This window comes from Schistocerca gregaria, chromosome 2 (assembly GCF_023897955.1).
Source record: "Schistocerca gregaria isolate iqSchGreg1 chromosome 2, iqSchGreg1.2, whole genome shotgun sequence".
Classification (NCBI taxonomy): Eukaryota; Metazoa; Arthropoda; class Insecta; order Orthoptera; family Acrididae; genus Schistocerca; species Schistocerca gregaria.
Genome location: NC_064921.1, coordinates 756,935,450 through 757,512,165, shown reverse-complemented (window position 1 = coordinate 757,512,165; position 576,716 = coordinate 756,935,450). Strand labels below are relative to the sequence as shown.

The 576,716-nt window shown below is 40.9% G+C and overlaps 3 protein-coding genes across 24 annotated transcripts in view; 2 read left to right on the top strand and 1 right to left on the bottom strand.

The window, feature by feature from the left end:
* The window catches only part of LOC126334957 (kinesin-like protein unc-104), a 331,002-nt gene extending 265,006 nt beyond the window's left edge, over positions 1 to 65,996 (top strand). For 9 of the 18 annotated variants that reach the window (XM_049997727.1, XM_049997726.1, XM_049997721.1 and 6 more), the window contains 13 exons: positions 11,603 to 11,693; positions 12,161 to 12,285; positions 12,367 to 12,518; positions 12,650 to 12,814; positions 23,783 to 24,003; positions 31,575 to 31,755; positions 47,938 to 48,182; positions 52,383 to 52,547; positions 52,634 to 52,722; positions 53,282 to 53,552; positions 57,369 to 57,505; positions 58,235 to 58,336; positions 61,036 to 65,996. In XM_049997727.1, coding sequence (XP_049853684.1) covers positions 11,603 to 11,693; positions 12,161 to 12,285; positions 12,367 to 12,518; positions 12,650 to 12,814; positions 23,783 to 24,003; positions 31,575 to 31,755; positions 47,938 to 48,182; positions 52,383 to 52,547; positions 52,634 to 52,722; positions 53,282 to 53,552; positions 57,369 to 57,505; positions 58,235 to 58,336; positions 61,036 to 61,114 — 2,023 coding nt within the window. In that variant the 3' untranslated portion in view covers positions 61,115 to 65,996. Of the gene's footprint in view, positions 1 to 11,602; positions 11,694 to 12,160; positions 12,286 to 12,366; positions 12,519 to 12,649; positions 12,815 to 23,782; positions 24,004 to 31,574; positions 31,765 to 47,937; positions 48,183 to 52,382; positions 52,548 to 52,633; positions 52,723 to 53,281; positions 53,553 to 57,368; positions 57,506 to 58,234; positions 58,337 to 61,035 lie in introns of all 18 variants that reach the window. The other 9 variants (XM_049997724.1, XM_049997716.1, XM_049997723.1 and 6 more) reach the window with 1 other exon arrangement.
* A 142,712-nt stretch (positions 65,997 to 208,708) lies between these two features.
* Positions 208,709 to 482,087, top strand: LOC126334955 (sialin). 4 transcript variants are annotated; one of them, XM_049997703.1, is made up of 11 exons: positions 208,709 to 208,844; positions 282,057 to 282,259; positions 299,586 to 299,600; positions 398,204 to 398,437; positions 414,008 to 414,095; positions 425,401 to 425,618; positions 445,764 to 445,913; positions 445,989 to 446,121; positions 457,017 to 457,172; positions 477,246 to 477,331; positions 481,799 to 482,087. In XM_049997703.1, the coding sequence occupies exons 1-11, from the start codon at positions 208,730 to 208,732 to the stop codon at positions 481,916 to 481,918; spliced, it is 1,518 nt and encodes a 505-aa protein (XP_049853660.1). In that variant the 5' UTR covers positions 208,709 to 208,729; the 3' UTR covers positions 481,919 to 482,087. The 4 variants fall into 4 exon arrangements, with proteins under 4 accessions (XP_049853660.1, XP_049853661.1, XP_049853662.1 ...); XM_049997704.1 differs by lacking the exon at positions 299,586 to 299,600; XM_049997705.1 differs by lacking the exons at positions 208,709 to 208,844; positions 299,586 to 299,600 and adding an exon at positions 229,639 to 230,120.
* On the bottom strand, positions 481,965 to 565,480 carry LOC126334956 (5-methylcytosine rRNA methyltransferase NSUN4). Of its 2 annotated transcripts, XR_007564792.1 has the most exons (9): positions 565,247 to 565,439; positions 540,617 to 540,796; positions 511,158 to 511,656; positions 507,719 to 507,850; positions 506,294 to 506,448; positions 499,677 to 499,801; positions 499,457 to 499,594; positions 498,246 to 498,453; positions 482,170 to 482,255 (listed from the first exon to the last, which is right to left on the bottom strand). XR_007564792.1 is itself a non-coding variant. In XM_049997707.1 (8 exons), exons 1-8 carry the CDS (start codon positions 565,343 to 565,345, stop codon positions 482,111 to 482,113), a joined length of 1,473 nt encoding a protein of 490 aa, XP_049853664.1. In that variant the 5' UTR covers positions 565,346 to 565,480; the 3' UTR covers positions 481,965 to 482,110. The 2 variants fall into 2 exon arrangements, 1 of the variants encoding a protein (XP_049853664.1); XM_049997707.1 differs by lacking the exon at positions 498,246 to 498,453 and having other exon boundaries at positions 481,965 to 482,255; positions 565,247 to 565,480.
* Between the last annotated feature and the right edge of the window lie 11,236 nt (positions 565,481 to 576,716).

Here is a 576,716-nt window from a genome sequence, read left to right as displayed (position 1 = left end):
GCTACACAGAGGCTGCTAGTGTCAGCACTAGTACCTGCATTTATTCATGAACTTATGCTGCTGCTGTCATTTCTAAGCCTGTCCCTCTGCCCAGAACTTCATAAAAAGGCATGATTGCTGACATTGTGGAGCTCCGTGCTCCTGCAAAGATTTCGTCTGGTAAGCTGTCCAGTGCTGCCACAACCACAGCCACAGTTGTGGCTGCAAGCTCTACACAAGGCAAAATGTCCGCCACAGGTAGAATCGTCGCCAACCTTTCTGACACATCTGTCTTGTTTCTTCTTTAGAGGCTATGGAACTTGATGTTGGACTGGGGTGATCCCCTCGCCCCAAGATTGAGCCTCCATCTGTTGTTGGCTCCCCTCCACAGCTGAAAGTCGGGATCCAAGTGCTACACCCTTGATAGGTGGCTCCATCCTCCAATGGAATCTTAATTGGCTCAGGACACATGTGCAGGAGCTGAAGTTCCTGACACAGAATGCCCCCTGTGCATGTGTTTGCAGGAAACAAATTTTAAGGCATCTGCTGCCCCTGTCCAACAGGACTGTACACCCTATAGCAAGGATGACCTGACTAGGGAAAGTGCCAAAGGAGGGGTTGCCGTGTTTCTCAAAAATGTGAACCACTCCTCTGCTCTTCCCTTGGTTACTGACCTGCAAGCAGTTGTAGTTAAAATTCATGCTGCTTGACATTCATGCACGTGGCAGAGGATTACAGCTTCCTCTCTGTATTTACCTCTGCTGGATGCAGTAGACTCTGAGGCTCTCACAGATCTTGTGGAACAAATCCCCAGACCATTTCTCCTCCTGAGAGTCTTCAGTGCCTATCATGTCCTGTGGGGCTCAACCTCTACTTGCTCATGGAGTCGGGTTTTGGAGAGCCTCCTTACATCTCTAGAGCTGTGCATCCTAAACACTGGTACTCCCACTCATTTCTGTGCTGCTGCTTTGTCATTCTCAGCCACTGACCTATCTATCTGCTTCCAATAATAAAATACCAAAAGCCGTTATTTTGGTTTTATTTGTTAGGCAACCAGTTTCGACATTACATTATGCCATTTTCAGGCCTATACAGTAAAGGTTACAAAAGAGCAATAAATACATAGAAAAAAGCCAGAGAGTGTTATCTAAAGAAAGGACCATACTTTGCCCAATAGTTACAGGAGTATCACCTTAATGAGCTGCATAGGAAAGACCTTGTAGCAGATGGTTAACTGTTGTCTGGTGTATGTGTTAGAGATAAGACAACTCCTTAGCCGTTCTCAGTGTGGATTCCAGAGATTTTGGTCCACTTTTGACAACCTGGCCCTGCTAGAGTTGAGTACTCAGCAGTCTTTCGTATGCAACCATCACTGTATCAGTATATTCTTTGGGATCAGTAAGATGTATGACACCACTTGATGACAGTGCATTCTTGCACAACTGCATATATGGGGCTTTCGTGGCCACCTCCCCATCTTCATACGGTCATTCATGTCTCAACGGTTTTTTCAGACCCAAGTTGGTGATGCCCTGTCAGATTGTATTGAGCAAGAGAATGGTGTCCTTCAGGGCAGTGTTTTAAGTGTTCCAAGTGTTTCCTCTTTGCCATAGCCATAAACCGTATCATGTCTGTGGTGAAGAGTCCTGTACAGTGCTCCATATTTGTGGGCAATTTTGCTGTCTTCTGTTCCTCTTCCAGTGTTGCAACAGCAAGCTATCAGTTGCAACTTGCAGTGCAGAGTTTAGAGGAATGTGCTGCAAAGATAGGTTTTCAGTTTTCTGCAGATAAGTGTGTGTGTGTGTGTGTGTGTGTGTGTGTGTGTGTGTAATCGTTACTATACTTGAGAGACCTGAAGGCCAGAACCCTGAAGGCATTAAATCTCTTAAAGTGCCTTAGCAACAAGTCTTGCGGAGTGGACAGGACGGGTCTCCTCCAGTTTTATTGGGCTTTCATGCATTCGCTGCAAGACTATGGATGCACGCACGGTGTATGGATCAGTGAGGCCTTCTTACATGAAGATCAAAAATGGTTCAAATGGTTCTAAGCACTAGGGGGCTTAATATATGAGGTCATCAGTCCCCTAGACTTAGAACTACTTAAACCTAACTACCAACTAACCTAAGGACATCACTCACATCCAAGCCCGAGGCAGGATTCGAAACTGAGACCATAGCAGCAGTGCGGTCCCGGACTGAAACACTTAGAATGGCTCGGCCACAGCGGCCGGCTATGAAGATCATTGATGCTGTCCACCACAAGGGGATTTGGCTGGCCACAGGTGCTTACAGGATCAGTCCCATACCCAGCCTCCATGCTGAGGCCAAGGTAACCCCACTTACCATCCGGCGGCTGCTCTTCATGGTGCATCAGGCATGTAAGATCCTCACAGCTCTGACTTCACCAGCACAACATATTGTTTCTTGTCTGCCTTTGGAAGGCCTCTTCTCCAACCGTCCATGAGCCACAATGATGTTTGGGATCCGTGTGCAGCACATGCTGAAATCACTCAGTGTTGAGCAAGTACAACCTCAAATCCCAAGTTTTAACTGTCTGCTGCCCTTGTTCCTGCAGAGGCCCAGCGTCATTTTAGATTTAGTGCAGTACACAGTACTGGAGAGATTGCACTCCTGCTTCTGTTTTTAATTCGATATTTTCAGACATTTTATATGAGCACCACAACTACGCAGATGTCTTTACAGATAGGCCTAAGCAAGGGGATTCTGTTGGTTGCTGTGTCATTTTTCCAGATTATGTCCTCAGGGTCCAATTGCCTCAAGAATTTATTATCTCCGATGCAGAATTATATGTTATCTTGCGGGCACTGGAGCAGATGAGACTTTCATCCAGTGCCAAATTTCTTGTCTGTTCAGATTCTCTGATCGCCCTTTACTATCTCAACATTTGTACCCAGCAGATAAAGTCATCCAGAATATCCAGGATGCCCTCCTCCAACTACAATGCTTGGGAAAGGAGGTGTCTCCCTGCTGGGTACCTGGGCACATGGAAATTTCGGGGAACAAAAGGGCAGTTCGAACAGCCAAAGACGCGTGTCATGATCACCAGCTATTTCAGTGTGCCATCCTTCTGCGTGCTACCACCTCGCTCGTGAGGTACAAAGTCCTGCATGAATGGGAAGATGAGAGCCTGGAAGTGACTGACAACAAGCTCCATGTCGTAAAGCCAACAACTTAGCCATGGCATACTTCCTTCCAGCCAAGTCAATGGAACGAGGTCTTTCTTACTCGTCTTCGCATAGATCACAGGCCCATGACACATGGATTCTCACTCCAGTGAGAGGACCCTCCAATATGTGGTGCTTGTGGCTGCAGATCACTGTGTGTCACATTTTATTGGACTGCATTTTATTTGCTGACCATTGAACTACAGCAGATTTCCCATTGGCTCTGCCCTCCATTTCGAGCAGTGTTCTAAGAAATGTGGTTCAAATTTTAAAGTTTTGTGAACTGTCCAACAGTTTTAACAAGATTTTAGGCAGATGGTTTTTAATATGTCAATCAAGTTTTTTGTACGAGGTCACCCAGTCACATTTCTCTGTGGTTTTCTTTTATCTCTTCTGCATTTTAATTTAATGTATAGCTGGTTTTCCTTCTAATTGGCTTTAGCGCTTATGAGACAGAGTGACTTTGTGGTCACTTCAAGTGCATGGGGGTACAGCAGTTTTAGTTTATCTCCACATTAAGCGTAAGGGCACTGGTGACCTCACTGTTACGCACCCATAAGACACACACACACACACACACACACACACACACACACACACACACAGGTACAACTCTCACACACTGAAGTCTGGATATTTGTGTGCTTTCAGCTATGCTGCCTCTAGAAGAACACACTGACTCTTTCTACAATACTGGTTATATTATGTTAAACTTTTAACATATGATTATACCTCTTAATGAGTAGATTACTACACCATTTTAATTTTTTAAATTTGGTCAATAATTAGAGGAAATACTTAAAGTGAAATTTTTGTTGCCCGTGGAAGCCATTAGGTAGGCAACCTGCAACTGTTGTTGGGTTCTGGAATAGTTGCTTAGTAATGTAGACTGCCAGAGGGGAAAGAAATTGAGCTAGTTTGCATACGTTTCTTCTGAGTCTTATTATGTTGTCACCCATTATTTCATTAAATAACTGAAATATTATATCCCACAAGCCTTAAGGTTACTTGATTTTTGCACTAATAGTGCTGCCTCAGGATATTTTCCGCTTAGGAACATTTCTTATGCAGAATTCATAAAGTTTAATTTTAAAAACTTACTAAAGTTTTTGAATAACTATAACTGTTGGTAAGGGCCAGTAATCAATAGGAATGAAAGTGATCAAACCTGTTTTAGAGTTAAAAAAGGTAAAAAAGTATAAGCTCAAACATTTACATTGAAAAGTAAATACATTGTAACACACCCTTATCCTCCTAAATAAGTAGTCCATGTTCAGAGAGTGTATCAGCAAGATGATTTGTAGTTTCTGTCTCTTGGGTTTTGAGAACTCATCATTTGACTAACAACAAAAGCACTGTGATGAAATTACACTAGTCATTTTATTAGTATTTTTTGTCACAAAATTCCTTATAATGTTTCACTAAACAACAGTTCGAGAAATAAGCAACTTTCCTATGAAAATTTGCAAGGCATATGCTGTGGGAAATGATTCTAACATTAAACTGAAAACATGCCAGGCCAACACAACAGTTGGGAAATTTAACACAAGAGAGCTGAAATGGAAGTGACACTGGCACACAGTGTAAGTTGCCAGCTGTGTACTCCTACATTTAATTCCTGCATGTCTGATACAAATCAATATTATCTTCTATGATATATTCTACATCTACATTATATTATGCAAACCACTGTGAATTGCATGGCAGTGTGTACCAGTTATTATGGCTTCTTCCAGTTCCATTCACGTATTGAGTGTGGGAAGAGTGGTTGTTTAAATAACTCTGTCTGCACTGTAATTAAACTTATCTTGTTCTCGCAACCTCTACTTGAGCGATAAGGAGGGAGTTGTTATAGTATATTCATAGAATCATCATTTAAAACTGGTTCTCGAAACTTTGTAAGAAGGCTTTCTCAGGATAGTTTACATCTATCTTCAAAAGTCTGCCAGTTCGAGTTTCTGCATGATCCCTATGACACTGTCCGAAGGGTCAAACAAAAGTGTGATCATTCATGCTTCCCTTCTTTGTATGTGGTGAATCCATTAGTCCTATTTGGTACAGGTCCCACACACTTGGGCAGTATTCCAGAATGGGTCACATGAGTGATTTGTAAGCAATCTCCTTTGTAGACTAATTGCATTTTTCCAGTATTCTACCGATAAACCAAAGTCCACCAGCTGCTTTACCCATGACTGAGCCTATATTTTATATCCTTATAACATGTGACATCAGTTATTTGTGGGAGTTGGCCAATTCCAACTGTGTGCCATTGATATTATAGTCATAGGATACTACATTTATTTGTTAAGTGGAGTGCACAATTTTACCATATCTGAACAATTAAACAAATTGACAATTTTTGCACCACTTTAAAATCTTGTCAAGTTCTGACTGAATATTTATGCACCTTCTTTCAGACAGTACTTCACCATAGACAATAGCAAGGGTCCCAACAAATTTCCATGAGGCACACCCGAAGTTACTTTTACATATAACTATGATTTTTCATCCGAAGTAACGTTCTGTCTCTCCCCACCGAAAATCCTTTGTTTGATACCCATGTGTTCATACTTTTGACAATAAACAAAGATCTGATATGGAATCGAATGCTTTTTGCAAATCAAGAAAAATGGCATTTGCCTGACTACCTTTATCCGAAGCTTTAAGTAAGTCATGTGAGAAAAATGCGAGTTCGGCTTCACGTGATCGATCTGAGATTCTACACAAAATCAGTTTCATGTGTCATCATTCCTGTAACATCAAGCAAGCCCTACATCAGAAATACAAAGTGTTTCATAAATCTAACGAATATTTCCACAGCATTCTGTAATGCCAAAGGCCAATTTTCAGTATCATACAGTGGATCAAAATTGTAATTAGGGACCATCGTAGATTGGCAGTTCTCTTTGCATGCAAATCTTGTTTTGTAATATACTGACTAAACTGTTTGGTCATGAGAAGAGAGAGGCTAAAATATTACAAAAACTAAAATCAGTATGAAAATTTCAAAATCAAAGCTAAACAGAATGTGGTTTATACACACATTAGAAGATGTCATTTTAATCATAGCTTACAAATCTGAACACGGATTTTTCCAGGACACAGTTTTCCATAAGTTATCAATGCATTTGTATTAATTTTTCAATAAATTGATATTAATTAGAACAGTGGCATTGTAAAACATGAATTACCTGTATTGAGATATTTTGACCTTGTATATTGACTGTGACACTTTGGTGGCTCTTCAGGTCAAGCAGTACATTAATATCAGACTTTCCAGAGATAGTTCTTGGAAGCTATCATCCACAAAACTTATTATGTCACTGTGAATAAGAGGCAGTTCTGAATTCCAGTAATGTTAGTAATATTGGGGATAATTTCTAACAGAGACACTAAATACAAAAACTTGAATCCCATAAACAGTGCTGATATATACAAGTAAAAAGATTGATATGGAAACAGAGAGATTATTTCAAGCAGTTTTATAAAGTAAATGAAACACTACCTTTCACAACATGATTTGGACTCCAAGACCACTGCCTCATTCCCAACTTCATCCTAACTCACAACAACTTCTCCTTTGAATGGAACATATATAAACAAATCCACAGCCCAGCCTCATGAGAACCCACATTACACCCTCCTATACCAAACTGTTTATGGCCCATCTAAAAACGAGCTTCCTAGCCTTCTTAAAAGACAAACCCCTTTTCTGGGTCAGGTTCATTGAGAACATCTTCATGATCTGGACTCAGGGCCAAGACACCCTATCCTCATCCCTTTATTGCCTCAGTACCTTCTCTCCCATATACCGCACCTGGTCCTTGTCAACTCAGTGTACCACCTTCCTGGACATCCATCTCCTCCTCTCTGATGGCTCCATCCATATCTTTGTCCACATATAACCCACCAACCATGAACAGTACTTGCCTTTCTACAGCAGTCATTCCTTTCACACCAAAAAATCCCTCCTGTACAGCCTGGCCACCCGGGGACAGCATACCTGCAGTGACAAGAGCTCCCATGCTCATTAGCTGAGTGTCTCACAAAGACCTTCACAGGCAAGCCCTATCCCCGAGACATAGTCTCACACACTCCCAGTTATACCACCACCCCAGAATCAGCTACAAAGTAGTGCCCCCTTCATCACCCAATACCAATCCAGACTGGAAAAACTGCCACACCCTTCGTCAGAGCTTTGCTTACGTGTCATCATACCTTGAAAAGAGGGGCATCCTAGCCAAGATTCTTCGCATGCCTCCTAAAGTGGTGTTCTGTTTCCCACCCAACCTCCACAAATCCCTAGTCCATCCCTGAGCCACCACCAATCCCAAACCCTTGCTACAGGGATCATATCCCTGTGGAAGATACAGGTGCAAGACTTGCCCAATCCACCCACCTATCATTGCCTACCGTATTTACACGAATCTAAGCCGCACTCAAATCTAAGCTGCACCTGAAAAATGAGATTCGAAATAAAGGGAAAAAAAATTTCCCGACTCTAAGCCGCACCTGAAATTTGAGACTCGAAATTCAAGGTGAGAGAAAAGTTTTAGGCTGCATCTCCAAATTGAAAGTGGTGCATTGTAATATGAGACACAATTTAGGTCGAATGAATGAAGATACAGCTGCAGTAGTTTGGTTTGACCCGTAAGCTTAGCAGTTAAGCTTTACCAGGTAGCCATTGCTATGCATCAGGCGCTGCGTCCATATTTATATGTGCTTTGTCTGGTCTGATTCGATTGCTTATTTTCCTTTGATCTCCTAAGTGCCGTTTTCTTTGTTATAGGTGTTTACGTCACTCTAAGCTGAAAATGCATTACTGTGCTGTGTCATGCATTGTTTGTCGCATTCTGATAGTGTGTGTTTACGGCCTGTCGCCGCTCGTGGCATGGCTTGCTTTTGTGCGCGTTACTGCTGCTTACAATTAATAATAATAATATATATATATATATTTTTTTTTTTAAAAAAAAGAGGAATCATCTCGTTAGCAAAACTATGGCATGAGACTGCTATTTGTTGTTGCTTACACTGCTGCTTTCTTTGATAATGATCAACAAGAATCAAATAATAGACTGCATATGATAGAACATGTTCTGAATGAGAGTTAGGCGAAAATTTTTCTCCGTTTGAAAATCTTTGTGGCCGCTTCTTTAGTACATCAAATTCTGCACAGTTGCCGTGCTTCATTTCTGACTGTATCACTATTACGCATAAGAATAATATGTATATAAACATGACACAATAGGTATATTTTTCCACATTTACTGTTGTGCCACTCTAATTTTGTAGTTTATTAGGCAGACAGGATTTAAATGAGATAGCAGCAAACACGAAAGAATACATGGCAAAATGTTTATATTCGTATTATTCTTATGGTGCAGAAAATACTGCATGTGATTCACATTTCATCAGGTTCCTATTAGCAACAATCTCTTCTCACAGGCAGGAAAAAATTCAGAACGTAGAGTTGGCCACATTAGGTTGACAAACATCCCAAACAGTCTTGCCAGTCGGCTTTTCATAGTGTATTGAAATTCTGCTACATTCGAAGATGAACAATACGGAATTTGTATTTACTTCGTTGGATAATGTATGAAAATGCAGTGATTGAAACTCGTCTTCCACTTTTTTTTTTTTTTTTTTTTTTTAATTTATTTACTGACGCAGAGGTTTTGGCGCCAGTACTTATCTTTGTGCCTACAAAGCATGGGTGTGTAGCGCTACGTATATTCGACAGCAGAAGTTAGTTGTGGCGGCACCTACCAACATTTTTCAGAACTTCCGCTTGCTTTGCACTCGATTTTAAGCCGCAGGTGGTTTTTTGATTACAAAAACTTAAAAAAAGTGCGGCTTAGATTCGAGTAAATACGGTATCCCAGTCCAGTCACAGGATTATCGTACTGCATCAGAAGCCTGGCCACGTGTGTGAAAGCAGCCATGTCATATACCAGCTCTGCTGCAATTATTAAATTGCATTGTATATTTGTATGGCTACGAACCAGCTGGCCACCAGGATGAATAGCTGCCATCAGACTGTGGCCAAAACCAAAGTAGACCGCCCCATAGCACAACAAGCAGCTGAACAGAACATGTTTGTTTGTTTTGTAAATAAAAACCACCTTTTCTTTGCTGTGCTGTATTGTATTTCTCCCAGACGCATTATGCCATTTTCACTTAAAGGCATCGTCAGTGAGAGAGTTCATCCCACTGATGATGCCTTAAAGTGAAAAAGGTGAAACATGTCTAGGAAAAATAAAATATAGTGCAGCAGGAAATGTTGGTTTTTATTTACAAAACAAATATTTCTGTGCTTGCTGAGGAGGATGCCCATGCCACCAAACTCATTATAACGTGTTTGATTTCAGTGGCTGCTTCACAACCCGGGCCATCTGGATCCTCCCCTCTACCATCAGCTCTTCTGAACTGCGTAGAGAGGAGTTATCCTTATAATGCTCTCTCCACTCCTGAAATGATACCAATCTCAACCTACAGTAACCTACTGTCCCCACACACTTCACCCAACAGTTTCTGCCCCCACTGTCCTATCACATTCTTCCTATTCTCATCCCCCAACCCTCTTTGTGTGCTACTCTCTGCCAATGCACCTGCCCTTCTTCCCCTTCCCACTCCTCTCCTTCGTCCCCCGTCCCCAATCCCTACCTCACAGCCTCCCAACGCTGCACCTGTTCTTAGTCTAGTCACTGCATGCTCTGCTAGACATTGCTTTCTCTCTCCTTATTGTACCCCCATACGCTGTAGATTCCGCCCCCCCCCCCCTCCCCCTCCTCCACCCCCATGCCTCCAGATTGCTGCTCCCATTCTATATGACAGTTGTATGCCATCTATGTCTGTTTGTTTCCTTTTCTGAAGAAAGCTTGGTCAAAAGCTAATTGCGTAACGTGTCTTTTCATTGCTGCCTGTCACCACATTATCTTTACCATAGCAGCAGTCTATCAGTTCCTTATGTTATTGTAAATGAAAGTGCCTGTTCTCTTTCACCAGAACTAACTTTTATTATGCAGAAATTTAGGATGTGATGAACATGGGTCCTCCTCCTTAAATAATGGAGAGTAGTTTCAGAAATGTTGTGTTTTCTGGTGTTTATGTACTGTTAGATCAACTCATTCATTTTTCTTAAGAGTTCCATCTGAATGATGAGAAATGAAAAAGCCCACAAAGATAACAGAAAATTATGTAACATTTATATAACAGTTTTCTCTAGATAATATTAGCAGCACCTAATCAAATAATATGCAGCAGCAGCAGCATTGGATCATGGTGGTGGTGGTTGTGATTGTGTTGCTGACAGTAATGATAATAGTACTAGTAGTGAGTAAGAATCCTTTTCGGGTATATTTTTTGAGAGTCATTGGAATTGTAGAAACTCAGAACCATCCAGTACATCAACATAAGTAAATTTATTACAAACTTTAAAACTTATAAAGAAATTACTCTTCAAAATTATAACATTTAGTTATTATTGAAAAGGAAATAATACTGCTGCTTGTCATTTATTGGACTAATGATTTAGTAAAATATAAGGGTTGTTCAGGAAGTAACCTCTGTTTGGCTGTAAACAAAAAACTTGCATAAAAAAACATTACATACACCTGGAAAATGTAGATTTGTGCTCTTTTTCAACATAATCAGCATTTAAATTTAAGCATTTGTCATAGTGTTTCAATAATTTCCAAATGCCTCCTCCATAAATTGCTACCAACTGGGCGTATAGCCAATTTTTCAGGCATTTGGAAGTTCATTATTGTTGAAGCACTGTGATGTAAGCCACTTCTTCGTGAGAGCAAACATATGAAAATCACATGGCACAAATTGTGGGCTGTATGGGGGATAATAAAAAAAATCCCATTTGAATTGCTTGAGGCCCAGAAGGCCTACCATTCCTTTCTTCATAATGAATGCTTTTTCTACCACTTTTAAAAAATCAGACCAATGCTGCAGAATACCTCAATTCATAATGTTTGGACCATACACAGTACACGGTTGACAATGAATGTCTGCTGCTGAAATGTTTTACACTGAAAGAACTCCTACTACTGCTCACACTTCAAATTTTGCAGGATTTTTTATTACAGTACTCATGTTTTGGGGTGACAACAAGCAAAATCGTGAATGAATTAGGTTCACACATTCACATCTGGACGCTTATTGAATCAGAGAACATGCAAATATGACAGTTTCAGCACTCTGCGCACAAATACTAGTGCCACACGACTGTAGAACTATGGCTACTTTCTGAACTGCCCTCATATTCTTGAAGGGTATATATCTTTATTTCTAAAAAGTGCAAATTTACATTTTTACTGTTGTTTCTTTTGATGGTCATTTTGTGCCTTATTATCTAATATTCCTGAATGTTTTTCATTGTATTGTATTGTATTGTATTGAACCTTCTTTTTTTTCTTTGATTATATACAGCTTTCTGCATCGACATGATGAAGCATTTTCTACAGAGCCTGTTAAGAATGTTGGAAATGGATGGCCCATTGGATTCTTTCATGTCCAAAATGTTAGTAAAATATTTTAATTATCTTTTGAACGTTCAGTAATATTGTATTTCATTTTTTTCATAACAGGCTGAGAATTGTTCATTTATGTAGGAATATTAAATGAGAAAAAAATTTACATGTGAACTTTTTTCATTATTCTGCTTCTAATTTGGTGTTTTTTAAGTACCTCTTATTTCTCTCTGCATTTTTTGACTCTTTATATGAATACAGCCATGTTTTTTTTTTCTCTTCAGTGCTGATGTTATTGGGTTAATGTTATTATTTGACATGTGGTATTCAGATTAAGATTCTTTATAAGTCATTTGACATAAGTATCTAAAATAGAATTCATCACTACACTCAAATAATAATATTAATATTTCTTAATATGAAATTTTGCATAAATAGTTACAATGTTATACTCATATTGTTGAATGATATTATAAGTTTTATGATACTTTTTTTACATGATTACAACCTTTTTCAGATAACAGTTACAGTAACAAAATCATTTATAGAATACTTAAAGACACAGCCTATTGTATTTGAAGTTTTTGGCCACTATCAGAAGCACCCACTTCATAGAGATGCAAAGCAGGATGGTGGACAGTTGTAAGTACTTTCACTTGTCAAATGTATAATAAATTCATAATTAGTAGAATTGCTAGTACATCAATAAAATTTATTTTGCAGTGTTCGACAGCCACCAAAGCGTATGCTTCCACCATCAATACCAATTAGTCAGCCTGTACGGTCGCCAAAATTTGGAGTATTACCATCACCTTGTACTAGTCACGTACATGCCAAGTATGATGTTCTTGTTTGGTTTGAAATTTGTGAATTAGGTAAATATTGTTACTTATATATGTTCGTATGACTAAATTAGTTATAATAAATATACTTGTACTGATACAGTCCAGTTTGTGTTATACTTGTTCAGTTTCAAAATCTCTGAAATTTCTGGTTCTGGTTACAGCACCTAATGGTGAGTACGTGCCAGCAGTTGTGGATCATAGTGATGATCTCCCTTGCCGTGGTCTGTTCTTACTCCACCAAGGTATCCAGCGCCGTATTCGCATTACTATTGTACATGAGCATGCTGCTGAACTTCGATGGAAGGAAGTTAGAGAACTAGTTGTTGGTAAGTTACCCTTTAACGATAATACCTGTCCAATGTTGTGTTTGGAAGAGTATTTGGCGATTTGTACAGTCAAATCAATCACAAGGCAACATGCAGCACTTGCAACGAAAAGGCTCATTCTGAAATGTATACTGTAAACCAACTTTGCTAGATTAAAAGTTGCTTTCCCACATAACAGAAAAAGTAACTATAGAATTATTATCGAAACAGTTCTGGAATAAGACTATAGGGAACTTTTGCAACAATTTCAGTTTAAAAAGAATATATTTCTGCTCAACACTGTCACACTTCAATATCAGTATTACTGCTTGAAAGGCCTACCATTTCTAATAGTTGTCAACTGGATTACTCACATGTAGGATTAACTAACATGTTACAGTCATAATTACATACGAAATCAATCTAAGAGGGTTGAACTTTAATAGTGGCAACTATTTATTTACAGCTCATACAAAATAGATACGTGTTTCAAAGTTTTACTGACCTTGAAAATAATCACCAGCATGGTGTATAACTCGTTGCCAGTGATGTGGAACTCGTAGTATACTCTTAGCAGTGTCATTATGTTTACAGTTCAAGCTGCATGGTTATTGTTGACGAATTTGTAGCAGTTCTGAATCAAATACCATGAAGTGTTTCCTTCAGTTTATAAATCGAGTTGAACTCATGAGGGCTTAAGTCAGGGTAGTGCAGTAGGTAGTATAGCACTTAGCAGCCCCATCAGTCAAACATATCAGTAACAGCCTGCACTCTATGAGCTTGAGCATTGTCCTGGAAAATGATGGTCAGGTCCTGCAAAAAGCGTCTCTAAGCTGGTCATAGGTTGTGTTCCAAAAATGAACAGCATAGAGACCGCAGTGATGTCACTTTCTGCAGGACCTGACCATCATTTTGCAGGACAATTCTCAAGCATGTACAGTGCAAGCTGTTACTGATTTGTTTGACTGATGGGGCTGCTAAGTGCTAGGCCACCTAGTGCACTCCCCTGACTTAAGCCCTCATCAGTTCAACTCGGTTTATAAACTGAAGGAAACACTTCGCGGCATTTGCTTCAGTACTGCTACAAATTTGTCAGGCAATAGATCACGCCGCTCGAACTGTCAACACAACTGGCATTGTTGAGTATCCTATGACTTCCACATCACTGGCAACAGGTTGTACGCAATGCTAGTGACTACCTTGAAGGTCAGTAAAACTTTGAAACCCGTATCTATTTTGTATGACCTGTAAATAAATAGTTGGCACTATTAAAGTTCCAACCCTTGTATATGTAAACTTATACCTTACAAAAATGATACCAACTTACCAGTGATAGTGCAATTAAAACTTTTAATGACAAGGATGCACAACACACTTAATTTAATTGTCAACACTGGCCGCATTGCTGCATATCTAAACTACACTGTTGATTTCACTTGGATTTGCACACCTATTCCAAGAAACAAAATTGACAACAGTAATGAAACAAGACTCATTCACTCATGTCATCACAGCCTAATATCATTCACAATCACACACATATAATAAATGTGAAGGCAAATATTTAAATAATGAGCAGCAACAGTGCAATGATGCAGTTACAGTCCCCCCTAATTGACTGCTAAGTGCAAAATATCTTAACCAATTTCACAACTTTTACTATTGTATCTTGCATACTTTTCTAGGAGTTCTTAATGTCAAAATAATTCACCAGTGCAGAGGAATTATTGGTTGAAATCGGTAAATAACTCTGCTTGAATACAAGTTTTAGTTTTGTAAACTATCATAAATTATCTTTCGAAACGAGTGCCCAAATTTACAATGAAAATCTAATTACTGTCCTGCAAACAGTTCAGAGGCAGTGCATTACCAGAATTGTTAGTTTGATGAAGTTGCAATTCACACTCTCAGCCTTGCAGTTGTCAGTGTACCTCCACTCGTGTGCATATCTATCTCTGTCAGGTTGTACCTTCCCCTCAGACAAATGAGCAGTTACCTATGCTCATTGCAGGTGCAGCCCATGCCAAGTTACAGAATGGCTAACAACAACTGTGACCACAATGTCTTTTTCATCACAAGTATATCAGGCATTCCAGTGTCTTGCACCCAACTCTCCCATCTGCACACAGCACATTAACATCATATTTTTAGTGACAACACTTAACCATTAGTGCTGATTTATTTTGCCATACTGCATTTTCTCTGCCTTATTACACTTTGGAATAGTAATGTTTGTAAGGCTAGCATTTTTATCTTCTGCAGTTAACTATTTAATTATAAATTGAAATATTGTTAGTTGTAGATAAATAGGAAGAATGCAAAATATTACACAGCAGATAAGGAATGAGAATTGCATAACACTTCAATTACAAGATTAGCAAAAAATTAATTTAGCTGTTGCATTAGATACCTACAATCTGATTTCTGCAGTTTATTTATTGAAGCTTCAGTAATGTTGTTAGATATTTAATGTTTATCGTGCATGCTTGCTGAAATAGCAGATCTAATTTTTTGATGTTGCAGTGAACCCTGAAATTTGTTATCACCTCGAGAATTGTTTGAAAATTCCAACATAATTTACTTATGTTTAGAACTTCATGTTATTTGCTTGTAAGAACCATTGCCAAATGTATCATCTCCTATTTATTTTTCTTGCATTTAAAGGTTACTTCATCTTGATTCTACTTGCACAGTTCACATAAACCTTCCTTTTCATACTTTAGATATTATTGTCTATAGCTGAGTGACCATTGCCTTCTGTTTTTGCCGTTGAGATAAAACTGATATAGTGTATTCAGACCAGTGGGCTCTTATTTGGCCCTGAAGAAATGTATGTTTTCAGGGGGCCTTTGTTTGGTATGCTTTATGATTACAGAGTTGAGCAAATACAACAAGACTTCTTTAAAAAAATTACACAAAGCTCTCTCTCTCTCTCTCTCTCTCTCTCTCTCTCTCTCTCTCTCTCTCTCTCTCTCTCTCTCTCTCTCTCTCCCCCTCTCTCACCCCCCCCCCCCCCCCAAATCTTTCTTCCGACTGGTTTGATGTGGATCACCATGAATTCACCTCTTTATCTCTCTATCTCAGAGTAGCACTTGCATGTGCCATCCTCAATTATTTGTTAATTTCATCCCAATCTCTGTCTTCCCACTCATTTCTTCACCAATTCTTCAGATAACCTTCTTATTCACTGCCTTATCAGTCCAAGCTCTTTTTGTTCCAGACATTGTATGATAGTTGGGTACCAAAGAATATGGAACCTCAACACATAGCCAAACGCATGGAAGTAGCATAGATTGTTCTGCAGTTATCTCTAGCTGGACAACTTGTCCACATAGTGGTAGTAAAATATGTGTAGACATCTTCCTCTTGAACCAGTCTATTTGTGAAAACCGTATCAAAATCCCTACAGTAGTTCCTGAAATTCACATCCACATGCAGCCAGGAAAACAGGCTGGGGGTTCTTAATTAATAGTACGCACAGATTACAATAAGCTATTTGATAGGATCTTGGTGAGTAAATAGCTGCTCTCCCCTGTCCCTTGTTGGGTATGCCCTTGCACAGCAGTGACAAGATATGGACATATGCCACAGACTGGTTCTTACCCTTGACAACAAAGTACTATGATGGGAGAATAGAGAGATTGTGCAATGGTCCTAAAAGCGTTTCAATCCCAGTGGTGAATGTTTTAAGCAGTAACTCGATAACTACCATATGCAGTACCCCAGTGGATGTTTTCTTCTCTTTAACAATCTGTAGAAAATTGCTTTCTGGATAAGTCTTATATTTCAATACTGTATTTCACTATTTGTAAGTGGCCATTTCAGGTAACATTTAAAGTCAAATGATACTTGAGTGGTTTACATGATTAGAGATGATGGAAAATATTTATTTGAAGGAAACATTCAATTTTATTTCTGGAAAGAGATCCCACAGGGTATTGTTATACTGCCAGGTACACACCTTCATTTCAGATGCAGTGGAGCATACTAGACCTTACAATTTTCAAAAACTAAAAGTTATAGACAGCTCTGTACTTTGCTTCTTAACACACAGGAATAACAACTCACATGCCCATATTGAGAATGGTATTGAAGGATGTTTGTCACTGCATTTATCCCCGAAATGAACAGTAATTAGATCCACAGTCACGACATGTAAAATGAAACAATAACTATGTGTAGAGTCATGGAGGAAGTCAGAACTGAATGTATACAAGCATGATAACATTCAATGGTAAGGATTGTATCATAGACAAAGTACTGTCAGACTTGAAGCTGAATGGATACATTATTAGTTTGCTACAAATTGTGCAGAAATTTAAAAAAAATAAAGCGTTCAAGTAATCACTAAAAATTAATCATAGAATTAATCTGCATTCTGCAATGCAACTTCATTTTAATTTGATACTGTAAGCTGGTCTGAGATACAAACCAAAACTGTGCTTTTTTCTTTTGCGAACACTGGAGATTGGAAAGTAGGGCGGTAGTTTATTGGTGACTGAAAAACTAAAGTGGGCCTAGATAGCACAGCTGATGAGAGAAAAATGAGGCTCATGATTCAACTTATAGTTTAACACAGTGTCTTAATTTGTTGGGTAGTATCAATTAGGCACAGCTTTTGATAGACTTTTTAAAAAATTCTTTGCTTTATTTAACAAAATTTTAGTATCTCAAAGAAATAAGCAAGGACTGTATGTACATGGAAAAAACAATGGACATGGAAATTAATTTTTAAATTATTTCCTAAGTTGTTTAGAAGTTTGAGTCTAAACTGTAGCTGCAGCAGTGAGTATTTGGACATCTGTGTGATTTTGTGTGTGAATTTGAATGTCTGTAGTTTTAATAGAGAAAGAGCAAGAGCTTGAAAACTAAAGTAAATACTATAATCTGTTGAATGTTTCCAAGTGGCACAAATCAGTAAGTTATTGGTGAGTGGTTGCCTTTCCTTTATGTTGGGCAGAGTTCCACCCAGGAATTTCCATGAATGTTGTGTGTTGTTTGAAAGTTCATTTTTTCATAAGGGGAAGGGATGAAATTTTGGGTTTTGCATCCTGCCAGTTATACAATCATTACAGACAGAGCACAGACACAGATGGGGTATCTATGGGAAACAAAACATATAGTTTGATTTTGTAAAGAAACCATCTCAACATTTGCTGTAATCGATTCAGGTTACCCATTGGAAGCTTCAATTTGGATTGCTGGTTGTAGATTTGAATCCCCCCCACCATTTGTTAACACGAGGTCAGTGCCTTAACTATTGCACTAATGTGATGTTTTCTTGTAGTTAGTCAGTTAGTTACTTGGTCCACAGAATTTTTAAATTGTTATTTTATTGATACGATGTGGAACAAGTCACTTACAGGATTTTCAGAGTATCCCTTTTAGAAGACACAAAGTCTATTTTCTCTGTTATTTCAGAAGATATTTTCAGTTTCATTTTTGTAATGTGTAGCTGAAGTCGGCCCAAATAAATACTGCTATACACAAAAAGATAATATTCACAATGAAAACTAACAACCAAATAAATTTAATAGATGCAGTCATTAAAAAAACCTAATAAACTTCTTAGGTACAACCATTAAAAAAGAAAACAGGATAGCTTTGATTTTACTGACAGCTGTGATTTTACTGTGAACCTGCAACATTGAGACAATCATACATCAGACTTCAAATCACCCACACTGAGTGAAACATCTGATACGTGCTTAGACACTCAACATGGTACCATTTAGCACAGAAATCTAACAGAAACAGTTAGACGTCTACATACAAATAACAACAAACAATGGGTACAATAATAACATAGCCATAAAATTATGCAAAGAAAATTAAATAACAAATACAGTCAACAAACACAATGCATATATAGTTACAGACAACAACACAATAAAACACCACACAAAACAAGCACACACAATGATAGAACAACAACAGCACAAAGAAAGCACGATAACAGGACCAGGGTGGCTACTAAACAGAAAAAACTGATAAAGTTGGCAGCTCTTACAAAAATACACTCTAGACACAGAAAATGGCAGTTACCAGTCCTACATTTCGAAAGCAGAGTGGGAACAAGAAAAACTACAAGCCTTTAACCAGTTTTCCACATCAGAGAAAGCTGTTTGGTGTACTAATAATGAATTAGATGCTGATAACATCTGTCACTTCAGAAATTTCCACATTTTCTAGAGATATAAGAAGCTCCTCTATCTTGTTTTTCAGTCCCCTAATGTTCTGATGAAACAAACTAATTTTGCATTTGTGGAAACTGTTACATATATTATGGTCCTGTTGTGTCATAATTTTATTCGATACTATCTGTCTATAACCTGACTCAAACCTGAAACATGTTCCCTTCAGTCTCCAGGAATAACCTTACATGTTCTGCAGGCTTCTCAAATGATCAGTCCTTCTCTCTTCTAATCAACTGCAGGCCACAATTTTAACATTCTCACCTCTCAATTGCTACAACAGGTGTAGCACATATATGAGACTTGGTTTCAGTCAAAAGAATCCTCTCAGCTCATTGTTGACATGGCTGACAGCTATGTTAATGCAGGAATGGACATGCCTTTGCAAAATCTCCACAAATCCCACATTAGTGTCTGCTGTTGCTGCTCTATTTCTTCCATGTCACCTTTAATATTATACTATGAGTTGCTAGCCAGGCATTTTCCCACTCTTCCTACTATAATAAGTAACTGATCTTTTTCCCTAAACAATAACAACAACAATAATTATTATTATAATAATAGCAGTGTATGTCTTAGTAGTAGTGTACAAAATTTTGATTTGGTGCCACAGTTGCAACCTGCATGAGTCTTTGGTCCCTAGCTGTGGTAGTAGAATGACTCAACAACACAACTGAAAAATATAATTAGTTCATTATACTTGGAAAAAAATGGTGAGAGATGTTTCCTTTATGAGCGCAGATAAGCCATGGATTTTTCCATTGAAAACAAATCTGTCAATGTAGACCCAGTTTTATGTACTGTCTTGTGCATGGGTGTCACCAGCACTAAATGATTGGGAATGGGGGGGGGGGACAGTAGAGAGGGCATAGATCTCAAGAGGGTCTCAATGGGACGTCACTTGAAAACAAGTTGAAAAAATTAGGACCTGAAACCACTTTGTAGCATTCTGGATGCCTTAGACCACATATTTCAGCAACACTTGAAATATAAAAGTAACACATGCAGACCATTTTTAAATACTCTATTAATATGTTTATTAAAACTGGTTTAAGAAAATAAAAATAATCTGCCAATCTGTCAGCAAAAACAAATCAGTGTATTTGGTAGTTTAAAGTACAGGCCTATACTTCTCAGACATGTACAATACTGGAAATTTATTGCTGGACAAGAACATATCCAAAAATTCACATTGCATAGGTTTCTTTGCCTGAGTGATGCAGATGAAGCCATGTTGGCTAAATTGCTAGCTTATTGTAAGCCCCTAATGTAGGGAAGAATTTAGGCTATATTTAGATCAGTTAAAAAAACTGATAAATTCCTATGGACTAATATATGATGTAAATAAAATAGAAAGAAACTTCCACATGGGAAAAATATATTAAAAACAAAGATTCCAAGACTTACCAAGCGGGAAAGCGCCGGTAGATAGGCACAATAAAAAAACACACATACACACACACAAAATTTCGAGCTTTCGCAACCAGCGGTTGCTTCGTCAGGAAAGAGGGAAGGAGAGGGAAAGATGAAAGGATGTGGGTTTTAAGGAGTCATTCCATTACCCTCTCCCTTAAAACCTACATCCTTTCATCTTTCCCTCTCATTCCCTCTTTCCTGATGAAGCAACCGCCAGTTGCGAAAGCTTGAAATTTTGTGTGTGTGTTTGTGTGTTTTTTTATTTGCCTATCTACCGGCACTTTCCCACTTGGTAAGTCATGGCATCTTTGTTTTTAATGGGGAAAATATATCTAAAAACAAAGATGATGTGACTTATCAAACGAAAGCACTGGCAGGTTGATAGATACACAAGGATACACACACAATTCAAGCTTTCGCAACCTGTCCTTTTTTCCCCCTAAGGTAAGTCTTTCCGCTCCCGGGATTGGAATGACTCATTACTCTCTCCCTTAAAACCCACATCCTTTCGTCTTTCGCTCTCCTTCACTCTTTCCTGATGAAGCAAACGTTGGTTGCGAAAGCTTGAATTTTGTGTGTATCCTTGTGTTTGTTTGTGTATCTATCAACCTGCCAGCGCTTTCATTTGGTAAGTCACATCATCTTTGTTTTTATATAGACACACACACACACACACACACACACACACACACACACACACTACTGGCCATTTAATGCAGATGACAAACGGGTATTCATTGGACAAATATATTATACTAGAACTGACATGTGATTAAATTTTCACGCAATTTGGGTACATAGATCCTGAGAAATCAGTACCTTGAACAACCAACTCTGTCCATAATAACGGCCTTGATATGCCTGGGCATTTAGTCAAACAGAGCTTGGATGGCATGTACAGGTACAGCTGCCCATGCAGCTTGAACATGATACCACAGTTCATCAAGAGTAGTGACTGGCGTATTGTGACAAGCCAGTTGCTTGGTCACCATTGACCAGACGTTTTCACTTGGTGAGAGATTTGGAGAATATGCTGGCCAGGGCAGCAGTCGAACATTTTCTGTATTCAGAAAGCCCCGTACAGGACCTGCAACATGCGGTCGTGCATTATCTTGCTGAAATGTAGGAGGGTTTTGCAGGGATCAAATGAAGGGTAGAGCCACACTTCTGAAATGTAACGTCCACTGTCCAAAGTGCTGTCAATGCGAACAAGAGGAGACCGAGACATGTAACTAATGGCACCCCATACCGTCATGCCCAGTGATACGCCAGTATGGCGATGACGAATACAAGCTTCCAATGTGCATTCACCGCCATGTTGCCAAATACGGATGCAACCATCATGATGCTGTAAACAGAACCTGGATTCATCCGAAAAAATGACGTTTTGCCATTCATGCACCCAGGTTCGTCGTTGAGTACACCATCACAGGCGCTCCTGTCTGTGATGCAGCGTCAAGGGTAACCACAGCCATGGTCTCCGAGCTGATAGTCCATGCTGCTGCAAACGTCATCGAACTGTTTGTGCAGATGGTTGTTGTCTTGCAAACATCCCTATCTGTTCACTCAGGGATCAAGACGTGGCTACATGATCCGTTACAGTCATGCGGATTAAAATGTCTGTCATCTCGACTGCTAGTTATACGAGGCCGCTGGGATCCTACATGGCATTCCGTATTACCCTCCTGAACCCGATTTCATATTCTGCTAACAGTCATTGGATCTTGACCAACGCGAGCAGCAATGTTGCGATACGATAAACTGCAATCGCGATAGGCTACAATCCGACCTTTATCAAAGTCAGAAACTTGATGGTACGCACATCTCCTCCTTACACGAGGCATCACGACAACATTTCACCAGGGAATGCCGGTCAACTGCTGTTCGTGTATGAGAAATCGGTTGGAAACTTTCCTCATGTCAGCACATTGTAGGTGTCACCACAGGCGCCAACCTTGTGTAAATGCTCTGAAAAGATAATCATTTGCATATCACAGCATCTCCTTCCTGTCGGTTAAATTTCGCATCTGTAGCACATCATCTTCATGGTGTAGCAATTTTAATGGCCAGTAGTGTTTATGTATTAGTTGACTTGAACTCTCTTTATAGCAATGCCTCCTGACACATGTGCTATCTATAGCGTTATTATTATACCAACACTGGACTGTTGCATGGCATTTGATTGTTCTTGCCTCTTGGTCACCCCCCCCCCCCCCCCCCCCCCGCCCTCCCCTCCCCTTTGAACTTGCAGCAAACCAAACAGATTCATGGTTACATATGCTAGTCCTTCATCACTCATTTTAGTACCAACTCATTCATTAAAACTTGTAGTTCTGTCTTTATAGTGAATAATGTAAGTGAATTCGATTTACTGGCACATTAGTAAATCCTGCTAACCATTAATTCTTACTGTATATGAACTTTTAGTATGTGTAATTAGTTTAGCTTGGATATATTCGTTCAGTGGTGTCATTTTTTGTCAACTAAGACTCATCAAATTAAAATTGCTTTTCAAAACATATGAGGGGTGGTTTGCATCGACACCACCCCGTCCTTCCCTGTGCCCTCCTGGTGGTGATGCCCATGGTCTTGTGTGTAATAAGTGGGTTCATGAACCACATCTCCACAAATAGTGTCTTAATGTGTTCTCCATAGGAAGTGAATGGAACATGTTTATCAGTAGTTGGTAAGTACTGGAGAAGCCAGATTAATATAGCGAAGCAGATGACTGTCGTTGGGACAGCCTGACAGTTTGTGCTTTAGCACACAATAACTAGAACCTCAGCAGTTCATTTCCAGCTTCATAACTTTCTGACTGTGGGCGCAGGTATAATTGTATCGTATATTTCTTTATGTAATCCATACTACCTTCATTGATTCAGTTTATGGTTATTTGATGATGATGATGATGTCTTGCTATTATTAACTACTCCTGAAGATAGTTTGTCCTATGAACAGTGGGCATCTGATTGCTGATGTTTATTGTATCTTGCCAATGTCACTTCTTTTCAATAGGATAATTTGCAGAAATCTTTCTCAGCAGTATTTGTATGAGAAACAATATGTGTGCTGTGGATTTGAAGCGCATTTCATGGATTGTGTTGTGGAATACAGAACGTATAATGCTTACAGTTATTTGTCTCGTGTATCCAGGTGTCATGAGCTTCAGATGCCAATTTGGGTATCATGACTTAATTTTCCTGTTTCCATGCATTGTTCAGATAAATGCCAAAACTGTTCCTTCTGGCAGGTGTGTGTGTGTGTGTGTGTGTGTGTGTGTGTGTGTGTGTAATACCTGAAAATGAGAACAAATATCAGTATAAATGTGTTGATTTGATGTGAATTTTTAAAGGTGTTAAGTCCACTGTTCTGTACACAGGTCGGATAAGAAATACACCTGAACCGGAAGAGGAAGATAATGATAACTCCGTACTGTCTTTGGGCCTCTTCCCTGGAGAATATGTGGAAATTCCTGGAGATGACCGTTCCATGTTCAGGTTCGAAGCAGCATGGGACAGCTCTCTGCACAATTCTCCTCTGTTGAATAGGGTTACCTCATATGGAGAACAGATATTTATGACTATTTCTGCTTACCTTGAGGTTAGTATATAGTATTCTAAAAGGTGTTTTTTTATGTATGTATATCATCTTGTAATATATATATATATATATATATAACAGAAAGAAACTTCCACATGGGAAAAATATATTAAAAACAAAGATTCCAAGACTTACCAAGCGGGAAAGCGCCGGCAGACAGGCACATGAACAAAACACACAAACACACACACAGAATTACGAGCTTTCGCAACTGGCAGTTGCTTCGTCAGGAAAGAGGGAAGGAGAGGGAAAAATGAAAGGATGTGGGTTTTAAGGGAGAGGGTAAGGAGTCATTCCAATCCCGGGAGCGGAAAGACTTCCCTTAGGGGAAAAAAAGGACAGGTGTACACTCGCACACACACACACATATCCATCCGCACATACACAGACACAAGCAGACATATTTAAGGCCTTAAATATGTCTGCTTGTGTCTGTGTATGTGCGGATGGATATGTGTGTGTGTGTGTGTGTGTGCGAGTGTACACCTGTCCTTTTTTTTTTTTTTTTTTTTTTTTCCCCTAAGGGAAGTCTTTCCGCTCCCGGGATTGGAATGACTCCTTACCCTCTCCCTTAAAACCCACATCCTTTCATTTTTCCCTCTCCTTCCTTCCTTCCTGACGAAGCAACTGCCAGTTGCGAAAGCTCGTAATTCTGTGTGTGTGTTTGTGTGTTTTGTTCATGTGCCTGTCTGCCGGCGCTTTCCCGCTTGGTAAGTCTTGGAATCTTTGTTTTTAATATATATAATTTGGGTGGGGGGGGGGGGGGGGGGGAATTACCCACTTACTATATCCAAAAATTCATCTAATGAGTACAAGGAGTTGCCATTAAGAAATTCTTTTAATTTCCACTTAAATGCTATATGGCTATCTGTCAGACTTTTGATGCTATTAGGTAAGTGACCAAAGACTTTTGTGGCTGCATAATTTACCCCCTTTTGAGCCAAAGTTAGATTTAACGTTGAGTAGTGAATAACATCCTTTCTCCTGGTGTTGTAGCTATGTACACTGCTATTACTTTTGATTTCGTTCGGATTGTTAATAACAAATTTCATAAGGAATATATATATTGTGAGGCTACAGTGAAGATTTCTAGCTCTTTAAATAAGTGTCTGCAGGATGATCTTGGATGAGCTCCAGCAATTACTCTGACTATGCGCTTTTGTGCAATGAACACTCTTTTACTAAATGATGAGTTACCCCAGAAAATGATGCCATACGAAAGTAGAGAATAAAAATAGGCATGGTAAGCTAATTTACTCAGATGTTTATCACCAAAATTTGCAATGACCCTAATAGCATAAGTAGCTGAACTCAAACGTTTCAGCAGATCCTCAGTGTGTTTTTTCCAGTTCAACCCCTCATCAATGCATACACCTAGAAATTTTGAATATTCTACCTTAGCTACCGATTTCTGATCGAAGTCTATATTTATTAATGGGGTCATTCCATTTACTGTGTAGAACTGTATATACTGTGTTTTGTCAAAGGTTAATGAGAGCCCATTTGTAGAGAACCAGTTAATGATTTTCTGAAAAACATCGTTTACAATTTCACCAGTTAATTCTTGTCTGTCGGGTGTGATAGCTATACTTGTATCATCGCCATAAGTACCAGCTTTGCATCTTCGCGAACATAGAATGGCAGATCATTAATATATATTAAGAACAGCAGAGGACCCAAGACCGAACCTTGCGGCACCCCATTCTTGATTGTTCCCCAGTTTGAGAAATCACCAGTTTTTTGCATATTATGGTAATTTGTCATGCCCAGATAGAATGATGTACAGTAGTTGCAGCATAGCTGATATATAAGATGGCTGATTTCATATTTGGTCCTGCCTTTTAATGGGTACAAAATGACCGTAACTGGATTGCGGTAGGAGGTGGTGGGTGGATTTAAGGGGCAGGTCCTGCAACTGGGCTACCCACAAAGGAATGATCTATGGGCTGCAGGATTTGGAGTAGGATGGCACCCCATGGGTCATTCATTTGTGGTCGTCCCACGTGCAAGACCTATCTCAGCACCCACCTGCTACCACAGTCAAGTCACAGGAGTTTCCTATCCAAGTAAAGCAGGGTCATTGTGGCAGCAGCTATGTTACTGTCAGCTATGCTGCAATTACTGTGCAGCATTCTATGTGAGCATAACAAGTAACCAACTGTCTACTCACATGAATAGCCACCACAAAACTGTGGCATACAGCACACTCGGCCACCCAGTTGTTGAACATGCTAAAGGCTACAGCAGAAATTATTCCAGCAGCTACTTCCTTATGCAGGCGACTTGGATACTCTCTGCCAACACAAGTTTCTGTGAACTACACAGGTGCGTATTGTTTCTCCAGCATATCCAGCACTCTCTCAGTCCCACTGGTCTAAACCTCCTGTAGCCATTTCCCACTGTCTCAACTTGCCTTTTCCTTTCTCTCTTCCATCCACACCACTCCATCTCTGTCCAGATTGTGCACTGCCTGCTCGCACCACTCTTCTTTGTCCTCCTCATCCCTCCCCCCACCCATGCAGACATTATCTCCCCCCCCCCCTCTACATCTCTCTCTCTCTCTCTCTCTCTCTCTCTCTCTCTCTCTCTCTCTCTCTCTCTCTCCTCCCTCTGCCTCCTCTCCCTCCCTCCCTTCCTCCCTCCCTTCCTCCCTCCCTCCCTCCCTCCCTGTTTCCATTCCTCTCTCTTCTCTCTACCCTCCCTTTCTCTCTTCATCTTCACCTTCCTCTTTCCCCTCCCTCCCATTTTCCCCCTACCTTTATTCGCTCAAAATCTTCCCAAATCTCTTTTTACTCTACCATCCAAAGACCTGCCTCTTCCCCGTTACCCTATCCTTGTGTCCTTCCCTGTCCCCTCCTCACTCACATCCATCAGCTCATGCAGCAGCTTTCAGAAATCAAATACCAATATATAATCTTGTTGGAGCCACGTGAGTGTACGTTTGGTGTCTGTGTAATTGTGTGTGTGAATGTGTTTACTTCTGCTAGAAAAAGAGTTATTGGTTGAAAGCTAGTGTGAATGCTGTTTTCTGTTACATTTTTCTATTCCCCACACGTCAATCTACCAGAGGTGGGTGGTTGCCTTTCCCTTATTTTACATACTGATTCATCCAGGGCTTTCCATTAATGTGATATTATTAATTTACTAATTGAATAAAAGAGGTTTATTTTTTGCCGTGAAGCCCCTGGTGCTCTATTTCAGAACTATGTCCTTTAAGGAGTATGGTGAGTTACTTGTGAAAAAATGTATTTTTCAAGAAAAGTAGTAATACGAGGGCAATTCAATAAAAAAAATTATCTTTTTTTTTTGTGACAACATACCTTTACTCATCTTCATAATTTTGATGGTCCTTCTCAAAGTGGTCTCCCATGAATGTGATGCACTTGTCCCAGTGTTTCTGCCAGTCTTCAAATACATGCTGGAAACCATTTTTTGAGAGGTCCTTCAAAATCGCCTCCGCAGCCTTCACCACTGCTTCTGGTTATTGATAATGCCTCCTACGAAGGTGTTTCTTCATGTTAGGGAATAGAAAAAAGTCACATGGGGCCAAATCTAGACTATAGGGAGGGTGAAGAATGCACTTCACGTTGATTTTTGCAAGATATTCAACAGCAACATTGGTAATATGCGGCCGTGCATTATTGTGGTGTAGCATCCAGCCTGCTTCCCCGAAATGTGGTATTTTGCGCCTGATATGGACTTGCAATGTTTTCAGGACATCCCTGTAGTATTGTCCAGTTACTGATGTGTATGCAGGTACAACATGCTGATAAACCATTCCATGAATATCAAAGAATGAGATGACCATAACTTTCCCAGCAGAAGCAGCCACTTTTGCTTTTTTGGGTGTTGGTGATGAAGGAGATTTCCACATTGAGCTTTGCTGTTTGCTCTCAGGATCAAAATGATGTAACCAAGTTTCATCAACAGTCATTACATTTGAAAGAAACACCATATCTTCCTCTAACATCAGCTTTAACTTCACGCAGACCTGCACGCAAATGTCCTTTTGTTCTAGAATCAACAGTCTTGGAACCCATTGCGCACAAACACATTGTAACTCTACCACACTCACATCAATAATAAATATCCAAAAGTCAGATCAATATAGGGAATGAGTGGAAGTTACACTAAAATAATACATAACCTGTTGTCTTTGTTGCTGCTTTCATCTTGTCGAATTCTTCTTTTGAAATTTGCCTGAATCTGGATTTGCATGTGGGGTCAATGTAAATAAATGATTCAGGTGCATTTTCAATTTTATTGTCTTTTATTTGTTCTCCACATGACATAAACAGCATTCTAAAAGACCAAGTGTCCAAAGCACATCAAGGCAAAACACACTGAGAGATAACACTGAAACTGAGACAAAAGACTCAGCCCCTTCAGTAGTGCTGCATTCCTTTATATAGAATTTTAACAGTGAATTTCAAAATAACCTTTTATTAATTTTATACAATTTCGATGTTACAATTAAAATTTACAAAACATAAAGAAACTGATGTTACAGCCAAATAAGGTATAAAATACAATATTGAATGGCATAATTTTTGTAGTATCATCTGTAGTTTTTAATCGTCCGTCCCTGGTAGCTGAATGTCAGCGTGACGGATTGTTAATCCTCTGGACCCAGGTTCGATTCCCAGCTTCGTCGGGGAATTTTCTCCACCCAGGGACTGGGTGTTGTGCTGTACTCATCATCATCTTATCATCTCATTGACTGCAGGTCTCTGAAGTGGCGTCAAATTGAAAGACCGGCACCCGGCGGATGGTCTGCCCAATGGGGGGCCCTAGCCATACAATTAAATAAATAAATGTAGTTTTAAATATGAAAATCAATCTGAACTTTAATTACAATAATGTCTCTTGTATTATTTTAGTTATGTAATTCGTTACAATTTGGATTTGGTTACTAACATTCAGTGCCAGTACAGAACTCGTGCTTTATTCGATTACATACGTAAAATTCACAAATAAGGCCTCAAATTTTGGAAATCGGGAAGTTTTGTGATGTAAACAATTGGAGAGTTAATTAGAAATGTAATTACAAAGAATTTTAATTGCAGAGAAGGACATAAAAATAGTAACAAATGAAAATACATCACTCGGTAATAACTTTTAAGCTGTTTCTCAAGATAGTGAGGTTTCCTGTTACTAGATTTTTAGTTTACCATTTTGTTAATTAGAATCATTGATTTTTCATGCTAACATTTCTGGAGTCTCTAGTTATTTATTGCTAAATACTTATTACTTCAATTTCTTGATTTGATATTTAATATGCATATGTACATAATTTTGTTAATGACAACAATCCACTGACCATCACGAGAATTTATGTCATTACAGAATATTCTAAATGTGTTTACAAAGAATAAAAGTTTTTTTGGGAAATTGAACTGAGTGATATCTATAAAGATAGACATAAAAGGCCTTAGGAACCACTGAATCGTATGATAAACACACGGACTCATATAAAAAAATGTCGTATCAGACACTTCATAATAATCTTAAGGGAGGCTGTAGCTTTATAATGTCTCATGTAATTTTTCTGTCCCCAACATGTGGGTGGCACCCAATGAAATGTTCAGTATTTCAGAAAGTGATCTTAAGGTAATTCGTCGAACCTCTCTCACAATGACAGCAGCTGTGTTGCTGTTTCCTTCCGTGAGAGCAATAACTGGAGCACCGGGTCCACCTTCCTTTGAAATTGATTGTCTCCCCTCTTTAAACATTTTAAACCACCTTCAAGCTGTGCTTCAGGGAAGAACAGACTCTCCATAGGCCTCCTGTAGCTTTGTATCAACCTCAGCTGAAGATTTGTTGAGACAAAACCAGAATTTCAAAGCCGCATATTGTTCCTCACGTGTTACCTCCAATGGAGCAGCAGGCGATACTGAACGTGTCTGACCTTGCCTGCCTCTCACAGGTGGGAATCAGCAGTACCAACAATGAAACTACTACAACATGTATTTTGCACATTAAGCTAACAGAATATCACAAGATTAAATTTTAGCGTGAGAAACTATGACCGTGAAAACAGCCCTCATATAACTTATTTGCTGAAGAATGGTACTAATTAGCACAAAATATTACTAATACCAAAAATATACTGAGAGATTTTAGAAACTGTATGCTATAATTATATTTAACTAAATCACACATATATAATTGAGAAATATAATTTTGTATTCAATAAGTAAGTGACAATGTTAATCAGAAATATTGGTATTCTGAAACTCCCAGTACCATTTATTAATCTCATTGAACTCATATTTTCCCATAAAGAACAACAGTGTATTAAATTTAATTTTATTGTTATATTCCCCACCTACTTCTCCTCTCTGGAAATACGTTGCTCTCAACTTTTGTAACTTCAACCTTGATAAACTCATTACTGGTTTCCCAGCAATTTTTAATGTCCTTTAATAGTTTTCAGCATGACTTAAAGGGTTTTTCACCAGTAACACTTTTGTGTATATCTGTATACCTCGTTGTGCTGATCCTCACTTAAGTAGCAATATCTCATGTGAACTGAATGAGGCAACAAATAACAATTTCGTCGGCAGCACTTTTGCAATTTCTTGAGATAGATTGCAGACACACTTCAGGAAAACAAAATAGTAAATACTCAATTAAGTGCCTTTGCATTATCAAATGCAGCTGATTGTAGAATCCATTACATATGTTATGTCTGCTGGTATTGTGGGCGAATCACCTTTATGTGAGATCTCATTTTTTGCTGGCACTGTTGATACATCATGTCCTCTCAGGTTTGCTGTTACTTTTTTTCTGTTCTTCGTACAACGTTTTGACAACATAACTTCTACCACAGTAACTCTGTGTACATGATGGAGCATATGATGATGATGATGATGATAAGTTATGTTGCCAAAATATTGTGCAAGAACACATGAGAATCTGGTAGCATCTGAAAGGACATCATCCAACTCACCTTTATTTTTCTGCAACGTTATATTGTACTCGTACATTCCTTTATTTTTCAATTCATCTCCTGGCATCCTTTATTTTTCTCTGTTTACATGTTTGCATTTTCCTCCGTATGTTAGTTTCCTTGTCTATTTTACTTCATATTTAATGCCCTTTACCATCACCATCTACCCTCCTCCCCCTCCCCCTCCCTCTCCCTTATTATTTTATTCTATTTTTCCATATTTTGCATTTTCTGTTTAATAATAAAACATAAGATGTGCTTAAATATATATGTAACTCTGTTCTTTCTTTCTTTCTTTCTTTCTTTCTCTTTTTTTTTTTTTTTTTTTTTTTTTGAGCTGGTATGTTGTTACAAAATGTTCTACACCCATACCACACTTTTTCTTTAAAGTAATGCTAAACTGTGCATTCTGAGCTTTGTTTGAACAGGCTTGTCTCACCCTTTTGCTGTAACCAAAGACTAAAGATAATTACCATAGTAAGAATCCAAATGCTAATTTAAGCAATGTTTGTCTTGCATGAAACTTATTTTAATCTTTGACTCATGTACTTGTCAGACTGCAAATGGTCCTAGTATTTTTTACTGAAAAGGCTAATTTACTTAATTGCTTCATTTATAGCTGGAGAACTGTGGGCGTCCGGCAATTATCACCAAGGATTTGAGCATGATCATTTATGGACGAGATGCACGAACTGGCCCACGTTCACTGAAACATTTGTTTTCTGGGCATTATCGTAATGCTGAGGCAAACCGTCTGTCTGGTGTCTACGAGCTAGTGCTGAAAAGAGCATCAGAAGCAGGTAGTCCAGGTTTGTTCCCCTTTGTCCCAGATTAGACTGTAGGAATGCAGCCAGTACCTTGAACAGATAAATAACTCTTTAACAATTATATAACTGTGACCTCTGTAAGGTGAAGATTAAGCTGTTTGTGGGTGAACAGTTAAATGTCTTATTAATGTTTAGAAGCACAAAATGTTGGTATTCATGACTTTAGTTTGATAATTTTTTGAGAGAGTGATACCTATGAGATGCTGCCCAAAATGTAATGACATGTAATATGCAGGTAACATTATTTCCTCTATAGAAACAGTTATACATCACAGGCCATGATGTGGTGTGTAACAAAGAGGATGTATGTTGTCAGAATTATTTTCTTTCTTTGAGTCCCATTCACAAGTGCTTATGGAAATATAAATGAACATCTCTGCATGTAATTAATCTCTTTAATTTTATCAGTGTAATCTTTGTGTGTTCTGTACACACACATTGTGTCTATGCTGATTTCAGGAAGGAGAATGAGGGTCATTCCGTTTATGTACTGTTATAATAATACTTAATTAATACTTAAATAATAATAATAATTATTATTATTATAATTATAATAATAATTATTATTATTTCTTGTCTTCCAATTGGACATCACTTTGGTGACATGTATTTTCTTAACCTACCTAAGTTACCCAACTTTGGGAAAGGAACATACAGTTTAATGTAGAATCCAAATCATGGGTCATTTCAGGTGACTTTCCACATCATTGAGAGCCGACTGGTAGGTTAAAATGCAGACTAAAAGATCTGTGTTCCAACATGTAATTGATCTCATGAAGTTTTGTACTTTACAGCTATACCAGCAGCTCTGACATTACATACTTCCTCCATCAAGGGAATTGTGTACTCATTTAATGTTTAGTTCAGAGCACATAACCATAGAGCAGGAATATTTGTGAAGTCACTAAGATACATTGTCTCTAAAGCCACATGATTTTAGGAAGGTGCAGCTTTTGCCTGTGAGTGCCCTGCAAGTTTTGAGTATGATTACGTTGTTAGCACAAGCAGATCTCATTCAGAAGTATTGTGGATTTTGTACACACATTTCATAGGCACCATAACAATTTGCATTTGATATTTAGAATGAATTTGGTTTAAAGCATTGAAAAAATGAGTGCAAGGTCATTCACGTGTTTGTGACAATTGTCACAGCTTAGAGACCACTGTTCCATTTGTTATAGGAAAGGAAAGAATAGGCAAAACTGTATTTTAGGTTTTATTCTACATTTGATTTTATTTCCAATTCTCTGTTTTTATTAAAATACTCTGTGGCAGCATTGAAAAATGACTTCCTAGTGTGCCAAAGTGAACGTGTTCTAACAAACATTTAATTTGAAGCTATATGTATGCAGCAGATTAGTGATGTGTCACACTCTGAAATATTTTTAGTGGCAATAATCTTCCTTCTTATTTTCTGGTGCCATGTTTTTAACATTCATTCATCCTTAGCAAAACTAAAATCTCCATCTTATAGATACTAGGACTATAGATTCTTATTGTAATTACTTTAAAGTAAGTACAGTGGTTTGGAGGCTTATGTTCTCTGTCATGTATAAATCATACATGCAGGCAAAAATTGCTCAAATGTTTATACATTTTACAGACTGGCTGGCAGGACACTCCAACACTACAATGTAGCACTTGTACCTTACATACATGGCCATATTGTCATATAAATTAATCCTTTAAGTCTTTATTAGACTGTGCCTTGGTATTTGTAAGACGTAGAGCCCAACTTACCAGTATGATAATACTTTGATATATTCTGACTTGCATGCATAGCAGCAACATTTATTTATCAGTGCTGTTACTACTAAATAAATGTGTAAAAACAGGGCAAATAATTGTCATATTAAAGTTTTGCTCTTAGTGCAAAATGTAAACAAACAGCATATTGACGATGTATGACATTTATGATTTGATGAACACACAGAGTTAACAAATGCTAAAATGCTTCATGCAGTCAAAGCTGAAACTTTATCTGGGAGATGTAGTGAGTGTTGTCTGTGAAGGATCCAGTTGTGCGATATGTACTGTTGATCAAATGTGTTTCAGGCAGTTATATCTGAGCCTTCTTCATGTTACCCATGTAGTGTTTGAAGAAGGGAACAGTAGTAACTTTTAAGCAAAGGAATTTCACATCTTGCAATCTCAAATCTGGACAGGAAGCATGTTACTGAATGACTTGGACTTAGTCACTAATTAAACATGTGAACATTGTAGGAAAAGACAGAGTGCTACTTACGGTAAGGAAGACACATTAGGTTGCAAACAGGCACATGTAAAAGACAGTTACATAAAGTTTTTTGCCACAGTCTTCATCAGTAAAAGAGAGACAAACACTATTTGTACACGCAAGCAAGCGCACACCTCATGCGCACATGGGCCGAGATGCTAGAGTTGCTGATCATATGTGCATGAGGTGTGTGCTTGCTTGTATGTATGAATGGTTTTGTGTGTGTCTCTTTTGCTGATGTAAGCTGTTGCTGAAAGCTTTATGTAAGTGTCTTTTAATTGTGCCTGTGTGCAACGTAATGTGTCTTCTTTATGGTAAGTAGCAATCTGTCTTTTTGTACTTTGTTGGAGTGTCCATTGTTTAATTTCACATGTGATTCAGACGAGGGTTCCTGTGATGGATCAGTACATTTAGAAGAAATCTCAAGTTCATTTAAGGTTCTCAATGCCCTCACCATCTTTCTCTCAATTTAATTGGATTTCTACATGTTTGCACTCTTGTGATTTCATTTATATCTGTAGGACTGCTTTCTCTGCTTACACATCAGATCTTAAGAAAAGCCATTTCAGTACCAATAGTAAAACGTATATGCCGATAAATTGACCACACATAATCTACAGTCATACTCCAACTAAGTGCTTTTTTGCTATGCATCTGTACTGACTTTCATCTTATAAAAAATTTCTTTCAGTTCTTCTTTGTGTTGACGAGACTGGTGTGATTATGAAATGATAAAATTTCCAAATTCTGAATGCAGTTGCCCTTTGAAAATAAAAGCATGATTGCACATAAATATTCTCATTTTAACCTTACAGTTTCTGAATACCATATTCAATATGACATTTAAGTGATTCCATCATGCCTAAATAAGTTAGATTAGATTTGATGTTGTTATGGTCTCCTGTTTCTTGAACATATGAAAATAAACTAGAAAATAATCATTCTTAAAACTTGCAGAGTAGCTGAATAGTGGTTTTGACAAACCATTTTTTAAAACCCATTAGTTAGCATGGTGAATACACATAAATGTGTAGATAATGCCATTGATCGATGAGTACATGTAGTTTTGGGTAGCATCCCATAACAAACAAACAAAAATTAGAATTATAGTGGTGGGGATATGTAATTTGCCTCTATGTTTGTCTGTAGCCTGTATTCTTACTCTGTTGCTAACTTTTCTTTAGAAGGAAATGCTGAGCAAGTTCCCTCAAACCAGAAAAGCAGATCTCACACATAAGACTGTGAGTAGCATGAGGCATCCTCTTTAAACTCAAGTGTACTGGCAACACTTAAACTGGTCAAAGACTGGCTGCTTTTAGTTTAGATGTCCCATACCCGTTTTAACAGTAGTACTGGTTTGATGTAGTTATCTTTGTCTAGTGTGTAGAGCAATGTATTAATATTTAGCACTTCTATAGTTAAGTATCAACAGCTTAAATAGACGTTGATTGTATGTTGAATTTTTAAGATTTACAATATTATTATTCCTCAATCACAAATAAAAGTTCCATTACTTAATTGTCTATTTGTTATGTGGTGTTAATACACTATGTTTCATGCAAACACATATTTATTTATTTACTTATTTATTTTATTTATCCATCCGTTGACAATAAATATTATATGTATGTTGTCAAGGGTACATGTAAGCCATTTCAAAGAAATGGGACACAAACAATATATACGTAAAAAAGTACAAAACCAAATAATACAATAAGGTAATAATAATACAATGAAATTAATATAGCCTGTTTTTCATAAGGCTTTAGTTTTGTCCTCCCTAAACGGCAAGTCCTTGTATACACAACACTGCTTAAGTATATATTTACATCACACAACAGCTGTCCTTTAAATGTAATTAATGATTAGGTAATAATGGTTAGGTACAGATAGAGTATTTTCCATTTTGCCTTTATAAATATCATCAGAAAAAATTTATTGACCTACATAGTCATTTACAGAATAAAAACATTGTTCTACTAGAATTTTTTTAAATTCTGTTTTAAATTTGTTATCATCTTCCAACTGCCTGATGTTGACTGGCAGTGCGTTGCACAGTTTTGCACTGATATGGCTCACATGCCTTTGTGTATTTGTTCTTTTTGTTCGCTGAGTATGGAGTGCTGCACTATATGGGTATTATAGTTATGAAAGTTGGCATTTGTCTGGAAATCTGCAGTGTGGGTCCTGACATACAATACACATTTGTATACGTATAATGATGGTATAGTAAGTATTCTAAGCTATTTGAATATGGGTTTGCAGTGTGTCTGTGGATGACTGTGAGTTATTGTTCGGCAACAAAAAAATTTGTTTTAGGCGCCCTGTTATGGAACCCCAAAATATTATTCCGTATGTGGCAAGAGATTGAAAATAGCCGAAATATGCCATTCTGGTACCCTCTGAGGTACAAACATTTGCAATAATTCTGAGGGCAAAACAAGCTGAATTAATTTTCTGTGCAAGTTTTATTACGTGGTCGTTAAAATTTAAGTTTTCATCCGCATGAATCCCCAGAAATTTTGTGGATGTCACTCTGTCTAAGGCTTTGTCACCCCAGACCAGATCGAGATTTACATTTTGACATCTTTTCCCAAACTGCATATATTATTATTATTATTATTATTATTATTATTATTATTATTATAATATATTTTTTACATTCAATGTCAACCTGTTTGCATTGAACCAAGAGTGGGTGTAATTTAGTACTTTATCAGCAGTTGTTGGTAACAATTCCTTTGGTGCACTTATTATCACACTAGTATCATCTGCAAATATTATTGCTTTGGCTGCATCATCTGAGGTGTGAAAATCATTTATATATACAAGAAACAATATGGGGGTCTAGGATGCTGCCTTGTGGTACTCCTATTTCTAAAAAAAATTTTTTCCTCTGATACTGAATTTATTTTTTGGTTGGAGTAAGTTGATGTCAGCCCTACAACCTGTGTTTTTTAGGTATGATTCAAATCATTTTTTCCTATCCCTTGTATACCCAACACTTCCAATTTTTCTAAAAGAATGTACTGGTTCACAGTGTCTAAATTTACTCCTACTACACTATAATCTTTTTCTAGATTTTTGATTATTTGTTCAGTGTAGCACATTACTGCTGTTTTGGTATTTTTACGTGCTTGGAAGCCATGCTGATTTCTGTTTAGTAAATTATGGTCATTTAGATCTTTGTTGATTCGATGCTTCATCTGTTTTTCTAATATTTTTGAAAATGCTGGGAGGAGATATATTGGGCGATAGTTTTTTTTACCTTATACTTTTCGCTGTTTTAAAATAATGGCTTCACTTTTGAAATTTTCAGCCTTTCTGGAAAAGCTCCTTCACTGAATGATAAATTGGCTATGTGTGCAAAGGGCTTTGCAATTTGTGGTGTTGTCCTTGTTATGATTGACACAGGTACCTCATCTGTGCCAGCCGACATTTTGGGTTTCAAGCTTTGTATCACTTTCAACACTTCACCCTCATTTGTTGGCTCTACCCTCATCCTACAAGCTGTTTTTGGATATTCAGGTTTTTCTTTGTTTGTAAATTTTAAGCGTAATGAAGTTGTTGCATTTATGAAATAATTGTTAGTATAATTTGGCAAATCTTGTTTATTAATACTGACATTTTTTTAAATTTTTGAGGCTAATGTCCTGGTTTTTACAACTCTTCCCCATTTCAGTCTTCACAATGCCCCATATGGCTTTTGATTTGTTTTCAGACTGTCTTATAAAACTATCATTACTCATGAATTTTGCTTTAGCAATTACTTTTCTATATACCTCTTGTAATTCCTGACATATTCTAAGAATTGTGGGTCTGTGGATGTTTTCATTTTAGCAATTAGTCTCTTTAGAGTTCCACAGGAAGTTTTGATGCCAGCTGTGACCCAAGAACTTGGCTTTGTATTGCCATGTGACCTGATTTTTGACAGCTTTTTTGGAAAACACATTTCAAAATATCCCATGAAAATGGAAGAAAATGTGTTATATGCATCATTTGTATTTGTTAGAGATAGTGCTTCTGTCCAAGCTTCATTAGTTAGCATATATTAGCATAGTGTAGTTAGGCAGTAAATTTACATACATCAGAAACCTCTGACAGTATTTCGCACTTGTATGCACTTCACATAATATATGATGTAAACTGGACTAAAATTCTTCTGTTGAGTGGAAAATACTGGTTATGCTATCACTGGAAAATGAAAAATGAAGACCTCTAAGGATGTACTATACAAGCACCTTAGTTGCTTGATGTACTGATAGAGGGCAGTCTTATGTTATGACAGAGTAGTGAAAGGGTCATGTTGTTGTATGTTACAAATTCACATATGCATCGAAGAGGCCATTGGTGAATAATTCGAGCTGAACAGCTAGCAGGGGATGTTAGAAAAAAAATGGAGGTATGTAATTATCATATTGTTCCAGCAACATAATCTCTCTCCAATTCTGTGGCCTTATGCCACCCTAATGTGAGATCCGATATGTTTTCATTTTACCACTGTACAGGCCTGTCTGTCAGCCAAGTTCTCGCTGTGTTGACAACTTTCCCATTATGGCTGTGGTCTTAGGTTCCTCTTCACCATGATAAATCTGTTTGCATTTTTGTGGCCATGAATACACTATAATCATTTCTTTAGTTTTCCAGAAGTTTCACAATAGACTTAAGAGTTGTTTGTTCGGCCAAGAGGGAGGACGTCAAACAGAATAAACCCTTCAGAGTTCCTGAAGCCTGTAACCATGTCTTTACCAGCTGAGATTACTCTTTTGAATTATGTTTTTGAAGGAGATTTTGTGTGGTGCTACTCCATTGGTTGCCTTTTTGTTTCAGGCTGAAACTGGTGAATCCATGTTTCATTGCCTGTGACAATTTTTGACAAGAAATCATAACCATCAGCCACATAATGAACAAATAATTTGGCACAGGTGTTCTTTCTTTTTGGCATGCGAATGTGCACCACTACCTGCAGAGATGTCAAACTGAGCACTGGGTTGCTTGATTGTTGGTCATTGATTGTATCAAATAAGTGTTTCTCACCTGCATGGGGCCAGCCTGCACATGGAAGATCAGAGAAGATTTTCTTCTCCTTATTCTGCTGACAGTACACACTTCAGCCAGTGACTTACTATGCTTTGATCCACTGCGCGATATCCGTAAGCATTCTGTAAAAGCTTGTTAATATTTGTGATGGTCAGGTCTTCCACCAGTGTACCTCAGTTGCAGATGCCATTTTGAAAACTGGTTATAGTGCTGCCATCTACCAAGAATTACTGGAAATACATGAGATGATGTGGAAATGTGTAATGATGTTGCAAACAACATTACAATTGCTTTGATCCAAAATTGGTTGAGAAAGAAAGTGTGTTGTATTACTTTTTGTACCAAAATTGGCTGAGGAAAAAATGTGTTGTTTACTTATTGAATGCCTCTCATACAACATTGATGGAATCTGGATTTCAGCGACACCACAAACTAACTTCAGTTTTCATAGATATGCTGTAGTATTTGGACATCTGGCTGAAAATGACTTACACGTTTATGGTGCCCTCCATCAGTAATGCTGCAATTCAGTATGGTGTTGGCCCACCCTTAGCCTTGATGACAGCTTCCACACTCGCAGCCATACATTCAATCAGGTGCTGGAAGGTTTCTTGGGGAATGGCAATCCAGTCTTCACAGAGTGCTGCTATGAGGAGAGGTATCGATGTTGGTCGATGAAGCCTGTCACAAAGTCAGCGTTCCAAAGCATCCCAAAGGTGTTCTATAGGATTCAGGTCAGGACTCTGTGCAGGCCAGTCCATTATAATGATATTATTATCGTGTAACCACTCCGCTGCAGGCCATGCATTATGAACAGCTGCTCGATCATATTGAAATATGCAATCACCATCCCTGAATTGCTCTTAAACAGTGGGAAGCAAGAAGCTGCTTAAAACATCAATGTAGACCCATACTGTGATAGTGCCATGCAAAACAACAGGGGGTACAAGCCCCCTCCATGAAAAACATGACCACACCGTAACACCACCATCTCTGAATTTTACTGTTGACACTACATACACTAGCAGATGATGTTCACTTGACATTCACCATACCCACTCGCTGCCATTGGATCGCCACGTTGTGTACTGTGATTCGTCACTCCACACAATGTTTTCCACTGTTCAGTCATCCAGTGTTTACACTCCTTACGCCAAATGAGGTGTCCTTTGGCATTTACCAGCGTGATAAGTGGCTTTGAGTAGCTGCTCGACCATGAAATCCAAGTTTTCTCACCTCCCGCCTAACTGTCATAGTATTTACAGTGGATCCTGGATGCAGTTCAGAATTCCTGTGTGATGGTCTGGATAGATGTCTGCATATTACACATTAGGACCCTCTTCAACTGTTGGCGGTCTCTGTCAGTCAACATACGAGATCAGCCTGTACGCTTTTGTATGTGTCCCTTCACGTTTCCACTTCATTATCACCTCAGAAACAGTGAACCTAGGGATGTTTAGTAGTGTGGAAATCTCACATACAGATGTATGACACAAGTGACATCCAATCACCTGACCACATTCGATGTCGATGAGTTCCGCAGAGTGCCCCATTCTGCTCACTCATGATGCCTAATGACTACTGAGGTTGCTGATATGGAGTACCTGGCAGTAGGTGGCAGCAAAATTTCTCCAATATGAAAAACTTATATTTTTGGGGTGTCCAGATACTTTTGATCACACAGTGTATGGCTACAGTGTGACAAGACAGTGTGATTCTAAAGTTTGTTGATATAATTCTGTATCAGAAGCTATCAGTTCACTAAACAACATGTTCTCTGTTCTATGTTCTTCAGTCTTTTTGAATGAAGAAGCTAGTGATGAAGTACCCCAAACAGTTGTATGCCACAAGGATCAGTTCTGGCTTCCATTCTCTTTAATTTCAATGTACACAACATGCCAGCTACAAATTCCAACAATGCTCTGGCGTTAATATGTCAGAACAAAGACATCAAGCAATGCAGGAGTACATTTTCATGTCAGCTCACTGTATTGAATGAGTACTTTTCCAAATGGAGAATCCAGCCAAACCCAGTTTATATGGAGGTTCCACCTGCCATTAAGAGAGGCACACAATAATTTCCCATTCTGTAATTACTTTGGTGTCACCCCTGATCAGGTACTGTCATTTAAGGAGCACTCCACCAGCCTATTGAAGAAGCTTGGCCGAAGAGTGAATCTACCAACAAAAAGTAGCTGAACTACTGGGAAGCTAATGCAGATACAACACTTAATTCTGCTATTTCACTTATATATTCAGTTGCTGAATATTGTACTGTTATAAAGAAAAACAGCACACTTACAAATAAGACAGTTGTACATCTGATTGAAGCCACAACCACCATTTCTGTCATTCTCACATCAGCTCCCATTTCACCAATCAGCACAGGTATCAACAGTCCTTCCTTCTCACCCCATCCAGTAAGTCTCCCCTGACCTTGGGTTCTAACTGACTGTTCTGTAACTCTTCTCTTTTCTTACATTTCACCAGTCCTTTTCCTTCATCTCTCTTCCATTCTCTTCAACCCTACCTCCAGAAAAGCCATTGCCTGTGAAAGGTTGGACATATCTCCATCTTTTATATTTCTCCTGCCCCCATTGTATGACTACATACTTTTAAGGTTACAATTGTGCTCTTAAATATATTCATTGGCTCCCCTGACAAAAATGATTAGCAGTTGTGTCTTGTTTTGACAAAATGTGCGACAGGGTTGGATGGTGCCTGGCCCAGTCTTTCTTATCAGTATCATCTTTTGACCAGTTGTAGTAATATTTGCAAGTAGTGTGACACCTGACACGTCTCTCATATCTAGGTATGACAGCAGGATTCTATTGTAATTACATGAGGATAAACATGATTGTAAAAGGGTTACCAAATGCCATGTGAATGTATGACTGTGATTATGATTGTATACAGAATGTCCTAGGAGGAATGGTCAGTATTCAGGGACGTGACAGGAATAATCATTCAAGCCAAAAAGATCTAGTAACCATCAGCTTTAAAATGCATACCTTAAGAGCTATGAGCTTAGTGCGAAACATGTCTCTTCTATTGAGAAAGTGTTCATAGATCTTAGTGTATGCATTTTAGACCCAATGTGCAGATATCCACCAGATACTGTCTCAATGAAAGAAGAATATTTTCTTATAATGAAGGAAATTGACAGCTGTGCTGATATTGATAAGAAGTCGCTTTGTCAATATGTGATTCACCGTGTAAGGGAAAAACAAGATATTATGTGAGAGATTTGTGAAGTCATTGCCAAAAAGAAATAACAAAACTTACAACAATGAAAATTTAAGCTCCAGTAAGAAAGATGCTAAAGACGTAAATAACAGAAATACTAAAACTGCAACTTGGGATCCAAACAAAAAATGTTCCAGTTGTGGTGCCAGTGGTCATGGACCAAGTGATTGCAACCACAATCACAAGAACAAGGGAAAACGACACTTCTGTTGCAACAGGTTTAGTCCTATCTCATCTGAATGCACAAAGATTTAGTTGTTGTTGAAGGAATGCCTGGTGTATTTACTAGATATATATTTTAAAATTGTAATGGACCATGCTGCATTCCAAAAGACTATGGAGAAGAAGGATTGTCACCAAGAATAGCAAAATGGGCCTCAGTTGTGGAAGAGCATTACTGTACCATTGAACACCAATCTGATTCTAGGGTGAAACATATAGATGCCTTAAGCCATTGTATGAATGTATTGTTTGGTTTTGCAGGCAGTTTGATAGCTAGAATCAGGAGATCTCAAGAGAATTATGACGATTCAGCAGCAATTAAGAGCATTCTCAATAACCAGCCCTATGAAAACTTTTTAACAAGAAGCAGAATTCTTTTCAAGTTCTGTGACAGAAGAGATACTTTAGAGGTTCATGCAATATTCATTGTGAAATCATCTAGCTTGTACAGTTAAGCAAACTGAAGAGGAGGTAAAACAAGATTATTATATAAAAGATTTGACTGGAAAGATGAAAAGAGTTATTTCTAATTGTGTGAAATGTTTAATTGTTAATAAGAAATCAGGGAAGAAGGAAAGTTTCCTTCATCCCTTATTCAAAGAAAGTGAGCCAGTATTTGCTTATCACTTAGATCATATTGGATCACTTAAATCAACGCACAAAACATACAAGTAATTCTAAGTATTATTGATGCACTTACTAAGTTCACCTGGCTGTACGCTGTAAAGAGTACAAAATTAACAGAAGTAATTTGTAAGAAGGAATGAAAGAAAACTAATTTTGGGAATTGAGACTGATAGAGGCTCTTGCTGTACTTCACAAGAATTTTAGGAACTCTGCATTACAGCAGAAACTGAACACATTTTAATGACAGGACTACCTACAACTTATGGAAAGGTTGAGAGGATCAATTCTATTTTTGGCTAAAATAATTGCTAAGCTTAGTATTGATAGCCATAATGAACAGTATAAGATGGTAACATCAATTCAATATGCCATAAATTCAGCATACCACAGAACACCATTTGAACCTTTGATAGGAGTTGAGATGCACAAACAGACTGAACTTCACATCAGCAAAAGTATTAGAGGAAGACATTATTAATTCATTTGAAGAGAAAGCAGAAAACTGAAAGAACATACTAAGCTGAAAATTGACAAGGTGCAAGAAGAAAACTGTGCTAACTTCATCCATTGTCAGAAGAAAGCTTCCAAGTACAAAATTCATGATCTGGTGGTAATAAAACATACACAAACTGTAACACCATTAAAGATGAAGGCCAAGAATCTAGGTCCCTATTGAGTTACAAAAGTTAAAACAAATGATACCTACGATGTACGCTGAGAAGTTGATAACCACGCGAGGATCCCAGGACTACAACTAAATGTGCTGAATTCATCCAACCTTGGACAAGAGGCTGCTCATTATCCACATTGGATGATTGTCAGGATGACTGAATGTGGGATTCGGATGGGGCATTTGAGGGTTTCCCTGCCAACATGACTGGTGACTTGCTGGAGATGCTGAATATTTTTTATCTTTTTGACAGTTCAATTTTAAAGTTTGAAACCAGGAGACTAATAAATAGTTCTTCATGACAGTGTACACCATTTTTCCTACCAACCATCAGTGCCCAATATAAAGTTAGCAGGAAGAGAAACCCCTGCCATAGCTAAACGGAAGTGGCCAGTTTGCACTCTAGCTACAACTCTTCACACTACAATATCTCTAAAATAAAATCACAACACAACACATCAGAAACAATAACAATCATTTATTGTAATTAGATTCATCAAAATATACTCAGGTTTGGCTTCCAGAGGTGTGTGGCATGGTGTAAAGTTTTGCAGCTAAGCCAGCCTAACCCAGTCTATGATTACTAACTAATCTAATTGAAGTTCAGTATTAGAGAGTTCAAGTTCAGGCTGTCAGTAGGTAAACTCTTTGACTGTCACTTTTTGTCATGTTTGACACACTCTGTAATTATCTGACAACTAACATCATCAGCGCTGTAGATACCTTGTAGGCAACTGTAGAACTGAAGAACTGCTGGAACTGGGCAATAACTGCAAGATAACTGGCTGAGTGTCAGTGTGTGGTCATTTCAAATAATGCACTCAGCATAAGAATGTCAGTGCGTGAAGTACTTGGTGGATTCATCTAATAGTTCCAGGTTTCAGCTGTCTCCGTGGTGAGAGACCTAACTATTGGTGGAGGAATGACCTATTTCAGTGTCCTGTTGGAATCATAAAGTAGTTCTTGGTGTGAGTGCAACCTAGGAGACAACTGACTATACCACTTGTGTGGTGCCATATTGTTACTCTCTGGTGTGAGGTGTCCTCTGAAGATAATGCTGTGTATTGCATCTGGCAGAGACACAGCTACAACACATTTATGTGAACTTAATGTATAAGTCACTTCATTAATTATCTAAATTGAAGGTGGAGAGGGAGAAAGGAAAGAGAAGGAATTAATGATATCAGCTGCATCGGGACTTTATGTGGAATCAGCAGTGATGAGTGAAAATGTGCATCGGACCAGGTCTGAAACCCGAGATCTCAGCAGCGATGAGTGAAAATGTGCATCGGACCAGGTCTGAAACTCGAGATCTCCTCGTTACGAGGCAGTTGTGAGTTAATCAGTGCACCACCTGGACACAGTGTTTATCGCAAATGCACGGACTATCTCAACACACTCCCCCACTGACCCACATAATACCATCTATCTACATTTCCCATCCATGTTCTCCATGCTCACTAATTTTCGACTCCTGCTAGAGGTCAAACATAAATGTACATCTACACTGAAGGATGTGGATTCATTGCCCATTAAGGTGAATCAATTAAGTGCCCAAAAAGATGCCACTTTGGACTTTTAATAATGTAGGATTTTTTTATGCTCCATTATTGTGCTGGGATAAAAGATGTGGGACTTGTCTTTCTTGAATTCATTGTAAGTTTTTAAAGCATTCTAAAAATTATTATTTGGTAATCTTTAGGATTTTTAGTGTCAGCATATATGCAACCGAAAATTGTGATACGTTGTTACCCAGAAACACTTCACTTCTTTTCTACAAAAGTGTCATAAGTGTCATGAAATAACATTATGGTTATAAACATACCTTTATTGTTATTGCACATACCCAATCATATATTCATAAGATTAGTTGCTTGCATACAAGTTGTATGGCTTGTTAATTTTTTTATAGAGTTTGGGGTTGTTCTTGTGGCTTTTTTTCTGAAATTGCAACATAGGCACTACAAGTTCCATATCCATTTGTTACAATAACTACTCACATTTTGCTCATGGCAAAGCATCATTATGTGTACACTCATACCACTTTTCACTTATATAAAGTTTATATGAATTAAAATGCTGTGCCCTCAGCAAATAATTGGCAGTTCTTGTAACAGAAGAACAAGAACACTGCAAATGCAAATGTAGAAATTTCAGATAATTTGTAAGTTCTGCTCCAAACTTTCTTAAAACATTAATAGCCATACAGATTGTGTGAATGTGTGGTGCCTGTTCTTTCAGGCATGTCCAAAAGAACAGACATCACTCAGGATCTGCAGCTGTGGAACATATTATGTGAATTGAAAGGGGAGGTAATGATCAGTAGAAATTGTTAACAAATCAAGATGGTGTCTCCATGTGTTACTGGTGGAGATTTCTGTAAATATTTCAATATGTTTTTCTTTCCTGCATATTTCTGTTTTATCCCTCAGTGCTGCAATTTTATATGTTGACATAAGAATAGTGTTTTGTTAACATTGCAGATTGATGTTTGTTTTATTGAGAATGTCAAGAAGTACTGCAAAGGAAAAGTGATATTGCACACCATTAATCATTTTTTGTGCACTTCAGACACCTACAAAAATGTCTTTTCCTATGCACTTCTATGCTATTTGTTCCTGTCCATATTGAGAGGTGCCTGCTGTAGTTTATTCTTACATTATATGTATGCTCTATATGTCACAGGATGCTTTACCATTGTATGAATTTTTTTGTGTGTTTTTGTGTATTTATTTTGATTTATCCTTCTTTGTACTCCCGATAACAGCTAGCTATATAATGATGAGCCAAAACATTATGACCACCTGCTTAATAGCTTGTTTGTCCATCTTTGGAATGGAATACATGACTCTGCATATCATGGACTTGACAGTTTGTCCGTAGGTTTGTGGAGGTATGTGGCATTAGATGTCTATGCACAGGTCATGTAATTCATGTAAATAATGGGCCACTGATCTGCGTTCGCAGTAATGGTGCCCAATAGTGACCCAGATGCATTCTGTAGGATTTACATCAGGCTAATTTCATCCCAAGACATCAATGTGAGTTCACTATAATTTTCCTCAAACCACTGTAGCCTGGTTCTGGCTCTGAGACAAGGACAATTATACTGCTGAAAGATAACATCACCATTGGGGAAGACATGAATCATGAAAGGATGCAGGTGATTTGCAACTATCTGTGTGTCTTTAATTACTACTACAGGTCCCATGCAAGCACAAGTGAATATCTCCCATAGGGTAGTGCTGCTCCCAGCAGCCTGCATCCATGGTGCGCTGCACGTTTTGAGCCACCATTCACCTCAATGCAGGCGTTTGTGGAGATGACCATCAACCTAGAGTAGTTTTCAACGAACTACGGTCGAATCATGATGGTCCCGTGCCCACTACAATCACAACTGTCGAAATCATTGGGTCGCCAAGTGGACAGATAGGGATGGTGTGCTGTGGAGCTCCATGTTCAGAAACGTATGATGAATGATGTGCTCCAAAACACTTGTGTGTGCACCAGGATTGTGATTTTTTGGCAGAGATGCCACATATCACCATCTATCCTGCTCTACAGAACAGACAAGCCTCGAAAACCCCACTTTCTGTGACATCCAACTATTTGGTGTCTACTGGCAGTTTCACTGTCCCTTCTACCTGTTTCCATGGATGCTCACAACATTAGCAAGTGAACATTCGACCAGCTTTGCCGTTATCAAGATACTCATTCTCCGGCTCTGCACAATAATTATCTGCCCATTGTCAAAGTCACTTATCTCAATGTTTTTCCCCATTTGCAGCACATATCTTCGCTAGAGTGATCCCCCATCAGTAACTGTTCCACTTACATACTTTTGTTATCGCAATGCCACCAGGTGGCATACAACATCATGGTGGGCAGTGGTCATAATGTTTTAATTTAGCAATGTATATCAAAACACAAATAATGTGCATGTCACTAACATCACATATTTTGATTGATACTTTAGTATTTGTATCTTTCACCTAAGCTTTCTGGAACAGTCCAAACATTGTAAATTTTATTGATATTCTTGTGAGAGGAAAAGGAAACTTAATATTCAAAAGAGTCAGATCAGCGCAAAAGCCAAACATTATTTATTTCACAGGAGTCCAAAGGCGACAACGCCGAGTGTTGGACACGAGCTCAACATATGTGCGTGGTGAAGAGAATTTACACGGTTGGCGACCCCGTGGAGACAGTCTAATTTTTGATCATCAGTGGGAACTTGAAAAGTTGACACGGTTGGAGGAAGTGGAGAGAGTTCGGCACATGTTGCTCCTTAGAGAAAGGCTGGGGATTGACAGGAATCCATCCACAACTTGCAGTCATGACTTCACAAAGTCTGAAAAAGTAAGCCAATTAGTTTTAGCATCTCTATCCATTATCTATTCAGAACATACTTTAGTACTGGCATCTGTATGTATTATCTGTGAAGACATATTTTGTCAGAAATAGTGGTAGTGTTTGCATATGTGTTTGAGCTTAACATTAGACATGAACCAGCAATATCTGGATGCAACTGAAACTATTTTGTATATCAGATTAAACAAATTATTCTCAAAAGATAGAGAGTCATGGGAATAAAAATTGTTATTTTCACAACCAGAACAGGAGTAGACCCTACCCTTTAACTGTTTTGGTCTATGACAAGAATTTGTTTGAATAGTGTGGTTCACAGTGATTCAGTAATCATTGATGGCTTCATTTTTCCAGTAGTCATGCCCCATAAACTGTAGTGACTGTTACAGCATTATTATCTCTTTGTCCTTAAGTGTATTATGTTAAGGACTGAATATTCAGGAACAGCAAAACATGTCCAGAACACTTAGTTTTGTTATTTTAAATGCTAAAGGCTATGGGCTATAATATATCCTACATTCATTATTTTAGTCACATTTTTGTCTGTAATTGTCATCTGTCTGTATGCCATTTTTATTAACTATGAGAGGAAGGCAAATAACAAGGAAAGACACAACAGTTGACAGAAGAAAACATGAGACTATATTTCAACAGCTATAACAGAATGCTCACCTGCCTTATAGCATGAATGGCACACACTATACATTATTTGTAGTTCAGACCTTGATGAAGGAAAGGGAGCATTTCAGTGTTCACCTTTTATTTAACACTGCCCCTTTAAAAATGCAGCAGATTTTTTTACTGGAATCATTAAGTGACAGTGACTTGTTTCTGTTTTGTTGCTAAATGTCAGAATATTTATGGCATTCAGTGCAGCATTAGACAATGCCCGCAGTATATGTTGATAAAAATATTTATAGAACCACAGAATTAAGTTATGCAGATTCATAATAAAATCACTCATTTTCTTTTACTTTGTAATACGCTTGGCATTTGTTTAAATTGCCCAAGCTTAATTAGCATATTTATCATAAGTTGTATTGCGTACGGCTCACAAGTTATTTTTTTAAGTCATTTAAACATACCTTATGAAACAACACAGATTTTTGTCTTGTGTAACCAAATAAAACAACAGTATTAAATTATTTTCTTTTTTTGGCAGTGCTCATATTTGCAGCATGTTATTTACACCTGTTTACGAATACAAAATAACTGCATTCAGCCCTGTCACATTCCTGTTGATCAGTTAAAACATTTGAAATATAAAGTAAGTGTCCTCAGTTCACAAGCCATTTTCCATGCATGTGATTCTCCGTTTGCTACGATTTCATATGTCACATTCATTGAACAACTCTTTCTGCCAAATTTTGCAGTTTTTTACTTTGCATGGGGTTCAGCTGACTGATCTTTGCTTCCTAAAATCCACGTGACAGATGTGTCAGCAGACAAAGATGCATTAATGTCTTCCGCATGTTTCTGGCTTGCAAAAAAAAGAGAACATACAAGCCATATCCATGTCATTGTTCAAAAGGACAATGTTGTTGTAAGCTACACAGCTTCAGATATTGCCTTTTATTGGTATTCACCCTCTTCAAGCCTTTGTTTGTGTTGCTGAAATTGTAAATCCTTTGGTGGACAGTCTGACATTTATCATCAAAACTGAAATATAATATACATGTGTTGCAAGCTTGTTTCTCACTCGAAAGATACTTTCTTTAGAGCTTGCGACCCTTGACATGAAAATTATTTCAGTCACCCTTCCTTGTAGATATTTTGTAACTAATTCTTCCAAGGAATGGCATTATTGAAAGAATTTGTACTGTCATATCGCTTTGATATGCAGTCAAGAGACTTGTGGTTTTATTAATATTTCGTAAGGGTAATTCCCAAACTCACACTGTAGTATTTGAATAAGAATTATATATCATATTAAGATATTGCACAAAGTGAAAAAATCATAGCTAGTAATCCGGAGGAGCAGTTCTACTTGCTAACAATGTATTAGAGAAAATCACTGCGACAGTTTTATGCTTATGTTCTCCAGTTTCTTTTATACAAAGGGAATATTCTTTTACACAATACTATCTCCTTTGCATTCCATACTACTACAGAAGTAATGAGTGTTGCACCTAAGCTATTTGTAATTGTTTAAAATACCCTTCCTCAGCAGAACCACAACTTAAAGTGCTTATTGTTTAAGAATCCAAATGGATAAAGCTTTGCATGAACTAATGAAGAATACATCCCAGCTTTACACTTTTACACTTTTAGATTATACAGTTTATGACACAGTGCATTAGCTTGGGAATTGCTCACATTTATACTCTTTTATCTATCTTCTTCTTGACATTTCCCTTTGCAAACCTATGTTCTCAAGCATCATCAGCTGCAACCAGCCATTTACACTTGAAATTTCTGTTTTGTAAATTGTGATATCTGGTGTGAACAACATAGAAAGTATTCTGTATAACATTATTATTATTATTATTATTTTTTTTTTTTTTCCAAAAGTCCAACTGTCTGCGACAAATGAAATTCCCATAAAATTTATAGGGTACACAGAGAACCACCCCATCTGGAGCTAAAAGTACTTGATGTCCACAAAAGATACAAGACATAGTAACTAAAAGTTAATGTATGAATGTACATACATACAAAAATCGTATAATCCTCTGTGGTGTTCAACATGACATGTACCTTATCTTTCATTTCAACTATGACAGTGTGTTCCATGTGAACGCAACAAAATAAATGTCAGTCAAATAATTGTTAGAAATCATATTTTGCAAATCCACTTAGATGAGTTCACTTGGGAAAGCTCAGGATAATAGTTATCAGAAGATTGCAATAGTCTGTGAAAGATGAGTACTTTGCATATGCATTCATTTTGGGATTCCGTTTTGCATATGCATTCATTTTGGGATTCCGTTAAAGCCATTTGACTAATGTGTGGAGTTCTAATATTTCAACAATTTGCTTTTGGCGTAGTTATCTATTTACCTTTATGCAATCTTGGCTAAAAGGTTTTACAAAAAAATCAACATTCATTGAAAGCTCTGAAAGATTTGAATGTCAACAAGGAAGTAAAACCAATAGCATGTCCTCCTATGGACTAAAATTGTTTATATAGAAAATTGAGGATTATTGAGTCTGGTATAACATGATCAGTATTATGGGGGAGAAAGTTTGAGTAACTAAATAACAAATCTGTTGAACCATCAATTCAGCATTTTACAGTTTTGAAACAGTTGTGTATTGCAGCCTATGAACTCACCTAGAGAACTGCTCGATGGGAATTAGTTCACGTGTATGAAAGAGAAAATAATAAAGTACATCCTGTGCTTTTGTATTTAATCTTGAGAATAAGAAAGGGAAAAACCGTGATTAAAAAGTATGTCACTAGAACCCAGTGATATTTTTTAGTGCTAAATGTTATTGGATCTTGTGGAATTTTAAGGAAACTAGAGGTTAAATATAGAGTGATTGATAAGCAGTTTGTGGATCTTATGGCAATAAAATTAGAGTAATAACATCAAAATATAGAAAGGAAATCTCAAGACACTTATTAAAATAGTACTACTGAGATTGTCTTCCTACAGTCTCCTTGGCAACTTTTTCCTTATATAATGCATAGTAATCAGTCCTGGAATGGAAATAAATGAATAGTGCTATCTGGATAGAAAGATATCAACAATTTTTTTTAATGGAACAGTTGGGACACATGATATAGAATTTTATATGGGAATAAAAGAAGAAAGATGCTATAGAAAGGTGAATAACAATATTCTAAAGATATAAAATAGAAAATATGTATTACTGGAGGAAATCAGTTGTGATAGTTAGGATACAGGAACTCAGAAAACAGAAGAAAGGATTACATAAAACATTGTTTATCTACAATTCAGAAACCTGCTAATGTTGAACATTTACATTTATATCACCCATGTTTTTTCAACTTTTTAAAATTTATCTTGTGCTAGCTCTATTCACAGTGCTTATAAGTTTCTTCTGCCATTGTTATATTATCTTAAGTAGCTATTAATTGAAGTAATTCACAGTTTCTACTCCTAAAGAGAAATAGTTTTTACCTTATTTTTCTAACCAGAGCATCATTATAATGGTGTCATCAATGTAAAACAGACAATTCAGTTGTTTACTTTCTATAGTTAAACCCTATGTCTTTTTATAAAGGAAGTCTGTAACATGGTGGCAAAAGCAACAAATGAAGGTCGGGCAAGCCCTGTAATTCTCCAGCCTCCATCTAAGGATGTCTATGAACCATGGGAGATGACTGAACATGAAAGAGAACTGGCAACAAAATGTATTCGTCTCATTCAGGGCAGGATACCTACAAAGGTAAAAATTTATTTAAAGTAGATTGTGCTCAGTATCATTTCTTTCTTACATTGTTTGCATCTCTTTAATTGGAAATTGATTTGCAGGATTTACCAATGGCAAAACATGCAGAGCTTTCTCCAACTGAAGAGACTCCTGACATGTCATCGAGTGTTATATCCACCTCGTCAGCTGAGTAAGCATCCTGTTATCATGCACATTATGTAATCATTGTGAATATATATTTGTTTAACACACTTGTTCATAAAATTACTCAAAATGGAAGAAAAATATGAACACTAAAAATTTTTATGAGAGAAGTATAGCATCTGCTTACCAACCACCCGAAACAAAGGTCAGCTGGTATAGGACAACACACACAAACTTAAAACATAACTGAAGACTGGCAGAGTCCCAAATATAAAGCAAGAAAGAAGCAGGGTGCAGGTAATGAGTATAGGCTAACAGTGCACTAGGCCATTTGCTTATTGTCAATGTAAATTCCCCTTCATCCATTCCCTCTCCCTGCCTTTTCTCTCTCTCTCTGCCCATGAAAGCTAGGATAATGACATCACTTTTACTTTTAAATATGTGTATACTACACATGTCAGTACCACACATTTTGCCTCTAGAATGTAATAAAGATCAGCAATTCTATCTCATATTAGTTTACTCAATTATTTATATTTAATGCAGTTCCTCCTTCAGCATCCAGTTTTAAGTGTCAAGAAACTGCCTACCTATGACTGTTGCAGACTGTGTTCACCGGAAAAAATGAGAGCAGTGGCCCCTGAGCCATTCTGCTGTAACTCAGCATCTGGAGACACGTCTACACTTGTGCCAGACCAATCACAACAGCAGCAGACACCAGGGCAGCAGGAAAGTGCAATGTCAACAAGCTCTTCTCCTGGCCTTGTCCTGTATGTTCCAGAAATGGAAGAAATCCGTATCAGCCCAGTTGTTTCCCGGAAAGGCTACCTCAATATCTTGGAGCATAAGACTAATGGCTGGAAAAAAAGATGGGTGGTAAGTTATCCAATCATGACATGTGTAGTTATTAAGATGCTAAAAGCCAAAGCAGCAGTTAAAGTCACTAAATCGTAATTATTCACTTGTGGTTGCCTCAGCATGATGGTTTGAAATCTGACTGTAGAAGGAATGTTTGTTGCCAAAATTTGATTGTGAAAGATTGTACTGTTGATGGTCTAGAGTTTTTGATCAACATGCTGTGCAGCATTTGTAATTGTTTATTTCCACATACTTCCACAATATCTTATGGAATGTGATCACAAGATGGTGATCTGTGCATTAAAATGTTAATTTTAGCAAATCACTTATTGCTTTCAGTATGTATGGAATTACTTTAACTAAACTATTTAGTTTACTAAAAACCCTCCAGTCTATTTTTACTCTACATCTACACCTATGTGGTTACTCTGCAATTCACACTTAAGTGCCTGGCAGAGGGTTCATCTAACCACTTTCATACTACTTCTCTACCATTCCACTCTCAAATGGTGCATGGGAAAAAAGAAAACCTAAATCTTTCTGTTCGAGCTCTGATTTCTCTTATTTTATTATGATCATCATTTCTCCCTACATAGGTGGGTGTCAACAAAATATTTTCATGTTTGGAATAGAAAGTTGGTAATGGAAATTTTATAACTAGATCTCGCCGCAAAGAAAACTGCCTTTATTTCAGTGACTGTCACCCCAACTCGCGTGTCATATTAGTGACACTTTCACCCCTATTGCGCAATAACATTAAATGAGCTGCCCTTCTTTGCACTTTTTCGATGTCCTCTGTCAATTCTACCTGGTAATGATCCCACACCATGCAGCAATATTCCAGCAGAAGACAGACAAGTTTAATGTAGGCAGTCTCTTTAGTGGGCTTGTCGCATATTCTAAGTATTCTGCCAACAAAGCGCAGTCTTTCTTTTGCCTTCCCCACAGTATGTGGTCTTCCCAAATTTTTATGTGCTGTTTTAAATAGATATATTTTGTGTTTTTTTTAGTGGTTTTGGTTGATGTGGTTTTGAGCCTTGCTCTTTAGTTTATTCCTTTTATTGACCACCCAATCATCTTCAAATGCCCTAAACATAAATTTCATTAGTTATTAATATGACATTATTGTTCATTTGTACTATTTTAATTTTTATGTGTTGACTACACATTGTTTTAGTTTTTTATAATTTTTCAAACTTTCTCTATTAAATTCTTCCATTCATTGTTGGAGTTTATCTACTGCAAAACAAAGGCAGTTTGGCTGTGTTCTGTTAACGTCTGTCACAAAGCTTTTTTCCCAGTTTAAGTGTTTAAAAACTCTCAGACTCCTGGAAATAGTTTTGGTGCAATAGAATATCCTTGCCTGATTCTTATGATGTCCCAAAGAAGTATAATCAATGCTGTAGCATCCATGTGTATATTCTTCAGGAAGGATAAATAACATGTTTCTCAAGTACTGAGAAGACGTTCTCCGTCCTGATTATTTCAGATATTAATCTGGTTCCTTTGACTCCAAATTTTTGAAATTATAGCTGTCTGTTGTAGTCAGTATTTAGCAGAAGTTTTGTGTATCATTTCTGCAAAAATGTTATTGCTAATTAGTATCTTTACCTTGAGGTATAAAGACTGTATTACACATTGACTTGATTTAATGAGAACCATCCTGACATTCAGCAGAAGTGATTTAGGGGGAACTTTGTAGACATGTGGATGGCCAAAAGGCAATTTTAACCCAGCTGATAAACCAATGACTTTATCTGACAGATTTCAGGTAGAACCCAACCTTAGATTGTCTGCAAACCAGAAATACAGAGCAAGTAACAGAACATATAACTATACAAAGACTATACGAAACATAAAACTTCAAGTATCATCAAAATTAAACAGCTTAAATACACACCATGAACAACTAAGTGGTTAAATATATAAAGTCAATATGTAACAAAGCTCTCATGGCAGACTAACTGACTAGCTACAACACAATAACCAGGAAGACAATTTAAGTAATGTCTCATAGTGCCAAAACCACATACTTTTTTGTCAGAATTTTTTAATACGCCCTAGAATAGAACAAGCATTCTTTTTTAATAAGTTCTGCGGTGATTGTAAATTTCTTATACTTTCTCTGTCAATTGTGCCATATTTTTTGGAATAACTGCTAGTCAGCAACATGAAGGTGTGACAATCTCTTCCTGACATGTGGCAATCTGGAAAAACAACAAAAAATATTTCATGGAAGTTTCATTCTGTATAGGCAATCATTTACGGGGCAGCCAGATGAAAACTGCTGTTCCTACAAGGGTGAGTCTGAGACTGGGGAACAACGGTACCCTGTGCCTGCTGTGACCTCAGTGGGTGACTTGTGCTGCAGAGACATAGAGCAGTCTACTGTGGCACCCACCTATGTAACTGTTCAATGGTGAGATGCTGGGGAATCCCCTCCATTACTACAATTGTCTAACCAATTTGCTGACTTGGTCACTAGAGCCTGAGTAATCTCAGATGGGCACCTGTCCTGCTGGTGTGAACTGTCAAGTTCTGCCATCTGCCAGTTATCCAAAAACACATTTTTCACTGCAGCAACCAACTCCTCCGATTTTGCAATTAATGCTACCTCGTCTAACATTGCATCTAGATGTACTAACACTTTAGTCTGTACTGTCCTATCTGGCACCAGCCACACCATGACATCGCAAATTAGAGTTTGTGCAGGATATGCTGCATTGTTTACACTCTACATGTCATCTACATCCCAATCCCCCTGTAAGTTCGCTATCCATATTGCATATGACTGCCCGGGATGCTTATGATGTTGACTGAACTGTAAGTGGGCAGCTACCATGTGTATTAGTTGACCACTGTAATACATTAGTAATGTATCCAACTGTGCAAATTCTAGTTTTTCAGGGTCTGTAAGGAGCCACAATTTCTGTATCACCTAATACAAACTACTACTATTCGACCTCTTGACCACCAGTCACTGATCTAGTGTAAGTCCATCATCATGCCTCTGGCATCCTGGTAGATAGTGCCCATGCAGAACCCCTTGCAGATACTCCTGTTAGCCCTTGTTCCTTGGTGACTCTGGTACAGTCTGGGGCATTTTTGGCCCTGTCTGCCTCTAAACGGGGGAAGGTATTTAGTATCCCCACCATACTCATGTATGTTATACGAGAAGTTGTTCATGTCTAAGAGTCAATTTCATATGTGACTGCATCTTAAGTGATGTTAGTGGCATCGGGCACTGCACTGGGAGGTGTAGTTTTCCTGGTGCAACCAGGCAGACTCCAAAGTTAGCCACATGCCATTTCTAGCTCAGCTTCTTGTTTCTTCACTTGCATTTGCATTGTTAATTCTTCATACTGTAAAGCTCTCATAGTTCTGTGTTTGTCCCTGACCATGCATTCAGACTCTCTGCTCACTTACTACATTGATACCCGATGTTTTTCACAGGCAACATGCATTGTGGTACTCCACACTCATTCCTGAGCTTTTTTTGCAGAAGCTATCATCTCGCTACAAAACAAGCAAAATAAAGTATAGTAGAAACACAGACAAGATGACTCACACTATACATTCTATGGAATAAAAATACAAATTTATAAGTTCTGCACTCAGACGTATGGGGCTTAGTGCTACAGAGGTTTTTCTTTTCAATGGACCGTTTTTTCTCTTTGGGTTTACATCTAACAGACTCTTAGAAACATTCTATCTGAATTGTTCAGTAATGGTTCCAGTAAGTTGTGAATAATTTATGATTTATAGAGTTGTAGCACACTGTTGCGATACAATATTTCGAGACAGGTACATGATTTAATATTTAATCTTTTGTAGGCTGTACGAAGGCCATACGTGTTTATTTTCCGAGAAGAAAAGGATCCTGTAGAACGAGCACTTATTAATTTAGCTACAGCACAAGTGGAATATTCTGAAGACCAACTGGAAATGGTTAAGGTGCCAAATGCTTTCAGGTGAGCACTCTTATTTTTGGATTAATTGAGAGTTAACTTTATGTGAATGGTTCAGTGTAACATTATTATCATTAACATTGATGCAGCCCTTAACTTAATTAAACATCAATTTATGTACGTAAAAATTTAGAACAAATCCTTGCACTTATGTACTTAATGGCACCTTTCTCAAGATGAGTTTTGTTCATGAAGATGAATAAATAAGTAGTTTATGTCTGCAGTGGTAGTAGTGTGGAAGTAAGGGAAAATGTGAAGGCTCTTCTTCAGAGTGGGTTTCAGAGAACACTTGGTGTTGGTGAGTTAATGAAGGGATGAATGAATATGAGAATTTCTCTTGCTGAACTGTATGTGAGACATTAATATTAATTTTGCATGTACATATTAATTTACAATAGTTATTTATCAATTCCACATTAAAACTCTCCCTTCCTCTATTCTTTTACGATTGTCTGTGACTTTGTTGGTTATTTGTTCTATGTTCATTCTTCATGATCTTACTAAATCAAACACTGCTTGAGTAAGAACAAATATTGAAAGCAGCTGGACACTAATTAATTATTAATGTCATTTCTAAGGGCTGCTTCACTTTATCTGTGTGTACCTTGACATGCTCCACACCTCTAAAAGTTTGCCTTCATGTTGATATCAATAGAGTGCAATGACTGAATGAAATCAGCATTGGTAATTTCATACCAGTGAAAATAACACACTTTCAATCTTTTTTTTCAGTGTTGTAACGAAACACAGAGGATTTTTATTACAGACTTTGGGAGACAAAGAGGTGCATGATTGGCTGTATGCCATAAATCCTCTGTTAGCAGGTCAAATCAGGTAGGTCAAACTGATAGCAGCTTCGAGTATTGATTTGTCATTCGATATATTTTTTTATATTATCATTTTTAATATTGTTGTTTGGCATCTTGGCCATACAGCCAGCTCAGTAGTATTTTGAAAGTTCCTGTTTATGTTGTGATTTTGCTATTTAATATTTTCACTATATTGTATACACACAGCTATGCAATATTTAAAACTCGCATACAAAAATGAGACAAGACTATTATTTCCACAATCTGCATTTTACAAGATATCGGTATTACCTCAGGACTCCATGGACTGGCAGTTCCTTAATTATTTTGTATTCCATACTCATTACTCACCCCTCTTCCCTTTCATGTTGTGCCACTGAGTGAGGTACAGAAGCAGTTAAGACACTGGACTTACATTGGGGAAGAATGGAGATTAGATTTCCATCTAGCAATAAAGACTGGGATTTCTATAGTTTACTCAAATCACTTCAAGCATATGTTTTTTTTTTCTCACCATTCATTAGATTATGGCAGAGTTCCTACATTATATTCATCCAGTGAGTTAGTGTTCTGTTTCCAATAACTTCTAGTTGATGGGACATTAAATCCTAACTTTTCCTTGTTCTCATTGGTTGTAATGTCAGTGAAATAAAATTAAGTCTGGTATTCAGTCTAGTGCTGTATTTTGGTTGTGCTGGTATGCATCTTTTATGCCACTAGGATGAACCATTGTTGATCCAAAATGTGAGTTCACAAACAACTGGTGGGGACCATGTACCTTTCTCCCCACTTCCAAGGTCCAGTCAGTCGTGGCATTGAAGCTTTGTGCAAATGTCACTAGTATGTCTCTAGTATGCCTGTCGATCAAGTCACATAACATAGCTAAAACAACAGTGTCTCCTCCCAAAGTGTGAAGTACATGCTGTCATTCAATGTCTTCATGCTGAGGAGCGCACTGCAGTCAAAATTCATTGACAAGTGAGTAATGTGTACAGTGAAACTTTCATGAGTGTTTTTGAAGCAGGGCATACAGACATTTATGATACAGACCGCCAGAGAAGAAAGTGAGTTTCATTCGATGATAGTGTTCAGTGAGCAGATCAGGCTATTCAAGAAATTCATCAGCTCACAATTTTTGTGTTGAGTGATTTATTTCTTGAAATTTTAGTGTCAACTTTCTATACCATCATGAATGAGACACTTCAGTACCATGAACCCTGTGTGAAATGAGTTCTTGAGATGCTCTCTCACCAACAAAAAACACCATGAATGGACACTGACTTATCATATTTTCAGTGCTAATACGATGAAAGAGAAATTTTTTTAAACAAAATTGTCACAGGGGACAAAACATGAGTCCATTTTGAAAATAAAGAAACTAAAGAGCAATCCGAACAGTGGAAGCATATCAAAAAGTATATGAGTACTGTGTTCTGGGAACAAAAAGGAGTTTTGTTGGTGGAATTCGTGGAATGTGACATGACCATCACTGCAGCACCATACACCGTTACTCATCAGTGCCTACATAGGGCGATACAGAACAAGCAAAGAGAAATGTTGTCATCAGGAATTGTCCTTCTTACTGAGGATGCTCAGCCAAAGACTCTAGTTGCAACAAAGACTCTCCTGCAGCATTTTCGATGGGAAGTGTTTGATCACCCGCCACACAGCCTGGACTTGGCTCCCTCTGATTTTCATCTCTTTGCTCACATGAAACACTGACAAGGAGAACAGGTATGTTGGAGCAGCTACTATGTAAAGATGTAGCTGGAAGGCATAGTTAAATGTTTCAAATACACTTTTATGATTTTTCACTGTGGTTTCCATTTTGTGATCAAGTGAACCTCGAAAGAGGGGCAGGGGGAGGGGGAATTTTGCCCTCGTACACGAAAAGTCTCATTTTCAAAACTTGACACAGTGCTGAAATAGACTTGTTCAATGGTTTCTTACATAACTGTTGTCTATTTCTTTAACATCACTTGATGGTGTGAGGTGCTCTGAACTGCACTAGTAAAAAGTGGTGGAAAGTTCTGCTTGAAACAATCAGAGGAATGTTTCACACTTTCTTTGCAATATAGTACATTCATGTCTGCTAAGTTTATGTGCGCCTACAACATAAACTGCCAAAGAACTGCACAAGGAAATACCTATATCCACAGTTAACAATAAGCTTTGAGGGGTGATATTTCAAAGATGATAGCTTAAACTTGAAGTAAGTAACATGGTGCAAATGGAAACAAAATAAATGTTGAAAATGTTTGTTTATATCAGTTCAAAATGATGTGACAGATGAGAGGCAATTTCACATTGTTCATGAATGACCTCTGGTGTTGTGTTAGATTTTTAAAAGTAAGAGGTCACTTGAAAATTAAGTGCATTTGAGTTTCATACCTAATTATATAATTCTTAAAGTAAAATATAGCCAATAAAATAAACAATAAATCTGTTTTAAAACAAGTGAGTGCGTATTTCATTTCCAGTGATATTATGTTAATTTTTGTAAAACATTTTTGCTTGTTGCCTGGTCTTAAAGTCCCATCAGGTTCAGCGCATCCTTGCTAGTTTTGTGTTTCACGGTGGGGTGCAATCTTTGCATCTGAGTTTTCTGGTGATACCTTCACAGCATTCATTCACCTTCAGTATTAGCAGCTGTAGTCTTTCTTGCTGTTCATTCATATATTTAGTAATGTGCAGTAATCTTACACCACTTTATTTCTTTTGTAGGTCAAAACTGGCACGAAGACGGCCAATTGTGCCACCCGTTATTCCCACAATACAGCCAGCAGTACAGGTGACAAAATGAAGAGACTACATTGGCATTTCATGAGCTGAAAGTCAGTTATGCACACTTCCTTTTGCAAAGCAGTTGCTTGCTTTGTTCTCTGACAGTTTCCTGTCTGATGAATTCCCTAGATGAATCACTGGATACAATTCTGTTAGATTACACTACCCAGAATTTCATTAATGATATGAGTTTTTTCATGAAGATAATTATTTTATGTGAGGACATTTCTAAATCCTCTAAGTGGTTATGGACAGTATAGATCATCTTTTTTTTTACATAAACTAGCTGGTCCAGTACCAACACTGGCAAGCAAGTAAATATTATATTCTGTTTGGTCCTTATTGTTAAATTTCAGTTTGTAAAACAGGCGTAGACACACTTTTCAATATCAGAAGATGTATTTTTGCTACTATAGTGCAGTTAGTGACCATTTAATTTTCTAGCAGTTTGTGAAGTGTGGCTCTGAGGAATGACCAGGAAGTGTATTTAGATAAGCTGTCATGATTGTGAAAGAAACCCTCTTTGTTTCCTATCGCAGAGCATACAGATCCATGAATGTATCAAAAAGTAGTGTGACTGGTTGGCCAAACTGGTGTTAAGATAATCATATGTAATTATAATTTCCATAATTGGTCTCGATGTTAATAAAATAAAAATTGAACTGTTTTCTTTTGTGCCCTGTGTACAAATAGACTGCATATATTAAACATTTAAAGACTGCCAAATTCATGTACATTACATTTTCTTGCATGAAACACATTATAAAAATTATGAGTGTTGTATAGTGGTATGTAATTAAGATTATTTTTAATGGAAAAGCACGGCATTCTCTTCCTTTCCTTATAGGTCTTTTCTTGGATGATGATGAGGTTGCTATTAGTAACTATTTGTAAACTTCTGTTTCACATCCAAGAGTGACCATATGACATTTATTATACATATGTACAAATTATATAAAGAAAAAAATCATACACTCTTTATACTTCATTTTAATGCTTGTGCTTTGTATCAGATTTGTCTTGGTGAGCAAATGTACGCAGTGTTTCCATATAGACCCATAGGTGTCTTGTAAAAAACTAAAAAATATATGTTATTCATCCAACCAAATGGCTAACCTTACTTCCATTGAGCTACAGTGTTAATAAAAGCTTTATTTCCAAGTATTGTTACTTTTGGTACAGAATATTAGTTTTAGATTTTTTTTTTCAATGTGTGTGTGTGTGTGTGTGTGTGTGTGTGTGTGTGTGTGTGTGTGTGTGTGTGTGTGAGAGAGAGAGAGAGAGAGAGAGAGAGAGAGAGAGAGACCCATTTAACATTCAGAATAATTGTGAAACACAAGTGCAGTTTGGGGTTGTGAATTGACTGAAGTATTACATTGTTATTAAAATGGAACAGAATTGTAAATATGTAAAACCATTTTTTAAGTTCTTTTAATCTCTCTATATTGTTCAATGTATAATCTGTATGTGAGAAGATATGGCTGTACAAGATAGGTTAGAGACTTTTCTCCATATTATGTGATTCTTCAATATTTATGTTGTTTGAAAATAGTAACCATTATTTATTGTTAAGAGAGGCTGTTCTTAAGAGTTTTCTGGGTTCACTGTTATGGTTTGAGAAAAACAGTGAACTGCGAAGAATCACTTAAGAAATGATAGTAGTATGTTAGTGTTGTAAAATTCACAAGTGTATATGAGTCTTTGTATATAATAGTTATATAAACATACTGCTCACTTCAGTGTACATTCAGAAAAGTTGTTGCTAGTAATGAAGGAATCTTAAAACCAGAAAAAGTGAGATGAATTCATGGCACTTCTACAGAACATCTTTTTTGTGTAGGTTTGTCTTACATGTATGTGTCATCACCAATGATTGCTTCAGACTCGTATTTGAACATGAAGTTAACTCCAAGACTAGGCATTCACTTTTTCTGTGGTAGTTGAAGCTCTGTTTAACTTTTGTGTGTTGTGAAAATACAGATAAATGGAATCTCAATTTGCATAAAATGAGAAACTTGTTATTATTAAATGTGACACACAGTATTACAAAATAACTTTTCCACATCCAACATGTGCCATAGACACAGTCTTGTCACCAAATCTGGCTGAGAAAAATTTTCAGCATGTAGATGAGGGCAAAGTATTTGTTTGTTTATTTTCACAATACTGACCTGCAGAACATGCAGAGTATATCTGTTAGTGTTAAATGTTTGCTGTAAAAGTCCCACATATGCACCATTCTTATCAGCATCACAAAACTGAGACCTCATTTTAGAAACATTGCTCAGTGGAAGTAGGGTCAGTTGGTATCAACATATTTCATAAACCTACCATGACTTAGTCTTTCACATCACAACTACATTCCATAAAGGAAATGACTCTTATAATTGTACAGTGACCCCAAAAATATGCCAATACAAAATGAGAAGCAACACTCGGATTTTCAGCATGTATGTGTATAAAACTGAAAAAAGATCATCCAATCCAGTGAATAAATAAACATTGAAGAAAAATGAAGGATTTATTAACATACCTTACACATGTCTTAGATTATTGCCTTTGGCATTGTTGATCTGTAAATAAAGTATTTTACCTTAGAAGTATCCTGGACGATACTGTTATTTGAAAGGGCAGTTCATTACGTTTCATACCTTAAAGAATTAACTTTCACACCTTTTGGAAAACAGTATAATAAACATAAAAGTCTGTTTCAATTCATCAGTCATTTTCACATGTAAAATAACATTTTTATTTCTGTTGATGATTTACATCGTTAACATGTGTTAACTGTTAGATGCTTTACGCACCACAATATTTATTTCAGATGTTTTAATTGCTATATTTTTTATACTTCATAAATATTTTATAAATGATTCTCATAATCATTTAATGGAAAGTAAAGGCTGTAAATATTTGGATCAATAGATAAATATACAGAGCTGCTAATTTTTTAATGCAGTATAATATATAATGTGAAAATTCCCATAAAAGATGTGTTAATTTGGGTTCTCCATGCCACAGCAATGGTATATTTATTGAGATGTTCAGTACTGGATAGTCATTATCAGTATTATTTTTGTTCTCCAAAATAAAATAAAATTAAAAACTATTACAAAATTGATTGTCACCCTTTGTTTTTCTTCATACCCCAGTGGTATCAAGTGTTAAAATGTAACAGTATGGAAACATAAACTTGGGTTCTCTAATTAAAATTATGAATGATGCCCACATAAAGAAGAAACAGCATCCCCTGAAAACTAATAAATGTTTCTAGGTCAGTTAATAACCAGTAATTTAATTGTTATTGGTTTGACATTTCTGAGAGCTATTGGGATATTTCATTTGGTTTGAAACACCACAAAAAATATAAAATTGAACAGTTTATCCATATCTAAATAAATATATAGATCTTACTGTCCAAAAATAAATACAGCTGTTGTTTCTTAATTTCTAATGTAACTAGGCAACCTATGCTGTATAAATTTTGTTTGAGTGGTATGTTTTAGAAACAGTTTTAGAATTAGCAGATTTTGTGGGATTTGTAAAAGTGTGATATTTTTTCTGTAAAGAAATAAAGGATGATTGCTGTAGTCTCACAATTTTGTGTGGAAAAGCTCTAAAATATTATGAGAAAATACATGTGCATATTGTGATATTATCATTGTTATACCAAGAGAAAATTTTGATAAGAGCGTTGTCAGCAAGATACAATAAAATACATTTTAAGCATTTTGTGAAAATACATTAAAAACATTGCTGGTGTGGAGAAGCAACAATGGTTATACTGTGTTCTGTAATTGATTTATTATTAATAATTTCCCATGACAGTAGTCACAATCAAAATTACTGGAATATATGTTTGGACAAAAATGAAAATGTGGATCAATGTAGTCCGTGTTCCATTTTTTAACTTTGTGGTATAGTGGTAGTATCAGGATCTACTGAATGTTGAGAACTCACAGAGGAGCTGAAATTATTACAAAATGACTCAATGATCTCTACACTCACTTTAGTAATATTTGCAAAAAGTTTCGTTCGATATAATTGTGCCTTAGAATTTCCGGTCATATCAGTCTCTCTCTCCTTTTACACTCTCCTCTATCCTCAGACACTACATTGTCAGAGTTAATTTTTGTAACTTTGCTGAATTATGATGTTTTCAAAACATTCCATTTCCAATCTTTGTTAGTGCAAATTCATTATCTTACTTGTGAATTGTTAGTTTGCTTTGTTTACAGTCTCTTACTTTCTCATATAAAACAGAAAATATAAAGAACTGTTACATTTAGAGTTATGTGCCACATGTTGCACTTCATAAATGTACTGAAATATAATATGTACAATTTGTTCCAGAAAGGCCCCAGGAAAGTATACTTTTCTCATTTTCCTTAAAAATTATATCATTTGAAGACACTGTACTACTGCAATAAAAAGCAGTAACATCGTGGTATGCAATGGTAATAGCGACGCAGCTGTCGAGTGAGCTAACATGCTGTTCCTTCACTAAAGAAGATAAATGATAAACAACATATTTCTGATTATGAGTTCACTGTACCTTAGTGTAGATTTACTATGTCTACATTTGAAAGAGTGAACTCTTACAGGTCTCAGAAGACAGTTCTTTACTGACCCATGATCACGTTTTCTTGCAGTTTTGCATAATTAAATCAAATACTTACATTCAAAAGGAAGATTTTACATGAAAAGACATGCTTTCAGTTATTGTCTATAAAATCTTTCATGTGCCACCCTAATGTTTCTTATTCATCCTCTTTTTGTGTATCATGTGTAATTTATTTGTAAAATACTTTTCTATTTTTAATTTATTCTCTTGACATTAAGGCAGCTGTTGCTCTGAAAAGCAATGTATGTGGGATAAATAAAAAATGATATAAAAAGGTTATGCCTGTTTCTCTTCACCACTTATCTTTTCCTCTTTGTTTATCCATTATTTCATATTAACAGTGTAGCTGAATAAATGTGTACAGCAACTTGAGACAAACTTATCATTGATTACAGCATAGAAACTTGTTGATTCCATTTCAGTCAACAAGTTAATTTCATGTGTTATTTCACTCCCATTTTCTTATGTCTTCTCAGTCCTTTTGATCAAATTTTTATATTTTTATTGTCAAGATAACTAATAGACATTGGATTTATATCCCATGTTTCTAATCAAAGTATGTATGCTGATAATAAAACTGTATAACCATTGTGTCTGTCTGTTTGAACATGCTAATCCCCAAAACTGCTACACAAATTTTCACTGCATTTTCACTGGTGACTTGAGTGTAGCTTGGGGCAACACACGAGATTGATTTCATGAATATCAGACCACAAAAAGAAAAACATTGTAATTTAAAGTCTTATAAATATAGAAGTGCATTTGCCTGCCCATGACTAAACTGTTGAAACGATATTGATGAAATCTAGCATGATGCATAGAAGTGCACACCTGCCCACTTTCACCTGCATGCACTGCTTGGTAGCAACGCAATAGGCATGCCATGTTATTGTGTGTCGGGTTAGTTGGAGGGGTGTGCATCTATACGTCATGCTACACTTACCTTAACAGGTGAACATGTGAAAGCAACTGAGCATGGATAATAGATTACTTACTTACCATCACTCGTCATAACAAAATTACTTATATGCAAGTGTAGCTGTGAGTGATGTATAGCACAGCATAAGTTCTGTTTATCTTGAACAGTAGTTGATAGTCTTGCTGCTTGAGGCTGTTGCAATGCATTTGATTGTAGTACGGAAACAGTTTGCTTGTGGATGGATCATCTGGAAGGTTCTCAGTGCAAATTAGAGTGTGGCTTCTATACATGAATTTGTAGTTTAGCACTCAAATTTGACAAAAATAATTCTTGACAACCAGGAGATGTTACTGTAATTATCTTTGACGACAACCCAAACAACCTTTAGTTACACAATCACTGCACAATGTTTCAGAACAAAACTACCACCAGTGTCCCTTCTTGAGCATAGTGGGCTTCTAATCCACACTTATTATTCTCCACCATTTAGAGTAGCAAGACCTGTTATTATGACATTTTACAAGGAGGGATACAACAAAGACAGAAACAAAAGTTTATAGTTTGTTTATGTGCTCTGACTTATTTTATTTGAAATCCAGGTTTAGGAGGCTGTTAAGAGCAAAAGTTGATATTTAACTGAAGTACCAGTCATCAGTGGTGGGTTAAATAAAGGAATGTAGTTGTCATTACTGTACCTGTCAAGTGGTAAGCATAGCCTCCATTTGTTGATCCATTCCATAGATATAATCACAAAAACTATCATTAGTAGTAGTATAATAGCCTTTGTGTTTTAAAAACTCCACAACTGTACATATTCATTTGACAAGATCCAAAACTCTGAAAAACACTACTAATCCTGAAACTTCCTGGCAGATTAAAACTGTGTGCCGGACTGAGACTTGAACTCGGGACCTTTGCCTTTCGCGGGCAAGTGCTCTACCACCGAGCTACCCAAGCACGACTCACGCCCCGTCCTCACAGCTTTACATCTGCCAGTACCTCGTCTCCTACCTTCCAAACTTTACAGAAGTTCTCCTGCGAACCCTGCAGAACTAGTTTCATATCAGTGCACACTCTGCTGCAGAGTGAAAATCTCATTCTGGAAACATCCCACAGGCTGTGGCTAAGCCATGTCCCCGCAATATCCTTTCTTTCAGGAGAGCTAGTTCTGCAGCGTTTGCAGGAGAACTTCTGTAAAGTTTGGAAGGTAGGAGACGAGGTACCGGCAGATGCAAAGGTGTGAGCATGGGGCGTGAGTCATGCTTGGGTAGCACGGTGGTAGAGCACTTGCCCGCAAAAAGCAAAGGTCCCCGAGTTCGAGTCTCGGTCTGGCACACAGTTTTAATCTGCCAGGAAGTTTCATATCAGCACACACTCCGCTGCAGAGTGAAAATCTCATTTTGACTACTAATCCTGTTACACTGTTGAGCTGCTGGTTATCTACTATGGTTGATAAATACTTGAAAAATGAATAGTCATGGTAAAGACATTTACACTTCCAAGTAATTAAACTGATAATAACTTATGTGTTACATTAGAGTACCACAGTGAACGGAATAGTTCAGCATGTCACTGACATGTAGTCTGACCATACCCTAACCATCAGCATGACTCGAGCAAAGGACGGGCAAGACAGCAGACAGTAACGCATTTTATTGCAGCTAGATTGTAGTCCCAACACGTGGAACACTCCATATCCAATATCTTTCAGGTACAAGGCTTTTAAGTTGCCATTACATCAAGTGTATATCATTAGTGACTTGATTTTGGGAAACTAGCCACAGCAGGATTCATCTATCATGGGCAAAAATGTGTTCATGCTGACTGCAACAGTGGGGAGATGGGCCTCAGTGCTTCAGACCACTCACCAATTTAGTGTTAAACAATAGCAAATGAGCTGCCATGCCATCCAGGATTACCTCCTAGCTATGGCATACAAAAGCAAATGATCAAAATGTCAGAGACTGCCAGTGTTAGTGCTGGACACACAATGAATTTTTAAGGTAACCTTGATAGATGAGTTGCAAAAGATATTGGTACACATGAACCACATATAGTGTGCTGTTCAGGTGAATGGTGGAGGTATTCTGCTTTGGGGGAAGTAGTCCTGGACTGAAATGTGACTCCTGATATGTCTGCCATCATCTCTCAATGGTAAACAATGCAGGAATCTAAGTTTGATCACTAGCAACTGTTTGTTTGTCTATAGTTCCTTCTGGGTACCAGTCCACCCAGCAAGACAATTCACCAACCCATCATTAGTATGTTACGTCAGAATGCTTTCAAAATACAGGCATGTGGGTGCTTGTGTGATCATCTGGCCTCAGTCCTATTGCTTATGTCTGGGACACCGCTAAGTACACCTTGAACCCAGTTGCTACTAATCTTCTTGAGCTGAGGGCTGGTTGAGAAGGTATGGGTTAGTATGGTTCTCCAATGCTCTGTGATTCACAGAATCAGGGCAAAACTGAGGTGCTACTACTGGGTATGTATGCCTAATTCAAATACTTATAGGTACAGGCCAAAGTTAAAGCTCTCGGCCTTCCAATGAAAGACCATATTTTCAGGCAAATAATGCACGATTTTTCTGAATAATAAATTTTTATGCCAATTTGATTTGTGAACTGTTTCTACAGTATGTTATGTAGATTGCATTCCTGTAGTGTGATTATGGAAAGTCAGCCAAGAACATCTTTATGGGTTGTTGTTGTTGTTGTGGTCTTCAGACCTGAGACTGGTTTAATGCAGCTCTACATGCTACTCTATCCTGTGCAAGCTTCTTCATTACCCAGTACCTACTGCAGCCTACATCCTTCTGAGTCTGCTTAGTGTATTCATCTCTTTGTCTCCCTCTACAATTTTCATCCTCCACGCTGCCCTCCAATGCTAAATTTGTGATCCCCTGATGCCTCAGAACATGTCCTACCAAATGGTCCCTTCTTCTTGTCAAGTTGTGCCACAAACTCCTCTTCTCCCTAATTCTATTCAATACCTCCTCATTAGTTATGTGATCTACACATCTAATCTTCAGCATTCTTCTGTAGCACCACATTTCGAAAGCTTCTATTCTCTTCTTGCGCAAACTATTTATAGTCCATGTTTCACTTCCATACATCTCTATGGGTACTACAATCTATTCAATAGCTTTCCAACTATAAGTAATATCCTCAGACATGAGATATACAGTTCACTGTACATCAAATTTCACATACAAAGTAAGTGCTGGAAGACATAAAACCAATTTTATTTTGTGAATCGTTCAAGAATATGGTGTTCAGCAAATAATAGTAAGCAGAGGAACACATACTTCTGTCATATGTTTAATGTTTTGAATTCTTATACCAACTGAGAAAGTGAAACAAGTATTCTTTTTTTAATAGGATGATGAATTATTTAAAGGTATTTAAAAGCACCGGAAAAAATGAGGACTTCGATATAATATTTGTTAATGTTGCTGCTGAAAATGTTCACAGAACAGCTGTAAAACAAGATGGTCAAAATAGGTTGTTTTGTGGCATAAAGTGTGACTCTTGTGCTGCACTTCATCATTAAATGCAGCAAGAATATAGGCATATGCAAGGCCGATTTGAGAACATTTTTCCACCCAAGCAAAATATAATTTGGCACTTGCCTGGCCACTCCACCCTCATGCCTCTTGCCCCCCTTCTTCAGATATTAGTTATGTTTCATTGGGAATTTGGTAAAAACCTTCAAAAATAAATTTAAATCTAGTAATTGCGGAAATTTAAAAAAAAGTACATGTTGGGCCCATTACATAGACATTCATCTGTGATAAAACAAATTTATGAATCTTTTTCCAATGCTAACTATTGAAAGAAAAAAAATCATTTGCGTTTAAGGTAATTCCTCAAATCTTGAAAAGCTTCTAGTGAGAGTAGAAAGGACTGCCATAGTCCTAATGTACACTGAGGTGACAAAGGTAATGAGAAACCTCCGAATTTTGTGTCGGACCTCCTTTTGCCGGCGTAGTGCAGCAGCTCGACGTTTCATGAACACAACATTTCTTTGGAAGTCCGCTGCAGAAATATTGAGCCATGCTGCCTCTATAGCCATCTGTAATTGTGAAAATGTTGCCAGTGCAGGATTTTAGGCCAAATCTTTCACTACTACTGTCATGAATATTGTTCAAACCAGTCACGAACAACTGTGGCTATAGCCTGGTGACATGGCACATCGTTGTCCATAAAAATTCCTTTGTTTTTTGGAAATATGAACTCCACAAATGGCTGCAAATGGTTTTCAAGTAGCTGAACATAACAATTTATGTTCAATGATCAGTTCCGCTGGACCAGAGCACTCAGTCCATTTCACATAAATACAGTCAATGCTATTGCAGATCCACCACGAGTTTGCACAGTGCCTTGTTGACAACCTGGATGCATGGCTTTGTAGGGTCTGCGCCACAACTGTACATATTCATTTGACAACTGATATCAGACCCATATAACCAGGCTACAGTTTTCCAGTTGTCTACGGTCCAACAGTATGGTCACAAGCCCAAGAGAAGTGCTGCAATTGATATAGTGTCAGCAAAAGCTGCCATGTCAGTCACCTGATACCATAGGCCATTAATGACATATGTTGCCACACTGTCCTAACTGATATTCTCTTCATATGTCCCAAAGTGATTTATGTGGTTATTTCATGCAATGCTGCTTATCTGTTGCACTGACAACTCTATGCCAATGCCGCTGCTCTCAGTGGTTAAGTGTAGGCCATTGGCAACTGCATTGTCCATGGTGAGAGCTAATGCATGAAATTTGGTATTCGGGACACTCTCTTGACACTGTGGATTTCAGAGTGTTGAATTCCCCAACAATCCCCAAAAGGGAATGTCCTCTGCATCTAGCTCCGACTACTATTTCTCATTCAAAGCCTGTTAATTCCTGTTTTATGGCCATAATAATGTCGGGCATGTTTTCACTTGAATTACCTGAGTACAAATGACAGCTCTGCCCTTTTATATCTTGTGTACATGATATTACCACCATCTGTTTATGTGCATACCGCAATGCCATGACTTTTGTCACCTCAGTGTATTGTAGCTTCGATAAAAATGTGCTATCTGTTAAATGAAGTGGAAAGAATAAAAATATAAAAATTGTTATATTTTTACTTTAATAAAGAGATTTTTGAATTCACTATTTTATAAATAATTTTATTTTCCATCAGCAAAAGTGGGACAGAAATTCAAAAAATATCATCTAACTTTATATTGACATGTCATGCATTATACACTGTTTAACTGTGTGTACTTGTTGCAACAACAATAACAATAATTTTAAATATCAAAGATAATCAAACTGATCAGCATTGATATATGGAAGAAACAAAACCTCCCATTGCTAAAAGGACTGGGAAACAGACTGTATTGCAGGTTTGTGCTGAAGTATTTTTTTGATTGTGAACGGGATATGAATAAAGCAGTTGTTATGTTTCAAAAAAATGGCTCTGAGCACTATGGGACTTAACTTCTAAGGTCATGAGTCCCCTAGAACGTAGAACTACTTAAACCTAACTAACCTAAGGACATCACACACATCCATGCCCGAGACAGGATTTGAACCTCCGACCGTAGTGGTCGCGCGGTTCCAGACTGTAGCGCCTAGAACCACTTGGCCACTCTGTCCATCTGTTATGTTTCAAATGGCGCGTTTGATCATTAATAGTTCTGATCCACTAATACCAGATAACTACAGTGGTGACTCCTTTGCCCACAATAGCTAACTTACATCATCAGCAAGACATGCAGTTTTTCAGTCAGAATAACAGCTTCAACAGCAAACTGCACACGATCACTATTACATCAGCACAGGACAAAACAAATTGAGGGAAGCAGTGACTATAACTACTTGGACAATAGAGATAATGGCTGACCGTACCACAAACACAGCAACCAGCAGCAACTCTCATATAATGTGGGCACAAATATGTCCAGTGGTGCCATAGGTAATCAAACCTTCAATAAAATCTCACATTTGGGACACTTCCACAGTCAATCAGTTTTTTGGAGGACACACACACACCAGATTCTACCATGCTGAACCGTAACCCAACATTTCTGCTCACATTGCACCATACTGTGTAACCGTGGGAGCTGCGTGATGTGTACTTCGATTTTCCTACCGTGCCAGTAATAGTTGCATAGCCACACGAGACACGCACCAGGTGTACAACAGTGACACAATTGTGCTGGGAACCTTCATTGTCCTAATCTGGTAGAATGATGCACTTTTAACAAGTGATAAGTGACAAGCCACAGAGAACAGGAATTATTCCAAAACTACGAGCATTCCAGCCCAACCAACCGAGACTTCAAACAGTCAAATTAATTCTACAAAGTTATGGAATAACAAATGTTTGTAGCTGAGCTGAACAATTTAGGCCAACATTCTCCGCTTATTAGTGGTGTTATTGCCACTTCAGCTACATAAAACAAGTTTGATATGACAAAAAAAGGCTTTATTGACACATTGGGTGAAGGCAGCTGAATGACAAGCACATCAGGCTTTGTTGGAAGAAGAAATTAGAAGTAGAATGCCTTCTCAACTATGCTGGAACATGGGGCAAGTTGTAGAATCCAACACCTTGTGGAACGTATGGATACTTAAACTACCATCTTCAGTGCAGGCCACACTTATTTCGAGGGGCCAGGTATTCACAGAGGTCAAATTAGACTTGGCCGACAAAATTCATGCAACATTGCAGTTATATAACAAGCTGGATTTGAGTATCAAATATATTCCTAATGCTATGCAGTCAGCCATGTTTCTACAGAAAGGAGGGTGTAGCCCCAGTGAAATACGAGCACTTACAAACTCACCCAAGGCCATTTGTGTGAGATGCAAAGAGTCACGGGACCCACATCGATGATGTGGGACATCAGTTAACCAAGCTCCTGCGGAAGCAACTGACCCCTCCTGACTGAGAGATGCAGCCTGAAGTTGTTTGGCTCGCAAAGTGATCACAGTAACATATTGTGTACTGGTAACTCATCCCTTCAGCAATATGTTGGTATCATGAGAAGTTTGGCACAATGGCACACCAATGTGTTTCACCTTACAGTTTCAAATATCAACAGGAGCCTACTATTGGAACACTGGATGGCATAAGTTGAGATGTGAGCTGGTTGCAAGGGGAAGATTTTAACACTGTACCTCACAAGCAGCTGTAATGAAATTGCGTGCTTATGGAATATTGTCTCAATTTTGAGACTGGATTTGTCATTTCCTGTCAGCGAGGCCACAGATTGTAGTAACTGATGGAAAGTCATCGAGTAAAACTGAAGTGATTTCTGGCGTTCCCCAAGGTCATGTTATAGGCGCTCTGCTGGTCCTTATCTATATAAACAATTTAGGAGACAATTTGAACAGTCATCGTACGTTGTTTGCATATGCTGTTGTCTTTCATCATCTTGTAAAGTCCTCAGAACATTAAAACAAATTGCAAAATGTTTTAGAAAAGATATCTGTATGGTGCAAAAATTAGCAATTGACCCTAAATAGCGAAAATTGCGAGGTCATCCACACAAGTGCTAATAGGAATCTGTTTAACTTTGTTTACAAGATAAATAAATCAAATCTAAAGGCCATAAATTTGACTAAGCACCCTTACAGACAACTTAAATCGGAAGGAACACACAGAAACTGTTGTGGGGAAGGCGAACCAAAGCCTGCACTTCATTGGCAGAACACTGAAGGTGCTACAGATTTACTAAAGTGACTGCCTGCACTATGCTTGTCCATCTTTTTATTGGGAGTACTGCTGCACGGTGTGAGATCCTTACCGGATAGGATTAATGGAGTATGTAGAGGAAATTCAAAGAAGAGCTGTAGTTTTGTATTATTGAGAAATAGGCGAGAAAGTGTCACAGACTTGATACAGGATCTGGGATGGACACCATTAAAACAAAGGCATTTCTTGTTGGGATGGGATTTTTGCACGAAATTTCAATCATTAGCTTCGTCCTCAGAGGGCGAAAATATTTCCTACATAATAACGTAAGGGAAATCAGAGCACACACAGAAAGATATTGGCGTTTGTTTCTTCCCTGCACTTTTTGAGAAGGGAATAACACTTAAGCGTGATTTGCAGAATATCGATGTAGATGTAGAAGTAGAGTACCAAAACAAGATTATACACTGTCTGCCTATGGGCCCAAGATACTTGATGTGGGATCAGATGTCATGACACGAGTTCCTAGTAGACTCATGACCAGGAGTTATCACCATATGAACAATCACGTTCAGCTAGCAAATCAACTAAACCCTTTCTGCGCACTGTTAATGGCACACTTGTTCATCATTGTGAAATAAGAAAGCTTACAGTGGATTTTGGACCTCTTGGCATCAAATGTGTCAATGCCAATAGCTAGGTTGGAGTTTCCTTGCCACCACAAACTTTCACTAGACTTAACTATGGGTGTGATTAGATATACTGTTATGAGGCAATCAGTGCAGGCGTCCAAGGACTCTGACACCATACGTAATACCATCACAGTTGGAAAGTAAAGACAAAATTATGAGATTAATGAATAATATGAAACATGATATTGAAACTACTAACCACAAATTGCAGGATGTAGTATATTACAAAGTGTTATTAAATCAAGAGAATAATGAGCTATGGAATAAAATAAATCATTGTCAAGAACAATTGTACATCACACATAAATGGATAGCTGAGCAGCACCTGAACTGTAGGTGGCATCAAGTACTACATACCATATCAATAAATGTTCAGCACTCAGGTTGGTGGAGTGATGGTCAGCCATAGTAAACCTAGTCATACCATGGCCATAACCTGTTTGGAGGAGCTGTTGGAGGGACACAGCATTACATTCACACATCAAGAGGTCTCCTGATCTGCACAAAAGTGCAAAGACTTGTACGAATAGGTGCCAAACATCTAAACAAACTGTAGAGGAACTTTTGCAGGCAGCGGTAGTTTGGCCTACAGCCAGCCAATGGACTTCACTGATTCACTCTTAGTGCCTCAGAAAGACAACTTTTCTTTTTTCCTGTGTGGAGATTGTCAATCACTGAACTCTCAAATTGTACCACATATGAGTAGGTACCCTGTTCCCTACTTATAGGATTTTTCACATCTGTGGCAGATGCGCAAATATATTAGGGCAATAAGAAAAATACCAGAAACTGCAATCATCACTCCCTTTGGAACTTCTCGTGTTTTTGCACTTGTTTTATGGGCTAAAAATGTGCCCCAGATGTGGCAGTAGTAGGTAGATGGCAATGTCACCCCAATTTTTATATCAAATTGATATGCAAATTAATAAATTGATCAATTAGCCCCTCCCCCCATCCCCGACCATGCCTAACCCCACCTCCGGATGACGTCACGTGTTTTTCTCAGCCTGCACTTGGGCCCCAATCCCCTCTCCCCCTCTCCACCCATCCCTTAGACTCTCTCTCCTCAGCCACCTATGCTATTGGTGGGAATTAGAAATTTTGGCGTGAATTTCGAATTTTGGTGGCCATTCCTAATTTTCGCTGTACAAATCAATTTCTGCTCAGGGAAGTAAATATTCTAGTACCAAATCTTTATTAACTTTAGCATTTACAGTTACGTACAGAAAACACCTCTTTCTTTATTTTTGTTTGGTGTAGTTTTAATAATGTACAATTTAATTTTTAACTTAAAACTTAACTCCACATCTGAATCATCTATTTCTTTCTCCAGCTAGTAATTTGACAAATACAGAGAAGACATGTTTTCATGCTCCAGTATATATCTATTTTTTCCTGTAAACTATCTCTTTTACAGCTTTAACAATTAGTTCTGTTCCATCCAGCAGTTCTTCTAGACAGAGCATTTGGGGATTATAATTTTCCTCTTATTTCCTTCTTGGTACTGTTGTTATAACACCCCACATCCACCTGGGTGTAAGCTGCAAGTTCTTCTGCTGCACATTCTTGCAGAATTTCGGTATAGAACTTAAAGTTTATACTTTTGCAAATGAATTGCCACTAAAGGCTGTTATTCCATTGATTTTAAGCTCTGCAAATGGTTCTTCTGTTGCTAAGTGTATGACATTGAGCCCACCACATTTCGATACAGTGTGTCCATCCTTTTTAAGCAGCTCCAAGGAGGAATGGAGTTTGATAAAGAGATTTTTTGTGTGTCCTTTAACATAGTAAACATTCTCCAGTCCATCAGTTTTGGCCAGTATGCCAAGGATGGCCATTTACCACTGTTCTTTACAATAAACGCCTTTATCTTGTATTCCCCAGTCATAGCTAGATTTCTCCATGAACTGTGTTTAAATCCATATGTAAACCTGACCCGCACGTCAATAGCCTCTTCCTTTGCCATTACAAAACAGTTCTGTAATAGGTGTAAGCACTTTTACATTCTTCTCACTAAGTAGTTTACCATTTTCTGTGTAAACTATGTTGCCAATGTCAGTAGTCAGATTATCTAGGTTCTGTTGTAATAACCACAAATGGAAGCATATATCCATTGGTCTTGTCTTCCTCCCCAATAGCTAAGGGATGTTTAGCACTTTGGAGGAATCCATGTTGACACTTTCAACTACTGTGGAAGACGGATCAGTTGTGTCTGTCAAAGCTGCTTTTATACTCTAAAGATCCAAGATGATTGCACTTCTGATCACGTGATTTCCAGTCATACACTCTGCTTAACTCCTACTCCAATTGCGCTATTTTGTGTGCAAAGTGACCGATGCAGGCAGGATGACTGCCCCTCGCAATTATCACCCTGTCCCAAACCACATAATTCTGCTATCATGGTCGGGTACAGCGCTGTACCCGGACACGGTTTCTGAAGTGGTGGTACAGTGCAATAGATGTAAAAGAGGTAGCGTATAAGAAAAAAATTAGATATATACTGTAGTTCAAAAACATACCTTCTCTGTATTTTTCAAATTACCAGCTGGAGAAAGAAATAGATGATTCAGATGTGGATTTAAGTTGTAAGTTAAAAATTAAATTGGACATTTTTAAAACTACACCTAACAAAATCATGGAAAGAGTTGTTTTCTGTACATAAATGTTAATGTAAAAGTTAATAAAGATTTGTTACTAGAATATTTGCTTCTCTTATTCACTAATCTACAAAAAATCTTAAGACATTTCTGATATACCATACAAAGATCCATGGGCATGTATCTTGGTTGTGGAAAATGGGTGGTTGGATGACCTTGAAAAGTAGTTGCAACTAGGTAGTTGAAAGTACAGTGACCCCCTTTTCATACCTATATGAAAGTAGTGTTGGTCTACTTATCAAAATATGAAATTACTTTTCAGTTGGATTAATGGAGGTAAATGAATTTTTTACCTCACATTCTGTGTTTTTCTTTCTTTCTACCTAGCTCCTACTTAGATAGTATGTAGCTGCCCAGGTCCTATGTCTGTGGCTTTGTTCAAGCACAGGAGTTATATTTCAGCCATGTTTGCAATATGCTTTTGGAAGTGGACATGATTACACTCTACCTGTTCCCAAACACCTACACATGCAGCACGATAGGCAAAATCCCATGAAATCATTACATATGTTTTGTTTTCCTCCATCTTAAACATCACCTCCCTCATGCTTTAAACTAATATCTTGTGCATATTGCACAGCCTTTACATTCATTTGCAAGGGTAGGCACTTGTGAAATAACAACAAAGACGTATGGTAACAAATAACAATTTGTTACTCAGACATAAACACTCACAATAGTAATACAGCTTTACATCCACAAATCTTGTTGTTTTTACAATACACGAAGTAATACTGATTTAAATTCACAGTTCTTGTTACTGTTTGAAATTTTTTATTTACAGTTGTTGATTTTTAAAAAATAGTAGTACTGTGAAAACTTTTTCTGTACTTTACATTGCAATACTGTTTACAGCTACTGCAGAGGTATAGTTTCTCTTATACTAATACTATTACTAGTGAAATTCCCACCCAAACAGAAGACTTAAGTTATACTTTGAACTGGATGGCTCTATACATTTCCCACCTCAAGCAGCTGAAATGATTTAATAATACAAGGAAGCAGATGACCCTAAAATGTTCATTCCAAACAGCTGCACTAAAGAGAACTGGGTGGAACTCACACTTAAAACTAGTATGATTTGGATAGCTAGCGGTGGGTAAAACTACAAAACTAATCTATTTACACATGTACTCATACAGTCACACACTCACTCGAAGTTCAAAAACAAGAAATATGGTACACAATTTTTTTCCTTTCATTTACAATTTTTTAACATTTTTGATGATTTTGGTTCACACATATTTACATGGACATCTGTGCTCAAACGCACTTACAAGCACACACAAAGAGACACATAAGCACTCACACATGCAGGCATGCCATACATCACACATACAATATTTAAACTACGATAAAAGAGCTATACTATTAGGTACAAGCTCTCACTCAGCCAGTCACGCACTCACTCTCTCTCAATCACACCATCGAGAGCCGCCACCCCCTCTCGTGCATCAAGTAAATAGTGTGAGTACTGGAGGTTTTTGATCCCGTCATCACAAATGGCTCTTTTATCATCATGAGGTGACAATACAACTTTAGATTGCAGCACAGTGTACACCTCATGACCTCATGTTTGAATTCTAGTTTGCTGTACCAAATGCTCAGGTTGTGGTGAAGCACTGCAAATGCCACTGTACAGACAATGCAAGTAGTCTTCAACTGTTAGGACACAGATGCAGCACACCGAACAGCCCTAGCCTGCCCCTGGGTGGATCTATCAATTGTATGACTTGCATACATTTTGGATCTTAGACCCACAAACTCCACAATCGACAATCCTTTTGCCTCTTCTTTCATTAAGCCAGTAACCTTCATGTTCTGTGGAACAATACCATAAGGATTATTGGCTGTGTATCCTGATGTGTCAGATTCATTACCATGACCCTAATTACTTCATATGGACCACAGTTCTTCACCCACTGGATGAAGCTACCTGTGAGCATATAAAAAACTTTGGTTCTACAAAATGAGTTTTAGCAAACTCATAGTGGAAACAGTACATTTGGAGTTTGGAGATGTCCAATATACACATACCCAAATACACTCCTGGAAATTGAAATAAGAACACCGTGAATTCATTGTCCCAGGAAGGGGAAACTTTATTGACACATTCCTGGGGTCAGATACATCACATGATCACACTGACAGAACCACAGGCACATAGACACAGGCAACAGAGCATGCACAATGTCGGCACTAGTACACTGTATAACCACCTTTCGCAGCAATGCACGCTGCTATTCTCCCATGGAGACGATCGTAGAGATGCTGGATGTAGTCCTGTGGAACGGCTTGCCATGCCATTTCCACCTGGCGCCTCAGTTGGACCAGCGTTCGTGCTGGACGTGCAGACCCCGTGAGACGACGCTTCATCCAGTCCCAAACATGCTCAATGGGGGACAGATCCGGAGATCTTGCTGGCCAGGGTAGTTGACTTACACCTTCTAGAGCACGTTGGGTGGCACGGGATACATGCGGACGTGCATTGTCCTGTTGGAACAGCAAGTTCCCTTGCCAGTCTAGGAATGGTAGAACGATGGGTTCGATGACGGTTTGGATGTACCGTGCACTATTCAGTGTCCCCTCGACGATCACCACAGGTGTACGGCCAGTGTAGGAGATTGCTCCCCACACCATGATGCCGGGTGTTGGCCCTATGTGCCTCGGTCGTATGCAGTCCTGATTGTGGCGCTCACCTGCACGGCACCAAACACGCATACGACCATCATTGGCACCAAGGCAGAAGTGACTCTCATCGCTGAAGACGACACGTCTCCATTCGTCCCTCCATTCACGCCTGTCGCGACACCACTGGAGGCGGGCTGCACGATGTTGGGGCGTGAGCGGAAGACGGCCTAACGGTGTGCGGGACCGTAGCCCAGCTTCATGGAGACGGTTGCGAATGGTCCTCGCCGATACCCCAGGAGCAACAGTGTCCCTAATTTGCTGGGAAGTGGCGGTGCGGTCCCCTACGGTACTGCGTAGGATCCTACGGTCTTGGCGTGCATCCGTGCGTCGCTGCGGTCCGGTCCCAGGTCGACGGGCATGTGCACCTTCCGCCAACCACTGGCGACAACATTGCTGTACTGTGGAGACCTCACACCCCACGTGTTGAGCAATTCGGCGGTACGTCCACCCGGCCTCCCGCATGCCCACTATATACCCTCGCTCAAAGTCCATCAACTGCACATACAGTTCATGTCCACGCTGTTGTGGCATGCTACCAGTGTTAAAGACTGCGATGGAGCTCTGTATGCCACGGCAAACTGGCTTACACTGACGGCGGCGGTGCACAAATGCTGCGCAGCTAGCGCCATTCAATGGCCAACACCGCGGTTCCTGGTGTGTCCGCTGTGCCGTGCGTGTGATCATTGCTTGTACAGCCCTCTCGCAGTGTCCGGAGCAAGTATGGTGGGTCTGACACACCGGTGTCAATGTGTTCTGTTTTCAATTTTCAGGAGTGTAGATTGGTTTCATAAAAAACTCTACTGAAACCTTTGACATCTCCACAGAAACAAAGTTCTCCATTGAAAATTGTGACCCGCTTAAAATTTGGTCTGGCAATGCACTTTCTTACATCCCACGGCCCATCCCATTCAGCCCTAATCAAAATATTGTGCTCATTTCTTACATTCTGCATGGTTTTACCGAAAATGGAATTATTCATCAATTTGTAAAAATCTTTTTCGAAATCACTAGTTGCAGCTGCCCTCTTTTGGTACTTAATTCAACATACTCCTCCAACCATGGGGACTGATTGAAGGAGATAGTTTGGGCAATTCTACCTAGCCCCGTCCTTAAGCTGAGACACTGCTGGAGACTATGATAATAAATTACATACCTCTTCTTGTGTCCAACAGTGGTCATCAGTTTAGGGACAGTGCTTCCTCATGGAACTTGTTGCTCTGAACATAACAGCAAGTCACTTGTCATTTCATGAAAACTGCTAGGATATATGAGGTCGTCCTCCACCACATACCCTACATCAGAATCAGCCATCAGTCCCAATATTTTTCCACCTAAGCCCTCTAATTCGGTTTTGGGCTCCCATTGAAACCCACCAACTGGCAGTGGTCGAAGATCATTGCTCTGACTGAACCACCCACGGACACCAGAGGGTATGTGGTGGCTTGAGGGCTGGCATTACAGCAGCCGTGGCAACCTCTCACACGGCAACAAGCCGTGCTTCGCACAACAGTGCACACCGCTCGGGTGTGTGTTTTGTTTGACACCCTCCCCCACAAACACCGCTCTAGATGCACGTGCCACAGCAAGCTCTTGTCACAGTGGCGTTGGTGCCACCTCTGTAACATATAAATATAGGGAAATAATTAAGCACAATGTATGCTGTAAACAAACATGTACAATTAAGAGCATCAGCATTCCTGAACAATAATTATATGCTTTAATGATGATGGTCACATTATAATCATCTTTTACATTCTGGTTCCCAGGATTGAGCAGTTCAGTTGATCTTTCTGCTAGTTCTCCCAACCAGTCAAATATCTCCATCTCTTGTTCCAGAATGGAGAGATCGCACTGCCTTTCAGCGGCCATCATCTCACACTCCCACTCAAGAATTTCACCCTCATCAGAATTGTTGTTGTTGTGGAACCATCAATCCATCTCATGGAAGTCGTCTACAGCAAGATACTGATTAGTAGAAACAACAACAAAAACCTTGTACTGAATTTGACTTCAGCGAGATATTGATTATATGTAACTACGAAAAAATTGATTAAATAAGTAAAAAGTTCATACCAGATAGAAGTGATGACTCCTGGTCATCATTCTCGATGCATACTTCTATCAGAACCTCATTTTCCTCTTGAGTAGCAGCAACATCTACAACAATGAATAATATATACCTCACACAACTGTATATGATAAAAAAAAGTCTAGCGGCACTATATTACAACTGTACTTACTTTCTTGCAGCATTTCAGACTTCGGAAGCAGCTCAGTGTCCATCAGCTGTGACTCTAATGCTGCAGCAGTGAGATCAAAAGTTTCATAAATGCTTGTTATGATCTGAATACATCAAGAGCTGTTTTATGAACATGTAAACTCCCACACAGAATTTGGAGATGTACTTACGTGATGGTAGCACAAGCTCTTCCACTTGACAGAGACTTTCAGCTGCTGCTAGTCTAATGCTAGAACAACAGTAGAAATGTTACAAGAACTTGCTACAATTGGAACACTTTAAGAGTTGCTTCCTGAACATATAACTTTCACACACAGAATTTTGAATTGTACTTACATGATGAGCCAATGTCCTTGCCACAGTGGTAACACCTGTTCCTGTTAGATCACTGAATTTAAGTGTTGTCAGGCTGGGCTAGTACTTGGATGGGCGACCATCCGGTCTGCTGAGCACTGTTGGCAAGCAGGGTGCACTCATCCCTTGTGCGGCAAACTGAGGAGCTACTTGATTGAGATGTAGTGGCTATGGTCTCTGAAACTGACATACGGCTGGGAGAGATGCATGCCCCTCCATATCCACATTCGGTGATGCCTGTGGGCTGAGGATGACATGGTGGTCCGCCAGGGCCTGTGGACAGAGTTTATGGACATACGTTTACATACTTACATGATGGTAGCACATCATCTTCTGCTTGCAGGAGACTTTCAGCTTGCAGCTGGCGTTCTAGTTCCATCAACATTTCGGGAATGAATGGTGTAATAGTAAGAAAAAAGAACTTTTATAACCATTTGTTACGAAAATGTATCACAATCTCAAAAATTTTGAATACTTTGCTATGAAATTTTATAACTGTCGCTATTTGAACTCACAATTTTTTTTAATAAACACTTCCATGGCAATTGACCCAAGTTTGGCCATTTCCCACTACCACTACCACTGGCATCATTGCTGGCTGACCGTTTCATGTTGCAGGAATCACATTGACACAACTATGCACTGTCAAAGACTGGTGATTGTGGTGGGGGTTGGACTTTATATAGCTTCAGACTCCACCCTCTATTTAGTAGAGAATGAATAGGAACTCAGAGTGCCATTCCAGCACGTTGTAACTTGCCTTCTTTTTTCTTCAAACAGGCTTGGTGCAGCTGTTTGAGGGAAATATCACATCTGTGTGGCAGGGGGGGGGGGGGGGGATGAAAAAAACATCTGAGACAAGCATCCTTTGTTTGCTGGCAAGTGGCTGGAATATTGGACACAGTTGCTAGCTTTATAAAAACACTCTTTGTTCATTCTGAAGGAAAAGGTAGCTTGATATTTCTGATATCAGCTGCACCGTTTGAAATACATGTTGTTGTTAGTCAGGGTAAGGCTGTGGTGTGAGGACGCTACCCGCATTTTCTTTTTTTCTTTTTCTTCAAGCAGGCTTAGGGCAGCTGTTTGAGAAAAATATCATATCTGTGGGGGAAGGAAAAACAGATCTGAGATAAACATTCTTTGTTTGCTGGCAAGTGGTTGGAATATTGGACACAGCTGCTAGCTTCAGAAAAACACTATTTGTTCACTCTGAAGGAAATAGATGGCTTGATATTTCTAACATCAGCTGCACCCTTCAAAATACAGTTTGTTGTTAGTCAGGATATAGCTGTGGTGTGAAGATGCTAATTTCACTTTCTTTTTCTTCTGGGTGCAGGCAGTTACTGTGGGAAACAAAAAATTCTGTGAAACAAATAGAGGATCCTTTCTGAAAACATCCTTTGTTTGCTGGCAAAGAGGTGGAAAATTGCACACATCTGCTATCTTTAGAAAAACACCTTTTGTTTAGTCTGAGATAGACGGATAGTCTGACATGCCTGATGCCAGCTGCATCCTTCGAAATATCTGTTGCTGTTTTCCTTAGGACAGAGCTGTGGGGGAAGACGCTAACCTTTGAAAACAACTGTATTGTTCTTGGTAAGGACCAACAAAGCACACCTTGAGAGCAGCATTGTACTGCAATGCACTAAATGCCAATTTCCAGCTTCTGGCTGCTGCCCCCCTGTTGCGTAGAAGTCGAGGGCTGGGGATAGACATGTGGTCATCATTAGATGCCGGACACATGGCCAAGTGGCACATGTGATGCAGTTGTGTCTTTAGGCCATCTGAGAGTTAAGAGCTCACATGCTGTTGCGCCTTTCATGACAAATGACCCGCAGCTGGCCAGGGGGCATGGGGTAGGAGTGTCCTGCAGTATCCCTCGAGGCAGCTGTTGTGAAGGCAGCCGGGCTGGCAAGCTGCTACCTGATGCTGGGCGGAGGGGTGGGGAGGCTAGATGTGCAGAAGCTACAATGGCCCAGTCCCTACACAAGGCAAAGGTGGTAATGCTGAGCCCAGCAGCACAATGCAGAACATTTTAATGACTTTGTGGTCGAACTATGCAAAGCAATGAAGCTATTGGAAGTTAAACAAGAGTATCCGTGTCCTACAAAAAGCAAATTATTTCCTTCTCAGAGCATAATCCTCTGATTTATCATCCTCTGAAATGTTTTTTTCTGATTGCTACTGTCTATTCCCATTTTATAAACAATTTCAATCAACAGTTTCAGTTAAAATTATGTCCTCTGAGCTGACAATTGATTTGTACAGCGAAAATTTGGAATGGCCACCAAAATTTGAAAATCACGCCAAAATTCAAAATTCCCATCAATAGTGTAGGCGACTGAGGAGGGAAAGTGGGAGGGGAAGGGTGGGGAGAGGAAGAGAGGATTGTGGTCCACACGCAGGCTGAGAAAAACACGACATAACCCGGGTGTGGGGTTGGGCATGGGCGGGGGTGGGAGTGGGCATCGTCGGGGTAGAGCGGATTAATTAATCAATTTAATTAATTTTCATACCAATTAGACATAAAAATTGGGGTAATGCTGCCATCTCCATACTACTTGTGGCAACTTTCTATCAATCAATATTCAGAAGACTTTTGTGTTGTTTTGCTATCTGGACAATATAATGGTCTTCTCAAAAATTACTGAACAGCGCAAAAGACATTTAAGAATAATTTTGGACACCCTCTGAAAACATTACATCATCGCTAGTGAAGAGAAGTGCCAACTTTGGAAAAAGTGAGGTAATCTTCTTGTGTTCTTGGGTCATTCCATAAAGTCCAGAATTAAACCCACAGTGGAATTGGTTGAGTTAATACGTTCCATGCCGAGACCTACAATCAGGGCTGTATTTAGGCATGTGCAACATGTGTGACTGCACAGGGGGCCCAGATTTTGGGGGCAGCAAATTGTTGTGATGGAAAAATTATTTTTTATGTATATTTTAATGTGTATAGCACCAGCATTCAACAATTTATTGGCAAAGTGTTGATGAATTCATATTTTATTCTTGGTTCACCTATATAATGTATTCCATGAGTGAATTAATCTCATAGGATATGTTACGAGATAGATCTCTACTTGATCATCTAGCCTACAACATTTTGCTTGTGGAATGTTGTTCCACTTTTTCATCTATTCAGTGTTATGTTGGCATCATACACAACACAATACTATTCCATGTGGTTCTCTACTTAAAATTAAGATATGTAATTTGAATACTAACTGGTCATAGTGAAACAGATTCTGTAGCATTTGATATAATCAAAGTATGTTCACTTTCCAATTCTTGACATCACTATGGTGGTACTATTGGATGATGTAGGACAAGTGGCTCTGCATATTGAAATAAAACTGAAGAAAAAAGACAGAGGGACAGTAAACTTAAATACCACAAATGAACTCATAGTTTAAAGGTAAAAGCAAAAGTGAACTCTGTTGTTCTGAACATTCGGGTGAAGTTATTGATCAAAACAGCAGCAATGAACAGTGTAGCTCTAGAAGTGGAAGCAAAATTCAAGCTCTAAATGGTAATCGTAATGCAGATGTCCTAACTAACTTCAGGAGTTCCAGAAGGATGTCAAGAATCTACATGCTCTAAGCCAGACAATTTTCCTGTTCCCAGTAATGATCTATATCATCGGGAATATGCTGACAGGGTAATGCATTATTTGGTAAAAATGGTATCAATCAAAACACAAATGTCGATTTTTCTATGTCCTCATAGTGATATGCTGACAGATACCAGTGATTTTGCTGCAAAAAGCTCCTACAGAGGGGACTACCACTAAATGCCAATGGCATCAAAAGACATACCAGAAATGGCGATCATCACTCACTTTGGAAATGAGGAAATTGTCAACTGTGAAATCTTGTATATTTTCCTACCCAAGGTTCATTGTTCTGTGCATGTTGTAAAGTATTTGGTGGGGCATCTGTCTGCAACATTTGGTTTCACTGATTGGAGCTAAGCTGGAATATGAAAATCTGGATATGAAAATTCTACCTCCCATAGAAACCGCTTATCAAAAATGAAAAACAGAGGAAACAAGATGATTAGAACTGAAAAAGGTTGCTTATCCAACATGAACATGGAATTACATATTGAAGAAATGTACTAAAAAGTTATTTCTATAGTTAAGAAGCTATCTTCTAGGGCTCTACCATTTCGTGGAGACTGAGAGGTGTTCAGTTCTGTAAAAAATGGAAATTTCATGATGTGTCTGGAATTAATTGGAGTATTATTCTTTTTTTGGCCGACTGTATAGCAAGGTTTAGTAACCCAAGAAAAGGATCTACTTGATACTTGTCACCAGCAATTTATGAAGATTTAATCATCTTAGTAGGGGGGGGGGATGACCATCAGTGGCCCACAAAATAAGTAATGAAGTTATTTATTCTAATTATTTTTCAATCATTGTAGATCATACATCAGATATATACCATAATGAACAGTTAAGTAATATCATCAGACAGGTAATGTAAGATGGCCTCTCAATAGAGAGATTCCTGTGTTTTATAAAAAACTACATGGACTAAAACTTGACAGCTGCAGAGATCAGTTATATGCAATGGTGAGGAGGTGAGGCAACTAGTAAGGGTATGAATGCAGATTGGAAAGCAGTGTTTTCTGCATTAAGGAGAATTTCAGAAAATGAGAATGGAAGTGCTAGATTTGAAGCCGAAGAGCTTATAATATGAAGTAGTATAGAGATAGTGTTCATTACATCTGTGTGGTGCTGTTTCCTGCAACAGTTTGGCAAAGCATTGGGAAAAACTTCAATCTGAGGATGCAGATATTTCTACTTCTGTAGTAATGTATGACTCTATTGCAATGTTCTTAGCTGGGCTTCCGATATCTTTTTCAATTCACAAGAGTCCAGCTTGAAAGAAACTTTTGGAGATGAGGAATTCAGAATCAGTTCCATCTTTTTCAGCTGCTGCGAATCAAGAAAGAAAATGTTAAATTAGAGGTAATGGATTCTTTAATGAATTCTTTGATGAATCATCCAACTCTGAAGAAGAATGCAAATGACCTGAAGAAGAAGCAGGATTAGGTTGTGTTGAGATCAGGAGAAGAATGAAAGCATCAGTTTCTAAGAATTTACAAACTCTTCAGGTGAGTTAGAGAAGATAATTATTGCCATAGAGAATACAACTTAAGATTTTCATTTCACTCAAATATCACAGAACTAGAAGCTGTTCAAATTTGTGAGACTGCAGAGAAACTTAGAGCCATCTATAATACTGTAATACAGAAGAACACAGCCTATATATTTTAAAAGCTACCTGTTGTCTATTAAGAAAGTATGTGGTGTCAAGTTGTCCTCCCTTCCATTTCTCTGTAGAATGTTGGTTTAAAAAAAATTGGTGATGTCTGTCCAAATGTGTATTCTAACAAAAGAATGTCCTGCTGAAAGGTCATTTTATGTTTCAAAATGGATTAAGAACTACCCAAGGCCAGAAGAGAATCAAGAACGAATGCACCATCTTGGAGTACTAAGCATATAATCAGGAATGGCTGTCAATCTGGATATTGAGGAAGTGATTAATGAATTCGCTAATGTGAAAGTGGAAAGGAAGCCATTTGTCTAAGTTTGCTAAATTTTGCAAAAGACCAATTAAATGGTATTGTATCATGTATTTGGAGCTGACTAAGTTTTACATTTAAGTGAATTAATTTTGGTATAGGGTATTAATTAGATTGTAGTGATGTTATTTGTATTTTTACTATACTGTGCACCCAAGTTTTATGTTTCTATGGCAGTTTTTCAGTACAAGTGGCTGTTGCGCAGTAGTAGTTATTTCATTATTTTTGAGTATTTATCTTGCACGGGTGCTTTTTTATATGTTACTTAAATACTTTAATAAAGTTTAAAATTGAAGTTATTGACAAAACAGTTTTATTGTTGCTAGTAAGTAATGAATACCAGTGCTGAAGTTTAGGAACAAGGGCGTATAACAGATTACTGCATAGGGGCTTCACACACCCTAAATACGACAACCTTCAGGGAACTACACTTATTCCTAGACACAATTAACTTTTACAGGAGACATTTGCCACTAGCAGCGCAATTATAGTCACGTTTGATGGCTGCATGGGTGGGAAAGAATAATCATGGGCGGGAAACATGTCCTTACATGGATAGACGACATACAAAAAGCATTTGAGAAGATCAAACTCAACTTAGAACAGGCGGTTACACTACCACACTTGTTAAAAGGTGCCCTTTATCTATGACAGCTGATGCAAATGATGTGGCAAACAGCACAATATTGCACCAGATAACTGACACAAAACAATAGTCAGTGAGATTCTTTTCAGAGGAATTAACTCCGGCTCAGTACAAGTGGTCTGCATTTGGCCGCAAATTGCTAGCGTTTTATGAAGCCGTTCGATATTTTAAGGTAGACATTGGAGAGCGAAAATTTACAATATTTACGGGTCACCACACCCTGGTGGACGTGGTCAGGGTTCACAGTAAACATTGTTCACATCAGTGTTTTGGGCACTTGGATTTGATCAGCCTTTTCTCCACCGATATAGTTCACATTAAAAGGGCGGATAGTATAGTTGCCGACTACCTCTCCAGAACCAAAAAAAGAAAAAAGAAAAAAGAAGAAGTGAGTCTAAAATTAGAACGTCAGCAAATGAGTGGCGTAGTAAATGTCATATGGTATGACTTATCACAATTCATACACAAAATATATAGAAAAATCGTCTTCAAGAACTAACATGGATTGATTCATTCAGGAATACACCCGTCTAGTGACGAATATTAAAAAGGAATGGAAACTTGAGGCACAGGCATGAGTGGAATGTTGAAGGAGCAAAATAGGAAGACACCTAAGCCCAACTTTAGGCACATTCAGCATCCCATCTGGCCACTTGCAGCATGTACAATTGGATTTGGCTGGCCCCCTTTCCAGGTTGGGGAGATCTTATCAGCTATTAACAGAGCATCATAATGGTGGAAGCTATTCCGTTATCTGATATCACAGCAACAAAAGCATTTATAGAGATGTGGATTGCCCAGTTTTGATGCCCAGCCCCTGTCACAACACAATTTGAGTAGGCCCTGTTCTCGAACCTTTGTAGAACGTACAGAGTGAAATGCTTTAGAACCACTACCTACCACCCCCAAAGCGCCTGATCAGTAGAGAGGTAGCAACATACATTGAAAGCTGTGTTAATGTCTAACAAGCGGGGAGGGGGGGGGGGAGGTGGAGTAGCACGAATCACTCCCCTGAGTGTCATTAGGCATTTGATCTGCCTTAAATAAGGACTTACAAGCATCCTTGGTATAAATTCTGTATGGAAAAGCACTAAACCTACCAGCAGAATTTGTCAAATTGGTGACCGGAATAAGTACAACATATGAAACTGCCTATTGGCACTATTCACACTCCTGGACAGCCTCAAGGTTCTCAATGAGTGTTTGTACATAAAGAGATGAAACACTGATGATACGGTGAGGCCATCGCTCCAACAGCCATATTCGAGTTCACACAGAGTTCTATGCCAAGGGGATAGCACATGCAAAATCATTGGATGTGGAAGATCCTCAACAGTTTCAGTACATAGGCTGAAAATGACGTGGATAATGCAAGATGGAGACACAGCACAAGATTCATCGACTGTATCCACCTTTTATTTGTTTATTTATTTATTTATTTATTTATGTCCTGAATCTTTGAGGTGCATTTACTATACCCTAGATGTTTGACAAAATGGCATTACATTAATATAATGTTACATTAATTGTATACATTACATTTACAAATTGTTCATTTGTTATATTGATATATTGTTACATTACATTTTTATATTGTTACAAGATACTGTGTTACTGAGTAAAAACTGTTTTCCAAGAGATACGAAGTTACAGATTTTTTAAAGCTATGGATTTTGTTTATGGCCTTTAATTTACTTGGCAGCTTATTAAACAAATGTGAATCTGAGTGATATACACGTTTCTTGCACAGTGTGGTATAACAATGATGTATGTGTATGTCACTATTTGCCCTTGTATGGTGTTCATGTACAGATTTATTTTGAATAAATACATTTCCATTTTTAGCATGCTTTTTTTTAGGTACATGACAACTTCTAACATATAGATACATGGTAGGGGTAGAATCTCCAGTTCTTTAAAGAATGGTTTGCATGATTTTCAGCTGTTAGCATTTTTCATTATCCTCACAAATTTTTTTTTTCGGAATGTTGTTATGCTATGAGGAGAATTTCCGTAGAATATGATGCCATATCTCAATAGGGAGTGTATGCAAGGGTAATACACCGCTCTAACTAATTCAGGACTTGCGTTGTTCCATTACTCCTCATAAACCACTCTGTGACATTCTCATTTGTGACTTTAGCATTTAAACTTAGAGCCATTTCGTTTTCACCTTCAATTAATATGCTCGTGTCATCTGCAAATAGCACTGGTTCAGAGTGTTGAACGTGTAGGGAGAAGTCGTTTATGAAAATTAAGAAGAGAAAGGGACCTAAAATTGAGCCTTGTGGTAGACTGTGGGTTAATGTGGACGGTTTCGATTGATAAGCTTGATGTTCGTTTTTTCCCATGTGTTTTACCTCTATTATCTGAGAACTATTTTCTAGTTAGGATTTCAGTCACTCGTGTGGCAGGCCTCTTATACCATATCATTCCAACTTTCTTAGGAGAAAAATCCAGGGAAATCCCCGAAACATTTTTCTCATTATCCACTGAATTTAAAATAAGATTTATGAGGCTAAAAGTGGCTGTTTCAGTACTGCACTGAGGCCTGAAGCCATGCTGACATCCTGAGATCATATTTTTTTGTTAAAGAAATCAGTTAATTGTGAAGAACTAGTTTTCCAATGATTTTTGAAAAACCTGAGAGGATTGATACACGACTATAGTTGACCATTTGCTGCCGATCGCCCTTTTTGTATAGGGGTAAAACTTTTGCAGTTTTTAACTGTTGTGGAAAAATACCAATTGATAGTGAAGAATTGCATATATCTAGCAGTGGTGCGAGTATCTGTTCAGCTGATACTTTTATAATATAGTCTGGCACATCGTCAACTCCGGCTGAATGTTTATTTTTTAATGGCTTTATGGTGTTTAGCAGTTCTTCCCTACTTATTGGTCGAAGGAACATGGATGTATTTGTTACACTATTTCCAGAAATTTCCTTCAATATTTCGTTTGATGTTTTTCCCATTTGTTCCTTCACTAGCTCACCAGCAATATTGGTGTAGTAAGTATTGAAGTGGTTAGCAATTAATTTTGGATCAGTGATCTTGTTGCCGGCCTGTGACAATACAATATTTTTGTGTGTTTCTACCTTTCCAGTAAGTCTCTGTACCGTGTTCCACATTGTCTTAGCTTTGTTTGATGATTCCATAATAAGTTTGTCATTTTCCCTTAATTTTGCTTCCCTTATTACACGACTCAGTTAACTTGTATTTTTTGGAGTAGTGAGCAAATTCAGGGCTGCTATCTCTTTTTGATAGTACTAAAAGTTCTCTTTTTCTTCTACATGATACTTTGATTTCTGATGTAATCCAAGTTTTGGGTTTTCTGGGGCCTTTACAAATTATTTTCTGTTTTGCAAATGCGATTTCAAAACAATGCCTGTAAATTTCCATGAAATTATCCAGCTTTTCATCTGTGTTGTAACTGTTGTAGATTTTATTCCACGAGTGGGTACTTAGCATATGTTTGAAGTGCTGAATATTTTGCATGTTGAATTTTCTCTTGTAGATAACACTTCCATTCCTAGACATATCAATACTTCCGCGTACGGCAAGTAGCTGTGCATTGTGATCACTGTAGCCAATATTAAAGTTTTCTGAGAATGAGTTAGTGGATTCATGCCATGCACTGCAGCAGCTGACTTAACCTTCCCAGACCGCAGCCATAGCGCTACAACAGCTGATGCGACACACACTATGGACGCTGGCGCGGATCATCGGCCCACTTAGAGGACTATTTCTTCTAATAGGTCGAATAATTGTTATTCTCAGTGAAGTGCTATGCCATACCAATCAAAAGTGAGTATTTTGTCAAATATTTTTTCTCTTCTCTTTAAATTAACCATTGTCAAAATGCCCAAGATGTAGTTACCTTATACTTTTGTATAACTTCATATTAATTCAACATGCCATATTATTCAGGTAGAGGTTACAGAAGCTTAAGGGAATAATCAGCTAGATGGTGTCACTTGCCTTGTCGCAGCTGATGGATTGATTCTTTTGCCAGTTCTATCAAACTTTGCGTTGTCAGTGATGTTTATCTTGTATGCGTAACAGTTATATAATATACAGTGTTTATGTGCATCTACATCTACGTGTGTACTCTGCATATCACACTCAAGTGCCTGGCAGAGGCTTTATCGAACCACCTTCACAATAATTCTCTATTATTCTGTTCTCGAACAGCGCAGGGAAGAAACGAACAACTATATCTTTCCATGCGAGCACTGATTCCACATATTTTATCATGACCATCGTTTCTCCATGTTTAGGTCAGCGCAATAAAATATTTTTGCATTCAGAGGATAAAGTTGGTGACTGAGATTTCCCGCCCCAACGAGAGACGACTTTGTTTTAATGATGTCCACTCCCAAATCTTGTATCGTTTCAGTGACACTCTCTCCCGGATTTCGCGATAATACAAAACGTGCTCCCCTTCTTTGAATTGTTTTGATGTACTCCATCATTCCTATCTGGTAAGCCAAGACTCGAGTTATGCACTTCTGCAGGCGTCGGACGGTCCACCCTCATCCGGAACTTTACCTCGACGGCCACCTACTTGAAGTGGTGGACACTAGCCGCTTCTTAGGACTCGTCTTTGATGCCCGCCTCACATGGGTACCTCATATTACTCAGTTGAAGCAGAAGTGCTGGCGGCACCTCAACTCCCTCCGCTGCCTGAGCCACGCGTCTTGGGGTGCAGATAGCTGCACGCTGTTGCGATTGTACAGAGCAGTTGTGCAGTCCAGGCTTGATTATGGGAGCCTGGCCTATGGGTCTGCATCGCCCTCAGTGTTGACGTTGTTGGACCCCATACACCACTGTGGGGTTCGGCTTACAACTGGTGCTCTCCGTACGAGCCCCGTGGATAGTCTGCTGGTGGAGGCCGGGGTTCCCCCGCTGCGGATTCGCCGCCACCGACTGCTCGCCGACTATGCTGTCCACGTGCTTTGCTCACCGGGCCATCCCAATCATCGCCTGCTTTTCCCTGCCAGGGTTCTCCCTCTGCCCGACCGGCGACCTAGGTCTGGGCTTTCCATTGCTGTCCGCGTCCAGTCCCTGCTGTCGGAACTGGGGTCGTTCCCTCTTCTGCCGCCCTTCCGGGTCCGTGCACCCACACCTCCCTGGTGTATGGATGGTTGACTCTTTCCCTTTTTTTGTTCCCATGGTCAGTCAACCAGTCTCCAGCCCTCTTCTTTTCTTCCGTTTCTTTCTGTCCGGTGTTCGTCTGTACTCTTCTTGTCGCTAGTGTTCGCTGCCACATTGGTGTTCTTTCAGTGACTGGGGGGACGGGCGTCTCCTCCCTCCTTAGGGGTTTTACCTGCTCCGTAAATTTTCGTCTCGCCTGTTTTTGGAATGGGGGACTGATGACCTTAGCTGTTTAGTCCCCCTTAAACATCCCAACAACCACCACCAAGGATCCCACAGTATTCTAAAAGAGAATGAATTAACGTAGTGTTGGCAGTCTCCTTATTAGATCTGTTACATTTTCTAAGTGTTCTGCCAATAAAACCCAGTCTTTGGTTAGTCTTCCCCACAGCATTTTCTGTGTGTTCCTTCCAGTTTAAGTTGTTCGTAATTGTAATTCCCAGATATTTAGTTGAATTTACGGCCTTTAGATGTGACTGTTTTATCGTGTAACCGAAATTTAACGGACTGCTTTTAGCACTCGTGTGGATGACCTCACACTTTTCACTATTTAGGGACAACTGCTAATTTTCGCACCATACAGATATCTTTTCTAAATTATTTTGTGATTTGTTTTGATCGTCTGATGACTTTACTAGATGATAAACGACAGACCATCTGCAAACAACATAAGACGTCTGCTGAAATTGTCTCCTAAATCGTTTTATAGATAAGGAAGAGCGGAGGGCCTATAGCACTATCTTGGGTAATGCCAGAAATCACTTTAGTTTTACTAGATGAGTTTCCGTCAGTTACTACCAACTGTGACCTCTCTGACAGGAAATCACGAATTCAGTCACATAACTGAGACGATATTCCATAAGCACGCAATTTCACTACAAGCCGCTTGGGTGGAACAGTATCAAAAGCTTTCTGGAAATCTAGAAACACAGAATCAATTTGAAATCCCTTTCCGGTTTTCCGGTAGCACCCAACACTTCGTGTGAGTAAAGAGCTAGTTGTGTTTCCCAAGAACGATGTCTCTAAATCTGTTTGTCAATTGACCATTCTCTTTGAAGTAATTCAAAATGTCTGAACACAATGTTGTTGATGATGTTGTTGTTGTTGTGGTGGTGGTCTTCAGTCCAGAGACTGGTTCGATATATGTTCCAAAATCCTGCTGCAAATCAGCGTTAATGAAATGGGCCTGTAATTTTAGTGTATTACTCTTACTACCTTGCTTGAATATTGATATGACCTGTGCAACTTTCCAGTCTTTGCGTACTGACCTTTCATCGAGCAAGTGCTTGTATATGATTGTTAAGTATGGAGTTATTGCAGCAGCATACCCTGAAAGGAACCTGATTGCTTTACAGTCTGGAACACAAGACTTGGTTTTATTAAGTGATTTAAGTTGCTTCAGTACTGCGAGGATACCTACTTCTAAGTTACTCATGTTGGCAGCTGTTCTTGACTCGAATTCTGGAGTGTTTACTTCCTCTTCTGTGGTGGAGGAATTTCGGAAAGCTGTATTTAGTAACTCTGGTTTGGCAGCACTGTCGTCAATAGCATTTTCATTGCTATCGCAGGGCGAAGGCATTTGATTGCATCTTGCAATCAGGTTTCAAGATAAAATTTCGCCGTGGAAACTATTATAAGCATCTCGCATTGAAGTGCGTGCTAAATTTCGAGCTTCAGTATAAGATCGCTAGTCTTAGAGATTTTGCTTTCGTTTAAACTTGACATACTTTTTTCGTTGTTTCTGCAACGGTGTTCTGACCCGTTTTGTGTACCATGGGGGATCAGCTCCACTGTTTGTTACTTTCTCTCTTATCTTTGGACACAAAATTGTTGAATTGGTCGACATCGAAGACATTTACGACTTAGCACAACCCTGAATGACGTCAAGAATGGGAAAGGAAATCAGCCATGCTCTTTCAAAGGAACCATCCCGGCATATGAATGGAACAATTAAGAGAAATCACTAAAAACTTAAATTTGAATGGGCGGGCGTGGGTTGAAGTGGTGTGTGTGTGTGTGTGTGTGTGTGTGTGTGTGTGTGTGTGTGTGTGTGTGAGATGCATTTCAAGTTTTACTGCCCACTCACATCTCTTACAGCGTATACGGAAATGCTACATGTACATTCCCCATTCCCTTAGTGCTCCACACTGCGACGGGGGCCGGGGGGGGGGGGGGGGGGCGCTATCTAGTAACAACAATAGCAATGACATTAGATATCAAAGTTACTCAAACTGATCAGCATCGATATATGAAGGAAACAAAACTTTCCCACGCAAAAGGGATTGGAAAGTGGGTGGTGTTGGAGGCTTGCATGGAGATCCGCAGCATTAACATGCGAACGTGTTGAAGTATTTTCATGCTTGGGAACAGGATATGAATAAACTAGTTATTGTCTTTCAAATAGCGTGTTCTATCGTCAGTTCCAATCCACTAATGCCATATAACTACATAAGAGCTACACGTGAAGAACTTCATCAATAGGTAGCTAAATTTTAGCAAAATTCACCAACAAGTAGTTAAATTTTAGGAAATTTAAAGCGGCTGAAAGCGAAAGAAGGCGGTGCCTTCCAGGCACGCCACTGCCGTGGTAATACCAGTTAGGCACCTCCCCTTTCATTTTTGTTTCGGTGATTATCATACAGTTTCATTCGCCTTTGGCGTATCTAAATTTTCCTGATTAACATTAATGTGATGGGCTATTAGGGTTAGGATAAACCACTGATTGATCTCACAGTACTTGCATGACTTCAGTAGCAGTAGTAGAATTAAATTCGGCAATAGCGACAGATTTTTGGACACTGGAGGTGACCATTGCATTTGAGGACCTTTAGAACTTTCCTCGAGCAGCAAGCGAGTTCGTGGAACCTTCTCATTGCTGGTCTCCCTTTGCAGTCACCGAAACTGACCGTTGGTCCCGCAGGGTTGTGGTTTATTCTGGTGGGCGGACTTGTTCCGCTGGCCGCCGAAGCAAGGGGGTGGGAACGCCGTGGCTGATTGCGAAATGACACTTATTTAGAAACTGGAGGACGTGGCGTGAGAGTCTGGTCTCTTTATACTGTGTGAGAGTCGAGGTAAAGCAGCGTCGGGCTGGCGCCCGGCTAATATGTTTATTACAACAGCGTACCTTGTGATATGGGATGAGGAATATTTCCAGTGTCGCGTTTCTTAGATGCCGCCGAGCCCCGCCAAAACGGCGCCCACTAAATCGTTTTATGGACGGGACAGAAGTTGCTTTCACTAGGAAGCTTCCCTCATCTTGTGAAATGTGCAGGTCGGGCCAGATGGACACATAACTATCGAAAGTTTATTTCCCTCCTTGCATGTTGAACTGTCTTTTTCGTGTTGCCCCTTTGTTTTGTTACTGTGGACCCTTGTGCTTGTCGTTAAAATGTTCACAGATCGCCCAGATGCCGCCTCCACGCCGGAAGACTACGTTTTTAGACTTACTATTGCATGTTGGGCTTAATCATTTAGCTTTGCTTATTAGATTTGGTTTTCGTTTGTGTTTACCACTGTGAATGTTTGAATGTTCAGGATATAAAAATTGTTGGAGGGTAATTTTCAAGTACAATTAGAGTCTAAGGCATGCAAAGTTAGATATTAGAGCATTTTTGTGATTTTTCATCTCTATTGCTAAGTGCCACATTTTCGTATTTTGTTTTATCTGTATATACTGTAGTAATCTGTGAAAACATATTTTAATCTTTTTTAAGTTTTTAACTTCATCAACATTGTAAATATTTAAGTTTTTTGTGAATTGGAATATTACTTTAGCATACATATCTGCTTGCTTGCCCTGCACAGGCACAATTATGTACAATAATAAATTACTGTAATAAAAAAACGTACCGAACACACTGACGATGCCAATTGCATGGAAAACATGCTGAAAGGCAAATAAAGATTCTATTCTATTTTATTCTATTCAGTATACAATGTTGTATACATTTGCGTGTATGTGTGTGGTATTTCTTCACATGATGCTGGTAGTCCCTGTTTTGCATGTATATATTGTATACAGAAAAAAAGATCAGAAGAATAGTATTGAAACGTAAATCTGTATGTGGAAAGAATGATTGAAATATAAATATTGCATATAAAATGTAATAAGGAGATGTGGTTCTGCCTTGAGCAAATACAGTTTTTCCTGTTTTACTACCCATACATGTTTCGAAGAAATTTCTCCATCTTCAGTGTGTGTTATGTTTAATGTGTTGAACAATATACTAAGAATTTATGCTTTATGATATTATCAGTTGTAAGACTATAATATTTACATTACTATAATTATTGGTAGAAATATTAATACAATGCCAGAAAAAATAGTAGCCATTTAGATCTCTCCAGTTCACTCAACATTTAAAGATGCAACAGTGCATATGGAGTAAATGAAATGGTTACATTTACAGATCAATAGTACAAGTGGTTCTGAGACACCAGGTATCGACCGTTGCTGCTACACGCAAATTAGTACATGGTGTAGCCTCCATGGGTGGCAATGCAGTCGCTGTCTCTGGCATCAAGTACAGACGGCGAAAACTGTTCTGGAATACATTATTTCATGCCTGAAGAACCTGTTCACGTAGTTCTATAAGAGTTGTTGGTTGACAAGTTCACAAGTCACTTCTCGTCCCATCATATTCCACACTCGACTGGAGACAAATCTGGACATGGTGCTGGCCAGAGCACTTGAGTTTCACTGGCTGTGTATGGGCAATCACAATCCTGTTGGAGCAATACATCACTTTTGTGTGGGAACAACGGCAAAAGAATGGATCTAACGGTATTCTGCTTTTACCAAACACTGGTTAGCATCCTCTACAGAAACGCCAAAGGTGAACGAGAGTTGTAGCTTACCACACCCTGACCATAATGCCTAGTGTGGGTTCAGTGTGTGTTGGACGAATGCACTCCACTAGACAGCGCTTACCAGGTCTACGTCATATGCACAAACGACCATCACTCGTGTGCAGGCAGAATCTGCTTTCACTACTGAAGACCACGGCGCGCCATTCCATCTCCCAGGTGCTACTCTGATGCTGTGCTCACTGATGGTGTGACGTGAATGGAAGTGTGTGCGCCAATAATCCCACTGCTAATAACCAGTTCACAACAGTTCGTGTTGACGCCTGGGCTCACAAGCCTTCTTATCTGTGCTGTGGTAGCTGTACGATCTGCCATTGGTACCCTTGCAAGACAACGATAATTGCTGGCGTTTGTGCTGCGTGGACATTCAGATCGTTGTCCGCAGAAGTGAGGATGTTCACGTGACCACTGATACCAGCATGCTACAACTGATGTAGCACGTTCAGCATCTGGGGCAATTCTCTGAAAGGACCATCCCGTCACTTGGAAGGCCACAATTTGCCCCTTTTCAAACTCGCTCACCTGCCTGTAGGAAGTACGAGTGTGTCTTCGTGGCATGGTTGCCTGCTTGCTCCACACGTTTGCACGACGCTGAGGCTTCTGGCTATGAGTGTCCCCTATTAAAGGGTAGATACATATGGCGCTGTTGTAGCTACGCCACTACGCAATCTGTTGGCAGGACGTTGAAACCATTGTCGGGACATCCACTATCTTCTAGGTGGCATATTTCATCATCGGATCAAAATTGTTTCTTTTTGTGGCAGTACTATATTACTACATATTGGTGTTCAGAATCCTGTTTGGTACTTGCAACATACAATCTTCATAAAAAAATTACTTATGTAAATGATTGTACAGAAAAAAACCACCTTACGTCACAGAAACAAATAGACTTGCAAATATAAAGATTGTTAATAAACAACAACAAATGACCCTTCTCCCCCTCTCCTCCCCTCCCTCCCTTCTTCCCTCCTCCCCTCTCCTCCCCTCCTTCCCTTCTTCCCTCCTCCCCCGTCTGTATGCCTCTGGCAGATCCTCTCTGTTCGCTCATCGTCATCACTGTACTACGCCAGTGTTGTGTTTGGTGCTGTTCTCCTGTGCGTCAAGCGCTGTGGTTTTAATTGTGTACTGGACTTGTACATAGTGTTATTTTCAGTGATTATTATGTGCTACACAGTCCGTCGATACTTTTCTGATCCAGCGTGTGGTTTTGTTTTTTGTGCACTAACTTTTTACGGTTTTTATCTCCATTTTACAGTCGCCCCTCTTTTTGGCTGTTCTCTTTCATGGTGTTCCCAGCTTTTTGATATCGATGTACGCCATATTCTCTCCTTTATGTTATTTTAAATGTCTTTTATTGTATGATAAATGTCTTTCGGCTGAAGAGTAGCGCATATGCTACTGCCAGACCGCCCCAGAGTGGTCATTGAAACACAATAAATGAAAAAAAGAACAACAAAAGATTGTAAATCAGTAACACAATGTGCGTATAACAAATAGCCTAGTATTTAAAAGGAAAAAAGTGTTAATAAACAAGAATAAATGACTGTAAATAATATATTGGATAAAAACAAAATTGTCCATAATAAACTATTAATTAATTTGTTATGTAACTGTTATTTTTCAAACCATATAACTATAGAATTATTGTTTATAACAAACCTTAACTGTCCCCTCATGTGGCACAGACTTCAAATGAAGATGCCTACATACATGAGCTAGTTATAAATAATGATAACGGAGAGGAGAGGTTCGAAACATATTGGTCAGTGGGATTTCCCATCATTTTAATGTGCTTCCCACCAGTTTTATATTTTGTGATCAAAATCGAATTTTGTCATTACTACGAACATAATTTGTCCACTTGCCTAAGGTGTATGGGGATTCCTCTGGTAGAACTTGATCTGCCAGCGATTCCCTTGGAGGGGGGGGGGGGGGGGGGGGGAAGGCCTTGATTATAAGTCGTCACTGACAGTGGAGGTCCTTACCAGTGACATTGAGAAAAGATCGTTCAGAAAAGACCTCGCTAATCTATTGCCACTTCAGATCACATCTTTTTAAATCACACCCCTTTAAACTGCATCCCTTTAAACCCTGTTTTCTTGAGATACATGTCCCTTTAAATCTGTAACCTATCATGTTAATCTACTCCGATATCTTTTCAAATTTGCCATGTGTAGTTTTCAACATATTTTTAAATCCATTAAGTTTTGTTGTAAAGTAGCCAGTACAGTAAACTCGGGCTTCAAATAATTCAAATGATGCGTCCTTGGGAGGAAAAACTGCTGCAAAATGTGTAGAAGTGGACTGAAACTGACAGCATGCATCGTGATTTCAAATCCACGAGCAGAAGTATGGGCATCTGCATCCCATTTCTCGTCTGGATCCACCGTCTTCTTGAAAAGCGAAATCGTTTTACTGCAATATTCATGAATGGTTTTAACCAAACAAGACACCGAACTCCACCGTTTCTTTCCATTTTGATCCAGAGTCCTGATTCTTTTGGTTAACTTGGAGAAAAAGTAGCAAGGTATTTATAAGTGCCTCCTTTGATCTTTGACGCAGCTTGCAATAGCGCCAAATTCCATGAGGGAAACAGTGAAGGAACATTGCAGTAGGAAATGTGTTTTTCATTCTAGACTGCAATCAATTCAAATTACCAGCCAAAATTTCAGCGCTATCTTTACCCTGAGCAATTAATTTTTCATTGCCCCTATACGTATGTATCAGTTGTACCACAAATGACATAGTACCTTTGTTGTCCTGAGATCAGAGTTGTTCATCAATTTTAAAAATCTCTCATGGACTTGACTAACAGCTGTGTAGTAACGAAATGCTGAAGTGATTACTCGTGTACCGGCCGCTGTGACCGAGCGGTTCTAGGCGCTTCAGTCCGGAACCACGCTGCTGCTACGGTAACAAGTCCGAATCTTGCCTCGGGCAGGGATGTGTGTGATGTACTTAGATTAGTTAGGTTTAAGTAGTTCTAAGTCTAGGGGACTGATGACCCCAGATGTTAAGTCCTATAGTACTTAGAGCCATTTAAACCATTTCTTTTATTACTCGTCTCATTTTCTTCATCCAGAATAACTGAAATAAAATTCGATTCACCTTTATCCATTTTTACTTTACTCATGAAACCGTTTGATATAGAAATACAGAAGCAGTTAAGTCGCACTCTGTTAAATTCGGCGCTTCTGCAAACACAGAGGAACATTCTAACTAATGTTTCAGCTTTATCTAAAACTCCCTGAGGAGATATACGAGTTCGTCATAGTTGTCTTTATTCTGGGAACAGTGTGATTCACGATATCCTTTGTAGGCCATCTCTGGCGTTGAAAAAATACAAACCATATCAGTTAAACGTTTAATTATGCCCCTGTCCTTTCGTACGAGTTTATCATGTTGTAGAGTGCGAACTGTCTTCCACTCAGCCAACATGCAATCAATTGTTCTTATGCACATTTTTAGGAATGGCATCGCTAAAAGTGTGCATCTGTTATAATGAGAAAGAAGTTTGAAATAACACCTAAAAATACTAAAAAATCTAGACATCTGGTTCTCGCAGATATTCGGCAAAATTATGGCCCGATGTAGTAATCATTCTCGTATAGTGGCTATGATGGGTTCAATTCTCGAGAAATAAGGACCCTGCTGTGTATTGAAATTTTATCCTTTTATTTTCTTCTTTCCCTCCTAGTATGTGTTTGTTACACATATTGCAAAAGGCATGGCATGAATCATGGCTCTACTTTTTCTAGTTTCTGAGAAAAATTTACCTGAATAGTGTAAATGGTAATTCTGAGAAAATGCCCTTTAAAATTGAAGTTACTTTTTGCTTGCCACTCCCTGTTCCAGAACGCTCCAGGAGTATAATTAATGTCCTCCATTTCTTCAAGACTTCGCTTCTGTCTTCTCCTTCTCTATCTTGTGCAATCTTCAATGGATTTCTCAGTTGCAGTTGCACAATGCCTGTTAATCCTGTTTAAGATGCATCGAGTGAGTGCTCCAGTCTAGAAGCCCATTCCCTGCAAGACCTTTATCCTCTCTGTTTTGCCACCATTGAATACAATAACTGCATCATAAACTGCAATTTTAACTACTGCGTTCGGCCAAAATGTTGTTTTGGGGCAATGTTTCCTTATACTGGCGTTCATAGACTCAGTAGAGTTCTGCGTTCCGTCATGAACACACTTCTTGAGAAGGTCGGTGTTGGACAGAAACCTTTTTATTGCGTTCAGAATCGATTCAAGAAGGCTCTCCTTGTGAGCGTAAGGAAAGCTACACCATTCGGCCAGCACATACCGATACATGTTCAAAACATGTAGTCTCTTCAGGCGTAACCTCGTTTCCATTACTGGCATTATAAACGTGCCTACAATTTACTACAGCATCCACACTCTTCTTCTGCACCGTTCTAAACAGCTTTGGTTGTCATGGAATGATTAAAAAACAGAGCAAAATATAACGACAAAGTTATTCTAATATGAAAGCAAATGCAAGTAATCACACTTTGTAAACAACGATTACGACTGCCTATTATTTCCAAGGAGAACAGATAACTTACAAAAGTTTGCTTGAACGAACTACTCAGAAACTCTGATGATATAACTAATACAAAGAGCCCGACGTAGTGTGTCGTCCCTTCAACAATGGAAAAACAGTGAAGCTGTTTTCCGACAGAATACAACGAGTAGTGCGACGGCACTGTAGCTTATGCGTGACAGGCCAACTGGTCCAGAACGGTAATTTGTGGTGACGTCTTATGGGACCAAACTGCTGAGGTCATCGGTCCCTAAACCTACACACTGGACAACACACACGCACACACACACACACACACACACACGCGCGCGCGCGCGCGCCCGCGCGCACGCGCGCGCGCCAGAGGGAGGATACGAACCTCCGTCGGGGAAAGCCGCACGAACCGTGACAAGGCGCCCAAGACCGCGCGGCTACCACACGCGGCTGTCCTGAACAAGTCTAATGCATTGTACGCTGCGTTCTAATGAAGCAGTTACTACAATTCGGCCAAAGTTCGTGTGAAAAATGGCTGGACATTGTGGTGAAAAGCTACAAGCGCGTTTCAGTGCCAAGATAAACTATTAATTGGTTCAAAAGTGTCTGTACACTATGGGACTTAACTTCTGAGGTCATCAGTCCCCTAGAACTCAGAACTACTTAAACCTAACTAACCTACGGACATCACACACATCCATGCCCGAGGCAGGATTCGAACCTGCGACCGTAGCCGTCGCGCGGTTCCAGACTGTAGCGCCTAGAACCGCTCGGCCACTCCGACCGGCTAAACAATTAATTGACGCAATATCAAAAACATATTGCTGACTGTTTCTCTGCACTTCGCGTAAATCTGAAGCAAGTAATCGTCTTCTCTTCTTCATAGCCTTAGGCCTTGAATCTCGTTGACTGGGGCAGAACTGGCTCCAGTGATGAGTCCCGTTTTAAACTGACAAGTAGAGGCCTCCAATTGTGAAATTCAGATTCGATTCATACTGCGCATAATAAAAGCTCATGGCCAGAGGTGTAATGTGGCAAAGCACCAAGATGCACTTCTCAGCCGTTGTCGAGAAAATCGACAGTTAAAAGTAACAGTTGCTGTGAAATACTCTCTGCGATTAACAATTTTCTACAGCGTCCTGGCGCAGCGGTAAGCTCTCGGGTTCGTAATCCGAAGGTCGCCGGATCGAATCTCGCACCTTGAAATTTTTTTTATTACCATTTTTTTGTAATTCAAACATTAATGAATTGCTTATGCATCTTGGTGAAGTCGGATCGCTCTCCAATTGTACTGCCTCCATTTTTCCGTTTGTTTAACAGAGTGTACCAAAGCTCTCACGTCCGCACTGATTTTCGACGATGTTATAAGTTGGGCTAGGGACCGCATCTACCTTCTTTCGAAGTTAGCAGGCAACTACGCTGTTATGCGGCGGCTCGTTTAGGCCCATTCATCATGTGTCCTTCAAGTGTAGCGAGCGGGTAACGGAGTTTATATTGCACACCTGCCACAGAAAAATTTGTGTTCGTGGGGCCTCTATTCTAATTCGAACGTTTGACTTACGCTATACGTATTCGTTTCGGAATATCGTTTCTACGTCTTCCGTTAACTATACGTGGTTAACATTATGAAGACATAATAACATTTGTAAAATACAACTTTGTTTGCGGAAAACATAATGATGTTCGAAGTCGCCAGTTTTTCCACGACAAACAACATATATCAGTACAGACGTGAGAGCTTTGGTACACCCTGTTAAACAAACTGAAAAATGGAAGCGGTACAATTGGAGAGCGATCCGCCTTCACCAAGATGCATAAGCAATTCATTAATAGTTATGAATTACAAAAAACTAATAATAAAAAAAAATTGCATGGCGCGAGATTCGATCCGGCGACCTTCGGATTACGAACCCGAGCGCTTACCGCGGCGCCACGACGCTGTAGAACATTATTAAACGTAGACAGTATTTAACCGCAACGGTTACTTTTAACCGTCGATTTTCTCGACAACGGCTAAGAAGTGCATCTTGGTGCTTTGCCACATTACACCTCTGGCCATGAGCTTTTATTATGCGCAGTATGAATCGAATCTGAATTTCACAATTGGAGGCCTCTCCTTGCGAGCCCCGATCATAAGGGAAGACGCGTCAGGAGACGCCCTGGATTACGGTGGGCTACCAACGTGACTCTCGCTCTCCGTACGATCCGACAACCAGGAGTGGTGCCATTTAATTTCATAGCAGGACCTCTTCGGTTGCAGCCGCGACACAGCGATACTTCGACGATTTTGTACGCCCCGTTTTGTTGCCCTGCATGCCAAGCCACCTGGGCTTACACTTTTGTAAGACAATGCCCTGACACACACAGTGAGCGTTTCTGTTGCTTGTCTTCGTGCTCATTAACACATTCCTTGGCCAGGAAGGTGCGCGGATATCTCCCCATTGAGAACGTTTGGAGCATTACGGGCCCACGAGCCATCTCGGGATTTTGACGATCTAAAGCGCCAATTGGACAGAATTTGACACGATATCCCTCAGGGGCCGTCCAACAACCCTATCAATAAATGATGCTTGCATAAGAGCCAGAGATGGACCAAAGCGTTATTGACTTGCTCAGTTTGTGAAGCACTTATACTCATTTGTTTGTCTGTGCATGTAGGTCACTTACACCGATTTCCGTCCCATTCAGATAATTTCTTCGTGGTGGGTCTTTTTTTTATTATAGTGTATTTCAAATCTTTTGACGTCTACAGTATGTTGTCTAGTAGAGCTGACATCTCTAAATTCCCTAATTTCATCTCATAGGTGCACTACGGAGCCATAGAAACAGATGTTACGCCGGCTACTTATATATCTATGAATTGTACTTCGAACTTGATTTTGTTCGTTATTTTCTAAGTGTGTTTCCTGCAGTGCTGTAGTGTCTATATAATTATCCATAGCTAATCTGTAAGCCTTTCACATTTTTCTCTACTTGAGTCTTCTACGTGTAGTTGCAGAACGCGAACTTGATGTCCGATATCTGTCTGGATCTCCTCCGGAGCGCTGATGTTGGGTTTCTGCTGCTGCCTCTGTAATTTTTGACCGTGAAAGAAGCAATACCTAGAGCCTTGTATTAACTTTTAGCCGTTCTGCTAGTGCACAATGTTTACCGTGGTGTACCATCTTGGAGACTGTCTACAATCCACACCCCTCCGTTGATAGCAGAAAACCGGCTTCCACTCACAGCATCGAGTAATCCTCGTCCAAAGGAACAGGAACGCATATATTAAGTCAGCCCAAACATTTCTGACATTTTCGTTAACGCATCTGCTTTCGGCTACAATCCAACAAATGTGGCACCTACATTCTAAAAGATACTTTCTCATTATTCACTACTCATGCAAAATGTGCCTTTTGATATGCTAATGACGCCTGTTATTTCATAGTCTTGAACCGCTGTTCATGGAATGATTTGTTGCCAAATTAGTACTTCATTTGCATCTGTAATTTGTAATATTTCGCCACCAGGCTCTGAGGACTAAGCCAGCAACAGGTAAGTGACAATTTTCCAAAAGCCAGCCAGGGACGGCTTAACTGAAGTGTTTCGATCGCTCGGAAAGCGTCGCTGCATTTGAATTCTTCCGGACACCAAGAGAGACGCCACCGACTCGCAAGCACCTCGGGACGTTTGAGCGGAGTACAGGCACTCCCGCTACAAACAAGTGGGTTTGCTGTTGGGTGGCCAGTTTCTTGTCAGCTCACGAGTGCAGACAATCCCTTGAAGCAATATGCTGGCGAGCCATAGCCCACGGTGTACAGTACCACAATGAGGAACGGTGTGGGAACGAGCAAGGAGTTCCCGGTTTACACGCCAGCCACCACACGATCTGAAGTGTTCATCCTGGAGGAAGACTGTGGGAGTTGTTTACCCAGCATCGATCTTCCCTGGGTGAGGCTGTAAACTGAGCCCATCAGTGAGAAACTCAATACAAAGAAAAAAATCATCGCCATGAACAACGGAGTGAGGAAGACGAATATTAAATAATCTGGAGAGCCAGAGGAACGTGATCAGTCAAGAGACAGTCAGCCGTCAGTCGAGGAGGAGATGGTCGATAATCAGGGAGAGGAGAGAGCAGTAATGCAGTGAGGTAGGAATTGGAGACGACAGAAACAGTGAGTTTGCCTACTGGATGCAAAGCAACCTATTGCCGACTCTGTTTTCGAACTGAGTCAGATTCCTGCAATCATCTCGATGTCTATCGTCATTTTGTGACATACTTATGTCCCTCTCGACGACGATCGGATATCCCTTCCAATTTGGTGCTAGAAGCTTTAAACACCGAAATGCACTTCCTCAGCTCCCAATGCTGCCTCTGCGAGACAGGCACAACAGACGATAGTCATCGAGCGTGTAAGCACAATAATACCACGTTAGCCACCGGAAGCACTGAAGCTGAGAGATTAAGCCAGCCAGCACGGAGGAAGGAATGAGTTAAGCCGCAGAGCTACTGGCTGTCAACACGCAGCCACACAAACAAGGAGGGGTGCTCGACAAATCGCGTCGACCTCGCATCTGCCACCCATACTGTCACTCTGTCGAGTGGTGAGATGAGGTAGTCCCCCCCCCCCCCCCACCGCCCCATCCCACTTCTGCCTTCCCCCCTCCCCCCCCATAGCTTCCCCAATTACTGAGTCACGCATCTGCCCAATCAAATCAGTCCTGAGATTTATATTTGTATTGTTGATGTAATAAACTCTAAGACAAAAAAGACGCACCGCTAAGCAATTATCCGAATGGGACGGAAGTCGGTAGATGTGATGTACATGTACGGACAAACAAATAATTGTTCAATTTCAGAAAAATTGGATGATCTATTGAGTAAATCAATAAAGCGTTGGTCCACCTCTGGCCTTATGCAAGCAGTTATTCGGTTTGGCATTTATTGACAGAGTTTTTGGATGTTCTTCCAATTCATCTGTGGCATGAATCAGCAAATCAGTGTTTAATATTATTGATTGAAAACTGTCTTGGTTGAAATTTTAGTTTTTTGTTTATCAACTACGAGTTTCACCTTATTTAAGCATCTTCAGGCTGATCTACATAGAAAACAGAGAACAAATACATCTATTCAAGGATCGCGATCGTTTTGTGCAGATTTGGTTAACCTAAAAGCATGTATAAACAGATCAAATACTGAAAGAGCAAATACCTTAATTTAGTATTCCTTAAGAAGATCCTTCAGACAGTGTAGCTAAAGGGCATCGTCGAGTATATCAGGCCAACTTCGCCTTCGTTAACCTCAGTAAATACTAGAAATATAAACTAGAAATATAAAATAGTAAAAACGGATAAGAGAATTGACCAATGATCATACACTCAGAAATGCAATCATATTGCCGAAGCCTTATGATAAGGCCTTACCTCTCTAGATGGACATGAGTGACTCCAAGACTTACATAACGCGTACTCGTTCACAGGAGCAAATATTCGAATAAGATGGAGCTTAAAGTAGTTAGCATAATGCACCACAGCGTCGTGTGCTAGTACTAACGCCTAATACAGAATCACCTCATTAGATAGCGCTGCCATGCAGCTGCTGGCAAGAATGAGAGATCGTAAATCGGATATACATTGCCACTAAAACCTTATAAATATAATGCACATAAAACATTAATTAGGTAGAATTACTAGAGACAACACCTGTGCATGAATATATCCAAAAATTATAACGGAGTAAAAATACAAAAAAAAAAAAACGGTAAATTTAAAATATAATACCAGGGTGTATAATACAACACACAGATGCGGTGCATAAACAGGTATTACGTATCATATATCACTAGAACGAGAACGTTACTAACACAGGACCATAATTTGGGATGAAGAGGCCCATCTATAACACACAATATTGTGTCATACGGAGCAAGAACTTCTAACTAACAAGAAAATTCTTTTTATAGAATACCAAAGTAAAATAATTACGCTCGAAAGATATACACCAGCGTGGGAGGAAGACGTAATGAGGGTGTTTTCATTTCCATTTTATGCTTACATTAAATTGTGTAAGATACGTCGACATTTGAAGCAACAAACTCGCATTATCATTGTCTAGTCAAAAAACTCTACGGGTTTGGCTAACAAGAAGACATAAGGCCATAAAGGAAAAGGGCTCATATTTAGGCAGAAATGCGAGAGCCCCAGGATTACATTAATAAGATCGATTTCATAACTTCTAAAAACGCCTTCTATAAAGGCTCAGTTCGAAGCGGGGCTCATCACTCGTCTGTGAGATTCCAGGCCGATCACGTGTCTGGAGACGCCCGGTCCGAGCTGCGATGTCAACCTGATTGTCGCCCGCCATACGGCCCAACAACCAGGAGTCATGGTCTCGGGTGCCGTTTCATTTCATAGCTGCATCCCTTTGATTCCCGTAGGCGGCATCCTTGCAGCACAGAGGTTCGTCAATAATACTCTACGCCCAGTTTTGTGCACTTCATGGCTTACATTTCAGCATGATAATGCCGGCCCGTACACGGCGAGAACTTCTACTGTCTGTCTTTTCGCTTGCCATACCCTACCTCGGTTAGCACGGTAGCCTGACCGGATCTTTCTCCAGTTGAGAGTGTTTGGAGCATTATGGGCAGGGATTTTGGCGATCTAACGCACCAATTGGATAGAATTTGGCACGATATCCCTCTGGAGGACATCGTACAACTCTGTCACTCAGCGCCAAGCCGAATAACTGCGCTCATAAGGGCGAGAGGTGGACCAACGCGTTTTTGATTTGCTTTATTTGTGAATCTCGTTCTCTTGAATAAATCAATACTTTTTTTTTGAAGTTGTGACCATTTGTTGGTCTCAAAAATGGCTCTGAGAACTATGAGACTTAACATCTGAGGTCATCAGTCCCCTAGAACTTAGAACTACTTAAACCTAACTAACCTAAGGACATCACACACATCCATGCCCGAGGCAGGATTCGAACCTGCGACCGTGGCGGTCATGCGGTTCCAGATTGTTGCGCCGAGAACCGCACAGCCACACCGACCGGCTTTGTTGGTCTGTACACGTACATCACTTCTACCATTTCTACGAATTTTTAGTATATTGCAGCCCTGTCAGCAACTGTGATAGACTAATATATTGAAACATCCGCCTTAGTTGCGAGAATTTTCTGGTCTTTACCCAGGTATCGTCTAGAATAATCTAGCCTTCTTCAGAAGGTTTCTTAGGTCTACCGATTTCTGTCCCACTCGGATAATTTCTTCTTGGAGCGTCGGTTTTTTTTCTTTAGAGTGTAATAAACGCAAATATTTGCATATATTAAGCCTTTGATACATTTGTTTTCACTGTGACCTTATTTCCATATTAACTTCCTTGTATTATTTTTAGTTTATTACATTTTGGTGCGTAGTGTGCAGCGATTCGCGTATGAACTTTCATGAATTCGTTTGATTTAGTACATTTTTTGGCTCCCAATGGGAACTTCTATCTGATAACATCCTGCGTTTATTGCTAGTGCATAGACTTTGAAACTCCTAGACACGACATGGGAAAAATTAACCTCCATTAGCCATATAGAAAATGCTAACCTTTTTGTGTGCGATGTTAGGAGCACGAATGGTGTGTTCGTGTATGTTACGTGTGTTGTGAATGAACAGTATGCAGTAGATGTGGCTGGTGTTAGAGGATGTTGTGCCTCTTGGCGTAGCATCCCCTGCATCTCGTGATGCACTTTTGGAATATCTATTTTGTTGAGCGAATTTTCTTTGTTGTGTTTCCACTGATCTGTCTGCTGCTATCAGCACTGACTTCAGAGTTGTTTTGTTTGTGACACTTCGGTCTGTAGAGCAATTTTGGTTTGCGGTAACAGTTTCCATGCATCGGAGATCTGGAAAGTTAATAGACATGGAGCTGACAGGTCAACCAATGAAAGCTCGAGAACAAGTGAAGAAGCACAAGGCACTTTAGTGGAAGCTGTACAAAGCCAGAGTCCAGGGGCAGGGGACCGCACTCTGGCATAATCTGTACCATTGAATTTTCGATGTGTTGATTCGACATCAGTACTGTATTTTAAAGAGGTGTTGATTTACAGCTTCTAACTATTTTTAGTAACCATGATTTGCACAATAGCGGCATATTACTTTATTAAAAGCAACCTGTTTCGGTCAAAAAACAGATCGTCCCCAAGTATGAAACGACATCAGTTACAGGAAATATGTCAACTCATGAAAATTTGTTTCGAGATCAACGCTAAAGACCAACTCCTTCAAAACAATAAAAAGCATCCAACTCACACGTAAGATAACAAATCAGTCGGTTGTGGATGGGGTTTTGAGTAACAAATTGAGGATGGGAACCCATGTCCATAAATGCCATAAAACGACTCTACAGAGAGCTGAAGTTTTAGATGCGAACAGCAGGGTGGCCATGTGGAGCAGCTCCTGCATAACACACAGGTCAGAGCTCAGTGTCTCCGCTGTGTGCGGACCGTGAAGCGGGACACTTGATAGTGATCGGATCTTCAAACTTTACATCGTAAAGGTACATTTTCGCAGTTGGGTTGTCAGAAATTTACCTACAGAGGTAGCATAAAAATGTAGAAACACTAAAAACGCAACACATTACCATACGTAAGATGGTGTAGGAAGCCCGCAGCCATCAAAACAGTTTCCAGCTGTTCGGAACGCATAAATACAGTTACTGTATGGTTTTCAAATGAATGTTATACCATGTTTCTTGCAAAATATTGGCAAGTTCGGGCAAAGATTGTGGAGGTGGACAGCAATCACACAGCCTTCTGTCCAAAGTAGGCCACAAAGGCTCAATAATATTGATATCCGGTGACTGTGACGACCGGGCAAGGTGCGACAGTTTATCCTCGTGGTCACAAAACCAGTCCTGGACTAGGTTTGTGAACAGTGGTCCTTTCGTAATGGAACATAGTATCACAATTGGGGAACAAACATTACACAATGCGATGCACCTAGTTAGCCAAAATGGCCGAGCGGTTTGAGGTGCCATGTCTGCGCGGCCCCTCCCGCCGGAGGTTCGAGTCCTCCCTCGGACATGAGTGTATGTGTTGTTCTTAGCATAAGTTAGTTTAAGCTCGTTTAGGTAGCCTCTTGATATAGCTTATAAATTACGGAGATATCGGAATAAAATGCGCGGTTTTTTTCTTTTTCTTCAAATAGAATTCTGCTCCTAGTGTCGTAGTTCCAAAAGAGATAAGTACAACGACGTTTCGCTCTCAAATATACGATTAGTGGTATCGGATAAGTTACAAGATTTAGAACTTGGTATTTATCTGTTGTGAACATAAAACCTAGTACTGTCTTAATCAAATCAGCAGTTACGGACCGATGACCTCCCTGTATGGTCCCCTACCCCAAATCAATGACCACCAAGAATTACGTCACGTCGGACAGGGAGAGAACAGAGTGTGATACCAGTATAAAAGGGACGCGGAGAAAATGTGCCTTTCATTCAGTCCGTGTCGTTCACGTGTGTCGAAGGTTGATTAGTTTGAAAAAATAAATGTGTTTCGCAAAGCCAGAGGAACTAGATGTGCTACTTCTTTACAGATAATGCAGGAACAATGCGAAGAGACCAGTTGAGTTGTACACACAGAGGTATTCCGACAGACGGTGCCCAATGAGAATGAAAATTTAGCGAATTTACAGAGAATTATTACAGGAACGCCACTGGAATACTACGTCGCACTCCGGCTGGCTTCTATCCTTCATTCGATCCCTGCGAAACCCTACATTTCAGCAGGATAATGCGCGACTGCATGTTGCAGGTCCTGTATGGACCTTTCTGGATACAGAAAATGTTCGACTGCTGCCCTGCCCAGCATATTCTCCAGATCTCGCACCAATTGAAAGCGTCTGGCCAATGGTGGCCGGGCAACTGGCTCGTCACAATACGCCAGTCACTACTCTTGATGAACTGTGGTATCGTGTTGAAGCTGCATGGGCAGGTGTACCTGTACACGCCATCCAAGCTCTGTTTGACTCAATGCCCAGGCGTATCAAGGCAGTTATTACGGCCAGAGGTGGTTATTCTGGTTGCTGATTTCTCAGCATCTATGCACCCAAATTGCGTGAAAATGTAATCACATGTCAGTTCTAGTATAATATATTTGTCCAATGAATACCCGTTTATCATCTGCATTTCTTCTTGGTGTAGCAATTTTAATGGCCAGTAGTATACTTATCTGCTCGGATCACGTTCAAATTTCGTCGGGTGGTTCTGAACGATCCGTAGTTGTTACACCCTGTGTGACACAGCAAAAATTGCTGTCACGCTACACTCCAAAGGGGTGAGATGACGGTCAGTGGCGCTGCAGCCCAGCCATGTCCTTAGAGTAGGACTGAAACGCTCAGGAGTGGCCAAATTAGTCCTGTTGCTCACCGCACTGCAAAGTGTCCTCTTCCACCCCGGAATGTGTGGCAATCAACGCCCCAAGGGAAGGGGTGATTTCATTTTCGACCTTTATGCCATCTCCTGAGAACTTTTGTTGTCGATTATGAGCATCGATGTGTCTGAAATATTTTCCTCGGCCAGACGTACGAAAACCGCGTGGTTTCAGCCATGAGTGACGAAATTATGACCTTCTTCGCAGACGCGTCAAAAGAAGGGATGAAATGAGGGTGAGAGGGCGTGTGATGACTTTCCCATCGTGTGACACGTCCACGGTGGCGTTAGGCAAAATTGTGATGAAATCCGGGGGTAATATAACATCATTAACTCACCTTACAGTTCACACGAACTTCTGAGCTGTGGGCTTTTTTTTTCGCACATGCCGACACCTTACTGTCTGAAGCGTCTCGACTCTGAGGGTGACGCCGCAGGGAACCACTCTTTTTCACAATTACAGAGGAAGGTTGTAGGCACCTATGAGCGAAATTCCAAACTTATGCTTAGCAGTGGAGATAACGATGGGGTTTCAAAAAAGAAATCCTTTGATTTTGTTGCTCAATGTAGATGCTCTGGCTGCTGTTGCTCATAACACACAAGTTGGCTCCAGAGAAACTGTGAGTGCCTCTGGCTTAAGTTAATCCTGCGCTGTTATTATTTTGACCCAAACAGCTTCCATCCCTATCATGTGTAGCTGCACCAGTAAGTTAACCAGAGGGATTGCAGAAGACGCGTGGAATTCTGTCGCTCGCTTCTGATGCAATATCAGGACAACAGGTTCTTCTTTCAAAGAATTCCCTTTATCGTCGAAGCTACCTTCACAAATTGTGGAAAACTTGATGTAATACATCCACTATTGGACCGCATAGAGTCCGCACTGGCTGACACAGGTTGAACATCGGAGACAGCGGTTTGTGAAACTTTGGCGTGGGATTACTGGAGGCTACTTGACTGGTCCTTCCCTCACAGGAGAAACGATAGTGGATAAAAGATACGCAAAATTTCTTAGAGCTGTGCCGTGTGCTCTCCTACATCCATACTCTGCAAACCACAGTGAGGTGCATAGCAGGTGCACTGTACCAGTTATTAGGGTTTCTTACTGTTCCATTCACGTATGGAGCTCGAGAAGAGCGATTGTTTGATTGCCTCTGTGGGTACAGTACTTATTCTAATCTTATCCTCACAATCCCTGTGTGAGCGATACGTAGGGGGTTGTAGTATATTCCTAGAGTAATCATTTAAAGCCGGCTCTTTAAACTTTGTTAATAGACTTCCTCGGGATAGTTCAAGTCTGTCTTCAAGAGTCTGCCAGTGCAGTTCCTTCAGTATCTCTGTGACACTCCCCACGAAGTAAACAAACCTGTGACCATTCGTGCTGCCCTTCTATGTATACGTTCAACATCCCCTGTTAGCCCTATCTGCTACGAGTCCCACACACTTGAACAATATTTTAGAAACGGCCGCACTAGTTATTTGTAAGCAATCTCTTTTGTACACTGACTACACTTCCCCAGTATTCTACCAATAAACCGGGGTCTGCCACCTGCTTTAAACCACGACTGAACCTGTGCGATTATTCCATTTCATATCCCTACAAAGTGTTACACCCAGGTATTTGTATGAGTTGATAGATTCCAACAGTGACTCATTGATATTATAGTCATAGGATACTACCTTTTTTTCGTTTTGTGAAGTGCAAAATTTTGCATTTCTGAATATTTAGAGCAAAACATGTTCAAATGTGTGTAAAATCTTATGGGACTTAGCTGCTAAGGTCATCAGTCCCTAAGCTTACAGACTACTTAACCTAAATTATCCTAAGGACAAACACACACACCCATGCCCGAGGGAGGACTCGAAACTCCGCCGGGACCAGCCGCACAGTCCATGACTGCAGCGCCTGAGATCGCTCGGCTAATCCCGCGCGGCATTTAGAGTAAGTTGCCAATCTCTGCACCACGCTGAAATCTTATCAAGATCTGACTGAATATTTACGCAACTTCTTTCAGAGAGTACTTCGCTATAGATAACTGCATCATGTGCAAAAAGCCTGATTTTACTGTTAATATTGTCTGCAAGGTTATTAATAAAGAATATGAACAGTAAGGGCCCCAATACACAACCCTGGCACACGATCGATGTTACTTCTACATCTGAAGATGACTCTCCATCCAAGATAACGTGCTGTGTCCTCTCTACCAAAAAGTCCTCAATCCAGTCACAAATTTCACTTGATACCCCATATGATCGTACTTTTGACAATAAGTGTAGGTGCGGTAACGAGTCAAATGCTTTTCGGAAATCAAGGAACACTGCATCTACCAGATGCCTTAATCCAAAGCTTTCAGTATGTCATGTGAGAGAAGTGCGAGTAGCCTTTCACATGATCGATGTTTTCGAAATCCGTGCTGGTTGCCATCGAGGAGGTCATTCTATTCAAGATACCTCATTATGTTTGAGCTTAGAATATATTCTAAGATTCTGCAACAAATCTATGTCAAGGATATTGGACCGCAGTTCTGTGAATCACTTCTACTACCATTCTTGTAGACGGGTGTGACCTGTGTCTTTTTCCAAGAGCTGGGCTCAGTTTTTTGTTCGAGCGATCCACGATAGACTATGGTTAGAAGAGGGATAACTCAGCCACAAATTCAATATACAACCTGACAGGGATTCCATCAGGGCCTGAAGCTTTGTTAACTTTTAACGATTTCAGCTGTTTCTCAACACCATTAAATTGGGGCAATTCTCCTGGGTTTTCCTTCGTAAAGGAACATTTGGAAACGGAGTTAAGTATTTCAGCTTTTGCTTTGCTATTCTCAGTTTCAGTTTCTGTCTCATTCGCTAGGGACTGGACACTAACTTTGGTGCCAGTTGCTAAAGGAAATATTACTCGAAATTCGTACATCTACGGTAGGTGCCCGGCGCACTGCTCACTTGTGGCTAGGAATGGGCTCTCCCAGCACTTTCCTGGTCGCTGGATAGGACCTGAAAGCATTGTCAGTTGTACTGCACTTTCACCTGATTTAACGCTAATGGATGCGGTGAACTCGAAGTCCATGCAGAAGTTCCGACTATCTAATACGAAGTTTAAAACCATTGCATTGTTGCAGCCTGTGCAGAGATATCGAAACGTTCTTCACTCTGTCATTACACCAGCGACTGCATACGTGCATTGCAGTAGAGTGGCCATTTTCAACACTTAAGTGGCATTTTAAGGGAATTTTTATGAGCACATTCTTTTGTGATTTCCTGTTTGCTAGTGTTGCTGATGTAATTTTGCAACGTTGGTATGTGTCTTGAAACTAAACCCCTGAAGCGAAGTTATTATCTAACAACCTCTACGCCTCAGTTTCACGTTTTACAAATCCATTCAAATTTTGATATGTACTGTTCTTCCAAATCTCTAGAAGAGACAACAGCACAACTCTTACCGTAGTTAACTGGTGTGTCATCCTTAGATGGTGAGTCCTTTGCTTTCCAGCTGGTGTGTCGGTCCAGCCAGATGTAGCCAAGTGTGAATAACATCCATTTTAGATTTTAAACTTTTCTCCACTATTCCGTTTTTGTGAGTAGGCTCTTAGCTGCAGACTCTTAGTTACGTTACTAGCAGCAGACATTATTATTATTTCAGTTGAGAAAGTGAAGTTGATACTAATACCTTTGTAATTTATGTAGATATGAAAACAGACTATACTTCATTTAGTGACAACTTTTTCACGATTCATTTCGGTGAAAAGAGAACTGAAATATCTTAAATAGTTCAGGAAATGACTGACGTGAACAGTTTAGCGTGAAGAAATGGCAACCAAGTTTCGATACTCGATCGATAGTAACACTTACTGGCCTCTTCTTTCGGTTTAGAGTTTGAAGCACGGCTAGAGAATAGGACCATAACTAGCACAGCACTGTTGTGTTCAAACTAATTTTCGGATTCACGGCCGCTCTACCATGTACACACGGGACGTAACAACTTCATACCACCAACTTCAACAGATTGTAGATGGCGACTTGAGGGGCTAAGGATAGGAACCTATGTATAAAAACGGCATCAAACGACCTAATGCTGCGGTTCTATTGCCACCGACATCGGGGAATTCCGCCAGCGACCGGTATCGGGCGAAGACGGTCGATCGTTTCAAAGCAGTACACCAGTCCGTGCCTCCGTCTCGGTGCAAGCGATATATCGCCCGAACGTACAGACGTTCGGTCGTCAGATCGCTTGCACCGATACCGCGGATGACTGCGGATGACGGTCGCTGGAAACCAGATCAGTTTATTTTCTTCGGTCGAATCACACGACGTTCCCACGCGCAGATCATGGACTGTGAGAAATTTTTAAGTTTAGTAGAAGAAAGAATGAGTTTATAGCATTCTGAAGATCAGAAAGATAATAACAGGCTCATGTTATTGGTGAAATCGCTACTTCATTGGAAACCAGAAGTTTTTAACAATTTAAAATTTTAATAATAATTCATTGAACGTTACTTTGTATCACATTATGCTTGTCATGTGGCTGTTAGCCATTTCAGCCTCATGTATATACTTAATGCAACATATGATTTGCAACACCGGCAAAATCTGTATCGGAAATTATAGGCCTAGGTTATAAACTCAAAAGGTTTTCTGTTCATGTGAGAAAGGTGTCGTATGTCCATTTTGATGCTTACAGTTTTTGTCGTGGATTTTTTGGGCTCTGGTAGGTGGACATTACATGTATACAAATTATTATTAGTGCTTACAGGCGTTTTTACCCCAGTGGGTTGGTGATTTTGTTACACGAGGTGATTTGCAAACGTGTTGTACGCATTTACACTTTTCTGTGCTTTAGGTTTTCAAATATCTTCTTCCAAAATTTTTGTTTGTCTTTCACACGTGTGCTGGGCAACTGTTAATGACGGTGTGACACATATCTGTTTTGCTGAATTTATTTGAAGTAGTGCACGGTCTTTGTAATGTTACTTTTCAGTGTCACCACATGTTAAGCCTATCTTCGTTATGTTATAGAACGTTTCACTCTTCATCTCATATATTTCTAAAACTTGTATGGTTTTTTCAGTAACTGAGGAAAGAGTGTACAGTACTCGCCATATTCTTTTCGAGACAGATATAGGATGGAATAGATTCCGACCTTCTCGACTCGCCAAAAACTAACGAAGACGCACTGTGATCCAGCTGTCAGCCGATGTTATCAGGCGACCTCTGGCGTCGGAGTCTGGCGATCATTGCCGATGCCACTGTGAACACAGAGTAACAGCGTCGAAGATCCAGGGGTCAACGCCTGCAGGTAGGCCACCACTCTGACAGAAACGTCAGTTCGTATGCTGACTTAGGGTTGCGGTAGGCGCAGATGCGTTCGACTCAGTCTTGCGTCCTAAACGTTGCCTGAACCCCTGAGACAAGTTCTGCTCACGTTACATCAGCGTACGAACTCATATTTCCTGGCGAAATGGTATAGCAGCTGCCGTTGGTTCCTATTAATTGGACGATCTCTAGTGTCGTTGGAAGACTTTTCCGGACGAGGACACCTACCCACAATTAATTCCTCAAGATGCCGTTTACAGGCAGTTGCCTGAACCCCTGAGACAAGTTCTGCTCACGTTACATCAGCGTACGGACTCATATTTCCTGGCGAAATGGTATAGCAGCTGCCGTTGGCTCCTATTAATTGGACGGTCTCTAGTGTCGGTGGAAGACTTTTCCGGACGAGGACACCTACCCACAATTAATTCCTCAAGATGCCGTCTACAGGCCCTTGAAGTCTGTCAGTATGTATGTGAAACAGCACTGATATGTGAAGTTACCTCTTCGGTGATAACACAGAGCATAAAATCTGTTGTTTTACACCACCGACTTTCTTGTCTAAATTGGTTATTAGTGGTGCATACGCACCACATATTTAGTCGGTGGCGTGAATGGTCAACTGACCGTGCCGACCGTAGCGTTCTAAAATCTTGAGTAGGTTGAGGACCACACGTGATCAAAGACAGGGGACGTAGGCGATATCTACTGACAATAGAACGTAACCTATTTTCGCTGCACTGACACAATTTGTAGTATATTTGGGAATTTTGTGTCTTCGTTACCTTTATTTTATTGTTTCACAGAAAATCCAAGGAGATTTTGATCTTATGTTAATGAGTAAAGGGATCGAAGACATCTGTCCAGACACTCTTTGACCATAATGGGATTGAAACACAGAATGACACAGAGGAGGATTACACTGCACCTCCTCGTTTAAATCGTTGCATGAACGACAAAGTAAGAGATGTTGAAATAAATGATCAAGGGACAGCAATCAACTGAAAAGGCTCAACAGAGGAAACGCCATTGGACCTGACGGAGCGGCAGTTCGATTCTATACAGAATGTACGAAATAATTTGCCCCTCATCTAACCGTCGTGTAGAGGAACGAAGAGTTTCTAAAGATCTGAAGGAGCACAGATCATTCCCGTTTTCAAGGAGCGTCGCGGAACAGATACACAAAACTATCGGGTTAAAATTCAAGTGGCTCTAAGCACTATGGGACTATGGGACATCCGAAGTCATCAGTCACCTAGACTTAGAACTACTTAAACCTAACTAACCTAAGACATCACACACACACACACACACACACACACACACACACGCGCGCGCGCCCAAGGCAGTGTGTAAACCTGCCACAGTACCAGCAGCACGGTTCCGGACCGAAGCGCCTAGAATCGCTCGGCCACAGCGGCCGGCACTAACGGGTTATATCTCTGACGTCGATCAGTTGTCAAAAGTTGGAGCATGCTTTATGCTCGCTTATTATGACACTCCCGGAGACTGAAAATCTCCTCTATAGAAATCAACATGGGTCCCAAAAACAAAGATCGTGTGAATCCCAGCTCACTCTGTTCGCCCACAAGACCCAGAAAGGAGCAGAAACATGCGCCCAGGTAGGTACCGCGTTCCTTGACGTCCAGAAGGCAAAGTTCCGCACTGTCGCCTACGGAACAAAATACGGGCATAGAGAATATCAGAGCAACTGTGAGATTGGACTGAAGAGTTTCTAGCAAACAGAAAGAAGACTTCACGCATAAAAGAGTCCATAGCTCGTGATCTAGTGGCTAGAGTTGTTGCCTCTGGATCACGGGGCCCAGAGTTCGATTCCCGGCCGGGTCGGGGATTTTCTTCGTCCGGGGACTGGATGTTTGTGTTGTACTCATCATCTCATGATCATTCGGGACGTGCCGAGACTGAAAATGGAAATATCTGGAACTTGTAAGGGCGCTGATGACCACGATGTTGAGGGCCCCAGAAACCAACATCATCATCACACACAAAAGAAAGGACGGGCATGTCTCTTGGGAGTGTTATAGGACCATTACTTTTCACAATAGACAGGATGGTCAGAAACAGTCTGAAATCTTGCACGAGTGTTTGAGGGTAGTTTGTGCTGACAAATAATTGTTAAGAAAACAATTCTATACGTTGCACCGTTTCCGTGTTAATTATCACTGAATATAGCCAATCATGCCGTTGTGCGAGCAAATTCAAGCGGCCCACCAGAACAATTACTGTCAATTATTCTCATATCGTAAATGATAGCGTACGAGTCTGCTCAGCCATTGACTCGTGTTCGATCCTTACTACAGTCCCAGGTCAAATTTGTGTATTGCGCTCTTGTTTGGTTTTAGGAAACCAAAGACGCTTGGCGCCACCATCTCTGGCGGACCACTTTAATTAGAGCGCGCAAAGGCCTGATTGGCTAACTTCAATGCTAACTGAATAGGAAACGGCGCAACATGTCGAATTTTTTCGTAATAATTATTTCTCAGCACGACCTACCCTGGAACGCCCCCACAAGCTTTTCAGACTGTTTCTGGTCACCCTTTACAAGGAACGATCAAGTAATTTTTGTTACAGGGGGTTTCTGCAGCGCATATGCAACGCAGTGCGTCTCCGATGCGGTTAAATAATCATGTAGGCAGAGGGTTAGTGTGGCCTTCGAACGGAAATATTTTGATCGCCCCTTACTTGTAAATGAATTAGTATACAACGTCGGAGGTTCGATGTGGATTTTCGCAGGTGAGGCTGTTGTACGCAAAGAAGTAGCAACGGCCGGCCTTTGTGGCCGAGCGGTTCTAGGCGCTTCAGTCCGGAACCGCGCTGCTGATACGGTCGCCGGTTCGAATCCTGTTTCGGGCATGGATGTGTGTGATGTCCTTAGGTTAGTTAGGTTTAAGTAGTTCTAAGTCTAGGGGACTGATGACCTCAGATGTTAAGTCCCATTTGAAACATTTGAAGTCGCAAAGCTAGAAAATTGTAGCGAAATGCAGGAAGACCTGCAGACGATCGATACTTGTTGCAGGGAGTGGCAATTGACTCTCATACACAAACGTAACGAATTGTAAGTATGTAGACAGAAAAACCTTTTGTTGTATGATTACACGATTCCAGAACAGTCACTGAAAGCAGTTATTTCCATGAAATATCTAGGATTATGCATACGGAGCGATTAGAAGTGCAATGACCACATAAAATTAATCGCGCGTGAGACAGTCGCCAGACTCAGATTCACTGGAAGAATTCTCAGGAAATGTAGTCCAGTAACAAATGAAGTAGCTTACAAAACACTCGTTCGACCAATAGCTGAATATTACTCGTCAGTGTAGGACCCGCACCAGATAGGATTGACAGTGGAAATAGAGAAGACCCAAAGGAGAGCAGCACGTTTCGTGACAGGTTCATTTAGTAAGCACGAAAGCATCATGGAGATGCTCAATCAACTAAGGTGGCGGACGCCGCAAGAGTAGCATTCTGTATCACGGTATGGTCTCGTGTTAAAGTTCCTAGAGTGCACGTTGCTAGAAGAGACAACGAATATATTGCTTTCTCCTACATATACCTCGCGAAACGATCACGAAGATAAAGCTACGCAGCTCAATCTCAACCAGATTCCGAACAAACATTACACGAGGAACTGCAGACAACGGACATTGTGTCGGTTACCTTGTTAATGGCCTTTCCTAACAGAGGCATATGACGCTGCGCAAACAAGTCAAGAAACCGGAGAGTGGCAAGCTGGAGGCGTGTAGCTCCCACCGACGAGTCGCCATTTCGATTCTTTTCAAGTGATGCAAGACGTCAACCCAATGAGACGTTTGACCCGCAATGTGTGAAGGGTGGAGTTGAACCCAGAGGTGGTCCTGTCATGTTTCTGGTTTGATTTTTGCAGCATGACTTGGGCCAAATCATTTAGGTTGTCGTGAATATGAACCAGGTTGTCTATTTCAACATTTACGAAGAGCAAATATAGCCCTTCCTTCTACAACTACACACTAACGTCTTAGAAGATGACAGCAACTGTGTTCACAGGGTTCACCAAGCACACTTAGGTACTTTATCGCACATGTTTATGACAAAGTCATAACAGGTTTCGGCCATACAATGACCATCTTCAGATGCTAAAGGCGGCACACACTGAACACAGGTTCATGCGTTGTCAACGCATGGACCTGTGTTCAGTGTATGCCGCTGTGTCATAAACAAGTGATTGTGTCTATAAATAAACAAAGAAATTTTACAAGAAAATCAATCACGCACTTCATAGAAAAAATGTCGTTTCTACCAAAAACTTTATCGCACCTCTGATGGGTAATTAAATCATCCTATATAACATAAAATTTCTGGTAGTGTTTGAAACAACAAATGGAATATAGCAATCAACACTCCCGAAATTTGGTATCTCTGCGAGATCTAATCACGAATGAGTAGCTTTAGCTGGATATGACATATACAAAGAAAATTGTTGGCTCTCTTCCTCACTAAATGAAGGTCATTTATCAGCGGCAGAGGCGGTGTTACATGGTGCTTTCCACTGTCTGTGACTAAGTATTTGTCTTGACCTGCCTATATGTATTTTCCCGAACATATAAATGTTGATATTTTGAAATATTTGTATGACATTTGAAGAGAAAATCCGACCTGAATTCTGCATCTACTAGTAATAAACTGTATTGTATTGCTAGTTTCTTAATTCTGTTGCTACAGTCAGACCTTTTGCTAAAGGGTGGTCCCTCATAACCTCACTTTCGCCGCTCAGGCACCAACCTGTACAGCAGACAGCACTCACAACACGCGAAATTTCGGCGTCGACGTGTAGAAACAAGAGACAAGTCGTCACAAGCGAATCTCGGTACAGGAGTAATACTCCGGGAACAATGCAGTACACCCACTTTGCACCAGGAGCTTCCGGTGATACGACCTTAATTCGCTGCCAGGCCACTTGTAGCGCTATAGGTTTTCCAATTTTTCCTCATCTCGTATTCTTATTGAGTCCTTTCAAGTCTTCCATACTTGCTTTCGTTTCGTAGTTAACACAAGCTGATTTCGTCCCATAGTGCTCTGTGACTCACGTAAATTGTTCCTGCTTACAAAACTTGGAGTGAACAGCTCTATTTAAACGCGAAGAAAGTATAGTGTTTGTATTCTACTGTATTTTTCCATACTTTCTCGTATTTAATGGAGAATTCCATGTTAATATGTTGACTGAACTGATTCTCAACTTAATTACAACTTTTCACGGAATGAATATATACTTTTACTTCTTGCTACTGAGTATGCTCTATAATCATAATCAATACGGTATACTTCCTTGCAAAAGCTAAAATGCAACAGTGGCTATACAAATGTGTTCACACTTTATTATCAGGTACTACAAACAATACACTTCAACAGAAATCGATGTACTACAATCATCCTCCCACTCCAATCAAAATTAAGGAGTTGTTCATTAAATGTGAGAAAGTATGAAAAACGGATGCAAAAAGAATAAAGTAGAATACGAGCAATATACTTACAATACATTTAAATCAAACACTTCGAACACGGATTCGTAAGCAGGGACGAATACAGGTGAGTTCACAGAACACCATGTAATGAAATCAGACTCTGTTTTACACGAAACAAAAAACGTATATGGAATCATTTAGTTCGCTAGTAATGTGGATACAAGCAAAAAGTCAAGCAGAATATGAGCAACATACTTACAAAACAATTCAAAGAGTGCAAGAAGTCATAATCAGGAACACAGTCGATGAAACCAGTTTCTTCATCATATCATGTCAGATGATTTTTAAGTTCTGACATGTACTATAGCGTAATTATTTCCACCTGATAACGCCCAGACGGTCGAAATAGTAATATTCGGTCTTACAAATAAATAATTTTACAGTCAGTAGGCAACCACAATATCACCTACAAAATTTTACAAGACTATGAACCTCAGCTACGAGAAGTGAATCTTAGTATTTAATTGAGGTTTCTCGAACATATTGCTTTGAAAGGTCACAAAAACGTGCCTACGAACTCATTTCACCAGTGGACTACAGGACCCAGCCATAAAGTAATAATGAAAAATGTTATCACTTATTACTAATATTTGGCGAAGCAAGAATAAGGATCTTCGCGCCATATATTCTCGTATTCTAAGTTCACTGCAAGGCGACTAGGAGCGCAACCGTTCTTCTCTGCTTCCGAATCGTAAAGGCTCATTAGATGACGCCTCAGCTGCTTGTTTCTGCACATGCGCAGTCTGCTGCTTACTCCAGACTTGTACTACACAATCGCCGCAGTGAACTGAAGAGTGGAAATCTAAATGCCAAATCTGACATTTATCAGAAGAATGAAAAACGAACCTATCTCTGTTTGTACACATCTGTTTTGTACCCAGGAAATAAGAATGTATTCTGATACCACAGAATTACGTTGCTCACCGTGTCATCTAAAAAAAAAGAGATAAATTAGAGCCGGCCGTTGTGGCCGAGCGGTTCTAGGCGCTTCAGTTTTGAACCGCGCGACCGCTACGGTCGCAGGTTCGAATCCTGCCTCGGGCATGGATATATGTGATGTCTTTAGGTTAGTTAGGTAAGTAGTTCTAAGTTCTAGGGGACTGATGACCTCAGATGTTAAGTCCCATAGTGCTCAGAGCCATTTAAACCATTTGATAAATTAGATAATAAATAGGTTTGTTTACAAATAAATAAATCTTCTGCTACCAGTCACGATTTTTTCTTTATTTTACTATTTGCACGACGCGTTTCGAGAAATAATTCCCATTTTCAAGTGCGTTTTTATGGTGTGTATTAAGCCATTTCTTTTGATGTTGTCAGTGTGTGTGAGTCTGCTTCATTTTGTTGACTTTTACTTAAATACATAAGAAACACGCGATTTTTAGTTGGGTATCAACCCAACCCGATTTTTAGTTGGGTATCAACCCAACTAAAAATCGCGTGTTTCTTATGTATTACAGTAAAAGTCAACAAAATGAAGCAGACTCACACACACTGACAACGTCAAAAGAAATGGCTTAATACACATCAAAAAAACGCACTTGAAAATGGGAATTATTTCTCGAAACGCGTCGTGCGAATAGTAAAATAAAGAAAAAATCGTGACTGGTAGGAGAAGATTTATTTATTTATAAACAAACCTATTGTATCTGCAGTCGCAGGCCTTCAAAAACTATTTACAATGGATCAAATCAGATAGATAATAAATACTTTATTAAGAACATCTTAAGTGGCATACCCCGAAATTCACTGGTTCTTAGTGGCAATAAGAAAGTTTTTACAAGCTGCTTCTTGCAAAGAAGGAAAGGGAAAGCACACACTTTTATTATGCTATTTATTTATACAAATAGTGCCGTTACCGGTACGAACCGACAGGTTCAGACGGCTGTTCACGTTTGTATTACATTTGTTGCTGGCAGTTTTTTGTTAACAAATAATGAAACCAAATCAGAATGGAATGTAAATACGAGCAGCTGTCTGCCGAGGAACCTGTCAGTTCAATACCGATAATAACGGTATTTGTGTAAATAAATACGTAGCATTATTAACAGTGGCTGATTTCTGTTTTCTTCTCTGCAAGAATCAGCCTGTATTTTGTACGTACCCACGGTCTCAAAAACGACAGTTTTCGTAAAAATAGCACGAAGAAAGTTTCTATTCCAAGCACAATTAATACTGAGACACTATGTTTTAGTTGTGACAGAACAGGTACAGAAATATAGAACTAAGTTTTTAACTAGTAGAAGTTTAGTAGTACACCACGTTTCAAATCTTTTAAATTTTGGAGCTCCAGAGGAAAGTAGCGCTTGGCACAAAGACCATGAGCCTCCTACTAACGCATATTCGAACGACTTTCCCCGTGTTTTGGTACCTGGATCAAGTCTATGGAAATGCAACAGAGTACTGAGACACAACAGCACCGAAAACGTGGAAAAATAACATCTACAACTTTTTTTCCATTTACACTCTTCAATTGGTCATTGACGCCACTGACCCACTCGCGACGTGGTTGGCGGCTGATTCACTCTCAAGCATGTGACTTGCACCTAACGAGTGGTCGCTTATGGCCATAAAGTTGCTCGTGCAGAACGGACTGAAAATAGAATCCTGAGAAGTGATCGTGCCAGAACGGGCGGCGGCCTGCTCTCGCGGTATCGCGTCCGTCGATTGACACCGCTGGGCGTAGCAGTCCTGGTGGACGTGACTGGAGCGGGTGCACGCAGCTGGCAGAAACCGGTCGGTCGGCGGCGCGCCTGAGTTCCGCTGCTGCGGGTGTGTCGCCGCGTAGACCAGACCCCCCGTTACGTCAGACGAGGTGTCTGCCCGAGCCGCGGCGTACGTGCCGCGCGGCGCGCAGGCGCACTCGCTTGTGCCCGGCATACAACTGCACCGCTGGGTGCAGCGTCAGCCTCGGTGCTCGACCGAACGTGCGATCGTTCGCCGGAAACCTGGCCGTAGCGCTATCGACACTTGACGCCTCTTACGCTCCAACAGTGCCAGACACATTCTAGTCTCACAAGGGAACCGCGCCTACACCTTATCACCGATCTGGTCCAAACTTAAAGCCGGGCAGGAAGAGACATAAGCCATATATGCTAGGATAGTTTCAGGCAGCCCTTAGCGAAGATGAAACAGTACAGAACGGCAGTTCGAGGGTCGTGGGGTCGACTCCCTACATGCGGACTTTCTTTTCAATTTTTAAGCTACTTACACTGCGTATAAACCGAAGTATGAACAAAGTAACCGACTAGTATATAGCACAGTGTCCTGTAACTCTTTCTGGAACATTGTTGTCAATAGTCTATGTACACCTGCAGGAGAGTACTGGCTCTTTTGCTTCAATGATTCAAAAAAGGGTGGCCGAGGACACGGCAAAATATAGGAGTGTCGTCATTACTTCGTCAAAATCTGTGAAACCTGCAAAGCTTTATGAAAAACTTTAAAAAGTTGACCTATGTGATAAAGCCTTACGTGAAGCAGAACAAATGTCTTCTGTTAACTGTCTCGTGGGGAGGACAAACAACTCTACAAATATACGACGAGTTTTTTCAAGGTGAAGGATTGCCATCGTCCAGAATTAAAGTGATCACCCTCAAATGCATCCGCTAGTCCAACCCTACGACGTATATTTTTATCGTCAGGTAAAAACTGTTCTTATCTCATAGAGAAGGAATAGGAAATCACACTTCGAGAAATGTGCTTCGAAATACATTCCACTATATATCGCTAGTTACCCTCGCCAATATTTGGCGAAATGATAAGTTACTCGTCTTTTGCAGCTGAACTGTAAGACGTGAGAGAACCTTTTGTGAATGTAAGCGAAGGCTGTTTTTCTACAAAAACTTTAAAACAATCATGTTATTCTAAAAATGCTGCGTTTATAACGTGTGCTGTTTTTACGCTGAATTTCACCCTAGTGCGTGTAAATCATCAACTTTAATGCAACAAAAGTATCTAATTTTTTATACAAAGTTCTCGAAACTTATTTCCAATCCCAAATTTTACTTGCATTTTATTTTCAAGCCTATTATGAAAATATTAATAATCTTAAATATATTGATCGCTATTTCGATTTATTTTTAGTGTAACTACGTAAACATTAAAAGCAAAAAAGTTTTCGCATAGGGACCCCACTCGAATACCCTAGAATGACCGTTCTGCACTCTTTCCGCTGCGCCAAAGCTGCGTGGAGCGTATTCTAACATGGATGCTGTTGCCTCGCCCGACCAGTGCCAAAAATGCTATTTCTGGCCATCTGGGACACTCACTCCATTTCTGGTCGAGCCCTGTATATACTATAAATTCGTACGATATTGGAGATGACGAGTAGGCGCGGTCCACTTATCAGTCGATTACGAAAGGTAAGAGAGTCTACTGCAGCGCCCCTGGCGTATTATTCCTGTACTACAGCTACACTTCTGCTTTGCAAACAGCTGTGAATTGCACGGCAAAAGGCATTTCCCCTTATACCACTTATCAGGGCTTCTTCCCATGCCATTCATGTACGTTGCGCGGGATAAAAGACCGCTTAAACGCCCCTGTGCGATTTATAATTAGTATGATCTTGTCTTTCCGGTCCCTACGGGGCCGGAGCGAACTCGATTCCACAATTAAAGCTGGTTGTTCTGGGATGATACGTTTTTCACGGGATACTTTGCGTCTATCGTCTGTGGTCTGAGAGGTCTCCTTTTCCAGCGTCCCCATGACGCCATTCCTTCGGTCGAACAAACCTGTGAGCATTCTTGGTGCCTTCTTTGTATACATTCAGCATGCACTGTTACTTTTATTTGGCGCGGTCGCACATCATTGAGCAGTATTCTACCATGGCTCGTACGATTGTTTTGTAAGCAATCTCAGGCACCATTAAAGCACCGCGATATGTTGACGCTATTCTACATTTCGGCAAGCCATCTTGGTCTTACATTTCAGCAAGATAATGCCCGTCCGTACACGTCTAGAGCTTATACTACATCTACATCTACATTTATACTGCGCAAGCCACCCAACGGCGTGTGGCGGAGGGCACTTTACGTGCCACTGTCATTACCTCCCTTTTCTGTTCCAGTCGCGTATGGTTCGCGGGAAGAACGACTGTCTGAAAGCCTCCGTGCGCGCTCGAATCTCTCTAATTTTACATTCGTGATCTCCTCGGGAGGTATAAGTATGGGGAAGCAATATATTCGATACCTCATCCAGAAACGGACTCTCTCGAAACCTGGCGAGGAAGCTACACCGCGATGCAGAGCGCCTCTCTTGCAGAGTGTGCCACTTGAGTTTGCTAAACATCTCCGTAACGCTATCACGGTTACCAAATAACCCTGTGACGAAACGCGCCGCTCTTCTTTGGATCTTCTCTATCTCCTCCGTCAACCCGATGTGGTACGGTTCCCACACTGATGAGCAATACTCAAGTATAGGTCGAACGAGTGTTTTGTAAGCCACCTCCTTTGTTGATGGACTACATTTTCTAAGGACTTTGCCAATGAATCTCAACCTGGTACCCGCCTTACCAACAATTATTTTATATGATCATTCCACTTCAAATCGTTCCGCACGCATACTCCCAGATATTTTACAGAAGTAACTGCTACCAGTGTTTGTTCCGCTCTCATATAATCATACAATAAAGGATCCTTCTTTCTGTGTATTCGCAATACATTACATTTGTCTATTTTAAGAGTCAGTTGTCACTCCCTGCACCAAGTGCCTATTCGCTGCATATCTTCCTGCATTTCGCTACAATTTTCTAATGCTGCAACTTCTCTGTATGCTACAGCATCATCCGCGAAAAGCCGCATGGAGCATCCGACACTATCTACTAGGTCATTTATATATATTGTGAAAAGCAATGGTCCCATAAAACTCCCCTGTGGCACGCCAGAGGTTATTTTAACGTCTGTAGACGTCCCTCCATTGAGAACAACATGCTGTGTTCTGTTTGCTAAAAACTCTTCAATCCAGCCACACAGCTGGTCTGATATTCCGTAGGCTCTTACTTTGTTTGTCAGGCGACAGTGCGGGACTGTATCGAACGCCCTTCCGGAAGTCAAGAGGCTTCTACCTGGGAGCCTGTATCTAATATTTTCTGGGTCTCATGAACAAATAAAGCGAGTTGGGTCTCACACGACCGCTGTATCCGGAACCATGTTGATTCCTAGAGAGTAGATTCTGGGTTTCCAAAAACAACATGATACTCAAGCAAAAATCATGTTCTAAAATTCTACAACAGATCGACGTCAGAGATATAGGTCTATAGTTTTGCGCATCTGCTCTACGACCCTTCTTGAAGACTGGAACTACCTGTGCTCTTTTCCAATCATTTGGAACCTTCCGTTCCTCTAGAGACTTGCGGTACACGGCTGTTACAAGGGGGGCAAGTTCTTTGTGCTTGCCAAACCCTACCTTGGCCGGCAAGGTCGCCGGATCTCTCCCCAACTGAGAACGTTTGGAGCATTATGGTCAGGGTCCTCCAATCAGCTCAGGATTTTGATATCTAACGCGCTAACTCGATATATCCCTCAGGAGGACATCCAACAATTGTACCAACCAATGCCAGACCGAATAACTTCTTGCATAAAGGCCAGAGATGGATCAACGCGCTATTGACTTCCTCAGTTTGTGTAGCTCTTTCTCTTAAATTACTCATCCACTTTTTATGAAGCTGTAATCATTTGTTTGTCTGTACATGTACACCATAGCTAACGACTTCTGTCCTAATCCTGATCGGATAATTCCTTCGTGGTGAGTGGTTTTTCTTTTTTCTTTTTTTGTCTTATAGTTTTATATTATCACGTAGCATTGATTACAAAAACATCTTCTTTTTCTTGTTGCAAACTGGTTTGTTTTCGAAATGATTCAGCATTGCTTGACAAAGGCCGTCACCATAGTCGCTAGGGATGTTCCTCTTCTGCTCGGCGTCCTTCTGATTTTCTTCTTTCTTGGTGATGGTTCTTTACAACTTCACATATAAGAGTTAAGTTGGACATGGGCAGTAATAGATTTTTTCCCGTATGGGCTAACTAAATAAAATTAAAATTTAGTTCGCCAATGTCTAGCGTGTGAGAAAATAAAAAAAAAAAAATGGTTCAAATGGCTCCGAGCACTATGGGACTTAACTTCTGAGGTCATCAGCCCCCTAGAACTTAGAACTACTTAAACCTAACTGACCTACGGACATCACAAACATCCATGCCCGAGGTAGGATACGAACCTACGACCGTAGTAGTCGCGCGGTTCCAGACTGTAGCGCCTAGAATCGCTCGGCGAGAGAAAATAATTTCATGTTTCTTCCAACTCCCACACTCGTCCATACTATCGTTACACACTTGTCTACTGCTCACACTAATTGACCATATTGCAACACACATTTCGGTTTCAGTTTTAGATTACTTTGGTGGTCTGCTTTTCGTAATGATGCAATTTCAGCTGTATGACACATGAACAAGACGAAGACGTAAATGACATTAGCGTGCCCCTCGAGGTAATAAGGAATTCTCTGCCCCTTGCGTTCGGGGTTTTTTTATCTTTTTTTTTTTTTATTCGCTCGGGCTGTAGATACTGAAGTACTTTCCAAGTCATGCGAACAGTAGAACATATCTGGACTTTTGTACCAGTTGCCGACAAATAGTGCGTGTCCCCTTCCGAAATAAAGTTCCAGAACTGCTGTTACTATATTGCCAGATCTTCTACACAGATAAACGAACATGCACTAATTACTGTATCAGTAGTTGTACAAATGCAAACTAATTAAGTCGGTGTCGCCTCCCTAGAAGCAGACGAAACAGTGGTGTTTTTACGTTACGCAGAGCATGTAAACGAGTCTTTTGTGCTTTACATTTTTCTACAGTCAATTCTACAGAGAAACATGCACGTATCCTCTGATCAATCAGAAAATTATGACCACTGCCCAAAGCGAGATTGAGTGCAGTCTGGAGGTGTTATGGGCAAGGCAAGGCATTGATGGGTGGGTCTCCAAATTCGCCTTTTCTGAGCACGACCGAACAGCTCTGTGACGCTACTGGGCGCCATCTCAGGGCCCACAAACCCCCGGCCCGTAATTTATAGGCGTGATCTATTTCCCGTCTCTTTTTTCCCTACTCTGAGATTGTGGCCTGTCACTGACGGCCTGGCACAGAGCGGGCAAGGCTACTATCTCCAAGATCTGTGACGAGGCATGGACGTCCAACAACTTGTCGCCTACATGTGATTTCACCGTCCTTCAACCACTTTCCATAGATGCCCACGACAGTAGCAGGCGAACAGCCATTCGGCTACGCCCCTTCCGAGGTGCACGTTCCCAGGCACGTGGTCGCGACCACCTAACCTTTGGCCAATTCACTAATGCCATTATACACTCCTGGAAATTGAAATAAGAACACCGTGAATTCATTGTCCCAGGAAGGGGAAACTTTATTGACACATTCCTGGGCTCAGATACATCACATGATCACACTGACAGAACCACAGGCACATAGACACAGGCAACAGAGCATGCACAATGTCGGCACTAGTACAGTGTATATCCACCTTTCGCAGCAATGCAGGCTGCTATTCTCCCATGGAGACGATCGTAGAGATGCCGGATGTAGTCCTGTGGAACGGCTTGCCATGCCATTTCCACCTGGCGCCTCAGTTGGACCAGCGTTCGTGCTGGACGTGCAGACCGCGTGAGACGACGCTTCATCCAGTCCCAAACATGCTCAATGGGGGACAGATCCGGAGATCTTGCTGGCCAGGGTAGTTGACTTACACCTTCTAGAGCACGTTGGGTGGCACGGGATACATGCGGACGTGTATTGTCCTGTTGGAACAGCAAGTTCCCTTGCCGGTCTAGGAATGGTAGAACGATGGGTTCGATGACGGTTTGGATGTACCGTGCACTATTCAGTGTCCCCTCGACGATCACCAGAGGTGTACGGCCAGTGTAGGAGATCGCTCCCACACCATGATGCCGGGTGTTGGCCCTGTGTGCCTCGGTCGTATGCAGTCCTGATTGTGGCGCTCACCTGCACGGCGCCAAACACGCATACGACCATCATTGGCACCAAGGCAGAAGCGACTCTCATCGCTGAAGACGACACGTCTCCATTCGTCCCTCCATTCACGCCTGTCGCGACACCACTGGAGGCGGGCTGCACGATGTTGGGGCGTGAGCGGAAGACGGCCTAACGGTGTGCGGGACCGTAGCCGAGCTTCATGGAGACGGTTGCGAATGGTCCTCGCCGATATCCCAGGAGCAACAGTGTCCCTAATTTGCTGGGAAGTGGCGGAGCAGTCCCCTACGGCACTGCGTAGGATGCTACGGTCTTGGCGTGCATCCGTGCGTCGCTGCGGTCCGGTCCCAGGTCGACGGGCACGTGCACCTTCCTCCGACCACTGGCGACAACATCCATGTAGTGTGGAGACCTCACGCCCCACGTGTTGAACAGTTCGGCGGTACGTCCACCCGGCCTCCCGCATGCCCACTATACGCCCTCGCTCAAAGTCCGTCAACTGCACATACGGTTCACGTCCACCCTGTCGCGGCATGCTACCAGCGTTAAAGACTGCGATGGAGCTCCGTATGCCACGGCAAACTGGCTGACACTGACGGCGGCGGTGCACAAATGCAGCGCAGCTAGCGCCATTCGACGGCCAACACGGCGGTTCCTGGTGTGCCCGCTGTGCCGTGCGTGTGACCATTGCTTGTACAGCCCTCTCGCAGTGTCCGGAGCAAGTATGGTGGGTCTAACACACCGGTGTCAATGTGCTCTTTTTTCCATTTCCAGGAGTGTATTTTCCTAGTTACGGCCCGTATCGCCGCTAGAATATATCTTCATTCGCGTCTGTTCCAATTATTTTTTGGCTCTTTTTTGGTATCGTTCACAGCGGTACCACATCAAAGCCGGCAACGTGCATCAATACCACTGATATTACCGATGTCTGTCTACAATCCACAACGACGAATGGGGGCCGCTCACGGAGTGGGCGCGTTGTTAGAGGCGCCATGCCACGGACAGCGCCGCTCCTCCCGTCGGAGGTTCGAGTCTTCCTTCGGGCATGGCTGTGTGTGTTGCTCTTAGCATAAGTTAGTTCGCGTAGTGTGTAGGTCTAGGGACCGATGGCCTCAGCAGTTTGGTCCCTTAGGAATTCACACGCATTTGAACATTTGAGTCGCTCCTGAAGGCACACGCTCTCTCTCAGCACCGCAGTACTATCGCCCAGAGGTCGATATAGAGCCGAGCATGGAGTCGCTCCATCCGGTTCTTGACCTGCCATGAAGCAGTCATCACCGCCATAATTAGCGCGCCAGTACTATTCAGAAGGAGCTGTACCTTTTTAAATGTTGAACTCGCGGTTCAAGAGAAGAGTTTGTAACTTTTCGCATCAAGTGATGCTTTACTGTTGAAAGACAGTTGTAAATATTCGACAGATACCTGTGGAAATGGATTGTTTGAAGTTAAGTAAATCTTTTTCTCATTCTTGTAGTAAAGTTAACTAATGTTTCGTGCGTTGCAGTTATGATTATCCATCTCCCAGACCAATCTAAGAACCCACAGTTGCGTCTGGACGATTGTAGATTCGTTAGTTCATAACATCAGTAGTGTATTAGTGGTGTTAGTTTAAGGACATCTTGTAGAAGCCTGTTCAGGGAACGTGGTATACTAATTACTGCTTCTCAGAAAGTTTTGCCTCAATGTTTTGCCTCTTTCTTTCAAACTAATAGCTCATTTCAGTACCATGATCAGCAAAGGTCTTTAAAAAAATTAAAGTCTTGGGCGTTGTTTCAGGAAGGTGTCCATTATTCAGGAATAGATACTTTCAATAACATGCCAGCAACCATTAAAAGTTTTAGTTACAAAGAGATTACTTACTAAGGGCGTCAAAAAGGTTTTATTGATAGTCAAATTTTTTCTAAATCATTGATGAGTTTCTTAGCAAAATCAATTGATGTACTTACCATTAATAAGAATGCATATCACATGACATAAATACTACGCAACATCTGACTTTGACATAGCTTCAGGGCAGTAATACTATCTGCGTGAATCAGCCTCGTAAACTATTTTTGCATTGACAATGCTTGGCTATAGAGTTCAAAAATGGTTCAAATGGCTCTGAGCACTATGGGACTCAACTGCTGTGGTCATCAGTCCCCTAGAACTTAGAACTACTTAAACCTAACTAACCTACAGACATCACACACATCCATGCCCGAGGCAGGATTCGAACCTGCGACCGTAGCAGTCGCACGGTTCCGGACTGCGCGCCTAGAACCGCGATACCACCGCGGCCGGCTATAGAGTTCAGGAATTATCTTATGCTGCTTCCGTTTAAATATGTTTATGCCAATTTAAGTTAAATGTCCATAAATCCGTAAGTGTACGAGGGGGTGGAGATCACTTCTGAACAGCACGTAGCAAGGCACCCCGGATATGCTCAATAATGTTCATGTCTGGGGAATATGGTGTGTAGTGGAACTTTTTAAAATCTGAAAAGTGTTCCTGGAGCCACTCTCTAGCAATTCTGGACGTTCGGGGTGTCACATTGTACTTCTGAAATTGCCAAAGTCTGTCGGAATGCACAACGGACATAGATGGATGTAGACGGTCAGACAGGGTGGTTACGTTTGTGTCACCTGCCAGAGTCATATCTAGACGCATCAGCAGTCCCACTTCACTCCAACTGCACACGCCTCACACCGTTACAGAGCCTCCACCAACTTGAATAGTCCCCTGCTGACATGCAGGGTCCATGGGTTCATAAGGTTGTTTCCGTACCCGTACACGAGCATTCGCTCGATGCAATTCTTCCGACCAGGCAACATGTTTCCAGCCATCAACAGTCCAATGTCGTTGTTGGCGGGCCCAGACGAGGCGTAAAGCTTTGTGTCGTGCAGTCGTCAAGGATACACGAGTGGGCCTTCGGCTCCGAAAGCCCATATCGATGATGTTTCGTTGAATGATTCGCACGCTGACACTTGTTGATAGCCCAGTATTGAAATCTGCAGCAATTTGCGGAAGGATTGCACTTCTGTCACGTTGAACGATACTCCTCAGTGGTCGTTGGTCCCGTTCTTGCAGGGTCTTTTTCTGGCCGCAGCGATGTCGGAGATTTGATGTTTTGCAGGATTCCTGATATTCGCGGTATATTTGTGAAATGGTCGTACTGGAAAATGCCCACTTCACCACTACCTGGGAGATGCTGTGTCCCATCGGTCGTGCGCCGACTATAACGCCACGTTCAAACTCACTTAAATCTTGATAACGTGCTGTTGTAGCAGCAGTAACCGATCTAACAACTGCGCCAGACACTTGTTGTCGCATATAGGCGTTGCTGATCGCAGCTCCATAACCTGCCTGCTTACGTATCTCTGTATTTGAATACTCATGCTCATACCAGTTTCTTTTGCGCTTCAAAGTATAATGTTCTTTTTCCCACGTTGTTGAGCATCATTTGACTTAGGATTTGTAGAAATAGCTTTAGCATACCATTAACTTTTTAAGTAGATTTTTTTTCCTTTCTGGCATGTTTCACACCCCCCAGGATCTCCTCATTATAGGTCTACGTAAAGTTACAGTGTATATGGTATGTCTAGTAAAGGGCACACATCTCTGTAGGATAGTGGTCGTGAAGACAAGACCGAAGAGTTGTCATAATGTTTTAATTATTACACAGCAAAAAAATTAACTTACGCAATTGTTTTATGTGTATCTGCGGATACATGTCTACAGCCATAGTACCCCTGAAACCGTTCGACATAGTGCCGTAACCCCCCCCCCCTCCGCTAGTGGAAATAAACCACACTGGCGCATCCCATCTCACTTTTATCATTTGGTACGCCATTTTTTTTGTCTCCACAAGTGATGTGTTCCGGCGCTATGGTAAATTGTATCCAATGTGCACCATACTTACATACATGTAACAGTGAACAAAAAAAAATTGCATAATTTTATTTTTCTGGTGCGATAATTAAGAAATCACGACTACCCCTCTCATATTTATTTTATCCAGAAATTAATGCGTTGTGTTATCATTTTGTGATATGTGTTACGAATGACATGGTTATGCTGAAATCTCGTATTACTTTGTGTTAGTTTCTTACGAAAACATTTATGATTTTCACTTGACTCAGACAGGTATGAGCTCTGCGTATGATCTACAGGTTACATGATACCAAACCGTCACAGATTATAATGCCTTTTCAACGGAGCATGCAAGTGAACTTCCGATATCAGATTAGGCATCTCCTTCGCGTCATCATACCACCCAAGAAGACACGTCATTTCCAGTTCCTTACAATTTCAGATTCTCTCATCGCTGGCCATGTTGCACGAGCTTCACGCAGCACGCGCCAGTTGTTCCTTGAATGCTAACCGAAGTATGGTTCCCGGAAGGCTGACGGGAGGTGTGTCGCCGTGGCGTCCGAGCTTACGCAATTCGGCTGCAGTCGGGGCAATGCCGTCTGCCTTGATGCCGCCTCCAGCGGTGCAGAGCCCATATGCAGTGCGGAAGCGCGTAACATTGCGTCATCGCATCCTTCAACATGATTTCTTGCTGAGACAACACTGCAAGTCGAGACCACCATGCGTTTTCGTCGTGCGTCGCCTCCAGATCCTTAAGCGTACACCTTTAAAACGAGTTTATACTCTGCTAAATGTCTGTGGCTTCCTATGGACTAATATATTCTTATGCAACCACCAAAACCAGCTAGAAACTGATCTACAATGCTTTTTGTCTTGTTGACGTTAAAGGCATTAGATACGGAGCACTATCTCAGCTAGGCAAAGATGAAGGGTGTACAGGATGAATCCGAAACCCACAGACGACAGAATCTGCTCAATGATATTTTTTAAATATTTTGGAATACGGGATGCGTGGCTGCAGTCGCTCCTTACAGCGTAATAATGTAATTATGATTTATTTGGTTCGTTATCGTTATCACCTGTGTTTCTGTGAAAATACCTCCACAACAGTGAAAAAGCCTGAAATCACCGAAACGTGAAACAGAAAATGCACAGTAATGCAACAACCCTCAGGGAGATGCAAAATACTGTTGTGCTGTTGCTGTCGCTGCAGTAATAGCTCAACGTAGCGTCCTTGTGTGCCGTTCTTCCATTACATTGAGTCTACGTGGATGAGCTGCAACATGTGGAAGCCGACCTCGGACAAGATCAGCTTGGATTCCGGAGGAATGTAGCAACACGCGAGGCAATACTGACCCTGCGACTTCCGTTATGAGACAGGTTAAGGAAAGACAAAGCTACGTTTATAGCGTTTGTAGACTTAGAGAAAGCTTTTGACAGTGTTGACTGAAATACTCTCTTTGAAATTATGAAGGTAGCAGGGATAAATACAGGGAGCGAAATGTTATTTACAAATTGTACAGAAACCAGATGCCAGTTATAAGAGTCAAGGGACATGAACGGGAAGCAGTGGTAGAGAGGGGAGTGAGGCAGGGTTGTAGGGTTGTAGCCCATCTCCGACGTTACTTAATCCGCACACTGAACAATCAGTAAAGGAAATCAAAAAACTTTTGGGATGGGTATCAAAGTCCAGGGAAAAGAAATAAAAACTTCGAAGTTTGTCAGTGACACTGTAATTCTCTCGGAGACAGCAAGGACTTGAAAAAGCAGTTGAACGAAATAGATAGTGTCTTGAAAGGAGAGTATAAGATAAATATCAACAAAAGCAAAACAAGGGACGAGTTCAATCAGGTGATGTTAAGGGAATTAAATTGGGAATGAGACACTTAAAGTAGTAGATGAGTTTTGCTATTTGGGCAGCAAAGTAACTGATGATGGCTGAAGTAAAGAACATATAGAATGTAGACTGGCAATGGAAAGAAAATTGTTTTTGAAGGACAGAAATTTGTTAACATCGAATGTAGATTTAAGTGTCAAGAAGTCTTTTCCGAATGGACTTGCATGGAGCATAGCGATGTATGGAAGTGATGCATACTCGATAAACAGTTTAGGCAAGAAGAGAATAGAAGATTTTGAAATGTAGTGCTACAGAGGAATACTGGAGGTTAGGTGGGTAGATCACGTAACAAATGAGGAGGTGCCGAATAGAACTGGGGAGAAAAGAAATTTGCGGCAACATGACTAGAAGAAGGGCTCGGTTGATACACACATTGTGAGACTTCAAGGGATCACTAATCTAGTACTGGAGGGAAGTTTGGGGGGTAAAGAACGTAGAGGGGGACAAAGAGATTAATACAGTAAGCAGATCCAGAAGGATGTACTCGTAGGTTGCAGCAGTTAATCAGAGATGAATAGGTTTTCACAAGATAGGATATGGTGGAGAGCTGCATCAAATCAGTCTTCGGACTAAACACCACAACAGAAACACGTAAGGAATGGCATATCGGCCCTCTGTACGTCAGTAAACCTAGTATTACTGCTGGGTATCACTAATAACTCTGTCGAAAAACTAAACCTCAGACAGAACTGAGCAACACTGAACATAAGTTAGACAGCGAAGAGGAAAGAGGGCATTACTATCGCCAACAACAAGTGCGTTGAATGAGCGTAATAAATTTGTTTCCTAGCAAGATGTACAGTGTATACCGTCGTCAACATTTGCACTATTGAGCGGGTATTTTCATTTCAATACCGATACAAAGATAAACAGTGGTAAGAAATCGTAGGAAATGTAATTGTTCTGTAACGAGTTAGCGGAGGCTGCAGCTTCCTTATACCAAAATACTCAGAAAATATCCCTGAAGAAAGTAAGAAATGTTGTCCGTAGAATTTTGGTTCATCCTATATATAAACAAGAGATATTTTCATGTCTAGTCCGTTCACCAACATCCTCACATTCTGATGATGAGTTATATCACCTCTACGAGAACTTACATAAGCTGATAAGTGACAGAAAATCCACAAGAACATAATGGGGGATCATTAAACGTAAGTAGGATACAAACTAAGTTACAATTACTCACAAGCAAACTTTTAGATATTGTAACGATACAGGAAGGGTATGCCCTGTCACTTAGCAATCTGAATAGTGGGCTCCCTATGGTTCCCAAGTTGTGCAGCGACCGTAAACCATAAAATTACCAAATAAGCAGCAACCAGTCGTAAAATCATGTTTTCTTTATGTACTTTTGCAAATAAGTAGTAACACTGTCATAAGCAGAGGTCAAACATGAAGTGATCACTTTATGTTTGACCTCTGCTTATGACAGTGTTACTACTCAGGGAACATATACGTTGAAAGCACCGATGATGGCTGCTAATCAGTTGAAATCGATTTGCAAAAGTAAATAAAGAAAACATGATTTTGCGACTGGTTGCTGCTGGTCAATCGACACTTTCTATAATGATGGATAAAGCGTTTTCTGGCTTTGAACTGTAGTGTACAAAGGCAAGTGTTACGAGCCGTGTAAGTTATGTTTCCTCACTTCCCTTCTTCCCAACACAAGATTATCGCTAAACACCAGCACTAACAGTCCCGCAATAACTCGTCTGAAGTAGTATTCTAATTAGTGATTACAGTTCTAAGACTTCAAAAATTATTCGTATGAGATAAATATATCGAGGTCTTTCTCCTGCATTAAACAGACTACCGTATTGACTGTTGTAACAGCACATGCTGTAATGATGGTTATAACTAGTTCTTCATGCAACTTATGGAATCAGCACATCCCACATAATGACATTACAAGATAACGAATTGAGAAAACATATTTATATCCCTGACTCTGAGTACAAACTGAACACTATAATCTCCGCGTTAAGGACCTTGAAAAACATACGCTTTAACATAAGCTAATATACAAAATGTTCACTAAATTTTAAAGTTTCCGATTTAGTTGCTTATTCATGTTTCCGCAAGACTAGATAGATTTACTCTGTCGTTTGTTCCTTATTTTCTCTACAACCAAGCAAAGATACATTATACATCAGAGTCAGCGATATACTATTTACGCTTCTTCTTATGTTTTATTAAAATAAATTGTTCAATAATATCTCTTCGATAATCTTTATCCGAATGGCATCTAGTACATCACGTATACTTATTTACCGTTATTGGAATTGTTCTGATATCATCCTATCGATCTTTTTTCGTTAATGTAATTACAATTATTTTTACACAAAACCAGCTACTCAACAGTAGAGTTTAAAACTTTGTCAGCAGTACTGTTTTTCCTGTTATTTCGAACCTATTCTCACTATAAAATTAATAATATTTCTTTCTTATTAGCTGCTGTTGACGCTATTACTCACATACATTTTATTGTTTTCCTTTTATCATGTCTTTGCATTTTTTGCATGGATATCATGAAATCGTTTCTTAAATATCTTACGGGAAAAATTAGGAGATCGGGGACCTGGGATTTTATTTTTTATAAATAACACGTCCTTCATATCTTAAAGCCGCAGTACAATTATTTCACGTGTAAGAGTGTCCGTGTGCCCTGGCCCTTAAAGAACTAATCAGACTTTATAAACCATCAGGCGTTGGCTGCTGATATTTATCCCGTGAACTGTTCAAGATTTCGGACACTCGCCACAGATTTTTTACTTTTAAGTAATTGTCTTAATGGTTCCTTTAATATTTCAAACAATGTAATAAAATCAGGTTAGCACTGTTTGTGGCTCGTCTTAATGGTTCCTTTACTATTTCGAACAATGTAATAATATCAGGTTAAAATATTTACACAATTCGTGCCAATTATGCTGTACTATGAACCTATAATTCGTCATCGTAAAGAATTGTGCAGGCCTTTACCATAATACGCAAATGAGTCGTCACTACGGACTCACAGCAATTTCCATACAACCAATCACCACAATCCAACCAGACACCGCTCTTCACCGTGAGTGGGTCCTGGGCCACATCATTATTCCAAAACATCGGAACACTAAATTGGACTCCACACAGATTAAAGATTTACACCAATCCAAAACCACAAAACCAACAATTAAATCGTTAACGTACTGCCAATTCACGACGAAATGCCAAATGATTCAGTTATTTATCTGTGCCCTCTAATCATCAATGAGCTGTGTAAGATCTCAACTAAGGTTGAATGACGATTTAAAATAGAAACTGCACAACGCAACATTACATACGGAACCTAAGCTAAAATTAAACTCCGCCCGAACAGGCCATGATGGCCTAACGGTACCGACGGGCCGCCGTGTCATCCTCAACCCACAGGCGCCAAGTGATGCTGATATGGAGGGGCTTGTGGCCAGCACACCGGTCTCCCGGCCGTATGGTCAGTTTACGAGTCGGGAGCCGCTACTTCTCAATCAAGTAGCTACTCAGTTTGCCTCACGAGGGCCGAGTGCACCCCGCTTGCCAACAGCGCTCGGCAGACCGGACGGTTAACCATCCAAGTGCTACCTCAGCCCGACAGCGCTTACTTCGATGATCTGACGGGAACCGGTGTTACCACTGCGCCAAGGCCGTTGGTCGAACCTAAGCTAATCTTGTATAGTTAGAACACAATGTCTCTTCCACCACGACTTTCGATGAACATTCAGGTCCCTTTCTGACTTATCACCACGCCCTTCGAGGTCAAACACGGTCTGATAATCTCTGACTAGCACTTCAAACCACAATAAACCACAAATAAAGAGGAGGACGCAACTCTCAACCGTTTTCGAGAAAATAGAGTTTGAAAATTTTAGGTTTACTAATATAATTTGCCCCCCATGAACCATGGACCTTGCCGTTGGTGGGGAGGCTTGCGTGCCTCAGCGATACAGATGGCCGTACCGTAGGTGCAACCACAACGGAGGGGTATCTGTTGAGAGGCCAGACAAACATGTGGTTCCTGAAGAGGGGCAGCAGCCTTTTCAGTAGTTGCAGGGGCAACAGTCTGGATGATTGACTGATCTGGCCTTGCAACATTAACCAAAACGGCCTAGCTGTGCTGGTACTGCGAACGGCTGAAAGCAAGGGGAAACTACAGCCGTAATTTATTCCGAGGACATGCAGCTTTACTGTATGATTAAATGATAATGACGTCCTCTTGGGTAAAATATTCCGGAGGTAAAATAGTCCCCCATTCGGATCTCCGGGCGGGGACTACTCAGGAGGACGTCGTTATCAGGAGAAAGAAAACTGGCATTCTACGGATCGGAGCGTGGAATGTCAGATCCCTTAATCGGGCAGGTAGGTTAGAAAATTTAAAAAGGGAAATGGATAGGTTAATGTTAGATATAGTGGGAATTAGTGAAGTTCGGTGGCAGGAGGAACAAGACTTTTGGTCAGGTGAATACAGGGTTATAAATACAAAATCAAATAGGGGTAATGCAGGAGTAGGTTTAATAATGAATAGGAAAATAGGAATGCGGGTAAGCTACTACAAACAGCATAGTGAACGCATTATTGTGGCCAAGATAGATACAAAGCCCATGCCTACGACAGTAGTACAAGTTTATATGCCAACTAGCTCTGCAGATGATGAAGATATTGATGAAATGTATGATGAGATAAAAGAAATTATTCAGGTAGTGAAGGGAGAATGAAAATTTAATAGTCATGGGTGACTGGAATTCGTCAGTAGGACAAGGGAGAGAAGGAAACATAGTAGGTGATTATGGATTGGGGCTAAGAAATGAAAGAGGAAGCCGTCTGGTAGAATTTTGCACAGAGCATAATTTAATCATAGCTAACACTTGGTTCAAGAATCATAAAAGAAGGTTGTATACATGGAAGAATCCTGGAGATACTAACAGGTATCAGATAGATTATATAATGGTAAGACAGAGATTTAGGAATCAGGTTTTAAATTGTAGGACATTTCCAGGGGCATATGTGGACTCTGACCACAATCTATTGGTTATGACCTGTAGGTTAAAACTGAAGAAACTGCAAAAAGGTGGGAATTTAAGGACATGGGATCTGGATAAGCTGAAAGAACCAGAGGTTGTACAGAGTTTCAAGGAGAGCATAAGGGAACAATTGACAGGAATAGGGGAAAGAAATACAGTAGAAGAAGAATGGGTAGCTCTGAGGGATGTAGTAGTGAAGGCAGCAGAGGATCAAGTAGGTAAAAAGACGAGGGCTGCTAGAAATCCTTGGGTAACAGAAGAAATACTGAATTTAATTGATGAAAGGAGAAAATATAAAAATGCAGTAAATGAAGCAGGCAAAAAGGAATACAAACATCTCAAAAATGAGATCGACAGGAAGTGCAAAATGGCTAAGCAGGGATGGCTAGAGGACAAATGTAAGGATGTAGAAGCTTATCTCACTAGGGGTAAGATAGATACTGCCTACAGGAAAATTAAAGAGACCTTTGGAGAGAAGAGAACCACGTGTATGAATATCAAGAGCTCAGATGGCAATCCAGTTCTAAGCAAAGAAGGGAAGGCAGAAAGGTGGAAGGAGTATATAGAAGGTTTATACAAGGGCGATGTACTTGAGGACAATATTATGGAAATGGAGGAGGATGTAGATGAAGACGAAATGGGAGGTAAGATACTGCGTGAAGAGTTTGACAGAGAACTGAAAGACCTGAGTCGAAACAAGGCCCCCGGAGTAGACAACATTCCATTAGAACTACTGACGGCCTTGGGAGAGCCAGTCATGACAAAACTCTACCAGCTGGTGAGCAAGATGTATGAGACAGGTGAAATACCCTCAGACTTCAAGAAGAATATAATAATTCCAATCCCAAAGAAAGCAGGTGCTGACAGATGTGAAAATTACCGAACTATCAGTTTAATAAGTCACAGCCGCAAAATACTAACGCGAACTCTTTACAGACGAATGGAATAACTGGTAGATGCGGACCTTGGGGAGGATCAGTTTGGATTCCGTCGAAATATTGGGACACGTGAGGCAATACTGACATTACGACTTATCTTAGAAGAAAGATTAAGAAAAGGCAAACCTACGTTTCTAGCATTTGTAGACTTAGAGAAAGCTTTTGACAATGTTGACTGGAATACTCTCTTTCAAATTCTGAAGGTGGCAGGGGTAAAATACAGGGAGCGAAAGGCTATTTACAATTTGTACAGAAACCAGAAGGCAGTCATAAGAGTCGAGGGGCATGAAAGGGAAGCAGTGGTTGGGAAAGGAGTGAGACAGGGTTGTAGCCTCTCCCCGATGTTATTCAATCTGTATATTGAGCAAGCAGTAAAGGAAACAAAAGAAAAATTTGGAGTAGGTATTAAAATTCATGGAGAAGAAATAAAAACTTTGAGGTTCGCCGATGACATTGTAATTCAGTCAGAGACGGCAAAGGTCTTGGAAGAGCTGTTGAACGGAATGGACAGTGTCTTGAAAGGAGGATATAAGATGAACATCAACAAAAGCAAAACGAGGATAATGGAATGTTGTCAAATTAAATCGGGTGATGCTGAGGGAATTAGATTATGAAATGAGACATTTAAAGTAGTAAAGGAGTTTTGCTATTTAGGAAGTAAAATAACTGATAATGGTCGAAGTAGAGAGGATATAAAATGTAGACTGGCAATGGCAAGGAAAGCGTTTCTGAAGAAGAGAAATTTGTTAACATCGAATATAGATTTATGTATCAGGAAGTCGTTTCTGAAAGTATTTGTTTGGAGTGTAGCCATGTATGTAAGTGAAACATGGACGATAACTAGTTTGGACAAGAAGAGAATAGAAGCTTTCGAAATGTGGTGCTACAGAAGAATGCTGAAGATTATATGGGTAGATCACGTAACTAATGAGGAGGTATTGAATAGGATTGGGGAGAAGAGAAGTTTGTGGCACAACTTGACTAGAAGAAGGGATCGGTTGGTAGGACATGTTTTGAGGCATCAAGGGATCACAAATTTAGCATTGGAGGGCAGCGTGGAGGGTAAAAATCGTAGAGGGAGACCAAGAGATGAATACACTAAGCAGATTCAGAAGGATGTAGGTTGCAGTAGGTACTGGGAGATGAAGCAGATTGCACAGGATAGAGTAGTATGGAGAGCTGCATCAAACCAGTCTCAGGACTGAAGACAACAACAACAACAACAATATAATTTGAAGGGTTGCTAGTATACAAGGAGGCCGTAGCCGAGTCAGTAAGCTCGTATTTGGAAACTTGTGGTAAGTTCGTATGGGACCAAACTGCTGAAGTCATCGGTCCCTAGGTTTACACACTACTCAATCTAATTTAATCTAACTTGCGCTAAGGATAACACACACACCCATGCCCGGGGGAGGACTCGAACCTCCGACGGAGGGAGCCATGCGAACCGTGGCAAGGCGCCCCTGAAGGGGCGGCTACCCCGCCCGAGTAAGCTCTTAGTTTCATAACTGCACGGTCTCGGGATCGAAACGCGCTGGCGGCACTACTTTTTTGTGAGCTATCTGCGCCAATATCCTGTGATATGCTTCAACATGCCTGGGACACCGCGAAACTGTGTGAAGATCGTGAAGCGTTTATGAATTTAAACAAAGTTTGTTTTGCAATAGACACACTGAAAAACCACACACGTACAAAAATTCGGCTTTCACTACATGTGTTGTATGTCACGACAATTATTGTTTAGTTTGTCAGTCAGTATCATACAGATTTTTGCAGCTCTCCACGTGTTAAACATAATAATTGCCATAAATATGGGTACATTTATATAAATAAAACGGCTTACTGATCTGACTGAAAGTTCTCATGTGTACCTTTTTTATTTCTAATCTCCTAAAGAAATAAAAAGTTCTCTCTTACTCTTTTTTCTCCAGAATATAGACCAGGAAAATAATAAATGAATGATCGAGGACCAATAAATTGCACGGTCGTAATAAATGTATAGTTAGATTTACATGGGAAAGCAAAAATAAATAAATAAATAAAATAAAAAATAAAAAAATAAAACACCGACAACGTAATTCGATCCCCAGACTTTGTGATTATGAAACTAGGCGCTCACTTGCTTGGCTGCGGATTCTTTGAGGAATAGCTGTCCTGCAAAGCATGTAAGTATGCCTACAATTTTCAAACTCGATTTTCTCCTAAACGGTTGTGAGTTGCATCCTTCCCTTTACCTACTGTATGTTGAAGTCCTAGTCGTTCCCTACACATCCTGCCAAAATGACTCAATTCGGCGGGGGAAGTTTGTACAGCCCATTGTTAGTGGCCCTCAAGTCGCCTGACCTAAAGCCTTGTGAATTTTTCCTTTGGGATTACGTTAAGGACCTTGTTTGTGCACCCCACTGCCAAGAACATTAGAATTGCTCAAAAGAACGCATCAATACCGCTCCCATGACCACTGGCAAGATGCTGCTACGTAAGATATGGAACGAACTTGACTACCGCTTGAGCGTTTTTCGTGTGTCGTGAGACCAAAGAACGTTTGTAGAGTGCAAAATGCAAACCCGGTGAGTTTACGGGTCTATTCATGTAACAATCATATTTGTACGTGTAATAGTTCGGAAAATATAGAGCCCTGAAAGCGAATGTATCATTTATAGTAGCCCTGTACAATGCTGGTGCAGGTACAAATGTTTTGGAGCATACCGTTCAGCGCACATATTTAAACATAGGGCTCCGCAGCAGACGACCTCTGCATGTTCCCACGTTGATCCAGTGACATAGTCAATTACGAATACCTGGGCTCCAGACCATCGAGATTGGACCGAGGATCAATGGAAACGTGTCGTCGGGTCGAAAGAATTACGTTTCTTGTTGTACCAGGTCGATGACCTTGTCCGGTTATGGCGTTATCCAGACAAACGGGTTTTCAAAACATGTACCGCGTCATGGAGACAGGCTGGTAAGGAAAGTGTTATACTTCGGGGGACCTCCACCTGGGCTTCCATGGGGCCTAAGGTAGTAATCGAGGACTCCGTAATAGCTGTGGACAACGTGAACATTATTGCGAACTATCTGCATCCCTTCATGTTTGATGTTTTCTTCGATGGCGAAGGCATCTTCCAACAGGAAGACTCGCAGCCCAGAATCGAGCTGCAGTGGTTTGAAGAGCATGATAGTGAACTCATGTTGATGTCATGCCCACAAAATTCACCTGATCTGAGCTCGATGGATCACTTCTGGTACACAATCGTGCATCAGCCGCCTCCCTCCCCAAATCGCCGGCTAGTGATACACGGGAACTGCGTGACCCGTGGTAGACATACTTCTGGAAGTCTTTTAAGAACGTGTCGATTCCACGTAATGTTAAATCGCTGTTGTATTGTGTTCCTGTGGTGGACCAACACGCTATTGAGAAATTGGTCGTAATGTTTTGGATTATCAGTGGTTAAAATGGTTCAAATGGCTCTAAGCACTATGAGACTTAACATCTGATGTCATCAGTCCCCTAGACTTATAACTACTTAAACCTAACTAACCTAAGGACATCACACACATCCATGCTCGAGGCAGGATTCGAACCTGCGACCGCTGCAGTCACGCGGTTCCGGACTGAAGCGCCTAGAACCGCTCGGCCACAGCGGCCGGCTGATTATCAGTGTTTTTCCCTGCTGGTAAGGAGGAATTCGATGTGCCAGTGAGAGAAAAAATGGTTAAAGGCACAAGTAACAAAGTTCGATCAGCAATGCCAACACCGCCACCATGGAATCCTTTCAGGTACTCCAATAAAAACAAGTGACTAACACGGATGACACGTAGCCACCTCCTCCATCGGTTGAATCCACCACTTCGCGGTTCTTGTTTTCGTATTGTCATCTTTTAACTAACTGTGGTTCCTATCCTGACAACAGGAAAGCCTTTGGTATAATTGGAATTTAAGGAATATACGCGGTGAGTGAAAAAAGTAGAGAGACCGACAACACTGTGAGCGAACTGGCAGCGCTGTGTTGTTCTGCTTGTGTAGACCAGTGTGTTCATCCCTTCGAGATTCGCAGTCCATGTTTCAGCTCCTTACAGCTGTTACGGGATTTTTGAGAGCGCCGTCAGTGCGGTTGTGTTTTTTTTTTTTTTTTTTTTTTTTTTTTTTTTTTTTTTTTTTTGTGTAACGAAAATGTAACAGTGGAATTTAGAGAAACGTTATGCCATTAAGTTTTGTATTAAACTTGGGGAATCCGCGAGTGTGACCTTTGAAAAGTTGGAAAAGGTCTGTGAGGGAACAGTACTTATCAAGAATTTAAGTTTTACGTTAGCACAAATCATATTTGGAAGGCCGAGGACACTTTGAAGATGAACCTCGCTCAGGGAGATATTCAACTTCAAAATGCGACGAAAACGTTGAACGTGTGCATGCTCTTGTGAGACCAGACCGACGTTTAACAATGAAGTTGGTGGGCGACCTGTTTAACACTTTCACTGTGCATCAAATTTTGATCGATGTTTTGCGCATGCAAAAGGTTTTCGCCAAAATGGTACCGAGAAACCTCACATATGAGCAGAAGGACAGTCGAAGAAACGAGTGCACTGATTTTCTTGAGAGAACTGCCAATGATCACAAACGGCTCAATAGTGTGGTCACAGGTGATTAATCCTGGATTTTTGAGTACCAGCCAGAGACAGAGGGGCAAAGTGAGGAGTGGCACACTGAGACATCTCCTGGGTCGAAAACTCGCAAGAGCAAATCAGAGATTTGCTTTTTGGACAGTAGGGGTATCGTGCATATAGATCAGGACAGACTTCAACAAAATGTATAACGAAGGTGTCCTTGAAAGGTTCAAGAACAGGGTGAATCGAGTGAGACTGGACATGGCAGACAAGTGGATGCCCTATCACGACAACGCCATGTCACACGACCACATCCATTAAAATTTGTTTTTAAATTACTGAATTTCGATGTTCTCTGACAAGTCTTCAGATACATACTTGTCTCCTGTTCAGTACTACTCTGACGCCCATAATGAAGCAGTCTTGGACTATGAAGTCAGATCGTCATCATTATCAACGAATTGAAAAAAGAGACGACAAATTACAGCAAATTACAATTTTTGCTTGTACTCTTCTTAATGTAGACTTGGTTTCCATTACATTTTCTTCTATTATTCACTTCTATGGCTGATGTATACGACACGTCCGTCCTGTACTATACACATTGGTCACGATATTTCGATCTTATTCAGAATTTCGTTGTGACAACGAAGGACTGTTTTCATTCTGAGCAACATTCTGCCAGCTTCTCGCCGTCCACACCCAAAGGCACTCAAGTGCGCGTAAAGAGCTTCCTGACACTTCTTGGCTACGCTGACGCAGACTACGTGAGTCACACGCAACGGAATCCTGCACTCAACCCAGAGGATCGCGCTACCCAACGACCTTCGATAAGAGACACGGTCGTTTGCTTTCAGAGAGCTTCTGGAATGCTGTCATCATTGGACTAGGATCGCCATTTGATAGAACACCGATATTCTTTGATTTATCACAATCCACGCTTTTTTGTTTTTGGATCCGACAAGTATTTCCTATGTGTCTGGAATTAGGAATCTGTACGGTGATAGGAGAATTTACTTTATAAATTTAAGCGAGAGATGAGAGCGTGGGTTGCGAAAAATTCATTTCTACTTAACTACGAGTAATAATTTTCTATTTTTTACTCTTTTGCGTGAAATTTCACTTTTCAATGTGGCAGATTTAAGGTTTATTTCAATTTCTCTTCACTTGACTCAACAAATATATTTCTCCCTCCTATTGATGTCTCGCGGAAAGACCGTGAAGGTAAAAATTAGAATGGGCTCTGAGCACTATGGGACTTGACATCTGAGGTAATCACTCCCCTAGAACTTAGAACTACTTAAACCTAACAAACCTGAGGACATCACACACATCCATGCCCGAGGCAGGATTCTAACCTGCGACCGTAGTAGTCGCGCGGTTCCGGACTGAAGCGCCTAGAACCTCTCGGCCACAGCGGCCGGCTCCGGACAAGGAAGGGAGTTCATATGGCACTGTCATCCAGTTCTGAGCAAAGTTTAAAATTTCAGGTCTCTAGCTCATCAGGAAATTAGTTCAAAATCAGTTGCAAAATTTCTACCAAACAGACAGACAGACAGACTAGAAAGAAATGCAATAAAAACGAAGTATGGATAGCCAAGCGCGTTGCTGCGCCGCTTCTGGGACTGGAGCAGGCAAACATGACCACGACTAAATCCACTCGGCGGTTTAATAAGGACTGCTGAGCCTTGTTAGGCGTTTTCCCACATTCTACTAGGGGAATACTGGGCTGGTACCCACATCCCACCTTAGCTACACACTACGCGAACATCTAGAAAACGTTCTCACACTTGCACACAGGATTTACTCTGAACACATACAGAAGGGATACACAGATTCCAACCTGGGGGTGAGTAAGAAATCATGACCTAAGATATTTAGCCTGTTCAAACACTTAATCAGCAGCAGCAGCTTGTGAAACATCCATATAGTCGCGTTGTTAGTAATGCACAGAACATTTTTAGGAGCTGAGCGCCATTTACTAATGAAGAATGCATCAAGTTCAGCACGACTGTACACAGAACGGTTCTTAGGTAGATGCTGTGTAACTCGTCCCACATTCGTTGATACCTCCAAAAGTCTTCACAAGACTGGAAATTCGACCCAAGACTGCTAACAAACGAAAAAACAGAAGCAGCGGTTCTTGAAGCTGATGCAACAAATCCGCTTGACAGTTCCCGTCAAAGACAAAAAAGGGTTTGTAATGTTATTCCTATTTAGGCGGGCTAAAGTATGAAGTGAGGTGAATTCGCTTATACGGCTGAACGCTAACGGGCCCAGGGCATAGGGCGCACGGCGTGCTGCCCAGCTAGTTGACTGTTTCCGGCTAGTCAGGTGCAGAGATGTGCAGCATCAATGGAAATGGGTACATCCCAAAGCTGGGGACTTGAGTGGCTGTCACTCACATGTCCTTTGTGCAAGAGACAATGCATCAAATAATGTCAGAGTGTCATACATGCTGGAAGATAACCTCCTGCAGCTCATTGAGAATCTACACTGATGAGGTACACCTGCCTAATATCGTATACGGCCCCCCGCGACCACACACACGTGACAGAACGCGACGTGGCATGGACTCGACTAACGTCTGAAATTCTGCTGGAGGGATCTGACACCATGAATCCTGCAGGGACGACTTGGAGATCTCTTCCAAACAGCACAGACAGGATGCTTACGAACGTGTCACCTGTCAGACTCATATCTAGACTCCAACTCCAACTGCACATGCCCCACGCCACTACAGAGCCTCCCACAGCTTGAACAGTCCCCTGCTGGCTTGCAGGTTCCGTGTTTTCATGAGTCTGTCTCCATACGCGTACATGTCCATCAGCTCGAACCTACGTGAAACGAGACTCGTCCGACCAGCAACATGTTTCCAGTCATCAACAGTACAATGTCGATGTTGAAGGGGCCCAGGCGAGGCGTAATGTTTTGTGTCACGCAGTCATCTAGGGTACACGAGTGTGCCTTCGGATCCGAAAGCCCATATCGATGATGTTTCGTTGAATGGTTCGCACGTGGACACTTCAATGAAACAACAAGTTTACTGTTACCAGTCATCCTTTTATTTATTTCCACGACGCGTTTCAATGGTTTAAATCTCCATCATCGGGTGGATTTATATTAGTTAGTATGACATCAGTGTGTGTGTTGTGTTACGATTTTTTGGAGAAATTTGTGGCACTGTCTAGGGTTTTAATAAGACAGTGCCACAAGTTCCTCCAAAAAATCGTAACACAACACACACACAAATGTCATACTAACTAATGTAAATCCACCCGATGATGGAGGGTTAAACGTTTGAAACGCGTCGTCGAAATAAACAAAACGGTAATTGGTAACAGTAAACTTGTTTCATTTAATGTCAATCACACTCACGGTAAAGCCTAACCTAAAATGTTGGCATTCAACGCTAACACTTGTTGATGTCCCAGCACTGAAATCTGCAGCAATTTGCGGAAGGGTTGCGCTTCTGTCACGCTGAACGATTCTCTTCAGTCGTCGTTGGTCCCGTTCCTGCTCGATTTTTTTCCGGCCGCAGTGTTGGAGATTTGATGTTTTACCGGATTCTTGATATTCATGGTACACTCGTGAAGTGGTCGTGCTGGAAAATCCCCACTCCACCGCTACCTCGGAGATGCTGTGTCCCATCGCTCGTGCGTCAACTATAACACCACGTCCAAACTCACTTAAATCTTAATAACCTGCCATTATAGCAGCAGTAACCGATCTGAGAACTGCGCCAGGCACTTAATGCCTTACCGCAGCAACGTATTCTGCCTGTTTACATATCTCTGTATTTCAATACCCATGCAAATACCAGCTTCTTTGGCACTTCAGTGTATAATAATTTAGTCAAATATTAATGAAAATCTAAATTCATTTTTGATCTGAGAAAAATGATGCGCATCCAATGACACAGCAATATTTCAATATGTTTAAGACTACAAAAGTTAGCCGGCCGGTGTGGCCGAGCGGTTCTAGCCGCTACAGTCTGGAACCGCTCGACCACTACGGTCGCAGGTTCGAATCCTGCCACGGGTATGGATGTGCGTGATGTCCTTAGGTTAGCTGGATTTTTGTGTGCGTGAACGGGCTAAGGTAACAGGGTGTAAATCGTCCGCTGAAAGTTTTGACGGAGATTACGACTCTCAAGAGACGACTACCGGAATTTTTACAATGGGATCTTGTCCACAAAGCGACAAATTCCATTGCGAGTTTTTAGATTTTATTGATAAACTTGAACAGGTGCTGATATTCAAGCCACATATATGGAACAGCAGACAGGGAAATAAAGAACAGAATGGACATTATAATAATCCACAAAACAAGTATCACTCTAATAACAATTTTCGCAGGGAAAATGGAAGTGGGAACTTTTGTGACTAAAATCAAAATCGGGAAAGAAGGTTTGAGGGGCAGTAGCCTCACGAAGTGCAACACCAGAATACGATGTCGGGAAATTAGAGATCCCCGCATCTCAGGTCCGGGGGTGGCGAAATAAAACGACTTTGAAAAGGAGACTTTATTTTAAAAATTCTGTGGGTGTCGAAACTTTGACAAAGAAGCCAAAAATGTTGTAGATAACAAATAAGAATAAATTGGGGAATAATTTTAAGCAGCGCAACCGTAAAGAGGCCGCAAGAAAGTTTGCAAACTATAAAGAGAAATTTGATAATGAGGATATGTGGCTGAAAAATTTAATTTGTGAAAGAGTAGTGAAGGATGAAATGAATGTGTGTTTGTCGAAACCCTCTGTCGTCGTAATAGAGGCTGAGGTGAATCTTAATTTGGTGGAGGTCGAACGTATGAAGAATTCTAATGATGCACTAGTGTATGCTTTTTTCATAGGCTCTAAGACACAAAAAAACTACTCACCACGAAGGAGTTGCGTAAATGGTCCATAAATTGATATTCATATAGGTATGGACGGAAAATGCAAAATTGTAAACTTTGCCGGCCGATGGAGCAATGTGTGATGTGTGATGCTGCAGCGCAGTTTATCTGCGTAGATGGCAAGTACAGTAAACAGTGGACATAAGATCTTTGTGAGTTTCATTCTGTCTACTCAGTTGAGTAGTAAATATGCCTCGCAATCAGGCTCATGGACATTACTTGACGTCAGCGTTTGAGAGAGGACGTGTAGATGTGCTTCAAGAAACTGGTTGGAGTAGTCGACGAATCGGTCGATATTTGAGCAGGAGAAATGCCACTATTCGACGATGTTGCCAGGAATGGGTGATCCATGGCCAAACAGGGCGTCAAGGAGGAAGCGGTCGACCTAGACAGACGACAGAATGTCAGGACTGAACAATCGTCAGAGAGGCCTTCAGAACCCGGCTTCATCATTACCATCGATCCGACATGGAAACTGGAGCTTCACTGACCACGAGGACCGTTAATAAGCGGCTCACAGGGCCTGAGCTAACGGCGCTCCTTACACCGACTACCATTGAGCACTGTACACCATCGAGCCCGTTTGCAGTGGCGTCCGGGACATTCGCCTGGAATCTCATTGACCGGAGTAGAATTGTCTTCAGTGTTGACACCAGCTTAGAACTGAGCCCCGATGGTCAGCGAGGACGTGTCTGGAGACGCTACGGACAGTGGTGTGATACAACTCGACTGACGGCCGGCCCGACAACCAGGAGTGGTAGTCTAAGGCACCATTCCATTTCGTAGCAGGACCCCTTTGGTTGTTGTCCGCGGCAGACTTACAGCGCAGCGGTACGTCGCCGATATTCTACGCCCCGTTTTGTTGCCGTTCACGGCCAGCCATCGTGGGCTTATATTTAAGAAAGACAATGCCCCCCGCACACGGTGAGAGTTTCTGTTACCTGTCTTTTGTGCTTGCCGAATACAAAAAATGGTTCAAATGGCTCTGAGCACTATGGGCCTTGACATCTATGGTCATCAGTCCCCTAGAACGTAGAACTACTTAAACCTAACTAACTTAAGGACAGCACACAACACCCAGTCATCACGAGGCAGAGAAAAGCCCTGACCCCATTGCCGAATACAACCTCGGCCAACAAGGTTACAGGATTTCTTGTCAACTGAGAACGTTTGGAGCATTATGGTCCAGACCCTCCAACCAGCTAGAGATTTTGACGATCCAACGAGTCGACTGGACAGAATTTGGCACGATATCCACCAGGAGGACATCCAACAACTCTACCAAGCAATGCCAAGCCGAATAACTGTTTGTATAAGGGCCAGAGTTGACCTTACACCTTATTGACTTGCTCAATTTTTAAAGCACTTTCTTTTGAACAAATCATTCATTTTTTCTGAAACTGTAAGAAATTGTTTGTCTGTAAATGTATGTCAGATCTACCGATTTCTGCCCCATTTGGGTAGTTCCTTTATGGTGCGTCGTATTTCTTTTTCTTTTACAGTGTATTTACACTGTTCCAACTCTCGTATAAAGTGATCGAGCGACTAAGGAACCTAGGGCCTAGAGCCACATAATGATTGCTCGCACTATCTTGACCAGAAATTTATATGCAAGGCAAACAATATGCACGGAAATCCGATCAGAACTTTCTTTCTTGTCCACCCTCTGCCAACTCTAGATATTCGTAATTACGAGGTGGCTCTGAAGACTTTTTGCCACATGTTCATATTTACCCTCATCACTGAGTACTTCTCCTATGACATAAGAAATATCAAAACGATTTTCAGTGCAAGTAATGTATGTAGTAGCCACTCCTACTAGCATGCAAAATCAAATACACAACTAACCAACAACCAAGCTAACTCATCAGAACTACTCTACAGGATCGTTTAAAAATGACCAATAATATTTTAAGGGCTTAAAATAATACTAATCAATCATATGAACAATTTTTCTTTTACTGTAGGAGCTTAGTCGAAACCGTGAAAAAATCAGCTATTCGCTATAAAAGTTACATATTTGCTAACCTACTTGACCAAAACATAAGAAACAGATGATTTTATTTCGCGATTTCGAAGTTGGCATCAAATAGTAAAAGTTGTTCTTATTGATTAGTACTTAAACGCTTAAGAGATTATTGGCCGATTTTTAGGTAAATAATGTGGTAGAGAACTACGAAATTCACGGCAGCAGCGGCTGTGGGAGCGCGAACGAAGCTAGTTTAAAAAGAATTAAAAACCCAACAAATCCGATGGGCTATTTCATATTACAATATTTACATGAAATATCACTTCACTCTATTCCTTGGAGATCAGGCAAGAAGGGTTGAGCGTGCAGAGTCCACTCCACAGCTGCGCGCACAATATCGATCGAAAGATCAACGAACGCGACCGAATAAAAAGTCACAAACTAGACTAATCGTGTTTATATGGATTTCATTTAAATAAGAACAAAGTAATCAGAGGGATATACCTGATGAATGAATCGACAATGATAAGTCGCTGAAATGTTTCTGGTAATATTGGTTCTCTTTCACTCGATTCGCCTTCTGTTTTCTCTCTTTTCAGTAAAAAAACAAAACAAAACAAAAACTCGTTGTTTATGTTTCGATGTCATTTTTTTCCTAAATTTGACAAAAATAAACAAAAAATGTAGCGATAACAATTAAAAACACTTGACAGCTCATTCCGTTGTGTTGGATTAAAAAAAATCGTACATCAAAGGCCTACTTGTATCATGTGTGCAGCAGTCCGGTGCGTGCACTCACAGATCGCAAACTCGTACCCCAAGTACGATGCGCAACCCCGTAGTGGGAGGGCTGGAGGCGGCGGTAGTGGGGCGTGGGTGCAGGTGCATCTAGAATTAGTGGCGTGCGTATTAAAAGCTCGCCACGTAAATAGCGTATTACAGAAATGTAAAATTTGAAAACATATTAACCCTACCTAAAATGGATTAAGTAAGGATTCATGTGAAATTGTATTGTAGGTGGTATACAACTAAGAACGTAGCATAATATCAAGTTTCAGACTTGTCACGAATGGACCCAGATGCCTGTTGGGGGCGGGAGGGCCTTGAGCCCCTTAGCCTGCCCCTCTGGAGTCGGCAACGCCTCTGAAGATGTCCGGCGCAGTTCTGGACGTAGCGTCAGGAACAGAAGAGCTTCGTGGACCACGACCTTATACCCCAAAATGTTTACCAACAGCAAAAAGTTCATTATTGACAACCGCTTTTCCTTGCTTTTAACTCGATGTATTCCCAATGGTCGCTTTGCATACCAGATGTCAGGAATTACGCAAAACAGTTTACACATTCTTCAGCTACTGATACCATTTAAAACGCACAACAAAATATTCTGTACATAGGAATGGTAAATAAGGTACTACTACTGAGCAGATGCAAGCCGACTCCATGAATCGTAAAGAATTACCTCCAATGCGACTGAAGTCACTCATCTTGCATTCCCTTCGCTGACTGCTTCGATAACTAACTGTTTTTATTTATTTTATTTTTAATAGTTCTTTTACTATACATGTCACGCAACCAATACCATATTGCGCAGCTCCGTTGTCTACAACTCTTACAGTTGAGCAGAATCTGCGGGCAGAAATCTCTTGATGAATGAGTCGTTTTCTAGAATTTGTGATGAATAAGACACCAAAAGAGAAATACCAAGCTTTAATGCAATAGAGAAAACACATTTCAAATATTTATTTTTAACAATTTGCGAATGGGGCAACTATTTTCGAAATGCGTGTTTGGAGACACGGCATTTATGGTAGTAACACCTATCATTCACTTGTTAGGATTAACGTTTACTGTCACGCTGAAGGCAGTTAGGTTGCGATATCCCAAGCAGTGTATCAAACATTGTTGTTTCAATTGGTGAGGAAACACAGAATTTAGGTGAGGAATAATTGTTGCACAGCCATGATTTGGAATAAGAGCGTCGAAGACAGCCAGTATGATTAATTTACCGAGCATAGATGTCTGCGGTGGGTGGAAAAAGGGGCCTTTGTCCCCCCATTCGACTCTGTGGTACAGACTTCTTATTCATTACAGAATTTTCCCGCATATCTAGTAACGATCGTGCTCGATTCTAGTTAATCGCATTGCTGAGCACTCTGGCAATACTGTGGCTTTAACTATCACTGCACAACTCGTATTTACTTGTCTGTCAGGATCTTTACGAGAAATTGCGCCGTTTCCTTGGAGCAGCGTCGGTTCCGGCCTTGTCTTGCAATCGCAGCATGATTGCACAGTTAGGAGTCACAATGGACAGACATGGACGCTCTCGGCGCTCTCCTAAGTCAAATTAAAACTGGTTTTGAGAAGTTTTCCACATCATCTTGTTGAATACTAGCAACGGATTACACTTGTAAGTAGGCTGTTTAGGTTTTTATGTTGGTGACGCAACGCAGCGCTCTGTATTAAAGTCGCTGACTGCGCTGTGTGCAGTCTGTGGCTGGTTGGACTCATTGTTGGATTATTCATTAGTGTAGTGTTGGGCAGTTGGATGTGAACAGCGCGTAGCGTTGCGCAGTTGGAGGTGAGCCGCCAGCAGTGGTGGATGCGGGGAGAGAAATGGCGGAGTTCTGAGATGTTAATGTGAGCGGACGATCTGGATGTGTGTACGTCAGAAAAACGAAATTTGTCAAAATAAATGTCAAGAAATTATATATATATTTTGAACACTATTAAGGTAAATACATTGTTTGTTCTCTATCAAAATCTTTCACTTGCTAACTATACGCCTATCAGTAGTTAGTGCCTTCAGTAGTTAGAATCTTATATTCAGCTGGCAGTATTGGCGCTTGCTGTATAGTTCGAGTAACGAAGATTTTTGTGAGGTAAGTGATTCATGAAGGGTACAGGTTGTTGTTAGTCAAGGCTATTCTTTTGTAGGGATTATTAAAAGTCAGACTGCATTGCGCTAAAATATTGTGTGTCAGTTTAGAAATTATCAGAATAAGTAAAGAGAAAACTGTCTGACGTAGAAGTTTACCACCACAGTCTATCTTTACATTCAAAGGGGAAGTTTCACACTTTTCGAATACATTCAAAAAATTAGCTTTCAAAGACATTTTGTTCACTTTTAATTATGCCAGGTAACATAAAAAATGTAGAAGGCATAAAAATAATCCAACAAATTCCATTAACTGAAACATATTTAAACTGCTGTAAAAAACTATTCTACATCGTACTATAATTTTATAAGTGATTTTTAAAGTTTACTTCTTGTTTCTTCACTTTGAAGACTATTAATCAACGATATTTCTTTCTTCACATAACTAATGAGGAAGTATTGAATAGGATTGGGGAGAAGAGAAGTTTGTGGCACAACTTGACCAGAAGAAGGGATTGGAGGGCAGTGTGGAGGGTAAAAATCGTAGAGGGAGACCAAGATATGAATACACTAAGCAGATTCAGAAGGATGTAGGTTGTAGTAGGTACTGGGAGATGAAGAAGCTTGCATAGGATAGGGTAGCATGAAGAGCTGCATCAAACCAGTCTCAGGACTGAAGACCACAACAACAACAACCTTTTCTTGTTTCCAGATAAATTTTTACTGTCGCTCTAACTTTTTTTCTATTTACGATTATTTATTTACAGCTTCACCCTACCATTACGTTAACGAAATGTATTTTGTGAATACTTTCTAACTTTACCTCACGCGAGGGATATGTTCCATATGCTCATATGCGGATTTAGTTCCAGGTCGTTAACTCAGAAAAGGTGACATCGATAATCATGTTAATAATATAAAGATATGTACTTTGCATATATTAATGAAATCTGTTTACCTTTAATTAGCAAAGTAATTTACCTAAAAAGTATATTGTGTAGATAACTAGCAGTCATTTAGGATCAGAAAGTATAGTTTGCTTCTAGTGAAAATGAATTATTTGGGACTGATTTGTTTTCAGATCTTCGATCTCTTATATAAAAAACAGTAATTTTACAATTTTACCCCTTCTCAGCTTAAATTTCTGAGGACGCCAGTGCTTCAACAAGTCCAGAGCGATGACGACGTACGTCTTTTTGTGGTAATATTCTATCATCGAAAACTAATAGCACGTAACAACAGTTGTCAGGGGCCGGGATCGGACTGGCCGAACTTTCAGGGCTCCTTGTTAGACAAAACGCCCAGTTAATTTGACACTTATGACATCGGAGCCTCATTACCTCCTGAAAAACCTGTTGTGGCATTCACAGTCCAATAGCTTCACAAAATCAGCACTAGTGATTCGGTAGGAATCCGCCATCCATTGGAAGGAAAGGCCTCCTCTTAACGCATCCGCAAACTGCTGCCATTGGCCTAATGTACGTCTACGCCCGTACTGTGTCTCTGAATTTGTGTACCATTATCATTTGCAGCCGCGCGGGATTAGCCGAGCGGTCTGGGGGCTACAGTCATGGACTGTGCGGCTGGTCCCGGCGGAGGTTCCAGTCCTCCCTCGGGCATGGTTTTGTGTGTTTGTCCTTAGGATAATTTAGGTTAAGTAGTGTGTAAGCTTAGGGACTGATGACCTTAGCAGTTAAGTCCCATAAGACTTCACACACATTTGAACATTTATCATATCCACCTCCGTGGTAGGCGAGAAGAAATACTCTAAGAGACCGAATTTCGCTAATTTTAGTGTCGTGATCATTTCTTTTGTTGTTGTTGTGGTCTTCAGTCCACAGACCGGTCTAAAGCAACGCTCCAGGTTAGTCTATCCTGTACAAGCCTTCCCATGTTTGGATAGTGCTGCATCCTACATCCATTAGAGAACGCATTTACTGTAGGCATCCAGTTGTGCCATCTACAGTTCCAACCCCCCACCCCCAGTTATTCCCCTCGATTACCAAACTGACAATTCCATAATGTCTGTTGTTGTTGTTGTGGTCTTCAGATAGAAAAGTGGTTTGATGCAGCTCTCCATGCTACTCTATCCTGTGCAAGCCTCATCATGTCGAAGTAACTACTGCAACCTACATCCTACTAAATCTGCTTACCTTATTCATCTCATGGTGCACGTCCACGATTTTTATCCCCCCTCCCCTCCACGCTTCCCTCCAGTACTAGATTGGTGATCCCTTAGTGCCTCAGAATGTGTCGTACCAACCTATGCCTGCTTCTAGTCAGGTTGTCCGACAAATTTCTCTTCTCCCCAATTCTAAGCAGTACCTCCCAAGGGAACAATTGACAGGAATGGGGGAAAGAAACACAGTAGAAGAAGAATGGGTAGCTCGGAGGGATGAAGTAGTGAAGGCAGCAGAGGATAAAATAGGTAAAAAGACGAGGGCTGCTAGAAATCCTTGGGTAACAGAAGAAATATTGAATTTAATTGATGAAAGGAGAAAATATAAAAATGCAGTAAATGAAGCATGCAAAAAGGAATACGAACGTCTCAAAAATGAGATCGACAGGAAGTGCAAAATGGCTAAGCAGGGATGGATAGAGGACAAATGTAAGGATGTAGAAGCTTATCTCACTAGGGGTAAGATAGATACTGCCTACAGGAAAATTAAAGAGACCTTTGGAGAGAAGAGAACCACTTGTATGAACATCAAGAGCTCAGATGGAAACCCAGTTATAAGCAAAGAAGGGAAGGCAGAAAGGTGGAAGGAGTATATAGAAGGTTTATACGAGGGCGATGTACTTGAGGACAATATTATGGAAATGGAAGAGGATGTAGATGAAGATGAAATGGGAGATACGATACTACGTGAAGAGTTTGACAGAGCACTGAAAGACCTGAGTCGAAACAAGGCCCCCGGAGTAGACAACATTCCATTGGAACTACTGACGGCCTTGGGAGAGCTAGTCATGACAAAACTCTACCAGCTGGTGAGCAAGATGTATGAGACAGGCGAAATACCCTCAGACTTCAAGAAGAATATAATAATTCCAATCCCAAAGAAAGCAGGTGCTGACAGATGTGAAAATTACCGAACTATCAGTTTAATAAGTCACAGCTGCAAAATACTAACGCGAATTCTTTAAAGACGAATGGAAAAACTGGTAGATGCGGACCTCGGGGAGGATGGGTTTGGATTCCGTAGAAATGTTGGAACACGTGAGGCAATACTGACCTTACGACTTATCTTAGAAGAAAGATTAAGAAAAGGCAAACCTACGTTTCTAGCATTTGTAGACTTAGAGAAAGCTTTTGACAATGTTGACTGGAATACTCTCTTTCAAATTCTAAAGGTGGCAGGGGTAAAATATAGGGAGCGAAAGGCTATTTACAATTTGTACAGAAACCAGATGGCTGTTATAAGAGTCGAGGGACATGAAAGTGAAGCAGTGGTTGGGAAGGGAGTGAGACAGGGTTGTAGCCTCTCCCCGATGTTATTCAATCTGTATATTGAGCAAGCAGTGAAGAAAACAAAAGAAAAATTTGGAGTAGGTTTTAATATTCATGGAGAAGAAGTAAAAACTTTGAGGTTCGCCGATGACATTGTAATTCTTTCAGAGACGGCAAAGGACTTGGAAGAGCAGTTGAACGGAATGGACAGTGTCTTGAAAGGAGGATATAAGATGAACATCAACAAAAGCAAAACGAGGATAATGGAATGTAGTCAAGTTAAATCGGGCGATGCTGTGGGAATTAGATTAGGAAATGAGACACTTAAAGTAGTAAAGGAGTTTTGCTATTTAGGAAGCAAAATAAGTGATGATGGTCGAAGTAGAGAGGATACAAAAGTAGACTGGCAATTGGAAGGAAAGCGTTTCTGAAGAAGAGAAATTTGTTAACATCGAATATAGATTTATGTATCAGGAAGTCGTTTCTGAAAGTATTTGTTTGGAGTGTAGCCATGTGTGGAAGTAAAACATAGACGATAACTAGTTTGGACAAGAAGAGAATAGAAGCTTTCGAAAAGTGGTGCTGCAGAAGAATGCTGAAGATAAGGTGGATAGATCACGTAACTAATGAGGAGGTATTGAATAGGATTGGGGAGAAGAGAAGTTTGTTGCACATCTTGACTAGAAGAAGGGATCGGTTGGTAGGACATGTTTTGAGGCATCAAGGGATCACCAATTTAGCATTGGAGGGCAGCGTGGAGGGTAAAAATCGTAGAGTGAGACCAAGAGATGAATACACTAAGCAGATTCAGAAGGATGTAGGTTGCAGTAGGTACTGGCAGATGAAGAAGCTTGCACAGGATAGAGTAGCATGGAGAGCTGCATCAAACCAGTCTCAGGACTGAAGACAACAATAACAACAACACCTCCTCATTAGTTAAGTGATCTACCCATCTTTTCTTCAACATTCTACTGTAGAACCATATTTCAAAAGCTTATTTTTTCTTCGTTTCTGAACTGTTTATCGTCCATGTCTCACTGCCATATATATGGCTACATTCCATATAAATATTTTCAGAAAAACTTCCTAACAATTAAATTTATAGCTGATGTTAACAAATTTCTTTTTTCAGAAACCCTTTCTTGCCATTGCCAGCCTACATTTATATCCTCTCTACTTCAACCATCATTAGTTACTTTGCTGCCCAAATAGTAAAACTCATCTACCGCTTTAAGTTTATAGTTTTCTAATCTAATTCCCTCAACATCTCCTGATTTAACTCGACTAAATTCCATTATCCTCGCTTTGCTTTTGTTGAGGTTCATCTAGTATCCTCCTTTCAAGACACTGTCCTTTCCGTTCAACTCCTCTTCCAAGGCATTTGCTGTCTGTAACAGAATTACAGTGTCAACGATAAATGTCGAAGTTTTTATTTCTTGCCCCTGAACTTTATTTAATACCTACATCAAATTGTTCTTTAGTTTCCTTTATTGCTTGTTCAATGTACGTACTGAATAACATCGGTGATATGCTACAACCCTGTCTCACTCGCTTCTCAACCACTTCTTCCCTTTCATGTCCCTCGACCATTACACTGAAGATCCAAAAAAAGCTGGTACACCTGCCTAATATCGTGTAGGGCCCCCGTGAGCACGCAGAAGTGCCTCAGCACGACGTGGCATGGACTCGACTAATGTTTGAAGCAGTGCTGGAGGGAACTGACACCGTGAATCCTGCAGGGCTACCCATAAATCCGTAAGAGTACGAGGTGGTGGAAATCTCTTGTGAACAGACATCCCAGACATGCTCAGTAATGTTCATGTGCCGGGAGTTTGGTGGCCAGTGGAAGTTTTTAAACTCAGAAGAGTTTTCCTGGGGCCACTCTGCAGCAATTTGGACGTGTGGGATGTCGCATTGTCCTGCTGGAATCGGCCAAGTCCGTCAGAATACACAATGGATATGAATGGATGCAGGTGATCAGACAGGATGCTTACGTACATGTCAACTGTCAGGGTCGTATCTAGACGTATCAGGCGTCCCACATCAGTCCAACTGCACGTTCCCCACACCATTACAGAACCTCCACCAGCTTGACCAGTCCTCTGTTGACCTGCAGGGTCCATAGATTCATAAGGTTATCTACGCATCCGTATACGTCCATCCGTTCGACACATTTTGAAACGAGACTCATCCGATCAGGCATCATATTTCCAGTCATCAACAGTCCAATGTCGGTGTTGTCGGGCCCAGGCAAGGCGTAAAGTTTTGTGTCATGCTCTTATCAAGGGTAAACGAGTGGGCTTTCACTTCCGAAAGCCTATATCGGAGATGTTTCGCTGAATAGCTGCTGGTAAACCTTTCGGATGTAAAGTCGTCGTACAAGATACTCTTCTGATGCTGAAGTTTTGTCCAGGACTGCGATGGACATAGAAGTGCTCCTCCGCTGAGTCTTGCCGAAAGCAAGTCGTCTTTGGTCCAGTTCTTACACGATCTTTTTTGGGTCACAGCGACGTCGGAGATTTAATGTTTTACCGAATTCCATATATTCACGGTGCACTCGTGAAGTGGTCGTACGGGAAAATCCCCACTTAATTACTACGTCGGAGATGATGTGTCCCATCGCTTGTGCGCTGACTGTAACACCATGTTCAAATTCACTTAAATCTAGATAACCTGCCATTGTAGCAGCAGCAAGCGATCTAACAACTGCGACAGGCACTTGTCTAATATAGGCATTGCCGACTTCAACGCGGGATTCTGACTGTTTACATACCTCTGTATCTGAATACTCATGCCTTACCAGTTTTTTTTGTTTTGTTTTTTTTGTCCTTCAGTGTATAAATGCTCTCTCTTTCCTGTACAGAATTTGTTTCTGTTTAGAATTTGAAAGAGAGTATTAGACGCGCGGGGTAGCCGAGCGGTCTATGGCGCCTTGTCACGGTCCGTGCGGCTCCCCCCGTCGGAGGTTCGTATGTTGTCCCTAACGTAAGTTAGATTAAGTAGTGTGTAAGCTTAGGGGTCGATGACCTTAGCAGCTTGGTCCATAAGACCTTAGCAGAAATTTCCAAATTTCCAGAGTATTCCAGTCTACAAATGCTATAAACTTAGGTTTGCCTTTCCTTAACGTATTGCCTCGCGTGTTCCTACGTTTCTCCGAAATTCAAACTGCTCTTTTCCAATATCGGCTTCTACCGGTGTTTCCATACTCCTGTAAAGAATTCGTGTTAGTATGTTACTACCATGATTTATTCAATTGATAGTTCCGTAATTTTCACACCTGTCAGCTTTCTTTGAGTTGTATTATATTCTTCTTGAAGTCAGAGAGTATTCCACCTGAGCCGGCTGGTGTGGCCGAGCGGTTCTAGGGGCTTCGGCCTGGAACCGCGCGACCGCTGCAGTCGCAGGTTCGAATACTGTCTCGGACATGGATGTGTGTGATGTCCTTAGGTTAGTTAGGTTTAAGTAGTTCTAAGTTCTAGGGGACTGATGACCTCAAATGTTAAGTCCCATAGTGCTCAAGGCTGTTTGAACCTTTTTTTTATTTTTTATTCCACCTGTCTCATACATCTTGCTCACCAGATGGAATAATTCTGTCATTTCTGGCTCTCCCAAGGGTATCAGTAGCTCTAACGGAATGTTGTCTACTCCCAAGGCCTTGTCTCGACTTAGGTCTGTCACTGCTCTTCACGCATTACCATATGTACAATCTCTTCCTCATCTACGTCCTCTTGTATTTCGATAATATTGCCCTCAAGTACATCCCCCTTGCATAGATCTTCTACACACTCGTTCCACCTTTCTGCTTTCCCTTTTTCTGCTTAGGGCTGGTTTTCCATCTGAGCTCTTGATATTCATAGAGGTGGTTCTCTTTTCACCAAAGGTCTCTTTAATTTTCCTGCAGACGGCATCTATCTTACCCCTAATGATACATGCTTCTACATCCTTACATTTGTCCTCTAGCCATTCCTGTTCAGCCATTTTGGATTTCCTGTCGGTCTCATTTTTTAGATGTTTGTACTCCATTTAGTGCATCTTTATATTTTCTCCTTTTGTCAACTACATTCAATATCTCTTGTGTTACCCAAGGACTTATATTAGCCCTCGTCTGTTTACCTACTTGATCCCCTGCTGCCTTCACTATTTCATCTCTAGAACCTACCCATTCTCCTTTCATATTCCTTTCCCCTCTTCTCAACAATTGTTCACTGATGCTCCCTCTGAAATTTTGTTTATCCAGAACCCATCTTCTTAAATTCATACCTTTTTGAAGGTTCTTCAGGTTTAATCTACAGTTCATAACCAATAAAGAGTGGTCAGAAACCACATATGCTCCTGAAAATGTCTTACAAACCTGGTTCCGAAATCCCTGTTTTGCAATTATATAACCAATCTGAAATCTTCCGATGTCTCCAGGTCTCTTCTAAGTATAACATCTTCTTTTATGTGTCCTAAACCAAGTGTTAGCTATGATTAAGCTAATCTCTGTGCAAAATTCTACCAGGCGGCATTCTCTTTCATTCCTTTCCCCAAGTCCACATTCACCTACTATTTTTCCACCTCTTCCTTTTCTTAATATCGAATTCCAGTCCACCATGACTTTTCGTCTCCCTCCACTATCTGAATAATTTCTTTTATCTCATCATACATTTCTCCAATCTCTTCCTCATGTGCGGAGCTAGTTGGCATATAAACTTGTATTACTGTGATCAGTGTGGGCTTCGTGTTTATCTTTGCTACAATAATGCATCCAGTATGCTGTTCGTAGTAGCTTAACTATTTTTTATTTTTTATTCATTATTAAATCTACTCCTGCGTTACCCTTATTTGACTTTGTATTTATAACCCTGTATTCATCTGATCAGAGCCGGCCGCAGTGGCCGTGCGGTTCTAGGCGCTGCAGTCTGGAGCCGAGCGACCACTACGGTCGCAGGTTCGAAGCCTGCCTTGTGCATGGATGTGTGTGATGTCCTTAGGTTAGTTAGGTTTAATTAGTTCTAAGTTCTAGGCGACTGATGACCTAGCTGTTAAGTCGCATAGTGCTCTGAGCCATTTGATCTGATCAGAAGTCCTGCTCCACCTGCCATCGAACTTCACTAACTCCCACTGTATCTACCTTTAACCTATCCATTTCCATTTTAAAATTTTCTAACATACTACCGGATTAAGGGATCTGATACTCCACGTTCCGATCCTTAGAACACCAGTTATGTTTCTCCTGATAACGACATCCTCCTGAGTAGTCCCCACCCGGAGATCCGAATGGGGGACTATTTTACCCCCTGAATACTTTATTCAAGGGGATGCCATCATGTTTTAACCATCCAGTTGAGATGCATGTCCTCGGGGAAAATTATGGCTATAGTTTCTCCTTGCCTTCATTCTTGAGCAGTAGCAGTACAGCAAGGCCGATTTGGTTGTCGTTACAAGGCCAGATCAGTCAATCATCCAGACTGTTGCCCCTGTAACTACTGAAAGGGCTGCCGCCTCTCTTCAGGAACAACACGTTTGTCTGGCCTTTCAACAGACACCCCTCCGTTATGGTTGCTATCTGTATAGCTGAGGCACGCAAGTCTCCCCACCAACAGCAAGGCCTTTGGTTCATGGGGCGCTGGGGGGAGGGGGGGAGGGGGGGGGAGGGGGGGGGGAGGGGGGAGCGGGGAGGGGGGGGGGGGAGGGCGGCTATCAGCCTGTCCCTAAGTTTAGTCAAGCGCCACAAATTTCTCACCTGCTCGACTCCGCTTATCATTAGTATTCGTACCTGGCCATGTAATCAGCATTCTTCCGTAGCGTCACTTTTCAAAAGCTTGCGTTCTCCTCTCGTACTTGCTGTTTATCTAGCGGCCACCGCGCGAGACATACTGCAGACATCTATTAGTGTTCAAGTCTGGATGTAGCTTCCTCAAATTACACACGTCGCCACGGAATAGTTAGCCTTATATAGAGTCAGACCTTCCACAGTCGAACATCTTTGCTTAGCATCCAGCGATAAAGAAAAACATTTGAATAGTGTTCACTGCACAGCAGGGCTGATCCCGATAAAAGACGCTCGAAAATAATCTATCTTGCATTGAAAAAAGGCTAAGTTTTGTGGATATTTCATTATATTTACAAGTGTTAAAAGCCATACCGTTAAACATTACGATCTTTTGGAAAATATTGTAGATTATACATGGTATCGTTGTCTTTTGACTGTACCACTTTAACCTCTTGCACGTTGCCGTGAGTTATCAGTGTCTGAAATGTTTTCCGATTCAGACTTAGAATGAATGCACTCGTGACTGACATGATTTTCTTCAAAAAATGGGTTTGAGCACTATGGGACTTAACATCTCTGATCATCAGTCCCCTAGAACTTAGAACCACTTAAACCTAACTAATCTAAGGACATCACACACATCCATGCCCGAGGCAGGATTCGAACCTGCGACCGTAGCGGTCACGCGGTTCCAGACTGAAGCGCCTAGAACCGCACGGCCACACCGGCCGGTATGATTTTCTTCTTCAGGAATATTGTCCTCACTTTCAAATGGTTTCGTAATACTTTCAACTGCCCATCAAGAAGAAAGCATTTAATCACGGCAGCCACAGAGAAATGACTAGTTTATACCGTATACATGAACTACGCCTGCACCAAGCGATAATTTGTTGTGTTAACTTCACACGTTTCAACAACAAGTAAGCAGCAGTAACTAGGCAACAACAGCTGTGTTACATTACTTCGTGGGTTGAGGGAGTTAGTTGTGGTGTCTTTGCCAATGAGTTTTGATACTAGAAAAATAAATAACACTGAATACAGAAAGATTATTTACACTTATTGATATACTTTATTCTTCTCTTTATTGACTAGGCGCATTTTGGCGCTATTATAAATTTGTGAAGCTCATTATGTTACGAAAAATAACTCACTACGAGATACTAATAAGCTACAAACCCCGCCAGGCAGGATTAATCATTTTTCCCCGCAAACATGCCTGTGAACAAGTCAAATATTGCGGGAAACCTAAACTGGTAACAGGGGCCGTACCGGCGTACCAGAATACTGCATCTAGTCACAATCACTGTGTTATGGTGGCGCCGTAAGCGTATTGTTCAGTGCTCTTGAACTTTGTCTGTTGACAATAGTGAGTATCAGTCATCAGAGTTCAAGTGTATTGTGCAGTACGCTCAGCTATATGCTGAGCAGAGTTGTCAGGTATAGGGCAGGTGATAGACTTTGGTTTATAGGTAGAATACTGAGGAAGAACAAGCAGTCTACAAAGGAGACTGCTTACAAGCCACTCGTGCGACCGGTTTTAGAATATTGCTCAAATGTGTGGGACCCGTAAACATAGGACTAACAGGAGGTGTTGAACGTATACAGAGAAGGGAAGTACGAATGGTCACAGGTTTATTTAATCCGTGGGAGAGTGCCACAGAGTTACTGAAGGAACTGAACTGGAAGACGTAAACCATTCCGAGAACGTCTGTTAACAAGTTTCAAGAACCGGCTTTAAATGTTTACTCTAGGAATAAACTACCACCCCCTACGTATCGCTCACAGAGAGATCGTGAGGACAAGATTAGAATAATCACTGGACGCACGAGGCAGTCAGACAATCATTCTTCCCGCGCTCAACACGTGAATGGGAGAGGAAGAAACCCTAATAACTGGTACAATGGGACGTACGCTCTGCCATGCACCTCACGGTGGTTTGCAAGTACAGATGCAGAAGTACGTGGAGGAGACCCACAGTAGGCCGAGAATCGACAACTGTGCTGATACGAAAGCAAACAGAGCTTCACTACAAAATGAAACGTAGCCAAAGCCTCACAGATAAAAACTAAATGAAGCCAAAATTACCATGAGGAGGGTTATGACTGAAGCGTTCGGCGAATTCGAAGTAAAATTCTGCCTATCGACTCGACTGAAAATCCTGAGAAATTTTGGTCTTACGTTAAATCAATAAAAGGATCAAAGATATCCTGTGACCATAATGCGCCTGAAACACAGGATGACACAGAAAAGGCCGAAATGCTAAACATCTTCTTTCATAATTTATTTACAGAGGAATATCGCACTGTACTTCCTTCCTAACATCGTCGCACGAACGACTAAATGACAGATATCTACATAAATAACCAAGGGATAGAAATCAGCTGAAATGGATCAACAGTGGAAAGGCCACTGTACCTGAAGGGATGCCAGTTCGATTCTACAAAGAATACGCTAAAGAACTTGGCCCTCTTCCAGCAGCAGTGTACCGTAGATCTCTGGGGGGGGGGGGGGGGGGGCGAAACGTTCATGATGATTGGAAAAAAGGCATAGGTCATTCTCGTTTTCGTAAAGGGGTATCCAACAGACGCACGAAACTATAAGTCTGTATTTCTGACGACGGTCAGTTGTAGAACATTGGAACACGTTTTATGCTCGTGTATTGTGACATTTCTGAATACCGAAAATCTCTTCTGGATTGATAGATGAACTACAGGAGACATAAAAAAGAGCAGCACGTTTCTTTACAGGTTCACTTAATGAGAGTGGAACTGCTACGGAGATACGCCGCCAGCTCCAGTAGCAGGCACTGCAAAAGAGGCGTTCTGCATTACGATGTGGTCTAGTGTTGAAGTTATGAGATGAAACGTTCCTAGAAGAGTCAAGTAATATATTGCTTCCTCCTACGTACATTTCCCAAAAAGCCCATGACGATAAAATTAGTGAAATTCGAGTCGACAGGGGGCTCAAAAACAATCGCTATTCTCACAAACCATTCGGGGAAAGGGGAGGTGGGAATGAGAGTGGTCCGCCGGCCAGTGTGGACGAGCGATTCTAGGCGCTTCAGTCTGGGACCGAGTGACAGCTACTGTCGCAGGTTCGAATCCTGCCTCGGGCATGGATGTGCGTGACGTCCTTAGGTTAGATAGGTTTAAGTGGTTCTACGTTCTAGGGGACTGATGACCTCATGTGTTAAGTCCCATAGTGCTCAGAGCCATTTGAACCATTTTGAATTTGAGAGTGGTCCACAAAGTACTCTCTGCCAAATGCGTTAACGTTGGCTGCGGAGCATAAATGTAGATTCACTGATCAGCCAGAACATTGTGACCAGCTACCTAACAGCCGGTATCTCCACCTTTGGCACGAATAACAGCGGCGACGCGTCGTGGCATGGAAGCAATGAGACCTTGGAAAGTCGCTGCAGGGAGTTGGCACCACATCTTGTGCCATCCCTGCCACAAAGTTTTTTTCATAAGTGACGGAATAAAGACTGAAAATAAGTTAAAGAGACTGTCAAAGACAGTAATGGCAAACAAACATTGAAATATAAGTGTGGCGAAAACATTATGTCATTAAAAGGACCAACGTGTTTATATGTAATTGAAATAAAATCACTGACAGTGCAAAATTATTATTATCATTGTTCTTGTTCGTTTGATGAAAAAGGACACTTTCGTTTGTCTCGTTTCATGGAAGTAGGTCTCAATCGCCGCCACTGGTGACGGAATCTGTAAAAACGCTGCCTGTCTGCTCTCGTCTGAGAATGTAAGTGTAATTCCGCGGAATGTAGAGTCTAATATTTATGTGTTACCTTTAATTTATCCAAAAAGTCATTTTCCGCTTCCCCATCCCATCATATCAATTGATTATCGGATAGGCCGTTTGCTTGCAGTACTGCTTAGTCAATGGCGGTTAGACGCCTTTGAACTAACAGTAAATATAAATTCATATTACACGGCCGTAATAACCTTGAGAGCTGAATATAAATACTATTTATATTTGCAAGATTAAAGTGTGCATAATTAAAAGTATTTTTTGTTTTGTTTAGAGAGTGACAACTAGATCATTGCACAAAGTTACTGGCAAAGATTAACTTTCTTGGCTGCCTACGGTCGCATTTCCATCCATTGCGTAAAAGTTATTAATATCAAACGAAAATTAGTGGGCGTGAATGTTTATATCAACCATTGCCAAAGATATTTTCAAAATAGCCTCGACACAAAAATTAATATCATATGCACGTGTGCTTGCTTGTGATTTGGGAAAGGTTAATTAAACGGCAATCACAGCCACACAATTTATCTTTTCGCTTCGTAAGAAGCCAGTTTGCGCTCACGGTCGATTATTGCCCGATCGCAAGCGCAGCGACTACCAAATTAGCAGTAATAACAATTTCTATCGTGATCGCCATAATTTGAAGCGAGCGCGAATTTCAGTTCTGCTAATGCGCTACACGCAGGCAGACTCAAATAAAAAGTGTGCAGGGGCTGGTATAATCTGCATACACAAGTCACTTAATTCCCTTAAATTCTGGGGAGGGGGTCCATGAGCTCTGCGCCACTTTCAGTCACATCCCAGATGTTTTCGATCGGGTTCAGATCTGGCGAGTTGGGTTGCCAGCACATCAACTGAAACTCGCCTCTGTGTTCCTCGAACCATGACAGTCCTGGCGTTTTGAAATGACGCATTATCTTGCTGATAAATGCCACTGCCGTCGGGAAACATGACCGCCGTGAAGGGGTGTACGTGGACAGCAACCAGTGTACGACACTCCTTGGCCGTCATGGTGCCTTGCACGATCTCCACTGGACCCACGGATGCCCACGTGAATGTTCCCCAGAGCATAATGGAGCCGCCACCAGTTTGTCTCCATCCTGCAGTACAGGTGTTGAGGAGCTGTTCCCCTCAAGACGACGGATTCCCGCCCTTCAGTAGGCATGATGAAGGCATCGGGATTCATCAGATGACGTAACGCTCTGCCACAGCACCAGCGTCCAGTGCCGACTGTCACGTGCCCATTTCAGTCGTAGTTGCCGATGTCGTGATGTCAACATTGGCACGTCGGCTGCGGAGGCGCATCCTTAGGAGTGTACGGTGCACACTTGTACTGTGCCCAGTATTAAAGTCTGATGTTGGTTCCGCCACAGTTCGCCGCCTGTCCCGGTATTACCAGTCAGCCCAGCCTACGACGTCCGACATCTGTAATGAGGGGTGGCCGCCCAACGCCACGACATCTGGACGTGGTTTCGCCTCGGTTTCGCCACGGGTTGAACACCACTCACTACAGCACTCCTCGCACATCCGACAAGTTGTGCAATTTCCGAAATGCTCGTGCCGTGCCTCCGGACTATCACAATCTGCTCTCGGTCAGACTCAGGTAGATCACGCGCCTTCCCCATATTACACACGGCCAGCACGCTCACTGACATAACGTGCACAGTCCATGTGTCTGACTAGAAGTCATTCCTAGCCAGGTGACTCTGCTGTTGCCTGGACGGGCTTATATCGATAGTAGGCCGATGGTCATAATGTACTGGCTGATCAGTGCGTAGTAGACATACGACATTCGACAAGCACCGAGAGAGTTTTCGCCCTTCGCGCACTGGACCGGTCTTTGGTACCATAGCAGAGTGGATGAATATTCGCTCTGCTGCTCGTGGAAGCTGTCCACACATCGATTTGCAGAATGACCTGCAAATCAGTTTACTCTGAACGTGAATAAATGTAACATACTGTGCCCACATAGGAACTAAAATCCACCACTGTACAAGTACACTATTGGTGACAAACGTCTGGAAAAACCATAAAATATCTAGGAGGAACTATCCCGAGTGATCGTAAGTGGAATGATCACATACGACAAATAGTAGGAAAAGCAAATGCCAGACTGAAATCCATGAGAAGAGTCTTAAGAAAATGTGACTCATCCGCGAAGGAATTAGCTTATAAGGCGCTTGTTCGACCTATTCATGAATACTGTTCATCAATATGAGACCCTAACCATGTAGGACTAATAGAAGAGAAGAAGAGTTAGAGAAGATTGCCGGCCGCGGTGGTCTCGCGGTTCTAGTGGCGCAGTCCGGAACCGTACGACTCCTACGGTCGCAGGTTCGAATCCTGCCTCGGGCATGGATGTGTGTGATGTGCTTAGGTTAGTTAGGTTTAAGTAGTTCTAAGTTCTAGGGGACTAATTACCACAGCAGTTCAGTCCCATAGTGCTCAGAGCCATTTGAACCATAGAGAAGATTCAAAGAAGAGCGGGTCGTTTCGTCACGGTATCGCTTAATGGACGCGAGAGAGTTCGAGAATTGCTCAACAAACTACAGCGGCAGACGTTACAAGAGAGGCGTTGTGCATCACAGAGGTTTACAATTGAAATTTCGAGAGAACACTTTCCGGATAGCGCCAGACATCATATTACTTCCCCCCATATGCATCTCGCGAAATGACCACGATGAGAAAATTATAGAAATTAGAGCCAATGCAGAGGCTTGCCGACAAACATTCTTCCCCATTCGAGAGTGGACCAGGGAAGGGAGATTAGTTTGTGGTACCAGAAGTGACCTCCGCCACACACCGTTAGGTGACTTGCAGAGTGTAGTGTAGATGTAGTTGTCAGTCTCAGAGTATCAGGCTGAAAGCATTCTTGGATGAGTGGTCTCCATTAACCTAATTATTATCTCTCTTGAGAAAGTAATCAACTTATTTGTACGAGAAACTGTATTATTAAATTAACCTTTACTTGTATTTTGCCGGTTGTTATTTTCTTTCATTAATTTCTTTGACCTTTGATATTATCGTTCATCACTTTTGATTTTAATGATTCATTTTTACCAGTTATCTGTTTATATATTAATTTATTGTGACCAGACCGTTGGTCATAAGTAAAAAATAACAGTATACACATGATCTTTGTCCTGTTACTTATCGTTAACATACCAATTTTCATTAGACATTCTACAGAACTTAGAGAATTTTCCAGATAGTTCTGTTAGCAAGTGCCGGCCGCTGTGGTCAAGCGGTTCGCCGGAACGGTAGCTGAGCGTGTTCGGCCATAGGGTTAGCTGCCCTCTGTAATAAAAAAAACCTCAATTAAACGAACAACGACGAACTTAAACGGATGTCTTACGACATCCGCCCCGAGCAGATCCAACGAACAAATTGAGATTTTAAAAAAAATAGCGGTTCTAGGCACTTCAGTCCGGAACCACACGGCTGTTACGGTCGCAGATTAGAATCCCGCCTCGGGCGTGGATGTGTGTGATGTTCTTGTGTTAGTTAGGTTTACGTAGTTCTAAGTCTAGGGAACTGATGACCTCCGATGTTACGTCCCATAGTGCTTAGAGCCATTTGAACCATTTTTGTTTTGTTTGTGTCAGCAAGTCTGTCAGTAAGTTTGTGCCACTACGTCTACGTCAGGAACAACAACAATAAACTTAATCAGAATTCTGAAATGTACATAAAAAGTAAATTGAACAATAAACTTAGCTTTGAACAAAAATTTATATTTATGGTTCTCTGCTTTAATAAACTGACACAATTTACTAACTTCTTCTCGGTTTCTTCTTCTTTCTTAACATACTGCCACATCAGAGCGTAGAAAACCAGATGCGCTGATTACGAGTTCTGAATCACTTTCCATCCTGAATGGCAAGTATTCGCTGTCCACTGAGTGACTCAATGTACAGCGCACACAGTTCAAGGCGATTGTCATGTGGCGAGTAAAGTGCGCGCAGGATGCCGTGGCCGCCAGATGCGCAGTCAGCTGGGGAAACATGGGGAGAGCGCTGGTGGATGGGGGTCGCTCAGGGCGCTGGAGGGAAAAGTGTCATTCTAAACTGAGGCCTACGCTCACGTTTTTTGCAAATGGACCCAGCAACGCCCACACTTGCACGGTAACCATTCAGAAAGATCTACTGTCACCTGTCCTCTTGTTAGCATCTAAAAAGAATTCTGCCGGAAATGCAGCGATTTCTTTTCGCATGGCTTGTTAACCGTTTGTAACTTGTAGAAAAGCGTCATGAGTGGCGAATCTTGAGTAAAACCTACACATTTCTCTTGTTGCCATGTCAAAATTTGCTTCTTTTGACAAAACGCAGCGTAGTTTACACTTTCTGACCTAACCAACATGTTGTGCAGACACCACTGCGAGAGAATTCAGAATCAGTGGTTTACGAAATTTTTAAGTGAGAAACTGAGGAAAAGTGAAGTCGGTAGTTCATGAAAAAGCACAACCTCGGTACAAATAAAAGTGCAGTGTCTTCTCATATGTCGTTCCAAATCCCACAGCATTTCTCGTTTCACCAACTATCGATAGCCCTTAAAAATTACATCCTTTCAGCGAAAAAGTCTGCAGTTATTGGAATAACACGGTACATAAGGAAGTTTTACATAAACACGATATGGTAAAACACTCTCCTCGTTGCGTGCTATCATATGCAAAAATCTCATTTCGATATCTGAAACCGTTTATAAAACATGAGGAATGTTGATATTTCACTCTGGCTTTATCGCTGGCGAAGCGCGATCGCGAATGAGACTCCTACATCAGATCAGTTTCCCCAAGATTGGTGACAGATAGATACCTCTACACAAGTCTAAAGAAAAATTCAGTATGTTAGCTAAATTTCATATGCAACAACATATTACGTAATATGCATCAAACACAAAATCATAGCGACCTCTGTTTTTCATTGCCCACTTTTCCGAATCTCGCGCAGTGTCTTACTTTCACGAAAGTATCGCAATAACTATGACCATTAACGAAATAAAGGACACAACATCATGAATCTGACATGTAAAGCTACGAGTGAAGAAAAATGAATTTTTTTACCGAATGGCATGGGTAAAATACAGTGAGCGAAAGGTTATTTACAATTTGTACAGAAACCAGATGGCTGTTATAGGAGTCGAGGGGCATGAAAGGGAAGCAGTGGTTGGGAAGGGAGTGAGACAGGGTTGTAGCCTATCCCCAATGTTATTCAATCTGTATATTGAGCAAGCAGTAAAGGAAACAAAAGAAAAATTCAGAGTAGGCATTAAGGTCCATGGACAAGAAATAAAAACTATGAGGTTCGCCGATGATGTTGTAATTCTGTCAGAGACAGCAAACGACATGGATGAGCAGTTGAACGGAATGGACAGTGTCTTGAAAGGAGGATACAGGATAAACATCAACAAAAGCAAAACGAGGATAATGGAGTGTAGTCGAATTAAATCAGGTGAATTAGATTAGAAAATGAGACACTTAAAGTAGTAAAGGAGTTTTGCTATTTGGGGAGAAAAATAACTGATGATGGTCGAAGTAGAGAGGATATAAAATGTAGACTGGCAATGGCACAAAAAGCGTTTCTGAAGAAGAGAAATTTGTTAACATTGAGTATTGTTTTAAATGTCAGGAAGTCGTTTCTGAAAGAATTTGTGTGGAGTGTAGCCATGTATGGAAGTGAAACATGGACGATAAATAGTTTACACAAGAAGCGAATAGAAGCTTTCGAAATGTATTGCTACAGAAGAATGCTGAAAATTAGATGGGTAGATCACATAACTAATGAGGAGGTATTGAATGGAATTGGAGAGAAGAGAAATTTGTAACACAACTTGTCTAGAAGAAGGGATCGGTTGGCAGGACATGTTCTGAGGCATCAAGGGATCACCAATTTAGTATTGGAGGACAGCGTGGAGGGTAAAAATCGTAGATAAAGACCCAGAGATTAATACGCTAAGCAGATTCAGAAGGATGTAGGTTGCAGTAGGTACTGGGAGATGAAGAAGCTTGCACAGGATAGAGTAGCATGGAGAGCTCCATCAAACCAGTCTCTGCACTGAAGACCACAACAAAAAAGTTTCAGTAAAATCGCTTGAGAAAGACTGCAGCGTGCGCGCCTCGATTAGGTCATCGCTGGCCATTAGAAAGATGGAAAACAATTATCTGTCTCCCCTTCCAAATAAATGAATGAGCTCGTCCAGTGCTTTGAACGAAAACTGGTCACTGCGCATGGCCCACCGTATCCTGCGCGAGCTATACTCCTCGCGTTACAGTGACCACCTAACCTATCCAGCCTTCGACGAGCACTCGCTCAGTGCTATCTGAGTTGCATGTCTGGCGCAACGCGGCAACTCTACCACAGTCTCTGCTGTCAGTGTATACCCGTTACCCATAAGTCAGGGACTGGGTAACTCATATTCTACTTCAGGGGTAAACAGCGTGCGGATCTCCCGAGTGTCTTCATCCGGGTTCGGAAGGGTTCTCATACGCCAATGAGTCCCGTAATGTTGTGTGGCTTAATACCTCAAACGACTGCCCTAGTGTGCAGCTCGACACACACAAAAAAAAGATCTAGCCACATCGATTTCTGTTCCATGTCTCGAACCATCACTAACCGTGACAAAGACATATAATGATTCTAATGATTCAAATGGCTCTGAGCACTATGGGACTTAACATCTGTGGTCATCATTCCCCTAGAACTTAGAACTACTTAAACCTAACTAACCTAAGGACATCACACACATCCATGCCCGAGGCAGGATTCGAACCTGCGACCGTAGCAGTCACGCGGTTCCGGACTGAGCGCCTAGAACCGCACGGCCAACGCGGCCGGCGACATATAATGCTTTCGCTGATCAATGCAACTCGCCCTGTGTCACACAAGGAGAGGATCGACAAAGTAGAGAGACACCTACATTTAAAATTCCATTGTAATGGGTACCCAGATCGACAAGTAAAGCTTAGCAGTCTTGAAGAGTACAGAGATTGGACAGAAATATTGAAACACAGAAACACAACACATTGGCATGCCTAATAGGTGTGCGAAACCCATTGACATTCAAAACAGCGCCCTGACGTCTCGGAATGGATAAATACAGGCTCCGTGTGATTTTCGAGGGAATTTTATACCATTCTTTCTCCAAAACATTGGCAAGTTCGGGTAACGATGATGGATGTGGACAGCGATCACGGACCATTCTTTCCAAACTAGATCGCAAAGGCTCAATAATATTAAGAACTGGTGATCAGGAGAGATGCGGCCGCTGATCACCGTGCTCACAAAATCAGTCCTGGGCGACGCGAGCTGTGTAAAGAGAGGTGTTGTCACTTTGGAACACAGCATCACCATTGGGGAGCAAACATTGCACACCTTCCATGGGATGGAACTGATCAGCCAAAATGGTCACATAATTTTGGCAGTAAGAGGACCTTGCAGAGTAACCATGATGTCCCTGGAATACCGTGATATGGCTGCCTAAATCTTCACCCTCGCCATATTACACTCTTGCGACGTAAATTCGACCTAAAGCTGGGAATGGTGTGAAACAAGACTCATCCGAACAAACGACTTTCTTCCATTCCTCCATAGTCCAGTTTTTACGGCTCCGGCAAAACATTTTCCTGTTACGGGCATTTACATCACTGATAAGTCGTTTTGGAATTCCAGCTATCCCTGCAATTTCCTGCTTAGGAACTCCCTTTGTGATGCTGACAGGATTCGTTAGTGCGACATTCAGTCCTGAAGTGACTATTGCAGCTTTCGTTTTCTAATTTTTCCTCACAATCCTCTTCAATGACCGTCTGTTACGATCACGTAACACACACTTTCGTCCGCGTTATGACTTAGCGGATACGTTTTCCCACTTTTCCTGTGAGCGGTATCAGTGTCCGATGCGGTGCCTTTTGAAACACCAAATACTTTGGCTATACGAGCGACGACAATTTGCCCCCGTCCGCCTTCATTAAGCTCTGACATAATGCACCCACAACTACACAGAGACCTGTCTATGCCAAAAACGACACTTGAAACTTATCGTGAACATTGCAGAGGTGTCGTTCAGATCGACCCACAGGCTTGGCTAGCATCTCGATTTACGTTCAAGCGTGCACTTCTCGTGGTTTTTCCATATTTTTGTCCAACCCCTGTATGCAAGCCTCAGAGTAAACCATGTAACGCTTATTCCATGGCCGGCCACTGTGGCCGAGCGGTTCTAGGCGCTTCAGTCTGGAACCGCGCTGCAGCTACGGTTGCAGGTTCGAATCCTGCTTCGGGCATGGATGTGTGTGATGTCCTTAGGTTAGTTAGGTTTAAGTAGTTCCAAGTCTAGGGGACTGACGACCTCAGACGTTAAGTCCCATAGTGCTTAGAGCCATTTGAACTATTTTTGAGCTTATTCCATGCCAGTGTGGCAAATTAAAACATATAGAATGTTACGATAATAATCAAGGAGACATGGAACGAACATAACGGAACAAAGCCAAACATACTAATTTTCGCTGAACATTGTCGACAGTGTGTGTGTGTGAAATAATATACGACAAAACAATTATCGTGGAGCAGGCTCACATTTGTGTGTAGGGCTAGTAAGAGTCCGTCAAAATAAGCATATGGGACTCTAATAAACAGAGATGAGTGTACCAATGTAAACAAAACATAAAACAGGCGTCCAATTAGCAACAATGACCAAATGTTAGGAATAATCGGGAGGCTTACTTTTAGCGGTACAGCGGTAAATCCCTCCCGGTAAATTCTTTGGCGTTGCAGCCACAAGATCACCGTCCACGGACGTTTCTTCATGGACACATTCCGAATCTCAGTCGGGACACTTGCTTTACGCGTCCCCTTTGCAACTGCTTTTAGCGTGAACCGACGTTAGACAACAGATGTTGACGGGTGAAACTACAGCCGAGCCTGCCATTTCCTCTGCTATATAGCCCACGCAGTATTGTGTGAACTAAAACGACACTGATTTAGCCCATGTCACTGCATGACAATGTATATGATGCCTGGGAGCCGATGGAAACGGCCTAAAGCTTTTTATAGAGGCTCTCATGAAATTTAGCGATTGTGGGGCCAGAAGAGAATCAGTGATAAACTTGGAGGAAATAAAATGTAGTGATATTGTAAGCCACCTGTGTTTCAGTTCCACTCGCTTTTCCTCATGGATATCCGCAAGTTTTTCGCAGTCCACGTTGACAAAAGTTTCACTTCGATTAAATACAAGTATAAGCACTTTCTCGTATCTCCTAGAACCCATACGTCCCTTCTCCCAGCATAACTTCTGATTCCAAGTAGTTCCTCAGTTATGTTTTCCTCCATTTTCTTTCCAGTCGTTTGTTTATGATTCTTAACATTAACAGCATGAGAAATGTGGCTCACGGTTCTGTGCTCCCTACACTTTCTGGTACCTTGTTTGTTCAGCATTGATATCCATGGGTATTCCCTGGTGTTATAAATTTTATTGCGTGGTCACACAGAGATTAATACACATACAAGAACCGAGAACCTTTACGTATACAACCAACATCAGTTCTCGTTGTGGCCTCTGGTACTGCCGATAAGGGTCGGGTCTCATCGGGAAACAGGACATCTTGTTCTTGGTTGTGATATTCGGATTTGTATTGTATTGTATGTTAACCAGGGACTTAGAAACGACGGAGAGGCTCTGTCCCCGCCGCAGCCTCAGTGGTCCACAATCCCACGACTATTACCGCCGCCTCACACCGAACCCAGGGTTATAGTGCGGTTCGGCCCCGGTGGACCCCCCCCCCCCCCCCCCTCCCACCACTCAGGGAACGTCTCACACCAGACGAGTGTAACCCCTATGTCTGCGTGGTAGAGTAATGGTGGTGTATGCGTAAGTGGAGAACTTTTTGCGCAGCAATCGCCGACATAGTGTACCTGAGGCGGAATAAGGGAAACCAGCCCGCATTCGCCGAGGCGGATGGAAAACCGCCTAAAAACTATCCACAGATTGGTCGGTTCACCGGACCTCGACACAAATCCGCCGGGCGGATTCGTGCCGGGGACCAGGCGCTCCTTCCCGCCCGGAAAGCCGTGGATATTCGGATTCTCGACAAAGTTTGATGAGAATACCGTACCGACTACTCTTTGGAATCGTTGACATCCTGGTTCTCGGAGTTGGTTGAATATCAGAGGATATCTCGCTACGTTGAAGATAAGACGTGTTACTTCGACAAGAATATCATATTAAGTAGCATTCAGAAGTGTATGGGTTTGTTAGGCAAGACCCCAACAGGAAAGGTTTTTCTGTGTGCTCACCCGACGTGATAATCGGCAGTCGTAACCAACGGAGTCTAACAACAGTTAAAATGCTATCTGCGATGAGTTCGTATTCTGTGTAGTGATCAGAAAGAAACCGAATATCATGTCTGATGAACACACAGAAAAACTTTCCTGTTACGGTCTTGCCTAACAAATCGATGCAGATGGAACTAACAGAAGTCGTTTATCAAAACGCAGTTGACTACCATGATTGGAACTGGAAATTATACGACTCATGAAAGCAAGAGCTAATAGAGCTAAGGGCAGACTGCACCAAGGTCGACGAAAAGTTAACCGCAGCACACAGGGGTATTTCACGCAAAAAGTTAGCCAAAATTAGTATTTGGTATTTAATGTACTGTTGCCTCCCCCCATGAACCATGGACGTTGCCGTTGGTGGGGAGGCTTGCGTGCCTCAATGATACAGATAGCCGCACCATAGGTGCAACCACAACGGAGGGGTATCTGTTGAGAGGCCAGACAAACGTGTGATTCCTGAAGAGGGGCAGTATCCTTACCAGTAGTTGCAGGGGCAACAGTCTGGATGATTGACTGATCTGGCCTTGTAACAATAATCAAAACGGCCTTGCTGTGCTGGTACTGCGGACGGCTGAAAGCCAGGGGAAACTATAGCCGCAATTTTTCCCGAGGGCATGCAGCTTTACTGTATGGTTAAATGACGATGGCGTCCTCTTGTGTAAAATATTCCAAAGGTAAAATAGTCCCCCATACGGATCTCCAGGCGGGGAGTACACCAGAGGACGTCGTTATCAGGAGAAAGAAAACTGGCGTTCTACGGATCGGAGCGTGGAATGTAGGTTAGAAAAATTAAAAAGGGAAACGGATAGGTTAAAGTTAGATATAGTGGGAATTAGTGAACTTCGGTGGCAGGAGGAACAAGACATCTGGTGAGGTGAATACAGGGTTATAAATACAAAATCAAATAGGGGAATGCAGTAGTAGGTTTAATTATGAATTAAAAAAATAGGAATGCGGGTAAGCTACTACAAACAGCATAGTGAACGTATTATAGTAGCCAAGATAGATACGAAGCCCACGCCTACTACAGTAGTACAAGTTTATATGCCAACTAGCTCTGCAGATGACGAAGAAATTTATGATGAGATAAAATAAATTATTCAGGTAGTGAAGGGTACCGAAAATTTAATAATCATGGGTGACTGGAGTTCAAGAGTAGGAAAAGGGAGAGAAGGAAACATAGTAGGTTGGGGGTAAGAAATGAAAGAGGAAGCCGTCTGGCAGAATTTTGCACAGAGCATAGCTTAATCATAGCTAACACTTGGTTCAAGAATCATAAAAGAAGATTGTACACATGGAAGAATCCTGGAGATAGTAAAAGTTATGAGATAGTTTATACAATGGCAAGACAGAGATTTAGGAACCAGGTTTTAAATTGTAAGACATTTCCAGGGACAGATGTGGACTCTGACCACAATCTATTGGTTATGAACTGTAAATTAAAACTGAAGGAATTGCAAAAACGTGGGAAGTTAAGGAGGTGGGACCTGGATAAAATGACTAAATCAGATGTTGTTCAGAGTTTCAGGGAGAGCATAAAGGAACAATTGACAGGAATGGGGGAAAGAAATACATTAGAAGAAGAATGGGTAGCTCTGAGGGATGAAGTAGCGAAGGCAGCAGAGGATCAAGTAGGTAAAAAGACGAGGGCTTGTAGAAATCCATGGGTAACAGATGAAATATTGAATTTAATTGATGCAAGGAGAAAGTGTAAAAATGCAGTAAATGAAGCAGGCAAAAAGGAATACAAACGTCTCAAAAATGAGATCGACAGGAAGTGCAAAATGGCTAAGCAGGCATGGCTAGAGGACATATCACTAGGGGTAAGACAGATACTGCCTACAGGAAAATTAAAGAGACGTTTGGAGAAAAGGGAGCCACTTGTATGAATATCAAGAGCTCAGATGGAAACCCAGTTCTAAGCAAAGAAGGGAAAACAAAAAGGTGGAAGGAGTATATAGAGGGTCTATACAAGGGCGATGTACTTGAGGACAATATTATGGAAATAAAAGAGGATGTAGATGAAGATGAAATGCGAGATCTGATACTGCGTGAAGAGTTTGATAGAGCACTGAAAGATCTGAGTCGAAACCAGGCCCCGGGAGTAGACAACATTCCATTAGAACTACTGACGGCCTTGGGAGAGCCAGTCCTGACAAAACTCTTACCATCTCATGAGCAAGATGTACGAGACGGGCGAAATACCCTCAGACTTCAAGAAGAATATAATAATTCCAATCCCAAAGAAAGCAGTTGTTGACAGATGTGAGGATGATCTAACTATTAGTTTAATAAGTCACAGCTGCAAAATACTAATGCGAACTATTTACAGACGGAACTGAGGGAATTAGATTAGGAAATGAGACACTTAAAGCAGTAAAGGAGTTTTGCTATTTGGGGAGCAAAGTAAATGATGATGGTCGAAGTAGAGAGGATATAAAATGTAGACTGGCAATGGCAAAGAAAGCGTTTCTGAAGAAGAGAAATTTGTTAACATCGAGTATAGATTTAAGTGTCAGTATGTCGTTTCTGAAAGTATTTTATGGAGTGTAGCCATGTATGGAAGTGAAACATGGACAATAAATAGTTTGAACAAGAAGAGAATAGAAGCTTTCGAAATGTGTTGCTACAGAAGAACGTTGAAGATTAGGTGGGTAGATCACGTAACTAATGAGGAGGTATTGAATAGGATTGGGGAGAAGAGAAGTTTGTGGCACAACAAGAAGAAGGGATCGGTTGGTAGGACATGTTCTGAGACATCGAGGGATCACCAATTTAGAATTGGAGGGCAGCGTGGAGGGAAAAAATCGTAGAGGGAGACCAAGAGATGAATACACTATGCAGATTCAGAAGGATGTAGGCTGCAGTAGGTACTGAGAGATGAAAGAGCTTGCACAGGATATAGTAGCATGGAGAGCTGCATCAAACCAGTCTCAGGACTGTAGACCACAACAACAATATGTACTGTTGAGAGGATTATAATGTATTCACATACTTTGTAACATGAAGTAAAACAAAATTATGGTATTTTTATTAGATTTTCTATTTCTTGGCTCCAATACTATGTATTATTCAGATGATACCTTACATTATTCAGTAATGAGGGTATGATGGGGTAGGATTTTTCCAACAGTTCGTACAGCAAGTAAGTTGGAGAGACACTAAGGATGACTGAAACACCGTTGTTTTTGTTTAAATTGAATTTGCTGTAAACTATCATAACCCCATTTATACATAAGTTCCAATGCGTTTATGTCATTGTTTGGAAGATTATTTAAATCCGTTTCCAAATATAATAATAATAAAAATAGATCTTCTTGTCAGGTGTTTGGATTATTTCGTATCGCTTTCGTGTCAGCGAGGCTACCATAAAAATTGACAAGTCTTGGATATGTGAAAGTCATGTTTTTGCTTGTAAGTCTCTGTAACCCTGATCCAATGTTGTCTGCATGTAGCTCCTCGTTTAGGGGAGGAAGTAATATCATTAACGACTTTGGAAGGCTCAACAATTCCAGATTCTCGGAGCTTTATTTGATTGGCACATGTTAATTCTGTGGCTCCAAACGGTGGGGTCTCTAGCTGGTTGGAGGGTCTGGACCATAATGCTCCAAACGTTCTCAGTTGACAAGAAATCCTGTAACCTTGTTGGCCGAGGTTGTATTCAGCAATGGGGTCATGGCTTTTCTCTGCCTCGTGACGACTGGGTGTTGTGTGATGTGCTTACGTTAGTTAGGTTTAAGTCGTTCTAAGTTCTAGGGGACTGATGACCATAGATGTTAAGTCCCATAGTGCTCAGAGCATTTTTTTTTTTTTTTTTTGTGGCTTCAAAACTGTTTCTCAATAGCTGTGTCTTACGCCTCTTACTGTGTTCGCTTAACTCTCTGAATAACTTTGATGGCCAACCAACTCGAGTTTTGCAGTGTGGAATTTTAGTGGTACTTTGTAACCAGTTATTGTTATTTTCTAAGAAGGAACTTTCCAGTTTGTATGAAGCAAGATATCTATTTTTTAATTGTGACTCTATATGAGACACTTTACGTTTAAAATCTTTCTTTTCTTCATCAGGGTAGGTAGTATGTGATAGTAAATAATTTTTCACAAAATCCAATCTTTTTACAAAATCTTTTTCAGAACATCTCTTCATAAGGTCATAACTTTGACTTTCGTAAGGCCAAAGGTAAAAACAATATGCTTTCAGTGTTCATTTCGTGATGACATTTTTATTGCTGACAACTCATTAATGTAAGACAACCGTACACACTCAAACTGCGAGTTTCAGCGGCTATTAGTTCTTTAATTTCCAGTAGGTAAATGATTTTACTATCACTCTTTGTTAACAAATATACAGGTGAACACCCCCAACTATAACAGAAAATGATTACTTATAAAAGTAGTAAATAATATGAATGAAAATAATTATAAATAAAGGTACATACCCGGATCTTCGGAATCTATATTGCTTTTCACTGCACTTCAAGTAAAAACACACTTTAACATATTCAGAAAAGTAGAGTGATTTCAAGCCAGTAGACAAGCTTGCAAACGAGACGTAAATACAGTCTAGCTCTACCTCACATCAGCACACAATAATACAGGGTGTCCCACTCAACCCTCCCTGATTTCAAAGACCCAGAGGAAAAAAACCACAGTAGATACGACAACGAAAAATTGTAGAGTATCTCAAAGAATTTATTTATTTATCATCAATACACCTCTACATGTGAACCATTTGTAGCACGAAGAGTATCGAGTCTATATTCAATTTCTTGCCAAGTTCTTTGTAACATTTCCTCTGTTATTGTTGCAATCGCATTACAGATATGATGTCAGAACATAGGAATATCGTCCACTTTGGTCCCATACACAAGGTCCTTCACGAATCCCCACATGAAGAAATCAATCAGCGTAATGTTGAGTGAACGTGGTAAACAGGCAATGGGTCCTCAGCGTCCATTCTAACGATTGGGAAATTTCCTATCCAGGAACTTGCAAACAGCCATTGACTATTGCAGTGGAGCTCCATCTTGTTGAAAACTGTTGTTGGGTTGCAAGTCTTGTATCTGAGGGTACACAAACTGCTCCAACATGTCCAGATACACTGACCCATTCACTGTTTATCCTGCAAAGAAGAATGGTCCAACAATCCTGTCGTGCATTAGCCCACACCAGGCAGTTAGTTTAGGGGTGTCATGAACATGTTCAATGACAATGTGCGGATTTTGCGAACCCCAAATCTGAACATTATGCCTATTAACCCTTCCTGATAGATGAAAGGTTGCCTCATCTGAGAATAAACATCTTTCCCGGAAGCTTCAGCATATCTGCAGCAAATTGCTGTCGGCGTGGTTTGTCGTTCAGTGTCAGAAGTTGCACTTTGTAAACTGGAGAACTACACAATGCAATGTTGATCGAGGTACATCAAGTTGCCTAGATGCTTGACGAATTGACTTACGTGGGCTTCTGGGAAACGTTTGTCTGATGTCCTTCATTGTCTCTTCTGAAACTCCGCAATGTGCACTGTCAGTACGTTTCAGAACATTCCCTGTTGTCAGAAACTTCCTATACCACTCCTTAATTGTTTTCACATCAGGTGGATCACATTCAAACACACGACAATAATTTCTTTGCACAGTAATCGGCGATTTTGCTTCTACAAACCACATTACTGCTTGCGCGCATTGCTGTGGAGTCGCCATTTTTACTTTATATCACCATGCTGCACTCTGGCGACGATACTTGGCACTGCTGACACGGGAATATAATTTCTTTGAGATGCTCTACAATGTGGTGCATTTTTCATTGTCGTATCTACTGTGGTTTTTCTCTCCTGGGTCCTTGAAATCATAGAGGTTTGAATGGGACACCATGTAAAGTAAATAACACACTGCCTCGGCAATGCTCCTTCCACCAGACTATAGTAGGAAGTTATGCAATCCGGGAATTACACGCGTTAAACAAGTGAGTCGGTCGCAGAAAAGTTGGCCAATATCGGAGACTCGTTTATCTTGAATTGACCGCGGTTAAAATAAACACGTGCCATATTAAAATGGCCGCGCGTTTTGATGTTTTAGTTGGCATAGAAGATGATAAATGTTATATCTTGATCATGTACATCGTCGCCGCAACTGTACTGGCGTACTTGTGAAAAGGGGAAACCACCTATTTGAAGATTACGGTGACTGATATTTGAAGAGAGATTTCGTCTTTCAAAAGAAGCAGTGTGGTGGTTATTAAATCAAATCAGCGAGAGGTTGGAATTTTCTACTTATCGAAATAACCTTGTCCCGGGCTTCAACAGACTTCTAATAACATTAAAGGTGTATGTAACTGTTGCATTTACTATAGTTATTTGTGACAGTGCTAATGTACATTGTACAACAGCGCAAAGAATTATCATTGATATATCGGGGATCACAGCAGCAATGTCTCCTCAATAAAGTTTCCTTCTTGAGGAGAATTTCACTCTGTGGTGGATGGTTTTGGAGTACTGGATGGGTTTCCTGGAGTCATTGGTAGAGTGGGTTGTACTCATATAAGGATTCAATCTCCTAGGGGATATTATGTGGAACTTTTCCACAATAGTCATATTTTTCATTTAATCGCCAAACTAACAGCAACCACAGTTTAATAACACGAGATATTGTGGCTCGGTGGCATGGCTCTATGCAGTCGTGAAAATCTTGTCACTACTGTATTTAATAATATGTCTATTACATTACTACCCCAATACAAATCAATATTCTGAACAGTAAGTGAACTGAAATTATGTAGGAGTTGTGGGAATTGTCGATTTCACTTCAAACACTTCCGCAGTTTTTATGCGATTAACACTTAATTTGTGTTAAATACACTTTGCACAAAATAAAACATTTTTACCACACGACAAAACGTGGACCCATCTGCTTTTTTCTTTTTTTTGCTCGTATTTTATTGTGAGGAAACAGGCGTCCTTTCTTTGCTTTCCATGGTGCAGTAACAATACCCACGTTGCAACAACAAAATCAAAAGCACGCGGCGCTTTCCTTGTAACACACGGTGTTAACCGCAGTCAAATTCCCGTTTAGCGGAAAGTATTTTGCTAACTGGCGTTTAACATGCAGCGCAGAGACCACTTAATCGTGATTCAGCTTTAACCGTGATTGCGGTACCTTCGGTTATTTTGCTTTTTAATCGATGCTGGTGCAGTTCGCCCTTAGACTGCGAATAAAATCGATTAGAACAGAGCAAATGCTAGGGCAGAAGCAGTCACACCATGTGACATCGGTCTTGTGACGATACACGTAATTCCGCGGAAAGCTAAACACACCGACGCGTGTTGCGCTCACAGAAACCCCGCAGATCACGCGCTCACTATTTATAGACATTGGCCAGCACGTGGTCTCGGCCCCACAACACAGTGCCCGGCTGGCGAACCACACCTTCCAGAGACTCAGACACTATCTTAAAGGGAAGCGTGTGGCGCGCTCAGTTGTCAGTTACTTTTCTTCCGCGTTGTTTCCTACTTACAGGGAGACACCTGACCATACGGCACATCCATTTCGACGAGTTTCGGCCCACTAACCGCATGCCACCTGAAAGGAACTCCAGTGAAAGGGTTTAAGTTACTATGCTACGAGCTGGGAGGTAAATATGCACGATCCGTTTCGAATTGGTAGAATCGTTGCAACACTAAACAGTTACGATATTTTATGTAAGCACACATGTTCCCGGTGAAACGAAGAATTAGTGAAACCAATACGTTGTGCGTTGAGCTACGTAGACGTTGCTAACTACATCTACATGATTACTCTGTAGTTCACAGTTAAGTGCCTGGCAGAGAGTTCATAGAAACACCTTCAAGCTATTTCTCAACCGTTCCACTCTCGAGCAGTGCGCAGGAAGAACGGACGTTTGACTCTTCCTGTGTGAGTTCTAATTTCTCTTATTTTATTATGATCATCATCTCTCCCTATGTAGTTGGGCACCAACAAAATATTTCACCTCTCAGGAGAAACTTGGTGACTGAAATTTCATGAGAACATCCCGTCGTAATGAAAGACGCCTTTGTTTTTAATGATAGTCACTCTAGTTCGCGTATCATATCCGTGGCAATCTGTCCCGTATTTAGCGACAATACAAAACGAGCAGCCCTTCTTTGAACTTATGTTCTCCGTCAGTCCCAGCCGATGCGGATCCCACATCGTACAGCAATACCCAGAAGAGTGCGAACAAGCGAGGTGTAAGCAGTCTCTTTAGTACACCTGTTGCGTTTTCTAAGTGTTCTGCAAATAAATCGGAAACTTTGGTTTGCTTTCCCCTCAACATTATGTAAGCAACAAATCGTAATATGAATCCTCGCCCTTACCTTAAGTTAGTTTAAGTTAGATTAAACAGTGTGTAAGCTTAGGGACCGATGATCTCAGCAGTTTAGTCCCATAAGACCTCACCACAAATTTCCAAATAAACTAACAAACTCTCGTTTCAGATGGTTGTAAGAGTTGGACAAGTACCGTAAAACCTCAGGAAATTCTGATAATACTGGCTTGGGCACTTCGTTCATCTGTCAGCACATTACGCAAATTTATAATAAAATATAATAGCTAGTAGCTTAAAATCAGCCAAGCTGGAACTACCCCATCTTATTCCGGATCTTTCCAGTTGAATGTGCGGCCCTCTGTTAATTTTTCTAAACTGTCCTCCTTCGTCGTCGTAACACGATAAAAAACAGTACTCGAGTGTCAAAGTGTGTCGGGGTCCTCAGACACACAATATATTGACCGTCTCGGAGCGGTGTTAACAGTTAGCGCAAAGTAAAGGGTGTATATAATGTCCGGGAACGCTTTCAATTATTTATTGCACAAGAACCAAACATTGTACAGATATCATACATATGTCGTTTTGAAGAGAAACCATGATTTTTTCTTTTTTTCGTGTCTATCGCCACAGCATAGTTTGGTAATTTGCCGATAGTCAGCGCTATTTGTAAACATGGCGAGTTCAGGTGTGGAGCGAGCCATGCTACAGAAGGGGACAGCTGTTTCATGCAGTGACCTCTCCGATCACATGAAAGATCTGGTGTATGTACCGCCTCTACCATGTGATACAGCAGAGCTCCGGTAGCGAATACGGGAAGCGACTGCCACAGTCGACGATGCTACGCTGGGACGGGCATGGCAAGAATTCGATTACCGTATTCACGTCTGCCGGGTCACTCACGGTTCGCATACCGAATGTTTGTAAATAAAAAAAAACTTTCATAGTTTCTCTTCAAAATGCAATATGTTTGACATATGTACAATGTTTATTGTGCAATAAATAATTGAAAGTGTTCCCGGACTTTATTGTGCACCTTGTATAGGAGACACAGAGCATCAAAAATATTGACGCTCTCTCAGTATATTGCGCAATACACGTACTGGCTGAGGGCGGTATTGTTAAATACATGGCTGGCTGTTCCTGCCGAAACTCCGTGAGTTGTGGCCATGTAAAGATCTGATACAGCGGAGCCATATAAATGTGAGTACACCAGGAAAGACAGATTAAAAGAATAATCTGATGATGCTGAGTAAGTGTCTTAGGGAACCAAAGAGATAAGGTCATCAGTTGCTATTCGACAAACATCGAATCGCTAGTTCATTTCACTCACACATAAATCAGCAGGTCCCTTTTCATTGAATCGACAGCTTCGACAATATGGTATTTGACTGTTTTCTGGAAACTGTCTTAAATGATTGATTACGTCATTTTGCACTCCTAACATGCTTTTTTTCCTCTTGCATTTCAGTATTCTTTTATGAAAACGGAAATAAAATTCAAATAATCTGAAAGCCCGCTAAAACGCTACATTCGAGTCATGTGATGCCTGTGACGTCACTGGCTAGTTTGCTGATCCTGTTGTCATAATACTAATTCACACTGATGTCTTGTTTTGGAATTTACGTTTCAGAAAATGGTGTGTAGCATCATACTGTACAAATATATACATATCCTGAAAAGCTGTTTTTGAGTGTTCCAGAGAATGAGAAGATACGTAAAATATGGTTGCACTGTATCGGCAAATTGCCAGCAAGTCGACGCACAAGTTTACTAACTTATTAAAAATGTGTTGCACTGTGAAGTCAACATTAATTTGCCTCTGAGATAGCCGGCCGTTGTGGCCGAGTGGTTCGAGACGCTTCAGTCTGGAACCGCGCGACCGCTACGGTCGCAGTTCGAATCCTGCCTCAGGCATGGCTGTGTGTGATGTTCTTAGGTTAGTTAGGTTTAAGTAGTTCTAAGTTCTAGGGGACTGATGACCTTAGATGTTAAGTCCCATAGTGCTCAGAGCCATCTGAACCGTTTTACCTTTGAGACATGCTTTGCCACTGTTAGAAGGAAGGAAAGCGTCGTTCAGCGAAATTAAACTCCCAGTGAAAATGGTCGTTTTACTCAACTTCACCCTCCCCCCATGAACCATGGACCTTGCCGATGGTGGGGAGGCTTGCGTGCCTCAGCGATACAGATAGCCGTACCGTAGATTCAACCACAACGGAGGGGTATCTGTTGAGAGGACAGACAAACGTGTGGTTCCTGAAGAGGGGCAGCAGCCTTTTCAGTAGTTGCAGGGGCAACAGTCTGGATGATTGACTGATCTGGCCTTGTAACAATAATCAAAACGGCCTTGCTGTGCTGGTACTGCGAACGACTGAAAGCAAGGGGAAACTACGGCCGTAATTTTTCCCGAGGGCATGCAGCTTTACTGTATGATTAAATGATGATGGCGTCCTCTTGGGTAAAATATTCCGGAGGTAAAATAGTCCCCCATTCGGATCTCCGGGCGGGGACTACCCAAGAGGATGTCGTTATCAGGAGAAAGAAAACTGGCATTCTACGGATCGGAGCGTGGAATGTCAGATCCCTTAATCGGGCAGGTAGGTTAGAAAATTTAAAAAGGGAAATGGAAAGGTTAAAGTTAGATATAGTGGGAATTAGTGAAGTTCGGTGGCAGGAGGAACTAGACTTTTGGTCAGGTGAATACAGGGTTATAAATACAAAATCAAATAGGGGTAATGCAGGAGTAGGTTTAATAATGAATAGGAAAATAGGAATGCGGGTAAGCTACTACAAACAGCATAGTGAACGCATTATTGTGGCCAAAATAGATACGAAGCCCACACCTACTACAGTAGTACAAGTTTATATGCCAACTAGCTCTGCAAATGACGAAGACATTGATGAAATATATGATCAAATCAAAGGCATTATTCATATAGTGAAGGGAGACGAAAATTTAATAGTCATGGGTGACTGGAATTCGGTAGTAGGAAAAGGGAGAGAAGGAAACATAGTAGATGAATATAGACTGGGGCAAAGAAGTGAAAGAGGAAGCCGCCTGGTAGAATTTTGCACAGAGCACAACTTAATCATAGGTAACACTTGGTTCAAGAATCATAAAAGAAGGCTGTATACATGGAAGAAGCCTGGAGATACTGACAGGCTTCAGATAGATTATATTATGGTAAGACAGAGATTTAGGAAGCCTAAGCAGGCATGGCTAGAGGACAAATGTAAGTATGTAGAGGCTTATCTCACTAGGGGTAAGATAGATACTGCCTACAGGAAAATTAAAGAGACCTTTGGAGATTAGAGAACCACTTGTATGAACATCAAGAGCTCAGATGGAAACCCAGTTCTAAGCAAAGAAGGGAAAACAGAAAGGTGGAAGGAGTATATAGAGGGTCTATACAAGGGCGATGTACTTGTGGACAATATTATGGAAATGAAATAGGATGTAGATGAAGATGAAATGGGAGATAAGATACCGCGTGAAGAGTTTGACAGAGCACTGAAGGACCTGAGTCGAAACAAGGCCCCCGGAGTAGACAACATTCCATTGAAACTACTGACGGCCTTGGGAAAGCCAGTCATGACAAAACTCTACCATCTGGTGAGCAAGATGTATGATACAGGTGAAATACCCTCAGACTTCAAGAAGAATATAATAATTCCAATCCCAAAGAAAGCAGGTGTTGACACATGTGAAAATTACCGAACTGTCAGTTTAATAAGTCACAGCTGCAAAATACTAACACGATTTCTTTACAGACGAATGGAAAAACTGGCAGAAGCCGACCTTGGTGAAGATCAGTTTGGATTCCATTGAAATATTGGAACACGTGAGGCAATACTGACCCTACGAGTTATCTTAGAAAATAGATTAAGGAAAGGCAAACCTATATTTCTAGCATTTGTAGACTTAGAGAAAGCTTTTGACAATGTTGACTGGAATACTCTCTTTCAAATTCTGAATGTGGCAGGGGTAAAATACAAGGAGCGAAAGGCTATTTACAATTTGTACAGAAACCAGATGGCAGTTATAAGAGTCAAGGGACACGAAAGGGAAGCAGTGATTGGGAAGGGAGTGAGACAGGGCTGTAGCCTCTCCCCAATGTTATTCAATCTGTATATTGAGCAAGCAGTGAAGGAAACGAAAAGAAAAATTCAGAGTAGGTATTAAAATCCATGGAGAAGAAATAAAAACTTTGAGGTTCGCCGATGACATTGTAGTTCTGTCAGAGACAGCAAAGGACTTGGAAGAGCAGTTGAACGGAATGGATAGTGTCTTGAAAGGAGGATATAAGATGAACATCAACAAAAGCAAAACGAGGATAATGGAATGTAGTCGAATTAAGTCGGGTGATTCTGAGGGAATTAGATTAGGAAATGAGACACTTAAAGTAGTAAAGGAATTTTGCTATTTGGGGAGCAAAATAACTGATGATGGTCGAAGTAGAGAGGATATAAACTGTAGACTGGCAATGGCAAGGAAAGCGTTTCTGAAAAACAGAAATTTGTTAACATCGAGTATAGATTTAAGTGTCAGGAAGACATTTCTGAAAGTATTTGTATGGAGTGTAGCCATGTATGGAAGTGAAACATGGACGATAAATAGTTTGGACAAGAAGAGAATAGAAGCTTTCGAAATGTGGTGCTACAAAGAATGCTGAAGATTAGATCACGTAACTAATGAGGAAGTATTGAATAGGATTGCGGAGAAGAGAAGTTTGTGGCACAACTTGACCAGAAGAAGGGATCGGTTGGTAGGACATGTTCTGAGGCATCAAGGGATCACCAATTTAGTATTGGAGGGCAGCGTGGAGGGTAAAAATCGTAGAGGGAGACCAAGAGATGACTACACTACGCAGATTCAGAAGGATGTAGGTTGCAGTGGGTACTGGGAGATGAAGAGGCTTGCACAGGATAGAGTAGCATGGAGAGCTGCATCAAACCAGTCTCAGGACTGAAGACCACAACAACAACAACTCAACTTCACAAACTATTCGGTAGCTCTGTTGAACGCTTGTTCGAATCAAACGTGAAATAATACTTTAATGTAGTTGTAAAACCACTCGACGGTCCTCTTATATGATAACTAAATCACACTTACAAAACTTCACTACAACGGTCACATGCGCTTACATTTGCATTCACTGTTCATACACGTCATGTTCAAAAAGATATTTTCTAGTTAATGTGACCACACACATTTTATTTTATTAGAGACAATGTTTTTTAATCTTCATCTAGGGTCCTTATTTTTAAACGTTTGACGTTTCACCATCTTACATAAAGATGAAATAATTCTGCTTCAGACAATGACATTAGTTTACATGTACAAAGATCACGGCCGTTACGTTCCTGTTACCTGCATTTTGTACATGATTCATATCTGTCCATATAAAAATACCTCGTTGCAGTGTGGACGTGCAGTGATATCTTCACTACTAGCGATGTGTTCCATTAAAGTGAATTGTTTGTTTGTAAATTAAATGCATTTATCCTCTCTTGTCTATTTGTCAGACTAAGGTTAATGTCAAGCTATATATAATACATCCCACCATCGAAACAACTGCTACAATCAGTTTTTGATAACACTATTTTCGTATTTCGTGTAAAACTTTTAAAATATGTGACCCATTGAGGTTTCGAACACGTGACCTCTTTCCTAATATTGCGCCACCCAGCGACTGCTCGAACTTTCTTCCCTAATCGAAATCAGCGCTAAGATTTGTCAAGAATAACTTTATTGCGCTTTGGGTAGTAATTCATGACTGATAACTGACAATCTGAGTTATAATATACAGATCTATTTGCAGAAGTTCTACAGTTCCTTAGTTTTGAGCGAGTTTAATGATGTCGCAGGAAGCAGGGTCCCTCCTTGAACATATCGGCGCTCTAAATGGTTGTAGCATAAACGCATCAACTTTTGCAAGGTTTCCACTACCAGCGTTCATAAAATTCCTTTCTACTGCTAGCTCAAAGCTATAATTGTGTTTTCCATCGTTAAATAGCTAAACTGTTTGCAGAAAAAGAACGTAAAAACCCAGTAACTTCAGCAAACACTCCTACAGCACACTTGTACCTTCGTCTTACTCCTCCGTGACGTTACCAGATCTTCGGTCAGTAACAGAGCCTTTTCGAACACGTGACCAAATCTTGATATTTAATGATTTTTGCGCTTTAATTACATAAAAATAACAGATATTTTTTGAGCATATTGACAGTAATTGCTATTTGAATGTTATAACCAATCCGAATAACAACAATTCGAACCATATTTTTAACAAAGGCTAACAGCCTAATTGCTTTCACATCTCTTGAAAAGTGGATGCTATAAGTGGGGCAAAGGTTCTGTCTTTCTTTGTACTCCACAAAAAAAAAAACCGCAAGGTGTGACGTCTATTGACCTGGGAGGCCAAGGCAATGAACAAAATCTTGTTGCCCACGTTTTTCACTCCAACGATGTGGGATTGTGTTGTTAAGGTAACGCCGCAGCTCAGGGTGAAAGTGAGGTCGGACGCCGTCATGCATGAAAATGAAATCATTGGAATCTTCGTGAATCTGATGAAATAACCAATTTTGCAGCATGTCTGGGTGTGACATTCCTGTCACAGATTCTTCCGTAAAGAAGGAAGGTCCATAAACTTTTGTGAACAGAAACGACACAAAACACATTCAGTTCCGATAAGGCTTTCATGTTCGACGACAACGCCAGGATTTTGCGACCCCCAAATTCTTACATTATGACTGTTTACTTTACCCGATAGATGAAACGTCGATTCATCCGAAAAGACGAGTCGTTCGGAAAAAGTGTCCTCCGCCATGTAATGTAGAATTCAAATGTAAAATTTGTACCTTGTGTGATGGTCGCAGGGAGGCTCAGTTGCTGCAGTGACTGCAATTTGTAAGGCTTCGTATGCATGTGTCGTTCCAGAACACATCACACCGTTGTTTGAGGAAGCTGAAGTTACTTGGATGCCCGTCTTGTGTACTTTCGAGGGACCGTGCGAATACATCACGGATTCTCTCGACATTTTCATCAGACGTGCATTGTCGACCAGTACTCTTCCTTTTGCATATGCAACCGACTTCCAAGCTAGCAATAAATCTGCTTGTACAAAAGGCGGCTTCTTGCTGAATCGACAGCGGAATGCTGGTTGCACTTGAACAATGGATTGACTTCGGGCAAATTGCAACACACAAAATGATTTCTCTCTTGGTGTAGTCGCCATGGTGCTACAAACAAACAACAGCGCAGCCGTGTCAAAACTTTGAACTTTCCTCTATCCCGTGATAGGCGCAATGTGTTTCTACCTTTTATAGTTTGTTTGTAATAAACAACTGAAATCTGTTCTTTCTTTTTGAGTCGGCCGGTAAATTTCCGTAATAATATTCTGTCGTTCTTGACCTCGCACTTTTAGTAGGAACTTGCTGCCAAGCTGCATCGTATGTCTATCGAAACCCCCTATCTCTTGGTTGGGAGTATGCGACGCTGTGGAGACTATAGCTAGTGTGAAGATTAACAAGGGGACCTCGCCTACTCATCATCACTAAATTCGTTCGAATGTATGAAATGAGCAGGGAATGACCAGAAATGATAGTGACAGAAGTGGGAGTTCCAGATGGCCAAGCATTAAAAAAGAGAAAAAAAGCATTTTTGGCGCGGGTTGGGCAAGACATGAGCTATTTATGTTAGCTTAGGTGCTGGGCAGTAGTTGGCACAGCGGAACGAGTATGAATGGTAATCCGAGCCTCGTGGGACCAACACACTATGCTGGAACTGTTTTTTAGTTTCAATTTTCACGTTACATTGCAAATAATGCTCCTTATACTGTATACATGGGTATTTTCGTAAAAGGCATGAGAAGGAGTTTTCTTGACTGATGTCGTGAAACGTTACGTGCAGGGGAACAAATTTCTTCTGTTAACTGACTGCCAGCTGGGGTTGCCGAGCGGTTCTAGGCGCTACAGTCTGGAACCGCGCGACCGCTACGGTCGCAGGTTCGAATCCTGCCTCGGACATGGATGTGTGTGATGTCCTTATGTTAGTCGGCTTTAAGTAGTTCTAATTTCTAGGGGACTGATAACCTCAGATGTTAAGTCCCATAGTGCTCAGAGCCATTTGAACCATTTTTTTGTTAACTGACACATGAGGAGGACAAACAAATTCACGATTATGCCGCGAGATCTTTCAAGATGAAGGATCGCTATCGTGCTGTATTGTAAGTGACACCCCTCTCCAAATGCACTTCATTAGTGCAGCCTGCGACGTTTGCTTTTTTCGCCAGGTAAAAAATTTGACCAAAACGCTTCAAAACCTCTCTTATCTCTTCGATAAAGAAAGAAAACAATTAAATCCCGAGAAAACAACGTCAAAATACATTTCATTGTACATCAATAGTTACCCTCGGCAATATTTGGCGAAATGATGCGTTACGCTTGGTTTGCTGTCAAACTGTGCGACGAGAGGAGACCTGCTTTGAATGTAAAACAAGTTTGTATCCCTACGGCAACTTCAATACAATCATGTAATTGCAAAAATGTGGCGCTTATAACGTATGCAAGATGCGGAGGAAATTACATCTGCCGCTTTTTTGCGGTGAAAATCTCTGCACAATATTTAAATCGTTAATCATAAAACGATTAAAAAAATAGCCTAAACTCCGTCCATCAGGCCTCGCAAGACCCAATGGTACCGACCGACCGCCGTGTCATCCCCGGACGATAGGCGCCAGTGGATGCGTATACGGAGGGGCATTTGGTCAACACACGGCTCTCCCGGCCGTTGTCAGTTTTTGTAACCAGAGCCGCTACTTCTCAGTCAAGCACGTCATCGATTGGCCTCACAAGGGCTGAGTGCACCCCGCTCGCCAACAGCGCTCGGCAGACCCGGAAGGTCACCCATCCAAGTGCTAACCAAGCCCGACAGCGCTTAACGACGATGATCTGACGGCAAACGTTGTTACCACTGCGACAAAGCCGTTGGCAAATTAATAAAAGCATTTAAATTTATAAGTGGATTTCTCGTCTACGCCTTACAATCCCGGCCTGGAAGTTTATTTATAAACCCAAATGTCCTTTTGCCTTTCTTTTCCAAGCCTCTTATGACAATATTAATATATACAATACACTGAGCATTATTTCGATTTATTTGTAGTGTAAGTAATGTAAAAGTGGAATATAAAAATGAAATAAGTTTCCGCATAGGCGCTAGACCTCACGATACCGGCATTAGCAATGTACCCTTTCCGATGCGCAAATGCAGCTGAAAACTGTCATATTTGTGGCTTTGCAGCCAGCATATTCGGCTAGAAAAGCTCTTTTTAGAGTAGTTGGGAAGACAGCTGTGGCAAGATGACATACTGTGGAGTGAGGTACTGATGACAGGTGGTTTGTTCGGTACGGATATCGTAAGAAGAACCGCCTAAATTGTGGTCCTTCTCCTCGATTGGCTACTGCATTCGCATGAATATCGCGGTAGATATGGAAGTTTCCCATATTAATCACATGACAGAACACTCTCGTCTTAACGCGCTACTGCTTGCAAAAATCTTGTTTCGATATCTCAAACCATTTATGAGATATGAGGAATTTATAAATATTTCATTCTAGTTTTTTCACCGACGCACGAGTTCGTGACGGAGCACTTTACATACATTCCATTTTCTCGAGACTGGAAACAGACAGCGATCCTTCCAAGTTGAAAGGATAATTCAATATATCGTCTACATTTAATACCCAGCAACATGCAACGTAACACGCACAAAATACAAACTCATAGCGATACCTATTTTTTCACTGCAGCCGGCCGCGGTGACCGAGCGGTTTTAGGCGCTACAGTCTGGAACCGCGCGACCGCAACGGTCGCATGTTCGAATCCTGCCTCGGGCATGGATGTGTGTGATGTCCTTAGGTTAGTTAGGTTTAAGTATTTCTAAGTTCTACGGGACTGATGACCTCAGATGTTAAGTCCCATAGTGGTCAGAGCCATTTTAAATAATACGACAAATTATGTCACATATTCTGATACTTGAAAATTCAGCCATCGAAACATATAGGGTGCTTCCCATTGACCTAGAATCATGAAAATTGGTGAAAATCCAGGTTTCACTGTATAAATAAAGGGAAAAGCCCAAAATTGTTAATTTGTGTTTATATCACACGAAAAAATATTTTTTGTCATTTTTTTATCTGTCTGTATCACAGTTCATCTTTTGAGACCCCTTTTTCTCTGCAACATTTGGCGTATGAAGTTCAAATTTATGTCGCATGCTAAAGTCTAAGTTATCTTGGTGGTCTTAAACTTTTACGCTTCTAAGTCAATACAAACAAAAGATTCGGTCATTTATGTCACATGTTTTGACACTCGCAAACTAACTCGTCGAGACCTGTAGGGTATTTCTCATTGATCTACACTCATGCTCATAAATTAAGGATAATTGCAGAATGTGGTGGCACACGACGTGGCACTACACAAACCTGGCGCTAATAGCATAGGCACATAGTGAACACACACGACACAGATCTGTAAGTCCACGGTATTGGTGATAAGTTGAGAAAACCGTCCCGAAACACGTGTTATAAAACGCCACTGTTTCCTGCGCATGTTCCCCGACATCAATATGGGATATGATCGCCATTCACTCGTACACAGGCCGCACAACGGACTGGCTTACTCTAGATCAGGCAGTCGAGCAGCTACTGGGGTATAGCCTCCCATTATGCACCAGTGCCTGTCGGAGCTCCTTAAGTGTCCTAGGGGTTTGAAGATGTGCAGCGATACGTCGACCGAGAGCATCCCAGATGTGCTAGATGGGGTTTAGGTCTGGAGAACAGAGGCCACTCCATTCACCTGATATCTTCTGTTTCAAGGTACTCCTCCACGATGGCAGCTCGGTGGGGCAGTGCATTATCATCCATGAGGAGGAAGGTGGGACCCACTGCACCCCTGAAAAGGCGGACATACTGGTGCAAAATGACGTCCCGATACACCTGCCCTGTTACAGTTCCTCTGTCAAAGACATGCAGGGGTGTACATGCACCAATCATAATCCCAACCCACACCATCAAACCACGACCTCCATACAGGTCCCTTTCAAGGACATTAAGGGGTTGGTATGTGGATCCTGGTTCACGCCAGATGAAAACCCGGCGAGAATCACAGTTCAGACAATACCTGGACTCGTCCATGAACACAACCTGGGACCACTGTTCCAATGACCATGTACTGTGTTCTTGACACCAGGCTTTAGGGGCTCTCCTGTGACCAGGGGTCAGTGGACTGCCCCTTGCAGGTCTCCAGGCGAGTAAACCATGTCTGTTCAGTCGTCTGTAGACTGTGTGTCTGGAGATAACTGTTGCAGTGGCTGCGGTAAGGTCCGTAGCAAGGCTACCTGCAGTACTCCGTGGCGTTTGCGGGCACTGATGGTGAGATACCGGTCTTCTTGTGGTGTTGTACACTGTGGACGTTCCGTCCTGTAGCGCCTGGGCGCGTTTCCTATCTGTTGGAATCGTTGCCATAATCTTGATATCACACTTTGTGGCACACGGAGGACTGTGTTTGACCAGCCTCCAGTCGCCCTAGTATTCTACCCCTCATAACGTCATCAGTATGTGTTCTTTCAGCCATTTTCAACACACAGTCACCATGAGCACGTCTGAAAACGTCTGCACACTTCGCTGCACCGTACTCTGACATGCACCAAAATACCTCTGCGTATGTGGACTGTTCCCAGCGCCACCGTGCGACGACCGCAGGTCAAATGTACCGCATGGTCATATCCCGAGGTGATTTAAGCCCGCAAACCGCCCACCAGAGCGTTGTTTCACCATGTATCAGCATTATCCTTAATTTATGAGCATGAGTGCAGAATCATGAAATTAGCAAGAAGCAAGGTTTCATAATCCAAGTAAAGTAATAAATCTGAAACTTGTTAAACTTTAATTATATCATATAAAAGAAATTTTTTTGCCATTTGAACATACATTGCATTTATCATCCATCAAAAGCATAATAGACGAACATTGCTGCGGCAACATAAAATGTAAGTTGTCGCCATGCTTTAGCGATTAAATACAAAAGAATGATTAAATCTTCAATCTCCACACACGAGGGTTGCTCAGAAAGTAATGTACCACATTGTTTTTCTCAACTGAAAACAATGCTATGAGTGCGAAACTTTACGTATTACGGCAAGTTGAAAAAGAGAGAGTTACAGAGAAGAGAGGGTGACATATACGTAATTATGATAAACCCCTCCCCTCAAAAACAATTATCTTCTTTATATCTCCTATGTGTCACCACAGGTGACGTGTCACCGATCTCATTTGTTCTAAGATTGTAGTACACGCGAGGTGCCTATTTACTTCCACCGCCCTGAGTGGAATGCACAAGTTCTAATAAGTGTTCACCAACTTGCAGTCTTCTATAATTGTTGTCCCCTGCGCAGAAAACAGCATGTAGGTCGTGAATCCTAATATTGAGAGTGGAAGAAAATCTTAGGAAGAAACTGTTGTTTTAGAAATGATTAAATTTCCAATCAGTTCGTTTATACGGGATGCAACTCGCTTTTTATTGGTAGAACATGAGAAACTGCACAGTTACGTTCCTTTTTAGAGTCACAAATGATTTTTATTCTTCAACAAATTAATAAACTGCATACTTCCGTTTTTATTCTCAACTATACGTCCAAATAACCATACATTGCTAATAAAGTCCTAACATCGACCGCGGTAGAGTACATGTCTGTCTTCCGACACTGCCAAACCAGCTCTGATTTACACACTAGTCATTGCTAAGTCTTAACTGATACCGCGGCGGACAACATGTCCGTCCTCCGAGACTGCCGAGCGAGCTCTGATCTTACAACCGAAGCACTTCGCCCGCCGTCCAAGTCAGGCGCAATCCGTATGTCACCGAAATGCTGCCTTTTCGTTTTGCAGTTACTTCTGTTCTGCTGGTTGTTAATACTTGTGAAATAAAGGAATGATAGCACGCTATTGAGAGATGCTCTAATTTGAAATTCAAGTAAATACGCTGCTTAGTTTGTCTAATATTAATGACAGAAGACTCATTTTGGCGCGCAGTTACCGAACGCAGCAGCCTGTCGCGGAGAGGTACCACAATTTAGGCGGTCTTTCTCACGATGCCCGTACCGAACAAACGATCTCTGATCGCTACCTCACACCACACAACGTCATCTTGCCACAGCTGCCTTCTCAACTGCTCTAAAAAGAGCTTCTTGTAGCCGAATATGAAATATTACAGTATGTATTATTTGAAGTGTAATGAGTGAGCGCTCCAAATTTCCGTCACTTCCGACAGATAGCGTAACTAACTGCAGGGGAGTTTCAAAATGGCGCCTGTAGGTGATGTACGTCACAAGCAACGTGCTGTGGCGTTCGCTGTGTTATTCAGTGGTTTGGTATTTAACTAATTTGTAAATGAAAATGATAATCTTATTTTATTACATTGAGTAATTACTAAATAATTTTTCTACCGGCTAAAGATTTGGTCTAGTTGCTAAAGAACTCCAAGTTAACGTCTTGTTAAAGTGTTGTCTGTATGTTGTGTAAGTGCCACTAAATCAGAGTTCATACAACAGATTCTATACAACTATGGATTATGATGGAAACAAGTTATCTTCACCAAAATGATCATTAAAACCACCGAATATCAGCAGCGCACATCTGACGTATGTTACCTGAAACAACATTCTTCGCAACTCGTGCGTAATTAATTTCGGCTCCATACATCAGCTAGAAAAGTTTCTTATAAGGATCGTGCTATGAGCACTATTTTTAAAGAACCAATCTGATTCGAATCAAAATGAGTTCGGGACCGCCGGTGCACATTTATTTTTACACATTTGTATTACCTTCGGCATTTATATCTGCACAGTTTCGTAATTTGAATTTACCGCTGAGAGAACTGTTAAGATGGCGGCAGACAATTGATAGAGACTTTCTATTGTTAGACCAAATAAGTAAGTATTTGAAATGCTTATTAAACTCTATAAACTCTACTTTCGTATTGTGCACTATTTAGACTACATCAAGCAAACATTTGATTTGTTTCTAAGGAAAACACAGACAAAAACGCTATACAAATCGCTATCATAAATGGCTGCTTTCGTTGCAGGGGAAAGAAATAATTAACACAGATAATGCTTACTGAGAGAGGAATTAAAGTTACAAATAATAATTCACTCATATTTATAATAATGATGAACTCTATTCTCAAGTAATAGTTAACAAATAATTACAATTTCTTAACAGACCTCAGTTTGACATGCGTCCGCAACCTACAAAAGCCAACCAACAAAAGGTCAAAACAAAGGAAGACAAACGCAGATCATAAAAGGAATTTACAATTATTATTTTCTTTGTATGATACACGTCGATATGTCCAATTACATCATAGAATATTATATAAATAATTAATATTTATCATCGTTTTCACTATTTTTTTATTTGTCGAACAGATAATGTTTATAACTGTTACAGGCATAATTTCCTCTCGTCGCACTGTAGCTAAAATTTATCTCGTGGATGTTACAGTGCCGAATTGATCACTGCAGAGAAAGAAACTGTGGGGAATATTCACAACCGCTTGTGCAAAGTCTATGGAGCATCGGCTGTCGACAGAAGTACAGTTAGTCGCTGGGCACGGAGGGTGAGGTCGTCAGAAGGCGGTCCGCCGGCGCTCTACGATTTGCAGCGGTCGGGGAGACCATCCACGGCTGTCACACCTGACATAGCCCCTCGGACTTCCACTTGTTTGGGCCATTAAAGGATGCCAGTCATGGAATACATTTTGAGGACGATGAGGAGATGATTCAGACAGTGAAGCGCTGGCTCCGCCACCAGGACAAGGCTTGGAACCGGCAGGACATACACGCCCTTGCTTCGCGCTGGAGGAAAGCCATAAAACGGAATGGAGATTACTCAGAAAAATAGGGTGTATAGAAGAAACACCATTCTTTCGTGTGTGTAATTCTCATTATGTTCAATAAAGAGTTGTTGAAGGAAAAATTCGGTGCATTAATTTCTGGGCATCCCTCGTATTCAGGGTGAAAAGTATTTAAACCGACAAACTCTGGAAGGTTGTAGGGGACATCAAAGCAAATATTTTCCCCTAATGTCATTTTTTCCTATGAGGAGTATTTAAACTGGTAGAGGAAGAGTTCTCTAGCGGCAAATTAATTAAACCAAGAAACACTTTTCCATTTTTTTATGACCAAGAGACAACACATTAACACAACCCAATTTCAATCACAGTAGATTTTCAAAAATGCCTCCATTGACACGTAAACAAAGGGCAAAAACCCCAGGAGTATCCTGTATTGTTCCTGCTGCTGCTACTATCCAGGCAACCACATCCTCTTTTGATGCAACGGGAGTTGCGTAAATAAGGTAGCGCATCTCTTCGCACACAAAAAATTCCAGAGGGACATATCTGGGGATCGAGCAGGCCATGGTACAGCTCAACCTCTGCCACTCCACGTTTCTGGGAACCGTCGGTCCAGGAATCGACGCAAACGACGACTGAAATGTGCCGTCATGTTGGAACCACATGCGATGTCTTGTAGGGAGCGGGACGTCTTCCAGCAATTCTGGCAATGCTCTGACGAGAAAATTGTAGTAGTGCCTACCATTTAATGGTCTAGATAGCAGATACGGCCCAGTTAAACAGTCCCCAATAACACCGACCCACGCATTAACGAAGAACCGCACTTGATGAGCGCTAGCAACTGTGGCATGTGGGTTATCCTCACTCCAAACATGCGAATTGTGCATGTTGAAGACTCCATCACGCCCGACCGTTGCTTCATCGGTAAACAACAAAGAGGATGGAAGTGTAGGATGCATTTCACACTGTTCCAAGTACCACTGCGAAAACTGTGCTCTGGGTGGATAATCAACTCGTTACAGACTGTCGACACGATGTAAGTGAAATGGACGCAACAATTGCTCTCGAAGGACTGGTCTTACATTCGTCTGACACGTCTCCATGTTACGTGCAATTGCAGGAGTGCTGATTGAAGGATCCCGCTCCACATGCTGCAAGACAGCTTGCTCGAATTGCAACGTTCTTACCGTGCGACGGCGTCCCTGTCCAGGTAATCTGCTAAGTGAACCGGTCTCACGCAGACGTTGGTACACAGCAGCAAAGGTCGTATGATGCGGAATACGGCGATTAGGATATAGTTGTTGATAAACCCGCTGTGCAGCTCGTCCGTTGTGGTGCGCTACGTAGTGCGCACCAACCATATCAGTGTTCTCACTCCAGGTGTATCGCTTCATTAAACAGAGACAATGCACTTCTACACTGGTGGACAGCAGTTGCCTAGAACTGAAGATCGTAATACGGCCTCTAACAACTGAAGAGCGTAATACGGCCTCCACCGGTTTAAATAATCCCCATAGGAAAAAATGACATTAAGGAAAAATATTAGTTTTCATGTCCCCTACAGCCTCTCAGAGTTTGTCGGTGTAAATACTTTTCACCCTGTATAAACTGATGTCCCCTGCTCGTTTCTTTTTCTATGTCCTAGCTAGTCTGAGAAACTACTGTAGATATTTTGATACGGTTTCAGAATTCCTGGTATCAATATCTCGCTAGCATCGACACCGATAACAGGCAAAAATCATTGAGATTCTCGAATCCCAAACGGGCGAACTACGTATGTACAATATCAAGTTTGTACGGAACCCTCAGTGCGCAAGTCCTACTCACACTTGATCAGTGTTTCCAAACGGTTGTTCATCTGGAGCTCCCAGTTCCGTCGCCTTCACTTCTGGCCAAGGCCTGCAAGTAGCATAAATTTGGATGAAATGGGCGATAACATGTTGGCGTTGTCTCCCTGTGAGATGAGCGGCCCTACAGGCAACCGCAGAGCGTCCGGCAGAAGCACGTACGAGCAGCGGCACACGTACCCGTGTGGCGGTTCCGGAAGAGAGAAGCAAATTCCGCTGAACGTGAGAGGCACAGGCCGAGTGGTGGGGAGGAGGCGTCCACATGGTGGGGGGGCGTGGCGAGCCCCCGACAGCGTCAGCTGGGGCCGCGGCCGAAGCTTCGGGCGCGCAGACAGTTCGCTGGGGACAGCCATGCAGGACGCTAAGGACGCCGAGTTGCAGCGCGAGCGGCTCATGAAGCAGCCCGTCGCTCAGATGGAGGTGCATGAGCACAAGTACCCGATCGGAGGGAACCTCTTTGGGTGCAGTGAGTAGTCAGTCATTTCAGTAAATTATGTACAACATGCCTAACAGTACGGGGCGACAGTGTGGCTATGAGGCCGCTTACATTTTCTGCAACTATATAGTCGTCGACGGGAATTTTGTGGTTTACTATTTCTTCCGTGGTTACGTACGGTTTTCGGAACGTCCGCTGTGGTCTGCAGAATAATTTTTTAGCTGCCAACGTTTTACCACCTGCTACAGTTGACATTTTGATAGGCCGTTTCAGTTTCAGTTACCAATTTCGTGTCTCCTTTATTGCACTTTAATTTTTGATTCGTTCTGAATATGAATTTATTGCGATAATAATTTTGCCTAACACATCGTAGCTTTCAGATATGTCGTCTCTCAAATCACTACAAACTTCTACCTTGTCTTGAAGAGGCACGCTATGAAACATCGACTTGGCCTTTGTTCATGTTATCGCAAATCGCTGAACTTCGTGTATGCGTCTTGATTTCTTCTTTTACTAGATTCTTGAATCTCTCTCGTTGGTCCCAATATTTTCCCGCATAATCTCGCGATCAGTTGTCAGTTTTTGCCCTTTCTCTATGTGTTAACACATTCGGCTCCAAACAAACATTATGGTTTTTACTGCGGAATTTTGACATGGCATGAACCATTCGCCACAAAAAATCTTCCCAGTGGACGCTGGTGTAATTTAAGGGGTAATAGAATAGATCCGTCGCTCAAACTCTAACGTTTAGTCAATTCACTATGATTTCCGAGTTACTGCAGCTATTAGTAACTTTCTGAGGTGATAATAAACAAAAATATCATTTGTTGATGTACTTTATTGTCAATCTCTTTACAACTCTCGTTCAGCGATATCAGTACGGCTTTAGTTCTACAGTTCGTATGCACGGAATCTCTATTATTGTTCATAGATTCTTCGTAAACGCCGGCCGTTGGTGGCCGAGAGGCTCTAGGCGATTCAGTCTGGAACCGCGCGACAGCTACGGTCGCAGGTTCGAATCCTGCCTCGGGCATGGATGTGTGTGATGTCCTTAGGTTAGTTAGGTTTAAGTAGTTCTAAGTTCTAGGGGACTGATGACCTCAGATGTTAAGTCCCATAGTGCTCACAGCCATTTGAGCCATTTTTTTTCTTCTTAAACGGACAAGCAAGTATTTAAAATGTGCACAAGTTGTTCGCATGCTTCTACGTTTTAACATGTGCGCTTCTGCCTTTAGCTGGCACTCCAAAATAATAATGCACCAGAAAGATCGAGTGATGTGCACGGCCCAGTTGTCGTAAAGGAGCCATTATAAAATGAATTTCAAGTAGGTGCACACTGTCAGTTCTTCGCGTTTGTCCGGTTCCCCTTTAAACGCCTTGTACGATTTTCCACATTTACAGCAATTGGAGAGAGTTTTAATATTTAGCCTCAAGAGCAGCTTCGTTGACTGAGGAAGGTCATCAGATGTATCCATGGACGCCATTTTCAGTGTAGGTTTTTTTTCCATTTCTAATGTTCATTGTCTTTCCAGTAAACTCCGTACGACTTCTTTCTAAGTGATCTTTTAATTTAATAGGTTTAACAATCCATGCTCTGAGCGTTCCACTGCACATGACACTTTGGAATTAGTCAATAGTTTTTTTTTCAAAATTGAAGTAAAAGGCGATTACAGGAATGTTTCATTTGTTAAATAAACGCATTTATGCCGGTGACAAGGAAATATTTTCTAATCTTTTTATTAGCTTCAAGTGTACTACAATGCGTCTTTTATTATTATACTAATTTGAAACTATAGTGTCATGTCTCCAGTATATCTGTTCATGCCGTTGTCGTACGTCAGTAGTATTAATGACATAGCGGACACCATTAATTTGACTGATTCATCACTGAACTAATATGATGAACCAGTCACTCAAAAATACAATAAAATTTGCGTCCAATTAAATTGGGCTCAAAAAAATGATGTTACTAGAGTTTGTTATTTTTTATTCTATACAATTGTTTTTACTTTTCTCGATATAAATGCATTGGTGAATGTACCAAAGTACCTCGCACGATAAAAAAAATGGCTCAGACGTTTTGGCTGTAATTTTCAAATGTCGCCACTAAGAAATAATGTTTAAATTGTAAAATAAGGACGTAAACTATGATTTTTTTGTCATAATTACGACCCAGTGGCACCACAGATACATACAATAAGTAAATTACACACTTACTGTGTGCATCACAGGCACATACAATAAGTAAATCACACGTGCACTAATGTCTTGGCATCTGGACTCCCTTGTTCCGGATACGTAGATGACTTTGCTCGGTGGTGTTTTCTGGCCACCGACACTGAACCTTAGCGATTAGCATACGATAGCGCTGTAGTGGGCATTGTTGAATGCTGCGTGTTGTTATGCCGTATTTGCCGTATTTGTGCTAGAATGAGCGATGCAGCGGGTCCTCGTCCATCGCAGGTAGGGTTGTGCATGGCGCAGCGCCTATTGCTCGCTGATATGTGTGGGCCACGGACTAGCCTGCTGGGTGGCTAACAAGGGGAGCGTAACTTCCCCTCACCGATTTGATTAGTACTGACAGGGTGTGTAGGGCACTATTATTTCAGTGTGTGTAAACAGGAAGACGCAACTCTCAACTGTTTTTGAGAAAATCAAGTTTGAAAACTATAGGCGTGCTTAATGCTGTGTGTTTTGCAGGGGCGTTAGTATATCGGAGTCAGCAGCCGAGCGAGTAAGCACTTAAGTGTTCTCCCGTGAGTTCTCTGGATTGAATCTAGCTGACAGTACTACTTCTTTTGGCGAGTTGTCAGCAGCAATATTCGGTGCTATGCTTCGATATTGTGTGCGACCGAGAACTGTTTACGATCGTAAAGCAAGTTTGTTTTGCAAATAGACAATTGAAAAAATCCACGGACATGCAAAAATTCGGCTTTTATTACATCTGCTGTATGTCGCGATAGTTATTGTTTGCTATGTTTCTACGATGAGTATGATCCTTATTCGTGAAGTGTGTAACATTATGTGGTTGTCTTATCATTTTAAATCATTCACTAATCGAGCAGTCGCTCGGCAACAGCTACAGTTAGCAAATAATGTTGCGAGAATGTAAAAGGTGAACGACCTGTGACGTAACTTGTTTATTGTCGAAGCGCCGTCAGAGATGCAGTGAGCTATTGACTTTGAAAACCGCGGCGCGAAAAACGGACAGAAGAAGAACACTTTTTACACATTTTTTTTATGTTCGAGATATTCTCGATGAACGGTTACTCATTCTTCTCTTGTAACTTGTGTCGGATGCGCTTGTCTTGCCGCCGTATTATTATCATTAAAAATAATATTATTTTAGTGTAAAGTAAAAGTGCAATACTGCATAGCAGTAAATTTATTGTGCGACGTGTATGTGAAAACGTCAAAGGAATTATTGTCATTACGAGAAGAGAAGTGCCAGTCAAAAGGGCATCCATGTTAAAATTCTTCATTGTACTGTAAGTTCATCTATTAATTGCTATAAATTCAGATTTAAATGGAATTGGTGTATGGACTATTTATTTAGTGTAGAATCTATGTCTCACTCCTTCATGAAGTTATCTAATTTTCTTTATGTTTCTGCCAAATAGAGAGTTCACAGTCACGAATTCTTTCGTCGAAATCGGACGGAAGTTGTATGCGGTGAAATATTTTCTCCGCGCCACATTCTACTGGTAAATGCATGATAAACTACGGTCCCTTGGGAAATTCATGTTGAGCTACGCAAAAATAATTATATTTTGAATAGGCATTTACTCTCCTCTGCAATGCAACTTCCGACTGATCAGACGATCCAACAAGAAACAGCCGCACGTGGTCGGCGTTCGCAAATATATTTCCACCACTGATTATAGCTATATGTTACAGCACAAAAGTAAACATATTGTTATAATTAGCTACTACGAACGGGGACATTTATAACTGTATGTTTATGTATACACATTACGTAAACATATCGTTATAAGAAATGTAGATACGATAATATAAATAAAACAACTACACTGATTCGACTGAAATTTCTCGTGTATACTTTCGCCATTTCCAGTCTCTTTAAGTAAAAAAAAACTTTTTCTCATTTTTTTTCATGTTAAACATTGAAGGAAATAAGTGTATGATTAAATACTGGTACTTTGCACAGTCACAATTAATCTATTGTCGTAATTATACGGGAACGGAAAAAAAGCAGCGCCATGCGAGTCAGAGAACTCGCATTTATGAAACTAAGCGCTTGCAGAACATCAGCTTAAGCACGCCCATGTTTCCAGACTCAATATTTTCAGAAACGGTTGAGAGGTGCGACATCCTGTTAACATACATTAAAGTCCTGGTCGTGACCTACATTAAACTGTCAATATGAATCAAATCGGTGAGGGCGATTTCCTACGGTCCCCCTGTGAGTGCAGCCCGCCACTTGTACATTAGTGTTGCTGCTACTACTACCACTTCTACTACTACTACTACTACTACTACTGCAGATGACTGTCGATGGCGTTCATACTAAACATTTATGCTTCCAAACGCATTACTAGTCCTCCTCGTCCTATCATTTGGTTGTCGTTAAGTTTTATGAAGCAACTGTCGTGTTTCCTAGCGTGCTGGCAACCCGCCGCGCTGTTACAGCGGGCGAGTCGGGCAGCCTGCTGCCGCCTTTCTGCAGCCCTTTGCGCTCTGCCCGCGGTATTCACAGCTGCAGACCGTTCGCTATGCTACGTACTTCGCGCCGTAGCGTCTGTCTATTAAATCCTAAACACGACGGGCGGAAAATCTGGCTCTGGGATCGTGTACTACGCGATCCTTACAGTACCTCAATGGGCTCTTACCTCCAGATTTTCGGATTTCATGCAACAAAAGGGCAATGCTTTTAATTCTGTCAGTGTATATTTAATGTGTGGAGTTCGTAAATTAAGACGCTTGATTAGAACAATCTATCCAGACCAACGGTATATTCTAATAACTGTTAATGCTGTCACATACACATCTGCAATTATAAAAAATCAAGTGCTAGTAGGAGGACACGGGTACCGAGCGTCCCGTATAAAATCATTTACATACATACATAGTTCATCCATTCCGGGAAGAGAGAATTTTGATGATTTTCCTTATAATCGATATCGACTCTGGCATTATACCGGTTCCAGGAATTCAAAGACTCAGGAATATTTTTATTTTAAGTTTAAATGTTTATTTGTGTAATTTCGCATTTGCTATTGTAATTTTTTACATATTTTCTTAATTTTTGAGTTATATTAACACGCTATATTAACTGGCAATTACATTTATGTTACATATTTTGGTAAATCCTATAGGGTACTTCCTGTCGATCAAGAATCATGAAATTTGGCAGGAAGCAAGGTTTCACAGTACAGGTACAGGAAAAGAATACGAAAACTGTTAATTAAATCGCCAATGGATTGTAGATCCCAGTATCTGATTTGTCTACCTGTTCCTGGTAAAAAGTGATCTTAATAGATGGATTTATAGACATACGGGAAACAAATGACAAAAAATATTTTTTCGTGTGAGATAACTATAAATTAACCATTTTCGGATTTGTCCCTTTACTTTTACGGTGAAATCTTGCTTCTTGACAAATTTCATGAGGGTAGTAGCTTCCGGGTTCTGATGAGTGACTTTGCGACTATCAAAATACGTGACACAAAATGGCTATATCTTTTGATTTGCAATGACTTACAAACTTTTTTTACGTCCCGAAGGGACTGTAGAGCACAAATTTTGACCTGGTGTGTATACTTGTCCCTCAGAAAAATAGGTCTTAACAGACGGACAGACAGATGTTCGTGACACCATAAGAGTTCTGTTCTTACCAACTGAGGTACGGAACCTTACAACTATCCGTTTGGATTCTGTAGCTAATCTGGAAATATGTGACTCGAAGGAAGGAAGATTAAAAGTCCCGTTGAAAGCATAGAATTTTTGAGACGGAGTACAAGTTCACCTGAAAGGATGGAGAAGGAAATCAGCAGTGCCCCTTTCAAGAGAACCATCACCGTATTCGCCTAAAGCGATTTAGGGAATCATTGAGGGCCTAAATTGAGATGGCCAGACGGGGATTTGATCCGTCGTCCTTCCCCTTCCAAATGTGAGTACATAGAGCTGATCACTGCGCCACACCGTGTTGTATGTGGCTCAACGGCCTTTTGCAAGTCTTTCAATTGGGCACCACTTCGGCGGTTGCTCCCAATAATCCCACCGGAGGGAGATACAGCTCTAACCAACACTGCTGGCTATGAAATCTTCATGTAAAAATATTACTTTTTATATGGCTGTCAAAGGGGATGGCCAGATGGCCACGAAGGGTAGCCACGCGGTCTAGGGCGTTTTGTCACGGTCCGCGCGGCTTCCCCCATCGGAAGTTCGAGTCCTCCCTCGGGCATGGATGTGTGTGTTGTCGATAGCGTAGGTTAGTTTAAGTCAAATTAAGTAGTGTGTAAGCTTGGGGACCTATGACCTATGCAGTTTGGTCCCATAAGGTCTTACCACAAATTTACAAATTCAAAGGCTTGGTGTTTAGTTCTTTGCCACTTTGAAGTGACAGTTTTTGCATTAAACCAGGTTTTATTAAAACGTTTGTAACTAACTGAGCAAAGCAAAAAGACATACTTCGCTTATTCCAACATCACCTTATTCCAACATCACCTTATTCCAACATCACCTTATTCCAACATCACCTTATTCCAACATCACCTATGCACGGCAGCACTGCTGCAAAGGGAGGACTCCAAGCACCGTGTGCCACCGCCCTCCCAAACTTGCTCTGCTTTCGAGATACAGTCCCCTCCAAATAGTCAATAACTTTTTTTACAAAATCCACAGGTTCAGACATTCTAAAAACGAATTACTGTGGTTTTAAATGTTAATTGTAATTGTTCTTAATAAAATATAACTATTCTATTTAAGCTCCATGTAGAAAATTCTCCACGTTGCGTGGCACGTAGATACAAATATGCGCACAATGTCTAAAGTCAGGTCCACACATTAGGGCCAAAGTTGGCGTTAGAAGTTTGTCCAACGACTAGATCGATGAAGTACCATTGAAACCAAAATTGGCCGCCATGTTGGTGCACTCCGTCGTTAGTTAGAAATGAGACCAAACATCAAAGGGCACTGCGGACAATACTGATACGCCAATCACTCATTGGCGCCAACACTGTTTTTGTTTGTCGTCTCGAAACCAAAGTTAGTTTTGTTAGTCGCATGTACTTGCAGGTTATATTTTTGAAATCACAATGTCGCAGGAACAGTGAAGTAACATGCAACTTCTTACCAGGAAGAAGTGCATTTGTGGAACCCCCACCCCCATTTTTTCCACAGGGAATCACAAAAATCGCGATGTCACTGCGAATGCACGGCAGTGCATCCAGCAAAAGTTCAGTGTGGATTGCACCATAGCACAATTATAAAAAAAGAGTCTTTAATGTCAACTTGTCTCCTTTTATTTTATAAACCAACTCCATAAACAGTAATCTAATGGAATAAGATCGGGTGACTTCAGTGAATGTAATGGATCAGTCATCGAGGAGTCATTTCTTGGGCACCGAGATCACAGGATCATCTTATTCCATTAGATTACTGTTTGTGATGTTGACATAAGAGCAAAGTCTACAAAAACAGAGCGGAAACAAAGGAGGAACTTTCAGCCCGTATTTTACAAGCGTGTGCTCAAGTAAAGGACCGTATGAATGAGCTCACACCAGTAACAAAGCAGTGTCTACAAGAGTTGTAAAATGCATTGCAGTTGATGGTGGACTTTTTGAACATTTTTTGTGAGAAAATGTACACAACTAAACAGAACATTAGATCATAATGTTTCATTTATCGCCACCTGTATTTATCTCGTTCTCCACTATTTTCACCAGTTTTCCCAGAAACTTCTGAGAACAGGACATATGGTCATATGACGTTTTTCGTTCAGAAGCAGTAATACTATCAACCATCAAAACATGTATTTTTCTTGACAAATCTTCCATTACTGGGAGTTGGTATTTCCTGTTGTCTGACAGGGGTTCGATCCCAAGACCTTGCGGTTTCCCTAGATCCAACGCTAGGTGGAGGTTTAAGAAAGGGATGAACTGGCATACAATGCAATCTCGAAAATTCAGTAAAATGTCTTCCATTCTCTTCTGCACAGTTAATCGATATTATAGTAAACTACCCTTGTAGCCAAAGTTTCGCCTGCATATGTGTTCAACACATATATTTGATAACACCTTCTCCCTCTGTCTGCGTCCCCGTGTTCCTCCCTGTATCTGTCTATCTCATCTTCCCTGCCCTATCTGTCTACCTCCTCCTCCCCACTCTCTCTGCCTCTTCATATCCTTCTGCCCCTCCCTTTGTCAATTTCCTCCACCCCTTCTCTCTGACCATATCTTACACTCTCTTCCTTTGACCATGCTTCCTCTTTTCTTTTTCCATCTCCACTTCCTTCCTTTTCCACCTGCCATTACCCCTCTGCATCTTCCACCTGTCTCATACATATCCCGCTCCTCCCCTCCCTCTGTCCATTTTCTCCTTTCCCTCACTCTACCTATCTGTCCTCTATCCATCTCAGCGTCTCCCCAGCTATACTCATCAGGATGTATAGCCCTGAAATACAGTTCAACAAACCAAGCTGACGCTACTCCCACACCGCACCTACCATGCTGGTCAGGCTACAGATTGGAGGCTTGAAAAACATTTATTTGCCCATGACATACAGGCGTCCAGGCACATCAGCCCGATACTACTCCAACAAAACACGTCTGTCATGCAGGGTAGCCTAAATGTTGGGGTACGGAAAACTGTCTTGCCTCTAACGTACAGGCTGTCCTGTAACCAGGCTGATTTGCAGGCTGGTACTGTTCCCACACAGTATACCTGTCGTGCATTGCAGCATATATGTCAGAGGCTGGAAAAACATGTTTTTACCCATATTCCTGTTCCTACTGGTGCTAGGAGGTTATAAACTCCTCAGTGCTGATACTCGTAAGGCCTGCTGTTTCTGTGCCAAATTTGGCTGAAATCGACGCAGGGTTTGGGAGGATATCGTGGACACTCTCACATACACTCTGCTTAACATATGTGACAGATTAAGATACAGGGCTGTGCCGAGGGAGACAGAAAGTAACACAGCAGATGCAACAGTCTGGCCTGCAAGGCTGCAGAAGCGATGGGCTGCTGAGAAACATCAGCCTGGGCATGCTGGCTATGCAGGTTGCACTCAGCTCCACAGCAGAGCTGACAGTGGGTTCTAGCTCGTGGGCCACAATGCAAGGCACAGGCTGAAACAAGCACTGAGCATAACTAAATCAAGGGCCCCATGTGCAACCTCTGCTGTGTTCCACATGACAGTCATTCTTCTCATGTGCAGTCTGGGGGTATGCCCTCGGCCATACATCATACATGTATAAATGTAGAAAAGAATTCTCATCACCCGTAACAAGGGTAGACACTGCCACCAAAACCCTCTTCCGGTGCTCCACTTCTCTCCCTGTCGCAGTCTGTATGGGTAATTTATAACTATTTTTATGTAATTTGGTCGCTAGTCTCCCTTATCTAGTTGAATCAGAATACTTAAGGCTGCCAGTTGTCTGTCCGGCCATTTCCAGCCTTAGAAATCGAGTAATAGCAATACTACTTACAGCACTGATATGTGTACTTGTGCTTCGGGCCTCTTTTCTTGTTTCGAAATGAATGCTGAAGCCGTTTTTCCTCCAGCGCGGAGGCTGCAAAAATACCCGGTGAAGCATTTCCGTGAATTATTTAAGCATCTTTTACTTCTACTTTCAATTTATGCTACGAAGCGCAAAGCACGCATGTTAGGCGCCGTGTGAATCTTACTTCCTCCCGACTCCTGTCCTTCATTCTATGAAGAAAACGTTTGCAAACAACTCAATATTCATGTCCCTTGTTGAACGCAAGACAATGCTGTGAAGTCATTAGTTTCGTATCCAGTACTTGACATTCAAATAGAAAAATATTTTACTCACCCGCTAATGTTTCTTGTCAAACAACTCCCCCCTTAGGAAAATAATCTTCGAAAACTGACCACGTGTACTACCCCGCCATACAGACGGACGCAGTTGAGTACCACATTGAAGAGAACCACAATATGCAATGATTGGAAACTGATTACTAGTAAGTGTGTCCTGAGCCATTTGTTGTGAAATCTCAAAACTGTTTCGTCATCCACCTCTCCCCGCCCCCTCCTCCCTCTCACAGCTAAGATCGTGAGTACACACTTGGTTGATAATGTAGCGTAATCGCTACTACGGATGCACTTCACATGGATGTGGGCGAAGGAATAACTTTTTTTCTGTCTTTGCGTAACAGAATAATAATTATAAAAATTATATTCTTTACAAAAAAATGGTTTCTGACCGAAATCGGACGTACAATTAAAAACATATTATACAGCAGCTTCAAATGCTACAATATGTCACTTCTGAGATTTGTTATAGCCATGGAACACAGCCAACAAAAATTCTTTTAAAATTAGCAACTCACTGAAGAAATAATCATGGGTGAGCACACCGAAAATACAGTAGACATAGGTCGAGGTAACGAAAGCTCCGAAACAAGCATGTGAACTGTGTGCAGCGTTACTGATGGCAACATGCGAATTTGAAATTACGTCATTAATATATTGGTTATATCTGCTTCTGCCGAGCTGCGTCAAGGGCTAGTGCTAATTTCTTTTTAAATGTACAGTCGTAGGTTACTAATCAAATAACATGAGTGTAATGAACGACAGAGAATTGCGATGGCAGTAATCAAAGTTATTTTTATTTTTGGTGGCTATTAATAATCTACATACATATCAGACGACGTATGTGCCGTATTGAGCTTTGAAACCAATATCAACGTCACTTGACTGTTGCAGTAAAGGGAATGTTCATGTTACTACTCGTTATGTGAAATGGAGCTAACTGTCCGCTATTTTTCTCGTATGTAGGTGAAATAAAGTATAGATCTTAACAACTGAGAGGTGTTCTGTATTAGAATTACATATGGAAAACCGCAGTTAATATAATTTCTTTGGATTTCCAATATTAATGCATTGATTATCATTGCAAAATCGGGCCAGGTAAAATTATAATTTTTTTATTCGGTTACATGCAATAAAATTGTGAAAAATTGCTTGTCGCTTTATAGCGTTTTCTTATTTGTCTAACTTTTTCATATCACGTAGTTCTAAATTGGTAGAAATCTCTGATTGTCGGGAAGTGTGTTTTGTAAGCAGGTTAGTTCACAGGGAGGACATTGCCATAGGCTGACGTCAAGGGGCGTGACACCCCGGCATCTTGATGTGTTCAAGATGTGTTTTTCTCTATTAAAGTCCTGTGTGAAACTTTCCGTCTTAGTTTCAGGTTATTGAACTGACAGTTAATTCCGAACACATATTTTAATACGACGCACTTTCGCGGAGGAATACTCATCATCGGACGTAATTTGTGGACGCGACATATCTTGTGAGGCATGACTTACAGCGAAGTAAAATAAACTATTGCTGTACTACTCTTTACGTGAAATCGAATTATCAGTTGTAGCAGTATACACGACTAATAGAATCTGATAGCCCCTAAAGGTGTACTATTTGTATAATGTCGATTCTGTAATGGCCATTTTTAGTAGGAGGAACACGGCGATGTTGTGTGAAAATTGTTAGCTTAGTTAAGCCTTCGTACTAAAATTAATTGTAACTTACAGTTAAATATTACATAAAACCTCTGTTTCCTTTCTGTTCTTTCCGTTGCACAGTGTTTCTTTTTCTAAGAGCGTTCAGGACGTGCTAGACTTTACTAACTTTTGTTTTGTAATTTTACATAGGAATAAATCTCGGTCAAGATTTAACTTTTGAGCTATTGCATCAGTAAAAAGAACGTTCAAGAACTAACGCAGTATACACTTAAATGAAATTTTATTTGCAACATTAGAAACCTCCAGTACTGTAAATATTTCATTTTCACATGCAACCATTTTTGGCTTCATTCCGAGCCATATTCATAGATCCTACTGGCTGTAAGCGTTAATATTCGCAGTCATAGCACCGTCTAATGGAGAACATAAATTATACGAGTATTCAGTTTGTAAGCTATCTCTACAGGTTTCGACACAACGTAATGAGATACTGCCCTCAATGTATTATTTTTTAATTTTTTTTAATAGAAGTTGCTCTGGACATATATTAACCAATTTACGCTGTCATAAATATTGGTTTACTTTTTCTCAGAGAAATTTATTAGTGAATTTGCACCTCTACTTCTCTCTGTGGACAAAGCCACAGAAAATTTTCACTGCACTACTCGTTATAGATAGAGAATTTCGTTTTACAATGAACCTGCGACCGCATCAGGCGCGCGGCTCCGCACTAAAGCTCCCAGAACCGCTCGGACACAGCGGCCGGCCTTTCAATAACTATGAACCATTGTGAACGAGGGGGGGGGGGGGATGGGGGGCAAAAAGGAGGGAGGTTAGGATCAGTACAGCACACGCTCGCATTCGGGAAGGATATCAACTGCGTTCTTGCAAATGCACTACCTCTGTGTTGGACTTAAGTAATTCAAGGAAATCACGGAAAACCTAAATCTAGATGGCTAGAATGGACATACATATTTAGCACCCTTATTGCTGCGATGGGAGACTTGATTTGAACATGTGGAAACATCGATGACATCGTCTGTTGTCAGGGCCGTTGCTCGGAAGCAGAAAAATGACGCCCCTTTTTTTTTTTTTTCTATCATCGATCTCTCCGATATCCTCCTCCCCCCTCCTCCACCACCGCCCACATCCAACGGCACAAGAATGCAAATCTCCTATTATACATTTAATCACTAAACTAAGGTGACCACGCATCCTCATTATCAGGGGACAGTCCTCAAGTTTCAGTTAAGTACGAATCATGGGCAGCCAAAGGCGGCAATTTTTAGAAATTTCTGTGTGGTTTTGTTACATTTAACCGTATTTTAAAATTCTAATTGTTCGATGAAAAAAAGAATGCAATAAGGGCACGGGGCATACGCACCAAAAAATTATTTCATGGTATGATATTACTATTTTAACACATGTAATAGTTCAGTTTAAACTGTCGACATCTACATCTACATCCATACTCCGCAAGCCACCTGACGATGTGTGGCGGAGGTACCTTGAGTACCTCTATCGGTTCTCCCTTCTATTCCAGTCTCGTATTGTTCGTGGAAAGAAGGATTGTCGGTATGCTTCTGTGTGGGCTCTAATCTCTCTGATTTTATTCTCATGGTCTCTTCGCCAGATGTAACGTAATTTGTAATTTAATGAGTAAATCATAAAATATACAGAACTCGTTTCTAGGATATTATCGCACCTGGTGAATGTTATTGATACTTGACTGATCAGTCAACAATTTCGTCAAATTTCTGGACACAGATACCGCAGTATGCACTGATGTGTAAATTAAAGTGAGACAACGGCTTGCAAGAACAAGGCACACAATTTCTACAATTATGTCCCTTCGATAAACAAGCCATGACACTCTCTATCTGATATTATTTGCGTATACCTCAAATTTTAAGAAAAAGACAGCTAATTTGTTTGAGAAAAGACAACGTAGCCCTTTTCTTGTGCTGCGAGTCTCAGACAGTTGGAGACAGACTTAACTGTGAGAACAGAAAGAAAGCCGTTAATCTGCTTGTCGACTATTGGCGCACACAGAGAACACTGGTTATCCTGCTGGTGGAGGTGCAGCTGTGCCACTCCTGGTAGAGCATCATGGGCGCGCCGTTAGCTCTTTAGTCTTTCCCACATTATTTTGGAGAAACTACTCGTAAAAAACACAGTTCAGTACACCTTCTTCCGGTTTTCATGCCTGGTTTATGTTCAGTTTTTGACGGGCTGTCCACTGGGCCATCTTACCACTAAATCTGAGCGGAGTGCGATTGGATTTTGTTGTGTTAGGTGATTTCGAGAAAATCGCGAGACATGTTTTACGCGTCAGTGATGTGCCAGAGCGTTGCGACCCGGAACACGAACTGACGGCGGTCGTGTGGTTAGGTATCAGCTGCATTGCATCATGCGTATGCGAAACAACTCTAATATGTGTGCGAGCTCCTCTTAATTTCCCTCAATTGGCCATTTAGTCTCGCAATTGAGTTTTGATGATTCGTACACTGATCTCAAAATGGTTCAAATGGCTCTGAGCACTATGGGACTCAACTTCTGAGGTCATTAGTCCCCTAGAACTTAGAACTAGTTAAACCTAACTAACTTAAGGACATCACACACATCCATGCCCGAGGCAGGATTCGAACCTGCGACCGTAGCGGTTGAGCGGTTCCAGACTGCAGCGCCTATAACCGCACGGCCACTTCGGCCGGCTACACTGATCTCATTCTTGCGTCTTACATGTTGTTCTGGCAAAAATAAGTCTAGATATATAGTTAGCGTCAGGTGGTGAAATATAACCAGTCTCCATGTATCTATCTTTGTTATATGTCTACCTATAAACTAGTATATATATGTTCATATTAGGAAAAAAAGGGAAGAAAGTTAGAGAGAGTAAATGAGTAATAGGATGAGGTTCCACTTGAAGAGTATGTTAAATTTAAAAAAATGAAAAATAAAAAAAACAAAAATACAATAAAGAAAAAGTAAAAAATAAAATTAAACAAAAACAAGAAAAAACAAATAAAAACCTAAGAAAAAACAAACGGAAACGAAAAAAAGAAAAAAGCTCCGTAATCGGTGGATCGCTGGATCAATTCCCGTCCATGTTATTTTTTAATTTAATTTTTTTAACACTAATCATATAATTTCGTACATATTACATTTGCAAGAAAATATGATGAAAAGACACTTGTATTTGCACGAACTTTCGTTGAATTTCCAGTGTTACTTCGCTCTTTACTACTTTCTTTTTTTACTACAACAAATATTTTCAGACTTTTACGAGGGTGATTCGAAAAGTTCTCGAAATCGCCACGAGAGGTCAGCGCTAGCGCAACGAGTTGTTCACGTGATATTCATTGAACTGTTGCTTGTAAACATGTGACACGTCAGTGCTCTTGGAACAGAGCTATAGCTGCTACGTAACTCTGCTGTTGTTCCCGCGTAGTGATTTGCGCATCTGGAAAAAAATCGAGACTCCAGCAATTATTAAGTACTTCGTAAAGAAAGGTATGACAGCAAAGGACATTCATGCCGATTTCCAGAATACACTGGGGGACTCTGCTCCTTCATATTCAACTGTTGCCAAGTGGACAAATGAATTTAAATTTGGTTGGGAGAGCTTGGATGACGAGCCACGCAGTGGTCGGCCAAGATGTGGCACTACTCCATAAATCATTGCAAAAGTGCACAAAAGGGCCATGGAGGATCGCCGATTTAAGTGCGTGAAATTGCTTACGCTTGCCAGATGTCATCTGAAAGGATATCACATTTTAACCGAAGAATTAGAAATAAAAAAATTATCTGCAAGATGGGTGCCGCGAATCTTGACGCTGGATCAAAAACGCTTGAGAATGGACTATGTGAACAATGTTTGGCCCGTTTTAGGAGAAACGAACAAGATTTTTTGGGGCCGGTTTGTGACCGCAGATGAAACTCGTGTGCACTAATATACCCCAGAGACAAAACAGCAGTGGAAACATGCTCATTCTCCGCCACCAAAGAAAGCAAAGACAATTCCTTCGTCACGAATGGTCATGGCATCAGTGTTCTGGGATGCGAAGGGGATTCTGTTTGTAGATTATCTTCCCACTGGGCAAACAATTACTGGACAATACTATGTTAACCTCCTGGACTTATTGCAACAAAGGAGACGCGAAAAAAGGCCTGGTTTAGCAAGAAAGAAAGTCATCTTCCATCAAGACAATCCGATCCCGCACCCATGTGCCGTCGCCATAGCAAAATTACACGAACTAATGTATGAATTGTTGCCACACCCGCCTTATTCATCTGATATGGCTCCGTCAGACTTCCATCTCTTCCCAGAAGTGAATTTTCTCTTGGTGGACGATTATTCACTTCAAACGAAGAATTGATAGCCAGAATTAACAACTATTTTGCAGGCCTGGAGGAAACTCATTATTGAAATGGGATCAAGGCACTGGAACATCGTTGGACCAAGTGCATTAACCTACGAGGAGACTACATTGAAAAATAAAAAAAAATGTAGTGGTGTAAGTCCTTTTTTCCATTCCGTTCCGAGAACTTTTCAAACCATCCTCGTATTTCTGTAGACAATTTAGAAACTTTATCAAGCGGCTTCATACTTCATATTTGATTGACAATGAACGAGATTTTTTCCTCGTGAAGATGCTATTAAAATACATTCAACTATAAGTCGCCAATTTTTGGCACCAATATTTAGGAAAATGTTACGTTACGCATGGTTTGCATGCAAATTGTCGGAAGAAAGAGAAATTTTTCGAAGTGTCAGCGAGCTTTGTTTTTCCTAAGAAACTCTGAAGATTTCTTATGCATGTGGGAATATTCCATTCATTCGATGTAGTAGATGCCGTCTTAACTTTTGTTTTCCGTGTCTGTGTGAAAAATATCATCCAGCAACTTGTAATGTAGAAAGCAAATCCGACGGTTAATGTATATTACCAACATCTCATATTGTAACTCACGGTATTACTGAATAGTTATTTACACCATTGTTTATCGATGATTTGACTTCGGCTTTCCTAGCCTGCCCCTCGTTCCTGAAACCTGTCAGCAGATCGAAGCGTTCACGTGCTAAAGCAGTTCTCGGTGCCTCTCTCAGTTGCAGGTACAACGGGTTCCGGAAATCTCGACATACATTTTCAGGCAAAGTTCATGCGTGTGGTCGTTTACTTGTTAATAATTATAATAATTTTTGTTGTGATGATAAAAATTAACAAACAGCCAAATAACTTTGGATATTCAACAAACGTTCCCACAAAAACCGTGTCTTTTCAGATATTACCTTTCAAATGTAATATGTATGAAACAACAAGACTAATGTTAAAAAAATTAAAAAAAAAGAACACGAGCGGTAACCGATCCAGCAATCCACTGCTTACTGAGCCTGAACGCGTGAAACTTCTCTTGCGATTTTCCCTGAAATCGTCTGCGTAGTATGTCTTAGTAACAACCTTATGTTGTCCTAATGCAATACTAAAATTGTGCGAAGTTTTCAGTAAATCCGTGGCCTTCCCCTGGTTAGTTTAATAAGCTGCTCCTTAGAAGAAAAAGTTGTGAACTACTGAATTAAATGGTTCGACACCCAGGGTAAACTTACTCTTTTGGGAACTTGTTGGCCTTTCCTCTGTTTCTTCATTGTACACGCAAATTTTTTTTAATGATTTCTACAAAATACGTCTCTATTTCCGTACTTGCAACATTACAACACATGCTCACGAATGCAGCATATGTTCAGCAGGCTGCGTTCAAGATTTTAAGGCTGAAACTGGAATGCGTTATGGGAGTTCTAGGGATTACACAGTACGGGCAGTTTGAATACAGACTTCAGTAAGGGACTAATTTCAACGTGAGAGAAAAATCAGTTCACCCTAAGGTTCGAGATGTTAAGCTATTTCTAAAGAGACAATCTTCCTAAAGATATATTTCTCAATATAGCAAAGCCTGGTGCAGAGCTACATCTTCAGACTTTTTAATATTTTTCGAGAGCAGAGAAGCTGCTCGGATGTAAGGAGCAATACTTGCTAAATAAGCATTACGTAATGGCTACGATGTGACGATTTAGAAAGTCGTAAATTCACATTTGTAGAATACAAATTTAAAGGTAAGTCTAAATTTCAAGTGTTTTACGTTTTTGAAATTTAGTGATGGTATCAAGTCGAACGCACAAATCTGCTGCAGTTTCTCTGCAGACACGGTTCAATCACGAGAAGAGCTGAAGTGTACAACGAATGAAATTTACGGTGTTAGGTGTGAAGAAACCATTGTGCACATAAAGCATTGAAGGATGAAAACCTGTATACCTTATACTACTTACTTCACATCGGTGTTACACCGTACTTCAACATTACAAGGATGATATGCTGCAAGTGAATGTATCCTCTTGCAAGACAGTTGGGGTGTATTCTCAACGAAGCGTGATGCTTTAGTTAAAATTGGATAACCACTCATTGTGAGTCCTTCCATTAGGAACTTTTTTAGCAATTCCCTTCCAATTCCGAATGCACCTTCCATGGTCTGTACTGCCACTGCAGTTATCTAAAATAGAAAAATAAAAAATAACTTTTGGTTTGAACGAAGAACAAATCGCTTAACTTTATCGCTCTGGATTTTATTGTGTCAACTATCTGGCAATGTATTGAGTCTCGTCCGCCACTGCTTATAGTCTAAATAAAACCTAGAAATTTAGCCGCAGTGTGAACTGGTTGTTCAAATTGTCCAAGTTGTATAGACGCTGCTCACGGACTAACACGCTTACACGTAAAAGATAAAGGCTGCTGATTTGCTAAGTAATAAACCCAGGTCTTCATTATGAATCTGCGCTGAAAATGTCTCCGCTGCCATGTTCATTCTTGAGTGATTAACATCGAAGCTTGAAAACGATGCCTACAAGCACACAGCACTGAGTGTCTATAGAATATGTTCCAAGTCGTAAATGGATAATGTATATAATATGGGAGTTTGGAATATTGCTTCTGAAGGTAGGCATGTATTAGGCCTACCTCACATGGGACGAGAAGAAAGTTATCTGGACACCACAGTATAACACATAAGCCATGACACTTCTGCTCATTTTTGTTGTAGACTGTGATAGCAGCGCTCCAAGCGGTCAGCAAGTAATACTTTTGAATACGATATCGGATGAGTGCGAATAGTCGTTTATTTGTAACGTAGTTTTTACAAAGGGAGAGTACGTAGTGCAACAAATATCAACAACAGCATAAAAATTACAGCATATCCGTCTTTCTTTAGTTTTCTAAGCAATCTGAGAGGTGTGAAATGTCACATTACAAGACAGTTTATTTACGATTCTTTTGTTGACTGAACAATGTCGTTTCCCTATAAGAACAAAAAATCGCTACTAAACAGCAGAAGAACTGACCTTTTTCCGAAAGACGTTGTATATCTACCCAACAGCGTTAAGCTCTGTTCGCTTCACTTCCAGCAGAGTAACTGAATGTGGAATGTAGGGAACTTGTATCGAATGCAGTACGGTACTTCCGTTATTTAACGTACCGAATAAGCCACCAGAACTGTAGATAAGCAGAAAACCACACAGGTGTGGGAATAAAATGTCAAAGCAATAAAACTGTTTCCCTAAACACAAGAAACTAGTTCTGCAATTCTTGGCACCTCGAAGACGCGAATGGCAAGAATCTTCAACACAGTCGTCTTTCGAAGATAACTACATTTACAAAAATATTCGTGCGTTGAAAAGTCAAGTGAAGGATAGGAAATGCGAATCATTACACTGCACAGAAATTTGTTATATGTCAAGAAAAGCGGCTATCAAATAAGAACAGACAGCAGCAGAAATACATGTTTCTCATACAGGAATGACTGCACTTATATTCTATTACTTTAGCTGCAGTTATAGACGTATTCAAGTATTTCTTCATGAATAAGTTGCAGCTTGAGTCACTGAATCAGTGAGATTCGGCTCTTTTTACATTTCTTTCGCGATCATTCGTTTATCTGATATTTACTAATGATTTTAACGCAATAATGTAAACTATTTCTTTAATAAAGTACAAATATAATTAAAAACAAACATTGATCTTACGGCTAGCTTTCTCGTCGCTTGGGGTGCTAGTGTCATTCCAACTATCAGTCGATAACAACTTTCACAGCAGTCATTGTCGCGACTGTTGTGTCGACATCTCCTGCGCAGCAGCTTGTATATGCCACGGGCAAAAACGATTAGTAACTACAAATGCTGAAGCTTCCCTTCAAGTAATGCAATAGTAACACTATCACATACTCCTCATATATGAAATAGGAGAGCTGTTAATTGCCTGTTTAATTCTAGCGTATGATTCTACATGTCACCTTTGAGTAGTTATGTCATGCTGAACTGAAGGAGGCAATACACAGAGATATCAAAATGTCGATCAATACTCGTAAACGTTTCCATGCCGCCGAATTGTAATCACGGGAATTATTAATAATAAATATAGAAGCGGGAAAATGGCTTTCTGAATGGAGAGAAACTAACATGTAAAGTAAGATCCTCAAAATGACATTAACAGTAAAATATAGGAAACCGCAAAAGAGACGGAAGCAAGATATATCTAAAATACACGAAAAATAACGAAACGCGTAATCGAAAATTCACGAGAAATGACGAAACGTGGAATAGACAACTTGAATGGAACTATATAGCTCGCGGAAACAGAGTGATAACAGGTAAATAAATAAAACCTAAAAGAAATGGTGGCAAATTCAGAAAAAAAACAAATATTTGTCAGAAAGAAGATTATAAAATATGACCGCCATTCGTTTCACTCACAGCAATTTAAGCAATGTTCTTAGGTTCCTGCCTAAACACTCCCTCGAAAATTGTGATATATTTGGAATTACGCAAGTTACTAAGACAATCAGAGTTAATATTTATCAACAGGCCGCTCACATCCTTCGTATCGTAAACTCATGACGTCACACATGATGTCCTGGCTCAAAGCCGAAAACGGAACAGGAATTCCTTTCGTTCGGACTAATACTGAAGTTGAGTCACGAAACTGTTGCAACTCCGATTTAACCAAAATATTAAGTAAAAGTTCGACAGTACACTGCTCATTCCATTGTCAACCAAAGATCGTTTATGCATTTGACTAATGTCATTGGTGTTTTGTTTTCGACCACTGCCAACATTACATATCGAATAAAAGCAATACTGTGTGTGTATTAGTAACCAATACAGTAGGCAGTGAATGCCTTGACACACTGTCGATCTTGTTTGTTTCAAAATTGCTTATAAAGAACCCTGGGCTCACTGCTGGAGCTACGTACGATTTCTCAAAGCATTGTTACGATACAGACTGGTATGAGTAAAATGTCGCGAATACTTGGTCTGAAAACCATAGGTAAATTGTTGAAATGCGTACCATCCTCCAGAGCAAATAAGTCAGTGAGACATTTTCAAAAAACATATAAACGCATGTTACTTCCGTGTGTTACTTCTTTCGATTTTATTCTCGGTACTGAACACTCGACTCTCGCGTGTAGTACCAGCACTGCATGTGTTTGGCGAAGTTTGTTTCCGTGCGCTGCGCGCCTGTTGGCTTTTGGCATGCTGCATTCCATCATCAAGATCTGCATGCCTTCAGGAAATGCTTGACAAATAACACCAAATGGGTAAGCACATATAAATATCTTACAGTGTGGTATCCTCCAGAGTTTAATAGATAAGTATAGTTTTTACTACTGATGTTATTATCGGAAGCAACGTGTATATCCTTTACATAACTATACATCACTTGCCATCCCTTTTCGGAAAATCTTCTCGACTGTCACATCTAGAGTTTATGAAGTATTTGCGTTACAAAAGCAATGAGTAAACTTATCGACGACTGAAATTAATTACCAAAGTTAACTATGAATATAGTTCAGAAGCTCGAGCTTTATCCCACCGCATGTACTTTTTTAAAAACCGCTTGTGGGTAAAATCAGTGAAACTAGATCTGAAACAGGAGATAAATGCGAAAGTAATTACAAAGAATCAAAATGCGGGCCAGTACTGTAGCACAAAAATCATTAATAAGAAGCTAAGAGAAATAAAACACAAAAATGAAAATGCATACTAATTAAAAATTGAACTAATTTTCCCGTAAAAATAACATCACTATTTAGGAAATAGTTGAACGGATGGCTGGCCCTTTAATTATTCTTGTCGATAGTAAACTCGTGGATAACAGGTATTCCCCTATAATTACAAATAATTGTCAACCCGTTTATTCAGTGTCGTTTAATCAAGAAAAGTTATTTATACCATATAAAATACTGCAATCGAGTATTATGCAACTGTGGCAATATTCTGTTTTATCTGTAAAAGTAAGAATTACATGCGATCCATGTGTTGGTTTATCCTGAAATAATACTATAGTGTTCCTGGATCAGAATAACAAAGTGACTGACATCTACTTGTCAACGGGACAGCTATCGTAGCAACAATAGTCCGAGCAAGAGTTTAGTAACACCTTTCCCTGTGCACAGTTGTCTTATCGCTATGCTGCCAGTTACCACTCAGCTGCGGACAACAGTTTCGTACCTGTAACATTATTTTCGAGATTTATTCATACATGGTTTGTGCCTGTTTCTCTGTACGGGATGTGTGAAGCTAACTATGAAGTATATGGGGAAAGTGGTAAGGCTATTAGCATCCTACAAAGTGAGCTCAATAGTGCACATTAACGAGGAACGTATAAACGTACTCAATGCGAAACAGCACAGGTGCTGCTATCAGAAAAATAATGATTGTCTAGAGAAATCACCAACGACACAAGCGTGAATGAACAAAAACCAACAGGCACAGTAATTTCGTGTGACTCAGTGGTCCGGTGCAATTCTTAATTGGAACCCACTTCGGTGACTTGCGTCTTCTTAACCCAAACCAGTTATCCAACCAGGGCAGTGGTGCTTACAGTTTAACGTGGAATCCGAATCACGTGTACTTCGTGGTGAACCTCCACGTCTTTGAGAAGTGAATGCTAGTTTAAAACGCAGACCGAAAAAGCCGATGGTCCGACTGAAATTCGATCTCGAACCTTCCAGTTTCCATGCACGCTCTTTACTGCTAGACCACCGAGTCGTTAAATCAGAATCTAGGTCAGATAATTAATGGTCAGCATTTTTCCCCTCTGCGCCAACGGCCTTGCCGCATTGATAACACCAGTTCCCGCTAGATCACCGAAGGCAAGAGCTATCGGGCTTCGCTAACACTTGGCTGGGTGACCGTCCGGGTCTCCTGGGCGCTGTTGGCAAACTAGGTGCACTCAGCCCTTGTGAGACCAATTGAGGAGTTACTGGACCGAGAAGTAGCGGATCCGGTCACGTAAGCTGCCAACGGCAGGGTGAGTGATGTGCTTTCCACACTCCTCTCCATATCCGCATCCAGTGACGTCTGTCGGCTGAGAATGAGACGGTTATCGATAGCTACGACTGGGCTTTCGGAGATATTTTCGGACGGAGTACATTCTTTCCGTCTGTGTACACTCCACTGTTTCAGTGCGACGGAAAATACACAACATTTTAAAACGAATAAAGCGATTACAAACGAATGTAACCTATTTAATACATAGCGATATATCGATAAGTGTTACAGAGATTGTAGAATAAAGTTCAAAATTTCCATCGTTGTGCAGGAACAGTGGATATCTATTTAATACATAACGATATATCGGTTAAGTGTTACACAGGATGTGAAAGAAAGTTCAAAATTTCGATCGTTGCGTAAACGCAGTGAATCGGAAGACGGTGCGTGCGCGGTGATGCAGGACCGTACCGAGAGGGTGGTAGTTAGGCTCCCGCCAAAGACGCATGCCTAGAGATAGCATAAAAACCAACCGAAAAAAGAAACAAGAAAGATTAAACGTTTACCAGGAGAGGTTAAGTGACGTCTCCGTTACCCCATGTAGTCATCTTCTGCGTACTTGAAGAAGCATTTCCCTCGGCCATTGAATGTAAACATACGCTGTTGTCACAATCTCATTGCGCCCAAGTAGCAACATAAAGAAACGACTACCAGCGAACAGACGTCCACCGCCAAGATGGTTTACGTGGCAACAGTGCGCAGGGTTCATGCAGTTTTCGCCTACACAGCTCACTCGTGTTCAACAAGCGAGTTATTGCTGCAGCTTCGCTAGGATCATCTAGGACCTGAAGATTGGCGACCGGGTGCTGAAGCAAATATACTGTTTGAGCGAAGGCATCTGATCTCTGCCGACAGAGGACTGCATCGAGACTGAACTAGAGCGCTTCAAGGAGTTCGATACAATAAGTAAAATGGAACACGTCACAATATAGTATTTCATCTTACTTTAATTTCGATAAAGGGAAAGCCAATGATAGTTCTGTATCTTACCTTGAAAAATATTACTCTGAATTTAGTGCCAAATATAGTAACGAAATAGTTGCTTTCAAGTTGCAGGTGAAAGAGCTGATGAAGAGCATTGACACAGCTTCTCATTTGGATATTCTGAAGGTTTTTTCTAAATCAGGCATCAAACATCGGAATAGTTCTGAGAGTATTTAAGACAATACCAAAGACTACAGCAGCATGCGAACACATTTTTATCAAAGTAAAGGGGACACAAAACTAAATAAGATAGAACACAACACAGCTGCCGAACTTGGCTTCAATGTGATAATCAATTAATTTGCTTCTTTCAAAGCAAAGAAACGCGAAGCAAAATTATAACGAAAATGCAATTCCTTAAAAGGAATGTTTTCTCAACTCTTAATTACTGCCCTTTTTCTTTAATTAATAATTTATGATGAGTAAATAAATATGTATCTCGATATACATCATACCAAAACCAATACACATAATACTAAGGCCTATGTACATTAGCTGTCATAAACTATAACATATAGATTTCGTTTTACTCTCAATTTTTAAATTCTTTGTACAATTTATAATTTACTTAATGCACTGATACATGTTATTTTCCAGCAGGGTGAGCCAGACTTTACGGAATCCTAAATCAAAAAATAAAAAAGAAGGGTAGTGTGGTGGGTAATTGTGTTTGTTATCGGTGGTAATGTTTGTGTTGGCACAGATGACCTTGTTGGAAATACACAGCACGTGATATCGAATCAGCTTTTTATGTCAGTATTCAGTTAGCTGCGTGCGAACAAACGTGCGTTTTTTCTAGGCTCAATGTGTGTGTGTTCATTCTAACTTTCCTGCCGACTGGTGTTACGTGACACCACCATCCAAAAAGTAGCAGCTAACATGAAAAAACATTTCGGTGCTTCTGTTGTAACACATGGACGATTGAACGATATTGCCAGCATCTACATATATTATACACACATTAGTAAATATTTGAATTTTTAGAATTTAGGGTTGCCTATCTTCTGGCTTGATATAAGTACAGTTTTACAATAAAGCTTTTTTTTTACTAAACCTACATACAAAATACCCCCCATGAACCATGGACCTTGCCGTTGGTGGGGAGGCTTGCGTGCCTCAGCGATACAGATAGCCGTACCGTAGGTGCAACCACAACGGAGGGGTATCTGTTGAGAGGCCAGACAAACGTGTGTTTCCTGAAGAGGGGCAGCAGCCTTTTCAGTAGTTGCAGGGGCAACAGTCTAGATGATTGACTGATCTGGCCTTGTAACAATAACCAAAACGGTCTTGCTGTGCTGGTACTGCGAACGGCTAAAAGCAAGGGGAAACTACGGCCGTAATTTTTCCCGAGGGCATGCAGCGTTACTGTGTGATTAAATGATGATGGCGTCCTCTTGGGTAAAATATTCCGGAGGTAATTAGTCCCCCATTCGGATCTCCGGGCGGGGACTACTCAAGAGGATGTCGTTATTAGGAGAAAGAAAACTGGCGTTCTACGGATCGGAGCGTGGAATGTCAGAGCCCTTAATCGAGCAGGTAGGTTAGAAAATTTAAAAAGGGAAATGGATAGGTTAAAGTTAGATATAGTGGGAATTAGTGAAGTTCGGTGGCAGGAGGAACAAGACATCTGGTCAGGTGAATACAGGGTTATAAACACATAATCAAATAGGGGTAATGCAGGAGTAGGTTTAATAATGAATAGGAAAATAGGAGTGCGGGTAAGCTACTACAAACAGCATAGTGAACGCATTATTGTGGCCAAGATAGATACGAAGCCCACACCTACTACAGTAGTACAAATTTATATGCCAACTAGCTCTGCAGATGACGAAGAAATTGAAGAAATGTATGATCAAATAAAAGAAATTATTCAATAGTCATGGGTGACTGGAATTCGGTAGTAGGAAAAGGGAGAGAAGGAAACATAGTAGATGAATATGGACTGGGGCAAAGAAGTGAAAGAGGAAGCCGCCTGGTAGAATTTTGCACAGAGCACAACTTAATCATAGCTGACACTTGGTTCAAGAATCGTAAAAGAAGACTGTATACATGGAGGAAGCCTGGAGGTACTGACAGATTTCAGATAGATAATGTAATGGTAAGACAGAGATTTAGGAACCAGGTTTTAAATTGTAAGTTATTTCCAGGGGCAGATGTGGACTCTGACCACAATCTATTGGTTATGACCTGTAGATTAAAACTGAAGAAACTACAAAAAGGTGGGAATTTAAGGAGATGGGACTTGGATAAACTAAAAGAACTAGAGGTTGTACAGAGTTTCAGGGAGAGCATAAGAGAGCAATTGACTGGAATGGGGGAAAGAAATACAGTAGAAGAAGAATGGGTAGCTTTGATGGATGAAGTAGTGAAGGCAGCAGAGGATCAAGTAGGTAAAAAGACGAGGGCTAGTAGAAATCCTTGGGTAACAGAAGAAATATTGAATTTAATTGATGAAAGGAGAAAATATAAAAATGCAGTAAATGAAGCAGGCAAAAAGGAATACAGACGTCTCAAAAATGAGATAGACAGGAAGTGCAAAATGGCTAAGCAGGCATGGCTAGAGGACAAATGTAAGGATGTAGAGGCTTATCTCACTAGGGGTAAGATAGATACTGCCTACAGGAAAATTAAAGAGACCTTTGGAGATAAGAGAACCACTTGTATGAACATCAAAAGCTCTGATGGAAACCCAGTTCTAAGCAAAGAAGGGAAAGCAGAAAGGTGGAAGGAGTATATAGCGGGTCTATACAAGGGCGATGTACTTGAAGTCAATATTATGGAAATGAAAGAGGATGTAGATGAAGATGAAATGCGAGATCCGATAGTGCGTGAAGAGTTTGACAGAGCACTGAAGGACCTGAGTCGAAACAAGGCCCCCGGAGTAGACAACATTCCATTGGAACTACTGACGGCCTTGGGAAAGCCAGTCATGACAAAACTCTACCATCTGGAGAGCAAGATGTATGATACAGGTGAAATACCCTCAGACTTCAAGAAGAATATAATAATTCCAATCCAAGATGGCCGCCGAGTGAGATCACAGGTATTTTCTTCGTCCGCTAAAATAACTTATTTAAGAGGAAATAGTGCCAAGTTTAAATATTCTTTGTTTTTATTACTTGCTGTAGTGTCCGTTCTTGTCACACAACTGAATATTAGCGTCCAAGCAGAGCTTGTTCTTGAAAAAACTTGTTCTTTAGCTGAGGTCCCGATAATCGCGACATAACCCGTAATTTTGCGTGACATAAACACAACAAATTCTATTCAAGTTTTCTTGATAGGGCAAAAATCGTTTAAAAAAGACAGCTACTAGTTTCATCAGTGTCTATTGTCGCAATAAAAGTGTAATTAAACATTTCTAAATCGTATTTAACTAACACATTTCGTATTGTTTACTAGTTAGATAGACGCGATCTAGGTCTAAATTTTCCGAGTTATAAACGTTTAAAAACCTGACCAAACACGCCTGATAACTTAAATTCTCTAAAAGCAAAGTAATTACAAATTCATTCTTCTGTTTTTGCATCTCTAAATCAGTAGAAAAACAACAACCACCGCACATAAGATCTTTGTGTCGTTTTTTTTGCTTGCAGACATACAATCTCGCGACCTTGACAAATTTAAAACATTCTTTAAACTTAACTATTCTTTCGAAACTGACCATGAGTGAGAAATGTGGGAGCTGTTATAGGGTAGTGAGTAGAGGGATTTGTTGCCAATCTTGTAGGAAATATTTTCACTGGGGGGGGGGGGGGGGATGCAGTGGGGAGAATGTTGGGAGAACAGAAGAGGCTCTCTCCTGGAACTGCAGAGTATGCAGTAGGAACATCTTGATTGGGGAGCAGGAAAGGAAAATCTGTGCCCTTCAGGCACAGTTGGAGGAAGCAAGGAAGGAACTGATAAGGATCAAGGGAAATAGGGGGGAGGAGGGTGGTTGGGAAATGGCAGCTGGTAGGAGGATAGGAAGAAAGAGAACGCGATCTGATAGTTTTATCATCAACACCAAAAACAGGTATCTGCCACTGCCAGAGTTAAGTGGAGAAGAGCCTCAGGTAGAACGAGGAGCAGGAAATGTGCAGCACACTTCAACCGAGGCCAAGAAGCCTAGGAATGTACAAAGTGTTAGGAAGAAGAAAGTGCTGCTGCTAGGTAGTAGCCATGGGCGAGGTGTAGGCCCTCAGTTACAGGAAAGTTTAGGGGCAGCGTACCAGGCCACCAGTATCTTCAAACCAAATGCAGGGCTAAGTCATGTGATAGAGGACCTAGGGTCTTTATGTAAGGATTTTACAAAAGAGGACCATGTAGTGATAGTGGGTGGGGCGGGAAACAGTTTGGACAGGGATGGGGCATATGAAATAGGTGGTGACCTGGACAAGATAGCTTCCCTGACTCATGGCACCAATGTACACTTTGTTGAGCCGTTCCGGCGTCATGATCAGCCACGCCTTGATGGAGCTGTGAGGCGAATCAATGTGGGGCTGGGGATGGCTCTGAGGACGGCCAACTTTGCTCATGTTTCTCTGGTGCCCGTCGGGACTATCAACAGATGGGGTTTCACTAGGCATGGCCCACACCTAAACAGGACTGGGAAGGGAAGATTGGTACAGCTGATTCATGAAAGTATAGGGGGTGGATCTCGGGCCACACATGGTCAAATACCTGTTGTCATAGGTAGGAAAAGTAGGTCTTTTTTAGGATAAATCCAGACAACAGGTTCCCCTGCCTAAAGAGTATCTCTAGCAGTTCAAAAAATACTGAAACAATCACTCACAAGACAGATTATAACACTTCAAAAATCACACATACCAGATGTCACAAAGAAAAACAAACCATCGGAAAGAGTAACATGGGGCATTTCACAGACTTAACAATCCTCCATCAAAACATGCAATCAATAAAAAATAAAATACAAGCATTAGAAGTTGAGCTCCAATCTTTGAACTGCACAGTAGTTTGTATTACTGAGCACTGGTGTAGAGACACAGAAATCCAACATGTAGTATTATCATTGTATGAAAGGGCAAACTCTTACTGCATAACTACTTCAAGGGGTGGAGGATCATGCATTTATATCAGAAAAGGAACACAGTTCAAATCTAGACATGACCTCAGTACAGTAAGTGAAGACAAACACATTGAAATATCAGCTATTGAATTATCAGGGCTCGATATCACCAAGAAATTAATCATTTTGTGTGTGTATAGATCTCCTAGTGGTAGTGTGGACACTTTTTTCAATAAATTAACAGAAGTTCTAGATAAAGTCTCAAGTACAAAGGTCAACATAATTCTGTGTGGGGACATAAACATCAACACTAATATCATAAATGAATCCAGCAGCACCTTCATAAATATCCTTCAAAGTTTTGGCATGTCCCTATTGGTCAATAGTGCAACAAGGGTTACTACAATGACTGCATCAGTAATTGACCATGTGGCCACAAATATAGACAGGGAAAAATGTGATGTAGCTGTAAAAGATCTCGGACTATCAGACCATCTCTGTCAAATAACAACAGTAAAATCAGGCATCGAATCATTCTCTAAACTACAAGCTTATAAACGACATCTATCAGAAATCAAAATAAAAGATTTTTCAAAAGAACTAGAAAAACAAAGCTGGGATGAAGTGTATAAGGAAACCAATGTGAATATGAAATTCTCCAAATTCTCCACATTGTTTAAATTGAACTTTGAAACAGCATTTCCAAAAGTATGCATGACTGTATCAACATCTCACAAAAACAGATGGATAACAGCAGGTATTAAGAAGTCCTCCCAAACACTTGAACACCTCAGTTCCATGAAAAAGATTCACAATGATCCAGAATTCTTAAATTTCTATCATAGATACAAAAAGATTTATAGGAAGGTGCTGATTGCTGCAAAAAAGTCATTTAATGACAAAATAATATATAATGCAGAGAATAAAAGCAAAGCAGTCTGGGATGTTATAAAAAAGGAAACGGGGAGAGGCAAACAAACGCAGAATAACATACTGCTAAGGGAGGGGGATAAGGTAATAAATGATCCACAACACTTAGCAAACTATGTAAACGAGCATTTTTCAAGTATTGCAGAGAAGTTACAGCAAAAATTCCCCAAAACAAATATAACACCTGCAAAAATTGTTGCACTAGATACAATGATGTTACTTCCAACCACAGAGAATGAAGTCAATAAAACTGTTCAAAAGCTAAAAAATAAAAAGTCAGAAGGCTTAGATGATGTACCAATGTGTGTACTGAAACAATGCATAGGGATTATACAAGGCCCATTAACAAATATAATAAATGAATCCTTCACATCAGGGACATTTCCAGAGCAGCTAAAACAGGCAAGAGTTGTACCTTTGCTTAAGAAAGGTAATGCAGAAGACATAGAAAATTACCGGCCCATTTCCCTGCTGTCAGCATTCTCAAAAATAATAGAAGCAATTATGAAAGACAGATTAATGAATTATCTGAATAAATACAATCTTTTAAGCAAATCACAGTTTGGTTTTCGAAGTGGCAAAAATACGGAGTCAGCCATAGTAGAATTCACAAAAGTTGTACTTAATGCTCTTGATAAAGATGAGTGTGTCACAGGCATATTTTTGGATCTTTCTAAGGCTTTTGATACAGTCGACCACAAGATTCTATTAAATAAATTAGAAGCATTAGGAATAAGAGGGGTAGCTAATGACTGGTTTCGATCATACCTAACAGATAGGGTACAAAGAGTAGAGATAACACATACTTCAAATAGATCTAAACATTTAGTAAAATACTTATCAGAACCAAAACATATTAATATAGGGGTTCCACAAGGTAGCATATTAGGACCAATACTATTCCTGATATACATCAATGACTTTCCCAGTAGTGTTACTCATGGTGAGAAAATTCTCTTCGCTGATGACAGCAATATTATAGTCACTGAGAGAACAAGAGAACTCCTTACCGAGAAAGCAAATGAAACTCTCAAGGAAGTTTACGATTGGTCAATAAGCAACAAATTGACATTAAACATAAAGAAAACTAATGCCATGAACTTCAGTTTGAAGAGGAAAAATGACAATGTTAAATTAAATGTAGATGGCACCTCTATAGACTGTGTAACAAATGCAAAATTTCTAGGAATGAATATTGACTCTCAGCTGAAGTGGTACGAACACACAAAGGTACTTGCAAACAGAATGTCATCAGCATGTTATGCCCTTAGAATTCTATCATCTGTGTGTAACATGCAGTGTCTTTTAGTTACATATTATTCATATGTACACTCAATTCTTAGCTGTGGCATTCTTTTTTGGGGAACAAATCCACAAAATATGAACACAATTTTCAAACTCCAGAAAAGAGCCATAAGAATAATAACCAGAAATAGTAGTCGAGCTCATTGTAAAGATCTGTTCAAAACACTGGGAATTTTAACTGCTCCATGCGAACACATTTACCAGTCAGTTGTACACATCAAAAGTAACATTGGCAATTACTGCACAAACAGCTCTGTCCATGACCATGCAACAAGAGATAGACTCAACTTACATTTACCAAGAAAAAATAAACATAAAACTCAAAACAGCATTTTCTACCAAGGAATAAAACTGTACAATAAATTACCAAAAGAGATTAAAGAAATTTCAAAAATACACTTATTTAAGAAGGCAGCTAAAAAGTACCTGTTATGCAATACATTTTATACATTGAAGGATTACTTAGATAAAGCAGAGTAGGGGTTTGATAAAAAAATGTTATACAAACAAATAATAATAATAATGATGATTATAAAACATCCAATATTCCACATAACACCTTCACTTTATTATTTTTCTTCTTTTTTCCTTTCTAGAGACACTCTCCCCTCAAGCTATGCATAGCACAATACTAACACCTCTTCCTCTTTCTGAGCTCAACATCTCACTCATTATGAAGGGATGCTGACTCAGTTTTTCAGGATAGCAAATGGGAACTTGCAGTACAGAAAATGGCCCAAGGATCACCTGTGTGTGTGTGTGTGTGTGTGTGTGTGTGTGTGTGTGTGTGTGTGTGTGTGTGTGTATGTAGTGAGTGAAGTGTTATGAAACAATGTGTGTATAGTGTGTGCAGTGACTGATAGTGAAATATGAGTGAATAGTGTGGCATTACATTATTTAATGAGTTATTTGTAAATAAATTATTGTATACCAGGAGTAAAATCTAATGATTGTCTCTAATTAGAAGTCTGTAAATATATGTGTATACGAATTAGCTTATTGTAAATTGATCTAAGCTTGTAAATACTTTGACATGTCCTATATCCTTGTAAAAAGAGATCTATGGATGAATAAAACTACTACTACTACTACTACTACTACTACTAATCCCAAAGAAAGCAGGTGTTGACAGATGTGAAAATTACCGAACTATCAGTTTAATAAGTCACAGCTGCAAAATACTCACGCGAATTCTTTACAGACGAATGGAAAAACTAGTAGAAGCCGACCTCGGGGAAGATCAGTGTCGAATCTGTAGAAATGTTGGAAAACGTGAGGCAATACTGACCCTACAACTTGTCTGACAAGCTAGATTAAGAAAAGGCAAACCTACGTTTCTAGCATTTGTAGATTTAGAGAAAGCTTTTGACAATGTTGACTGGAATACTCTCTTTCAAATTCTGAAGGTGGCAGGGGTAAAATACAGGGAGCGAAAGGCTATTTACAATTTGTACAGAAACCAGATGGCAGTTATAAGAGTCGAGGGACATGAAAGGGAAGCAGTGGTTGGGAAGGGAGTGAGACAGGGTTGTAGCCTCTCTCCGATCTTATTCAATCTGTATATTGAGCAAGCACTAAAGGAAACAAAAGAAAAATTCGGAGTAGGTATTAAAATCCATGGAGAAGAAATAAAAACTTTGAGGTTCGCCGATGACATTGTAATTCTGTCAGAGACAGCAAAGGACTTGGAAGAGCAGTTGAACGGAATGGATAGTGTCTTGAAAGGAGGATATAAGATGAACATCAACAAAAGCAAAACGAGGATAATGGAATGTAGTCGAATTAAGTCGGGTGATGCTGAGGGAATTAGATTAGGAAATGAGACACTTAAAGTAGTAAAGGAGTTTTGCTATTTGGGGAGCAAAATAACTGACGATGGTCGAAGTAGAGAGGATATAAACTGTAGACTGGCAATGGCAAGGAAAGCGTTTCTGAAAAACAGAAATTTGTTAACATCGAGTATAGATTTAAGTGTCAGGAAGACATTTCTGAAAGTATTTGTATGGAGTGTAGCCATGTATGGAAGTGAAACATGGACGATAAATAGTTTGGACAAGAAGAGAATAGAAGCTTTCGAAATGTGGTGCTACAGACGGATGCTGAAGATTAGATGGGTAGATCACATAACTAATGAGGAAGTGTTGAATAGGATTGGGGAGAAGAGAAGTTTGTGGCACAACTTGACCAGAAGAAGGGTCGGTTGGTAGGACATGTCCTGAGGCATCAAGGGATCACCAATTTAGTACTGGAGACCAGCGTGGAGGGTAAAAATCGTAGAGGGAGACCAAGAGATGACTACACTACGCAGATTCAGAAGGATGTAGGTTGCAGTAGGTACTGGGAGATGAAGAAGCTTGCACAGGATAGAGTATCATGGAGAGCTGCATCAAACCAGTCTCAGGACTGAAGACCACAACAACATACAAAATTATAAAATTTGCTAAATCTGACCTCAGAAGTTAAGTCGCATAGTGCTCAGAGCCATTCGTACATTTTTTTTAATGATGCAAAAGCGATGTTACCCTCGGTCAGGCTCGTCGCCGCTTCCAAAAGCAAGGTGTCGACACATACAAGAAATGGCCGGAGCTCAGAAGTTCATTTGAAGCGTGCAGCGGCTTAATTATGTCACATTGACCCAAATTTCACAATTCTACCCAACGCAACCATGGACGTGTCACGCGATGGTAAGGGCACCTGCCCCTTCCCCGTTACGGGTGGCCGACGTAAGCCGAGGTAAACATTTCAGACATATCGCAGCTCAGAATCGCCATGAAAAAGCCTCCGTAGGTGGCATAAAGGTCGTTAATGAAACTAGCCCTCCCCTCAGGGGGCGTTGATTCCCATACATTTCGTGGACGAAAACGACTGATCGCATCGCAGTGAGCAAGAGGACGGCGTTCCTGTTGACACCCCACGGGAGATTCAACCTTTCCCTAAGGTCTCTGTGGGCCAGCAAGTCCGATGATCGTGATTGCACCCCATAGGAGCGTAGTTCGACCGCGTTTTTTGCTCTGGGGTACAGGGTGGAACCACTAGGAACCATTGAATACCATTCGACGAAATTTGAACGTGATCTGAAACAGAAAAGAGTGTTTATGCTTCTCCAACGCTTCTGTTTCAAGTCCTTATGTGTCGTGATCATGGGTGGGGGGAGGCATGTGGGGGAGAGTGACATTGTCACATGCGTGAATGAAACGGCGAAACACCTTTCAGCTCTGTGGTGCTACGCTGCTACTCTAGCACCTGTTTGCGGGCACGTCGAATCTGAGGGACCAAAAGTTTCTTCCGTTTGTTGGCAAGATATCTTTTAACCTACTTAAGGGGTTCATTGTTGATGGATGTATTATTTTGAGAATATTTGGTTTCCCATCATTGACTTTATTTGTCTCTTATTGAAGTATATTCTGCAGAAAAAAATATTTTGGAGGAATAGCACTTCTCAAGCTGTTCGGGTCATTTTAGACCTTCCGTATTTTAACCGTAACTATTAGAACAAATTCTGACAGAATTGAATTTGTCAATACTTGTGCAGTAAGGAGGCTACGAGGAAGTGGAGTCATTGTTGCTTTGAACAATGGAATGTCTATTTCTGTGGAAAGACGGAAAGGGGGGGGGGGAGTACAATTCCTCTCTCTTTCTGTCCCTCTTATACAGAGGTCACGTATTTTGTAGATATTTTTTCTTAAAATGACCCCTCTGCAAGATAATGAAAAATCAGACACGCTGAATGTAGCTCATAGTGATGAAGTAGTTCCAGAAGGTGAAATCATATTTTAGAATGCAGCTCTTACTCTTCACTAGAAGACATAGATGATAACGTCAGAACAGCAAACGGTAAACAGCGCAGTTCTGACTCCAAAAGACTTGTCAACTGAATGGAAGACAGAACCCCACTCTCAGATGGGTTCGCATGCATATAGTTCATATGGCTCGAACATCAACAATGTATGCCACTTCTCGCATTTGGAATGAATGCTCAGCTCCCAAATTGTTCCTTCCTCCATCAATTGAAAACGCAATACTCACTCATTCTAAAGCTGAAGGAATGCGTCTATATGGAGGTACGTGGAAAAAGTTAGATGTTCTTGATCTCGATGGTTGTATAGGTCTATTGTTAGTAGTAAGACTTGGTAAGTCACATAATGAGGGTACTGAAAGTTTATGGGATGAATACAAAGGTCGCCCAATTTTCAGAGCAACAAATTCACTAGAAACGTCCAGAAAGATATCAAGGGTTATTCGATTTGATGATCGTGAGGTAAGACTACGAAGACGTGAACAAGATAAGCTCGCCTACAACAGATTTGTGGGAGAAATAGGTAGAGGTTATATAATCTCAGTATGTTTGTCATAGTAGACGAGCAACTTGTTACATTCAAGAGAAACTGCCCTTTCCGCCATTGTGTGCCTAATAAACCAGCTTTGGGTGCTTTGTGACAATAGATAAGTTGCGTATGGAAAATTCAGCCATGCACCGAGGAACGACCAGCTAGCGCTCCTAAAAAGAACCAATGCCTAAGGGCTGTAATTGACTTGTCTTACGGCTTGAAAGGGCATAACATTATCTGTGGCAACTTTTCCACGTGCGAAGAGCTAGCACAAATGCAGATTATGAGAAGTATCCGAATGATTGGAACTGCGAAAAAATGCCTTCCATTCCATCAAAATTATTGCAGAGCAGAGGCACTCCTATTTATACACCAACATTTGCTTTCAAAAAGGTCACAACGCTTGTATCATACTCCCCAAAGAAAAGGAAATATGTTATTCTGCAAAGCACTCTTCACCACGATGCAAGACTAAGTGACGGAACCAAAAGAAAAACTGAAATTATTTGAGACTACAACATTACGAAAGCAACTGTGGACACAAAAACAAGATGGTTGTGAATTACACAACAAAGAGGAAGACATGGATGATCTATTATAGTGCTCTCAGATATCATCGAGATATCTGCCTATAATTCTTGCATGATATTCGAGACAACTTACCCTCAATGGAAAGCAAACACCCTTCAGCCAAGCGGACTGTTTCTAGAAACTCTTATCGAGCAGCTAATTGATGGGGAAATGGAGAGACGAGGACATCTTCCAAGAGGAAATGCTGCAAGAGAAGCTGCAGAGAGAAGAATATCGTTTGACTCTGCACCCTGTGTATCGGAAGAAAACGATCCTACGACTTGTGACAAGAGAGGCAGATGTCATTTACGTGGAAAAACTAATAACAAGAGTTCAGTAAAGTGCGCCAAGTGTAAAAGATTTTCTTGTAAGAAACGTCTTACATATACATGTAAAAGCTGTTAGTAAAAGTTGGGCATATACCTATCGGAAACAGATAAACAAGGAGGCCTTTTTTGTCCCAAACATCTTGAGTGTATGTGCGATGTAAACACCGTAGTAGGGCTAAAACAGCAGGAATCAGCCGTAATTTTCAGTTGAAAGTGGTTTTTTACCCACAATTGAGGACTTCCGACAATCTGGGATCAGCGAAGGACAGTTTGTTTTTGCGAAACGCTGGATTTAAAAAGTACCTTGCCAATTTGGTATGGCTTATATAGGCGAGGCCACACGCACTCTGAAAAAACGCTGCGCTGCGTTCTCCATTTGCAGTGCACGTCTCCATCGTCACAATCTTGTGAACACCTTCCTAGTGGAGCATAGAATCAGTCGAATAGAGTTGCCTCCATATTGTCCAGATATGAGAATCCATGGGTCATGCTAAAACGAGCGGTTTGCAGTCGTTCTGTCCTACCAGAGATCTTTACAGGACATCATAGACGCCGCTGTGGAGGAATGGGACCAAATCGCATAGGCTTGTCTGGTCAATTTGGTACGGAATATACCTGACCGCATTCAAAAGTGTCGCCAATTACGAGGAGGGCCAATTATTTCGTAAACAATGTGGTATGCGAGATGATAGTGAGAAGCAACTGTAGTGTTTGTAGTGAACTCCAGTTTGTGGTTATCTAGTGGAAATGCGTTTATCTTTTTTATTTTCTTATGACTGCAGCTGACGAAAAAATCGCTTTTGTTTTCTATTATGTCCTATTTTGACCACTGTACTTTGTTTTTGTTGCCAACATATCGTACGATTTCACCAGAGGACAAAGAAACGTAAAATCACGGATAAAGTTTTGCCAAATTGCCAGCCTCATGTGCAACCATTCAGTCCGTATTTTCGTCTTTGTTTACTCCAACAAATGCATCATAGACCTCTCTTATGACATATTTACGAGGAGCGACTGCACCAATCTTCTATTCCTTTCTTGTCGTACTCAATGCTTCACCATTAGGGCAGGTGTATGAACATTCGAGACTGCCCAGCGTTGCGTAGACGCGGAAGAAAATCATATATTTTTCTCACCAAACAAAAGAATGAAACTGCACATTCTGAAATTTTTTCAGCACCATTCTATTAACAAGAGCGAGAAAGAAAAGGAAATGCGGAGAAACGTAAAAGAAGTTACAGAAAAAGTAGAAAAAAATAAGTCAGAGGAGCGTGGCAGGAAGAAAAGCGGTGCAAATGATGTTAATGGCAGCTCCAAATGAGAGGGAGTGCTGCAGGAAGAATGCCATGCATCTTTCCACGCATAAACGCCGCTGAATCACAATGTGTGGACTCAAAAGACTACGGCGTGTGACGCTCGTTGCATATTTCACTTACTCTTTATTTACTTATTACAAAGTGTTTTTCTCAGCGATACTGCTATAGATGTTTAAGGCTCCTTTTATAGGAACTGTTAGGCACTCATATATTGACATTTGTCTTTATTTATTCATTGTAAAGATTTTCATTTCTGTAGGAGCTTTCAAACTGACGTAGATACAGTTCAAGCGTGTGTAGGCACATAATAAAAAATCAGTTGTTAACACACCACAAGCAAGTTTTTCTATTTTGAGAGACTCAGGCAAGATTAACAGCTCCAGGGCTTCATTTGTCATCTGTTGTACAGTATCGTAAACAATTTACAATAATACATTACATTTTATGAATTATTTGTCTTGTTTAACTCATCCATTTAGAAACACGTTAAAATATAAGATATTGCCGCCTTCAAAGGCCTGCCGCCCTAGGTTGTGGAAAGGTTCGACCCCCCCCTCCCCCCCTCTCCCATGGAGCCGGACTTGGTCAAGACTGCAAATAAGTGTATCTGGGAATGATAGGCGGAAAATTCAAAACTAGATTTAAAGGACACATAAGAAGCAGGAAATACGAAAATAGCCATTCTATCTTTGCTGACACCTAATAAATCATGGGCATAAACCATCTAACGTGGAAATCATTAGGATGGACAATCACAACAGAAAACTTCTAACGATATAGTAAAACTGCCTCATATAAAGAGCCCTTACAATGAACAAGAAAGTAAGTGACCACTTCACTGATCATGTTGACCACTAAAACAGGAACAGGGATGTATAGTATACTCAGACAAAAAATTTGAAAGGATATTGTTGTTGTTGTGGTCCTCAGTCCGAAGACTGGTTTGATGCAACTCTCCGTGCTTCTTTGTCATGTGCAAGGCTCTTCATCTCTGAGTAACTGCTGCAACCTACATCCTTCTGAATCTGGTTACTGTATTCACCTCTTTGTTTCCCTCTATGATTTTTGCCCCCTCCTCCTTCACACACACCGACGGTACCCTCCAATACTAAACTGGTGGTCCCTTGATGTCTCAGGAAGTGTCCTGTCAACCGATGCCCTCTTTTGGTCAAGTTGTGCCACAAATTTCTTGTCTCCCAAGCCTACTCAGTACCTCTTCATTAGTTACGTGATCGACCCATCTAATCTTCAACATTTTTCTGTAGCACCACATTTCAAAAGCTTATTTTTTCTTCGTTTCTGAACTGACACTTAAGTCTGTATTCGATATTAACAAATTTTTCTTCTTCTGAAATGCTTTTCTTACCATTGCCAGTCTACACTTTATATTGTCTCTAGTTCGGCCATCATGAGTTATTTTGCTGGCCAAATAACAAAACTCACCTAGTACTTTAAGTGTCTCGTTTCCTGATATAATTCCCTTAGTATCACTCCGAAAATCAAACATTCTGGGTACACAAACCACCTATGTGCTACTTCAGGACGGCACAAGTACAGTAATAACATCGCAAATTTTAAATAGAAACAAATATTAATTTAACATCATAAAACTTGTGCCACGAAAAGTTATCTCTTATCTAACATCGAAAGAATAATATAGTAATATAGCAACATACCTGTAATTATTATATAACGCAATTATCATATACAAAAACAAAGTATACCACTAGCCACTGAAGGCGCTTCACAAATAAAAAGAAGCGAATAACGTATGGCACCATAAAACAGCCTTTCATTTAGTTACATTAGACGACAGTTTACTTTATGACATTTGGTTCGCACTGGCAGCGTTCTCGTTGCGGTTACTACATTTGAAGTGCTTTCATACGAATAGTACATACTAATAGTTGTAATCTGTTTGTGCACATTCACATCAACTGCCGCTTGAAAATGACATTACGGTGGAAAATAAACAAAATTGCAGACTAAAGCGGAAAACGTTATTTAAGGATTTTCGTACGACTGTGATACCTGTCTTATGTAAGTAATTATTAATAACGTTGCATCTTACAGTACCACATGACGACTATCTTACTGCAGCACAACTTATGTCTTAACAAGTCTTTGATATTGCTCTGAGCACTATGGGACTTAACAGCTATGGTCATCAGTCCCCTAGAACTTAGAACTACTTAAGCCTAACTAACCTAAGGACATCACACAACACCCTGTCATTACGAGGCAGAGAAAATCCCTGACCTCGCCGGGAATCGAACCCGGGAACCCGGGCGCGGGAAGCGAGAACGCTACCGCACGACCACGAGCTGCGGACGAGTCTGTGATACTGCGGTATTTTTAACGTAGCTGACTTAGTAGTAAAGCCTTAACCAGTTAAATATAATAAAAAATTCGTGTCTACCATAACTAGCCAGGGCTAAGATTTTAGGTTTACCTAGCTTCGACTGTCAGCTGAAACCATTAGCTTTCATTAATTTAATTAGTAACAGCGTCTTTTAACATAACAGGAATTAGCTGTGGCAACTAATTTTAAATGCACACGTTGCCTCATGCTCGTCGGTGATTGGCCATTGTTTTACGGCTGTAGCTCCTCAGTGCTGCATTTGTGACCGCTGGATATCTGGAAACCCTGCTCTTCTCCGCTCCGCATGTCAGCCAGTCGAGCTGTCCACCCATAACCGTGTGACTCTGCGGTCAAATGAGGCGACCGCAATCGTGCGGTGGAGGGAACTTGGGTAGCTGGCGGCTGCGAGCTTCCGGGAAGACGGAGCTGGTTTTCACGGCATGCCTCCTCGGCGTTACTTCACAGAAGCGCGTTTGTGACAACTCTCTTACTGGAAGGATAATGTTATCTGTAGCTGTATATCGACGGTACTGGTCGGTACCGTGCTGCTGTTTCAGCTTGTCTACGAATTCGTTCACACCTCTCGACATGTTTGCAATACCGAACACAAATAAATACAACTAGAAGTGGTCAGCACTTGCCTCAAGCTCGCTCATTACAGATGACAACGGTAGCTACTCCTGAATGGTTAGCGAGAATCTCGTGACTCGTGTGTGCTGGGGTTCATGTACACTCGTAGCGAAAGAGAAATCGGCGAATTGTGATAATAAATGACATGCAATGAAAACTGGTTGCATGACATCTGTTCCTGCATCGATTCCTACATCTACATCTACCCGTTAAAGAAGTGCATTATTTCACCATCACAATACACTGAGGTGACAAAAGTTAGGGGATAGCGATATGCATGTACACAGATGACAGCAGTGTCGCGTACACGAGGTATAAAAGAGCAGTGCGTTGTGAAGCTGTCATTTTACAATGGTGATTCATGCGAAGAGGTTTCCGACGTGATTATGAGCGCACGACAGGAGTTAACGGACTTTCAACGCAGAATGGTATTTGATGCTAGACGCATGGTACATTCCATTTCGGAAATCGTTAGGGAATTCAATATCCACAGTGTCAAGAGCGTGACGAGGATAGCAGATTTCAGGCACTACCTCTCACCACGGACAACGCAGTGGCCGAAGGCCTTAACTTAACAAGCCAGAGTAGCTGCATTTGCGTAGAGTTGTCGGTGCTAAAAGACAAGCAACACTGCGTGAAATAACTGCAGAAATCTATGTGGGGCGTACGACGAACGTATCCGTTACGACAGTGTGGCGAAATATGGCGTTGATCGTCTACGGCAGTTGGCGACCGACATGGAGTTCTTTCCACAAATAACGAAAGTTATTCAAATACTCGGATGAAATAAAAGGAAGCCTTTCTCTAAATTTGTTTTACGTTCCAGCTTCCGTCTTACTATTTTTTTAAAGCGACAGGTCACGACATTCCCGAAAGTTTCGTTAGTAATTGAGATTTTTAGCATTATATTGAGTCGAGGTAACTGAAAAGAGGCAATGAACGACATAAATACTTCAGCATTTATAATTTTAGCTCGTTCAGAAACTATAAGAGGCAGAAAATAAACGTCTCTACTCTCAATTCAAATAGTTATAAAAGTGAAGACGGAAAACTTTAAGAAAATTCCATGACATTGGCTTTGACACCTCGTTCAGCTGAGATTGAATGATGCAAATTCCTAGGAGCATTAAACAACCGGTAGTTTGAAATTAGCCCAGCTAGATGTACCCTGACTCATTCAGAGTAGAATGTGCGCTCCACCTCTTAAGTTTCGTAGAACTCCCTCCTTCGCCGTCGTAACATTGTGACAAATTGCACTGGAGCGTCTTCGAGTCTTATTAGGTGTACGAGAACATTGCGAACTCGCCGCGCCAGATATCACTATTGCAGAGTCCCACGTGGCTGCGAGTATGTGTCACTGCGGCAACGTACGTTCGCATGAGTCTGAAGGCTGAGATGACCGCAGCTCCTTTGCAGCCGAAGGGACAAATTACGAATATAGGCGCATTGATCCAGAGATTACTGAAAATAATTCTGATAATCAAATGGGTCAAATGGCTCTGAGCACTATGCGACTTAACTTGTGAGGTCATCAGTCGCCTAGAACTTAGAACTAATTAAACCTAACTAAGGACATCACACACATCCATGCCCGAGGCAGGATTCGAACCTGCGACCGTAGCGATCGCTCTGCTCCAGACTGTAGCGCCTAGAACCTCACGGCCACTGCGGACGGCTCTGACAACGCCTAGAACCTCACGGCCACTGCGGACGGCTCTGGCAATCTCTTTGTGAGAGTTTCTATTGAGATATGGTGTATGACGACACATTTTTAAACAGAAATTTCTTGCCATCTTATTTCGAAACTTCACAGATAAGAATGTAGACATATTTTTAGTTCTTTGAGCATTTGAGCATGTGCGCACGCGCCCAGAAGCAAAGAACAATGAGATGTGTGAAAAACTGCCGCATTGTGCATGACGCTTAAATTTGTAATTTCGTTACTACTAACTCCATCCGCATCACATTTGCAGACAGTATCCTCATATACCGTTGAATGTACCTACAAAATTGTATCATTATACGACGCATAATTAAGGAGATAAGACGTCATAAACATTAAGTGCAATGCGAGCGGGGTACGGGCGTTGATGCATACCTACAAACAAATACCTGGGCAATAGCCAATAGCTTCTCCGCCAGTAACCTAATATAACGAGAATAAATAAATCAGTAGATTAATAAAACAAATTTAAAGCACCTTCGACAGTAGGGGCGTAACATCAGCGTAAATACTGAACAGTACCAATTAATGCCATTTACTCGCGGCCCTAGTCAAAATGAGAAATCATCGCGGAAAAGAAACAGTTTTTTTGCACACGTCCCGTGACGTCAGATTCTTGTGCGTTGATAGAGCAATAACGTTTTTAATCATCAAGGAAAGAACCCATTTGGTGAAATATTTTAAGGTCAGATCAAATGAAGTGGAGGACCTGATTCAGAACTCAGGGCAACGTCCCCATGTGGCACATAAGCAGACGTGCATTTCGTCGAGAGCCAAGGCATTACATAAGCAATGGTTGTTCGATGACCCCTTTTTAATTACTTGCAACCCATCCCTAGATGGCGCTATGAGATGTGACGTAACTGTTGTTATAAAATTTGCAATTGTTAATGCAACTGCAGCGCAGATATTGGCTGAGTAGTTGATTTACAGTGAGCGTTTAGCGAAACAGTATTTTGCAGAAATGTAAATCACGCGCGAAGGTTATCGTTAGACGTCTTGCTTAAGGATTATTGTAAATGCATATCTCTACAACAATGCCTCTAACCACTTCGTTCAACTTCTGGCAATCAATCATCTTCGGAAAAGACTATTTACCGTCGGATTGCAGAACTTAGTCGTGGTATTGACTAAATCAGTAATGCATTTTGCAAAGGTCGACTAAAAACAGTTGTTGCACCAAAAAGCATTGTTGAAGGCGATCGGTCTCTGACTTACTGTGGTATGGAGGCATCGTGAAGTATATTTTGCAAGAACGTTTAGGGGCGAGAAACATCTCTTCTGACGGATTTCAGACAAATGGTTTAAGCCAGTGGAGGAAATATAAAATATGAGCACAGTATCGTAACAGTAATCGAAACATTGGTATGTTTGTAAGAACCGGAAACTAAACAGCAGTCGCCTGTTTGGCTGTTCCAAGACTAACCAGAACCAGCAAAAGCGGTCCGTTTTAAGAATCCGTCTCGAAAGTAGGAAGATGAGGGTTTAGCATTCCTTCGACGACGAGGTCATCTGAGACGTCGCATAAGTTAGGATTGGGGAACAATGAGGAAGGAATCTGTCGTTTCGTTTTTAAATTACTCATCCCATCATTTATCTGAAGCAAGTCACTCAAGATCCAAATCCGGCTGGTCGGACAGGCATATGAACCGTCGTCCTTTCGAATAAGACCCGGCTGGAGTGTGCTCGTAGGTAGAGAGTATAGAAAAGAAATTGACATTAGGAAACACTGGTAAAAATTAATCAGTACTGTATTACGCGTTTCGAGCTATTAACTTTTATTATCAAGTAGTTCACTACTTCTAAATACTGAAATCGTGTCAGGTACAGGCTCACACAGCCGTAAGGCCGAGGACAAGATTGATATACCAAAACGCGGAATGCCAGAGTGAGAAAAAAAAATTAGACAGTTTGCTGGTATAACGGCATGGGGTCATTGCACACTGGACGATTGCGAAGGAATCGCCGCGCCTTGCGGTAGAAGGGCTGAGCTGAGGCAAAGGCTCTCGCGGCCGCAGACGCTTGTTGCATCAGCCGGGGCGGGCTCGCCAGTGACGTCACGCAGACACACCCACGTGACGTAGCTGCGCCAGCAGGTGTGGCGAATGACGTCACAACGGCGCCGGGCGTGACGTGACGACGTGCCCACCGTCTCGTAGCCGCGCTTGGCTTACGAGGAACTGCTCCGGCAGACTTCGTGTACAGATCATAACAACAAGTTTCTGCTATTCCAAAGCAACGCTATTGCAGTGGCAATTATTACGCACACATAATAAATTGTCATTCATTGCGCGAAAGCTTACAGGATGATTCATATTTCGGAAATCTCACATAGTTTCTCACGCAATGAAATTCTCACCGAATGGTCTGGCACCGTATTTCCACTACTGCCACCTGAAGCAAACAAGCAACCTGTGTGGCACAGATCCTCATCTCACCATCCTGGTTTAGGCTTTACGTGGTATGCTTGAATCAGTTCAGACAAATGGTTCCTTCGACAAGAACATGGACGATTCATTTTCCCTAAACTTGTCTCCCGAAATTAGAATTTCATCTCTAATGATCTCGATGTAGATCGAACTTTAAACCGCAACTTCCTTTCCTACCACAGCAAACTGTGTTTTACATGTATCATGATGGCTGTACGACGCAAGGTCGCCCACACACCATCTTCATACCTATCCCTATAGGAAAATTTGCTAAGTAGGGCTAGAAATGCCCAGAGTGAACTCTCCAGCCCTCCTTGGAACAAGTCCAAGAAGTGTGTATACGCACTGGGACAGTACAGTCTGTCATCGGATGCTGTAAAAGATTTTAACCATGTGTAAATCGTTTGAGGTCCCAGTGTCTGGACCAACCATTCAGCTCTGTAGCGTCCATCAAACTTCTGCCGCATGTCACTTTATTAGTCACTTTTCATTATGTTCTTACTTTGTTCTATAAATCTGTTGGTGATGTACGTAACAGATCCAAGTTCAACGACATTCAGCCAAATTCATCACCTCAGCGCTTGCACTAAAGTGCTCCCATGAAATTTAAGTGAACATGCATGTAAACGAATAGCATGTCTACTACAATCACGTTCATCTGTCTTTCGAAGTTCCATGACCAGAAATGTTAAAAGAATGTTGTCAGTTTGACTCCGTCGTCAATTGAACGAAATGAAAATTCAATACATCGTTCATATCGACATTGATCATTCCCCATTACGCCGCGAACGCCTGGCACCGTATTGGTCGCCATTGCACGAGGTAACGCTATAGTCACAATCTTTCGTCCTTGTCACATGCATTTTTGAACTTAATGCGATTGCAGTTCGTATTGGAACTTTTCATTTCGGACTAATTCTACCGTAGATGATATCTAAATTAGCCGTTTTAGCTCAGTCTTTCCATTCCGCTTCTTAAAAAAAAACATAAACTCGTGAATTCTAAATAAAAAACGTAGTAGCTCGTTCTTTCTAGATACTGCTTGTTACAGCGTCAGCGATGACGACGGGCAGCATAGTTTCAGTGTGTTGCATATCTTGCGGAGAGACATTACAGGTACAGAAGAAGCTATTTCGTGTGTGGTAAACTCGTAAAACCGTGAATTGTGTTAATGACATGTATTGTTTCAATCTGCGCAAAGAGGCCTTTGAGAACAAAGCAACATAATTTATTTTCAATGCACTCGAGTAACTCGCTATCTTAAACAACAGCAAAAAGTTAAACACATGTACAATTGATTATCGCACTCAACGTCCGGGAACAGTTCCTTTTGTATAACATTTTGTTGTTTATTGAAGTGTTTTATGTTTTATTTATAATTTCATGTGCTCATCGTACATGAAGATGAGTGCAAAGCTTAACTTAATAGTGCAGCATTAAACGAGTTATCACCAAATGATTGGTTGCAGGATTTTTGTAACTAAATGTACAAGTTATTTTTTATCGCTCAGTTCCCAAGAATAGGGCAAACAGAGGCATATGAAACAACTGCAAGATGCCCAAGTGCATTTAGTACTACTGTGTGTCTTTATCCAAGTATTTGTCCCGGCTCTCTACTTGTTTTATTTTATTTTGTACCTCATCTTTTAGCAGTTAGCCGAGTAGGCCATTTATTGTTTACATAGATAAAATTTTCAGAATGAATCACCAAGTCCGAAAGTTGTGCATCTTTTGCTTTTTTTTTGCATGTCATTTACTACACTACACGCATTGCGAACTTAAATATGTAGAGTTATTGGTTGTTTACGTCTAGATCCATTCGAGCTGCCGACCTAGGGATTCCGAGTTGGAAATGAAAATAGTTCCGGCATTTGTTTTACAACTGGTTTCTTGTTTTATTTCTGTGACTAGCTTCCAGTGCAAAATATGTAAGCCCAGCTTCCGCGTATCTGTTTTTGTGCTTGGAAAAGACTAAGGTCGATGACCCGCCGACATACTCTCACACACCTTTGTTTTGAGAAGTGGGACATTTGTATCCTGGCATATTGCCTCACTTCAAAGCTCTGAGTTACTTACGACAGATTCTGTGGACTGGAAACTGATCTGTTTATTAAATGGCCTGAGCAGTGAACCCTTCAACAAGTGTTTCTCAAATATATCCTGGCATCAAACTTCTTCTTGTTCTTCTTCTCATCCTTTCTTCGAGTGTTGGGAATTGGAACGTTACGTCTTCTTGTTAATTGTCTCTGTAATTCGCGGTTAGTTTGTTTTGTATCCGTCCACCTCGTCTGCCCCTTGATATTTACCTGTTGGTCGATAATTTATTGCTGTTTTGGGCATTCTCTTTTCATTCATTCTTGTCACACGAGTTTTTCATTTGTTTCTATACTCCTTAATCTGTTCAATTACGCTTTGAAGCCCTTGGTCTTGTCTGGTCGCTGTATTCCTTATTTAAACAGCTAGTCTATAGCCAGCTGCGCTTCTTAAAAACCTCGTTTTTGCCATTTTGTATTCTTCGTTCATTTCTACCTGTCACTGCCCAAGTCTCACTGTCGTAAAGTGTAGATATTATTGTGATTCTTTTGTAGAAACTTATTGGAGTTTCTTTCCTCTCTATTTTATTCAGTGTTCTATAGAATATGGTTCCTTTAATGTAACTGAATCTTTCATTTTTTTCCGTTATGTATTTTTCGTTTGTCGAGGTGAAGTTACTTCTCAAGAGACTGAATCCCTGCCTCTACTTTCTAGACATTTATTAATAATTTTGTTTCGGGCTGGATATTTACCGTTAAAAGCCATGACTGCTTTTTGGCCAAAACTGATAAGTTATAGATCTGGCAGTTATTTTTAATTTATGAATGGCCTTTTGAAAGTTATCATTGCCGTCAGCTGTAAGAAGCTGATTATCAGGAAAGAGGTTTTCCATTAGGTCATTTTGTTAGTTATGTGTGTGAGTCTCAACTGTTTTAGCCATTGAAATAGCGTCAAACTTATATCTGCAGAAACAAAAACTCCGATTTGAACAGTACAGCTACTGCGAGGTTGACATTCTACAGTAGTACTTGTACTACCATGTTTATGTTCCTGTTTATTTCTTTTGATGTCCATTCAATCATCGTCTTCAAGCCGCCCTAGATACGAAAACTCATCGACTCATTCTATGATTCCATCGTTTGCACTATGCTATTTTCGGTATGTTGATAATACTTTATTGTTGTCCCACTATAATTGATTTTCATGCCAACTTTCATACTTGTTCTTCCATTAGTTGTTTAAAGTTATTATCATTAATGGCAAACTGTACAATATCATCGGAAAAACGAATAATTCATATTCTGCGTTCTGTTGCACTAGATAACGAATCTAACAAAGCCCGCAAAGCTTGCTAAGAATGGAACGCTAAGAGATGATCCATTGTTTTCAAGACCATTTCCATACTTGTTCTGTTTGGCGTAGTTTATTTGCACTAGTGCCAAACAGCACAGTGTCATGACCAAAAAGAATATCTCGCGTTCAGTCTTTGTTTTCCAGTTTAATATGTGAAAACCTGAGCTAGGATTTTTCAGAATGGAATGCTTGAAAATAGCCTATCCGTTTGTAGAGCCATCCTGTTTCTTTGCATGATTCAAATCGAATCTGTGAGGGTGGTGAGAATTTTAGTGTGTATCTTGTACATTACTTATGTGAGTCCGAAAAGTGTGCAACGAATGTGTCGCGAAAGGCAGCTACAAGCGACGGCCGTACCCTATCCCTTGACGGGGGTGCAAGCACTACCTAGGCGCTTCCAAATGACTAGATAATCCAATCGCAGTATTCGAAAATTGACTGTATTTTATGATTTACACAAAAATGGTTTTTCTAGAAACTTTTTTACCATCGAATGAAACAACAAATTTACTGTTACCAGTCACTGTTCATTTACATCCACAACGCGTTTCAAAGGTTTAAACCCCCATCATCAGGTGGAGTTATATGTGTTAATATGACAATTAACTGTTGTGCTACCCATGTCTTACTAGCACATACAAATCCGCCCGATGATGGAGGTTTAAACCGTGGAAACGCGTTGTGGATGTAAAAAACCAGTGACTGGTAACAGTAAACTTGTGTTTCATTCGATATCTATAGCAGTCACTGCAAAACCTAACTTAAAAGGTTTGCATCTGAAATTCATTTATCATTTAAACTTCCTGGCAGAAGGTAGGAGTCGAAATACTGGCAGAAGTAAAGCTGTGAGGACCGGGCGTGAGTCGTGCTTCGGTATCTCAGATTGTAGAGCACTTTCCCGCGAAAGGCATAGGTCCCGAGTTCGAGTCTCAGTCGGGCACACAGTTTTAATCTGCCAGGAAGTTTCATATCAGCGCACACTCCGTTGCAGAGTGAAAATCTCATTCTGCTCTCATTTATCATTGTTCATACAACACTAAAATATATAATTATTCATTCAGTTTCAAAAATAACAACAACCTACTGTCGGAGTTGTAGTATTCGTAATGTTCTTGACAATATCACTGATTTTGACTACAGATATCTTGGTCAAGAGTAAACAAAGATAAATTAATTTAGTCTACTTTGTTACAACGACCTGAGTTAATTTGTTATTATTTTCCGTTTAGACAAAGGTGTGTCACTGTCAGCTACTGTGACTGCAGATGTAAGGTATATTCTAAGCACTATCGATAAATTTGGAAATAAAATAAGCAATATGAAACTTTGAGTTCCCGTGTGGCAGAGGCAGCTGATTTTGCTGGCAGAGGCAGCTGATTTTGCTGAAAGACTGTGTACTTAAAAGGGAAAAAAAAATTCTGAACTACATATTCAGAAGACCCACTGCTTAATAATGCTGCAAATTTTAAAGGTGTGCCACAGCATCATCTCATTTACTTAGGTGTGATTATGAGTACTCTGTTTGCTGTCGAACAGAGATCGTACTTCGATCACTGAAATCCTGGACAGACATTTGCGGACCAGGGGCTAGCAAGAAGGCAGCTAGGATCGGTCCAGCCACAGGTCAGAGAGGTCACCTTCCTGTGGGAGAGCAACAAACGCGGCCGCGTGCTGGCTCGGAGGGGCGGGGCAATCGATGCTTGCGGAAAGCCAGTGGTAGGGGCAGCGGAGGTAGAGGGCGGCTGAAGGAGACCCGCCAAGGACGCGCCAAGGGCACGCAACTGGGGCACATTTGTGCTGCACTCGTATTTCAGAGGGACGGCTCTATAAACAACTGCAGAAACTCTCGTGTCTTTGGCCAGCCGGTGTGGCCGAGCGGTCCTAGGCGCTGCAGTCTGGAACCGAGCGGCCGCTACGGTCGCAGGTTCGAATCCTGCCTCGGGCATGGATGTGTGTGATGTCCTTAGGTTGGTTAGGTTTAAGTAGTTCTAAGTGACTCAGATGTTAAGTCCCATAGTGCTCAGAGCCATTTGAACCATTTTTCTCGTGTCTTTGGTTGGATCATCTTGGAACTGCGCTACGATCCGACAATGACGCCTGATTGGCTGAGTTATGCAGTTGACATTATTTGACGCCGGGGACTGTTTCTGGCAAAAGGGGAGAAGGTGGTTACAGCTTATTACTGTCCCCTCACCGCCCCAACCCCCTCCAAATATAACTTGCCGTCAACCTCACTTTTGGCGTGCACAGATATCTTTGATTTTAGTATTAATGGCAGTAAAACATATATGTAATCCGCCCAGAAAGCCGTGCGTCTTAAATGGGCGCTTCCGTAACGAGGAGTCGCGCCATCCCTAGATCGAATAAGCCCGTCGGTGTAACAACTAAGGTCAGTATGCATGCCTAGCCTGGATGGAGTTTTTAGGCGGTTCTTCACGTCCCTCTAGATGAATACCAGGCTGGTACCCATGACCCGCCTCAGTTACACGATTCGAAAACTGTTAGAAAACTGTCGCTAGTTTTTACTTGAATAACACTACTCGCACACAGTGGGGGTACACATATTCCCTGGCTAAAGGGGTGGCGACAATTAGGGCAACCGGCCATCCCCTGAAATGACCACGTCGAACCTGCGCAGATACGGGACAAACGCACAAGAAGAAGGAGAGGAAGAAGTACAAGGCAGTGAATGTGGCAAGGAAATACAGAAGAGCAGCTGTGACGAGGATGCAAATAAAGTAAGCTCGAGAAAATGGAAATGGCCTTTCAGTTGACGAAAGATTTGTACAATAAGAGATCTATCTCCTTTCAAGCAAAGTTACAGCAAGCACTATGTCACAGTAATAAAACCACAATGTTAATGCAGCCGAGTACCTGGATTTGACTAAGAGAGACGAAGTAGAAAACCTGAAAAAGAAAGAGAGGAACATTCGAAGAAAAATATTTGTGCCAATAACACACAGGCGCGAATACAGGGGCAGGAATAACGAAAATCTGTACTAACAAATTGAACAATGAAATGTAACGTTGGCGAGAAAGCTTAGAATGATAATTTACGGCCTTCTCGTTCAGACGAATGAAAACAGGATATGCAAGAGAATTTTTGAATATGTGAACCGGAAGAAATCTCACTGGTGCAAGTAGCTCCAAGAGAAGTGACCTCCTCAAAGATATGTAGATCGAACAACAAGCCACTCTGAACAGGGATACGTTTCGGAAAAAAAAGTTTTTACTTCCACATCTTCAGAGAAAACCAAAAAAGAAAATTGGAGCAAAGTGGTTAAAGGGAAAACACTGTCAGAAAGAAAAATTATTGTAATTATCGGAACTTATTAAATGGGAATTAGTTATTTATGTTGTCCATAGCTACCGCAAATCGTTACGAAAGTCTTAATATAATAATAATAATTTTTTGTATCAGTGGTTCGTACATCGCTTTAGCGTAACTACCGAGACATTGCATTTCAGAGAAATTGTCATTTGAAAAAGGTTTGTCCGAAAATTTGAGAGCTATAATGATAACAGACTCCAACAATTTTGGAATCGTCATAACTTGCAGAATATAAAGGGAAGTGTGCACCAGCCATGATCACTATTTGACACAAAACTGTGGCTGTGAACATAGGTGTGATGACTAGGCTGTGCCAGCGGCTAGCTGTTTCTCTCAGTCACTTCCGCCTACTTTCAGTGAAATTTTCTGTTGTTTTGTCCTAAGTGGTGCCGTCACTCCCACTTTTAATGTGCAACAGGCACATACAAGTTAAATAACAATAACAATACATTATATAAAATGTTTTAATATTATAAGAAACTGTTAAAATTACAAAAAATACAAAATATTGTAAAGTAATAATAATAATAATAATAGTAGTAGTAGTAATAATAGTAATTTGTTTACACCAGTGGGTAATACATGGCTTTAGAATAACGTCAAGGAAATTGCAACTCACAAATATGTAGCCTTTCAGTGGAACAACCTGAAAATTTGAGAAGTAGGAGTGTCATGCAGCTACTAGCAATAAAGTCTCAAGCTTTGATAAAGTCTTAATTTACAGAATGCAAAAAAAAAATAAAAATGGTTCAAATGGCTCTGAGCACTATGGGACTCAACTGCTGTGGTCATCAGTCCCCTAGAACTTAGAACTACTTAAACCTAACTAACCTAAGAACATCACACACATCCATGCCCGAGGCAGCATTCGAACCTGCGACCGTAGCAGTCGCACGGTTCCGGACTGCGCGCCTAGAACCGCGAGACCACCGCGGCCGGCTACAGAATACAGAATACAAAATCGAAGTCTGCACTCGCTGTTACAAACTTGGTACAAACTATGACTGCACGAGCGTGTGTATGAAGGGACTGCTGTTTCCTTCTATGTTCGGAATGTCAGTTTCTGTTTTTTTCCCTTTCTCTCTCTTACTGAAGCGTTTTGTTTTCTTATTTCTTTCCTTCCCTAATCAACTTCCTGTGGTTTTCTGGCTCTACCTGTCGCTGCACGATCTGTGTCGGATTTATTATTGATAGCAGCTAGCTCAGCCTGTGAAATGAAATATTGTGTGACGAGGATCTCCCGCCGGGTAGACCGTTCGCCTGGTGCAAGTCTTTCGATTTGACGCCACTTCGGCGACTTGCGCGTCGATGGGGATGAAATGATGATGATTAGTACAACACAGCACCCAGTCCCTGAGTGGAGAAAATCTCCGACCCAGCCGGGAATCGAACCTGGGCCCTTTGGATTGACAGTCTGTCGCGCTGACCACTTTTTTTTTTTTTAAATCTCATTTTGTTCGCTTTTGTTCGTTGCATATGCTCGGGGCGGACGTCGTAAGACATCCATTTATGTTCGTTTTTGATCGATTGACTCAGTTTTTTTATTACAGAGGGCGCATAACCCTCTGACCGAACACGCTGAGCTACCGTGCCGGCTAACCACTCAGCTACCGGGGCGGACAGCTCAGCCTGTGTATATTCACCTTTACCTGGCTGGGATGTAACGAGTCACGCTGCAAGCACACCGACGTGAGCAGGCCATCACGTAAACAACTGGAAACTATCCTGTGATAAACGTAGCTTGTAACCTTAATAATTTTTGTTTAATGGACATTAGACTATGGTGCAAGCCATAGCTCTCAGGTTAAAGTTCCGCCTTCCAGTGCCGGAGACGTCATCAGAGGCTATAAAGGCTCGGAAAGTTGCTGCAGTTTCAAACAAGTTCAGCAGTCGAACTGTTTATATGACCGAGGGAGGTAGGGCAGTAGTTAGCACACTGGACTCACATTCGGGAGGATGACGTTTCGAACCCTCGTCCGACCATCCTGATTTAGGTTTTCCGTGGTTTCCCCCAAATCGCTTTAGGCAAATACAGGGATGGTTCCTTTGAAAGGGCACGGCCTACTTCCTTCCCGATCCTTCCCTTATCCAATGGGACCGATGTCCTAGCTGTTTGGTCCCCTCCCCTGAATCAACCGACCGTTCATGTGTATCCACGCAACGGCCAGTTCGTCACGTCATCGGAGAAGATCACGGAGTCACGCCGACGAGCGTTAAGAAGCTTGTAGTGGTTAAGAGTTGACGCTGTTTGCTGTATTTAGCTCGTCTAAGTCCAGTGATCGTTCTTTATTGTTGTCCGAGTCCGTAGTTGAGTTGTCAACGCGACTGATTGCTATGCAGCCGATCCGGATTCGATTCCCGGCACTGATTGGAATTTTTCCTTGGAGGGAGGACTAGAACGTGGTACTCTGAGTAGTAGCAGTAGTAGTAGTAGTAGTAGTAGTAGTAGTAGTGGTGGTGGTTCAAAAGTCAAGAAACCCGGCAATGACTGGTAGAGTGATGTGCTGACCACATGCACCTCCATACTGGAACCAGTGCGCTCCTAACAGACACGAGGATCGGTTGGCAACGATTGGCCTGTCTAGGGCCAGACAACGGAATTTCACTTTTCTTTTGGGCTTTCCAACTTTTATGGCCTCTCTGTACGTCCTAACATAGTAATAATGAGATCTTTATAAAACCATAGTACCGGACAAACGAATGTGATGGTTCCGTGGTCCAAGTGCATGATCTGCTATTAGCCGATTTATTCGTATTGCTCAGATGACAATTTCTCTTTTGTTCCTTAAGGCGGACATTAATATGTAGCTCCTACATACACTTGACCGCATGTACAACGGATTTTCATACTCGTCCTGTGGCAAGCGACGGGCATAGTTTCCTTTCTAACAGTTATCAGGTGTTGTCCCACCTTCCTTGTTGGTTTAAGCACTGTGTCAGTACCTCTTTCGAATGGGAGGCAGACTTTCCCTGTAGCTGTTTTCTTTTAAAATAGAAGTTCCACAATTTTTAGGTTGTAGTGCTGTGTTATCACTTTATGCAGTGGACGTTTCTTCTGATGGCAGTTCTTATATGATTAAGTTCGTCGTCCAAGTACAATGATTCACAGATTCTCTTAGCCCGATCCACCACTGTTATGATCATTCCTCTTTTCTACTGGGGATGGTGATTGAAATTTCTGTGGAGGCATCTATCTGTTTGAGTGGGCCTTCTATATACACTGTGCCTTAATGTTCCGTCAGGTTTTTTAAGTAGCTGCAGTTCCTTCTTCATTCTCATGAGCTTTGTTCCACATCTTCCCGGGCCGTCCTGTTAACTTTTGGACGTTATAGGTAGAGGGTGGCCGGATGTGTCTCCTGTCGCCGCCGCCCCCCCCCCCCCCCCCCCTCGCTGAACACCATAGATTACAACTCAAAGCCCCAGTTAGCTCTTACTGTACATTGTGCAAGTCCTTGTCGCCTGTGGTATGGTGCCAGCAGTGAACGACGCAAGACAGCTAGAGATCTCAGCCCAGCTTCCAGTAATCCTCTCCTGACGGTGCGCAGTGACACAACGCCTGTAACGTCTGCCCGGGTTTCAGCTATGACCATTCGCATATGCGTCAGAGCCAGTCGAGCAAGGTAGTTCTTTTGGATCGACCTGTGCGCACCCTTCCGACCACAATGTGGTGCTCAGTCCAGCACGTTGCTATTTGGTCTGCAGTGATCACACGACAGCCAACTCTCTGTACGCTTTGTAGGAATGATGTCGCCACTTCCTTCACACCGATGATTCAACCGTTGTACCTTCCTGAAAGTCGCAAACATGGCGATAAGCTACTCGTGGATGTCACCTGAGCGTGCTGTATTGCGATCTCCACTTGAAAAGTTCCAGTAACTTTAGACACAGCCAGTAGCCATCATGTTCTTTGTCATTTTCATCTGTAAAATGAGTTTTCCTTTTTTATTGAAAATAAGCTCGCATAAATGTGAAATTTTAATCAACGTATACCGCAGGCGTATAGAAATACTAGAGTATTAGATTGGTAGAGTTCGGCCAAAGTGTTCATGGTCACATACGTCCCACTTCCGTTTCAGGTCTAAATTTGTACTCGGTTGTACCTTTCCCTACCAGTGGTAGCCACCAGATCACTCATAGAGAGTCAGGATTCATTGAGAACAGGAACGTCATTAGCACTATACAGGGTGGTCCATTGATCGTGACCGGGCCAAATAACTCACGAAATAAGCGTCAAACTAAAAAACTACAAAGAATGAAACTTGTCTAGGTTGAAGGGGGAAACCAGATGGCGCTATGGTTGGCCCGCTAGATGGCGCTGCCATAGGTCAAACGGATATCAACTGGGTTTTTTTTTTTTTTTTTAAATAGGTACCCCACGTTTTTATTACATATTCGTGTAGTACGTAAAGAAATATGAATGTTTTAGTTGGACCAAGTTTTCCGCTTTGTGATAGTTGGCGCTGTAATAGTCACAAACAAATAGCTCACAATTTTAGACGAACAGTTGGTAACAGGTAGGTTTTTTAAATTCAAATACAGAACGTAGGTACGTTTGAACATTTTATTTCGGTTGTTCCAATGTGATACATGTACCTTTGTGAACTTATCATTTCGGAGAACGCATGTGTTATAGCGTGATTACCTGTAAATATCACATTAATGCAATAAATGTTCAAAATGATGTCCGTCAACCTCAATGCATTTGGCAATACGTGTAACGACATTCCTCTCAACAGCGAGTAGTTCGCCTTCCGTGATGTTCGCACATGCATTGACAATGCGCTGACGCATGTTGTCAGGCGTTGTCGGTGGATCACGATAGCAAATGTTTCAACTTTCCCCACAGAATGAAATCCGGGGACGTCAGATCCGGTGAACGTACAGGCTATGGTATGGTGCTTCGACGACCAACCTGTCATGAAATATGCTATTCAATACCGCTTCAACCGCACTCGAGCTATGTGCCGGACATCCATCATGCTGGAAGTACATCGCCATTCTGTCATGCAGTGAAACATCTTACAATAACATCGGTAGAATATTACGTAGGAAATCAGCATACATTGCACCATTTAGATTGCCATCGATAAAATAGGGGCCATTTATCCTTCCTCCCATAATGCCGCACCATACATTAACCCGACAAGGTCGCTGATGTTCCATTTATCGCAGCCATGGTGAATTTTCCGTTGTCCAATAGTCCGTATTATGACGCTTTACGTTACCGCCGTCGCTTAATAACGCTTCGTCGCTAAATACAACACGTGCAAAAAATCTGCCCAGTGGCAGAACTGTACACGACGTTCATAGTCGTCGCCATGCAATTCCTGGTGCATAGAAATATGGTACGGGTGCCATCGATGTTGATTTAGCATTCTCAACATCGACGTTTTTGAGATTCCCTATTCTCGCGCAATTTGACTGCTACTGCTGTGCGGATTAGCCGCGACAGCAGCTAAAACACCTACGTGGGCATCATCATTTGTTGCAGGTCGTGGTTGACGTTTCACATGTGGCTAAACAAAAAAAAAAAAAAATGGTTCAAATGGCTCTGAGCACTATGGGACTTAACTTCTGAGGTCATCAGTCTCCCAGAACTTAGAACTACTTAAACCTAACTAACCTAAGGACATCACACACATCCATGCCCGAGGCAGGACTCGAACCTGCGAGCGTAGCGGTCGTGCGGTTCCAGACTGTAGCGACTAGAGCCGCTCGGCCACTCTGGCCGGCTGTGGATAAACACTTCCTGTTTCTTTAAATAACGTAACTATCCGGCGTTCGGTCCGGACACTTGGATGATGTTGTTCAGGATACCGAGCAGTGTACATAGCACACGCCCGTTGGGCATTTTGATCATAATAGCCATACATCAACACGATATCGACCTTTCCCGCAGTTGGTAAACGGTCCATTTTAACACGGGTAATGTATCACGAAGCAAATACCGTCTGCACTGGCGGAATGTTACGCGATACCAAGTAATTATACGTTTGTGACTATTACAGCGCCATCTATCACAAAGCGAAAATAGTGGTCCAACTAAAACATTCTCATTTTTTTACCTACTACACGAATATGTAACAAAAAATGGGGGTTCCTATTTTAAAAACCGCAGTTGATATTCGGGTCAACCATAGCGCCATCTGGTTTCCCCATTCAAGCTATAGAAGTTTAGTTCGTCGTAGTTTTTTAGTTTGACGCTTATTTCGTGAGATATGTGGCCCGGTCACTATCAATGGACCACCCTGTATACACCGCGACGTAAACGAAAGTTGACAGGCGTGTTTCTGCATCTGAAAGATGATGTTTATTCAAATTTCGCGCCAGCCGCATAAGAAGGGCGCAAGTAGCGCCACCATGAGAACGCAAATAAGGTTTGTTTTAAACACAAGGTGTAACAGTCGTGAGCGTTATTTACCTTTGGGACTGGACGTGGTGAGTTGATTTCAATCACGAATGCCATTATAAACACCTCACTGGGTGTGAACGTGATTATGTAATAGGGCTACGAGAAGCTGGATGTACCTTCTACGATACTGCACAAATACTTGGCAGGAATGTAGTTACTGCACATGATTGCTGACACCAGTGGTCACTGGAATGTATGGTCGCAAGAAGACCGGTCTTTGGATGGCCACTTGGTACTACCGGTAGGGAAGATTGCCGTGTTTGTCGTATGGCAACAGCAGTTCGAACAGCAGTTGATATCACAGTGACACAACAAATTGTTACAAATCGATTATTTCAAGGACAGCTCCGAGCCTGCCACCAACCTCGAGCCACCCCCATTGGCGACATCAGTGGTGTCAAACGAGAGCTCGTTGGAGGTCAGGGTGGAGGTTTGCTGTGTTTTCTGAAGAAAGCTGGGTCTGCGTCGGTGTCAGTGATGGTCCTGGATTAGTTAGGAGGAGGCCAATTGAGGGCGTGTAACCACCCTGTCTGCGTGCTACACACACTGCACCTTCACCTGGAGTTACGGTCTGGTGTCTGATTTCATATGACAGCAGGAGCGCTCTCGTGGTTATCCGACGCACCCTGACTGCAAAATTCTGCGTCGGTCTGGCGATTTGACCTGTTGTGCTGCCATCCAAGAACAGCATTCCACGGAGCGTTTTCCAACAGGATAACGCTCGCGCATATCGCTTTTGTAACCCATCATGCTCTACAGAGTGTCTACATATTGTCTTGGCCTGCAAGATCACCAGATCTATCTCCAGTAGAGCACATATCGGACGTCATCGGACGACATCTCCAACGTTATCCACTATCAACATTAATCGTTCCTGTATTGACAGACCAAGTGCAACGGGCATGGAACTCCACCCCATAAACTTACATCCAGCAACTGTCCAATGCAATGCACGCAGGTGTGCATGCTTGCATACAACATTTTGGCGCTTAGACCGGTTATTAATGTACCAGCGTCTCACATTTCCAATGTCTTAGCTCGAGCTTACATATACGTGTCATCTTGCAATGTTAATCATTTAAATATGTTACCTAGACAAGGTGTTTCCGAAATGTCGTTACTGTCCAAAAAATAAAAATGGTTCAAAAGGCTCTGAGCACTATGGGACTTAACATCTGAGGTCATCAGTCCCCTAGAACTTAGAACTTTAAACCTAACTATCCTAAGGACATCGCACACTTCCATGCCTGAAGCAGGATTCGAACCTCCGACCGTAGCGGTCGCGCGTTTCCAGACTGAAGCGCTTAGAACCGCTCGGGCACACCGGCCGGCCTCGTTACTGCGCAGTAATTATTTTTTGTGTTGCGATTTTATTTTCCGTCAGTGTAGCTGTAGCGACACTGTAAACTTCCAGAAATACGAGAACTGTCGATACAGTGACATCGGTAAATGGTCTATTATGAGACTCGAGCGCTCTCTCACGCCGGCCGATGTAAACAATTTAACTCGCTAAAATGGGTTACTGAATCGTCACAGATCCAGATGGAATCCCGGCGAGACGTCTTTGAGTGGTAGCAGCTAGATAATATGCAGTGTGCAGCTGGTCGCCCCAGGAAGTGTAACATTTCCCAACTCGTAAAACGCCAGGAATCCAGGTTTTAATGGGGAAAATAAATGAAACGAAAACAAATCAGAAAGACGTTAACTTTGATTTTGGTAGTATTGCCTGTTACTTCGGCGGTGGGAGAGTTATTTAAAGGAATGAACGATGGTGGAGAATGTTTGCATTTGTTAATATTACTAGACGCTATTGTGGACTACACTCTCAAGACTTTCCAGATTCCAGATGTTTGAGTGATACTAGAAATGTTTTCAAATGTAGATTAAAGATGTTTCTACATAACAGTTCCTTCAATACAATGGAGGAATTGTTGAATATAGATGTTAAGCCATTTTACAGAGGAAAAACCCTCCTCCGAATGCGAAAGTATTTTGTTCACCGCCAGCTAAATAAGGATAAATGATCTTCGTAATAAAATAACAGAAATCAGAGCTCGCACGGAAGAAATAGGTGTTCTTTTATCCCGCGTACTGTTCGAGAGTGGAACGATGGAGAAATATTGCGAAAGTCGACCGATGAACCGTCTGCCAGCCACTTAAGTGTGACTTGCAGAGTTGTCATATAGATGTAGATGTAGAAGAAATGACCAATGTATTGTCATATAAATGTTTGTATATGTGTATGTCTGTGTTTGTTTTCTATGTTTGTTCTTTTAACGTGTTCCATATCATAACTTTCATCGTGAATATGATCTGTAGAACTAACTGACTTGTTCCAGCCATTGATGCTCCGTCTCCTGCTTGCAGACCAAATTTATGTGTCCTGAACATCACGTTGTGATGATTATCACTGCGACCGTGCATATAAAGGACCTCTCTCCTTCTACTGAATATACGTTTAGCTTTTACAGGGGAAGCGATAATTTGAGACACTAGCCATTCTCTAATCTTTCTTGAACCTGCCTATTAGGAGCTTAGATCATTGGTTCCCAACCTTTTGTTCCTGGTGCCCCCGTTTGCAACCTTAGAATATCACATGACCCTCCTATGTTTATTTATTTACATATGTATTTATAATTTCTTTGCAAAACTTTGTCAGTAATCTGCAACCCACACTTTAGTAAAAGGGAATTATCAGATGTATAGTAGTACAAAATTATAGTGTTTCAAAGGACTTTTCAGCCGAAGTAGAAATGTCTTTGTCTCCTACTTAAATAGCTAATGAAAGTGACAAACATCAGTGAGACGGTTGAAACTGGTTTTCTTTAAACAGCTCCTGAATACTATGTTTCAAACTAGTTGAAGTACATTTAAGGTCACTCTCCACGTCCAGGTGACTGCAGTATTTTGTTGTCATGATGGCTAGTGACAAGAATCCGGTCTCACATAGGTATCTAGATAAGAACTGCACAATGGTTGGCTTTCTTTGCCACACTTGGATAAATGGGAAGGAAACTGGTCCACAGTTTTTCCAACTCCATTTGTTGAAACTGGTGTTTAGTACTCGAATCACATTCCAGTTCTGGTATTTCATCAGGAAGTGTATGCATATCAGTTGTGAAGGGTGATCCTGCAAATTTGTACTGCCAGTCTTCTAAGCACAGATGAGGAAAATAAAGTTCGAACTCGCCTTGAAGCCGTTCCAGGTGTTCACTGATGATAAATTTCCACTCGTTGACATCGCACTTTTGCCAGTCAAAGTTCATTAAATCGAGGGAATGACAAAATGTAAGTAGCGATAACCCCAGGCAATTCTTTCATAGTTGTCTTTTCCAAGATGGCATCATTGGCAGCCATTATTAGTGTGTTTCTACTTTGTAGTTTCAAATTTAAATTATTTATATTTGTGAGAACAGTGCTAGGTACGCTAGAGAAAATAAAAAGATGCAATCAGTGAATGACCAATGAAGTTCACCTTTTCCTTTTACCAAAAGAAATAGTTATTTCTTTAATTTTAATTCATACAGCCTGCTAAGCATATTGCCCTTCAAAAGCCACCAGACTTGCATGAGGTCATTACATAGGACTCGGTAAAAACGAGTTACACAGCACTTGACTTAATTTTAATAACTACATTAACAGTCACTTTTAGTGCAGTGCACCGTTTCTGAGATAAAATTTTTGAAGCTAGGGTCTGTGTCTGAATGATACAGTGAGAGCAAGTAAGATTAGGACTTTTTTCTTTGGCCGTACTTAGTAAACTGAAGGTGAACCTAAGGGTGGCTGGTGCTACTCCAGTACAAATTTCAATAACTCTGTCCCAAAACAAACCATTTCCACCAAAAATTCATTAACGGTAGAAAATGGATCCGAACGTTTTGATGCTTCCAAGTTTCTAGAAAACAATAGCTCTTCCATCATTTTTTTCTCGTCCACAAATCGACAGTGTCCTATTAAAGTGATATTGTTGACCTGTGTTAATAGAATTGTCACTCTGCAAGACAAAAATGGATACATTTTAACAAGATGCTCTTTCACACGTATGCCCATTTCTTCGATCCTACGTTGTTCATTGTTGCTTGAAAGAGTTGTCTTATATATTTTTCGCTGACATTTTCAGTCTTTTAATTAGTTGTTCTTTCACTTTCATTTCTTCGATCCTATGTTGCAGACTGTTATTTGAAAGAAGTATCTTGTTCATTTTCGCGTACTATCTTCTCCAGAAATAACTCTGGTTGCTTTAAGAATGGAAGGTTCGACTAACGGCTCACCAATAGTATGAGTTTTTTTGTGTTTTTACTATTAAGACAGAAATTTCGTATGATGCTTCAACAACTTTCTCGTTTTCGTTCGTCATCGGCTTTATAGCCTCAGTTCATGATATGCCTCTGAACGGCGCTCCCGCTGCTTGACACTGGGTATCAGCACAACCGGGTATCAGCACAACCAGAAGCAACTGTCCTTAGCCTGCTTTATGCGAGCGATTTCCTGCTCAAAATCGACTACTCGTTGTGGATGCGCATAACGTGGTTGCGTGTAAATCAGCCATCGACCACATTGTGAGAGCGATATATACGATGCCTGTGTTGACTACAGCCATTATTAAATACATTAAATGTATTCGCAGTTGCGAATACGACCAATCGCCAGCTGTACAAGGGAATAAGGACAACGTAAATCTGTGCCGGATCGGGACTCGAACCCGGATTTCCCACTTTACGCGAATGGTCGTCTTATCCGTCTTGGCTATCCGTGCTCTACTCGTGGCCCGATCCAGGCTTCCATATATCGTCGTTCTGTGTCACAATTTGCATCGTGCACACGTTATGTAATTCTCGTACAGGGGAGAACCCTTTAATTGAATGTCCCTGTCCGGTATCGGCGCATAAATGCAATATAGAAGTACATGTGTTGTATTTCCGGTAGATCCGAAGATGGCCATTAGACATGTCGAAACCAGTCACTGAGGAAATAAAAATACTTAGTCACACGAATGTTGGCTGCCAGAATGCTTATTTATTATATCTTACTTGAACTGTTTTTATCAAACTCCCTACAAACGTGTATGAGAAATTATATCATTATTTTCCTAACATTTGGAGAACAGTCCGTTTAAAATTCTAACTCCACTTTTAGAACAGAGATACGTTTATTACGGCTGTTACATGTTAAATCTGGTTGTGACTCATATGGATGGTGGGTTGGCAGTTATGTAGTGAAATTATATCATTTTCTTCCCTCTTTATGCAGACTACCACCTGTCATCTTCTACATTGGAGAACACTTCTTGACGCTCGTGTCTAAACTTCTTGGTGTATCATGGGTATTCGCCGAATATATAGAGTATTACTTGGAAAAGCGAAATGAAGACCTGTCAGGGTGGCAACACCCTCGTGTTTGCACACTCCAGTATATTCACATGTGTAGTATTCACAAGGTATATGACCATACGCCAGTGCCCTGCATAGCGCAGCGACTAAACATTGATAGGCATTTTTGTTTGAAAGACGTCTCGCACAGTATAACTGTAACAGCAGTTATTCAAAGTGTAATCTGTACGAATCAATGTTTCACCTGAATAAGCCAATGACCTCTTTAATTATGTTGTTATTGTTGTAATGGTCTTCAGTCCGAAAACTGGTATGATGGAGCGCTCCCTGCTACTCTGTTCTGTGAAAGCTTCCTCTTCTAACTACTGCAATTTACATCCCTCTGAACCTGCTTATTGTATCCACCTCTTGGTCTCCCTTTACGATTCTTAACCCTCCCCCTTCCCCTACCCACACACTTCTCTCCAATACTAAACTGGAGATCCCTTGAAGTCTCAGAATGTATCATATCAATCGATTCCTTCTAGTCAGGTTGTGTTACAAATTTCTTTCCTCCCCAGTTCTATTCACTACCTTTTCATTAGTTACGTGATCTACCACCTAATATTCAGCATACTTTTGTAGTACCACATTCCAGAAGTGTCTATTGTCTAACCGTTTATCGCCCATGTTTCACTTCCGTACATGGCTACAACCCATACAAATAATTTCAGAAAAGACTTCATAACACTTTAATCTTTATTCGATGTTAGCAAATTTCTCTTCTTGAGAGATGCTTTTCGTGCCATTTCATACTCTCTCTACTTTGGCCATAATCAGTTATTTTGGAATCCAAATAGCAAAAGTCCAAAACTCATCTTCTGCCTTAACTGTCTCGTTTCCTAATCTAATTCCGTCAGCATCACCTGATTTAATTCGACTACATTCCATTATCCTTGTTTTGCTTCTGATGATGTTCATTATATATCCACCTTTCAAGACACTGTCCATTCCGTTCAACTGCTTTTTCAAGTCCTTTTCTGTCTCTCAGAACAGCGTCATAGGCGAACCTCAAAGTTTTTTTTTTCTCCTCTTGCTGGACATCAAGTCCAGAACCAAATTTTCCTTAGCTTCCTTTATTGCTTCCTCTGAGTACAGATTACATTGGCTACAATCTTGTCTCACTCCCTTCTCGACCACTGCTTCCTTTTCATGCTCCTCGATTGTTAAAACAGCCGTCTGTACAAATTGTAAATAATCTGTTATTCCCTGTATTTTACCCTTGCTGCCTTCAGAATTTCAAGGAGTGTATTCCCATCGAAATTGTCAAAAGCTTTCACTAAGTTAACAAATGCGATAAACGTTAAGTTTGCCTTTCCTTAACCTCTCTGCTAAGATAACTCGTAGGATTAGTATTCTACATCTACATCTACATGACTACTCTGCAATTCACATTTAAGTGCTTGGCAGAGGGTTCATCGAACCACAATCATACTATCTCTCTACTATTCCACTCCCGAACAGTGCGCGGGAAAAACGAACACCTAAACCTTTCTGTTCGAGCTCTGCTTTCTCTTACTTTATTTTGATGATCATTCCTACCTATGTAGGTTGGGCTCAGCAAAATATTTTCGCATTCGGAAGAGAAAGTTGGTGACTGAAATTTCGTAAAAAGGTCTCGCCGCGACGAAAAACGTCTTTGCTGTAATGACTTCCATCCCAACTCGCGTATCATATCTGTCACACTCTCTCCCCTATTACGTGATAATACAAAACGAGCTGCCCTTTTTTGCACCCTTTCGATGTCCTCCGTCAATCCCACCTGGTAAGGATCCCACACCGCGCAGCAATATTCTAACAGAGGACGAACGAGTGTAGTGTAAGCTGTCTCTTTAGTGGACTTGTTGCATCTTCTAAGTGTCCTGCCAATGAAACGCAGCCTTTGGCTCGCCTACCCCACAGTATTATCTATGTGGTCCTTCCAACTGAAGTTGTTCGTAATTTTAACACCCAGGTACTTAGTTGAATTGACAGCCTTGAGAATTATACTATTTATCGAGTAATCGAATTCCAACGGATTTCTTTTGGGACTCATGTGGATCATCTCACACTTTTCGTTATTTAGCGTCAACTGCCATCTGACACACCATACAGCAATCTTTTCTAAATCGCTTTGCAACTGATACTGGTCTTCGGACGACCTCACTAGACGGTAAATTACAGCATCATCTGCTCAGATTGTCACCCAGGTTGTTTATATAGATCAGGAACAGCAGAGGTCCCAGGACGCTTCCCTGGGGAACACCTGATATCACTTCAGTTTTACCCGATGATTTGCCGTCTATTACTACGAACTGTGACCTTCCTGACAGGAAATCATGAATCCAGTCGCACAACTGAGACGATACCCCATAGGTCCGCAGTTTGGTTAGAAGTCGCCTGTGAGGAACGGTGTCAAAAGCTTTCCGGAAATCTATAAATACGGAATCCACTTGAGATCCCCTGTCGATAGCGGCCATTACTTCGTGCGAATAAAGAGCTAGCTGCGTTGCACAAGAGCGATGTTTCCTGAAGCCATGCTGATTACGTATCAATAGATCGTTCCCTTCGAGGTGATTTATAATGTTTGAATACAGTATATGCTCCAAAACCCTACTGCAAACCGACGTCAATGATATAGGTCTGTAGTTAGATGAATTACTCCTACTACCCTTCTTAAACACTGGTGCGACCTGCGCAATTTTCCAATCTGTAGGTACAGATCTATCGGTGAGCGAGCGGTTGTATATGAGTGCTAAGTAGGGAGCTATTGTATCAGCGTAATCTGAAAGGAACCTAATCGGTATACAATATGGACCTGAAGACTTGCCCGTATCAAGCTATTTGAGTTGCTTCGCAACCCCTAAGGTATCTACTTCTAAGAAACTCATGCTAGCCGATGTTCGTGTTTCAAATTCTGGAATATTTCATTCGTCTTCCCTGGTGAAGGAATTTCGGAAAACTGCGTTCAGTAACTCCGCTTTAGCGGCACAGTCGTCGGTAACAGTACCATCGGCACTGCGCAGCGAAGGTATTGACTGCGTCTTGCCGCTTGTGTACTTTACATACGACCAGAATTTCTTCGGATTTTCTACCAAATTTCGAGACAATGTTTCGTTGTGGAACCTATTAAAGGCATCTCGCATCGAAGTCCGTGCCAAATTTCGCGCGTCTGTAAATTTTAGCCAATCTTCGGGATTTCGCGTTCTTCTGAACTTCGCATGGGGATCCGTTCCATCTCTTATCAATTTATGAGGTATGAATCTCTCAATTGCTACTATATCTTTGAATTTGAGCCACATCTCGTCTACATTTGCATAGTCAGTTCGGAAGGAATGGAGATTGTCTTTTAGGAAGGCTTCTAGTGACATTTTATCCGCTTTTTTAAATAAAATTATTTGCCTCACGTGTTCCTGCCGTACTCTGGAATCCAAAGTGGTCTTCCCCTAGGTCTGCTGCTACTAGTTTTTCCATTCTTTTGTAAAGAATTCTTGTTAGTATTTTGCAACTATGATTTATTCAACTTATAGTCCAGTAATATTCATACCTGTCAGCACTTGCTTTCTTTGGAATTGGAGTTAATTTCCCATCTTATAATCATCTACGTCCTCTTCGATTTCTAAAATATTTCCTGCAAGTACATCTCCCTTGTATAGATCCTCTATATTCCTTTTTGCCAGCATTATTTATTTAATTTTTATATTTTTTCCTGTGCTATCCACGGATGTCTTCTAGCCCTTGTCTTTTTACCAATTTGATCCTCTGCTGCCTACTCTATTTCATCTGTCAAAACTACTGGCCTTTCTTGTCAGTCTTTGCCTAACGCTCCCTTTGAAATTGGCTCAAATGGCTCTGAGCACTATGCGACTTAACTCCTGAGGTCATCAGTCGCCTAGAACTTAGAGCTAATTAAACCTAACTGACCTAAGGGCATCACACACATCCATGCCCGTAGCGGTCGCTCGGGTCAAGACTGTAGCGCCTAGAACTGCACGGCCACTACGGCCGGCCCTCTGAAATTCTCAACAACCTTTCGTTCTTTCAACTTATCCAGGTCCACTCTCCTTGATTTCTTAATTGTGATGCTTCATTTCTTTCGTGAAAATCTAACGTATTACGTCCTTTTGAAACTATGTACTCTCGTTCGCACACGATAACACGTTTATTGTCGCACCTTTTTAAACCAAATCCCATAGACAGAACTGTTTGAAGAGTTTCCTCGCTGGCCTTGTTGTGTGAGGTAAAATTCGTGTTATTTTAGCGAAGTAGGTAATTCGTAGTATTGTTGATGAACACTGAGATTATTGGCTGTTAACACATTCATACATATATTGCGTGGGATATTTATCGTGTACACTCTACTGCTTCTTTCTTGGGGTAGACTCTTGTATCTGCGCGGACTCGTGCCCCTTTTTCCGAAATATAGCGTGCTATCTAGTCCAAACGTTCCTTTAGTCCGTTGGCGTCGCACGAAATGACACTCGCGCCTGTGGTTTGAATCCAGACGTGCTTGGCGATGTGCGGTTTGCGAGACAAACTGCGCTCCGCAAATTTAGTCGGAAATGTATATTGGCGGAAAAGGATTAATTCTCTACCTTTTTACATTAACAATCATTCTAAATAGAGGTCACCAGCCTCGCTTTGATCAGTGGAGAAGGTTGAACTTCTCACAGCTCGAAGACCCATAATTAAAAGCCCTGTAGTTGTCTAACTCCTTTGAGGAAGGATTCTATGATTGGACAGGAATACAGTTCAAAGTCGATAGGGAAAATGTCACTGAAACACATCACTCTCAAATATTCGCGGTAACAAATATAATGTATTGGTCTCTACTAAGCCGCAACAAGTCTGTATCGTTAAGTAAATGCCACATTCCACTTAGCTACATGGCTCCCCAACCTAATTTGAGTTCTCTGCCTATTGAATATCTGCACACCCACTAAACGGATACTTCACTTGGAAAACCGGAATGGCTGAACTTGAAATCCACCCCAATCCTCAAATGGATGCGAACTTTCGCATTTTACGCGGTTGATAACAAGGGACTACTTTCTCCCGACGTTTGAAATATTGTACGAAAACTCCACGTCCGCCTCAGAATAAACATCATTTATACAGCTGACGAAGGCCGTCGGCTGACTGCTGGGTTTGATGAACTCCAAACCGCTCCACAGAATTATTAAACATTTAGGCGTTCCAGCCAGTCCGAATCAGAAGCAGAACGTTGGCAGTGACCATTTGCTGATCCCATTTGTAGCGCTTCTGCAAGATGATGTATGCTGTTTGGACTTTTTACAAGTTTCTATGTAATGGAAAACGCTGTTCGTCATTGGGAAATCACTCAATCCTGAGTCGGCCTCATATTCCCGGATCATTTATTTATTTGGGAACACAGAGTACATTTTCTACTCCATATTATGTCAAAATCAACACTTGCTTCTTTCATACACTATTTGTTACGTATATGTTTACCAGTTTTGTAGTTCATCACAGTTAATGCAGAATACTTTCTGTATAGTTTACAAGCATTTTGAACAGTTTAGGGCTTATTGATGTTTACAAACAAAACACTAACAAAAATTGATGCACAGTTATTTTTACAATTTTTCCTCAAATTGTGGTGCTATTTAATCCTGTAACACGCATGTGAAGGAGACCAAACTGTAACAAGTTATGTGTGGCATGATGGCTGACATACTAGGCCTTTACAGCTCTGCATATGTTGTATATTAACCACAAAAAATATATCTTGTATTTTAATTTTTAGAATAGTGCTAAATAAAAATATTATTTCTCTATAATGTATCTGCAACTGCAGGAAAGTTTATCTCTGCTAGGTAGGTATAAAAAAAGTTTGTGAAATGCTTTATTATCTTAATGATATGTGTGTATCCTAATTCTGAGAAACGCAACTTGTGGAAGATTGAGATCGAAGGTATGAGTCACATTAAACTGTGTCTCAGGACATTCCTGAAGGAAAGTCTTTTCTTCATCTTCAATTTCCTTTTGCCATTCATTTTAATACTAATGAAGGGCGAATCTTCCAGGTTTCTGCACCCATAGCCTACCAAAGGCAAGCAATTCGTCTTTCATATTAGAGCCACACTTTATGCCCAAATTTCTCAACAGTTCCAATCCAGCTATCACTCCATCATTGAAACATATCACTGCACATACAGGCATATCTACACCCACAAACACCTGTAGCACTTAGGCAACAAACTTTCAGTAGGACGTAAACAAAAGACTTCACAGCAGCAAAGCTAAACAGGAAGAAATATGGTAACTCACAGATGCCGGAAACAAGCAGTGTTACCAATATATAAATGTCCCGAACTGAGTCGCTGGAAGGAAACATTTTCAGTTTTTTCCGGAATATTGATGGTTCTCTATAACTGAAATAAAGGGGGCATGGGAGCGTACACGACCCTAACAATAAAATTTAGTAGGCCTATATAGCGGTCATTTATCATTCTAAAGGCAATAATGTATGTTATGTAATCAGGAGAGACTACAACATTTAATGATTTTTTTAAAAAATTCTGTTTTTCCGTCATTCTAAAGTATCTTGTTGCCTTAAGAGGTTTAGAGAAAGATCTTTCCATGTTCTGTAGGCTGAAGAAAGGATCCTTCCTCCAGATACGGGCCCTTGTTTTAGACAACAGCCTCAGGAAGGGCAGATAAGCGCTGTCCGGGAACGATACGTTACGTAGGCAACTTACTCAGCATTGACACATTTTCATTGTACGTTCCGTCGTCTTTTCCGTCAGTGCCACTACGGCTTTCACTTTCTCATTGTGAGTAAATTTGATGGCGTCGACAGCAGGCCTCCGCGGTTGCACGGGAAGGCGTTTTCCGCGATTACTGCGAGCTAAAGACGAGTTTTAATCTGGAGCTTGGCCTCGCCAAGTCGGTTCCGAGGCGGGGTCTAAGGCTCGCTTTGTTGAGTAATAACATCGTCGTGCGTCTGATAACAGCGCTGAACGTGCCAGTTCCGCAAACAAGACTGTCACGGACGCAGGCGGTAAGTGATTTGGCTTCCGGTCAGGGATTGCTGGAGCGCATTATTCACTGGTGTGGAGCTTGGCCCGAATTTCAGCGCTGCAGCCTCGCTCTGAGCTGTCTATTACTCATCATCAAGCACACTGACTGGGTTAGGCGCGCTCGGACGACGGCTGTTGCGTCAGACCGGCCGAAGACACCCGACCAGCCCGTATACTCCTTGACATCGTCGTGACTGACGTATGAATCACCACGGCACAGCTACTTTGCTTACGAAATGAGACCGCTCACAAATAGCACCGTAACTACCCGCTCCTGGTGGCTTGCTGCCTCTGCGATACAGATTGCCGAAGGGTAGGTGCGTCCACATCGGTGGGGTACCTGTGGAGAGGCCGGGCAGACACGTGGATCCTGAGAGGGGCGAGATCCTTTTTAGTAGTTGTAGGGGTAACTGTGTGGATGGCTGACTAATCTGGCCTTCTAATATTAGCCAACATGGCCTTGCTTTGTTGGTACTCTGAACGCTTCAAAGCAAGGGGAAACTACTACATGGCCGGCCCACTGCATTCGTTTGACTTTGGCAGTTCCTACTATGTTGGGCTGCTGGTATAGTTCCTCAAGCTCTTTGTTGTATCTGATCCTCCATTCCCCTGTATCTGCATCCAGAACCGGACCGAAGATCTTCCGAAGCACTTTTCTCTCAAAAACAAGGAGCTTGTGGAAGTCCTGTTTCCGGATACTCCATGTCTCACAGCCATATAGAACAACAGGCTGGATCAAGGTTTTGTACAGTCGAATCTTGAACTGTCTGGAGAGAGATTTGGACCGAAGCAGTTGTGCTAGGCTGTGGTAAGATAGCTTTCCTGTATGTATTCTGGCATTGATCTCTGCTTCACATGACGAGTTCTCAGTGAAAAGTGCCCCTAGGTATTTGAATTCTTGCACTCTCTTGTAGGAATGGTCCCCAAACTGCAGTGATTGTAGATGATCAGCAGTCTGGCAATGACCACGCGTCATAACGAGGTACTCTGTCTTGGCTTCGTTTATGTTTAGCCCAAATTTGCTGGCAGTCTCCATTAGTGCTTTGGTCATTTACTCCAACTCCTCTTCCGACCTAGAGAGTAAACAGATGTCGTCTGCATAGGCTAAGTATGCCATCTCTTTCCTTCGATTTCAGTCCCTTGGTTCTCTTGGAAGGTCTCGCGTACGATCTTCTCGAGGGCAAAGTTGAACAGGATAGGGGACAACCTATCTCCTTGCCTGAGCCCTGTCACAATTTCAAACTCCTCAGTTATGCGATTTCCCATCTTCACCTTTGCACGTGTTTCGTTCAGACAGATCTTTATCAGATTGATGAGTTTCTCTGGTATGCCAAACTCCCTTAAACAGTTGAGCAGGCTCTTGCGATGTATGCAATCATAGGCCTTCTTAAAATCAACGAATAATATATGCAAATCTTTACCACATTCACCCAGTTTCTCAGTGAGCTGCCGGAGACTGAAGATATGATATACAACCGTTATATTGTATGGCTTAATGACGATGGCATAGTTTTGCGTAAAATATTTCTGAGGTTAAATAATCCCCCATTCGTATCGCTGGATGGGAGCTAATCAGGGGGATTCTGCTATCAGGACAGACATAACTGCATTCTACGGGTCGGAGCGAGGGTTTTTAGATTCTGTGATCAGGTAGGTAGGCTAGAGAATTTCAAAAAGGCAATTGATAGGTTGAAGTAAGATAAAGTGGGAATTAATGAAGCGCAGTGGCAGAAAGAGAGGGACTTCTGGTCAGTTAAGTACAGGTTTATCGACATAAAATCAAATAGGAGTCATGAACTGAGTTGCTCTAATAATGAATAAGAAACTTTGAAAGTGGAAAATTGGAAATTTGTGGTAAGATCTGAGGTCACTGGTCTCTCAGCTCACACACTACTTAATCTAACGTAAACTAATTTACACCCATGCCTGAAGTAGGACTCGTACTTCCGACAGGGGCAACCGCGCGAGCCGTGACAAGGCGCCTTAGACCGTGCGGCTATCCTGCGCGGTTGCAGCGTGGGTAAGCTGTTACGAGCAGCATATTGAACGCATTATAGACGAGAAGCCAACATAGACACGAATTTATCACCAAATATAAATTTAAATGTTAAAAAGTATTGTGTTAAGGAAAGTGTGTGGAGTGTGACCTTGTACAGAAGAGAAGCGTGGACGATAAGCAGTGCAGAAAAGAAGATAATAGCAGGTTTTTAAATGGGGGGCTACAGAAGAACTCCGAATATTAGATGAGTAGATCGAATAACTAACGATGAGATACTGAATGGGATGCAGAAAAATTCGTTACACAACTTGACTAAAAGAAGGTATCAGTTGGTAGGACAGACCTTGAAGCACAAAGGAATCACACATTTGGTAATTGAAGGAAGCGCAGAAAAGGGGGTGGGTAAAATTTGTAAAGGTATACCAAGACATGAATACAGTAAATAGGTTCAAAAGAATTTTATCAAGCATCCAGAAGACATAGTTGGATGTCAGTGTAACTTCCCTATCCTCCATCGGCGGGTAAGGAAGTGATTTGAGCTGCAACTCGCTGGCCGGGGTGGCCGAGCGGTTCTAGGTGCTACAGCCTGGAACCTCGCGACCGCTACGATCGCAGGTTCGAATCCTGCCTAGAGCATGGATCTGTGTGATGTCCTTAGGTTAGTTAGGTCTAAGGAGTTCTAAGTTCTAGAGGACTGATGAACTCAGATGTTAAGCCCCATAGTGCTCAGAGCCATTTGAACCATTCGATCGTGTCTGTTTTGTCCACAGGTTTTTTCAAGGCCCGGTACCTGTTCGCCGTGCTAGCAGCGGTGTCGTTCGCCATCATCTATGGGCTGAAGGTGAACCTGAGCGTGTGTATCGTGGCGATGGTCAACCAGACGTACATAATGCAGGAGCTGCAGCACCCTAACGGCTCCGTCACCTCCGGCCACGAGTGCCCGGATGACCCCGACGTTCACACCTCATCAGAGGTAAGGCATCCAGCACACTCACTACGTTAAGTCTTACTCACACGTGACGTGTTTCTCGTCGTGGAACGCCCCATACGCGCTCAGAAGCGAACTGGCGCGTCGCACGGAACGCTGCGCAAACAACCAACACGCTTAAAATAGCTATTATCCCCGCAGTCTAGCTTGAGAGACAGCGCGAGGCCTACTGGGAGCGGTGAAATAGGCAGAGTCCCCAGCATCCCCTGTAATGTACTGCGTGCGACCAGCCAGTGACAGGCAGCAACCATGCAGTTCATTGGACCACGTTCCATGGTATCTTCACAAAAGCGAACAAATTCACTCCTGAAAGGAGATTTCTCTTTTTCACGCACAACATCGAATATAGCAGAACACACACTCATAAGCCAAGACATTATGACCATTGCCCATCGCGACGTTGATGCCCCCTGGTGGTGTTGCGGACAAGTGACGCGGTAACGAAAGTACAGGTATGTAAGCGGAGCAGACACGGACGAGGGGTCACCCTAGAGAAGATATAGGCTGCAAACTTGGAAATCCATTGCAACTTTGACCAAGAGAAGATTATTATTACGCACAGCCCGTGAACGAGTATCTCGAAAAAGTCGAAGCTGTTCGAATGTTCACGCCCTACTGTCTCCAGCATCTACGGAAAGTGGTGGAAGGGAAACTACCACTAGGCGCTAAATGGCTGGACATCCACGACTATACACAGAACGTGGATCTGCTCTATAAAGTCCGATAGATGGTGGTCTGTGTCATCTCTGCCGAAAGAGCACAATGCTGGTGCACGCACAAGGTTTCGGAACACTCCGTTTATAGTACCTTGTAGAACATGGAACTCCAATATGGGGCTCCTCAGCAGACCACCACCACGTGTTGACAAGTTTGCATCTTCAGTTACGATTGCAGTGGATACGGGACATCAGGATTCGGCCGTCGATCAATGGAAACGTGTTGGCTCTTTGGGTGAACCACGTTTTTGCTGCACTAGGTCGATGGTCGTCTCCACAAACGCCGTCATCGAGGTGAACGACGGATCCCAACGTGAAGTGCGCCACGGACGCAGGCTAGTTGCTATCGTAGACATTCTGCTGCGCTCGCATGGGATTTGTGGAAGTAGTCGAAAACACGCTGACAGCTGCGAACTATCTACATCCCTTCATGATTGGTGTCTTCCCCAACGGCTATGTCATCTTTCAGCAATATAGTTGTCCGTGCCCCGGAGCCAAAACCTGCTACAGTGGTTCCAGGAGTATTACAGTGATCTCACGTTGATGTCTCGCTCAACAAATTCGCCTGATGTAAATCCTGCGAAACTCATCTGTGTCGCCATCACCCCGCACGCAGATCAGCGGCGCGTTACGCACACGAATTACGTGACCCGTGCGTAGACATATAATGCCACACACCTCCACAGTACTACCAATAAACTATCGGATTCCTGATAGAATCAGTGGTGTATTTCGTTCCAAAGACGGACAAGCAAGCTATTAAGAAGATGGTCATAATGTTTTGGTTCATCAGTCTACTTCTATCACGATAATAAGAAAGTCCCATAATCTTTTAGAAAGCATGAAAAAATATTTGTAGAACGAAGGATGTCAAACGGTAACCTCAGAATCTATACGTTTACCCACTATATTGAAGTTGATACATGTCGTCTGCGTCTATCTGTTTGATATTACGAAGTCGAAAAGGCTTCAACCGCCGATATCAACTGACATTTAACTGTAACAAATCAAACCAAAAACTGTTCTTTCTGATAAATCTTCAGCGGGCATAAAATGCTGACTTAACGACGTTATTGGAAGTACTGGATTTATCCAGTCCCACCAAGTCGTGAAAAATACGGATATATTTCTTACGATTTCTAAGTAACTAGCTTATATCGCCCGGTGCTTCACTCGAGTTTGTGTAGTAATTACATCAAAATTAATTTTATTAACATACATTAGATCTATTGAAAAATCAATGTATTAACGAGCCGTTTCTTTTGCTATGCAGTTCTGACAATATCAGTTTGTCGCCGTGACTGTTAAATGGCTTGATTTAGTTTTTTCGCGCTAATTAAGGCTTCTAAAGCATTGTATTTTCCGAATTTACTTCTGGCGAAAAAGTGAGCCCGGTAGCCGGAATCCAAGGTTTTCGTTAATCAAACATTTTGTGTTCTTGTGGTGATATTTCCATAGGGACATTCGTCACCTAACATATATTTCTTTATATCTAACTAACAAGTGAAATACCAATGTTCATGGATTTAGCTTTTTTTAATAGAACCAAATATTTTCTTAAAAGATTTCATCCGCTGTTCCACACCCTTAGAGGTAGAATTTCCAAAAAGAGAGAATTTTTTTTCTAACAGAGATGCCAATACAGATTTCCGTAGATTGAGCTTTGAAAAGGCATTCATAATGAATAATTTCATAAAACTTTTCATCCCCTATTTCACTCCCTTAGGGGATGAGTTTTGAAAAATACTGAAACACGTGTTTTTTTTTTCAACCGATAAGTCAAATACCAATTTTCATAGATCTGGCTTCAAAATTGTCGTAATAGCGACATATTTTCAAAAAAATTTCATCCTCTGTTTCACCCCCTTCTTAACCGACGCCTACAGTATAAGATCTACACCCACTGCAAATTACAAGTTATTATCCTTTGTGGTTTCGGCTGGGCAATGATGAGTTATTGAGTCGGGACGTTGCCTTCTATGTATATATATTAAGGGAAAATCATCACCATGTGTTAAGTACTTTAAAAGATATGTGTCTTCTTTTGATGAGTTGTGCACTGGACTGGGGAGGAGCAGAGGGAAGTGCCCAAAATTAGGACGCTTTACCCTGAAGAGAATCTCTCGTCTCAAGGCAGTGCACTCGACTGACCTCTACAGAGGTCACGTGTAACTATTAACGTAGAGATTTCTGCCACTTTGCTGTGGAGCACTAGCGTCACTCGCTTCAGTTGTTGCTTGGCAGGCTGACACTAACTGGTCTCCTGCTGAAAAAAAATCTAAATATACCAGTTCTTCCTTAGTATTCCTGAATGTTTTAAAATAAGTCTTTTGAGCTAAATGGGAATTTTGAGTTTCGTTTTTATTGTATGACTCTTTCATTTGAACTGTCCATTTGCTTAGGTGGGTGGTAACGTGCTCGCCTCCCGTGCAAGCGGGCCATGGTTCGATTCCCGGCCGAATTGGAGATTTTCTCCGCTCGGAGACTGGGTGTTGTGTCTTCATCATCAAATCGCCCAATGTGGCGTCGAATGTAATGAGACTTGCCCTTGCGGCCGATTTTCCCTGAATAGAGGTCTCTCGGCCAACGATGCCATACGCTCATTTCATTTGAACTTTTGGTTTCGTAACGACCTGAAACAAGCGAATACCAGTCCGAAATCACACACAGTCTTTCGAATTCTTTCGGTACAGCTAGTGCCCCCAGTCACTAATCCGAGAGTCTTCTCGGAGTGAACGATTGATACCCGTTGTGCCAGGTCAGGGGATACACAATAGCGTAAGAGGTCAGGTACAAATGATACCCACTGCTGTAAATTACTTATCACTGAAATGTAACACAGCATCAAAAACTTATGTCTGTAGCTTTATGACTATTACGCACAGTATCATATAGTCCCTAACGTTTGCAGTGAGAAGAAGTAACATATTGACAGCTCGAATTCTTTCGATGTCTACCGACTGAGAGCTATGAAACGAGAAGTCAAAATGTGGGTCCACTACCCAGCGATTGAGGATACGAACAGCATTGGCGTAAAGTCTCACTCATTTAATTGTATGAAACAAAAAAAAATTCAAGTAATTTACCTGCTCTCGCTTATTTAAAACACAAATTAATTTTCTGGCGTAAAATATAGCGTAATGTTTGAAATTCGTCGATAATCCTCAGAGTTTCTTATAAAAATGTACTCATGTCCAGAAGAAAAAAAAAAACAGAAAACTTTGAACGACTAGAGATAGGACGTTCGTATTCACAGGGCATATACATTAGTATGTTTTGCAGAAATTATTAGCGTTCGAACCATGTCGGCGCGCGGGCTCAAGGACAACATCGCAATCGCGGCGCAACAGCACCTGCCGGTAAAATGTGCCTGCGGCTCTCGCTGTCGCTATAAACCGAAGGTAATCGATCAGTGTGACTTCAGCAGACGTGCGGGATGCCTCGCAGACATTTGCCCCAACCGTAACGTTTAATCAGCGAGTTTAAAAGGGAGTGCGTTATTGGCATAAGAGAATGTGATGCATCCAGTCAGGCTCGTGTGGGAGGAAGTGTTTCGGTAGTGTAAAGGGTCTCCAGAATGGTTCACGGAAAGTCGTAGAACACGACGAGATGGGTCAGGTCCACCATCCAGACCCCCTCCCCCCCCGCACCCACCCCGCCCCGCCCCTCCCGAGAAGATCGATATCTCATCCGACTGGCACTGCAGGACAAATCTGCGATCTCCTCGACTGTGGCGCAACAGTGGACAGTGGAACACATGGTCCACTATCAGGGCTTTTTTTCTGTCATGGAAAGCTTAAAAAACCACTATAAAATGGGGTTGGTTGTCCCCAAAAAGAGCTTAAAATGGCTGACGTCATCTCACTGGCACCAATAAACTCGAAAACGCGATCGGCTGAGGGCGTGTCATCTGCTAAAATGGAAGATATGTCAGGCGACAGCTGTAGACGGGGGCGTAACAGAGTAAAAAAGGGGCACTCAAGTAAAACGTGTCTTACCGTCCAAAGCTGAGATCAGCGGGCACAGAGTGGGAGCGGATCGCCACTTAAAAGATGTCGATGGTTAAAAAGACAGTGCCCTATCCGGAGTCTAGTTAAAATTACCTCCTCCCGACGACGCGTTCGGGAGGAAGAGGTCCAAGCACAGGGAAGAGCTTTCACGTCCCGCAATTTATTATTGGGAAGTGTCGACCAATTTGTGTGCCATAAAAGAGCAACACGGCGACATAAAACATTCCGTAGATCGGCGAAGGGAATCGTGCGAATAGCTGGCTGAAGAAGAGAGACTGCAGCCTTGGCCGCTATATCGGCCGCTTCATTTCCATAGATACCAACGTGTCCTGGGATACAGAGGAACGCCACAGAGACACCCCCCAAGTGAAGCAAGTGGAGGCAGTCCTGAATCCGGTGGACCAGAGGGTGGACAGGGTAGAGAGCTTGGAGACTCAAGAGAGAGCTGAGAGAATCTAAATAGATAACATACTGTATCCTCTGATGACGATGGATGTATTGGACAGCCTGGAGAACAGCGTAAAGCTCCGCAGTATAAAGCGAACACTGGTCGGGAAGCCGAAATCGATTTGGGGTGTCGCCAACAATATAGGAACTCCCAACACCAAACGATGTTTTTGAGCCATCAGTGTCATTAAATGTGGCATCCTTCATTTGTGCGCATAGAGCAGCCGACGATAAACAAGTGAAGGGGTACCATCCATGTGAAACTGATTGACTATCAGGCTTGAGAAGCGTCGCCGTTTATGACGGCATGGCTTAGTGCGCGGCGTCCACTTCTCCGCTTACCTTCGACGAATGTGCAGAAACATGCTGGACGCCAATGGAGTATGGAACGACGTTATTGGGGACAGGAATGGTGTCAGATAGTGTTTTCGAACGAATCCAGATTCTTTTGTATGAAAATGATGGCCGCATTTTGGGTTGCTGCAGACAGGGAGAGCGGCATCACAGTGACTGCATTCGCACAAGACATACGGTGCCAACTCAAGGCCTTACGGTGCGGGGTGATGTTGGGTATAACCATAAATCACAGTTGATGCGTGTCCGGGCCACTGTCACCAGAATGACCAACGTGAAAGGCATGCTGCGACCCTTAGCCATACCCTTTCTGCACAACACTCCAGACGCCATTTTTCAGCAAGAATTACACGGTCACATGCTGCTGCACGGACATGTGTCTTCTTGGCGTCACAGGCTGTCCGCCTTTTGCGCTGGCGCGCCAGATCACCAGACTTGGCGCCAATCGAAAATTTGTGGGATGTGAAACGACGGATGCAGCACTGTGGCCCAGTGCAAACCACCACAGATGAACTTTGGAACCAGGTGAATGCAGCGTGGATGGTTATACCGCAGGACGTCACTCGCGCCTTATATGTGTCGATGCCATGACGCATGGACCAAGTTATGAGAGCCCATGGCGGACGCCGTACCTAATAGGCAACACGACACATACTGAACCGAGGTGACTGAAAAGCTGATCATTTCTGCAGAACATTCTAGTGTAAATGTCCTGTGAATGTAAACGTCCCATGTCGAAGATTTCCATATTCATTTAACATCCATGCCTGTTGGAGTTTGTTATGCGTCCGCAGGAACGGTAATTTCCAAGAATGATTGCCTATCGAAGTTGGAGGGCTGCAAACGATACATATCGAAGTTGCGATAGTAAATCGATTATTGAAGTCTCGTGGCGCGCGTTACGAGTATGTTTGAAGGTGTCAATACAGAACGACGAAAGAAAAGCGTTACAGAAGCACTTGTAAATTGAAAGGAGACGACTTACTCGTCGTCGGTGTCATCGTCATGTGACAGTCCGCGTGATATACAGTATAAGCTGCAGGGACAATTCCTTTTTTCCCGTACCCAGGGTAAACTCTGCCAATATCGCGCAGGAATATCGGCAGAGTGTCGCATGCGTCGACTTTCCCTTGCAAACGCAAGTTGTGAAAGTATAGGTACTGGAACAAATACAGTTCGTCTCTCTGTCCTGCACGCCCTTCTATTTTTATGGTAGACTTGACAGCCGTTCTATATTCTGGGTATGGACACTGGCGTCATCAGAAGAGACAAACTCGACAGAGTGGTTCATGAATTCGTGCTCGAATCCTTCATCTTTCAGAGTCTGAGGCCGGCCGGTGTAGCCGTGCGGTTCTAGGCGCTTCAGTCTGGAACCGCGTGACCGCTACGGTCGCAGGTTCGAATCCTGCCTGGGACATGGATGTGTGTGATGTCCTTAGATTTTAGGTTTAAGTAGTTCTAAGTTCTAGGGGACTGATGACCTCAGATGTTTAAGTCCCATAGTGCTCAGAGCCATTAGAACCATTTTTTGAGAGTCTGATACGACTGAAATCTGTCTGTGATGACTTTTGTTCCAGACAGCATGAAATGTTTTATGAGACCCACTAACGTCACCTTGTCTTGCGACAGTACCCTCACAACGAAAAACTTGCGTGACTCCCTTTGTATCCCACCAAAAGCCCAAATATGATCTACTTTACTTTTAGAAGGTCGTCCTTTGTCTAGCAATATGAGACTCGTCTATTTCTACTATTTTATTCGGTCCACCAATTAGAACACTGTCATTTGTCACTATCACGGAGCACACTTCTCGGCAAAACCCTAAATAGTCACACACAGTATTTGCCGATAAGTCAGTTTCTGATGCTGTGGCTTGTAACGTATAATCTCGAATTCAGCACGACACAAGAATTACGCTCGTCTGAATCGAATCGATAATGTATAGGACACGAACCACGTATTTTTTCTTATGCTGGTTCGCTTTCCGGAAAGTCCGCAATGAAATTGCAACAGAATCTCAGTGTCCACACTCCTCTTATGCACTTTCACAGACTTCGCACCACCACAGTCAACACAGTCCCTCCTTTCGTCCGCCGGCAGAAGTCCATATTTCCGGCAAAAAATCAAACATTTGTCTATACTGGATATGCATGGAATTAGATTTTCCCATGCGAGGCAGTCCGCAGAAGAAACTTGAGAAGGTTCACACATTACATTCGCTATGAAGAGAAACTGTGTCGATTTCCCAGTGGAATCACAAACAATTACGGCGGGGATGTAATGCACTCGAACTGAAGAAACAACGTAAAACTGATAAAAATGACGATCACAAAGTGCGCCACGCCATAATAGATTTACTATCGCATCTTCGATTGTATCGTTTGGAGCTCTCCAACTTCGATAGGCAATCATTCTTGGCAATTACCGCAGGAACATGCAGTCGATATGACTGCTGTGTTTTGGGTGCCACAGATAGGCGGGAGGCCGATGTTTGTTGATAGCTTACCTTGTGACTGCTATCGTTGCTCCGTTCTGTCCCTGCATTTCACGGTTTTCATAATATTTTGTTGACCGGGGACGGACACGTTCGCGTTGCTCGCCATTCGCTTCGTCTCAGACTGTTGCTCAGCAACGGTGTGGACCGGTACGGAGACTTCTATATTGTTGAAAACTGCGCCACGGCAGTATGTTGTTTCACTCTAAGACGATATCCGGGAAATAGTCATCACACAATTAGGAAAATTATTGAGCGATAATAACAGGGGTGCAGCGAGGCAGCTACAACTGGGCCAGTGTCCCCGTGGGTTTGGTGCCGCCGGAGTTAAAAGTAAGGAAAAGAGAGGAAGAATTAAAATGGGAAGGAAAAATTCAAAATTCAGTAAATTTGATGACATAGGAGAAGCGTTTGTTATGTTAAAACAATGAAAGATTGTTTTAGAAGTCATTGTGGTGTAAAGATTGCGAATCGCGTAGTTCCTTTAACCATGTCAAAGATTAATCTGCATTAGGGTGCGAACATCAGTTAACTGAATATGTAGAGCGAAATGGACTACTTGTGAACAAACGTTTTGGCCGGGGCTATCACGGAGCATGAGTTATGAGTAGCGTATATAATGTGCACTCTATGAGACTGTGACGTTGAAATCTTGTAGTCGAGATGAGAGATGGATGTGTGGCAAGGGTGTTAATGGCAACCGATCCTTTTTCTGATTACTGACTTGTAGATCCTGATAGGGCATCATGAAATACATGAGATGAGATGTTGAAAATGCTGTGAAGTGTCGCTTAACACAGGCAATACATTGCCACTTGATTAACTTCAGCCGGCCGCGGTGGTCTCGCGGTTCTAGGCGCGCAGTTCGGAACCGTGCGACTACTACGGTCGCAGGTTCGAATCCTGCCTCGGGCATGGATGTGTGTGATGTCCTTAGGTTAGTTAGGTTTAAGATGTTCTAAGTTCTAGGGTGCTCAGAGCCATTAACCTCAAAATTTTTAGACAAAGCATATTTTAAAAATTTGGAGATTTTTTTTTACGTTACCAACAAATAAATTTAATGTGATATGTATCAGTAAACACCTGTAATGTTGTTACAATCGCTGGTTCACTTTGTCTTGTAACAACAGAAGGCGCTTAATCTACAGTAGATGTACGGAAACTTGCAGCACACCTCCTGTAAATCATAGCTACACTACTGGCCATTAAATTTTGCTACACCACGAAGATGCTGTGCTACAGACGCGAAATTTAACCGACAGGAAGAAGACGTTGTGATATGCAAATGATTATTCAGAGCATTCACACAAGGGTGGCGCCGGTGGCGACACCTACAACGTGTTGACACGAGGAAAATTTCCAACCGGTTTCTCGTACACAAACAGGAGTTGTCCGGCGTTGCCTGGTGAAACGTTGTTGTGTTGCCTTGTGTAAGGAGGAGAAATGCGTACCAATCACATTTCCGACTTGATAAAGGGTCGGATTGTAGCCTATCGCGATTGCGGTTTATCGTATCGCGACATTGCCGCTCGCGTTGGTCGAGATCCAATGACTGTTAGCAGAATATGGAATCGGTGAGTTCAGGAAGGTAATACGGTACGCCGTGCTGGATCCCAACGGCCTCGTGTCACTAGCATTCGAGATCACAGGCATCTAATAGGCATGGCTGTAACGGATCGTGCAGCCGCGTCTCGATACCTGAATCGACAGAGGGGGACGTTTGCAAGACAACAACCATCTGCACGAACAGTTCGACTGACGTTTGCAGCAGCATGGACTATCAGCTTGGAGACGATAGCTGCGGTTACCCCTGACGCTGCATCACAGACAGGAGCGCCTGCGATGGTGTACGCAACGACGAACCTGGGTGCACGAATGGCAAAACATCATTTTTTCGGATGAATACAGGTTCTTTTTACAGCATCATGATGGTCGCATCCGTGTTTGGCGACATCGCGGTGAACGCACATTGGAAGCGTGTATTCGTCATCGCCATACTGGCGTATCACCTGGCGTGATGGTGTGGGGTGCCATTGGTTACACGTCTCGGTCACCTCTTGTCGCATTAACGGCACTTTGAACAGTAGACGTTACATTTCAGATGTGTAACGACCCGTGGCTCTACCCTTCATTCGGCCCCTGCGAAACCCTAAATTTCAGCAGGATAATGCACGACCGCATGTTGCAGGTCCTGTACGGGCCTTTCTGGATACAGAAAATGTTCGACTGCTGCCCTGGTCAGCACATTCTCCAGATCTCTCACCAATTGAAAAGTCTGGTTAATGGTGGCTGAGCAACTGGCTCGTCACAATACACCAGTCACTACTCGCGAAGAAGTGTGGCATCGTGTTGAAGCTGCATGGGCAGCTGTACCTGTACACGCCATCGAAGCTCTGTTTGACTCAATGCCCAGGCGTATCAAGGCGGTTATTACGGCCAGATGTGGTTGTTCTGGGTACTGATTTCTCAGGATCTATGCACCCAAATTGCGTGGAAATGTAATCACATGTCAGTTCTAGTATAATATATTTGTCCAATATCATCTGCATTTCTTCTTGGTGTAGCAATTTTAATGGCCAGTAGTGTATTTTGAAAGCCTTGAAGTGAATAATGAAGAAGTTGAAAATCCAAAGTTTATTTATTAGTGCTGTGGCTACACGTAACAAAAAAGTCAATAGTTTTTTCCTGAGTGTTTTACACCTGTTGAACTGTAGTTCACTTATGTGAGAAGTTCTGAGTATCAACTTTTCTAGTGCAAAAGAAAACGGACACAAAAGTTCGGGAACACTTGTATTTGAGAAAGTAAAGAATATTGGTTGTTAAAGTTACAGAAAATATACATTGTATTAAAATAAAGTATTATTTATTTTACTGAGTTATTTTGTTGAGAAATATATTATTTGTCGCTTTTAGCAATATTTAATCAGTAAGTGTCACTACTAAACAGATTTACCGCATCTCTGCAGTGTTAAGATAAATAAATAATTCGTTTTTATCAAGTTGAGAGACTCACTTTACGAAAGTTCCCTTTATCCATGATTCACTATTACATAAAGCTATAAAACCGAACAATCGAACTTTATTGCACTCAATTCATCTCACGCAAAAAAAAAAAAAAATTTGAAACACATAGCACGAGGCTTTGCGACGGTGCAATAATGCCACAACTGTTACATCGCTGAGGTTGGCAGCAGTCATCTCGTTAGAACACGAAGTGTTGCTGCTAGTTGCCGATATATAATAGCAGCTCTGTGGAGGACGTTGGTTAATTTTTCGAGAAATAAATGATCCACAGAGAGAACTTGACTTACTGTACACAGGTATGCTGTACTTAACAGTGGCAAGGAATATGAATTTAACCGGTTCTCACTTTTCTGAATTGAAACTTTTTGACACTGTCAATACTGACATTTTAAATTATGTTGCTGTTCTCAGTTCATGGTTCAGCTACTCAGCCGACCCATTATACGCAAAATTATCATTTATACGCAAATTTAACATAAGCTTTTGTGATCTTTTAGCGATTTACGTAAAATGATTCGCTAAAGAAATCAGTCTATGTAAAATAAAGTATTTTCACGTACCTTATTGTTATCATAAAATATAGAGAACAATTTGCCCGAAATAACGTGCAGTACTTTATGTATAAAGTACGGGTCGCGACCCTAGGTACAAGTAGACTGTTTTTTAGAACGTAAGAATTTTGTTACCCATATGAAAGATTACGTGAGTAAAAAAGTAGTGTAATAATTCATAGAAAAAATAAGTGCGCATTTCATATTCTGTTCGTGTGTCCCTTTCCGCTGAGTTGAGCCGCCGGGTGCAGAACTTTTATGTGACACCTCTTAAGCGACTTGCGTGTCGGTAATGATGAAGACAACACAGCACTCAGTCCTCACGCGGAGAAAATCTCCGAACCGCCCAGGAACCTGACTCGGGCTCTTCGCATGGCATTCAGCCACACTGACTACACCACCTTTCAAAATTACCAAGTAACTGAGGCAACAATGTTTTCAGTGGAATGAGTTAAGCTTGTTATATTTACAGTGAATCGTTTCACAAACGCGAAGGGAGTTGCGCAGAATGTGATTTCTGACAGCACAGTCCGTTGGCCAGTGCAAGCCAGTACTTTGTCTCCAGTGATCGTAATGTTGAAGGAAGTCTCCGTTCCTATGATAAGTTTCGGGATCACAAGAAGAATGAGGTAGATAAACGAATGGCAAGCTTAGATGTATGCAACCTATATTGAGGACGCTGGAGTAGCAGATGTGTAGATACGAAAAGACTTGCTAAAGATGGAAATCATCATCGAACATGATGAAAGACTGATGAGTACATTTTTAAGAAGGGGAATGATTAATAGCTTAATCTTTTGAATGATATGGCTTTAACATGAAGTTTTTTCGCTCGTGTGGAAATCATTGTGGCAGTGAGTGCATGACAGGTTCTATCCTTTCAATTGGAGAGGCATTGGGAAGTATTTTCTGCCACAGCATTTAAAAATAATTAATGTCTCTGAAGAATATTGCATTTGACAGGTAGGAATTCAGCAGGAAAGGAAGATATGCTGTCAACTGATCCAGGCGTTGTACATAGGGCTGGGCAAACGATATTCGCCTTAGAACGGGCTCGAGATTTCCCGATACGCCCAGATTTCAAGCGATGCACAAGAAAATACGAACTAGCCAGAACAAGAAGCCGTAGCGCAATATCAAATTTGACAGTTTCGTCAAATGGTATCAAATCCTACCACAGCACAAACTCCATTGTATAAGGAATAACAGTTTTCATGCAGTATGAGTAGATGTAAACATTCTCCTTAAAAATAATTCTTCACCAAGTTCAGTATTTCGTTTTTTTTTTTTAATTAGAGACTATAAGGTGGGTTGCGAATGATCATTTGGAACTCAGTTAATACAACTCCTATAAGAGTAGTAGGTAAAAAAGTTACCGTCTTTTAATCAGCTTGAAAACGATGTGGTTGTATTCGGAGGAAACAAGGAAGAAAATTAATTGCGAATGAAATGCTTAATAAACGAAATATTTCCTATCAAACTGAATGTAACTGCGATCTCGTGAGTAAAATACAGCACCAAGAGCCCTCGTGGGGATAGTAGCGACTAGATCCTGGGACGAGCGAAAGCTCGAGAGTTAAACTGAATCGCGATTGCGATCTTTTGTTTACTTATTAGCTGCTGTTTTTACGTATTACCTGCACTGTAGAAGATATTCCGCTTCATGTTTCACAGTTATTTTGTTATTACCATTAATAGCACTTTCATAGTACGAAGACACCTCGTGGAGATAGTACCGAAAGTGGCTAGACAGCAGGGTAATCGAAAGCTCGAGCAATACTCGAGAATTCTCGAGTCGTGATCGAAGAGACGTCTTTGTGCAAAGGCCGGATACGTCTGTTTGTGTTTACAGAATGCGCGGGCCATTGGATGGAGGGCGAATGAGGGACACGGGCTTGCCAAGCTGTTCCGCGCATGTGGCGAACTGGCACGCATCCCGCCTCCCAAGCGAACCAGCGGGTTAGCACTGTAGTTCAAATACTGAAGCGACAGTCTCTTTCAATAGTTTCTCTCCGAGGTAGAGCTACCTGTTTTACATTTTCACGTTGCTCATTGAAAGCACTTAACAGTACAGAACCACCCAGACCACCACAAAAAAGCTTTACATGGTACTCGACAATTCCCTAGATCGCTTCAGGCACCTGCCGGGATGGTTCCTTTGGAAGGTGACGACCAACTTCCTTCCCCATCATTCCATAATCCAATGGAACCGATGAGGTCGCTGCTTGGTCCACTGTCCCTAATAAACAAACCAACCAAGGTACTCGACTGCATGTTACCCCAAAGTGATTTGGCATTGGTTCCGTCGATATACCCACAACATAAAACAGTCTTTCAATATCTGTCAGAAAATTTTGGACGATTTCTCATGAGAAGCGTTCACTGACATGCAGCTATTCCTGGTCTTTCGCTAGCCTTAATTCGTTCGGGGATATGTAGAAAGCGAGGAAGCTTACTGCTCGACGTCCCATCTGCGACGCAAGATTACAGACGGAACACACACTTTGTGAGACAAGGACGGGGAAGACAGCAGACTGGATGTCACGAAACCCAAAATCTGTGTGGCTAGACGGTGAATTGAACCTAACTCCTCTTGAATATGAATCCAAAGTCTTAACTAAGCATCATCTCGCTCGGTCAGTGTTATGTAGTTCGGAAAAAATGCTAGTGCTTTAAAATTTACTTTGTATTGATTTTTGAGACATTGATGAAACGATACCAAATCATTAATGACCGAAGTGGGCCCTCCATTGAGGGAAATAGGCTGATACGGCTGGTCTCTCACGTCACTTAAAGAAATCGCGAAATTCTTCAAGTTGGTGTTCGGTTTGACCTATTCTTTCAGTGCTTGATATTATTCATGATGGATGCGAGATCGTGATTGGTAAACTCAAGGTTCAAAATGTGATAATTAAACTGAATGTCCAAGTGTAGGCTCTACCACCATACATAATGCGAAATCACTGGAATCGAAGCGTTTCCAATTACCAAGCCTTCATCATCAGAGCTATACTACAAGACTCTGATAAAAGCGATAAAAATACTAAAAATTTGTGGTCATTTCCCGTGTAACCGTTTCTTCCCTAAAATGTGCTTCAGTACAATTTTTCTGCCCATTCAGTAAAACACACGTCCTCACGGAAAAGTGAACCACCCAGAAGACATAATCAGATGTCAGTGTCAGTGTAACATATACGTATATGTACATACCATCGACGGGTTTGTACATGTCTAGCGTAGCAATTCTCTGTGAGGGGTTGCACTGTCACCAGAGTGACGTCATTATTCTTGGTGATTAGTGTTGTTACCAGGCCTGGTAGGGCATATAAGGAACGTGAATAGCATCATATGTTGAGGTATCACTGTGAAGGACACGGAGATGCCGCGTGGTCGTGTGAGAGAGCGTTATCAGCATCTGACGGAATTAGAGAAGGGCCTCATTTTGGGGTCTCCATTTCGCTGACTAGGCGAAGCATGCAGTATCCATATTTGTGGCGTATTCGCATCTCACAGTGGTCCGATGTTGGATTGCATGGTAACGTGAGGGCAGATTTATTCATCGTCAAAGTTCCATTCGACCACATCTGACGACCACGCGTGAGGATGGCTGTATTATGCACCAAATGTGCCGTAACCCCTTCACGTCTGCGCTGCCACTAGAGAACAAGTATTGGACTCCTTGCAATATTCTGTGTCATCCCATACCATCGTTCAGAAACCTTTTTTTCACATTATTAATATATAGATAGTTGTGTACTGTTCGTGACTGTAACTTGTAGTTTAGGCTCTGAGCACTTTCGGACTTAACTTCTGAGGTCATCAGTCCCCTAGAACTTAGAACTACTTAAACCTAAGCAACCTAAGGACATCACATACATCCATGCCCCAGGCAGGATTCGAGAACCCCCGACCGTAGCGGTCGCGCGGTTCCAGACTGTAGCGCCTAGGTATTATTAATTAATAAGTATTTTAATAACTATTGTTCGTAATTATAGATATTGTTAATAATTATTAGTTAATAATCCTTAACCATTTTTTTGCTTGCTATAGTTATTCATAATCCACGACCTAATTTCTTAAGGTGGATCTTATGCCGTCGTAGCCACTGTGTTATGCTCTCGTAGCCACCGTGTCTGGCTGAATGAACTAGCTCATTAGTAACGCACTAACACTTGCAGCCACACACACCACTGCCCGTATCCCACCAATAGGATGCAAGCCATACATATTATTATCGTTATTCTTTTGTTTTCTTTTCTATTTTTATCGTAGTGTTGTATACTTTTGAAAACATATATACAATTAAGGAAGCAAGAAATTATAGAACATGAATGAGATAAATTTCAAGAAACAAAAGATAGATAATAAGATATGTAGGATATAGTGAGAAATGTTAGAACAACCTCCTTAATATTATTTACAGTTTTCGTTAAGAACGGACATAGATGGTAATTTAATTCTTACAGTTTAAAGTGACCATAGAGCTACAATAGCCAGTCACTTTTAATTTAATTATGTGCAATTGTAAATAATTATAAGAAGCGATCAAAAACTTTCCGATTGAAGGTGCTGCTGCAGCGTATATGCGACGTGGTGCGACTCCGATGTGAGTTTATAAGCACCGACTTGTGGGCAAGAGATTAATGTGGCATTCGTGTCTTTTCTTTTCGATGCTCTTGTGGTAAGTGCGGAAACGTGAGCTGTGGCGACGTTTTTGCCAAATTCGTCCAAAAACGACCAACGTGCAGTTACTCTTCTCTTGGCTGCCGAAGGACAAACACTGGTAGACATCCATCGGAGAATGAAGAGTGTGTATGGGGCAGCTTGTCTGTCGAAAACAATGACTGCGACAAGAGGTGTTCAGGCTTCATGACAACGCACGCCCCCATATCGAAAAAATGACGGTACGCAGAAGTTACGCCAACTCAAGTGGGGAACACTTGAGCACCCGCCGTAAAGTCCTGATATCTCCCCTTGCTACTATGACGCCTTCAGTACATTGAAAAAGGCCTTCGAGGGTCGACGGTTCCTGTCGGAAGAGAAAGTGTAGCAGGCATATACGGACTTCTTCACGGAGCGGAACAGGGTGTTTTATCAAACGGGTATCTGTTTTATCAACCTTGTGCGTCGGTGGGTTGATTGCCTCAATGCTCACAGCGATATGGTCTGATCGGCATGCCCATTCTGGACTGCGTGGCCTTCGAACGGAAACTTTTTGATCGCCCCTTATAATAATTTCTCAATCACGATCGATATCTCCAAATAAAAATGTCTTCTCTGCTGTGAAACACATCTCTTCTGCTGAACAAGTGTCCCTAGCTCTTAAGATGTGCGTTTTGGAGCCCAATTTTACTATTCATTTTTTTCTTGTTTTGGTCCGTACTACCTCTTCCCAAGATATAGAAATCAAAGAGCTTGCAGTGGAATATATTTGTTTCACATTATCGAAGATGAACAAGTGCTGATAGCTCTTTAGATGTTCATTTAGAGCCCATGTTTACGGACCTTTTTTCTTCGAGTAATCTTTCCTGTCATATCCCTGAATACTCCCGTTTCTCATCTGGCACCCTGTGCTACTGGGCTCAAACTGCGTAAATATACAGCTTTTTAGTGACTTCTATGACAATTCCAAGTCACTTTCACTTGCTATAGTAATAATACTTATAGACAGATGCATTTACTCTATTGTTTAATAGTATTTTGTTTTTGTTTTAGGGACAGATAGACGAGGTAACGTAGCGTTGGTTACAGTTTATGGTAACTATACATCTACAATAGTCAGTCGATTTTAAGACCTAATTATACTGAGTAATTCTGAATTACAAGTGATGTTATAATATTAAAACTTCCATATTAAAATTAATGATTTAATTTAAAACATCCAGCCAGTAATCAACGTTTTAGTATAAATTATTGTTGAGCTCAGATTATATATAATGAAATTCACTGTCACTTCCACTTACTATATTATTGTTTATAGAAAGACAAGTGTAGGATTAAATACGATGCACAGTTTATAGTCACTAGACAGCTATAATTCACATCGCTTCTAAAGCTAGGTACTATGTCTGTAGGAGTAGTGGAGCTGCCGTGGTTCTGGGACAGAGGACCTATTGTTTTCCTTATGTAAACACCGAGCCACTTCAAGTAGAGTACATATGTAAACAAAGTTCACTCCATTAACCCACTCCATTGTTTGTTTATGACCCTAGTATTAACAAACTGTTTAGTTGTGCTCTTAGTTATATTTATGCAAGTCTAACTTACAACAAATACTGTTAGCCTAATCTTAACGACCACAATTTATAACCTAATGTGGCCACCAGATGCTTTTAGCCTTACGTAAACAAAAACGACATTTGTGCTCTTAAGTTATGTTTATGCAAGTTTAACTTACAACAAATGCTGTTAACCTAATCTTAATGACCATAATTTATAAACTAACATGGCCGTCAGATGCTTTTAGCCTTATGCAGATAAAAACCACGCTTCTGCTCTTTAGTTGTGTTTATGCAAGTTTAATTTACGACAAGTGCTGTTAGCCTGATTGTAATGATCATAATTTATTATTTAACATGGCCGCCAGATGCTTTTAGCCTTATGTAAACAAAAATACTCTTGTACTCTTAAATTATGTTTATACAAGTCTAATTTATGACCACATATTTGTAGTCTATTCTCAACAGCTAAAATTTATAACCTAGAAAAGGGTTACGTCCCATTCCCCACCCCTCTAGGCTGTGGTGGCCATCATCATGAGGTGGACTCATCATTCGTTCTCTGGATGTCGGTCAATCACCGTCAAAAGACAGCAGGAGCAGATATCGGCCACTGCACCCAGAAAATACAAGTGTGAAATTCAAATGCCATTTGCAGTTTCGGTTTTGCAATTTGCAGCAGAGTATTGTGGCCATTAGCATTTTCTGCAATCATTCCTATCATACGACCAGTTACCATTGCTGTGTACAGTTTTGGGGGAATTTGTTCTGACTTTGAGGGCACCTTGTTAACTTTCTTCCTTCAAATACCCACTGATTTTTATTATCATCGTCCATAGACAAACACACATAGATTATCATAAACATGAGGCTTTAAATGTTAACATTAACCACTACAGTGCATTATTCAAACAAATACGCTCTTCCTACGTACCAAGTCTACGTTTCACTATAAGGAACTTCTCCCTGCATTACTAGTGTGTTAAAAACAATGGTCTACACACTGTGACATCACTGTGAGGCCGCTGTAGAGGACTGTCACACGGTGAAATTACAGTAGACTTGTAAGTAATGAAAGAAAATAAAAAAATTCAAGTGGGGACATTTTGAGAGACAACTATGTAAATATACATTTGACATTGCTAAAGTATACTGTAAACAATTTCCCACCTTGTGCTGCTTCTGCCACTACTGAGGATAGGATTGTAGTATTAGAGGTATGCACTTTTGTACAAGCAATAAAAATACATATACTGAGATCCACACTGGGAGTGTGTGCATCCCCTGCGCTGCTTGTCTGGAGCTCCCACCACTCATACCACTGGTAGGGCCCAGTCTGCCGCTCTCACAGCACTGTCACCACATGCCACTACCTCCGAGTCAGCTGGAGAGAAGGTGTACAGTGAATCTCTCAGCAGTACATCCTGCGGCAGCGTCGTGTGAAGGTAGAGGAACTGCCAAAATTCTCACCAGATACGTGCATAACAAAGCGGTGCCTGGAGCAGGTAGGCCTTTGTTCTAGTCCATCGCACAAAGACCAACATGTGTCAACATCTAAAATGAGGATACCGATGTTCAGAGAATGATATGTATATATATGCACGGTAAGTCTCTGCTGACCCCCAGTTCTGGGTGACTTTCCTGAAATCCTAGACCGCTCCAGTCCTTTTCCTTCATCCCTCTTCTTTCCACTTCAACCCTTCTGCCTGAGGAAGGAGCCAGTGGTTCCAAAAGCTTGTCAACTACAAGCATCTTTTATGTGTGTGTTCTGCCGCCGCTTGGTGAGTAGTTTTTTAGCTATCCAATTAAATAATTTTGTCAATAATTGGTTGTTTTAGTTGTGTATATTACAAAAAGGTACGGCCAAACTTGGAAACATTCCTCACACACAAAGAAAGAAAATATGTTATGGACATGTGTCCGGAAACGCTTACTTTCCATGTTAGATCAAATTTTATTACTTCTCTTCAAATCACATTAATCATGGAATGGAAACACACAGCAACAGAACGTACCAGCGTGACTTCAAACACTTTGTTACAGGAAATGTTCAAAATGTCCTCCGTTAGCGAGGATACATGCATCCACCCTCCGTCGAATGGAATCCCTGATGCGCTGATGCAGCCCTGGAGAATGGCGTATTGTATCACAGCCGTCCACAATACGAGCACGAAGAGTCTCTACATTTGGTACCGGGGTTGCGTAGACAAGAGCTTTCAAATGCTCGTGGTCGTGCGGTGGCGTTCTCGCTTCCCGCGCCCGGGTTCCCGGGTTCAATTCCCGGCAGGGTCAGGGATTTTCTCTGCCTCGTGATGACTGGGTGTTGTGTGATGTCCTTAGGTGAGTTAGGTTTAAGTAGATCTAAGTTCTAGGGGACTGATGACCACAGCCGTTAAGTCCCATAGTGCTCAGAGCCATTAGCTTACAAATGCCCCCATAAATGAAAGTCAAGAGGGTTGAGGTCAGGAGAGCGTGGAGGCCATGGAATTGGTCCGCCTCTACCAATCCATCGGTTACGGATCTGTCGTTCTCCATCTACATGACTACTCTGCAATTCACATTTAAGTGCTTGGCAGAGGGTTCATCGAACCACAATCATACTATCTCTCTACTATTCCACTCCCGAACAGCGAGCGGGAAAAACGAACACCTAAACCTTTCTGTTCGAGCTCTGATTTCTCTTATTTTATTTTGATGATCATTCCTACCTACGTAGGTTGGGCTCAACAAAATATTTTCGCATTCGGAAGAGAAAGTTCGTGACTGAAATTTCGAAAAAGGTCTCGCCGCGACGAAAAACGTCTATGCTGTAATGACTTCCATCCCAACTCGTGTATCATATCTGCCACACTCTCTCCCCTATAACGCGATAATACAAAACGAGCTGCCCTTTTTTGCACCCTTTCGATATCCTCCGTCAATCCCACCTGGTAAGGATCCCACACCGCGCAGCAATATTCTAACAGAGGACGAACGAGTGTAGCGTAAGCTGTCTCTTTAGTGGACTTGTTGCATCTTCTAAGTGTCCTGCCAATGAAACGCAACCTTTGGCTCGCCTTCCCGACAATATTATCTATGTGGTCCTTCCAACTGAAGTTGTTCGTAATTTTAACACCCAGGTACTTAGTTGAATTGACAGCCTTGAGAATTGTACTATTTATCGAGTAATCGAATTCCAACGGAGTTCTTTTGGAACTCATGTGGATCATCTCACACTTTTCGTTATTTAGCGTCAACTGCCACCTGACACACCATACAGCAATCTTTTCTAAATCGCTTTGCAGCTGATACTGGTCTTCGGATGACCTTACTAGACGGTAAATTACAGCATCATCTGCGAACAATCTAAGAGAACTGCTCAGATTGTCACCCAGGTCATTTATATAGATCAGGAACAGTAGAGGTCCCAGGACACTTCCCTGGGGAACACCTGATATCACTTCAGTTTTACTCGATGATTTGCCGTCTATTACTACGAACTGCGACCTTCCTGACAGGAAATCACGAATCCAGTCGCACAACTGAGACGATACCCCATAGCTCCGCAGCTTGATTAGAAGTCGCTTGTGAGGTGTCAAAAGCTTTCCGGAAATCTAGAAATACGGAATCAACTTGTGATCCCCTGTCGATAGCGGCCATTACTTCGTGCGAATAAAGAGCTAGCTGCGTTGCACAAGAGCGATGTTTTCTGAAGCCATGCTGATTACGTGTCAATAGATCGTTCCCTTCGAGGTGATTCATAATGTTTGAATATAGTATATGCTCCAAAACCCTACTGCAAACCGACGTCAATGATATAGGTCTGTAGTTAAATGGATTACTCCTACTACCCTTCTTAAACACTGGTGCGACCTGCGCAATTTTCCAATCTGTAGGTACAGATCTATCGGTGAGCGAGCGGTTGTATATGAGGCTAAGTATGGAGCTATAGTATCAGCGTAATCTGAAAGGAACCTAATCGGTATACAATCTGGACCTGAAGACTTGCCCGTATCAAGCGATTTGAGTTGCTTCGCAACCCCTAAGGTATCTACTTCTAAGAAACTCATGCTAGCAGATGTTCGTGTTTCAAATTCTGGAATATTCCATTCGTCTTCCCTGGTGAAGGAATTTCGGAAAACTGCGTTCAATAACTCCGCTTTAGCGGCACAGTCGTCGATAACAGTACCATCGGCACTGCGCAGCGAAGGTATTGACTGCGTCTTGCCGCTTGTGTACTTTACATACGACCAGAATTTCTTCGGATTTTCTACCAAATTTCGAGACAATGTTTCGTTGTGGAACCTATTAAAGGCATCTCGCATCGAAGTCCGTGCCAAATTTCGCGCGTCTGTAAATTTTAGCCCATCTTTGGGATTTCGCGTTCTTCTGAACTTCGCATGCTTTTTCCGTTTCCGTTGCCTCTGCAACAGCGTTCGGACCTTTTTTGTGTACCACGGGGGATCCGTTCCATCTCTTACCAATTTATGAGGTATGAATATCTCAATTGCTGTTGCTACTATATCTTTGAATTTGAGCCACATCTCGTCTACATTCGCATAGTCAGTTCGGAAGGAATGGAAATTGTCTTTTAGGAAGGCTTCTAGTGGCACTTTATTCGCTTTTTTAAATAAAATTATTTTGCGTTTGTTTCTGATGGATTTGGAAGAAATGGTATTGAGCCTAGCTACAATGACCTTGTGATCACTAATCCCTGTATCAGTCATGATGCTCTCTATCAGCTCTGGATTGTTTGAGGTCAAGTGTGTTTTCGCAACCATTTACAATTCGCGTGGGTTCGTGGACTAACTGCTCGAAATAATTTTCGGAGAATGCATTTAGGACAATCTCGGAAGACGTTTTCTGCCTACCACCGGTTTTGAACAAGTATTTTTGCCAACATACCGAGGGTAGGTTGAAGTCCCCACCAACTATAACCGTATGATTGGGGTATTTATTTGTTACGACACTCAAACTTTCTCTGAACTGTTCCGCAACTGTATCATCGGAGTCTGGGGGTCGGTAGAAGGAGCCAATTATTAACTTAATTCGGCTGTTAAGTATAACCTCCACCCACACCAATTCGCACGGAGTATCTACTTCGACTTCACTACAAGATAAACCACTACTGACAGACACAAACACTCCACCACCAATTCTGCCTAATCTATCTTTCCTGAACACCGTCTGAGACTTCGTAAAAATTTCTGCAGAACTTATTTCAGGCTTTAGCCAGCTTTCTGTACCTATAACGATATCAGCTTCTGTGCTTTCTATTAGCGCTTGAAGCTCAGGGACTTTTCCAGCGCAGCTACAACAATTTACAACTATAATTCCGACTGTTCCTTGATCCAAGCACGTCCTGTAATTGCCAAGCACCCTTTGACATTGCAGCCCATCCCGCACTTTCCCGAGGCCTTCTAACCTAAAAAACCGCCCAGTCCACGCCACACAGCCTCCGCTACCCGTGTAGCCGCCAGCTGAGTGTAGTGAACTCCTGACCTATTCAGCGGAACCCGAAACCCCACCACCCTATGGCGCAAGTCAAGGAATCTGCAGCCAATACGGTCGCAAAACCGTCTGAGCCTCTGATTCAGACCCTCCACCCGGCTCTGCACCAAAGGTCCGCAGTCGGTTCTGTCAACGATGCTGCAGATGGTGAGCTCTACCTTCATCTCGTAAGCAAGACCGGCAGCCTTCACCAAATCAGATAGCCGCTGGAATCCAGAAAGAATTTCCTCAGATCCAAAGCGACACACGTCATTAGTGCCGACATGTGCCACCACCTGCAGCTGGCTGCACCCTGTGCTCTTCATGGCATCCGGAAGGACCCTTTCCACATCAGGAATGACTCCTCCCGGAATGCACACGGAGTGCACATTGGATTTCTTCCCCTCCTTAGCCGCCGTATCCCTAAGGGGCCCCATTACGCGCCTAACATTGGAGCTCCCAACTACCAGTAAGCCCACCCTCTGCGGTTGCCCGGACCTTGAAGGCTGAGAATGATCCTCTGAAACAGGGCAGGCAGCTGCATCTGGCTCAGCCAGAGACAGTGCCTGAAACCGGTTTGTCAGACGCACCGGGGAGGCTTTCTGATCAGCCTCCGGGGACGCCTTTCGCTGCCTGCCACGCCTTGGAACGACCTCCCAATCAACCACAGGCGAGGGCTCAGCCCCAGTGAGGCAGCAACCGGGGCAACCACAGCGGCAGACCGATCTGGGGACAGACGGGACGAGGTTGACATCCCCGTGATACCCGAGTCCGGCTCCCCACAGTGGTGCCCATTGGCAACAGCCTCAAGCTGCGCGACCGAAGTCAGCGCCGATTGCAGCTGTGAGCGAAGGGATGCCAAGTCAGCCCTCATCCGAACACAGCAATCGCAGTCCCTGTCCATTCTAATCGATGTTTAACAACAGTTACCGAAACACGAGTCCGTGCCTAGATAACGCAAGCGGAACACGCAAAGAATGTATCAACTAACCTGTACAAATGCCTAACGACTGCGCTACAATCTGCTGAATTTACGATTATAGTAAGTAAAACTCGAAATTGCACCTCCTATACGAAACTCACACGCAATTTAAATAAGAATCTACGAAGTAAACACTAAAGCGCGATGCTACAACTGTCAAGTACTATAATACGCTCGAAATATATGAATTAAACAATGCAAGTACCCAAAAACACGCAAAGAAATTAATTGAACTATCTAACAAATAAGTAAGCAAGGGTTATACGACTTGCTGCTGCAGCTGCTTATCCAACGGCGGCAGGGAGCACACTGACTGTGACCAACCGACACTGGCCGTTCACAACAAAAACAGAAGACAGACGACTGCGCGAATTTGCACTATTCAGGTACTAAGGCGCGATGCTACAACCCTCAAATACTATATACGCCTGAAATATATGAATTAAACAATGCAAGTACCCAAAAACACGCAAAGAAATTAATTAAACTACCTAACAAATAAGTAAGCTAGGGTTATACTACTTGCTGCTGCAGCTGCTTATCCAACGGCGGCACGGAACACACTGACTGTGACCAACCGACACTGGCCGTTCACAACAAAAAAGCGTACGAACATTCGACTGAAATGTGCAGGAGCTCCATCGTGCATGAACCACATGTTGTGTCGTACTTGTGAAGGCACATGTTCTAGCAGCACAGGTAGAGTACCCCATATGAAATCATGGCGGTGAATCGAGGAAGTACAGTACATACTGACGAAACTAAAATGAGCCCTAACATGGAAATTAAGCGTTTCCGGAGCAGCACAGGTAGAGTATCCCATACGAAATCATGGCGGTGAATCGACGAAGTACAGTACATACTGACGAAACTAAAATGAGCTCTAACATGGAAATTAAGCGTTTCCAGACACATGTCCACTTAACATCTTTTCTTTATTTGTGTGTGAGGAATGTTTCCTGAAAGTTTGTACGTACCTTTTTGTAACACCCTGTATATATATATATATATATATATATATATATATATATATATATATATATATATATATATATATAATCTTTGTGTGTGTATATGTACGAGCATTGGAACGTAAATAGTGGCAACTATTTATTCACAACGGATACAAAAGAGTTACATGTTTGCACCCGTTACTGCCCTTCAAAGTGCTCACCAGCGTTGTGTAGAAACCGTTGGCAGCGATGTGGAAGGTGTAGCATACCGTCAACAGAGCCTATCCTGTTGATGGTGCGAATGGAGTGGTCAACTGCTTGTAGAATCTCTGGAACAGTTCTGAAGCGAATGCCATGAAGTGGTTCCTTCATCTTTGGAATCAAATGAAAGTCACAAGGGCGTAAGTCTGAGGAGTTTGGTGGATGGTACAGTACTTCCCAGTCCCATCGACCGAACAGAGCAGCCACAGCTTGCGCTGTTTGCGCCCGCACATTGTGTTGCAAATTGATAGGTGGGTTGCACAGAATGCGTCGCCGCTTCTTTCGCAAAGCTGGTCGCAGGTGATGGTCCATAAACGAACAGTAATACCATGCATTGACGGTCTGCCATGGAGGAACGTAATGCGTTAGGATAACATCATCACACCATCACAATCGTACATGAGAACCACCATAACTTTAGACCGATCCGTTCCCACCGCCAACAGAACAGGCTCTGCTAATGGTATACTACGCCTTCAACATTGCTGGCAACAGGATTGTTGGTGACAACTTTGAAGGACAGTGATAGGTGCAAACATGTAACTCTTTTGTATCAGTTGTGAATAAATAGTTGCCACCATTTAAGTTCCAATTATATATACACTCCTGGAAATTGAAATAAGAACACCGTGAATTCATTGTCCCAGGAAGGGGAAACTTTATTGACACATTCCTGGGGTCAGATACATCACACGATCACACTGACAGAACCACAGGCACATACACACAGGCAACAGAGCATGCACAAGGTCGGCACTAGTACAGTGTATATCCACCTTTCGCAGCAATGCAGGCTGCTATTCTCCCATGGAGACGATCATAGAGATGCTGGATGTAGTCCTGTGGAACGGCTTGCCATGCCATTTCCACCTGGCGCCTCAGTTGGACCAGCGTTCGTGCTGGACGTGCAGACCGCGTGAGACGACGCTTCATCCAGTCCCAAACATGCTCAATGGGGGACAGATCCGGAGATCTTGCTGGCCAGGGTAGTTGACTTACACCTTCTAGAGCACGTTGGGTGGCACGGAATACATGCGGACGTGCATTGTCCTGTTGGAACAGCAAGTTCCCTTGCCGGTCTAGGAATGGTAGAACGATGGGTTCGATGACGGTTTGGATGTACCGTGCACTATTCAGTGTCCCCTCGACGATCACCAGAGGTGTACGGCCAGTGTAGGAGATCGCTCCCCACACCATGATGCCGGGTGTTGGCCCTGTGTGCCTCGGTCGTATGCAGTCCTGATTGTGGCGCTCACCTGCACGGCGCCAAACACGCATATGACCATCATTGGCACCAAGGCAGAAACGACTCTCATCGCTGAAGACGACACGTCTCCATTCGTCCCTCCATTCACGCCTGTCGCGACACCACTGGAGGCGGGCTGCACGATGTTGGGGCGTGAGCGGAAGACGGCCTAACGGTGTGCGGGACCGTAGCCCAGCTTCATGGAGACGGTTGCGAATGGTCCTCGCCGATACCCCAGGAGCAACAGTGTCCCTAATTTGCTGGGAAGTGGCGGTGCGGTCTCCTACGGCACTGCGTAGGATCCTACGGTCTTGGCGTGCATCCGTGCGTCGCTGCGGTCCGGTCCCAGGTCGACGGGCACGTGCACCTTCCGCCGACCACTGGCGACATCATCGATGGACTGTGGAGACCTCACGCCCCACGTGTTGAGCAATTCGGCGGTACGTCCACCCGGCCTCCCGCATGCCCACTATACGCCCTCGCTCAAAGTCCGTCAACTGCACATACGGTTCACGTCCACGCTGTCGCGGCATGCTACCAGTGTTAAAGACTGCGATGGAGCTCCGTATGCCACGGCAAACTGGCTGACACTGACGGCGGCGGTGCACAAATGCTGCGCAGCAAGCGCCATTCGACGGCAAACACCGCGGTTCCTGGTGTGTCCGCTGTGCCGTGCGTGTGATCATTGCTTGTACAGCCCTCTCGCAGTGTCCGGAGCAAGTATGATGGGTCTGACATACCGGTGTCAATGTGTTCTTTTTTCCATTTCCAGGAGTGTATATGATGCACTGAGAACCATAAGGGTCTGAAGACCCAAAGCACACTATTGTAGAGCCCACAGTTGTGTGAATATCTCAGAAACCAGTGAGACAGCTTTTCGTGAATGTGCATTTATACAACATGGGCCTACTGCCTAGATAAACCTGACTCACCATGTCAGAAGCATGAATAAATGTCACAGCCTCACAATTGGAGATGATGTGCCTTAGGCCTTCATGGTTCTCAGTGCCTCGCATATAACACTTGACAAAATTTATTCGAAAGTAGCTTCAACTTAGCAGTGTGCAATCTACATTTTGCATAAACTATTTGATCAAAGTCATACAGACACCTACTAAAAATTCTACCACTACCATAACGATTGGTGATGTAAAGTGTCCCTCATAAGAGTCGTTACATGTGTCTTCTCACGTATTTTCGTATACAGGGTAGTCCATTGATCGTGACCGGGCCATATATCTCACGAAATAAGCGTCAAGCGAAAAAACTGCAAAGAACGAAACTTGTCTACCTTGAAGGGGGAAACCAGATGGCGCTATCATTGCCCCCGCTAGATGGCACTACCATAGGTCAAATAGATATCAACTTCGATTTTTTTCAAATAGGAAAACACATCTTTTATTACATACTTGTGTAGTACGTAAAGAAATAGGAATATTTTAGATGGACCACATTTTTCGCTTTGTGATAGATGGAGCTGTAATAGTCACAAACATATGGCTCACAATTTTAGACGAACAGTTGGTAACATGTAGGTTTTTTAAATTAAAATACAGAACGTAGGTACGTTTGAACATTTTATGTCGGTTGTTCCAGTTTGATACATGTATCTTTCTGAGAACGCATGCTATTACAGCGTGATTGTCTGTAAACACCACATTAATGCAATAAATGCTCAAAATGATGTCCGTCAATCTCAATGCATTTGACAATACGTGTAACGACATCTCTCAACAGGGACTCGACTTCCGTAATGTTCGCACATGCATTGACAATGCGCTGATGCATGTTGTCGGTGGATCACGATAGCAAATATCGTTCAACTTTCCTCATAGAAAGAAATCCGGGGACGTCAGATCCGGTGAACGTGCGGCCCATGGTATGGTGCTTCGACGATCAATCCACCTGTAATGAAATAAGCTATTCAATACCGCTTCAACCGCACGCTAGCTATGTATCGGACATCCATCATATTGGAAGTGTATCGCCATTCTTTCATGCAGTGAAACATCTTGTAGTAACATCGGTAGAACATTACGTAGGACATCAGCATATATTGCACCATTTAAATTGCCATCGATAAAATGGGGGCGAATTATCCTTCCTCCCATGATGCCGCACCATACATTAACCAGCCAAGGTCGCTGATGTTCCACTTGTCGCAGCCATAGTGGATTTTGCGTTGTCCAATAGTGCATATTGTTCCGGTTTACGTTACCGTTGTTGGTGAATGACGTTTCGTCGCTAAATAGAACACGTGCTAAAAATATGTCATCGTCCCGTAATTTCTCTTGTGCCCAGTGGCAGAACTGTACACGTCGTTCAAAGTCGTCGCCATGCAATTCCTGGTGCATAGAAATATGGAACGGGTGCAATCGATGTTGATGTAGCATTCTCAACAACGACATTTGTGAGATTCCCGATTCTCGCGCAATTTGTCTGCTACTTGTGTGCGGATTAGCCGCGACAGCAGCTAAAACACCTAATTGGGCATCATCATTTGTTGCAGGTCGTGGTTGACGTTTCACAAGTGGCCGAACACTTCCTGTTCCCTTAAATAACGTAACTATCCGGCGGACGGTCCGGACACTTGGATGATGTCGTCCAGGATACCGAGCAGCATACATAACACACGCCCGTTGAGCATTTTGATCACAATAGCCATACATCAACACGATACCGACCTTTTCCACAATTGGTAAACGGTCCATTTTAACACGGGTAATGTATCACGAAGCAAATACCGTCCGCACTGGCGGAATGTTACGTGATACCACGTACTTTTACGTTTGTATCTATCACAAAGGGAAAAAAGTGGTCCAACTAAAACATTCATATTTCTTTACGTACTACACTAATATGTAATAAAAATGGGGGTCCCTATTAAAAAAAAACGCTGATGATATCCGTTTGACCTATGGCACCGCCATCTAGCGGGCCAACCATAGCGCCATCTGGTTTCCCCCTTCAAGCTAGACGAGTTTCGTTCTGTGTAGTTTTTTCGTTTGATGCTTATTTCGTGAGATATTTGGCCCGCTCACTATCAATGGACCACCCTGTATAGTTGCAATTTCGTTCTGCAATTTGTAGCTGGAGTGAGCACAAAGAAATACCGCTTATTTTCGGCTTTAATGTGACACTCTGTCAGATGAAACTGTTACTTTGTCTCAGATTATGAGTGAAATGATTTTAAAGTGAAATTTTATATAGTCACGTGGCAGAGCTGCCCCCAGTCTGTCTGGTACCGTATTTTCTTAACTGATATGTATTGACATTAAAACACGAAGAACAGCTATTGCTCCAGCAGACTCCATAGTATAGGGAGTGGGCGTTTGAAGCATAATGTGCCATAAATCTTCTATAGCTACCATCATATACAGTCAATTCCACAAAAAAGTGTACGCCGCTATCTGCATTAAATATACGGTATTGAAAGCTAGTCATGAGGTGCTTTTATAAGCAAGAGGAGCAATGAGATGGAGGGGGGGGGGGGGGGTGATGTGCAAATTATGAAGTGAGTGTGGTTTATTTCGATTCTACAGCATACAGTGTTTTTACTAAACGTGTCACAAATTCAAACATGGGTTTGTGACCTGATCCTCCACACAACATGAATTTTGTAACAAGAGTACTGTCCAGGGGCACTTTGTCAGCCGGTCAGTGTTTCCTGTATGGGTTGGCGACATAGAAAACGTCACAGGTAGAACTGTTCGCAGTATGTATTGGTTTACTGTGCAAGGTTGCATTATTGCTGCTGTAGTTCAATAGACATACACAGCTAAATTTGCTTCCTGGTTAGGTGTTTTGGGGTAGAGAGTAACGGCATGTGTACAAAGCATACCCAAGTTACTTATTGTAGTATGCAAGTATGATCACAGATATCTGATCACAAATAAAATCGCGTATTGTCACTTACCTTGTTGTGGCTGATCCTTGAAACACGTGTAGCGCTATAAATGTTCCAGTGGGTGATATAGGAAGGTCCATGATGCCTACTAGGTCCATATCATCATGGTATATACCAGTCGAAAAAGTAAGAGAAAAGCTTGGAAAAAACAATGTATTTCTCGCGGTACACTATTGCGTAAATTTTAAGAAACTACATTTAACGAAAACTGTGATGCTATCATATATCAGATGTAGCCACCACAAGAGAGGTGAGAGCGTGTGCGGAAGCATATAGACAAATCATTTTTTCCTCTATCGGCATGTCAGCAACAATCGACAGTACTGTTCCTCTCTATCTTCCTCCATGCACTGTGCGGTGGATTACAGAGTACGGTTTACATGTAGATGTATGCTGTTCTTTGAGGATGCTGTTGCCTACAAGAAGACAGTAACGAACTTCATAGAATCAACAATCGGTACAGAAACTGGATGTAAATAAATATAGTATATTGCTTATAAATGGGTGTTTGTGTGTTGTTACTATGGTCTTCTGTCCGAAGAGTGGATGTTGCAGCTCTCCATGCTACTCTATCCTGTGCAAGCCACTTCGCCTCCGAATGACTACTGCAATTTACATCCTTCGGAATCTGCTTATTGTATTCATTTCGTAGTGTCCCTCTACAATTTTTACCACCCACGCTTCCCTCCAATACTGAATTGATAATCCCTTCACATATCAGAATGTGTCCCATCAACCAATCCCTTCTTCTAGTCAGGTTGTGCCACAAATTAGTTTTCTCCCTAATTCTATTTAGTATCTCCTCTTTAATTATGTGATTCACCCACCTTATCTTCAGCATTCTTCTATGACACCACATTTCAAAAGCTTCTATTCTCTTCCTGTCTAAACTGTTTATCGTCTATGTTTCACTTTCATACATGGCTACTTTCCACACAGATACTTCAGAAAAGACTTCCTAACATATAAATCCCTATTCGATATCAACAAATTCATTCCATTGCCAGTCTACATTTTATATGATCTCTACTACAGCCATCATCAGTTATTTTGCTGGCCAAATAGCAAAACTCATCTGCTACTTCAAGTGTCCCTTTTCATACTTAATTCCGTCAGCATCAGCTGATTAAGTTCGACTAAATTCCATTATCCTTGTTTTGCTTTTGTTGATGTTCGTTTTATATCCTTCTTTCAAGACATCGTCCATTGCGTTCAACTGCTCTTACAAGTCCTTTGTTGTCTCTGACGGAATTACAATGTCATCGGCAAATCTCGAAATTTTATTTCTTGTCTCTGAATTTTAATTCATACTCTATTTTTTTGGTTTCCTTTGCCGCCTACTCAATTTACATATTGAATAACATCAGGGATACGCTACAATCCTGTCTCATTCAGTTCATAGCCTTTCGCTCCCTGTAATTTTACCCTTGGTACCTTCAGAGTTTCAAAGACAGTATTCCAGTCAACATTGTCAAAAGCTTTCTCTAAGTCTACAAATGCTATAAATGTAGTTTTGCCTTTCCTTAAGCTATGTTCTAAGATAATTTGAAAGGTCAGTATTATCTCGCGTGTGGCTACTATTGTCCGGAATCCAGACATCACCTCCGAGGTCTGCTGCTACTAGCTCTTCCATTCTTCAGTAAAGAGCTCGTGTTAGTATTTTGTAACCATGACTTATAGGACTGATAGTTCGCTAATTTTCACATTTGTCAGCAACTGCTTTCATTGGAGTTTGAATTATTTCATCCCTCTTGAAGTCTGAGGGGTATTTCGCCTGCCTTATGCATGTTACACACCAGGTGGATGGGCTTTGTCATGGCTGGCTCTGCCAAGGATATCAGTAGTTCTGACGGAGGATCGTCTACTCCCGGGGCCTTGTTTCGACTTAGATCTCTCAGAGCTCTATCGTATTCTTTTTGCAGTATCGTATCTCCTATCTCACCTTCATCTACGTACATTTCCATTTCTGCAATACTGCCTTCAAGTTCATCTTTCTTGCATAGAGCCTTTCCACCTTTCAGTTTCCTCTTCTTTGCTTAGGACTGGGTTTACATCTGAGTTCCTCATATTAATACAGCTGCTTCTCTTTTCTCCAAAGACCTCTTTAATTTTTCTGTAGGAGGTATCTATCTTTCCCCTAATGAAATATGCTTCTAAATCCTTACATCTATCTTTTATCAATTGCTGCTTGACCGTTTTGCCCTTCCTGTCGGTCTCATTTTTTAGAAATTTGTATTTCCTTTCGCCTGCTGCATTCGCTGCATTTTTATATTTTCTCCTTTCACCAGTTAAACTGTATATCTCTGGTGATACCATGGATTTCTATCAGGCCTTGTCTTGTTACGTATCTGATCCGCTGCAACCTTCACTCTTTCATCTCTCGAAGCTATCCATTCGTTTTCTACTGTGTACCTTTCCCCTGTTCTAGTCAATTGTTGCCTAATTCTCCCTCTGAAACTCTCAACATTCTCGGTTTCGTACAAATCATTCATCTCCCATCTCCTTAGTCTCCTACCTTTTCCAGTTTCTTTAGTTTAATCTACAGTTTATAACCAATGAATTGTGGTCAGAGTCCACATCTGCCCTTGGAAATGTCTTCCAGTTTTAAATGTGGTTGCGAAATCTCTTGTCTTACCATTATATAATTAATCAGTAACCTCGCGTCTCCAGGTCTCTTTCACGCGCACAAGCGTCTTCCACAATTCTTAAACGAAGTGTTAGCGATGATTTAATTATGCTCAGTGCAAAATTCTACCAGACGGCTTCCACTTCCATTCCTGTCCTCCATCCATATTCACCTATAATTTTTCCTTCTTTCCGTTTTCCTACTATGGAATTATACACTCCTGGAAATGGAAAAAAGAACACATTGACACCGGTGTGTCAGACCCACCATACTTGCTCCGGACACTGCGAGAGGGCTGTACAAGCAATGATCACACGCACGGCACAGCGGACACACCAGGAACCGCGGTGTTGGCCGTCGAATGGCGTTAGCTGCGTAGCATTTGTGCACCGCCGCCGTCAGTGTCAGCCAGTTTGCCGTGGCATACGGAGCTCCATCGCAGTCTTTAACACTGGTAGCATGCCGCGACAGCGTGGACGTGAACCGTATGTGCAGTTGACGGACTTTGAGCGAGGGCGTATAGAGGGCATGCGGGAGGCCGGGTGGACGTACCGCCGAATTGCTCAACACGTGGGGCGTGAGGTCTCCACAGTCCATCGATGATGTCGCCAATGGTCGGCGGAAGGTGCACGTGCCCGCCGACCTGGGACCGGACCGCAGCGACGCACGGATGCACGCCAAGACCGTAGGATCCTACGCAGTGCCGTAGGGGACCGCACCGCCACTTCCCAGCAAATTAGGGACACTGTTGCTCCTGGGGTATCGGCGAGGACCATTCGCAACCGTCTCCATGAAGCTGGGCTACGGTCCCGCACACCGTTAGGCCGTCTTCCGCTCACGCCCCAACATCGTGCAGCCCGCCTCCAGTGGTGTCGCGACAGGCGTGAATGGAGGGACGAATGGAGACGTGTCGTCTTCAGCGATGAGAGTCGCTTCTGCCTTGGTGCCAATGATGGTCTTATGCGTGTTTGGCGCCGTGCAGGTGAGCGCCACAATCAGGACTGCATACGACCGAGGCACACAGGGCCAACACCCGGCATCATGGTGTGGGGAGCGATCTCCTACACTGGCCGTACACCTCTGGTGATCGTCGAGGGGACACTGAATAGTGCACGGTACATCCAAACCGTCATCGAACCCATCGTTCTACCATTCCTAGACCGGCAAGGGAACTTGCTGTTCCAACAGGACAATGCACGTCCGCATGTATTCCGTGCCACCCAACGTGCTCTAGAAGGTGTAAGTCAACTACCCTGGCCAGCAAGATCTCCGGATCTGTCCCCCATTGAGCATGTTTGGGACTGGATGAAGCGTCGTCTCACGCGGTCTGCACGTCCAGCACGAACGCTGGTCCAACTGAGGCGCCAGGTGGAAATGGCATGGCAAGCCGTTCCACAGGACTACATCCAGCATCTCTACGATCGTCTCCATGGGAGAATAGCAGCCTGCATTGCTGCGAAAGGTGGATATACACTGTACTAGTGCCGACCTTGTGCATGCTCTGTTGCCTGTGTCTATGTGCCTGTGGTTCTGTCAGTGTGATCATGTGATGTATCTGAGCCCAGGAATGTGTCAATAAAGTTTCCCCTTCCTGGGACAATGAATTCACGGTGTTCTTATTTCAATTTCCAGGAGTGTAATTCCCCATCAAAATTAAATGTTCGTATCCCTCAAGTATCTGAATAATTTCAGTTCGTCATACATTTTCTCAATCTCTTCATCATTTGCGGAACTAGTTGACATATAGATTTGTACTAGTGTGATGGCTGTTGGCTTTGTGTCGTATTTTGGCTAGGATAATGCGTTCACTATGCTGTTCATAGTAGTTTACCTGCATTCCCATTTCTTTATTCATTATCAAACCTACTTATTTGATTTTATATTTATGATCTGCCGGCCGCGGTGGTCTCGCGGTTCTAGGCGCGCGGTCCGGAACCGTGCGACTGCTACGGTCGCAGGTTCGAATTCTGCCTCGGGCATGGATGTGTGTGATGTCCTTAGGTTAGTTAGGTTTAAGTAGTTCTAAGTTCTAGGGGACTAATGACCACAGCAGTTGAGTCCCATAGTGCTCAGAGCCATTTGAACCATTTATGATCTACCCCTCCTGCCACCAAACTTCATTAATTCCGAGTATATCTAATTTCATCCTACCCATTTCACTTTTTAAATTTGCTGACTTACCTGCGCAGTTAAAGGATCTACGATTCCGCTATTTACGTTACTGGTAACAAGACATTCGAATCAGTATCCGGTGTGTAATATCTAGGTGTAACCGTTCAGACCCAGTGGAACAATCACATAAGACAACTTTTAAGGAAGTCAGGCTTCATGCTGAGGTTCGTTGGCAGAATCTTAAGAAAATTTATTTCATCATTTACGAAAGAAGCGATTTACAAAACATCTGTTTGGCCAATCCGTTTTATCAGTATTTGCTGTTCACGTTGAGTCCTTACCAGGTTGGATTAATAGAAAGCCGGCGGGGGTGACCGAGCGGTTCTAGGCGCTACAGTCTGGAACCGCGCGACCGCCACGGTCGCAGGTTCGAATCCTGCCTCGCGCATGGAAGTGTGTGATGTCCTTAGGTTAGTTAGGTTTAAGAAGTTATAAGTTCTAGGGGGCTGATGACCTCAGAAGTTAAGTCCCATAGTGCTCAGAGCCATTTGAACCATTAATAGAAAATTCAACGAAATGCTGCATGTTTTGTCATGTCGAGCGAAGTTTTCCTGTTGAGAAAAAATAGTCAAAGAGTGTATGCTGCGAGCGATGTATTACTTCCTTCCACACACTTCTAGCAAAATGACCACTGTGAAGAATTAGAGCTAAAACGCATGTTAACCAACAGTCATTCTGTCCATGTGAATGGGGCAGGGATGAGGGTTAATGTACTCTCCATAACACGCCATAAAATGGCATGTGAGGGTTACATATCTGATTTCTCGATACAGACGTCCTGTAGACACTAGGATCATCTGTGAGAGCTGTTGTATTTCTTGCATGGAGTATCGTTTAAGTTCCGACAAAAGCCCATGTATGGTGCTAGTCATATACACTAGCATGATCGTAAATCTTTGATCACTACGACAGCATTAGCATATAAAAGGATTTAAACGAGAGAATGGCTTGCGCCCTATTGGAGGTCCCTGACCTTGATGGTATGGTAGCTAATATCAAGTGTCAATCAACTTGTACAGTGGTTCTTAGATGTCGTACAGAAGTGGTAAGATTCCTCCTATTTCACACTTCTGGATGATTAAATTTTTGCGCCATTGCCAAACTGGGATTTAGCAATGACAGAAACAGAAGTGCTGGCGACAATAAGCAAACTGAATTTAAAAATCAGTAAAATGGAAGTTGCTGATGTATGTGCTATATATAGAAGACTTTAGTTTTAATAAAACATTTGTTTATGGGACGTATATGGAGAAAGGTGGTACCACACAGCAATACTCTAAAACAGGGCTGACAGGTGTGGTCTAGATTTGTTTTCGAGAATATTACGAAACGCCTATTTGAATCTTCTTAAAAATGTATAATTTTATTGTATCATCATGTAGTGGACTGGACATGGGACATTTTGTTATTCCGTAGATCTTAAGAAAAAAGCATTGCGAACTGTTACTGTTCCCGGAAATATTTTTATTCTGCAGATATTAAGAAAATGAGACAGGGTTTTAAATAGAGTTAGGCAGATCCCTATTACAGAAATTACTGATTCCTGCTGCAGACGGAATGCTACGGAGTATCTAACTCTCCAACAGCGTGTAGGATAAATGAACAATGCGCTAAATATTCACATATCTCGTTGTTCTATGTATAATTCTGTTAAGTGATGCAGACTTTGAAGAATTAAATCAACTCTTGGGCGTACATAATATATACCATAATCACTGTACAGGGCAGGGGGTCTTTGATATAGATTGCAGCCGTTTTTCCGCCATTCTCTGAACTTTTTTCAGTGTCATCTGGCAAAACTAGCTGGTAATGATTCCATACTGCGTAATAATAGTCGAGAAGAGGTTGAAGAAGTATGGTGTAGGCAATCTCCGTTAGCACAAATTTGCTGCATTTTCGAAGTTTTGTGGCAATAAAACTGCGGTTGCGCACACCTTATTTTTTGTGCAGGTAACAGCATCGTCTGAAAAATGCTTTATGGAGCATGGCGTGGCGGAAATCTTTGATATAGATGCCACATGATGGTTTAATCAGATCTTGGCTGTATACTAGAAGCTAACCTGCAACAGGACTTCGGAATAGACATAAGCAAATCCCTATTAAAGAAATTACTTCTAGATTAGTGGTTTTTCTATCCTATGCACATACTTAGTAGAGGAACAGTGATTCTATGTGCGTGCTCCTCTCTCTCTTGCGTAATTCCAAAGGAATTTATACTACATATGTGATGGTGTCGGTAAAAGATTTATTGGACAGTATAAGAACCGGTCAAGAAATTCCCGAGATTTCTGCTAACAACATTTTTCCTTTACATAATGGTACACAGATATTAACTTCCCGGCGAAGAGACAAAGGAATTTACGTTTCAACTACTACTAGCTGGTAATGATTCCATAATGCATAGCACTTTCACGATATTGGCACGCTACAGGGAAAGGATGATTCTACTATTAACTACTTTTATTCATGGATTCAGTCAAGTTACGAGCTGGCGAACAAATTCAATACCAATAAAGACCTAGATACAGGTATGTGATTACTCCAGTAAAGTATGTGGGTGTTATTGTATAAGGAACTAATTACTTAGTGTGCACCTACACTCATGGTCCATTGGATTAGAGATGGCGCTATGTTTGGAGACAGTGCGTTCTTGTCGCTACAGCGGGTGGCGTAGTTCGGCGCGCCACGTGGCTGTGACGGTGTCAGCACTAGCAGTGGCGAACAACGAAAAGACGGGTTTCATCGCGGCCAGATCGTGGTCACGGGACAAATCAATCTTGCAGGACGCGCAGATACTGGGCTTTTCTTTCGAGGAAAACCGCCGCAGCCAGAGTAACCTGCCGTGGGAAACCCATGTTGCGGATTGTAACAATGCGTACACCCGTCTGAGTGCAGCGAAGCGTTTATTCAGTAGTTGAGTGCTGGAGGAAAACAACCACACTATCCACAACCTCCTCTTTACTATAGGGTCCAGACGCCACCGCCCATACATTTATTTCTGCTCTACACAGATCACAAGGTACAGTGATTAGCTTGGGCGTAGAAACACCGTCAATGAATGCTCTGAGCACTGCAAAAGGTCATGTGGGCTGATGAGTCGAGGTACATGTTGATATCAGGATAGGAGTACATCGAAAGCACGCAACCAGCTTGCAGCTTCTGGTGGGGAGGTCGGGCAGGGGGTTGGGGGTTACATTTACGTAGGGTGAATGAAGGCCTGCTACGACTTCCGTTATCTCACCGTGAACGTGAACAGTACAGAAACGTACTGTCCTATCACGTGCATACGTTTTTTCGTTTCCATCAAAATATTGCGCCTCCCAATTTTGTCAGTATGGCTCAAGGAATACTCCACAAAACATACGAGTGCTTATGTTCCTTCCACTGATTTCTCGACCCATGTCACCTGCACTACATCCTATAGTCCATGAGGCGTAGCGCCCTATATCGATACTGCCTTGGAGGCAGTTACGTGGGAGATGTGTCTCAGAGCTGGATAGTGACAGATGGTGACGCGAGACGACGCGCACTTAGTTTATGTGTCAGCCGACAGAGGACAATATTTGATAGGGGGACTGTGATTTTAGTTTCGATTGTGCCCACTAGAGTGCACTAAAGTAATAGAATGTTTTTCATAAACTGTTCTAGTATTTTCATAAAGAGTTATTATGTTTTTTGTGTATGTATAATGTTATAAATGTATATGTAAAATGCTATAAATGTATTTTAGCATTATGAATGATGAGTGAGTTTGGTTTAAGGTTAATATGAAGATAATTGTTTAACGAGTTATGTAGTAGGATTTAGTGTGGGAACATTTCGAAGAAGTGTTGGTATGAGCAAAGGGGATTTTTGCAGAATAGATTTGTAAAGTAAGTTCATGGTAAAGGGAAAGTTAATTCAGGTGTAAATAACAATAGTAAATAAATTTATGCACAAGCAAAACTCTAGCATAATAGATAATTACGACGGTAAAAAGTGCAATCGTTAGGTTTATTATTTTGCAATTGGTTATTGGTGAAAAGCGCGGATTGACGCGGGAGAATGTGGTTTTGCTATTGGCTGTTGAGTAAACTGACCAATGGTAAAGCAATATTCTTCGCGCGCCTTTCTCTGCCGGTAGAGAAGACTTAGAGTATTCTAGAGAAGAGTGGTAGCCTAGCCATGAAACAGTTCGGACGTGTGTAGTAGTAGTTCCGATGGAAACGATAAATTGTCGGATCTAGCAGTGTTTGATACATCAAAAGTGATGGAAAGTAACGGCATAATTATTTCGATGTGTGTATAGAAATTTCGGAATTTTTAAGTAAATTTTGTGATGAGAAAATACTTACATTCCGCGTGGCGTATTGAGCAGGTCTGTGGCTAAAAAACTGTGACTGCATTTGGTACCGACAGACTTAATATTTGGCGAGCATTCTCAATCAAAAACAATCCGTATTTTTGTAGCTATTACGTTTTCGGGAAATGCAACACCATAAACTTGCTAACTTGAGTGAAAGGTGTTGTGAGTGACTGTTAAGACCAGCACGGGCTTGGCAGTGATACTTGTTCACCTAAGTTTAAGAATGTATTAATTAAGGACAAAATTTCGAACCTTTTATTTCGTGTGAAAATTTTCTCCCGAAACGCAGATTAGTGACTTTAATTGCAGCCTGGTTCACGTCGAAGTACAGTAGGTTTCGTTCGGCTTCCCTATTGATGATGTTCACAGGTAGGTGCAGGTCCGTCGTAAAGGGACTGAAAGAACTGTGCCGCCGCAACCACATCTGCGATTCAACGATCGGGGCAGCGGTAGAGCAATCATCAGCTATAAATGTTGCGATAAAAAGTGTGCGTCTGGTTAGGTAACGGGCAACATCAATACTGCCGGCCATAACGTACTCCGTGATGCCGCGTCGTATATGGGAGATGTGCCTCGAGAAAATGTTGTGCGAGGGTTTCGTCTACACAGACTAAAACACAGTATGAGAACTAACTTTCGGGAAATATGATAGTGGAATCCATCGAAGATACCATTAGCAACTTCATCCGCATGACGAAGAGATTTTGATCTTTTTCTAGCTTAGCGCCCGCTGCTGCGCTCGCGTAGACTGTAATGGTCCGCAGAGATGTTTTTTGTTTTTGTTTTTCTTTAATCGAATTTTTATGTTGTTCATAAATTGTAACGCCTTCTAAGCTTATCACGTTAATTAAGTCCATATAAGCATGGCCTTTTCCGAATGTACTTATTACCAAAAAGCGATTCTGGAAGCTGGAGTCCAAAGTTTTTCTTAATCATAACATTTTGTGTTCTTGTGGAGATATTTCCACAGCAACTTTCATACCTAAGAAATTTTTCTTTTTATCTAAACGAGAAGTGAAACACCAATTATCATAAATTCAGCTTTAAAATTTTGTTTTGACGTTGTTGTTGTTGTGGTCTTCAGTCCTGAGACTGGTTTGATGCAGCTCCCCATGCTACTCTATCCTGTGCAAGCCTCTTCATCTCCCAGAACCCACTGCAACCCACATCCTTCTGAATCTGCTTAGTGTAGTCATTTCTTGGTCTCCCTCTACGATTTTTACCCTCTACGCTGCCCTCCAATACTAAATTGGTGATCCCTTGATGCCTCAGAACATGTCCTACCAACCGATCCCTTCTTCTGGTCAAGTTGTGCCACAAACTTCTCTTCTCCCCAATCCTATTCAATACTTCCTCATTAGTTATGTGATCTATCCATCTACGTCCCCTATTCCACTCGCTTAGGCGTTAATTTCCAGAAACACTGAAACACGTATTTTTTAATTTCTAACCGAGACAGTCAAATACCAGTGTCATAGATTTAGCCTTAAAATCTTTTAGTAGTTCTTAAGCAATTATTTATTTTCAAAACAACTTTCACTCACTACTTTGTCCCCTTAGTGGCTGAATTTCCAAAAACGCTGAAACACATATTTTTGATTTTGTGACTGAGAAACCAAATACCAGTTTCGTAAATCTAGCTTCAAAATTTCCTTAATAGCTACGTACTTTCAAAAATCCTTCCATCCTCTATTTCAGCCCCTTAGGAGTGGCATTTTGGACAACTTCTTAAACGATGCCTACGATATAAGATCCACATCCTACCCAATCGTCAGGTTTCTATCCTTAGCAGTTTGGGCTGGGCGATGATGAGTCAGTGAATCAGTCAGACCCTACTTCCCCCATAGATGTTCAGTTTCCAAAACCACCGAAACCCGTATTTTTTCATCTTTAATCGAGAAACCAAAGACCAATTTTCAAAGATTTAGCTTTAAAAATGCTTTCATAATAAAATATTTTCATAAACATCTCATCCCCTATTTCACACCCTTAAGGGCTCGATTTCCAAAAACACTGGAACAAGAGTTTTTTTTTTTTTAATTTGTAATCGAGAAGTCAAATACCAATGTTTATAGATGTAACTTTAAAATTACTTTAGTAGTTCCTTAATAATGATAAATTTTCAAAAAAGCATATCACCCACTATTTCGCCCCCATAGGGTTAAATTTCCAAAAATGCTGAAACAAGTATTGCATTATTTCTGATCGAGAAACCAAATACCAATTTCCATAGGTCTAGCTTCAAAATTGCATTCATAGCGACATTTTTCAAAAAAATCTTCATCCTCTATTTCACCCCCTTAGGGTTGGAATAAAATAAGATCCATTCTTAAACGACACCTGCAGTATAAGATCCACATCTTCTCCAAATTTCAAGTTTCTATCCTTAGTGGTGTGGGCTGGGCGATGATTAGTGGGTCAGTCAGGCAGTCCGGACATTTTTATTATATTTTATATAGAGAGATTACTGATTGGTCCGAAAATCGAAAAGATGGATGCGAAGCTGCGAGAAGCAGTAACTGTTCGAGGAAGGCTTGCTGTGACTCGGCAATACCTCACGACAGGTAATTCAAACACAAGTTGATTTTTACTAATTCAATTTTAATGAAAACTGTTAAATACATAAGTGTACTGTAAAATAAATACGTAAGTATACTGTATAGAATACTCCCTTTTTACGTCATTGCACGATTCGGGATCCCCAAAAGCGAGTCGCTTTTGTAAAATGCATCCCTCTTCGTTCATTGTTCCGTACGCAACAAGGAACGGCGCTTACGCTGCTCTGATTACGCTGCTCTGAACAAATGAGCGAGATACGTCGTTCCGCACTCGTAACTGACGGGTGTGTGGCTCACCCCGAAACAGCTTCTCGCAACCCATTTCGTGGTGGTACACCCGTTCACACTACACGAGGCTTGCCTCGTGAAATTGTTGCGCAAGATTGTTTCGCGTAGTGTAAACGCAGCTTTAGACAGCATGGGAGACGCACGAGACTTGCGATGATGCTACGTCACCAATTCTGGTTTAAGGCTCAAACGACAAAAGCAGCCGCCTGGAGCGTCGAGCTGAAGGGGTACCAGAGGCGCATGTTGTGGTAAATTTGTACACATGGGTGTATCGTAATTAGTTTTCACGCTCCCGAGATCCGTGCCCAAAGACTGGAAAATTGCACAGTTCACACCAATATTATGAATTACATCGAAGAAAACGGTCTATTGACACACGGCCAACATTGATTCAGAAAACATCGTTCTTGTGAAACACAACTAGCTCTTTACTCGCACGATATGTTGAGTGCTATTGAAAAGGGATTTCAAATAGATTCCGTGTTTCTGAGGTTTGCAGAAGGCTTTTGACACTGTACCACACTAACGGTTTGTAGTGAAACTGCGTGCTTATGGAATATCGTCTCAGTTATGTGATTTCCTGTCGGAGAGGTCACAGTTGGTACTAATTGACGGAAAGTCATCGAGTAAAACAGAGGTGATTTCCGGCGTTCCTCAAGGTAGTGTTATAAGCCCTCTGCCGTTCCTTATCTATATAAACGATTTAGGGGACACTCTGAGTAGCCGACTTAGGTTGTTTGCATATGATGCTGTCGTTTATTATCTAGTAAAGTCATCAGGAGATGAAAACAAATTGCAAAACGATTGAGGAAAGATATATGAATGACGCGGAAATTGAAAACTGACCCTAAATAATGAAAAGTGTGAATCATCCACATGAGTGCTAAAAGGAATCCGTTAAACTTGAGTTACACAATAAATCAATCAAATCTAAAGGCCGTAAATACAACTAAATACCTAGGTATCGCTATTACGAACAATTTAAATTGGAAAGAATACACAGAAAATGTTGTGGGAAAAGCAAACCAAAGACTACGTTTTATTGGCAGAACACTTAGAAAATGTAACAGATCTACTAAAGAGACTGCCTACACTACGCGTATGCGTCCTCTTTTGGAGGACTGCTGCGCGGTCTGGGATTCTTACCAGATAGGATTAACGGAGTAAATCAAGAAAGTTCAAAGAAGAGCGGCACGTTTTGTATTATTGCGAAATAGGGGAGAGAGGGTCACGACATTACAACAAAGGCGTTTTTCGTTGCGGCGGAATCTTCTCACGAAATTTCAATTACCAAACTTATCCTCAGAGAGCGAAAATATTTTGTTGACACTGACCTACATAGGGAGAATCGATCATCATAACAAAATAAGAGAAATCAGAGCTCTCACGGAAAAATATAAGTGTTCGTTATTCCCGCACGCTGTTCGAGAGTGGAATAATAAGGGTTAGGGTGACGGTGGTTCGATAAACCCTCTGCCAAGCAGCTAAGTGTGATTTGCAGAGTATCCATGTAGATGCACATGAAGGTTTACCTCTAAAGGTCCCTGTAACAGCCCAGGGAAAGGAAAAGGCAACACTCATGTGCGAGGGAGGGAAAGAGGGGGGCGGAAGGGGGGAAGGCGCCAGATGACACGTCGCTTGTGTGGAAAATCATTCTAGGACCGGCCTTCTACGTTCCGGCGCCCACATTGCGGCGCGTCACACGCACTGAAGTTGGTCAGTGGAAAACAAAACGGCTGTGCTGCTACGACGGCTGTTAGATGCACCGCACAACACCGCTTTTGTATAACAGAGCGTACACAGCCTCGAAGACAGGAAGCAAAGTTGCGTGCGCATCGATTACGCTCCGCGTCCTGCGCAAGGACACCAAGCTACAGCGAAGCCCGGTGGAAGTGACGTGAACACATTTATCTGTAAGGTGGCGCTGTATTTGGGGCCGGCCCCTGTATTTATAATCGGCGCTTGGCGAGCCTCCCGCGCAGGGGGCAGCGGCCGCGAAGACAGCTGAAACCGCAACCATGGAAACGCGGTGGCCGTGCGAGGAGGCCGTCAGAACGCCGTGCGCGAACCACGGCGAGGGATCAGGAATGTCCTCGTGTTTTCGCGTTAGTCTCGCGACGTCATACCTGATGTCGCTGTCTCCGTACGCTCGGAGGCTCAACTGACGTGTCTCCGCCGCTTCCCGTTTAACCAAAAGCTCGTCACTGAAGTCGGCTGTCGGGTACAAGTAGACTACACCAGCGTAAAAGGGAGGCCGTGTACAAGAGTTCGACATTGGCGCAACACATGCAGTTGTTGAGCATGACGATTATTCTAGTCCAATACAAAGGCTGATCGGTCAGCTACGAATATTGTTATTATTATTGTTATTTGCGGCATAGCCCTGTAGGATCACGCAAAGCATTCTGCCTCACTTAAGCATTCTTTTCTGATCTTCCACGATTCTCTCATTTTTTGCACATGGAGTCTCTGTTCTCAATCCACTTTTTCCATGGTTTCTTTGGGCTTGGTTCTCTGACCTAACATTCCACTTGTATACCTCGTCTTTGTATATGTTTATCTCTTCAATTTCTGTTGCATCGCTTTGTGCTTTTTCGAGGTCATATTTGACTTGTGCGATCCATTGGTGTTGATTTGACCTGTGTGATCCTTGGTACTGTAGACTTGACCCCTTGTACCTATGTCAGAATTCTGTCCATGTTAGCGGTAGACTGCTGAAAGAAGAACAGCCGCACAGGTTAGCCTTGCGGTCTAGGCGCCTTGTTACGGTTCGCGCGTCTCCCCCCGTCGGAGGTTCGAGTGCTCCCTCGGGTATGGGTATACGAGTTGTCCTTAGCATAATTTGAAGTTAGTTTAATAAAAGTGTAAGCCTAGGTACCGATTAGCCTCAGCAGTTTAGTCCCATAGAACCTTACCACAAATTTCCAAAAAAGGAAGAACGCAAAATCATGAGAAAAATTCTCGGTCCGAAGCTGGCAGAAGAGGGATACAGATTACACTCTCGGAAAACCACGGGGATGACGTCAAACCTAGCAGCAGATTTCTGAAAAAGAAGCTTAAAGTGCATGTAGAACTTTAACATTCTTTTTCAGATATCTGTTGCTAGGTTTGACATCATCTCCTTGGCTTTCCTAGAGTGTAATCTGTATCCCACTTCTGTCGGCTTTGGGCCGAGAATTTTTCTCACGATTTTGCGTTCTTCCTTCAGTGTGTTTTCCTTGTCACTTTTCGTATGGAGGGTTAGTGTCTCACTTGCATACAGTACTTCAGGCTTGATTACTGTGTTGTAGCGTCTGATCTTTGTTTGAATCGATATGCATTACTTATATATATGAGGATGAGTCACTAACTATTGCTACCTATAATAACTCCTAAAGTATGATAGTAGCTGAAAAGTTTGAACAACAAATGTTGCATTGGATAACGGGGGCCCTAATATGACGTTGATTTTTTGTGCTATGTGGGGTCGCCTCAGAGATATGAAGGTCAACTTTGTTCTTTTTTTATGGGCTCCTATAGTTTGATACTTATTTTCTTATAGCTGCTATCGAGACGACTCCAATGATGTGTAACAGTAAGGTCTTGGAAGGTCAATGAAGGTCAAAAACGTGCCATGAACGTCCATATGCAGAATGTGTTCGAACAGATGACCATTGGTATCAACATAGTGCTGCAATCTTCTTATCATGCATTGAGTGGTATCCCTCATCACTTCGGCACTTATCGGAGCACTGCTCTGACAATTCTCTCTCGTATATCGTGCAAACAGCAAATATCCGCCGAACACAGCGTATGCATCTAATGTACCATTGACATAAACACCAGTCGACGGTTTCGCAATACAACACTAATAAGAGCGGTAAGACTAGTATCGTTGAATCAACCGAATGTGAATGATGTATTCCTTCGAAGAACAAGCCGATATGCTTCTCATTTACGGAGAATGCCACCGAAATTCATTGAGAGCTAGAGACTTATACACTGAAAGAAATCGACGGACTCACCCTACACGTCGCACATTTAAATATATGTATGATACATTGAGAACAACTGGATCTGTAACGCATCGGAAACGTATCCTGCAAAGGAAGGTTACTGACGAGGAAATGGAAATTGGTACTCTTGCCACTGTGGTTCGACATTCTTGTGTTAGTTCGCGTCAAATCGCAAGGGAATCTGGTATGAGCCAGAGTAGTGCTGGTGTTCTACTTCGCCATAAATATCATCCTTATCATATCACTCTCCATCAAGAATTAACTGGTACGGATTGTATGCGTCGCACTGAATTCTGCCGATGAGCTCAACTTCAGATTCAGAGGGATGACACATTTATTAATTTGATTTTATTTACTAATGAACGCCCCTATTTCATCGAAGGAAATCTTAATGGTAGGAAGTACACCACATTTCTGCAAGAAGCATTAGGTATGTTATTGGAAGAAATATCTTCTGGAACAAGCAACAGAATGTGGTATCAACACGATGGGGCTCCGGCACATTTTTCGCTGATGGCTAGAAATGAGTTGCAGAGACAATTCCCAAATCGTTAGATTGGACGCAGAGGAGATGTGTCGTGGCCGGCTCGTACGCCAGACTTGACGCCTCTGGATTTTTGTTTGTGGGGATTCGTAAAAACCATTGTCCGTAAAGACGTTCCAACTACATCTCAAGAACTGTCAGAGCATGTGCTTCGATAAGTGCCGATGTGATAAGGAATACCACTCAATCCATGATATGAAGATTGTAGCACTGCATTGGTACTAATTTAGGTCATCACTTCGAACACCTTCTATAAAAAGACGTTCATGTCACATTTGTGACCTTCAAAGACCTTGCCCTTACACATCATTGGATTCGTCTCGATAGCCGCTATCGGAAAATAAGTACCAAACTGTAGCGTCCCATTAAAAAAAAGGTTGACCTTAATATCTCTGAAGCGACTCTATCTGGCAACAAAAAACTGTCATATTAAGGCCCCCGTTGTCCAATGCAACATTTGTTCCACAAACTTTTCAGGTACTATCATACTTTCGGAGTTATTCTTGGTGGCAATAGTTAGCGACTCACCCTATAAAATATATATAAACACAGAATGTATGTATAATATCTTGTGTTCTGCCGTAAGCTGTCTTCATTTTCTTTAGTCGAGTCTTCTGTGGGATCTTTTTTCCTCCTGCAGGTTCGAGGATTTCACCCCTATTATTTTAAATGTGTCGCTTTGTTTATGTTGCCGTATTTTGTGTCTTAGTTTTGTAATTTTAGTTTTGTGCAAGAGAATTAAGACCTTTGTAAAGAGATTTGCAAGCAAACTTTTTGTGTACATTTTTTAATACTTCTATTTGTTTGGTGGCTGTTGCTTCGTTGTCCGAGAGGATGACCAGGTCGTCTGCGGAAGCTAGATTTCTGCCTTTTCCCGGGGTCGTCGTAGTCGTGTTGGTTTCCAGTCTCCTTGGATTTTCAGTTCTTTTTTACATTTGCTCGTTACTTTGTCCAGGACTAGATTTAACAATAGGGGGGCAGGGGGGAATAATACGTCGCCTTGGCTTACACCAGTTTTCGTCATGAAGGAATCAGAGATTTCATCCATGAATTTGTAAGTATTTTTATACAAGGTGTTGAAAACAAATGTCGGTTATTTTGGGAGGTGGTAATACCCACCAAAACAAGGAAAAATCCAATAAATATGGGCTCTTACCTTGAGAGCTTTGAGCACGTGTTTAATAGAAAGGTGTGTTTCACAGTATGGAAGACGAACAAGTGCTCAGACCTTTTAAGGTATGCTTCTTAGAGCCTATCTACTTGAGAGTTTTTTGTTTTTGTTTTGAACCATTCTACCTCCTCCCAAACTGTGGGAAGCTGTGAGATTGCTAACGTGCTTCAGAAATCTATGAAATTGATATCTACCTTTTATGACCGAAGGGGCAAGCGTCTTGTACCCTTCGCTCACCCTACGTATAAGCTACAGTTTAAAACCGTATAAGTCGCGTCCAGCAAGTATTCTGACGTCGTCGTCAAAATTTTAAATCGATGGAGAGAGAATTGTTTACAAATTTCAGCTACAGTAGCAACTACTGGTAGGATTTTGCGCTTGGTTGTACCGTTTCTTCTATTCACTGTTGATAGATCCCCGCTGCCCCAGATGCCGAGTTACCGTAGTCAGTTGCAAATGATGACAGCAGCCACTAACCAATCTGTTGTTGTTCGGTTTCGTTCGTTTTTACGCAGCAGACTGTCGAAATTACGCAGAAAAGAGTTAAGATTGATTGGTTCCTCTGAATCGAATTCAGTATTGCACGTTAACGGTGACCCACTAAATGAACGTGTGCAACGGCGTCAACCTCTTTCCTGTTCAACTGCGCTCATCTGTCGGCCACTTGTTATTTCGATCGCTTGCGAGCAGGGGCCATACTCGCATGGTGCTATTTTCTCGTTGCTGGAGGTTACTTCTGGATTTGTGCGCTTAATTGACGTTAAAATGAGTGTTCTTCAGCCTCTGTAGAATTATGGTTCAACTGGCTCTAAGCTCTATGGGACTTAACATCTGATGTCATCAGTCCCCTAGACTTAGAACTACTTAAACCTAACTAACCTAAGGACAACACACACATCCATGCCCGAAGCAGGATTCGAACCTGCAACCGTAGCAGCAGCGCGGTTCCGGACTGAAGCGCCTAGAACCGCTCGGTCACAGAGGCTGGCGTAGAATTATGCATTGACCATCAAATTGCCTGAAAAATATGTTGGGACCGATACAAACTATTTTATAAGCAACTGATCCTCGAAAATTATCTCGCTTATGGAGTTTTATTTTCCGATTTTGCCATATTCGTTATGAGCTCACTTCCTCACTAAATTTCTCGTTGTGATGGTCAGCAACAGACTACTAGTAATTCAAGTAACAATGTCAACTAATGTCAGGCATTGACACATTCATTTAGGATATTAGTGTTCAATTTTACAGATAAAATCAAGTATTTTGCTTTAGTTTCTGTTGAAAATTCAGGGTCCATTATAACGTCTTGGGTTCCACTAGTAAAAAAATTCATCGAACAAGACACTCTACATCATGGTTTTAGACCACAATGTGTTTCAGTATTGAATGCCATTCGGAAATCGAAGCAGACGGAATATAAGTTCTACTTTGTATACTGTTTGCTAGGCATTGTGTAGGAATTAAGCAAGGTGGTTTTTCCTGAAGCCGTGGTGGTTCTTTAACAGAATCTTCTTTTCCTCCAAGGACGTCATAATACCTGAACCTCGAAGATATTCAGATATCCTCCAACAGACAGTCATCAGCAATATTAGTCTATAACTATGTGCATCTGATCTTTTACCAATTTTGAAAACAGGAGCGACCTGCGCTCTTTTCCAGTCACGCGAGACTAATCGCTGCGCAAGCAGTTCTAGAGATTTTAACTGATTCTCCCGTCGCTTCTTGGTGGAATAATTTGATCATTATAAATGAAAAGTACAATATAGTGTATCCTCTACATCTACATTTGCATCTATACCCCGCAAGCCACTTTACGGTGTGTTGCGGAGGGTACTTTGTGTAGCAGTATAAATCCCCTCTTCCTGTTCCAGTTGCGTGTAGTTCGCGAAAAATAAAACTATTGCTGATAAGCCTCCGAAGTTTTCGAAGGAAGTACGTAGGAGGAAACAACCTATTGGTTGACTCTTCCAAGAACGTACGCTATCGGAACTTTAACCGTAGACAATACCGTGATGCAGAACGCCTCTATCGCAGCGTCTGCCACTGGAATTGGCTGAGCATCTCCCTTTCGCGCTTACTAAATGAACCTCTTACGGAACGTGCGCCTCTTCTTTCTATCTTCTCCATTTCTTCTATCAGTCCTACCTGTTACGGATCTCATACTGACGGGCAATATTCAGATATTGGTTGAATATCCGTAGGTTTCCTGAGGATTCTTCCAAAGAATCATAACTGCTTCCAGTGACTGTTCTGCAATCGTCTAATCGTACAAGCAGTACGTTACATATGTTATGCTGAGCGACAGCTGTCGCTCCCTGCAAAAAGCATCGATCCCTGCAGGATTTCCTGCATTTTCCTACAATTTTCTAGCGTCGCGACTTCTCGATGTACAGTAGCATCGTCCTTGAAATACATCATGGAAATTCAGACGTTTCCTGCTATGGTGTCAATTATTGGAGCCGGCCGCGGTGGTCTAGCGGTTCTAGGCGCTCAGTCCGGAACCGCGCGACTGCTACGGTGAATCCTGCCTCGGGCATGGATGTGTGTGATGTCCTTAGGTTAGTTAGGTTTAAGTAGTTCTAAGTTCTAGGGGACTGATGATCACAGATGTTAAGTCCCATAGTGCTCAGAGCCATTTGAACCATTTTTGAATTATTGGAACGGTTTGCGTTGCGACGTTCAAACTGCACAGTTGGCCGCGGGAGATGATGGGAATTACGGGGATGGTTTGAAAAGTTCTCGGAACGGAATAGAAAATAAGGACTTACATCACTGAAACTCTTTTTATTTTTCAATGTAGTCTATTTGTAAATTAATGCATTTGGTCCAACGATGTTCCACTGCCTTCATCCCATCTCGAAAACGAGTTTCCTCCAGGCCTGCAAAATAGTCGTTACCTCCGGCTATCAATTCTTCGTTTGAAGTGAATATTCGTCCACCAAGAAAAATTTTCATTTTTGGGAAGAGATGGAAATCTGACAGAGCCATATCAGGTAAATAAGGCGGGTGTGGCATCAATTCATACCTTAGTTCGTGTAATTCTGCCATGCTGACGGCACGTGGGTGCGGGCGCGCATTGTCTTGATGAAAGATGACATTCTTCCTTGCTAAACCAGGCCTTTTTCACGTATCTTTTGTTGAAATTTGTCCAGAAGATTAGCATGGCATTCTCCAGCAATTGTGTGCCCAGTGGGGAGATAATCTACAAACAGACTCCCCTTCGCATCCCAGAACACTGATGCCATGACCTTTCCCGCCGAAGAAGGAATTATCTTTGCTTTCCTTGGTGGCAGAGAATCAGCATGTTTCCACTGCTTTGACTGTTGTTTTGTCTTTGGGCTATAACGGTGCACCAAAATTTCATCTGTGGTCACAAACCGTCGCAAAAAATCTTGTTCGTCTCCTAAAATGGGAGAAACATTGTTCCAATATGTCCATTCTCATGCGTTTTTGATCTAGTGTCAAGAGTCTCGGTACCCATCTTGCAGATAATTTTTTCATTTCTCATTCTTAAGTTAAAATGTGATATACCCTCTCAGATGACATCTGGCGAGTGTGAGCAATTTCACACACTTTCTCGGCGATCCTCCATGGCCCTTTTGTGCACTTTTGCAATGATTTATGGAGTAGTGCCACATCTTGGCCGACAACTGTGTGGATCGTCATCCAAGCTCTCCCAACCAAATTTAAATTCATTTGTCCACTTGGCAACAGTTGAATATGAAGGAGCAGAGTCCCCCAGTGTATTCTGGAAATCGGCATGAATGTCCTTTGCTTTCATACATTTCTTTACCAAGTACTTAATAATTGCTCGAGTCTCGATTTTTTTTCCATATGCGCAAATCACTACGCGGGAACAACAACAGAGCCACATCGCCGCCACAGCTCTCTTCCAAGAGCTCTGTCGTGGCACGTGTTTACAGGCAACAGTCCAATGAATATCACGTGAACAACTCGTTGCGCTAGCGCTGACCTCTCGTGGTGATTCCGAGAACTTGCGTATGCGTATGTGAATATGGTTTGTGTTAGGGACGCAGCTCACTTTCATTTGGATGGGTTCGTCAATAACCAAATTTGGCGCATGTGGCGGACAGAATTCGCATTTCGCGGTCGAGAAGTCTCTTCACACTTAACGGGCGACTGTGCAATGTCCAGCCACGGAATAATCCGTACGATATTCCTTGATAGCACGGCGACTACCGAATGCTACGTGAAGGTTATGCAAGATGATTTCATCCCCATTATCCAAAGTGACCCTGATTTCGACAGGGTGTGATTCATGCAAAGCGGGTGCTCGATCCCATTGAAACAGCAGACTGTTTGATATCCACGAGGAACGGTTTGGGAAAAATTTTGTGGGAAGCTCCTGTAGGACCAAACTGTTTCAGGCCATCGGTCCCTAGGCTTACACAATACTTGATCTAACTAACTAACTTACGTCAAGGACAAAACACACACACACACACACACACACCACACACACACACACACACACACACACACACACACACACACATGCCCGATGGAGGACTAGAACCTCCGACGGGGGGAGCAGCGCGAACCGTGACAAGGCGACAAGACCGCGCGGCTACCCCGGACAGCGAGTAATTGGGGACGAAATTCTGACTCTGGGGGTACCCAGAGGCCACTGGCATGGGTCTCGATAGGCCGCCAATTCTCCGGATCTGAACACATTTGACTTCTTCTTGTAGAGCTATATTAAAGAAAAGGAGTATAGCAAAAAACCCAAAACCATTGCTGAGCTGAAAACAGCGATTCAGGAGGTCATTGACAGCATCGAGGTTCTGCGGGTCATTCAGAATTTCGCTATTCGTCTGCGCCACATCATCGCCAATGATGGCAGCCATATCGAAGATGACATAACCTAAATCCGATTATGTCTAGTGACGTTTAAATGTTGGATAAAGTGTGTGCACGCCGATGCGTGTAAGTAATTTACATTTTTTTCATATAGTTCAATATATGTCACCCTGTATATAGAGAGTGATTCAGCTGCGCCTACTGATTCGTTTTATGAAACCCGACTACATTTGAATTAGGAAAGGTATCCAGACAGGCGACAGTCACATAATCGATATAAGTTACCTCTCATAGCTATTAGCAAACGGAATCATACAAGTGACGATTGTGAGTTACACGCTACTTTTGCATTAAGATATACCTTACTTCTGCCATACTTATACAAGTGTCTCCAAACGTTTGTGTAATTAACAGTGTATTCATACTGATTTTGCATGTCTCTGTAAGTTTATTCCGTTTATAGTACTTAATCTCTCGTAAACGGTTCAGGAGCATTGCCTCATAAAATCTGTTTCACCATCGAAAATAACAAAATTAACAAGAGATATCAAAATGGGAAGCGTGGAAGCAACAACATTTCTTGACTAAAGATCCTTTGAGACCAAATATGAAATACTAGTTCAGATATGTAGATGATGTTCCATGTAAGTGGACGGTCGCTGCAAAATAGCTCAACCTTTTTCTCATAATTTAAATATTCAACATAAAAACTTCCAGCCTGGAATGGAGATTGGCAACAAATCCATAAACTTCTTAGGTCCAGCCATTGACTTCCGTACACAAACACATTATTTCAAGATGTACAGAGAAAAGACAACTACAGATGCAGTAATAGCTTCTTGCTCACAACTTCGGGCAACACGCAAATATACAGCTTTCCAATCGATGTGAGCCATTTCTTAACTGTTCAAATGTCCAAAGAATATTTCAAAGCATAATTATACACAGTAACATTTATTGCCTCAACCAGTGGCTACAACCCGCCTAATTGAGTGGAACTTGCATAGGAAACAAAAATTTAAAAGTTTATCACTCCTCTATGCTCTTTCTGCTCTTTATTCCAATGTTTGGAGTGGTGTACAATGCAATACTTAGGAAAGATATCACAGAGTATAGCCAGAACGTTGAAAACCTGCATCTGTAGAATTTCCTACAATGCGAGAAACACCACAACCCAGTGTATTTTCAACAGATATGATAAGACACAATTACTAGAAACAGTGGTGTCTACAAAATTGTTTATCCTGATTGTGATAAATTTTATGTTGGTCAACGGAGCAGAAGCTTAGAAACTACGTCGGTTCAACGTGAACACAGCTGAGGTTGCAGAATTGTGGCTCCACATTAGCTGAGCATGTACTGAGTGAGAGCGACCACTACCAGCCGCAGTTCCATGCCCTCCACTTAGCGAACAAGAGCCAAAAAGTTAATCTGTTGGAATCACTGGGAGTCATCAACGTCTGCCCCACTGTGCTGATTTGGTATCAAATGACCAAACACACCTCAACACGTTCGCTCTTTTAAACTTCACTTAATCCTCGCGGCTTTCGAATGCTTCCCACACCGTCTGTTCCATCGTGTCGCTTCATTTTTCCTTTGTTTATTTATTTTATTGTGATTGTCTGTGTATTCCCTGTACTTTGTTATTACTGTCGCCAACGCTTATCTTTTGCTCTGTTTCTGTACCACCGCCCCAGTGTAACACCTTCAAGTTTAATTTAATTTAAATTGTTATGTAGGCTCTGCTTTTTCGAGTTTAATGTTAATGTTTCTCTGGTTTGTTCCCTTCACATTTATTTAACGTTCAACTTTAACATTTTTAATTTCTTTTCCACAGCACTATCAAAGATTAAATTTTTTTCGTACCTTACTTTAGATGAGTAACATCTTTTCCAATGTTATTTACGAATATTATTCGTTGTTTAATGATTATAGTCAATTAAAATCTGATGATGGCCTTGTAACCCGAAAACAGGATAACATAGTAAATTAATTGTGTAGACTATACATACTAGAAAATTTTATAAATCTGCGTTGTTATTGTTGTGTATGAGGCGGAGCTATGGGCCTCATGGAAAAAAGATGACCTGGCTGAGTCACGCAATTTGGCTCTTAGTATGATCACGAGGTGTGGCCATTAAATGCACGCGTTGATCACGTAGACTGACGTGAGGATCAATGAACTATACTTGACGGGATGTATCTGGAACATCTTAGGTGATTAGAAAGTAGTAGACAGGAATACAATTAAATACTTAGCCTTAATTCAGCATCAGCGGTGAACGTCGGTCTTGACTTTGTACAATAATATTCAGAAGTGCAGTTATAGACTGTACTGCGAATATTTCTTTACAATTCTGATTGCTTCACACATATAGATCAATTGTCAATGCATAAACAGTATGTGGCGCTTGGCTAAGTCGTAGCTACTGACTTAGCTCAAGGCTGTGCTAACTAACGGCTCTGCATATGAGATCTCTGAAGCTTTAACGAGTGAACCATTCCTATTAAAGTCGGCTGTAGATCTGGTCAGAGCGCTAGCTTGTCTCGTAAGAGCAGCCGAGTGGCGGCGCTCGGTCTGCTAGCGTCGTCAGTGGCGACTCGCGGATCCGGTGTGTACTGACGGACCGCGGCCTGTTTGATGCCTACAACCTAGCAAGTGTGGTGCCTTGCGGTGACACCACAGATATCACAGATTTGCGACTACTGTTACTACAAAAATGTTGTACTGCAAGTGGTAAATGAATTGCGTTACAGATCACACATTTAGCACGGTTTAGAAATGAGATGTTTCTTTTTGGACCTTCTGTTTTTCTTGTACCTTAGCCTGCCGTTGTGGCCGAGCGGTTCTAGGCGCTTCAGTCTGGAACCACGCGACTGCTACGGTCGCAGGTTCGAATCCTGCCTCGGGCATGGATGTGTGTGATGTCCTTAGGTTTAAGTAGTTCTAAGTCTAGGGGACTGATGACCTCAGATGTTAAGTCCCATAGTGCTCAGAGCAATTTGAACCATTTGATTCGCCCCTGGCTGTCCCACCTGCCCTTCCGGAAGCGGCGCTTTCTCAGGCACGGCGGTCCGGGCGGCTGAGGTGTCCGTTTTTGGATGCTGTTGTTATACTGTATCCTGCCCTCAAACTGCTGAATGAACTGGTGCGTCCAAAACACATTTTCACTGTAGTTGTTGTTGGGGTAGCAAAGCAGCACGGAACTGCTGCCTAGAGCACTGTGGACTGGCGTGGCCCCCGCCTGGAGCCGGCATGCGGCCAACGTCGTGTTGCAAGCCGGCTGGGCTGTGAAACGGCGCGGCTATTTGTACGCCTCGTTCCACTTCTGCTGTATTAAAACGTTACGCCCCCTTCCGCCACGCCGACTTATTTTAAGACCTACAAAGATTGCTAATCTAATGGCATGAGGGCGGAGTAGGTCTGCAATCCGTATTCCTTTCCACAGTTCATTTTTCTTACGGGAGAGCAGGGATTTATTTTAAGTGCCGCCTTCAGGAAGAATAACCGTGAATTTTGACGACGAAACTTGTCCGTCCGTTGATCTACTCTATGTTCCTCAACCGACGCGTAGTGATTTGGTTTCGTTTTGCTGATCAGGAGTAAGGGGCAAGTCCTGTATTAGACCTAATTGCTGCTTCACGGAACTCTTGTCGCATAGTCTTCTGCAAGCATACGAAGCTATTCTAGCTGTATCTGACAAGGGGATCTTATCACCTGCGCCCTTGTATTTTCATACAATACAATTATAAAATACTATTTGACTTCTAAAGATTGAACAGTATTACTAACGTATATAATTTTTTTCGTTTAACAAAAAGTCATTTCGCATGTCTGTATCAAATTTTAGTTTATTTTCATACGACCAGTGACCAAAATAAAAAATAAATTATATCTCAATATCTGCTATTTAATATTTCTATTTGTTAATAAATGTGGACTTTAAATAGAAGTAAAGAAACTGCAAATGTCGAGATTCGAGCCAGCGAGTGTACAGTTAATAGATTTTCAACGACTACATTAATACTCTGAAAAGGTGTTTTATTTATTTATTTATTTATTTATTTACAATTAGCACCTGAGGATGGACATTTCGTATTATAAGTACAGATAAGTACAAATGTTAACCTACCAATAATAGGTGGGAAATCTTTGGAAAGGGGCACACAGATCGTGGCAAGAGTACATCTAAGCTCTGTATTACAGGATGTGTGATAGTAGTGCAGGAGGAGAGTGATGTGGTAGAAACAGACGACTTGTTACCCTGCCAGAGCTTTACTGAGTACTAAGGGAAACAAGTTGGCATTAATCGATGAGATATGTCAGGATCTGCTACAATCATTGCGACATCTGAAACCTAGAAGATTATTTCTGAACTAATGTTCATAATTATGAAATAGTATACATCATCGTCATCCGTTCCAGTAATATACTTCGTGAACCGTTTCTGTCGTGTTTCATCACTCGATTGGCCGAGCCACTGATCTCTTTCCTCTCGATGTGCAATTTAGATGTTTTCGTGGGTGCCTAAAGCGTTCAATTATTCTAACTCTATGAGCCATTTTAGTCTGTATTCTCGAAGATAATATCTTGTCGAAACCTCTTCCTGGCAATGCCGTTTTTCTCAGAAATTTCAGTTCAGTGGCTGCTAAGGATTCCTTTTCTTGATTTTGAACGGTTTATTTCTCGTCGTCACACTGGTCGTTCTAAAACTGCGTAAACTTTTAATCCTGTTTGTTTTTGAACTTTTGACGTTTGGAAACTTGATAGGTGGGTCTGCGCCCTATATTGTAGTTTTTACTTTACGTGATACATTTGGATTATATGTTAACGGTAGATGTAGTCTAAAAGTATGAAGCAGGAGGTGTACCATCATATCTCCATGAAAAAAAAAAACTTGTCATAACGATAACGAAGAAGATACGTGCCTAGAAATATGAGAATTACAGAACACGAGCAGTCTGCCCTCCCACCTCTCACTTCTAAACTCGTGTCTCGAATAAAAAAGAAAATCGGTAAAAAACTTCATAGCGTGCTGGGCACGATTCACAGGAAATAAACGTACCTTCGCATTTAGTAATCTGAAAATGAAACTTTTTTAAAAGAAAAGTATACTTTTCTGAAAAATAGGTGAATGCTACACGGGAAGACGGATAACGTACATTATGTACAAAATCAGGAGGGAACAATAAGACTGGAGGACCAAGAACAAGATGCTCAGATTAAAAAGGGCGTGTGACAGGGATTACAAGGAGCGTTCAACAAGTAATCCAACACTTTTTTCTCGCCCAATTTTGGTCGAAAAAATGCGAAGTTTGTTGTGGAATGTTGTGGAATATGCCCACTTCAGCTCCTATAGTTTCATGAAGTTCCTGCTGGTGGCGGCGCTTTACGTAGCCTCCAGAATGGCGCCTGTAACGGAGTTGCGTTCCAAGCAGAGAGCTGCCATTGAGTTTCTTTGGCGAAAAGCTAGAGCATCGCTGATATTCGTAGGCGCTTGCAGAATGTCTACGGAGACCTGACTGTGTACAGAATCACGGTGAATCGTTGGGCGAGGCGCCTGTTATCGTCGCACACCAAGGTCGCATATACCCGTCCGATCTCCCGCGTGCCGACCGGCGCACAGCTGCCTCTTCTGCGGTGTTGGAACGTGCGGACACTCTCATTCGAGGTGATCGAATTTCACAACCAAACGCTTCGCTGTTGACCTGGGCGCCTCCGTTGGTAGTGCTGACACACTCGTCCATCATTCAAATGTGACGCCCCCTGGGTTCGTCGTCATCTTACAGAAGACAATAAAGAGCAACGAAGGGCCATCTGTGCGGAATTGTTTGGGCTTTACAAGGCCGACCGTGACAATTTTTTGTTCAACATCATCACAGGCGATGAAATGTGGGTTCATCACTTCCAAACGGAAACAAAACGGGAGTCGACGGAGTTACGCGACACCACCTTGCCCCTGCAGAAAAAGTCGCACTCTCGGCCGGTAAAGTTAAGGCGTCGGTCTCCTGAAACTCTGAAGGCGTAGTACTGTTTGATATTCTTCCTCATGGTGGAGCGATTTAACTCTGAGGTGTATTGTGCTACCATAGGGAAATTGAAGAAACGACTTCAGCATGTTCATCGCCACAAAAATGCAAAACCAAGTTCTCCTTCCCCATGACAACGCGAGGCCTCTCGCAAAATTGCGCACACGACAAAGCATCATTGAACTGTCCTTTCTCATCCACCCTACAGTCAGGAACTCGCAACTTCCGACTGCCATTCGTTTGTCCCAATTAAGGGTGCAGTCTGCGGGAAGCAGTAGGAGATTGATGGGCAGGTTATCGATGCAGCAAGATGCTGGCTACGACCTCCCCGTGAGATGACGTAAGGCCGTTGCATTGAACGGAGCTTATGTTGAAAAATAGCGTTTTGTAGACAAAAGAGTAGGGAATAACCTGGTGTACTGGAATCGTGAATAAAATAAACCAGCTTTCATAAAAAATTGTTGCATTATTTACGGATGCCTCTCGTAGTTTTTCGCACCTTCTGTTCAATATGTACATCGTCAAAGCAATTCTGGAAATAAAAGAAAGGCTCAAGGAGTGGGATTAAAACTCAGTGTGAAACTATATCAGTGCTAAGATCCGCTAATGATATTACTGTCCTCGGTGAATGTGAATGAACTAAACAGTCTAATCACTCCAGTCATCTAATGACTACAGAATATGGATTGACAGTAATCGGATAAAAGCAGATGTAATGAAAAATATCAGAAACGAGAATAGCGAGAAACTTAACATCAAAATTGATGATGGCGGAGTAGACGGAGTTACGGAATTGTACTAACTTGGAAGCAAACTAACACAAGGGCGACGAACCATGGATGACATAAAAAGCAGACTAGCACAGGAAAAAAGGACATTCTTGGTCAAGAGATGTCTACCGGTATCAACCACAGCCTTAATTTGAAGAAGAGATTTCAGAGAATGTACAATTGGAGCACAGCATTTTATGGTTGTGAGTCATGGGTATGAGAAAACCAGAAAAGCAGGGATTCCAGGCGTGTGAGATGTTGTGCTATAGAACAGGAGTAGTCAACTTGTTTCGCCTACTGACCACTATTATATATTTATTAGTTGTGAAATTTTTGCAACCGACCACCGGTTCCACAGTAATGGTGATTTACTGTATAACGTAGGGAAGTAGCTTCACTTTAAGAAGTTTATCAAGCAGAGTTGCAGAAAGTTCAATCGTATACTAATAATTACTTACCAAATAATTCATGTCATAATTTTATGTGAAACCAATGAAAATGTTTTCAAACCCCCTACCGCATACCGCCCATTATGAAAGCTGGAACGCCAGCTATTGGGTCCTAGGAACCAGCTTGACTATCACTGCTCTAGAAGGATGTTGCAATTTAGGTAGCCTGACAAGATAAGAAATGAGATGGTTCTGTGCAGAATCGGCGAGGAAGTCGCATGGAGGGAAGAAGCTTCCCACGCGAAACATTTTGCCATTGCAAGCATCTGATAAAATAAAGACGTAAAAGTCCACGTTCACAGGTGTTACTTGTATGAATGTTTGTAGCATCCGTATGTGGTTCCAGTGAAGCACCACATATAATTATACAGCAAGTAAGAAGCGCTCATCGTTCATGACGAAACGGAACGTTTCCAATCTGTTGTGCGGTGAGTGTGTTCTACCGAGGGCTAAAGTAATCTCTGCAAAAATACTGACACTGGCACTAGCACAGAGGTTCAGTTGATCCGTGTGTGTGTGTGTGTGTGTGTGTGTGTGTGTGTGTGTGTGTGTGTGTGTGTGTGTTGAGAGGGAGTCTGGTTTTCGTCAAGACACTGGCCAAAAAAAACATTTCAGGCAGTTTGGCAAGACAAGCTGTCGGCACAAAGTCTTTTGGTTTTTTGTTTCTAGCAGCTTAAAAAAACTGAATTCGCGAAGACTGCTGGAAATTACCAGTCGTCGGCTTAGAAGCACTATTTCCTTTCGAGAACTTTGCAATACATCTTGACGAAAAGGTTTGTGTTCCATTTTCAATTAAGGGAGGGCTGCCCACTAGTTATCACATATTACATAAGCAGCAATAAACCTGGAAAACATAAATTAGTTGACACGGAAGTTTGACTTGCCCGCAAAAGTGCATTAATGGGTATCCGTCGATTTCTGTCAGTACTAGTATCCCCTTCCTCCTCAACCGCCGCAATAGATTCGATTCTTCGAACTCTCATGAATAAAACGTCATACCTACTGTACTGTGTGTCGTACAAAGATATAATTTTATGTGACTCTCATTGGTGTATGTATATACTGACTACAAATAGTGTTGCGAGAAGAGTGAATGGTTACAGCAGAAACGGTGAAAATGCAGTAAGCGATAACTTTTGTTTCGCTCAAAAGTTGTTGGGGGTATCAACGAGAAAAAGTTTCGAAAAGGGTTGAAATTATGCCCAGAGTTTACGGGATCGCTGAGTGCTGTTATTCTGATATACTGTGTGAGTATCATCTTGATAATTTGCGCGTGGTGAGTTACGCTCCCACAAAACATATTCGCGAACTCAGTCAGCAGTTATATCCTTTTTTTTCCTAGTCTTATCCCATGTCCTTCCTATCGCCACGTCCAGCGCCCCCCCCTCCCCCCATTCACCCCTCCCGTAAGACAAAATTTGCGAGTCTTCAGTCTTCGACTGTTCTGATGCGGCCTGCCACAAATTCCTCTCCTCTGCCAATCTTATCTCAGAGCAGCACTAGCAACCTACGTCGTCAATTATTTGCTGGGTGTATCCCAATCTCTGTCTTCCTCACAGTTTTTACCCTCAACGCGTCCCTCTGGCACCCTGGAAGTTATTCCCTGATGTCTTAATACGTGCCCTGTCATCCTGCCCCTTCTTCTTCTCCCTGTTTTCCGTATATGTCTTTTCTCGACGATTGTTTGGAGAAACTCCTCATCCCTTACCTTATCAATCCACCTAATTTTCAAAATTCTACTGCAGCACCTCATCTCAAATGTTTCTATTCTCATCTGTTCCGGTTTTCCCAAAGTCAGGGTCTCGTTGCCATACAATGCTCTGCTCCAAACATACATTCTCAGGAATTTCTTTCTTACATTAAGACGTATGTTTGATACTAGTAGACTCCTCTTGGTCAGGAATGCCCTTTTTACCAGTGCCAGTTTGCATTCTGTGTCCTTCTTGCTCCATCTGTCATGGGTTATTTTGCTGACTAGGTAGCAGAATTTCTTACTATCGTCTATTTCGTGATCACCAATCCCAATTAGTGGCATCATGGGGTTTCTGGTACACTTTTGGTATTTAATTGATGTCAAATCAATTACCCTAATTAATGAAATTGATCAGTTAATTAATCTCCACCCCCTGATGATGTCACGGGTCGTTCCTAGCTGCCAAGCGGGTCCCTTCCCCAACCACCCCTGGAAATGTCGGGAAATTCAAATTTATTGCCAGGAGTATCAAATTCTGTGTGTTCACCTTGAGATTCGGAGACCAACTGATCTAGTTCACAACACCACCACTAGAGGGCGCTGTTTGTCATCCCCATCCTCACCACCATCCCTCCCTCACTACCCCTCATCCCCTCCCCTCCACTACTCGTGAGGGAGCTTCAATCTGTGCCGAGCTGTCGGACAGGAATGACGTAATTCTTTATTTTGTACAAGTGCAGTATATTGTTTATTTAAACAGTTTGAGTTGCCATTGATCGAGCACTAGACAGTATCTCTCTCCAGTTTCGTCAATAACTACCGGATGAAGGGTGGATATTATCGTTATTAGTCTAGCTAATAGCGTTATGTGGGAAGGGGGTCGTGGTAATAGGGTAGCAAGCTATCACTGAAGCACAGGGTAGTAGCCTCCTGCCGATCTTCAAGTGAATAATAGTAATAATAATAGTAATAATAATAATAATAATTATTATTATTATTATTATTATTATTATAATCCCAATGCGCTCTCCAAACCCACCTTGACCAGTTCCCCACTTGGTGCAACAAGTAGTTCCTTCATATCAACCCCTCGAAAATCCAGGCAATCATCATAGGCCGCACTACCTGCTCCTTCTGTCTCCATGATTTCTACCTCATCCTTTATGGTTGTCCCATCCAGGTCACCCCCACCCTGAGATACCTTGGCCTCATCCTCGACCAACACCTCACCTGGACCCTCATCTCATGACCATCCAGCAGAAACCACCTCCTGAAACTCCTGGCAGGCTGGACGTGGGGATTGTATACTTCCACCATCCTCCATACCTACAAATTCCTCATCTGTCCTATCCTCTGTTATGCCAGCATTGCCTGGATCTTCGCCCCTCCCCATTTTTATAAGGCCCTCCAAATCCTAGAATACTAGGCACTCTGCCTTGCCTTTTGTATCTGCCTTCCATCCCCCACATGAGTCCCCTATGACCTCATCCCCTTTCCCCTCCTCCTCCTTTTCCTCCAACATATCCACATCCTTTACACCATAGGTGTGATCCCCCTCACCCCCTGATGTCCTCCTTCCTCTCCACCCCCCGCCCATTACTGTGCTTCTATCTGTTGTATCCCTCCGTCACTCCATCTCCACACCCTCCATCTCTCTCATCAAGGCAATTTCCATCACCTTCCCTTCCAGGATAATAAACTTCGATGTGACATCTACTCTTCCTACCAACTGTAGACTGGCCTTGTTTCCGCCCCCCCTCCCCATAGACCGCCCTGTTTCCTCTCCCGTCCTTCCCCATAGTGGTTTTACCTCCTCCCCCCTGAGTCTCTGCACCCCCTCCTCGGCTGTTTCCCCATTCTTCCCCCCCCCCCCCCCCCAGCCCCCTTCGGCGCGCTCCCTGCCTGTCTCCCCCACCCCGCCAGTACCAGACATCCCCCCTTTCTTCCCTTCTCTGTCAAATATTAGACAAAATTAAAATGGAGAAAACAACACACTGGACACAACTGTCAGGAAGAATCCGAGAGGCCATGAAACTAGCACAAGCACCACGCACAAGGAAACACCGTTGGTGGAACCACACATGTGACCAAGCTATCGACCAAAGAATCAGTGCATGGAAAAAATTTAGTAGCTATAAATCCTCAGAGAATTGGATGAACTTCCTAAAAACACAGAAACAATTAAGCAAAATCATTCGCAGCGAAAAACGACAGTATGATAAACGGCGACTGATGGAGATCGAATCGGACTTCACGCAGAACAATACAAGAAACTTCTACAGAACGTTCAGAGAAAATGTGACTGGATATCAACCACCCAACTTGTGTTTCAGAAGACCGAATGGAACCCTAGAAACCAATACCGACAACAATTGTGACATTCTGGCAAAGTACTTTGAAAAACTCCTAGACACGGACATGGTAGAACTGATGACCGAAACGAGCACGTACAATCCAGATAGTGAACCTCCAACCCTAGAAGAAGTTAAAGAAATAATCAAGTTACTCGAGAATCGTAGAGCACCAGGAGAAGACGGCATCATCGCGGAAATGTGGAAGTTACAAGACCCAAAACTCACCAAAGACATACACAGGATCTTGGAAGATATTTGGGAAACCATGAAAATTCCTGATGACTGGAAGACTACCCTGATACACCGACTACACAAAAAAGGTGACAAGACTGACCAGAACAACCACGGAGCAATATCCCTACTGCCGATCACATACAAGATCCTGTCTAAAGCTTTACTAAACAGACTAGAATGTCAGACCAACCACTTGATTGGGGAATACCAAGCAGGCTTCCGTAAAGGGCCGTCTTGTGCGTAGCAAATTTGGAACCTTAAAAATGATTTTACAACACAAATAGAATCTGATCATTACCTTCGTCGACTTCAAAAAGGCGTAAGACTCTAGCGACCGGAAAACTCTCGTCAGAATTCTAGCTGAATACAAAGTAGACAACAAAAGACAGACTATCATAGAGCAAACCTTGACCAACACGACCTCCAAAGTAAAGTTCTATGGGGAACAATCATAGCCCTTTGAAAGTCGCACAGGTGTCCGACAAGGCGATGGCCCCTCACCTCTCCTTTTCAATCTAGTGTTAGATAAGGTAATAAAAGAAGGGGAAATGTCACAGCAGGGGATAACCTTAGGAAACCTACAGATTAAATGCCTGGCTTTTGCAGACGATCTGGCGATTGTCACGAAAGGTATAAACGAAACAAAAGACGTTATTGAAAAACTACACGAAATCTATTACAAAACTGGACTACAGATCTCTTACGAAAAAGACACAGTTTATGAGCACAAAGAAACTCTGATCTCTGAACACAAAATGCGGCACGATTTACAAAACGGCAAATTTCAAATACTTCGGTGAAACACTACAAAAGAGCGGTCATAATGGAGACTGAAACGAAGAAAGAAAAACTAAAGTGAACAAGGCATACACAGTAGTGTGGAATCATTACAACAAGAAGTCTACCTCACAAAAAGCCAAATTACGCCACCACGACACGGTCGTGCCCCAGAAGCACTGTATGCAGCAGAGACCACACTAATCCTAGGGCATACACGTATCAGACAACTAGAAAAAGTAGAACGGAAAATACTTAGGAAAATATTTGGCGCAACTAACAAGAATGATGGTAAGTTCCTATGGAACCAAACTGCTAAGACCATCGGTCCGTAGGCTTACACACTACTTAATCTAAATGAAACTAACTTAGGCCAAGGACAACACACACGCCCATGCCCGGGGAGGACTGGAACCTCCGACGGGGGTAGCGGCGCGAGCCCTGGCAAGGCTCCGTAGACCGTACGGCTACCCCGCGCGGCAACAAGAACCCTACAGATGAACTATAAAAACATACGGAGACAATCACAGCAGAGATTAGAAAACGCAGACTACAATTCTAAGGACACCTATGCAGACTGACCAAACAGATATTTGACTGGGCAACCACTAGAAACAACAAATGGGTGGCAGAGGTAAAAAACTACCTGATCCAACTCAACGTCGCACCAGACACAATAAACTACAGAATAAAGCTCAGAAACATCATTAAGAGAAATAAATTACATGAGATACACTGTGACAAATAACAGGCGGAAATTGGACCGAAGAACGCATAAAATCGACCGAAGAACGCAAACAAGATCACAGCCGGATGATGAAAGAAATATGGGCAACCTAAGATGCAACCAAGATGAAGCCGAAGACACGAAGCCGACAAGAAGCGTGGACAGAGGACCGGAAACAGAAACACAGCGAGCAAATGAGGGAAGTTTGGGCAGCAAGGAAGACAGCAAAAGGAATTGGCTATGTAGTTTAGTCAAACTGCGCTCTTTAAGGGCAAACACCAATAATATATATACTGTACGTGAATTTATTGTAGTTTTGTTCTGTTGGTTAAATAAATATTTATTTTCAGCAGAACCACACTAACTGGTGGCCCTAATGTGATTGCCAGTGCAGAGAAATCACAAACATTATTTCAGTTTTGCTGGCAAACCTACCATTAAACGACGCCAGGATGCAAATGTCTCGAGTGGCTGTGAAAATACCACCTTTTTCCTAGAAAGAAGTGAAAATATGGTATTTGCGAGTCGAATCTCAATTTGTTATAGCAAATAAAAGCAGTGAAGCGACGAAATATTATTACACTTTGGGATCACTAGGTAGCGAAGTTGATGAATTAATTTTGGATTTCATATCCAGACCATTATCAGCTTTCCCGTTGTTGTTGTGGTCTTCAATATAAAGACTGATTTGATGGAGTTCTCCACGCTACTTTATCCTGTGCAAGGCTCTTCATCTGCGAGTAACTACTGCAATTTACATCCTTCTGAATCTGCTTACTCTATTCATCTCTTGGTCTGTCTACTTGCGCGGGATAGCCGCGCGGTCAGGGGCGCCTTGTCACGGATTGCACGGATCCCTCCCGTCGGAGGTTCGAGTCCTCCCTCGGGCACGGGTCTGTGTGTTGTCCTTAGTGTAACTTAGTTTAAGTTAGATTAAATGGTGTGTAAGCTTCGGGACTGATGACCTCAGCAGTTTGGTCCCACAAATTTCCAATCTTCTGCCTTCTAATATTTTTAACCCCCTCCCCCCACACAAACAGGTGATACTTCAATGTTTCAGAATGTGCCATATCAAATGAACCCATATTTTAGTCAAATTGTGCCCCAAATTTCGTGTCTCCCCAATTCTGTTCAGTAGCTCCTCATTAGTTGCGTGATGTACCCATCTAATCTTTAGCATTCTTCTGTAGCACCACATTCCAAAAGCACCTATTCTCATGTTGTTTTTGTAGTCCTGGTTTCACTTCCCTACATGGCTACACTCCAGACAAAGATCTTACCCACTTATGTCTACATTCGATACCAAACAAATATCTTACCCATTTAAGTCTACATTTGATGTTAACGGCCAGCCGCTGTGGCCGAGCGGTTCTAGGCGCTTCAGTCCAGAACCGCGATGATGCTACGGTAGCAGGTTTGAACCGTGCCTTGGGCATGGATGTCTGTGATGTCCTCACGTTAGTTAGGTTTAAGTAGTTCTAAGTCTAGGGACTGATGACCTCAGATATTAAGTCCCATAGTGCTTAGAGCCATTTGAACCATTTTTTTCCGATGTTAACAAATTTCTTCAGCCATTGCCAGTCTACATTTTTTTATTCTCTTTACTTCAACCATCATCAGTTATTTTGCTGCCCAAATAGCAAAACTCATCTACTACTTTAAGTGTCCCGTTTAGTAATCTAATTTCGTCAGCATCACCTGATTTAATTCGACTATATTCCATTATCCATGTTTTGCTTTTGTTGATGTTTCTCTTTTATTCTTCTTTCAAGACGCTGTTCATTCCGTTCATCAGCTCTTCCAAGCCTCTGCTGTCTCTGACAGAATTACAGTGCCATCGGCAAAGCTCTCAGTTTTTATTTCTTCTCCCTGAAGTTTAATTACTACTCCAGTTTTTTCTTTGGTTTCCTTCACTGCTTGCTCGTGTACACATTGAATAATATTGGAAATAAGCTACAACCCTGTCTCATGTATCCATGACTTATTAAACTGATAGTTCGTTAATTTTCGCACCTGTCAGCAGATGCTTTCTTTGAAATTGGGGTTATTACATTCTTCTTGAAGTCTGAGGGCACTTCGTCTGTCTTATACATCCTGCACGCCAGATGGAAGAGTTTTATGATGGCTGGTTCTCCAAGGTTCCAGTAGTTCTGACGGAATGTCGTCTCTCTCGGGGCTTTGTTTCGACTTAACTCTTTCACTGCTCTGTTAAATTCTTCTCGCAGTATCATATCTTCCGCCTCATCTTGCCCGTACACATATTAAAGAGGGGGGAGGGGGGGGGGGAGAACGAATTATCTGAGATTTTTGAAGAATTAGAGTCTCGTAAACCTACAAAATTCCTAACTGAAGTAAAACTAGAGGACAAAAACTCATCTAATTTACTCAACAAGATGCGTGCTCTTGCCTTAACGCAAGTAACAGATGATTTTTTAAGAACTACATTTCTTCAACGACTGCCAAACACTGTGTGTGCTGTACTGGCTGCTAGTCAAGATGTACGAGGGTGTGATGAAAAGTAATAATTCACAATTTTTTATGTGAAAACTCTTAAAGTTTTTTTTTTTTAAATAAAAGAGCCTTTGTTAACATCTAACATCATTATTCTTCGTGTCTGCGGATTTATCTCTCAACACAGTCACCGCCAGCGATGAACACATTCCAGCCAACTAGAGACCAGTTTGCTGATATCGTCACTGTAAAATGTTTGAGTTGTCGGAATCACAACCTACCTCTGCTTGCACCGCTTCATCGTTATCAAAGCGAAGTCTTCGAAGGCGTTCTTCAAGTTCTGAAAACAGCTGAGTGTGAGGAGGACGATCAGTGACACTGAACCCACGGCGTCTGATTGTTGCAGATATCGGAGCGCTCGTGTGTAGTCTGCGAGTGTCATGATGAAGGAGAGGATTTTCCATGTGTGGGCGGCTAGAAACTCTGTTACAGAACGCTGTTTATCACTCACCGGCATAGTTACGTTATATACCGCTATGCTACACGCTACAGTTTGGAGCCCTTTAGCGGTAGAGGATTGCAGCTTCCGTCAGAAAAGAATAAGACATTCGGATGCATTACTTTTCAGCAATGGCTTCTATGGCTGGCAGAATCGTAGAAATTAAGACGCCCAATCAGTTCATATACCGGGTGATCAAGAAGTCAGTATAAATTTGAAAACTGAATAAATCACGGAATAATGTACATAGAGAGGTACAAATTGACACACATGGTTGGAATGACATGGGGTTTTATTAGAACCAAAAGAATACAAAAGTTCAAAAATGTCCGACAGATGACGCTTCATCTGATCAGAATAGCAATAATTAGCATAACAAAGTAAGACAAAGATGATGATCTTTACAGGAAATGCTCAATATGTTCACCATCATTCCTCGACGACAGCTGTAGTCGAGGAATAATGTTGTGAACAGCACTGCAAAGCATGCCCGGAGTTATGGTGAGGCATTGGCGTCGGATGTTGTCTTTCAGCATCCCTAGAGATGTCGGTCGATCACGATACAGTTGCGACTTCAGGTAACCCCAAAGCTAATAATCGCACGAACTGAGGTCTGGGGACCTGGGAGGCTAAGCATGACGAAAGTGGCAGCTGAGCACACGATCATCACCAAACGACGCGCGCAAGAGATCTTTCACGCGTCTAGCAATATGGGGTGGAGCGCCATCCTGCATAAACATCGTACGTTCCAGCAGGTGTTTATCAGCCAGGCTGGGGATAATGCGAATCTGTAACATACCGGCGTACCTCTTACCCGTCACGGTAGCAGTTACCGGCGTTTTGCTGTCCACCGCCATCTGTCGGACATTTTGTGAACTTTTTTTTTTGTTCTAATAAAACCCCATGTCATTCCAAGCATGTCTGCAAATTTCACCTCTCTATCTATATTATTCTGTGGTTTATTAAGTTTTCAAATTTATACTGACTTTTTGATCACCCTGTATGTCACAGTTTCGCTCCTTTCTGAAGAGGACATACGAGAGGTGATCAAAAAGTAATAGGAATTTTTGTTTCTCTTGAAGAACTTTTACTTAGTCATCGACATTAACTTTGTCCCCTTTTAAGTAATCCCCTTCAGATATAACACCCGTGTGTCAGTGCTCTTTCCAGTTTTGGAAGCACTTCTGGAACTCACTTTTCGTTATGGTGTTCAGCTCTTTTGGCGATTCTGTTGCCGGACGGGTTGGCCGAGCGGTTCTAGGCACTTCAATCTGGAACCGCGCGACCGCTACGGTCGCAGGTTCGAATCCTGGCTCGGGCATGGATGTGTGTGATGTCCTTAGGTTAGTTAGGTTTAAGTAGTTCAAAGTTCTAGGAGACTGATGACCTCAGATGTTAAGTCCCATAGTGCTCAGAGCCATTTGAACCATTTGAACCATTTTTGAGCGATTTTGTTTTTATCTCATCAATAGTTGCAAAATGACGTACTTCCATGTCCGCCGAATGCGGTAGCTGAGGCAACCTAGCGGTGTCGTTTCTTGCCCCCCCCCCCCCCCCCCAGAGAAGAAAAAAAAAAAGAAAAAAAAAACACGAACAAGCTATGAGATGTGAAATGGAGCATTATCGTGGTAGAATTTCCACGAGCTGTTTTATTACAATTCTCGTTGTTTTCTTCGGATTGCTGCACACAGACGGCGCATAATGTGCAGATAGTATTCCTTATTGCCAATACGAGCGTAAGGGAGGAACTCATGATGCACTATCTCATTTTAATCGAAGAAAACAGTGAGAAGAACCTTTACATGGGATCGAAGTTGTCGAATATTTTTCGGTGTTGGCTCTTCAGGCAGTTTGCATTGGGGCGATTGAGGCATGGTTTCGACATCGTACCCGTATACTCATGTTTCGTCATCAGTTATAACCTATCGTTGTCGACTTCATCCAGCAATTCCTGAGCGATGTCAGCGCGACGTCGTTTTTGGTCGAAGTTCAATAATTTCGGAACAACTTTTGGGAATTTGTGGTAAGATCTTATGGGACCAAACTGCTGAGTAATCGGTACCTAAACTTACACACTACTCAATCTAACGTAAACTAACTTAACGCTAAGGACAACACACACACCCATGCCCGAGGGAGGACTCGAACCTCGGACAGGAAGAGCCGGCGAACCGTGACAGGGCGCCCTAGTCCGCGCGGCGAACAAACTTTGCTGCAAAAGGTTTCATGCCTAGAACATACGAAAAATTGCTTGGCATGAGTCAAAGGATATGCCGACATCGTCAGCAACCTCTGATCTGGCGATTTTCCAGAAACATTTTATTTACTTTTCCCACATGCTTATTAATAATTGCTGTGCTAGGGCGACGAGGGCGGTAGTCGTCTTCAACGTCTTCTCGACCCTCTTTGAAATGTTTATACCAGTCGTAAACTTGTCTTACTCATACTAGATTCGCCAAAAACCATGTCAACATTTCGAATACTGTGCTGCACTTTATTCCATTTCCAAGCAAAATTTAATGCAAATTCTTTGCTCCATCTTCGACGATCACTCGAAAACACAAATAACCTTTTCGACTGTCAACAATAAACTAAATATTCAGAACAGCTGGAAATGCAAACATGCATCAGGAAGTGTACCAATAAGTTAAATAAATTGATAATCGGATGTATAAAGGTCGCGAAGTTAAAAAAATTTCAGTTACTTTTTGATCACACTGCGTATTTTCCCCTCTGGAAAAACTGCTTTTATAACTAGCAGCAGGATTCGAAACTTTGAACTTACGCGATAGAGAAGCAGATCAAACTCTCCGCGGCTTACATAGAAACATGCCGTGTGTTGGTATCGTTGTAAATTCAAGCAGAACGCGAAAAAACGCGAGCCGGCATGTTCTTTCTCAACAGTCTGATGAAGTTCAGACGGAGAATTGTATGCTCCTCATTTCGTGCAGCGCTGTGTGAGGAGGCTAAATCATCTCATCTTCTGCTCATACTGACTGCAACACAAATCTTCGATTTTTGATTGATTCCGGAGTAGACGTTTCCGTACTGCCAGCAACAGTACTCTAACTGGCACTCAAGCGATAGAAAAAACTAAATACAGTGTTTATTATTTCAAAATAGGTCGCCATAGCAGTTAATATTACTGAGAGACAAGACGCTCAGTGCCGTCACGGAAAAGTGTTTGAGGTCCCAGACTCCGGGGAGCGTAGAGGACGATGGGGATGACCCGCACCGCCGACTACGCAAGGTCCTAGCGGAGGCAGTTTGCCATTGCCTTCCTCCGACAGTAATGGGGATGAAGGCGGCACAACACCCAGTCATCTCGAGGCAGGGAAAATCCCTGACCCTGCCGGATATCAAACCCGGGACTCAGTGTGCGGGAAGCGAGAACGCTACAGCGAGACCACGAGATGCGGACCTCTACGTATGAAGCAAATCGAAGGCCACGAATGTCTTTCTTCAGGGTTCCGGACGTATAGAAATCACATAGGCAGAGATCGGCTTCCTATGGAGGATGAGGAAGGGCTTAGGACCGAAATTCTGCAACTTAGTCTGTTTCGACTACGTAGCAGAAGTTTCGTTCATAAGCCCTTACACATCCCCATTCAGTCGTGATCTCTCCCCATTCGTGGTCAGAAATGACATGAAAAGCTTGTAAGAGTGTTGCAGGGAAGTTTCAGCTGAGCAATAACTGTTAAGAAAAAAAAATTCGATACGTTGTGCCTTTTCCAGTTAATTAGCATCGAAGTTAGCCAGTCAAGCAGTTGCACGCGCGGACTCCGGCGGCTCGCCAGATACATTTAGTGTACCTGACTAGATTCAAACCCACAACCTTCCGCATATGTGGAATGTAAATTAACTATTACGCCACGCCATTGCTCTTTGCAGTTCTATTTTTAAAGCTCAAGAGTATCAAGCAAAATTACAGACATCCTTTTGTTTTTTCGTCGATTACTCGCAGACGAGGGCCCACCAGGGTGAATGGCTGCAGGGAAATCCCTAAGCTCCTAACCTAAGTCAACGTCAAAAAAATCGATCGCACCCCTGGGAACCTTTCCTTCTGAGTAAATATTCGCTGAGAGCCTCGTCAGTTGTAGTGCTAACGAGGCTACGTAGCTGCAGATCGTAATGAACTTGCTTGCCCATGACCTTGACGGTTAATGATTACGCCAACACACCTGCCTCCCTGGAGAGGTTCCAGAAGCTATACAAAGACAGCAACGACGCAAATTGAAACCTGTCGCTTCCGCGCCCAACACCACACAAGACTGTGAGCCGTGCCTTATCGTACCGATGTTCGTTAGTTATTTTACGCCTCACTGACAAGTTCCTCGTGCACGCAGAGTGAGTCGCATGTTCACAGGTAGCTACTACACTTTTTTTGCTGTATTTTACGATAAACTACAGAGGCGTTAGCGATATCCCAATCACCGTTTTCATATCAATTCTACCGGAAAGGTCCGCGACAGGTCAACTGTGCACACCCTGTATGGAAATGTACAGTGCGGGGCTAGCGATTGTAAAGTTCCGCGCAGTTCGCCAAATTGCACGAACCTGACCAACAAGGCAGAATGTATAGGATGGTTATAATTAAACTTTCGCTACATGAGCCAATATGGACGGAAAACTGTTTACAAAAGAGTATCCTACTTTATAGGAATGATGTGCAGACAGTGCGCTGCAGCGTTTGCGTTATTCGTTGTGTTAGGGTCATGACTTGCCGTTGCCGCCGTTCCTAAAGCTAATTTAACAAAATAATAGCAACAATGCTTCTGCTCTTCATGACTTATCACCGCGCCGGCCGCGGTGGTCTCGCGGTTCTAGGCGCGCAGTCCGGAACCGCGCGACTGCTACGGTCGCAGGCCCGAATCCTGCCTCGGGCATGGATGTGTGTGATGTCCTTAGGTTTAAGTAGTTCTAAGTTCTAGGGGACTGATGACCACAGCAGTTGAGTCCCATAGTGCTCAGAGCCATTTGAACCACTTATCGCCGCATTAAAGGAATACGGAGAGGCCCTGTTTCCGAATAGGCATTGAAGAACATGATTCGGAAATTCCAGTTAACTGGCGATTTGGGATTTGCTCCTTGGAGAAGCCGACGGCTAATTACGCCTCAAATTGTTGAAGAAGTTGCTGTTGCCATGACTGAGAATGGTGGGCGCAGTGTGCAGTCTAACAACAGTGCAGGAGCTATGCCACGACGCTTGAACATTTCGTGTTCCACCGTTGGAAAATTGGTGCCAACAACTGTGAAATAGTACCTCTAGTGCGGCACCCAGGCTGTCGTAGATGCAGGTGGTCGTCAAATTGAGCAACGTTTTAACCTGAGACGTAAACATAAACGCAATTAAAAAATGTTACCACCTCATATAGAAATTAGAGTGTGCTTCTTTCAACCGTTTATTCGTTATCTCTCTTCCTCATGTCCTTACAAATGTTTCCACGAAGTTACATTGTCATACGATTACTCTTTTTTCATAGGGACCTCCTCAGATAGCGAAAATTTAATTATAATCACCCTGTACATGATCACGCTCCATTGCAGTTACAGTAAAACGTTCCAACATTCTTTTGGACTAACGAATCCGGCAGTGCTTCGCGATTGATATATATGTATGGGAATTTGATACACCGTGATCGAATTGTTTATTGCGTCGCCTTCTGTAATTCAGTATTTTTGTTTTAATCGTTGAATATGTTAGTTAAATTTTGTGTCCACAGGAAGTAAATATACACAGTAGTTTGTATCGATTTTACTTTTTTCTCTTGATTTATATCTATAAAATAAGTTATTTACATTTTAATGCTTTCTTAAGAAACCAGCTGGAAGTGAATGTGTCGTCTGATATGTTCTTTTTTCTTGTGGATTATGAGTATTAATCTCTGTTGTAACACTGAATATTAATTTTACACCGTTAAATCTGTACATAGACAGTTATTTCATCTCAATCCACTATTGGCACTCAATACTTCGTCGGTCCTCCACGTGCCTTAACCACCGATTTGCATCGTGTAAGCATTGAGAGATTTAACTTTTAAATTTATTCCTCACTCAGTTCATGAAACCACATAAGCACAAGAATCTCCAGTAGGTCCCGTCTATTCGGTGGTTCAATTTTTCGACAGCGTTTTCGATAACCTTTCAGCAGTTCTCAATAGGATTGAAATCGGGGCTATTTCCAGGCCATTCGAACCTTTGAACTCTACTCTGTCCATGGAAAGTTTTTACCTTAAATGTAGAAATGCGCAACAATTAAGTTGGAACATCATCTGCTTGACGCTTGATACAAACATTGATCACAGGACTTACCTTCAAAGCTCTGCAGCAAGGAGCAGAATCATTCCGTAAAATGCCACTGGAAACATCCCCAAACTGGTCTCTTCTTGTGATCATAAGCTTCCTTTCAAGGCTGCTGATGTATACATTTGCGTTTGACTGTGTCATATATGAAATCGAGACAGCCTACTCCGTGCATAGACATGCATCCCCAAACAATCTTTGTTACTGGATACTCGACTGTTAGTGTTATACACTTAAGCAAAACTTAACCTATTCTGCAACGCACAAACACTTTTCCCTCAGAGGCACACAGATTAAATTTAGACTCATCTGCAAATATTATTCAGTTCTACATCTCCGGCGCCCATGTCACGTGTGCTTTTGCCCACTTCAGACGGTGTTGTCGCATTGTTTCCGTCAGTAAACGGTTCTTTCTGTGTCGATGGACACCGAGTACAGCTTCTAGCAGTCTGTTTCTAACAGTTCCGCTGGTTACTGAGAAGTCATAAATTTCTTTCCAGTCTCGCGTAATAGTTTAATTGATGACCGGCAGTGATCCCCAAGAGAACGTATTTTCAGTTGTTCTTGTATGAAATTTTCACTCTGCTGCATAATGAGCGCTGATATCAAACTTCCTTGCAGAATAAATCTGTATGGCGGACCCAGACTTGAAGTCGGGACCTTTGCGTTTCACAGACAAGTGCTCTACTGGCTGAGCTACCCAGCCACCACTCACGACCTCTCAGTTCCACTTCCACCAGGACTTGGTCCTCTACCTTCCAAACTTCACAGAAGCTCTCCTGCTTGCCCGCGAAAGGCGAAGTTCCCGAGTTCGAGTCTAGGGCCGGCACACAGATTTTATCTGTAACGAAATCTCTGTATCCTATCCTTTTTGACAGTAGACGTCCTTTTGCTACCTGTTCCTTTCTCGCAATCGACATTCCCTTTCTCCTAGTATTTTTTCAGTAACTTCGAAATTGTAGAGTGATTAAAACATATTGGATACCCGTCTTGTGCCGAGACCAACTGACGCATAGGCACGTATAGCAGCTTTCTTCTTTGGCATTGATTCCACTGGCCAGGCCATATTTTCACTTCTTTGTGTCAACACAAAAAGACTATATGAACACTGCTTCATTGTACATGACAACAGTGGCAACAAGGAGTTAGAAATTGTTGCAAAAAATGCGATACGAAGTGAAACAGTAAAGGGTGAATATGTAATCGACGATTAAACAACAATGGACTGGTATAACCTGAAGCAAACAGCCACCAAAGGCAAAATTACGAAGTAATAATTGGCGATGCAATAAATAATTCCACCACTGTATGTCGTAATCTCCTTCTCCCCCTCTCTCTGTCCATGTCCTCTTCCCCCTATCTTTCTCCGTCTCCTCATCCTTTTCCTTTGTCTGTCCATCACCTCCTTCCCCTCGCTCTGTCCATTTCCTCCCCCTCCCTTCCTCTGTCCATTTATCATTTACTCCTCTCCCTCTATCTTGAGTCTTGTTCATTGTTATTCCGAATACAGATTCGGTAGTAGTATTCTTACCACAAGCTGATAAGCAATAAATATATCTTTTCTGTTTTCTGTGAAGAACAGCACATTGTTGTGTGTACAATTCTTTTGTTTAAAAATATGTATAATAGAGGGGATATATATAATGGAAACAATTTTTATAATCGTTTAAATGCCCTGCTGTCATAGTTAGAACTGATTGCGAGGAAAAAAAAAAAAACTGCACATATTCACAGCAAGAGCAGAGCACAGGATTTTCTTTCTATAAATTAGTTTTAACAGAAAACCTTAACATAGTTAGTTAGAAGATACACAGCCCATGTCCATATTAGTATTTATTAGTGTATTGTGTATAAATTTGAAGTGAACTGGTCAAGAACTTTTAGAGATTTGTGCTAACAATTTTCCCTGTTATCTATTATATGGGCATTTAAATATTATATATATTAAATATATAATCTGTCCATTCAAGCGTTTGTTAGAGTAGCAAGTAGAAATATGTGGTAAATTGCTCAACAACGTTTGAGATTTTTTGACATTTCTCCTTTACAGTAACAGTATGCATGGTGTCCCGAGGGTGGTACTGTTGCTCATCCTCTCCTGCCATAGTAATTGGTAATGATGTGACCGATTCACTTCTCTTGCGACTCACATAGTAGTGGATGTGATACAGCGTTGTACAAAATGATTCCCTATTCGAATCGAGAGCTTGCTGCCATGGCGTTTACTTATGGAAAGGCAAATGGCAACAGGCAGTGGGCAGCAAGGTTGTATCAAGACACCTATTGTTGCTGACAACAACCACAGCATTTCAATGTTTGCAACTATGTTTCCCCGTTTGTCTGGGGCAGGGTCGTTTCAGGAAGAAGAAAATTATGAAGGACTCCAGACTTGAGGAAAATGTGATTAACACTGTAGGAGGCGACCGCCGTGTCAGTACCGGGCAGTTGGCAAGTCAGTGCAGAGTAAACCAACCGACCGTGTGGAACAGTCTCCTTGACAATAGTTACAACCCTTATCATTTACAGTGTGTGCAAGTCTTACTAGCGACAGACTTTCTACTTCACGGGCAGTTTTGTCACTGATTCCTTCACCAGACAGCTGTGAATCACGGATTTGTGCCATCCATTCTATTCACAGACCCTGACACCTTTACGTGGAGTGGTATCTTCAATTTTTCATTACAGTAATCTGTGGGATAATATGCAGAACCCCATCGTATGGTGACAGCGAATCATCTACATCGATGTAGCTGGAATGTGTGGGCTGGGATAATTGGCGACAGTATTTTGGGACGTCTTCCTTCCACGTCGCCTAACAGGCCGGAACTATCGGCGTTTCTTGCGGGTGACTTTGCTTCCCCTGCTGGAAGAAGTGCCATTGAGATTTGAAGGGTTATGTGGCTGCTACATGATGGTGCTCCAGCCCACTTCATCATTACTGTCCGGATGCATCCAATTCATATCTTCCCTGGTTGATGGATCAGAAGAGGGGGTCCAGTTGCATGGCCGCCTCGTTTGCCAGATCTCAAGCGACATCTGGTTATGGGGCCGTCTCAGAAGTATCGTGTATGCTGAGCCGATTCCAGATGTGGAGACACTGGAGCAGCGTATTCATTCTGCCATTGACGCTGTTCGTTTGCAGCCTGGCTGGTGTGAACGTGAGAGACAGAACACGCCACGGCTCGTACACGAATGCATTGAGGCACATGGAAACCATTTTCAACAAATACTGTGACTGCATAGTACAGCACTTATTAGACTGCAGTCTCTCTAACACTGGATGACTGATAAATGGTCTCTGTCATGGAAACCATGCATTTCCGAATATAAGTTCATTAAACTCCGCATGCATCCACTGCGGAGGTCGGTGGAGGCTGTTGTGCACGGAATACGACTCGCTGCCCTCTGGCAGGAGTCTGGCGACAACAGGTGCGGTCGGTAGGTCCGACGTTATGGCGCCACGTCCCACAAGAAGATTCAGTGCTGGCGGCATCTGACCTGACCCTGTCTAGGACCCGTGGGTGCAGCTGGTGATGCCCAGTTTTCTCGTAGTCTGGCATGGACTTGGCGTCGTTGTGGTGCTGCTGGATTTTTTATGAAGTTGCCTCAACATGCAGAGTTATTTATATGGCTCTGAGGCATCATTGTTGCACTGTTATCCAGCCTCTGATCATGAAGCTCACAACAAGCGTCTTGTCACGGCGTGGTGACATCACCCTGCCTGCTTTGGCTATTACTGCTGAACATTGCAAGTTTTTGTTGAGTACAGCTATCCTTTTGTGTACAAGTTATACTGACCCCTGAGTCGCCACACTGCACTTAGCGGCCTGCAGTTGCTACCACAATACTTCGCGGCGGCTTTCCTACCATTTCTCGCTTATTTCACCAATAACTGAGTAGTGACACTACACTGCCTCTCCCGTCTATGGGGAAGACCTGGCCCCTCAGGTCTTGCTGAGGACCAGTTCTTCACAGCGACTGCTTACATATCTGATCTATAAAATGAGTACACGCTACTAGACCAGCAATTTTTAAACGATATATACTTACAGCATCAATCTTTATGCCTGCTCTCCATCTTCTTCAAGTTCTACAAATTTATTCTCTGTCTGTCACTCAGGGAATCCAGTCCACTGCAACTTTAACTGTCCATGGATCAAGTTTCTGAATGGCTCACATCTCAGAGAAATAGAAGCTACGCAGAGTAAAATCGGAGTCACTGTGGCGCTAAGAATCACGACGCTGAAAATCACGATTACCCATCATCTACCATCTATTGTTTCTCCCGCTGCATTAGTTGTTTTGCAGTGATCAATCCCTCATATGAGTATCAACCGTCTTAGTGAATGGGCTAGGCTTGGTTCCCAGATATCGCTTAGGAAGGTAAGATTTAGCTTAGGAAACATCTCGAAAGGCTCGTCCAGCCAATACAGCTGTGGTTCTGTTACCTTTAAAAGAATAACTCCTGTCATTGTAGCTGATAAATGAAACTCATTGCCTCTTAACTCTAAATATCTTGCTCCCATGAACTTCCCTTGTTCGCAGCAACTTAAAAACCACTATCATGTCGTGATACACAGAGTGCACCCAGTGTAAACCTGCTGTAGGAAGTATAGCTTTGGTTACATAAACTCTTTTCGGCATGGCCGAACCTCTGCGTTGCGCCTGAACAGTTGTATGGCAAGTATCCCTCGCCCATCTGGATCTTATGAGTAGAGCATATGGTGACCACTTCACATTGGCATTGTTGTAGCTCACCCTCGATCATTACCAAATGCTGGTCCCCATCTTCTGCAATCACTAACATCCCATCCTCATTCACTTGCACAGACTTCCACACTATCTATAGCCTTAGGGGTAGGTATACACCATGTCACATTTAAACAACGTGTACCTGGCTGCCACCGCTACCTTTCCTGGAATGGTTACAATCATGCACTATCTGTTTTTAATTCCACTGTTTCTACATGGTAGTAGAAAGGCAGGTTCTAGGTGCTGGATTCCACTGGTAACTGTTCAGGTAGATCTGATAGAAATGCCTTCCATACCTTTCCCAACCCCTTCAGATATTGCTCAGGTGACGATTAGACCAGACTCAGTCACCCATAAAACGCATGATGAATGTCTTACTGCAACCTAGTCAAGTCCATTCTTGCATCCCAGATACGATCCCTAGTGATTGCAATAGTACCATTAGCGTTATTCTTGCATCTAATACTTGCAACTTTGCTTCAACTGACTCTAAATCTCGGTTTAGAATGGTAGCTGATGCTTTGGCGTAATCCATTACTTCCCTAGTTGGCTGTCGAACATGTGTGTCTTGTTCAACACGCCACTTTCCAAACTCACAATCTGTATAACTGCCACTCTACACCCATGCTATTCCCTTCTGCTAATTCTGTAGTGGCTTCTGCCACGCTATTCAGCTTGCGTACGTCGTTTGCATCTGATGTCCCAAATATTATCTTGAGTATCCTGCCTACAGCATCTATCCATCCACTCTTTACCCTTCGTAATGTGTAGTACGGTTCCTACGACTTCTTGCATCTGCGCCTTCAAAGGTACATATACCATGAGCAATTTCTTCTCTTCTCCTACACATCCCTTTCCATTACTACTTGCTAAAATCTGTAAGGTGGGAATTTAAGGAGATGGGACCTGGATAAACTGAAAGAACCAGAGGTTATACATAGTTTCAGGGAGAGCATAAGGGAACAATTGACAGGAATGGGGGAAAGAAGTACAGTAGAAGAAGAATGGGTAGCTCTGAGGGATGAAGTAGCGAAGGCAGCAGAGGATCAAGTAGATAAAAAGACGAGGGCTAGTAGAACTCCTTGGGTAACAGAAGAAATATTGAACTTAATTGATGAAAGGAGAAAATATAAAAATGCAGTAAATGTGTTGTGGTTGGCAGAAGAGCCAACCGTGTAGTAAAGGAGGCCGAAATGCACGCGTCTCAGATCACTCAGGCTGGCGTGAGGTCTGGAACATGACAAGGGAATTAGAATCGAGAAAAACGGACGTAGCTGGTGGAATACTTAACTTTAATCCATTAATGGAGAACGTCGCTCTTTATGGTACATGATTCACAATATCAATAGTACGGATACTGGCGCCTTGCTAGGTCGTAGCAAATAACGTAGCTGAAGGCTATGCTAACTATCATTTCGGCAAATGAGAGCGTAGAAGTCAGTGAACCATCGCTAGCAAAGTCGGCTGTACAACTGGGGCGAGTGTTAGGAAGTCTCTCTAGACCTGCCGTGTGGCGGCGCTCGGCCTGCAATCACTGATAGTGGCGACAAGCGGGTCCAACGTATACTACTGGACCGCGACCGATTTAAAGGCTACCATCTAGCAAGTCTGGTGTCTGGCAGTGACACCACAAAATGAAACAGGCAAAAAGGAATACAGGCGTCTCAAAAATGAGATCGACAGGAAGTGCAAAATGGCTAAGAGACACATGTAAGGATGTAAAGGCACATATCACCAGGGGTAAGATAGATACTGCCTACAAGAAAATTAAAGAGACCTTCGGAGAAAAGAGAACCACTTGTACGAATATCAAGAGCTCAGATGGAAATCCAGTTCTAAGCAAAGAGGGGAAAGCAGAAAGGTGGAAGGAGTATATAGAGGGGCTATACAAGGGCGATGTACTTGAGGACAATATTATTGAAAGGGAAGAGGATGTAGATGAAGACGAAATGGGAGATAAGATACTGCGTGAAGAGTTTGACAGAGCACTGAAAGACCCGAGTCGAAACAAGGCCCTGGGAGTAGACAACATTCCATTAGAACTACTGACGGCCTTGGGAGAGCCAGTCCTGACAAAACTCTACCATCTGGTGAGCAAGATATATGAGACAGGCGAAATACCCTCAGACTTCAAGAAGAATATAATAATTCCAATCCCAAAGAAAGCAGGTGTTGACAGATGTCCAAATTACCGAACTATCAGTTTAATAAGTCACAGCTGCAAAATACTAATGCGAATTCTTTACAGACAAATGGAAAAACTGGTAGAAGCCGTCCTTGGGGAAGATCAGTTTGGATTCCGTAGAAATGTTGGAACACGTGAGGCAGTACTGACCTTACGACTTATCTTAGAAGAACGATTAAGAAAAGGAAAACGTACATTTCTAGCATTTGTAGACTTAGAGAAAGCTTTTGACAATGTTGACTGGAATACTCTCTTTCAAATTCTAAAGGTGGCAGGGGTAAAATACAGGTAGCGAAAGGCTATTTACAATTTGTGTAGAAACCAGATGGCAGTTATACGAGTCGAGGGGCATGAAAGGGAAGCAGTGGTTGGGAAGGGAGTGAGACAGGGTTGTAGCCTCTCCCCGATGTTATTCAATCTGTATATTGAGCAAGCAGTAAAAGAAACAAAAGAAAAATTCGGAGTAGGTATTAAAATCCATGGAGAAGAAATAAAAACTTTGAGGTATGCCGATGACATTGTAATTCTATCAGAGACAGCAAAGGACTTGGAAGAGCAGTTTAATGGAATGGACAGTGTCTTGAAAGGAGGATATAAGATGAACATCAACAAAAGCGAAACGAGGATAATGGAATTTAGTCGAATTAAGTCGAGTGATGCTGAGGGAATTAGATTAGGAAATGAGACACTTGAAGTAGTAAAGGAGTTTTGCGATTTGGGGAACAAAATAACTGATGATGGTCAAAGTAGAGAAGATATAAAATGTAGACTGGCAATGGCAAGGAAAGCGTTTCTGAAGAAGAGAAATTCGTTAACATCGAGTATAGATTTAAGTGTCAGGATGTCGTTTCTGAAAGTATTTGTTTGGAGTGTAGCCATGTATGGAAGTGAAACATGGACGATAACTAATTTGGACAAGAATAGAATAGAAGCTTTCGAAATGTGGTGCTACAGAAGAATGCTTAAGATTATATGGGTGAATCACATAACTAATGATGAAGTATTGAATAGAATTGGGGAGAAGAGGAGTATGTGGTACAACTTGACAAAAAGAAGGGACCGGTTAGTAGGACATGTTCTGAGGCATAAAGGGATCACAAATTTAGCATTGGAGGGCAGCGTGGAGGGTAAAAATCGTAGATGGAGACCAAGAGATGAATACACTAAGCAGATTCAGAAGGATGTGGGTTGCAGTAAGTACTGGGAGATGAAGAAGCTTGCACAGGATAGGGTGGCATGGAGAGCTGCATCAAACCAGTCTCAGGACTGAAGACCACAACAACAACAATAAAATCTGTAAACTCAGACACACCTCTTCCAGCTTCCTTATCTTATTCTTCAGGTTCCACATATTCAATACCAAACTTAATAACTGTTTGTGACTTAGATAGTACCACATCCTGCTCCCTGGAAAACAAAAATTCCTCCATCCAAATTATGATCTCACAGGACCTCCACTCAGCACCTGTAAAACTAGCATTCCTATTCCCTCACCTTCTCCAACCGGCAATCTGAGGACAGACACCATTATCACCTCCTCTCATCCCACAAGCCTGCTGTCTATGAACAGCACCTCTTACCAAGTAACTAAAGACAATCCTTACACTAAAATACACACAAGACCCTACCAAAAATTACTTTAATAACATAGACAACACAAAAAAGAAAACAACCAAAATTGCAAGAAGAATGATAATAAAACACAAACCATATTGGCTGCTTCCTTGGCCTTAGTGTATACGGGGTAGAAGGTACATGCATCTCCTTCTCCTTTTGCTCATTCTCTTGCTTACGATTCACTTCATTTCTTGATTGCACTAATATTCTCCCTGGAATTGCTTCTGGCGTGCACTTGAACAGTCTTAAATCTCTGACATGTACAGTCGTTGATCTCATTTGCAACTGTAGCTTCACATTCACAGGTGACTTGATTTCAATCACTTGGTATGGGCCATGGTACCATGTCACAAACATCTTCATCTTCCCTTTTAGAGTCAACCTCACCCATTGGTCCACCTTGTACTGAGATGAAATTTGCATACATTTTACAGCCTGCTCTTGCTTTTCCTGTGCTTTGGTGTTTGCTTGTTGGACTTCTTCCAAACTTCTCAAACCATTATCCCAAATTCTCTGACTGACTCCCTGTTCCTGTTTCCTTTCTGCTTAATAATATTGAACCATGACATCATCTTTTTTCCATAAACCTCTTTTAAAGGCAATAATTTGGTGTTAGTGTCCCAGTTTATATGGTGGGGGTTCACATATTAACTAAGCATCCTCCCAATCATCTGATGAACCTGCTCCGTCCTTCAGTTTAATTGAGGATGAAGTAGACTAGTTCTTAATTTTTTTCACTTTCAACAACCAGCACAACTACTTCACTAGGTCCAACTTGATGTTCATCTTTTGATCCACAATTATTATCTCCAGCACCCCAATCTTCAACAACCACCTACTCATGAATGCTTGCACAGCTGTGATCTTCCACTGATCCAACATCAGCACCATCTCAAAGTATCAATAAAAATTGTCTCTTATAGTCAGCACAAAATGAGTCTCCACTGAGGTTGGATGAACTACCTTAATTCTTGTGCTCCAATAAAACCAAATGGTTCCATTGCTTCTGGCAACCTTGGCAACAGTACTTGTTTCTGACTCAAACCTGCACACTAGATACAATTCTTGACATATGAATTGACATCACTTTTCCTTCCTCTCCCCCATTACTTCTCTGCCACCCTCAAATTCATTGCCCTGCTGCCTCCATGGCCATATAAAATGTGTTCATGCATTTCCCTCAGTACCTCTTCCCTTAACTTCATTGGTACAACCACCCATGGCCCTAATCTTGCCTTCCTACACAGTAATCCATCACACATGCTGAACTGGTGCTGCTTGCTGTAATGCATACACTCTCCATCAGCACTCTGTTCTGCATGCCACTCAGCAAGGTCTTCACCTAGTGCTTTGTATCAACACTCTCTTCCTCCTCAGTGCATCCACATTTCCATGTTTCCTCTCTGGTTTGTGGATTACTTCATACTCAGATTCTTCAATCAAAATTCTGCACTGGCTGTATCAATGATTTTTATTATATCTGCGACCGGTTTCTCACCACTTATCGGTGCATCCTCAGGCAATATACACTATTTATAACACGGTAACGTTGAACACTGCCCTGTAGCCACTCCCCGCCATTCACGTCCAATATACCGTCATCTGGTGAAAGCGGTAGTTAAAATTTAAAAATTTTTTTTAAAAAATATTTAAATGATGGGAGCGGCAATGACCATGCAAGCTGAGAGGAGCCGTGCGGCAGCGAACACAGCCTGACTAACTGGCCAAAACCCAGAAAGTGCTCGCGCAGTGGCGCGAAGATCGCCAAAGGCTGGATGATGTGTACAAGGTGTGAAGAGTGGGGGGGTGCTGAACATTTGACAAACAATTCCTTACGTCTTTTTTTTTAAGTCTAACACCATACTAGGTGGCTAATATAAAACATGCCAGTTAGTTAAAAATTATAAAACCATAAGAATAATAAACGTAGTGGTTCTGAATGCTTAAGGCCCAGAGTACACATAAAAATATGTAGGACAGAACCTACTAACAAGTAAGCTATAGGGGTAAGGCTACCTGTTTAAGTAATCAAAATTTTCTAAAAGACCCTTGTGCCTCAGATCGGTCAGGGCATTAAGTGAGGAGTGAGGGGATTTTTTCAGAACTCTAAAGATCTCAACCTCTTCCAAAACATTAAGGGTGTTGCCTTTATTTTCCAAATGTAACAACCGCATGTTGTTATGGATACCAGTGATATCGTGACCCATTTCTCGCAAATGTGCACCTAAGGCCAATTGTGAGCCTGGGTTTCTGATGTGCTCCTTAAAGCGGGTCTCAAAACTTCTTCCTGTCTGGCCTATGTACTCTGTATCACAATCATCACAGGCAATATTATATACCCCTGATGAAGTTTAGGCACAAGGAGGCTGCAACATGGAATAGTTTCAAGTCGTATATTGGGCATGAATGGTATACTCAGATTCACTAAGTTTTAATGCCCATCCTGTCAAAACTTCAAAGCAGCAATGTCAGTTATTACTTCCACCCATACAGATAACACCAGAAGTACATTACTGCATACACCATGCTAAACACCTCTCTCTCTCCATGGTAAAATAATTCATCTCAGCTCCGTTCATTATCTGGAGAGACCATGATTTGATGCATCACATGACAATGTAGATTGCTTCCAAAAATCTGGAAACACGTACACTGGACTCAGCATCCGTACTTATTTTAACTTGGCTTTCTGACACTCCTGAGGCCACACAAATTTAATACCTATTCTTAGTAATTGAGTAAGTAGTTGTGCTCTGTCGTCAAACTTTTTCATAAATTTTCTGTAATAATTTGTGAGGCTCAGAAAAGACTGTAACTTTGCTTATTCCTGGTAATGGAAAATCCTGAACTGCCTGTATCAAACTTGGATCGGTCCTTACACCATCCTTAGTAATTACATGACCTAAGTAATGTACTCCTACCAATGCAAAGCGACATTTTTCAGTATTCTGTATCAAATGAGCTGCCTGTAACCTCCTGAATACTTTCCTTAGATGTTGGCTGTATTCTCTTTATATATATATATATATATATATATAAAAAATAAATAAAAAAAATAAAATAAAAAAAAACGATTCGGTACAATCACAATTCCCACCTCCCAGGAGCTAGTACTCTCTTCTGTTATACTCTCAACCAACTATTGATTGACAAACTCCTCCAAAATTGGGTGCAGAGACTGTGGTATTCTATATGGCCGCTGGTACACCGATGCTTCGTTCCTCATCACAATCCTGTGTTGTTTCATGGGCATTGCAGGCAGTGGCTCTCTCAGAAAGAACAAGTCTTGGAATTCTAGCCATAGCTCTTCCATTTATGCCCTTTCTGTTCCTTTCAAGTGCTTCACCTTCTCACAACATGCAGTGTTAGTAGCACCCAGTGCCCTTTCATAGTTAATGCCTTCTGTGCAGCAATCTTCCTGCTCTGGAATTTCAAACATCGACACTAACATATGCTGTAACATCCTTGGTGCCAAAATTATTGACACTGATGGGTATCACCTTGCCTCTGTACCTTTCCTGTATGCATAAACTGCTGCAACTTACTAAACAACATGCTGTGTTTAACACCTCACTATACACTACATATCAACTGGTAAATCAGGATACAAATTCACTTACAGCAGCTTCCCAGTGCCACTCAGTCATGTGAATAAAGCCTTAATGTCTGAATTGTACAACAGATGCTCCTCAGAAGAGATTAACACTCATGACAACTTTCTCTAGCCAAAATGTCCTCGCACTATGTTCCATCACACACCATGGAAGATCAGTTTTGGCTTGATGTTGATGCAGAAACTCTAACTCTAGGGTCATGCTTTATCCCTCACTTATACTAGACATAACTTCCACACACTGCCTTAACTTGGTTGCCTGTAACTAAAAATCCACTGTTACAGATCCCAGTGGCCATGTACAATTATCAGCCGCCCCCACACAAATTATAGTATGGTGGGTCCCATTGGCTTTTACACACTAAATCTCTTGAGGCCACTGATACAATCACTCCAGTGTCCAACAAAATCAAATACCTCTCACCACCTGCATTCGTATGCATTGCATTTGTTTTTACTGGGAATGCCTTTCAGCTGGTCTGGACTTCACTTTCAAGTTCCATTGGTGTTTATTACTCCCCAGACCCTCCCTACCATTATTCCTGCAACATTGTTTCTTGTCCATACCACCCCTGAACTGACTGAATTGCTGGTAGCTCTCACAACCTCTATTACTCCAAGGCTGGTGGCATTGCCTCTTCACATGCCCCATACACCCTCAATTAAAACTTCTTGTACTTGTTGCAAGCCCATTTCTCTGACCTCTTATCCCTGTCACCTCAAATTCCATTCTGAGCCTCACTGCTGCATGGAGATTCCTAGGCGTTCTGCTACTGATCCCAAAGACAGCCAGACATTATGTACTGTAGTTGCAGGGGCAACAGTCTGGATGATTGACTAATCTGGCCTTGTAACAATAACCAAAACAGCCTTTCTGTGCTGGTACTGCGAACAGTTGAAAGCAAGGGGAAACTACAGCCGTAATTTTGTCTGAGGGTATGCAGCTTCACTGTATGGTTAAATGATGATGGCATCCTCTTGTGTAAAATGTTCCAGAGGTAAAATAGTCCCCCATTCGGATCTCCAGGTGGGGACTACTCAAGAGGACGTCGTTATCAGGATAAAGAAAACTGGCGTTCTACGGATTGGAGTGTGGAATGTCAGATCCCTTAATCGGGCAGGTAGGTTAGAAAATTTAAAAAGGGAAATGGATAGGTTAAAGTTAGATATAGTGGGAATTAGTGAAGTTCGGTGGCAGGAAGAACAAGACTTGGGGTCAGGTGAATACAGGGTTATAAATACAAAATCAAATAGAGGTAATGCAGGAGTAGGTTTAATAATGAATAAAAAAATAGGAGTGCAGGTAAGCTACTACAAGCAGCATAGTGAACGCATTATTGTGGCCAAGATAGACATGAAGACCACACCTACTACAGTAGTACAAGTTTACATGCCACCTAGCTCTGCAGATGATGAAGAAATTGATGAAATGTATGATGAGATAAAAGAAATTATTCAGGTAGTGAAGGGAGACAATTTAATAGTCATGGGTGACTGGAATTTGAGAGTAGGAAAAGGGAGAGAAGGAAACATAGTAGGTGAATATGGACTGGGGGTAAGAAATGAAAAAGGAAGCAGTCTGGTAGAATTTTGCACAGAGCGTAACATAATCATAGTTAACACTTGGTTCAAGAATCATAAAAGACGGTTGTATACATGGAGGAATTCTGGAGGTACTAGAAGGTATCAGATAGATTATCTAAAGGTAAAACAGTGATTTAGTAACCAGGTTTTAAATTGTAAGATATTTTCCAAGGGCAGATGTGGATTCTGACCATAATCTATTGCTTATAAACTGTAGATTAAAGCTGAAGAAACAGCAAAAAGGTGGGAATTTAAGGAGATGGGACATGGATAAACTGAAAGAACCAGAGGTTGTACAGAGTTTCAGGGAGAGCATAAGGGAACAATTGACAGGAATGGGAGAAAGAAATAAAGTAAAAGAAGAATGGGTAGCTCTGAGGGATGAAGTAGTGAAGGTACCAGAGGATCAAGTAGGTAAAAAGACGAGGGCTAGTAGAAATCCTTGTGTAACAGAAGAAATATTGAATTTAATTGATGAAAGGAGAAAATAAAAAAAAGGAGTAAATGAAGCAGGCAAAAAGGGAAACAAACGTCTCAAAAATGAGATTGACGGGAAGTGCAAAATGGCTAAGCAAGGATGGCTAGAGGACAAATGTAAGGATGTAGAGGCACATCTCACTAGGGGTAAGATAGATACTGCCTACAGGAAAATTAGAGAGACCTTTGGAGAAAAGAGAACCACTTCTATGAACATCAAGAGCTCAGATGGAAACCCAGTTCTAAGCAAAGAAGGGAAAGCAGAAAGGTGGAAGGAGTATATAGAGGGTCTATACAAGGGCGATGTACTTGAGGACAATATTATGGAAATGGAAGAGGAGGTAGATAAAGACAGATGCGAGATACAACACTGCGTAAAGAGTTTGACAGAGCACTGATGAAAGACCTGAGTTGAAACAAGGCCCCAGGAGTAGACAACATTCCATTAGAACTACTGACGGCCTTGGGAGAGCCAGTCCTGACAAAACTCTACCATCTGGTGAGCAAGATGTATGAGACAGGCGAAATTCCCTCAGACTTCAAGAAGAATATAATAATTCCACTCCCAAAGAAAGCAGGAGTTGACAGATGTGCAAATTACCGAACTATCAGTTTAATAAGTCACAGCTGCAAAATCCTAATGCTAATTCTTTACAGGCGAATGGAAAAACTGGTATATGCCAACCCCGGGGAAGATCTGTTGCGGTTCCATAGAAATATTGGAACACGTGAGGCAATATAGACCTTACGACTTATCTTAGAAGAAAGATTAAGGAAAGCCAAACTTACATTTTTAGCATTTGTAGACTTAGAGAAAGCTTTTGACAATGTTGAGTGGAATACTCTTTCAAATTCTGAAGGTGGCAGGGGTAAAATACAAGGAGCGAAAGGCAGTTATAAGAGTTGAGGCGCATGAAAGGGAAGCAGTGGTTGGGAAGGGAGTGAGACAGGGTTGTAGACTCTCCCAGGTGTTATTCAATCTGTATATTAGGCAAGCAGTAAAGGAAACAAAAGAAAAGTTTGGAGTAGGTATTAAAATACATGGAGAAAAAATAAAAACTTTGAAGTTTGCCGATGAAATTGTAATTCTGTCAGAGACAACAAAGTACTCAGTAGAGCAGTTGAATGGATTGGACAGTGTCTTGAAAGGAGGGTATAAGATGAACATCAACAAAAGCAAAGCGAGGATAATGGAATGTAGTCGAATTAATTCGGGTGATGCTGAGGGAATTAGATTAGGAAATAAGACACTTAAAGTAGTAAAGGAGTTTTGCTATTTGGGGAGCAAAATAACTGATGATGGTTGAAGTAGAGAGGATATAAAATGTAGACTGGCAATGGCAAGGAAAGCGTTTCTGAAGAAGAGAAATTTGTTAACATTGTGTTTTGATTTAAGTGTCAGGAAGTCGTTTCTGAAAGTATTTCTATGGAGTGTAGCCAAGTATGGAAGTGAAACATGGATGATACATAGTTTGGACAAGAATAGAATAGAAGCTTTTGAAATGTGGTGTTACAGGAGAATGCTTAAGATTAGATGGGTATATCACATAACTAATGAGGAGGTGTTGAACAGAATTGGGGAGAAGGGGAGTTGTGGCACAACTTGACTAAAAGAAGGGATCGGTTGTTAGGACATGTTCTGAGGCATCAAGGGATCACCAATTTAGTACTGGAGGTCAGCGTGGATGGTAAAAATCATAAAGTGAGACCAAGAGATGAATACACTAAGCAGATTCAGAAGGATGTAGGTTGCAGTAAGTACTGGGAGATGAAGAAGCTTGCACAGGATAGGGTGGCATGGAGAGCTGCATCAAACCAGTCTCGGGACTGAAGACCACAACAACAACAACAATCAATACCTGTTTATCATCTGCATTTCTTCTTGGTGTAGTAATTTTAATCGCCAGTAGTGTATTTTCATAGAAAAATTTTACACACAATATGTGATGTTTCCTTTCTTCCTCACTGTCAGTTTTACAGAAAACAGGGAATTTGTATTTATGGCTTTTCGGCTTGTGGCTAGAGTACTACTACAGAATCTGAATCAGCTGAAGCTTTGTAATCCCACCTATCCCCAGATTAAAACTATGCAAAATACTGGTCCTGTCACTGAAGCTGCTAGCTTTTGATAGCCAGCACCTGGAGGGGTGTCTCTCATACCCTGTATACCAATAATCCTAACAGGTGGCCCCATTCATTTTATGTGACTTCAATTTCCAGTCAAGTTTTCTTTTGCAATAATAATAGTAAGCAAAGCTCAGGTTGACAGAGAGGGGTAAAAGGGGGTGGAGTGTGGGGATGGAAATAGACATAAAGAGGGGACATGAGGAGATGAACAGGGGGGGGGGGGGGGGAGGAGGGGGAGGAAGAAGTTGACAGATAGAGAGGAGAGAGGAGATGGTCCAACAGAAGGTGGTGAAGCAGTTTAGGTTGTGTATCCAATTCCCATACATATTTAGCAGTTGCGAAACATTGGTGGGTTCACTAGTCTAATATATATTGCTGTTGTTTGTTAGCTTGGATGTATTAATGTTTGTTCAATTACACAACAACCACTAGGTTAGTAAGTAACAAATTTGCGTGATTTTCGAACAATATCCTGCTACAATCTAAACTAATTGCATTATGTGGAGATCTTACGTGACTGTAAAAAAAATTACAAACCATGACTAACTTAATATTAATCTTGTAAATACATATTTGTATCATAAAACTAGTTTCTTTGAGGAGTGTACTTCTTAATTTTGTATATATCGTGAGAGATCCATGATGTGTCACTGTTGTATAATAACACAGTGTTAATTACTGCTGCATGTTCGTGTGTTACTTTATATTACATTGACATTACGTTCATATTATTTCATTTGTGGTGATGAGTTTGTTTATATTATTACTTTACAATGATGTATACAGGTTTAATGTTGATTCTAGAACAATATCCATTTACAGACTATTCTAATTACTTCTACCTTTAATTACATTCATGTGTAATGAGATGTGAGTGATGCTCCTGTTAATTGTTGTATATGTTTTGTGTTGTATATGTGTTGTGTATGTGTGTTGTGTCAGTGTTGTCACTGTCACTGGTTTCATCGTCATACTGGAGCTACTCAAACTATCTATGTCACTCTTTTATTATTTCCTGCACCTTCTGTATTGGTGAGTATGTTTATATATCTCACATTCTGCTTTTGAGACATTGTTAGCAATTGTGTGGAGTTATGTCCATGTACCCGGACTCCTGAGTGCATTGTGTAGTGTATTTTCTGTTGTGTGTTCTGTGTTGTTATGTAAATGCTTCTATCTGATTCCCTTCAAAAGTAAGTGTTCTGTCAAACCAGTTTCCCTGCCTATGCATCGATTGCTTTCTGAAAGTGACACATGCTGCAAATGCATGGGATGAAGGCCATATCCAGTCACAAAATTAACCATACTTTGGCCTGGAATGACATGATGCATCCGTAACTGCTCCTGGATGTTGGGGAAAAGTGAATAGACTTGACAGTCCTTACCACTTTCATTGCACTCTTTTTGCCAAGTACGCACACTCCAATTTTTAGCTGGCACCTGCCATCTGTATGCTGCCCAGTGATGCAACACTCTCAGGCCTACCCACCTTCACCAAGTTTGTTGGAACTCGATATCTGATAGTTACATTTATTGGGTATATTCATAGCATCACATACACCATCAACTGGTGTGAAGCTGAACACATCAGATAGTCTAAGAAGCACACTCCTCTGCCTCTGAATAACAATGATTATATTAATGACAAGGGTGAGTGTATGTGCCCATGTACTAGCTGCAAAGCTCGATACTTACTCAAAAAGTGCACAGTGGCACATTCTTATGTGTGTAAGTAGTAATCTGTATTGTGTTGAATTTACTCTGGCTAGTCTGTGAAGTACACTTTCAGCTTTGTTAATGATTAGTTGTATGAGTTTGTTGAAGCTATGTTGTCTGTCAATACGCACTCCAAATTGCTGAGTTACAACTTCAAGTTTTATGTTTTTGTTGTTAACTGTAATAGCTGGGTGTCTTTATAGTGATCCCAAGAGTATTGTATACTCTGTTTTCTGTGCTGCTGTGGATAATTTTTTTGGGTTTCACCATTGTGTGTAGTATACCACTGGCCTTGTTTTCTGCCAATGGTCTTTCCTTGGCTGATTTGACAGCTAACAGGTCATCAGCATGTTCAAGAATCGTATCTGAACGTTAATCTCCCTCAGTTAAATTCAAGAGAGGTTCAGTTGTGGTATCTCAGATGATGGGTGAGCAGGTATAGAGCCTTGTAGACATTGTGGGCTTTCAAATAAGAATAAATGATGTGGTGGTGACCCTCAACTACGTACCACATCACAAGCCAAATACTGCTGAGTCTACAGTATACAATACAAATATACACAAGAATTGAATGGTTGAAGGTTCCTATCACTTGGCATGTGAATTTTGAACGTAACATAAACATTTAAACATGGAAGATCGCAATTAAATAATTTATGCAGGTACTACTTTAACGACTTTAAATGATGAGAACGATAGCAGAAGTACCTTTAAGAATGCCCTTTATTACTGTAAAACACTTATTGGTGTCGATGGTCCAACAATTAAATAAAATATAAGTTGAATAACAGTGAAACAATAGATTCCTATTTCACGTAATTAGTTATGAACAACAGAGTAGTGCATGAGATATTCTCTTCTAAATGCATACTGCGTCTTCATTGCAGAAGCCACAGAAATCTCACAAGTGCACAAGTTGGCACTATGAAATATCTCCTACGACCATGCGCTCATCGCACCATACTATCCAGCACACTCTCATGTCCTCTCCCATACTGTCCAGGACCCTCCCCATGTCCTGTGCGACTGTCCCTCATGCCGCACTGTCCAGAACTTGCCCTCCATTCACTTCGGTAGTCGCCTCCGTTAGTAATGAGTGCTGTGACTGGTGATAGCAGTCCCGTTATGTCTCCAAGCCAATGCACACTCAGAAACATTTTGAAACACATTTTAAAAACTGGATTTACATTTAAATAACTCGAAATTAAATAAATATTTTTAGAGATGGACCATAAACACGCTCTAAGACACATTATTAAGTACATAACTAAATCAAATAAACATATATCAAAGGAATAGAAATAAAAGGTAGGCCAGTAGCCTAGTGTCTCTGTGCTTTCTAAAACACAGTAAATAATTGAGCAATTTCTTCATGAATAGTGTACATCACATATAAACAAAGATATATATGAATAAATATATTTATAAGCATGCTGCTACTGTATTTTCGTGTAACTGTGGAGTACTTATGGCCTGTCGCGATCGATAGGAATCAGCCACTTTGTCCTCCAACACCTAATGTACTATTCAAGTTACATGCTTTTAACTTGTACCAATTTATGTTTACACTAATAGCTTTATGCCGATTGAAAAAATCGGATGAATCATTTAGAGTTTGGAGATTCGTTGCTGGGTGGTACTTGTATAATTTAGTCAGATACTAAACTTTAAACTAATAAAGATATTGAAAATCTGATTACACCATCAGAATTGTCATGGAAATAATGGTAATGTACATGTTTGTTTTTAAGCTGTCATTTTCCTCTGGCTATTATTAATTTCTATATGAACTGCGAAATGTGTGCCATTATGGTTTCACAAATTGCACCATCTTTGGCACTCCCGGTATGTCTCCATCATTGACACAGTGTCACCAGGCAATTCCCAGCCATGCTGTCAGCCTGGCCTGGTCCCCGACTAACATTCGGCACCACGTGGCTGCAGACAAGCCGCAGCCCGCTGAGAGGCTCCAGCGCGGCCATGCCCACTGTGAACTTAGAATACCCTCAGGGCACCACAACTCGCCCGTTACCTGTCACACCTCCACTTATTAACATTCTAGCTTGCCAGAATGTTCAGAAGTATCACCCTTCAATTCATACTAGTACATATAAAGCAAATATGAAAGAACAGAATCTAATGATCAAAGTGCCAGGCCAATAGTGTTCACAAATTTTTTGAAGTGGTGTGGCAGCAGCATTAATTTTGAAATAAACTTGTTGTTGTTGTTGTGATCTTCAGTCCTGAGACTGGTTTGATGCAGCTCTCCATGCTACTCTATCCTGTGCAAGCTTCATCTCCCAGTACCTACTGCAGCCTACATCCTTCTGAATCTGCTTAGTGTATTCATCTCTTGGTCTCCATCTACGATTTTTACCCTCCACATCACCTACCAGTACTAAATTGGTGATCCCTTGATGCCTCAGAACATGTCCTACCAACTGATCCCTTCTTCTAGTCAAGTTGTGCCACAAACTCCTCTTCTTCCCAATTCTGTTCAATACCTCCTCATTAGTTATGCGATCTACCCATCTAATCTTCAGCATTGTTCTGTAGCACCACAATTCGAAAGCTTCTATTCTCTTCTTGTCTAAACTATTTATCATCCATGATTCACTTCCATACATGGCTACACTCCATACAAATACTTTCAGAAACGACATCCTGACACTTAAATCAATACTCGATGTTAACAAATTTCTCTTCTTCAGAAACGCTTTCCTTGCCATTGCCAGTCTGCATTTTATATCTTCTCTACTTTGACCATCATCAGTTATTTTGCTCCCCAAATTGCAAAACTCCTTTACTACTTTAAGTGTCTCATTTCCTAATCTAATCCCCTCAGCATCACCCAACTTAATTTGACTACATTCCATTATCCTCGATTTGCTTTTGTTGATGTTCATCTTATACCCTCCTTTCAAGACACTGTCAATTCCATTCAACTGCTCTTCCAAGTTCTTTGCTGTCTCTGACAGAATTACAATTTCATCGGCGAACCTCAAGGTTTTTATTTCTTCTGCATGGATTTTAATGCCTACTCCAAACTTTTCTTTTGTTTCCTTTACTGTTTGCTCGATATACAGATTGAATAGCATTGGGGAGAGGCTACAACCCTATCTCACTCCCTTCCCAACCACCGTTTCCCTTTCATGTCCCTTGACTCTTATAATTGCAATCTGCTTTCTGTACAAATTGTAAATAGCCTTTCGCTCCCTGTATTTTACCCCTGCCACCTTCAGAATTTGAAAGAGAGTATTCCAATCAACATTGTCAAAAGCTTTCTCTAAGTCTACAAATGCTAGAAATGTAGGTTTGCCTTTCCTTAATCTTTCTTCTAAGATAAGTCGTACGGTGAGTTTTGTCTCATGTGTTCCAACATTTCTATGGAATCCAAACTGATCTTCCCCAAGGTTGGCTTTTACCAGTTTTTCCATTCGTCTGTAAAGAATTCGCATTAGTATTTTGCAGCTGTGGCTTATTAAACTGATAGTTCGGTAATTTGCACATCTGTCAACACCTGCTTTCTTTGGGATTGGAATTATTATATTCTTCTTGAAGTCTGAGGGAATTTCGCCTGTCTCATATATCTTGCTCACCAGATGGTAGAGTTTTGTCAGGACTGGCTCTCCCAAGGCTGTCAGTAGTTCTAATGGAATGTTGTCTACTCCCGGGGCCTTGTTTCGACTCAGGTCTTTCAGTGCTCTGTCAAACTCTTCACGCAGTATCTTATCTCCCATTTCGTCTTCATCTACATCCTCTTCCCTTTCAATAATATTGTCCTCAAGTACATCGCCCTTGTATAAACCCTCTATATACTCCTTCCACCTTTCTGCTTTCCCTCCTTTGCTTAGAACTGGGTTTCCATCTGAGCTCTTGATATTCATACAAGTAGTTCTCTTTTCTCCAAAGGTCTCTTTAACTTTCCTGTAGGCAGTATCTATCTTACCCCTGGTGTGATATGTGCCTCTACATCCTTACATTTGTCCTCTAGCCATCCCTGCTTAGCCATTTTGCACTTCCTGTCGATCTTATTTTTGAGATGTTTGTATTCCTTTTTGCCTGCTTCACTTACTGCAGTTTTGGATTTTCTCCTTTCATCAATTAAATTAATCTCTCTTCTGTTACCCAAGGATTTCTACTAGCCCTCATCTTTTTACCTACTTGATCCTCTGCTGCCTTCACTATTTCATTCCTCAAAGCTACCCATTCTGCTTCTACTGTATTTCTTTTTCTCATTGCTGTCAGTTGTTCCCTTATTCTCTCCCTGAAACTCTGTAGAACCTCTGGTTCTTTCAGTTTATCCAGGTACTTAAGCTAACACAAATTATCAATAAAACGGCATGGCATATGAATTAAATGCCTGCATTTCAGTTATGCATAAACAAGCCTAAATTTCAACATAAACTTAAACTAACACAAATTATGAATGTAATGGCATATTAAATAAATTCCTGCATTTCAGTTATCTAAAAACAATGTTTGGGTAAGAAATAAAATTTTTAAATGTATTTTCACTTATGTGCAATTTTGTAATCACTTCCTGTGCCACCCACTGAGCGCTAAGGCACCTTCTTGCACCTTTTTTTCCCTCGATGTTGCACAACACATGCTCATGCAGATTTTCGCGTGAAGTATTGATCAACTAACATCAGTCTTTTGACCAAGTCTCTCACAGAAATCGTGTCTGCCTCTGAATTTTGAGTTCCACTGTTTATCATGACAAATTTGTCTGCAACAAAAACCAGAAGTGGAAACCCCTCAACAAACCATTTCCCAAAACCAATTAGGATCCTCGCTAAAGATTCCCTCCAGCAGAAAATGATACTTTAGGAACAGTCACAAGGCAAATGACTGAATCATAGTAAGCTCAAATTCCCACAAGTTCTGCTTAATTGACTTTAATAAATCTTTCCTATCTCCATGCACCAAAATTGTGTGCACGTATAATTACATTTTTAATACCTTTCAAATTGACCAATAAATTCTTTGCCACACTCTTATACAAAGCATAAATCAACACATATTATACTTAAATCCATGAAATCACTGACCTCCACGCACCCTCAGTGCCTAAACTTCCCTCTCATGCACATGAATAGTGCCACAATAAACTAACAAATTACTAATGAATCTCCAAATAAACATATAAATTATCCCTCCAAAATTACTACCACTAATTACAGATTAGAAAAGCTTTTCACTTCAGCCCTTTCTCTATATACCCTTAGCAATTTTAAACTTCTCTCGTTTCCACACATGGTGCAGCAACGACTGTAATGTTCTACAATACCAGCACCAATCAGTCTCACTAGAATTGCTCTCCTCCTTCATACAGCAATTTGTAGGAACTTCACTACGCAAACTATTTACTTCAGCCCTCTCTAAATTTTCTGTTAGTTCTTCCATACATTTTGCCGATTCACTATCCACAGCATTCACAACTTTACTGTTTTTCCCCTCCAAAATATCGACACTTGCAGCCCCAACAAAATTACACTTCAATTCACTGTTAAACACTTTATCTTCCTGAAATGATACATCGATGCCTAATCCATCATCACCACAAATACTCATCTCAGCAACCTTATCCACTGATACACCATTTAGATCACAACAAAAATTCACATCAGAAACCTTACTTTCCTCCGTCGACAAATTAATTATATGAGAATCGTACACAACTTTATCCTTTGCCACTACATCACACAAATTGCTATACCTTGTTGTACATTTTTGGGACTTCCAGACTTGCTACATTCCACTGCGATTGGACAAAAATCAGCACACACTGCCATTTCTACACACCTTTCATCCAGATTAACCCCCCAATCCTATTTTACGTACATTCTTACATTCACACTCTGATAAATGTTTTAAACCCACACATTCATCAATATGTTTCGTTTCACCTTCAAACGTGACTAGAAACATGTAAATTCCTTCCCGCGAAGTATCAATATCAGTTGCTTTTACATCATTACATAAATTACACCATTACTGTGCTCCTTTAAACAGAAATCATCTACCTCCGCAGATACAATTTTAACTTCGACTGCTGGCGAGACCAGTACTAAGCCTCTGTTAGTAATATTAACGCTTTCCACCGAAAAACAATCACCCTCACTTGCAGCTGGCAAGACCAAAGCTACACCTCCTTCACTAACATCGACGCTTTTTTCCGACTCACAAATACTTGCTACTACGACACCTTCCTTACTGGAATTGCTAGTATTTGCTAATACCTCTTCAGAGCTCTCCACACAATTTGTTTTCACAAAATTCATCTCCTCTTTAACTTCTTTTTGAATAACAGAATCTTTCCATTCATCGCCATTCACACACTCATTCATTACACATTCATAACTTACATCATTCCCCACAAATTTATTCCCATTACTTTTACTTAAATCTCTCACAAATCTATGCTTCCCCTGTTCACACCTGCTTTTATTGAAATAGTCACCTATATAGCCTTCTTCTGTAACATACTCCATATTACATATTTGTTGCCTTTCTCCAAACCTATCAACATTTCTACCATTACGATTATCTCCAGTCCTTTTCATCACCTGTTCAGATAGCCATCCCCAGACCTGAGATGTGGCAAACATCAGTGTCCTGACTGGTTGTCACGCGATTGCACTTTGCGCAAATTTCCCCCGTCAAATCTGTGTCCATTTTTTGGGTACCTTTCACGGGAGTTATCACTCCTGTTTGTTCTCTGAGCATTCTGCTCATTTCAGCTACTATCACGCTGAGAAGTCCTTTGATTTATCTCACGATTATTATTTTGGTGGTGATTATTTCGATTCCCATTTTGATAACTACCACCTGGTTTGCTCTGAGGTTTGAACTTCAAAGCCCTCTCTAATTTTTCTACAAATTCTAGAAATTTGACCAGGGAATCACATGGACTATAGACAAATATCTTGATACCAGTGCCTAGAGTTTAATTTGTACACCACAGCACTGAATTTGATCACTATGTGATTGAAAATCGATTTTGATATCAATAAACCATCAATATTATGGCCGACACTGACCTTCCTTTTAATTTAATAAATAAATCAAATAAACATATATCAAAGGAATAGAAACAAAAAATAGATCAGTAGCCTAATCTCTCTGTGCTTTCTAAAACACAGTAAATAATTGAGCAATTTCTTCATGAATAGTATATATTGGATATAAACAAAGACATAGATGAATAAATATATTTATAAGCATGCTGCTACCATTTTTTCGTGTAAGTGTGGAGTACTTACCGCCTGACACGATTGATAGTAATCGGCCACTTTGACCTCCAATAACTCATGTACTATTCAAGTTACATGCCTTTAATTTATAACAATTTAGGTTTACACTAATAGCTTTCTAAAGACACATTGATTGACAAAATCGGATGAACCGTTTAGATTTTGGAGATTCATTGCTGGGTGGTACTTGCATAGTTTTCAGTCAGATACTAAACTTTAAACTAATAAAGGTATTGAAAATCTAATTACACAATCAGAATCATCGTGCAAATAATGGTAATGTACATGTTTCTTTTTAAGGTATCATGATTCTTCTGGCTATTATTAATTTCTGTATGAACTGCGAAATGTCTGCCATTATGGTTTGACAAAGTGTGCCATCTTTGGCACTCCCGGCATGTCTCCTTCATCGACACAGTGTCACCATGGAATTCCCAGCCATGCTGTTGGCCTGGACCCCAGCTAATGTTCGGCACCACGTGGCCGCCGACGAGCCATGGCCCACTGAGAGGCCCCAGCGCGGCCACGCCAACTCCGAACTTAGAATATTCTCAGGGCGCTAAGGCTCACCTGTTACCTCACAACATTGTTTGGTAATTGGTTTGACAACCTTTGACAAACTTACCACTCATCCACTCTGTTCCTACAAGTAGTCACTGAAACTATTGTACAAGGACCTGGGTACCTCTAGTTCTCGAAATCATGCCAGCATTTTTGACCGCCAAAGATTATCAAGGGTACCAACTATGTCTGTCCTACAATTTGGAAAGCCTAATTAATTAAATAGATTTCCCTGTTCTAAAGCCAACTTGCTGTTGACTAAGGTCATGGAGTTCCCTGTGAGCCTGGAGGTGATTACTACTGAAGCCTCTCATGGAAATTACTCAGTATACTTAACAAGCAAACTGGTTGGTATGATTTTGGTTCTGATAGACTTCTATCTGCAGTTTTTTTTAATAATTGCTGCCTTAGCTGTTTTCCAGACTACAGGCGCCCCAACACAGCCTCAGGGCATCATTTATTAAATATGTTAAATACAGGTTTATCTGCAGTGAGACCTGGTGTGATGTTTCTGGTCCTGGTCTCATCCTGGTGCTTTCTTAATTTTTCCAGCAGCAATTGTTAGCATGATCTCTTCTCATGTGTATGGGATGGTGATGGTTTCTGTAGTGTAATGCTTGTACATTGTAGCCCTAAGGTGTGTGTGTGTGTGTGTGTGTGTGTGTGTGTGTGTGTGTGTGTGTGTGTGTGTGTGTGTATTATGCTCTCATAGTTCAATTCTCCTGCCTTAGCTTAGTCACAATAAGAAGGGACTTAATTTTTCTGCCATTGTTTTGTATGGTATTCTTCAGATTAGATCAGAGAGATTCAATTCAGTTTTCATTCCGTAGACCCAAGAATGACATGGTTCTCATGGGTGTGAAACATATCAGAAAGAATAACATAAAAAACATAGAACATCTTAATATAATACTCAATTCCCTGATCATTTGTCAGGAGATTGTGAAAATATGTGAATACAGTATAGTAATCTGGAATTGTTAATATTTACAGAATTAATGCAATGTCAGAATGAAACACAGTTAAGCATTTTTAATAAAATTATCATACACAAACGACCTGATCTTGACTGTTGTGGGCAAGTGCTGTCAAAACTGAAATCTAACAGACAGTTTACTTAAGCTGGTGTAACAGACCCTGTTAAGATATTCATCTGTAGTGTAGGAGGAGCTACCTAGCAAAAAGTCTTTCAAACTCTGTTTAAAATGTGATTTACTGGAAACAAAGTTTTCAATGGTTGCTGGAAATTTATTGAAAATACGTTTTCCTGAATATTGGACCCATTTTTGGACCCAGGTAAGTGATTTTGAGTCTATGCAGATTGTTCTTACTCCTACTATTGATACCATGTATTGAGCTATTGACTGGAAACAAGGACATAATATTTTCAACAAATTTCATTAAGGAGTAAATTTACTGAGAAGCAGTGGTTGATTGTTGATTTGATTTGATTTTAACGGGAGAGCTAAAACAGCTTAGGTCTAACCCGTCACTGCCTGCACTGAAAATAGGTTTATTGTGCGGTATCACTCCCTGTATATCTAGTAAAGCCAACCAGTGCCCTTAAATAGTGCAAGGAGTCCCTCTACCAGTTTTTTGTTAGACACAATTTCTTCAGGTCTAGTTGTCGCGAAGATGAGTTTGATCTCTTTCCTGTTCAATCCCAGGATTACAGAGCTTCTTTTAAAACATGGCTTGGGCATCGTTACCTTACCATGTTTTTCTTTATGGACCTTGGTCCAGTATCCTATATGTGCTGTTCCTAAGCCAGTTCCATAGTTCTAATTTGATCATAGCCTTGGTGATTGTCAAGACAGGTTCTGGTCCAATAAATGGAGTTGTTTCCCCCATCCTAGCCAATATATCGGCTTGTTCATTGCCACAGATCCCTGAGTGACCAGGGACCCACACTAGGTACACCCTATTGCTTCCCTCTAGCTCCACCAAAGCCCTGTGGCAATCTGCAACAATCTTAGATCTTGTTGCAGAAGCTGCCAATGATTTCAGGGCTGCCTGGCTGTCTGAATAGATGTAGATGCTACAATCATTGTAGCACCTACTCATATTCTCCTCCACACATCCCCTGATTGCAGTAATTTTGGCTTGGAATACAGAGGCCAGTTTCCCTGGAGAGATGCTGCTCTCCTGTCTTGGCTGAACCCCATACAACTCTGCCCCAATGCCTTGATCTGTTTTAAACCCATCGGTGAACCAAACGATGTCCCCCGTACGGTGCCGAACTGTTTTCTCCCACTATTCCTTATATACAATTATTATGCTGTATGGCTTGTCGAAGCAGTTAGGAGTAATTATATAGTCAGCGGGCATTTCTCCAGCCATACCTATATTTACCTCACTCACTATGTTAGAATGTGATTCTGGATATCCAAATGAGACCCAGTTTTGTCCAGTTTTAAGTCTGTATGCCCCAGCTGCTGCCCCCATCTTAACCCAAAGGTGAAGTGGAGGCATGTCCAGCATGGCTTCCATTCAAGCGGTTGGTGTGCTGCTAATTCCACCCATTATGGCTAAGCAGGCCAATCTCTGCACCTTAGTGAGCTCTTTAGCAGCAACCCGCTGTTCTACCTTCTTCCACCACACTACAGCCCCATAGGAAATTCTAGGTCTAACCACTGTGGTGTATATCCAGTGCATACCCCTGGGGCTCAGGCCCCAGTTTTTGCCACAAGCCCTCCTAGTACTCACTAAAGTGCTTTTTGCCTTGGAGCAGATACTCTTAATGTGATGGGTCCAAGTTAGCTTCTCATCCTAGGTTACCCCTAGATATTTCACTGTCCCCTTCACAGGTAGAGTTTCATCGAAGAGCTTTAGATTCCAACTTGCATGCTGAATATGTCTCTTCGTAAACAGCACCACAACAGATCCTGTTTAATGCACCATTTTTGCACAATGTCCAACCCTCCTTGTGCCATTTTCCTGACAGTGTCAGTGACTTTGCCAAGTATTACTATGACCAGGTCATCTGTGTATCCTTGGCAGAAGCATTGTCCAGAATTTAGTCCCTCAATGAGTTCGTTCACCACTAGATTCCACAATAGAGGAGACAAAACTCCTCCTTGTAGGCAGCCTCTAGTGGTCTTAATTACCATCTTTTCATTCATCATGGTAGCCTCTACCTTCCTTCCTCTAAGCATGGCTCTGGTCCCACCTACATACAGTGGTCCCCAGATCATGCACCTCTGCTGCCCTTACCATGGAATCGAAGGTTGTGTTACTAAAGGCCCCCTCGATGTCCAGGAAGATGCAGAGGGCTATTTCTTGGAAGTGAAGTGCTTTTTCCATCTTCCCGACAAGTTGGTGGAGAGCTGTTTCACATGATTTACCTGGTTGGTATGCGTGTTGGTTCAGGTGTAGAGGGACCCCACATAGCCTCCTCTCCCCAACGTATACATTAACTAGTTTTTCCAGTGTTTTGAGAATTCACAGACTGATTGGCCTCATATCCTTGGCCTTGGTATGATCAGTTCTCCCTGGCTTTGGAATGAAGACAACCTTCATTGCCCTCCAAACATTGGGAGTGATTCCAACTGCTAAGCTAACCCTAAATAGCCTGCACAGGATTCTTATAAGCTTTCCTCCTGCCTGTTGCAGGAGAGCTGGAAAAATCCCATCTGGGCCAGGTGACCTGAATGGCTGGAATGTTCCTACCGCCCACTGGATTTTGTTGAAGTTGACACACTCCTTGGCCACTTCCCAGTCCTCTCTTCGAGTGTCTGAGATCTGTTGTCTCTCTGGGGTCACATACTGGTCTGTGTTATCCGGCAGAGCATATTGAGGAAAGTGAGTTTTGAGGAGCAATTCCAGCGTCTCATGTGCTGTCTTTGTATATTCACCATCTTCCTTCCTCAACGTACCTCCTGGATTAGTGAGAAGCTTATGAAGTCTGGCTTGTGCAGCCATGCCTTCCACTTCCTCACAGAATGCCTTCCAGGATGCCTCCTTTGCTTGTCTTATTGCAAGGTTGTAACTGACTAGGGCCTCACGATTTTTAGCCCATTGTCCTTTGCGTCTCGCAATGTTAAACAGTCTCCGTACCTGTTTTCTTTGCATTTGCAATTTGTTATTCCACCAAGGAACACTCCTATTTGTGCACTTCCTGGTGATTGTGCAGTTGTCCTGATATGTGGTCACTATGGCAAAGGTAACAGCCTCTGCTACTTCCTCAAATTCTACTGGCTTCCTTACCATGGTTTTAATTTCTGATAAGCCTAAGTCAAAGTCCCTCCTATATGTCTCCCAGTCTGTTTTCCTGGGATTTCTATAAGTCATGGTCTGTCTGATTCCCATTTCAACCTTGAATTTAATGTACATGTGGTCCGATGAGAGCAGCAGTGGTTAGAATACCTTGAACAGGTTTCTGCATGACATTCTTGAATTTACACCACAAATGAGTCTTATTACATGCTTTTGCATTTAAAAACTTTTTTGGTTTGACAAGTTACCCCAAAATGTGATCCCATATGACATAATGGTATGAAAGTAACCAAAGCATGCATTTTTTATATTTATAGCTCCTACTCTGACATCATTTGCATTGCAAATACATATCTGTTTAGGTGCTTCAGCAATTCTCTGGTCAACCATTCCCAACTGAATTTATTATCGAGTTGTATTCCCAGAAATTTAATGCTGTTGACCTCTTCTATTCACATGTTTCATATGTTATATGCATGCTGGTAGGAAATCTTGTACAGGTGCTGAACTGCATGTAGTGGATCTTTTCAAAGTTTAATGACAGTGAATTAGCTTTACCCCATTTATTAAAGTCAGTGAAAATTTGATTAGCAGCCATTTCTAAATCTGTACTTGACTTGTTATTTACTGCAATGTTTGTATCATCTGCAAATAAAACAAACTTAGCATCTGGCAATGCAGCGGACGAGGGGTCATTGTGGTACAGAAGAAAAAGCAAAATGCCCAAGATCAATCCTTGAGGAACACTACATGTAATTAATTCCCAATCAGATGAAGATTGACTGCTTACTCCATAGGTATTTCACAATGACAACCTTTGTTTCCTATTAGTTAAGCAAGACTCGAACTGTTTTGCAGCACTGCCAGGGATGCCATAATATTCTAATTTACTTAAGAGAATGCTGTGACTCACACAGTCAATGGCTTTTGACAGGGCATGGAAAATGCCAGTAGCCTCTAATTTGTTATCTAATGAATTGAGTGCAGTCTCACCTACGCTTGTAAATAGCCTTCTCTAGCTTGAAGAGCCACAACCTTCTTTATATTGGAACTCTTAATATACTCACATATTGTATATGTGATGTGACATAGTGTTCCTAGTGTTCTTACCTAGTCATGAGTAGAACAATTAGGAATGTATTTTTTGCATCCCTGTATTCTTGTAGTCAAATCAGCCTGTTTCATGTGTTGATTGCCCCCTGGGAAGGCCTTCTCTTGCGTTTCATATCCTGTCTTAGTCTAGATAATTCAGAGCTCCATAGAGCATCTGTCTTATGCTGGTTAGGGAAGAACAGTACATATTTTCATTGGGCAGTCTGTAATATTTGCTAAAGTCTGTGTGTCCTTACATCTGTACTTCCCTCTGCTTAATATATTTTGATGATGGTGTATGATCTGTTTTAGTCTCTATGTCAGTGATTGCATTATAATCCCTTGTCATTACATTCAGATGAACACTCCAGCCTGTGTTTATATTTATAACTGTATGGTTAATTTACTTATGTCTGTATTGCTACTGCCACTTGCATTTCCTGTATATGTAGGTGGTTGTTCTTCTTTGTTGATAATGTACAGGTTGTTTACACTTAGGGTGTCATTACATTCAGGTGAACATTTCAATCTGTGTCTACATTTATAGCTACAAAATTAGCTATGGTTATCTCTATATTGCTGCTGTCACCTGCATTTATTACATATCTTGATTATGAACAGGTTGTTCATTAATGATCTTACCTCAGTCATCAATCCAATGTTAACTATCTTACCTAGGTCATCAGTCTAACCACATTGCCACAAGGTGCATCTGGCATTGATGTCAGCTACAATGATCATAATGAAATTTTCACTCTGCAGCAGAGTGTATGCTGATATAAAACTTCCTGGCAGATCCATTGTCATCATAGCAATGATAGCCCCTCTATCTCCTATTACACAGTTGTCCAGGGAAAGGTAAACATATTAATTTCCGATTTTTGAAGTATGATGCTTTAAGGTACATGAAGTCAATGTTAAACTCCTGGGCAAACCTAGGAAGTTCTGCACTCACAGTTCCACTCCTCATAGCATTGAGCTGCAAGATCTTCATGACTGTTGTATACACATAGTATGTCATGGCCATCTGCTGTGTGTCAAAGTACATCCTATCATAAGCCCTAACAAGCCCTAACAAAGTACTGTAAATTTTCTCAGTGTTGAGAACTTATGAACGTTGCCTGCAGATCTCTTTCATTAGGTCAGCTGGTTCATTCCGATCAGTGGGCAAGTTTTCCATTAGAATTGTGGAGAGGTGACAACCAAAAATGTAAAGTTCTACACAAATGTTTGGAAATCAACCATCAGCGATTTGGCACACCTGTGACTGATGCCGAGGCAAAGACTATAAACAAATGTTAAATAAAATTTACGTTATGCCCCATATGATGTTTGTTGTGGGCAGGGCTGGTTGTGTACTGTGTTTGGTGGAGGCAAGACTGACTGTTGCTACTTTTCCTTTGCTGGGTTATGAGTGTATGAGTGGAAGCTAGTAAACACGTCCTTACGAGCTCGATATGACTTTGTTGCTGGATACCTTGATACGACTGACAGGGGCCATTCGTTTAAGACAATAGTTGCCTTCTGTTGCTCCAACCAGGAAATACCCATCTGTAATGGGATTATAGTTGGTGGAACCCACAGAAAAAGTATTTATGTTTATAGTGTTCTTTCATCTGTACCAGTGTGTGCTTCTGGTTGTGCTCTCATGGTTTTTCATACATTAACACTGGTAGCTATAGTTACAGATAAGCTTTTTTTGCAATTATGTATTGCACATTGTTACTTGAACAAGTTCAGCTATACAGTTTTCACTTAATGTTCTGGTCACCAACCAAAATGTTGTTTTGATTCAATTTTTCAGTTATTTGATTTATTAGCTATACACTTCATTAGAGTTGTTGATGCATCCTGTATAATTGACAAATTGTTTTATACAGGGTGATTCTTTCCACCATGTACAAACTGTAATGATTGGTTGATAGGAGGACACAGAACAAAAAGGTCTAATGAAATTATGTCCAGATATGTATGGTTTCCATGCTAGAGACCATTTATCCAATCATACATTGTTACAGAGACTGCAGTCTAATACACATTGTACCGTGCAGCCACAGTTACAGAATGTGTTGAAAATGGTTTCCATGTGCCTCAACACATGTGTGTATGCGCTGTAGCATATTCTGTCCCCACATCTGGAATGGGCTTGGCATATTGAGATCTGGTGAATGAGCAGGCCATGCAACTGGACGCCCTCTTCTGATCCATCAACCAGGGAAGATACAAATGATATGCGTCCAAATGTTAATGGCAAAGTGGGCTGGAGCACCATCATGTAGCAGGGGAAGCAAAGTCACCCACAAGAAACGCCAATAGTTCCAGCGTGTTAGGCGATACAGAAGGAAGGCTAGTCCCAAAATAGGTTGCCAATTATCGTGGACCACAGATTCCAGCTGCACCGATGCTGATGATTCACTGTCACCATACCATATGGGTTTTGCATACTGTCACACAGATAAGTGTTATGAAAAGGTGACCTCATCTGTGAATAGGTTGGGTGACACAAATTCCAGAATCACAGTTGCCTGGTGAAGAACCCAGTGACAAAACTGCTCCTGATGCAGAAAGTCTGTCACTAGTAATCCCTGCACACACTGTAACTGATAAGGGTAGTAACAATTGGCATGCAGAACGTTCCACACGGTCATCTGGCTTGCCCTGTACTGGCAGGCCAACTGCCTGGTTGCTTCCACGGTGTTAATCACATTTTCCCCCAAGTCTGGTGTCCAAACATTTTGGGTATGTCCTTCATCATTTCCTGCTTGTTGAAACAACCGTATCTCAGACAAATAGTGAAACACTATTGTAAACATTGACTGCTTTGTTGTTGGCGAGGATAGGTCTCCTGATACAACATTGCTGCCAGCTGCCTGTTGCCGTTTGCCATTTGCCTTTCCATAAGTAAACACCATGTTGGCAAGCTCCCAATTCGAATACAGAACCATTATGTACAACACTGTATCACATTCGCCACAAGGTGAGTCAGCAAGAGAAGTGAACCGGACACAGCATTACCAATTACTATGGCAGACGAGGGCACTAGGGCATGATGTATGAGGAACAGTACCACCCGCTAGGAGGAAGTCATGCATACTGTAACTGTGACTGCACGATACAGCACATATTAGACCACAGTCTCTTATGATTGAATAAATGGTCTGTAGCACGGAAACCATGCATTTCTGGACATAAGTTCATTAGCTCTTTTTTGTTCCTCTTTCTCTCATCGATCAATCCCTAGAGTTGGTACACGGTGGGAAAAAATCACACTGTATAGTCGGATCTAGCCTACTCCTGCTATTCTTTCCTTCCATTATCTTTTCAACTATAGTTTCCAGCAACAACTCAAGTCTTAATATTTGCTTAGTCATTTGATGTTTTTGACAGATAATGTTCTTTACTAAACTTTCCTTCTTGATGACTTGTAGCAGAACATCTTCATTCCTTACCCAATCAATGCATTTGATCTTGAACAGTTCCTTGTTACACCTTCCAATTATTTGATTTCAGTCTTCCCCATTGTCTGCATTTAGCACCCTTAAAGAGTGGCTTTTCATGAATGTTTTTCTGGTCTTGATATTTATATCTCTTGACATTAACATCTGTTTCTTTTGTAGGAAAACCATTTGTTTTGCAACAAAGTCGTTCATGCATCTTCATTCTTTATCCATTCTACTTCTGAGACGGCAAGATTCATTCACCTCGTCAAGAGTGTCTAATCCAAGTTTAATGTTTAGCCATCCAGTATGACCATCTGCCATCCACACCATTATTTTTGTTTTCTTTTTGTTAATGTTCATATTATATATATCAGCTACCACACATTCCTGTTTGTTAGTGGCTATTCCAGTTCACTTTTGGCAGTTACTGCTATGTCATCAACCAATTCCTATATCAACTTACTCCTTCACTTCCCTCATTGCCTCTTTAACATACAGAAATTAAATTTCATTAGTGACAGTAAAGAACCCCTGCCTTATAGCTTTCCTGGTTTTGAGGTCTTGTCCCTTCCCATCATGGCTAACATCTCCACTCTGTTGTTCATGAAGAGAAAAGTTTACTCTTCTATCCTAGTAATTGTCAACACACTGTCTAAGAATGGAGAATGTTTTATTCTAAATGCCTTCCCAAATCTATGAATTTAGTGTGTGTTTCCTTATTTTTCCTAAATCTGCTGTTTGTTACAGTGCATTTTTAATGCCCCTATTTCTTCTAAAACTTAATTAATGTCCCCTTTCCCTTGTATTCTTCTATAAAGAGTACATGATAGTATTTTGTAGCTGTGTGGTTATTCCACAGTCATCCATAGTTGCTATCTTTGGAAGCTTGATAGTGTTTTTTATTTTTCTTTCTTTAAAAACCTGATGGAAATTTTCCATTTTCATTCATATCATTCATGGGCTTGTTACTGCTTGCTCTGCTCTTTGGCTGAAACCCATTAGAGTTACACTAGTATTTCACCCCTATCTGGGTATTTGCTTCTTTGAAATTTGTGCAAAGCATTAAAAAATTCAATGATATGGACTGAGTCACTCATGAGTTAAAATACATAGAGAACTGTCCTGACTGTCAGAAGTGAATGTGAGGGTGTTCAGCATTGTGGGCATCCAAAGAAAGTTTGGCATATTTAAGGACATCTCATTACATTCTGAAATGTCACCACACAGTCAAGTGTACCCTGAGGTAGAAAAACAGACCACCAGACAGTCAGGGTGGTCTTGGGAGACATTGTTTTGCTCCAGAACAGAGTCCAAGAGTGAGTAGGAAAGAGTAGTTGAGAACCAGAGGCAGGAAAACCGCCAGTCTGATGCTCTGGCTTCATACCAAAGCCAGCAAGTGATTCCATCCTTACACTCCTCAGTAGTCACTCAGACACAGAATTGGGAGACTCATTGGTCATCATATTTCACAAGAACAAATACCTTCTGCTAAGGTATTGATTCTATTTGGCATGTAGCCCACAATAGTCAGTATATGGTACTGAAAGTGTAAATTTAAGTAGAAGAAATTTGGAATTAACAATAAAAGTTCCTGATACCTCTTACATTGGCCAGGTGACATGCACAGACCTTAACCTCATGTAGCCCTAGTGAAAGGAAAGACCAAGCTGCCCCCAATACAACAATGCTTAGCAAAGCTGCTTGCTACTGCAGACAAACTTCATGTCACTGTTTTACTTACTATCAGGTGCACCTCTAAAAACTGCAGGATTAAAAGAAAACCAATGCCACATCCAGCTGGAGCCACTCAGAGATGATAATGCCCCATAGGGCAATGAAATTGCAGGGATATTGAGTGCTGTGTTTCACTTGCTGTTCAAAATGCACTGTGCATTTGGTCACCAAAAATATTTAATTAAACATCATGGTTCATATTCTCAGTAATATCGAACATTGGGACCATGACATGATAAGAAAACAACCCCATCACAGAACAACATCTGGATTGAAATATACTCTCCGTACAGTACACTCCTTGGTCCATCAGCGTACTCTGATACCTAGCATCATTTTTGCATTGTTTGAACAAAGGCAAAATAGCAACTCTTTGGAACACATTGCTCCAGTCAGATTCTGTCCAGTTTCTGTATTGCTGTCTCATTGAAGAGTGTGCACTTTTATATGCCACTGCAAGCAACATTTGCTTGGGAACTGGTTGAGATGGATTTGCATTCACTGACAGCAGCAATTCCTGTTGAGTTTGAAACCGATTGTCAATGGTCATGGAAACATTCAAACACGATAACCCCTTTTTGCCATTCTGTCACATTACACATCTAACTGTGCTGATTCCACACAACGCCCTGACAGGTACATACACAGCACTTCACTATGTAATGGCCCTCTGATGCATGTACTTTTACTGGATTTCATAAAAAGCTTTTTTTTTACTACATAGTGCTAAACTGTTTATATTTTATTTCTGAAGTCACCAAAATCTGTGACAGTTAAGTACATTTAACTGACTGTATGCATTGGTTATTATTTACTATTCCAGTTAGTGTATGTTTAAAAAGTCTGAGAACTTTTTGAATACACTGAAGTTGTTAGCACTCATCATCTGTATCTATTGCACAAACATTTCAGAATTACACTTTGCTTATTGCCCCACAAAACATGACATTTACAGTTCAAAAGGATATTATTGTTCTCAAAGTTCATAAAGACTTGAATTTTGTGGCCTCATTGCTACATCAACTATAAACAACACATTTCATACTGAAAAGCCTTAATGTTTTGTTAACCATAACCTATCAGTACTATTTCACTTTCAAGTAAAGACTAAAATACTCAGAAGATTTACAATATGCTGAACATTTTGGCCATCAGTCAAAGATCTTTACTTTGTTTACACTTATTACCTACAAACATTTAACTCAGAATATTATGTAGTTACTGTGCAGTGGAGTGCATACATTCTGGGACAGAAGCCAGTACACATACCACTAGGTATTCCACATGAAAATCTTGTTTTTTCTTGAATACTAAGGAAATCTTTGCACATTTCAAAACTATAATGTATTTGAATAGAACAGCTAAGTCTTGCCTAGCACATCTTCTATGGCATAATGGGAATAAGCAAGCAAAAGCATCACAGATGACTCTAAACTAATTGTAAATGTTTATTACACACACACACACACACACACACACTTGCAAATTCCAAGTTAAGCAAAACAATAAAAATGGCTGAAGGCCTTACAAAAATTTGACTGATTCTATTACTCATGAATAATGATCCTTTCATATTAATGATCAGACTTTAATGCTCTGAAGTTGAAATGACTGTCTCCTACTGTGACACTCTTAGTACACAGTCAATAATCTTGTTAACATCAACAACATGTAATCTGACACATTATTAAATTAGAATTAGGAAGGTTTTGAACACAAGTAAGCACATTAAACCTTTTCTCTGCTCTGAAGTTGAAATGACTGTCTCCTACTGTGACACTCTGAGTGCACAGTCAATTAAATCTTGTTAACATGAACAACATGTAATCTGGCACATTATTAAATTAGAATTAGGAAGGTTTTGAACACAAGTAAGCACATTAAACCTTTTCAACCATATATTTGTAGTTTCATTTCAAACCCTGTTGCAAAGTATAGCTAAAATAATCAAATGTTCTCACTATGACCTGGCTTGAATAGCATGACACAGTGCACTATCTTGTGAGACAGGGAGCAAAACTCAGATCAGCCAGTCTGAGTGTGATTTTTAGGTGATTTCCCACACTTGTTTGGTTAAATGCTAGGCTGATCCCCAAATGCTGCGTCAGAGAAAACGATACACAAACTGTTAAAATATAATAGGTACTAGATATAATATAATATAATATAACATATACAAGAATCACAGAGTGGTGGTGCACACAGCTTCTCTTCCTTAAGTTATCTAGATGACTGTAATGCCAGGAAGGGCATTCAGCCACAAAGTTAAATAATGTATCAAGATCTGCATAAACCTGACATAGAGGACTCTGTACTAGATGTGTTAAATGATAGGGAAAAGAGGAAGAATGAAATATTCTTGTCTTTAGTTGTAGTTGGGTGGAAGATACACCTTTTATCTGTCAGCGGCCAACATATTGATCAGTACAGCATCACTCACACATTTTTGTTGAGTTAAGCACACAGTACGTGGGTCCATTCTTCCAAATTGTTCTTATCATAATTCATCCATTTGAAGACAGTGAAAGTTGGTTTGAGCAGAGTTACTTCCTGCTTATACTGCCAAATTCTGCATCTTTGTGTCTGCCTTTGCAAAATACAACTGACTGCTTATGTCTGTCTCTGAGAATTACCTGTTCTAGACTTATCTCTACATAAACTCACAAAAAATGACAGTGTGCCCTCATAACAAGGTGTTCCCTAATTTGAGTTACGAGACAGTTTTAAAGATGTAGAAAATTGTTACCATTCAGGTTGAGACCACAGACCCTATAATTCTTATACCCTCTTTTACATAAGTATTCTATCTTCATAGATTTTAGTTGTTATGCACTGGGGGGGGGGGGGGGGGAAAAAATGCCAGGAGCGAAAGTGTGAATAGGACTCACACATTGGGGCTTCCGTAGAAACTTAATTACATACATAGACAGTTCATCCATTCTGAGAATCAAGAATCTCAATTATTTTTGTTTGTTATCAACATTGATATGAGCAAGATGTTGGTCCCATGGATTCCAAGATTTTTGAGAATGTTTTAATTTCAATAATATAAAAGCGACATAAAGTCATGCAGGAGGCAGGTGACCATTATGATTATAATAATAAGCCGCAGTGGTAAATGTCAGATATCAGGCAAGGAAAGACTTTACTGCTCATATGGTGCATTTTGGAAATTATCCATCATTAGATATCCAGGAGGAATTACTGCATGCAAATATAATGTTTCAAGTTGTATGTGAAAGAAACATTTGCAGACTAGTCCAAAATGTGTCATATGAGCAATAAAGTCATTCCTTTCCTGTTGTTTGACTTTTTCTATTGCGGCCCAGTCAGCCTGAATGCATGACTTCTGACTGCTTTAATTTCAAGTTTTGACACTGGATTACAAATGACAAAAGAAATTTTTTTCATGTGATATAATTACAAATTAACAATTATCAGATTTTTCCCTTTAGATGTACTGTGACGTCTTATTTCTTGGCTAATTTCATGATTCTAGGTCAATGAGAAGACCCTATAGATTTTGATAATTTCCAATTATCAAAATATGTGACATAAATGGCCATACCTTTTGATTGCATTGATTTAAAAGCTAATGTTTATTTTACCGCCAAGGCATCATAAGCCCTAGTATGTGACATGAATTTAAATGTGAAAGGCCTACCTGTTCATGGGAAAAAGGGGTCTTAACACAAGGTCAGACAGATGGACAACAAAGCGATCCTGTAAGAGTTCCATTTTTCCTGATGGAGGCACAGCAACCTAAAAAAGTATAAAAACATTCATTAATCAATAGAACATCACAGTCATACATCACCTAATACAAAAATGTATACCTAAATGACACTAGTAGGCATAGAATAAAATGTCTCCTCAGTAGGCGTGTTTTTACATTACTGCAGCCATACCTTATATCAGTAATAGTGAAGGGTCATATGACCCCCTGATACCACTTAACATGATCTTCATCTCTCCAAAACAACCAGTGAACTATTTATAAGGAGATGATTAACATTTTGCCTTGTGAGCTTATGTAGTACAGTGTTTGACAAAGGCAGGTGGGTGTTTGTGTGATCCTTCATGGCCACACACTGAGTGAGAAATATGTCACACAGGATGGGCCATTCAACTGGTCTGAGACGCAGCAAGGTCTCCTGCTGGGTGCCTATTTCTGGGGGTACATGGTGAGCGAGCTGCCTGGCGGTCGGATGGCTGAGGTATACAGCGCGCGCTGGGTCATGTTCAGTGCCGTCGCCATCAATGTGCTGGGCACTGTACTCACGCCACCCGCGGCCTACTTCCATTTCTACTGCCTGGTTGTGCTGCGTGTGCTCGAGGGCCTTGGAGGGGTAAGTACTCCACATCTACACCTGTACACGTACATATTCATTGAGAGTCTGACATAGGCAAATTCTCATTATACCAGTTATTATTGGCTTCTTCCCATTCCATTTGCGTGTTTAGTGGGGGAAGAACAATTGCTTAAATACCTCTGTGTGTGTGGTAATGAGCCTAATCTTATCTTCTCAATCCCTACAGAAGTGTTATGTAGGGGGTTATACTATCCATACATGTGTGTGTGTGTGTGTGTGTGTGTGTGTGTGTGTGTGTGTGTGTTTTCCACATCTGCTTCTAAACCACCAGACTGATTTCAACCAAACTTAGTACACATCTCCCTTACCATCAGGCAACAATCACTATCAGGAAGAATCACCTGAAAAAATGTTGCATTATGCATGAAGTTTTACTAAGACACTTCAACATTTAACTCAATGTAAGGAAATCCCTGATATCTGGCAGCACTTTTGGCAGCTTTCAACTATTAAGAGCTAACAGTTGTAGGCGAAAGCAATAGCTGTCTGTAAAGCTATGAAGAGGCATTTTCATAGAGACGTTTACAAAATTACACTGTAGACAAGTGAAGCAGCTGTACTTATACATTGGTACATTATGCATATTTCTTTGTATGACTGTTTCATAATTTCATAGGTATTTTCATGAATACATGGAAATGAAATTTTTTGATATTACACAACAAACACAGTCCATTTTTTGTTTCCATTTCTAATAGAAAATTAAAATGAATAATCGGGCATTGCCAGTTTTGTCAGCTAGTATTCCTATACATCTTGCTTTAAGCCAGTTCTTGAAACTGAATGAGTAGGCTTTCAAGGAATAGTTCGTGTCTATCTTTAAGGATCTTTCATTTCAGTCCCCCACCCTCCCAGTATCTCTGAGAAGATCTCCCAGCAATCAAACAAACCTGTTATCATTCATGCTGCCCATGTTTAAAAAAATTCAATACCCTTGTTGGTCATATTTGGAAGAGGTCCCACATAGTTGAGCAGTATTCTAAGATGGGACACAGGAGTGTAGACTGAGTACATGTTCCCTCCATCCTGTGAATAACATACAATTTCAAGTCATTTGCAGGAGACGCGATAAAACACTAAATTTTGTTTTCAGCATTCTTAAAATGTCATTACTACAATATACTGTACTGAATACATAACTGATACACAATTGATATTGTTTTAAAAAATTAACAAACTATAACATCCTACTAAAATTTTCAGATCATCCTTCATGAACTCTTCAACTGAATATTAACATTTCTGCATCAGTTTGTCATACAGGGTTTTTTCAGTGTTTCTAAATTAAAACTGTTAATCTAATTTCTAAATTAAAACTGTTAATGTAATTGGATAGGTATGAAATCTGCTCATCAAGTGGTGGCAGTAGAAGAAGTATGTAAATGAACATATTTACTTAACAATTTATATTTTCCCCTGCTGGTGCTTCATAAGTACATTTTTTATCCCTCCATTTACATTATATTTTCAAAAATGTATTGTTTTCATTAATATAGAGCAATTCTGTTCCTTTTACTTTGTTGTAAATTTTCATATCCATGTACTGCAGACAAGGTCATAGCCAGGATTTTGTTAAAAATTGGGGGAGGGTCTGATTTGTTAAAGAGGACCTTACAAAGTCTATATTTTTCGTTTAATCATAAAATTTTTTCATAAAGAGTTATAAACCATATTATTCGACAATGATCTCAGAGTTTTCACCAAGTGGAGATATAATCTCCTCACTTAGGAGTGCTGTATTTTGGCAAACCACTAAGAAGCAGTCATGCTCCAATCTCCCTTCACCCTCCAAGGTCATTTTAACTCCTCTTATTTCAGTCTGAAATTGAGCTTAGGAAATGATCAGGAATGGATGAATGCTAATTTTTTGGGACACTGATTATTACCACAGAAAACCATTTCAAGGTTGCTGGTGGATGGATTCAAACCACCTCACCTCCAGAATCCAGGGATTGCTAGCTCAGTGGCCAAACAAACACATAGAGCTACCCAAAGTCGGTGGAGAATTTGGATAACTGGTTGTTGTACATTGTTTTAAAATAAAATGCATCTTAACAAAATATTGCATTCTGACATTGCGTGTTTTTCCATTAATTGTGCATTTTTAGTCATTTGATAGCACATGAATGCATGCATATTTTATGATTTTATTGTGTATGGAGGCTTCAGTTATTACAGTATTACAAGAGCGTAAATAGATTTTGGATGAAAGGAGGAGGGCATAGTCGACTTGGTCGAATGTAAGCAGCTCACTGAAAAAACCTCTTAGAAACGAATGAACTAAATAATGTACTGTCATCCTGTACCACTTCCAATCCCCACAAATCCCTCTCCATCATTCCATATCACAACCAGTTTTCATAACTGAGTACCGCCTGTGTAATGGGATTAGGTGATATTTTGCATTTGGACTACAAATGATAGAATATTGAGAGAATATTTTAACGGTATGGAACCATTACCATCTGGCGATATTTTTGTTGATTAACACAATTTTTGGGTGACAGACAAATCCAAGTGTATTTTTATATACTTACTATATGATATAATTAATGTTATTTTAGTGACATTTACTACCCCACTGCCTTGTGAAATACTGAAATATTGCTACCTCATAGTCCTAATAGCCTCCAAATAACAAACCTAGTGCTAACATTAAACTGCTATGGACAGGTAATTGGGCTATTATAACAGTACGTACATATGTTTAACTTACTATAATGCTAGCGAATGAATCAAAATCAATTTTCTCTTCATTTCTTGTTATAAACTAATTCTATTTAGAAACTATCACAACAGCACACACCACAAAACAATAAATGGTAGCACTTGCATTAAATTCAAGTGCAAGTATGAACTGATCTGATTAATAAATGAAAAGTGCTACTGATCGAGTCACTAGATGTCTGATGATGGTTTTGTAAGCTGAAAACACAATAAATTAATACTGCAGAACAAAAGAAAACCAGAGCTTTTCATTTATTTTAATGTTGTCTTGCCAAGAACTGATGGAAGATTCAGTTAATATGAACTGTTAACAAAAGAACAACTGAGCTCAAGCAAGGCCAATAAATGGTCTTTACTAAAATAGGGATGGGTGATAGCCACTAGCACTATGTGTATATAGATCATTTATCATTGGCCTTGCTGACTATTGATGGTGCACATCCCTTTTTCATCATATGATTGAAAATTAAAATATCTTCCAGTATCACTACACAGCAGTTAGATCATAGGTAGTTTTGTTTATCTGACAGAGGGGTGGGGATCCAGATCTACTTTGGCTACAGCCTTGCTGCAGAGTTTGAGCATAAAGTTTTAAACAATGGATGGGCAGTATAAAGTTATTTTGATTCCTGGTGCTGTAATCATGCTGAAAATGATTTGATACAAATAAATCAGGGTTGCTAAGTACAAAAATAATCAGTCTATAAATGCACAGTGAGGGAACATTTAATATACTTAAATTTTCTAGGAGTGTATGATATAATTAATGCTATTTTAGTGACATTTACTGCTCCACTGCCTTGTGAAATACTGAAATATTGCAACCTCATAGTCCTAATAGCCTCCAAATAGCAAACACAGTGCTAACATTGAAGTGCTACCACTTTGCTTTCATTGTGCACATTTCTGATGATAGTTTTTTTTTTTTTTGAAGTGTTGATATTCCTGACATATACTTTTAGCTACCCCAACATATGATTGTGTAGCTTATTACTGATTCAGAGCAGTTGTGATATACCACTTTCCTTATGTTCAAGCTGAAAGCATTGTATAATTTCATTGTTGCAAGTGCTAGGCTATTTAATTTATTTGAAAGATATTGTATTTGTGAGCCCCATGATAATTTTTATATAATTACATTGCTAAGAATTTCACACATTATCCTTGTTTTTGTGATGGATTTGAACTCACTTCACTTTGCATATTTTGTTTTAAGATATGTTAACTGAGTTTTGCCATGTTTAATTTTGACTCATTTAAATTAAACCATCTATGCAATTTTTCAAAGGCATTTATGACATTTTGAGGAATTTGGTCAGTACTGTTAGTAGCAGTGATTAGACATGTGTCATCCACAAATAAAAGTGAGTGACACTGAATATTAAGTGGTATGTTTTTTTATGTAAGCAGAAACAGAGTGGGACTGAAAACTGAACTTCATTACATCATTGAAATCTTCTCAGTTTACAAACTGCATCACTTCACATAAAGTACTTGAGCTTTCAACAGCTGCCTCTGCCATCATCATCAGGAGTTAAAATACTGACTACAGGGTTGGGTATGGTATTCTGGTCATATGGATACAAAGAAACCTTCCAGAGAGGTCCGAAGTGACAAGCATGGAAGGCAAGTTGGGCAGCTTATAGCAGCTCCATCCCACTGTGGAGCCAAATGACGTCATATAGAATGAGGGACCAACACCACATTTGCAGCTACCACTCTCGCCTTCTTAAAAGTGTCTAACCTTTGGCTTTGTTTGTATTCAATGTCCAGAGCTCATTTCCACACCCTACTAAGTGTGTACCCCTGGTCTCTGCTGCTATTTATTCTTATTTCTGCCACTTTTTTTGTAATAGAATCCCAGAAGATTATGTTTGAGACAAACCTTCATCTTTCCTAATGTTATTCTATACCTGTTTTCTAGGCAGTGTTCACCAATGACTGACTTGTGATGTCCCTTTTGTTTAATATGCAATGAATGCACAATGCTCAACAGCAGTGTGAATAGTTTACCCGTGTAAATAGTGCGACATTCACAGGGGACACCAAGTGCACCGGGAACTCAAAGACTTATGCTGTCTTCAACGGGACATAATACACTATGTGATCAAAAGTATCTGGACACCTGGATGAAAGTGCTCTCCATTGGTAATTCTGGAATTCAGTATGGAGTTGGCCCACCTTTAGCCTTGATGACAGCTTCCACTCTCACAGGCATACATTTAATCGGGTGCTGGAAGGTTTCTTGGGGAATGGCAGCCCATTCTTCACAGAGTTCTACACTGAGGAGGGGTATCAATGTTGGTTGATGAGGCCTGGCACAAATCCGGCATTCCAAATCATCCCAAAGGTGATCTGTAGGATTCAGGTCAGGAGTCTGTGCAGGCCAGTCCTTACAGGAATGTTATTGTCATGTAACCACTCCGCCACAGTCTGTGCATTATGAACAAGTGCCCGATCATATTGAAAGATGCAATCGCCATCTCCCTATTGCTCATCAACTGTGGGAAGCAAGAAGGTGCTTAAAACATCCTGTGTTATTATAGTGCTACGCAAAACAACAAGGGGTGCAAGCCCCCTCCATGAAAAACACAATCACACCATAACACCACCAGCCCCGAATTTTACTGTTGGCACTACACACACTGGCAGATGAAGTTCACCAGACATTCGCCAAAACCTTACTCTGCCATCAGATTGCCACACTGTGTACTGTGATTTGTCACCCCACACAACATTTTTCCACTGTTCAGTCATCCAATGTTTATGCTCCTTACACCAAGCAAGGCCTCATTTGGCATTTTCCTGGTGTGATGTGTGGCTTATGAGCAGCTGCTCAACCATGAAATCCAAGTTCTCTCACCTCCCGCCTAACTGTCATAGTACTTAGAGTGGATCAGGGTGCAGTTTGGAATTCCTGTATGATGGTCTGGATAGATGACTGCCTATTACACATTATGACCCTCGTCAACTGTCGGTGGTCTCTGTCAGTCAACAGACGAGGTCGGCTTGTAAACTTTTGTGCTGTAGGCATCCCTTCACGTGTCCACTTCACTATCTCACTGGAAACAGTGGACCTAGGGGATGTTTAGGAGTGTGGAAATCTCACGTACAGACATATGACACAAGTGACACCCAATCACCTGACCATGTTCGAAGTCCATGAGTTCCACGGAGTGCCCCGTCTTGCTCTCTCACAATGTCTATTGACTACTGAGGTCACTGATATGGAGTACCTGGCAGTAGGTGGCAGCACAATGCACCTAATATGAAAAATGTATGTTTTGAGGGGTATTCGGATACTTTTGATCACATAGTGTATATGTCGTATATTGGAGATGGACTGGAACACTACCGTCAATCCATGTGTCTTCAGCATATGTCTGTCTTACTAGTAATTGCTCCACATTATTAAAAAAATACAGCTGGCTTAGCCTCTTCTGCCAATTCACGAGGCATCTTTTGTTAGTGGAACCTAAAAGCTTTTGCAGTTTTCCCTTGCAGTAACCATTTTTCCTAAAAATGCACATCAAATTCTGAAATTCAGACTCCAGATTATCGTCATCAGAAATAATATTTGCTCTGTATACTGATGTGTTCAGGATCACTTTCTCATGTACAGGAAGGTGAAAACACGTGGTATTTCAGTATTGTTCAGTGTGCCTCCTCCCATCTGCTCAATTAAAAAATCCAAGAGTAGAAGCTTGTCATTCCTCTCCATCTTGTCAGTGAATTTAATGTTGGGGCTAACACTATCCATCTAGTCAATGAATTACTGCAGTATATTTTCACCATGAAGGCATATTAGGAAGGTGGTGTCAACATACTGTAGGAAGCAAGTGAACACAACCTCGCAGGATTCAGAAATTACTCCTCAAACTGCTCCATTATATAGCCTCATGGTGAAAATACACTGCCACCAGAAAGAATTTAAAAAATATGAAATTTTACTTGTAGTGCTTAAAGAGTACAGTAGGTAGAAGACATTATTAACTTTGTGAAATGGCCTACACAGGGTGCGAAACTCATAACACACTGAGCTGCTGCTTCTGGCAGCAATAACATCTCTAGCAAAGCTGGATATCAAGCTGAAATGATCTTGGAAATGGGTACCATACATCATTCCACACTACTTCAACTCATTGCCAGGATTCATTAGTTGTAGTGTCTGGCAAATAGGAGCATGCCAGTTCCTTGCCAATCCATGACCATATTTTTCTCTGGGTGAGAAATCTGTTGAATGTGCTGGCCAGAGCAACAGTCTAATATCCTCTGTGTTGAGGTAGGCCAGACAGCATGTGCAACATGTGACCCTGTTGAAAAGTAATGTCATGAGACCTTGAAGACAGGGAATAGACACTGGCCTTAAGACTTATGAAATATATCACCTACTGTCCCAATTATGTGAACTGGAGGAGACTATGTTTTGTACCCAGTGATACCCCATATCATCACATCTGCGCTGGGTCTATATGATGATGACAGATGCAGTCTGTCAATGTTCATTCTCCTCAGAGCCTCCACACATTGATACATGTATCTTGATGCTGTATAGGGAACTGGGATTGGTCAGAAAAGACAGTATGGTGCCACTCCTGCGTTGGCACAACACCTCTGTTACTGCAGAAAATGTATTTATGTATCTTCAGTATTCAATACACAGTATGTCCAGGAAAGGAGTCCCTGATTTCAGAATTAAACATCTCAAAAACTACACTCTATGGATGAGTGCAAAACAGGAATATTTATGAATTTTATGCATAAGTTCCGCAATACTTTGTTAAACTTCTGTCAGATGGTGTTGTACACTGTGCAGCTCATGCAATATTAGCATGCATAATTAAGCTCATACTCTGTAAACAGTCTTTGCAGTCAATAGCCTGCTGACAAGGACTGCACCACCCCAGGAGTGACCTCTGCAAGAAGTGAAGATAAGCGCCTCTCCTGACAGCCTCGGCTGGACATTAGTGAAAAGTATTCGTGGAGTATTAGCACGGCCTAGCAGAGAGTGCTATAAGAACAGTTAGTAGTGATCCACAAACTGTGTGACAGACTTGTCTGAACATTGCATATATCACAGGACTCTGATTTGTATTTCCTGTCGTCCATCGCTTGCAAAATTAGTTCTAAATTCAAAATTAAGTATTGTCAATCTGCTTTATTGAAATAAAACTACTAATGTTATTTGCTTTAAATGTTATACAGCATTCTGAGAATGCAGCATCCCTGAGGCACCCTATATGAGATAAATGGGCAAGGACCCACATTAGGCTTCTTTCATGTTTCAATGATGAACTGATTGTTCTGAGCTGTGGTGCACTATTTACAGGCACTACATGTTGCAAATACAGTGCCATCTGTTAGCAACTTTCGAAATTAATCAAAACCTTCTGTATAAAATTCTTACTGCTTTCACAATGAACATACTGTTTGTTGCATGAGTTTATCAATCTTAGTTTTCAAGATATCAAATCAGGGACTCATTTGCCGGACACCTTGTACCTTTAGAGAAATTGATTTTCCTCACTATTATTCATGATTTGCACCTCACATGCAGTGTCATCATTTTTTTATCACCCTGAATCTAATGAAAGTGCTGCAGATATATGAAATATATTCTGTTGCCTGAGTGAGGCCTGAAATTATGAAATGGAGATGAAAGTTGGTGAGCGGTGAATTTTAACAAGCCAGCATGTGATGTGATTCCCAATGCTACATCTCAAGTCTGTACTAGGACTGCTGCCATATTGTGGATGAACAACACATGTGACTGTTCTCACATCAAACATCCTAATGACAATGTAACAGTCTCTATAAAACAATGTTTGGTACTAATTTTATGGTGAACTTTCTGTCTGCTGTTGACAGGCACAGTGAGATCATGGAAAGTATTGACAAATTCAGTTGATTATAAGAACTCTGTTCAATCAGTTAGCATTCCCACAAATGGTGAATTGGATTTCTTGCTACTTTATTGACTTGTCAAATGTTGCTGCTTTAATATTTTGTACCTTATAATTAGAAAATATCAAGATCATCAAGATCAACTGAGTTTTTGGCGGTGACTCACAAGACAGTGGACTCTCATTTTTAAAACAGAAAAGGAGGCCACTAAGGTTTTTGGGAACAAAGAAAGCAGTACTAGAGGACATGTGACTTATCAAATTAGGAAATCATGCGCTAATTTTCAAACAAACATATAGACTTTGCTGTTTGTGTTCTTTGAAAGTGAGAGAGAACAAGAGCTGTGTATGCAGTGGCCACAGAATACCATTTGTCTTTTAATTGTATTGTCATAAATTTCATGGAAAATGGTTTCTTTGATAGTGTCCATTGTGATTTGAAAAAGAGGAAATAAATATTTGAAAATGAAAAAATGGTTTTCTGATCCCATATTTATGAAGATACCAAATTTTAAATGTTTTTTTATGGATGGAAAAATTGGCAATCCTTCCTGATTTGTTTTGATTTTATGACTTGTGCACAAGATATTCTGTTGTTCTCATGGTCACACAACAAAACTTCCATAATAAGTTCTGGATTTCAAAATGGAACAGTATCAGTACAGTCTTGCAGAGCTTGTGGAGTTTCATCTTGTTAATGGGGAAGTTCAAGGCAGTGCTCTTGTACACTGAAACACTTTACAGGGAATGATTTCTCAACAGATATCTCCTAACAAGACAAGTTTTTCCATCTATAGATCGGCAGTCACAGTGGACTGATTTGTTAACATCATGGAAAGAAGGACCTAGAAACATTAGGTTCACACTTGCACCTATTTTCAGTTGCAAAATTCTGAAACAATTTACAAAGAATCCTATCACAAATACCATGCTATTGCACATGTATGGGAGCATCCAAGAGTAGTGTGTGGTAGACACTTTATGAGTGTGGTAGGTGCTCCATGAGTAACAATTTCACATATTCATACAAGATGACTCCATGATTTTAGAAAAGCAGAATTCATCCTATGAGTCCAGTGTTGCCAGTGGTTATCTCAGCACCTTGTTACTCAACCAGATTTCCTCCAATTCTTACGTTTGCAGACATTGCCTCAGTCATTCACAATAGTGTTTTGAATGGCAGGAATAATTGTGTGTGATCATCAGAGCTTATGCTATAGCTTGTGGTGTGTCACCAAGTGCAGTTTTCTGTAAATGTTGGGGTTGGCTTTATAAATAACCATCTCATTTGTATGCAGCTCCTGCCTTGCTACTTGAACAGCTACCTGCACTATCACTTCCTGCAAAATCTTTTACCTCAGTTGAAAGATGTGCCCATAGTTCTTTGTGCAAAAACGTACTTGCAATATGATGGAGCACCACCTCCTATCAGTGCATGAGCATCTCAGTGCTACATTTACTTAGTGTTGAATTGGAAGAGGAAGCCCTGTACCCTGGCCACAGGATCAGCAGACACTGATTCTCGTGACTAGTCCATCTGGAGAACTCAAAAGAAATTTGTTTATAAGACTTCACAGGATACAGATGTGGACTTAGTTGACAGGATTGTAGCTATTTGTCATATGCTCATTTTAGGCATGAAGGCAGGTGGTTCCCACCTGCGTGAATGGATTTTGTGAGCTGTACAATTTTTGTAATGAACAGTAAAATTAATTTACACTTCATTATGTACTACACCAATGTGCAAGAAATTATGAAATACGTGTGCAAATAAGAGATGAAAATAGTATCATGGAAACAAATTTAAAAGTTACCAGTCTAATTAATACTGATAATTTAAGCATAAATGATTTGAAAAAATGATCAGCAATACTGGCTGATGGAGGATCAGGAAATGTCGGTTATATACATCATAGAAATTTGATTAGTATCATTATGCATTACTTCACAACAGCAATGTCAAAAAACATTCCCAAGATTGTGCATATTATTAAATTCTCTTCCCAGATCACAATTTTCTTGTCTAAGAATGTTTACCCACACATCCTCTATATATTTTTAATTGTTACTCACTTTCACTGAATCATATTTTTATTGGAACCTACATGACATACATGTTATGCTCACATACATGCCAAACAACTCTCATGTGAGAATAAACACAGTTACCACAAACAATGATCACTTGGAATCTAGCTTGCATTGTTTGTTCATGAGGTCCAGAAGGTGGTACAATGCAGATCATAGGCTGATGATGTATTTTTCAAAGGAAAATTGTCACGTAGTAAATAAAATAGGAGCATGTGGAATATCCAAACAGATACGTTATTGGAGTCAAGGCTGACAGTAAACAGAACTCAGTATGTCACACTTAATGAGGTGACATTGTCAGAAGTGAAGTTATTGTCTGGTATGCCATAATGCAGTGTGAATGAAATGTAAAGACACTTGCAGATGAACCAACTGGTGCAAAGAGTGAGATGTAACCTTAAACATAAATAAAAATAATTTAATACACATAAACAGACATAACGGTTCAATACTGTTTGATTAAATCATAGCCAGTCAGTCACTTGTATCAGATACAACCTGTAAATATATTGAAGTTTCTGGTCCAGAACAATCTATAGTGGTGTGACCACATAGGTCTAAATTTGGGGAAGGCTGATGCCAGACTTTCCTTAGAAATTCTTCTCATTTCCAAATCAGTTTTTTTAATAAGAAAAAGAACTCTACCATCTGGTGGGCAATATGTATGAGACAGGTGAAATACCTTCAGACTTCAAGAAGAACATAGTAATTCCAATCCCAAAGAAAGCAGGTGCTGACAGGTGTGAAAATTACCAAATTATCAGTTTAATAAGTCATGGATGCAAAATACTAACATGAATTCTTTACAGACAAATGGAAAAACTGGTAGAAGCCAACCTCAGGGAAGATCAGTTTGGATTCCATTGAAATGTTGGAACATGTGAGGCAGTACTGATCCTGTGAATTATCTTAGCAAATTGATTAAGGAAAGACAAACCTACATTTCTAACACTTGTATACTTAGAGGGAGCTTTTGGCAATATTGACTGCAATATTCTCTTTCATTAATTCTGAAAGTGGCAGGGGTAAAATACAGGGAGCGAAAGGCTATTTACAATTTGTACAGAAACCAGATGTCAGTTACAAGAGTCAAGGGGCATGAAAGGGAAGTAGTGGTTGGGAAGGGACAGAGACAGGGTTGTAGCATATCCTGGATGTTGTTCAATCTGTATATTGAGCAATCAGTGAAGGAAACAAAAGAAAAATTTGAAGTGGGGATAAAAATCCATGGAGAAGGAATAAATACTTTGAGGTTTGCTGATGACATTGTAATTCTGTCAGAGACAGCAAAGGACCTGGAAGAGCAGCTGAACCAAATGGACAGTGTGTTGAAAGGAGGATATAAAGTGAACAACAACAAAAGCAAAATGAGGATAATGGAATGTAGTCAACTTAAACTGGGTGATGCTGAGGGAACTGGATTAGGAAATGAGACACTTAAAGTAGATCCCAATAATTTGTTAACATCAAGTATAGATTTAAGTGTCAAGAAGTCTTTTCTGAAAGTATTTGTATGGAGTGTAGACATGTATGGTAGTAAAATATGTAACATAAATAGTTAAGGCAAGAAGAGAATAGAAGCTATCGAAATGTAGTGCTACAGAAGAATGCTGAAGATTAGATGGGTAGATCACGTAACTAATCAGGAGGTACTTAACAGAATTTGGGAGAAGAGGAATTTGTAGCACAGTTTGACTAGAAGAAGGGATCAATTGGTAGGACATGTTCTAAGGCATCAAGGGATCACCAATTTAGTATTAGAGTGCAGCATGAAGGGTAAAAATCATAGAGGGAGACCATTAGATGAATACACTAAGCAGATTCAGCAGCATGTAGGTTGCAGTAGTTGTTTGGAGATGATGAAACTTGCACAGGATAGCATAGCATGGAGAGCTGCATCAAAACAGTCTCTGGACTGAAGACCACAACAACAACAACAACAACAACAGCAAGAAAATCAGTCATCCTTGGAGTATTGTAGCTGTGGTATTCCATCCAAAGACTGGTTTGATGCTGCTCTCCACGATAGTCTAACCTGTGCAAGCCTCTTTGTCTCCAAGTACCTATTGCAACCTACATCTATTTGTACCTGTTTCTTGTGTTCATCCTTTGTCTCCCCTACAATTTTTATTCTCCATGCCTCCCTCCAATACATTACCCAGAGCTCCTTGATGCCTCAGAATGTGTCCGGTTGACAAGTCCCTTCCTGTAGTTAAGTTGTGCCGCAAATTTCTTTCCTCCCCAGTTCACTTTAGCACCATCTCATTAGTGCAGCAATCTACCCGTCTGATCTAAAGCATTCTTTTATAGCACCACATTTCAAAAGCCTCTATCTCTTCTTGAACTGCTTATCATTCACATTTCACCTCCATTCATTCCAGACAAATTCCTTCAGAAAAGACTTCCTAACACTTAAATTTATATTCTAACTTAACAGATTCCTCTTTTTCAGAAATGCTTTTCTTGCTACTGTCAGTTTGCATTTTATATCTTCCTTACTTTGGCCACCATGTGTTAATTGTTGCCCAAATAACAATACTCGTCTTGCGGCATGGCGGGTTCAGATTGTGGTGTAAGATGATTATCACTTATCTTCGGCATACTGTTCCGACAAAAGTTCCACCTACCTCAGTACGGCATCAGATCACCAGCCCGTTTTCCTGCATACATAGATACTGTTCAGATGCTGTTAAAAGCAGTGTTGAAGAAAAACACCATCAATACTTACATTTGCAAAGTCAATGTAAACTTTGGTAGCAAGCTATCCTGTAATATCTTATAAAAAATTTCAGGTGGAGGGTGATTGCTTCATTTCTTTAGAAAAATGGCAAAATTCTGCAACGAGCTCTTTTATTTCTTTAGGTTCAAAATTAAATACTTGCCATCACCCCAAATTTAATTAATGAATAATATCATTGTCCTCAGCTCACAGTTCATACAACCCAGTGCACACACAAGGCAGCCAGAAATGTACTAAGTCCAACCTGAATTATTACGTGACTTACAGTCATTACTCTGCTACAGTATATGAGTTTAACATACAGTCCTTTTCAGTGGATTTATAATAAAGAAATTGCTCGCCAAATATTCCATAAATGAATGTGAAACATGCCATGTGGAATTTTTACTAAGGTCAAAAGTTCATATGCGGTTCTCTTTCCAACAAAACAATCCAGAAACTTCCAAACTTCACAAAACTGTCCGTAAATGCAACTGCTATTATGACCATACAATTTGGATGTGAGAAGCCAATTATTTCTTTATTTTACACATAATAAAGACAGATGCATCCAACATGACCTGAACATCTGATAGCTGACTAGCGACTGACCCACTGCCATTCCTTCCATGGGCCATAACTACTTGCGATGTGCAGGAAATGCTTAACTCTGGTTGGTTGTTCAAAATGACCAGCCAGTCAAAACAATCCTTCGAGTTCTTTTTTGAGCTAAAACTGTCTTACACCAATCAACATTCTCAGATGCATTTACGTCACTTCATCATGCAAATATTAATAAAATGTTCAACAAAACCAAACGAAAAGCAAACTAATCTTGAAATAACTTTAGAAAACTATTACCCTGCAAATGGCTACTCTGGTTGCCTTCTTACAAAAGCAAGTACTCTTGGACATACATCATCAGCACGGTGGGGAAATTGCTTGCTTTCTTGTTTGCTTAACACTTTCCCATGACATAGTTACGTAGTGCTGTACATCACATAATACTGAATCTTAACGTGTGTCTCACATACACGTTCTCACTCACTCTCATTTACTTACACAACAGCATATTAACTAAATAATAATCTTTTCTGAATTTTGTATTACGAAAAATGAGAAGTAGTTAACTTTTTTTTAATTATGAAAATCTATATAAATTTTTCTGCCATTTTGTGAACTTGAGTAATGATTGCAAATGATACTAAAAGACAAACTGTTATGAATCCTAAATAACTTTAAGCTTACAAGTGTCGGTTTTGGGTGTTTTAGGTAATTTTTTCTAAATCTGAAAGTATGCCAGCTAGAAAGCTGAGATTTTTACACAATCTTCTTTTTAATAACAAAGGGCAGTATATTGACTTTGAACAAAATTTAATAATATTTAATACTGTTTATTTAGATTCTTAGGGGCTCGAATATTCTGTCGCTCAAATTGACACAGGTACCACTTCCCACGGCGAAGCTAGCAACAGGTGCGAATGAGTCATGCAAAGATACAAGAGGCTGTTTCTATCACCACAAATGGCTCCAAAGCTATGAGCCATACTGCAAAGTAGTGCAATAAATGCTATTACATATTGACTTGTGACGCTACAGTCTACTACTTTTAGTGTCTCATTTCCTAATCTAATTCCCTCAGCGTGGTCTGATTTATTTCGACTATATTCCATTACCGCAGTTTTTGATGTACATCTTGTAATCTCTTCTCAAGATACTATCTATTCTGTTCAAGTGCTCCTTAGAGTCCTTAAGTGTCTGAATTTCAGTGTCTCCCTGAACTTTATTTCCCTTTTTAAGTTTCTTTTACAGCTTCCTCGATGCACAGATTAAATAACATCAGTGATAGGATACCAACCTCTGATGCCCACACAAAAAAGTATGTGATGGCATAGTGTTCTAGTTTACCATATTAAATGAAATGAACACAACACAACTACTTAAAAAGGTAATACAGGCAACTCTGTTCCACAGAACAACACAAGTTGAGCTGACCAACAATTTGATGTGCAGTTGTATTTGTATTTCTGGGTAAATAGTCTTCCACAGCCAGCTCTCTGAAAAAAAATCCACTTTGTCTTATAAGGTAATGTTTTTGTGTTACAGGGTTTGACTTTCCCAGCGATGCATGTTATGATCTCTCACTGGGCTCCACCTCATGACCGTGCTGTCCTTACTGCCATCATATATGCAGGTATGTAACATACTACCAGATGTTATCACAAATTAATAAGAAAAGTGAGAACACTATTTTGTGCACTACAAGCATCTCCAGAATAACTGACTACGTAATTTACAGGAAAGGTATTTCAAAAGGAACTGACTTCTTAATTTGCAATTTTCATACCATTCGCATGGACTAAATAAATCATAGCGTAATTCCATTCTTATGTTTTTTGCATTTATTATGGCAATTACTTTTCTCCTCCACATATACAGGAGTTGGATATAATATATGGAAACACAGTGAGAAATGAATACTTGAACGTAAATGCAGGTACTAGCCAAGCCTATAGGTTGCACTGTTATATTTGACCCGAATGGCACCTGTGCAGTGTCCTTAATACACTGTGTGTGCTAATTGTGGTCAGAACAACAATGTTCTGTGTAGTTGCGAGCACATTATGTCAGAACTAATTGAACTCAAACATGGGCACATTGTTAGTGCTCGTATGGTAGGTGCTTCTTTAACCAGAGTAGCCCAAGTGTTTGGTGTTTCAAGAGGTACTGCATCGAAGATTTATAACATGTACAGGGAAAGTAGAAAAACATCATCTACTAAGACACAATTCAGATGAAAGTTTGTATTCAGTGATCATGATAGACAGTCAATGAAGAGGAATGTGACAAAAAATAAGGGGACAACAGCTGTAAAAGTCACTGCAGAGCTGAATGAAAGTTACCACCTCTACTACTGAATTAGCAGTACACTGATAATGTTACTCCTGTGAAAGCATTTGAAGATGATCATGACTGTATGTAATGGACAAGGTATGGAACTAATTTTGCGACTCTTGGGATATTTATTAAAAGGAAGCAGTAGCAAAACATGTGGGGATTGAACCAAGAGTCTAATAGTGAAAAAAGTAAGTTGCACTAAAGTAAAGGGCAACCGTTGCCAGCCTAATTAAGCAAATTTGGACTGAGTCCTAGCACTGTTCATAAAGAAAGTAACTATTTGTATTTACTTTGCCTGATACTGAAATACAATTTTTACTCACAGGACACATGGCAGTAGTACACTTTAGCAAGCAGTATACCAGAGGTTTGGTATGAACAACACAGAAAGAGTAATAAACTGTCTTGGCAACAACTGGCACTCACTAACACTTATTATCTGTATAACTGTTAATTATCATTACAGGTAAATGATTACATAGGGCACCATATCTGGATGTTACCTCAGTTCCAATGTGATTGTGCACCTGCAGTCTCACCTGGAGATGGCGGTCAGTTGAACCATCGAAATATTGTGTTGTCAGGACAATAAAATCTGGCTGCATGCCCACGAAGAGCATCAACACTTTAGATCTTTCTTTGGCACTTATGATTTAGTTAAACTTTAGCTATTCTTCTACGAAAAACATCCGAGAGTACTTCAGAAACTAGAGTCAAAGAAAGCTGCTACTCCACAAGTGTTATTAAATGCTGTTACAGATATCAAATTCTTTTCAGTTCAATAAAATAGGATACTTAGAAATATCGCAGCACTTGGACCCTGTCTAGGTAAATGATTGTAGGATAAAATATGGGTGCTCAATGCAAAGTTTAAAGAATACAACTTGTTATCGGATAAGAAACCATATAACTGGTCTATGAAAATTTATAGTACTTAACTGACTGAGATGAAGGTGGTGGTATCCTGTGGCTACTCAGAAAGGCAGCAAAAGTATCCATGACTGTTTCTGTATAGCAAGCTCTGAAAATTTTCCTATTAGTGTTTGATTTTCATAGTAGAGAGCTAACCAATATAGGCCATGAATAATGAGCAAAATTTCTTTCACATCTAAGGCTATATTAAATAATCTTGCTGCTCTTCAGCACACAAGATGTGAACACTTTGCATGCTAGCCACCAATTAACTTGTGCCACAAAGGAACCTTGCAGTTTGATCGCCAAACCCAGCTTCTCTCTCCCCACCATTGTGGGTCTCATTTTGGAGGGATGTCCCTCCAGCAGTTATTACAAATGTACTTTCCTTATGCATGAACCATTCTACAAGAATAGTTTTAACATTCCCATACTTTTACAGAAATTTACTTCTGAAGTTACATACATACATTAATTATAGTAACATAAATTGTTAACTAGATGTTAACTAGGTGCTGTATCAAAGCACATGGTTAAACAGAAGTCACAGTAAATAACAATATAAGGAAAAGATAGTTTGCTACTTACCCTAAAGATAACACGTTGAGTTGTAGACAGGCACAACAGAAAGGCACATACATATTGACTTTTGGCCAAAGCTTTCTTCAGAAAAGGAAACACACATCTATATAAACACAAGCAAGCACACCTCACACACATTAGCAGCAACTCTGGTAGCTTGGCCCGGAATGCAGCGGTCATTTAGAATGGAAGCAGCAGTCTGGCAGAGGCTGGGAAGAGGCAGCAGGTTACAGATGGTGGAAGAGAAGAGAACTATCTGGCAGAGTGTGCAGGTGCTAGACAGCCAATAGATGCAGTGTCAGGAGGCAGTGCGGCCGGGAAGAGGGGAGAAAGGAGTGGGGAATGGGGAGCAAACAAGGAGGGGAGCGGAGAAGGGGAAAGATGGGCAGGCACATTGGCAGAGGAGATCAGGAGACAACAATGAAGAGGAGGTGGTAGGACAGAGGAGGTGCAAACTGTTGGGTGGAGGGTGTGGGTACAGTAGGTTATCATAGGTAATTTCAGGAGCAGAGAATATGCTGTAAGATTACCTCCCATCTGCACAGTTCAGAAAAGGTGATTGTTGAGGGGAGGATCGAGATGGCTTGGTTAGTGAAGCAACCATTGAAATCAAGCATGTTATGTTCAGCTGTATGTGGTAGCGTAGGACTGTGTACTTTGCTCTTGGCCACAGTTTGGCAATGGTCATTCATCCTAAAATGGTGTTTCATCTCCCTCAACTTATACCATCCCTATGAACAATAAGTCTCCCCTGACCCACAGTTCTGGGTGACTTTCCCAAAATCTACCCCTTTTCCTAGACCTCTCCAGTCCTTTTCTTCACTCATCTTCCTTCCCCTTCAACCCATCTGCCTTAAGAAGGAGCCACTGGCTCCAAAAGCTTGCCAATCACAACAGTCTTTTATGTGTGTGTTAAATAACATTGATGTTGGGATTATAAGTTGCGTAACCTGGCAGTCGCAGTGCAAGCTGGATTCCAACACCAGTCATCAGTGATGAAAATTCCCATAACAGGAAAATGTGGTGCCAAAGCTCAAAAACCTGGACTACAGAGAAATTGAAGAAAGTCGTATGGTCAGATATGTTTTGTTTCATATTGTTTCCAACTTCTGGCCGAGTTTGTGTCCCAAAAGTGAAATATGGCGGGGGTTCAGCGGTGCTTTGGACAGCTATAATGTAATATTTCATGAGCCCAATAGTTACTCTGCAAGGTCACATTGCTGCCAATGATGATGTGACTGTTTTGGCTGATCAGGTCCATTCAATGATATGATGTTTGTTCCTCAGTGGGGATTCTGTGTTACCAAAACCACAAGATTTCTGTTTGTACATCTTACATCATCCAGGATTGGTTTTGTGAACACAAGGATGAATTGTCACATTTCTGTGGGCACCACAGTCACCATTTATAAATATTATTAAACCTTTGTGGTCTACTTTGGAAGAAAGGTTGCATGATCGCTATCTGCCGCTATGATCATTACTTGAACCTGGCACTGTTTTTCAGATAAAATGGTGTAAGATTCCCTTGAAAACTGTACAGTACCTTTATTTATTCATATGACTGGAATATTTTTGTTTATCCTTATGACTGGAAGCTTTTTTATATGCCCATGGTTTTCCTACAGTGTAGTAGGCCTGGTAATGTGTTGTATTTGTGGTGTTTCCATATTTTTGTTCACTCTCTGTGTGTAATAGGAAATTACATTTTGTTCCCATATTTCTGTTTAAAACTGCACAGTTGAGTCATAACAGACTGATTTACTTGTTAGGCATACTTTCTTATTGCTGCCTGTATTTTGTGTACAACGAGAGATCTGTTGCAAACTTAGTAACGCACCAAAATTTTATTCTAACTATTTAAAATCTGGTTTGTATTTTCAGCTCTTTTGTTGTGTTATTAGCCTAAGAAATACATTCATAAATTTTTCACCTTAATGCCACCAAGAAGATAAACATTAATTTAAATTCACAAGTTAGAGTATTTTTACTGTGCTTTGTGTGGAAACAAATGGACTGCTAGTACACATGGAAGTTATATCAAATTAATGTAATATTTCAACAATGTAGGAAAAGACAGATTGCTACTTAACTATAAAGAAGACACGTTAAATTGCTGACAGGTGCAATTAAAAGACACTTACATATTTCTGTTGATCAGTATTTATCCCTAAATTATAACGATGCATAGTGTTTTCAATTGCAGTGCTTATGAAGAATTCTTTTAGTCTGTACCCATCACTGATTGCTATAGCCAAGATATATAATATTAACATAAAGAAAGAGGGCGAAAGCAATATTAAACTATTTTTGTCATTTAATTTGTAATGATAGGGAGCTTGTTATTTCCAAATATTTTGTAGTAATATGTTATTGTTCCTTCAGGACTAACACAAATGACTGAACCAGTTTCATATCATAACTGTGAAAATTGCCATGTGCACCCATTAATGTACAGGGTGTGGCAAAACTGACTAAGCAGTTATAAGGAGCAATAAAAATTAAATCTGGATGTATAGAGAAAAAATGTTTTTATTTTCTAAATTAGTTCAATATACCATTTTACATACACTTAGTTTTGAAAATAATGTCCTCAAGATGGCGACCATTAGCATCAACACATTGTTGTAGACGATCCCTGAAGTTTCGTGCAGCTGTTGCACACATATTGCGGGGTATGGCATTCCCTTCATCAGTAATCCGCTCTTTTGACTATGGTGTGGTGTGAGGGCGCCTTTTGAAAACTGTTCCTTCAGATATGCTCAAAGAAAGTAGTCACAAATGCTCAAATCTGGGGATGGCACAGGCCACTCATCATCACCCCTCAAAGAGATGAGGTGTCCCAGAAACATTTCTCTCAAAACATCAAGTGAAATTCGAGCTGTGTGAGCAGTGGCTCCATCCTGTTGGAACCACAAGTCCCCCAGTCCATGTTCTTCAATAATCTTGTCCATTCTGGGTTGCAGAAAATTTTGCAACATTGAAACATAATGTATGGAATTCACTGTCATGGTCACTCCTTCCTCCTCGAAAAAGTAAGGGCCTACCATGCCAAATTGTGATATGACACACCTCACTGTCACTTTAGGAGAATGTTGCAGTCTTTCATGAATAATTTGCAGGTTATTTTCAGCCCAGTACTGAAAGTTTTCCTTATTCACCCACCACCTAAGATGAAAATGTGCCTCATCACTACCGAAGAAAGTTGCATTCGGAGGAATTTGAGCAAGCATTTCCTTACACTGATTTTGATGGTTGGCATATCCTGCTGGGCATAATTCTTGAACAATCTTTATTTTGAAAGGATGGAAATCTTACTGCAGAATCCTTCTCAAACTGCAGTCTGAAATCCCCAATGCAACAGCATGTTGTCAAGCAGAACATTGCGGCGATTGTTGAACTGCTATTCTCACCCGCTGCACATTTTCTGGTGTTCTGATAGATTTGCATCGGCCATGTGTATCTATTCTTAGTGTGCTACCAGTTTCCTCAAACTGCCGAACCCAAGACCGAATTTTGTTTACATTAGGAATGACATTGTTGCACGGAGTCTTGAACTGTCACCGAAAAGCTCATTGTGTAGTGATCACAGGTCTGTTGTTTTCATAATAAGTGTGGTCCGCCCCGGTAGCTGAGTGGTCAATGCAACAGACTGTCAATCCAAAGGAACCGGGTTCGATTCCTGGCTGGGTCGGAGATTTTCTCCACTCAGGGACTGGGTGTTGTGTTGTCCTAATCATCATCATTTCATCCCCATCGACGCGCAAGTCGCCGAAGTGGTGTCAGATCGAAAAACTTGCACCAGGCGAACGGTCTACCCGATAGGAGGCCCTCGGCACACGACATTTCATTTCATAATAAGAGTGAACAGTAAAGCCAGACCATGTTGCTTACTGAAATGGGGTCAACGACTGAACAAAGGCAGACCACGTGCAACCTCCTACCCCACTATGGCACCGGCGGTAATCGATAGAAACTGCTTAGTTGGTTCTGCTGCACCCTTTACATATCTTATGACTATCTGGATGGTGTTTATATGAAAATACTGAGATGTAGATTGTGGACTAATGTCAAACATTTCTGATAGACAATCAGAAGAACTCAGAACATGGCAGTAAGTATAAGGCATAGTATGTAAACTCTCATGATCAGTGTCCATGTGAATAAAATCCTTTTGGGTATTTGATCACCTAATTTTGAACCATAAAAATAACTATAAAACCAATATTTTGATTAATTTTACAATGATTCTCTTCAGGATGATCAAACTGCTGGGTTCTGGGTATGATCTCTCATACATACCATTCTTTTTCGATTGTCATGTGACACCAGACATCACAATCCTGGAATTTAATTGGGCAATTCAAAGTGAAGACATCTGAGGAGGGATGGTTGTACAAAAGTCTGTTTCCTGTGCTGCCCTGGTATGTGATGGGCACACAATGGCAGCTTGTACTCAGATCTAGCAAGACATTGATGCCATGTGGTAGTTCTCTTGTGGTCTCTTATTTCTGCTGTTGAATCTTGGTCTTGAAGAGTTGCTGTCTGCTGAACACACATGTCCCTCTGGAGTGGGGTCACTGGCAGTTGGACCATTGGCAATATGTAACCAAGCTCCATGTTCAATTCCCTCAATAGTCTCCATTATTTTCTACTGTTGCATCTGTGTCTGGTGAGGAAGAGCTTCTGAAAACTGATAGACTGTTACAGTTCAAAAGATAGTGTTTGGCTATTGCAGATTTCCTGTGTCCTAAAGATCATTCTCCATTATGTGAGTGTCAATCTGTTCCCCGATTTGACCAACATAGACATTGCTGCATTCAGATCGAAGTTGGTGAATGCCTGCAGTGTGGAGAGCATCTATGGAATGGTTCATGGACTTAAGTAGATCCTCTCCCACTACATGAGGGGCATCAGTAATCTTGTAGGCAAGACAATAAAATGGAGATGAATTAAATGAGTATTTTGGAGTGGCTACAAGATCTGAGGTCTTCCTATCTGTCTCAACTATTCACTTTATAATAGTGAACTAAAATTACTATTACTATACTTTTCCATGTTGTGTGATTAAAATATTAGACTTTACATGCCTGACAAGCTACTGTTCATTTTAAATCATAGTATTAACATTTACAGGGTTTCATTTAATCAGGCTAAGTCATACATAACTTACTCTACAGCTGAACTATCTATTAAAGTTTAGAAAGGAGCTAATTCCTACTCATAATTATTTGAGTTTCCATCTCTTCAGAAACAAATGCAGTGTCGCTCTTATACTGCTCTTATTTTACCATCCAAAAAGTGCCTGGACTGAGTTTGTACCTAATGCATAAGCCTTTTTTCTTTCTCTTATATCATAACCTTTATTGAGAACAATTGACATCTAGTATTAATGTAATTAGGAATGGTATTCATTTGTATCAGTTTTACAAAGAGGTCGTGTCCAGCATCAACATATTATACAACTTCTAATTTCACTATGTTATTCTACTCATAATAAACAATGAAGCCCATAATTATTATTATAAAAGAAAATAGTGACATTAATTAATTTTAATTAAAACTGACGCAAGCACAGGTAAATAATGCTGGTATCAAAATCATTAATTTTTCCCTTAGCAATCTAAAACACCAAGCATAAAATAACAAAGTAAATTTGGATACAAGAACCATACCGAAATATTCCTTCCATCTACTCTCCAGCTTCCGTGATATAACGAGAAGGCACATTCGCAACCTCAGCCAGAATCCACATATTCTTATAGAAGTGTAGCATGCAAGACCAATGACGCGACAAGCTGTTTCCATGAATTTAATTGGAAATGTTTTTGGTGGACCTGGATTAATTGCCTACTGTGACACACTATCCAGTCATATTAAATAAGGGTTGCGAGCCTTGTTTTGGCCTGCAAGACAGGTTTAAATTTGATAAGTCAAACATTATGTAATTATTTTCAGATAAGATTCTTATATGTGACTGCTGGATTGGAAATGTTCACCGCTATCAGTTCAATAAATCACCCCATACTGGCTATTGTCAACTGCCATTGATAATTACTGAGTAAATTGTCAACAGAGAAAGATTACTCATGAACATCTCTCTCAGATTTTCATGGATACGGATGAATTTTACTATAGTTCAATTCTTTTATCTTGGCGGTTGGCGCATGCCCGCCCAGACGCGGGAGATTGCTGCGTTGCCAGTTGCTTGCGCCAAGAGTAGCAGCGCCATAGTATAGTTCGCAAACTTACGTTTAGGGGGGAGCGCGCAGTTTATGAAGTAAAGCCACCACAGCTGCATTAACCCTTTCGCTGCTACAGAGATGTGCTCCCCGCATTGCGCAATTTTATCATCATTGCACTGCTCGCCTGTGCAGACACATAGTGTTTCGACTGCTTTGACACACTTTATCATTCTACTTCACAAAAAATATTTGGCCCAAAAATTTGATTTTTACACATATTCTTGACTGATTCCTTCCCCCCATAAATGACTTAATTTTGTTTCGGTGTTCAATGCAGTTATTGTGCAGCATTAGATGTAGTAAACCATTGCACGAAATTTTGAAGAGTTTGCAGAGGTAAAAGTCCATAGCGTATACTTTCAGTATGGTCCATTTTAGTTGCCACTAGAAATTTGAAAAAAATACATTCAAACAAATAAAACTCATGAAGTAAGACACTTCGATATTGTTTTTAAAATAAAGAAAATATTAAGCACCGATCAAGGTTTGAACTCAGAACCTTTCGCTTAGCAGCTACACACTTTAAGCATTACGCTAACACAGCTCATCATTTAATATATGTCCCGGAGGACTTTAAAATATTACGCAAAATACCGACAGACACTGTTGCTATGATTATGAATTACTCACGTTTCGTCGGAGTATAATAGGAAATAAACAATTACCGCTGTTCTTGATTGCGGAAAAGCGGTTACTGAGAATGATACAAACACCTTTCCTTGCTATCGCCTGAATTACGAGGCTTATTGCTTGTTTGGTTTAATTAATTAATAGAATATGAAGCAATTGGTATAAAGAATGCTTTTTCCAAACTTTCTATAAAAGAAAGTCTGCTATCAAGACATTGCTTTTGTTCAATTACTTCATTTATGACTGAACGTTTCTATAACTGAAGACACTTGTCCGTGCTCTGCACTGCAGTTGAGCTCTGGCAACGTCGTTCTCTGTTCACTGGATGACTGTGTTTTGTGACGTCAGATGCGCAGAACGAACCTAAACTCGGCCGCCGTCATAAATGACGCGCACTTTAGCATCGGATAACTCTAGCCAAGTCTGTTACTTCTTTTTCTAACCAACAATTCCAGCTAGCAAATATCTTGATGTTTGCTCAGAATCCTTATTTTACTGTAAAAGTGCACACGTAAAACTTCTCACCACTCACAGTTACTCCTCACCATTTGCAAAGCACAAAAGGAAAATGCCTAAGCAGAAATCACAGTCCACACACAGGAATGCCCTTTGGATTTCTCTCACTCTTACATATTGAACTCAGTCACTTGGTTGATCAAAATAGATGACCTATTGCCAATTTCCGATATACACGATGAAGACACAGTCTCTATCTCAGAAGGCACACCATTTCTACACTTCATGAGGCCTGAGGGCCAACTTTTCTGATTTGGTGATCACCCTATCATCTTACAAATTTTTTAAAACATAGGCCTTTCTGCCAGTCAGAAACCAAGAGCGAAAAGTATGCACTGTTATTGGCTACTCCCCTGTTACAGCTCACTGCACACCTGAAAAGTGCTTCCCTCAACAGAACAAAGTTCATCTAGGGAAATTTCTCTCCCTTGTAAAGCCAACTGTTTAGAAGGATTAGGGAAAATCCAGCTGATTCTCTTCAAGCTGAACAAAACTCTCTTCCTCCCATTCACTGGGCCAATTTTCAACTACAGTGCTGAAAATGGACTAGAAATGATTTTCAAAATATCCACGGGTGTACTGCCGGTCTATAGTGTCCAACGGGCACAATATTTCGGCGATCAAACATGTCGCCATCATCAGGTGAACTGACGGACTGAGCTCCTGTGAACGTGCCGGCACGGAGATCCGTACGCTATGGCTGCTCAGGGGGAACTGGGTTCGGTCGCGGCGGCGGCTGATTTAAATACCCTCCGCCCGCGGCGCGCTCCCTCTGCCGTCCGCGCCCCGCGCCACGGTAGTGCGGTGGAACAGATTGCGACGGCGTCTGAGATGACGTCGGTGTGATGGCTCTGTCCGCCGTGGTCGTCACAACTATGCGTTTGCTCGATTTACTCTTGATTAACCCAATCGCTGGTTCCCAAGCCTTGCTAAGATTATAGCCACAGTCACGGTTTATGAGGTCGTCATTGGTGCGAATTTCGATGGCCTCTCTAACAACGCTGTCCCAGTATCTCGACGTCTGTACCAAAATCCTCGTGCGGTCATACTCCATAGCGTGATTTTCCGTCAAACAATGTTCAGCGACCGCCGACTTGCTCGGTTACATCAGTCGAGTGTGCCTCTGGTGTTCACGGCATCGATCCTCGACGGTACGCATCGTCTGACCAATATACGACTTGCCACATTGACACGGAATCTGGTACACGCCGGCAAATGATTTGTTTCAGTATACAGAAGCAGATTAATTAAATAGTCAGAATATTCTCTTTTTCCATATTAGTAATGATATGAATGATCTACAAAAACATATGATTAGCTTAACAACTAATTCTTCTTGTTCAGATGATTATTGAAACATATTTATCATTTTTGTAGAAGAAAGTTGCAAGGAATCTTCTTCTTCATGTGTGTTGCTGTTGCTGTTGCTGTTGTGGCTTTTCAGTTGGGCAATAGTACACAGAAATATTCTGTTGACACAAGTAGTTAATTAAAGTAAGTTGTGGGACAGTATAACGAGTTTTGTGGGCACACATTCCCTGAAGAAAACCACAAGGTTTTAAAGTGACTCACAGTGTTCCATTTCTTATTTATGTTCCTGTGTACTGCTCAGTGTGTCCAGTACATGATCATCTTTAAACACACTACTGTTAATATCACAAGTCTAATCAGTGATTTGTCTTTTTAGCATTTTAGCTTTGTTTACTTCTGTTGCAGGTACAGCAATGGGTACTGTGATATCATTCCCCTTATCTGGAGTCATTGCTGGCTATTTAGGTTGGGAATGGGTCTTCTATATTATGGGAGCTCTAGCTTCAATCTGGCTTGTACTCTGGATCTGCCTCATAAAAGACACTCCTGAACAACAGTACTTCATCACTGAGGAGGAGAGGAATATGATAATGGATACAACTGGTGACAGGGTACACCATTCGGTAAGTTTTGCTAGACCGTGTTTTCGGATTTTTTGTAGTGCATGACATTACCAGGCTGCTAATGTCATTCACATGCTACTTACAAATTATGATAAAGTTTAACTGAAGTTTTTTCTATAATTAACACAACAGAGAAATAGTAGACAATAATGAAGACCTCCCTCAAAGAAGGTTGTATATCACATTTTTGGCGAAGTTGTGTTTTCACTGGAATAAAGTGATACATCATATGAGACATGCAACCATAGATACAGGTATCTTTTTTCTGTCAACAAGTTGAGTTATTTGTTGTTGTAATGCTGACCATCCTGGAAGAACATAGTAAATTAGTGAAAATGATGGGTGTTGCTAATGTAAGTTTCTTTCCAAAGGATATTGTATCATTAAATTTTAACATAGAAAGGAAAATTGATCCACCAAATTGGAACCAGACTGCCAAGAAAAGTATGAGGAGCTGCAGAAAATCTTACATTTTTGTAGTTGGTAAAGGTATGCCTGAAAAAAAGAACTATATTAAAAGTGCTACGTGCAAAAATGTTGTTTATTTATTTATAAAATAGAAAGAAACTTCCACATGGGAAAAATATATCAAAAACAAAGATTCCAAGACTTACCAAGCGGGAAAGCGCCGGCAGACAGGCACATGAACAAAACACACAAACACACACACAGAATTACTAGCTTTCGCAACCGATGGTTGCTTCTTCAGGAAGGAGAGGGAAAGACAAAAGGATGTGGGTTTTAAGGGAGAGGGTAAGGAGTCATTCCAATCCCGGGAGCGGAAAGACTTCCCTTAGGGGAAAAAAAGGACAGGTGTACACTCGCACACACACACACACACACACACACACACACACACACACACACACATATCCATCCGCACATACACAGACACAAGCAGACATATTTAAAGGCAAAGAGTAAGGGCAGAGATGTCAGTCGAGGCGGAAGTACAGAGGCAAAGAAGTTGTTGAAAGACAGGTGAGGTATGAGCAGCGGCAACTTGAAATTAGTGGAGGTTGAGGCCTGGCGGAAATCGAGAAGAGAGGATATACTGAAGGGCGAGTTCCCATCTCCAGAGTTCGGATAGGTTGGTGTTGGTGGGAAGTATCCAGATAACTCGGACGGTGTAACACTGTGCCAAGATGTGCTGGTCGTGCATCAAGGCATGTTTAGCCACAGGGTGATCCTCATTCCCAACAAACACTGTCTGCCTGTGTCCATTCATGCGAATGGACAGTTTGTTGCTGGTCATTCCCACATAGAAAGCGTCACAGTGCAGGCAGGTCAGTTGGTAAATCACGTGGGTGCTTTCACACATGGCTCTCCCTTTGATCGTGTACACCTTCCGGGTTGCAGGACTGGAGTAGGTGGTGGTGGGAGGGTGCATAGGACAGGTTTTACACCGGGGGCGGTTGCAAGGGTAGGAGCCAGAGGGTAGGGAAGGTGGTTTGGGGATTTCATAGGGATGAACCAAGAGGTTACGAAGGTTAGGTGGACGGCGGAAAGACACTCTTGGTGGAGTGGGGAGGATTTCATGAAGGATGGATCTCATTTCGGGGCAGGATTTTAGGAAGTCGTATCCCTGCTGGAGAGCCTCATTCAAGATCTGATCCAGTCCCGGGAAGTATTCTGTCACAAGTGGGGCACTTTTGGGGTTCTTCTGTGAGAGGTTCTGGGTTTGAGGGGATGAGGAAGTGGCTCTGGTTATCTGCTTCTGTACCAGGTTGGGAGGGTAGTTGCGGGATGCGAAAGCTGTTTTCAGGTTGTTGGTGTAATGGTCGAGGGATTCAGGACTGGAGCAGATTCGTTTGCCACGAAGGCCTAGGCTGTAGGGAAGGGACCGTTTGATATGGAATGGGTGGCAGCTGTCATAATGGAGGTACTGTTGCTTGTTGGTGGGTTTGATGTGGACGGATGTGTGCAGCTGGCCATTGGACAGATGGAGGTCAACGTCTAGGAAAGTGGCATGGGATTTGGAGTAGGACCAGGTGAATCTGATGGAACCAAAGGAGTTGAGGTTGGAGAGGAAATTCTGGAGTTGTTCTTCACTGTGAGTCCAGATCATGAAGATGTCATCAATAAATCTGTACCAAACTTTGGGTTGGCAGGCTTGGGTAACCAAGAAGGCTTCCTCTAAGCGACCCATAAATAGGTTGGCATACGAGGGGGCCATCCTGGTACCCATGGCTGCTCCCTTTAATTGTTGGTATGTCTGGCCTTCAAAAGTGAAGAAGTTGTGGGTCAGGATGAAGCTGGCTAAGGTGACGAGGAAAGAGGTTTTAGGTAGGGTGGCAGGTGATCGGCGTGAAAGGAAGTGCTCCACTGCAGCGAGGCTCTGGACGTGCGGGATATTCGTGTATAGGGAAGTGGCATCAATCGTTACAAGGATGGTTTCCGGGGGTAACAGACTGGGTACGGATTCCAGGCGTTCGAGAAAGTGGTTGGTGTCTTTGATGAAGGATGGGAGACTGCACGTAATGGGTTGAAGGTGTTGATCTACGTAGGCAGAGATACGTTCTGTGGGGGCTTGGTAACCAGCTACAATGGGGCGGCCAGGATGTTTGGGTTTGTGAATTTTAGGAAGTAGGTAGAAGGTAGGAGTGCGAGGTGTCGGTGGGGTGAGGAGTTTGATGGAGTCAGGTGAAAGGTTTTGTAGGGGGCCTAAGGTTCTGAGGATTCCTTGAATCTCCGCCTGGACATCAGGAATGGGATTACCTTGGCAAACTTTGTATGTAGAGTTGTCTGAAAGCTGACGCAGTCCCTCAGCCACATACTCCCGACGATCAAGTACCACGGTCGTGGAACCCTTGTCAGCCGGAAAAATGATGATGGATCGGTCAGCTTTCAGATCACGGATAGCCTGGGCTTCGGCTGTGGTGATGTTGGGAGTAGGATTAAGGTTTTTCAAGAAAGATTGAGAGGCAAGGCTGGAAGTGAGAAATTCCTGGAAGGTTTGGAGAGGGTGATTTTGAGGAAGAGGAGGTGGGTCCCGCTGTGATGGAGGACGGAACTGTTGCAGGCAGGGTTCAATTTGGATAGTGTCTTGGGGAGTTGGATCATTAGGAGTGGGATCAGGATTGTTTTTCTTCGTGGCAAAGTGATATTTCCAGCAGAGACTACGAGTGTAGGACAGTAAATCTTTGACAAGGGCAGTTTGGTTGAACCTAGGAGTGGGGCTGAAGGTGAGGCCTTTGGATAGGACAGAGGTTTCGGATTGGGAGAGGGGTTTGGAGGAAAGATTAACTACTGAATTGGGGTGTTGTGGTTCCAGATTGTGTTGACTAGAATTTTGAGGTGTTGGGGGGAGTGGAGCTGGAAGTGGGAGATTGAGTAGATGGGAGAGACTGGGTCTGTGTGCAATGAGAGGAGGTTGAGGTTTGTTGGAAAGGTTGTGGAGGGTGAGTGAGTTGCCTTTCCGGAGGTGGGAAACCAGGAGATTGGATAGTTTTTTGAGGTGGAGGGTGGCATGTTGTTCTAATTTGCGGTTGGCCTGTAGGAGGATGCTATGTACAGCCGGTGTGGATGTGGGAGAGGAAAGATTGAGGACTTTGATTTGGGATAGGAGTTGACGGGTGTGTTCATTGGCCGAGTCGATGTATAGGTGAAGGATTAGGCGGGTGAGGGCTATGGATTGTGCTGTTTGGAACTGGTATAAGGACTGATGGAAAGAAGGATTGCAGCCAGAGATGGGAACTTTAAGTGTGAGGCCTTTGGGAGTAATGCCAAATGTCAGACAAGCCTGAGTAAATAAAATATGGGAGCGTAATCTGGCTAGGGTGAAGGCATGTTTGCGGAGGGAATGTAAATAAAATTTAATGGGGTCATTGTAGGGATGTTGTGAGGTTGACATGGTATTAGTAGGTGGAAAGGGTAATATGAGGTTAAAGTGAAAGTAAATAGAGATTTATATAGGGAGCGATAAAGGTGTGAAAAAAGTCGAAAAAAACCGGTCCCTTCCCTACAGCCTAGGCCTTCATGGCAAACGAATCTGCTCCAGTCCTGAATCCCTCGACCATTACACCAACAACCTGAAAACAGCTTTCGCATCCTGCAACTACCCTCCCAACCTGGTACAGAAGCAGATAACCAGAGCCACTTCCTCATCCCCTCAAACCCAGAACCTCTCACAGAAGAACCCCAAAAGTGCCCCACTTGTGACAGAATACTTCCCGGGACTGGATCAGACCTTGAATGTGGCTCTCCAGCAGGGATACGACTTCCTAAAATCCTGCCCCGAAATGAGATCCATCCTTCATGAAATCCTCCCCACTCCACCAAGAGTGTCATTCTGCCGTCCACCTAACCTTCGTAACCTCTTGGTTCATCCCTATGAAATCCCAAAACCACCTTCCCTACCCTCTGGCTCCTACCCTTGCAACCACCCCCAGTGTAAAACCTGTCCTATGCACCCTCCCACCACCACCTACTCCAGTCCTGCAACCCGGAAGGTGTACACGATCAAAGGGAGAGCCACGTGTGAAAGCACCCACGTGATTTACCAACTGACCTGCCTGCACTGTGACGCTTTCTATGTGGGAATGACCAGCAACAAACTGTCCATTCGCATGAATGGACACAGGCAGACAGTGTTTGTTGGGAATGAGGATCACCCTGTGGCTAAACATGCCTTGATGCACGACCAGCACATCTTGGCACAGTGTTACACCGTCCGAGTTATCTGGATACTTCCCACCAACACCAACCTATCCGAACTCTGGAGATGGGAACTCGCCCTTCAGTATATCCTCTCTTCTCGATTTCCGCCAGGCCTCAACCTCCGCTAATTTCAAGTTGCCGCCGCTCATACCTCACCTGTCTTTCAACAACTTCTTTGCCTCTGTACTTCCGCCTCGACTGACATCTCTGCCCTTACTCTTTGCCTTTAAATATGTCTGCTTGTGTCTGTGTATGTGCGGATGGACGGATGGATATGTGTGTGTGTGTGTGTGTGTGTGTGTGTGTGTGTGTGTGTGTGTGTGTGTGTGTGTGTGTGTGTGCGAGTGTACACCTGTCCTTTTTTTCCCCTAAGGGAAGTCTTTCCGCTCCCGGGATTGGAATGACTCCTTACCCTCTCCCTTAAAACCCACATCCTTTCGTCTTTCCCTCTCCTTCCTGAAGAAGCAACCATCGGTTGCGAAAGCTAGTAATTCTGTGTGTGTGTTTGTGTGTTTTGTTCATGTGCCTGTCTGCCGGCGCTTTCCCGCTTGGTAAGTCTTGGAATCTTTGTTTTTGATATTTTTATTTATTTATATATTTATTTATGTATTCATCTTTTTATTCCTGTTTAGAGATATATTGTATACATTTACAATTACAGGTACAAGATAAATTACATTTTGAGTACATGTATTATTATTTACAGTAGACTTATACACACATGTAAAAATAATTAATGAAAACACAGGCAGTATAAAAATTTCAATATTAGTTTAATTTGCTACATATAAGCAACCAGTTTCAATTTCTATTGCAATGGATGAGACATAAGAAAAATTTTATGTTTACTTTTCATTGACACAGTGTATTTAGCAGTTCTCAAGGTATTATTTTCTATTTCTTTTGGACTGGTCTAAAAATATTTCTTAACACTGTACAAACATGCTGTTTTCAAGTACTCTCTTAGTTTTATTTTGGACACTGGTAGTGCTGTTATCCTTTTTTAAACTGCTTGGTAATCTGTTGTATAATAAGTAGACTGCTCTAGTGTGGTCTTTATCAGCCAGTTGTTGTCAGATACTGTTGATGTGACAGTCATCTTTTACATTTATTCTGTAATTGTGTAATTCACTGTTTAGCATTGGTGTACAATTTAATTTGAGGTACATGATAGTTTCAAATATATACATAATGTAAGTAATAATTTTGTATTCTTTGAATTTGAGTTTACAGGACTTGCTTGCTGACAGCCTTCCAGTACATCTGATTTTATTTTCTTTTTTTTAGCGGTCTGTCCATATGCACATTTTCTGCCCTACCCAACATTATTATACAGTATGATAAATCTGAAATGGAATATGTAGGAATTTGGTTTTCTACGTGCTAGCACAGTTAGAAATACCATACAAGCAGATTGCTGAAGACTGAGCATGTGCTATGGAAAGAGGAAAACCGAAATAAATGCATTGACATGCAAACAGTATTTATTGAACAAGATATAGCTACCACAGGGGTTATATAACAAATTAACATGGAGGCATGCCACCAACAATGTTGCCAAGAGTTATGCAAAATCTAGGGAAAGGCAAATGTACAATGGTCATGTTACTGTGAGCTGACCTGTAACAAAATACCATTAACAAACCGAAATTAAGTCCCAATTACAGGTTCACTTTCGCAGAGCAGAGAACGAAACTGGTTCATTGCATGAGACCTCTCCATGATTTGCAACTGCATGCTGAAAACACTATATACAATATTTCTCTCTGAGTGTTTTAAGTGGGTCATATCTACATGAATTTATATTCCCACAAAGGAAAGGGGTGCATTGTTCAATAATAACTACATCAGATTGTGAATGAGTGTAACTATAAGTTCATACAAAGCGTTAATACAATGACATTACCTCATGTACTAATAGGCACATGCATGTGGGTGGATGACTTGTTGAGAGCCTGTGAGGCCTCTCAAACACACTTGCATGGGCATGCAATCTGTACTGTTTGGTGAGATTTGGAGGAGGGGGGCGGTTATCCTTACTAATGTTAATGTAGTGGTAATCAAGAAGCAGTACATGGAATAACTGTCTAGGAAAGGGCACTTTGGGTGCCCGATTACAACTAAGAAGGGTAGGCTGACTGTTCTTGCTGACTATATGAGTAGCCTTCAATGCTTGCACTGTGTGGTCACATGAGGCCAACTTTCCAGTACATGGTCTACTGGCTGCTCATTCACGTATCTAGCAGCACTGTGTGGCAAACTGTTAAGATCTCTGTCACATGATTAAACATTACATATCACTCAGTAGTGGCATTCAGAGTCACTTGCTCAGTGTCTACAGGAAGAGTGTCAGCCTTGCAGATAACATTCAAGCCACACGTTTTGCCGAGGAAAACCCACATATCGCAAAGAAGCAGCTGGAGAAAGTCCATGCCAGTAGGGTGTTAGCTATAAATAGAACTCTGGGTATGTGCAGATGCATCTTCTGCTGCTAGGAAAAATGAGTGGCAGGCATGAACATTTGGGTGCGCATTGCCACACATAGTTAGTCTAACAGTGATCTACACTCATGCTCATAAATTAAAGATAATTGCAGAATGTGGTGCTACACAACGTGGCACTACAAAAAATTGGTCCTAATATCATAGGCACATAGGGAACACACGCAACACAGATCTGTAAGTCCACGGTATTGGTGATAAGTTGAGAAAACCATCCTGAAACACATGTGCTACAATATCCCACTGTTTCCTGCGCCTGTACCCCCGACATCAAATGGGATATGATCACCATGCACACATTCACAGGCCGCACAATGGGTTGGCATACTCTGGGTCAGGTGGTCGAGCAGCTTCTGGGGTGAAGCCTTGCATTCTTGCAACAGTGCCTGTCGGAGCTCCTGAAGTGTTGTAGGGGTTTGAAGATGTGCAGCGATACGTCGACTGAGAGCATCCCAGACATGCTCAATGGGTTTTAGGTCTGGAGAACAGGCAAGTCACTCCATTCGCCTGATATGTTCTCTTTCAAGGTATTCCTCCATGATGGCAGCACGGTGGGGCCATGTGTTATCATCCATCAGGAGGAATGTGGGACCCACTGCACCCCTGGAAAGGTGGACATACTGGTGCAAAATGATGTTCCGATACACCTGACCTGTTACAGTTCCTCTGTCAAAGGCATGCAGCGGTGTATGTGCACCAATCATAATCCCACCCCACACCATCAAACCATGGCCTCCATACAGTTCCCTTTCAAGGACACTAAGGGTTTGCTATCTGGTTCCTGGTTTACGCCAGATGAAAACCTGACTAGAATCACTGTTCAGACTATAACTGGACTTGTCCGTGAACATAACGTGGGACCACTGTTCCAGTGACCATGTACTGTGTTCTTGACACAAGGCTTTACGGGGTCTCCTGTGACCAGAGGTCAGTGGAATACACCTTGCAAGTTGCCAGGTGAATAAACCATGTCTTTTCAGTCGTCTGTAGATTGTGTGTCTGGAGACAACTGTTCCAGTGGCTGCGGTAAGGTCCCAAGCAAGGCTACCCGCAGTACTCGATGGCCGTTTGTGGGCACTGATGGTGAGATACTGGTCTTCTTGTGGTGTTGTACACTGTGGATGACCCGTACTGTAGTGCCTGGACACATTTCCTGCCTGCTGGAATCATTGCCATAATCTTGAGATCACACTTGGTTGCACACGGTGGGCCCGTGCTATGACTTGCTGTGTTTGACCAGCCTCCAGTCACCCTAGTATTCTAACCCTCATAACATCATCAATATGTGTTCTTTAAGACATTTGCAACACACAGTCACCATTAGCACGTCTGAAAACGTCTGCACACTTACTCGCTGCACCGTATTCTGACAGGCACCAACACACCTCTACGTATGTGGACTGCTGCCAGCGCCACCGTGCGATGACCGCAGGTCAAATGCACTGCATGGTCATACCCCAAGGAGATTTAAACCCGCAAACTGCCCACCAGAGCATTATTTCACCATGTAACAGCATTATCCTTAATTTATGAGCATGAGTGTACATAAGCAGTGTGGAACATTTTATTTATTAAAATACTTTGCTACTTATGTTTGAGCTGATATTTTCCATATTATTTTACTAGATCATAAGTCTGTCTATTGTTAATTTCAGGAACTTGTAACTGTCAGCTTCTGTTAGTAATGTGCCTAAAAATCTTATATTTAGTTTCATTTCATTTGTTGTTCACTTTGCAAGTATTTCCGTGTAAGTTGTTTTCTTTTCATTTACAAATATTTTGTTTTCATTTAAATATCCTTTTGCCCTTTCTATGTCCATGATAGTTCTTGTTTCTATATCATTTATTGAGCTACTGCTTATAATGAGGGATTTATCATCTGCTTACACCATACATTTTCTTTTACTGATGCTGACATGCGTACCATTATAACATAAGAATTGTACATAGAATAATTTTTTTAGTTTGGCCATTGATTTGGGAAAACAACAAATGGACAACGATACTTTTAGACAACTACCTTGTTTTGAAAGGATATGTTGCAACAATAGGGCAAAAGTTTGTTGTTTCATGGTGTATCTTTGTGCTCTGGAACCATACTTTTGCATTAACAGGGGAAAAAAATAAGAGCACTGGATGTAATGGTTACTCATGAACGGAAATGTGTAACATCTGAAACTTGTTTAAGTACATCTCTCATTATGAAGGAAATGAGCCAGAATACTTTGTTGTTGTCAATGTCCTTGAAGGGATTACAAAGTGTGACTCAAACTGGAAAATTACTCATTACGTAGTTGAATATCAAGGCAGATGATCAAAATACAGTATATCTGCATTTTAGTCATAATGTCATTGAACTTTGGGTACGTCATTCTCTGCTAAAAACGCAAAGAGAAAATCAACCTCAAATTAACATCCCTATACCTGCTATGAGGTTTCCTTTGATGCATAAAGAGCTTCTTCCTCTCTGGACAGAAAAAAAATTGGGGATTTGTTGGATATGTGTAACTATCTCAATGTCCAATATGTGAACTTACCTTCTGAGTGAACTGTTCAATTTATTTTTACTCTGTTTAATTTTTTTCTTTGTTATTACTTACAGTCCTTCATACAACTAGTTTTATTTTTTTAGTTTGGATGTTAATTAAATAAATACATTGTATTATTTCAGTATCTCAGATAATATATACTTTTACAATATTGCACTGCAAGAGAAAGTCATTATTTTTTATATACAACAAAATTTAACAATGTACTTTTACAGGACATGTAACATTCTTACAAGGAAAGCTACATAAAAGTTAAGACAACTTTCTAAATACTGCAAAACATTCTAAATACATACTGCTGTTCCATAATACATACAATGTATCTTGATTATACACAATCTTAATATATGAAAGGCAGTGACCCAATTGATTGACTGACTCACTCACTCACTCATTTCTCAGCCCAAACCGCTAACAACAGAAACTTGAAATTTGGAGAGGGTGCTGGTCTTGTGGTATAGGTGTCATTTAAAAAGGGATATTTCGAAATTCCAACCCCATGGGGTGAAGAAGTAGGGGATGAAATGTTTTATGAAAATACTACATTGTGAAGAATTTTTAATGCTAAATCTATGAAAATTTGAATTTGGCTTCTCAGCTAGAAATTTTAAAAAAATGTTTCGCTGTTTTTGGAAATTCAACCCATATGGGGGTGAAACAGGGGATGAATGTTTTTAAGGAAATATTTCATTATGCAATCACTTTTTAAACTAAATCTATGAAAATTTTTATTTGACTTAACATATTTCACTGATTTTGGAAATCCTGAAATATTGTATGATCAGAGGTACACAGTAGACAATGAGTCTTATTGTTATTGACTTGACAACTGTTTGAATTTTGCAGTCAGATTAAAAAGTACCATTCCGCTGGGAATTAACTTTGCAAAAACTTCGGAATCTTCATTTTGAATGTCAAACACATCTTACTTGTTTTGATGCTCTAGCAAGTGTAAACCCTTCTAGGAGACGTTAGTGGCAAGAATTTATGAAGTGTTGCTGAAGTGAAAGATTTGTTGTATAAGCAACTATGCAGTCCATCTGAATGTTTTTTCATGTACAATTCAGATATTAATAAAACATGGACACACTTCCTTTGATCAAAATGTAGACTGAGTTGAAAAGTGATGATATGTTTTAATCATATTGTAATTATTCCTCAAGAAATTAGAAGGATTTTTTGTGGTCTTTGATGCATTGGTAAGCATAAAGCTTCCGTGGCCATTGTCACTGCCAGTAAAATTCTTCTGGGATGTTGACTGCATTGTCAGTATATAAAACTGTCCAATATTTCGAATACTATTGCAAATGGCCTTCCTCAAGGCTTTGTGTTGTGGTTGGCAGGAGAGCCAACACCGTGTTACTAGAGGAGGCCGAAAGGCACACGTTTTAGCTCACGCAGGCTGGCGTGAGGTCTGGAACAGGACAAGGAAATTAGAATTTAGAAAAACGGACGTAGCTGGTGGAATACTTAACTTTAATCCATTAATGATAAACATCGGTTTTGCAGGTACATGATTTACAATAGCAATAGTAATTGATAATGGCACCTTGCTAGGTCGTAGCAAATGACGTAGCTGAAGGCTTTGCTAACTATCGTCTCGGCAAATGAGAGCGTAAGTAGGCAGTGAACCATCGCTAGCAAAGTCAGCTGTACAACTAGGGCGAGTGCTAGCAAGTCTCTCTAGACCTGCCGTGTGGCGGCACTCGGTCTGCAATCACTGATAGTGGCGACACGCGGGTCCGACTATACTACCGGACCGCGGCCGATTTAAAGGCTACCACCTAGCAAGTGTGGTGTCTGGTGGTGACACAACACTTTGTGCTGAGCTAGACTGCATTTGTCTATGAAACTGATCAGCTGCAAGGTGTTAATGCATTCTTGTGCATAGGAGAAACAAGAAAGACAGAATGTTAAGATCATTATCACCATCATCATCAGAGTGAAGGGAAACAAGAGACACTGTAATGTTTTTTTAAATAAAGATTTGTTATTAAAATACATCAGTCACTGTTACCACTCATATCAGAGATCATTGCTTCTCACAAGCACAGGCTCACTGGGAACAAACTAGTGAAAGACAAGGACTCGTACTTCAATCAGCTGAGTTAATTGTTCTGGGATTCTCAGGAGTGAGAAGGGGTGGTTACAGTCTTTCAGAAAATCTCTTTTTGTGAGCACCATTTGTACCATAGGTTGGATCTGGGAAATACCTTGAGGTATCTTAAATGTCTACACATGTTTGAGAACACAGAAAGAAATGAGATCTAGTCTGGTGATCATAATGCCTAGGATATAAATCTGCTCCTCCCACTTAAGCTGTCAGGAAATAGGTGCATAATGTTGAAACATTGTGGAGGGGAACCCTTCCATTGGAAATAGTTTTTACATGACACAATTTTTAGTTTGTTCAGGTTTAGGTGTGGTAAAGTTTTGTGCTTTCTATCTGCTGAAATTACCAGACTTAGTGCAGAGTTCTGTTGCTGATATAAATCTGTGTCATATCAGACTATATGCTCCATGTAGCTCAGCTGGTGAATTTTGATCCTAGTGTGAACACAGCACAAGTATCGTATACAAAATGTAAATTTCATTATTAGAAAATCTGTCCTTAAATTATCTGTCTGGACTGTAGTCTAGACAGAAATGAAATATGGGTGTTAAAAAGATGAGACTAGATCTTTTGAAATGCAATGTTACAGAAGAATGCAGACTGAATAAGTAATGAATAGGTCCTGAATAAAATTGAAGACAAAAGAGGCCTGAACTAAAAGAACAACTAGGTTGATAGATTCTGAGGCACCAATGAATAGTTAATTTGGCGATGGCAGAAAGCTTGAAAAAAAAGGGGGTGTTAAAAATTGTAGAGCAAGACTTTTGTTTTCCCACTTTAGATCACAAAAGTAATTTATTAACACTTCACTGAATGCACTGAAACACAGAATAAGTGACTCATGGTTCAAAAGAATTGTTGATACTGTGAATTTTCCAGGAATGCATATGACAACAGAGTAAACACAACTTGAATTATGGTGACAGGTACAACTTATAAGCATGGCTGAAATCAATCGCTTGGCTGAAATAGTATCACAATCCACCAAACTAGAACTTAATAGTGTTAAGCGGATGTCACTATACACAGATCCCAAGCAGACCCAGGTATCACGAACAAACAACACAATCAGTCCACAGTATATCCAGATATAACAACCGTATTGTAGAGTTGTCGTCAGTGCTTCAGTCAGCAGCAGAGAGGAATAAATTTTTGCTATCAAACTGAAGTGAGAGTGTGCCTGTAGTTGCTCAGTCTTAAAATGGCCAGCTCAGTCTTAAAACGGCCAGCTGTTGGGTTCACATAGCCTGCTGGCCAGACATACTGTTCCAGTGAACCTGCTCGACATAGGTGTAACAAAGTGTATTAATAGTATGGGGTCATGCACTGATACTACCCGTGGGATTACAGAAGAGACCAAAGCTTACAGGCTTACAAAAAAATAGTTCATCAAAAACATATCAAAAAAACTTACTCAGATGAACATCCGTTTTTTGTAATTTATATAAATCATCCCTCATTGGCTGAAGTTGACATCATAGAGCACAAACATGCCCTCACCAGATCTATATAACGTAATCCTGCCTATCCAACAGCAGCAGCTTCAGTGACTTGGGTCCACTCACTGTTCTGGACATTGTCGACTTTAGCTGATGGGTAATGATTTTTTGGTTTTAATAAGTATAAATTACCTTATTTTAAGTCATGTAATTAGCACAATTTCTAAAGCTAGTCATTTTAAATAAAATAATCATTGTGGTCTAGCTGTTCTTCACTAAGTTTAATTGTCAGTGTGAGAACTCATCTTGGAATGAGATCACAAAAGTCAGTAGGTCAGTAGGTCTCTCAGCAGTACTAAAATCTTGTGCTTTTGTAACCAGTCAATGAATCAAGGTGTATTTCCTAAAAGACTAAAGTATACAGTAGTAACACAAATATACAAAAGTAAGATAAGTGACTGACCTTGAATTATGGCCTAATCTCATTTCCTTTCCATCTTCACAACATTTCTTTGAGAAGGTAGCTTAGAACAGAATACTGAACCATCTTTCTGAGAATAACCTTCTAACAACAGCTCAGTTCGGCTTCTGTAAAGTCTTCTGTATGGAGAAGCCAACATATGATCTCACTAAATTCTGATAGAGCCAAATAATAAAAATTACCATGTTGACATCTCTGTGATCTTGCCAAGACCCTTTGAGTGTGTAGATTATAAATGTCTGCTATGAAAACTAAAATTTTATAGCACTAAAGGATATATTGCATTGATGTAATCAGGTCACATTAGTAAATGGTACTACAGGAACAAAATTAAATCCAGGGTTGGGAAACATTAGATACGGTGCACCACAAGGTTCAGTACTTGACTGACTCCGGTTGTTGGTTTATGTAAACAATTCACTGAGGACATTGCAGAACTCTTCAAACACTGTGTTTATTGATGACACAAGAATACCATTAAAGGGCTGAAATACATCCATAGCAGACACAAACAGGAGAATAATGGAACAGGCATACAACTGCTCACAGACAACAACTTAATGTTTAAGCTATACTCTTGTTATGCAGTTCCAAACAAATGAAAATACTTACAGGTACCCTAAGTAGAGATCAGTGGGCATATTCTGGATGAGACTCAATGTGCAAAGTTCCTGGTGGTCCAAATGGTTAATGAGGTGCACTAGCATTTGGAACCTCAGTTTTTCCTACTCTGCACTCAGAAATCTGTCTCAGACAGGATTGCTTCAGTACTTTCATTAAGTTCTGTCTTCTGGTTTATCTTCTGAAGCATTGCAACTAAGGTGCAAAAAGTATTTATTCTTCAGAACTAACAATATTATGAAAAAGATAGTTGCTACTCACCATATAGTGGATATACCGAGAAGTGTGCAATAAGAGTATTGTGCAACGTTGACATCTGGATATATTGGAGAAGCCTCAGGCACCATGGGATTCTTACATTGTGGTGTGGCAATACATATACTCCCCAGTGGTATTTGTGGTTAATAACCAGAGTTAATTTAGAATGAACCCAGCAATATCAAAAGTAAGAAATAATTTCAGTATTTTTTACGGATCCCTCTCCTAGGTGCAGGCTAGAGCCCCTACATTCTGCTGCAAAGTCCATAACTGATTTGCAGTGGACATCAGGCATGAAATTCAAAAATCTCAAATATTTAAAAACAATGTAAAGGAATACCATCATTTGCCACTCACAGATTATTAAAAATTTGGACTCAGTAATGTAAATTTCACGCAACTCTAACATTTGTGTTAGATACAGTCTGACTTTGCCAGTACAGAGACAGCTCATAGTGGTCTGTGTTAAGTTACACAAATGCTTTGATTGAAGAAAACAGTGGCCAAGTAATATAGCATGAGGAGCAGTGGTTTTTGCAAAGTATCTGGTTTTCTCCTAACATCCACGTAGAAATAATCTAGAAGTAATTACCATAATTATCAGTTTAAGTAGATTAAAAGTGTTAGTCATATTTTGTTGTTAGTATACTTTACAGAAGTCACTAGTTGTTTTCCTTCTATCTGTTAATCCATAACTTTACAGGTTCGTCATTCCTACGGCTATCCTTTTTCACGGGATTTATGGAACATGATGTGTGAGTGAATGGATGAATGTAGTAAATACACAGAGATGAAGACTTAATGCAGGATTGATTAATATTAGGGTTGTCACAAGTTCTCAAAATCACGGAATATCACAGAATTTAAAATATATCAGAAAAAAAACTGGAAAAATTTCGTTTTTGTCTCAGTAGCATGAAATTGTTTGTTTACTGAGATGTCGTGCTTTGTCGCTGGCGGGGCCCAGCTGAGTACGTGCACCGCTTCTGTACTTTTCTGCTTCTCCCTTCCCACTCCTCCCCTGACCTTGCAGTCAGTGCTGCCACCACTACTTGCAGCTGCCAATGAGACATAGGAGGGCCGGGGCATGAGGATTGGTTTGCTTGGATCTGATTATCAGAGCTTTTTGATGCAGTGGCTGGAGACAACAGTCAGTGTGCATGAGTTGTGTCTGAGTGATTGTGTGACTGTGTGTGCGCCCTCATTTTCTGACACAGGCTATGGCGAAAAGTTTAGTTGTGAGAGTGTGATTGTCTTTTCTGTGTGGTTGTCTGAGGCTCAGAGATTATCTTTATGGTGAATTGCTACCTATCCTCATTGGTATCAATTCTCAGAGTATTTGCTTAAGTTATCTGTTGTATGGGTGATCACCGCAGTCTCATTCCATCAACATTTGTGTCTGTGACACATGAATAGCTGGCCACAAGAGTGGCCTAAACTGCATACCATTTCTGGGAGTATTTTTAATGGATTGGCCTTGCTGATCTGAAGCCCATAGTTTCCCACAAACGTTCAGGCCCTACCTGTCAGATCTAGTCTCACTGATCTCCCCGCAGGCTGGGTATGTCTGTGTGTGGCATAATGTGGCAGATTTTCATGGTTAACCATGGACCCAGGACTGTGGTGCTCCTCAGCAGGCCAGAGGCCATGGGCGATGGATTGCAGGAACTGCAGCTGTCTCACTGCATGTACATTGTACAGTGCGGCATTTTATAGACTTTTATTTATTCTAGTACATTTTGGTACATTGAAAGTAGTTTATATATTAGAAAGTATGGATGATAAGGAGAAGAAAATTGTGGCAGTCGCTGGCAGTTTATACACTACGTACTCATATATTTCTTGAAAGCAAAATAACACAGTACCTGTAGAATAATAGACATAACACAGTGGGTAATAACCGACAATAACAAACGTAGTAGAACAAACATTTTATTGGCAGTCACCTATAGTGTTGGTTTACACAACTTTTCCCTACCTTATACATTTCTTTCAAGAGGCCTACTATTTTCTGAGTTTATTTCTGAAAGCAGTGAATGTATTTTAAATCTGTCTTGCGACTCAAACAAAATGCGTGTTGTTGTCACCAAATGTGTTTCGCTTTATTGAAATAAAATAGCATCAGTGGTCTTAACGAAACATATATACCATATGGCTTGCTTTCTCCGTCTAAAAAATAGTTTATTACAAAGGATGTCGATGTTAGTACTTAAGATTTTTGCTTGCACATTTAGAAATACAGAAGTCCTTACATTTTTTCATCAACTTATGCCATTACTTACCCTTGAGATCTCAGAATTTGTTAGGGAAAAATGCTAAAACTTGTCTGGAAATCAGGGAAATATCAGGGAATTTGACTTGGGGAAACTTGTGGCAACCCTGGATATGGAGAGTTGTATCAAACCAGGCTTTGAACTGGAGATCTCAACAATATCCATGTACATCTGTGTACTGGCAGGCTAAAGCAGTTATTCAAACTAATTAATGGAAAATCTCATATAAAGATGTGAAACAATTACTAACAAAGAGATAGAGGGGCTGGCCAGTACTTACCTCAGCTCAGTACAGCCGATAGAAACACAAAAAACAACCGAAAATTTAAGCTCCTAGCTTTCAGAATAAATGTTCCTTCATCAGGGAGGAGAGAGGGGAAAGAAAGGGAAGAAGGGAAAGTGGATTTAGTTACTCACAACCCAGGTTATGAAAAAACAGGGAAAGGAAAACAGGGAAGGTAGCAAGGATGGAGGCATGGTTGTCAGAGGGAAGCCAAAGATATTCTACTATCTTTGGCTTCCCTCTGACAACCATGTCTCCATCCTTGCTACCTTCCCTGTTTTCCTTTCCCTGTTGCTTCATAACCTGGGTTGTGAGTAACTAAATCCACTTTCCCTTTCTTTCCCCTCTCTCCTCCCTGATGAAGGAACATTTATTCCGAAAGCTAGGAGCTTAAATTTTCGGTTGTTTTTTGTGTTTCTATCGGCTGTACTGAGCTGAGGTAAGTACTGGCCAGCCCCTCTATCTCTTTGTTAAAGCAGTTATTCATCATTAGAATAGCAATGGCAGTAATAGAATGGTCCTGCATATTTCCCTGCACTAGATTTTACACACAGGATGTGAACTGCTTTGCATTAGGTATTTTATTTTTAGTAAGCTTTGAAACACTAGTACAATTGTATAAAATAATGTATTCAAGTGACAAGTATTCTCATGCATGTTGATATGTAAAGTCCTAAAAATATGCAGGAATCCTCACTCCATCATTTACAGACATATTTAAGTTGCACAAAATGCATCCTTTGGAACACTGTAATCTCAAGCCGACTTGTATCTGTTATTCTGTTTATTAAATTTTGTAGCTCTGAAAAGAGGTTGTAGAACTAATACATAAAGAAAAAAAATCACCAACAGTATGAATTAGGATGAATCGATATTCACCGCAGAGAAGAAGCATTGAATGGTGTGCTGGCACATTTAAAAGTAGGCTAAACTGTAAGACAAAATCCTTCATCAATTCAGAAAAATGTACACATGTTTATATGAAGGTGACTCGGAAGGTAAAGAACATTTTTTTCTACAGAAATTTTTGATATAATGAAACAAAAGTGTGTTGTATGTACAATGTGATAGCCATGCTACTTTTCTACATAGCCACTGTTCGAATTTAGGCACCTGTCATACCTCTTTACCACCTATACTATGCCTTCTGCATCCTCAGTTACCACCAAGTTGTCGAACTATTGATTAATGGCTTCTTTATGTTCATCATCAGGTCCATAGCACTGTCCACTCAAAAAAAAATCCTTGAATTTGGGGAATAACTGATAGTCAATTCAGTAGTTACGCAGAGAATAAGAGGCTTGCACAGGATAGGGTAGCATGGACAGCTGCATCAAACCAATCTCAAGTGATAATCACTTGGGGCTAGGTCTGGACTGTATGGTGGATGTTGAAATATTTAAGCTAGTCCTGCATCACTCCCACTCCATGCAGACATGCATTACTGTAAAAGAGGAGGACTCCACTGGTTAGCAGTCCCCGTCCCTTGTTTTTAATGGTGCAGCAAGGTCATCGAAGTGTCTGACACTAGGCCACTGCATTTATGATCTCACCTCTAGGCATGGTAGTCAATGAGCAGGACATCCTTAAGATGCCATGACACCATAGCCGCACTCTTTCTGGTGCTCAGAATTTGTTTTGCTTTTTTCAGTTTTATTGGGGATTGCGAATGATACTATTCCATTGACTGGCACTTTGTTTCTGGTTTGAAATGTGGTGTTCAAGTCTCATCACCAGTGACAATGTGATTCAAAAATTTATCACCACCTTTTTCATAACAATTAAGAAATGTCAATGCAGCTGCCATTTGTTTGGTTTTGTGTTCATTTGACAAAATTCGAGGAACCCACAGGGCACACTTTTTTACAGCCCAGATCTGCACATACAACACAGTTCTTGAAATGTCTGGGAAGAATGAGTGCAGAGCAATAATTGTAAAATACCTATCTTCTTGGATCTTTGTTTTGAGTCTATTAGACACCAGTAAGAACTGGTCCGAGTGATTTCTTCAGCATGAACATTCTTCTGTCCACCTTTAAATGTGACACACCACTTCCAAACTGACACTACATTCATCACATTACCATACACCATCATTATCTGTGCATAAATTTTGATGAGGTGGACATTTTGCACATGTAAAATGTGAGTAACAATCGTCCATTTTGTCACGCATTTTAAAGTCACACAGTTAAGCAGTAAGCAACCATAATGGCAGCTGACAAACTGAAGCAGATGAGTACCAAGGTCAGTGGTGGTGGGGGATTCTTTACGTTCTAAATGACCCTCATACATGCACAACTCACACACATATGATCACTGTCATCTGGTGCTGGCTCCTGGCTGCAGAAATTAGTGATCTTTGCTGAGGTGCGTAGTGGGATTTGCAGAAGAGATTTAGAGCAAGGAGGGGAAGGCATAGAAGGCTAAGGGCAGGGGAAAATGCTGTGTGCTGCGTGTGACAGTGCGCAGGAACGTAGCAGGGATATAATAGTAGGCTGCTAGACACAATGTACGAAGGCTGTGTTGTGGAAAGTTGTGGGTGGGGTGGCAGAGGAGGGGAAAAAATTATTTATGTTTACTGAGGGGATAGAAGGCTTGTGTGAGGCTGGAGTGGGAACAAGGAAGGGCATAAGCGGCAACTGGAGATGGGGGATAGGGAAGGTTTTGGCCTGGGTGGGTGACGGGAATGAATAATATGTTGCATATAGCGCTCCCACCTGCACAACCCAGAAAAGTTGCAAAATTCAGAAATCCATCTTCAATTTTACATTAATTACTATGTATTTAATGCTTTTATCAAGTACTTGCTTTCATTATTTATCAAATGGCTTACTGAAATCAGTGTATGAAACTTCTATGTTAGATTTACACATCTTTTTTTACAATAAACTAGCAGGAGGAGCTTTCAACAATAAAATAATTGGTAAAATGGGCTATCATATGAACTATTTTTTCCTTCTTGCAGACACGCCACGTTCCATGGAAAGCAATGTTTACTTCAATGCCTTTCTATGCCATTCTTGTGTGTCATTTCTGTGGCAATGTGGGTTGGTACATGTTGCTGATGCAACTACCATCCTACATGAAGCATATTTTGCACTTCCCAATTAAAAAGGTAAGAATCCTTTCACATAATGTTGTTTTGCCAAAGGGTCATTGTTGTATATTCAGTATAATACTTCATTTTCAGAATGCTGGCCTATCTGCACTCCCTTATTTCTGCATGTGGCTTTTCACCGTAATTCTGGGCAAATCACTTGAAGCCCTTGAAGACAAGGGTGTGATTTCACAAACTGGTTATAGGAAGATTGCCACATCAATATGTGAGTACACCTGTTTACCTTCATTTAAGGTTGCTGGTTGATTTAGACATACATTTATGTAGCATAATATATTACGAGCATTATACAAATCTGGCTCCTTGTATCATGGTGACCTAAATTGTCTCAGTCACAACTGCCGCAAAAGCATACACTACATCATATATAGGGAGATCCATCTGAAGTTTTGAATGAAATTATCTTGGAAACTAGACATCTGGTAAAAATAGTGGGTAAGACAAGTTCGTAAGTTCAAAGGGGGACATCAAATGATACTACACGTGACCCCCAGCCCCCACACCCTTGGGTGGGGCGAGAGGCAGCTTTTAAATCGTAAATGGAAACTCCCATTTTTTATTGTAGATTCTGATTCTCCATAAAAAAGTAGTCATGTTTTGTCTAAAACATTTTTTTAAAGCATTGACAGATGGTACTAAAATCAAGAAAAACTAAAATTGGCAAAGAACTCAGATTTATTTAGAATTATCCGAGAAAGACGCACCAAATCGATAAAAATGTGCATCAGTTCTTTCGTTGTGCTAAATTAAGCTATTTTTGTACAAAATTTACTGTATCCTACTTTTAGTGTTACTCAGGTACAATGACATGGACGTAGTAGAATGATGTTCCCATGGAGTGCTTCATTAGTGTGAGTCCCCTTGCCTCTCACAATTTGGGGTGCTTAATTAATAAAATTATCCATGAAGAAATTGTTCAAAATTATCCCCATTTGCTTACGAACTTGTCTTACCCACTATTTTTACACGATATATAGTTTCCGAGATAATCTCACCTGAAACTTCTGATGGACCACCCTGTATAAAATGTCTGTTTTCACTTCATCTCTAATGACAAAATCTGACAGAGAGAATGGTAAAATTAAACAGTCCATAAGAAATTCTGACATTGATGTACAACAGATTCATACGTTTGTGCACCAAATTTGTCTGTGGAATTTATGTAAATAATAGGAGTTAGTGTATCTGTGCATCTTAACACAATATCGCTGCGAAATAATATGTCAGATTAACACAAAAGATGAAGTGAATATACTTAAATGACCAAGATATGGTATCTGGATAAGGTGTTCTGTGACCCATTTTGGCACTCCAGTTATTCTACACTGTACAAGTAAATAAACAAACATCGTGTATCTCTCAGCTTAGTACAAAGCCTTTTTAATTGAGATCACTTTCAAGCAGTTATCTCACTTGGCCTCCCAGTGCTGAGCATTCACATTTGTAGACAATGCTAAATGCAAGGTCACAGAGGCATTCAATATGGCAAAAAGTAAATGTAAATGCAGGAAAACAGGATCAGCACCATGCGTTTGCCCTGTAGACATAGGTACAGCCAACACGGTTACCAATGAAAAGTATTGCATTGGAAGTGAGTCCGCCATAATACAGAATTCATTTGAAGACATTGCTGCTTACAGTAAATTGTTAATAAATCAAAAATTGCTTATGAGGAACTAACTAAACATATTTTAAAGATAATTCAGGACTACAATACCTTGTCAGAACTGGGCATTCCTCTGTAAAGTGTCGCTACCTTATACCATTCTCAAAACCAGAAAAGGAAAGCTGGAATTTTATAGTCTTGTCAGTGTTTAAATCTGTTAGACATAGTGCACAATCTCAGTTGGGTCAAAAAACTGGTCACAGCCTTTTCAAAGGACTTAACACAGCATTTTTCTATTGCAGTTTAGGAAAAGTGCAGAGTTTCTAAACAGGAATGGCCAAATAGATTTTGAGCCCTGCTCATTCTAAATGTATTTCCCATGACATCTCTACTATAAATAGAGCTAGGAGTCAGTCACTTTTTTCAGCTTTAGTCATCCTTTATTTAAATGCTGTAAAATGTTTTTATCACTTTTTAAATTTTTCTTGCCTATTTCAGTGATTTTGACTCTGCTAGGAAGAGAATAAATTATTTACTTTTGTTTTCAAGTTTTTGTTTTTACAAGGTTCATTTAGAAAGTAAGTTCTGAACACATCCAGGGATGGCACAAGTAGTTGGATAGGAATGAGCATGTGGAGGAGTAGAGAGGAGGAGGAGATATGTGGGAATAATGCAATGCAGTTTGTCCTGTGATGGCGGGGTTACTACAGGGTGCTACGACAGAATGGATGTTCTGGTATTCTCTCCCCCAAACTACAAGATTCGTGCACTCAGAACTGTAAGATTCATGTAGTTATCAGATTTACACACTCTTAGAAATAATTCCCAGCAGTGATCCATCACTAAAATTATGAGTGACCATAAATGCTGATCAGTATTGTCAGGCACTGAAAAATCTGAGGTCAAATATCCAGAACAAGAGACATGGGGTGTAGACAAGAGGCATTATGCTAGTGAATGACAATGCAAGACCCCATACAGACGATGTGTTGGCACAGTTTGGATGGGAGGCCTTCAGCCGTCTACCCTACAGCCTAACCTTGTGCCAGGTGATTTTCATCTCTTGAAGCATTTTCTGACAGGAAGATGTTTCCATGATGGCACTGAGTTGCAGATTGAAGTAACTTTATCGCCCTGGATATTGGCGGCAGATTCCTATGACATGGGCATACAGTTGGTGGTGAACTCTTAACGTTAAATGCGTCAACAATGGTGGTGTCTACGCTGAGAAGTAGCAAGTGGATCTATGTAAATATTCCCATAAATATTTCTTATCTGGTGATGTTTTTTCCCATAAATATTTCTTATCTGGTGATGTTTTTGTTTTCTTCATTGGTCATCAGAACTTACTTTTTGGATGCTCCTTGTATGTTCATTCATACAATTTTCTGGAATGCTCCAGTGATGAAAGTAGATAAAATCTAACCTTATTTCCTTCTGAAATTTGACACAGGTTGTTCCTTTTTCACTTTTTGAGCGTTTTTATATTTTGCACAACTGAAATTAGTGGCAAACTTCGCCTGTTACAACTGCTTCTATTTTTACTATTAATAAAATATTGCAGGTGAAACTGTTCTAATTTTGCTGTAGCAACAAAACCGATACATTGATATTATGTTCAATTTTGACAATAAATTGAATGAAACAACAGCTTTTCTGTTACTGGTAACTATTGAAAATAAATGTTTTGAGATGGGGAAATGAAAATTTCTTTGTGACTGGCTTGAGAAGGTAGACAGTTTGAAAAGTAAAGTCTCTGCATGGAGAAAAAAAGTCAATGTCAGTGAACTATTTTGCAGTGTTTGTCCTTTATCAATTAATTTTGAGACAACTGGTTTTCAGGTAATTTTTTACCACTCACTTTCAATAAAACATAAGTGCAATTTTGAAATTAAATGTGGACAACATCAGTTACATGTAGAATTTTCAGACCACACAACTGCCAAGTTTGATATGTTCGCCAACAATATGGACCATAAGTACCATGGATAGTTCTGATTTGATCAATGAAAACAGTAATTTCCATTTACCCTATGGATTCATCAAAAGATATTTGTAAAATTTTTAAGGTGTTCCTTGATAGTGTTCCTGAACATTTTTCGCTTTTGTCTAAGAAACTGAGATACCTACTAACTGATGGACTGCCACCATATTTCTGGAAACATTGTTAGAACAAGCACGTTTATCATATTACACATTGAGTTTTGAGGAAACTACCAATTTCGAGGGTTCATTAGTTTTTTAATTACCTTGTTGCTGGTCGTCAGCTCTGAACAGTCTGTGGACCCCCGACTAGTTGATAAACTCTTCTTCTTTCTGTCCAAGAATTCTATTTATATCCAAAACCAGAACTCAACAGCTCTGATTTGTATGAAGGCTTTCATTATGCCTTTTATTACAAGCACAGTCTGAACTCAATCAGTTAGATACATCTACTATGAATTTAACTCCAAGCTTCCAAATCAAAACCCAAAAGTATATACATCAGCATTCACATTATTAATCTTCTGGTCATTGGTATTCCATGATGGCATATTTTATACAGAGATTCTTTGCTACCACCAATCTCTGTGCCCGTCATGATGTATTCACCACTTTAACATTCATGGAGTGGCACAAAGCTCATGCAGAAGATCTCAGAAAATAACAAAACACACAAAACAAGACCTGCTCATTAACAAATCTTTCCATGAAATAATTAAACCTGTAACCTCTGTACAATGTTTGTAGGTGAAGAGATGAACTGATCTTCTGCTAACAGTGCTTTTCATTTATATTCAAAATTAGAACGTAATTTTCCCCCTCAATGAACAAAATGATTTATTTTCAAAAACTTTGGCCACAAAACATTTGGGAAATCTTGTCCCTCTCATACCTGTTGCCCCCTTGTAAATGAACAAGCATTTGACTACTAATCAGTTTCCACCCATAATAATCCAATGTGAAAATAACTCTGGCCAGTGTCTCTTTCTGTTTCCATTTTAGACTGATCAAAAGTGTATGTAGCATATATAAAATCATGTATAACCATAAGTGGTTTTACTGTTGTCTAGAATCGCTAAATGAACCAGATAAATCATCAATGAAACAATTAGAAACATATAATCGTTATTGTCCTGTATACTGCAGTAGTTCCACACTATCAGAATACAAGTTACCACATTTGGTCTTGTAAGTTTCACTAATACTATTCCCCTCAAAACGTATTCAGATTAAAATTATCTGCGCATAGAAAAGATATGAATCATTCTGCAGAATTAGAGCAACCACCTATAAATTACAAAATTCTACACACTTGAAAGTTACACAAAGATTTATCTTTCCTGATGACCCATCAGTAGGTCTAGGTTAATATTCTAGATTATCTGGTACTTTAGGATAGGACCTTCATAGATAAGAGACCACAGAAAGGTTAAAGTTTTATCCATTGTCATTGCTCACAATTCCCATGACTGCTCTGGTATTCCTTGTTACCAAGATCTTTACTATGAGCTTCTACATTCAACCCCACTATCCATGCCTTAAGTGGTCTTCAAACTAGGACAAGTTCAGTCATATTCAACAACCAAGGACAGTCTCTCTTCCAAGTGTTACAGTCTCCAAGTGCACTTCCACTTATACCCAATCATGACTTTTTGGATACACCAACCGTTTTAAACCAAACTTTACAATAAACTCAATTAGTTCACTTCCAAACAGAACATAACATTTGAAAATTGCATACAAAGACCCACAGAGGCACCTTCAATACCTTAAGCATAGACAACATGCCACCCCTTTCATGGGGCCTCCTTCCAAAACCTACTCCTTCATAGCTCTATAACAGTGCAGTATTACAGATTGTCTCTTCCCTACATCTGTCTTTTCTCTTATATTTCCTTAGTGAACAACATAAGAATATTTATGATTTTGCACACTTTTCTGACTCAGCTGAGTAATTAATATATCCTTCCATAATTAACAAACTTCCCAGATTTTGCAACATACTAATTATACTAGACCGTTTTGAAACATATGAGGATTGTCATTACTCTCCTTTTAGTCAGTAATGAAGGCTCTCAAGTCTTGCAACACTCTACATGCCTTTATCCTTTCCTGTCTCAGGTCAGCTGAAATGGCTGCTTTTTGGCACGGCATTTTAGTTGTTAAGAATGGTCCCTCATATAAAGGGTGAAATATACCTAACATTGTTACACTTTTCGGCTCTGTTTATGACTCGTAATGAAAACTAAATCCCTTACCTTGTACTGTATGAGTGCATCTTTCTCAGCCTCTTATTAGAAAATTATTCACATTGTTACTCAGTATCGCCCATGCACGAACATCTCCTTGGCCATTTGACCCACTTCAGGAGTGATTCTCCTTCTTTTCACTCTCCTACTGTTTCCACTGAGGATACCTTTCTAAGTGAATGTGGCAACTCATTTAATACCCTTGCAAATTCTGTCACCTTGTCTGTTGATTTCTAATGTCTATCCATGCAGTAAGTCCGACAATGTCTGCCCACTTTACACATGACCTGCCCTGCTGTATTACTTTGGGGGTGAAATTTAGAAATTAAGATATGGTTCACGCCTGCCCACACCAAAAATTCTTTATAAGATATGGCTCACACCTTCTCACACCAAAAATTCTTTAAACTATATGGCCAGAAACTATGTTCCATTATCCGACATCACGTTTCTTGATTTAGACATATTTTTAAAGTGATCTCATAATTTCATTACAATATTATGAGATGTTGCCTTTCTTTTTGGGTATAATTTCACTAGTTTGGCTCAGCATTCCAATACCAAAAATATATACATCATTCCCCTCAGCCCCATCATTCCCCTCAGACCCTAGGCAGAGGACCATAAAAGTCCATGGCCACAAATTATGTGGAATGATGGGATACAATGTAGTGTGTTTACACCAACAGTTTGTACTTCAACATTCTGACACATCTCATAGGATCTCAGGATTTTTCTAACTATATGATTCATATTCTTAAAGTAGAGAAATTTGTTCATGAGCATGATTCACTTTTTTTGGGCTGAAATGAGCAAATCCGATATGTATTTACTAAGTCATTAAATGAATGCTATTTTGTGGGATGAACAGTAACTATTTTTATGTATTGTTTTTCCTATGAAACACTTTTCCTTTGTACAATTTCCAGTTGTTGGTCTTATCAGTATGATTCCTGGGCAGGGCATCAATTCATAAATGTGGCTGTCTCGTTTTTGTTCATGCATTTACTTTCAGAAAATAAACAGCAAATTTACATTTTTGTTTGATCGAAGACCTACAGGTTGTCAAGACAGAGCATCACGTATTATGTTATCTTCCCCCTTCATATATTTGATAGTAAAGAGAAATTGCTGTAGAAAGAGAGCCCAGTGTGTTAGCCTACTGTGTTGAAGTTTTCTCTTTAACAAGCAAGTGCTCTACCAACTGAGCTACCGAAGCACGACTCACGCCCGGCACTTGCCCGCGAAAGGCAAAGGTCCCGAGTTTGAGTCTCGGTCGGGCACACAGTTTTAATCTGCCAGGAAGTTTCATATCAGTGCACACTCCGCTGCAGAGTGAAAATCTCATTCTGTAAACATCCCCCAGGCTGTGGCTAAGCCATGTCTCCACAGTATCCTTTCTTTCAGGAGTGCTAGTTCTGCATGTTTCGCAGAAGAGCTTCTGTAAAGTTTGGAAGGTAGGAGACGGATACTGGCAGAAGTAAAGCTGTGAGTACCGGGCGTGAGTCGTGCTTCGGTAGCTCAGTTGGTAGAGCACTTGCCCGCGAAAGGCAAAGGTCCCGAGTTCGAGTCTCGGTCGGGCACACAGTTTTAATCTGCCAGGAAGTTTCATATCAGCGCACACTCCGCTGCAGAGTGAAAATCTCATTCTGGCATATGATGAAATGTTACATCAAAAATTATGTGAAACACTTTCTGAAGCTATACTGTCCCTAAAGAAATGCTTTATGCTAGGCTCAGATAGACATAATGCCACTAAAATGTTTTTAGGCTTTTAGAAAGTGATGCCCAGAAGACCCGAGGCAAACAACTTATAAACACTGGAACTTGCAACATTCATACAATACATGCTGCATGTGTAAAGGCTTTAAGTGTTCAGGTGAAGAAGCATACTAATATGTGATCAATATTTACCATTATCTTGATGGTTGGCCTGTTCACTGTGGAGAATTGAAAGGAATTCAGTGTAAGCTTAATATTCCACATCACAAGCTTTTGAGGCATACAGGCACAAGATGGCTTACTTTAAGATCTTCAACCAACAGAATTATGGAACAGTGGTATGGTATTCAGTTTCTTAAGCATGTACCTATAAACAATAATTCAACTTCTGTTCGGTCCTAATCCTATAAGGGCAGACAAATGGAAATGAGACAGAAAGCCAAAAGTAAGTACACTGTTAATTATTTCAAAAGTAATTGCCATAACTATTAATACATTTATTCCACTGTAAGAGAAGATGGTCAATGCCTTCATCGAAAAATGTTTTGCGGTTGCCTGCTATGACGCTGTTTACCTTTGTTAGTTTATATTTTGTTGACACAGTAAACAAACTACACAGAGGTGTAATACCATGTATTTATGAGTCCAAAAGTAAAAGTGTCACAATAAAGTAGATGAAATTAACTTATCTTTTTATTGGCTTCAGTGGAAGTATGGTGCAATCCTCTATGATAGGTCCAGGGTTGTTGAATAAGTCTGCTTGGAGTCTCCATTTTTTCTATTAAACCATGATGTTTGTTGTTCCCTAACTGTTACATAAAGTCATTCTCCATAACATCGCAGTTCGACATCAAAATTAATGCTTTGGAGAACTTTTTTTGTTTCATTGTTATTACATGTGTCCAAAGAGCATCACAGGTGTAGCCGCTAAACTATTCAAGTTACAACTGCCACAACTGGCATTGTTCAAATCATAATATACAGCAACAGAATTTCTCGGTCTTTCTAGAACATTCTGTTGTTAAAATACATTTCACATAGTTTATTTAGTTAAAGATTTCTAAGACAGATTTATTTAGTTAAAGATTTTTAAGACAGGTCATAAAAGCTTGAACATTTGTTATTATTGAGTTTTCATATTTCCTTTTAAGATGTTATATCTATTTGCAATGTATAAAAGATACATTTTGAATTATACTATGAATGAGCATTAAAAATAACATAAATATTGTAGTTAGTTTCGAATTAGATTTTCTGATAAATTCGTGAAAACTAATTTTAACTACTTTTCAGAGTGCTTCTCTGTGTGGTCTAATCCATCAGTATGTAAATAAAATTTACAATCATGAAAATTTTATGTTCAGTATCTAACTAAGTTCAAAAGTATCCACATAAACGTTTATATAATTTGACAGTGGAAACAAGTTCAAATGTTTCTGGAATTTGAATGGTATGGTAAACTTCACTTATTTAGCAAAAGGTTCTGTTAGACCTTGTTCTGCTATAATACAGAAGCATGATTATACCCAAAAAATGCATGTCTTCAACCAAAGCAAATCTATGGCCATGAATTTCTTTCTCCAGGATGTCAAAAATATGGAAATCACATGGGGAGAGATCGGAATTGTATGGCCTGCTCACATGTTGCCAAGGTTGTTTCATTAAGCTACAGAAGTTCCACTGGAAAGCCTTTACATATCTGCCAAACAGCCTCAATTTCTTCCCATTTGATTTCCATATTTCTGGAGCCCTCAAGAAAGATATTCTTGGCCACCAATTTGATTCGGATGAAGAGACGCATGCTCAGGTAGAATCATAGTTCTATAGGCAACTGCAAATATCTTTCCCTGAAGGCTTTGACCATCTAGTGTCACAATGGGACAAATTTATTAACAGTTATGGTATTTGCTTTTGAAATAATAAACAGTTTGCTTACGTTTTTCCTTGTGTCTCATTTTCATTTGACTCCCCTTATGCAATGCCATTGTGAATGCTTAAAATAAAAACTTCAATGAAAGCAAAACTTCATTTCATAATTTCATCTTCCGAACTATTCAGTAAGTTCACACAAAGTTTTCAAAGCCAAACACCTTTGATTCACAAGTTGTATGCACAAATAGGAAACATGCTTCAAACCTTCAGAAAACCCAGGATGTAATGTAACAAGCAAAGCTGCAACCACTGTGCTGCATTCTACATGGGCATGACAACCAACAAGCATTCTCTTGACATGAATGGCCACTGACAAACTGTGGCCAATAAACAATTGGACCACCCTGTCGCTGAGCATTCCACCCAACACGACATCCTTCATTTCAGTGACTGCTTCACAGCCTGTGCTATCTGGATCCCTCCCACCGACACCAGATTTTCTGCGTACTCTCTCTGCAATATATCCTACATTCTAGTAATCCCTCCTGGCCACAATCTTCATTAGTCATTGTTTTCATCCATCTAGTCCCTTCCCTGTTCTTATTCCAACACTACGCAGCTCTCTATTCCTCCAACGCACAGTCTTTTTACTTCTCTCCTTTTCCGCTACATCTGCCCCCTTTCCCTCCCCTCTGTCTAAGCTCCCAACTCCACCTAGCTGCCCCACTCTCCACCTCATCCCTGCACAATCCCAGTAGTACTTTACCATCCCTGATCCCTACCCTGCTATCCTTCCCCACTTCAGCCTCCTCCTTACCCCCACCCAATTGCCTCTCCCATAATGCCTTGCTGATCGCAATCTGGCTCTAGCTACCAAAGATTGTGGTCATATGCGTGTGAGTTGCAAAAATGAGAAAAATTTTACCTTTTAAGATAACAATCATAATTTCATAAAAACGTTTTTCTCAGTGCTTAACCATTATAGTATATATTCAGCTTCTTTCAAGAGCGTATATTGACAAAATAATATTTTCTGATATCTTGCAGCAATGGTGGCTGTTGTTTCTTTTTTTAACAATAGAAGTACACCTCCTTTGAAAATATGTCCTTCTGTAGCCCAGTCTACTATCAGGAAAAAAAATCATGGAATACACGAGTTTCTTAAAAAAACATGAAACATTAACAAGCCAATGATGTTATTTACAATGCTGCGTTCCCACAGGCGAAAATGATAATTCAGGCAATTTATAACTTAGAGTTTCTCCACTGCGTCTACCTCACAATGTTCCACCAAACACTGAAATACAGTCTTGCTCCACTAAATAGATCCTCTTACAGTATTTCACCGGTAAATAAACAGAACATTATTATTGGAAAATGTCCCTTGAACCATCACAGAACACAGTATTTAGATTTATGTCACACTCTGCATTACCCGTTATGAAGTGATACTATACACTATATGAAGTAAAACTCTGAAAATCTGTAAGATACAAATACCAAATTAATATCACACAGTGACAATATTGTCTGCAGAAAGTGTTAGGTGAATCTTAGTGCAAAGAAGATACTCAGAAAAAAATACAGAATTTTACAATTAGCATTTTCACTTAGAAATATGGTAGTCACAATTTCCTTTCCAAACAAGTAATTTCTTCTGTATTGCAGCATCTCTAGGAGGAGGTGCCTGTCTTGTTGCTGTAACCTATGTTGGCTGTAATAAGGTTGCAGCAGTTATCCTTATGACCTTTGCAGTCACATTCATGGGTGCCATGTTTGATGGATACTTGGGAAACCATATAGATATTGCACCTCACTTTGCTGGTAAGTTAATTGTTTTGATTTTTCTTAACTGTAAATTGTTTGGTTTGTGGTAGTGGTGACGGTGGTGGTGATGAATTCAATAATGTCGCAGAATATAACTTTTCATGTTTGTTGTGTTCCCTAAAAAATTTGACCGGGTTCAAGTAGGAAATGCGCACTGAGAGTTCTGTATGACCTTAATTACGTAAGTAGATAGTTTATGCATTCCAGAAATCGAGAATCTCAACCATTTCTGCCTTTTATCGACATTGATACTGGCAAGATATCAGTCCCAAGGATTCCAAGATTTTCACAAATGTATAATGTACAAGTGACATAAAGTCATGCAGGAGGCAGGCGACCATTATCATGATAATCAGCAACTCTCCATTCATGCTGACTGGGTGACAATGGTAAAAGTCAAACATCAGGCAAAGAATGACATTACTACTCATATGACACATTTTGGAATTTATTCATCATCAGATATCCGGGAGCAATTATTGCACATAGATATGGCATTTGAATGATGTATGTGAAACATTCACAAACTAGTCTGTGAATGTTTGTTTCACATACAATTTGAAATGCCATATCTATGTGCAGTAATTGCTCCTGGATGTCTGATGATGGATACATTCTGTGTTGTATGAGCAATAGTCATCCCTTGCTTGATATTTGATTTTTATGGTTGTTACCCAGTCAGCCTGAATACAGAATTTCTGACTGTTTTGATTTCAAGTTTGACATTGGATTACAAATGACAAAAAAATATTTTTCCTGTGATATAATTACAAATTATCCATTTTCAGATTTTTTTCCTTGTTTCTTTCCAATTTCATGATTCTAGGTCAACAAGAAGTGACCTGTAGGCTTTGATAAGTGCGTTTGCGAGTATCAAACTATGTAGCATAAATGGCTGTATCTTTTGATTGCATTGACTTATAAGTTAACGTTTATTATACCACCAGTCAACCATAGTCCTTAGTATGTGACATAAATTTCAGCTTGATACCTCTATCCATTCCTAAGAAAAAGCAGGACTTAACAGATAGCTGAACAGTCAATCAGTCTGATAACAAATGACAAAAAGATTGTTTTTCATGTGATATGACAAATTTACAGTTTTCAGATTTTTCCTTTGTTTGTACTGTGAAACCGTACACCTTGCCAAATTACAATATTCTAGGCCAACAGGAAGCATCCTATAAGTTTTGATGAGTGAGTTAGCCAGTATTAAAATATGTGACATAAATAGCTGTAGTTCCTGATTGCACTGACTTAGAAGCTTCAATGTTTTACACTGCCAAGGAACCATAGACCTCAGTACATGACACAAATTTCAACTTGATATGTCTACCCATTCCCGAGAAAAAGGGGGTCTTAAGAGAAGGATTGACAGACGGATAACAGAACAATCCTATAAGGGTTCTGTTTTTACTGGCTGAGGTACAGAAGGCTGAAAATCATATTTTAACGTTAACAGGGGTAGCAGCAGTAAGTACCAGTTATAATGTACCAGGTGGTGAGTGAGTGAACTGCTTTAAGATCTTGTGGTATAAAGAGTTATTTTTTCCACACCTAGGGCAGCATATTTAACATTAAGATGCTAATTTACAAGATGGTAATGTAGTTCTCTCAGGAACTTCATTTTAATGAATTAATGCATCATATTTCAACAAAATACAGTTAAAAAAGACCTTAAACTTTATTTTTAATGATACACACAAAATTTAAATTATAGATTGATCAATTTCTGTTGTTTTGGCTCAGGTGTGGTTGATGTGTGGAATTCGTCACTTCGACCAGTAGGTAGTGGATCATCTAACTTGTCTTCTTCCATGTTGAATTTAATTTCTGGTGCATTACCACACGATTCAAATCCACAATGAAACTTGGAAATGCTGCTTTTTTTTTCAGCTGCATTTGTTGCCACAAGGGGGGGGGGTTATCATATTCAGTAGTGTCTATGGAGCTGGTTCTTTATTCATTGGTACTGGAGTTAGACCACCAATATTCTTCTTGCAGCCTGACTTGAGGGAGTCTTTTTCATACCCCATCCAAATTTGAACTTGCTGATAAGTTCTACATGCATGATATTGAAATGCATCCCTTGTTGTTGGTAAACATGCCAAATTGAATTTGGTGTTTGTAGCAGCCTTAGAAAAGTGGAGATATTGCAACTTGTCTATAGAAGTGCTTCAGACACAAAATCCCAAAAGGAAGGAAAACTAGCTCTAAAACCTCTTGTGCTTTTCCATAGGATGCCATCTCTAATCAGTCTGAAGAAGGGGGAATTTAATCAGTTATTACAGTGTAACCAATGTCATAAATTCATGGGGAAAATCCACAAGAACATATACTAAAGTTACTATAAGGTACAATCAAAATTATTATGGAGGGCATACAGGGAGATCTTTTAAAATAAGATACGAAGAACATGTGATAGGCAAGGAAGGTGGAAATATATACGACTCAATTTTTGCTAAACAATCGCCATAGTACTCTTGCATAATGGAGTTAAAGGGTATAGACTAGATTTGTTGGAGGAACTGGTAATCTCTAAGTATTTCACTTACAAGGATATTCTTACTACAAATGGATATTTGCAACCCAAAAACAAGATTTTTACAGACTGTTTCCAAGCCTTATTTTTAACAACATAACAGTGGCGGAGGGCACTTTTCGTGCCACTGTCATTACCTCCCATTGCTGTTCCAGTCACGTATGGTTCGCAGGAAGAATGACTGTCGGAAAGCCTCCGTGTGCGCTCATATCTCTCTAATTTTACATTTGTGATCTCCCCGGGAGGTATAAGTAGGTGGAAGCAATATATTCGACACCTCATCACGAAAAGCACCCTCTCGAAACCTAGACAGCAAGCTACACCGCGATGCAGAGCACATCTCTTGCAGAGTCTGCTACTTGAGTTTGCTAATCATCTCCGTAACGCTATCACGCTTACCAAATAACCCTGTGACGAAACGCGCTGCTCTTCTTTGGATCTTCTCTATCTCCTATGTCAACCCGACCTGGAACGGATCCCACACTGATGAGCAATACACAAGTATAGCTTGAACGAGTGTTTTGTAAGCCACCTCCTTTGTTGATGGACTACATTTTCTAAGGACTCTCCCAATGAATCTCAACCTGGTACCCGCCTTACCAACAATTAATTTTATATGATAATGCCACTTCAAATCGTTCCGTATGCATACTCCCAGATATTTTACAGAAGTAACTGCTATCAGTGTTTGTTTCGCTATCATATAATCATACAATAAAGGATCCTTCTTCCTGTGTATTCGCAATACATTACATTTGTCTATGTTAAGGGTCAGTTGCCAAACCCTGCACCAAGTGCCTATCTGCTGCAGATCTTCCTGCATTTCGCTACAATTTTCTAATGCTGCAACTTCTCTGTATACTACAGCATCATCCGCGAAAAGCCGCATGGAACTTCCGACACTATCTACTAGGTCATTTATATATATTGTGAAAAGCAATGGTCCTATAACACAACCCTGCGGCACGCCAGAGGTTACTTTAACGTCTGTAGATGCCTCTCCATTGATAACAACATGCTGTATTCTGTTTGCTAAAAAGTCTTTAATCCAGCCACACAGCTGGTCTGATATTCCGTAGACTCTTACTTTGTTTATCAGGCGACAGTGCGGAACTGTACCGAATGCCTTCCGGAACTCAAGGAAAATAGCATCTACCTGGGAGCCTGTAGCTAATATTTTCTGGGTCTCATGAACAAATAAAGCAAGTTGGGTCTCACACGATCGCTGTTTCCAGAATCCATGTTGACTCCTACAGAGTAGATTCTGGGTTTCCAAAAACGACATGAGCAAAAAACATGTTCTAAAATTCTACAACAGATCGAAGTCAGAGATATAGGTCTATAGTTTTGCGCATCTGCTCGACGACCCTTCTTGAAGACTGGGACTACCTGTGCTCTTTTCCAATCATTTGGAACCTTCCGTTCCTCTAGAGACTTACGGTACACGGCTGTTAGAAGGGGGGCAAGTTCTTTCGCGTACTCTGTGTAGAATCGAATTGGTATCCCGTCAGATCCAGTGGACTTTCCTCTGTTGAGTGCTTCCAGTTGCTTTTCTATTCCCTGGACACTTATTTCTATGTCAGCCATTTTTTCGTTTGTGCGAAGATTTACAGAAGGAACTGCAGTGCGATCTTCCTCTGTGAAACAGCTTTGGAAAAAGGTGTTTAGTATTTCAGCTTTACACGTGTCATCCTCTGTTTCAATGCCATCATCATTTTTCCGGAGTGTCTGGATATGCTCTTTCGAGCCACTTACTGATTTAACGTAAGACCAGAACTTCTTAGGATTTTCTGTCAAGTCGGTACAAAGAATTTTGCTTTCGAATTCACTGAACGCTTCACGCATAGCCCTCCTTACGCTAACTTTGACATTGTTTAGCTTCTGTTTGTCTGAGAGGTTTTGGCTGCGTTTAAACTCTGAGTGAAGCTCTCTTTGCTTTCGCAGTAGTTTCCTAACTTTGTTGTTGAACCACGGTGGGTTTTTCCCGTCCCTCACAGTTTTACTCGGCACGTACCTGTCTAAAGCACATTTTACAATTGCCTTCAACTTTTTCCATAAACACTTAACATTGTCATTGTCGGAACAGAAATTTTCGTTTTGATCTGTTAGGTAGTCTGAAATCTGCCTTCTATTACTCTTGCTAAACAGATACACCTTCCTCCCTTTTTTTTTATATATATATTCCTATTAACTTCCATATTCAGGGATGCTGAAATGGCCTTATGATCACTGATTCCCTTTTCTGCACATACAGAGTCGAAAAGTTCGGGTCTGTTTGTTATCAGCAGGTCCAATATGTTATCTCCAGGAGTCGGTTCTCTGTTTAATTGCTCGAGGTAATTTTCAGATAGTGCACTCAGTATAATGTCACTCGATGCTCTGTCCCTACCACTCGTCCTAAACATCTGAGTGTCCCAGTCTATATCTGGTAAATTGAAATCTCCACCTAAGACTATAACATGCTGAGAAAATTTATGTGAAATGTATTCCAAATTTTCTCTCAGTTGTTCTGCCATTAATGCTGCTGAGTCAGGAGGTCGGTAAAAGGAGCCAATTATTAACCTACCTCGGTTGTTGAGTGTAACCTCCACCCATAATAATTCACAGGAACTATCCACTTCTACTTCACTACAGGGTAAACTACTACTAAGAGCGACAAACACGCCACCACCGGTTGCATGCAATCTATCCTTTCTAAATACCGTCTGTGCCTTTGTAAAAATTTTGGCAGAATTTATCTCTGGCTTCAGGCAGCTTTCTGTACCTATAACAATTTCAGCTTCGGTGCTTTTTATCAGCGCTTGAAGTTCCGGTACTTTACCAATGCAGCTTCGACAGTTTACAATTACAATACCAATTGCTGCTTGGTCCCCGCATGTCCTGACTTTGCCCCGCACCCTTTGAGGCTGTGTCCCTTTCTGTACTTGCCCGAGGCCATCTAACCTAAAAAACCACCCAGTCCATGCCACACAATCCCTGCTGCCCGTGTAGTCGCTTGCTGCATGTAGTGGACTCCTGACCTATCCACCGGAACCTGAAACCCCACCACCCTATGGCGCAAGTCGAGGAATCTGCAGCCCACACGGTCGCACAACCGTCTCAGCCTCTGATTCAGACCCTCCACTCGTCTCTGTACCAAAGGTCCGCAGTCAGTCCTGTCGACGATTCTGCAGATGGTGAGCTCTGCTTTCATTCCGCTAGCAAGACTGGCAGTCTTCACCAAATCAGATAGCCGCCGGAAGCCAGAGAGGATTTCCTCCGATCCATAGCAACACACATCATTGGTGCCGACATGAGCGACCACCTGCAGATGGGTGCACCCTGTACCCTTCATGGCATCCGGGAGGACCCTTCCCACATCTGAAATGACTCCCCTTGGTATGGACACAGAGTGCACATTGGTTTTCTTCCCCTCTCTTGCTGCCATATCCCTAAGGGGCCCCATTATGCGCCAGATGTTGGAGCTCCCAACTACCAGTAAGCCCACTCTCTGCAACCGCCCGGATCTTGCAGACTGAGGGGCAACCTCTGGAACAGGACAAGCAGCCATGTCTGGCCGAAGATCAGTATCAGCCCGAGACAGAGCCTGAAACTGGTTCGACAGACAAACTGGAGAGGCCTTCCGTTCAGCCCTCCGGGATATTTTTCGCTCCCTGCCACACCTCTAGACGACCTCCAACTCTACCACAGGTGAGGGGTCAGCCACAATGTGGGCAGTATCCTGGGTAGCCACAGTCGTAGTCCGATCGGGGGATGTGTGGGACGAGCTGGCTGTCCCCGACAAACCCCCATCCGGACCCCCACAGTGATGCCCACTGGCAACAGCCCCAAGCTGTGTGACCGAAGCTAACACTGCCTGAAGCTGGGAGCGAAGGGATGCCAACTCAGCCTGCATTCGAACACAGCAGTTGCAGTCCCTATCCATGCTAAAAACTGTTGTGGAAAGAACGTCGAAACTAATCTACAGAGAGCACAAACAATTCGACACAAAAGTTAAACGGTTATTAAAATACAAGACTGCCTAGTAAATACTGCTACTTGCGCACTGCTGACACACTGCTCGGCGGCGGAAGGAGACTACGCGATTTTACACTATTCAGGTACTAAAACGCGATGCTACAACTCTCAAATACTATAATACGCCCGAAATTTATGAATTAAACAATGCGAGTACCAAAAACACGCAAAGAAATTTAGAATTAAACCATGTAACAAATAAGTGAGCTAAGAGTATACGGCTTGCTGCTGGCAACTGCTTATCCAACGGCGGAAGGGAAAGTCTGCAACTGTGTGATTCATGATTTAAATAATAAAAACTGTATTTTTTTAAGCTTAGCATAACACTTTTAAGAATTTATTCTCATTTTCAAGTGCATTTGTTTACATGAATATGTTTGGTGGTGTCTGCATATGTGATTTTCTGCCTCTCTTGCATCTTTTCAAAGTTAGACTGCAATCGAAAAATAAGACAAAATGAATTTTTAAGGGTTTTTTAATGCTATTTTTAGAAGTGGTCTTTTTGTTTGTTTACTTAAAGGTTTTGTGCCTTGTCCATTGTACAGAATATAACACACATGCAGATCATCACTTATACTGTTTGTTTACAAAGTATGTTGCAAAGATACTATGGCAATACAGCTTCACAAAGAGACTGTACACAGTCAGAATTGTTGCAATGATTTGGATTACATTATACGTATATATAAGGTTGTATATAATAAATCTATTTTTAGCACTATTGACTGCTAAGTCATCGATTACAACCTTTTTTTCTAATGAGGAAATGTACATATTTATGAAAATTGTCACAGTTATCAGATACAGGAGAAACATTTGAAGAAATTAACTGATTCACTGTTGAGCTTATCAGTGGGAATTTTTTCTCCTTGCTTTTTGTGATGCACAAAAATTTCAAACTCCTCCATTAAATCCAATGCATAAGATTTTTGGAAGTGGTGAAGTATCTTAAAATCATCTTCTATGTTTTTGAATGAGTGTCCAGTGTTTTTTATATGTGTTGCTATTGCTCATTTTGTAAATTGGGTATGTGTGTAACAGTTCATGTGTTCAGTGTATCTAATTTGAAAATTCCTGCCAGCTTGTTCTAAGTAGTAGCTTGAACAAGTTTTACATGTTACTTTGTATATTTCTGAGTCTGAGAATTTATCTTTTTTATTGTTTAAGGTGTGGACTAGTTTCTGTTTTTGTTTGCTGTTTGTGCAGAAAGCTACTTTCAATTTATGTGACCTACATGTGCCTGCTACTTTTTGAGAACTCTTTCTTATGTAAGGAATGTTACCCATATTTTTGACTGCATTATTGATTCCTTCTAAAGAGCCAGGAATTTCTTTCTTTTTTGTTATTGTTCTCTGCATTCTGCTTATCGTTGAGCTACGGAAGTCATTAGCCCCTGCAATTTGCTAATGATGTCTAATTCTTTTTCCCTATCATCTTTGTTCATTGGGATTTTGTTTGTTGTGTGTATCATCGTTTTGCAGGCAACTTTCTTGTGTACATCTGGGTGACATGACGTGGCAGTGATTGTGTTCCTCGATATTTTTTTTCTGTATATTTTGACATTGTGCCTGTTGTTTTGCACAAGTCTACAAAATTAATGCTAGTGTTTTATTCATTTATTCTTTCTTTTTTTTACATTCAGCTGTGAAATTTATTTTCTTGTGCATGTTGTTAATAAGTTTATGATGTTACTGGTGCCCTTGGTGTCACCTTTGAGTAACATTAAGATATCGTCTATATATCTTTTGTAGTCTACTATATTTTTTAAGCAGTGTTCCTAGCTGCAGAATATTTTCTGTTCTGGCTGGTTTATGAAAATGTCTGCTATTGCGCCAGATATGGATGAGCCCATGGGTATCCCATGGTTGTTGATGAATGTTACCATTCAGTGCAAAGTAATTGTAGTTGAGGATTATTTTTAGCAACCCTATAAATTCAATAATTTTAGCTTGTGAAAACTTTTTGTGTCTAAAGAAGCCATTTCAGTAATAAGAAGAACCTATTATAGCACAAAAAGAGTTCATAAACTAAAATTATTGGTTTTATAGAGTTGCTAGAAATAATCCTCAACTAAATCTATTTTGCATTGGGCTACTTAAAAAAAAAAACATAGTATACTACAAAAAATACGTAGATGATACCTTAATGCTACTCAAATGGTGACACCAAGCACACCAATAACATCATAAACTTATTTAACAATATGCACAAGAAAATAAATTTAACAGCTTAATATAAAAAACAATAGATTTAATTTTATTGTAGACTTGTACATAGAAAACAAAAACAACAGGAACAATTTCAAAATATACAGAAAAACGACAATCTCCAACAACACAATCCCTGTCACATCATGTCACCCAGATGTACACAAGAAAGTTGCATACAAAATGATGAGACACACAGCAAACAAAATCCCAATGAACAAAGATGACAAGGAGAAAGAATTAGACATCATTAAGCAAATTGCAGTGGCTAATGACTTTCCCACCTAAATGACAGACAGAGTGCAGAGACAAATAACAAAAAAGAAAGAAATTCCTGGTTCTTCAGAAGGAACCAATAACACAATCAAATGTATGGCTAGAATACCTTAACATAGGTAACATTTCTAAAAAAAAAAAATAGTAAACCTACTTAGGTCACATAAATTGAAAGTGGCTTTCTCCACAAACAGCAAACAACAGAAACTAGTCCACACCTTAAACAACAAAAAAGACAAATTCTCAGGCTCAGGAATACACAAAATAACATGTAAAACTAGTTCAAGCTACTACATAGGACGAACTGGCAGGAATTTTCAAAATCAGCAATACACACTTAAGGAACACTGGACATCTATACAAAAACACAGAAGACCTTAAGATACTCCATCACTTCCAAAAATCTCATACAATGGATTTAATGGAGGAGCTTGAAATTTTTGTGCATCACAAAGAGCAAGGAGAAAAAATTCTCAGTGTAAAGCTAGACAGTGAATCAATTAATTTCTTCAAATGTTTCTCTGGCATCTGATAACTAAGACAATTTTCATAAATATGTAAATTTTCTCATTAGAAAGAAACTCTAATTGGTAATTTAGTAGTCAGTAGTGGCAAAAAATACGTTTTTTATATGGAACCTTATATATACATATAATGTAATCCTCTTTTTAGCATGTTTTGTAAACGAACATTGCAAGTGATGATTTGCATGTGTGTGATATTCCGTATAATGGAAGAGGCATAATATCCGTAAGTAGACAATCAAAAAATCATTTCTAACAAAAGCACTTTAAAATTCTTAAAAATTCTTTTTGTCTTATGTTTCGTTTGCAGTCTAACCTCAAGTTTGCAGTCTAACCTCAAAAAGATGCAAAAGAGGCAGAAAACCACATGTGCAAACATCACCAAACATATTCATGTAAATGAATGCACAAATGCACTTGAAAATGAGAATAAATTTCCAAAAAGTGTTGTGCTATGCGGCAAAAAATAAGTCGCTGGTGATGATTTCATTTTTTAAATCATGTAGTTGCTTACTTTTGACATAATTCAATAGTTCCATACAATTTTTGGCCAATAACAAAATAAAATGCTGCATGTCTATCTTTTTATACTACTATACTGGCACTAAGTCTTCCCTTCTTCTGTATATCACTATTTTAATAATTTAATGGTATTCTACTTTTCTCAGTGCTATTCTTTCCCATGCTTACACATACACTGCCCTCACACCCCCTAAATTTTCCTCAACTCAAGACATCAGAGCAATGTCAGTTCACTAGTTGCGTTTGTGAAGCACTTTCTAATGACAGTGACATTTTGTGGTTTTATTATTTAATGGAGATGAACTTGATATCCATTTCTGCCAAATGGCCATACATTTAACGTACGTTTACAACATTACGTAACAAGCGAGTGTAGAAATTCTTTGTAAGTCAGTGATTTGTTTCACTTTTATTTTATACCTATATACGTAGTATATAGGTGTGTATAATGTTAACCATTTTATGCGTTAAATCACTGATTCTTCTGAAGGAGATGTTTTTAAAGACGTCAAAACCTAGGTAAAGGTGCTTTAACAAAGCTTGTACTATTACAATTGATTTGGCCGTTTTTCACCGTTTCTTCATGAAGAGTGCTTGTATTTAGTCATAGAACTCCCAGCAGTTTGACTTGTATGTAAATGATCACATTTTCAACATTGTAATCTACGCACACCAGATGCTTAATACTTTTTATTTCATTTTTTACAATTTTATATCTTTGTATAAATCTTAATTGACCTGCTGTTTGAAATGCTATTTAGTACTTCACTGTAATAATGTTAAAACCATTGGCTACTGCTACTTGTTTGCATAATTAGCCATCCAATGGAAGCTTTCATAGGCAACCTACCACAGCAAAGAAATACAAGTTTTTATCTTGTGGTGGATTGTTGGAGTCATCCCTTATTACTGCACCCAGGTGTGTTTGTTTATGATAAATGGAAAATTTTTAACTCATTTGCTGCCCTTGTTACTGTTAAGTCTCTGAAATTAATTTTCCTTTAGGACTCTTTCTCTTAAATGATATTGCTGGGTAAAAGTCATGTGCATGGTGTGCATGTCCCTCTCCCCTCCCTTTATAACAATAATTATATCATCTATGTAGCTTTTGCACATAACTATCTTCTGCATCAACAGTGGGTTATTCTGAAACACCGCCACCTCTGTATTATTGATAAATATGTACATCAATAACCCAGTGAGGCAACTGTCCATAGCTAAACCACACTTCTTTTGGCACAGTTCCTCACCAAATTCAAAGTAATTAAAACTGCGTCTAAATTCCTACAGTTCAAGAAATTATGTTAGTTCACCCTTTCCCATAGTGCCATTGCATATTAAATTTCTTATTATTTGTAAAGTTTCAACTAAAAGTTACCCCACTACATAAGAATTTAAATTATATTAAAAATTAACTGAAAATCTGAATAGTTTTTTATACAAAAACCTATTTCATTTTGCAATTGGAACGTCTCTTCCATCAATAATAATATGCATACTTTTGTTCTCTTTGTCAATCTTTATTAAGGCATTGACTGGTTTTTGTGTGTGTGTGTGTGTGTGTGTGTGTGTGTGTGTGTGTGCGTGTGTGTGTGTGTGTGCGCGCGCGAGCGCGCACGCATACGCTATTTGTGCTAGCAGTCTTTGTTTCTTATGTAAAAGTGACAGAAATTGCTTGCTGTCAGCTTTTTTTTTCCTTAAGAGTGGGTTGAAATGATTTTGTTGGGTCTCTGTCAACTTCTGCAGTAACATTCTTTACAAAAAACTGTAGTACATTTGTATTGTAGTCATGTTCTGTGACAGTGACCAGAGAACTATCTTTATCAGCTCTTATTGTTATTGCTTTACTATCATTTACCTTACAATTAATGCTAGCAATAAGTTTACTGTTCTTGTGTATTTTATTACTGTGTGTTTTTGTGTTTCTTTGGTAATCAGTTTATGAACCTGGACCATTATCTCTGCTTCTTCAACATGCACCACTTTCATTTGTGCAAAGACTGTCTTTCTCAGCTGTCATTTTATTTACTTATTTTCTGTTATTTATTTATTTTCTGTTATTGCTTCAGTGGGGATATATTTCATATCTTTCTATAGCACAGCCTCTTCCTCTTTAGAAAATCCTATATTATGGAAGTTTTCTACCCTACTAGCAAAACAGTGAGTTTGTCTTGTGTTAAGTGTCTAGTGTTTTCTCGTCTTCATCATTCATTATCAATTTATTAATTTTATTACTATGTCTCTCATGTAACTCAATCTCATAATGTAAATAAGACTTGATCAACTTTATCTTTAAAAACCATAAACTGTGAAAACAATGTTACTGCTAGTAATGTTCAATAAAGCTTTTAAATACAACAATTCAGCCTGTCTTTCAGTCCGTAGGCTTCCCTAATTTCACATTTCACCCAAAATTCATCTTCCTTACACTTAACAGGCAAAGCACTTTTTTAATAGTTACATATGTTTGTTGTAGCATGTGTTGATGTAATTTTGTACAGAAAATATTTCCAATCGAATACAGTGTGTGTGTGTGTGTGTGTGTGTGTGTGTGTGTGTGTGTGTGTGTGTGTGTATGTGTGTGTGTGTGTGAGAGAGAGAGAGAGAGAGAGAGAGAGAGAGAGAGAGAGAGAGAGAGAGAGTTTGTGTGTGTGTGTGTGTGTAAAACAGGAAAAAAAGAAAAAGGAAAAAAAAAAACGGTGTGAAGAAGGAAAACAGTTTATTAAATTGAAATATTACGGCTGTATTATGGAAAAGTTAGCACATGCTTTTCCTAAGCATTAAAAAATAGCATTTCAAACAACAAGTCAATTAAGGTTTAAAGTAAAACATAAAACTGTAAAAAATGAAATAAAGCATTATGCATCTGGTGTGTATGGATTACAATGTGGAACATATGATCATTTTTATACAGACCAGTCTGATCAGAATTTTATAACTAGGTACAAAGAACATAGCAGCACAAACAACAAGACTGCTTTTAGCCACCATTAGCCAAGCACAAAACATACAGCATGTAATGTTGAAAATACTAGAAAATTTTACAGGCACCTAAAGGAATGAAGTTACACATACTTGAAGAATGGGAAATATACAAATGGAAAATAAAAGAGCTGGACAAATTGACAAACAAACAGTCTGAATATAATTACAATTATTTTTGCTCATTTTTAAAAAATGAGTAATGATTCAGTAAATCATTTAGCTAATGACATATCAATAATTTATAAACTAGTGCAATGATGACAGAGACCTTTATCAATACAATATCTACATATTTAGTTGTAACGTTATGGTCTCTAAGAGACAGAGCATATGAACACATAATAAACAACTGAAGGTACCTGTTAATTTTTTATGTATAAACAACTAAAGATGCCCATAAAGTAACACAGTCAAATAACATCCATCAAATAACACAGTCAAATAACATTTGTTATATTGATATGGTGTAAAAATAAATGTATAATGTATGTCATCAAAGATTTATTGCACTGCTGTAATCTGTGCACACAAAATGATTGAAAATTTTGTATTTCATGCTTTGTTAATAACACCGTATCTTCTAATGTAAAGGTAATGGGTTGAGAATGAATGACGATGTTCAAAACTAGACACCAACAGAAATATTATACGCAACTGTGATGGAAACCTTAATTAATAAAATCAAAAAATAATATTCTTACTTCAGTTCTCACTAATATGTTTTGTGGATTTATTTTGTTCTATTCATATCTTACAGAATGGCTAAATTTCCAATACTTGATTCTTTCTCCTCCAGTTATTGTATCAGAGTCCTCAACCAGAATGATAATTATACCATACATTAGGTAAGAAGCAGAGCAGAGATAATATACATGCACTTAGTGGCTCTGACTCTTACCGACACACAACAGCTGTTCTGAATATTCGCATGCACTGATTAATATTTTCAAGCTGCTATAATTGGCACACAAATGCATTAGTGTTGTTCATATTTAATGTTGCTACCAGCCCCTGTATGTTATATAATGGGTGGTAAGGTATATGATGGGTGTGAACTGCATTGGATGCTCAGTGATCACTTTGAAAGACACAGAGATGCCCTATACTCATGGGAGACAGCTTTGTCAGCACCTGACAGCGTTTGAATGGGTCTTCATTATGGGTCTCCATTTGTCCAGCTGGTCAAATTGTTTGACTTTAAGGGAACATGAGGGCAGTCATACAGGGTGCACATACAGTAAGGGAACAATTTCAATTATATATTGCAAAAGAACTAAACATTGTACAGATGTCATACATATTGCATGTTGAAGAGAAACTCTGGAAATTTTTTTTTGCAAACATTTGATATGCGAACCATGAGTGACCCAAAAGACGTCAATACGGTAATCTACACTCCTGGAAATGGAAAAAAGAACACATTGACACCGGTGTGTCAGACCCACCATACTTGCTCCGGACACTGCAAGAGGGCTGTACAAGCAATGATCACACACACGGCACAGCGGACACACCAGGAACCGCGGTGTTGGCCGTCAAATGGCGCTAGCTGTGCAGCATTTGTGCACCGCCGCCGTCAGTGTCAGCCAGTTTGCCGTGGCATACAGAGCTCCATCGTAGTCTTTAACACTGGTAGCAGGCCGCGACAGCGTGGACGTGAACCGTATGTGCAGTTGACGGACTTTGAGCGAGGGCGTATAGTGGGCATGCGGGAGGCCGGGTGGACGTACCGCCGAATTGCTCAACACGTGGGGCGTGAGGTCTCCACAGTACATGGATGTTGTCGCCAGTGGTCGGCGGAATGTGCACGTGCCCGTCGACCTGGGACCGGACTGCAGTGACGCACGGATGCACGCCAAGACCGTAGGATCCTATGCAGTGCCGTAGGGGACCGCACTGCCACTTCCCAGCAAATTAGGGACACTGTTACTCCTGGGGTATCGGCGAGGAACATTCGCAACCGTCTCCATGAAGCTGGGCTATGGTCCCACACACCGTTAGGCCGTCTTCCGCTCACGCCCCAACATCGTGCAGCCCGCCTCCAGTGGTGTCGCGACAGGCGTGAATGGAGGGACGAATGGAGACATGTCGTCTTCAGCGATGAGAGTTGCTTCTGCCTTGGTGCCAATGATGGTCGTATGCATGTTTGACGCCGTGCAGATGAGCGCCACAATCAGGACTGCATACGACCGAGGCACACAGGGCCAACACCCGGCATCATGGTGTGGGGAGCGATCTCCTACACTGGCCGTACACCTCTGGTGATCATCGAGGGGACACTGAATAGTGCACGGTACATCCAAACCGTCATCAAACCCATCATTCTACCATTCCTAGACCAGCAAGGGAACTTGCTGTTCCAACAGGACAATGCACGTCCGCATGTATCCCGTGCCACCCAACGTGCTCTAGAAGGTGTAAGTCAACTACCCTGGCCAGCAAGATCTCCGGATCTGTCCCCCATTGAGCATGTTTGGGACTGGATAAAGCGTCGTCTCACGCGGTGTGCACGTCAGCACGAACGCTGGTCCAACTGAGGTGCCAGGTGGAAATGGCATGGCAAGCCGTTCCACAGGACTACATCCAGCATCTCTACGATCATCTCCATGGGAGAATAGCAGCCTGCATTGCTGCGAAAGGTGGATATACACTGTACTAGTGCCGACATTGTGCATGCTCTGTTGCCTGTGTCTATGTGCCTGTGGTTCTGTCAGTGTGATCATGTGATGTATCTGACCCCAGGAATGTGTCAATAAAGTTTCCCCTTCCTGGGACAATGAATTCACGGTGTTCTTATTTCAATTTCCAGGAGTGTAATTCTCGCCATGCCCATACCAGTATGGCATCGTCAACTGTGGCAGTTGCTTCCCGTATTCCCTGCCAATGCTCTGCCATATCACGTTGTTGAGCCAGTACATACACGAGAACTTTAATGTATCTCCACAGAAAAAAGTCACACAGAATGAGATCTGGTGATCAGGGAGTCCATTTCATGAAACAGCTGTCCCCTTCTGCAGCATGGCTGATCCTTCGATGCGGCAGCTCCGTGTTCATATTCCCGCAGCTCCGTGTTCATATTCCCACAAACTTCACAATGAAAATGGGGCGGAACCCCATCCTGCTGAAAGATGAACCGAGAGCCTGATTGCGTTTGAGACATCAGCCACATGTGCAAGTAGGAATATCCAGTCACAGTGCTCTTAGGAAAGGAGAATGGCCCATACAGTTTTTGAAGTAACAAGGCACAAAAAACATTTACCTTTGGGGACTGACACTCAAATTCAGTGCATTCATGGGAAAGCTTTGTACCCCAGATTTGACAATTATGCCTGTTCACTTTCCTATTAGTGTGAAAAGTGGCTTTGTCACTAAAAATTAAGCGATCAACAATGCTATTCCCAGCCTCATTCAGTTGTTGCAAATGCGAACAAAACTTAAAACGCTTGTCTTTGTCGTTGTCATTAAGCTTCTACACTAGCTCCAATTTGAATGGTTTCATAGACAGCTTCTGTCGTAGGACTTTCCACACAGTCATTGGAGCCATTTCGAGTTCACGGGATGCATGACGCACCGATTTTTGTTTGGACTCCTTATGAATGTCTCTCGTACATGCTCCACATTCACTTCACTCACATTGGGACATCCGCTTCTCTTTGCCAGGCAGACGCAAGCTGTCATAACAGTTTTGTTGTACCAGTGGTAAATGGCCTTCCTTGTTGGTAACTTCTTACCATAGTCGGTTCTAAACATCTGTTGAACAGCTGTAGCCCAATTGTTTTTGGTGAACTCCAGCACACAGAAAGCTCGCTCCACACCCGAACTTGCCGTATTTGTGACTAGCGCTGACTATCGGCATTTTACCAAACTACTCTGTGGCGGTATACATGGAAAAAAAAAAAAAAAACTTGCAGGGTCACTCTTCAAAATGACATATGTATGATATCTGTGCAATAAATAATTTAAAATGTTCCCGGACTCTATATACATCCTGTATTTACTGTCAAGATCCAAGTTGGCTACATCTAACAATCACAAAGAAGGAATGTGTACAATGTACACCATAACCTCTGAACATCTGCATCTGTCATCTGAGAATGAGTAATGGACTCCCTGCAACTGCCTGTGACATCCAGCACCTTTAGAAACTGGCAGCAACCAGATTTGAGAATTATTATCCCATCTGTATGCTGCGTTTGGAGTGATGCCATGACCGAAAACATGCAGTACTGATGAATGGTGTCACATTGTGCTCAGCGATGAATCGCGGTTTGGCACTGCCCCAGATGACCATTGTCAGAGAGCATGTTGGTGACGTGGGGAAATGTCCCATTCATACATTTTGAAGAGGCGTAGCAGTGTTATGGTGTTATGCCTGGTGTCATTCTGTGGAGAACAATTGGGTATGACTTCAGGGGTTGGCTGGTAATGATTGAAAGAACTCTGATGACACAATGGTACACCAGAGACATATTTTCATTGGACATGCATTTGGGAGAACGACAGTTCAAATCCCTGTCCAGCCATCCAAGATTTATGTTTTCCATGACTTCTGTAAATTGTTCCAGGGAAGTGCCAGAATGTTTCCTTTGAAAAGGGATATCCTTCTCTGCCCACTCGTAATCCAAGCTTATCTAATGACTGCACAGTTTAATGGAACATTAAACTCTTTATCTTCCCTTCCTTTCCCTTATGTGACAGTACCTCAGTGCCATGTTTCAACAGGACAGTGGTCATCTACGGATGTTGAATTACTGTTATGATCAGCCAGCTCCCCAGACCTGTTTCAGGAGAACGTATGTGGAACCAGCTGAGACATAGACTCTGTTCCAGTCGCATTATCCAGAGTACCAAGGACCAGTGACAGCAGTTGTGGGCCAGCTTGTGCGGTAGAGGATTCAATGACTTTATGACACCCTTGCCTATCAAATCATCCCATGCACCCAGGCCAGAGGGAGTGCAACATCATATTGGTAGCAGGACTCTTAACTATAATATACCACAAATCCCTCGAGCAATAAACTGTGCCCAGTAGCTGGAAGAAAGCACAGGTCATACCCATCTACAAGAAAGGTAGCAGAAGTCATGCAGCTGCTGTAGAATCTTAGGATATATTCTGAGCTCAAACGTAATGAGGTATCTCAAAGAGAATGAGTCCCTCCATGCCAACCAGCATGGATTTCAGAAACATTGGTCAGACAAAACTCAACTCTCACTATTCTCATGTAACATCCTAAAAGTCATGGATCCAAGGAGTCAGATAGCTGCATCCCAAAACGCATTTGACTCAGTTCTACACTAACACTTATTATCTATTATCAAAAGTATGATCATGGGTGGGGGGGGGAGGAGTATTAAGTTAAAATTTGTGGCTGGACTGAGAATTTTGTGGTAAGGAGGCAGCATCTTGTCTCGGATAGAGTGTCATAGACAGATGCAGAAATATAACTTCAGGTGTTCCTGGAAATGGATTGTAACTTTTGCTGTAGATGTTGTATATTGTTAACTTGGCAGGCAATTTTAATTGTAACCTCACAATTTTGACAAGTCATGCAGCTATCTATAATGAAGTACTATTTGGAAGAATCTGCACTAATATTCAGATAGATCTTTATAAGATTTTTTTAAAGTGGTGCAGTGATTCTCAACGTGCTTTAAAATTTCTAAAATGTAAAGAGTATTATATGAGAACACTATCAGTGAGTCACAACTGATGTCATTCAAAAAATGGTTCAAATGGCTCTGAGCACTATGGGACTTAACATCTGTGGTCATCAGTCCCCTAGAACTTAGAACTACTTAAACCTAACTAACCTAAGGACATCACACACAACCATGCCCGAGGCAGGATTCGAACCTGCGACCATACCAGTCACGCGGTTCCGGACTGAGTGCCTAGAACCGCGATGTCATTCAACTGATGATAATATGTGGGTAGTAGTCTGTAGGGATATGATATGGAACAATTACATAGGCCCAGTCATAGATGAATCATGGGACAAACTTCATTTCATTGGCAGCGAATTGGGAAAATACCCATCACAGAATTTTGCACAAGTGTGTGGAACATATACTGAATAGGTCTAACAGGGGATATAGAAACTAAAGGGCAGAATGAAAGGTGGAAGTGCATGTGACTCACAGGAGAGTATCATAGAAATACTGAAAAACATGAAGTGGCAGACACTTGAAGATAAAGACACCATCTAGCCTTCTATAGTCTACTCAACAAAGTTCCAAGGACAATTATTATGTGAGGAATCTAATAAATGATATACTACTGCCTCCATGTATCACTCCTGTAGGGATCATGAAGACAGGATTAGATCAATTAATGTGCACAAAGAGGCTCCATACATGAATGAAACAGAAAGAAAAATCAGTTTGATATAGATCACATGAGGTGCTGCATAGATAGGATCATTCTGTTCCATTTGTGCTGTGCAGTCAACCAGCATGGGAATCAATGTGAACAAACTTTGTTAAAATTCAACCATTTACAAAGGATCGTGTATTTTATGCTACAGTACTCCAGGGCACATGCCAAGTCATTGCTTCCAAACGTTCTAGTGTGACATGACTAGAAAACTTAACAGGGTGACCAAAATGCCCATTGATTCTGAATACTCTTTATCCTTTGTTGAATCCCTGTATCCAATTAAACAAAGCTTCCCATGAAATACATTTATTACCTTATACAGTATGCATTTCATGATGAATGTTCTGTGTAGACAACCTTTTCACGTAAAAAAAAATTTTAACTGTACAGTTTTAGTGAGGCACACTCCTGAAACACACATACTATCTTGCACTGGCAACATAATACAAACTGTTGATTGCAGAATACTGTGTATCGGCTGTCTTCAGCCTCCATGTGCTCTCACATTCTAGAAAGAAATGGGTACAACATTTAAAGTGGTATGCAGTATTTTGGCATTTATTTCTGAGATACTTTTGTATTAGAAAAAAAATGAAATTGATGATGACTTTTTTGTTACAGGCACAATGATGGCTATCACAAATACTGTAGCTACAATACCAGGAATTACTGTCCCTGTGCTTGTGGGCTACCTCACTGAAGGAAATGTAAGTATGGAAGAATTGGAGTTCATATAGATAGAATCTTATTAATTTCTGTTCATTTTTTATAACACTAGATCCTGCATCTAAGTTAACTTAAAATGTTCCCTTGTGATGAATAGTTTAAAAATGAGTGCACTATTTGCATTAAAATAAGAAGGTACAGTGCTCTGGAAGGAAATTATATTCAGATCAGGATGAACCAATTTTTAGCTTTAGATTTGACTTAATAGATATGTGGCTACGCAATCTATGTTATATGAAACCATGTTTAATTATTTGCTATAGTAGAAAGGAAAAGTTATACCTTAGTTTCAGAATCGCTTTTCTTGCCATTGCCAGTCTACATTTTCTATCCTCTCTGCTTCAGTTCTCATCAGTTTTTTTGCTTCCCAAATAATAACACTCATCGACTACTGTAAGTGTCTCATTTCCTAATGTAATTCCCCCAACATCACCTGATTTAATTCAACTGCATTCCATTATCCTCGTTTTGTTTAGTTGATGTTCACCTTGTATCCTCATTTAAGGACACTCACCATTCCGTTCAACTGCTCTTCCATGTCCTTTGCTGTCTTTGACAGAATTACAATGTTGTCAGCAAACACCAAATTTTTTATTTGTTCTCCCTGGACTTAAATTCCTACTATAAAATTTGTGCAGGGCAAAATTTGTTAAGTCATTCAGTTCTGTTGTTATAATCTGTGTTGCTGTGCATGATATGAATGGGTGTTGCCATAGGATAGTCTAGACAAGGAGTTGCCTGTGTATATTGTGGATTGGAATTCCACTGGGGCAGCTGTATTGGATAATGGAATGGGAAAATAAATGAGGCTCTCCCATGGAACTGTAGGCTCTGGAAAAAAAAGACAAAGAGAATTTCTGAATAGGAGGAAAAGATTTGTGCCCTTCAAGCTGAACTAGATTACATGAAATTTGAACAAGATAGGTTGAAGGCAAAAAGAGATCATGGGAACTGGTAAAGTTAACTTTATATGAAGTAGGAGGGGAAGAGCCTCATTCATCTGTAGATCATAGTTTTGTCACTAGAAGTCTTGGTGGTGGTGGTGGTGGTTAGTGTTTAACGTCCCGTCGACAACGAGGTCATTAGAGACGGAGCGCAAGCTCGGGTTAGGGAAGGATTGGGAAGGAAATCGGCTGTGCCCTTTCAAAGGAACCATCCCGGCATTTGCCTGAAACGATTTAGGGAAATCACGGAAAACCTAAATCAGGATGGCCGGAGACGGGATTGAACCGTCGTCCTCCCGAATATGAGTCCAGTGTGCTAACCACTGCGCCACCTCGCTCGGTTAGAAGACTTGTGTACCCCACTAAGCGTAGGTCAGTACCAAAACGGAGTAAAAAGAAAAGAGTCTTCCTGCTACGTAACAGCCATGGTAAGAGTGTAGACCAGATGGAAAAGGAAAAATCAGGAAGAGAGTATCGTGTCACAAGTGTTGTGTAGCCACATGCTAGCCGTAGCCAAGTGACAGAGGACATAAGGAATTTGTGTAAGGATTGTAATAAAAAAGGATCAGGTTATTATTGTAGGTGGAGCAGGAAACAACCTGGCTGAAGATGAAAATTACAGCATTAGTGGTAAGCTGGATGAAATAGGAGTAGCAATTATCCAAGCAAGTGTGGACCAGCTTTCGGTCAACACTGCTGTGAGCTGTTTGAACACTGAGTTGGGCAGACCACTGCTGGCTGAAATTAAATCCGATATGAGTGCAGTTTCTTGATCCTACAGTAGGGAGTTGGGGTAATAAGGTAGAAGAGCTTCTTGTCTGTTTTTTCAAAATAGAGAGCTCTAGAAACATAGACATCCTGTGCCCAGTGGCGATTCTAGAAGTCGGTCAGGGGGGGGGGGGGGGGGGGATGGAATATCGCTTAAAAAAAGGAGAGTTTGGGTCCTCCACCGACAATTGGTAAAATTTGGCGGTGCATAAAGTAGTTTTTGGTAATTGTTTTGGTGTTCAGGGTAAAAAATGTGCATTAATAAACAATAAGACACCCATTTTAAGTTAAATGATATTTATTGGTTTAGATAGTAAGCTATTTGTCACTCTTATTCTTTTGTTAAGACGTGTCTGAAATATGTTGCAACCTATATTGCTACATAGTTATAAAAAAAAATGATTGAATCTGTTAGGTTAATATATTCGCTAATTTCTTAAGTCATTTTATCCAATGTAATGATACTCCATTGGCGGGGGGGGGGGGGGGGAGGGGGGCGTCTATAGCCTCCATAGCACCCCCACCCCCCTTTGCCACCACCACTGCCTGTGCCCTAGACTGAACACATTGAGACAAGTAGACTTTTTTGTGATCAGCATGCAGAAGTTTCTGCTTGTCAATTAATACTGAAAAAATAGTTCACTTCCAATTGTGACTTTATATAGATCCCCAATGGGAGATTCTGAACTGTTTGTAAGGAATATGGAGTCCTTACTATGCTCTCACACAGCACCAAGCAGTTAATAGCCTGTAGTAATTTAAATGTATGTTTTCTACAGGATTTTGATAGGAAAAGTGATAAAGAATCCTCTTTTTGGATCCTGTAATTTTATCTCAGTAATTAACTTTCCAACATAGGTGGATATAGACTGCAGAACCCTAATTGTAATGTTTGTGCCTTAGAGTATAGATACCCCTCAGTGGAAATCAGTTAGAATAATTAATGTTTTCAAGAATGGTTGACAAGAGATGACCTGGGATAAAATTTATAATGAACCAATTACTGACATAAAAGTTAATTGATTCCTGGGTAAATTCATATCATTATTTGAAAATAGCTTTCTGCATAAACTAATTAAAAAAACACAGGTCACTTGGAGGGTTAAAGTAGCATGTAAAGGAAAAGGGAAATATATCTGATGCCAAAAAATAATTAGAGATCATGAAGTAGCAGTAAATTACAAATATTACTCAAAATTACTAAGAAAAGTTATTAACAAATCAAGGAAAACACAGTGTCAGAAATCAATAATTATTCCACATATACATAAATGATCTTCTGTGTAACATACAATAAGCAGAATTACGTTCTGTTTGCAGATGAAACTACTATTGAAATCAATTCAAGCAGACATTCATCAACCGAAAAATGGCAAACAACGTTCTTAAAAACATCAGTGACTGGTTTTTCTGTGACTGGTCTCTCTCTATCTCTCTCTCTCTCTCTCTCTCTCTCTCTCTCTCTCTCTCTCTCTCTCTCTCTCTCTCAATTTCAAAACGATACAACATATTCAGTTCTATATATCTAGAGGTGCTACACCAATGGTAGTTGTAAGACGTGGTGGGGAACAAGAACATGGTTAATTTTAAGCGCCTATAGTGAAGAAAATGTAAACTGGAAAAAGCACTTTTTTGCACTACTAAAACAACATGGTTCAACCACATTTGCTCATCAAATCATTGAAAATCTAGGGAAGACAAACATCTGCAAATTGACATACTCTGCATATTTTCATTTAGTAATATCATGTGAAATAATGTTCTGAAATAACTCATCTTTAAGAAAGAAAGTCTTCATTGCTCAAAAATGTGCTGTAAGAATATTACATGGTATTCACCCGAATTCATCTTGTAGATCTATATTTAAGGACTTGGGCATATTGACTACTGCTTCACCGTATATTTATTCCCTCATGAAGTTCATTGTAAATAATCCACTGGAAGTCTAAAGGAATGATGATGTGCATAATTATACAAGAAGAAAAAATTAGAGATATTATCCCCTATTAAGGTTGTCTTTAGCACAAAAATGAATGCACAGTGATGCAACCAAAATTTTGATCATCTGGTGATATAAAATACCTGACAGACAGCAAAGTAAAATTTGAGATCAAATTGGTAAAGTTTCTCTCCTTGAAAACTCTTTTTATTCTGTAGAACAATTTCTATTATTGTTGTGTCTACTTTTGTAATATTTAAAAGATTGTGGGTAGGAATTACTAACTCGTGTGTGTGTGTGTGTGTGCATCCATATTTATACAAATTAATTTATCTTCTGAAAGTAAACTGACTTGCTCCACAACATAATGATTTGTCATGCAAGTACTCCATAGAACATAAAACTAGGGTAACTTTTAATACTATGTATGCCTATGACTATGCAGCTGTGCTGGTATTCCATATTTTGAGAGGTGTCAATCATCTCTTAAGTTGTATGTATGTCTCATTCGAATGAGAACTCTTCTACAAAGTTGCAGGTGGTCATTGTTACTACTAATTCAGTTTTGTATCTGCTCTATCACTGCTCTTGCATTTACGTTTTCAGTCAAAACTTACATTCAGTGTTTCCACCCAATATCAAAGGAATTTCAAATAACTCCCCTCCCCCCAAACATAATTGTGTAACTCTTAGTGCCTTATTACAGTACAGGAATTATTAATTAAAAACTAGCAAGAAATGTAATTGTGAAAACAGGTTGACTGCACTGTTATTTATACTTTTTTTTCTTCCCACAGCAAACAATTGCTCGGTGGAGGGCAATTTTCTATGGAACATTTGGGGTTAATATCTTCCTCTTTATATTCTACATGATATTTGGAACAGGTGTTGAACAACCATGGAACAAAATTGATTAGCTGCTATTGGTGTTGATGACTTATTTAATTTAAATAGTGTCAAGCTTTATTCCTATTTTGTGATAATTTTATTTAAAGTTACATTGTATTTAATATTGTGGAAATGTGTACAAGTGATGTGTATGTGCAAATAACACTTTGCAATAATAAACAATATTTGATAACAAAATATTCACAGCTAATTATTATGCCTCATGCAGTCCTCATGAATTTGCAGAAATACAGTGGCCCAAAGTTAGATGGTAGGAATGGCAGAACAAGATGACCATAGCGTGAGCCATTTCTGTGGCTGAAACGGAAAATGCTTCTAGTAGAATCCAGGGCTGACGTCAGATCTCTAGAAAAAAAAAAAGGAATCAAATACATCAAAATTTGCTTGGTTCGATGTGTTAAATGTCTACAAGTGCAGTGAACAGTGAGAAACAAAACTGCTTTCACAGGAAAAAGAATCCATATCTATAAAGCAATGAAGACATGACTCTATGCATACATTACACTTCAACACAAAAACATTTTCTGCACTTTCACAAATATTCCTGGTTCCCAGAGACTGGCAACCCTACTAACAGTCCCTCTTCAGTTTTTACTGGATTTACCTCTTCAGTTTCTACTGGGCTTTCATACACTGACTACTTCATGTAACCCAACAGGGAAAGATTCATAGGTGTGCGATCAGGTGATCATATTTGCCAAGGTACAGAATCTACAGTTCATTTTTTAGAATTCTGGGAATTTTTCATTGTTTTAGTTTTCAGTTAAATTTTTGTGATTTTGACTGGTAAGAACAAATACTCATAACAAAGGATATTAATGTATCCCACTTCTGCAGAATAATACTGCAGCAACAAAACATGAATGAGAGAAAAAAAAATGAAAATTAAACTTAAGTTACAAAGGAAATTCGCCATATACAAAAATAAAACACAGTGCTCATACAAGCGTCTGCCAACAGCGAAGTGTGTCAAAGGCTTTAGAAAGTTTATGCAATGCTTCCTAACAACAAATTGCCTCTGATGAGTGTGATGTGACAGCTGTTTACATTAGATTCATTTGAGCAGTTTGTGGGCAGGCTCTTGTGAATGTGCAGTTGAGTCGCGTATGAGTAGTACCTTCTCCCACTTCTGGCTACAGATGTGTGGCTGGGTGCCACTATCCAATATTGCCCCAGTTCGGAAATATCGAAGATCTGGGGCTGATCCACGGAGCAGTCCGAGTTGTAGTGGGGAGGTGGGTAGTCTCCACGTGACCTGTGTTTACGCTTAGTGATACTGCTGTTTCTTTAGTGATACTGCTGTTTCCTCTTCATTTATTGCTCTCACATTAAATGAAAACAAAACAGATTTCTGTGGCCAGGAGATATCAAATGAATTAAAATATGTTCGCATAATTATGGAAAGCTAAAATATTTTATTAGTTTCAGGTTTTATTTCCACCTTTCTGACAGTCAAGCATTAATCACCTTGCAGAACAATGAACTTATTTTTGTCAGTTTGCTAAAGAGCTTTGGCTTTTATTAATCTTTTATGGCGAGGCAGTCAATTTATTTGAAAAGAAGTGTTTAATTTCACACTGTTGGCTAGTTTCAACTGTTCACTGTAATTCAAGTGCATGTTTTCCATCTTCTAGCTTGTATGAAATTATGCCATAATAAAGAACCAAACACGAGATAATAACAGTACTGGTAGTCAAGAAAATTTACATCCAAATCTGGACATCCTCTGATGTCTTGTTTCTTTTATGACATAATGCAAGATCTTTTAATGTTTTACATGTACGAACATGCAGGCTTCCTGCATCATCGTAGTTGCGCAAGCGCAGTGTCACCTGTTATCTGGCGCTCTGTGGCAACTGCTGAAACGAACCAATTTCCAACAGGTCATGGGAAAATACTGCAAATGGTGGTTTGAAACACGTTACTTTCAGAGTCCTACCCCGATGAACCATGGACCTTGCCATTGGTGGGGAGGCTTGCGTGCTTCAGCAATACAGATAGCCGTACCGTAGGTACAACCACAACGGAGGGGTATCTGTTGAGAGGCCAGACAAACGTGTGGTTCCTGAAGAGGGGCAGCAGCCTTTTCAGTCGTTGCAAGGGTAACAGTCTGGATGATTGACTGATCTGGCCTTGTAACAATAACCAAAGCGGCCTTGCTATGCTGGTACTGCGAACGGCTGAAAGCAAGGGGAAACTACGGCCGTAATTTTTCCCGAGGGCATGCAGCTTTACTGTATGATTAAATTATGATGGCGTCCTCTTGGGTAAAATATTCCGGAGGTAAAATAGTCCCCCATTCGGATCTCCGGGCGGGGACTACCCAAGAGGATGTCGTTATCAGGATAAAGAAAACTGGCGTTCTACGGATCGGCGCATGCAATGTCAGATCCCTTAATCGGGTAGGTAGGTTAGAAAATTTAAAAAGGGAAATGGAAAGGTTAAAGTTAGATATAGTGGGAATTAGTGAAGTTCGGTGGCAGGAGGAACAAGACCTCTGGTCAGGTGACTACAGGGTTATAAACACAAAATCAAATAGGGGTAATGCAGGAGTAGGTTTAATAATGAATAGGAAAATAGGAATTTCGGGTAAGCTACTACAAACAGCATAGTGAACGCATTATTGTGGCCAAGATAGATACGAAGCCAACACCTACTACAGTAGTACAAGTTTATATGCCAACTAGCTCTGCAGATGACGAAGAAATAAATGATGAAATAAAATAAATTATTCAGATAGTGAAGGGAGATGAAAATTTAATAGTCATGGGTGACTGGAATTCGAGTGTAGGAAAAGGGAGAGAAGGGAACGTAGTAGGTGGATATGGATTGGGAGCTAAGAAATAATAGAGGAACCCACCTGGTAGAATTTTGCACAGAGCACAACTTAATCATAGCTAACACTTGGTTTAAGAATCATGAAAGAAGATTGTATACATGGAAGAACCCTGAAGATACTAAAAGGTATCAGATAGATTATATAATGGTAAGACAGAGATTTAGGAACCAGGTTTTAAATTGTAAGACATTTTCAGGGGCAGATATGAACGCTGACCACAATCTATTGGTTATGACCTGTAGATTAAAACTGAAGAAACTGCAAAAAGGTGGGAATTTAAGGAGATGGGACCTGGATAAATTGAAAGGACCAGTGGTTGTACAGAGTTTCAGGGAGAGCATAAGGGAACAATTGTCAGGAATGGGGGAAAGAAATACAGTGGAAGAAGAATGGGTAGCTTTGAGGGATGAAGTAGTGAAGGCAGCAGAGGATCAAGTAGGTAAAAAGACGAGGGCTAGCAGAAATCCTTGAGTAACAGAAGAAATATTGAATTTAATTGATGAAAGGAGAAAATATAAAAATGCAATAAATGAAGTAGGCAAAAAGGAATACAAACGTCTCAAAAATTAGATTGACAGGAAGTGCAAAATGGCTAAGCAGGGATGGCTAGAGGACAAATGTAAGGATGTAGAGGCACATCTCACTAGGGGTAAGATAGATACTGCCTACAGGAAAATTAGAGAGACCTTTGGAGAAAAGAGAACCACTTCTATGAACATCAAGAGCGCAGATGGAAACCCAGTTCTAAGCAAAGAAGGGAAAGCAGAAAGGTGGAAGGAGTATATAGAGGGTCTATACAAGGGCGATGTACTTGAGGGCAATATTATGGAAATGGAAGAGGATGTAGATGAAGATGAAATGGGAGATACGATACTGCATGAAGAGTTTGACAGAGCACTGAAAGACCTGAATCGAAACAAGGCCCCCGGAGTAGACAACATTCCATTGGAACTTCTGACGGCTTTGGGAGAGCCAGTCCTGACAAAACTCTACCATCTGGTGAGCACGATGTATGAAACAGGCGAAATACCCTCAGACTTCAAGAAGAATATAATAATTCCAATCCCAAAGAAAGCAGGTGTTGACAGATGGGAAAATTACCGAACAATCAGTTTAATAAGTCATAGCTGCAAAATACTAACGCGAATTCTTTACAGACGAATGGAAAAACTAGTAGAAGCTGACCTCGGGGAAGATCAGTTTGGATTCCGTAGAAATACTGGAACATGTGAGGCAATACTGACCTTACAACTTATCTTAGAAGAAAGATTAAGGAAAGGCAAACCTACGTTTCTAGCATTTGTAGACTTAGAAAAAACTTTTGACAGTGTTGACTGGAATACTATCTTTCAAATTCTAAAGGTGGCAGGAGTAAAATACAGGGAGCGAAAGGTTATTTACAATTTGTACAGAAACCAGATGACAGTTATAAGAGTCGAGGGGCATGAAAGGGAAGCAGTGGTTGGGAAGGGAGTGAGACGGTTGTAGCCTCTCCCCGATGTTATTCAATCTGTATATTGAGCAAGCAGTAAAGGAAACAAAAGAAAAGTTCAGAGTAGGTATTAAAATCCATGGAGAAGAAATAAAAACTTTGAGGTTCGCCGATGACATTGTAATTCTGTCAGAGACAGCAAAGGACTTGGAAGAGCACCTGAACGGAATGGACAGTGTCTTGAAAGGAGGATATAAGATGAACATCAACAAAAGCAAAACAAGGATAATGGAATGTAGGCGAATTAAATCGGGTGATGCTGTGGGAATTAGATTAGGAAATGAGACGCTTAAAGTAATAAATGAGTTTTGCTATTTGGGGAGCAAAATAACTGATGACGGTCGAAGTAGAGAGGATATAAAATGTAGACTGGCAATGGCAAGGAAAGTGTTTCTGAAGAAGAGAAATTTGTTAACATCGAGTATAGATTTAAGTGTCAGGAAGTCTTTTATGAAAGTATTTGTTTGGAGTGTAGCCATGTATGGAAGTGAAACATGGACGATAAATAAGAGAATAGAAGCTTTTGAAATGTGGTGCTACAGAAGAATGCTGAAGATTAGATGGGAGATCACATAACTAATGAGGAAGTATTGAATAGGATTGGGGAGAAGAGAAGTTTGTGGCACAACTTGACCAGAAGAAGGGATCGGTTGGTAGGACATGTTCTGAGGCATCAAGGGATCACCAATTTAGTATTGGAGGGCAGCGTGGAGGGCAAAAATCGCAGAGAGAGACCAACAGATGAATACACTAAGCAGATTCAGAAGGATGTAGGTTGCAGTAGGTACTGGGAGACGAAGAAGCTTGCACAGGATAGAGTAGCATGGAGAGCTGCATCAAACCAGTCTCGGGACTGAATACCACAACAACAACAACAACTACTTTCAGAGTAACTTTCCTTTTATGCAAGATGAACTATGTGCGAGAATGTACAATGAATTTCTTAAATCACAGAGCGTTTGACTCTCATTTCAAAATTAACTCTTTGAGGATCACTGTCTAGAAGATATTCAAACCCAGAGGATCAGACATTTATGTCATTATTAAAAATTTTACTGGAAGATCAACATCATATGTGGAAGCTTAGCTTCTCTTACAGTTTATTAATCTTCGAGACCAAAAATATATGTAAAAGCTTTGTTTTTCTTGTGGCAACACTATTTATATTAATTTAAACCATTAACTTTTCTTATTTGTGTGTTCACGTTACTTAAGAGTGATCTTGCTATTGGCTGACTACCTCACGTGTCCTACACTGTCATCAGCTGGCGAGATCACATGACATGAGCAATGACTGGCTTACAAAAGCACGTTGCAATCTCGATTTCTATGCTTCGGAAAGTAACATGGTGTTTGGTGGAATTCGAATTTATACCTTTGTAACACGAAAATATGCAGCGTACGTGTTGCTGCACATCAAAGATCTTTCCAAAACTTGTTTTTTCCCCCTGAGTTTCGTTTTCTAAAGTGCCAGAAAATTCTATGTCGGTGTATAAAACCATAAACATTCAAAGGATTGATAAGTTTTAGTGCTGAGGAGAAGTATACTATCACTTAACATGGAAAAAGTTTATTTTCAACTGGCAAATCGGGGAAAAATCTGGGAATTTTTTTTTTCCTTGTCCATGTATACACCCTGTCATGGGTGGGAGACTAGTTGAGTCGTGTTCAGATAGCTCTGTCAGTAGAGAACTTGTGCACGAAAGGCGAAGGTCCCAGGTTCAAGTCCCAGTCCAGCACTTAGTTCAGCATGCACTCTGCTGCAGAGTAAAAATTCATAATGGGAAATGATACTTGTTTTGAAACTTATTTATCTGTAGGCTTATCCAGGTTTCTGGACACTATATAATGCTGCACCACACATTCAATGATTGTCTGCACATTCCTGTAACAAAAAATGTCCCATCTTCAACAATCAGTCATGAACTATAAACAATGATAAATTCCACTGTGAACACAACAGAGACAATTGTCTTTTTTTTTTTTTTTAATTTTGAAAAAGTTTGTGCCAACAACCTTGATGTGATAGGCAGTGATTTGATTTGAGAAACATAAGCACTTCTCAGATATGTACCTCACACACATTGCTCACTCACGACTTCTTTAACCATTGGATTCTTATTACTGTACAATATATTAAACTGAGTAATTTTGAGCCTGAAAGGATATTGTCATAATCATCTAAACAATCTGCATGGGCTGAACTAATCTTAACTGCAAGCAGGAAAACTTGGCCATCAGAAGCATGTCACCAATTCACAATGTGATTGCAACTATTAGATAACTTTGAAATCCACTAACAAATTCCCAAATATTGCTCCTCTTTGTTCAATGGCACTTCAGTGACAGCAACTGCATATCAGTTACATCTTAGAGCTAGTAAAATTTACAATACTGACATTGAAGGTTTTAAGGCCATAGTAGAGGTACAATACATTTCAGTACCTGCCTCCACCAAAAACAATATGTGCCCTAATGTTGGTCACTTCAACATGGCCGCAAAGGACAGTTATCTCAGTATTGGCACATATTTTATATGAGAATGGGGCAATTATCTGGAAGGATTTTATGGAACAGATATCTGTATGTTCAATAAAGACATTATACAGGCCATAACTGTCCTAAACCACTTTAAATAACTAGTAATCATAGACACTTAAGGTGCAGAGTAAAACTAGTTATAAATCAAGAAAGAAAGACTCATCAGGCAGGAAGTCACTAACAAATATTATCAGGATTTATTACAGCTTAGGATGGCACAAAGACTGGTGGAACGAACAGGCAGTTCCTGTGTTTAGTGACAGTGGAATTCATGAAGTGAATGGCTAAACAGAAATGAAATCCAGAGCGCAGTGAAAGTTGTATACACAGTTAGGGAGTAACCTGAATTGAAAACATAGTACAGGCTAAGCCAATTACACTCCTATCAATGGTATGTGTCGAAGGCTTCAGAGAATAGCAAGAACTGCAGAGTGGTTGCAGGGCTGCGTTATTTACTAGCATTCTGCATTATTTACTAGCACTCCTACGTCACTTTATGGGCCCACATGGCATGCCCGCGGCTGTTGCGACATCATCTACAAGACACAGCTGTGGTACAAAGCCAGAGTATCTCTGACCTATATTCCATACTGATACTCAGGCTAGGTAGAGTATCTGAAACACCATCAGATACTAAAGCTCTTCCTCCTGTAATCAGCACATAGTGCCAGATATGGCTCACCCCACACTGACTTCATCGTGGAAGGGGAGAGAAAGGTGCTGGAATCACCATCAAAAGCTCCTACAGTAATTCCTCATTGTGATGGTCCAAATTAGAGGCCAGTGCTGTATGTGGGAGTCCTGGCTGATCGGGTTGGCCTGGAGTGCTGCTTGGTCCTACCTGCAGGAGACTGGATGTCATTCCTGGTTGCGAAGGAAACAATGGTTTGGCCTTCATGGACACCTCAGTCCAAGAATGCTCAGCATCCATTAACTACTTGGAGAGAGGGTTTTTGATGTTGGTGGGAGCTGAAAGACAGCTTAGTGGGAGGAAATGGTTCCACCTCTATTGGCTCCCATTGCTGGTCATTGCCGACCGCCTATCCCACACAAGGGCGGAAGTTGTAGCAGTAGCAGACAGGCTCATGGGCAGGATTTTCCAGGATGTAGTTGCATAAGTCATGCCTTGTTGGCTGCTGGGGGACATCTCATTGTGGCCGGAGCTGATTTCGATTACCGACTAGGTATTTATGGCCAGCTGCAAGATCAAAAATTGGCTGCCCTTTACTGTCAATGAAAACAACTTGGCTACACTTGGGGTTTCAACCACAAGTTTGAGCCCACACAGTAATATGGCTGTCTGCATGGACAGTCGATCACTGAGATGGGCACAGCAGGTCGAAGAGCAGGGAACGGGGTCTGCACCCATGTAAAATTTCAGCTGGACTATGTCCATCCATGGGGGTGGACTGGTAGGTGATGGGAAAGCTGGTGATTGCTTTCCTGGAGTCAACTTGCACGTCCTGACCAACTGTTCAGCTTCCAAGTTGGATGCTGGATTGAAAGGGATGATGATTACGTGCTTGATTAGGTTTACAAAAGTCCTGAAACGAGATACTGTGAACTAAGAGCCATTGTCAAAAACTAGAATGGAATGTGCCACTTCTACCGGAAATATAATGGAGAGGACATGAATGGTAGCTACTGTGGTGCTGATGGCCACCTGTGCCACATTCAAAAAGGTGGAGTGGCCGTCAGAAACTACGAACTGCATTGCTCCTCAGTATGGTCCATCAAAATTAACATGTACTCTTTGCCAGGCATGGTCAGGGTGTGGCGTATGGCTGAAACACTGTGATGAAGCTGACTGATTGTGGACACAGGTCTAGCTGTTCTGGAGTGTGTGTCTGTTCTTTGGTGGGATCAAAAGCAGGACAGTACAAGTGACGCCTTCATTCTACAGATTCCCCAATTTGCAGTGACGAGAAGCTGAGGAGTTGAAAGAAGGCGAAATTCCCACCTGGCATTCACAGTTGTCCATGGTGAACAATATGAAAGCTTCAGTTATGTTAAACCGGTTTCATAATGAAAAAATAAGTGCATCATGCTGGGTCTGTGCCCTTAAGCGGATACTGTGCCCAGCTGTGCTGTGCTGCAGACAACACACGGCAGAGCAGTGATCATTGTCTGTGTGTGTTGCTACTTCACACACTATAGTTGGGCATTTGGTGAGGAGGTGTCTTTGACTGGCATCTAAAACAAAACACAGTGCGTCGTTCCTGCCAAACTCTGCATCTGGGACATATGGCAAGTGGGAAAAAGTGTCCACATTTGAGTGCGTATGGTGGGCCAATAATAGATCTCTTAGGAATAATGCCCACTGATACAGCCACTGCACATTTTACCAAGACATTCTGAGTGGAGACCATGTAGTGAAATGAAGGGCTTGTGATTGGTAATCAGGTGAAACATAGTACCATATAGACATATGTGAAACTTTTGAAACTTTTTTATACTCATTCTCCATTTGCAAATAATTTTGCTGTGCTGCATTTAATGTTTTAGATGCAAACATAAAATGCTGTTTGGCGAGCACCACAGAGTAATAACTCACTGCTATGTCACGCTCTGCCATATGGCATTATTTAGATGCAGTATCAAGAGGTACAGGGTCAGCACACTGCTGTCCCAGCCACTGTCAGCTTTCCAGATCTTGGAGCCACTACCACTCATTCACATACCTCCTTAACTGAGATCATGAGATTGTGTGGACACTGTTAAGCGCCCTTTCATGAAGAAAGAATCTGTGGCAGTATGGGGAATTGAACCCAGCTCATCTGCATGAAAGTCAGGTGTGCTGACCACTTAATTAAGAGAAATTTTATAATGGAAAAATGGGTATGACTTACCACTTTCCTGTGACATTCATGACAATTTGAGACAGCTTTCAACTTGGCTGAATCACTGACTCAGCCTGTTAACTGTTGCTGCTATGGTCTTCAGTCTAAAGACTGGTTTGATGTAAGTCTCTAGGTAAGTATACTGAATAATATACATGCTAATACTAAAGCTTTCATTAGACTTCATCAGGATATGTCAGTTATAATAAGATAAACATAATGTGTAATGAATACACTGCAAGGAGAATTGTGCAAGTGAACAGTGAAGTAATAAAATCAGTTAAGGATTTTTTTATATAAAAGGCAGCTGCAGAAAATGAGTGATGGACAGAGAACAGAAAAACTTGGATCCACAACATGACTAAGAACGTTAGTACAACTTTTTTAGACTGCGGCATGTACGCCACTGACCATAGTAAGATAAGCAAATGTTTGCAACCAGTAATAACATGATAACTGAGCCTGAGCATAGCACAGCAGAGTTTAAACAGGCACTGGCCCTTGGTGGGCTCTATAGGAAGTTCACATTATGGCTCCTTCATGGTGCACTTTTGTGGATGACAAAACACTGCCAATGTGTACAGCTTAAGTGTACGCGCATTACTTCATTCCTAGTACCTTAGGGAATAGCTCGGATTCACAAGATGTCCACGGCATCTTCCTCCGTGAGGCTCTGACTGAGATGACGTGCTGATATTGAGATGTATGGTCAGACGTATTTGGGGTATGGGCAGCATCACAGTCTGCCTTTCCATATCAATCCATACGGTAGGATGAGTGATGTATGAGCTTCATGTCCACATCAGGTCCAGGGCCTGGTGGTGGTGCTAGTGGCGCCCCCACTGCTGGCGGCGGAGGCGGAGGAGATGGCTCTGGTGTAGATGGCGGCTGCATCGGTGCTGGTACGGTATTGGACAGGCTGCACCATACTCATCCACTGGTGAATAGGGACCCCTCATATGCTGTGGCAGTGACCCAGCTGCATCTCGCACCACTGAGTGACACATACTGGCGTGGCAATGTCGGTGTCCCGGCCGAGGTTGTCCGATCATCCATACGCAGGCACAACAGGTCGTAATGATATGCACAGACGCCCCCCTCTGTGTGGATGTCACAGAAATGGCAGCCACGGTGTCATAATACGATGGCGAGAATCCATTTTGCATGACTACCAAACCCGCAGGCCCAGACAGTCACCCGGGCCGGAAACAGATGACAGCTGCATGAGTTGGTGACCCTGGCCAGGCCCCCGGAGATGCAGAAGCGTCCAGAGTTGACACACACGGAGCAGTTCGGTATGGGTGAGTGGTGTGAACCGACAAGAAGAAGGAAATGTTGGACAGGGACCAAGTCACATACTTTTTGATTTGCATTTTAAATATTCCAACTAATCTTTCAACCTCAACGTTGGACTGTAGGTGGAAGGGCGGGGCAAAAATGTGGCGAACCCTGCGAGCACTGCAGGAGGCGGTAAACTCCTGTGACACAAGCTGAGGGCTGTTATCAGAGACCAATGTTGCTGGAAGTCCTACGATGGAAAAAAATTTTGACAGGGCTGCCACGGTGGCAGAGGCCGAAGTTGATGTGCAATGAACAACATACGGGTACAAAGAGAATGTAGTGACTACTATTAGCCAGTGTGCATTAAGAAATGGCTGGGCAAAATCAATGTGTAGACAGTCCCAGGCTTCCAAAGGTTGTGACCACAGAGACAGGGTGAGTGCCTGCGGGGCAGCTTGCTGCAGTGTGCATGGAGAATGTGCCGTAACCAAATGAGTGATGTTGCCATCTAAACCAGGCCAAAAAACATGATGGTGAACTAATGCCTTGATGTGTGACACTCCCCAGTGATCAGCATGCAGAAATTGCAGGATCTCCAAACAGAGAGCAGAGGGAACCACTACATGAGGAGTTGAATAGTTCGTACCAAAGAGTAGAACACCATCAACGACAGTGAAATGATGCCGAAACACATAGCATTTGCAGAGGGGGTCGTTGCCCACGATGGAGACACCTCAGGCCAGCCATTTTGTATGCAATATACCATTTCCCTAAAATCAAATCGGTGGCATTTGTCTGCATGATCTGAGCGCTAGTGATTGGAAAACCATTAACAGTTTGTTGACCACATTCATCAACAAGGAAACAGAGAACTCCTCCCAATCAAAAACTGGGCCCAGACTGGCCAGAAAATGGGAGTGTGAGTCAGCATTCGCATTCTTAACCATGAGGCAGAGTGAAATTCGCAGCTGTACTGAGAGAGGAACAGAGCCTAACACTGAAGGTGGTGCACTCCTTTGTTTTAACTAGCAAAACTAACAGCTTGTGATCCATGATGAGATTGAATTTTACACCATACAGGAAAATATGAAACTTTTTTAAAGCATAAACAATGGCGAGGGCTGTTTTCTCTATTTGTGAATATCTAGTCAGCTGAATTAAGCACCTTCGATGTGTAAGCTGTAGGCCACTCAGAGCCATCAGAATATTTATGAGCTAATACTGCCCCCAGTCCATGTTGGGACGCATTTGTTGCTAACACTACATGTTGATCGGCACAGACCGTACCATAGACTTCCGTTTGGAAAACGCCATTCCGTACACCTGCAACCAATGGAAAGATGTTACCTAATGCAACAAAGCATGTAACGGTTATGCAACTGACATCAACCCCGGCAAAAACTGATGATAATAAGCAATCTTACCTACAAAAAGCATAAGTTCCTTGACTGACATAGGACGCAAAGGAACCACAATGGCAGAGACATTCTGATGAAGGGGTTTCATACCAGCACTAAGAGACCTGAAACCCAAAATAAACACTAGAAGGCTGGAGGAAGCAGCAATTGTCTTTTAAGCTGGTAGCATGATGCCAAAAAGAGTATACCTATGTTGTTGAGAAGTTCAGCACCAGAGGAGCTGGAGACCACAATATCATGAAAATAGCTGGCACGCCCAGGTACAGACCTCTCGAGTTATTTGAAAATCCATTGAAATATCACCAAATGGTAACTGCAACTATTGATACAAGCCAAAATGCATGTTAACGACCAAGAGCCATTGAGGGTCAGCATCAATGGGCAGCTGCAAATATGCATTGGAGAGGTTGATCTTGGAAAAATACTGACCACCAGCGAGCTTAGCAAAAAGTTTTTCAGAGTGTGGCAAGAGATACATTTCAATGATAGACTGAGCTTTGACAGAAACTTTGAAATCACTGCAAAGGCATAATTGTCCCGAGGCTTCTTGACAGTGTCTTGGGAGGTAGCCCATTCACTGTGTGCAATCGGTTGGACAACCGCTGAGGCAGTGATGTGGTCAAGCTCCATCTTCACTTGGTCATGTGGACTTTGAAATTATGGGCACAACCCAAGCCTGCAGAAAACAGGGTGGAAAAGACAGAGCATGAAGAGTCGAGTTGTGTATAAGGCACTTGATCAGAGACAAGATTATCTTCATTGGGAATAGTAAACCCAAAAAGGTTAAAGGCATCCAAACCAAACAAATTTTCAGTGCGTGCATTGTTCAACACCAGAGAAGTCAGCGGACTAACCACAAATGTATATGTGAATGGGGCCGAGAAACTACTTAATATCAGAATGTTTCATTTATTGTAGGTGACACTGGCACTAAGGAGGAGAACCCAAGTCCATATATTTTTGCAAGCTGAGTAATGACGGGAGCACAAGTGTTGACTTGCATGTACAAAACCTTCTTATGAACCTTGACAACATTAAATAGCTTACTGGATGCAATGGAGATTGCTGATACACAACTGGCATCCATGTCAACATCTGCAATAGGTCATTGGAATTTTTTGTTACAAACAGGAGCAATGTGGTCTGTTTTGTTGCATTGCTGTCATCTTCAATACGGTGCCTGAAATTCTGCGGTCTACACCAGTAGATAAATGTGACATTTATCTCAAGTCATCAAACTTATGTAAAGGTGTGGAAAATGGATCTTTATATGAATATGAGGACAGTACATTTATGAACAGGAGTACCTAGACAAAAATTACTGTTCCTTTGCAGCGAGAAATTTCCTGTCAACCCCAATAGCAGCCTAACTTCGTTTCCCTCAAATTTTTGTATTTTTTAAAGTCATTCTGGAAACTAATAGCTCAAAACATCCAGACATAATGGAGAATAACTGGTCACATTGACAGCAATGCATATAGGTGATTTTAGTGTATAAAAACAGTAATGTTTAATATGTTGACGAGCTTACCTCGGAAATATTTTCTGGAAGGCCTGTCCATTCATCCATAATGGATATCGAGTACCTGTGCATTACCCTACAAAGCTTTTTTTAATTCAGAATGAATTTTCAGCAGAGTTTGAGACAATTTGAAATTTCCTGACAGATTAAAACTGTGTACCAAAGTGATATTTGAAACTGGAACCTTGCCTCTTTCAAATCTGCACAAACTCTGGTGCAGAGTGAAAGGCTGTTATGGAAACAAAATTCTAGGCTGAGGCTAAGCAATTTCTCTGCAGTATCTGTTCTTACAGGAGTGTTAGTTCTGTGTGGTATGTAGGAGAACTTTTTTGAATTTTGGAAGGTACTGGAAGAAGTAAATATGTGAGAGCAGATTGCGACTCCTGCCTGGATATCTCAAACGGAAGAGCACTGTCCGTGAAAAGCAAAGTTCCAGATTCGAGTCATGGTCGGGCACACGGTTTTGGTCTGCCACGTATAATAATTGCCATACAAGGTGAGTTTTAAAGAAATCACCTCTTCATATTATTACATAACACTGACTAATCAAAAGCTATGTTACAAAGCGAGTTGTATCACGAAGGAACTTATGCTGAATATTACGTTAAATTGCAGACAGGCACAATTAAAAGACATGTCAAAGTTTTGGGCCAATGCCTTCAACAGCAAAAGACAAACACACACCAATCACACACAGGAACAAGCTCACCTCATGCACACATGACCACTGATTCTGGCAGCTCAGATTGGAATCGTACATTGTTGATATTGCTACCTGGAATTTCCATTGTTTGATGATGTTGAATGAAATAGAAAAAAACATCATCATAATTAATTCTGGAGGTGATAATATTCCTTGCATTTTGCTGATGACCTGAAATTCACATACACCATTTGGTTTTGCATTCAGTAAGCACATCAAAAAAGAGTAGGGGCAACACTTTCTGTGGCAAAAAAGGTCATGTGTTTCATATAGTTTGCTCAAGAGTCTGCATGCTGGACATTCAATTTACTCTCCAGACAGACAAATTAAAAACACTGTTTACCCTTAAGCTTTGTTTTCTGTGTAAATAAAATATGGCGTAACTGTAGCCACACATTTGACCCCAGACTAAAATAAGATGAAAATCAACTGTCTACCTTGACTTGTGCATAAAGCTAAGCCCATTCCATTAAATGCAGCCTCTTTACTCTGAATAAAAGTCGATCAATGCTGTGTACTTCGGATAGAGTAAAATACATTCTACAACCACCAAAGTTACTTTGTTATTTGATTCCACAAGTGTTCTTTCCTTTAGAATGAAAGTTCATGGCATGGTGTATGGATAATAGATGTTGCACCCAGATCAAAAATACCCCTGTTAAAGTATATCTATAGATTATGACTCAGACGCAATATCCATTGACAAGATCTTCCAAAGAATATGTAATGAGACACTAGTCAACATGTTCCACAACTTCCTGCCATGAACTATTTTCAAGCAAGCTTGTTGCTATTCTTGGAAATTATCATCAGGGAGCACAATCAGGAACACTGAACAGTTGACACAGTGGCTTACAGCTGCAACCACCAGGTTCAAAGCCAAGGAAGATGACATGTGTAGGGCATCTTGAACAAGGTACAGTAGGTGTTTCACTGTATCTGGTAAACTTACATACAATGAATGCTGGTGAAAAAATGGATCCTCATCAGCTGACCAACACTAACTGACTAAATTTGCCTGGACCAAGATGTCCCACATCACCATAGTGCACCATGTTTGAGAGACAGTCTTCAGAGAATTATATGTAACATTGAGCTGCCTGTAACTTAATCTATATTCCATACATTTTTGTGGCCTATGGAAGAATGCGCTGCTATTCTCTCTGTCTGTCTGTCTGTCTGTGTGTGTGTGTGTGTGTGTGTGTGTGTGTGTGTGTGTGTGTGTGTGTGTGTGTCCAGTCTGATAATGGGAAACATAAGATGACTACCTCATCACATTTTGCTTACCTCTCCTATTTGAACAACAAGATTCTTTTCTGCTTGAAATGACTACCTATAGCTGCATGGGACATGTATAAAGCCACTGGAAAAGATTACCATCGCGTATAACAACAACACTCAATGCTCAATAATCACTGCAATTAATATTAAAATTATAACACTTAAAAAGTCAAGAATGATGAGACGTTTCCAAAAACCGCATAGCTGTAAGAAGATGCTTTATCCACAACTACTTCTTCAGGTTTATTTACCAAGAATACAAATCATGTGTGAAATTTTTGAAATGGTAGAAATACTTTCAACAAATACTGACAAATGTTATACAGGGTGTTTGGAAATTCCCATTATAAACGTCTATGACTTGTAGAGCGGAACAAGAAGGCAATTGTTTGAATAAGAACCCACATCAGAAACATACCGTTATGCGCTACAACCATCTCAGAATATGTTGGTAATGCGATCACTCACAAGTAATTGATTATATGTGACCCATTACATCACTTGTTTTGCAGTTCCACTCATGAATACCCAGCTCGTGTACTTGTTGACAGGTTCTCTTCAATGTGATGCAATATGACCTCTCCACTTCAAGTGTTTGGCATCTCCATGGAGCTCCACCGCTACACCTGCTGACAGTGAAGGTACCCCTTTCTCGAAACCATTGCTTAATTATGGTGAAAAGGACATGTGTAGAAGTCATACATTGTGGTTAATGTTCTTGATAAAGGCGGTGAGCAGCTCTTCCATTACCGTGGTTTCACCATACAGAAAGATCAAGTCAGTGTATTCTCCAACTATGTACTCAAACACGGTGCTCTAACACTCGTAGACATGCAAATGAGGCTCAAACCACATCAGAGAGGTAAGACATACTAAGACAGACATCAAATGACATCAGCCAATCTGACATAAGCATCCTCCCCCTGCCCCCCCCCCCCACCCAACATGACTACCCTGTGGCATATCCACCTAGCAAACACATACGTTAGAGAGTCAAACCACATTGATGGGTTGTCATGTTATGACAGCTTTGTTGCATTCTTTTTTTTTTACTTTCTTTTTTAATGCCAACACTAGGCTTCTTTATTGCTACTATTTCAAAAATTGTACAAGGTGATTGTATTCTTGACACACAAACCTGAAAACTCATCTACACTGACGTAAAACAAGTAGCTGAAAATAAAGCATCTTCATACATCTTTGTGGCTTTTGGGAACTTTTCAATTATTATAATTTTTTTATAATAATTTGAATGGTTATTGGGTTTTGAGTGTTTTTATTGTTATTCACAATTTCTCTGAGCTGTGGTTGCTCTCCACAAAAAGTTGTCTCTACATTATCATTACAATTACAAGGGACTATAGCCCATAAATTACAGGCCTCCAACCACTTGCCTCAATTCTGACACAGTGGACTGAAATTTTAATAGAAGAAGGAAGTAAGGATTCAATAAACTTAGTCACTCTAATAATAAAATGTGTATGTTACATACTCTTGTACAGCAACAATAATATTAACCTTTGTTTTGTGTTTTCTTGGCAATTGAGAATTGCTTCAGGGAGTTACATAGCAAATATACTACACATTATTCAGAAAATTAAACTGCACTAAAATAAGGGAAGATGTTACCTGATTTCCACCTGCACTTTGGTTTCTTCCCAGATCTTTCTCAAAGCCATGTGTACAACACCATCATTCTGGATTGGAGACAAGCTGCATGTTGCATAAACCACAGACCCACCAACTCTCACCATTCTCAAGGCATTGCTAAAAATAATTCCAAACAGTATTAAAACAGTCATGTAATTAGGTTCTTTGCACCGAGATAACAAAGTACACCACAAAGTACCTTAAAAGTTTTGCTTGTAGCTCAGGAAGCCGGAGTCGTTCCTTCACTCTTGTTGGTTTAAATATATTGTTGTCATTCTCAGTAACACTATGCCTGTCAGTAGTGCAAGGGACATCAACCAAAATCTATAAAAAGAAAAAGCATACAGTACAGACTATACATAAACCAAAGGAAAGTCTGAAGTTCATTAAGTACACTAACAAACCTAGACAAATGACACAACATGACATAGTAGAATTGCTTGCAGAAACTGTCAACATTAGAGTGGAGCAGAGAAAAGAGGATAAACAATCCACATAGTTATGACTGACACTTATTTAATGCTACTGAAATTGAAGAGAGAAAATTTGCTTCACTTTGGGCTATAATACCAAAGAGGTGATAAGGACTGATACCAGTGGGTGCCAGGGGGTGTCGTATTAAAACTCGGTTGAGCTTTTCAAATGATTTATTCTTTTCCACTACAGAGCAGTGGTGCTGCTACAATGTGAACTGCAGCTAAATTTTTAATGCACAATAGGTCACTAAGGTTCCAGAGCTGCAAACAACCTCTCAATCACAAATTAAAAGTTAGTCCAAATAGGGAAAATGACTGCTGTATTGAGTGTTAGCTTTTCACTCGTTTTATAGGCTACAAGAAAGCTGACATTAAGTCTTTACGTGAGGCATTACCTCCCAGTGCATCAAACTGGCATTAATTAATGGGACCTGATGAAGTATCAGTGGATATGATAAGAGCAGCACACCCTGTGGGAATGCAGTGGCTGCATAGAGTACTATCAAGTGTGTGGAAAAATATTACAATACCTGATGACTGGAGAAGAGGAGACATTGTTCCCATCTTCAAAAAGGACAATAAAAGACTTTGTAAAAACTACAGAGGAATAACCCTTATGAGTCATACAGCCAAGATTTTTGAACGAATTCTACTAAATTGGATAAGTGAAAAGATAGAAAAGGAGCTGAGTGAAGAACAGCATGGGTTTAGGAAAGGAAGAAGCACAATCAACCTGATATTTTATATCTGTCAGCTGATGGGAAAAAGGTGGGAGTATAACAAAAGGGTGATAATGGTTTTCATAGACATAGAAAAGGCATATGACTCAGTTAACAGGGAAAGACTCTGGGAAGAAATGAAGAAAATATATATATAGAAGATGGATACATTAATGTAATAAAGACAATGTACAAAGGATACAATTGTAGAATTAGAACATCATTGGGGAACTCTGAATACCTCGAAATAAGACTAGGACTTAAACAAGGAAGTATTCTATCTCCTGCACTTTTTAATGTTGTGATGGAGGGAATGAATAGGGCAGTTAAAGATATAGCAAAAGAAAAAGACAAAAAGATGATCTTTGCAGATGATATGGTAATATGGGGCAATAAAGAGGTAAATGTACAGTTACAACTTGATGCGTGGAAGGAAGCAATGAAAAGGTGTGGATTAAAAATACACTAGTGGAAATTGAAATAAGAACACCGTGAATTCATTGTCCCAGGAAGGGGAAACTTTATTGACACATTCCTGGGGTCAGATACATCACATGATCACACTGACAGAACCACAGGCAACAGAGCATGCACAATGTCGGCACTAGTACTGTGTATATCCACCTTTCGCAGCAATGCAGGCTGCTATTCTCCCATGGCGACGATCGTAGAGATGCTGGATGTAGTCCTGTGGAACGGCTTGCCATGCCATTTCCACCGGCGCCTCAGTTGGACCAGCGTTCGTGCTGAACATGCAGACCGCGTGAGACGACGCTTCATCCAGTCCCAAACATGCTCAATGGGGGACAGATCCGGAGATCTTGCTGGCCAGGGTAGTTGACTTATACCTTCTAGAGCACGTTGGGTGGCACGGGATACATGCGGACGTGCATTGTCCTGTTGGAACAGCAAGTTCCCTTGCCGGTCTAGGAATGCTAGAACGATGGGTTCGATGACGGTTTGGATGTACTGTGCACTATTCAGTGTCCCCTCAACGATCACCAGAGGTGTACGGCCAGTGTAGGAGATCGCTCCCCACACCATGATGCCGGGTGTTGGCCCTGTGTGCCTCGGTCGTATGCAGTCCTGATTGTGGCGCTCACCTGCACGGCGCCAAACACGCATACGACCATCATTGGCACCAAGGCAGAAGCGACTCTCATCGCTGAAGACGACACGTCTCCATTCGTCCCTCCTTTCACGGTCTCCATTCGTCCCTCCATTCACGCCTGTAGCGACACCACTGGAGGCGGGCTGCACGATGTTGGGGCATGAGCGGAAGACGGCCTAACGGTGTGCGGGACCGTAGCCCAGCTTCATGGAGATGGTTGCGAATGGTCCTCGCCGATACCCCAGGAGCAACAGTGTCCCTAATTTGCTGGGAAGTGGCGGTGCGGTCCCCTACGGCACTGCGTAGGATCCTACGGTCTTGGCGTGCATCCATGCGTCGCTGCGGTCTGGTCCCAGGTCGACGGGCACATGCACCTTCTGCCGACCACTGGCGACAACATCCATGTACTGTGGAGACCTCACGCCCCACGTGTTGAGCAATTCGGCGGTACGTCCACCCGGCCTCCCGCATGCCCACTATACGCCCTCGCTCAAAGTCCGTCAACTGCACATACGGTTCACGTCCACGCTGTCGCGGCATGCTACCAGTGTTAAAGACTGTGATGGAGCTCCGTATGCCACGGCAAACTGGCTGACACTGACGGCGGCGGTGCACAAATGCTGCGCAGCTAGCGCCATTCGACGGCCAACACCGCGGTTCCTGGTGTGTCCGCTGTGCCGTGCGTGTGATCTTTGCTTGTACAGCCCTCTCGCAGTGTCCGGAGCAAGTATGGTGGGTCTGACATACCGGTGTCAATGTGTTCTTTTTTCCATTTCCAGGAGTGTAAATAAAGATAAGAACGAAGTAATGGTATTTGGAAGAGACAAAGGGTTCAACAGAAATATTACTTTGAATGGAGAACCCCTCAAAGTGGTAGACAGTTTCACTTATTTAGGGAATGAAATATCTAGTGATGGAAGAATAACCAACGAAATTAATAGGAGGTTACAGAAGGGAGGCAGTTTCTACCAAACAATAAAACACCTGATGGCAGAAAGGGACTGGAGCAGACTGCATGTGGGGGAAATGAAATTTCTCAGAGCAGTTAAGGGAAAAACAAGAATGGACAGACTAAGGAATGTAGATACCAGAAAGGACCTTAAACAAGGAAATATGAGAGGATAAATTGAAAAAAAAGAGACTAAAATGGTACAGTGTTAAGAGGATGTGTGGGCAGTGATTCCCCAAAATTATGGAAGAACTAAAGATGGATGGAAAAAGACCTAGAGGGCGCCCAAGAACACGATGGAAAATGGGAGTGAGAACAGCTGTGGAAAGGAGAGGTGTGACCTGGCAACAAGTGCACGAAGAAAAGTGGTGGGGCGACTGAGGCAAATGTAGAGAACTCGTCAGCAGTAGACCTTGCAGTAGCTGGAGCGGATATAGATATAGTAAATCAACTGCAAAAACCCTTCCGTACATTCCTCAAGCTTTTCCCCATTTTCATGATTTAGCTCATCCTGGCATAAGGACTACAGTGAAACTCCTAACAAGTAGAGTTATTTTGTTAAACATAAAAAGTGATGAATGGATTAAATCATGTGATACCTACCAGAAAACCAAGATCACTCACCACATAAAATCACAATTTAACAAATTTGTATAACTTGATGAATGTTTCAGAGTTGTACACACCGTACTCATTGGATCTTTGTCTCCTTCTAATTGCATGATGTACTGCTCGACTGGCATTGATTGTTTCACATCCTGGATGGAAGTCACACTACTAGAAGATATCACAGCTGAAAAACTAGCGAAGGCCTTCCACCAGCACTGGGTTGTAAGATTTGGTGTTCCATCACAGGTAATCACCTACCACGGAACACAGTTCAGATAATAATTGTTTAACAATGTGGGCATAGTACGCGAAATGAGAATTCCGCACACAATGCCATATCATCCTCAATGCAATGGCAAGATGGAGCAACTACATAGAACTCTGAAGTCTGCAATCATGGCCCATAACACTTCTAACTGGGCAGAAACTTTAGCTACTGTTCTACTGGGGTTGTGCACTGCAGTACGAGAGAAATCAAACCATTCTATTGCACAGATGGTATTTCGAAAGACAATAAGACCTCCTGGTGAATTTTTTGAAGGGCCGTCTACGAAGATTGACTGTGATTCATTTGCATCTGCAAATGTTACGTTTGAAACCTAGTTGACCTACATATAGCACATTAGGATCAGTCTTTGTTCCTAGAGGGCTACAGACATGTTCCCAGTCTTTCTGAGATGTGACAGGGTTAGAAAACCATTAGAACCTACATGTGAAGTTCCTTTCCCCGACATAGCAAGGTGTGAAAAATATTTCACCATCTCGAGGAAATGCAAAGACATAAGTGTGTCAGTAGACAGACATAAACCAGTCTACCTTCTCCAGGAAACAATGAAATCAGAAAAGAATCTTCCACAATTTTCTAAGAACATCCAAATACAACATTTTCCAGATGAACCACTTTCAAATGTCAGTGTCAAAGTCAGGAAGGAGTATAAGGTTTCCACCTCGGTTCTTAGAGCAAGATATCTCCGTTGAGATTATTGATGAACTATCGCATCAGACATTGTCAAGAGTGTCCTGTCATCATGTTGTACCATTTTTCTTGTCATTCTAACATACTCTGTATTTTTGTTGGTGTTATGTTTACCTTTTATAAGAAATTAACTTCACCACAATGTATAAATTCATAACTTCACTGCTGGTGGGGCAGCAGTGTAGAGATCACATTGATACCGGAAGAAATTTTGGAAACGCTATCCATTGAAATAACAGGAAAAGTAATTGGCGTTCACCATTATTTACATGCTGTTTCATGATATCCTGAAATACCTTTCATTTTTATAAAAGCTTTGTGTGATCTGGTTTAAAAAAAATAAAGCAGACGACATTGTGCAATTAATTATGAATATTGGAAAATATTAAATAAATATTGTTTAGCAATATTTTTTGAGCTCCAGTGAATATTCCATGCAATCACAATTGCAATCTGAAAGAACATCCACGACGAAAGACATTTTACAGTGATGATGACACTGACAGAGCACTTCTCAAATGGTTACATGAGCGGATTTCTATTATCAAGGAAATGAAGGACCAGTGGAATGTCACAACTGTTGTTTACAGAGACTTGGTAACCATGCTGAAAAACAGTGTCATGTATCTGCGTCACTTTGACATTTACTACTGCAGTCAATAAAATTTGCTTGGCTTGCCATAACAGTGTGTAATTTACTTTTTTAAGTCACCTCATATTACTACACTTTAATCAATTTTACAACTAACTAACATGCACTGAGACATGAGAAGGACTCATCTTCCCCTGATAATAGTAAAAGACATTGTTAGTTGTCATGCAACATTATTTCCAGTATATCACTGTGTCTTGAAAATCATTAATGCAATATTTGAACTCACTATTGTTACAACTGGTGAACTGCTTGTATTTATACTAAGAGTAATTCTTGGTGACTGTTTTCATTAAATTTCATTGCCACAAGATATGAATAAAAGTAAATTTTAGCACAGTAAACTAAATGTTCACAGTTTTATGTTGTAGTGAGATGCATATTTTTACATTCTGAATGAAATATTATTAGAAAACTGCAGCTTTGTGGCGTAAAAGTTTCATAAAATAACTGAATAAATGTTATTATAAGGTAAATAAATTAATATATCACATTAATACACTTTAGTCCTTGAGTTTCATCACTACAGTCATTTTGGTGATGTTGAATGTTGTACATAGTTTTCACTGTGTATACACATGAAAAATGTAATCAAATACAAAAGTCAAACAATGAAATGTACTTATAAGTTTAAGAGCTGGCCATAGGCTCATACACACAGATTGGCAGAAGACTGATGACACTGGAACCTGGGCCACATTATTCTAGTAGTTAAGAAAGGTATGTGTTTTGAGTAAAATTACTTCTCAAAAAAACATAAAAGATCATGGGACAAGCAAATATAGTCAAAGTGGCAGAACTGGGAATCAACATTCATATGAAATAGATGAGATATACAGTCTGCAGTGCTGTAAAATGAAAATGGTTATTATTATTATTATTATTATTATTATTATTATTATTATTACAGTAATAATAACAAAAAGAAGAAAATAAAACAAAGGGGGAGGGAGAAAAAGAAGAGCACAGAACCTGTAAAATGAAAGAAGAGTATGTGAAATTTCAATAATACATTTAGTTCAAGAAGGGAGATAAAATTTTCCATAATCTATGAGACATTAAGCAAAGGCTCAAACATACATGCTATCAAATGAAAACATAACAGATAATGACATTTTCCCAGCAACCAATAGTATTCTTACAGTGGACATGCAATTATATCGGTTATGTGCTTGCAGGTGAAGGATGAACTAGAAATATTGGAGTCAGCAGTTAAACACTTTCTGCATATTATGTTCTACCAATGTGGGGAAATATTTTCCATGAAGGAGCTTGTTGTCTTCTGAGAATCACCAAACTGGAAACCACACAAAAGTACACTCACTTTGTCATACAAGTCTTCTTCATGAATTGCACTTCCATCACCTTCAGTAATTATGATTTGTTTTTCCCATTTCTCAAAGTCATATAGATACTGTTTGAACATTGACTTAATTCTTCTGACTCTTGAGTGCTGAATATCATTACAAACGAGATACTCTGGTGAGAGAAAAGTAAGTATAAATATTTCAGAAAAACTTTTACTTTGTACTAAATATTCTAAAAAAGGAATACCAAGACAAACAGTATGCATGACACTTAAAGAAATAAAATAAAGACAACATGGAAAGTATAGATTGCCACTGACTTGCAGACAGGCACAATGGAAAGAATGCTACAAATAATCAGCTTGTCCTAAGACAAAGTCCTTAATCAGAAGTAGAAACCACACACACATCCACACAACGCACAAACAGATGACCACTATTGTCTTCTGTGCACCACATTCTACACAGCTATGACCACTAACAAGTTGTCTGTTCACACAAATGTCCCCACCAAATTGAGGCAAAGAGAAATTACCCCACGCAGTTGCTGAACATACAGCCCAACACGATGTTCTTCACTTTTATCACTGCTTCACAGCCCGTGCTATCTGGATTCTTCCCACCAACACCAGCTTTTCCGAACTGCACAGGTAAGAACTCTCTCTGCAACATATCCTTCATTCCTATACCACCCCTGGCCTAAACCTTCATTATCCAGTCCTCCACCTGCCTATCCACTTCCCTGCTCCCACTACACTACTACACTTGCTGTCTATCTCACTAACACACTCAGATAGTCCTTTTCCCTTTATCTACTTCTACTTCAGTTTCTCCCCCCTCCCCTCATCCCCCCTTCCCCCTCAGCACTGCCTTCTGGTACTGCACCTAGCTACCCTACCCTGTCCCCACTACACTCCTCCATATTCCCATAGGCAACACTAGAATCTTCCCCCACCGCTACCCTGCAATCCCACTTCCCCACCCAAAACTTTTCTGTATCCCTAACTTTTATTTAATTGTTGCTTCTGAAAATTGGCTTGATATCTCCAGAGGCAAGGATTTTGCTCACACGTTCTGTGATCTGTCACAAGTATACGGCCCAACTACGACTGCATCTGTGGTGAACAGAAATCTAGTTGGGGTGATAGACAGTGGTCACATGTATGCGAGTTGTACTTCAGTGAACTTGTGTGTGTGTTTTCTACTTCTGATGAAGGCCTTTGTCCTAAACCTTTGTTTTCCTAGCATTTTTTCCATTGTGCCTGTCTGCAACACAATGCCTCCTCTATGTGGAGAGCAGCAACCTATCCTTTCCACAGTCTCGTTATTCCATCCTGAACTTTCCACTGTCTGATATTAATAATGAGTGAAAAAACAAAACTTGAAACAGTGAATTAAACAACAGGTGCTATGAAGCAATTTTAAACTGTTTCGATACTTACTAGGATGAAGCGTCTGCAGTATCATGTAAGACTTCCCACCTGGTGCTGCACACATGTCCAGCACTGCATCACCAGGCTCCACACCAAGTGCCAAAACTGGCAGCAGGGACGACCCATTAAGCAAAAAGTAGTCTGCAGTTAAAAATAGTATTGTCAGTCACCAGTGCTTGCTCCATAAAAAACTAACTACAGTGCACTGGCCAACAGAATTTACATATCAGCCTTGGATCGGTGTTTGAGCTATACAACACATAGGAATCCAGAAGTGATAAACTAAGAGAGTTGTATTGAATTTTATTGGTTTATCAAATATCATAACTAGTACAAAAATTAAAATACAAACATTCATTTACTATATAACTATACTGAATAGATACATTCCAAGCATCAAGAGAAAATCTCCTCATCATTGTTAACCTACATCAGAAAAACAGCTATAACATATAAGAGAACCTACATCTAGTAACACTGCTAGAAACATCAAAAACCATAAAGAAAGTAGTTCAGATCAGCACAGAAAAGAGCTCAAACATTCCCATAAAGCCCTCAGACTTTAAGACTGAAGCATGCACAGGTAGAGCTATAACAATAAACAATGACTATTTTGGAAACCAAAAATTTCTTCCCTTAAAGGAAAACAAAATCATCATCTAACACATGCTAATCACATAAAGAGTATTACACCAAACTGAATAACTTAATTTGTCCTACCAGGCTGATGTTTTCATTTTTAAGACGATGTGTTTACAGTCATCAACAGAGTATAGGCTAACATGAACATTTCCAAGAAGTTAAAACTGTATGCCAGATTGGAACAAAAGAACCAGGTTTCTCAGTAATATTCCTCAGACTATCATAAAACTGAACTTTCCCTCAGTCCTACCTCTTAGGGGTGTTAGTATCATAGCATCAGGGGAGTGTTTCTGTGAAATTTTGACGGTATGAAGAACTACTTGCGAGTTTAAACATTCAGTCAGTTCACGAGCTGTACTAGCACAGAAAAAGTATTAACATTAATAGAACCAAAAAAATCAGTCACAGTCACAACTATTTTATTTTTCATTCGATGATTAGTTTCGGGCTGAGACCCATGCTGGAAGTTCGTAAACTGTGAATATATTGCTAACAAAACACAGTGTTCATATCCCAATCTCTCGCAAATGTTCATTGCAACAGACATGACATTTTTGTGCACAATACTTTCACAACTGACCAAGTATCTATCAGGTGCTCCTTCATAGACATGTTTCCTGGCTGATATCCATCCACCATTCGAAGCACCTAATAAAAATGACTAGAACAGTTGTCAAAACGTGGTGCATAAAACTGAATCCACAGTCATCTGATTATCTAAAAGTAGGCCATCCACTAATTACAATGGGTAAATTTTCATAAATCATAAGATAATAATCAGACATTTTAAAGCACTGACAAGAATTTCAAATGTGAGCATGACATTTTTAAAGAAGTGCCAAGCATTTCTAAAACCCTGAACTATAAAGTAAAAAATCTTAAACAGATAATTAGCTGTTTCAATCAAGCATTTATAAAGTCACACAATACTATTATCACCCATTCTATATTAGAGGAAGAGATAAAACTGTTAACACTTGCTTCAGTGATGTATACGTAAAAACTGTTTGCTCTCTCACTATAGAAAGTAACAATGAAATTTAGCAGATAGTTTCACTTCTTTCCTTCTCATCCCGTCCGCTAAATCTCCACTGACCTAGGGTTCCGAATGACTTCTGCACTGCACCCCTTTCCCTAAACCTCCCCAAGTCCTTTTCCTTCACCCTTCTTCCTTCCCCTTCAACGCTTCTGCCAGAAGTTAAATATTGTGTGTGTGTGTGTGTGTGTGTGTGTGTGTGTGTGTGTGTGTGTGTGTTTTCTCCTGTCATCACTTGTGAGTAGATTTTTTTAACAGTTCATTTATATTATAGATAGTTTAACTTGTTAGAGATATGTGCCCTTAGACAAACATCCAAATTACATACAAATGGGGAAATGGAATTTATTAATCAATTTGTTTAGTAAAGCAGAACTAAGGAATAATGTTCATTACATTATAGATATAAGGTAAGCCTGTGATGCTGAGGCATGGAGGAAAGAAAAATTTTGGGATTTTGGGAAACGTGGGACTGGGGCATAGAGATTAATTTAGAATAAATTGGAATGCATCAATATTAAAAGTGTAAAATCATAGTATGTGATTTAATTTATATTTTAAGAAGCCAATTTAGTATGTGAAAAGTTGAAGGCAGAAGTGACACCACAAGGTTGACCAATGACACTGAAGGAATAATGAGCTGTTCAGAAATTACAGCTGACAATAGGAAGGTCTGAAACGGGGCAATATAGCAGATGTTACAAATGCAGAAGTCAGGGAAAATACATGGGTTAGGTTGGGTTATTTGGGGGAAGAGACCGATCTGCGAGGTCATTGGTCTCATCGGATTAGGGAAAGTTGGGGAATGAATTCAGCTGTGCCCTTTCAAAGGAACCATCCCAGCATTTGCCTGAAGCGATTTAGGGAAATCGCGGAAAACCTAAATCAGGATGGCCAAACATGGGATTGAATCGTCGTCCTCCTGAATGAGAGTCCAGTGTGCTAACCACTGCGCCACCTCACTCGGTGGAACATACATGATATTATATATGTGATGTGGTGTTTAAACTGACAAACAAAAGTAGATTTTATTTGTAGGTTCCTCTCTGAGATTGAAAGTGTGTTCTCTTTTGTGTTTTGATGTCCATCTGCAATTTTCTTTCAGAATTTGTGTAGTTGGGTTTAGCTGGAGTCACTTCAAACAAGTACCGCTCATCATGTTTCACACGATGGCCCGTCTCAATGGAAAATGTCAGTTTTTTTCTCATTAAAAACAGTTTTCCAAAAGATTTTGTTTGTCCATTCAATGTGATTATAAATTGGACTAAAGCAATATTAGTTTAAATATTAATAGGGACTACAAAACACAAATAATAAATACTAGAGCTTCAACAATCACTGAATAGTGCTCTTGCATTGTGATAACGAGCTAGACGGGGTGGCATGGGTGAGCACATGAGGAAAATTGCTACTGACTCACTGCTTCATGTTTTGCTGTCCTACATTACACTAACTGAGGAGCACTCTATTGAATATACACAAAAAATTCCATTTTAAGAATATTAGTTTGAAAGAGGAAATAGTCTGACTTTTTCGGTTGACTCTATTTAGCTCCATATGTTTTGATTGTCTCCATCAAGGTATTCCAAAATGCAATTGAGAACATCTGGGTATAGAAATGGCAAGGACTATGAAAACTAGAATAAGTAACACAGAATACTGAGAAAACTGACAGCAGAAGATGAAGAAACTGACAAGGATGAAAAGATCTAGCCGAATAAATGACATTTCTTTAAGAGACTGTCTGGCATCATTATGTTCTGCACTCACTTAAAACTCCAGTTGATCCAGTTTTTGGTTCTGGAAATGGCATTACATTTCCTCTTTCAAAAGTGAATACATTCAAGTATTTAGGGAAATTGAGAGATTCTTCACTTTTAATCACAACTGGAAAGTCAGAAGCATCCTTATAGTAATTGTAATGTTGCGATTCAGGAACATAGTCATCCAGTCCCTTCAGTTGGGTAGCAGGGACAAATTCCTGGAGTGCACCAGCTGACAGTCCAATTGAGGGATCAATAATGCGTAGATTATCAATTTGTTGCCGTTCTTTGTCATAAGCTGAGTCTGCACTTTTAGTTCCAGTATGATCTCCCACTTGGTTTGATGATGCCAACCGTCCTTCTTTTGAAGATATATCCTTTTCCATCTTCCTATCCATTTCAAAAACTCTTTCCAGCCGCCTCCGTTTTGTGGTTTCAGATTTTTTTGCTTTAATTCTTTCAGCCTCAATTTCAAATAGTCTTCTTATGTTTATTGCTCCTTGATTCTGGAATAACAATAAGTGAAATTGTGAAAACAACTGCGATCTGAGTAAATAAACAGGTGTATTTGAGATTAAACAATGGAAAACACAATAAAGTATAACAACTATAAAAATCAGGCTGCACTAATACTTACCACTGACAGGCAGTATTGAGTGGCAGGAGAGACATTTAAAAATATTTTAAAAGTAAACTATAACAATATTATGAAACGGGAAGTTGCTACACACCATATAGCGCAGATGCTAAGTCGGAGATAGACACTACAAAAAGACTGTCACAAATACAGCTTTTGGCCAGTAAGGCCTTCATCAAAATTAGACGACACACACACACACACACACACACACACACACACACACACACACATGACTGCAGTCTCAGGCAACTGAAGACACACTGTGAGCAGCAGCATCAGTGCATGATGGAAGTGGTGACTGGGTGGGGGTAAGGAGGGGGGTGGGGTGGGGTGGGGTGGGGAGGGGGAGGGAGAGGGATAGTAGTGTTGGAGGAGGCAGGGCTGCTATGTGCAGTTAGGAGGTTAGGCAGAGGGTAGCGGAGAGATTCGTCAGTTGACCCTAAATAACGAAAAGTGTGAGGTCATCCACATGAGTGCTAAAAGGAATTCATTAAACTTCAGTTATACGATAAATCAGTCTAATCTAAAAGCGGTAAATTCAACTAAATACCTAGGTATTAAAATTACAAACAACTTAAATTAGAAGGAACACATAGAAAATGTCGTGGGGAAGGCTAACCAAAGACTGCATTTTATTTGCAGGACACTTAGAAAATGTAGCAGGTCTACTAAGGAGACTACCTACACAACACTTGTCCATCCTCTTTTAGAATACAGCTGCGTGGTGTGGGATCCTTACCAGATAGGACTGACGGAGTACATCAAAAAAGTTCAAAGAACGGCAGCATGTTTTGTATTATCACGAAATATGGGAGAGAGTTTTGCAGAAATTATACAGGATTTGGGGTGGACATCATTAAAAGAAAGGCATTTTTCGTTGCGACAGAATCTTCTCACAAAATCCCAATCACTAACTTTCTCCTCCGAACACAAAAATATTTTGTTGACACCCACCTATGTAGGGAGAAACAATCACCACAATAAAATAAGGGAAATCAGGGCTCATACAGAAAGATATAGGTGTTCGTTCTTTCCGTGCGCTACACAATATTGGAATAATAGAGAATTGTGAAGGTGGTTCGATGAATCCTCTGCCAGGCATTTAAATGTGACTTGCAGAGTATCCATGTAGATGTAAATAGATAGCTGTAGATGTGTAGTGCTGCAGTGGGAACAGAGAAGGGGCTGGATGAAACAGGACAGTAACTAACAAAGGTTGAGAATAGCCGGGTTACAGGAACATAGGATATATTGCAGGGAAAGTTCCCACCTGTGCAATTCAGAAAAGCTGGTGTCCAGCAACACCAGCTATATGGTGAGTAGCAACTTTCCTTTTCACAATACTGTTACATTTCATCCTGGATTTTCCATTGTTTACAAGTAAACTAAGTTGTCGACATTGTCCTGCAGATTTAGAGAAACACAAACATATACATAAGGTGCCGAAATCTGGCAGCAGTGAGTAGTGAATTCCGCAGGGGTGGGTACTGGGGGTATAGAAGAGGTGTGGGGCAGGAGGAGAAAGGATAACAGATTAGGGGTGGAGGCCAATGCTGTACTGTTGGCTGTAAGAGTGTGCAGGGATGGACTGGGGACAAGATGGTGGGGATGCCAGGTGTACCATTGGGGGACAATTCTAGAGGAGAGATAGAGAAGAGGAACTAACTGCGCATGTACAATCTCGGGAAGGCAAAAAGTGTGGCATGTGTGAGGCTGGAGTGGCAGCAATGAAGGGCACAGAAGGGGGTGGAGGACACTGGCCTAGCAAAGTACACACCCATGCAATTGAAAAAGATCTGATATTGATGGAAAGAATCCAGATGAATGAGCTCAAAAGCAACTCAAACATAGCATGTTGCATGGCATGCTTGGCAACTGTGTGGTCCAGCAGTCTCTTAGCCACAGTTTGGCGGAGGCCATTTAGGCAGACAGACAGCTCATTAGTGGTCCTGGCCACATAAAATCCCACACAGTGGTTGCAGCTAAATCGACACAAGACACAGTGCTTTTGATAGGACAGGAAACACCTTTGAACACCTTTGACAGGACTGGAGCAGTTGTTAATGAGAGGATGTACGGGAACTGTCTTGCAATCACCACAAGAGGCTAGGTTGCAAAAAAGTGATGCCTTGCTGCCATGTGGGTGGTAGCTGTCAAAATGGAGGTATTGTTGGTGGTTGGTAGGTTTGATGTGGTTGGAGGTAGTGATGAGGCCAGACTTGAGGTGGCAGTCGAGATCACAGAAGGTGAGGAGGACCTAGTGAAGTGAATGTGGGAGAAGGTGTTGAAGTTCTGAGAGAATGTGGAAAGGGTGTCCTCTCCCTTGGAACAGACCATGAAGATGTCATCAATGAATCTGAACCTGGTGAGCGATTTGGGATTCTGGGTGGCTTGGAAGTTACTAAATACAGCCTTCTGAAATTCCTTCACCAAAGGAGAAAAAAGTAAATATCCCATAATTCCATATAGATGTAGATGTAGAGGGAACATCCAATTGTACCATTATTATGCTTTCTTCCCATTCCATTCACATATGGAGCATGGAAAGACTGACTGCTTCAATGCCTTTTTGTGAGCTGTAATTAATTTAATCTTGTCCTCATGATCCCTGTGTGAGCATATCCCTAAGGTCATCATTTAAAGTTGGTTCTTGAAACTCTGTAAGTAGGCTTTCTTGGGATAGTTTATGTCTGTCTTGAAGAGTCTGCCAGTTCAGTTTCTTCAGCATCTCTGCGACACTATCCCACAGGCAAACAAACATGAGACTGTTCATGCTGCGCTTCTCTGTATACGTTCAATATCCCCTGCCAATCATATCTGGCATGCATCCTATACACTTGAGCAATATTCTAGAATGGATAATTTGTAAGCAATCTCCTTGGTAAACTTATTGCATTTCCTCATTATTCTACCAACAAATTTAAGTCTCCCACCTGTTTCATCCATAACAGCCTATGTGATCATTCTTTTCATATCCCTTCAATATTATTGACTTTTCCTAATGCATTAGCTTACTGAGAAAGTGAAAAATGAATGTCTGTATACCAGGGACATCACCAGTTTTTGGGGCACTCTGGATGTTTGAGACCATGTATTTCAGTGGCACTTAGAATTCCTAAAGCATGTCTCTTTAAGCCTGGATTAAAACATTCTTTGTGATTACCAAGAGTAAAAAAGTTACAATATTTAAATTTACCAAAAGTGTGTGTGTATAATCATTGTGAATTATGTATTATGTCCTAAACAATCATGAGAACTGTTTCACAATGAATATTTTTCCAAACTAAAACCTACTTTATTTGTATTGGAAATGTAAATAATTACCCTTTATATACATGATTTTATGTAGTTCATTTTTCAAACATTAAAAGTAAATGTATAAACACAAACTAAAAACTATGAAACTAAGAATGAAAATGTAAGAAGTTAAAAAGTCACAAACAATAATTAAATATGGTATCATGAACATTAGGTAAAATAATCCTATAAAGTTTATCCTAATGTGAGCCAAATGCATTTCTCCTTTTGTGAAAATTGGATGTAAATATTCTAGCAACATTTCTTAAGTCTATTTGATCCAACAGTAACTCGTGCACACTGCAAGCTTCTACATGATTGAGCCTCTGCTGTGTTATTGTTGAACACAGATAATTTCTGAGTCGTCATAGAGCAATAAACCTGTGTTCTGCTTCACTACTGGAAGCTAGGCACTCAAGCGTATGTATTACCAATGCTTCAAACATTGATTTCTAGGTATGGAGGTACCACATCCTACCCTTTTTTCTCCAACAACGCTTTTTCCGAGGAAACCTACTTCTTCATGCCAGGTTGATCAAGTATTCCATATCCACACCCTTGGCAACCATATAAATAATTCCTGTTGATAAAGGGATAGAAATTCATGTAGATCCAGGCCCTCGGACAATTGCTAAGGAACTTTTTTTTTCTTAGAAGTTGCAGCTGTTGTAAGTCGAGCTTGAATATCTTAACATTACATTCTTTGTATTAGAAAGAAAACTTTTTGTTCATCCTGAGTGCGTTAAGGCCCTCAGTCATAAATTCAGCTGATGAATAAAGTCCTAAGGCAGTTCTTTTTTCTTCTTGGAAACCTTGTTCAGGATTTCCAGAAGTTTAGTTACTACTTCTCCATTAGGAAGCCAAGTCATATTTTGCCAACCTCAAAAGCACTAAGTAGGCCAATGACTCCTCACATCCCTGATCTGTTAGTTCATTCCCTGCCTTGAGAACCAAAGGACATTTTTTCAAACTGTCATTGATTTATGACCAGCAGAACAACCATCTAGTGGGACATAAAGGCTTGATCTTGACAACATTATTGACATGTCCTTCAGCCACATTTTCAATAATAAGCATAAACTTGACTTCTGCTTCTGTGTTTAAAAACAGTATTCACAACTGATGAGCTGACTCCTCCATAGCTGAGTGGTCAGCGCAGCAGACTGCCATGTGAGGGGGCCAGATTTGATTCCCGCCTGGGTTGGAGATTTTCTCAGTTTGGGGACAGGGTGTTGTGTTGTCTTCATTTCATCCTCATTGACATGCAAGTCGCAAGTGGTGTCAACTGCAAAGACTTGCACCAGACGACCGGCCTACCTGACAGGAGGCCCTAGTCAAACAACATTTCATTTTTCAGCTGATTCCATGGAGATTTTGACAGTTCTTGAAATTTCACAGCTCACTTTCAAAATGAAGCAGACTTATGCTTACCTACTTCATCATTTGTAGTCCCACCAACACAATTTACTAAAACTTGCAATACGGTCTTTTTAGTGAGTAATATAAGCGGATTTGATTTACTGGAAGGTTAGTAAATCCCGCAAACCATTAATTCTTACTGCACAAGAACTTTCAATACATGTAGTTAGTTACACCTGGATATATTTGTTCAATGGTGTCATTTTTTGTCAACTAAGATTCAAGAAATTAAAAAACTGAAATTGCTTTTCAAACAATATGGGAGGGGGGGGGGGGGGGGGGGGCAGGAGGACCACATGCCCATCCTAGCGGTGAAGCCCATGCTAAACACATCTACATCTGTATGTACCCTAATCTCTCTTAGCTTATTCTCATGATTCCTACATGAGATATACAAAGGTGGCAGCAGTGTGTTTGCACAGTCTTCTTCAAATACAGGTTCTTTACATCCACCGAAGCGTATTTTGCAGGATAAATGTCTTTCTTCTGAGGATTCCGATTTAAGTTCCTTGAGCATTTAAGCTATACTTCTGTATGGGCTATAGGTACCCTTTACGATCACAGCAGCAAGTTTCTGAATTTGTTTGATGTATGTTGTTAAGCTTACTTAATAAGGACTTCAAACAATTGAACAGTATTTTACAATTTGTTGCACTAGCATCTTGCAAGCAATTTTGCAGAAACCTTCCAACAAATACAGGGTGTTACAAAAAGGTACAGCCAAACTTTCAGGAAACATTCCTCACACACAAAGAAAGAAAATATGTTACATGGACATGTGTCTGGAAATGCTTACTTTCCATGTTAGAGCTCATTTTATTACATCTCTTCAAATCACATTAATCATGGAATGGAAACACAGCAACAGAACGTACCAGCATGACTTCAAACACTTTGTTACAGGAAATGTTCAAAATGTGCTCCGTTAGCAAGGATATATGCATCCACCCTCCGTCGCATGGAATCCCTGATGCGCTGATGCAGCCCTGGAGAATGGCATATTGTATCAAAGCCGCCCACAATACGAGCACGAAGAGTCTCTACATTTGGTACCGGGGTTGCGTAGACAAGAGCTTTCAAATGCCCCCATAAATGAAAAGTCAAGAGGGTTGAGGTCAGGAGAGTGTGGAGGCCATGGAATTGGTCTGCCTCTACCAATCTATCGGTCACTGAATCTGTTGTTGCGAAGCATACGAACATTTCGACTGAAATGTGCGGGAGCTCCATCGTGCATGAACCACATGTGTCGTACTTGTAAAGGCACATGCTCTAGCAGCACAGGTAGAGTACCCCGTATGAAATCATGATAACGTGCTCCATTGAGCGTAGGTGGAAGAACAAACTAAAATGAGCTGTAACATGGAAATTAAGCATTTCCGGACAAATGTCCACATAACATCTTTTCTTTATTTGTGTGTGAGGAATGTTTCCTGAAAGCTTGGCCGTTCCTTTTTGTAACACCCTGTATAATGTCTCCAGTCACATTCCCTAATACTGATTTTATACTGGTCCTTAGGATTTATTCACTCTAGTTACTTGTATGGTGTGGCATGTTCAAGATGTTCAACACTAATCTTGCACTGAGATATAGGTATTAACTTGCATTTACCTACACTTAAAGAGAGCTGCCATTCACTACACCAAGCAGAAACTTTGTACAGTATTTCTGCATTTCCTTTCAATCATCAAACAACAATGTTTTCCAGTAGACAACCTTACCATCATTCAACAACCTCATGGAGCTGCTGATTCTACCTGATGAATTGTTTGTGTGCACTGAGCACATTAGAGACCCCATTACATTTCCTTGGGGACACACCTAACATTATTTTCATTTCTGTAGAACACTAATCACCACCCAGTATAATGTGCTGGATTCTATTAGCCAAATATTCAAATGTTTGCAATGTACTCTGTATGATGGTATCTTAATTAGTAACCTATATTGTAGTATAATGTCAAACACCTTTCAGAAATCCACTTGTTCACCTGCATCTATTGGTTGCTAGATGTCATTATGAATAAAGCAAGCTGTATTTCATATGAGAAGTTCTTCCCAAATCCATTCTCTTTCTTTGAAATAAACTTGTTTTCTTCCAGGAACACCAGAACATTTTAACTTAGAAATGATCTAGAATACTGCAACCAATGAGCGTGAGTGATATTGGTCTGTAATTCTGTGAGTCTGATTTTTTTATCCTTTTTGTAAAAAGGAGTGACTTGTGTCTTTCTTCACTCAGGCAGGACTAATCATTGTCCAAGAGAGGGTTTAAAAAAAAAGGGGGGGGGCTGGGAAATGAGTTAGTTCTGCAGTGTATTTGGGGTTCTGTCAGGGCCTTGTGTCTAGTTTGCTTTAAATAGTCTTCATTCTTTTGTTTTAATAGCAGGGATACTAATGTCATTACCTCTCATATTTTAACCTACATGGTTGTCAAACTTTGGTGTGGAAGTATACTCATGTGCAAATCCATTGTTAAACGAGGAATTTAATATTTCTGCTTTCTGTCTACTATCTTCAGTGTTCGTGGAATTTAATATTTCTGCTTTCTGTCTACTGTCTTCAGTGTTAACATTAGACAGATCCACAAGACACAGAATGGAAGTTTTGAACCAGTTCACTGACCTTATAATGACCTGAACTTCTAAAGATTTTCTGTCCGCTCTTTCGCCAGAATCTGACTATGAAAATTATTTCCAGTGTCGCACACAGTGTTTCTTACAAAGACGCGAGTTTCTATTCACTTTTCTCTGCCAATTTCCTGCAGTCTCTTTTGTAGTGATAATATGGCACTCTCTGTATTTGCAACATTCTCTGAATGGTACCATTAAATCAGGATGAATCTTTGCAGTCTTTTACTCTTGTACTTTTAACATACTTACCTATATCACAGTTTGTAACATGTTTCAGCCTTAACCACAACTGATCTGTATTTGCCAGATCTGAACTAATTTTTCTCGGTTCATCCTTTAAGTTGATAGTGACACTATCAGTTCAACCAAATGCATACCGTCCTAGCTTTCCTGATGACCATTTGGCCTTCAATGGCCATTGTTTCTGTACTAGCATATGCTCATTAATCCAGCTCTCATTAATCACATTCTTGAAAATATAAGGTCTGATTGTAGCAAAGATGATTAATTTGTGGCCAGGAGCTCTAAAATATTTCTTTCATGTGCGGGTTATTAGAATAGTTGGTTGAAGCAGTTGTCAGACAATGTATTCGGTATCTTTTCACAAGATTGATTGTCCTTACTGCCAATAATGTATGTATGGTTTTTCCCAGTCAGTGTTAGTCAGTTTAAAATCTCCACCTACTGCTACTGTATGTTTGAGGTATTTCCATGCAATACAGTTTAGGTTATCTTTGAATGATTATATGACTGTTACAACTCAATTTGGTGGTCTACCTCCACTGACCCTGACTTCTCTTGTCCATGTTAGTTTGCATTGAAATTTAGTTTGAATCTCGCTAGCCTTGTTGTTTTGATATAGCGCAGATGCTGAGTCGCAGAGAGGCACAACTGGCATAGTTGCGCCTATCTGCAACTCAGCATCTGCACTATATGGTGAATAGCAACTTTCCTTCTCATAATACTGTTACATTCCGTTCTGAATTTTCCATCGTTTGATAGAGTTGATGTTTCTCTTTACAGTAACACTGACCTTTCCCATGATCTTTCTTACAGCATCTTTCTTGATGATTTGTGTCACTTTGCCAAATTTAGGTATTACACTATAATCTCAACATCTCTATAATCTTAATAACTTCATAACTTTGCTCTCTTATTGCATATCTTGTTGAACCTACTGACACATGCTGTCAAAATAATTATAAACAGTTTTTGAAAGGTTTCCAACTTATATAAGCAGAGAGCATATAGCTTATTATATGCTGAACAAATAACAGTTTGATACTGGTATAGCTCGAGCTCTGCCTAGAGCCCACAATGGCTTCAGAAAAGGGAGGGGAACATATGACAATCACACAATATTAACATGTGATATTGGGACAGCCATTGCATTTGTACTGATGAGCAATCCCTCTCAAAATATACCGAGGGTTTCAATGAGACCTTTGCAGATCGTAACTACCCTCCCAACCTTGTACAAAAACAGATCTCCCATGCCTTATCTTCCCAGTCACCCAACACTTCCCAAGTCCCACCATCCAGCAACAGAGGTGCATTCCCCTCATGACTCAGTACCACCCAGAACAGAGTAACTGAATTACATTCTCCGCCGGGGTTTTGACTACCTCTCACCCTGCTCTGAAACAAGGAATGCCCTACCCACAATCCTTCCACCCCTCCTACAGTGGTATTCCACCGACCACCAAACCTAAGTGGTACAAACCTACACAATATCCTCATCCATACCTACACAACCCCTGTTTCCAACTCCTTGCCTCATTGGTCATATCCCTGTAACAGAGCTATATGCTAGACCTACCCCATACATCTCCCACTGCTCCAGTCCGGTCACGAATTCACTCATCCCATCAAAGGAAGGGCTATCAGTGAAACCAGTCATGTGATCTAGAAGCTAAGCTGCAATCACTGGGCTGCATTCTACGTAGATATGACGACCACCAAGCTGTCTGTCAGCGTGAATGGGCACTGACAAACTGTGGCCAAGAAACAACTGGACCACCCTCTTCATGAGCATGTCACCTGACACGATGTCGTTCATTTCAATGACTGCTTCACAGCCTGTGCCATCTGGCTCCTTCCCACCAACTCCAGCTTTTCTGAATTGTGCAGGTGGGAACTCTCCCTGCAATATATCCTATGTTCCCATAACCCTCCTGGCCCCAACCCATTTAGCCCCTTTCCTGTTCCCATTCCAGCACTACACGGCCATTATCTCACCAAAACACACAGTCTTTTCACTTCTCTCTTCTTCTACCCCATCTCCCCTCTCTCGCCCACCCACTGTCCAACCTCTCAACTGAACCAAGCTGCCCTACTCTCCACCTCATCTCTGCATCCTCACAGCACCATTTTGCCATTTCCCACCCATATCCAGCTATCCCTCTCCCTTCTCGCCCCAGCCTCCTCTTTACACCCACCCGGTTGTCTCTCCCATAATGCACTGCTGCTCCTAGTCTGGTTCCAGCTGTCAGTGAGTGTGGTCGTGTGTGTGTGTGTGTGTGTGTGTGTGTGTGTGTGTGTGTGTGTGTGTGTGTGTGTGTGTTTGGCCAAAAGCTAACTGTCTGAGTCTTTTTGTTGTGTTTTCCTGCAATTCAGCAACTCCACTATATGGTGAGTAACAACTATCCTTTTCCACTGTATTTCTACATGAAACATTTCCACCTAACACCACGACAAGAGATAAACATTTTTCGTACACTGAAGCATAAGTAGTGGGGAGAACTGCTGATACCCTCCTTATCTTCATCCTCAAGTAAATTACAATAATGTTAACCCTCACCAAATGAGACAAAATAGACTACTGCAGCATTAGAATCTGTATCAGACCAATGCCTTCAGCACTGAATAATTCTCTGCTTTTGGGTGCAGTAAAATTGGCTTTCATGTCTGATATTAGTTTCTAATGGATAACTTTATGTAGTGAACATTCCAAACTTTTGCACACGCCAATTGTTCAGAAATTAGCTTAGCCGAGGAAGCTTCTACAGACCAAACAGACGTACCAGCATTTAGAAATTCCTTATTCCCCTTGGCTATGTAACATCTATCTATTCACAGAATGTGAAACACCAAACAGCAACAAATTATTTAGCATGACCACTCAAATTTAGTGGACAGATGTGATTAAAATAGTCACTTAAGAGGTCAAAAAAAATGTCCAAATGTCCAAGCACAACCGTCACATGTCAGTCTTTACTTAAATTCCCCAGTAATAAGAAGGTACAACTATGTTCATGTTATGAATATAATTCAGAAGATAGTTGAGCTACAGTGATACAGAAATTCAGCAAGTTTTCTCTGGATTCCAGTGTGGAAGGCATACAAGAAATGAGTAAGTAAATATGCTTGCATGGAATGCAACACATTCTGGGCATTTACTTAACATCAGTTTCTGTGTGTCCAGCTGCATCCCTGAGGGCATATAACAAGTGGAAAGAGGAGCATCAAGAAACACAATGACAAAGAGACTGCCAGTATTATAAACAAGTGGAAAAGGGGTAGAAAGGTAAAACAATAACAGAGAGACTGCCAGTTCCTTCTGAGAAATCTTGATTTATAGATTGAACATGCAGTGGAGGACACCTAATGTTGAATCATACAGATGTGCTACCACGTGGAAACACCCCCAGTCACCTCCGCACAATAGGAGTCAGAAATTCCCCAATTTACTAGTGTGAATCACATCAGAAGGTTACATTCTTCATGTGGTATGGCTATCAGTGGGTCATTACGTACAACAGACTGAGCACTTAAAAACACTGTTTCCTACTAGTGTTATTGTCTTTCGTCATGAATTGTCACCACTTTTTTAAGGAACTATTACCTACATACATAAGTGAAATCAGCACATTTCAGGAGACATTTTTTTTACTAGTTTTACATATTGCATAATCTTTACTTTACATATGCAAGCAAATAATCTGAAGATTATTTTGCAATATGACTAGTACAGTATATCTGTATTATTCTTTACTTTTTCTTTTCTTCAATAATTTAAAAGAACTGCACTTGTCATCTGTTGTTATGATTTGATAAGTGCTCTGCATATAACTGGACAAATTTGTTTCAATCACTAGCTGTAACACTTATGTAATACTGTGCTAGACACATGGTATGGACACCAAACAACATGAGTAATAGCAATAATAATGATGAAGGCTTTGCTCCTTGTGGTCCAAAATGTACATTATTATTATTATTATTATTATTATTATTATTATTATTGTTGTTGTTGTTGTTGCTCTTGTTGCTTCAATCGTTCATGGGCGCCACAACTGATAACATCGTGAAAGCTGCACAATATTTCAATGGGACGGCTTCTCGTCATCTTCAGATGCTTACTGATGTTTTCCTACAATGGCTCGCCAATACATGCACTGACTCACTAGAAAAGTGCAGGCGCCAAGGGTTGAGGCTGTAATGTCATCGTAGACAGTTTAAGAGTGCGGACTTCTGTGCTCACGCGGATTCATTCATCTGCGGCCAATGATGCCTTAGTACTGCCAATGTTGGTTCCCATGCCTTACTGAGTTGGAATCCCGTTTCTCTATTGATCAGGTCGTGACTTATACAAGGTGGAGCACAGTAAATTGCTTTTTTTAGAATTCATGTTGTGGCGGCACTATTGGTCGAATAGAGGGGAGAGTGGGTCTTGTTAACAGTGACAAACAGGAAGTTTGTATTCAATTGTTGTTCAGTTGCGATAATGCCGTGGATATGTGAGGAGCACTCATTTTGTGCTGAAGTGTATTTCTCTAATTCCCGCTCGTTCATTGCAGTGCAGCATGCTTTTTGTTTGCAATTTTCAGTAATACCTTGCAATCATGTTCCTGGACAGCAATCAATTTTAAGTTGGGTAATGCAATCAGAACAACAGGGGGATGTGTCATCTGTATGCAGAGGGCTTGAGAGAAGCATTACAACAACACAAAGTGTCGAAAGAGTTAGAGCAGCAGTACTGCAATCTATGAAACACTCAGCTCAAAAACACACACTTGCTCTTGGCATTTCAAGACATTCTCTCCGCCGTATTATTCATAATGAACTGATTTTTCACCCATATAAAATGTATGTGGTCCAGCAATTGTCAGTACAGGATTATGTAACATGAAGAACATCTTGTGAAGGTATGCTTACAACCACACCCCATGTTCTTTTCTGATGAGCCACATTTTCACCTCAGTGGGTGTGTAAACAAAGAGAACATGCGGTACTGGAGTGACACCAACACCACACAAATTCAACAGAGATCCCTGCACTCAGGCCATGTCACTGTGCGGTGTGCCATATCACAAGCAGGCATCATTAGCACTAATTTTTTCCAGGAAAATCGTCATGCTCTAACTGTGAATTTGGATCATTACTTAACTATGCTGCTAGAGTGGCTCCAGCTGGCTTTTGAGCCAATACAATTACGGGATACTTGAATCACCGGACTTAGCCCCATGCAATTTTTTTTTTCTTTGGGATTATCTGAATTCAAAGAAGTGTTGCAACCGTCCCAACACCCTGGAAGACCTACAGAACAATACTGATGCTGAAATTGCATAAATACCAGAAGACATGCTAGAAATAGTGCATGAGAATTTCAGAAAATGACTGCGGCAGTGTATGGTTTGTGAAGGTAGACATTTGACGGATATACTGTTTAAACCATGTAATTAGAAACATCCAATATGAGAAAAATAAAAATGTAAGTTTCTAAGTGTTCAATATTTTTTTAATTTCATTCCCAAATCAGCACTTTACTGCACTCCACCCTGTATGAATTTTGACTGCTACTTTAATGATGAGTCCCAGTATGTGGAAACGAACGAAAGGATCTTTGTCTCTCTGTAGTGCATGCTGTGTCCTGTGTCAAGACAGTGTTCAGCCACAGGAGACACTTTTGGCTGACCCAGTCTGGTGTGACATCTATCTTCTGCACATCTATCCTTAACAGTGTGACATGTTTGGTCAATGTATGATCTCCCAAACTGGAATGGGATTTTATGTATCCCTGGTCTCCTTATACCTAGGTTGTCTTTAACAGAACCCAGCATAGTTTGCACTTGTGCTGGAGAGCGGAAGAGACATTTTATTTGATGCTTTTTGTACAGCCTGCCAATCTTGAAGGACATGCCACCAACGCACGGTAGAAAAACCATCCTTGTTTAAAAAATTCTAGAAACTCTATTTAAAAACAAAATTGGAAAGAAACTAAAGACAGTCCACAATCCCACTTTGCTTATGTCTATCAGATCATCTTAGTGTGGCATACTAACAGAAACAGTACAGTTCTTGGGAAAAGCATATATCGTTATATCTTTGTATTGTATTTTCTGTTCTTTTTGTATGTCAAAGACTGACTGGATTCAGTAATACTGTTTATGGAAGTTCAAGAAACTTTATTTAAGATCAAAACTGAGAATAACACCTTCAATCATACGTTCACCCATTGTAGCTAGTATTCTCTGAAGTACTGAAACTATTTTCATTTTCACACGTCACCCGAGAAACAGAATATCATAAACTTATCTCAGATGATTGGTTGGTTGTTTGATTTGGAGGCAGGGAGCAAACAGTGACGTCACCAGTCACATCAGATTAGGGAAGGAAGTCTTCCATGCCCTTTCAGAGGAACCATCCCGACATTTACCTGAAATGATTTCGGGAAATCTTGGAAAATCTAAATCAGGATGGCCAGATGCAGATTTGAACAGTGGTCCTCCTGAACCCAAGTCCAGTGTGCAAACCAATGCACCACCTTGCTCGGTATATCTCAGATGGAATACACAGCAATGACAACATGGTTCTTGCCGACAGAAGCATTTCTTTTTGTCATTTGTGTTGGCTCGCAAGTGAATGCAGTTGTTGTTGGTTCTTCCCCCTCCTTGTTAATTACGAAATGTAACCAGTGTACACATTTGAGTACAATGTCAACATTATCAAGCTTCTAAATGTCAGTACTTTTTCTGAAGCAATCTCCATCTGCTAATCATTATTCTAAATACACATTCTACCACTTGCTGAGTCCTAGAAAGACATTTGTTGAAAGTAGTATGCTTTGGTCCAAGTTTTGACACTGGAAATTGTCTAATCAGGTAAGTCTTCAGTCCAGATGCCTTGTGACTGACTCGTTGTTTGCCATCTATTAGACATTACTCAGTTGCAGTGGATGAACTTCAGTGGTCAGCCATAGTCACATGACCTTACGGACAACCTGTTAGTCAGACAAATACAGCCCCAGTGGGTGTTCTGGATTAAGAGTGTGGAGTTGCACCAACATATGCTATGGAGCTTGTTGTAGGGAAGAGTTGGTGTTGTTTTATTTACCACTAAGGCTTTCATAGATTTAAGTGCAGCTTATGACAGTGTCTGAAGACACAGGCTGCAGTACAAACTAATTTGGAAAACTACGTGGAGTAGCACCATTCATCTCATTGTATTCTCACAGGAAGGACTTTTAAAGTGATTACCAGAGAAAATATTAGCTCTGCCAAAACACTTAACAAGCAGCTGCCACAGGGCTAAGTTCTCACCCCGCTCTTCTTCAATCGTTATATTTCTAACTATATTTATACATAAATTTATATATATTTATTTATAAATATATTTCTAACATGTAACCAGGAGGTCTGAGGTATAATTTAAAAATCAATTATTGAAGCAAAGTTAATTGCAACAATTAGAAACATGAATTGATATCAAGTACATCCATTTTTATACGTAAGATAACGTTTATAACAAGAGCACAACATTGCTGAGTCCACAAATACCATACAGTCTTTCTGAAATTATATTTTATGGTTCCTGTAAGAAATCCATATTTCGAATGCAGTGAATAGTTAATTTTGTACTCCATGTTTTGCTACCATGAACTGAGGATCTATAACAACTAAAGAGCATAGTAGGATGATAGGTTTCATGTGGAACCTATTCTTGGGGCTAATTCCAAAATTGTGTCAAGTTTCAGCTAGAAACTTTATGTCGCAATGCTGAAATTCAATGAAATGGCTGTGTTCAAAAGTAATGTTCATTAAACTGATACTACAGAACAAAAGATCTTGTTTTACACGCACAACTGTAGCTCTAACACATCAGTTGAATTAGTATTACTGAAATATTAATCCCAGTATTAAACTCTTCATAACTTTGGAAATATTACAGACTCCCTAAATGTAAGACCAGTTTTGGAATCTGCACAAATATTTCTTTAAGACAGGCCACTTTACGTATCATTTCACAGTCCTTTCAAATCTCATAAAAATTACATTTATTTTATTTTCCTAAGATGGCAGAATTGCTTGTGCTAATTATGGAATCAAGTACGGTTTCTACCACATAATATACATTCTGACTAATTTAATACACAGAGGTAAAATTCTTTTAAACTAACACTAACATAATTTAAAATTGTGCTAACATTCAGGTAGCTAATTCTACTCCAAAAACGTTTATTAATTTATCTGTTTGAGATTAATTGAATTCAACAAAGTTTCACCAATCACCATGAAAGTTGGCACATATCTGTATTTTTTAATGGAGAAGGCTTTTGTGCTATCCATTTTGCTGTAACTCACCACTAGATGACAGTGCAGTATATCAACTTCCAAACTATTCAACTGATCACAAAAAACGCATCAACACCTCAGCCCTCAATAATAACAAACAATGGATGTGACTTAATTGGTGAATCAGTTTGAAATGGATTACCATTTTCATTTTGTTGAGTGCTGGTCACTGATATGAATAACTATTGTTCTGTTGTTTACAGGCAAGTGATATTCCATCCTTCTGATGTTTACAGGCGAAAGATATTTTAGCTGCTTGATGGGGCTGCAGCACATAAATTTCTCATTTCACTGGAAGTTGGCTCACCAACACTGCTCCTTCAGAATTTCAACATACAAAAATTATACAACAGAACAAGATTTTCCATGAGAAAGGGGGGGAAGGGGGAGGGGGGAGAAAAACAATGCCAAATGTCACTGAAGCAACAATAATTAATGGCAAACATAAAGGAGAAGACAGCCTGATTCCACACATTCAAATGATTCCCACTGATTTGTCCTTCGCATTCAAACGGTATAGATTCTTGTGTGTCTTGCTTTCATGATAACAATCAACAAAACTCAAGGGCAGGGACAGCACATTGCCAGATTAAATTCATAAAATCCATGTTCATTTATATGTTGTTTGTTTCAGAGAAGGAACTCTTGAAACTCTCCAGATCTATACATCAAATCAGGAAACCAAAAATATTGTTTATCTACTTGCTTTACACTAAATGTTATTATTACCTTGCATTATTTTAAATTGGCTCAATCACACAGCAAATGGAACAGTCAAACACATTGTTCATTCTTGTGATCTATGAATTAAAAATGTATATAGTTCACCATCAATTTATACCAATAAAAGTAATGGAATTTCATCAGTATGAATAATCTTTTATTTTTCCACACTGAATTACAGATTCTAGATTACATACAGATCATCCTTTTTGATATATGCAGAGGTAAATAAATATACAAGGGCAGGACAATGTCTGCTGGGTTTTGTTGGTGAAGTATATACACTAACAGAAAAGTAGTTGCAATACCAAAAAGAGTTGCATGACATAAACGAAAGTTGGTAGGTGTGTTCCTACATTGGAAAGATGAAACCTGTTCGCATTTCATGCCAGTCACGTAAGAGTGGTGCTAGTAGCACCACCGTGAGGATGCAAATCAGGTTTGCTTTAAATACATGGTGTAATTATCATCAGCATTATTTACCTATGAGATCAGATATGATGTCAAGATAGGTATATATACAGGTAGATATACAAACAAATCCACAGCACAGCCAAGGGCAGCCATATGGTGCCCCCCTATGCCAACCTGTTTATGAGTCACCTAGAGGAAGCCTTCCTAGCCTCCCAAAACCCTAAACCTATGGTCTGGTTTAGGTTCGTTAATGATATCTTCATGATCTGTACTTAGCACCATGACACCTTATCCTCATTTCCTCACAGTCTCAACACTTTCTCTCAAATCCACTTCAATTGGTCCTCCTAAACCCACCAAACCCAACTTGCAAACTTCTTGGATGCTGAGCTGCTCATCCCTGGTGGCCTCATCTACACCTCTGTCCACATAAAACCCGTCATTTCGACAGCTGTCCACCCAGAGAGGGCTGAGTCGGGAGCTACCTTGCTCAGTATGCTTAAAGTCTCACAAAGGCCTTTACAGACAGACACTATCCCCCACACCTAGTTCATAAACATATTTCCCATTCCATATCACCACACTCTCCCAATCCTCGCACCACCCCCAAGAACCAGCCACAAAGTAGAACCCCTTTTGTCACCCAATGCCAACCTAGATTAGACCAACAGAACCACATCCTTCATACCAATTCTGTCACAGGCTTATCCTACCCCATCAGAGGCCAGGTCATCTGTGAAAGCAGCCTTGTTATACACCACCCCTGCTGGGCTCATTGTTCAGCTTTTTGTATTGATTATGATTAACTAACCAGCTCTCCACAAATATAAATGGCCACCACCAAACTGTGGCCAAGAGCAAAGTGGACCTTTGTGTGGCACAATATGCAGCTGCGAATAATATACTTGATTTCAACGGCTACTTCACAATCCGGAGCAGTTTGGATCCTCCCCTCCACCATCAGCTTTTATGAACTGCGCAGATGAGAGTTATGCTTACAATGCACTTTCTGTTCCTGAAATGGCCTCAACCAATGGTAACCTACTGTCACCACACCATCCACCCAACTGTTTCTGCCTCCTGTGTCCTGTCACCACCTCACAATTTGCCTCCCCTAGCCCTCATTGTGCACTGTTCTCTGTGGTAGTCACCTCGATAGTGTGAAGTCTACTGGGGGGGGGGGGGGGGGGGGGGCAGCAGCCCATCATTTATTGTTCCATCTCTGAGTAAGCAGAGGCCTTATTTGCACTCACAAACTGACATCTGGGATTTTCAATGTGAAAGTGGGACAATAAACTGGTTCTCTAGCTGAACAGTCAGCCAGTTCATTCCTGAGATACCCAGAGGTCGTATGACTAAGGGCCAAGAGAAGGTCATGGATAGCAGAGTCTAGAGTGATACGAGTAACAGTGGTCAATGAACTATAGACTGTTTACTGAGTGACTACAAATTAAAATGTGGTCAAGGGAGGCTTGCTTAGTAAAATGTAGGGCTCCGTTAATAGCTAACAGTTCTGCCGTAAAAACACTACTTGTTCCCAATGACAAATGTTATTCCTGACCAGCAGGACATGGTTTTAAAGCGAAAAGTGTAAATCACAGTAGTACTCCAATACTCTTGGAGAACCGAAAGGAACAGACAGCTAAAGGCCATGGGAGTGAATGAAACTTTGAGAATGTGGAATAGACCAGTTCTAATTTGAGGCTTGGGTACCAACCAATAGGGGAGAGGGGAGGGGGGGGGGGAGGGAGGCTACAGGGAAACACAAGAAAGGACAACTGGTGATTCCACCTTAGGGGTGACTGTCAGGAAGTTGACACCACTCATATGCAAAAAGAATGTGATAAGTTGGATGAGAGGAAATTGTCAGATGGTGTGTAAGTAAGCAATATGTGATACTCTTGGAGCTGAAGGGGAAAGAGTCCCATTTCAGCAAAGAGACTGCCTACGGGACTAGTTTGGAAGATGCCAAGAGCAAGTTGAACACCATGATGATGGACTGGGTCTAATAATTTCAAAGCTTAAGGTGCCATTGAGATACAAATTTGGCAACCATAGTTCAGTTGGAATTAGATAAGGTGCCAGTAAATACAAAGAATGGTAACACACTCTGTACCCCGAGAAGTATTGACAAGGGAGCAGAGAATATTAAGCTTCCACAAACAGCTGGTTTTTAGTTGACAAATATGGAGCAGAGAATTCAGCTTTTTACCAAGGAGGAGGCTCAAAAAATGGGATTGTGCAACAATGACCAAGAGCTGGGTAGCCAAGCAGAGTTATGGGCCATGGTGGACTGTGGTAAATTGACAGAAGTGCATGACCTGCATTTTTGCTGAAGAGAATCAGAAATCATGGGAAGAGGTCCAAGCAGAGGCCCTTCACTGGTGCCTTGGAAACAGTGTTCAACCAAGAGCTCTACAAAATGCAAAAGTCGTCAACATACAGTGCGTGGATGTCAGTGACCCAACGTAGGTAACTAGTCTGTTGACGGCAATGAGGACTGCGACACTCCTCAGAAAGCCCTGTGGGGTGTAGTTCTCTTGGACCCATTGAGAGTTAAATGCAGTATCAATTCCAACCCAGAACATCCGGAGGAATAAAAACTGATGAATAAAAATTGGTAGAGAGCTCTAAATTTCCAGACTGTCATTTGTAAATTGAGCGTTCTGGAAATCACATTGAAATGGAGACAAAAGGCCTCGAGGTTCAAGAATCCAGCATAATCTGTGTGCAACCATTTTTTTAAGAAGTTTGCAGAGCATGTTGATGAGGCTAAATGGTTGGTAGCTGTCAACAGACTGTGGGTTTTTGCCTTGCTTACAGATTGGAACAATGATACTACCTTGCCATTGTGAAGGGAAGATGCCTTTGAGCCAAATACAGTTGAAGATCCTGAGTAGATGTAGCCTTTGTGTAACATTCAGATGTTGGATCATCTGATTATGAATTGAATCTGGACCCAGGGCCTTACCGCAAGATGAGACAAGAGGTAAGATCCTGAAGCAGTTTCCAGTCAATCAAAATTTCATAGTAGTTCATTATATAATTGGGATTAATGGAGGAAGGGGTGAAGCATGGGGGATGTCCTCAAATTCTTGTTTTTGCGTTAGAAAGGTAGCTGGGTAAGAAGAGGATGCTGACAATGTTGCAAAATGAGTCACAAGGTGCTCAGCAACAACCCATGCCTCAGTGCAGAGATCACACTGAAGAATAAGACCCAGAACACATAGTGATCTTTGCTGTCCCAAGTGACTATAGAGCTTGACCCATAACAGGCAAGAAGAGGCATATGTTCCCGAGGAGGAAACATAGCATTCCCTGTATTCTTTCTTGTGCACTTAATTAGAAAGTGAGCCTTAGTGTGGAGTCACTTAAAAGTTAGGTGGGTGGACTGTGAAGGATGTTGCCTGAGACTTTGCAGAGCCCTAAGATGATCCTGAATAGCTGTAGCAATGTCTCTGGTCCACCATGGGACTTGCCAGTGCCTGGGTGTCTATAGAAAGAGGAATAGCAGTTCCAGCACCACGGGTGACACCTCCCACAACCTCATCGATGTAATCTGACAGAGAGAGGGTGATGGTGACAGTAGAGGTATGTAACTATAGTTGGCTCTTCAAACAGCCCGTCGTAGTAATCGGTCTGTCGGGCAGTGACAAGACAGTGGCAGAATCACCAGGAAGTGACCACTGTCACAAAGATCATAGGGGAGTGACCAATGCAGCAAAGCTATCAGATTGGGGGATGAGATCATAAGATCAACAGCCAAAAAGGTGCCAACAGTGGCACTGAAGAGGATAAGAGTACCATTCTTGAGGAGGCACAAATCAAAATCAGAAAAAAGCTGATCCATCAAAAGGCACCTACCACATGAACTGTTACTTCCCCACAGGGAGTGGTGCACACTGAAGACGCCCATATAGGAGACAAGGAAGGGGAGGGGAGGGGGAGGGCACAGCTGTTGGATTCAGGTGGTCATCTCAAGGGTAAATAAATGTTACAAATGCTGATCAATGTGGTAGTTCGCACTCACACCACTATTGCTTCTAACATGGTATGGAGGGGAATCCACCCACTGGGGGCATCTGTGCGAACTAATGTACAGACCCCTTCTGTTGACCTACTGAGGCCAGTACAGTTTCAACAGAATGCACAGTAACTATAAAGCATTTGGGAATGGTCGTCAGTGAAGTTTTTCTTGGAGGGTGATGCAAAAACTGCAGAATAACTGGAAATCAGATGTTGCAGTTCCAGCAAGTAACAGCATATTCATAAACAGTTGCATTGCATCAGCAAATTGAGCATGTTCTCGTTAGGCACGAAGGGGCCAGGAGCACTGGACACATCCCAGGACCATTAAATGTCACCAGTGCAGGCAGGACTCTATCAATAAACATTGGCTCATTATTCACCAGCATCAGGGGATCCAGCACTTCAGGATCACTGAAGTAGCCTTCTCCAAATTCTTCTTCTTCCTCTCTTTCACAACTTTTGGTGAGGTTTTATCAACTCTAGGTGTGGGGAGAGATGAAGGGCAGACTGCCCTGGGACCCACAGGCTGCAACTCCTTCAGCCACTGGCTGGTGTCAGGCCTCTGCTCTATGGGTTTCTGGAGAGAGCAGTCCAGAGTGGAAGCCTATCACCTATAGCGCTCGGAGGAGAAAGCTGCTTCTCCAGTTGAGTGTGGGAAGTGCTTCCTAATATGTTGTTGCACGGACCACAAGAATGGAGGATGGTGGTAGATTTGCTTTGGAAAACAATAAGGTGGGTGAGGGGAAGGGAGGGGGTGGGGTGGAGGGTGGAGCAAGCAGTGACTTTTGCGCAGATGGTCATCACGTCCACAGGATCCCCCCCCCCCTCTCTCTCTCTCTCTCTCTCTCTCTCTCTCTCTCTCTCTCTCTCTCTCTCTCTCTCTCTCTTTGCCTCAATATATCAGTATATGACAAGCAGTCAAGTGGCTTATATTCTTAAATTTTCTTTTCTTTTTTGAAGACTGAGCAGACTGGTGAACATAGAGGATGGTATTCAGTACAACTGACACTCACAGACAGTTGTCGACAAGGACGACATTCATGGAGTGATTGATAGCAGATCTGCATACTGGGTCTGTCGTACAGTGGGAGCAGGAAGACACAAAAGGATATGGAAACACATAATGGGTGGCGGGACAAAGTTTCACGTGACACCCCTTAATCATAATTTTACCTTTTTCTGGCAGAACACTTCGTTCAAAGGCTATGTTGCTTCAGTTATCTCTGGGACCTTTTTGTACACTTCACAGAGAATGTACACCTTGTCACTTGAGATTAGCTTGTAGCCCCTCACCTGTCTGGAGGATAACGACGTATCTGTGAAAGGTAACTCCTTGCACCATATTCAACATTTTATTTGGGTCAGTTGTTCACATGCCTCAAGGAGAAGATTAGTGTTTAACATCCTGTCGACAATGAGGTCATTAGAGACGGAGCACAAGCTCGGATTAGGGGAGGATTGGGAAGGAAATTGGCTCTGCCCTTTCAAAGAAATCATCCCGGCATTTGCCAGAAATGATTTAGGGAAATCACGGAAAACCTAAATCAGGATGACCGGAGACAGGTTTGAACCATCGTCATCCTGAATGCGCCACTGCGCCACCCCGCTCAGTCACATGTCTCAAGGGCTTGATACTGTGCAGCAGAGGAGGCCTTAATAAACAGTGATCCATTGTGTAATCTTTTTTTACAGAAATGGAAATCAGTATAAAGGTATGGATTTTTGCAGGAAAATTAACATTGTCAGCTGGAATATTTGTGCACAGTACAAATGCAATAGCACGAGATCCAGTACACTGACAAATGCAGTCAAATGGTATTGCATTTGATGTCAGCAGTACAATATATACAAAACTTTTATGATTTACGTGGTAGAGGGTGGAACTCAGTATAAAGGCAGTCAGCTCTGTGCAGTGTTTGTGTGTGCATACGTGCCTTTACTGCAGATAGGAAACCAGATATCATTAGTGACAGTGTGTGTTGTGTACATAAACCATGATTGTAACAATGCCACACAGAAAACAGTTTTCATGAGGTGGAAAAGCAAAAATTGGTGTGTTCAAGGAACTAGGACTCTCTAATCACGAAGAAATTGAACCATTTGGGCACAGTAATTGATAATTTCATTAGAATTGGTGCACAATATAAACAGAACATAAAATATGGGCTAAGTAGAAAATTATATGAGGCATCTAAACAGTTTCTTTTGTGCAAAGCAAGGGCCAAAACTCATTATTCTTCTCAGCTTGTCGATGATTTGCATTTGTCAGTAACTGCCAGATGTGTACGACAAATTTTGTCAAATGACAAACATCTTGCATTCAAGAAACTTGCTCCAACATCCAAACATAAACGGGATAGATTGGAGTTTGCTGAAAAACCGATGTCATGGATTTCAGGATGGTATAAAGTGATCTTCAGTCATGAAAAGTTTAATTTAGACGGAGAGATAGATATTGATATTAGTGGCATGATGTGAGAATAGAACAGCAGGTAAGAACATGCAGAAATTTTGGTGGTGGAAGTATTATGATTTGGAAAGCCTTCTGCACTAAAGGTAAGTCATGCACTGCTTGCCTGAACACTACAGTTAACTCTAACATGTACACTAAGATGCTAGAGAGAGATTTGATTAGAATGTATAAGGACTTAGGGATCAAAAGTCTAATGTTTCAACAAGATAATGCATCTGTGCATGATTCTGCTACAGTCAAAAGTGATTTGAAGATAAAGATATCAATGTCTTCCCCTGGCCTGCCCATAACCTGGATATGAATCCTGTGGAAAACCATCGGGGAATACTTGCAAGGTGTATTTATTCAATGGAAGGCAATCTGAGGCCATATGTGAGCTGAAAAGTGTGGTACGAGAAGAGTGATGACAATTTTACTGCAAGAACTACAAACCCCCATCAAAATCAGTGCTGAAGAGAATTTTTGAGCTAATCAGAAAGAACTGAGGTTGGACAAGGTACTAACAACACAATAACACAATATGATATTCAGTGCCTTTATACAAGTCTCCAACCAGGAAATGCAAATGCCTTTTTTTGTTGCTTGTGTTATGAAAGAAACTATGAAATTCTTTCACAACTGTTTAAGTCTCATGTATATTGACTACTCTCATAATTTAATGTGCAAAATGTCCGTCCTGGCATCACTTAATTCAAGCAAGGGCCCTCCCCACAGGTGCCACCCAGTCAAAGCAAAGGTCATCTGGCACGATGCTCCAGGAAGACAGGCATCTAGTCCTTGACATGCACAATGAACTAGCAGCTCAGATATTAGAAGTGTGATCCCTGTGTTTTCAGGAGGCTAGATCTAAAGGGTATGTGTAACGGCCCCACAATGACGAATTGGTCACTGTGTTGGCATTATATGTATATATGAGTCTGTGCTGTTATTCTGCACAGAGGGTCAACACTGCATGTTGTAGGCACTATTTAAACCATTCTTCCCCATCTGGTCCACAACACAGGAAAATTTTTGAAACTCAAGGTCAAACGTGAAAGCGGGCCAACTAAGCCAAAAAGTGATGTAAGGAAAATGAATGAAGATATCGACGAAACAAAGCAGAACCTGGTGAAATAGTCAGATCAGCATCAAAGGGTGACACCATGAGAAAAAAAGAGAAATAAAGAAAGATAATAGTCGGAGATTATAGTACAAAAAAGGAACTAAGTACTGCAATAAGTCCGGGCCCTGGTTGGTTGGTTGGTTGAAAAGAGGGAGGAAAGGACCAAACCGCTAGGTCATCGGTCCCTTGTTCCGAGTAAAAAAAGGGCAACAAACACTTAAACGGGCAAAATGGGAGAAGAAAACCACAGAACAGCAAGAAACAGGTAGAAGACATTAAAATGACAAAACAGATTACCATGGCTGGCTGACCATGAGAATAAAAAGGAGAAGCCAGCCACTCTGCAACACATTAAAACCTCCACCCTAATAGCACTAGGATGGAGGACACAGGGGGACAAAGGACATGTGCTAAAACTTAGATCAAATGATAAAATCCACCCTCAGGAATAAAACGTAAAATTAAATCAGCCAATGATGTGTTATCAGATAAATCTAGTAGCAACGAGTCCTGTAACCGAAGATTCGGTCGCAGGGCAGTCAAAGTGGGACAGTGCACCAGAATGTTGGCCATTGTCAAACGGGCGTTGCATTGACACTAAGGTACGTCTTCACGGAGCAGGAGGTAGCCGTGGGTCGCTCAAGCATGGTCAATGCAGAGCCGGCATAGAACCACAGAGTCCCTGCAAGAGGCCTGCATGGAGGACTGCCACACATTCTTGCTCTCCTTAATGGCACATAGTTTGTTGTGCATACTGAGACTATGCCACTCCATCTCCCAAAGCCGAAAAACTTGATGGTGTAAAAACGATCTCCATAAGCAGTTTCCGTGTAGCCTGTTTGGCCAGCCTGTCAGCAAATTTGTTGCCTGTGATTCCGGCGTGTCCTGGGGTCCACACAAACACCACTGAACAACCGGACTGTTCCAGGCTATAAATGTATAGATGGACTCCTAGATGGTCACTACCAAAGGATAACAAGGGTAGCACTGGTCGATAGCTTGTAAGCTGTTCAAGGAGTCAGTACACAGAAGAAATGACTCCCCGGGATATGAACGGATGTGCTCAAGAGCACAAGATATAGCCACCAGCTCTGCAGTGAAAACACAGCAGCCATCAGGCATGGAATGCTGTTCAATATGTCCTCCATGGACATACGCAAACCTGATGTGACCATCAGCCATTGAGCCGTCGGTGTCAAGAATCGAGAGGAAGTGACAGCAGAGAGCCGCGGGGTGAACTGAGTCCTTTGGGCCATGTGAAAGGTCCAGGCGAAGCTGCTGCCTAGGTGTATACCATGAAGGTGCATGCGAATGAACCTCGAGTATAGCTGGAAAAGGCAAGGACTGCAGTTCAGATAGAAGGGATCAGATGCAAACTGCAATTGTAAGCCCTGACCTGGGGTGCCGATACAGGAGAATAACCGCCATGGGTGGGAAAAGGGGGCAGTAATTTGGATGTGCAGAAGAACTACAAACATGTGCAATGAAACTGGAGAGCTGTTGTGCACACCTGACCTGCAGTGGAAGGACTCCAGCCTCTGCCGGGATGTTGGTCACCGGACTCATCCCAAAAGCTCCCATCCCTAGTTAGACACCACAGTGGTGCACTGGGTTGAGTAAATGCAACACTGAGGACGCCGCCCAACCATAAACCAGACTCCCATAGTTAAGACGTGATTGAACAAGGGCTCTGTAGAGCTGCAGAAGAACAGAGTGATCTGCACCCTAGCTGATGTTGTTCAGGCAGCAGAGGGCATTGAGGTGCTGCCAGCACTTCAGCTTAAGCTGATGAAGGTGAGGACGCCAAGTCAATCAAGCATCGAAAACCAGTCCTAAGAATCAATATGTCTCCACTACAGTGAGTGGATCATCATTAAGGTAATTTTCTGGTTCTGGATGGATGGTACAACGCTAACAGAAGTGCATAACACACAACATTGCAGCCGAAAACTGGAAGCCGTGGGCTGGAGCCCATGACTGCACCCTGTTGATGGCTCCCTGCAGGTGCCGCTCAGGAACACCAGTACTGGTGGAGCAGTACGAAATGCAGAAGTCATTTGTATACAGAGAGGGTGAGACGGCAAGCCCTACAGCTGCTGCTAGACAGTTAATGGCCACTTAAAATGGAGATAAACCCAATACAGAGCCCTGAGGGACTGCCTTCTTTTGTATATTGGAGGGGGGGGGGGGGGGGGGGGGGAGAGAGAGAGATCTATGGGAGGTACCAACTTGGACACGGAATGCATGAAGCGACAGGAAATTCTGGATAAAAATTGGGAGCATGCCTTGGAGACCCCACTTGTATAATGTGGCAAGGATATGATGTCGCCAGGTGGTGTCATGGACTTTTCGTAAATCAAAAAAGACGGCAACAAGGTGTTAGCATCTGGTATAGGGTGTTCGGATGGCGTACTCGAGGGACACAAGATTTTCAGTGGTACAGCGACCCCGACGGAAACCGCCCTGGCACGGAGCCAGTAGGCCACGTGACTCCAGGACCCAACCCAACTGCCAACAGACCATATGTTCCAGCAGCTTACAAAGAACGTTGGTGAGGCTGATGGGCCAACAGCTATCCATCAAGCGGGTTTTTGCCGGGTTTGAGCACCGAAATGATGGTGCTCTCCTGCCAGTGCGAGGGAAAGATTCCATCACACCAGATCCAGTTGAAGATCACGAGGAGATGTCACTTGCAGTCAGGCAAGAGATGTTTAATCATTTGACTGTGGATCCGATCTGGCCCAGGAACTGTGTCGAGGCAATGTGCAAGGGCACTGGGGAGCTCCCACTCTGTAAATGGGGCATTATAGGGTTCACTGTGGCGTGTAGTGAACAAGAGGACTTTCCCTTCCATCCGCCGTTTGAGAGAGCAAAAAGCTGGTGGGTAATTCTTCGACACAGAGGATGTCCACAGTGTCAACATGTGGTGCTGGAAGTGCAGCGGGAAGACATGTGCCCGAACTTCCAGCACTTGAAGCACCACATAGGGGGAGGGACGTATGGTTCAATGACACAGCGGTAAAACATCACCTTGACTTTTCAGTCAATGAATCACCCTCAAAGGCCAAGATGAAGGCACCGGTAGCAACCCTGTTGTCTTTGAGTCCCCTGTAAATGGGCCAGATGAACAGAACACCCCATCATTCTAAATTGGCACGGAGCTCATCATCAGACTACAAGAGGAGATTGGGATGGAAAATGATCCCCTGGACCATGTCGAGGCTTTTATGGGGAGTGACAGAAACAGAAATATCACACAACTTGTCACAGACAAGTAACCCTCAAGGTCAGGCTGGGGCTGCTGTCCGAATCAAGAGTGCGCTGTTTCGCATCTTGGACGATGCTGTCACTTCTCCAAACTTATCCTCAAGGTGTTCAACAAAAAAATTTAGGCTTTGTCGATACAAAGGAGTCTCCATCAGTTCTGCTACAGACTAAAAACTGAGGCAACTATGGCTCTCTCTGTTTTGTAGCCCTAGGACAGGAAACAACAGAAAAAAGTTGACATACCCTAGAAAGTGTTCTTGCCCAAATACTTGAATCACAGGTGGGGATGCAAAGCCAGGACAAGAGAGTCAGGAGATTGAATCTAAGGGCACTATGGATAACATGTGCACCACGTAAGGAATCCTTCCCCATACGGCTCGCACTTCTGTATAATTTTGAAAGTGGCAGGTCAAACCATAGAATGGGACCTGAACTCTTAGGGCCGAAATGTGTGAGACTCCTTTTAGTTGCCTCTTACGACAGGCAGGACTACCTCGGGCCTATTCTAACCCCTGGTCCCGCAGGGGGGAAAGTCTGGGCCCTGTACTCACCACACCTGTACTCATAAAAGAGTTGTGAACTTCCCAAGGGGATATGGGAAATAGTTAGATTCATGCTGCCTCTCTGTCATGGTGGTTGTTAATGATGTTCAGATAAACATTTCATCACAGTCATATCTCAGTGGTAATTTTTATAGTAAGTCATTTCACTGTCAAGTTTTCAATCAAGATGGAATCTAAGTAATATGATATGTGAAAAAATTAGAGAATATGACAACCATATAATTACATCAAAATAAAACCTGATATCTGAACTGCTGAAACTTAATGAGTATGATCAGACACACATATGTAGCTCACATCAAATGCTCCTAATATTGGCTGTTTTATAAACTCACCTCTAGGTCTTCCACAGTTGTTTCAGTATCTCCAAAGTTGTTAATGACTGCACAATATTTGTGAGGAGACAACAGACCAATCCGAATTGATGGCCATTGTTTCCCATAAATAGATTTGTAAAAATCATCAAAATGTTCTAATGCTTTATCTTTCGGTGATTTCCTCTTTGCAATGACAGACTGAAATACAGACAGAACAAATGATAATTATGGAATAATTGCTACAGCATTGTTAACATGAGCTCTCAGTTTCATGTATTGTTTCCTTTAGATTATATTTAAAAAAAGTTATTATGAAAATGAACAAAAATAAATAAATCTCTTTTCAAACACTAATACTCAGAAGCACAGATGTAAGATGCTGTCTTTAGTTATAAAGTAGACTTCTGTGACTTAAGTAATATTTTGTGATCTAATATTTACCTGACTTTAATACCTTCATCTCCAATACAAAAATAAAAAAAAGATACAAAAATCAAAACTGAGGAAAGATGCAATACAGAAAAAGACATCATGCACTAGACATTTTCCAGAATCAGTGAAGAATAAATATGAGGGTTTGCTGAAAAATAATGTCCCCAAATCTTTATGTTTGAATAAAACAAATGTTATTCACATTCTACATCTTTATTCTTCATGTCCATATATTAGCAGCCGTTTACCACTAAAGGGCTCCAAATTGTAGCATGTAACAGGGTGATATGTAACATTACTATGTCAGTGAGTGGAAACAGGCTGCTGTAATTGAGTTATGAATTTGAAGAGTTTGACAACAAATGCAGCACCCTCTCATTCATCATAACAATGTCAGACCACATATGAGTGCTGCAACATTTGCCACAATCCAGCATGTTGGATTATCAACCCAAGCACACGTTCAGAAACAGAAGAAATAGTAAACAATGCTCTTGAAACTGTCATTGACTGCTTTTCTGTGAATCGTCTCACGCTCAATTTTAAAAAGACAAGACGCTACCTGTTCAGTTCTGCATATCTAGGGGTTCTACACCAATGCTAAGTGTAACACATGGAAAGGAAGTAATAAATAATGTGGAAACTTCAAAATTCTTAAGTGTTCATATTGAAGAAAATGTTAACTGGAAAAAGTGCATTTTGGAATGCTTAAAACAACTTAGTTCAGCCCATTTTCCCTTAGAATCACTGCAAATCTTGGGGAGAGAGAAATCAGTAAGTTGACATAGTCTGCATATTTTCATTCAATAATGTCATATGGAATTATGTTCTGGGAGAACTCATTCTTAAGAAAGAAAGTTTTCACTGCTCAAAAACATGCTGTGAGAGTAATATGTGGCACACATCCACAAGCATCTTGTAGATGACTGTTTAAAGAGTTTGGCATTCTGACTACTACTTCACAGTATATTTATTCCCTCATGAAGTTTGTTGTAAATAACCCACTGCAGTTCAAAAGGAACAATGATGTGCATAATTACAATACCAGAAGTAAAAATGACATTCATTAGTCCATATTAAGTTTTCCTTTATTACAACGTTGCATGAAACATTTTTTATAACTTACCGAGGGATATAAAATGTTTGTCAGATAGCAAAGAAAAATTTGAAAGCAAACTAAAAAAGTTTCTCTGTGATACCTCTTTCTATTCTCTAGAATTTCTATTACTATAATGAGTAAAATGTGGTGAGTAGGGATTACTAACTCACATCTGCAGATATTTTTACAGAAAAAAATTAGGTAAAAACCTTTACAAATGTTCAACATGTAGCCATTTATATATATATGTAAAATGACTCGTTCCACATCATTATGATTTATCATGCAAATGACCCATAGGATATGAAACTACCTAACATCACTGTCACTGATCGTCTTCCGTACAGCCCCAACTTCATCCCATCTGATTTTCATCTGTTTCCAAAACTTTATGAATGCCTCCTTGATAGTGCTGAAGCAGTGCAAGCAGAGGTGAACCTGTGGCTCTGTCGACAAAGTCAAACATTCTACAGTCGTGGTATCAACAACTGACCTCTCGTTGGGAGAAACGTGTTCGTCGCTAGACTGGCTATATTGAGAAATAAATACGTAGACAAGCAGGATAAAGATGTAAACTGTTAATAACATTTGTTTTATTTAAAAATCTTTAAGAGGTATCACACAAAAAAATTTGTACGCAATACTTTTCAGCACGCCTCTTTGACAACTTTAAATATTTTCTAGTAATGGAGGACTTCGCTGATATTGATGTAATGATTCTTTTAAAACAAGATTAAGAAGTGTAGTATTCTACTATAGGTTGAAATGTGTAAAACTATTAATAAATTCATTTTACTCATGCACTAGCACTTTTCCTCCCAAAGTGAAAAATTAATTATCATTTTAAATTGGGAATCTGAGTGGTTCTAACATTTTATAGTACCAAACGAAGTATGGAGCAGACCAGGGTGAAGGAATTAGGGGAAGGAAGTTTGAGGGGGAGGGGAGGGAGGCGAAGAAGGGAGGGAGGTAGAAAAAGGGATTTTTGGAGGCACAGATCTCATATACACAAGTCAGATAAGCTGGTGTTTGAAAGGGGGAGGGTAGAGGGACGTTCTGACAGCACAGCTTATGAAACTGAGCAGGTTGCACTTAGTGGTATGCTCTGATATAATGTAATTTACCTTACATTTAAATGAATACAAATCTTAGAATTTTAATATGAACAAACATGTAAATATATGCATGCAATAATTTTATTTCTGTTAAATAAATAATACTGACCCTGCTTCCCACTGCTTTGATCCTGGTTGTGTTTACATACTGACTTCAATTTTCTACCAACACAACATTTCTGTATTTTTAGTACAAGAATAAGCTTAATTTTAAGTTTCCATTACACTCATGCTTGTATTATTACTTTACATATTATAACGTTGAAAAATTTCTGCAGCCATTTTCCAAAAACCTGCAAGTACCCGTCTTGCAACAGAGAAGGCATCTACATTAATTCACTAATTTAACTTCTAACACTCTGAAGTGTTTAACATAATGGTGTGCACGTATAGCACTTTTCAATCATTGTGTTCCAAATTGCTATGGTAAAGACCTCCATAAGTTAAAAGGTTCAAGTTATGTTTGGTGAAGTCTCCATTATAGAGAACCACATATTTCCAATACTCCACTGATGTGTAAATACTGAGCAATTGCTTCACTTAATGTTACATCTACATGATCATTTCCCTTTAAATCCCTGTACATAGTTCCAAATGCATAATGCATTCAAAAACTGGAATCAGAACCATTACACATCACGGCATAAAATCAAATAGGTCAACCAATGAAATGATGCACACAAACTATCTGAAGACAGAATAGACAGAGGTCCAATTCCTTTAAGTTGAATGATGATGCTAACAGCATAAAATCAGAGGTTTGTACAAGAATACACAAAGGATCAGTAGTTGGTTCTCAAGAAATGTGACAATCAAGTTGCCAACCACTGTATCCCACTCATGCTTGTTGGATCACATGCCAGGTAAATGTGCACCGCAGAAAGCACTTGTGACCATCACTAGCTGAATAACGCTTGCACATTCCTCACAGGTGATTGGGCAATATAATACTGAAATATTTGTACACAGCTGTCTAGGGAAAAGGCAGTACCTCAGGCTCTAAAGTCTTCCTGATGCAATGGCTGCTACTCAGGTTGCCCCCAACATGTAGGAGTCATGAACGCAAGTTGTAGCAATTAGTGTCAACCAATTTAACTATGAGTTTTCTCACTATACTGCTCAAGAATGCAAGCTATCTTCCACCAAAGTAGTACTAAGCCATATGTATGCTGTTGTCATTGTAGGATTGGTCTGAAAACACTACAGTTGGCAATTCAGTATCAAACAATTGCATTCACGTTCATTTCATAGATTTTGGTGTTCCCTCAATAATGGCAGCCCATGTAATAGAATGCACGCCACTGTTTGATCATGCATGAAACTGCGCTGGACAGCAAAACACAGACAGATTGAAATCCACTGTAATGCTCCAGCACTGATCGAACATGAAGTTATGTGGTCATATGTGGTTATGCAGGCAAGGTGGCAGTAATCTCATGCTGTGAGTACATTGTAGGGTCCTGCACCCATCCATCACTTAGTACAACCCAATTTTATCCCCTGGTTTCACATCTTATAACTGAGTTGAACAGTCATGATGTGACAAATCCATTATACCAGAGACAAATTATTTTGTCCTCGGATATCAATTAAGCACACTGGTGCTTACTTTCACATTTTAATTTAACAGCCTTTCATTGGCTGGGCTTGCAATAACACTGACACTAAAACCACTCTGCTGTGCTTATGTGTACGCCATCTCTGCAATATTAATCACTTAAGCAGGTGACAAAAGTCATGGCATAGCGATATGCACATATACAGGTGGCAGTAGTATTGCGTAGGTATGAAAGGGCAGTGCATTGGCAGAGCTATCATTTGTACTCAGTCTATGCTTTGCAACATGATTATGGCTGCATGATGGGAGTTAACAGGCACTGAACACAGAATGGTAGTTGGAGCTAGATGCATGTGACAATCCATTTTGGAAATCAGCGAATTCAATATACTGAGCTCTAAAGTGTCAAGAGTGGGTCAAGAATACCAAATTTCATGCATCACCTATCATCACAGACAATGCAGTGGCCGTTGGCTTTCACTTAATGACCAAGAGTAGCAGCATGTGCAAAATGTTGTCAGTGCTAAAAGACAAGTAACACTGCATGAAATAACTGCAGAAATCAATGTGGGATGTACCACAAAAGTATGTGTTAAGACACTGAGGTGAAATATGGCATTAATGAGCTATGGTTACAGATGATCTACACGAGTGCCTTTGCTAACAGCACACCACCTGCAGTGCTCCATCTGGGCTCATAACCATATCAATTGGACCATAGACAACTAAAAAACAATGACCTGGTCAGATGAGTCCCAATTTCAGTTAGTAAGAGCCAATGATAGGGTTTGAGTGTTGCACAGACCATGGACCAAGGCTGTCAAAAAAGCACTGTGCAAGGTAATGTTGATTCCATAATGGTGTGGGCTGTGTTTACATGGAATGGACTGGGTCCTCAGTTACGTTTAGTTGGTTGGAGACCATTTGCAGCCATTCATGGACTTCATGTTCCCACACAATGATGGAATTTTTATCGCCGACAATGCCTCATATTTAGTGTTTTAGACTTTTCTGGTGATTCAGAGTCATCTTGTGGAATTGGGTGTACTGCTGAGGATCTGCATCTTCCCATCACAGTATTTCAACATTATAATTCGGTTTCTTTACCAGGTGTTTCTTGTGACTTGTCAACAAGCTAACCATATCCCGTGTTTATGCCAGGGCGGTGTCTGGTGTTCCCTAGCCATCTGCACCGATCTGGCCATTTTTGGTGGTGGTGTTTGCTTCTAGGTGTTCAATCTTCCATTCACACCTTTTTCCACTGTTTTCCCCAGTGGCAGCCATGTCAAGGTGTTCCATACTAAGTCTGTGCCCGCCAGATGCATTCCCATCACAATCGACATGCTGCAGATGTTTCTTACACTGTTGGCAATCATCTTGCCTTCTACAATGCCCCCTCCATTCTCCGGAACTTGTGCGTTTGGTACTCCTGTACAAAGTGCGCAGCCTACCGAATCAGGCTGCTGTGGGAATTGTATATTCGTCTATGCACTCCACAGTAATCTCTCATGGTGGTGGCCACTGTCTGGAGTTCTTTACTGTGTCTGCTCCTAAGGTGCATGATGCCTGAGGTTTCACATGGTTGATGATGTTCTGTCTTTTGTCCATGAGCACTACAGTTGTCTCCCGAGGAGGTAGTTACTGCCTCATGCTCCATAAGAGATTCAATCCCACTAATTACATCTCTTGTTGTCCGAGGTTCATTAATGGAGAAGAGAACTTTTTTCCACTGTCTCTTTGTAATTCTAATGCTGAATTCCACTTTGTACTGGTCTGGTATCCTGTTTCCCGGTTGATCAGGTTCTCTCTCATCTTGATTTCGACAGATTTGGTAATCACACTATCCCAGAATTTGAAGGTCTGAGTGAGGAACCTTGTTTTATCATAATTCACGGCATGTTCAAGTTCTAGGGAATATTCTGCTACTGCTGATTTAGTGATCTGTCGTCATAGCCTGGTATGTTTTTGGAGTCCTTTCCATCTTATTTCAAGTGTTCTGGTGGTTTGACCGATGACAGACATGCAACATTCACCTGTTATATGGCAGATACCATGTTTCCTTAACCTCCAGATCATCCTCGACCGTTCCAAGGAGCAACCTGATCTTTTTAGATGGCTTAAACACACTTTTGATTTTTCAGGATCCTGCTGATCTTTGTAGATATAGGGCCTGCATGTGGTAGAAAGACTACCCGCCTGGTCTCTTTTTGTTCTTCTCCCATTATATCAGGTCGTCTGGTGAGATGTAGTGCTTTGTGAATGTCCCTGTTTGAGTACCTGTGGTCGTAAACATTTGCTGTAGATGTTCTAACTCTGCCAAGCTGTCTGAATCAGACAGTGTCTTGGATAGGTGTACAAGTGTTCTGAGTAACATGTTCTTCTGCACTGGATGATGGCAGCTGACAGCCTGTAATATAAGTCAGCGTGTTTTGGTTTCCTACACACACTGTGCCCTAGTGTCCTATCTACCTTCCTTTTCACCAGGAGATCCAGGAATGGAAGTTGATTATCTTTCTCTAGTTCCACTGTGAACTTAATGTTGAGGTATCTTGAGTTCCTATGGCCAAGGAACTCATCCAGTCTTTTCCAGCCATGTGACCAATTGATGAATGTGTCATCAACGTAACTGAAGAAACAGGTCGACTGGCAGGCAGCAGCTATAAGTGCCTCATCCTCAAATCTCTCCACAAAAAAGTTTGCCACTACCGAAGACAAGGGGCTACTCATCGCCGCTCCTTCAGTGTGTTCATAAAACTGGCCTTCACATAGGAAGTAAGTCGATGTTAAAATATCTTTGCCTGGTGGGCGTGGACCTAGTACAGAACGCCTTGGCATGGCCACCACTGGGGAAAACAGTGTAAATGGGCACAGATGGAAAACGGATAAATAGCTCTCCCATAAATGGCCACAGTGGGCCTGGACAGCATAGGGAACACCAGACACTGCCTGGCCATAAATATGGAACATGGTCAGCTTGACGAGCAGTCGCAGGGAACACCTGATGAAGACACCGAATTACAACATCAACATACTGTGTTGGGAAGATGCAGACCACCGGCAGTACAATGAATTCCACGAGATGACAATGCAACATGTCACTGAGCCACAAATGTTCACAATTGGTTTGAAGAACATTCTGGACAATTTGAACGAATGATTTGGCCACACAGATTGCCCAACATGAATCCCACTGAACATCATTTATGTGATACAACTGAGATGTCATTTTGTGCACAAAATCCTGCACTGGCATACATAATTGTGAAAGTGTGGGCTTCCATCATCTGAAGAAATATTGAACCCTGTTGCTCCTATACTCATATATAATTGCAAAAGTGTAGCTGGTGCTGAGCCCATGTCATGTTGAGTTTCTGCACTACATCGGGTAAAATGAGGTACAACACAATATTATCCCATGAATTTGGTCACCTCAATATATTAAAAACAAAGATTCCAAGACTTACCAAGTGGGAAAGCGCTGGTAGACAGGCACAATAAAATAACACACACACAAAATTACGAGCTTTCGCAAACGGCGGTTGCTTCGTCAGGAAAGAGGGAAGGAAAAGGAAAGATGAAAGGAAGTGGGTTTTAAGGGAGAGGGTAAGGAGTCGTTCCAATCCCGGGAGTGGAAAGACTTACCTTAGGGGGAAAAAAGGACAGGGAAACACACACACACACACACACACACACACACATATCCATCCATACATATACAGACATATGTCTGCTTGTGTCTGTATATGTATGGATGGATATGGATGTGTGTGTGTGTGTGTGTGTGTGTGTGTGTGTGTGTGTGTGTGTGTGTGTGCGCGCACGCGCGAATATATACCTATCCTTTTTTCTCCCGGGATTGGAATGACTCCTTACCCTCTCCCTTAAAACCCACATCCTTTCATCTTTCCTTTTCCTCCCCTCTTTCCTGACGAAGCAACCGCCGGTTGCGAAAGCTCGTAATTTTGTGTGTGTGTTTGTGTGTTATTTTATTGTGCCTGTCTACCAGCGCTTTCCCACTTGGTAAGTCTTGGAATCTTTGTTTTTAATATATTATTCCCATGTGGAAGTTTCTGTGTGTTTGTTTTTGAGAGATTACAGTATGAACGCCTGCATTTTGGTTTGAGCAGACATTTAATTGCAGTGTTGAGGGAGAGCTTCTGAGTAACTTAAACATACATTCCAACATTCCAGAGACCACAAATAATCACCCGGGAACTCCTAAGAATTGGTTTCAATGTGTTGCAGAATTCTGGTGAGGGACACTTAAAGGAATGAATTTTAAGCCACCAGCTTGCAGCCTAACATAGATTAGATTAGATTAATACTTGTTCCATAGATCATGAATACGACACTTCGTAATGATGTGGAACATGTAAGGTTAATGAAAGATGTCTGTACGAGATATTACATTACACAAAATATTGCATGACACTAATGCTTAAGTTAGTTTTTTCCCCTCCCTTAATTTATATCTAAAAATTCAGCCAATGCGTAGAAGGAGTTGTCATCTAGAAATTCTTTTAATTTATTTTTAAATGTTGGTTGACTATCTGTCAGGCTTTTGATGCTGTTTGGTAGGTGACCAAAGACTTTTGTGGCAGCATAATTTACCCCCTTCTGTGCCAAAGTCAGATTTAACCCTGCATATTGAAGATCATCCTTTCTCCTGGTGTTATAGGTATGCACACTGCTATTACTTTTGAACTGGGCTGGATTATTAACAACAAATTTCATAAGTGAATATATATACTGTGAGGTTACTGTGAGGATCCCTAGATCCTTAAATAGATGTCTGCAAGATGACCTTGGGTGGGCTCCAGCAATTATTTTGATACACGTTTTTGAGCAATGAATACTTTCCTACTCAACGATGAATTACCCCAGAATATGATACCATACGAAAGCAGTGAATGAAAGTAGGCATAGTAAGCTAATTTACTGAGATTCTTATCACCAAAATTTGCAATAACCCTAATAGCATCGTAGCTGAACTCAGATGTTTCAGCAATCCACCAATGTGTTGCTTCCAGTTTAACCTCTCATCAATGGACAGACCTAAAAATTTTGAAAATTCTACCTTAGCTACAGACTTCTGTTCAAATTCTATATTTATTACTGGTGTTGTGCCATTTGCTGTACGGAACTGTATATACTGCGTTTTATCAAAATTTAAAGAAAGTCCGTTTGCTGAGAACCACTTAATAATTTTGTGAAAAACATCATTTACAATTACATCACTTAGTTCTTGGTTTTTGGATGTTATTACTATACTTGTATCATCAGCAAAAAGAACTAACTTTGCATCTTCATCAGTATGGAATGGTAAGTCATTAATGTATATCAAGAACGGTAAAGGACCTAAGACCGAACTCTGTGGGACCCCGTGCTTGATAGCCCCCCAGTTTGAGGAATCATCTGTTGTATTAACATTACATGAACCACTTATTTCAACTTTCTGCATTCTTCCAGTTAAGTATGAATTAAACCATTTGTGCACTGCCCCCCTCAAACCATAATGATTTAGCTTATCTAAAAGAATTCCATGATTTACACAGTCAAAGGCCTTTGAGAGATCACAAAAAATACCAATGGGTGATGTCCGGTTATTCAGAGCATTTAATATTTGATCAGTGAAAGCGTATATAACATTTTCTGTTGAAAAGCCTTTCTGAACACCAAAATGACATTTAGTTAGTACTTTATTTTTTACATATATGGGAGGCTACTCTTGAATACATTACTTTCTCAAAAAGTTTTGATAGAGCTGTCAGAAGAGAGATTGGGTGATAGTTGTTGACATCCGACGTATCCCCCTTTTTATGCAATGGTTTTACAATGGCATATTTCAGTCTATCGGGGAAAACACCCTGCTCCAAAGAGCTATTACATACGTGGCTGAGAATCCTACTTACCTGTGGGGAACAAGCTTTAAGTATCTTGCTGGAAATGCCATCAATTCCGTAAGAGCTTTTACTTTTCAGTGAGTTTATTATTTTACTGATTTCAGAGGGAGAGGTTCGTGGAAATACAGTTGTTTCAAACTGCACAGGTATGGCCTCTTCTATTAGAAGCCTTGCCTCTTCTAGTGAAGATCTAGATCCTACTTTCTCCACAACATTTAAAAAATGATTATTGAAAATATTTCCAATTTCAGATTGTTTGTTAGTACACTTGTCATTCAGTTTTATGGCACTAAAGTCTTCCTGTGCTCTTGGTTGCCCTGTTTCCTTTCAATAACATTCCAAATTGCTTTAATTTTATTATCAGAGTTACTGATCTCAGACATGATACACATGCTTCTGGACTTTTTAATAACTTTTCTTAGTACCGCACAATAGTTTTTATAATATTGAACAATTTCGGGGTCAGTACTCCCGCTTGCTGTTAGATACAGTTCTCTTTTACGGTTGCAAGATATTCTTATTCCTTTAGTTAGCCAAGGTTTTTTATATGTTTTCTTGGAATTATGTTTCACTGTTTTCTTGGGAAAACAATTTTCAAATACCCTTAAAAATGTATCGTGGAATAAGTTATATTTCAAGTTTGCATCGGGTTCCATATACACTTCATCCCAGTCTAGCTCCTTTAGTCTTTCCCTAAAGTTTGCAGTATTTATATTGTTAATTGAACGCACTGCTTTGAAATTCTGATTTGATATGCTGCCTGGAGCTATGCCATGTACCGTAACTAGCTGTGCACCATGATCTGAAAGACCATTCTCAACAGGATAAGCATTTATGTCCTTAAACTTATCCTGGTCTATAAAAAAAGTTATCTATCAATGTCCTGCTGTTCTTTGTTATCCGAGTAGGAAAATCAATGACGGAGCTCAAATTGAAAGAACTGAGTAATACTACAAGGTCATTCTCTAGCGCCAGTTCCTTTAAAAATGCTGCACTACCAGTTTTCTCTGTGTGTGTATGGAAGGGGGGGGGGGGGGGGGCGGGCGGGTATTTCCATTTTGGAAAACTTAAAGGGACTTATTGCATCAAATGTGTCTATTGTGCCATTAGGGTTGGCGTAGGTCATAGGCATCCACAGAACTTTTCCAAAAGGGGGCAAAATTCTAAAATTCCCAACTTTCATACAACTGAGTCAGTGTGCTGAGAAAATATCACTAACTGAATATGACAAAACAGAAATTCATTAAAAACGGTAATAAACAAGAACCCAGTATCCAGATTACAGGAGGGAACAACGGCCTCTTTTGCATTTGTTTCGTGGTCAAGATATTTAACGGCTGGAGAAGACACATGGGCAGGTAGCTGAGCTGGCCCAAGAGGCTTAGTCAGGACGCAATGACATACTTTCATTGGTGTATAGATGTAACTCTTGCCACAAGTGACTGATGTTGGAATTCCATCAAATCATACTTATAAACATTTAAAGGGGGTATTGAGTGGCAGAAAGGCACAATGAAAAGTACTGCTGGATATTACTCAGCTATCAGACAAAGTCATCCATTGGATGTAGACAACAAAATTCCCACATACTCATGTAAGCATAACTAACAAGCACAAGACCACTGTTATCTCCCTGAACTAAGGCAACTGTTCTATTCCATAGCAGATTTTCAATTGTATGTTTTCACAAACATTTAATGCTTATACCACTAACTAGATCAATTATTTTCTAAATTTTCCCATTTGTTCTTAATATTAAAAATTTACAGAGTACTTATGTCTTAGGTCAGGAATAGCATATTCATTTTAAAATTATATTTCATGAGAACCTATTAATTTTAAATGTATAGTGCTTGATATAATTTTCACATGCATTTGAGCACCATTTCTTCTTCTTTCATCTCACTCTCTTTGGAGAATGTTGGATCAATCATTTTTTGTGTGTTGTTCTTTTCTCAGTACCCAGTATTTCTTCTTTCTTCATTTCCTTTCATCTTCCGAGAGGGTCTGTTTGGACTTTTGAGTAGATCTGTCTTGGAAGCTTATATTTTCATCTTTAGTAATTAATTCAGCTGTTTGATTGATTAGTTATTTTTTTCTGAAATATGTAGTTCTCCTGGGTCTTTCTCAGCTCCTTTATACCAGCTGGGTTTTATTTTGTGGCTATGAAAAAAGTGAAAAATTTGTTTGGTTCACCTATTAAAGTTCATTCCGAGAAGGTGCCCTTAAAAATTTATCATCCTTTTTCACATTGTATCTGATAGTTTTTCAATTTTTTTTGTAAAAAGTTTCATTTTTGACATATTATCTTATTACCTTTGAATTTTGGTCCTATGACTTTCGATAAAATTTTTCTTTCCTTTATCTTGAGTTTCTCCAATTGGCCTTGGAAGGTCATGTTTAGTGTTTCTGCTGCATGTAGTGCTTCTAACTTGATCACTGTCTTGCAATGTGTAATTTTGGATCTCCAGAAAAGGGATTTTTTGTTGTATGTATCTTTTGTTAGCTGGAAGGCAAGTTCAAGTTTATTTTCTTTGTATTTCATTGCTTTGCTTTCCACAGGATTCCAACTATCCATTCTCCAAGATACACTCCTGGAAATTGAAATAAGAACACAGTGAATTCATTGTCCCAGGAAGGGGAAACTTTATTGACACATTCCTGGGGTCAGATACATCACATGATCACACTGACAGAACCATAGGCACATAGACACAGGCAACAGAGCATGCACAATGTCGGCACTAGTACAGTGTATATCCACCTTTCGCAGCAATGCAGGCTGCTATTCTCCCATGGAGACGATCGTAGAGATGCTGGATGTAGTCCTATGGAACGGCTTGCCATGCCATTTCCACCTGGCACCTCAGTTGGACCAGCGTTCGTGCTGGACGTGCAGACTGCGTGAGACGACGCTTCATCCAGTCCCAAACACGCTCAATGGGGGACAGATCCGGAGATCTTGCTGGCCAGGGTAGTTGACTTACACCTTCTAGAGCACGTTGGGTGGCACGGGATACATGCGGACGTGCATTGTCCTGTTGGAACAGCAAGTTCCCTTGCCGGTCTAGGAATGCTAGAACGATGGGTTCGATGACGGTTTGGATGTACCGTGCACTATTCAGTGTCCCCTCGACGATCACCAGAGGTGTACGGCCAGTGTAGGAGAACGCTCCGCACACCATGGTGCCGGGTGTTGGCCCTGTGTGCCTCGGTCGTATGCAGTCCTGATTGTGGCGCTCACCTGCACGGCGCCAAACACGCATACGACCATCATTGGCACCAAGGCAGAAGCGACTCTCATCGCTGAAGACGACACGTCTCCATTCGTCCCTCCATTCATGCCTGCCGCGACACCACTGGAGGCGGGCTGCACGATGTTGGGGCGTGAGCGGAAGACGGCCTAACGGTGTGCGGGACCGTAGCCCAGCTTCATGGAGATGGTTGCGAATGGTCCTCACCGATACCCCAGGAGCAACAGTGTGTCTAATTTGCTGGGAAGTGGCGGTGCGGTCCCCTACGGCACTGCGTAGGATCCTACGGTCTTGGCGTGCATCCGTGCGCCGCTGTGGTCCGGTCCCAGGTCGACGGGCATGTGCACCTTCCGCAGACCACTGGCGACAACATCGATGTACTGTGGAGACCTCACGCCCCACGTGTTGAGCAATTCGGCGGTACGTCCACCCGGCCTCCCGCATGCCCACTATACGCCCTCGCTCAAAGTCCGTCAACTGCACATACGGTTCACGTCCACGCTGTCGCGGCATGCTACCAGTGTTAAAGACTGCGATGGAGCTCCGTATGCCACGGCAAACTGGCTGACACTGACGGCGGTTGTGCACAAATGCTGCACAGCTAGCGCCATTCGACGGCCAACACCGTGGTTTCTGGTGTGTCCGCTGTGCCGTGCGTGTGATCATTGCTTGTACAGCCCTCTCGCAGTGTCCGGTGCAAGTATGGTGGGTCTGACACACCGGTGTCAATGTGTTCTTTTTTCCATTTCCAGGAGTGTATATATATAGGCTGAGAATTACTGAACATTGTGTAAAAAAAAAAAACACATAAATTACTTACAAACCATGAACCATGGCATGCACTTTATTCAACATTTAAACATCACTACACATATTCGGATTTAGGTTATGACACGTTCGATGCGCCTGTCATCATCGGTGATGATGTGTGCAGACAAATAGTGAAATTCTGCATGACCTGCTGAATTGTCGGAACATCCTGATTGACTGTTTTCAGTTCAGCAATGGTTTTGGGATTACTGGTGTACACATTGTCTTTAATGAAGCCCCAAAACAGGCGTCACACTTGTTCAGATCTGCAGAATATGGCGGCCAATTGAGGCCCATACCAGTAGCCTCTCGATACCCAAGAGCCAAAATGTGGTCCCAAAGTGCTCCTCCAGAACATAAAAGACTCTCCTGCTTTGATGGGGCTGAGCTCCATTTTGGATGATTCGCATCTTGTCGAATTCAGGGGTCACTTTGGATAATGGGGATGAAATCATCTTCCAAAACCTTCATGTAGCATTCGGTAGCCACCATGCTGTCAAGGAATATTGCACTGATTATTCTGTGACTGGACACTGCACGCAACAGTCACCCATTGAGGGTGAAGAGACTTCTTGATCACAAAATGCGGATTCTCAGTCCCCCAAATGTGCCAATTTTGCTTATTGATACACCCATCCAAATAAAAGTGGGCTTTTTTGCTAAACCAAACCATATTCACATCATTCCATGGTCCTAGGGCTTATTGGCTGATGTGTTTGAATTTTGTATGGGAAAAGATGCAGGTCTTCAACAACAATTTGTCACAGTGTCTCCCAGTTTATTCCCACCTGTTGAGCAGCTCATCTGATTGATTCCCTGGGGCTGGTTTGAAGCACAGTGCATGTCTTCTCAATGTTTTCAGGCATTTTCACTCTTTATTGGACAACAGACATTGCCAACACTATCATCATGAACACTGCCCATTCTCTCAAACTTGCAAATCAAATTCTTGATTGTTAGCATTCTTGGACTGGTTGTCTTCAGCTTGAACTCAGTCACGAACTTCCTTTGAACTCCAGCTAGGCTGTTACTGCTCACATGGTGGGCTTTCACAAGCGCTATACACTCTGCACGCTGTATCTTAACATTTTCACGGGCAAATGGCCAACAGCAACAAGGCATATGCCCATGGTAATCCCCATCATGTCCTGCGGCCAACGGTGCAGTTTGAACGTCCTGACACAAACCATCCAGAAATTATGATGATTTTATTACATATAGTTCAATAATTATCACCCTGTAAATTCTTTTACTATTTCAGTCTTTGTCCTTGGACTTTGAGGTGTTTACATGAGTTATTCACAGTTATTATGATTTTTCTGAAGGAGACGTGAAGACCTATTTTAGCTGCTTTTTTTTTTTTTTTTTTTTTTTCCCCTCTCCCAAGGCTTTGCTCCTGTGCTTCTTCCATTGTTTTGGCAGAAAAGACTATATCAACTGCAAAGGCAATGCAATATACTTTAAGGTTCTTCTTTTTGCAATCCAATCTTACACCACTCTTTATATTTGTGTTCCATTCTCTGACTACTGTCTCAAGCAGACAACTGAACAGCAATGGTCAGAGCCCATCCCCTTGTTGCATCCCTGTTTGCGCATCATTTATATGAAATTCTCATGATTTATGTTAGTCAACTGATCCAAAAGTTTCATTAAATTGTAATATAATGCATATCACTAGGACAGAATGACATCATAGGGAACGCCATTTTTTAAAGTTTGTGAGATTTGATTTATGGGCAGCAAGTAGCCACACAGCACAAATATTGGCACTTTGATTTTTTGCGAGTCCACTTCACATTGTAATTTAGGGCTTTCCCACAAATGAAACTTTCGTAGGGAAGTGTGTTGATATACATTCTGGAATTAACAGTTTGATCAATTATTTGTGAACTGGAGGGAAACTTTGAGTCTGCTTCTTGCGAATCTGGCTGCCTACTAGAGTTGCTGAAATAATTAGTGCCACTACAAAAGACTTACATTTTAATGAAAACACTGTTCAAAGATATTCCTTATGCTGCCTACTCATTTGATATAATCAACTCCACCTACACTCATAGTCAGAAGTATTAAAAGCTATCAACGACCATCTTTGACAAGAAACAAAAGAGAGAGGTGAGATATGCAATTACGGATATTCATTAAAGCCATCAACAACTCTCTCCTATTACAGACCTTACCACAGTGGGTGCTGCAAACAACCTAACAAAATGCAGAAAAACTGTAGGGCTAGGCAACATATACACTGAATTCATTAATAGCATGGGTCCAAATGCATGACAATGGCTTTTAAATCCATACAACAATATCCTGTAAAGTTGCATGTTACTGGAACCTTTGAAGAGAAGCAAAGTTGCTGGCACTCTTTTAAGTCAGGGAAAAACATCACTTTGCCAGAAAGCTACAAACCAATCACACTTTTATGCATTTGCTTCAAGATCCTTGAAAGAATACTTTATGCACAGATTACAAACTTTTTATGCAATAGCACACCAATAGAGAAAGCTGGTTTTACACCAGGATGAAGCTGCAACAATCAGGTCCTCTCGCCCACATCCCACATAGAGAGAAGATTCCAACAACAACCCAAAACATCTGCTGCATTTATTGGTTTAAGTGCAGTCCACGGTACAGTTTGGGAAGTAGACCAACTACTCAAGGTGTACCAGCTGATTCCTTACACATTATTTCATCTACTCAATGAGATGTTCAGTGACAAATTTTTCCAAGTACATCTTAACGGGTAGTCAAGCATTTTCCATAGCCTACAAAATGGCATACCACAAGGGTCTGCACTAGTTCCTTTAATATATACATCTCAAACATGCCGCCAACAACATCTCTCAATTCATGTCTGCAAATGGTATTGCCTTTGTACTGAAAGTCCAAGTTTTACTCAGACTGAGGATGTACTGTCAGAAGACCTCAGCACAATTGGTGAATATTTCAAAAAATGGGGACTCAAGTCAGATCAACCAAAACTGAAGTTACGTCATTTCATCTCAAAGAACTCTTGTCATTTACTATGATGGAAACGGTTAAAACACAATCCAGGTCGTATGTATGTCAATACGACTCTCAAGAGAATACCCACCTTCAGACAACATCTGGAAAAATTATTAGCAAAAATCAAAACTCAAACTAATCTGATTCAGAAGCTGGCCAATATGTCATGGGATGCTACAGCCAAGAATCAGCCCAAAAGCCCTTATACACCCAACAGTACGGTACTGAATCAATACCTGCCGTACCTACCTTGTTGATACACAGTTAAATTGTGCAATGCGAACCATAACTGGAACTACTAGAACAACTCCGATCCAGTGGCTGCTATTACTGAGCAATATCACACCTCCCCAAACTAGATGGTTAGCAGCCTTCAAATCACAGTTGGAAAAATGTAATGCCAACCCACCCCTCTCCATTTATTTCAATCCATATTCCCTTAAACAGCAGCAACTGAGGCTGAAATCAAGATACCCATCTGTAACAATCCTCATCCAGTTCGAAAATATCAACATCCGTGATCACCGGACATCACTTGGCAGACTCCGACCTCATGACAGATCTTATTCTAAGGGTAGCCTAACAGGGTTCTCTCTTCCCAGAAGACAGTGACGCAACAACATAAATTTTGCACAAACCACGTTATCTGCAACAAGAGCCCAACTCAGTGGGGAGCTTTAGAATGCAACCGATGGAGAGCTGAAGAGCAAGTAGTCCCCCACCTGGCCCTGATTTTTCCTGATATATACTTCAGGGTAAATTGACAGGCATCCACAATGAAGGAACTCACAAAATTGTAATTTTTTACAAATTGGAGTTCTTTTTGTAGGTGAGAGAACAGTCTCTGGACCAAACCGATGAGCCAAAATCAATGCAGGTAAATCTAATCATGTACTTATAGATAACAGTTCCAAACAAATTTAATTATAATGGTGAGTTATAAATAAAGAACAACGTTCAAGAAAACTGAACGTGCTTTTTTCAAGAAGGTTAGATACTTTCCCCTTCCCTGAATTCATTATGAGCAAAGTGGGAGGGAAGAAAACAAGTTGATCATCTAACAAGAAACTGAAGAACCCCAAGATTTAAATTCATTATACTCCCATAGATGCTATACACAACACATCAGTTTCCTGATATGCATCTGTCAAAGCTTGAGAGAAGTGGACAGAAACTAATTCACATCATAATAGTATGAGAAACCACAAAAGAAAATCTGAACCACACAAATCTTACAGTGATACATGAAGTCTGAGCTGTAGACAGAAAGAATGACTGGTTTTTCAAGGAAGAATTTGACATGGATGTCCTGTTTACAGCAGCATTGCTTGCACTGTTTGCTCTATCAGATATGCACTGTGCAGCTAGTGAACACATTACAATGTTACTTTCATTGCAACTTTCAAAAACATGAAACATGTCATCATCCATCTAAACTATGGGCTTACAGTTGGAAGTGAAAATTGTGAGACAACTGACAAAACAAAATTTACAACAATCACCCTCTACCAGGAACAACATTTTACCCAGTGGATAGATGCCTGAAAGAATATGGTACACTTGTGACAGCTGTTTGATTCAGTGATCAGAGATGACTGTCAATGTACAGTGAAGATGATGAAACTGTTGCAGATTGTTATTTCATGAACCAAAGGATATGCATTAGTTTGTTTATGATTCATCTTCAATGTTAGAACCTTAGGGACATTCAGCTCTATTTCATTAATGTACTGTTATTGGATAATCCATTCAGTTGTTTTAGATGGTATTTAATCCACATGATTGATGGTACTATTTAACCTTCAGACTGGTTGTGGCAATCCAACTCAATAAAAATATTGAAGCACATAAAGTGACCCAAAATGTATTCTCATCAAAAATCAGTAATGCTACAGTAAGCATAAAGTGTGTCAGTTCTTGCGTGCACCCGGTACAAAGACCAAATATACAGGGAGTGAAGTTTCATAACTATGCAACAATAGCAATGTCTTAGTCTTATCAATTTCACCATTAGGCCCCCGAAAATTGCATGATAATCTATACCACGACATAGACTACAGCAATGTGCCAGTTTCATGGTCTTGGTGCACTTTCTTCTTCACTTACATAGGCACACAGGAGCACACAGATTTTATGAAATTCAGCTGCAATGCCATTTTTTCACATATAAACATGAGGTGGAAAAACTGTGATTGTAACTCTATGTGTAACATTATGCACAAAACATTTTTCCTCATTTATGACCTAGACTGTAAATATTCTAGATTAGTCTTCTTACAATATATAACTTAGACGTGTCTTTTTATCGTCCTTCATTAATTTGTGGGATTAATAAACATTATGATTCTGTACCAAAAGATTGACGACATTACATGACGCAGATTCCAATACCAAGAAATGACTAATGGATGACGTCACTACCACAAAAATATTATCAAAACAAAAACCAATTAACTGACCTCCAAAGGAAGAGTGGATTTGGGCAGAGACATTCTTGTTCTTAACATCTTCAAAAATAGGAAATTCTTGTAAACACCAGACCACAGTGGAAACTGACAGTTTAAATCTAACACAGGCATCATGTTTTGTTAAGGTTCACTCTGTCACTACAATACCTTTTAAAAGAAGATCCAGTGACGAAGTCATTAGTAAATGCAAAATGACAGCTTCGTAATTTTCAATACACTTGCTACTTCCATTAGACCAATGTAGGTACAGTACGCAACACAATGCAAGCAGCCACCCACAAGGACTAAATAACATCTACAACTAAAATATACAGACAGAAACAGTGAAAATGCAACATACAACATTACACTTCAAAGAGAATACCATTCACTTCCATTTTTGAGTATACCCCCATTTTTACATGTCTACTACAGTATTTTATTAGTTCCCATTTTCACTAGTTTGGGAACAATTTCTTTCGCTATGTATTATCTGAGGTTATTCAAGGTTACACTAAAGTTTATCCTTATTGTTGTTGTTATTGTTGTCTTCAGTCCTGAGACTAGTTTGACGCAGCTCTCCATGCTACTCTATCCTGTGCAAGCTGCTTCATCTCCCAGTACCTACTGCGACCTACATCCTTCTGAATCTGCTTAGTGTATTCATCTCTTGGTCTCCCTCTGCGTTTTTTACCCTCCACACTGCCCTCCAATACTAAATTGGTGATCCCTTGATGCCTCACAACATGTCCTACCAACCGATCCCTTCTTCTGGTGAAGTTGTGCCACAAACTTCTCTTCTCCCCAATCCTATTCAATACTTCCTCATTAGTTATGTGATCTACCCATCTAATCTTCAGCATTCTTCTGTAGCACCACATTTCGAAAGCTTCTATTCTCTTATTGTCTAAACTATTTATCGTCCATGTTTCATTTCCATACATGGCTACACTCCAAACAAATACTTTCATAAAAGACTTCCTGACACTTAAATCTATACTCGATGTTAACAAATTTCTCTTCTTCAGAAACACTTCCCTTGCCATTGCCAGTCTACATTTTATATCCTCTCTACTTTGACCATCATCAGTTATTTTGCTCCCCAAATAGCAAAACTCCTTTACTACATTAAGTGTCTCATTTCTTAATCTAATTCCCTCAGCATCACCCGACTTAATTCGACTACATTCCATTATCCTCATTTTGCTTTTGTTGATGTTCATCTTATATCTTCCTTTCAAGACACTGTCCATTCCGTTCAACTGCTCTTCCAAGTCCTTTGCTGTCTCTGACAGAATTACAATGTCATCGGCGAACCTCAAAGTTTTTATTTCTTCTCCATGGATTTTAAACCTACTCCGAATTTTTCTTTTCTTTCCTTTACTGCTTGCTCAATATACAGATTGAATAACATTGGGGAGAGGCTGCAACCCTGTCTTACTCCCTTCCCAACCACTGCTTCCCTTTCATGTCCCTCGACTCTTATGACTGCCATCTGGTTTCTGTACAAATTGTAAATAGCCTTTCGCTCCCTGTATTTTACCCCTGCCACCTTTAGAATTTGAAAGAGAGTAGTCCAGTCAACATTGTCAAAAGCTTTCTCTAAGTCTACAAATGCTAGAAACGTAGGTTTGCCTTTTCTTAATCTTTCTTCTAAGATAAGTCGTAAGGTCAGTATTGCCTCACGTGTTCCAGTATTTCTGGGGAATACAAACTGATCTTCCCCGAGGTCGGCTTCTATTAGTTTTTCCATTCGTCTGTAAAGAATTCGAGTTAGTATTTTGCAGCTGTGGCTTATTAAACTGATTGTTCAATAATTTTCAGCTCTGTCAACACCTGCTTTCTTTGGGATTGGAATTATTATATTCTTCATGAAGTCCGAGGGTATTTCGCCTGTTTCATACATCTTGCTCACCAGATGGTACAGTTTTGTCAGGACTGGCTCTCCAAGGCCGTCAGTAGTTCCAATGGAATGTTGTCTACTCCGGGGGCCTTGTTTCGACTCTGGTCTTTCAGAGCTCTGTCAAACTCTTCACGCAGTATCGTATCTCCCATTTCATCTTCATCTACATCCTCTTCCATTTCCATAATATTGTCCTGAAGTACATCGCCCTTGTATAGAACCTCTATATACTCCTTCCACCTTTCTGCTTTCCCTTCTTGGCTTAGAACTCGGTTTCCATCTGAGCTCTTGATATTCATACAAGTGGTTCTCTTTTCTCCAAAGGTCTCTTTAATTTTCCTGTAGGCAGTATCTATCTTACCCATAGTGAGATAAGCCTCTACATCCTTACATTTTTCCTCTAGCCATCCCTGCTTAGGCATTTTGCACTTCCTGTCGATCTCATTTTTTAGACATTTGTATTCCTTTTTGCCTGCTTCTTTTACTGCATTTTTATATTTTCCCTTTTAATCAATTAAATTCAATATTTCTTCTGTTACCCAAGGATTTCTACTAGCCCTCGTCTTTTTACCTACTTGATTATCTGCTGCCTTCACTACTTCATCCCTCAGAGCTACCCATTCTTCTTTACTGTGTTTCTTTCCCCCATTCCTGTCAATTGTTCCCTTATGCTCTCCCTGAAACTCTGTACAACCTCTGGTTCTTTCAGTTTATCCAGGTCCCATCTCCTTAAATTCCCACCTTTTTACAGTTTCTTCAGTTTTAATCTACAGTTCATAACCAATAGATTGTGGTCAGAGTCCACATCTGCCCCTGGAAATGTCTTACAATTTAAAATCTGGTTCCTAAATCTCTGTCTTACCATTATATAATCTATCTGATACCTTTTAGTATCTCCAGGGTTCTTCCATGTATACAACCTCCTTTCATGATTCTGAAACCAAGTGTTAGCTATGATTAAGTTGTGCTCTGTGCAAAATTCTACCAGGCGGCTTCCTCTTTCATTTCTTAGCCCCAATCCATATTCACCTACTATGTTTCCTTCTCTCCCTTTCCCTACACTCGAATTCCAGTCAACCATGACTATTAAATATTCGTCTCCCTTCACTATCTGAATAATTTCTTTTATTTCATCATAAATTTCTTCAATTTCTTCGTCATCTGCAGACCTAGTTGGCATATGAACTTGTACTACTGTAGTAGGTGTGGGCTTCGTATCTATCTTGCCCACAATAATGCGTTCACTATGCTGTTTGTAGTAGCTTACCCGCATTCCTATTCATTATTAAACCTATTCCTGCATTACCCCTATTTGATTTTGTGTTTATAACCCTGTAGCCACCTGACCAGAAGTCTTATTCCTCCTGCCACCGAACTTCACTAATTCCCACTATATCTAACTTTAACCTATCCATTTCCCTTTTTAAATTTTCTAACCTACCTACCCGATTAAGGGATCTGACATTCCATGCTCCGATCCGTAGAACGCCAGTTTTCTTTCTCCTGATAACGGCATCCTCTTGAGTAGTCCCCGCCCGGAGATCCGAATGGGGGACTATTTTACCTCCGGAATATTTTACCCAAGAGGACGCCATCATCATTTAATCATACAGTAAAGCTGCATGCCCTCGGGAAAAATTACGGCCGTAGTTTCACCTTGCTTTCAGCCGTTCACAGTACCAGCACAGCAAGGCCGTTTTGGTTATTGTTACAAGGCCAGATCAGTCAATCATCCAGACTGTTGCCCTTGCAACTACTGAAAAGGCTGCTGCCCCTCTTCAGGAACCACACGTTTGTCTGGCCTCTCAACAGATACCCCTCCGTTGTGGTTGTACCTACGGTACGGCTATCTGTATTGCTGAGGCACGCAAGCCTCCCCACCAACGACAAGGTCCATGGATCATGGGGGGAGGGGGGGGGTTTATCGTTAGCAACCAAATATTGTATTCTCTGATATATGTGGCAGAAAACAAAAGACAAAGTTGAACACGTTTAAGAGGGTATACAGATCATTCTGTGGCAATACCATTTGTCTTTTCCCTTACACTCTATTTCAGTTTCGTTTTAATTTAAAGAAATGCTGAAAAATCAGAGAACTGTATTTATGTCATATTTTTTGACAACACATCCCAATTTGCACGCAGACCAACAGAGGACTAAAAAGGTGTAAAATGGCCAAATTTATAACTGCAAGAGTGATCAGCAAACCACATCTCTCCAACGATATCACGAAATGACACAACACCACAGATAAAGGAGCGTTAATTGTCTGACACTGAGTTATGCTATCAGCCCAACTGCTGACTTAGTTTCACATTACGCTGAGAGTTTTCTTGTTCTCCTAAGTATTTGTCCTCCTACACATATTCTGCTACCTAGGCTATTGCACTTCATTCCATGTTTGCATTTCTGTAATGTTATAAAGAATTCTCGTCAGTAGCATTTTCAGATCTGTTCTTTTATACTGAATGCAGCTTGCATGCATATAAAATGATCTTGGAATGGAAAGCCCTTTCGCTACTCACGATAATGATAATTCTTGTCCTGGCAAGGGAAAAAAGTAATAATTACCGCTTGAGATCATCCTGCTCAGAAGTGACTGAGAGCAAGCTGACATTCAGATCATCATACACTGTGACTTCTCGAAAATGTTTTACTAAATTGGCTACCTGACATGATGACACAAAGGTGTTAGCAGGACTACATAACTATACAAAATTCTTACGTAATGGGTTACTGGCTGTCTGTTAATTTAAATGTCGTGTTACAGAAACCTTTGTCACTGATCACACAAGCGCCGTGTACGGATGGGAAACGTACAAGAGCTTCGATTCGCGAACTACACTGCAACTAATCTCATGATGAACGTTCATAGCAACATATATACACCGATGCCCATAAGTTTAATACGCTATCACACTACGCGAACAAAGCGAGACCTTTGAAAAAATATAAATTTAAAATGTTATAAAGAAGTTCAATACTGTTTAAAACAATGGTAACACGAAGTATATTCAGAAAACAATAGTGGTGCAGATGCTTAAGAAAATTAAAGAAAAACAATTAACACCGGCAAAACTGTATCAGTGAAATATTAAGTTACAAATCTAAAATTATTTCTTACCCAGTGAGTATTCTTATGTTTGAATCTTCTTTGAAACCTCAAAAAATCTGACACCCGGCACGGATGCCGACAAAACATAACATTGAAATTCACAGCCATAGTGGTAAAATAACTGTCACGTTTTAAAAATGTTTTCCGGATTTGCAGCAGACGACTTGTTCTGTTATTGATAAAAGAAAAACAAACAAATATCTCAAAGCATTTCCACAGTTCTCAAAGAGAGAACGTATGAATGCTAAACATCGATTATAGCCAGGATCACACAAGACTGTAGCGCCTCGAACCGCACGACCGATCGAGCCGGCGTCGAAGCATGATTTTTTTTCTATTTGTTATGTCAAATTGCTTCAAGAATTGCTAAAAGGAACATAATATTAAGAGCTGTCATTGCATTCAATAAAAATTGATCTTTTTAAGGTGCAGTTGCAAGTCCAATGCAAATTGTTGCGTAATAGTCAAATCTCCCTCAATATCTTTCCCTTCAAGGTGCATAGGTTTTCTTTCCATTTTGTTTTTGGCTTTTAATAGTCCAAGTGCCTTTTTGCACTGGGGATAGCAAGTGAAATCAACTAAATATTGATGACTTATTTTTGTGGACCTGTTACACACACAATCCAGAGAGCATCTTACTAATAAATAAGACTGCCACTAACACATATTTAACAAACAACTATAATACATTACTTGATGTATACTTTGCGAAAGAAGCATTTTGCAACTGTCACAATGCCTGAAGATTTCAGTCGATTTGTTTATGATACGTTAGAAATAGATGGCAATATATACAAATAAATTCCACTTACTAATCAGATTCTACCTGCAGTACTTGTTTCAGTTCATTTTGTAGCCATTACATTGTAAAATATTAAACACGGTACCAATATGAATAAAAATCCACTTTATAAGTGTAGTAGAGGGTAGGTAGTTTAATACACTCACATAGCAAAATACGACTGCTGCCTCGGTGCTTCAGTTAATCTTTCATCATTTGTTGTAAATTTTATCCAAAGAAGTGAATGAATGAAACAATTTGTAGCAAATAATGAACAACATCAAACTGATATCAACTACGAAAACGACATCAAAACGAAAAATGGAGATCTGAACTTGGCCTTTTATCATGAGGAAATGAGCCTGGGGGCGGGGAAGGGGGGGTCACGTGATCAACAATGGGTGATGACATCAGGGAACAAAACTTTCTTCCCAAGAAACCTTGATGGTGGTATGATATGACATGAGGTGACATTTGGAACAGGATGGACAGTGTGGATGCTGCCATTTGAAATGCATTGCAGAACGTTTTGATGGGATGTGACATGTTAGATGGTGTGAATTGAGCTTAACAGACAAATAAAACCAGAAGGTCGTTATATGTTTTCCTGGTTATTTCATTGCGAATCTGGAAGCTACTGCTATCTTCTATTTTTCTTTGAAAAAGAGAACCAGCTTACTTCACCCTCATTATTTACATTGCGGTATGTGTTACGAGAAATACTTGAGGAGCAGCGCCCCCTAGTGCTAAATAAATGCATTGTATATGTGACGTATTTTCTAATTTGTGTGAAAAATTAAAATTCACTGCCAGAAAGGTAAACTCCTTCATTTGCATTTTAAAGTAACTCAATTCTCCTAAAATAACTACCATAGTTTATAAGTTTTCCTTTACACTTTATAGGCAGCTGAGAGTGAGTTTAAGTCACAATTTAATTCTTTTACACATATGTCAGTCTTTTCGTCAGTCTAATCGCGTTAAATTAATAAAAGAAGTCCTATAATCTCATAAACACAAAAATGCAATCTCGAATTTTGCAATATGTAACACTAGTTTGATACCTGCTACTCTATAGTATTGTTGCACAAATTGTGACTTTGTCCTGTGCCATCCTTGACGTGAAACCTTTAAACACCAATAGCTCATTCTGTGACGTTTAATTCCAACAAATATTAACTTTTTGACAGATCCTCAATGTGCTAGTGTTTTTGAAACAGCATATAGTCATTAAGACGTAAGTGACAATGAGGTTATATCATAAAATACACTAAAACGAGCTTGACAAAACCCAATATGGCTTCTCTCAGGTGCTCATGGAGGCATCTTCCATGCCACAGACATATATGTAGGTCTGTGCTCCATGCAATAGGTGCAATTCGCGGACCCCTTGGAATCATGACGTTATGTCTACACATCAGGGAACTGCACGGTACAGAGTGAAATATATAAGGTGCCTTCAGGATGACTGCAGTTTCTCGTGCATTGTCTTAGGTAGTTTGAGAAAACGTATACAGGAAAAGCATGTGATTGCAAGGGAGAAAGAAAAGTTTATATTCCAGTCAATGGAAGTTAAGTAGTTTTGCATAATAATTTTATGATGCACAAGAAAAATAAAATATCTGGTACAGTTACCTAACGGGCTTCAGGCAATCATGCAACGCTCTAAGCTGCAACTCTGACTAAGCTACAGATTAGTGTATCACCAACCTCGAGATTGAAACTTCCTGGCAGCGCACACTCCGCTGCAGAGTGAAAATCTCATTCTGGAAACATCCCCCAGGCTGTGGCTAAGCCATGTCTCCGCAGTATCCTTTTATTTCAGGAGTGCTAGTTCTGCATGTCTCGCAGGAGAGCTTCTGTAAAGTTTGGAAGGTAGGAGACGAGGTACTGCCAGAAGTAAAGCTGTGAGTACTGGGCGTGAGTCGTGTTTTGGTAGCTCAGTTGGTAGAGCACTTGCCCGCGAAAGGCAAAGGTCCCGAGTTCGAGTCTCGGTCGGGCACACAGTTTTAATCTGCCAGGAAGTTTCATATCAGCGCACACTCCGCTGCAGAGTGAAAATCTCATTCTGGAAAAATCCCCCAGGCTGTGGCTAAGCCATGTCTCCGCAATATCCTTTTATTTCAGGAGTGCTAGTTCTGCATGTCTCGCAGGAGAGCTTCTGTAAAGTTTGGAAGGTAGGAGACGGATACTGGCAGAAGTAAAGCTGTGAGTACCGGACGTGAGTCGTGCTTTGGTAGCTCAGTTGGTAGAGCACTTGCCTGCGAAAGGCAAAGGTCCCGAGTACGAGTCTCGGTCGGGCACACAGTTTTAATCTGCCAGGAAGAACATAATATCGTTTGAAGTGACAAAATGGATTAAAAAGTATTGTAACTGAGTGTGAACATGCTGGGGTTCATAATATTGTAGAACAGTCAATACTGCAACATATTCTTTTTTATTGCAGCATAATGATCATAATTTTTTCTTTAGTCATTGGTTGTAAATATTTTAGTGAAATGGAAATTTATTAGTGGCTTTAGAGATTTAAAACTACTCTTGACTCTCAGTAAAATTCTATGTAAATACAATAGTGTCTGAATTAGCTCTATCATTGAGCAATGACTGTTCTGCACAGTAGTGCAAGGTTTGGTTAAAGAACTGGGTACTGTACCGGTAAAACAAATGTATAATTATAATATCTATGATCGATTAGACATTGATTAAGTCAAAAAGATAAAAACAAAGCTGAACTGTTAAGCCAAAAACTTTACTTTTCTTGTACTCTCTTTGACAAGCAAAATGGTGACACTGATAGCATTCTAAGTCCATCTGTCAGCTCTATCTGTGCAATGTACATTGTGGCAGTTCCTGGTAGACGTCTTCTCTTTTGTGTGAGGTGTTATCCTACATGCACGCCTTTGGTCCAGTGTTAAACATCACATCATCTGAATGCGATGCATTCTAGAATTTACATAATGTCTTTCATCTGAATGCATTAGGCGTGAGTGTAATGGCAGTATAGTTACAACACATTTCACTTTCTGACACACCAGTCATGACAGTTCGTCAAATAGCATTTTTGCAACAGATTTCTTGGCAGACTGTCTGCCTTTGGAAACTGTGTGCACCAGAGCTCCCTGGGGCCTATGCTGGTACCCGACAGCATAGGCCTGTGACGATAGTGTTGCCACTGCTCATTGCTTTGGACAGCAGAAATTACGTTACTGTTGTCGAGTATTGCTCCAAAAATAAGTCTATGGTTTGCATTTCACACTCAATGGCTACAGAGGCAGATGACCCATTTTTATATGATGAGTATTGTATTACGCTAAAATACAAAAAATGAGCATGCGTCAAAATAATTTTATAGTTTTCAATCCAATAAGAATATCTCAGTACATTGTTTAATGTTATTAGTAGAGACCGGATTCTGTACATCATAAAAACCTTAAACCATGTATCAAAAGTGTCGAAAAATGAAAGATCAAATAATAAAAAACATGGTATTTACTGTGTACATTATAACTCAAAGTCGAGCCTGTGCATATCAGTTACGAGGAAGAGCAAAGGCCATGTGGAAAACAGTACATTTAGGACACTGACATCATTTTCTGAATACTTTCTGGTAGAGGTTAGAAAGGGGGTATTTCTAGCATTATTTTCAAAAAATTCGAAAAGTGGGGATGCATACCGCGTTTCTTTTTCCTTCTTTGCTATTGTTGTCGGTAACATGAGGATGCGATGTGAGTGTGTCGCAGCGAAGCAATCGATATATACTTCATCAATTTCGAGATATATCGCACGCAGAATGGCACACTCAAAAACTCTGTAATATTTTATTAAAAAAAAAAACAACATACAGTCATGAAGTTTTTGAACAGCATTAACTTTTAATTAATTCTATTGCGCCAAAGTATCATTTACAATTTATTTTACGTTTTTCTGCTATTGTAAACATAAATACCAAGTACTGTCCCAATGTTGGGTAGTAAGTGTGTGTCTTCGATCATCAAAACATTTTTATAAGCGGAAAAGGGTAGTTCTACATCAAGTGTGGTAACTGGGCAGTATTTCAATTTGGGAACTATGTTGGCACTTATAGTTTCTGGTAAAAGTTCACCCGTCCCATTAATAAAACTGTCAGTTTGGCACAAGGGTTCAAAGTCTGGGTTACAAGAACATTTTTATTCATTAAGTGTATTGATTCCTTCAATGCCAAACCTTGGGTTTCAAGCTTTTTAATACTTGCAGGTGCATGGGAAAAACGAATGCTAAGCGCAGCAATTTCTTTTTTAATACTGGAATCATTAAAAGCTTCCTTGCCTTGGCAAATCGCCAAATCCTCTGCACTATCGAAGTCTTTTACTACCCCTCAAAAGGCCTCGAAATGTTCATAGTAAAACAACACAGCTTCGACCCACGTACTGCAGCGAGTTACCACTGGTTTGGGAGGTAAAGACACATTTGGTAGTTTTTCTTCGTAGGTATTACTGCAAGCAGAAGCCTTTAGAAACTCTTTCTCTGTGGATGAAATCAATTTACTCACATTCAGAAGAGTGGAACGTCCTTCCTCAGCAAAGCATTGTACTCCATGAGTAAAGCATGTCACATGAATCAAATTGGGATAAAATAGTTGGAGGGCTTTTCCTGCTTTGATTATATATGGAGCAGCATCTCAAATAAACATAAACACATTTTCATCTGCAGAAGATTCTGGAAATATTTTTGTAATACCCCCATTCACAAATCTCTTGATCGTAAAATGATTTACTTTTTCAAGTTCTTTGCAGGCCGCTAGATAGGAAGAAAAAGGCTCTTCTTTTAAAGGACCAACAATTAAATTTGTAATGTAGCGTCCACAAGTGTCTGTACTTTCGTCAACTGAAATCCAGGTAATGCTGTCCTTGAGTATTTCTTTTTTCCTGAATATTTACATAAATTGTCGATATGTAATTTTTATGCAATATTCGTTCATCTGGTATATTTTGATTTAAGCAATATTTGCGCAGGATGCCCTTGACGATAGGGTTTGTAAGTTTGCTTGCAATGAATGCTTCACATAGACCCATATTAAATCGACTTTTTGTTTATTACCTTTGGACGTATCCCTACTACTGCATTTTGAGGTTGTCAAAAGTTTTCCCTCGGTCCTTTCTTATGCATTCCTGCGATATGAAGATTTGTCTTGACATGCTGGTCTATTTGAAACTTTTTTGCATGAAGGGTTTTTCTCAAAAACTCGACAGTATAAAACAATTCCGTCCTGTGTAAATGTTCCAGAATGGCCTTCTATCCAGGCAACGATATTTCTGTTTCCTGGCAGCATTGCGCACAACATGGTACACACTACACGTCGTAAACACGTTCAACTGTGTACAAGTAAATAGAAAGCTAAACTGAAGCAATGGACGTGCGACTAAAAGCTTGCACAGTTTAATTATTGTCGACGCGAACGGTATGACAGTGGAGGGGATTAACCAGGGGGCGCAGGCGCAGGAGCATTGACTCTCTCTGCCTGTTCCTGTTCCCTTTCTGTAAAGAATTTGCTAGGCAATGGCATCTCGGTTAGCGATTGCACGCAGTTGTAGGTCGTGGTCAATCTGTGAGACATGAAAACTAGATCGGGCTAGAGACCGCCGATCTAAATTTTTGAAATATTGTAAACAGAGGGGAAAATAAGAATCGTCACTAGTTTCTAGTTAAAATATGCAGTAACAGGTGAAAATGAGCCAATTATGCTAATGCATATGCAACATGGAAACACATATAATCTGGTTGTAATTTTTCCTCCTATCTACGTAATTATTTAGTTATGTAGTTCTCGATTCGTGCGAGCAATCAATCATTCATAATAGGAAACACAGTCATAACTCAGTCACTCAAAATGATTCAGAAATTTTACTTGTTAGAATGAAATCAGGCGATGATTCTTATTCTCTGCAGGCTCGTGCTTTGCGGCAGTCTGCTAATTTGTACAAATAAAATGCCTCGTATTTTTGGGACCGTTGTATAATCAGTCGGGAAACCTTGGATCAAGCGTATATTTGGTTTTGATGAAGTTTAACCTTCCGAAGAAGTAACGGAGCTCAGGATTATTAAATGCAGGTTCGTATCCAGTCTTTCGGAAGTTCCCTTCTGATTAACAACTACGCAATACATCGATGAATATCATTAATTCTCAAATGACAAACAATGTAAATTGTTACACATTGTTTGTATGAAGGAGCAATATATATATATTTCCCTTTTAATCGTACAATTTCGTATCAGTTATCTTTTGTCATAAATCTCAATATTCAGATTACAATTCTTCAAACTATGCTCAGTCTAATCAGCATGAAGACAATCTCAGAAGCTTTTTTCTAACAACCACCAGAGAGAGTACTACAAAGAATAATTATGCGCTCATGGGATAGCTATTGTATGAAACTACTTTGCGCACGGATTCTGCGAGTATGAAGATAGAAAATTAGTAAACGTCATTCAAGGGTAAAATTGTATCAGAATAATTCATCGAATATAAAGAGATATTACATGGTCTCTAGTCATTAGTATTGCTTCAAACACTGTCCAAGCACATTAAGGTGACCTCCTGCATTGTTGACTGCTACAAGACGTACAAGAAGAGTGTCAAAGAGGATCTAAATGGTACCAACAGAGATGTGGAGCTATGCCAACTCGAATGCCAAGGCCAGCTGTGCTATGATTCACAATTGAGGTCCATAGCGCGAACAACTGGATCGAGATGGTCCCACAGATTCTCGACTTGGTTTTTATCCATGGAGTTTAGTGGCCATGGAAGTTCTCTTTGAACCACACACATACATTGCGACATGTTTGACACATTGCATAGTCCTTCTAGTATATGTTATTGTGCCAAGGATGAACAAACTGCATGCAGGGGAGACGCGGTCCTTAGTCGCATGCTTGTATTGATCCATTGTGCCTTCCAGAACGACAAGGTCACACGGAGAATGCCACAAAACATTCCCCCAGACTATAACGCACACTCTTCCAGCCTGGATTCTTCCGATGGTTGTTGTAGTGTATTTGGTTGCAAATTTTTCACGCCAATGGAGCATAAAACATGATTCATTTGAAAAGGCTACCTATCCCTAAGCAGTGGATGTGAAGGTGGCGTGCCAATTCCAAACTTTGCCGCTGATAAACGGCACTCAGCGTAAACAAGGCGCCTGTGGTGGAGGCCAATACAAGCAACATTTGCTGAAAAGTCACACACGAGTCAGTATTGGTAGACCCTTGATTCACCTCTGTGGTCGGTTGTTCATCAGTTGAACATCTATTCACTCATACACATCTCCAAAGCCGTCCTTCAGACCTGTCATCTCTGGCCTGTAGCGCACCAGTTTCCTCAGCCCCAGTTTTGAATAACACCATTCAACCACAGATGGTATATTTTAACCACTGCGGCACGCAAACAGTTTCCAATTTTAGCCATTTCATAAATGCTTCTTCCTGTGGGCCAAAAGTCAATAATCATGCCCTTCTAGACGTCAAATAAACCACTCCGTTTCCGCATTAGTTAACAATGGAAGTGTTTTTCACGACCCCCAACATGCTTTATATGCCTTCCACTACTAGTCCTGCCAACCTACTGTCTGTGTGAGATTACCGCACATTGACAGTGACCAAAGGCGGTGTTCACATTAATGTGACTGGACTGTGTATCTCATTCCTTTTCCTTTTAGAAGCGGTTCTTCATGTAATTTTTGTGTCAGGAATTCAAATGTTTTCATCAAGGCACAGTGAGTAAATGTGGTGTAATGAATTTTACTGTCATTGTTTGATTTCTTGCGGCCGATTTGATTTCTTCCGACCTAGTAGATAGTGTCGGAAGTTCCATGTGCCTTTTTGCGGATGATGCTGTAGTATACAAAGAAGTTGCAGCATTAGAAGACTGTAGCGAAATGAAGGAAGATCTGCGGCGGATAGGCACTTGGTGCAGGGAGTGGCAACTGACCCTTAACATAGACAAATTTAACGTATTGCGAATATATAGAAAGAAGGATCCTTTATTGTATGATTATATGATAGCGAACAAACACTGGTAGCAGTTACTTCTGTAAAATATCTGGGAGTATGCCTGCTGAACGATTTGAAGTGGAATGATCATGTAAAATTAAGGTGGGTACCAGGTTGAGATTAATTGGGAGAGTCCTTAGAAAATGTAGTCCATCAACAAAGGAGGTTACAAAACACTCGTTCGACCTATACTTGAGTATTGTTCATCAATGTGGGATTCCTACCAGATTGGGTTGACGGAGGAGATAGAGAAGATTCAAAGAAGAGCGGCGCGTTTCATCACACCTACTTATACCTCCCGAGGAGATCACGAATGTAAAATTAGAGATATTCGAGCGCGCACAGAGGCTTTCCGGCAGTCGTTCTTCCCGCGAACCATACATGACTGGAACAGGAAAGGGAGGTAATGACAGTGGCACGTAAAGTGCCCTCCGCCACACACCGTTGGGTGGCTTGCGGACTATAAATGTAGATGTAGATGTAGTAGATAAACTCTGTGAATATCTTGCAGTGCGTCCTCTATAATAATGTAGGCACACTGCACATTCTGAGGTTAAGGTATGTGTTCATGAAGAACAGTGATCGAAAGTGATATTTAAGGTATGGAATTAATTTAAACACAGTGGAAAGAAGTTGCTAACGTTGGTGTGATTAATATTACAAGATCACAAGTTAATGTAAGCATGAGGTAAGCCAAAGAAAATGTGAAATGCTGCTACATTTATACCCAGTGTAACCGCCAGAAAGTTGAATGCAAGCATGCAAACGTGTATGCATTGTGTTGTACATGTGCTGGAAGTCAGTTTTTGGGATGGAGTTCCATGTCTCATGCACTTGGTCAATTGGTACAGGGATGACACTGACATTGTCATCAGATAATGTTCCATATGTACTCGAATGGAGACAAATCTGGTGATCGAGCAGGCCAATGAAACATGTCGATACTATGTTGAGCATGTTGGGTTACAGTGGTATGTGGGCGAGCGTTTTCCTGTTGGAAATCACGCCCTGCTATTCTGTTCATGAGTGGCAGCCCAACATGTAGAAACACCAGATTGATGTAAAAATTTGCAGCAGTGAGTGTGGGATAATCACGAGAGTACTCCTGCTATAACATGAAATCGCATCCCAGACCGTAATTCCAGGTGTTGATACAGTGTGTCTAGCATACATAAAGCTTTCAGTTGACTCCATTGAAGTCTCAAGTGGCAGTGGTTTGGGGTCAGGTGGAGTGCATGCTGCAGGATGTCTGGCATGAAGCTGTCTCTGAAGTAACTGGTTTGTAACAGTTCGTTGTGTCAGTGTAATAGCAACTGCGGCTATGGTTGCTGCTGCAGATGCACTAGGATGCGCCAGAGACATAAAATGAACACGATCTTCCCTCTTGGTAGTACCACATGGCCATCCATCCGCTTGTGATCATCTGGAGCCCAGTATCACCGCTGCCACCAATTATGTACAGCGGCTACATTCCTGCCAAGTCTTCCTGCAGTATCGCAGAAGCAACATCCAGCCCTAATACTTGACCTCATTCAAACACTGTGCTGTGTTTATAATGGCGTCTTTGTCGCATTAAAGGCATTCTTGAGTAACATCAACTCACCACGTACAATCTCAAAGGTAACTAATGCCCACAAACAGTGTTCATTTGAAACAAGCCTACCAACTTTCGGTTATCTCACACGTTTCCTTCTTGGTGTTTCTATCAGTGTGTACTCGCTTCATAGCTATTCACCTACCATATGGGTTCTATGTGATGAACAAACTTAAAATTCATGTCATTGACGGTCTAGTCGAAGTTCTTCAGAGACGTTTGTACAGTGAAGGAGCTTGGCATTCACAAAGCAGACATTAACACAGCTTACTGAGCCAAACTTGTGAAAAGACTAATGACTTTCAGATTTTGTTAAAGAATTTGTTCTGACAATTTACAGATCCGTTAAATAAAACGAATAAAGGAATCTCGAGTGTAGTGGTCTACACCGTGATTAGAACCGAGAGCTCTCGATCCTGTTGCGTCACAAGACTTGTGGGAACCACTGAACTAACAAGATGCTGCTGGAACATGCTCTCTCATTGCAGTATTTGTCGCTGAGCCTCATAACGCAACATTAAAGGTAATAATATTTGTTATTTATGTGAAGTATGGAATTCCGAAAGTCTGAAAATTAAATTTTTTGTTTCAGTGTATCATTTTACATGAGTATTGTGTAGCATAAGTCATCGAAGTTGAAAGAAAGTGGCAATTGAATTTAGTGGAACAATTCAGGATCACAAGCGCAAGTAAATGCACTGTTACAGAGTTGTGAAATGTATGCATTCATGTTGCTGTGCTACGGGCAGCAAACAGCAAAATGCTTGTCATACCCATCTTAAATGGGCTCTCAGAGTTGAGGCGCAAGCACTTGAAGTTTTTATGCAGCATTGTCTCCTCATACTATTGTATTTAAGCTACTCATTTTAATTTAAGGTAGCGTTCCTCATTTTTGAACGTTTCTGACAAGGAGGGGGCTGGTAATTCCTGTGTTACATAATTTCAGCACGGGGATCACATAGCTCGTAATATTAATTTCCACTCATACAGCATATGGCATGTGAAATACTGAAGTATTTTCCAACGATGACAATTTTCCCACAATACAAACGAATGATACATTTATGTTGATAGGTTGCAAC

Bases quoted from the DNA above. Each gene is read 5' to 3' on its own strand.
- LOC126334955 (XM_049997703.1), top strand. From the start codon at position 208,730: ATGCAGGACGCTAAGGACGCCGAGTTGCAGCGCGAGCGGCTCATGAAG. The intron at 414,096-425,400 runs GTATGTAACATA...CTTCTGTTGCAG, and splicing joins TACTGCCATCATATATGCAG to GTACAGCAATGGGTACTGTG. The intron at 446,122-457,016 runs GTGAGTACACCT...TCTGTATTGCAG, and splicing joins GAAGATTGCCACATCAATAT to CATCTCTAGGAGGAGGTGCC.
- LOC126334956 (XM_049997707.1), bottom strand. From the start codon at position 565,345: ATGGCTGTGAATTTCAATGTTATGTTTTGTCGGCATCCGTGCCGGGTG. The intron at 511,657-540,616 runs GTGAGTTTATAA...TTGTTATTCCAG, and splicing joins CAACTGTGGAAGACCTAGAG to AATCAAGGAGCAATAAACAT. The intron at 506,449-507,718 runs GTAAGTATCGAA...TTCTCTCACCAG, and splicing joins ACTGCAGACGCTTCATCCTA to AGTATCTCGTTTGTAATGAT.